This window comes from Leopardus geoffroyi, chromosome C1 (genome assembly GCF_018350155.1).
Source record: "Leopardus geoffroyi isolate Oge1 chromosome C1, O.geoffroyi_Oge1_pat1.0, whole genome shotgun sequence".
Lineage (NCBI taxonomy): Eukaryota > Metazoa > Chordata > Mammalia > Carnivora > Felidae > Leopardus > Leopardus geoffroyi.
This window is the reverse complement of record NC_059328.1, coordinates 41,436,364-41,944,417: the sequence shown is the minus strand read 5'-3', so window position 1 is coordinate 41,944,417 and position 508,054 is coordinate 41,436,364. Positions and strand designations below refer to the sequence as shown.

At 38.7% G+C, this 508,054-nt stretch overlaps 7 protein-coding genes, 3 long non-coding RNA genes and 1 pseudogene across 31 annotated transcripts; 7 read left to right on the top strand and 4 right to left on the bottom strand.

Moving 5' to 3' along the window:
- Positions 1–28,845: 28,845 nt before the first annotated feature.
- On the bottom strand, positions 28,846–54,454 carry BTF3L4 (basic transcription factor 3 like 4). 5 transcript variants are annotated; one of them, XM_045477375.1, is made up of 6 exons: positions 54,450–54,454; positions 47,222–47,288; positions 43,683–43,796; positions 30,901–31,102; positions 30,007–30,066; positions 28,846–29,304 (listed from the first exon to the last, which is right to left on the bottom strand). In XM_045477375.1, exons 2-6 carry the CDS (start codon positions 47,273–47,275, stop codon positions 29,258–29,260), a joined length of 477 nt encoding a protein of 158 aa, XP_045333331.1. In that variant the 5' UTR covers positions 47,276–47,288; positions 54,450–54,454; the 3' UTR covers positions 28,846–29,257. The 5 variants fall into 5 exon arrangements, with proteins under 5 accessions (XP_045333331.1, XP_045333330.1, XP_045333328.1 ...); XM_045477374.1 differs by lacking the exon at positions 54,450–54,454 and adding an exon at positions 51,675–51,781; XM_045477372.1 differs by lacking the exon at positions 54,450–54,454 and adding an exon at positions 50,608–50,715.
- Positions 31,546–33,506, bottom strand: LOC123597889. Its single transcript, XR_006712302.1, has 2 exons — positions 32,107–33,506; positions 31,546–31,859 (listed from the first exon to the last, which is right to left on the bottom strand). It is a non-coding gene; the product is annotated as an uncharacterized LOC123597889 (long non-coding RNA).
- Positions 51,839–79,118, top strand: TXNDC12 (thioredoxin domain containing 12). Its single transcript, XM_045477371.1, has 7 exons — positions 51,839–52,069; positions 66,220–66,280; positions 73,396–73,448; positions 74,496–74,569; positions 75,447–75,516; positions 76,237–76,320; positions 78,262–79,118. Exons 1-7 carry the CDS (start codon positions 51,973–51,975, stop codon positions 78,339–78,341), a joined length of 519 nt encoding a protein of 172 aa, XP_045333327.1. The 5' UTR covers positions 51,839–51,972; the 3' UTR covers positions 78,342–79,118.
- On the top strand, positions 68,435–70,513 carry KTI12 (KTI12 chromatin associated homolog). The gene has a single exon (XM_045477370.1). The coding sequence runs from the start codon at positions 69,091–69,093 to the stop codon at positions 70,153–70,155; it is 1,065 nt and encodes a 354-aa protein (XP_045333326.1). The 5' UTR covers positions 68,435–69,090; the 3' UTR covers positions 70,156–70,513.
- A 21,974-nt stretch (positions 79,119–101,092) lies between the features above and the next one.
- On the top strand, positions 101,093–169,657 carry RAB3B (RAB3B, member RAS oncogene family). 3 transcript variants are annotated; one of them, XM_045477368.1, is made up of 6 exons: positions 101,093–101,331; positions 110,669–110,896; positions 147,292–147,410; positions 150,306–150,430; positions 163,390–163,577; positions 168,522–169,657. In XM_045477368.1, exons 2-5 carry the CDS (start codon positions 110,669–110,671, stop codon positions 163,575–163,577), a joined length of 660 nt encoding a protein of 219 aa, XP_045333324.1. In that variant the 5' UTR covers positions 101,093–101,331; the 3' UTR covers positions 168,522–169,657. The 3 variants fall into 3 exon arrangements, with proteins under 3 accessions (XP_045333324.1, XP_045333322.1, XP_045333323.1); XM_045477366.1 differs by lacking the exon at positions 168,522–169,657 and having other exon boundaries at positions 101,096–101,331; positions 163,390–166,947; XM_045477367.1 differs by lacking the exons at positions 101,093–101,331; positions 168,522–169,657 and adding an exon at positions 110,281–110,522 and having other exon boundaries at positions 163,390–166,947.
- Positions 169,658–202,891: 33,234 nt separating this feature from the next.
- Positions 202,892–204,294, bottom strand: LOC123597883. Its single transcript, XR_006712300.1, has 2 exons — positions 203,603–204,294; positions 202,892–203,054 (listed from the first exon to the last, which is right to left on the bottom strand). It is a non-coding gene; the product is annotated as an uncharacterized LOC123597883 (long non-coding RNA).
- Positions 204,295–204,401: 107 nt separating this feature from the next.
- NRDC (nardilysin convertase) lies at positions 204,402–306,573 on the top strand. 3 transcript variants are annotated; one of them, XM_045477347.1, is made up of 33 exons: positions 204,444–204,963; positions 245,615–245,924; positions 248,757–248,887; positions 249,786–249,855; positions 250,011–250,092; positions 251,382–251,535; positions 264,955–265,028; positions 269,947–270,042; positions 271,516–271,638; positions 273,427–273,484; positions 275,394–275,467; positions 276,792–276,861; positions 279,508–279,585; positions 280,896–281,016; positions 281,093–281,151; positions 281,442–281,496; positions 286,296–286,400; positions 288,438–288,561; positions 289,111–289,197; positions 290,900–291,019; positions 292,294–292,345; positions 293,508–293,658; positions 296,185–296,312; positions 298,162–298,324; positions 300,151–300,182; positions 300,436–300,574; positions 303,019–303,066; positions 303,359–303,411; positions 303,842–303,925; positions 304,493–304,583; positions 304,869–304,985; positions 306,107–306,196; positions 306,354–306,573. In XM_045477347.1, the coding sequence occupies exons 1-33, from the start codon at positions 204,620–204,622 to the stop codon at positions 306,549–306,551; spliced, it is 3,681 nt and encodes a 1,226-aa protein (XP_045333303.1). In that variant the 5' UTR covers positions 204,444–204,619; the 3' UTR covers positions 306,552–306,573. The 3 variants fall into 3 exon arrangements, 2 of the variants coding, with proteins under 2 accessions (XP_045333304.1, XP_045333303.1); XM_045477348.1 differs by lacking the exons at positions 248,757–248,887; positions 249,786–249,855 and having other exon boundaries at positions 204,402–204,963; XR_006712299.1 differs by lacking the exons at positions 303,359–303,411; positions 304,869–304,985; positions 306,107–306,196; positions 306,354–306,573.
- LOC123597882 (S-adenosylmethionine decarboxylase proenzyme 1-like) lies at positions 233,899–235,439 on the top strand. Its single transcript, XM_045477365.1, has one exon. The coding sequence runs from the start codon at positions 234,693–234,695 to the stop codon at positions 235,425–235,427; it is 735 nt and encodes a 244-aa protein (XP_045333321.1). The 5' UTR covers positions 233,899–234,692; the 3' UTR covers positions 235,428–235,439.
- Positions 306,574–307,259: 686 nt separating the features above from the next.
- On the bottom strand, positions 307,260–502,273 carry OSBPL9 (oxysterol binding protein like 9). Of its 14 annotated transcripts, XM_045477349.1 has the most exons (25): positions 502,137–502,273; positions 459,992–460,042; positions 425,455–425,533; positions 388,138–388,214; positions 362,577–362,645; positions 357,047–357,142; positions 356,016–356,063; positions 354,937–354,966; positions 353,589–353,639; positions 343,267–343,305; positions 338,820–338,910; positions 334,513–334,617; positions 328,585–328,744; positions 322,632–322,744; positions 322,391–322,509; positions 317,715–317,800; positions 316,319–316,490; positions 315,005–315,089; positions 314,195–314,305; positions 313,858–313,921; positions 313,596–313,736; positions 311,074–311,152; positions 310,060–310,151; positions 308,218–308,353; positions 307,260–307,965 (listed from the first exon to the last, which is right to left on the bottom strand). In XM_045477349.1, the coding sequence occupies exons 1-25, from the start codon at positions 502,245–502,247 to the stop codon at positions 307,891–307,893; spliced, it is 2,280 nt and encodes a 759-aa protein (XP_045333305.1). In that variant the 5' UTR covers positions 502,248–502,273; the 3' UTR covers positions 307,260–307,890. The 14 variants fall into 14 exon arrangements, with proteins under 14 accessions (XP_045333305.1, XP_045333309.1, XP_045333306.1 ...); XM_045477353.1 differs by lacking the exon at positions 334,513–334,617; XM_045477350.1 differs by lacking the exon at positions 343,267–343,305.
- On the top strand, positions 336,687–338,439 carry LOC123597881 (annotated as a pseudogene).
- LOC123597884 lies at positions 454,447–467,084 on the top strand. The gene is made up of 3 exons (XR_006712301.1): positions 454,447–454,459; positions 454,517–454,519; positions 466,713–467,084. It is a non-coding gene; the product is annotated as an uncharacterized LOC123597884 (long non-coding RNA).
- Positions 502,274–508,054: the final 5,781 nt, after the last annotated feature.

The window sequence follows — 508,054 nt, the reverse complement described above, 5'->3', positions numbered from 1 at the left end:
ACCTTAAACACTATCTCTAAAGCTCTAGAAAAGAATTAACAGCTTCTTTATACCCATCCCTATTCTTTCCAATGTACACATATTCTCTGATAATCAAAAAACCAAGTAAACAATATTTGGGGGCACAGAGTAGATCAGCCCATGTAGTCAGCATTTATTACAACCGGATGATTCATAGGTGTATTTTATTTGGACATGCTGTACCCAAAATGTGTATATGAGGAAATAACTGAATATGTGTGTACATTCTTGTATGAATATGAATTCACCTGAATTCTATAAACACTGAGCTCCAACTATGATCCAGACACTATAAGAATACACAGTTGAAACAAAAATGTTTTTCCTCATTTTTAAAGTATGTATATGTATGTGTGTCTGTGTTTGGGCTGTAGAATGGAAGAATTGGATTCATAAAATTGAAGACTCAGTGATGGGCTGGGGCCAGCTTGTATTGGGCCATGAGAGCCAGTTATTAAATTTTAAGAAACTTTGTGAGCCAATTGTTAAACACAGCAATTTTTAAAAAGCTAAATTATATAAAAGTATAATTAAATATATTAAAAACAGTTAAATACAAGCAGCCCTTGCTTTGCACAGTTCTGAAACATGCAAATTTAGTTACCACAGATTAGTGTAATAACAGCCCCCAACAACACAATTCAAGTTTCATTTTTTTAAGATTTTATTTTTAAGTAATCTCTACACCCAACCTGGGGCTCAAATTCACACCTGCAAGATCAAGAGTTGCATGCCCACTCTTCATGTATCATATTAACTGTAAGTAATGGCATAAAGTACAAATTTTGCTGCTGTCTCTTCAATCCATGAATGTCACGTTCAGTGACCAGTCACATCACTGCATCACTGCTTGCTTCTTTCTTTTTCTTTCTTTCTTTCTTTCTTTCTTTCTTTCTTTCTTTCTTTCTTTCTTTCTTTCTTTTTCTTTCTTTCTTTTTTTTTTTTTTTTCTTGTAACCTCTGCACCCAACATGGGTGTTCTCTCTTCTCTTAAAAGTATGCTTTTGGGAAAGCATCTTCTATCAGTTACTTTCATTTTGGCATGAATTAAAAAGAAGTAAATCCTAATAAGGCAAGGGTGCTAAATTCTTTTTTTTTTTTTTAATTTTTTTTAATGTTTATTTTTGAGAGGGAGAGACAGAATGCGAGCAGGGTAGAGGCAGAGAGAGAGGGAGACAGAATCTGAAGCAAGCTCCAGGCTCTGAGCTATCAGCATAGAGCCTGATGTGGGGCTTCAACTCCCAAACGGTGAGATCATGACCTGAGCCAAAGCTGGGCGTCTGGGGCGCCTGGGTGGCGCAGTCGGTTAAGCGTCCGACTTCAGCCAGGTCACGATCTCGCGGTCCGTGAGTTCGAGCCCCGCGTCAGGCTCTGGGCTGATGGCTCAGAGCCTGGAGCCTGTTTCCGATTCTGTGTCTCCCTCTCTCTCTGCCCCTCCCCTGTTCATGCTCTGTCTCTCTCTGTCCCAAAAATAAATAAACGTCGAAAAAAAATTAAAAAAAAAAAAAAAAAAAAGCTGGACGTCTAACTGACTGAGCTGCCCAGGTGCTCCAATTCTTTTTTTTTTTTTAATGTTTATTTATTTATTATTTTTGAGAGAGACTGAGAGAGCGGGGAGGGGCAGAGAGAGAGGGAAACAGATAATCCCAAGCAGGCTCTGCAATATCAGCACAGAGCCAGACTCGTGGCTGGAACCCAGGAACCGAGAGGTCATGACCTGAGCCAAAAACCAGAGTTGGATGCTTAACTGACTGAGCCAGGTGCCCCAAGGGTGCTAAATTTTGCCTCTCACTGCTGTGTGACCCTTGGGCAAATCACTGCTCCTCTCTAAGCCTGTTTCTTTATCTGTACAATGAGAATACTGGACTTCATTTCTGGTCCTGCTGGTTCTGATCTTGTTAGTTCTTATAACTCTAGGTCCCTGGGACAGCATAAGTTCCCCAGAGCTCTTGGCTACCTGGTGAGGTGAGACTTATCAGGTAGAATGCCATCCACTGCTGGCCCTTATTGCTTCCCATCCCTGTCATTGCTCCCCTAGAGTCTCAGCTGATGACTGGAAGCTCCCAGGATTCAGATTTATTTTCTTCTCTGCATTCAAGGAAGGAGCCCCAACCCCCCACCCTTGGTCCTCACACTCATACTCTGAGTATAATTCCAGGGAGGCATCTTCCCGCCTTAAAATATCTCCTCTGCCCACTGGGAGGAAATGAGTTGTGGATGAAAGAGGAAGGGCATCGGAGTGAATAAACTTGGGTTTGAATCTTGGCCCTGCCATTTTACCAGCTCTGTGACCTTGGGCAGTTTATTCCTCTGTCCTCAGATCTCCATACCCTGCATGCTGTGAAGATAAGAGATAACATCTGTAAAATTCCTGTAGAAGAAAAGCATATAACTTCCTTTTCACTTAAGGGGGAAAAATCACATTAAAAATAGAATATTAAGCCTGGGTGGCTCAGTCGGTTGAACATCAACTCTTGATTTCAGCTCAGGTCATGATCCCAGGGTTGTAAGATAGAGCCCCGCATCAGGTTCCACCCTGAGCATGGAACTTGCTTAGGATTCTCTCTCCTCTCTCTCTCCTCTCTCTCTCTCTCTCTCCCCCCAACCCCCTCTCTCTGCCCCTCTTCCCTGCTTCCATGCTCTCTCTCTCTTAAATAAAATTAAAAATATGTATATTAATATAACTGTCCTTCTGTTTTCTTCCTATGAGTTTTTTTTAAATTAGGTAATGCCATCTAACAATTTGTTTTCTAAAAACAAAATGCAGTGCAGTTTTTCCTCCTTCCACATGCCTAATACATAATTAGTGCTCAATACCTTTTTATTATCATGAGAAATCCAACTGTTGATTGTAAGTCTAGTGAATCTACTCAGAAGGTTCTGAATCCTGTCTAAAATAGAAATCTGATTTGGGGTGCTCGGTTGGCTCAGTTGGTTAAGCATCTAACTCTTGGTTTTGGCTCAGGTCATGATCTCATAGTTCATGGGATTGAGCCCTGCCTCAGGCTCCACGCTGACCATGCAGAGTTTGCTTGGTCTCTCCCTCTCTCTGCCTCTTCCCCTGCTCACACTCTCTGTCTCTCAAAATAAATAAATAAACATTAAAAAAAAAATTAGGGGAGCCTGGGTGGCTCAGTCAGTTGAGTGTCTGACTCCAACTCTGGTCATGATCTCATGGTTTGTGAGTTCAAGCCCTGCATCAGTTTCTGCACTCTCAGCACAGAGCCTACTTTGGATCCTCTGTCTCCCTCTCTCCCTGCCCTTCCCTCACAGTCTCTCTCTCTTTCTCTCTCTCTCTCTCTCAAAAATGGATAAATATTTTTAAAATAAAATAAATTAAAATAACATAAAATAGAAATCTGATTCAAAACTCTCTCCTGCTGAAAAATCTTCTGTGGCTCCCCATAAACCTATATGGTATAAAGCCCAAACTCTATACTGTCGTTTAGAGCTCTTAACACTCTGGTCCCAACCTGCTTTCCTACTTTTACAATCTGGAGTCTCTGATATAGATTTAAAAAAAAAAAAAGCATAATATTTGGCATCTTCTGTTAGCCACTTAACCTTTTCCTCCTCTGTAGTACTGGGATAGTACGTTCTACCTATTAGATTAAATAATAGGGGGTACCTGGGTGGCTCAGTCAGTTAAGCGTCTGACTCATGGCTCAGGTCATGATCTCATGGTTTGTGGGTTCAAGGCCCATGTCAAGCTCTGTGCTGGCAGCTCAGAGCCTGGAGCCTGCCTTGGATTCTGTGTGTCCCTCTCTCTCTCTGCCCCTTCCCTGCTTGTGCTCTCCCTCTCTCTCAAAAAATAAATAAGCATTAAAAAAAATAATAGTAGCTTATGTTAGCTACTAATTATTGCAGTTTTTAAGTGCTGGCTAATGTATAAGAATTTGACCAATGTATTTAATCTTGACAAGAATCCAATGAAGTGGGCATTTTTATTTTCAGAAGAAAAAACTGAAACTTAGGTTAAATAATTACTAAATGGCTCAGTTATCAAATATAACACAGCCTTAAACCGGGATCTAGCTGGTATCACAGTCCATGGTGTCAACCATTGTACTATAAAGCATGCGTTGAGGGAATACGTTTAAAAGGACTTTGTACACAAGGAGGCTGTGAATATTGACTATTAATCATTGTTATCACTTCCTTCTTCCTTGGACCTAATGCTCTGATTATACAGAGAAATTTACCATTCTCAAAGACATTTTAAATATTTATTTATTAAGGTTTATTTACTTAAGTAATCTCTACACCCAAGGTGGAGCTTGAACCCATGACCCTGAGATCAACAGTCACATGCTATTCTGACTGAGCCAGCCAGGAGCCCCTCCCAAAGCACATTTACAGTTCTGTGCCTTCGTTCATATTGTTTTCTTTGCGTGGAGTGCTCTTATTCCCCTCTCAAAATTCTACTGCTTTCACGAGACCCAGGTAGGAAATCACCTGGGTCTCGTGAAAAATCACCATTTTAAAATTAAAAAAAATTTTTTTTTTTAATGTTATGTTTTTGAGAGAAGAGCCCAAGTTGGGGAGGGGCAGAGAGAGAGGAGACAAAGAATCTGAAGCAAGCTTCAGGCTCTGAGCTGTCAGCACAGACCCCAATGCAGGGCTCCAACTCACAGACTGTGAGATCATGACCTGAGCCGAAGTCAGACACTAAACCAACTGAGCCACCCAGGTGCCCCAGATCACCTACTCTGTGAAGTCTTCCCTAACACACTGGCATATCCCTCATTCCCTCAACTCTGGTCATTAAGACTTCTCCATCTTTGTCTCCTTGGTCCTTTCCACTTGGTAAATGTTCAATAGGTAATTGTTGAACCCATTAATCTCAAATAATTTATTATAAATTCAGTGAAACCAATCAAGGGAGTTTTCTTGTTTTTTGTGGCTGTGTTTTAATTTTATTTTTTTAATTTACATCCAAATTAGTTAGCATATAGTAAAACAAAGATTTCAGGAGTAGATTCCTTAATGCCCCTTACCCATTTAGCCCATCCCCCCTCCCACAACCCCTCCAGTAACCCTCTGTTCTCCATATTTAAGAGTCTCTAATGTTTTGTCCCCCTCCCTGTTTTTATATTATTTTTGCTTCCCTTCCCTTATGTTCATCTGTTCTGTGTCTTAATGTCCTCATATGAGTGAGGTCATATGATATTTGTCTTTCTCTGACTGATTGATTTTGCTTAGCATAATACCCTCTAGTTCCATCCACGTAGTTGCAAATGGCAAGATTTCGTTCTTTTTGATTGCCGGCTAATACTCCATTGTATATATATATACCACATCTTCTTATCCATTCATCCATCGATGGACATCTGGGCTCTTTCCATACTTTTCTATTGTTGATAGTGCTGCTGTAAACATTGGGGTGCATGTGCCCCTTTGAAACAGCATACCTGTATCCCTTGGATAAATACCTAGTAGTGCAATTGCTGGGTCGTAGGGTAGTTCTATTTTTAATTTTTTGAGGAACCTCCATACTGTTTTCCAGAGTGGCTGCACCAGCCTGCATTCCCACCAGCAATGCAAAAGAGATCCTCTTTCTCCGCATCCTCACCAACATCTGTTATTGCCTGAGTTGTTAATGTTAGCCATTCTGACAGGTGTGAGGTGGTATCTCATTGTGGTTTTGATTTGTATTTCCCTGATGATGAATGATGTTGAGCATTTTTTCATGTGTCAGTTGGCCATCTGGATATTTTCTTTGGAGAAGTGTCTGTTCATGTCTTTTGCCCATTTCTTCACTAGATTATTTGTTTTTTGGGTGTTGAGTTTGATAAGTTCTTTATAGATTTTGGATACTAACCTTTTCTGATATGTCATTTGCAAATATCTTCTCCCATTCTGTCAGTTGCCTTTTAGTTTTGCTGATTGTTTCCTTTGCTGTGCAGAAGCTTTTTATCTTGATGAGGTCCCAATAGTTCATTTTTGCTTTTGTTTCCCTTGCCTCTGGAGACATGTTGAGTAAGAAGTTGCTGCAGCCAAGATCAAAGAGGTTTTTGCCTGCTTTCTCCTCGAGGACTTAGATGGCTTCCTTACATTTAGGTCTTTCATCCACTTTGAGTTTCTTTTTGTGTATGGTGTAAGAAAGTGGTCCAGGTTCATTCTTCTGCATGTCGCTGTCCAGTTTCCCAGCACCACTTGCTGAAGAGACTGCCTTTATTCCATTGGATATTCTTTCCTGCTTTGTCAAAGATTAGTTGGCCATATGTTTGTGGGTCCATATTCTAGGTTCTCTATTCTGTTCCATTGATCTGAGTGTCTGTTTTTATGCCAAGGGGAGTTTTCTTTCTAATGGATCTTCAAGTGTGTCAGAGAAAGTCTAACGTGATTGTTGGACATTGCTTAGGAGAAAAATAGCAATGTAATTCAAGCCATGTCCAACACGTGGCACAGCAGTCTTGGTCAAAGCAGCTAGGGAGTGCTCTTTAGAAAAGAGTGAGGGAGAGAGGCAATAACAATAACCAACACTGCATAATTGCATAATGTTCACAAAGCTCTTTTATATAAATTATCTACATAAATATTTATCCCCATTTAACAAATGGTAATGGAAACGAGACAACTTTTCCAAACCCCATAATCTTTTTGGATCGTAATATAGATTCTCCAGGTAAGGTGATTGATTACAAGGGTCCTCCAGAGGCCCTGTGATTTTCTTTCCAAATTACTGCTCTCATTTCTTGAAAATATAGGAAATGTCACTTTAGGAGCTTCAACTCTCTGGCTGAGGCTTTAAATTGTAAATATTTAAATGGAGGAGAAGGAAGAATGTATGAAATACTTTAATTCATTTTTACTTTAGTGTAAAAAGTTTCAAATATATTCTTGAGAGCCACTTACTTGACTGAAGTGGATTGGATGGATGCATTGGGAGTGCATAAGGGAACTGGGTACCTGAGGAAGAGCCTCAAACATGAGACAGTAGGTGGGGGAAAGGAAGGAAAACTATGGGAAGTTTCATTAACTTAACAATTTTGTCGTGGGCTAACTTTGTTCCCTATTACTGTAGCCATTGTTAGAGGATTCCATTCATCAAGGAGTTTGTTATCTCAGGAATATGAGAGCATGATTCAGACAGTGTACAATCAAATAGTAATGCCTAGGAAATTCTCAAGAAACCTTTCTCAGCATCCACTAGATAGAAGCTAGAAAATGGAGACTCAAATCTAAGGTTAAAAGAATGAAATCTGGAATAAAATAGTAAAGTCTGCCATTCCAAGTTTGGCACCTGTAATTTAATGTTAGAATATCAGACTTTGATAGAACTTGGAGGTCAAAAATAAAATGTAAAAGTAACAGATTAGAACTTGGTATTCTAAATATAGATCTTGGGTTGCCATTACTGAAATTCCTAAAGTAGAATTTCTGGTTGGAGTTTAGGAATCTAATTATAGGATTCTAGTTCAAAGAGTAGATCCTATACTTTCAGTAGTAGAATTTTGAATTCCAAGTAGCAGCTGAGTTCTAGTGGTAGAATGCTCAGGTTCACAAAATAGAATGTGAAGTTTTTGTAGTAGATTTTATAATTTGGTATCCAAATCTCAGGCTCTGAATTTTGAGCCTGAAGTTCTAATAGTAGAATGTCAGGTTATGAGAGTAAAATCTAGAGGTTCAACAACAGAATTTCAGTTTCAGAGAAAGAACCTAGAATTTCTGATCTAGAACCTGGAGTTCCAATATTAGAACATGGAATTATATAATTAGAATCTTTGATTTTGAGGTTAGAACTTTAAGTTCCAATAATATAGTGCTGAAGGTTGAAGGCTTAGCCTGAAATACAAGTATAAAATATGAGATTCAGATAGCACAACTTGAGTTTCAGTAGAGAATCTTGAGGTGCCATAATGGTGCAATATTAAATTATGAAATTTTGAAATTGGAATCTAGTTTATTAGATTACTGTTATAATCAGCCTTCAATAGTGATGATGCTAGTAGCTAACTATGTGCTTACTATGTGCCAAACATTGTTCTAAGTGCTTTGCATGTATTATTATTATTACATTTAATGCTCACAAAAATTCTATTATTATTCTTGTTTTACAAATAAGAAACTGAAGCACAGAGATTAAGTAACTTTCCAAGGTCACACACCTGGGAAGCACAGAGATAGTATCTGACCATAAGCTGTGTACCTCTACAGCTCATGCTTCCAACCACATGATAAGTATCTCTAGATACTAGAGTCTAGAACTTTGAATTCCATTAGGAAAACTTGAGGTTTAATAAATAGCACCTAGAGTTACCCTAATAGAAACTATAGTTCCGGGTGCCTGGGTAGCTCAGTCGGTTGAGTGTCTAACTTCAGCTAAGATCATGATTTCACAGTTCATGGGTTCGAGCCCCACATCGGGCTTACTGCTGTCAGCATGGAGCCTGCTTCAGACCCTCTGTCCCCCTTTCTCTCTGCCCCTCCCCAGCTCATGAGCACTCTTGCTCTCAAAAATAAACATTGAAAGAAAGCAAGAAAGCAAGAAAGAAAGCAAGAAAGCAAGCAAGCAAGCAAGAAACTATAGTCCCAGTAGCAGCATCTTGAATAATCTTTATGTCCAATGATAGAATGAGAGGCTTACACAATAGAATCTGGGGTTTCAAAAAAAATTATTCATTTCTGAAGTTAGAGTTCCAGATGAAGAATCTTGATTTAATCTCAATATGAGATTCCAAAATTCTGCTTCAACTCTGAATTGTCACATCTAATCCCAATAGTGGATTTTGTGTTTCTGAGACTAAAGTGTAAGTTACTAAAGTAGAATTTTAGTTTCTGAGAATGAAACCTTGAGTTTTAATAGTAGAAAATTTAGGGGAGACAAAACCAAGGCATTTTAATAATAGAATCTAGAATTATTAGATTCTTGAGTTCCAAGATCAAAAACTGGGATTCCAATAATGAGATCTTAAATTGTAATAGCAGAATGTAATATCCAATATTAAGATCTTGAGTTCAAAGAGTACAACATTTTGTTCCAAAAGTGAGATATGTGATTCCAAAAATAGAACCTGGAGTTCCAATGTTAGAATCTTTTTTTTTTTTTAAGTAGGCTCCACTGACAGCATGGAGCCCAACATGGGGCTTGAACTCACAACCCTGAGATCAAGATCCTGAGATGAGGACCTGAGCTGAGATGAGGAGTCAGATGCTTAACTGACTGAGCTACCCAATTGCCCCCCAATGTGAGAATCTTGAGCCTTGACAATAGAATCTGGGGTTGTTAGAATATTAGAATCTGGAATTTAAGAAATAGAATCTCAAGTTGCCAAAATAGAAGCTATAATTCTAAAAGCAGCATCTTGGGTTCTAATAGCAGAATTTGTTTGTCCAATGGGAGAATGTGGGACTCAAAGAATGCAACCTGGAATTCCAAACATAAATTATTAGGTTCCTAGAGTAGAATCTGTAGCCCAACAGTAGAATGATGGGAGAATATGGATTCCCAATAGTAGAATCTGATATTCTCAGAGTAGACCTGGATGTCCAATATTAGAATCTGGGGTTGATAGAATAGAACCTGGGAATTCCAGTAGAACAATCTAGAGACACTAAATAATTCTGTGACTGAAAGTAGAACTTGGAGTTATATTGGTGGGATCTTGATGTAGTTAGTTTTCATCTCTGTTTTCAACCCTTATCCTATATTAATAGTGAATTTATTGTGCCTCAGCAACAATTCCTGTTCAATGAGGGAGGACTCTTTTTTATTTAAGATTTTATTTTTAAGTAATCTCTACACCCAACATGGGACTGGAATCCACCACCCTAAAATCAAGAGTCAGATGCTCTACTGACTGAGCAAGCCAGGCACCCCTCAGTGAGGGAGGACTCTTAATCAGAGAATAGGATTTCAACTGCTAATCTCAGAAGTCTATAGAATTGAATGTAACGTCCAGTGTTACTAAAGGCTATTTGGCTCTAGATGAAAGAAGTATTCCAATCAATAAGCCATGTGATTACTCCTATGTTATGTGCTCTGATGCATTCCAAAGAGAAGACCCTGTCCTAAGACGGTAGCTATGAATAAGACAGTACAGGCAATATAGGGCAGAATGCAATCCAGTGCTAACATGTATGGGCTGGCATTATTCAAACAAAGAGAAAGAGATCAATATAGGCTGCAACAGTCAGGGAAACTCCAAGAAGAGGCATTTCAAAGATAGGTAGAGTTTAAATAGGCAAAGAATAAGAGTATTTCAGGTGGGAAAATACTCAAAGAAAACACAGAAGTATGATCTAACATGGTTTGGACTAGCAATTTTTCAGCAAAGAAATATTTATGGCATGGCTACTACTCACAGGCACAATGTAGGCCTTAGAAATATAAAAAGAAATCACAAGTAGTTTCTGCCCCTGAGGAAATCATGTGGAAAAACAAATAAAATGACTTTGGCATTAGACATACCTCGGTTTGAAAAGCAGTCTCCTTAAATTACTAATTATGCGACTAAGCTAGTCCCTTTTTATCTTTGAGCTAGTCTCTTCCTTTACATAAAGAGGATAATGATGCCTTCCTTAAAGGATTGTTGTTGGGATTGTGTTCTTTTTTCACCACACCCTCACCAACACTTGTTGCTTCTTGTATTTTTTATTTTAGGCTCGTTGTATTATTATTATTTGCTGAACCATTTACAAATTAGTTGCAGACATCGCAAACCTTTACTCATAAATACTTCAGCATTTATCTCCTAAGAAAAAGGGCATTTTCAAATAGAGTAAAACCTTGGATTGTGAGTAACTTGTTCTGCACGTGTTCCACAAGATGAGCAAACACTTCTAATAAATGTTAACTTGATAAATGAGCGAAGTCTTGTAATACGAGTAGTTTGTGACACCAAATGTCACATGATCACAACTGAGCCAATTGTTCTTGAAATTCGCTTTGATACACAAGTGCTTTGGATTACAAGCGTGTTTCTGGAATGAATTATTCTTGCAAACCAAGGTTTTACTGTATATATTAACACAGTGTTCAATTTCAGGAAATTTAATATTCATTCCATATTTTTGTCTAACATATAATCCCTATGTAATTTTCACTCATTGTCCCACTGATGTCCCTAAGGTCAAAAAACAATTCTCCACAAATACTTTTACATTTCTGCATGGTTAGGGCTTTCTGAGAAAAAAAAAAAAAAATTCTAGTTTGAATAGCAATCCTGAAGAGAAAGATTTCTGGAGTGACAAAAAGTCTTACCTTCCTCCCTCCCCAGCCACTTGTTTACATTCCAAAAAGGTGAATTGGAGATCTTTCCTACCTTTTCCCACGTAGGCTTTGTTTACATTCCAGAGCCAGGATCTCTCTGTCCATCTTTGGAAGGAAGGATGGGCAGCTGTGAAGGCCATGCTAGATAAGCTCTGAGACCAATAATTTTAGACTTACTTTTATGTAGTCTGTACATGTAGGTGACACCAGGCCCTTTTTCTGTCACCCCATGGGAAAACAGGGCATAGGAGACTGGGACTAAGATTGCTGTATCAGTAAAAGCAGTTTATCTCTGATCCAGATCTGGAGGTTTCATGTGTGTAAGTGTGTTTGTGCAACTGGGGTAGCATCTCAGACCCTTTATAATTTAGGACTTAACACTTGATAACTTTTTTCCTCCCTAAATCCAGGATCTTATTGGGGAATCCCATGTTGCATTTACTTTGTCAAGTCTCTTTAGTGTCTTTTTTTTTTTTTTTTTAATTTTTTTTTTCAACGTTTATTTATTTTTGGGGCAGAGAGAGAGCATGAACGGGGGAGGGGCAGAGAGAGAGGGAGACACAGAATTGGAAACAGGCTCCAGGCTCTGAGCCATCGCCCAGAGCCCGACGCGGGGCTCGAACTCACGGACCGCGAGATCGTGACCTGGCTGAAGTCGGACGCTTAACCGACTGCGCCACCCAGGCGCCCCTCTTTAGTGTCTTTTAATATTCACCCTTTAACCTTTCTTTGTCATTCATTACACCAACACTTGTGAAGAGTTTAGACCATTCTTTCGATAGTTGTCTTCCTTTTTACACATAAAAAAGTATATATATTCTTCTGTACCTTGCTTAATCACTTAACAATTGCTCTATCAGTGTATTGAAATATTTCCTTCTTTTTTTTTATGACTGCACAATATTTCATTGGTTGGGTATCCTGTTTCCCTAGTATGTAGCATATACAGTAGGTATTCAGTGAGTGTTTGTTGAGGAAGTGGGTGGTTCCAAAAAAAAGAAAAGAAAAAAAAAAAGGAGGACGAAAGAAGTAGATGTGGAAAACTGAGCAGAAGAGCAACATATGGCCTGGACAGAGAATAACTGGGGGTCAGACAGACTTGGGATATGAATCCAGTTTTCCTGGCATTAGGCAATTTGGCACAGTAGTTAAGCAAATGAGCTCTGAAACCAGAGCACCTAGGTTTGTCTCCCCACTTACTTAGCTGTATTCCCTTGAGAAGGTTACTAAATCAATTGTTCTCCAGTTTCCTCATCTGTTAAGTGGAGATAAGAGCACCTATTTCATACAGTTGTTGTGAGGACTCAAGAAATATTAGCTATACTTTATACATGGAGCTCAATGAATGTTAGCTGTACCTTATAATTACTATATTATTAATAATACTTTGTAATTACTCTATAATTTTTCCAAACTCCAGTCTCTTCGTATGTAAAAGAGGGCTAGTAATACCCATTCAACAGGAAAGCTGTTGAGGACTAGGTGATGCAATGCCTGTAAGGCACCTAGCATAGTGGTGAGCACAGAGAAGCAATCATTAAATGCTGTCATTCAAGGCTGGGGGGCGGGGGGCAGAGGAGAAACATGATTACTGGGATGATTATCAGTACAGCTAATTCCCTGAGGATTGTACTATTTATCTTATTCTTTTTTTAATATTTATTTATTTTTGAGAGAGAGAGAGAGCATGAGCATGTGCGCAAGCTGGGGAAGAGCAGAGAGAAGGGGGACGGAGGATCTGAAGCAGACTTTGCACTGACAGGAGGAAGCCCGATGTGGGGCTTGAACTCGCGAAGGGTGAGATCATGACCTAAGCCAAAGTCGTACACTCAACCGACTCAACAACCCAGGTGCCCCTTGTTTACTTTATTCTTAACTCAAGCCCGAACACAAACCTCTTGGCTTTGGAGTTCCACAAACCTATTTGTGTTTAAATTCCAGTTAGGACACCTGCAAGCTGTGTGATCTTGGACAGTTTGTACCGAGTTTATTGAAAATACACTTGGACAAGTTAATCAAACTTTCTGATCCGTATTTTCCTCACTGATAAAACAGGTAACAATAGTACCTATCTCAAAGTTGTTGGAATTAAATAGAATGATGAGTGTAAATCTATCTGATCTCACCTTAGATGCTGATTAAAACAAAAAAAGTAAAGCAGACCCCTGCCTATGTATGTATGCATTGCAAAATATTTTTCTGATTACCTCCCCGTCGAGGCCACAGGAATGTGACTTGCAAGCCTCCAACTCAGTGCCACTTCCAATTTTGCTTCTAAAACAGGACTTTTAAAGTGCCTAGAGATCTGTATATGTAAAACTGAAAGCAAAAATAAGTCAAGATTAAATTCTTCTAATTCACTGAACGAGATCATCAGTGATATAAAAAGTAAATCTGAATTCATAAATTTGAGGTCATGATTGGATAATGTTCTGGGGGATAGGACACAATCAAAGCTGTGGAAAACTTCTTATCTTTAGGTTTTAGTTCTATTTTATTAGGCTCAGGCAATAAGGTTAAGGAAATAACTCTCAGGAGCAACTGCCAAATGAAAGTTTCATTGTTCTCTTTTATTACCACCACCCCAAAACATCCCTCAGGCCTCCAAGGGAAGGAAGAAAAGTCAGATAAAAGGCAAAATAATACAAGTGGCAAGGTAAGAAACCTCTTGTACCCTTCATGAATGTCACCTCTGAGTAGCCCCTGGTGCAGGCAACCAGTGCCTGTGGTGGGTAGCAAGTTTCATTGAGGAAGCCATGTGTCCTAGTTGCTGTCCCATTTTTTCCAGGAGATGGGGGTGGGCAATATCCTTATAAGGTCTAATTAGATAATATGAGCATTGGCAAGTTTATCAATGACCTAGATTCTGGCTCCCTGGATTCAGTCATAGTCAAAATAACCTGACCTTGGTGGTCAGTCATTCCACAAAGAATACATAAGATATGAATGTTCTTGGGACTCCTGGGTGATTCAGTCAATTAAGTGTCTGACTTTTGATTCCAGCTCAGGTCATGATCTCATGGTTTGTGAGTTTGAGTCCTGCATCAGGCTCTGCGCTGACAGTACAGAGCCTGCTTGGGATTCTCTCTCTCTCTCTCTCTCTCTCTCTCTCTCTCCCTCCCTCTCTCTCAGCCCCTCCCCTGCTTGCACTCTCTGTGTCCTTGTCTTATTTAAATAAATGAACTTTTAAAAAAAAGATATGAATGTTCTTATATTCATTTTGTGAGGGAAAATGTCACACTTTCACATTTTTTATTAGCTGCAGAAAGTAACTTTGATTTATTACTTGGTATATATTTGGTATATATTTTGCTAACATTAGGAAGACATATATTAAAATCCAACATATGATATTCAGTCATAATAGAAACCTGACAGTAAAATAGAAGTCTGACATCTAAGGACCAACTTGTTCCTTGTGTCTCACAGTGACGTAGTTCCTTTGTATGTTATTGAATGAATGAAGTAGCAAAAACCAGATTTGAATTTATGTCTAACTCCCAAACCCACTTTCATTTTATTTGGGCATGATGTACTTATAAGCAGTCCTTTCTAAATCCCATGAAAATTATCCTGTGAGAAGAATAAATGCTAATGAGTAAAATAGCTAGCTGTCATTTTTGTAGTAGCCCACCAGTGGCAGTGTGCTTAGAATTACAGAATCACACAGAATTCCAGGGGGTAGAAAAGACCATTAACGTTATCAAATCTAGGGATTTTCAAATATGTTCAGGTAATAGAGCTCCTAGAAGTCACAGTGCTCTTTGCAAAACATCACAGATTACTGAGAGCTAATATCATTACATAAACAAGAAATGATTTCACTAGCAGACACAGCATGGTGTAACAGGAAGGACCAGCCTTTGAAGTCTCACAGATTTGACTTTTCCATTCACTAGCTTGTGACTTTGAGTAAGTTAATTACTCGAGTTAGTTAACCTTTTTGTACCACTGATGCCTCATGTGAAAAATGAGGAAAGTAAATCCCTGTTTCAGGGTTGTTAAGGATTACTTTTAGCACATTTAACTGTTTACACACTGACAAATGGTAGCTATAGGTCCATAATTTTGTATCCAAAGTACTCCAAGCCAGATTTACTTCAGAATTAGGATTTTTTTTGGATTTAGAAAATGTAATATAGGAAATGGGTCATATAAGTAAGATCCAGTTGAGTCTAAGGCAGTACTCTATAATCTAACACATCTATGTTTCTGCAGTTTGTACCAAGTTTATTGAAAATACACTTTTTTCAAACCATCTTGCATTTAGTTTGGGAATTTGGACTTGTGGATAAGGAATTGTAAACATTATTTGAAGATAATATGACTGCTATATATAGGTAGATCTCCAAAGTTTAAGAAAATATGTATTTTTTTTTGATGAAAGATATATTGGTGCCACATTCAAATCCTTTTTCCCAGTTGATGCATCCAATCTCCAGTAACTACCAGAGTTGGTTGATAACAACTCAGTTTTTTCCCTTCTTGGAAACTTGTCCTCATCCAAACAAGAGCCATCTCTCCCAGGGGCAAAGAAAGTGGGGAGAATTGTCAATGGCTGTCTGACATAGTCCCATGTCTGAAGATAGTAATTTTAGAGTATAATTCTTGTTTCAGAGTTTCCCTGTGGAATTAGATTGAAGCTGGTCTTCAAATCTACACTGTTCTGGGGTGCCTGGGTGGCTCAGTCAGTTAAATGTCCAACTCTTGGTATTGGCTCAGGTCATTCATGAGTTCAAGCCCCTTATCAGGCTCCACTCTGGAAGTGTGGAGCCCGCTCAGGATTCTCTCTCTTTCTGCTGCCCCCCCAAAATAGATAAATAAACCTAAAAAAAATCTACACCGTTCCTTAGTTTTTCTCCCCTCTCTACTACTGCTTATCTCTCTCCTCTTTTCCTAAAAGCAAATCCCTCCATAAATCACTTGAACTAGAATCCCTATCTCAGGCTCTGCTTCTAGGGAACCTAAGACATTTGTTGCCAAGAGTGCTCCTCAAAAGCGGATACTAAATGATGGAATTCTGGAGTTGGATCATACAGACTGTGGTAGATGGAGCATGAAATTCTCTGGCATACTGTAGATGCAATTGCAGTCTTTCGCCTGTAGTGAACTGGGGTGGGACACAGGTAGAAGGAAGGGGATGCTCAGTGTAACAGGTACAATGTCTCAGGCATTTGAAAGATATTTGGGAAATAACAACTATAAGGATTGTGGAAGTGGGTGACTATTGCTAAGAGCCATTGGTTAACTGATGAAAGAAAATGACAGGCTCAGATCTGTTAATCAACAATTCAAAGCAAAGGACCTCACTGTTAGCATTTAAGGAAACCCTCATCTGGGGCGCCTGGGTGGCTCAGTCGGTTGAGCGTCTGACTTCAGCTCAGGTCACGATCTCACGGTTCGTGAGTTCGAGCCCTGCGTCAGGCTCTGGGCTGATGGCTCAGAGCCTGGAGCCTGCTTCCGATTCTGTGTCTCCCTCTCTCTCTGCCCCTCCCCCATTCATGCTCTGTCTCTCTCTGTCTCAAAAATAAATAAACATTAAAAAAAATTAAAAAAAAAAATAAAGAAAGAAACCCTCATCTTTTGCAGCCAATGGTCAGAGACAGTTAATTATAAAGCAGAATAGTGAGAATTGGAGAATTGTTTTATTATATATATTTTAATTATTTAATATACAGTAAAATATTGGTTTCAGAAGAATTCAGTGATTCATCACTTACATACAATATCCATTGCTCATCACAACAAATGCCCTTCTTAATACATATCACCCATATAGCCCATCTCCCACCCACATGCCTCCATCAACCCTCAGTTTGTTGCCTATTGTTTAAAGTCTATTGTAGTTTGTTTCCCTTTCTCCTCTTTTTTTCCCCATCTTCCTATATGTTCATCTGTTTTATTTCTTAAATTCCACATATGAATGAAATCATATATTTGTCTTTCTTTGGTTGACTTATTTTGCTTAGCATAATACATTCTAGCTCCATCCATTTCATTACAAATGGCAAGATTTCATTTTTTTGATGGCTGAGTAATATTCCGTTGTATATGTATACCACATCTTCTTTATCCATTCATTGGTCGATGGAAATTTGGGCTCTCTCCATAGTTTGGTTATTGTTTATAATGTTGTTATAAACATCAGGGTACATGTACCCCTTCAAATCTGTATTTTTGTATCCTTTGGGTAAATACATAATAATTTAATTGCTGGATCATAGGGTAGTTCTATTTTTAGTTTTTTGAGGAACCTCCATACTGTTCTTCAGAGTGGTTGCACCAGTTTGCACTCCCACCAGTAGTGCAAGAGGTTTCCCCTTTCTCTGCATCCTCACCAACACCTCTTGTCTCTTGTGTTGTTAATTTTAGCCATTCTGACAGGTATGAGGTGGTATCTCATCATGGTTTTGATTTGTATTTCCCTGATGATGAGTGATGTTAAGTATCTTTTCATGTGTCTGTTAGCCATCTGGATGTCTCCTTTGGAAGAGTGTCTATTCATGTCTTCTGCTCATTTCTTAACTGGGTTATTTGTTTTTTGGGTGTCAAGTTTATAAATTCATTATAGATTTTGGATACTAATCCTTTTTCAGATATGTCATTTGCCAATATCTTCTTCCGTAGGCTGCCTTGTAGTTTTGTTGATTATTTCCTTTGCTGTGCAGAAGCTTTTTATCTTGATGAAGTCCCAATAGATAGATAAAGACCCCCCCCCCAAAAATGAAAATTACAGGCCAATATCTCTGATGAAACTGGCTGCAAAAATTCTCAACAATATGCTAGAAAATTGCATTCAACAATACATTAAAATAATTATTCACTATGACCAAGTGGGATTTATTCCTGGCCTGCAGGGCTGGTTCAATATTTGCAAATCAAGCAATGTGATACATCACGTTAATAAAAGAAAGGATGAGAACCGTATCCTGCCAATAGATGCAGAAAAAGCATTTGACAAAATATAGCATCCATTTTTGACAAAACCCCTCAACAAAGCAGGAAGAGATGGAACATACCTCAATATCATAAAGGCCATATATGAAAGACCCACAGCTAATATCATCTTCAGTGGTGAAAAACTGAGAACCTTTCCCCTACGGTCAGGAACAAGACAAGGATGCCTACTCTCACTATTATTATTTAATATAATACTGGAAGTCTTAGCATCAGCAATCACACAACAAAAAGAAATAAAGGGCATACAAATCACCAAGGAAGTAGTCAAACTTCCACCATTTGCAGATGATATGATACTCTATTTAGAAAACCTGAAAGACTCCACCAAAAAATTACTAGAACTGATACATGAATTCAGCAAAGTCGCAGGATGTAAAATCAATGCACAGAAATTGGTTGCATTTCTACACACAAATGAAGAGGCAGCAGAAAAATAAATCAAGGAATCAATCCCATTTACAATTGCACCAAAAACAAGATACCTAGGAATAAACCTAACTAAAGAAGTAAAAGATCTGTAATTTGAAAACTATAGAAGACTTATGAAAGCTATTGAAGAAGACACAAAGAAATGAAAAAACATTCCATGGTCATGGATTGGAAAAATAAAAATAGTTAAAATGTCTGTACTAGCCAAAGCAATCTATACACTTAATGCAATCCCTATCAAAATACCACCAGCATTCTTAGCAGAGCTAAATCAAACAGCCCTAAAATTTGTATGGAGCCACAAAAGACCCTGAAGAGCCAAAGCGATCCTGAAAAAGAAAAACAAAACTGAAGGCATCACGATTCCAGATTTCAGGCTATATTACAAAGCTGTAGGGATCAAGACATTATGGTACTGCCACAAAAACAGACACATAGATCAGTGAAACAGAATAGAACACCAGAAATTGACCCACAACTATATGGTCAACTCATGTTCAACAAAGCAGGAAAGAATATCCAGTGGAAAAAAGATAGTCTTTTCAATAAAAGGTGTTGGGAAAACTGGATGATGACACACAGAAGAACGAAACTGGACCACTTTCATATACGATACACAAAAATAAATTCAAAATGGATGAAAGACCTAAATGTGAGATAGGAAATCATCAAACTCCTGGAGGAGAACACCCGCAGCAACCTCTTTGACCTTGGCCAGGGCAACTTCTCAATAGACATGTCACAGAAGGCAAGAGAAACAAAAGCAAACATGAGAATTGGAGAATTTTAGAAAAGACTGAATTTTCAGTATAGGAGAGTCTCCTCATAAAACTTGGGTCCTGATAGGGAAAAAGTAGAACCCCGAGATCTGAGGCAAAGATATCTAAGTAAATGTCCTTGAGAAATTTGAATCCCAAGATTCCTCTGAATCCTCTAGTAACCGAACTAACATGAGTTTGCTTCTTGGTGAATCACGGATAGAAACTACACCAGGTGAGTTGTTGCATGAATGAAACTATTTGCAGCAAATAAGGAGATCACGGGGAATAACTTCCAAAGCCAGGACTCCCTGAGCAAGGGTGAATGGGCTTCTTTCATTTAGGATTAGGATGAATATTTAAATAGGGAAGTCTTGTCATATATGTAGAGGCAGGCATAAGGTCATGCATGCTCCTTAAGGAAACATGCCTGTACATACAGTATATGTTATGTAAATGAAGCTTGTGCTCCTCCTTGGGTGGAGATTTTAGTATTATAATGAGGTAAAAATAATTGTCGGTCATTCCAGAGGTCACTCCGTGGCTTATCTGCGCAGGCGCAAGTTGGGGAGTTAGCTCAAACTGGTCCAGGTGATCTGGGCCACCACAGCTCTTCCTCTGAGTAGTTGTTACTGCCTGTGGGATGGTTTCAGTTTCCATCATGAGATGTTATGCCTGTAGGGTCTTTTGTCTGACTTAAGAGATGAGCCAGAAAGAAAAGCTTAAGGGAAAATGTGGAAAAAATGTCAGTGGGTACAAGCAGGTGAGCAGTAAACATCAGGTCTTGGGGTCTAGCTGGTGACACTCTGGGCCTATATAAGTGACTGTCTCTCAGGAAGGAAGATAAAGACTCATCCCTCCGCACTTTGTAGGTACCTTATAAAACAATGCAAGTCCTCTTGAGGATATGCCCTGATTTCTCCTCCTGGTCACGGATCCATAACTAGGATCAAATAGCCCAATGAGGCAAGATTATATCCCAGAGTAGCTATAGGACCTGACTTCCATATAATGGCAAGTAGTAGGGGAGTATAACTAAGAGTTTGATAAATGGGTGTAGGATTTAAGGCTGGATAAGGGAGAGTCATCAGTATCAGGGCACTGTGCTATGACACAGGATTTAATACTCTGCAAGGACCCCAAGGGATGGTTCTACACTACTGGGATGGTTCTTTGAAGCTTGAAAAAAATGATAACCCATATCCACATTAAATCAAACAGACATGCCAGAACTGCCAGGAAAAACTGTGGCTAAAGGAATCAAAAGGTTCAAAGAGGTAGGCTTGCTATAATGGATCTATTATCTAAGACTGAAAAATCCACCAGTTGATTGTGCTTTTTTGGAAGGGCCTGGAAGATAATCCATTTATTGAAGCACCAAGGAATGCACTAGGTAAGGAAAGCACTAGCATCATTGAGAATCTTGTAGCAACTGTTGTCTCTATGTCAGGACTGATGGTAGGAAGTGGGCTCCTAGTAGCAGTGGGGATAGGACTTCAGACTAGAGGCCAGATGACAGAACTTAACCCTCAGAAGGGTGGACTTAATGTCAGAATGGTAGCCAGGAAGGTCTGGCTGACAGATTTTGGAGATAGCTCAAAGAACATGTTGTTCTCAGAGCCAGTATAGATTGACTGCCTATTATATATAACTAAAAGAGATCAAGAATGGATAAGTAGACAAAAAAGACAATTAATATATTATTCTACTTATATGAGGCATCTAAAGTAGTCAGATTCATAGAAACAGAAAATAGAATAGTGGTTGTCAGAGGCTGGGGAAGGGGTAGATGGGGAGTTACTTAATAGGTATAGAGTTTTAGTTTTGCAAGATGAAAAAGTTCTGGAGATCTCTTGCACAACAATGTGAATATACTTAACACTACTGAACTGTACACTTTTTAATTTTTTTTTTTTGCGTTTTATTTATTTTTGAGACAGAGAGAGACAGAGCATGAACGGGGGAGGGGCAGAAAGAGAGGGAGACACAGAATCGGAAGCAGGCTCCAGGCTCTGAGCCATCAGCCCAGAGCCCAATGCGGGGCTCGAACTCACGGACCGCGAGATCATGACCTGAGCTGAAGTCGGACGCTTAACCGACTGAGCCACCCAGGCGCCCCTGAACTGTACACTTAAACATGGTTAAAATAGTAAATTTTATGTTGTGTTTTTTCACCATAATTTTTTTAATTATTAAAAAAATGGATGAGGAGGAAAAGGCTGAAAATCTTTGCCTATTGTCAGACTCAGAAGCTACCAACTGAAGGAGACCAGGTTCCCATCACGAAGCACCCTGCAAAATCACAGCAAGTAAATATGGTAGTGATTCCTGGAGTCCTTCCCCAAAGGGAACTATGGCCATTTGTATATTATTTATATTTATATAATAATATTAAATATATATTAATATATAATATAAAATTAATATTAAATATATACTTACATATTTATGTTATATACTATAACTCTAGTATTCTAGTTATCTGAATAAAAATACCCAGATCTTTTTAGGGTTGATGAATACAGGATCCAAATTAACACTGATACCCGGGGACCTAAAACATTAACATCGTTCTTTTATTGAAATAGGAGCATAAGTGAATCAGTTAATAAATGGAGTCTTTGGCCAGGTTCTACTAGATACAGACCTACCCAGTTATTTCCCCTGTTCCTGAATGTATAATTGAATGGACATACATAGAAATGAAAGAACTCTCACATTAGTTTCTGATCTGTAGAATATGAGCTACTAAGTAGTTGTAAGAAAGGCCAACCGGAAGCCCCTGAAACTGCTCCTTGACAATGGCCAACATAAATAAAAAAACTTGTCACATTTTAGGGGACTGGCAGAGTTTAGTGCCTCCCTCAAAACTTTAAAGAATGCAAGAATGATGGTCACTGTCATATTCACAATTTTTAAAAATTTTTTAAAATGTATTTTTGAGAGAGAGAGAGAGTAAGGAAAGGGGCAGAGAGAGAGGGAGACACAGAATCCGAAGCAAGCTCCAGGATATGGGCCGTTGGCAGAGCCCGACATGGGGCTTGAACCCACGTACCGTGAGATCATGACCTGAGCTGAAGTCAGACGCCTAATTGACTGAGCCACCCAGGCACCCCTGTCATATTCACATTTAATTCACCAGTCTGTCCTCTGCAAAAATTGATGGACCATGGCAGGTAACAAGAAGACTAACACAAATTTGATCAAGAAGTGGCTCCAACTACACCTGCTATGCTAGATGTGATAGCTTTCTAGAAGAGTTTAACAGGTACATGGTGTGCAGCCACTGATCTGGCAAAGGTATTCTTTTCCACACCCATCTGAAAAGATGATCACATAGGATGGGCAACAGTATACATTCATGGTCTTGACCCACTGTCATGTTAATTCACATGCTGTCTGTCCATAAGATAGTCTAAAGGGACCTGAACTTTTTGCAAAACATCATATTGGCCCAGTATGCCAATACTGTCATGTTAATCAGACATAATAAGAAGTAAGTGTCAATTGGTCTGGATGTCTTAGTAAGTAAGGCACATGTACTCCAGAACGTGAGGCAGAAACTACACAAAAGATTAGAGGCTTACCACATCAGTAAAGTTTTTAGGGGTTCAATGATCTGAAATTTTCCAGGACATTCCCTCCAAAGAAAAGAACAAGCCATTGCACAAAGTACCTCTTACCACCAAGAAGAAAACACGTTTGGTAGACCTATTTGGGTTTTGGAGGCAGCATATTCTGCTCTTGGAAAATACTGCTATGACCCATTTATAAGTGGATACAAGTTGGTACCTTTGACTGGGGCCCAGAGCAAGAATGGGCTCTGAAAGGTCAAGGCTGAGGCATAAGCAAATGCTATATAACTCAATAAATCCCATGATACTTGAGCTATCTGGGGTAGACAACAACACGGTATGAAACCTCTGGCTACCTACCAGTCAATTCAAATATTTGGTCATCCATGGATTTCTAAATTAAATTGATTCAAGTTTACCTCATACGTGCTTACTATATTCCAGGCCCTGTCCTGGACACAAAAGACACAAAGATGTAATAAAACCCATCCCCTGTTCCCAAGTAACTCAGAGTCTATTTTACTCTTACTATTGTATGCTGTTTGATTCATCCATTCTTCTATCCTTTCTGGCATTTGCTAAGTAAGATTCAGGTAGTAACAAAGAGGGGTCAGATGGGGAAAAACTTGAGAACAATTCTATTAATTAAAAATATACTACACATTAGGCCAAGACCACCATGATTTGATTTGAACAATCCATATTAGTCATGATTTATTTTTAAGTTTATTTGAGAGGGAGATAGAGAGTGAGCATGAGAAGGGGATGGTCAAAGAGACAGAGAGACAGAGAAAGAGAGAATCCTAAGCAGGCTCAGCACTGTCAGTGTGGAGCCCAATGCAAGGCTCAAATCCACAAACTGTGAGATCATGACCTGAGTGGAAACCAAGAGTTGGATAGTTAACCGACTGAGCCACCCAGGCATCCCAGTCATGCTTTAACAATAAAATCTCATTTACTGAGTCCATACTATATGCACACACTTCATATACATTTATTTTCCCCAATAATTCTGCAAGGTATTATCATCTCTCACTCTCCACATGGAAAAATGGAGGATTATTAGGCAATTAAGTAAAACATCCAAGTCACATAGAGTCGTGGAGCTCAGATTTGAATATATGACTACTGCTAGCACCTCAAACCCTCTTTACCATTACACCTTACTACCTTTGTGCTACTTCCAGCAGTCCACAGTGGTCTAAAAATATCTTAATCTGTTCCAACTCTTTCATTTAACTTATCTGCCGCCCTCCAGTGACCAGAGAGCTCTTCAAAGCACTCCTTTTCGTCTGTGATCAGGAGATTCTTATAGAGGAAATGCAAATGTCTTCTCTCTAGGATCATTTAGTTAAAGGGAACACTCACTCAAGCTAGCTTAAACAAATAGTAATGGTGGCAGAGGGAGGTATTTTAACAACAAAGGAATGGAAGCTGAAACAGAGCAGACCTGAGCTGAAACCAAGAGTCAGATGCTTACCCACTGAGTCACCCAAGCACACCTGATTTGGCAAAGTTTTGTAGTTTTCAGGGTAGCAGTCTTTTGCCTCCTTGGTGAAGTTTGTTTCTAAGTATATTATTCTTTTTGATGCTATTGTAAGTGGAGTTGTTTTCTTAATTTCCTTTTTGGCTTGTTCATTGTTAGTATATAAAAAAACAACTGATTTTTGTATGTTGGTCTTGTACCCTGTAACTTTGCCAGATTTATTAGTTCTAACTATTTTTGTAGACTTTTTTTTTTTTTTTAAAGAACAAAAAAATCTCACTGGCAAATAAGCAACCCAGGGAAAGAAAAAGGATAACTAGGCTTTATGAGGACAGGAATGTTGAAGCTATTTTCTGAGGTTGGTCTCTCTCTAGGGTTATATAACCTATCAAGTCCACTTCATTCTTGCCAGCTTCCCCAGCTTACACATGGCCCACTATTTGTGCTCTAGTCCCATGTTGGGAGTAGTTTACTTAAAAAATAAATTAAAATATGGGGTGCCTGGGTGACTCAGTTGGTTGAACGTCCGACTTCAGCTCAGGTCGTGATCTCATGGTTCATGGGTCTGAGCCCCACGTTGGGCTCTGTGCTGACAGCTCAGAGCCTGGGAGCCTGCTTCAGATTCTGTCCCCTCTCTCTCTGCCCCTCCCCTGCTGGTGCACTGTATCTCTCTCTCTCTCTCAAAAATAAACAGTACAAAAAATTTTGTAAAAAATAAAATAAGAGTAAGACTGGAATATCTGTCCCACTGGACTGTTAAATAACTCTGTATTCAATACATATTAGTTATTATGAGTAGACCACATGTTGGGCACTATGCTAGATATTGGGGATAAAAGATGTATGACACCCCATCTGCCATCAGGGTGTTCATGATCTAGAAGGGGAAAATATAATTTACAAATAAAAAGGGGAACATTTATTTACAAATAAAATAATATTACAGTAAAAATGTGTGTAAAGGAATGGAAGCTTGAAACAGAATGGCATGTTGGAGATAAATGTAAGGATGGGACATGCTCAGATATGAGATTTAGGTAGTTTGTGAACTGAAGGGAGTGACTCCATAGGGAGGCTATGATAATTCAGGCAAACTCATATGTGACAGAGCAAAAAAGGTTGAACTGGGAGGGTAGCAGTGTAGAATAGAGCCTTGCTGTGCCTAGAAACATGAGCTCCTTTCTCCCATGGCTTGAGACACGACACACTCAAATCATCATGACACACCTTAACCATTTAGGGGGTTCTAAGGAACCCTGTTCAGCCATTTTTCAGGCATCACTTTATAGAGGAGAAAACAGGCTCAGAAATCAAGGCCATTATTGCACTATTACAGGGGCACTATTCACATTGTATTCTATGAAAATGGCCCTCCCTGGAAGACAAACATGAATGATGGCCCCTGAAGTTGTGCATTGTAGCAGCCATGTTGTAAAGGTTACAGCACAGTAGGTAATGGAACTGATCTCCAACTAAAAACCTGTGCATTTCGTGTTATGTTATACTATACTATACTATACTATACTATACTATACTATACTAGGTCTTACTATTTATGGGTATATTGCATAGTTAGGTTAAACACTGAATTACAACAAAGAAACAAATCAAAACACCCCAATATGGGTCTTCATAGGAACCTGGTAAGCATATTAAAATTAGTTTAATGGAATCCCACAAATACTAGTTACTTGACAACAAATCAAAGTGCTTGTTGTATTTTTTTAAGTTTATTTATTTTGAGAGAGAGAGAGAGAGAGAGCGAGAGCACAAGCAGGGGAGGGGCAGAGACAGAGGGAGGGTCCCAAGCAGGCTCCGCACTGCCAGTGCAGAGCCCATCATAGAGCTGGGCTCAAACCCACGAACTACGAGATCATGACCTGAGCGAAAAACAAGAGTCAGACATTTGGCCAACTGAGCCACCCAGGCACTCCTTGCTTGATGTAGTCTTAAACCATTACTTAATAGGAAAAATAGGATAAAACAAGTATGGGTCCCAACAATTTACTTTGGGCTTCCCAAGACAGATAAATGAGTAGCTTTACATGATTGGAAAGGACTAATCACAAAAATTAAGACCATGAATGAATTTCTACAGACGTTTAACTATCCCAAAATTTTAAGGTGAATTTCCCCAGAAAATACTTCTATAGTTATCGCGGCAATAAATACATGATCTTAGTAAAAAGTATACATTTAGTTATGCTTCATATATTAAAAACTATAGAACTAGTATTTATGCCAAGAACACTACTTACAAAAGTTTCATCCATACTCTTACCTATGCCTACTCACTCTAAAGGCAGGAACAATTTCTTTGGATTGAGTCAGGATCTCAATATGCTTTGTCCAGGAAAGGGGAAGTTTTGAAAATATAAAGCAAAAAAGAATATTGGCTCTTTGCACCCAAGAGAGGCCAGCCATTCAGAGTTGTTGTCAATAGGATAAAAGGAAATACTGACTGGAGCTCCTCTGGGTGAGTAGTTAAAATGTGATCAAAAGGAAAAAGCAGTGTGTGTGTGTGTGTGTGTACATACATATGTATGTACCATTGTATGTACAGTACCACTGTACCACAGCACAAAAAATGGCCAATACCATTTCATATGTGTATATATATATATATATATATATATATATATATATATAGTTTTATGGATCTTGATAAAAACAGACATTTCTGAAAACATAAAACCACTTCCTTGAGAATTTTCAGAAATGAGATTCACCAAACTGCAGGAGCAGAAAAACCGTTAAGATTTAGAAACATCTCACTTTCCTGATGATGAATTTCAGAGTAGTTAGGTCACCTGCCCAAGGTCACACAGTTAATGGCACAGTCTGGACTAGGACCCAAGTTTCCTGACTTCCAGACGAGAGCTCTGTTTTTAAAAATTTGCTATACTATCTCTTATATGTCCTTAACCACTTGGAAGTATCCATAACCCTCTCTGCCCTACAATGTACCCCTTAGGGACAGTCAGAAGAACAGAATTCTGGACTATGTAGAATATTTAGAGCTACTGATGTAACAATGGATGAAACGTTGTCAAATAATGACTAGGCTAAAATTCATCTGGGGGTGGGGAGTAGAGAGGAAATACAAAAGAAGGAAATTCTGTAGACAATAATAAGAGAAGCACAAGAGGAAATATTATCCTCTTTTGTTATTTTATTACTGTTACTTTATTTTGTAGTTAAGTCCATATATTATATAAAACAGAACAGGAAAAATGAACAAATTTATAAAATAAATTGAAGTGTCTGGATGAAAAAAATACAAGAGCTTTGCCTTCTTGTCTATAGATCTCTTGATATGTTGTTGGTCTTGCACTTTAGATATCAAATAAAGATATCTAGCTTGAAACAAAAGCTGATATGCTACAAGGTTAAGCCACAGTTAGTTTGCTGGTAGGCCAGGAAATGACAGGTTTTCTAAATCTTATCCTTAAATATTGGCTATAACAAATGCTGATATGGCAAAATGCAAGCTTTTATCATCAGACAGCAAGAGGGAATCTTGAATTAATGAATGCAACTTACCTCCAAGTCTTCTGAAAGGAGGTGAAAAAATAAATACTGTATTTTACCAGTGTCCCCCCAAAAGCATTACTCTAAGCATGCAGGAGGATGCTGTGAGCAGCTACAACAGTAAGATCCAATCCAGAGGTAGGTTCAAGACCAATAGTAGGAGAGTGGTTGAAGAAATCCTCCTGGGGCCAGTACCATTTCATAGAATGACATTTTGTGCTGGGGAATGAGTCTATGGCCTATCTTGTTCTGACTCAAAAGAACATTCCTCATTTTAACCTTGCTGGAAACAGGTATTTTTGCACCTGCTATTAAGAACAGCTAGTATACAGGATAAGGCTGGCATAAAATTATTTAGCAAGCACATGCTAGCTATTCCAGTTTGAAATCTACCAAACTATAAAATTAATGGGGAAATAAAAAGTTGAAGATGGAGTTGTTGTTCCTCAAGATGGGGGGAAAATGTCTTACAAAAAGAGGGGATTAGGCACTCACTTAACTCTATATGGAGAACATCCTTCTCAGGCTAGGTAGAAGATGAGGAAGAGCATTACCAAAGGCTGACCAGGCCACTGGGAGACCAAAGGGAGAGGGAAAAAGGCATTTAGGAAGAAAGCTAGAAGAAAATCTTCTGGGTCTGACTAGGTAAGTGAATCTAAGGCAACCACACCAAAGATATGCTATCCACTATGCCAACATGGAGCTGGTGGCAAAATATCTCAAGACATTTTAAACCCAGAGAAATGTATGAAAAATATGTTAACCAAGCAAATTAACCAAACTTCCAAGGGTAAAATCTCCTCAGATCTGAAATCCAAGATACTCACTTTTCATTAATTCTCTGCATTATTAGAAAAAAATAAAAAGTAACAAATGTAAAGATTTGTTTTATTTCTACTGGGGGAAGAAGGAGGATAAATAGAACTGTTTTCCAATTTGCTCTCCACTGTATACACACATACCCACACACATACATACACATACACACACCAAAAATACTCCAACAAAAAACAAAACAAAAAACTGAGAATCAAACACCAAAACACCCTCAAACTGCACCAATACTTCGTATTTTGACCAAAAGAATAGATCCTGGGAGGAAGTGCAAAATGCAAAATCAAATGACCGAAAAATGCTGAACAAACAGCATTATTAATATACAAAATATTTATATTACTGAACTAGTAACAGTTGATGTTCTCCATGTCTGTAAAACTTTGGAACCACATAGCTGATTTGTTAAATCTAGTCCATGCCAGCTTCCAAACACCAGAAAAAATTTTTTAGTTAGCTTCATTCTTCGATGCCTCATCAAAATTTTCTACGAGATCTGGAAAAAAATAAAAAAGGAAATGAGTAAAAGAAACAAGAAAAAAAAAAAAGTGGTAAATTAAATTCCTAACTTCTAACCCTAATAAAAACAAAATTGTTGCTACTAGAATTAGCCTGAAAACATATAGGACAAGAGGCAGAAATGAACTGGTGGCATTTCACTTATTAATAATGCTTCCTTTATCTGCTTTTTTTTTTCTATCTCAAGCAGGCTCCACGCTGAGTGTGGAGTCTAACACGGGGCTCGATCCCACGACCCTGGGATCATGACCTGAGCTGGTATTAAGAGTTGTATGCTCAACCGACTGAGCCACCCAGGCGCCCCTCATTTATCTGTTTTTAAAACAGTAATCCTAACGAAATGTAAGTCTTTTTTTAGTCTATGCAAACTACTAAGGTGAACAGCATTTTTATATGCCAATCATAATTCCCACAGAAATGTTAACAATAACTAAGCAAATTTATAATCACAGTGATTCTAATTTAATAAACACAGGTAGCAGAGCTTTGTGTTACAATTTCTGATTCTAAGTTCTAAACGGGAGGGCTTTTTTTCTTTTTCATTAGATGTATCCATACTGTCGTGAATCAGTTTAAATTTATGAGCTTACCATCAACAAAAACTGAAACTCATTATACAATGAATTAAATGTGATAAACAGGCTGCTAAAAATCTTAAAGCTAAAGAAATGTCACTTACCTGGAACATCATCATCCTCCTCATCAATGTCTTCTGGTTTTGGTGCTTTGCTATCCAACACTATGAAAAGTTTATTTTAAAATTAGTCCTGAAGAATAAAGGCCTTCATAGAACACTTGTAATATTTATTCCTTCTGTCTAAATCTTATATAGTTGTTTGGAAAAAGCTAAAGATTGTCTGATCTAATACCATATTTTTTACTTAATAGTAAAATCAATAAAACTTTAACTTCATTAGGCATATACTAAATATAGCTGGCAATTTCAATGGGTAGTGAAGGTAAAATTTATATGAAAAATGAAGTAATTCAGGATGAGTTGGAATAAAAACACATTACAGTTAATTTATTCTTTAAATTCCATATGCTCCAAGTCAAAAGTCGATATTCAAGACCTTTTCCATCTCTTTCGGTGTAAGAAAGTATCTAGTTACTGAAATAACAGGCTCTTTGATTTTTAGGGGTGAGAAGACACATTTGAAACCAGGACTATCTTGGAAATTCAGAACTTATGGTTGCTGCACCTATAGTACAATCAATAATATTAAACAAAAATATAGTTCTGTAATAACAGTATCTTCTTGTCATTAGTCAGAAGTGAATAGTAAATATTGTCCATAAAATGTGGTCTGCAGATCCTGGCACCTTCCTTTTAGGTAATTACCTCTCATATCTGTATTACTACCGAAATGTATCTGAATATTCAGTATGCTACACTGCATAATTATTAAAGAAATAAACTCAAAAAATTATGAAGCATATAAGCAAAGCAACATTTTTAAAAGTAAAATTTACATGCAAGCAAATCCTCCCAGTATAAAATGGAACACCTTTTAAATCCTTAGGTTCTTTAAACAGAGGTGGAGAAGGAAAGACACTAAACTGAAATACCTACCTTGCCGAGGGAACTGTTCAGCTAACTTCCTAAGACTTGTTAAGCTGTCAGCACCAAGCTGACTTAATATTCCAGGAAGCATTTCTGTGATTGGTTTGGCTTCTGCATGACCAGTAATTGCAAAGGTGTTAGCAGAAAGGGAAGCTTGGACTTTGGGATTGTTGAAATGGATAACTGTCCCATCATCTTTAATCATGTTCACCTGTATGATCACAGAAGCAAAATGTACATCACATATTTGGTACAACTAAAACAGTATCTGTTTAAATAACGATTTAGCCAATTACATTTTTTTTTTTTTTTTTTTTTAACAATCCCAAGGTAGTAAGCAGTAGATATGGGTGGAAAAAGACCCTAATGACAAAGTAAAATGGTGTAGGTGGCACAGATTACATTTTATTATAGAATCTAGATTTTAAATTCAAAGACTTCTACTATGAAATAGAAGTTTATGACCATATTTTAAAAATAATGGAAGCTATCAGCCGAGAACTACCTTGTTAATGAAATTACCCAGTATCTTAATCAATTTACACTATCAAACTAAATTGGTACAGATACCATTTGGTGGGGTAGCATCTTACTTAGGCAACAGGTTGTAAAGGGGTAATGGCGTATGGTAAAAATAACCACGGAAGATCCATAAAGAGCATCAGAAATTTAATCAGGTGTTTCACTCCTTTGAACACTTAATAAATTTACAAAAATTTCAACTTGTTCTCACCATGTCATTCTGTGAAAAGGATTTTGTCAGTTCCTCTAACTCCTAAATGTAGCTTCTCAACAACCTTTAATAACCCTTGTAAGTGTCAAAGAAGCTCTCCAAACTTGCCTGGCCACCTGAACATGCTTTATCAATTACCAGGAAATCTTTAAAACCATCCTCACATTCTTTTGGTAGCTTTCACCAACATGAATCAACTGTTTCAGATTTGATTTTATCCATTGCCTGGGACTTGCTGAAAAGGAAGGTTAAACATGTGCTATTTAAAATACTATTTTTCTCTCTCACTCATGTACTTTCTTATTTGTGTTTTAGTGGTGTTAAATTTGTATAAGTTAAAAGTGTAAATAATGTGATTCCACTATGTAGTTGATTCCACTTGGATAAGTTACCTTGGTGGTAACATGCTTATTATATAAAAAGGCTAGGAGAGTTAACTCTTGGCTAATTTAGAAGCATTTCATGATCCATCCAAAAACTACCCTTGTCACAATCAAGCAGAGATGCTGTGTATTCTCCATGGTCAGTGGAAGTGGGCTTTTCTTCCTCAAAGGTGATCATCACCACTGATAGCATCAGAAAGGAAGGGGAACAAAGGGGCTTCTAAATTTCAGGAAAGACCTGGAACACAGAGAAAATAAAGGCATATCCCCTGGAAAATTATAACTAAGCTCCACAAATAATTTCCCAAATTTTCTCTGACAAAAATTACTATTTGAATTCTTTATCTTTCCCAGTATCGGTATTGTACTTAAGGTTCCATTATGCATATTACACACAGTAAGCATTCAATCCAACTGTTCTGAACAAATACCATTATGAGTTAAAAATAATTTATACTGACTTTAGAAAAAGATAAAATTATATAGTTCTGAAGGTATAAGTTTAGGTAGAAAAGTTTTTAATGTTAAAGTGGCTGAAAATTTGGAAGAGGAACGGCTTGAGAAGGAGGTGGCATAGTGGATATGAAATGGGATGTTGTTCTGTATCTATCCTAGAATCACATAATTCTAGTTGGGAAATGAATAAAGATATGGTAGGACTCCATTTTCCAAATCAAGACCAAATCACATAATTTTAATAAAGGATTTCTACAATATTTCCAGGACTGAAAAGTCTGAAATATTAGCATTTGAGATATTTTTTATTTACAGATGTTAAAGTCATAAGAGATTTTGAAATCAATATTGTTCCAAAAGTCATGCCATATATTTGTTGAACTTAAGAGGTTTTCTAGTTCAAATCTCGTGAGAGAAATAAATACTAAAGGCAAGAGCTCTTGGCTAAGCAAATATTCAAGGATAAATAGTTACATGCAAACCTAGAACTTGAACCTGGGTTCCCAACTTTGTTTAGTTTCCTTCCTACGATGTCATTCTTTTATTTTATTTTTTTAATTTTTTAAAGTTTTCACTTTATTTTAATTCAAGTTAACATACAGTGTTATATTAGTTTCAGGTGTACAACATAGTGATTTAACATTTACATACATCACCTGGTGTCCATCATAGCAAGTGCCCTCCTTAATCCCCATCAACTATTTAACCCATTCCCCCATGCACCTCTCTAGTAACTATCAGTTTGCTCTCTATAGTTAAAAGTCTGTTTCTTGGTTGGCCTCTCTCCCTCTGCATGTGTCATTCTCATTCTTAAAATTGTTTATTTGCCTTTAAGAATTCAATTCTTTGGCCCCATGAAAGCTTGCCAGCAATTATTTATCTCAGAATATAGGCTAAGTGGAGAATGTAAAAGAAAACTGACACAGATATATGGATAATATATATCTTGCTAGCTACAAAACAAGAAGCTAACACAGGGCCAAAAAAAAAAAATCATGATTTTTCTTCTGTTCAAGCTTCTTTATCAAAGGCTAAATATTAAGTCATATCTTAGTGGGGTGCCTGGGTGGCGCAGTCGGTTGGGCGTTCGACTTCAGCCAGGTCACGATCTCGCGGTCCGTGGGTTCGAGCCCCGCGTCGGGCTCTGGGCTGATGGCTCAGAGCCTGGAGCCTGTTTCCGATTCTGTGTCTCCCTCTCTCTCTGTCCCTCCCCCGTTCATGCTCTGTCTCTCTCTGTCCCAAAAATAAATAAACGTTGAAAAAAAAATTAAAAAAAAAAAAGTCATATCTTAGTAGTTTAAAATATGCTGAGTTTAGTGTGAAAAGCAGGATGAATTCCATCTCAGACTGTAAAACAGAAATAAATTTATAAATGGTTGTTTTAAATGGGGTTGCACAAAAGATGTAGCTTCATGAAGAGAAAGGTCCAGAAAGGGGTGAAGAATTTAGTTAATTTAATTTTTTTAATGTTTTCATTTATTTTTGAGACAGAGAGAGACAGAGCATGAACAGAGGAGGGGTAGAGAGAGAGGGAGACACAGAATCTGAAGCAGGCTCCAGGCTCTGAGCTGTCAGCAAAGAGCCTGATGCGGGGCTCAAACTCACAGACTGTGAGATCATGACCTGAGCTGAAGTCGGATGCTTAACCGACTGAGCCACCCAGGCGCCCCAAGTTTAGTTAATTTTAGAATAGAAAATGAAGTACTTTAAGTTAAAGAAGGCCAAAATATTTTATTTCTATCTACCATTCCTTCCTCTCTACTGAGCAAATAACATGATTATATAAGGCTTCTAGACTCAAGCTATTAGAAACTATCAAAGGATGAATTGTTGGGTTGAGCAAGATCAGACACTTCCCCTACCCTTTTAGAAGCAAAAGAAGGGATTAAGGACCTTGTTAAATTCACAATACAAATTGTACACATTTCATAAGGAGACTTCACCTTTTCCAGTTACCACTGCTTAGTCAGAATAAGTCATACATAGTCTATATACAGTATAAAAATAAGGAGCAGACAAGGAAACAAAGACTATTAAATTAGCTACTGTGCCAGCACTCAGGTCCCTTTTCAATCAAACAACCCCTTATGTCAAAATGTTTTTTCCACTTTAACAGGTAGTTTAAGGTAAAGGATGCTACTTGAGCTATGGAGGAAGTAGAATTTTCTTTTTTTTGTTTATTTATTTTTGAGAGAGAGAGAGCATACGAGCGAGCAGGGGAGGTGTACGCGGGGGGGGGGGGGGGGCGGATGGGGAGTGGGACAGAGGATCTGAAGCAGGCTCCGTGCTGACAGCAGAGAGCCCAACGCAGGGCTGGAACTCACAGTGAGATTACAACTGGAGCCAGAGCTGAAGTCAAACGCTTAACTGACTGAGCCACCCAGGCACCAGGTGGTGCTTGGACAGTACTGATGTGTCTTGTAGTTATTAAAAAATGGTCTCTCGGGGCGCCTGGGTGGCGCAGTCGGTTAAGCGTCCGACTTCAGCCAGGTCACGATCTTGCGATCCGTGAGTTCGAGCCCCGCGTCGGGCTCTGGGCTGATGGCTCAGAGCCTGGAGCCTGTTTCCGATTCTGTGTCTCCCTCTCTCTCTGTCCCTCCCCCGTTCATGCTCTGTCTCTCTCTGTCCCAAAAATAAATAAACGTTGAAAAAAAATTTTTTTTAAATAAAATAAAAAATGGTCTCTCACGCCTAGTACATTTACATATGCTGTTTTTACTGTTTAGAACCTTTTTATGCTTCTCCACCTTGCAAATTCTCATTTATCCAAGACTTGAGTCAGATGCTTCTTTGTGAAAATTTAAGGTTGTTTATGCACTTTCTGTACTTCATGGGTATTGCAATTATATGGAATTGTCTTGTAGGATAATTGTGTTTGCAAGTCTTTGACCTTACTAGAAGGTAAACATCTTGCCATCAGAGACCATGCCTTACTAGACATTGTATGCCCCTAAGTGTCCAATACATAATAGTCACTCACATTTGCCAAATGAATGGACACCTCCAATACAATTTCAAATCTTGGATACTGTCAGAATTAAACTCCCCAAATGCTAGATGAGGGGTCATCTCAAGTTTTAGAAATAACTCCAGTAGTGGTCTTGATGAAAATGCCCAGAACCCGCTGAGCTGCATCTTTGGCTGGACTTTTCCTATTGTTCTGACTTTTCAGAATCAGCCTGAATGCCTGACAGAATTCAGGGGAATTTTAAGTAATTCCTAGCAACTGCTGGGTGGCCCCATTATGCTGCTATCAAAATCTTAACAACCCCTACCTTTGCTCACCTCTGAGTAGGGCACATATATTAATCACAGCAACCCTTCTAGCTGGTAAATTTGATGCTTGCTTTATTCCTACACAGCAGCAAATTGTTATGGCTCTAGGAGGCTCACAAAGTTATACTTGACTCTACATCTCTTGCTGACAATTGCCCTCACAGTTCAGAAAGGAAGCTTAAATTCTTCCTTTTTTTTTTTTTTTTTTTGTATCCAAGTCCCCACTAGGTCAGGTAGTTGCACTTCTGAGAATTGACAATTGTCTTAAAAATCAAGTTTTTCTGCTACTCCTTCCTGTATGTAGTAGCATTTATGTATTTATTTTTAAGATTTTAATTTCAAGTCATTGCCACATACAACATGGGGCTCAAACTCAGAACCCAGAGATCAAGAGTCGCATGCTTTACTGACTGAGCCAGCCAGCTGCCCCTGTAGTAGCATTTAAATGTTTATCAGGTAATTCACCTTTTATTGCCTTCCTCCTATATCTTAATAAGGTGAAATAGTAAACATTTTAAGAAGAGGACACACAAGTGTGGGGTTTTGTGAGGCTAAGGGATATACGAGTTTGAAGATTATGGGCTTGGGGCGCACTCTCATAAATCAGTATCTTTCACATTCAATGCTTCTAAGCTCAGCACCTGCTTATTTCTAAAGCGTAATATGAAGCATAACCTACTATTGTTGATATGAGCTAAAGCTAACAGCTGTCATTAAAATGTATGATAAGCTAGAATCATTTTCTCTTATGTTCTGGTGGCAAGAGTCTGATGAGATGTGATTCTCCACAGCTATGCTATAGAGTAAGATGGCATAGCCTTTTTGAAAAGCAATTTGGCAACATGGATGAAGAATTCTAAAATGTTCATGCTTGTTCAGCCAGTAACTACATTTCCAAGAATCTCTCTGAAGGAAATCAGAGATGAAGATACATATTATGTATATTGAAGTCCAACATATGGTTCTCTTATTATGAAAGCATTTAATGTACTATAAATTAAGAAATACTAAATTGTGGTATATCCATTTACTGAATATATGTAGACATCTACAGTGATGATTAAGAAGAGTTTTTTAATGATACGAAACAATTTTTATGATATAATGCTACTTGGGAAAAAAAAGATTCCAAATTGTGCTTCCAGCTGTAGTCTCAAATATGTTAAAAATATATGCATATAAAGATGGGAAAGAAATGTAAAACTAATAGTAGTCCCTTCTGGGTGGTGGGATTATGATTGAATGTTAACATTCTTCATATTTTCTATATACCTGTAATTTTCTACAATGATACTATATTTTCATATTGGAGGGGGCAAGCTATTTCAAAATCAGAAAATGTTCACCAACAGATGAATGGATATATGTGGTATTATCCAAACAATGGAATATTATTTGGCTATAAAAGGAGTGAAGTTCTGATACATGCTAAAATGTGGATGAACCTTGAAAACATTATGCTAAGTGACGTAAGCCAGATACGAAAGGACAAATATTGTATTACATGAAATAACTACAAGAGGCAAATCCACAGAGACAAAAAGTAGGTTAGAGGTTATCAGGGGCTGGGGAAGAGGGGATGGAAAGTTACTGCTTAATGAGTACACAGTTTCTGTTTGGGATGATGAATAAATTCTGGAAATTGATGGTAGTTGAGTAACAGTGTGACTGTAATTAGTGCCACTGAATTGTACTTAAAAATGGTTAAAGTGGCAAATTTTATGTTATATTTTACCATAATAAAAAAAGTAGTAAAAAACAAAACACAAACCCAAAAAGCAGGATCTTAAAAGATAAAGTAAGGCTGCTATGGAGTAAGGTGAATGGGACATGGTGCTTCTCTTTACTCTCTGGTACTCAGAGCTGTCCACCAATTGGTATCTGAGGCTCTAGTTGGAGGGAGAAGAAATTGTAGTGAAGAGTCACCAATAACTTTAGGTCTTCCTTTGGTATAAGTGGTTCAGGAAAAGTAAGACTCAGGAAGAAGAAAATATAAACAGTAACACTTATGTGTACAATTACAAAATCTACATTTCTTAGCCTTATGCGTTCTCCTGAGCTCCAGTTTCCTATGACTACCTTTAAAAAAAAATTTTTTTTAAGTAATCTCTATGCCCAATGTGGGGCTTGAAGTCACGACCCTGAGATCAAGCGTCACATGCTCCACCAACTGAGCCAGCCAGGTACCCCAATGGCTAACTTCTTGAGAACAATTCCATCTCAAATGATCAGTATCCCTTAAACTTAATAGACCCCAAACAAATTCATCATGGGAGCCAGCATGCTACAGACTATAAAATGATAAATAAACACAATCCCTGCTGTTAAGACTCTTATAATCTTGGGGGGGGGGGGGATGACACTAATTGGTGGTTAATAAGTAACCATTATATCCCACAATATGAGGTTGTCATAATAAATGTATTATAGCAGAGCAATTTAAGGTAAGGGCAGTGGAAGTATAGAGAAAAGGGTTGATTAATTATGCCTGGAAAGATAGGAAAAGTTTCATAGAGGCAGAATTATATCCTAGGTACAAGAGAAGATGTCCTCTGAACATAAAACTCTACAAAGCAACTAGGCCATCTGAATCTGAAATTCAGATTTTTGGTGATGTTTCTTACCAAATAAATCTGATAAAATTAATCATTTCCGAGAAATGCAACAGATCCCACTGTTTGATAGATTTAGGTTATCAGATGAAGACAGGTCACTATATTCAACCAGAATACCAAATAAGAAGCACATCCAAATACCTTCAAATGTCATAGAATATTAACCATTTTTAGAAATTTAGTTCTGGGTTATAAATCTTTTGGAGTCTGCCTAGGAATTCCCTCCAAAAACCTGGTTATTTACTTGGTTTTTTTTTTTTTTTTAATTTTTTTTTTCAACATTTATTTATTTTTGGGACAGAGAGAGACAGAGCACGAACGGGGGAGGGGCAGAGAGAGAGGGAGACACAGAACCGGAAACAGGCTCCAGGCTCTGAGCCATCAGCCCAGAGCCTGACGCGGGGCTCGAACTCACGGACCGCGAGATCGTGACCTGGCTGAAGTCGGACGCTTAACCGACTGCGCCACCCAGGCGCCCCTTTACTTGGTTTTTGTATGAGACAGTCTCTGACACTCCCCTGCCCCTTACTTTTTGACAGCTGTGTATTTCTCTTTGGTAACATGTAAAAGATCTATAGATGACTAATTTATTACACCAAATCAATAAACTAGTGAATACATAAAAGACAAGAGACTCATAATCCAAACAGTCCTTCAGTTTTTAAAGTTTCTAAAGACATAAATTAAGCTTTGAGGGGGGGAAAAGTCGCCAATACCAACAGCTTAGAAAGTAAGATTAAAACTTTACTTGGCAGAAATACATTCCATGAGTTTTTGGAACCCACGGTCAATCTTCCTCTTCCCCACCCAATAAACTGAGTACTTTCTACTTGTTTGATGTTTTGAATGTCTAAGTACAGAAAACATAGTAATATTATTTTTGTTCTACAACAATGGCAGTGGTGTCTTATCTTTTTGAAAGTTTTTATCTGCTTTTCTTAAACTGCCAAAAAACAAAAAGACAGCATATTCCTCACAATTCAGCACTTTTTTTTTTTTAATGTTTATTTTGAGAGAGAGAGAGAGAGAGGAAGAGGGAGAGAGAGAATCCCAAACAGGCTCTGTGCTCTCATCACAGACTCTGACATGGGGCTCATTCTCATGACCACGAAATCAGGACCTGAGCCAAAATCCAGATCAGATACTTAACAGACTGAGCCACCCAGGTGCCCCTCTGCATTGTTTTTATTTTAATAGTAAACTCTATAGTTTACTGTTTATGAGTTCAAGCCCTGCATTTTTTCTCTGCGCTGACAGTGCAGAGGCTGCTCAGGATTCTCTCTCTGCCTGCCCTCATCCCCTCTGTCTCTCTTTTTCTCTCAAAATACATAAACTTCTTAAAAAATAATAATAAAGTAAAATCTACACCCAAAGTGGAGCTCGAGTCACGCGCTCTACTGACTAAGCCACCCAGGCACCCCGGAGTTCAGCACTTTGAAACAAGTTTCAAACATTGTTTCAAACTAAAGAAACTAAAGATAACAAAATTGTAATCAGTAATGTGTTTCTTCTATTCTAAGATATATTTTTTCACATCCTTGTGTTTCTGAAAACTTCTGTACATGTTTTCATGTTTACATTGAATGCAGTAGTTTCTTTTCTCTCTCTGAAGAGCTGTTTTTAAACCCAGTGTGTGTCATCATTTTGTTTAAAAATTTTTCTTGAAAAAAAAAACTCTACTTTAAATATAGTAACAAAAAACATAATGTTTGAGGCAAACCATGTTATATATAGTATACTAGATATTCCTACACAAAATCTGCAAAGTGTTATATAAAGTACGAATATCTTAGTTCTCAAAAAATCAATTTTAGAAAGAGGGAGAAGTACGAAAAAAGTAAAACTCCTTCCCATCTTAGGTTCAAATACTCAGAAATTTTATACCTGTTACCTTGCATTGTTAATTATTTTTATACATATTTTCTCTGTATAATTAGTCTGTGAGGGCTGGAATACATCACTCACACACACACACACACACACACACACACACACACACACACACAGGGTAGGGGTGCAATGAAAGTAGTAATGCTTATTATGTAGCATCAATTTTCTGTGAAATGTTTTGGAGCTATGACTCCTCAAAAGTTTAGAATTGCATAAGTAGTACCAACAAAAAGGAATTCACACTACAGTTTAATAAATGCTATAATGAAAGTATATTATATAAAATAAAAGTATATTATGTAAAATAAAAGTATGTTACGAAGGCACATAGGAAAGGCATCTAACCCTTCTTTACACAAGTGTATATGGGTGCTAACAAGAAGGTTTCTGGAAGAAATAATGTCTGCATTAAGACCTGAAAAAAAGAGAAACAGCAATGTCCTTGGAAATACTGTTGGGGATTTATCTGTTATGGTGTAACTAATGAATTCTCCATGGTAGGTGCTCAATATTACAGGGCATAAGGTGGGAAGGGGGTGGGTGTTGATGGACAGGGAGATAGGAGGAGAGGAAAAGGCCAAGAGTGGATATAAGAAAGTACAACTAAAAAGACCAAAAGCAGGATAAATTGATGAACAGAATGAACTCTGGTTTTAACACACTTTAGTTCAAATCTGGAATCCAATACTTACTAGCTATGTGATCTTGGACAGGTACCTAATTATGTCTCAGCTTTCTCATCTGTAGCCAACAACAACTGATTCAAAGAGATATTGTGAAGCTGAAATGGGATAATTTGTATTTGTCTAGTTAACCAATTAGTTTCCCTACTAGATCATAGTAAGCTCCACTACTGCCTAGCAAGTCCTTGGCAAAATGTTTGGCACACAGTAGATGTTCACTAAGTGTTGACTATCATTAAATATTTTATTAAGAAAATTTCAACTGCAGTAATACCATCAACTCAGCACAGCATTGTAACAAGTTTAGCTGTATACTGAAAAAATCAAAAACTGTTAGTTGACTGATTTCCTTATTTTATTATAAAACATTTATAAAATTAATGCTATCCAACCATGAAAAGTTTTATTAATTATAAGAACCATAAAGTGTCCCAAATCTGAACAAAAACAAACATTTAGAAAAACATGCCCTTGAGGGTGCCTGGGTGGCTCAGTCAGTTAAGCATCTGACTCTAGATTTCAGCTCAGGTCACGATCTCATGGTTTGTGGGATGCAGCCCTGCATCAGGCTCTGGACAGTATGGAGACTGCTTGGGATTCACTCTCTCCCTCTCTCTCTGCCCCTCCCCTGCTCAGACTCTCTCTCTCAAAATAAATAAACTTAAAAAAATAAAAATAAAAAAAAAGAAAAACATGCCCTTGAAGATATTACATAGTTAAATCTATACATCATGGTGGTATAAATGGAATCTTTTCCTCTCTAAAGAGTTATTTTCAACCAAGGGTGACTTTGTCCCCCAGGGAATATGACAAAGTCTGAAGATATTTTTGGTTGTCATAATTGGGGGGAGGGCTTGGGGGGGAGGGCTTACTGGTATCTAATGGGTATAGGCCAGGGATGCTGCTAAACATCCTCCAATGCACAGGACAGTTCCCTCAATAAAGAATTGTCTGATTTAAAATATCAGTAGTGCTGAAGTGGTGGGGTGGGGTGGGTGGTAGTTGGAGAGTAGAAATGTAGGCGAAGATGGAAGACTGCCAAAACACTTACAAATTCAAGTTGTTTAGGTTTAGCATTATTAGAGTTATTGTCTATTATTGCAGCTTATTGTGTATTTTTTTTTTAGAAAAAAAGACAGCAAGCTGGGGAGAGGGGCAGAAGGAGAGAGAATCTTTTTTTTTTTTTCATTAAAAAAAATTTTTTTTATACATTTATTTATTTTTGAGAGAGAGAGAGAGAGAGAGAGACAAAGCATGAGTGGGGGAGGGGCAGAGAGAGAGGGAGACACAGAATCCAAAGCAGGCTCCAGGCTCCAAGCTGTCAGCACAGAGCCCAACATGGGGCTCGAACCCACAAACCATGAGATCATGACCTGAGCTAAAATTGGATGCTCCACCAACTGAGCCACCCAGGTGCCCCTAGGAGAGAATCTTAAGCAGATTCCATGCTCAGTGCGGAGCCTGACGTGGACCTTGATCTCACAACTGTAAGATCATGACCTGAGCCAAAATCAAGAGTTGGACGCTTAACCAACTGAGCCACCCAGGCACCCCACAAATTGTTCTTTTTTACCAAGCTTTAGATTTTTTAAGAGAGGCTGAGATTTTTTTTTTTCTCTCATATATACCCCAGATAAAGAGAATGATCTCTCTGAAAATTATTTTAGGTCAATAAAGATATATAAAAGTTTTCAATAACTCAGAAGGAAAAATGCATATAAAATGCTTAATTTCAAGACTTGCAAATGAAGTTCTTATCTTTATCAGAGTAAGAATGCACAGGCACATCAAGCTAAAAGGAAAAAAAGATACATGTGGCTTACATTTTCTACTACTTCAGTATACTAATTTTGAAAGTACAATGCAGAATTAAATAGTGTAGTAATATTTATTCATACATGCATATTAGAAGGAAAATGTGGCCATTTCACTGCCTTTTCTTTGGTACTCTGCTATTTCTTAGTGATCCTTGACTCCACATTATTTCTGATCTGTTTTACAACACGTGTGCATTAACAATCTGTTAAAAATTGTGGGGTGGTATCATACAAAGTAATGATATCATTAAGTATAATTTAAACATTCAACGTAATTTATGGCAGCGAAAATTTAAACATTGATTACTATGGGAAATGAATCATCAGGCAGAAGTGACTCTAGATGGTAACAGATCACAAATAGTTGATGTTATCATCATTTTTCTTGAGTATCTTTTGAAATAACATTAGTCTTTGGTTTCATATTTGAGAAAAGCAGTATCACCAACATATAATAAAATGATTTAAAAAATGTAGCCAATAATTTCTGGAAAGGGTCTAATAAGAAATCCAATCCATGAAAGGCTATTACTAGAGCTTCTTGGCTGAGGTAATTAAAGAGATATTGTTGAGTAGAAAGGTGCTCTTATGGGAAAAAAGTCCACCTTATTTGAAGAAATCTTGGAGTTTCTTTATTTCTATATTATTAGAAAAAAATGTTACTTTGCATGAAAATTTCAAGAGCAGTTCCATAATTTTGTCATATGTGCAAATTCTGAGTCCAAAAAGTATGATGAATTCCTTAACCGTCCACTAAAATTATTTTTTTTACAATCAGCCATTTTTATACAATCGGCAAATTCAACAGCTAGTTCTTCAAAGCTACCTGAGTGACAACATCAGATTCTTCTAAGCTGATATTTTACATTCAAAAAGTGTGGATATTTGTGAATGTGCCATATGTCCACACAATTTAACAATTTACAAAATGACCGTACCTCTTCAATACCAGCTATATTATTCACAGCCAGTTTTTTTAGAGAACTCTGAAGTTTTTTGTCATCAGCTGTAGCTGTTCTATGTACCACCTTCTTCTTTCTGCGAGCTGTACCCTGAAAAATAACCAAACAGAAGTGTTAAGATGCTTGCATCTGGTAACCGCAGTCACATGACTTCCCATTCTAATTAAAATCCATGTAAGAAATTGCTGACTTAATAGTAACAACTAAGAAGACTTTTCAGAATTGTGACTGTCAACCTAACCCAGATTTCTGAGGGTCAGTTCTAGCCAGTTCTTATTCTCTAAATATCCATTTATCATTTCAACGTTTCAAAAGTTTTCTCATAAAAATAATTTATAACGTCAAGGTAATTTAGTGTTTTATAACAACTTCCAAACATTACAAGGAATGTTTTTTTACAGTACCTACCACCCCCTGACAATAAAATTAAGTCTAAAGATATTCTGAAATTTTGAAGATTCTGACATAATTAAGCATCAAATTTCTACTATATGACTGTTGTAGATTCCTAGAATCTAGGGATGAAAAAGACAAAGTTCTTACTTCAAGGAGCATACATGAGAGGGAAAAGTCAATAAATACATAAACAAATCAGATCCTTTCAAATGGGATAAGGGTAGTAAGGGGAAAAAAAAACAGTGATAAGAATATTTATTGGGTGAGGGCAAAGCACTATTTTATTAGAATGTTCAGTGAAGAGGTGACATTATGAGCTGAGACCCATGGGAAGATAGGGTAAGAGTGATTCAAGCAGAATGAAACAAGAGTGAACCTATTGTTTCTACAGAGAGAAAGCAGGTCAGTTATGGCTAGAGCAGAGTGAACAAAGGAGGAGGAGGAAAATGCAATCAGAAAGACAGGCAAGGGCCAAATCATGTAGCCTAGAATGCCATGGGCAGCAGGTGGATTTTATTCCGATTGCAATAGGAAGGTTTTAAGCATGGGAATGATTTGATCTCATTTATGATTTTTATTATGATTTTTACAGATGACTGAAGTTGCTGTAGAAAATGGACTACAATGAGATCAATCAGGAAGCTACTGTAGCAGTCTTGACGAGAGATGAGGGTTCTGGCGGTGGAGATGGTGAGATCTTAGACTGTCAGAAGAACCAACATACTAATAGACTGGATGTGGGATATGAGGAAAAAAGGAATCTAGAATGATGCTTAGAAATTTGGCCTGAGCAAATAGGTTGAAAATTACACTATTCACAAAGACAGAAAGAGCTCATTTCTAAATGGATACTTCGTAACTCTTAATATAGATTTCCATTGAAAAGTTATTTAAAATAATGGATTAAATTCCTGGGCCAATTTACAAAAATGTAACCTACAGCAAAAATAAAACATTACCAAAAGAAGCCTATGTCTTGAGGGCTAAATCTTTCTGACACCTGGCAGGAGTAAGGGGAAAGGAAGAGAGATTTCATTCTCTGGGTAGTTCCCGCAGTACTCAGGGAACCAGCCTTATACAGTAGGCAGGGGCTACCGTCTCAGCAATGCTGATGGGAGTGAAAGAGAGCTCTGTGAGTAGCAGCAGAGGATGTGACAAAATCCAGTTGCTGGAGGATGGACTAGGAGGACTATTTTCATAGATCCTCATTTATTTGTGAAACATTCCTGACTCAGGGAAAGCTCAATCACTTGCTCAAATGAAATGATCCTTAGTACCTCAAATTCAATATGTCTAAAAGCTTACCAGTCCACCAAACTATTCCTCCTAGATTTGTAGCTGGTAGTACCACCATATATTTAGTCTTTAAAACCAGAAATCTGGGGGTCATCCCTCCTCTGTATTCTGAGTCATGTCAATTCCAACTCCTAAATTTGTGTTCCATATACTACAGCAGCAGCCTTTCAATCGTTCTCCTCTATGCCAGACTTCTATTTCATTTCCATTTTCCATGTTGCTAGCATCTACCTTTCTAAAATCACTATTCTTCTTAAAATCCTTCAATAGTTGCCCCTTGCCTATAGGATAAAATCCTAACCTCCTTAATATGGCATATAAGACTACAATATAACCTTGACTTACCTGGTTGTTTAGTTTCCTACCATTCTTTATCCATTGGATAGTCTAAACTCTAACTGTACCAAACTAAAACAAGCCATTCCATTAAGCACTATGTTATCTCAGCATCTTAGGTGCCTTAGCATGTATGAGAATAACAATCCCCTCGTCACCTCACACCCTCACCCTCACCAGTCTACCTAGTGATAAATTCTTGTTTGTTTTCCAAATCTCGGCTCAGTGATGACTTCCTTGTCCCTCCTAGGCAAAAGCACCTTGTACTTCATTTTAACATTTACTACCCAGTTATGAGCACGTGAGCTCGTGAGTTATGAGTTGTGAGCACGTCTCTCTTCCAAGCTTAGTTATGTCAAGAGAAGAAAACCCTGACTAGGTTATCTACTATGTGCCAAGCACATAGTAGGTGCTCAGTAAACTAGCTAAATGAATGAATGTGTGAACCATCTCGTTTAAAATGCGTAACAGTGATGTGCTGCATCAAGCTCTTCCAGGTATATTCTATGGTTGCTGAATATCCTTAGTTTTTTCATTTGTACATTGCATTAGACTTGATGCTACCATGTGACTACTTTAGTTACATGAGTATGTTAATATGACTCCAGAGTCCTATACCTGTGTCACTGTGTTAGAAGGAGAAAGTACTAGTCACTTCTTTCCTTCCCCTTTTATCTCCATTCTTAGGAGTTGTGGTAATCATCAAAGTAAATGACAGGTAGAGTTGCTACATAGTGTCCTACCTACCACCTTCCAGGTCTGAGCTAAGTACTATCTCTTTTCCTTTTACAAATATTGTACTAGGCAGAGATAAGGGTAGAGTATTCTCCTTAAGCCTGGGGCAAGAGCTGAAGGGAATCAAAGATTCTCAGAACAAGCTTTTCTTTGGGCTTCAAAATACATGGAATAAGAATGTTCATGCTTATATTGACCAACAAAGAACAGACAGGAATTTGGGAGGAAAACCCAGCAATGAAAAAAGTATAATCAGTCTGAGCATCTCCAGTTAAACCACTTATAAGCCTAACTGTACAAATAGGTGTATCCAGTCAAGATAAGGTAACCTCAACATCTGGGATGCCCTGTAAATGAGTCTAACATAATAACAACTATCATTTATTAAGTATCTATTCTGTGCCAGATAGGTGTTTTGTAAGTATTACTCTAATCTTTAGATGTATCTTATGCAGGATTTTTTCTATTTTGCACATGCGAAAATGGAAGCTTAACAAGGTTGGGTAACTTGTTCATGTCACATAACTACCAGATGTTAAGAGGATTCAAACAAAGGTGGCTATTAACATTGCACCACCAGAGAGAGAAGTCTTCTAGTTACCTATATTAAATCTAGACAAGTTTTTTCAAATTGGAATGTGGTTTGATCTTGATTATTGAAAAGATTTTAGATTTTCAATGACCACAAATCCAAAATAATACTACTTTCTGATAATACATTTTCCTATCAATTTTTCTTATGCCACACTCACCTTGCCCCCTATCCGGACCTGAGCCTGAAGTTTGGCTAACTTTTCTTGATTCATGCTGTTGGTAAATCTAGGGGGGAAAAATACATTTGTTAAAATCACTGTTTTACCAAAATAAAATAACTGTTTATGCAACAGTACCTTCTGGTTCACTAGGCTTGCAATAGGCATTACCACTGTGACCATATTAATACTATCTATATAGTCTTAATAAATATTAATAACTTGTTCTCGCTTCATAAACCAGATATTAAGAGAATGAAAATTAAATAAAACCACCAGGGAGTCAAATACACAAACATTAAATAGAATAGGATTCAAAGTTACCTATTTGAGGATCCCTCCTTAAATGCATAATTCAGTTCTTGGGCATTCAGTAAAACCTAACCAATTAGAAAATCTCTATAGACAAGCCAGTTTTTCCCCCAAAGGTTTTTACAACAGAGAGCAGTTACCAAATGTTACCAGCACAACCTTTAAGTAGATTTTTTTCTCTCAAATAATAAATGAGCCATAAATAACCTTGTGCCCATAAATAGAAAACAAAAAAACAAAAAAACAAAAAAAAAAAGAAGAAGAAGAAGAAGAAGAAGAAGAAGAAGAAGAAGAAGAAGAAGAAAAAGCAGGACAAAGAAGAAATTCAACAATAGGCTCTCTAGCTGTCAAGATATGAGGGAGTCACATCTTCTATTCAAGGTCAGATGGTATGTTAATAACAGGAAAAGAGAGCCAGATTTTCAGACATTCAGCACTTCAGCAGCCCTTTCCACAGAGTTCATTCAATACCTTGCACTGATATAGTATGTCAGACTTGTCAAGATATTCTTGCACACTGGGTAAAATTCCTCACTGCACAATTTGACAAAAACATCTCTGCTACATTAATACTAAATTTTTGTGAGTGCTTAGTGGGGAGGAGAGTCTTAGAAATAGCCTTTTTAAGGCCAATTTTGATTTTGAAAACTCTTAAGAAAATTATAAAGCCATAAAACCTAATCTGGTCAGTGATATTCCTGACTAGAGAAAAAAAGTTAAGTTTATAATGGGTTGTAACATTCCACACTATATAAACAAATAAAAGCCAAGGTTAAAAGTCTTGTTTTACTTGTTCTGTGGAACAACAGATCATTACCAAGATGTGAGAGAGGGAATAAAGGCTGTTCTCAAAACTTTTTTGGCCAATTCTCTAACCTCTTTATAATTATCATTCACATGAAAAAGATAATGTCTTCATTTGAGAGATGAAAGAGAATAAAGATTATAGAAGTACTAATTGTTCTGTTTTCTGACACTACTGGAGCACTAACCTGTGTGTGTGTGTGTGTGTGTGTGTGTGTGTGTGTGTGTGTGTGTATATATATATATATATTTATGCTTCAAGGCCAAATAAAGTCCAGTTCCCAAATAACATTCAGAATTTATAGTTCCTCAATCTTTACTCAGCACTGTATCACAATGCTCAAGCAGCTAACAACACGCTTTTACAGGAGGAGTACAAAGCCAGAAGGCTTAGGTGTAGGTCAATCTCAACTCTGCCAGACTTAATTAAATTTGCTGATGCAAATCCCAATGTCTATACTCAATATCCATAGAAGAGGACCAATATTCACTTTTCTCAAAGGAATGTGGCCATGAAAGTATAGTGAACTTAGTATAGAGCCTAAGGAATTTTTTTTACAAAAAAGGGACGAAGTGAAAATATTAGAACTAGATACAATGTAAACCTTAGGGGCTCTTCTGCATTTTGAAGTAACAATCCCCAAGAGAAGAGATGGAAAACAAGAGAATGAAGTCAAGATAAAGAGTCTTGACTTGTTTGAAACAAAAGCAAAAACAAAATTAACTCTTTATATCAATGTGTTGATGAAAGAACAGATTTCCATTCCAGGTAATCAGTGTAACAGAAAACTTGTTCCCCAGAATTATCTCAGAGAAAAAGCATTTTAGGGAGGTTCTCAAGGGGGAAGGGGAGAAAGAAAGATGGTCCTTTGTCTATTAGCAGGTTGGGGTATGTGGAATTGAAGGAGAAAAGAGGACTGGACTCAGTCTATGAGAGATGAGGTGTCAAGCTCAGAATCTGGACTAGACCTCAAAGATCACCTGGCTTAAATCCCTATTCTTCGACCAACCTTTACTTCATTGTACCCATTATTCCTGTCTTGTATGTGAGGCCATCTCAAATACCTGCAAGCAGCAGCAGGGTATTAAAAAATTATGAACAAATAAAACAGTTCACCTCCCTCCTAATTTAACAGATTTGGAAATGAAGGTCCAGAAGGGACAAGTCACTTCCTAGACCCAAAAGGAAGAACTTCCTAAGAACATAAATTACTGCGTTCTTCCTTGGGGATCCTAGGATCGGTTAGCCCTTTACTCAAGGACTCAAGAAAAGTGTAAATAATGAGGTTCTGATCAATATTTATTGAGTGCCTAAGTTCCAAGCATTATGCTAGGCACTTTCTTTTTGTTTACACAGATAAAGTAATTTCAATCCTTTGTCCTGACTTTTTATTATGTGGGGTTCCTCTAACAGAGGCACAAGTTTTGTAATCAAAAGGATCAAGGTTCTACCCCTTAAGACTTCAGAAAGGTATTTTACTTTCTGAACTTGTGTTCCTTCTGTATTAGAAAAGGTTTAACACTACACAATTCATAGGGCTGTTTTAAAGGTTAAAGGTTAAGTTAACAAGCACGGGGTATGGCTCACAGTATATATTCAAAAACTGGTAACTATTGTTACCACTCCCGAGGAAACATCTATGATATAAGTGAAAGAACGTGGGAACGGAAGTTGAAACCGCCATTCACTAGCTGTGTAACAGGGTGCCCGTCGGTCAATCATCTGTTTCCTGACAGCCTACTATGCATCAGGCAGTTTGATGGGGCTATCGAGATGGACAAGGCAATGTCTCAGAGAGGGAATCAGAATTGTAAATACTGCCATTGCGAGGTGAACAGAGCTGCAACGGAATTCAGTCCCAAGCGCTTGGGGGCCGGGGGCTGCTAACCTCAGTTTCCCTATCTGTAGAGTGGGACGATCAAACGAGATGACAACAGATAGGCTGTTGTCACAGCACTGTTGTTGTCAATAGAGTAACAGGAGAGAGGCGGGGGTAACCCGCCTCCTGGGACTGGATCTGGGAGGCAACACCGCGGGTCCCCGCTCGCCCCCTTAGGGGGCGATGGTGCTGGGGACCTTCCCTCAGGTGCCGACCCCCAGCTGCGCCGCCGGTAACCGACAAGCCAAACCAGCCGCCTCCGCCCCCACTCGGCCCGCCACGGCGGAAGTGGCAGCCCGAATGGTTGGCGGGTGTCGGGAAAAGAGGGCGGGGGGAGACCGTGCGCAGCGGCCTATGGCCGTGGAGTGGCGGGACCGCCGGGGGTCTCACCTGAAGCAGGGAGGGTCCTCCAACAACAGCACGCGGCAAGAGCAAGATGGCTGCCTCAGTCGAGACAGAGAAAGACGACGGCAGCAGCGGCGGCGGGAGCGGGGCCCACGTGACACAACCGGCTCCGCCTCTCTTTCTCTCTCACCAGAGCAGCCTATCGTGGAGAGCGCATATACGAACTACAAAACCCAGCCTGCTCTGCGCCTACCAATAGAAATGCGGCAGGTGCAGGTAGCCGCACTGCATTCTGGAGCCTGCAGTCTCCCGAGGATTCCATTGTGCCTACAATTTTGTAAGGATACTAATAAAAAAGAGGTGTGTATTTTTGTTTGAGGATGTATTTTTGTCTGATGTCTTTCACTACTCATTAAGTACGCACTGGCGGAGTCAACTAGTGCGGACTCACTAGTGTATTGACTCAACTGGCTTCTACTGGGAGGAGAGACGGGAAATTTTACCGTTTGTTATGTAAATCAGAGAGGAAAACTTGAGGAGAAATACTCAACCCACAAAGTTTAAAAACAATTCAAGTAGATTTAACCAGAAGAAGTTTTACGCTTTAAATGTCTGCAGTGACTTTTGTCCTCGTTCCCTGAAGATCTGGGTTAGTTTTGCAATAAGGGATTCGAAATTTGGTTTTCTGGGAGCTTGCATCGGTTGGTTGCATCATCCCAGAGTGGACGAATTGCGGCTGTAAGGAAAAATAAGGTCCAGCGCTGCTTCTCCAGCAGGAAGGGGCATTCTTGCAAGGCACGAGACAATACACTGCAGAACAGGTTTGCCAGGTCCCCTCGTGACCAGAGCAGGAACCTAAGAATGAAATCGCGTAGTCTAGGTTTTTGGGGTTTTGTTTTGTTTTGGTTTGGTTTGTTTTTTTTTGCGGAGGAGGAAAGGGGAGGCCAATGGGCAACGCGCCCACTGTAGGGAGCAGCTGACTTCACCGATCAATAATTCGCGTTGTGAATATTAAGTGCAGCCGTTCTTGGGGGGAGGGGCTAGCTTGCAGGCTGAGGCAACCAGCAACGGTTCTCTTGAGCCCTCTCCCCACCCCCACTATCTCGGTCCACCTTCTCCTTCTCAGTCTTCGGACTGAATATCCAGAATCGAGGGGAAGCAGGTCGCGCAGGAGAGCAATTCCCGCACCCTTCTACGTGATCTGCACCTTTAAACTTACTCCATCTCAAACCAGACCCCGGAGGCACCACCCACATCCGTCTAACATCACTTCCTTCACGGTTAGGAAAAAAAAAATCTGGGAACGCGAGGGGTTGGGCTGAGCCGCACTTGGGGAACGGCACGGACCTTCTGCTAGGACTCTGGTCCTCCTCCGTCTGCTCAGCCCGGTGGCTCCGCGCACCTACCACCATGGAGCTTCGGTCTCATCTCGGGGCCACTTGTTTGCTGAGCTTCAGTTTCCTGCTTCTCATCACCTCTTCTGATGGACATATTGGGCTTGGAAAGGGTCAGACTGCCTTCTTATATTAATCTTTACTCATGCTGGGCCCCAGCCCAGTATAATCCTCTTCTTATGCTAACACGATCCCCCTCCCGTTCTGTCTCTTAGGCCACGCCAGGTTTCTTTTTATCCTCTCTAACCGCTCCTGGATTTTGAGGATTTCTAGGGGATGAGGAGTAGCGGGGTCTGGGAAATGGTGAGATGAGGAAGTTGTGCTTGAGGCCTCCCTAAATTCTTGGGTTGGAGGTAAGGAACGACCCTAAAGCAGGTTTAAGAGCCAGCATAGGTGCCTAGCACTTGGTAGGTCCTCAGGAACAATCATTTTTCCTTTTGGGAGAAATATGGTCTTTGGAGACCTGCACATGCAGAGACCCTTTCCCTGGCTCTGAAGATCCCCCTACTCACCTTCTCCCTGAAGAGTTAGGTTACTGCTTCTTCCGGACCTTGGGGAGAACAGCACCTGCATCCCAGGACTAGTATATAAGGAAAGGCCAGGTGAAGGATAGAAGGTCTGGTGTTAGAGGGTCACCAACAGTTGTCCTTGGTGTGCTTCAGTCAATGTGTCTGAAGAAACTGATTTTTTTTGAGGAGTTGAGGGGACAGTGGTTATGAATGGGAGATCGGTGTGACCTCCACCCCCACCCCATCCCCTTACCTACATCTCCTTTGGAATTCAGGGTTTATGCTTTTTCTAAGTAGAAGAGTGGTAGCATGGATTCTCCTCTCCTTTTTTTGTACCAACCTTACTGGATGGAGTGATTCTGATGCAGTCCTGATGTTTTAAACTTGCTTTATCCTTCCAATTTGCATATTTATTGGCAGGTGATGAGGTTGGGTGATCACTCCTTCAGTAAATAATTAATTTTTGATCACCTACCATATTCCAGGCACTGTACTAGGCACTGGGGATCTTGGAATAGACAGGACAGATAAGGGTCCTGCTCACAGAGTTCACATTCAAGTCAGAGATACAGAGAGTAGACACGTGAACAAGAACAAATGTATGAAGCAAGAGAATTTCAGCTAGGGATAAGTATTGTGAAGAAAATGAAATCATGATGGAGTAGAAAGAATGGCTGGGGAGGGTGAGGGAGCTGGCATTACTTGAGCTAGAAAGGTCAAAGAAGACTTCTGTGAGAAGGTGATATGTGGATTTCCATCTCAGTGATGAAACTGCATGGTGAATTCTACTGGGCCAGAATATTTTCAGTACTGACAATCTCATTTTGAAACAGATTACTGTATATTTAGCACAAAAATGTAAGTACCAAGGGAGACAGAGTACGGTGTTATGAGTGTGGGTGTAGATCTGAGTTTTAATTTATTCTGCTATTGGCCAGCTGAGAGGCTTAGGGCAAGTTGCTTCACCTTTCAAAGCTCAGTTCCTCATCTACAAAATGGGCATAATAATAACTACCTTGGACACTCAACAAATAATTTACTCTGTTCCAGTTACTGTTAGGTGTAGGCAATACCTTAGAGTCATGTGTTCATTATCTTTACTCCTTGTTAGATATTAAGCCATATATTTATTAATGGTTGTTCCAGTTGCCATTGCTGCATAATAAACCACCCCAAAATTTAATAGTGTAAGGAACTCATTTTATTATGCTCATAATTCTGTGAGTCAGGATTTCAAACAAGGCACCGTGGGGAAGGTGTCTCCCTTGGTTCCATGTCTGGTTACTTTTCCATGTGGTCTTTCTTCATGGGCCAGGTGTGGGGTTCCTCAGTATGACAGCCAGACTCTTAAGAGGGTCCATCCTAAGAGACCAAGGTGGAAATGCATTGCATTTTTATCATCTAGCCTTATAAGTCACATAGTATCACTTCCATTGTAGTCTGTAAGGGTGTGTTCAAGGGGAAGGACCTCCATGGAAAGAATGTTGAGGACACTTTGTAAGAAAAGCATGTGGAATGAGATATTGCTACAAGTATAGTCTGCCCCAGTAAGCCAGGACCATTTCTGTCTCATTCATGCTCAGGAATATCTGTTGAAAGAAGAAATGAATGGTGTATCTGATCATTGAGATCCCGGTCTTTTTTCTGAGGACTGTCAAAGCAAGTAAGCAAGCAATTGCATAAGCTGTGATATGTATGGTGAACAAGGAAAATACCAGTAACTGTAGCAGTATGTAAGAAGGCAACTTGAGGCAGGGGGACTGTGCTCTGAGGATTAAAAAAAAAAAAGGCATGTAATATTGTGTTATAAACTTAGAAAGGATTTAGTTAATATTTATTATTATGCCCTCCCAAGGAAGAATATTTAATTGTTCCTGAAAGGAATTAATAATGTTTCAAATTTTTGTTTTTTGTATCTCTTGGGTATGGATTCTTGGGAAATAAATTATAGCCTACCTACCCTACCTCCCCCAAAATGTGCTACCTGAAGCAGTATTTCCTGAAAATTTTGATGAGTATGATTTCTTCCCAAATGTTTTCAGAGCTCTGGCTCTTTCCAGAAGATGGCCTGTTGGTTTGCAGAGAGAAAAGACTGAACGACCCTACTATTTTCATTAAAAATAGGAAATACAGAAGTGTGAGCACTGGATAGGAATCAGGAGACCTGGTGTTTTTGTTTTGTTTTGTTGTTTTAAAATTTTTTTTTAATGTTTATTTTTGAGAGAGAGAAAGAGAGACAACATGAGTGGCAGAGGGGCAGAGAGAGAGGGAGACAGAATCTGAAGCAGGCTCCAGGCTCCGAGTTGTCAGCACAGAGCCCCACACGGGGCTTGAACTCACAAACCCCGAGTCATGACCTGAAGTCAGACGCTTAACCGACTGAGCCACCCAGGTGCCCCAGGAAACCTGGGTTTTAATGCTGGTCAGACCATGTAGCTCTGGTCTTACCAGGGCACTATTAATTGAATGAGAGTGTTGAACTAGAAATGATTCCTAAGAGTCATTTCAGCTCTAACAGTATGGTATTGGAGTGGTATTAACAAATATAGTTGACTCTTGAGCAGCACAGGGGTTAGGGATGCTGACCCCTGCACATCCCACAGTCAAAAAATCAGCATATAACTTTTTTGACGCCTCCAAAACTTTACTGATGATCAGTAGCCTTACCAATAACATAAATATTTGATTAACACATATTATTATGTTCTATATATTATATACTGTTTTTATATAATAAAGTAAGCTAGAGAAAAGAAATGTTAAGAAAATCACAAGGAAGAGAAATATATTTATAGTACTGTACTGTAAAAAAATCCATGTATCAGTAGATGCATGCAGTTCAAATCCATGTTTTTCAGGGGTCAACTATAATTTTGTTGTTCTCTGTGTCCTAAAAATTTGGGATATATCATCTATGGGGAGAATTGTAATGACTAACATTTTCTGTACATTTACTATATTCCAGGCACTGTTCTGTGCATTTTTCATGTATTAACTAGTTTAATACTCACAATAACCCTCTGAGATGGATAATATTTTTTCTTATCATCCTCATTTCACAGATGAAGAATCTAAAATGGGGCAAGGGAGTCACACAGCTGGTATATGGACTCTCTGGTTTAGAAATCCTAGAGCCCGTCCTCGTAACCAGTATACTATTCCTGTCTCTGAGTGCAGAAACTCCTTTGAAGACTTCACAGGAGAAATAAGAAAGTTGTCAATGGGGGTGGTTCAGATGCTGTCACTGCCTGAAACAGAGATAGATGACTTTGTTAAGTCTCTGGAATAAAAATTCGGCACTGACACATGAAGTGTCAGTGTCCTACGCACATTCACAAGAATCCTATGGGATAGATATTTTTCTTAGCCATATTTTGCATTTGTGAAAATGCCAAGAGGGTGGAAGTGGGATTCCAGTCCAGTTCTGCTCTACTGTAGTTGGACTTTGCTTAGCTACTGTGTTATTCTATCTCTCAGGTACAGTGTTGCTTGTTTTAGAGGCTTGGCTGCCAGCTCTGACACTTGACCTTTTGTTTCAACAGCAGGAGTGGGTAGATAATACTTTCCTGATGTCTTTCACATACATTCATGAAAACAGTTTCAGGATGAAGGGGTTGGAATTCTGCTGTAAATGCTGTGTTTAGAAATGGTCCTCCCCACCCCCACTTTAAAAATTAATGTTTTAGGGAAAGGGCTACTGATGTGGGAGCCTTCAGCTCACTTTGCAGATAGCGGCATAAATTAGGTGGCTGTGAATGTGACATTTCAGGAAATTGGACTGTTTTCAAATGTTCCACGTTGGCATGGGTGTATAAGTGTGGGTGGGTGTCAGGAGAGTAGGTGATTTTAATAACAAAGTTAACACTGTACCCTTTCAAGTTATATTTGAAGTGAAACAAAAGGACCTGGTTTTCCAGATCTGAAGTCAGTGTTTTCATTCTCCTTTGGTGAGACTGTATTCTTTCATTCATTTGTTCATTTAATCTTTGCTGGAAAGGCAGTATAGTGTGTGGTTAAAATACAGACTCTAGAAGTTGGCCACCTAAGTTCTAATCCCAGTTCTGTCATTTACTGGCAGTGCAACCTTGGGCAAGGTGTTTGACTTCAGCTTCCATATCTGTAAAATGGGGATAATTAGAGTTTCTACCTTGTAAGTTTATTGTGAAGATAAGTTAATATGTATAAAAGTATAGAAAACAAGACCTGACATACAATGAATGCCATGTGAGTATTAGTCATTATTAATATTGTTGTTATCATTGTATTATTGTGATCATCACAAAGTAAGCATTCAGAAAATGATGGTGGTGATTATGACTCTTATGAAAAATTCCAGTGTACTTTTTATTTTTATTTTTTAACAATTTTATTTTACTTTTTTTTTTTTAATTTTTTTTTTTAACGTTTATTTATTTTTGAGACAGAGAGAGACAGAGCATGAACGGGGGAGGGTCAGAGAGAGGGAGACACAGGCTCCAGGCTCTGAGCTGTCAGCACAGAGCCCGACGCAGGGCTCGAACTCACGGACCGCGAGATCATGACCTGAGCCGAAGTCGGCCGCTTAACTGAGCCACCCAGGCGCCCCAACAATTTTATTTTTAAGTCCTCTCTATACCCAACTTGGGGCTTGAACTTAGAACCCACAATTAAGAGGTGCATGCTCTACCAGCTGAGCCAGCCAGGTGCCCCTCCAATGTACTTTTTTTTTTTAAGTGTATTTATTTTTGAGAGAGGGAGAATGTGCGTGTGCGAGCAGGAGAGGGGCAGAGAGAGAGGGGGACAGAGGATCCGAAGCAGGCTCCGCACTGAGAGCAGAGAGCCTGATGTGGGGCTTGAACCCCCAAGCCGCGAGACCATAACCTGAGCCAAAGTTGGATGCTTAACCAACTGAGCCACCCACGAGGCCCTCCAATGTACTTTTTAATACAAATTTCCAAAGCAATTTTGTACATGTAGTGAATTGTTTCAAATAATACCTCTAGACTGACTCTTAGGGATGATGCAGTAAGGCAGGTTGGCACATGTTGGGATACTGGAAAAGCATGTTAATTAGGAATCAGGAGACCTAAATTCTGGTTGTGATTTTGTGGTTTTGGGTAGCCTCTTCCTTTTTCTAGGCCTTCCTAGTATTAAAGGATTGGACTAATCTCTTAAGTTTGTGCTGTCCCAATACAGTGGTACTAGTCATATGTCACCCTTAAATTTAAACTAATCAAAATAAAAAATTCATCTTTTCAGTTGCATTAGCCACATTTCAGGTATTCAGTAGCCACTTGTGGCTAGTGGCTACCATATTAAATAGTGCAGATCTAGAACATTTCCATCATTGCAGGAAGTTCTATTGAATGGTGCTGCCACAGGGTCTCTATTCTTAGCCAGAACCTCCTATGACCTTTAGCTGTGTCAGCTAGCTTCTTAGTAGCCCCAGTTTACGGAGAAATTGAATTTTACCTGATATTAATCTAGCTTCTTTGACTTTCTTTTGGGTGACATTTGCCCGACACATACTTTTCAATCAACTTACTTTAGACTTTTTCAAGTCTGTCTGTTTTAGGTGCTCTTTTAAATGTTATAGAGGTAGGTTTTTTTTTTTTTTTTTTTTAAGTGAAATCTGACAATTTCTATTTTTTAACTTTAACTGGCAAGTGTAGTCCACTTATATTTATGGTGATTATTGCCAGAGCTGGTCTTATTTCTGTCATCTGGTTTGCATTGCTACTGTTTTTTCTTCTTGTTTACTTTAGGGATTTAGTATTTTCTTATTCTCATTTTGTTTTGTCTCCTTTATTAATGTAGAAGTTGACAGTCTAGTTCTTTTCTTTTGGTGATTACTTTTGAAATTTTATTCACATACGTACGAAATCTAATATTAATATCTTAACCGTCCAATGGAAAGGGGTCTTAGAACATTTCAACTTCAGTCACCTCCTCTTTACTTATAAGCAGTTGTTCGGTGTTTTTTTTGTTTGTTTGTTTGTTTGTTTTGTTTTTTTTAACTCTACCAATTGAGCACTAACATTCTTTGTACAGATAATATTTAGATTTATCCACATGTTTCCCAGTTTATTTGTTCACTATTCCTTGTATCTAGGCTTTCTTCTGGAATCATTTTCTTCCTGAAATGTGACCTTCACTTATTCTTTTAGTTTCTCTGGTTCTTCCCTCCTAGGGGACTATTTTAATTTCCCTTTGTCTCTTCAAATCTCCAATACTTTCTCCACAGTCTTTGCTGTCAGCTGGTGACCATGTTTCCTCTTTAACAGAAGATAGAAGCAATTGGAAGAGGCCTTTCAAAAATTGTTACCACTATATCTACCCACCTTCTAGCACCAGTGTCCATATATTCTTCCTCCCCTGCCTACTGGATAAACTATCTGTGCTCCTAGCAAAAGCTGATCCCTCTATTGGAGTACTAACTCCTTTCTCCTTTCACCTCCTCTAGATATTTTTGACTCCTCTTTCTTGTCCTGTATCAGCAATTGTCCTCCCTTTATTACATCATTTCTATCAGCTTTCAACATCTCTATACTTTCCTCCATATTGAATAAAAACCCTTCCTCAACTCACTGCTCCCCCTAACAATTACCCCCCATATGGGAAAATTCTGTGCAAGAGTTGTAGGTACTCCTCTGATTCTTCCCCTGGGCTATCTTGATCTTGCTCTAATCATGCTTTCATCCCACTCGCCTAATTGAAACTGATCTTATCAAGGTCAGCATTGCTCTCCAGTTGCTAAATGCTGAGGTCATTTCTGATTTAACAGGAACATTGGAGTCAGTTGATCATCCTTCCTTCTTGAAACATCTTGGAAACACTTGGATTCCAGGACTCCATGCACTGCTAGTTTTCTGCCAGTCTCACTTGGCAGTTCCTTCTCTTGTCCTTGTCTTGTTCTTCTTTATCTCCCCTCACCTAGGAGTCCTCCAGGGCTCTTAGACTCCCTCTCCATCTATACTCACTCCCTTGGTGATCTTATTCAGTCTCATGACTTTAATAACATCCACATTCTGATACCTGTCCCTTGAATTTCAGCCTTAGACATTTAGTTGCTTATTCAGCATCTATACTTAGATGTCTAGTAAGCATCTCAAAGTGAACATACCCAAATCAAATCTCTTAATGTTTCTTTCCAAAACTCACTCTAATTGCTCCCTTCCCCAGTTCTGTTAATGGCAACTCCATTTTTCCAGTTGCCCAAGCCAAAAACCTTAAGAGTTGTCCTCAACTTCTCTCACCCCATATGCATAGCAAAATCCTTTTGACTTTGCCTTCAAAATATATCCAGAATCCGGTAGTATCTTATACCCTCTATCATCTCTGCTAGTCCAAACCATCATCATTGTTTGCCTGGATTATTGCAATAGCCACTTTACTAGTCTCATTTGCTTTTCCTTTTTCCCCCTATATTAGTTTACTAGGGCTGCAGTAACAAAGTACCACAAACTGAGTGGCTTAAACAACAGAAATTTATTGTCTCACAGTTCTGGAGGCTGGAAGTTTGAAATCGGCAGGATTGGTTCCTTCTGAACAGTGAGGGATGGATCTGTAGATGGCTATGCTCTTCCTGTATGCATATCTGTGTCCACATTTCCCTTTTTAGATAGAGACCAGTCACATTGGGTTAGGGCCCACCTCGCCGACCTCATTTTAACTTGATTACCTTTGTAAAGACCCTATTTCCAAATAAGGTCACAAGTCTGGGGGTTAGGACTCCAACATATCTTTTTTTAAGGGATACAGTTCAACTCATAACACCCCCTATAGTTTGTTTTCAGCATAGAAGCCAAAGCAATCCTGTGAAAACATAAACCACATTGTGTTACTACTCTGATCAAAACCCAAGAGCCTAGTAAAAGCTAGAGTCTTTACAGTGGCCTAACAGGCCCTGCATTGTTTGTTCCCTCCTCTTTGTTCCCTCTTTGTTCTTACCTCCCTCTAGTTTTAGGGACACCACTGTGTAGTGATTAAAAGCAGGGAGTCTGGACCTTGATTGCCTAGGTTCAGATCCCAGCTCTGATACTCATTAGTGATATAAACTTGGGAGTTATTTAGACTTTGTGCCTCAGTTTTCCCATCTGTAAAATGGGATTAATAAGAGTACCTACCTCTAGGGTTATTATGAGGATCAATATTCATAAAGTACTTAGAACAGTTCCTTGCATATTATATTAATAGCGGGTACTTGTAGCAATTCTCCAGTCCCAGACACTGTTCAGAGTTCTTTAACGTATTCATTTTTTCAATCCTCACAGCAACCCTAACAGGTAAGTACTGTTGTAATCCTTGGTTATCCACAGGTGAAGAAACTGAGGGTAAGAAACTTGCCCTAAGTCACACAGCTAGTAAGCTGCAACTAGGATTCCAACCTAGGGAGTCTAGGTCCAGAGTTCATTCTCTTAACCACTATGTAATACTACATAGTAAATATTTATTCATTGAAATAATAATGAGTTGTGAATACGTGATGGTGGAAAAGTTTCTTAGTTTTTCAGAAGATGTCTGTCTTGCCCTCGTTCTTGAAAGATAGTTTTGCTAGGCATGTAATTCTAAATTTAGGGATATTTCCTTTTCAGTATTTTGAAGATGGTATTCTGCTTTCTTCTGATTTCTAGTTTGCTCCTGTCAGTCTAATTATTGATATTTTGTAGGAAATATGTCATTTGTCTCTGAAATGCTTTAAAGATCTTAATATTTTTGCTGCTCTGCAGTTTCACTATGGTGTAAGTGTATGTATTTTGATTTTGTAATTTGTCTCAGTTGCTATAGATTGTGCTTTGTGTACCTGCAAATTCATGTTTTCTCTAAGTTCTTGAAAATTCTCAGCCATTCTTTCTTTCTTTTTCTTTTTGAAAGATGCAAATGTATTTTAAGTAGTAATACATTCACATGGCTTGATATTTCAAAAGGTATTTTTTCCTCCCATTTTTGTTCCCCAGTCACCCAGTGCCCTATCCCAGTGATATTGTCTTTTCAAATATATCCTTTTCTCTCATCTTTTCATTCTGAAACTCCAATTCTTTTTATACTAGCTCTATTAATCTTCTCAATATTTCTTGGCCTCTTCTTCACATTTTCTATCCCCTTATCTCTCTATGCTGCATTCTGGATAACTTCTGATTTATCTCTCCACTGGTCTCTAATTTGCTGTTTTAACCTATTCATTGAATTTTTTTATTTTTTAATTAAAAAACATTTAACATTTATTAAAAAATACAAAGTTTACTGGGGCGCCTAGGTGGCGCAGTCGGTTAGGCGTCCGACTTCAGCCAGGTCACGATCTCGCGGTCCGTGAGTTCGAGCCCCGCGTCGGGCTCTGGGCTGATGGCTCAGAGCCTGGAGCCTGTTTCCGATTCTGTGTCTCCCTCTCTCTCTGCCCCTCCCCCGTTCATGCTCTGTCTCTCTCTGTCCCAAAAATGAATAAAAGTTGAAAAAAAAAAAAATACAAAGTTTACTTACTTATTTTTTTAGTAATCTGTACATCCAACATGGGGCTCAAACTCACAATCCTGAGATCAAGAGTCACTCACTCTTCTGCCTGAGCCAGCCAGGTACCCCTTCAAAATATCTCCAAGCTCTGAGTTGTCAGCACAGAGCCTGACACGGGGCTTGAACTCACAAATCACGAGATCATGACCTGAGCCAAAGTCAGATGCTTGACCAACTGAGCCACCCAGGTGCCCCTCATTGTATTTTTTTTAATTAATAGAACTTATTTTTTTGAGCAGTGTAAGGTCTGTAGAAAACTTGAGTGGAAAATAGAGTTCCATGTCAGCTGTCACCCCTCCACTTTCCCCCTCCCCGGGTTTTCCCTATCATTAACATCTTGCATTGATGTTGTTCATTTGTTACAATTGATGAGCCAGTATTGATACATTGACTAAAGTCCATGGTTTACATTTGTGCTATATAGTCTCTGGGTTTTGACAAGTGTATAATGACATATATGTTAATTTGCTAGAGGTGCCATAACAAATTCTACAGACTTGTAGAAATAAATTAATAATTAATTAATAAATTAACAAAAATTTATTTTCTTACAAATCTGGAAGCTAGAAGTTCAACATCAAGTGGTTGGCAGGATTGGTTTCTTCTTATAGATGGCTGTCTTTCTGTGTCTTCACATGGTCTTTCTTTTTTTTATATGTGTCTGTCCTAATCTCTTTTTAGAAGGACACCAGTTATAATGGATTAGGACCTATACTAGTGACCTCATTTTAATTTAATTAACCTCTTTAAAGACTCTGTCCAAATACAGTCCTATTCTCAGGTTTTGTGGTTTAGGACTTCAACATACCAATTTGGTGGGGTAGACACAATTTAACTCATAACAACATATATCTGCCATTACAGAATCGTACAGAATAGTTTCACTGCTATAAAAATTCTATGTTCCACCTACTTATCCCTCCATCCCCCGTGAACCCCTGGCAACCACTGATCTTTTTATAATCTCCATAGTTTTGCCTCTTCCAGAATGTTATGTAGTTGGAATCATATATTATGTAGCATTTTCAGATTGGCGTCATTCACTTAGCAATATGCATTTAAGGTTCCTCCATGTCGTTTTGTGGCTCACTAGCTCATTTCTTTTTATCACTGAATATCCATTGATATTATATTTCAACCATTATTTTTTTTAAGTAGGCTCTATGCCCAAGGTAGGGCTTGAACTCACAACCCCGACACCAAGGATCAAATGTTCTACCAACTGAGCCACCCAGCTGCCCCTATATATTTAATTTCTAGAAGTCCAGGTGCCTTTATAGATTTGCCTATTTATTTCATGTGTTGCATGCATTTTTGTGATCCCATGTATTACTTCTTTATGTGTTTTTAATTTAAAAAAATGTTTATTTTGAGAGAGAAAGAGTGAGCGAGTGGGGGAGGAGCAGAGAGAGAGGGAAAGAGAGAATCCCAAGCAGGCTCTGCACTGACAGTGCACAAACCATGAGGTCATGACCTGAGCCAAAATCAACTCGGGCGTTTAACCAACTGAGCCACCCAGGCACCCTCCATGTGTTGTTTCTTTAAATGTTCACACGTAGTTATCTTTGTGTCCTATGGCTGATAATTCTAATATCTGAAGTCCGTAGGGGGTCTAAATCTATTTGTTGCCTCTGCTGATTCCTACCTGTGGTGGCCTGTTTTCTTATGTGTTTGGGGGAATCTATGATTGTGAACTGTTCATCTTTGGCTATTCTGGAGGCCTAACGTGGGGAGTACTTTCCTCTAGAAAGGTTTGAAATTTGACTTATCTGGAAAACTAGGGGTATTATCATTTCAGTCTTTTTTTTAATTGTTTAAATATGGAATCTCAGATTTATCTCCATTTTGCTCTATTGTAATAGACATTTGCTTTCAGGTCAGCTTTCCCTTTTATTTGTTGCTCACTATCTGGTTTTAGCTTACTTTAGCCCAGTGAGTACATTTTGAAAGTCTGTTTTATCTGGGATTTTATTATTTTGTAGGTGGATACCGCCCCAAACTGTCTACTTGGGCAGTCCCGCCAAGGCAGGATTAAGTTGCCTGAGTTTAGGTATTGACAGGTAGAATGATGGTGATTAGTCACATTAGGCACCTTCCATTTCTCCCAGTTTCACTCTCACTTAATCATTAACTCTTCAGGATTAGACTTTTGGGCCCTAGGCAAGTGACATATTTCTCTTGGCTAGCAACCCACACTGTTGGAAATGAAAAATGATGATGATTAGTTGGGATACTGCCTCTGTGCACTAATCTAGATGAACTGTTTATTTCCCTGTGGTAACACTGATGGAAATTTGAATTTCTTCTGGGAAAGGAAGGTCTGCAAGATAGTATCATAACTGAAAAGTCATAGAATTGAAGTTTAAATCCCAGCTTGGCCATTTACCAGCTATGTGACCTGGTACAGGTTATGTAACTTCTCAGAGCCTTAGAAGTCTCAAATGAAAAGCATAACAAAAGCTGCTATTTACTGATCATTTATAAATGCTAAGCAGTGTGCTAAGGTACTATATATTCTTATTTCTTATGTAATATCCAGTAGCAATCTTATGAGATACAGCTATTATTTTACCTATTTTACTGATGAGAAAACAGAAGTTTAGGGAAATATAGAGAGGGTTATTGTTAAGGCCAAATTAAAAAAAAAAATTTTATGTATTTATTTTTGAGGTAGAAACAGAGCATGATTGGGGGAGGGGCAGAGAGAGAGGAAGACACAGAATCTGAAGCAGGCTCCAGGCTCTGAGCTGTCAGCACAGAGCCCAATGTAGGGCTCGGACCCACAAACTGAGATCATGACCTGAGGCAAAGTCGGATGCTTAACCCACGGAGCCACCCAGGCACCCCAAGGCCAAATTTAGATGAGATAACGTGTAGTTAACATGAGCACATATAAAGGGGCCAATGAATGACAGTATTACTGTGATCACTCAACATTTTTCAGGTAATAAAACTAAGTCATTTACATGATATGGCCTAAATAAGATTCATTTACTCAAAAAATATTTTATGGAGCACTTACTATGGCCATGTATAATGCTCAATGCTGGAGAAACAGGAGGGAATAAGACAGATATGATCTCAGCCCTAAGGTAGTTCCCTTTAGTGTGAGGGAGACAGGCACATAAACATTTATAGTTCAGCCTGGGAAATGCTGTGATGGAGCAAGAATAGGCTGCTTTGGGAGTCAGGGAAGATTTATCAGATGTAATGATGCCCTCTGGGTTTGTATTTGAAGAATAAATTGGAAGTGAGGATGGAAGGAAAGGCAGAGGAGGCAGTAATTATGACGGCTGGAGGGGAGACAGTACATGCCGAGTTTAAGGAAATGAAAATAGTTTTGTGTAGAGGATTTTAGAAAAAGTGTGGAAAATGAGCCTGGGGAGATGGGCAGGTGCCATATTTTGAAAGGCTTTGTAAGCCCTGCTACCAGAGTTTGACCTTTCTTTTTAGGTAATTGGAGAGCCTCTGAAAGGTTTTGACATAACAGAGGTATGATTTTGGTGGAAGTTAGGGGAATAATAAGAGTAGCTTTGGATACATTATCTCATTTAATCTTTACACCAACACTTGGAGGTAGGTATTATTATCTTGATTTTAAAGATGAATAAATTGGGACTTGGAGAGTTCACTACATTTACAAAATTCACACATTTAATAGGAAGTGGAGTTACATATCCTTGTATTTTTTTTAACGTTTGTTTATTTTTGAGAGAGAGAGAGAGAGAGAGAGCGCATGAGTAGGGGAGGGGCAGAGAGAGAGGGAGATACAGAATCCAAAGGAGGCTCCAGCACAGAGCCCGAGGCAGGACTCGAACCCACAAACCATGAGATCATGACCTGAGCCACCCAGGCATCCCATACCCTTGTATTTCTGACCCTAAATCTATGTTCCTGTATTGTCTCCAGCTAGTAATGATTTGTTATGACCTATTTTGTGTTTACTCTGTGGAAAGTTCTCATTCATGCTTATAGTGTTATTTGCATACTCAATGTTAAAGAATTTCACAACCATTATTTGCTGTTCTTAAAAATTATGAATTAGGTCATGTTTTCTCTGTTTTATATATATGAAAGTAAACTGAGGCTTGAGGTATGGGACCATTCATGGTCCCATACACCTAGAAAGTGGTAGAGCTGAGACTTGAACACCATGTTCTTGACAGAGGAAAACTTTTTTATGGCTACCTTGTGAACATGCCACATTTCTTTTTTTGGGTCTTTGCCTTTATTCACGGGTGAATGTTTATAAGGCTCTTTCCTTCCAGGTTTTGGAGATCACATTCATTGGAGGACACTAGAAGATGGGAAGAAGGAAGCAGCTGCAAGGTACAAGATATGGTTTTAGGTTTTCTATGGTGGAAGGGGCGCCTGGCTGGCTCATCAGATAGAGCATGCAACTCTTGATCTTGGTGTCACAAGTACAATCCCACATTGGACCTAGAGATTGCTGTAAAAATAAAATACATTCAGCAGGTTATTTATGGTGGTAAAACACTTTCCAGCCATCAGCTTAACATTAATTTCAGGTGAAGGATTATGCCAAAACAGAGCCAAAACTGGGGAGTTGCCTGATGATAACAACAACAACAATACTAGTCGAGGTGCCTGGGTGGCATAGTTGGTTGAGCATCGGACTCTTGGTTTCACCTCAGGTCATGATCTCACAGTTCCTGGGATTAAGCCCCACATCAGGCTCTGTGCTGACATTGCGGAGCCCGCTTGGGATTTCTCCCTCTCTCTTTCTGCCCCTCCCCTGCTCGCTCGCTCTCTCTCTCTCTCTCTCTCTCAAAAAATAACCAAATATATATAAAAAAAAGCACTACTAGTTAACATTTAATAAGTGCTTAGTATGCACCAGACACTGAATTATGTGAATTAACTCATTTAATTCTCACAAGAATTCTTTTGAGGTGGCTAATGCTGTTACCTTCATTTTAGAGATGAGAAAACTAAGGCACAGAGCAGTTAAGTAACTTCCTCAAGATCACATAGCTAGTAAGCGGTGGAGCCAAGATTCAGACCCAGGCACTATGGCATTAGAGCCTGCACTCCACCAGTAAACCACACTGCCTTACAGTCTCAAGTTGAATAGTCTCGAGTTTCAGTTAGGTTTAGTCTATGCACTGATGCAAATAACTGATGCAAAGGAGAAGAAAAGGCAGAGCAGGGGAGGGAAGGCTAAACACTGATCTAAGTGCTTTACATACATTAATTTATTTAATCTTCATAACCTAATAAGAACTGTTGTTATTGTATGGGAGAGGAATTGAGACACAGAATGATTAAATAATTTGTCAATTGATTACACAGCTAGTAAGCGATAAAGCCAATACTTGAATGTTCTCTATTGTACTGTACTGGAGAGATACAAAGACCCAAAATATGTGCATCTACTTTATTAAAAAAATGTTTTAATGTTTATTTTGAGAGAGAGAGAGAAAGAGCAAGCATGAGCAGGGGAGGGTTGGAGAGAAAGGGAGAGAGAGAATACCAAGCAGGTTCCGCGCTGTCAGTGCAAAGCCTGACATGGGGCTCAAACTCATGAACTGTGAGATAATGATCTGAGCCGAAATTAAGAGTTGGACACTTAACCAACTGAGCCACCCAGGCACCCCTGTGCATCTACTTTATACACACACATACTTGCACAGAAACTCTCATGCTTCTGCACCTACAAAATTATAATTGACCCTAAACAATGCTGGGATGGGGGCTTAGGGATGCTGACCACCTGCTTAGTCAAAATCTGCATATAACTTTTGACTCCCCAAAAACTTAACTACTAATAATCTACTGTTGACTGGAAGCCTCACTGATAACATAAATAGTCCATTAACATATTTTGTATGTTATATGTATTGCATATTGTATTCTTACAACAAAGTAAGCTAGAGAAAAGAAAATATTAAGAAAGTTATAAGGAAGAGAAAATACATTTATAGTACTGTACTGTAAAAAATCTGCATTATAAGTGTACCTGTGCAATCCAAACCCCTGTTTTTCAAGGGTCAACTGTATAGTGCTTGCTTTTGCTAGAACAGACCCTACAGCTTAATGACTTTGAGTCTTACACATTCTGTAGAATAGGGTTGCTAGATTTAGCAAATAAAAATAAGGATGCCCAGTTCAATTTGAATTTCGGGTAAATTGTAAGTAATTTTAAATATGGCCCATTCAATATTTGAGACATATTAAAAACATGTTGCTTATCTGAAATTCAAATTGAACTAGGCATCCTGTATATTATCAAGCAACCTTACCCAGGAGAAAAATTTATGTTAGTTTCTTAAGTTCTTTTTTTCTTTTTTTAATTTTTTAATGTTTATTTATTGTTGACAGAGAGAGAGAGAGAGAGAGAGAGAGAAACAGAACGTGAGCAGGGGAGAGGCAGAGACAGGGAGAATCCGAAGCAGGCTCCAGGCTCTGACGTGTCAGCACAGAGCCCCACCCTGGGCTGGAACTCAGACTGGGAGATGGTGAGCTGAGCTGAAGTCCCCAGCTTTACAGACTGAGCCACCCAGGCGCCCCAGTTTTTCAAGTTCTAAATCAAATGACTGTTCCTAGATAAAGTCTTAAGTGACTTTGGGGGGTATGTTGTTTTTTCTCTTTTATACTTTTATATCCCAACAACGTATTCTATCCATGTAAGGTGCTTTATTTTTCCCATTCAGACTTCTATGGGGAAACTGTTTTATGTTCATCAGAATTCCCAATCATGAAGAAGTTGAATGATTGAAATGGTTATTGAGTAAACAGTTACTGAGAATCACTGGGTGTAAGGAAAGAAGGGGAACTAGCATTTGTGAATGGTCTTTGTATGATAAATATGGTGCTGACTGCTTTGCAATGTTTAATGCTCATTAGGGCCCTATTATAAACGGTTGGGCAGTCTTTGGCAGATCACTTTCTCTTGAGGCTTATTTGACATAAATAACTGATGTCATTCTTATTTCCATCTTTTTTCTGAGAGCAGATCCTGGGTTTAGTTGGGGTAGATATCATGTTTCCACAGCAACAATAAGTCCTTTAAGAGTAGAGAGGGACAGGAAGTGCACTTTGCCCTTCCGGTTTGCGCCGGAGAGTTCAGCAACCCGGAAGTGACGCTACCCGGTTGCACATGGCCGCGTCCCGTAAGGATGCCGCTCGTAGTGTTTTGCGGGCTGCCATACAGCGGCAAGAGCCGGCGGGCGGAGGAGCTCCGTGGGGCGTTAGCGGCCGATGGTCGCGCGGTGTACGTAGTGGATGACGCGTTGGTGCTGGGTACGGAGGACGCGACGGTGTATGGCGATTCGGCCCGTGAGAAGGCGTTGCGCGGGGCCTTGCGAGCCGCAGTGGAGCGGCGCCTCAGTCGCCACGATGTAGTCATCCTCGACTCGCTTAACTACATCAAGGGCTTCCGCTACGAGCTCTACTGCCTGGCGCGGGCGGCGCGCACTCCGCTCTGTCTGGTATATTGCGTACGGCCGGGCGGTCTGAGCGGGGGACCTCGGGTGGCTGATGCGGTGGACCACCGAGGCCTGAACCTCAGTGTGAGTTGGAGGCCGCGCACTGAGGAAAGAGGGAGACCTCTGGCGGTGGGCACTCCTGTCCTCAGGGAACCACAAGCAGTGGACTCTGTAGCAAGCGGGAGAACCCAAGCAGTTGTACCTAAGGAACTGGAGCCGGAGGAAACCGGGGTGCCAGATCTTCCAGCTCCTGTGACTTCAGAATTTGATACATGTGAAAAGCGTATGGTCAGTACCTTTTACTCTCCTGAACTTATGGAGGCCCTAACGCTGCGCTTTGAGGCTCCCGACTCTCGGAACCGCTGGGACCGACCCCTGTTCACCTTGGTGGGCTTAGAGGAGCCATTACCCCTGGCAGAGATACGGGCTGCCTTGTTTGAGAACCAGGCTCCCCCACCCCATCAGTCTACACAGTCCCAGCCCCTTGCCTCCGGCAGCTTTCTGCACCAGTTGGATCAGGTCACCAGCCAGGTGTTGGCAGGACTGATGGAAGCTCAGAAGCGCGCGGTCCCTGGAGACTTGCTTAAGCTTCCTGGCACCACGGAGCACCTGCAGTTTACCCGGCCTTTGACCATGGCAGAACTGAGTCGCCTCCGTCGCCAGTTTATTTCCTACACCAAAATGCATCCCAACAATGAGAACCTGCCTCAGCTGGCCAACATGTTTCTGCAGTATCTGAGCCAGAGCCTGCACTAAACAGAGGAGGTGTGGGGGGAAAGCCCTGGCTCCTTGTCTAACCTCCACTGCTCTCTGTGTTTCTTGATAAAGTAATCTGAAGGTCTACAGAGCATGTTGATGTGTCGTACTACAGCTGTTGTGACTGATTTTACTCACGTTTTCCTCTGAGTGCCTCTGTTGTGACAGGCCTTGAGCTACAGCATAAATTGAGACTAGAGAAAATGGAGAACTGGCTTGGAGGATCTTGGCAATTTTCTCCAGGACAGAGCTCAGGTGGACAGGATTTGTTTAGATTGGGTTCTACCTGTGGTGTCACACACCCAGGATTTCCCCCATCTGAATTGTAGGAGAGCAGACTGGATGGATGAATTTTTTTTTAAACAATTGTGAGTGGAAACTGAAGATGAGACAGTTCTGCATCTGCACTGGCCTTTCTTTCATACCAGTTTTTAAAGTACTGTGTCTACTTTTTGCTAGTCTGTCCTGGGGCCAGGGGTCACTGATAAATCCACTGGTTTCTGTCCTTGGGAAGCTTTGGTTCTAGTGGAAGCAAAAGACATAACTATTAGAGTTTACGTCTAATAAAATCTTTTAGAAGAAAGTCTGTTGGAATCTCTTTTGCTTCGTGTAACTTAATGTTCTTCATGTAATTTACTTAATGTAACATTTAGAGACACATGTATCACTGTTATGCCTTTGACCAAAATAGTACTTTGACAGTGCTTGATGAGAGACTGGATATTTGGTCTAACCTAGAGTGATGATGACAACTTGCATAAGTGTTGTGCTTCATTCTTTATTTCAAGGCAAATATCACTTTAAGCTTTTTCATTCTTTCACTGATTTTATTAAATAAAAATCAGCACTTGTGATTTTCAAAGATGAATTAGATACTGTCTTTGCTCTTGAGAAATTAATAGTTTGGTGAGAAATACAAGTAAACATGATTATGGTGTAAAAATGTCGGTGTTTACAGGATAATGACAGAATGGTTTGGGGCCCCAGAAGAGGAAAGGACTAATTAGCTGTTGAGAGAAGGTAGTTTTGGGAAGGCTTGTAGAGGGGTTAATATTTGAGCTGTTACTGTAGAACATGTGTCAGCAAAGCATCAAATAGTAAATGTTTTAGCCTTGTGGGCCATAGGGTCTCTGTTGTAGCTTATTAGCTGTAGCACATTTTAGCACAAAAGCAACCATATACAATAAGTATACAACTGAATATGAGTACGTATGTGTGTGTGTTTGTGTTTATTTAAGTGATTTCTACACCCAAGCGGGGCTCCAACTCATGACCCTGAGACCATGAGTTGCATACTATTACAGCTGAGCCAGCCAGGCACCTCAGTATAAGTGTGCTTGAATAAAACTACACCAAAATGTGTATTGTATTTAATTTTCACATATCACAAGGGGGACTATTTTTAGATTTGTTTTCAACCATTTAAAAATGAAAAAAAAAAAATAGTTTGTATCTTACAGCTCTACAGAAGCAGGCAGTGGCCTGGATCAGGTCTGCAGAGATTTGCTGATCTCTGCTCTAGAAGGATAAATAAGAGTTTACTAGAGAGGGAGGAGGGAGCAAGGCATTCCAAACTGCTCTGTAAGTGCATGGAGCTATCGAAAGGTTGGGCTACCTTGGTGGTGGGTTTCTTGCTCATTAGGCAGTCTGGACCACCTTTTGTTATATTTGATATAGTGGATGTATTATAGTTACATATGCTATATTAGATGATATATATTAGAATTCCTGTGTGAAAGGAAGGTTTGGACTAGGCAAGTTCTAACGCCTTTTCCAACCTCTGTTCTCAGATTCAAAGTTAGTTATTGGTTGTGGATTGTGATTCTAAATTGAAGTAGACAGTAATGGTCAGAAAGAACATTGGTTTTAGAGTCAGACTTAATGAATTAGGTCATAAATGACAGAACCTAGATTTTATGTGGCCAAATATTTAATCTCTTGGGAGTCTCAGTTTTCTTGTTTCTATTATGAGAACGTTAGTAGTATATACATTAGGATTGTTGTGAGGATTTAAATGAGATAATGCCTGTAAAGCACATAGCACAATGTATAATAAATGGGTAGCATATGTTGGTTATTATTATTATTATTATTATTATGGTTACTTAGATCCCACTTCTCACATAAGTTTTTCCTGCTTATTCGGTTTTTACGACTACTAGAGGTACAAATCCACCCCGGATTTGTAGTAGGCCTCTAATGTACTGAATAATTCATTTGACAATTAATTATGTGTATTTAGAATAGTGTCTAGTACATAGTAAATGCTATGCATTTATCAATATATTCAATAATATCAATAATATTCTATGTGCCACATGTAAGGCATGTAGGGAGAGCTGAGTTCTTTGCTTTAGGGAACTCCCGAGTCTATTGCAGGGAGATGGGTAAGTAATAGAGTAAATATAGTAAATGCAATGATTGTATTATGTAGTGTGGTGTTACAGGGGTTGTATGATTCAGAAAGCCATGGCTGCTTACACAGGACTTTCCTACAAGTTGGCATTTAAGCCTTGAGAGCTTAAGGACTTCATTTGGCCAAGACTGGTTCAGGTGGATGATGTTGCTCATCATTTTAAAAAAGAAAAAGTTTTTTCCTCCCTGATTATAAAGATTACATTTAATTGTAGAAAAAATGGAAAATACGGAAAAATTATAGTAAAATCCACAATCCCATTATCTAGGGATAACTGTTATGTTTTGGTATATTTCATTTCATTTTAGGGTCTTTCCTCTGTACATAGTTGTACAATTAAATCCAAACTGTAGATGATAATTTTATATTCTAGTTTTTTGTTTTTTTGTTTTTTTTAAAATAAGCTCTTCACCCAACGCGTTTAAATTCATGATCCTGAGATCAGGAGTCACATGATCTACTGACTGAGCCAGCCAGGCGCCCCATTCTGTTTAATTTGATGTACCAATGAAAAATTTTAACATTTTCAATGATTATATAACCATAACATTTAGAAATACTGTAATTTGATGTTTCTTCTACAGTCTTTTCTCCCTAGCTTTAAAGCCCAAATTTGCAGAATTTATAGGAATGTCAGAACTTACCAATAATTTTGTTATAATCTATTATTGAATATTTATGTTGCCTAAAAATTTTCTTAATCCAAATCGTACTACCTGAACGTCTTTATACATTAATCTTTGTCTTTATATATGGTCATTTTATTAGGATAGACTTAAAGAAGTGGAATTACTAGATTATAATTCCTTTGTTTTCTTTTCAAGTGGCTTGCCCCTAATGGTGATCATCCATAAGTCCTGGTGTGGAGCTTGCAAAGGTAAGTACAAATAATCAAACCTCAAATGTGTTCTTAAATATTAACATTTAATTAAAAAAATTAGCACAGGGGTACCTGGGTGGCTCAGTCAGTTAAGTGTCTGACTTCAGCTCAGGTCATGATTTCACGGTTCATGAGTTTGAGCCCCACATCAGGCTCTGTACTGACAGCTCAGATCTGGAGCCTGCTTCGGATTCTCTGTCTCTGCCCCTCCCTTGCTCATGCTGTCTGTCTGTCTCTCTCTGTCAGAAATAAACATTTTAAAAAAATAAATAAAAAACATTGGCACAGACTTTTCCCAGCAGTACTGATTGCTCTAAGGAATACCAAAGAAATATATATGACATAGATTACCTGCCCTCAAGAAGTTTGCAGTTACCTTTGCAAGGGGTTGGAGAGTAAAGCAATTGAGATATGGTTAGGGAGAGTATAGGATTAGTGCTATAGTAGTTGTATAGACAGTAAATACAGGAAGCTGAAGTGTACAGAAACATGAGAAGTGCTTAGGGAAGTCTTTCTGGAGGAGGTGGGAATGAAATTTAGAACCCAATGTTATTTGTGGCACCTATTCTTTCTACTTTGCCATCTTGCCACTTCCCGGTCAGGTTTTTCCTTTTGTTTGGTATGCTACACTCAGCAGAATCCTAGTTGGAAAAGGAGTAGAAAATTAGTGCGAATAGTGTAATATATATATATATGTATATATAACATACACACGGTAATGTTAACTGTGTTTTCTGTTATTTCAATAGAAGTTACTGACATGTGGCTATAAAAAGTAAATAGAAATAATTTTTTCATTTATATGCCATTATCTATATTTTATAAATGAAGTAAAAGTTTCAGAGAAATAAAGTCATTCACTCCAGGTGACCTACCTGTGTGAGTAAGTAGCAGAAACACAGCCAGAATTCAGGTGTCCTGATTTCTGGTTCTTAGGAGTTTAAAACAAAAAAGAGTTCAGTTATTTGAATCAACTCTGCAAATTAGGGTTTGGATATGAAAATGATGTTTTCTTATATTTCAAACTCTTTTTTTCCCTCCTAGCTTTAAAGCCCAAATTTGCAGAATCTACAGAAATTTCAGAACTTTCCCATAATTTCGTAATGGTGAATCTTGAGGTAAGACTTTGGGGGTTTCTCCTTTCTGCTATGATTTTAAGTCTTTGCTGTTTTAGAATTAATGTCATTAATGGTGTAAAATCATATTTAGCAGAGCAGGCATCCTGTATGCATGTGTTTTCCTCTTCACTTCTAATAGTAAAGCTTGTGTCAGGTGTAAAAGGCCATCCAGCCTCCACTTGTGGGAGGAAGGGGAGGAGAGGTTAGCTAAGAAGACCACATTGTAAGGTCCTTCAGTCTTAGTCTATAATTATGACATGTCTTACATCTTTGTATTGCTGAACTAAAGGTATAGTAACACATGCAGGACACAGATCTCTGCAAAATGTGATTCAGTTGAGCACCTTGTCTGTGCTGGGCTTGTATGTACAACGTTCCAGTTTCTTCATTAGGTATCCTTTATGCCCTCATTGAAATTATATATGGGGAATTGAATATGGTAGGACAGGTGAAACAAAATATGTCAGATGGCAGTAAATGCTACGGCTTAAAATGAGGGATGGAGGGGATACTTCGCAATTTTAAATAGATAGAAAAGAAGGTGACATTTGGGCAAAGATTTGAAACAAAAGGAGTGAGCCTTGTGGATAATGGAGAAAGCATGTCCTGGCAGAGGGTAAGAGTAAGTACAAAGGCCTGAGTGAGGTGCATGCCTGGCTTAATGCCTTGACAACAAGGAGGTTAGCATGGTTGAAAAAGACTGAACAAGGGGTAGAAGGACATAAAGTTAGAGAAGTGCCCAGGTGGCAGATTATGTAGGGCCTCTTAGGCCAATGCAAGGACTTGGGGTTTTACCCTCAGTGAAAGGGGAAGCCACTGAAAGGTTTTGAAGAAAGAAAGGACATGCATGATCTGACTTAAGATTTATACTTAATAGGATGAAGAAGAGCCCAAGGATGAAGATTTCAGCCCTGATGGGGGTTATATTCCACGAATCCTTTTTCTGGGTAAGGTGAAAGACCTTAATCTGGGGATCTGTGATGTGGAAGGAGAGGTAAAGGAGTCAAGGCACTTACTCCATCTAGTGAAATTGTAGTAGGATGGCTAAAAACAAAAACAAACAAAAACCAGTTTCAAGAGAGTAGGGGAGTTCTAAATGCTAGAACTTCAAATTGGAAGGAAAATTTTTTTTTTTAACTAACTGTTTTTGTGAGCAATGACAGAGTACTGAGCATCCATTCATTCATTCAGGTATCAGCCACATGTCAAGCCCTGTGCTAGGCACTACAGGGACAGAGAGAAGCCATAGTTCCTACCCTTGACTTCATAGTGCAACTGAGGCAGTGGAATACTATAACTTAACAAATGTCTTTCCACAAACAACTTATAAAAGATACTAAATTTAATGACCATCTAATCTTTGCTCAGCATTCTGCTGGATTCTGTGGGGGAGACAATAGAAATGCAGAATCCCCCCATCATCAAGCAGAAAAGAAACATGCCAGGAAAAGAGAACAGCATATGCCAAGGCATGGGGGACTTGACTTCAGGGAGCTGCAAGGAATTCATTGTGATTACAACATAAAACACAAGGGGTAGAGTGGTGAGATAATGGGCTGCAAAGATGGGCAAGTATTGTTTCCTAGAAGGCCTAATATACTATATAGCATTTGAAACACCTCTCCGTTATAATTACTGCAATCCTTGTGGCATTATGTCTATAATAGATCCCAGTGGCAAGGTGCATCCTGAAATCATCAATGAGAATGGAAACCCCAGCTACAAGTATTTCTACGTCAGTGCTGAACAAGGTATGTTATGTTGAGAGAGAGGAGGAGAATTGCTGCTAAATTTAACTAGCTCTATGGTAGGAGACTCGATTCAGCATGTTAGCTCAGCGTCTCCTGCATGACCAGCTTTTGGCTAGGATCTGTATAGAATATAGGAGAAAGATGAGACTGAGCCCTATCCCTGGCTGCTTAAATCTAGTTTGGAGCTAACTGAACCACAGGAAATAAGAATTGAGGCTTACAGAGATAGTCATTTGCCTGTGGTCTCACAATTAAGTCACAGCCAGGATTTCAGTCCAGAACTTAAGTTTTTTCCCACGGCACTAATGCCACTCTTCTGTAAGAATTCAGAGGAGGGGGAATGCTGTTAGCCGATCAAGTCTAAGAGGTTTCATAGATCGTAATCTCTAATTGGACCTAGAAAGATAAGAATTTGTCTCTATGGACAGATATGAGGACATTTCAAGCTATGAAAGCAAGGGGTGGGAGGTGTAGCCCAGCATGGAGTACGTAAGGCTTGCTGGAGGACACAGTGAATGGATTGAATCTTGAAGAGTGAGACCTAGCCAGCAGAAGAATGCAAAAAGCATGTTCCAGGCAAAGAGAACAGCATCAGCACAAACAGGTGAAGGAAGGTTGAAATCATGTCAGTCATGCCTTCTTGTTCTCTAATCCTTGAGCACAATCATTCTAGAGGCAGAGATGGAATTCATGCTACGTACTGCCCCTGTTTTCCTTCCAAAGTTCCCCTGTGTCATCTATAAGAGGGGGTTGTTTGCTAAGTTGCCATGTGTTCAGCATTGCCATGCTGTTGCTGTTGTTGTTGATCACTTTGTTTTGAGCCCTTGGAACTCTTATTTCTTAGAATAGGGAGAGGAACAAGATCTGGAGAAGTTATCTCCTTCCCATGGGTAAGGAGAATGTCATCTTCCTTACCCAAATGCAGATCACTAAAAGCTGGAAATTTCCCTTATGGGAAGGGCAGCTAGATTTTAGGTCCTTAATTCTTGAACCTTGAGATTCACATTCCCTTTAGAATTTCATCGAACTTACCATTGCCATCTCCACACTGCCATCATCTTTTAACACATTAGTCCAAATGTGGACAGAAAACCTTTGCCAGAATCCCCCATGGCTCAGCTGACATGAAACTGGAACATTCAAACTTGGCTTTACTAAAGGCTTAGGGAAAGCAAAAGGGATGTAACCAACTATTCTTCCTGGCTCTTATGAGGTTACAGGCTTGCTTTCTGAGATTTACAGACTCTGGCTCAATCTAGCCCCTGGCCTGTCACTGTATTAGAGAGCCTGTACCAAAACACCTGCTCTCCTTGAAGTTAAATCTACAAGAGAGATGTCCTGAGATAAACACGAAGTTTCATGTCTCATCTATGTAGGGCCCTCCTTCCAGTCTACTCTTTCTTTGAGAACCTGCCTTCTTCTATGTATAGGTGATACTAGAAATGACTACCTACTTCATTGAAGACCACTCCCCCTTCTAGCACATGCACACACATGCCTGTAACTTCCACAGCACATGAAATAAATGCAGCATTCATCAAAATGATGTGATGGGGATGGTAGGAAGGTGTTTTCTACTCCTTTAATGTCAAGTGAACATCTGTAGTCTATGACAGGGATTCAGTCCTAATCCTGGATGGTAAGCCATAGTAACTAGTAATATTTTTGTAGTATTTCATAAATTATAAAGCTCTTATTATTTATTTAATTTTTATAATAATCCTGTGTGAAGTAAGTAGTGTTAGCTCATTTTATAGATAAGCTATAAACAGATTCAAAGAGGTAAATGACTTTCCAGGCCTAAAATCCAGAACTAGATCTCGAGTCCAGATCCTGTGCTCCTGTCATATTTCTCCTATAACAAAAATCTGTGTTAGTTGTCAAATGTCGGATATTAAAAACCTACTTCATACTCCCCCCACCCCCACCTTTATTTCACAGTTGTTCAGGGGATGAAGGAAGCTCAGGAAAGGCTGACTGGTGATGCCTTCAGAGAGAAACATCTTGAAGATGAGTTGTAAGATGAATATATCCCTTCTTTCATCAAAGTTAGTGTTCTGGAAGGAAAGCAACAGGGGAGGGAACATTGAGAAATCACTCAGAACAATTAAACCAACCAGGAAACCTTGCTCCTGCCTACATGGGAAGGAGCGCTGTCACTGTGGAAGACTTCTGCTAACAGAAACTGGTCTCCGTGCTTTGGATCCAGCAGAGTGTGGCAGACTTCCTTTTCCCGCACCCTCTTAGATGTCTGTTTGTCATTGAATGTAAAGGATGACACTTTTGACACAAAACTTGAGCCATTTGGAGGTTTATTCCTCACACTTCAGTATTTGAATCTTTTTCCATTTCCTCCAGCTTTATTCACCTTGGCGGTGAAAGGAGACAAGTAGCATCTTTTCTACAATAGTAAAACTTCAGAAATAGTTTATCATTTAAAACAACAAACCTAAATGTAAATCAGTAATTTTACCCCACCAAGGAGACCAGCCTGTTTCTTCTCATTTTTTCCTGGGAATAATCTTGGGCTTCTTCCTGAATCCCCGAAACTTCCATCCTCTTCTACTGCTTGGGCTTCCCTGTTTGCACGCATGTGTGTGCAAGAATGGCTGTGTGCTTGGACTCAGCCCCAGCTGGAAGCATGCTTTTCCCTGTTACTGTTATAGAAACAGAAACCTTCAAGCCCTCTGTGGAGCCATTTTTGTCAAGTCGTCAACTGTATTTTTGTACTGAGGTTAACAAAAAAATTAAAAGACATTAATTGTTCCATTAAACTTTAATAAAACTTTGAAAGGAAATGTGTTGTGATGGCCTTTTTGTTACTAGAGAATGGAGGGAGGGATGGAGATCACTTCAGGAAGAAAACTAGGCTTGAGGGCCTAATCTAGGACTCTTCCCACTCCTGCTTCTCCCACATTCACATGGGCATCAGAACTCACGTCTTCTGCTAGTTAAATAGCTGGATTCCCTCTCTCCTCACTGTCACTGTTTTCAGGTAGAGCAGGCTTTTTCTACTTCGTAGATGATTTATTGTGACAGGCTCTTAACTTGCCTACTTACCTCCAGTATTCTCTTCTCCTACAGTCCATCCTCCTTGCTTTCCCCAGTGATCTTTCCAAAATGCAAATGTGACAGTGTCACTCCCCTGCTTAAAGCCTTTCTTGCCACCTCAAGAAAATAGTATTAACATAAGGAAATATTTGGGCCTCAGTATGTGCCAGGCACTCTTCTAAGTGCTGTGTGTGTATGTTATCCCAGTTCATGTGTTTATAGTAACAGCCCTATGAGAAAGGTATAGGGGCACCTGGGTGGGTCAGTTGTTTGAGTGTCCAACTCTTGGTTTCAGCTCACATCATGACCTCAACGGTTCATGGGTTCAAGCCCCGCATCAGTGTAGAGCCTACTTGGGATTCTCTCTCTTTATGCCCCTCCCCTGCTTGCTTACTTTCTCAAAATAAACTTTTAAAAAAGAAAAGATATATAACAATCCCCATTTTACAGAAGAATTTGAAATATGCAATGAAACCAAGGCACAGAAGAAAGAATCTTTACCATCGCCTTTAAGAAGCTGCCTGCTCTGTCAACCACATTTGTTCCCATTCATGTCTTTGCATTTTGTGTTGTGGTGACACCAAATTGCTTCAAATTCCCCCCACAATATGCTTTTTTATGCTTTTGTGTCTTTGCTTGGCTTGCTTCCACTGCCATCTCTTCCTGAGAGTCTTTCCTGACCCTACTCATGAGAATAATGTGTCCCCGTATCCCCCCGCAAACACATCTGTCCCGGCACCACACTACATTATATTAGAATTCTCTATCTGTGGCTGTCACCAGGTGGTCATGCTTCTCCAGGGCAGAGATCCTAGGCCTGTAGCCAGGTCTTCAAACAATGTAGTTTCAAGTGAATTGTCAACGTCTTATGGTAGGTTCTTTTTATCCGTTCTCTTTATAGTTCTATAGTACAGGCATTGTTAGCCTCATTCATGGAATAGGAAACTATGGGGAGGGAAATGGCTTGCCCACAGTTTGTAGAGTTAAGTAAATACTGGATTCTCACTACACGTATCTTATTCCAAACTCCTGCTTTTTCACACCACACATTGCATTACCTCCCTTATGTTCTAAGGTATGACTCAGAACAGGAGTATTTAATCTGGGTTACATAAAGACTTTACAAGAGAGACATGGACACAGAAACTTCAGTGAATTGATATCCAGATCTTCATTTTCTTAAAAGTCATTTCCCAGGAGTCCCCAAAAAATTAAACATAGAATTGCTATATAATGCAATTCCACTTCTGGCTATATACTCAAAAGAATTGAAAGAAGGGACTTCAATAGATAATTTGCACACCCATGTTCATAGCATTTTTCACAATAGCCAAAAGATGGAAGCAATTCAAGGGTCCATCGATGGATGAATGGATAAACAAAATGTGATGTATGCATATAGTGGAATGTCATTCAGTCTTAAGGAAGGACGGATGCATGCCACAACATCAATGAACCATGAAGACATTATGCTAAGTAAAACAAGCCAATCACAAAAGGATAAATATTGTATGATTACACTCATGTGAGATACCAGTCAAATTCATAGTCAAGGCAGAATGTGGTTCACAGCGGGGAGGGGGAATGGGGAGCTAGCATTTACAGAATTGCAGTTGAGAAAGATGATAAAGTTTTGGAGATGGATGTTGGTGATGGCTGCACAACACTGTTAATGCACTTAATGTCACAGAACTGTACACTTAGAAGTTAAGTGGTAACTTTTATGTATATATTTTATCACAATTAAAAAAAAAAGATTTACCAGGAAATATCATTCCCACCTCCCTTTTCACTATTCACCTTTCCCCATTACAGAAAAAAAGCACACCTCTCACCTTGAATATTAATGTGGTGCATTGCTCTGGTATGTAAAACCTCGGGGGTGCTAAACAAAGGAGAACTGAAATAAGACTAATAAGTTTCCATGATTAAAGGCCTTTTGTCCTGTCAGTTCTGTCTTAAGCATAGTTCTGTTGGGAGCAAAACTTGACATTAGAAATGGACAGTTTGTACCATTTGGAAGTGTTTTGAATTCAGACAAGTTTTACAGTGAAGTGTTGAAAATTTGCTTCTTCCAATCCCCAGTTATTATTAAAGAAGGGATCTCTCCCGAGGGAGAATTCTAAGGGAGCATAGAAGGAAGTTTGAAGTCATCCAGATGACAAATTCAGGACAAGTCTTCACCTCTTAGAATGCAGAATTAATCTTAGGCATGCCTGGGTGGCTCAGTCAGTTAAATGTCCGACTCTTCATCTCAGCTCAGGTCTTTGTTTTGTTTTGTTTTTGTTTTTAATTTTTTTTAACATTTATTTTTTTTTGAGACAGAGAAAGAGCATGAACAAGGAAGGGTCAGAGAAAGAGGGAGACACGGAATCTGAAACAGGCTCCAGGCTCTGAGCTGTCAGCACAGAGCCCGACGCAGGGCTTGAACCCACGGACCACGAGATCATGACCTGAGCCGAAGTCGGACGCTTAGCCGACTGAGCCACCCAGGCGCCCCTCAGCTCAGGTCTTGATCTCAGGGTTGTGAGTTCAAACCCCGTTAGAAAAAAAGAAAAAAAGAATTCGAATTAATCTTAGAAGTTGGACCTAGGATAGTTGTCATAGAGATTCATGTTAACACATTTACTTGAATTGGAACATGGAGTTACAATGTTGCCTCTGGGCAAAGACTTAAATGGATACTTCAAAAAGAAGATAAATGAACGGCCAATAAGCATATGAAAATGTGCGATATTATTAGGTATCAGAGACACGCAAATTAGAACTCAGAGATACCATTTCCTACCTGCTGGAATTGCTAAAATTAAAAGGGCTGATGATATCAAATGTTGAAGAGGCTATGGAGCAACTCTTATATATTGCTGGTGGGAATGTAAAGTGGTAAAACCACTCTGGTAAACAGTCTGGGAATGTTTGTAAAGTTAAAAATGCACTTACTTTGTAACCCAGCAATTCCAAGATTATGACTATGTAGATTATATGAAACAGGTCTGCAAACAAAAAACTTGTACAAGAATGTTCATAACAACTTCATTCATAATATCCCAAACCTGGAAACAACCGAAATGTCTATCAACAAATAAATGGATACATTGTGGTATATTCATACAGAGGGGTACTTCTCAGAATAAAGAACAAACTACTGATGCATGAAACAATATGGATGAATCTTAAAAACATGTTGTGTGGGGGGGTGCCTGGGTGGCTCAGTCAGTTAAATGTCCAGCTCTTGGTTTGGGCTCAGCTCATGATCTCATGGTGAGTTTGAGCCCCACATCGGGCTCTGTGGTCAGCACAGAGCCCGGTGAGGATTCTCTCTCTCTCTCCCTCTCTCTTTGCCCCTCACCCACGCGTGTGTGTACGCTCTCTCTCTCTTTCAAAATAAATAAAAATAAAAAAACCCAAAAAAGAGTACATTTATATGAAGTTTTGGAACAGGCAAAACTTACCTATAGTCTAAGAAATCAAATAGCGGTTACCTGCAGTTGGGAGTGGCAGGGAGGGAATTAACTTGCAATGGCACAGGAGGGAACTTTATGTGGTGATGGAAGTATTGACTGTGATGGTTACATAGGTTTATGCATTTGTCAAAACTCGTACTGTAAACGTACATTTTTGTCTGTAATTTATATGCCAATACATTTTATTTTAAAATACCTATTCCAACTCTCCAAACTGAAGTTTCTGAAAGAGGTCTGATGTGGCTGATTGATTTAACAGTAAAGGCCGATGTGGCCAGTTAGGTAACATAAGATTTTTCCCATAAATTGAGTGAAAGCCGAGTGTTTGATTAAAACATACTTAAATTACATGAGAAGATACATTTTATGAAAGTGTATTGTGTTTTTTTTTAAGTTTTTATTTATAGTCCAGTTAGTTAACACAGTGTCATATTAGTTTCAGGTGTACAATATAGTGATTCAACTATTCCATATAACACCCAGTGCTCATCACAGCAAGTGCATTCCTTAATCCCCATCACCTATTTTACGTTCCTTCAAAGTATATTGTATTGGCAAAGATTTTCTTAGCCCTTTGTGAGGAATTGGGTTATACAGTATATCTCAAAGGCAAGTGAAAAGGTCTGAGATTTGGTTAATGAGTATTTGATAAGTCTTTGTGGTATATGTCTTAGAAATTGAGAAAGTGAATGATTAATGAATGGGCAACAAATTCTTTCACTAAGTAGATATTTTCTACTTCTTTGCTTACAATGTGATTTAAAGATGACCTAATTGAATTATCAACTCATCTATCATTTGAAATTTTTGATGTTACACCAGTGTGATTTTGGAGTATATAACTTGGTTGAGAGTTGAAAGAATTTAATGCCATGGCAATAACAAAACTCCTTCCATTCCCATGTATTTATTTATATGAACATTTCTCAGCAATTATATCTCTAAAAATAATAACTAAATAATAAAAGTTGTGTGAAACTTTTAATGTTTTTGTAGAGCATTGTTGTAACAAGCTTGCATAAAGGGTTATGTGACTTTCTAGGAGAATATTACTTAATTTAATTCACCATTTACTATTAATCAGGGTACAGACATTTTACAACTCTATGAATTATCTGTTAACTTAAAAAAAACTAATAAGATGAAAATGATTTCTTTTCCAGGGAGAAAATAACCTTAAAAGTGTTGGCTGTATTACCTTTTGGTCATTAACCAGTTTTATATCTGATTTAGCAATCTTATCTCAGGATTCCTTTTTGTTACTGATGATATGTATATACATTTCTTGTATCCTCTTTTGAATTAGTTTTGTCATCTTGCTGGTCCTCATTAATCAGTTAAAATTTTGGCATGTGCTCAGAAATTTAGAATTAAGTTTTTAACATTCTAAGAATTACTTTTGATATAAAAAAAATAGAGTTAATGCTGAGTCCTGCTAGCCATAACTAACATTCTTCCCACAGATACATGAATGACATTTTTAAAAAGTTGTGTCACTAAGAGATGCACTTTCAGTAAAGTTTTGCTTTTATATTTAATAATTATCAGCATTTGTAATGTTTGTTGTTCTGATTGACATATTCATGATTCTTATAGTGATAACTGAATCTGGAAGAAAAAATTTAACTCCTATGTTTTAGTTTAGGTTCCCCTAAAAGCAGGGCCTGAGATAAAGCTTTCTGTACAGCTCATATATTTTAGGAAGAGATTCTAGGGAACAAGAGTGGGGAACTGGGGAGAGTGAAGCATAGGAGGGATAGTCAAAATAGGGTCTACTATTGAGCTGGTTATCCTTGTCAGTCAAGGATTGCCTCAGAAGAGTTAATTTCTTGAGAGATCATACACGAAAAAGTGACAGAGAACCTTGAGGCAGACAGCAAGAGATAAGGGAATGCAGTTATAGAGAGTTGTCCTCAGCTTCTTATCGTAGCTGGTCACCAGAGTGACAGCTGAAGGGGAAAAAAAGGTCAAAAGATTGTAAAATAAGGTATGAAAGCTATCTAACATAGCTTCTTACAATCAAAGGAAATTTTAGCATTTTAATACCAATTAAGTACATATTTTTACTATAGAGAAGTATGGCATGATGATCAATAAAAGACTTTAAAGCATATAAAAGTATAACATTAGGTTAGAATTTTCTAAGTAGAATGAGAGAAATACAAATTTAAGGGGAAACCATGATACAAAATTTCCAACTGTTAAGAAGAGCTTGTGCATGGGTATAAAATTTCTATGGTACTTAGATTCTAGTGGATACATTCTAGAAAATGACATGAGTTTTATTTTATTTATTGATTTGTCAGAGGGTACAAGTGAATGAGGGGCAGAGAGAGAATCCAGGAGGGGCAGAGAGACAGAGAGAGGGAGAAGGGGGGCTCACCCAAAGTGGGACTTGTTTTTACTGGAAGCAGGGCTCCTGTTCACCCAAAGCAGGGCTGAAGCTCACCAGATGTGGGACTTGAATTCACGAACTATGAGATCATAACCTGATCCGAAATCAGATGCTTAACTGACTGAGCCACCCAGGCACCCCTAAGTTTTATTTTTAAATTTTAATATTTACAGTATGCCAGAAATTATGTCCTTAGCAGTTATTTAAATAATGAAACTTGTAAATATCAGGCTAAAGCTGTCATCTTTTTTTTTTTTTATTTTTTTTTTCTTCAATGTTTATTTATTTTTGGGACAGAGAGAGACAGAGCATGAACGGGGGAGGGGCAGAGAGAGAGGGAGACACAGAATTGGAAACAGGCTCCAGGCTCTGAGCCATCAGCCCAGAGCCCGACGCGGGGCTCGAACTCACGGACCGCGAGATCGTGACCTGGCTGAAGTCGGACGCTTAACCGACTGCGCCACCCAGGCGCCCCCAAGGTGTCATCTTAAAAGTACATAGTTTTCCAAAATTCTTTCAAGGATTATTCAACCTAAATTTCTTTCAAGACTACTGATTTCAAACATTCCTCATCTGATAATGCAAATATTTATATAGCACTATATGCCAGGAACTGTTCTAAACCTTCAGTTACATTTGCTCATTTGATCCTAAAAACAACCTGATGGATTTGATTCTATTATCATCATTATCATCTGTTTTATAGACATGAAAACTGAGGCACACAGTGAGAAAGTAACTTACCCAACCTAGTAGGTATTAGAGCTGGGATTTGAATGTGGGCAGTTTGGCTGGTGAATCCATGCTTTTAACTGCTATCCTATCTGATACAGTTTCTAGTCAACCAACTCAGGGAATGCATCAGTGCCTTGTGCTGTGTAGCTGATCTAAATTTTCAAGATAATAAATACAGTTACAAAAAAAAAAAAAAAGAGGGAACAATTGTACCTTCCAATAATTATTTCTCAAGCCTCCCTTCTCATGAAAACAGAGAAATATTTTATGTAGTCGGATCCAAGGTTTTTTAGGTATTTGAAGTTTTAACTCTGTCAGCTTTTAAAATTTTTATTTTCTTCTCCCTTGCGTGTGGCATCTAAATCTCAGAGAATTACGCAGTGTCACGACATCAGATAGACATTGCCCAAGCTGCCATCTTCCGAGATGTAAGGCATCCTGCCTGGTCCTGGCACTCCTATGAAAGCATCTGCTGAGATGTCTATTTTCCTATCAGCCTCCAGTGGTCAGTCCACTCACTCTGTTCCTTTATCCTGTCAGCAAGACCCCTCTGGCTCCATCAGCTCCTCAGCACCATTTCTACTCCCTTCTGTGGGCAGGACAATTTGGTTGCCCTCCTGGGCCACTCAGAGCCATGAGGAGCAGTACAGCATCAGGGCTACTGTTCACAGTTACACTGTTTCTCCAAGTCTGACACTGTTGAGTCACCTGGCACTGTTGAGTGTCCACTAGGCCAGCAGCAGTAGCAACCAACACTGAAGCTCTAGTCAGCCACTGAATCAAAATCCATTAGATTAAACCGGTTTCTTCCTATCATGGATCAAGTAGTGATTTGACTTTATTGGAAGAGAATCTTAATCTGGATTTCTCACCCACCAAGCTTCTGCTGTCACATCGCCCTCTGTGGATTTACAGACTGCTTTATACATCATCATGCTACCTCGCTTAATATTGCCTTTGAGCAGTGAACTCACTTTACAGTGATGTTTGCCTGTGAGACCTGAATTGGGAATTGTAGGGGAAAGAGTTGGTAGAGTATGAGGTCACCATTTTGCTGGCATGATCTTGCAAGTGTGACATGGCTCTTGAGCTAACAGTTCTGGCAGCAGCTTCCTCATCCCAGGTTGTAACTATGTCAGTGTATTCCAAGAGGACAATGGCTTCCTTACTTCCAGATTGTGGCCAAGTTTGTATGATCCTGGAACCAGAACCTGGAGGGTAGTAAATTTCTGATGTGAAACTTTCTTTCCTTTTTCAGGACAGTCTGTGATGTTCTGGGAGTCATTCCTTGAGGCCCAGCCCCGTATCTTTTCCTCTAACCCTCAAACTGATTTTTTTAGTACCTAATTCTCTGTATTAAATGCTTTTCTGGGGTGCCTGGGTGGCTCAGTTGGTTGAATGTCTGACTCTTGATTTCGGCTGAGGTCATGGTCCCAGGATCATGGGATTGATCCCCATGTTAGGCTCCATGCTGAGTGTGGAGCCTGGTTAAGATTCTTTTTCGGGGCGCCTGGGTGGCTCAGTCGGTTAAGCGTCGGACTTCAGCTCAGGTCACGATCTCGCGGTCCGCGTGTCCGCGTGTTCGAGCCCCGCGTCGGGCTCTGGGCTGATGGCTCAGAGCCAGGAGCCTGCTTCCGATTCTGTGTCTCCCTCTCTCTCTGCCCCTCCCCCGTTCATGCTGTGTCTCTCTCTGTATCAAAAATAAATAAACGTTAAAAAAAAATTTTTTTTTAAGTTTCTCTCTTTCTCTCTCTCTGCCTCTCCCCTCTCGTGATCTCTCTCTCTCTCTCTCTCAAATTAAAAAAAAATTAAATCATTAAAAAAATGCTTTTCTGATTATAATAGTTAGAATGACTCCTATTAACCACAAAAGAACCTTGATGGTTATAGTGGTGAACTTTCTAATTCAGATATCCTATGTACAGACATAACTCCCAGGTCATTACTTAGAGGTTCTAGATTTGTAACTGGATGTAGTGAACGAAGAGACTTTGGGTTGCACCATCTTTAGTGAGTGAGTAATTGCAACTTTGAGTTGCACTATGTTAACTGGGATTTTTCTGAAGCATAAATATGGGGGAAGGGAGGAAGGTTATAGTTCATGGAGGGCAAATAAATTAGTGAATTATATGGACATTTAAAAATTCTTTTTACCCGTTGCATTAAAATCTCATTCTTAGATTTAAGAAATCTTTCACCTTATAAATTTGGAAGGGAGGCAAAACCCCTTTCCATTTTAGAAGTTGGAAGTGCCAGATAATTGCTTTCCTGGCCTCCTCTGCAGCTAGACTACAGGCGCATGGCCTAAGCTCAGCCAATCAGATACACCTGCAACTTTCTGCAGCAGAAATGTGACAGTTCTTGGGGGAAGGGTGGTTGTAGTGCCCATGGTGGTGTGCAGTGTTGGAAGCTAGTAGTGTTGGCCGTACAAGCTTAGTGCTTAGTGGCGACAGCGGTAGCGTCTTTCCCAGCATGTCTGCAACATGTACCCCCAAACCTGGTTCTCCAGCCTCCCTGGGTATTTCATGGTCTATTCAATATTATATAATAAATTATTTTCTTCCATATATAAGCCAGAGTAAGTTTCTGTGGTTAGCCACTAACTGTGATTGATATAATTATCAATACCATCGTTTAAAAGGTTACAGCAGCTCCATCCACACTGTTGCAAATGACAAGATTTCATTCTTTTTGATCACTGACCATTGTATATATATACTACATCTTCTTTATCCATTCATCAGTGGGTGGGTATTTGGGCTCTTTCAGGGTTGCTGGAGGGGAGTTGGGTGGGGTGATGGGCTAAATGGGTGATGGGCATTAAGGAGGGCACTTGTTGGGATGAGCACTGAGTATTATATGTAAGTGATGAATCACTAAATTCTACTCCTGAAACCATTACTACACTATATGTTAACTAACTTGGATTTGAATTTAAATAAATAAATAAGAAAAAAAACCAATTGGGAACAGCTTAAATATCTACTGAGAATTAGTTAAGTAAAAGATATGCAACAATCTAAAAAAAAAAAAGGTTATAGCAGCATCTTCAAAAGTCTATTTCATGGAACACTAGTTTCTCAGAAAAAGAGTCCACGGCTCAGTAAGTTTGGATAGCAATGTATCTCTTAGAATGATTCATAATTCAAAGGAATACTTTAGAAATTCTGAGAGGTCTCACAAGAAAGATTTTTACTTGTTACCAGACTGACTGTGAATTTGACTTATGGTAGGAGGGGGTATACTGAGAAAACTACAGTGAAACATGGTGGGAGCCAGGGAATTAAGTCAACTTTGAATTCCACATTGTTTTTGGACTTTGAGATATGTGAGGTAACATTCCCTTATATTTAATACCGTTGAAGCTCAGCTTCCCATTACTTGCCATGAAAAACTATGTAAAACATCATCTAACATCTTAATCTCTCATTTATTTGACTTTATCATCACCAATGACCTCCACTCTATCTCAGCCATTCACTCCAATGGTCTCATCTTGTTATCACTCAAAACTGTTCTACTTTTAAAATCTTAAATTCAGAAATTCTTTTGACCACAACCACCTATTTGTCCTTTCTTCCTAACTGATCAACATCTTTTATTACACTTTGACCTTATCTAAATCTTCTGCTGAAACTTGCTCAACTTTCCACTGGTAAATTTATAGACCTTCCCTAAATCTGTCCCATCTTCTTCCCTCTTGTTCAGTGGAAGAGATGACTCCTACTTATCAGAGGCTAATCCTTCCACTGAGCTCTGGAGCCATCCCCTCTTTGTCCTCATATTTTTTTTCTTCCATCATAAATGTTTCTTTTTCCCTCTTTTATATCATTTGTCTATCTTCATTGGATCATTCCTATACACATTTAAACAAGCACTGTTTTTCTCATTTAAAAACAGACCATCTAGGGGAACCTAGCTGGCTCAGTCGGTAGAGCATGTGGCTCTTGATCTCGGAGTCATGAGTTCGACCCCCACATTGAGGGTAGAGATTACATAAAAAATAATAACAAAATCTTAAAAAAATAAAAAGTGAAAAAGAAAAGAAAAACAAACCATCTGTAGACTTTTTGTGTCTCTTCAACCTGACCCAATGCAGTCAACCTTTCTTCACCTCTTATTCTCTCTTCAACCTTCTACCTGCTCCACTCTGGCCTATCCCTTTACAACTCTATGGGAGAAGATATTGAGAAGTGAGTCAGGGGAGTTTGGCTGATCAAATTATTTTTGAAAGTTCTCTTTCTAATTCAGACTTGCATGGATAATGCTTGATACGACCTCCCATGCATTTGTGATGTTATGTGCCAATAAATGCCCCAATATGTTGCTGGCCAAACTACTGTATTTTTATATGTTGCTTTACAACTTCCAAAAGATCACAACTACTGAAAAAATAGGAAATGGATCCCAATGGGCCTAACAGTGAACTTTCCTACAAAGTTCCTTATTAAAGCAAATAGCACAACCCTCCACTGTTTTACATGTCAGAAAACTGACACCATCCTTCACATCTTCTCCCTTACTCCTTAATCATCAATTACTGTTCATTCTTTCTCCTAAATATTTTAAAAATTGATTTGCTCCTTGTTATGGACTGAATTATGTCCCCCCTCCATTAATATGTTGAAGTTCTAACTCCCAGTACCTCAGAATGTGACTATATTTGGAGATAAGGGCTTTAAAGAGGTTATTAAATTAAAATGATGTCATATTGAGTAGGCCCCAATCCAATTTGACTGATGTACTCATAGAAAGAGATTAAGGCATAGACACACAAAGAGAAGACCATGTGAAGATTCAGGGAGAAGATGGCTATCTATAAGTTAAAAAGAGAGACCTTAAGAAACCAACCCCGATCTCAGACCTATAGCCTCCAGGACTGTGAGGAAATTAATTTCTGTAACTTAAGTCACCCAGTCTGTGGTACCTGGTTATGGCAGGCCAAGTCGACTAATACATTTTCTTCATCTCTATCCCCATCACCACAAACATTTGCTGCCTAGATTTTTGCAGTGTAAGATCCATCAGGGAAGGGCTTTATCTATCTCATTTGCTGCTATATCCTCAAAGCCTAGGACAGAATCTGGCAAATAATAGGCATTTGATAAATATTAATGAAACAGCTAAATAATCGAATAGCTGTTTAGATGGTGTCCTTGCAACCATCCTTGCCCCTCTCTTCAACTGTTCTCCACAGAGACTATTCTCTTTATATAAAAATTCTGGTTATATCATTCCCCTGCTTGAAACTCTTTATTGTCTCTCTTCCATTATTCTCAGGATAAAGTCCAAAATCAATAATACTGTTTAAGTGGATGGCATAATTTGGCCCACAAGTCTCCATCTTTGATGCATATTATTCTCTCATTCTATCATGAGTATTCCAGCCATTCTTCAAAGTTCCTCATGGCCTTTACACATGATATTCCCTCACTGGAGTAATCTTCTCCAGATTTTTGCCTACTTCATTCTCCAAAAATCCCACCTAAATATTACTTTGTGAAACCTTTTCTGATCATGACACCCATATCCCCCACTTCTTTTCCTTCAAAACAATTATCACAATGTTAATTAATTATTGATGTGATTATTTGTTTAATGTATGATTTCCTCATTAGAATGCAAGCTCTGGGAGAATAGACTATATCTGTTTTGCTCATTATTGTATTTCTAGTGCTCAGACTGCAACCATACCTCTGTACCATAAATGAATAGTTGTTGAATAAAAGCATGGCCAGTGTTAATTTCTTAGGACTGAATGTTCTACTTTAGCTCTCATGTAACAACAGCAAGCCTAAGGTCCAGAAGTAGTACAAAGGAAGGTGATTAAGTTATCTCCAAGTAAGAAGGATAGGATGGATTGCAGGATGAGTAAGGAGTTTTCTAGATAAAGGAGGGGTATTGAGAAAGACACTCAAGGTAGAAAAGGCCTGTGAAAAGTTACTTTAAAGAAGTTTCTGGAAGCTATAAGTCATTCTGTGTGTCCAGAGAGCAAGGGCAAAAAGCATTAGTGATGGGAGATAAAGATAAGAGTAAAGAATCTGATCAAGTATGCTAAATAGGTTGAATTTTATTTTATAGTGCAATAAACATCACTGATTTTTACAGTTCTTTCCTTTGTTTAGGTCTGCTTTGTCTTTTATCCATGGACACTTGGGAAAGTCATTTAATCTTGATGAGCTTCAATTTCCCTTCCTGTTGAATGGCTGGTGAGAGACGTGAGATAAGGCATGGACGGTACTTCAGAGGTTCCAGGAATATGGTAGATGCTTATCAAATGTGAGTTCCCTTTTGGGGTGCCTGGCTGGCTCAGTCAGTAGAGCATGTGACTCTTGATCTCCAGGTCATGAGTTTGAGCCCAAGTTGGGTGGAGAGATTACTTTTTAAAAAGTTAGCTCCAGAGCATCTGGTTGGCTCAGTCAGTTAAGCATCAGACTTCAGCTGAGGTCATGATCTCGTGGTTTGTGGGTCTGAGCCCCATGTGGGGCTCTGTGCTGACAGCATGGGGCCTGGAGCCAGCTTTGAGTTCTGTATCTCTGTCTCTTTATGCCCCTCCCCCACTCATATTCTGGCTCTCTCTGTCTCTCAAAAATAAACATTAAATTTTTTTTTTTTTTTAATGTCGCTTCCCTTTCTTTCATTCCTATGATTTCAGCACCATGGCTTTTGGTCAGTCCTGAGAGAATGCAGTTCCCATTTAGAGCACAAGAGGGAGTATGAAACCAAACCTTTCCAGAGGGTCACAGGGCTGACTTAGCCTCACTTAGCCAACCTTCTGAGAAAGACAAAATAGATGTTTTTCCAAAACTAGAAAGGAAACCTGACTAAGTAGTAACTGCCTTTAGGTTCCTGGACATGTATATGAAGGGGGAAACTATTGGCAAGCATGATGGATTTAGTTATAAGAGCCATCAGATCCCTTAAAACAGCTGATATTTTTAAACATCCTATTACACACCACCTATTTTACATATATTATCACTTTTAATTTAGCTCTCACTCCCTTTTTATAGATGAGCAACCTGTGTGATCAAGAGAAAATTAATCACATAACTACAAATGGTGAAAGTTGGATTTGAACCTAGACCTTATGTGCTTTTGATTATTCCACACTGGTTTACCTTAGAAAGTCTTGGGGTTTATTTTAATTCAATTTCCTTATTTAACAGAAATGGTCTAGAAGGAGAACTGGTCAGTGGTGAGTAGTAATGGAGGAGACCAAGGGGGACTTTGTGTCCACAGTGGGCTTGTGGACACAAAGACCCTGACCACAGACCATTGCTGTGCCCATGTTGCTGCTGTATAAACATGCTGCAAGATGGGAAGTTTTGATTTGGTTATTTAGCCGTGGTCTCACCCTAGGAGAATTGCCTGTCTTGTCTGTCTCTTAATTTCCTCATCTCTAAAATAAGCTGGTCTCCAACTGGTCTCAACTCAGATGTCACTTCCTCAGAGAGGCTTTCCCTATTTAATCATTCTAAAATAATCCCCTCCCCTAGTTACTTTTTATTCCATTGTCTTGTTGGAATATTTCCTTAAAAGTGCTCATCACTAACTGAAATTATCTTATACATTTTGCTTACTTATTTGTTAGTCTCCCCTCCTAGGATTCATAACCTCCCAGTGAGTAGGGTTCTGTTTGTTTAGTTCACTGTTTGTGTACCCTGTGCCTAGAATACTGCTAAGTGATCAATAACCTATGTGGAATCAATGAATGAATGACATAATGATAAAGACCTGGGGCCAGAGGGTGAAAGCTATAAGCAGGCATATTTCAACAAAGAAGAGGACTTCCTAACAATAAGAGTTGTTCAAAGACAAAGTCTGCTCTGGAGGAGGTAGCCTTTTCATTCTGAGCGTGCCAAGGCTTAGGGGAGGCTTCCATGTTGGGTTGGAGGAAAGGGCTGATTTGAGGTTCCTTTGGCTTCTCAGTAAAATCTTAATTAGATTTTGAACTAAAACCCTGATAATAATATGTGGTCTAGTCATTGTTGGTGTTTAATTGTGAACTGGGTAGGGGCGCCTGGGTGGCTCAGTCGGTTGAGTGTCTGGCTTCAGCTCAGGTCATGATTTCACAGTTTGTGAGTTTGAGCCCTGTGTTGGGCTCTGTGCTGACAGCTCAGAGCCTGGAGCCTGTTTCGGATTCTGTGTCTCCCTCTCTCTCTGCTCCTCCCCGCTCATGCTCTTTCTCTCTCTCAAAAATAAATAAATAAATAGACATTAAAATTTTTTTTTTTTTAAATTGTAAACTGGGTATTTTCTCTTAATAACTAGGGGAAGATTAGCCCAGAGGATAGGGGAGTCAGAGACAAGGGAATTGTCAATACTAGCTCCTTCTTCTGGGCTCTGTGGCAAAGGCCTAAGGCACTGGTGGGCTTGCTTAAATTTGAATAAAATAAATGAAAACAATTATGAGTAACCATTTCCAGCTCAGTTGCTGTTTTTACCACTGGTCTTATGCTCCCTTCTTCCGGAACTCACTTCCCCCTTGGCTGTCTTTTCTGTTCCCTTTCTCATAGGGAATGCATCACCCATGTCAGAAAGTTCTCCTAGTTGCCTCAATATTCTTTCTCCCCATCTAATCCGGTTACCAGCTCTTATATTTTCATCCCTTTAATGTTCAACTGCACCTCCCAGATCAGGTCTCATAATCTCTTTTGAAGTCACTGCACCAGTCTTCTCTTTGGTCTCCCTGTCCTTTGTCTCTTGTAGCCTCCAATCTGTCTCCCATTGTGCAGGCTGAGATCTTTACAAAGCGTGAGTTTGGCTAAGTCTTCCCTCTGGATGAAGCCCTGTAACAGCTCCGCATTGCCCTGATCAATGAGTCCGTCATCCTTAGCACGCCTCTCCCCTCCTCCCAGGCCTGGCCAGCCTCCAGCTCTGACTTACCTCCCACCTCACTCATCACCTCTACTGTGCCTGTCATGTCTGTGCTTCCAGCAACTCACAACCCCTGCAGTTCCCCCAAAGACTTCACACATCATTCCAACCTTTGGGCCTTTGCTCATGATGCCCCATCTTCCTGGGTTGCTTCTCTATGGGTTTAACTCCTATTTATCCTTGGGGTGCCTGGGTGGCTCAGTCAGTTGGGCGTCCAACTTCAGGTCAGGTCATGATCTCACAGTTCATGAGTTTGAGCCCCTCATTGGGCTCTGTGCTGACAGTATGGAGTCTGCTTGGGATTCTCTCTCTCTCCCTCTCTCTCTCTGCCTCTCCCCCACTTGCACTCTCTCTCTCAAAATAAATAAATAAACTAAAAAACAAACAAACAAACAAAACAAACTCCTACTTATCCTTGAAGGCTCAGCTTAAGTCTCAACTTTGCATTCCAGCATGGGGCCTAACCTAACTCTCAGGCACCTCCCTGCTGACACATCCCACAGTGAGAATACAGTCCTGTCTTGTCAGATTCATTATTGTGGCTGATTTTAGTCCTGGCTTTCCCTACTCTCAGTAGCTAAGAAACCATGGCCTAGTTATTTCTTCTTCACATCCAAGATGGTATGAATTAGTCTCTACCTTATAGGTTTATTGTGAAAGTTCAATGAGATGGTGGGTGGGAGAAACCCTTTGTAAATATTTATATGACTGTTTTTCAGCAAATATCCCCTGACTCCTTCTAAGAATGATCCAGGAGGCACCTTGTTGAGTACTAGTGTGGCCTTTGCCCTATGGAACTCAGACTAGCTGGATCTTATAGCTTGCTGTGCTGCACCGGACACTGAGCCTCTTTGGGGTCAGGGACTGCTTGTTATTCACCCCTCTATATAATAGGTACATAGGAGATATTTGCTGTGTGAGTGAGTGAATGAATAAATGAATGGATGGCATTCCATGTAGAAGACCCTGACACAAATTCATGGAGGTGTTATGGATCAGGTCACATTCAGGGAACAGTAGGTAGTTTAATGTTGGTACTTAGGATGTGATGGGGGAATTTTTAGGAATGAGCCTAGAGAATAAGTGAGGCTAGACCACAGAGGGCCATATGTGCATATTAACAGATGGACTTTGGAGGAGGGCAATGTGGTGGGGGATTTTAAACTGGGTTTAGGGAGAGCCCTCTGCTGCAGCATGGAGCTCAGATTACAGGGGAAGATTGGGAGCTATGGTGGCAATAGGACAGTGAAGAGGCTATGGCACTGGAATGGAGAGGAAGGAGTGGAATGGAGAGTTCTCAGGAACTCAGGAATGGATCAGCTTCTGTGAAGGATTGGAAGAGTGGGTGAAGGAAGAGGGAGGAGTGGTGGGTGGTACCTGTGTTCTGACTATTCACAATTGAATGTTTCCCTGTGTGTCTCAGATTCCACTCCTGCTGACAGTGGTGTGCCCTGATGATGGGGGCAGTGTCCTCAATGTACATGTTACCGAATTTCACTTATAAACTTATACTAGTGGGGAGAATGCCCATGCACATTCATTTACTTTACAGTTGAAGAAACTGGAGCACAGAGAGAGAAGGAATGATTAGTGCATGAAGTGGCATTTGAGATACTCATTATCTAATTCTGTTCCCACTCCTGCAGTAGATTGGTTAATGGCAATAGATTCTTCCCTTCCCTGTATCGATGCCCCCTTTGCAATGTGACTTCGCTATTCTTTCCCATCAGAAGTTGATTTCTCCATTCCTTGAAATCTGGGCTGTTCTTGTGACTTGATTCGACCAATAGCATAAAGTACACGTGATGCTATGCAATTTCTGAGGCTAGCCCTTAAGAGATTGTATCTTCTGCATTTATCCTCTTGGCATACTGCCTGGAGACCACCAGGTAAGCTGATCTAGCCTACTGGTGGATTAGAAAGTGGAGAAGAACCATGGCGCTCAGCTCTCAGCCAGAACCAATTGCCAGACCTATTAGTGAGGCCATCTTACACCTCCTAGTCCAGCTGAACTTCCAGCTGAATGCTGCTCAGAGTGATCTCAAACAAAACCAGCAGACTAATCTATTCAGCCATCCACTGAACTGGGAGAAAGAACACAGTATTGCTGTTTAAGCCATGAATTTTTGGGAGTGCTTTGTTATGCAGTAATAGGTAACTAAATCAGCTTCTGGGCTCCAGTTGTCAATAAATAGCTTCCTTGTCTACCTGGTTGGTTATGCCAGTTCCCTTTGCCTCATATCACACATTTAATCCTTCCTAAATACATATCAAATCTCTCTACTCTTCATTTTCCCCACTGTTAGGACATGAGTTCTAGCCCTCTTCATCTTTCACCTGGATTATCAGAGCAATCTCTAATTATATTCCCTGTTTAGTGAATGCTGTCGCCCTGCTCCCTACCCTTCCCATTCAGTCTGTCATACCCACCACAATCAGAACATTCTTTATTTTTTTTTTAATGTTTAATTATTTATTTTGAGAGAGAGAGAGAGAGAGAGAGAGAAGGCTCTGTGCTGTCAGCACTGAGCCAGATGCAGGGCTCGAACTCATGGCCCTGAGATCATGACCTGAGAGGAAATCAAGAGTTGGATGCTCAAACAACTGAGCCACACAGGTGCCCCAGACCATTCTTTATTATATGTATATGTAGCCAGGTTACTCCATTGCTTAAATCCTTATGCTTGCAAGGTAAATTCTCAAATCTTTGCCCTGATTTATGAGGACTTAAGATCACCTGGCCCCTGCCTCTTCCCAGTCCTGTCTTCCACCACTCCTCTCATTGAACCCAATGTTTCTAAAGCTGCTTTACAGATTCTGGTGACCTTCCGACACCTGCTTAAGCTCCCTCATTGCATGAGGAAGCTCATGACCCGTCGAGGAGGTCAGATGAAAACACTTACTTAACCTGTCAACACATCTAGGTTGGTCATAAGGGACTGGCACTGGGGTGTGAATTTGAACCTTGTAAAGATTTGAACATTCCAAATGATATACACACTTATGATATTACCTTTTCTAAGTGACTAATTCCCATTCAACAGAAAACATCAATTTTATATTTCATGTAAAAAATAGGAGCTGGAAAAGGATGATTACTCTGGAAGTTAGAAAAGATTTAAGGAGATTGTATTTGTAGGACTCTAAACCACGGTGGTGACCATTGACCAGCCACAATTCTGGGGGGTCTAATAGAAGGGTCTTAGACTTGGAATCAGACAGACTTGTATCTGGTTCTGCCATTTACCAGACATGTACCATTGGCAAGTCACTGGAACTTTCTGAATTCTGTTTCCTCATTTATAAAAAGGAGATGACAATCCGTACATTGCATGATTGTATTGAGAACTAAATGAGATAAAAGATGTGAATGGGCCCATCACATGTTAAGGTCTTAATGATCATAGTTATTAATCAATCTAATCAAAGACAAAAAGTAGACTTTTGGGATAGAATAGATCTTTCTTCCTGTTCTTATTTGGGCATTTGGATCTGGAAGTGAAGGCAGTTCAATATAATTTGAACTGGTGGTAACCTGCTAGTTAATAATAGTGAGGTAGCTATTGGGGGGCATAATTGATACAGTCCAAATGCCAGAAGTGGCCTCTCTGCCCCCTTAAGATCTAACTGCAATGGACTCGAACCTCAATTTTCGCATTTTATAATCCTTATATGTTCTAAGTCTTCCTGGAAATTTTTGTAAATTCTACGAGGACTGTGTTCTTATAGTCTCTGCCTCTAGTCTCCTTTTTCAACTCAGGAAAACAAAGCCCATTGCACAATTTCCCTGCTTACTCATCCTCAGTATGCCCCTGTCTCAGAAAGCATTCCTGAGTTCCAAAGTCTCGAGAGTCACAGAAAGCAGTTACATCCTATGTATGACAAACAACATATCACATTTTATACATTCTAGAACTTAAACACTCTGTCCATCTGCTATGGGAGGGTTTTTTCTCAGCTTTTACCCATGTAGCACCTACCCTTACACTGATTTTCGTACTCATCTTTTTCCTTTCCCCCTTCAAGTTCTCTTTATTGCCTCTCCCTTCCATTTTGCCAAGTGAATTCTAAATTCTCCTCCCTTTCCTACCCAGAGCAATTTAGTATTACCCGTTCTCCTCCTACACTTACATACCCACACTCCTCAAGGCCCTAAGTAGACAAAAGATCTTTGTACATTAGGGTCAATCCTTCTTGGGAGGCAATTGTGGCTAAAAATAGCATTTTTTTTTTCTGGTATAATAACCACAGTGTTTCCTCTTTATTGAGTGCTTACTATGTGCCTGGCGATCTATCAAGTGCTTTCCAGTAGCAATCTCATTTTCTTATTTAGTCTTCACAATGACCCTAAGAGGTACCTCTCATTATTGCGATTAATACAAACGAGGATGAGGTGTGTGTATCAGAAAAATTATGTAATTTGCATAATATCACATAGCAAGCAAGTGGTGGAACAAGGATTGAAAACCAGATCTAGCTGGCCCCACGCCTGTGCTCCTTCCACTTTACTACATGGCCTTCCAGGGGAAGCAGAAAGAGAAAGTAATCAGAAGACCTGAGGCTTCATAAACACAACACCATCTGTTCTCATGTTGTTTCACAACTTTAAAAGAATGTGTTTATATGTTAACTCATTTTTCCTGTGAAGAATGAATAGTAATTATTATGATACCTACTTTGAAGTGAGTAAACTAGGGCCTTATGGGAGACAGGAAATGAGGGAGCAGGTAGTATAGGATATTGGATTTTGAGATCACAGAAGCACTAGTTCCAGGTTAGTAAGTAGTTCAGGGTGTGCCACGGGAGCCAGTGGCAAAAGTGATGTGAGAAGTAGACCAAGGACTGAAGGATCAAGAAATCATATGGCTACTGAAGTCAGGAAGGCAGGACAGGGGTTAATAGGGATAACCACAAATCGGCAGTTGGGATTTTCAGTGCATAAGGAGCAACTAAGGGGGTCAGTGATATTTGCAATGATGAAGAGTAGAAGGTGGTATGGTTGAAGAGCAAAGGAGAAGGAATTTTTGTACAAGGGTAAATGTGGCAATGCTGACTTTTAGCTTTTGGTGTGTGGGGAGTGGGAAAGTGAGAAGTCTTCCTGCAGAGGACTACAAGAAGAGTCCTGGAAGAAGGTCAAGTTTCAACAAAGGCAAAGAAGAAAACTCACTGAAGAAGCAGAGGATGTAGGAGAGTTTATTGAGAAAGGAACAGGGTTCTAGAGGGCACAGTGGAAAGGTCTGCCAGGGAAGTGGGCAGGGAGAAGGTGAGTGAAAGGGAGGAAGATGGAGAAATTCAGAAATGTATAATGATGAGTCAGAGAGAAGTTAGACAACCAGAGGCTATCAATTGGGTGGTTTCCCATGTTGGGGAGACAAATTATAGATAGGGTCGTAATGGAACTTGAGGGAAAATGGTTTTGGTATCTGATTCAGACCTATAAGATTTGGGTTGGAGGAAGAATGTGGAAAAGGACAATGATTCTAAACCAAAGCTGGCAGCTGACTCCTATGACCTTGGGAAGAGTTAAAGTGAAGTGCAGGTCAGGATGGGAGGTCAAATTGCCTCCTATACCTGCCTCCTCTGACAGAATTGGGGCTTCCTAATGACTAGGAAATAACATTTTCTCTAATGGGGAGCCATTGAAACTTTGTTTTGTTTTAACTAGGTTGATGGTAACACGGTGACATGTAGAACAATCACTCATGGTGCTGGTATAGAGGATAAATTGGAGTGGAGGCAGGGGCATCTATTAGGAGGCTGTTACATTAGCCTAGGCAAGAAGTGATGAGCCTGGACCAGGGTGAGTGCAGTGGTGATGGAGAGGAAGGGCAGGGATAGGGTATGTTAAGTAGGTTTTATTACCAGACTGATGGGATGTGGGGTGTGAAGGAGTGCATAGGGAAGAGGACAGTGCCCAGGTTTCTGACTTAGTTTCCTCCTGTAGTCAGCGGTCCAGGTTCTGCTTCTCTCCCTGGGCTTTCGTGAGGATGAAGCAGTATGACAGGAGAGTTCTTTGGAAATGGCAAAGATGGGTACCAATCATCATCTATATTATTATCAAAGCTCTCAACCACCATAGCAGTAAGTTCAGTCTATGGAACGAGACGTGACAGTTAAGATAAATCACTGTAGTCACTCAGATACCCGCGAACTCGTGGGAAGAAGCCTGGGGGCCCAAGATACCACTAATTTCCTGCACCTGCAGGCTGCGGGGGCCCGGGGAGGAGCGAACACGGACTACGCCCCTGGGCGGGGCGTGGGTGGGGCCTGGACGCTGCCGTAGCGGAGCAGAGCTGTAGCTACAGCCTCAGCCCTAAGTAGCTGCGGTGGGCGCCAGACCCGCCCCGCACCTCCCCGCGTCGCACCGCACCGCACCGCGCCTCCCTGCTCTGGGAACCCGGCTGCACATTCCGCCGCGTGCAGCTAGATCTCCAGTCCCATTGCACTGCCAGGAGCGAGCCGCTCGTCCCACACCCGAAGTCCCAGGTAAGGGGCGCGGCCCGGGCGCCCCGCCCGGGGAGGATGTGGGACCAACCCGGGCTAGGGGCGCTGGCGACACCGGGCGGGCGCTAACGAGTGCAGGGCAGCAGAGGGGACACCGAGGAGAAGGGGCTGGGGGAGGCCGCTGAGGAGGGGGCGCCACGGCCGGGAGGGAGGCGCGTAGCTTCGGGAGCCGCGCTGACGGTGGGGGGGGGGGTGGGGGGGGAGTCTACCAGACCGTGAGGGCAGGGAGGGGAGCTCCGAGGGCAGGGGGCGGCAGGCGGTGGGAAAGGACCAGCGGCCACTGGAGCGCAGTAGGGGCTCTCTGGGGGGAAACGTGGAGCGTTGGGGGAGGGGAGATGTAAGGAGGGACTGAGGGGCAGTGCGGGAAGAGGGTGCCAGGCAGCCGAGGAGCATGAAGCGGGAGCTGAAGCGAGGGCATTGAGGACAGCTAGGGCAAGGGGGTGGCTGGAGGTGGAGAGCTAAGGGCAGGGGACGGGATCCGCAGGGGTCGCTGTGAGCTGGAGAGGAGTGAGGGGATGAAGGGAAGGGGCGCTGGGCAAAGGGGGGGGGGGTGCTGGTCGGGGAGAGGGGAAGAGCACGAGGGGATGTGAGTGGAGAGCTGGGAGCGAAAAGGATGCGGAGCCAGAGGCCAGCCTTGTGCGGCCACGGGGCATAACCGTGAGTGGGGACTGGGGGGTGGGGCTCGGAGGCGGGAATCCTGGAAGAATGGGAAGGTGGGAGGCAAGGCTGGATCTACCCGGACTGCAGAAGAAGGGTGCGGAGAGCTGGTGGAGGGAGAGGGCAGTGGCCTTGGATATGGGCAGTGGGCGCCTGAGTTCTGGCTAGGGGTGGCAGGTGGAGAGGCACTGGAATAGAGCAGGGGTCTGGCGGCTGGGAGTGGAGGAACTGTTTGAGAGCCTTGGGAAGGTTAGGGCAGTGCTGGGTGTGCTGGGTCAGGCTGGAGAGGAAGCCAGGTGTGGGTTGTGGTGTGAGGGTGAAACGATGATGTGGCCTGTAGTGGAGTCCACAGGCACCCAGGTGCTAGCTGTGTCTCAGCTACTCAAGAAGGCTGAGGAGGGGGCGCAGTCAGTGAACTTTGTTACACCGACATTTGGGATCACAGACAAGAAGATAATTTTGGAAAGAAAAATTCATCCACTGGCTCCCTCTGTTCCAGAGTCCAAATGTGGGAGGGGACTTTAGGGATGGCAGGATGGCAGCCTCTGGAAGCTAATGCAAGTGTGGAGGGGGGTGGGAGAAAGACAGGGCCTCCATCCCAACTTTCTGGAATCCAGATAGAAAGGGGTGGGGGAGGGTAAAAGGAGTGTGTGTGTACAGGTGGATGACCACGTGTTCTGTGCCTATAAAGGGAGAAAAATCATGGAATGCCATGAAAAGCCCTGGCTATGGTAGTGGGGGAAGTCCTGGCCCTGTGTTTGCCAGAGGAGACATTTTGCTAAAAGACAATGGGTAAGGGAAGTCTTTCTGGTAATGAAGAATTTAGCTAGCAGTGGAGAACAATGTGTTTCTGTCAGAGGAAACACTGTGGGAAAAGCCCAAACTCTAACATGATCTCCAGTCCACTAAATGAATCTCCAGTTTCTTAAGGAACATGTTGTGAAGAGAGATACCAGTAACCTATAGAGGATGTTTTGAAGGATTTCCCTCCCTAAACTCAGAACTCCTTATGGTTCCTCTCCCTCCCTCCAGAGTACAGTACAGGTGTGGTACACAGTAGGTGTTCAGTGAATATTGATTCAGTGAACAATTGACCTGTGCTGGTGCTCGTGCCTCAATTCACTTACCACTACCACCCCCCACCCCAGGCAAGAATTGTGAGAAGCGAATATAACGTGGGTGAAAAGAGCTTCATAAGCTATAAAGCACTGTACAAAAGAGAGAGGCCACTAATATTATGCAGGTGTGCCTATATTCTGTGCAAGATAGATTGCATTGAAAGCACTGGCATTTAGTAGGTGCTCAGTACATGGTAGCTATTATGATACTGTTTTTGTGGCTCTGAGAGACCCGGAGAAACAGTGAATAGGTGGCCTAGGCTGGGCTGGTGGTGCTGCATTGGGGAATGGTCTAAAGAAAGGTTGAATTAGAAAAGTTAGTAGAGTTTGGCTTTAGGGAGGAGGCTGGATATAATAGGATGAAGTCCACATTTGCCCAACTCCCTTTCTATTCTCACTAAATGTTCCCAGTGAGAAGATGGAGTCACATTTATTGAGCACCAGCTATGTGTCACATATTACCTAGATGCTTTACCAACATTGACTCTAATTTTCCCAATGATGCTTGTTTTACAAATGAGGAAACTGTGTCCTAGTTATGTAAGATTTCTTGCCAGGGTCTCAGAGCTAATAAATGACAGACCTGGAAACAGAATCTAGTTTGTTTAGTTTGGAACCCCAAGCTATTTCCAGTACCTAAGATGACTTGGTAGAACAAAATATGAAGCAGACAAAAAAAAATTTTTTTAAGGGGTTTATAAAGCACTCTCCCATATAGTAGTTTTAATTCTTATAACAATTTGCCAGGAAGTCTTTTATTAACTCATTTTATAGGTGAGAAAATTGATCTGCCTAAGGTTTTACAAGTGCTGAGAGAGCCAGAGTTCAACCCAGGTGTCTCGGACACAATCTTGTTCTCTTTCCACCAAAAGAGAAGTTCATCCGATCACTTGTTCATTACATGTAATGAATTGATCTCTTGCTGGATTTTAGGGCTTTCTCCTCCTCTCTCCCCTCTTTCCTAGCTGAAGTTGGCTTCTTCCGTGGGTGCTTATTTTTGCTGCCTATCAGACTGAAAGCCTTGTTTTTCATACCAATCCTTGCAGGGGCCATTTCCTTCTTTCCCCCAGCTTGGGACTAGAAATGCCTTCCCAGATGGTCCCTGGACCTTCATCTTTTTTTTTTTTTTTTTTTTAATTTTTTTTCAACGTTTATTTTTTTTGGGACAGAGAGAGGCAGAGCATGAACGGGGGAGGGGCAGAGAGAGAGGGAGACACAGAATCGGAAACAGGCTCCAGGCTCTGAGCCATCAGCCCAGAGCCCGACGCGGGGCTCGAACTCACGGACCGCGAGATCGTGACCTGGCTGAAGTCGGATGCTTAACCGACTGCGCCACCCAGGCGCCCCTGGACCTTCATCTTTATTGCTTGTCATGGAGACAGTGAGCTACCCAGCTCTATCATTTATGTGACTGTCACAAAAGACAGGAAGATCTGATTGATGCTTATCTCACAAATGCGTTCTGCACTCGCTGCTGTGCAGTCAGTGACCTGTCTGCTCATATCTGCCTCAGGCGGTTGCCTGCTGGGATGCTTTTTGCCTCCCTTCCAACTGTCTAAGGAGCCCCTGCCACCTTCCTGAAAAGATCTCCTTGGGGGCTTCCATCTGAATGTGCCTTGCAACTGAACCTCTCTGCCCTCTGCCTCTCCCTATTCTCACACCACCTACTGGGAATGCTGTGCTGTGTGCACATAAACAGGTGTTGATAGTACAGTATGGCAAGCGCCAGGAAAGAGCTGCAGGGCGCTGGAGATGCTTCTTTACTCACGCTAAATTTACTGAAGTTTTTAATTTCCCTAAGCCTCATCTAATCTGGGAGTCATTAAATAACAGAAGGTTTAGTCATGATACTCCAACTGACTTGCTGTGTGACCTTGGACAAATCACTTCTCTTTATAGAGCCTCATTTTATTTTTATTATTTTTAGTTTTTATTCTTTTTACCTGTGCAATGAAGGGAAGTGGATCATATCAGGAATTGAAACTAGTTTTTAGTCTTGTCTCACTCCTTGTGGCAGGCATAGCTCATAAAGGCAGGCACTTTTCCCGCTGATTCTCCAGGAGGCCCCATGTGTTTTTCTCAACACAGTGTATGATGCACATTTATATGCATTCTCTTATTTAAAATTCACAGCAGCTTTCTGAGGTAGGTAATATTTTCATATCATAGATGAGGATAATGAGGCTCAGAGTTTAAGTGACTTGCCCAAGTTCATACATTGAGTTATGGGAAAGTTGGGACCAGGAGTCAGGGTTTTTGTTATGGTAAAGCTGCCACACCCAAATCTCTTCTTATTCCAAAAATCTAAGTGTGTAAACAGCTGCCTCAGAAAAAACGAAGACCAATAATATGACTTTTACATTAATAGTCTGGCACATGGCAAATGCTCAGTAAATGTTTATCGAAAGGAGCAACATAGGGTGCCTGGGTGGCTCAGTCAGTTAAGCATTTGACTTTGGCTCAGGTTCTGATCTCATGGTTGGTGAGTTCAAGCCCCATATTGGGCTCTATGCTGATGGCTCAGAGCCTGGAGCCTGCTTCAGAATCTGTGTCTTCCTCTCTCTCTGCCCCTCCCCCTTTCGTGCTCTGTCTCTCTCTCTCTCAAAAGTAAACATTAAATAATAATAATAATAATAATAATAATAATAATAGGGGCGCCTGGGTGGCTCAGTTGGTTAACCATCCGACTTCGGCTCAGGTCATGATCTCACGGTCCCGGTCCGTGAGTTCGAGCCCCGCATCGGGCTCTGTGCTGACCGCTCAGAGCCTGGAGCCTGTTTCAGATTCTGTGTCTCCCTCTCTCTCTGCCCCTCCCCGTTCATGCTCTGTCTCTCTCTGTCTCCAAAATAAATAAACGTTAAAAAAAAAAAGAAAAACAATGTATATTTAAAATAATAATAATAATAATAATAATAATAATAATAATAATAAAGGGGTAGCATACCCTAAAGATTTGCTTTAGGTCCAGTGTTGCCAGGCTGTAAGGATAGATAAAACTCAGATGAATCCAGAAGAAGAAGCAGACAGCTAATTGTAAAACAAACTCCAATAATGTAGCCCAGATTAGGGAGAGGGCAGTTGAACAAGATCTGACTATGGAAGTGAATTAAAGGGGCCAGTGAAATAATGTGTATTGAGTACCTCTCATAGGCCAAGAAACTATGCTAGATTAATTACATATGGCAACTGCTCATTCTATATGTACCACAACTCTGTGAAGAGAGTATTTTCTCTATTGTAAAGTAAAAATGCTGTGGCTTAGAGAGGCAGTACGACTCACCCAAAAATTCAGCTGAACAATAAATAGAGCAGGGATTTTGAACTCCCTATAATAATGCACAGTACTAGGTCTAGTCTTAACTGTTAATTGTAACGCCTGGGCAAATCCTCAATTTCTGGTTCTCAGTTTCTTTCTTGATTAAATAGGAATTATAATCTCTCTTCTTCCAATTTTATCTCCCATGTTTAGAGAATAAAATAAGGTAGAGGACTTGCAATTGAGGTAAGGATCAAATCTGTGTTTCAGTAAAGTTACTCTTTGACCAGCAGTCCCATTTTTAGGGATCTTTCTTAAGGAAGTAATAGAAAACTGAATTCATATTTATGTAAATACATGACCACTTTGATTTAATTTATAATAAAGAATAGAAAAGTAAAGGTACAATATTAAAGAATTGGTCATATGACACATCCATAAGATGGAATACAATGTAGTCAATTGAAATGATATTTCTGAAAAGTTTTAAAGGTCTCAATTGTAAATAAACTACTGTGGCTGTTAGTTTTTGAAAAAAAAATGAAAAAATAGAAGTCTCAGAAAAAATATTTATGATATAATGTTAAGTGAAATATACATAGAAGTTACAAACAAGGATATATGGTATGCTGTCATTTATATATAGATAAAAAGTATAAATATATTTCTATGTTTATATATACAAAAACTATCTCTGAAGGGTGCATAAATTGGTAACATGTTTGCCTTTGAGGAGAGGACCAGAGACTGGAAGTCGGAGTGGAAAGCACTATAAACCTTTACATATTATTTATTTTTTAAGTAAAAATTAAAATAATGCCAACTACAGATGGTGATAAGATAATGCTTGCAAATAGTAAAAGTTTGAATTATTTTCAACATATGTATTACCATTTATTTATTTGTTTGTTTGTTTATTAAAGGAGATAGAAGTTTATTGAATACACTGCAAGCGAGAGGTAGGCAGGACAGCAAAGGAGAGGCTGTCTGCCTGTATTACCTTTAAAATCAACAAATAATAAGATATAATTTAAAAACAGATGGTACTTTGTTGCATAAGAAAGTAACAGAGGAAAAAAAGGCAAGGGCACCTGGGTGGCTTAGTCAGTTGAGTGTCTGACTTTTAATTTTGGCTCAAATAATGATCCCTGGGTCGTGGGATCTAGCCCACAGAGGATCTAGGCCTTTGTGCTGAACGTGGAGCCTGCTTAAGATTCCCTCTCTTTCTCTCTCTCTCTCCCTCCCTCTCTCCCTCCCTCTTCCCCTCTCCCATACTCATGTGCACTCTCTCTCTCTCTAAAAAAGAAAGAAAGAAAAGAATAAAGAAAATAAGGGAGAGAATACACTTAACTGTTAATGATGGCTGTTTCTGAGTAGATGGGGTATCTTACAATGTAAAACTTTCTGTTTTACACTCTTGTGTTCTTTTCTTTTTTCTTTTTCTTTATATATTTATTTATTTTGAGAGAGTGCAAGCATGAGCTGGGAAGGAGCAGAGAGAGAGGAAGAGAGGGAGAATCCCAAGCAGGCTCTGTGCTGCAAGTGCAGAGCCTGACTTGGGGCTCGAACTTACAAATCATGAGATCATGACCTGAGCCGAATGAAATCAAGAGTCAGACGCTTAACTGAACCGCTCAGGCACCCCTCTTGTGTTCTTTTCTAATTTTTTATAGTGAGTTTATACTTTCAAAGCAAAAATTCTGTCTTGTAAACAAACAGTAATGACTGGCAGCAGAGTGGAGGATGGTGTGAGGTTGTTGTGGTTGCTTCCCTTGTTTTAGGTAGGAAAAAAAGCATAATTCCTTTGAATTGCCAATTCTGGAAACAGGCTCTCCATCTGGTACCATGAAAAGCTGAAAAGTTAGGGCTATGAGACAGTTTAAGCAAGCAATGGCATCCTCCCCTCTAATCTCACTTTCTTCTTCCGTGTAAATGCTCCAGGTGTCCTGGGCACGTTCCACACCCACTAGTGAGTGTTGTTCTGGGGCAGATTGATTATGGGAGTGGGGCCAAGGGTCTCAGATAAGGGCTTGAGAGCTGGGAGAAAAGAGAAAGGAAGAACAGAGGCCACCAGAGGCTAGTGGTGGCATATTTAAGAAAGTATTATTAAAGGGCTGCTATTAGGGGCACCTGGGTGGCTCAGTCGGTTAGGCATCCAATTTCGGCTCAGGTCATGAATTCGTGAATTCGAGCCCCACACCTGGCTCTGTGCTGACAGCTTGGAGCCTGGAGCCTGCTTCGGATTCTGTCTGTCTGTCTGTCTGTCTGTCTGTCTGTCTCTCTGTCTCTCTGTCTCTCTGCCTCTACCCTGCCCGCATTCTGTCTCTGTCTGGCAAAAATAAATAAAGATTAAAAAAAATTTTAAAGGACTGCTAATAATCCCATATATTTCTTTGACCTTTCTTCAAGAGAGCTTTAAACCTTCTACGTTTGTCAGTTCCTTGTCCTTACAGCTCACCTGAGAGGCCCATAGACTTAAACCCACCAGCCAAACTGTCTTTCTTTTCCTTTGAAGAACAAAAACAGGAATTCCCAAAGAGAGTGACACCCTGGACATTATCTCATGTTAGGGCTGTGTTCCCACCCTCCTTTGACCACTTATACAGCCTGCCCAAGAACCCAGTGCTGAGCATAAGGGGTGACTGCAGGTAGAGAAGTAGGGTACTTACTTATTCCAATAAGACTATGGGACCAAGTGCTGGATTATGGGGTTCAGATCCAAAGTGTTCTAGGAAAAGAGAGGATGGTGGCAGGTGTGAGGGAGCTGGGGTCTCAGGGAAGGCCTGGCACATAAATAAATACTTGCTGATGAGTATATGGATGAGTGAGCAAATGAACAAATAAAATAAACAAAGGAACTGGGCTTTAAAGGATTTGGAATAATAACTTATGTTCACAGCTGTGAGGGCTTTATCAGTTTATTAAGGTCTTCCTTAGTGTTATCTCATTTGGGTCCTATAACAGCCCTGTAGGAAAATCAGGGCAGAAATTGTCCTCTCCATTTTCCAGATGATGAGATTGAGTCCCAGAGTGATGAGTGACTTTTATTAATCCAGCACACATTTACTGAGTGCTGATTATGTATGAGTACTTATGGTAGAAGCTAGAGATGCAGAAATGAAGTACATTAAGTCCAAGATGCTTGGTCTAAAGGAGGAGCTAGAATAGTAAACAGTTTCTAAATGACACCAGTGCTGTTAGTGTGGTCTGGGGGCATAGAAGCAGGAGTGCGTGCCTTTATCATGCACAACGGAAGGTGAGATTTCATTTGGATCTATAAGGATGAATAGGAGTTTATTAAGAGTCTTGTAAACAGAAAGAATACATGTCTAAAGGGATAAAGCAAGAAATAACATGGCTTAGAGTAAAGCGTATAATTTGGTATAAAAGTGGCACTGGTTGGTAGAGAGAAAGCCTAGAAGAAGATCAAGTTTATTTTTTGGTAAGTTGGTTCTTTGGGCTTGATTTTTAGAGTTGTGGGGAGCCATGAAAGTTTAAAAAAAATTTTTTTTAATGTTTATTTATTTTTGAGAGAGAGGGAGAGACAGAGCGTGAGCAGGGGAGGGGCAGAGAGAGAGGGAGACACAGAATCCGAAGCAGGCTCCAGGCTCTGAGCTGTCAGCACAGAACCTGACACGGGACTCCAACTCACGAACTGTGAGATTATGACCTGAGCCGAAGTCGGATGCTCAGCTGACTGAGCCACCCAGGCGCCCCTTTGAAAGTTTTTGAAACAGGGGAATGATAGCCCCATGCTGGGCCTTTCCTGGAATATTCATATGTTTACTGTTTTGACTTTTTCTTTTCAAAACTCAGCTCAGGAGCTGCCTCCTACAAGAGACTCTTCCTGACCACCATGCCTCTAGGTTGGGTTAGATGTTAGATGTTTCTTGTGGGCTTCCTGGGCCAAGCCTTCCCTCTGTCCTATCACTTATCTACTGCCTTGTTACCCTGTGTTTACATGCTTTTCTACTCTAATCTGTGGCCACTCAGAGGTTATAGCACCATGTCTGATTCATATTTGTATTCCCCATACCCAGCACAAGGCTTGACCCAGAGCAACGTGCTCAGTAAATATTTGCTGAAAGAATGAATGGGAGGAACCGGGTTCCACCCCAGTCCTGAGACAACATTTGGAGCAGGTGTAGTACTGGGGTGATTCTATGGTGTGTGTGTTTCTTCAGTGATGCTTGGGTGGAGAGAGTGTATGTGAATGGTGGAGTAACCATTAAAGATTGGTGACACTGGAGGTGTGTTCCTCCTGAGTGACCACAGGTCTTTCCTATAGATGGCTTCTGTGACTGATGGTAAAGCCGGAGTCAAAGATGCTTCTGACCAGAATTTTGACTACATGTTCAAACTGCTCATCATTGGCAACAGCAGTGTTGGCAAAACCTCCTTCCTCTTCCGCTATGCCGATGACACCTTTACCCCAGCCTTTGTCAGCACTGTGGGCATCGACTTCAAGGTGAAGACAGTCTACCGCCATGAGAAGCGAGTGAAGCTGCAGATCTGGGTGAGTCCTGAGCATCTTGCGCAGGATTGTCTTGGGGGGTGATTGGTCTGCTAGTACAAGAGCTGGGAGGCAGGCCAGTCTGGAACTTCTGGGTCTTATGGCATCAAGCACCAGTGCTGTTGAAGGCCTGGCCCCTGGACTGCCCCTTGCTGCTTTGATAGAAGCTTGCTCGCTTCTGGGGCCTCAGTTGCTTCTGCTGCTTAACTTTCTAAGAGGCTTTATCCTGCCTATACAAATGAGTGACCAAGAATTTGGGCTTTGGGGTTAGAAATTTGGATTCAACTTCCAGTTCTGCCACTTATTAGTTATGGAATCTTGACTAAATATTTATCTTCTCTAGGCCACCCTTTCCTCTTTGGGGGTGTAGCATCGACATCATAGGGCTGTTGGTGCTTAGCATACTTCGTGGAATGCAGTAAATGCACTGTAAATGTTAGCTCCTGTGTCCATAATCTGTTACTGTGTAATAAATCACTTCAAAACTTGATGGCTTAAAATAACAGTAATTAATTATTACACAGTTTCTGTGGATGAAACATTTGGGGGTGGCTTGGTTTCTGTCTTGTTGCCTCTTATGAGGTTGCAGTCAGATATTGGCTTGGGTTGTCATCTGAAGGCTTGAATGGGGCTAGAGGATCCCATTCCAAAGTGGCTTACTCATGTATCAGGTATTGGCTATTAGCAGGAGGCCTTAGTTCTTTCCCATGTGATTCTCTCCATGGAGTTGTGTAAGTGCCTTCATGGCATGGCATCTGGCTTCCCCCAGGGGGAAAGATCCAAGAAAGCAGAGAGGAAGTGACAATGTCTTTCATTACTTAGCCTTAGAGTATCTTTTGGTCACTGATTCAGTGTAGGAGGAAATTACATAAGGGTATGAATCCTGGGAGGTGAGGATCATTGGGGACCATCTTAGAAACCACCACAGCTACTATTATTGGTATTTACCAGTGGTACTAATAAAATATATACATCTTTGAGATGATATAGCAAAATGTAGATCATATGCCTTTCAATAATGAATTATTGCCAGGATTAGATATTTTGAAAATTAGTGATTTTTAGTATTCAAAGCATGTGTTGTTTATGATCTCTCCATTCAACTTGATACATTGTGCACGTATCTTATTGGCTATATACAGTACTTTTCTTTTTATAAATTATCTCCATATGTTATTATCTTCTGATTAACCCCAAGGGACAGATATTATTTTAATTCACTCCTATTTTACAGAAGAAAAAAAGTCAGACTCAGTAATTAACTTGCCTTAAGTCAACCACACAGTTGCAAAGTGGGATTCCAATTGAGGCCTTCTGATTCCAAGTTTTGTGCTCTTTTCTCTACACTGTGCATGTTAGGTCTTATAGAGCCCTTACTTCCATTTATGATGATGTTAAGTATTAATTTATATAGAGATAAAAGTTTATTTTGTTCATTTAGTCTTTATTAAAATCACTGAGGAATTGTGAGTTATTAGAAATATGAGAAGCTAAAAAGACCACTCAGTTCATTGGTTCTAGAAGTGTGGTCTTCAGGTCATCAGCATCAGCATTACCTGGGAATTTATTAGAAATGCAAATTCTCAGGCCCCTCCTCAGACCTACTTAAATGAGAAACTTTGAGCTATGGCCTAACAATGTGTATTAATTATAACAAGCCTTCCAGGTGGTGTTGAGGCAGGCTAAAATTGAAGAACCACTTTGGTTTAACTACCATTTGGTTTAACTGTCTTATGGTGAGAATCAATAAGCATTTATTAAGTACCTATTATGTGCCAACTGCTTCCACTTGTGTAATCTGACATCCTCTTGGCAGCCAATGCACAGAGAAGTGAAAGCACAGGATATTGGGGGGTGGTGAGCAATACAGGGGAACTGGAACAAGGCTGTGAAGAGCAGGGAGGGGTGCTAGGAGGGAAATTTGCTGGAGAGGCTGTTAGGCAGTGGCTTGGGGGTAAGGGAGACCTTGCACAGCAAACAGAAGTTTCTTATCATGGGCCAGAGTTTACATACCTGACGATTCTTTAGAGACCTGAAGAAACTATTAGGAGTTTTTTGTTTTTTTTTTTTAATCTATAAACATAAGATAAAGGTTTACTCATATTTCCTATATGGATTGACACAGATGTCTTCATTTGATCTCCACATCACGTGGTCACATATCCTACACTCAAAAAATCTTCAGGTAGGAGAAGACAGTCTGCCCTTCTAAGGGATTTGGCAGTGGTGGCTCCCTCAGTCCTTCATTTATGTTCAGTACATTGTGAACTTTTGCAGTTTCTCTGTCCCTGGTTAAGTGGATTTATTGATTATACTACCTAATTTTAACTAAATAAACCCTCACAATGGATATGTGGCTTTAAAAGAGTCCTGCGAAGAAACCTCTGCCTGAAGACTATACTAATTATAGTGAGCCCAAGTGAGCATGGAAAATGGCTGAACTGATGTTTCTCAGACTCCCAGCATAAGTTCATTGTCAGCCATGTTTTGAGGTAAAATCAATGATGATCTAATTAGATCTGACATAGTCAATCACATTGCTTTTGCTAAAAAAAAAAAATTAGCAAAGAGATTTTGTGCGTGTGTGCATATGTGCCTTTCTATAGCAGAGAAAAAGTTTTCTGTACTGTTCATAAATACATTAAAATGTAAAGATTTAAATATTTGTCATTTTTATGAGTTTTAACATCTTTTGTGTACAGATATAGATCTATATGTATGTGTAATCTAAATAAATATACAAATATTGTGGGTATGTGCTCACATTGTTCACATGGCCTTACTTAAAGGGTATAAATTTGGAGACCATTACCAGACCATGGGAAGCCATAGAAGGGTTTTAATAAGGTCAGATCTGCATTCTAGAAAAATCCCTTCTTTCAGTTTGGAGAAAGGATGGAAATAAGGCAAAGAAACCAGTGGTTCAGGTAAGTTATAAGGGCCTGAATTAAGTGTATTAGTCTGCTTGGGCTACCGTAACAAAATACCACAGACTGGACGGCTTAAACAATAGAAATTTATTTTCTTCTAGTTCTAGAGGCTGGAAGTTCAAGATCAAGGTGCTAGCAAGGTTGACGTTTGACAAGAACTCTTCCCTTGTGTTGCAGATAGCTGCCTTCTAGCTGCGTGCCCACATGGCCTTTCCTTGGTGCTTATATATGGAGAGTGAGGGAGCTCTCTGGTGTCTCTTCTTATAAGGACACTAATCCTATCAAATCAGCCACCCCGCCCCCTGCTTATGGTCTCAATTAACCTTAATCACTAACTTAGAATCCTCATCTCCAAATATAGCCACACTGGGGGGTTAGGACTCCAACCTATGAATTTTAGGAGAATGCAGACATTTGGAACATAATATCATGACAGCGACAAAGTGACCAAAGGGATGGAAATGAGGAGAGAGATTTAGGACTAGAATTTACAGAATTCGATGATCAATTAATTGTTTAGGAAGAAGGAGGAACACATATCTGCTTATATATATCTACTTACATATATTTACTTCTGTAAACAAAAGTTCTGTGATTTTTTTTTAATTATGTGAGCTTTGGTAAGTCACTCTATTTCTATGAATAGATAATATCCTCAACTGTAAAAGGCTCACAGGTTTGTTGACGGGGGGTGCTACATGCGATAACATAGTATTGTGCCTAGCACGTATTAGGAACACAATAAATGTTAGGTTCCTTTTTCTCTCCTGATCTAAATGCAAAGTGTGACTGGGTTCCTTGCCAGATTTTCCACCCATGGTTCCAGGAGTGCTGGAACAGCACTAGCACTGTCTGAAATGTTCAGTTAAATTTCTCTGGTCAATTTGATCTCTCAGGGGATTTCAGAAAGCCATTGTCAGGGTGGAAGGTGGAGAGGGAGGAAGAGGAGGTTATGAGCATTGCTGAGCAGGACCATTCGCAAAAAGAATTTCTATCATCTCTGGAGGATGTTGGATGATGAAGGTATTGGTAGTGCTTTGTTCCCTGGGGTCCCTGAATACATAGGTCCCTAAGAGCCCGCTCTGTTTCATGAGAGGTTAATTATTGTGGATCAGAGATGAGAATCGTACTGGGGAGATGGGAGTAGGGGAGAAGTCTCATTAATAGAGAGTGAGAGCATGCACAGATGTGAAGGGAGGGATATTAGGTAACTCCACAGCAACAGACCTGACTAGAGGCCATTTACTGCTTGGTGCTGGTTGCCAAGCAACCACTGGAGGCCTGTGGGAAGAGATGAGCAGGAGAGGGCCTTCCACTACTTCCATTTTGAGCCCCTTGCAGGGACTGTTGGGTCTGGCGCTGGTCAAGGGAAGAATCTGGGTGTGTGTGGGAGGACTCAGCTGACCTAGGACTCTGGAGTCCTGGGTTCCAGTCCTGGCTCTGCCCTCAGTCATGTGAGCTGGAGTGACCCTTCTCCTCCATGGGCCTTCCCTAAGTATCAAAAGGAGAAAATAATCCTTGTTCTTCATGCCTCATGAGTTGTTGTGAAGGTCAAGTGAGGAAATGCAAAGGAGAGCCTAAAGAGAACTATGAAGCTTTGAGGAGATCAGAGGATTATGGATATTGTCCGCTATGTGAATTCTTCTTGTATATGCTTTCAATCATTCTTTGTATCTTTCCCACCTGCCCTCTGACCCAGGGAAGTATTGATCTCCTTAAAAGAATTGGTGTTTAAGTCAGAGGTGTGAAGTTACTTGTGTAGAGCCAAACTGTAAACTTCATTCTTTAATTCATTCAGTAGATATTTACCTGGTGCTCACTCTATGCCAGGCATTATACTAGCTATGGGGAAACACCCTTCCTACTTACATGGAGTTTACCCTCTAGGAGGGGAGATAAATACTAAGTACATGAATAAAAAATGCATAATTTTATCTGTGGTAAGGACCCTGAAGGAAAAGAATAGACTTGTTTCAAACCCAGGCACTGGGACTCCGAACTCTGGAATCGCTGAACTGTGACTTTAATCTCATCCCTGGGCTTGCAGCTGGACTTCAGGGTCAAATTCTATTCACAATTTAAATTTCTTTAATGTTTTATTTTTATTTTTGAGAGAGACAGACTGCGAGTGGCATGGGGGGTGGGTGGGAGCAGAGAGAGAGGGAGACACAGAATCTGAAGCAGGCTCTGAGCTATGAGTACAGAGCCCAACATGGGGCCTGAACTCACGAACTGTGAGATCATGGGCCCGAGCCAAAGGTGGATGCCTAACTGACTGAGCCACCCAGGCGCCCCTCTATTCACAATTTAAAAGGCTAGCTTAGTTGATGACCTTCACCATACCAGTTCACTTCAGAACTGTCTCTGTTAGGGGACATGGTGGCAGGGGTCTCCATTGTGGAAAGATAGTATCTCCTGCTTACATCCACCAGTGAGGCTTTGAGTGACCTGAATGTCCAGAAAGGTTTAAAGATAGGAGTACCTCACGTGTTTGGGATTACTTGTATAAAGATTGGGGAATATACTGGCTGGCCTGTCCAACATTCTTCTGTTGGCTGTTTTAAGAACTCTGTCTTGTGAAGGATTTATAGGCCACTATCCTTACTCCTGGGCCTCTTGTGGTATCACTGTTTCCTATCATCTTTCTTTCTCCGCAACTCATTCCTCTGAAGCCCTCAGTTACTAAGGCCCTTGTGTGTACTTCCATTATTCTATTTCTTTGTTGTGGTAGCAGTGAAGTGTATAAAGCACCAACATATTGCCTGGCATGGGGGAAACACTCAACAAACAGTAGTATTTATTAAGGTTCCCAGGTGATCCAGAAATGATATTCATTTTCCTCCCCATTTAAGTTTGGAACCAAGTGAGAGATAGATGCAGGAGTCAGAGAGATGGGGAGTAATGTGACAGCCTTACTACTGATAAAAGCTAGGATGAAGCACATGGCCCAAGTCCTCAGGGAAGTGGAGCTTGCTAATACCTCACTCTGGAGTCGGATAGATGTAGAAACCCAATCACAGGCCAACATGGGGAGCTAGGTGCAATCTGCTCATGCAGTGTACACCCAAGGTCAAAGTCCATGTGGCCCAGACTTACTAATGCTTCAGACCTAAAGCATCCCACTCAGGACGATAGTAGATGCCTCTATATCCATGTTCAGTCTTTCTCATGGAGGAAAGGAGGGTGCCTCCTCCAACAGCTCTTTTTGTATTAAAGAGATAGATGGAAGTAAGCATTCACTCCAAAAGGAGGTTGAGTACAATAATGAAAGCCAGGAAAAATAGGAGGAGTCTTAACAGATTTCCTGGGAATCCTGAATTTCACAGTTACACGATTCACTTCCTATGTAACCAGGAGCTGAAAAAGTAAGACCAGGTGAGACAGGGCTGTTGGGAGTCAGCTAGGTTTACTCACTAGCCAACTGCCTTATTCCCACACAGCCACCTCAATGAAATTTAGGTTACCACATGATTTTAGAATCACTTGTAAATATTAAAAGTAGTGAATATTAAATCTGGGAATGCAAAAAACTTATATCTTGGAACCAGTAAGATAACAGGTTACCACATGATTTTGGAGTCACTTGTAAATATTAAAAGTAGTGAATATTAAATCTAGGAATGCAAAAAACTTATATCTTGGAACCAGTAAGATAACAATAAATGGAATGGGGTTTAGGAATATGGAGAAATATAATTATACCAGAAGCCTAGACTAAGAAGGATTGTGGATCTTATGTAGTCTTTAAAAAAATTTTTTTTTCAATCTTTAGTTATTTTTGAGAGACAGAGACAGAGTGTGAGCAGGTAAGGAACAGAGAGAGAAGGAGACACAGAATCCGAAGCAGGCTCCAGGCTCTGAGCTGTCAGCACAGAGCCTGATGCGGGGCTCCAACTCATGAACTGTGAGATCACGACCTGATCTGAAGTCGGACACTTAACCGACTGAGCCACCCAGGTGCCCCTTAAGTAGTTTTTTTTTTTTATTTAAAAAAAATTTTTTTTAACGTTTATTTATTTTTGAGAGAGAGAGAGAGCATGAATGGGGGAGGGTCAGAGAGAGGGAGACACAGAATCTGAAACAGGCTCCAGGCTCTGAGCTGTCAGCACAGAGCCCGACGTGGGGCTCGAACTCACGGACCGTGAGATCATGACCTGAGCTGAAGTCCCCCGCTTAACCGACTGAGTCACCCAGGCGCCCCAAGTAGTTTTTTAACAAATATTTACTGTGGCTTACACTGGTGATAGAGAAATTAATATGAAGAGACACAACCTGTGCTCTCCAGAAACTAGTGCAATTGGATTTACCTGTGAGCTCCAAAAGTGAAATGAGTAGCATAGTTCTCTTGTTCTGGTTAAGGGAAACAAACTAGGACATCAGGAGAGATTGACTTTTTCTAAGAATTTAAGAATATATAATAATGGATTATATGAGATTGGGCAGCAATTACCATAAATTACCATAAATCTAGTGGTTTAAAACAACACAATTTATTATCTTATAGTTCTAGAGGTCAGAAGTTCAAAATTGGTGTCACTGGGTTAAAAATTGAAGTGTTGAAGGTGCCTGGGTGGCTCAGTTGGTTGAGTGACTCTTGATTTCCACTCAGGTCATGATCTTATGGTTCATGAGTTTGAGCCTTGCATTGGGCTCTGTGCTGACAATGTGGAGGCTGCTTGGATTCTCTCTCTTTCCCTCTCTCTCTCTGCCTCTCCTTGCCTCTCTCTCTCTCAAAATAAGTAAGTAAACTTAAAAAAAATTGAAGTGTTTGCAGGTGGGCATTCCTTCTGGCAGCTCTAGCGGAGAATCCATTAATTTGCAGTTTTCAGCTTCTGGAGGCCACTTGCGTTCCTTTGCTTGGGGTCCCTTCCTCCATTTTCAAAGCCAGCAATGCAATATCTTTCAATCTCTCTCTCTCTCTCTCTCTGACCTTCCTGTTTTTCTCTTATAAGGACTCTTTCATGATCTTGGGCTTACATGAATAATCAGGATAATCTCCCACCTCAAAACCTTAATTTAATCCCATTTATGAAGCCCTTTTTGCCATGCCAGGTAACATATTCACACGTTCTTGGAATTAAGATGTGAGTATCTTTTGGGATGCTATTGTTCTGACTACCACAGCATCTATTAATAACATGGAAAAGATCTATTATACACCTGAAGCTAATATTATACTGTAAATTAACTGGAATTTAAACAAAAACTAAACAAACAAACCCCCAAACCTAACCCCCCCCACACCAAAAACAAACAAACAAACAAACAAATAAAAGTGATAGAGGCAAAAACAAAACAAAACAACCCACGGAAAAGATCTAATATAAATGCTCCCTATCCTTCGAGACTCTAACTTAAGTTCTCTCTCCTCTGATGTTAGTCCCCGCTGCTAGCTGCCTGAAACAGGCACTGTTTATGTCTTAGGCTTACACTGCCCACTGAGAATGCCTGTCACATTGTTAGGTCCCAATAAGCCTGTGAGCTCAGAGCTTATCACATCTTAGTCTCTCATTTTAGACATGAGGCTAAGGTCCAGAGAGATACAGACTTTACTAAGGGGCTGCAGCAAGGTTTCCTAACACATTTCAGTGCTCTTCCTACACTTCAGGAAGGTGAAGTCTGTCCACCTGAGCATAGAGAGACTGACGGGCAGCATAGAAGAGGCTGGAGGCTGAACAGGAACACTAGGGCTCTGACAGGGCCCTGTTGCTCCAGGAATCTGGAGACAGTTCTGAGTACAACATCTCATGCTTAGCTCTTATGATAATCAGAATTGATTTTTATAGGCAGCAAGTTTCCTGGTGTGGCTGCAGAGATATGTTGACACTCACCTCCCAAAGCCTGTAGGAACCAGCTGCTAGAGAGGTTTAATCTGATTTTTTAAATCACAACAAAGACTATGGGAAGTCAAACCAGAATTGCAGGCCTCATCTGCCTTTGTAACTTGTAAATAAATTAACCAGAAGTCCTGACTGGCTATTCCAGGGGTCTGTGTTCTTTAAGGCTACCGCCCCTTTACCTCTACCCAAACTGGTGTGGGTGGAAAGGAAATACCTACAAGCCATTTGCATACTCATTCATTCAATAAACCTGTACCTATTACGTGCCAGGCACTGTCATAAGAGGGCAAATACACAGCTATGATACAATATGAATGATATAATAAAGGAGTGAAGAAAGTGCCAGGAAAGGGAAAGGAGCTGCTACCTCTGCATGGGGAAGTTATTTTAGGCTTCACGAAGAGGGGACACTTGAGCTGGGTCTTAGCAAATGAGTCAGAGTTTTTCAGGTTAATGCTGGGGAAGATCTTTTCAAGCAAAAGGAAAGACATTTATTTGCAAAAGCATGATCACTTTTAGGGACCTGTTATATGCCTGGCTGTGGTAGGTGAAACAAGATCCCTACCTCTAAGGGGCACTCAGTGCAGTAAGACGGATATAACACGCATACAAATTATCAATGATGCTGTAGACATGAATGATGCCTTGAGAGGTACAGAAAGTTTTAAGGGAGTTCAGAGAGGGAGTGCTCCCTCTCAGCTTGACAGCATCAGGGAAGGGTTCATTGAGGAGGTGGCCTTATTGTAATGAAAGTCGGGTCTAGCAGATAATAACATCCTCAGAGGCAGAGCTATCTGTCTCATTCTTCTAGGTCTGTGGTCCAGGCTGACCTCGGTTTTTGACTCAGAGGCAATGTTCTGACATTCCCTGAAACGATTTGCATGTTCAGGAAGCAGTGCAGCATGTCCTTAGGAGCAGAGACTTTAGAGTGAGCCAGGTCCATGCTCCAAACCCATTTCTGCGATTGTTACCTTGTTCATGTCCCCTTTCCTCCTTGTGTTTCTCTTTCTTCTTTTTGAAATAAGGATAATTTTAGTAACAACTACATAGTGTTGTTGAGAGAATGAAATAAGATAATGCTTAGCATGTAGTAAGTGATCATTAATTGGTAGTTTTTGTTATTATTAATTCTGGTACTCTCAGGGATTGATTTGTGGCACCAAAGTCTGGATGTTATCTGAGCTGGACTCTGCATCTTTTAGGATTTGATGAACATCCATCTGAATTCTTTCTCTGAGTCCTGAGCTGAGTCTGCAGTGGTTGGTGGCTGATCTCTTTGACAGAGCTGTGCCTGATGGCACATGCAGTTTAGCTGGGGGGATAGAACAATTTAGAAAGCCATAAAAAACTAAAATATGTGGTACTGAATAAATCTAATGGAAGTTTAAAGGAAAGAGTTCAGTAAGAGTGGGTAAGAAAGACTTCTGGGAGGGAAGCAGCAAGGGGACCACTATAGGATGGGAAAAGAAGGAAGGTTGTGATGGAGACATCCCAAGCAAGGGGATTGACATTAGAGGAGGGCATGATTTGTAGTGTACTTTGTACAGTGTTTTTCCAGTGAGGTGACTGGACTTCTCCCATATGTAAGTCACAGCTCCTGCCTCTGCCTCAATTGCCATGTGGTGTAGCCATTCCCTCCTTACAATATTTACATTGTACACACCAAGCATAGTTCTAGGTGCTACAGATACAGCAGTAAAAGTAACAGACAGAATCCCCTATCCCACATTTCCCTAGATTTAAGGGGGAAGACTGGCAGTAAACAAGCAAAATATACAGTATATGCTATGATGATGTGTTCTGGGGAAAAATATGGCAGGAAAAGGGATATAGGAAGTGGAGTGTTATTTTTAAACATTTTTAAAATATTTATTTATTTATTTTTGAGAGAGAGAGACAGAGTGTGAGCAGAGGAGGGGCAGAGAGAGAGGGAGACACAGAATCCAAAGCAGGCTCCAGGCTCTGAGCTGTCAGCACAGAGCCTGATGTGAGGCTTGAATTCATGAACCACGAGATCATGACCTGAACCAAAGTCAGACGCTTAACTGACTGAGCCACCCAGGTGCCCTTGAAGTGGAGTGTTATTTATTTGTTTGTTTATTTATATGTTTAAAAATGTTTAATATAATTTATTGTCAAGTTAGCTAACATATATTGTATAGAGTGTGTACTTGGTTTTGGGGGTAGATTCCTGTGATTCATTGTTTACATATAACACCCAGTGGTCATCCCAGCAAGTGCCCCCCTCAATGCCCATCACCTATTTTCCCCTCCCACCCCACCCCTGTATCAACCCTCGGTTTGTTCTCTGTATTTAAGAGTCTCTTATGGGTTTGCCTCCCTTTCTGTTTGAAACTATTTTTTCCCCTTCCCTTCCCCCGTGGTCTTCTGTCAAGTGCCTCAAGTTCCATATGTGAGTGAAAACATATGATAACCTGTCTTTCTCTGACTGACTTATTTCACTTAGCAGAATACCTTCCAGTTCCATCCACATTGTTGCAAATGGCAGGATTTCATTCTTTCTCATTGCCAAGTTGTAGTCCATTGTATATATAAACCATATCTTCTTTATCCAATCATCAGTTGATGGACATTTGGGCTCTTTTCATGATTTAGCTATTGTTGAAAGTGCTGCTATAAACATTGGGATACAAGTGCCCCTATGAATCAGCACTCCTGTATCCTTCGGTTAAATTCCAAGTAGTGCTATTGCTGGGTCCTAGGGTAGTTCTATTTTTAATTTTTTTGAGGAAACTCCACACTGGGAAGTGCAGTGTTATTTAAAATTTCTCAAAATAAATAAACATTCAAAAAAGTGAAAAAAAATTTTATTTGAATATAACTTATCCTCAATGTTATATTAATTTCTGGTGTGCAACATAGTGATTCAACTTCTCCATGCATTATGCTGTGCTCACCACAAGGGTAGCTATTGTCTGTGTAATATCACTGACCATATTCCCTATGCTGTGTTCTTTATTCTCATAACTTATTTATTTCATAACTGGACTTTGGAGGGTTTTTTTAAATTAATTAATTTATTCTTGAGATAGAGGGTGGGGCAGAGAGGGAATGTGGGCCAAGGAGGGGCGGAAAGAGAGGGAAAGAGAGAATCCCAAGCAGGCTCCACACTGTGAGTGCAGTGCCCCATGGGGGGCTCAGACTCATGAACTGTGAGATCATGACCTAAGCCAAAATCAAGAGCCAGGGAGTTGGATCACCTGGGTGACTCAGTCGTTGAGCATCCAACTTTGGCTCAGGTCATGATCTCACAGTTTGTGAGTTGGAGCCCCACATAGGGCTTCCTGCTATTGGCACAGAGTCTGCTTCAGATCCTCTGTCTCCCTCTCTCGTTCCCTTCCCCTGCTTGTGCTCTCTGTCTCAAAAATAAATAAAACATAAAAAAAAAAAAGTCAGACGCTTAACCGATTGAGTACCCAGGTGCCTCTGGACTTTGCGGTTTTTAAAAACAGCTTTATTGATGTATAATTGGTACACAAAACAACCTGTACATATTTAATGTATGCCATTTGATTAATTTGGACATATGCAAACATATGTGAAACCATCACCATAATCAAGATGATAGACATATTTATCACATCTAAAAGTTTTCTTGTGTCCTCTTCCCCAACTCTTTTTTTTTTTTTTTTTTGGTGAGATTTACCCTTTTAATAAAATTTTAAGTGCATAATATAGTGTTGTTAATTATAGGCACTATGCTGTACAACAGATCTCTAGAACTTATTCATCTTATATCACTGAAACTTTATACCAATTACATAGTTCCCCATTTTTCCCTCCCCACTGGAAACCACTGTTCTATTCTCTGCTTCTATGAATTTTACTACTTTAGATATGTCATATAAATAGAATCATGCAGTATTTATCTTTCTGTGATTGGCCTATTTCACTTAGCATAATGTCCTCCAAGTTCATCCATGTTATTGCAAATGGCAAAATTTCCTTTTTTCAAAGGCTGAATAATATTCCATCATATGTGTATACCACATTTTCTTTATCCATTCATCTATCAATAGATAGTTGGGTTGTTTCCATATCTTGTTACTGTGAATACTGCTGCAGTGAACATGGGTTTACAGATATCCCTGAGATTCTGATTTCAGTTCTTTTGGGTACATACCCAGAAGTAGGATTGCTGGATTATATGGCAGTTCTATCAGAGAACTTGAAAAGACATTTCTCCAAAGAAGACCTACAAATGGGCCAACAGATATATGAAAAACGCTCAGCATTACTAATCATCAAGGAAATGCAAATCAAGACCATTAGATATTACCTCACATGTTAGGATGGCTATTTAAAAACAAAACAAAACACAAGTGTTGGCAAGGATGTGGGGAAATCAGAACCGTTGTTTCACTTGTTCACTGTTCTAACCTTGTGTACTGTTGGTGAGAATGTAGGTGCAGCCACTATGGACCATATGAAGATTCCTTAAGAAATTAAGAAAAGGTAGGGGCGCCTGGGTGGCTCAGTAGGTTGAGCGTCCGACTTTGGCTCAGGTCATGGTCTCACGGTTTGTGAGTTTGAGCCCCGCATCGGGCTTTGTGCTGACAGCTCGCAGCCTGGAGCCTGCTTTGGATTCTGTGTCTCCCTCTCTCTCTGCCCCTCCTCCGCTCACTCTGTCTCTCAAAAATAAATAAATGTTAAAAAAAAATTAAGAAAAGGCTTTTGGTTTTGCTCAGAATGAGATGGGAGGGTTTTGAGCAGAGGAATTACATGATCTGGCTAACATTCTTAAAATCAACTTTATTTTTGGATAATTTTAGATTTATAGAAAATTTGCAATGAGAGTACAGAGAGTTCTCATATATCCTTCACCCAGTTTCCCTAATATTAACATCTTACATTACCATGGTGCATTTGTCAAAACTAAGAAATTAAAATTAGTACAATATTATTAACCAAACTATAGACTTTATCTGGATTTCACTAGTTTTCAAATAATGTCTTTTTACTGTTCCAGGATCCAGTTCATGTTATATTTAATAACATATTTTAAAAATTGAGGTATAATTCATATCTCATAAAATTCACCTTTTTAAAGTATACAGTTCAATGATTTTTACTATTCCTAAAATTGTGCAACCATCACTACTAACTCCAGAATATTTTAGTGGCTTACATTTCAATATTTAATATGATTGCTCTGAGGAAGGATTATGCCTACATCAAGAATAAATTATAAAGAGACAAAGGGCAGAAGCAGGGAAGATCAGTTAGGATGTGTAATAATCCAGGCCAGGAATAATGCGTCTGGAAGTTGAGTGGTAGTAAAAGTGGTCAGATTCTGGGTATATGTTGAAAATATTGCTGACAGGATTTGCTAATGAATTGGTAGTGGGGACAGAAGGAAGACGAGGAGTCAGGGACAATGTCGAGGGTTTGGGCTGAGTGACCAGATGGTTGAAGATGCGTCCAATGGAGAAGGGAAGACTGCAGGGAGAGCAGGATTTGGGGGAGATAATTGGGGCTGAGTTCTGGTTATGTTGAGTTTGAAAAGCCTTTTGGAAAACTGAAGGGAGATACAGAATAGGCTGTTGGAGGGGTGCCTGGGTGGCTCAGTCGGCTGAGTGTCTGACTCTTGGTTTAGGCTCAGGTCATGATCTCACAGTTCCTGTGATCAAGCCCCGTGTTGGGCTCTGTGCTCACAGCATGGAGCTTGCTTGGGATTCTCTCTTTCCCTTTCTCTCTCTGCCCAAGTCCTGCTCAAATGCACTCTCTCTCAAAATAAATAAATAAACATTAAAAAAAAAAAAAAAAGGTAAAAGGACTCAAATGTGTGGTACCTGAAGGTGAAGGGAAAAGTGAGTCAGAAAAGGTTTTTGTTTTTTGTTTTTTAAGATGGTAGAAGTACCAGTATGTTCGTGTGCTGGTGGAACAATCCAATAGCAGTCAACCAACCAAACTACCAACAAAGAAACAAAAACACAAACCTGGTGCTGTAGGAGAGAGAGGACAATTACTGGGATAATATCCTTGAATTGATAAGAGAAGGTGGCATCACAAGCAGGGGGTAAGCCCTTGCTAGGAGCACAGACTGTGCATCCACATCAACAGGAGAGAGAACAAAGAGGCTGGGCACAGGTGTGGCCAGGGGCTACATGTGCTGGTGGGGGTTCTCCTGGATACAATTTTGGGATGAAGTAGAAAGCAAGGTCATTGGTGGAGAGTGAGGATGGGGAGCAGGCAGTGTGGAGATTCAAGGAGAATGTCATCTAGGAAGAGTGAATAGACTAGGGAAATGTAATTTGATTGCTCATTAGCATTAAGGCTCTACTTGAAATTAGTGATCATAAATTTAAATTCATGAATTCATGAATTTGAAGCAAGGTTGTATATTTCTCTGCAACCATGATTTGCTCTGTGGATACAGTCATAGGGTAGGCAGAGAGTTGGCTTTAATGAAAGTATTGTTTTGCTGAGTATGGACAAAGCAATAGAAGGCCAGGGGAGTCAGGGTTTTGTACAGAGAAGCCATTGTATAATGACCATAGGATTCAAGCTGGGCAGAGAGGGAAGTGATGACATAAGGCGGTAGAGGACAGTGAAAAGATCACAGGGGGTTGATGAGCATTGAGAAGGAATGAGCTAGAAAGATCATAGAGATCAGAAAGTGGGAGACTGGAAATTACTATTGGCAATGACAAGGTGCAGGGTATGATGACGAGGGTGAATGGCTGAGCTGGATTAGAAATGAACATTACTAGAAGAAAGCTCAAGGAAATGAGAGTCCAAGATATTGGAAGTCTCATCTCTGTGGATATTGAAATCACCAAGAATTATGGAGAGAGTAACAATGAACCAGGAGTTGTTGATTGGTCAGTAGACAAATAAGTGGGTGGCACAGTCTCATGATGCTCGAGATTCAAAGCTGAAGGTGTTTTGATTTGACTTTTGAAGGAGGGAAAGAATGATCTGGAAGTAGGGGTGAAAAGCAGCACTATCTATCCCACCTCCTGGCCCAGAGATTCAAAGGTGGTAAGAGGGAAAGGGACTATCAATTTGGAGGTGTTAGGAGAAGGTGTGGCCTCAGGGAAAGCTGGTTTCAGTCACAGCAAGGGGGTGAAGAAAACATTCAGAGAAGAGGCTGAGGAAAAAGAGATTTCTCTGATGACTCTGTGTTTCAGAAGGCCCAGTGAAAGGTGTCAGTAGGGAGGGGACCGGAGAGGGTTGGAAAAGATAATGTGCAGAGCTGTATGAGATTCAGAGTCCAGAGATCAAGAATGGCTTGAGAGGCTTGGGATGCTTGCCATGACTGACATGAATAGAGGAATAAAAGGTGCAACATAAATTAAAATGCAGACAGATGGCACCAAGACAGGCGGTGGTTGTAGGGGAAGAGGAATAGGGCCTTGCTTCCTCTTGGTCCCTGCTTTTAGAAGTCAAGAGGCTGGTGGAGATGCCATTCTTACTTGGACTGCCTTCCTCTCGATTTCACACATCAGTGATTATTGTGGCAATAAACACCAACTACCATTTATGTAAAATATCCTCACCTGCATCATGGGGCTAATAATACCTCTCACAGGACTAGCATAAGCTGCCAGTGGCACTGGCTGATGGCCATCTGTGCTCAGTGCTAAAAAAAAATTTTTTTTAAGTAATCTCTTCCCCCAATGTGGGGCTTGAACTCATGACCCTGAGATCAAGGGTCACAGGCTTCACCGACTGAGCCAACCAGGAGCCCCTATACTCAGTGCTTTTATCAACCCATTTCGTCCTCACAAAACCCTATGAGCTAGGTGCTGTTATCGTCCCTATTTTACAGATAAGTAAACCGAGGTCCGGAGAAGTTAGGTAGCTTAAGTTCATACAAATAGCATGTAACAGAGTCCAGATTTGAACTGAGTTCTGTCTTTAAAACCCCCCTATGTCCTGTGCCGTTACTCTTCTTGTTATATCTTCACATGGATAAGGGCTTGGGTGCTTAGAAATCACTCAATAGATGGTAAAGATGTTGCTAAGAGTTGTAATTTATTGGGAAGCAGCTATATATTGTGCAAATGATTACATGCATTTTTCAAAAAGTGATTGCAACTATGCTGCACAGAACAAATGAGAAAACTAACACTCAAAAGTTAAGGAACTTAATCTTACTAAGATTGGTAAGTGACAGAGCAGAGATTCAAAATTAAGGCCATCTGCTGTGGAGCCTGTATTCTTTTCACAGCCAACTCCCCTCCCACTCTTCCCACTGCCCTGTGATACCCCAGGGACCTCACAGGTGTCAATGTCATGGCTGAAACTTTGGAACCTCCAAGCAAACACCCAGAAAGGGATGGGTCATGTGTTGTAAACTATTTCCTCTTAGCTTTCCTTCCCCTCCCTCTCTCCACCCCACTACAACTTCCCAGGTGATTCTAATGGACATCCAAAGTTGTACAACACTGATAGATAGGTATATAGTAGTTCCTGCTGCACATTCTGGCAGATTCAAAGGAAGGATGGGGGACTGGGTTAGTTCAGCTAAGGAAGAAGTAGAATGAAAACACAGCACCAGCAATGTGTTAAGTAATGATGTCTCTGAACCTGTTTCATCAGCTGTAAAATAGGAATAATATTAATAGCTACTTCTCTGTAGTGCAGTAAAGATTAAATGAGACAATATAAGGAAAGGACCCAACATGGTGCCTATGACATATTATGTGCTCAAATAAACTTGCCCAATGCCACACAGTGATTGGTAGAGCCAGGATAAATTCATGAGTGTTCTCTTGTGCCATACTATTGTACTGATCTTGGTTACTACCATTTCAAAGATTGGGGGTGCCTGGGTGGCTCAGTTGGTTAAGTGTCCGACTCTTAATTTTGGCTCAGGTCTTGATCTTACAGTTCATGGGATCCAGTCCTGTGCTGTCAGCCCAGAGCCTGCTTGGGTTTCTCTCTCTCCCTTTCTCTCTGCCCCTCTTCCTGCTCATGCTCATGGGTGTACATGCTCTCTCTCTCTCTCTCTCTCTCTCTCTCTCTCTCTCTCTCTCTCAAAATGAATAAATCAACTTTAGAAAAAAAAAACAAAGATTATGAGCTGTGGGGTTTACAGGGTAGAGTCTATCAGCAGAGAAATTAGATATGAGTCACGGACGCTTTACCCCCATTTTCAGTGGGGGATAGAGAGAGCAGCAGTGCTCTGCTCTCAAAGATGCCCAGTTGCCTTCAAAGCCTTCAAAGATTCTCCTAGCTTGCTTAAGTACTGCCAGATGTGTTGCAAAGGGCAGGGGAAGGAGTAGGGGAGGCCATTCAACTGAGAATTTTATAATTCCTTCCTTCTACAAACTTCTTCTTCCCCCACACTGTTGCCCAACACCATTGCCCCACACCTTGGGTTGCCAGGTGGCAGCTGGAAATTCTTATCCTCTCTGTACTCCTGTGCTTCTCACCTTCTTCTGTGAAGTCTGTCAACTCTGTGCTAATGACGCAGAGGCTCTGAGCTCAGGCCCCGGGTGGAGGTGGAGGAGACACGAAAAGGATGGGAGGTCAAGTCCAAGGGAATATCTATACTCCCTCTCTTTTTGAGCCTCCACCTCAAAACTGAGGGTCCTCCTTTATTCCTCTCAGCTTTTGTCCTAGTCATCCAGTTGTTCATGAGAACTATCAATTCTATCTCCCAAATTTCCCTCCTTGGTTCTGTGCTATAAACATTTATCTAGGGTTAACTGTGTGCCTCCCTTCTGCCCCTTTCTTACCTTAGGTTCCTCTTATTTCCCCCCTTAGACTGTAGCAGCAGACTGAAGGAATCTCCCTGCCCCCAGTCTTGCTCCCTCCTTATGTTCTCTGGTCACTGTCCCTCCACTGCATAAAACCCAGAAAGGGCTGTCCACTGATACCCAATAAATTCCTTTGCCTGGCATTCCAGGCCCTTTCTTGCCTTCCCAGCTCCACCCTCAGTCACTCAGCCCTCAGGCACACTCTACCTGCGTGTTCTCCAAACCCCAAATCCAAACAAGGATGCACTTACAAAAAAACCAAAAACCAACCAAACAAACAAACAAACAAACAAACCCCACCAAAGAACAAAACTCACTTTATTTTTTAGAATAGTTTTGGATTTATGGAAAAATTATAAAGATAACACAGAGTTCTTATTTATCCCACACCCAATTTCCCCTATTATTACCATCTTACATTAATTAATATGGTACATTTGTTCTAATCAACCAATATTGATACCTTGTTATTAACCTAAGTGCATAATTTATTCAGACTTCCTTAGTTTTTACTTATTATCCCTTTCCTGTTCCAGGATCCCATCCAGGATACCATACTGCATTTAGTTGTCATGTCTGCTTAGGTTGCTCATGGCTGTGAGAGTTAGGATGCACTTTTTTTGTGTCTTGCTTTCCCTTTCTGTAGGGAGTACTTTCCCCCACACCCATCCCCCATTTTCCACCAGCAAACTTCTATTTGACTTTAAAGGCTCAGTGCAAATAAAGGCTTCTCTGGAAACCTTTCCTGACCCACCTCACCCCTAGCCTAAGTTAAGGGCCCTTCCTTTACTTCCTACACTTACCAGCTGTACTGCAAGTGTTTCAGACTTGTCTGTCTTCCTCCCAGACTGCAAGTTCCCTGAGGGCAGGGTCAGGTCTGATTCATGTCTACAGTTCCATTGCCCAGCAGGGCCTGGCAAAGAGTAAGCATTCAATAGAGTTTGGCAAAATGGAAGTCAGTGTTCAGGCTGTGGCTTTATACTTCCTAAAGTCAAGGCTAGCCATTCCTCCTGCACCCAGCACGTCTGACACTCCTTTGGCCTAGATTAAGTTTTGCCTCCCCTAGGAACCTCCTCTGGTCAATTCTGCCCCTCGGTGGTTGGGAGGTCTGAGGCTTCTCTTGGGTTAGCCTCTCTGTAGAATGGACAACCACTTTCTCATGTGCTTTTCTTCTCAGAACCATGTGGGCACCATTCCTGTTAGATCATCAGGTACATCAATGATCTCATTTAATCCTGAGAGGGGGTCTTGTCATCCTCACTGTACACATGAGGACACTGAGGACCAAAGAGGTGAAGTGTTTGTACTTTACCGGAGGTCACACCGCTGGTAAATGGGTTAAGTGAGACTTGAACCCAGGCTTTTGTGACTCACCTTCAAACCTGGGCTTTTCTCACTGGCCCACAGTGTTTCTGCATATAAAAAATGAGACCTAACCCCCAAGCAACAATTTAGTGCTGTCTCAGAGCATCCCGGGACATCCCAGCCTCCTCTGCAGGAACTGTTTTAAATAGGGGTCCAGACTGAACCCTTTAGTTTCCTCAGGAAGGACTGGGGAGGAGAAGATGAGGGAGTGGTTTCTTGGGTGGCTCAGTTGGTTAGTGTCCAACTTTGGCTCAGGTCATGATCTTGCAGTTCGTGAATTTGAGCCCCAAATTGGGCTCTTTGCTGTCAGCACAGAGCCGCTTTGGATTCTCTGTCCCCCTCTCTCTCTCTGCCCCTTGCCCGCTGATTTCTCTGTCTCTCTCTCTCAAAATAGATAAATAAACTTTGGAAAACAAAAGAGAAAGATGAGAGAATTAAGAGAGAAGAGAAAGAGTGAATACAGGAAATCAGAGGTGATGTTAAGGTTGGACATTGTGTCCAAGCTCCTATGAGGAGTCATTTTGTGAGGAGAGAAAATGTTCTCTCAGGATACTGTCCTCCCCGACTGCTGTGTTGCTGTGTCAACCGATTGAGCCCAAAGGCCAGCCTGGAAATTTACCACCAGTGGAGGCATAATTACCCTTTTAGTTTCCTTCCAGCGGAAGTTTGTTCAGGTAGTTACCAGCCCTGTTTTCTTGGGCTTCTCCCTCTTAGCACTTTCCCACACCTCCAGCTCTCCGGGAATCTGAGGTCTTCCCTGGATGTGGCACTAGGGGAGGAACAGCAGATAATTGAGGGCATGTAAATTGAATGAACCTGACTAATGTTTATACAAAGCTTTACAGCTGCCCAAGCACTGTCACAACAGTTATTTTATCTTTCCAGCAATTCAAAGAAAAGGATATTATTTTCAACTCCATTTTGCAGCTAACAAATCAACTCAGAAAGTCAGATAACTAGTCTGAGGTTACATGCCAGGAAGTGGCAGAACTGGAATTTGAACTCAGATGTGTTCCATCCCCAAATCCATGCTCTTACTGCTGTTCCTTGCAGTACCCATTCATTCAGTGCTCACAGTGTTTGGTTCAATGATAAATTAAGTGCTGAAGGTACACTAAAATTAGGGGGGATTTTGAGAATGAGGATTTTAATAGGCTTCTTGGAGGAGGTGATCCCACCCTGAGATGGGAACAGAATTGAATACCAATGTATAATATTTACAAAAATATATTTTTGTCTTGTTTCCACAGGGATTTAAAATGGTAGAGAAAGATTAGACAGAATGAATCATTTTTTTCTTTTTTCCAGTTTGGTTCTGACTCTAGCCTGATTTTTTTCCCTCAGGTTTGCTGCTCCAAATTACCTCCTAGCAGTTTAGTCAATCCCAAAAAGTAAAAACCAGACCAAACAAAACTAAAAGAGTTTATGGTCTTGTGGATAAGACAACTTGGCAATTCATACAGTATTTCCCTAGAGAGAGGGTAGAATAGGGGTTAGGAAGGCTAACCCTGGGGTCAGACTGCCTGGTTCAGACCATTATCAGCTATGTGACCTTAGGCAAGCATTTAACCTCTGAGTCTGAGTTACCTCATCTGTTGAAGTGGTATGACAACGGGACCTCTCCCAGAAAGCTGTAATAATGAATTAGCACAGTCCTTGGCAAACGGCAGCCAGTCATTACTTCTATCTGTGGGTTTTGGGGGGAGATTTGAACAGAATTCTGAATGGTAAGTAGGGACTGGTTTACCAGGGCAGGTCAGGCTGTTCTAGGCAGAGGGAACAACATGGAAGAAAACACAGAGACTTTGAGGAGAACAATATTTGGGACCTGGAGAGTAGCTCAGAATGGTTAGAATCTGAGGAGAAAGAATGGGAGGGGTGGCATGAGCTTAAGGCAGTAAAACTATTAGGTTAGAAAACAAGGGATAAGTTTAGCATCCTAGCATCCTGGAAAGAAGTATGGCACAGGGCTTAAACTACCTTCAACATTTACTAATTTGGGCTAGTTAACCTCTCTGTACCTTGGTTTCTTTGCCCTACCCACTCAGAGCTGGTTGTGAGGATTGTGAAGTAATGCATGAAAAATACTTGTCACAGTGCCTGATACTTAGTAAATACTAAATTTATTATTATTATTATTAGTAGTAGTAGTAGTAGTAGTAGTAGTAGTAGTATTTATCCTGACTCCTTAGAACCAGAAGGGGCCCTAAAAATTATCTAGTCTAATGTCCCTTTTTTTTTTTTTTTTTAATGTTTATTTTAGTTTTGAGAGAGAGAGACAGAGCATGAGTGGGGGGTGGGGGGATGGGGAGAGAGAGAGGGAGACACAGAATCTGAAGCAGGCTCCAGGGTCTGAGCTGTCAGCACAGAGCCCAACGCAGGGCTCGAATCCATGAACTGCGAGATCATAACCTGAGCTGAGGTTGGACGCTTAACTGACTGAGACACCCAGGTGCCCCTAATGTCCCTGTTTTAAAGGTGGAAAACCAAGGCCCAAAGTGGGGTGTATTTATAATCCTACAAAGCAAGTTAGTGGTAGAATTAAATCATACCCAGGCCTCCTGACTCCCAGCCTGCACCGTGTGGCTCCCTTACTATTGTCAGGCCACCTCTGACAGGTTCTCCCTCCCTCTACAGATGATTGTCTCCCCTCCTTTGTAAATAAATTTCAAGGCATTTATTTTGTGCTTATCCTATTTTTAGAACACTCTGGCACCTGTATGCAAATGATCCTCAGGGGACTTTGTCTGCTATGGTGACTTGGGCCAACTCCCCAAAGAAAGCAGCTATGAAACCAAAGGGAAAGCACAGCCCAGGGTGGGGTGGAGATCCTGCACTATCTTTCTAGTGAAGTCTTAGAAGTCCTGGAGAGTTCATTCATTTTTTTTTAAGTTTATTTATTTTGAGAGAGAAAGAGAGAGAGTGAGGGTGAGCGGACGAGGGGCAGAGAGAAAGAGAGGGAGAGAGAGAGAATCCCAAGCAGGCTCCGGCTGTCAGCGAGGAGCCCGGCTTAGGGCTCGAACTCATGAACTGTGAGATCATGACCTAAGCCGAAATCAACAGTCCGACACTTAACTGACTCAGCCACCCAGGCACCCCCTGAAGAGTTCATTCTAATCTCTTACCTGCCATCTGTATTTTAATTCTTTTTGTCTCTGTTTGGAAATGAGTTCATAAGGAGGTCTTTGGCCAGGTACCAAGCTGAGTTTTTGGGATTCAGATGTCATGTCAGAAGGTAATGTGAAACCCAGGCCTGTGGACATTCATATCAGCTATTTAGCTGTGATGCTGGCTCACGTTCTGGAGAAATGATTCTTACTTTCAGGAAAATAGAAGGGGGATTGGAGGGAAAAAGATAATTTTATCAGACAACCCAATGGTTCTGCCTTGCAGAGCTGAAGAGAATTGGGACTAATGAGATGATAAGAAAGACACGGAAACAAGGCCTCAAGCACGTCTCCCATAAAGGGCAATTTCCCTGGCCCTTGGCATAAGCAGCAGTGTCCCCATCCTCACCATTTAGCACACACTTCCTGAATGTCTTCCAGGTGACAGGCCCAATGTTGGGCGCCACAAACCCCTCAGTGGCTTTTCTTTGCAGGACAGTGTCCAAGCACCTGGCCTGGCCTCAATGATCTAGGTAGCTCCAGCCTCACTTCCTACTTCTACCCTCACCTAGTAGTTTAACTATTCTGTTTCAGAGAATCTAAAATGCTATCAATTGTAAATTATATTCTTATTTCAGAGATGTTAAAATGTGAAAAAGTGAACATCTTAGAGTCCTTCTGAGTATCTTATACTTCAGTGAAAATGGAACCGCTCATACTCTCCCCAGACGCCATGGTGTTTCAGGCTTCACTTTTTTTTTTTTTTTAACTGTTTATTACAGGAAATTTCAAACAGGCAGTCAAATGGGGAGACTACATATTACATGCATTCCATAATCCATCTACAACAATTATCAACTTATGGTTTATCCTCCATGTTTTCTCCATATTTTGTTTTCCCTGGGCTATATTAAGAGCAACTGCCACTACCTACTATGGACTTAATTTTTCTTAATTATAGAAGTAATATATGCCCATTTAAAAAAATACTTTAAGATTACATTCAGGCATAAAGAAAAAAAACCATATTGTTGTTGTGGTTCGTTTCTTTCCAGTTTCTTTTCTATGAGTTTTTATCGTAATTGCAGTCACACTGTATATTCAATTTTATATCCTGCTTTTTAAAAATGTAACATAGGGGCGCCTGGGTGGTGCCCCTACTTTGGGGCCCCTACTTCAGTTGGGCGTCCGACTTCGGCTCAGGTCATGATCTCGCAGTCCGTGAGTTCGAGCCCTGCATTGGGCTCTGGGCTGACAGCTCAGAGCCTGGAGCCTATTTTGGATTCTGTGTCTCCCTCTCTCTCTGACCCTCCCCTGCTCATGCTGTGTCTCTCTCTGTCTCAAAAATAAATAAAACGTTAAAAAAATTGTTTAATGTAACATTATAGCATAAATATGGCTAAAATTATTAGCAAGTCTTTACAAATATGATTTTAATGACTTCATTGTACATCATAGGGAGGATGCACCAGATCCATTCATTAATTCATGTAGTCAACAATATTTGTTGCACTTACATGTGTTGGGCACTATAAATAAGGTAAAAGAATGAGGCACAATCTCTGGTTTCTCAAAGTTAAGTTGTTCTCTATGGTTTAAATATTTAATTATTTTTCAGTTTGGGGCTGTTATGAATCATGTTATAGTGATTAGTGATCATCCTTGTGCGTAAAACTTTTCCTAGGTTTTAGATTATTTCCTTTAAATGGATTTTCAATAGTGAAATTCCTAATTCATGTTATCTTTGCCAGCATGGAATATGATGTTAGCTTAATTTTAGCTAATTCAATAGGTTAAAAATGGTACCTCATCATTTCAAATTACATTCCTCTGATTACATATGGAACAGTCATCTATATATTTATTAATCATTTGTTTTCTGCAAATTGTCTGTTTGACAAGGTTCCTATTTTTATCACTGTCAATTTCTCAGTACAAGGTCTGATTCTCATTTCCTTTTACTTGCTGTGACCTGGGAATGTATTAGGTATAATCTTGTTCCAAGCTTCTCTTTTTTCTCCTAGCCCTCTCCTACCTCACTTCTTCCCCCACCACTTGCTATCCTGAAGGGGAGTTGGGTGAGTCACCTAAAGGATACAGGAAGTAAAAAATTAAGTAAATTCCTCAGAGAGACTTCTGAGAATGCTCTGAATGGTGCTGATGTCAATTTGGAGGCAAAAAGGGTGAAGAGGAAATGGGTTGCCAACTCTGATGCTAAATTTGTCTATGCCAAAGCACTGAGGTTTTATGGATGATGGTTCATTCAGTAGGTATCTTTAAAATACTGGCTACATGCTCAGATCTGTGCTGGGTGCTGATAAGGGCTTACTAGCTAGAGAAGACACAAATGAAATAGATCATAATTTTTTTTTCTAAGGTTTATTTTGAGAGAGAGTGAGAGAGAGCACGGTGCATGTGCACGTGTGCTTGAACGGGAGAGGGGCAGAGAGAGAGAGAGAGGAAGAGAGAGTACCCCATGCTGCCAGCACAGAACCTGACTTGGGGCTTGATCCCATGAACCATGAGACCATGACCAGAGCCAAAACCAAGAGTTGGAAGCCCAACAACTGAGCCACCCAGGCATCCCAGAAATAGGTTGTAATTAATAGTCAACTACGTATATTTTAAAGGCATCGAGACTAAGTGGAAAGGTTCAGCAGATAATTAGTAATTTCCATCTAAAACTTAGAAGTGAGGGGTTGAGGGGAGGATAAAGAGCCAGTGTAGAAGACAGAGCAGGAGCAGGGGGAAAATAAAGGGAACACATTGATGAAGCAAGGTGATGCTGAGGAAAGGTGGGGTTTCAAGAAGAGGAATGTATGTTTGGGGGATGCCATCTTTGTTATTTAGGGCAAAAGAGAGACCACATTATCTGCCCTTCTCTTATTCATTCATTTCTTTGTTCAGTTAGTATTTTTGAATACTTGCCAGTTGCCAGGTACTGCTTTAGACATTGCAGAAGGTATAGAAATGAAAGACATAGCCCCTAAACCATAGTCTAAATGAGGAGATGCAGATGGGAGTGGAAACAAATCCCTGATATAGGTGCTGTGAGTCATTCATTCAAAAAATATTTATTGGGGCACCTGGGTGGCTCAGTCGGTTGAGGATCTGACTCTTGGTTTTGGTTCAGGTCATGATCCTAGGGTTGTGGGATCCAGACCTGCATCAGGCTCTGCACTGAGCATGGAACCTACTTAAGATTCTCTCTCTTTCTCTCTCTCTCCCTCTGCCCCTGTCCCCTGCTTGTGTACTCTCTCTCTTTCTAAAATAAAATAAAATTAATATTTATTGAACACACAAGACATGCCAGATACATTGAGGAGCAATGAAAGGAAGTCCTATAACCTTTGGTTTATCTGCTTGAAGTAAAATGTGGAAATCATGGAAGTCAATAGTTATATCCTTGAGAGGTTTTGAGTTTTGAGTGTTTGACAAGGGTTTTGTGTAAGAGACCAATGCCAAAAATAAGAATCCAGGGCATTCATTTCTCTGGGCCTTGGCTTCCCATCTGCAAAATGAGGGAGTTGACCCTATATGTATCTACCATAGGATTAGTCACATATGAGGTAGCTTCCCCACTAGACTGAGAATTCCCAGAGCAAGGATTACATGGGTCTTTGTCACTGGCACAGTGAAATATTTGTGGTAAATCAGTAAATATTTGTGGAATTGATTATTCTTGTGAGGGCCTTCTAGCTCTAATATTCTGTGCTCTGCTGCTGCTAAAATAAAGTCCCAAGTACGTTCTGTGGAAGCCCAGAAGGAATGATGACAAATTTTGATGCTAGATCCCAAAGAACTTTCCAGAATAGGCGCCTGCTGACCTGGACCTCAAAGTTAGTTAGGATTACAGTGAACAGGGAAGTGCTTTATAATCCCTAGTCCTGGATTCTAGTGACCTCTTTCCTGCCTTGTGCCCTCAAGGATCTATCAGTTACTACCTATATGCCCTTAGGCTTTAATTTTCTCACCTGTAAACCAGTAGTGACAATAATACATGGTATGCTGAAGAGAACATCATGTGGAGTCTGAATAGTTGGATTTGAGTCTTTGACTAGCCAAAAAGTAAGCAGCCATATGACCTTGGGAAAGTCACTTTACCTCTCTAGGTCTCAATTTCTCTACCTGCAAAATAAAGGAGTCAGACTAGATGAGCTAAGATTGATTTCTTCTGGCTCTAAACAGTCTGCATCCAGGGTCATTGTTAGGATCCAATAAGGTGATGCAACAAAATGTTTATAAACTCTAGGTGGTCCATAGTGTGGTCTGTATTGCTAAGGACAGATGGGTGTAACACCAAGCCAGCTCCAAGGGATCACTTTCTCCATTCCTCAGTCCTCGGCTTCTCCCAGACTCCAATGAACCTCTCTGAAAAGCTTCTCTACCTCTGGTTTCCTCCCACTCCCATGGTACACAATGCCTTGGCTTTCTGCTGCTGCAAATACAAAGGGCTTGGAGCTTGACAGGTGTGGGTCAGAGGGTGAGGTGTAGGGAGAGCCAGCCCAGAAGCTCTCCTTACTGCCTTCCTGGTGCTCATTATTTCTATCTCCCAACATGGCCCAGAGGGAGTGAATTGAATAGGCGGGAGGGAGGAGTCTGGCCCGGAGGAGAAAGTATGCAACAGGGCAGTATCCAGGGATGGAGGCCCCAGAAACAACCTCTTATCAGTTGTGTGACCTTCCAGGATGTGTCACTGCTTTGTGCCTCCTGCTTTATAACATGGAAAGGGACCAGTAAGAGGAGGTGGTTTGTATGATCTCACAGACCCTTTTATAACCAAAGGGGTTATAAATGAGGTTTGAAATGAGTTTTCCCTACCAACCACATGGTCAGCTCTTGAGTTTCATTCAGCATTCTTATTAGTGCCTACTATGTCCCAAGTGCTATAGTCAAGGGCCTGGAATTTAGCTAAATATAGGATTGGGTCTCAAGATGCTCATAATCTGAAAGAGGAGACAGACAAATAAACCAGTACTATAATAAATGTGATGTGTCCAGTGACATAATGCCAAACCATGAAAGGGCAGAAAGGGAAGTTACTTTGTCAGGGGAGGGAAGGCCAGGAAAAGCTTCAGAGAGGATGTGACCTTTGAATGAGTTTACAAATTATAAAAGAGAAGGGGATTCCAGGCAAACATCTGCATATCAACAAAAGGCCACAAGTAGTTAGGCAAAACTGGAACTCACGGGTTCAGTGGAGGTATGAGAAGGAAAGAACTGGAAGGGAAGCTTGAGCTAGATCCTGAACACTCTGTATGTTCTACTGAGAAATTTGGACCCTATGGTGGGGGCTATGGGAGGCCAGAGAGGGGATTTAGACCAAGAGGGAAATGATGAGATTTAGATTTTAGAAAGACCCATCTGACATTGTAGTATGCTCTATTGAAAATGTTGCAGACACCCAATAAATTCATCTTTCAACAAGTATTTATTGGAAATCTCCCCCACCTTATGTGCTAGTGCTGTGCCAGTCACGGAGACACAATAGTAAGCAAAACCAGACATCCTGTTCTTGTGGCACTTGCAGTTTGGCAAGGGAGACTGACTTTAATCAAATAACTGCACAACTAAATACAAAATTACAGTGAGGATGAGTGCTACAAAGGAGAAGTACATGGTGCCGGGACAGCATGTAATTGGAGTATTTGACTTTACCGGGATGGTCAGGGCAGCTTCTCTGCTGAGTTGAGCTAAGCTCCAAAGGAAGAGTGTTGCCTCAAGGAAAGGCACTAGGAAGGCTTTCAGACTCCCATCTGACACATGTTTACCTTCCAAAGCAAACTTCAAGCAAGTATTGCGTTGTACTCATCCTTTGATCTTCGGGACCTAGCAGACACTAACCATAGAATCAGCGAAGATTTGAAAGAAAAGGAAGGTAAAAGAGGAAAACCTATTAGGCACCTTAGATATTTGAAGATAGCAGTGCTATTTCCTAGAGTACTAAACATCTTCCATCCTGTAGTTGCTCCCCCTGTAAAACAGTTTCAAGTTCCTGTCACTGTTCTGGTTATTCTGCTAATTGTGAAGGTCCCTGTGACAGGGGACTTAAAACAGAGACATAGCCTTGTGCCAGGAGCCATGGTCTCTTGGAGCCAAAAGACTTGGTATTCTTTAAGCCCCTTTCCATCATTCACTGTCTTTCACCTCTGCAAGCATCAGTTGCCTCTGTTGTGGAATGGGGATTTGGTTCTTCTCTCATAGGATTTCTTTGGGAATTAACTGAGATAATAAACTTTATAACCTCTAAGAGCTAAACAAACATAGGATTTAAATTTTTGGAGGGCTGCCACGTGAGTGAAAAATTAGATTTATTCTTTGTGTCTCCAGAGAACAGAATTAAATCAATGGATAGAAATTACCACATGCAGATTTCAGCTCAAGAGAAGGAAGAAATGTTCTAATAATCAGAACTGTCCATCAATGGAATGGCTGCCTTTTAAGGTAGTGGGTGTCCAACATTAGAAACACTCAGTACAAGTATGCCGTGGAATGAATTCCTAGTTTGAGTGAGAGGGTAAGTTGAATAATATTTAAGGTTTACTTTTAACTTTATAATTCAACAATCTGGTAGTCAAGACAAGTGGAGGAACTGGGAAGGGGCATATGTGGCAGAGAGCAGCATGAACAGAAATATGGAGCAGAAATGAGTGTGGCATGTGTGGGCGACCATGAGGAAACTCCAGAAAGAAATGAAGAGTCTGTGTGGTTTGATGATTGAGTGGAAGATAAAGAAGATAACTAATATTGGTTGAGCACATGTGTGCCAGACACACGTGATTCCATTTAAACTCTCTGGGTAATTTCCAGCCTTACCCTCTGGTGGAGGGGAGATTGTTCACCCCAGGAAACCTTAGAGGACCCCCTCTCCGGGAGGGGGGTGGGTGCTGCAGAGTGGATTGGTCCTGTCCTAGGGGGAAGAAGGGGATCAAGAATACATAGTCTGGTTGGGCTATAGGTTGTGTTGAAAATGCACAGGCTGTGGTCAAAAGACAGAATTTGAATCCTGACTCTGTCTCCTTATAGTTTGTGACTCTAGCAATTTACTTAACTTCTGTGATCCTCAGTGGATTTATGTATAAAATGGAGACTCAAATTTGTCCTGCTTTAGGCTGCTGTAACAATTAAGATAAATGATGTAGAATAAAGAGCATCCTGGGAAAAGCACAGGCTTTGGAATCAGACCTAGGTTTGAATCTCAGTCTGGCATGAACTGGTTGCAAGATCTTAGGCAAATTATTTAACTTTTTCTCATCTGTAAATAGAGATAACAGTATTTCAAGGTTATTTGGTAATTAAATGAAATAGGTAAAGTGCTTAGCATGGTGCCTGGCCTGTAATAATTCTCAACTAACAGTCTTATTTTGTTACTGTAAATAATAAGTGAGATCCCATATATAAAACATTTATCAAAATGCCTGGCACAGAGTAGGTGTTCAGTTGATGTTAGCTTCTCTGCCCCTTACCTATGTGTCTGTCTGCCACATGGGGCTGCTGGAGGCCAGGGCGGCGGCTTGCTCACCCTGGTGTCCACTCTCTGGAATAATGCTCTGTCCATATAAAGAGCTCAATGAATGCCTGCTTCATAGAAGTGAATTGATTGCTCTTGATGACATGGTCTCCTTCCTCAAGTAGCCAGTGAGTCATGCCTCTTTCTCCTCCTTCCTGTCTCCTCTTTGGTTCTATTTCTGACTCTCATCAGTGGGAGGGGAATCAATGTTTGTTGAAGTGATTTTTAAAAATAAAAGAGAGAGGGAGAGAGAGGGAGGTTCAGGAACAGTTCTCTGGGCTACTTTCCATTGAGCACAGGATGGTGAGAGCTGGATTGTTGTTTCCAACCTTGCTTCTTTTCAAGGGAAATGACAATAACAATAATATCAACAGTAATAGCAGGAACTACTATGGACTTTATTGCATACCTACTATGTGCCTGGCACTCTGCCAGGCTCTCCAAATACGTTATCTATAATCTTCACACAACCACTTTAAGGTTGGTATTATCACTTTACAAATGAGAAAACTTAAGCTTAGAAGGGTTAAGTAATAATGAAAATGATATGTACTCCCATATTTGAGTACCTATTATGAGCTAGACATTTTAAAAAATCTTATTTAATTGCAAACAGCCTACAAAGTAGGGATTATTATTTCTATTCCAGATGTGAGGAAGCTGAATCTCAAAGAGATAAAAAAACAAAACAGAACAAAACAAACAAACAAACAAACAAAAACAAACAAAAAACCCCCAAGCTTTCCAAAACCACACAATGGCAGAGCTGGTGATGAATGGTGAACTGGTGATGAATGGCAGAGCTGGGAGTCAGACCAAAGCCTGCTCAACTTTTACACTCATCCATTCCCTTTCTATCAGGCCATTTGCTACTCTTCGAGGGAAGCATCATATTGAGACTCTGACTGGAAGCAGCCCTCAGCAGGTTTGAATGAGTGGGAAATGACGCATAGCATGAAACTCATCTACTCCAGCTGGGCAGACTCTGGGAAGCTGGCCCTGTTCCTGGGGCTAACTCTGAAAGTGCAAAAATAGTAACTGAGGCTTTTATGGCTCTTACTATGTACTAGGAACTTTTCTAAGCATTTTAGGTATAATAACTTTCTTAATGTTCACAATAACTTTGTGAAGTAGATATTGTTGTTATTCCCACTTTAAAGATGAAGAGACTAAGGCTCAAAAAGGCAAATTGCCCAAGAAGGAGATTACACAAGAGCATAAATACCAGGAGATAGTGATCATTAGGAGGCATTTAAAAGGCTGCCTACCATAGTCACATAGTAAGTGCTAGAACAGGGATTCACACCCAGGAGTCTAACCCCAGAGACCACCCTCAATTTCAAGACTGTGTAGCCTTTTTGTTTGGCAAGTGATGATTGAACCTCCACTGTGTGCACAGCCCTGTGCTAGGCACTAGGAGAACAGAGATGAAACTGGTTCCATGTCCAAGCTCATTTAGTATTCCATACTAGGATTTATTTTGTTTTATTTTATTTTATTTTATTTTATTTTATTTTATTTTATGTAACCTCTACACCCAATATGGGCTCAAATTCATGATCCCGAGATCAAGAGTTGCATGTTCTACCAACCGAACCAGCCAGGCACTCCCCATACCAAGATTTCTAATTAATTGGGCATCAATTGGATGACAGGACCCCCCCTGTCAAAGAGCTGGGGCACAGGGCCAGACTCCAGTCAGAGATGGAGGCCTCAAAACTCTCACAGGGAAATGATACAACACAGGCAGAGTGAGAAGAGTTGAGACCAGCTGCTTAGAAATCCTGCCTGGGCCTTTAAATCTCTAGTCTGGATGGGTGGCTTAATTCTAAACCTCACAGGACAAGATTTGGGGCCTGGCCTGCAGATGGGTGGGAGGAGTCTCATTTGTGGTGTGGGAGCTCAGGAAGCAAAGGCAAGGGGTGTGGGGTGGATTAAATACTGTTGAAGTGTTTCATAGGTCCAAAAAACTTCTGCATAGATAGTGCAAATTGATGATTTCTCTCAGTAGTGCCTAAAATTCCCAGTGTTATGTGTTCACTCACTCATCCATCTCTTCATTCATTTATATATTAATTCATTCATCCACTCACTCATTTATGAACTGGAGAACTTTTAGAAAGAACTCTTACCAGAGCTCATAGGAAGAAATATTGTATGTGGTCAGAAGGGATACTCTGATAAGCTGCTTGAGGTGAAGAGTAAGACACCCAAAGATCATGCTCAATAAACAGGAGTTGGAGATTTATATGCTCCCCAAGGAGTGTGGGTGTAGTAAGTACAGATTTTTTTGCTTAGTAAAGTTGTGCAAGTCTAGACCAGAGCTGAATTGCTGAGGACATGGAGAAAATGAGGTAACAGATAACTGTTGTCTTTGATTTCTCATCACTTCACCTCCAATTCATCACCATGCCCTACATAACTCATCTCTTAAATACCTCTTGAATCTGTTTGACTTCATTCTCATTGCTACCACTCTAGTTTAAATCCTTATTGGGACTTACTTGAACCACTGCAAAGATGTTCTAACTAGCCTTCCTGCTTTCCATCTCTTCTTCCAGTCCATTCCCCACATCACAGCCAGAGTGATCTTTCTAAATAAAGTTCAGATCTAATTATGTTAATCCCCTGCCTCAAAATCTTTTATTTTAAAAGATAAAGTCCAAGGGCACCTGAGTGGCTCAGTTGGTTAAGCATCTGCCTTCGGCTCAGGTCATGATCTCATGGTTCATGAGTTTGAGCCCCAAGTCTGGCTCTCTGCTGTCAGCGCGGAGCCCACTTCAGATCCTCTGTCTCCCTTTCTCCCTGTCTCTTCCCTGTGCTCTCCCTCTCTTGTCTCTAAAAAATAAATAAATAAACTTAAAAAAAAAAAAGATAAAGTCCAAACCCCATAGCACAACATTTAAAGCTCTTTCTAGCTTCAGCACTTATCCATTACCCATTTCCCATTTCTTACCATTCCTTAAGTTCTTTTGGAGTACTCAATGGCAAAAACTCTTCTTCTGCCAAAATACTTTTCCCTCACTTCACTGCTTGGAAAATTCTTCCTTAGAAAAGTCCCTGATGGGGTGCCTGGGTGGCTCAGTTGGTTAGGTGTCCAACTCTTGATTTCAGCTCAGGTAATGATCCCATGGTTGTGGGATCGAGCCTGGCATTGGGCTCTGTGCTGAGCATGGAGCTGGCTTAGGATTTTCTCTGTCTCTCTCTTTCTCTCTTTCTCTTTCCTTCTGTCACTCTCCCCTGCTTGCTCACTCAGTTGCTCTCTCTCTCTCTTCCTCAAATAAAAAGAAAGTCCCTGTTATCCTCCTACTATTGTCAAATAAGCACATCTTCAGGCCAATGCTTCTGGACTTGGTACAGATTCCATTAGTGGGAGTTACGCTGTCTACCACGTTTATGATTCTCCTCGTGGGCATATTATAAGATTGCGTTTTTTTGGATGTGGGTGTGTGACTTGCTTTGGCTAGTGAAGTGGGAGAAGTAGAAGTTTTAAGAGCCAAAATATGACTCACACACTTTTCCCCCCTCTGGTAGCTGCCCTGTCAGCTACGGAAGACAAAAAGCAGAGCACCCAGCCAACTGTTAATAGATATGTAGCAATAGTGAAAAATAAAACCTCCTTTAAGCTGCTGAAATTTGGGGATTGCTTTGCTACTAAATAACTCAGTATATCCTAACTGATACACTATCTCTGCTTTGACAACTTCTGTAATTACCCCAAACCACCATGTTTCTACCTTACCTGACTTGTGTGACACATTTTCTTTTTTTTTTTTTTTAAGTTTATTTATTTTGAGAGAGAAAGAGAAAGAGAGAGAGCATGTGTACACAAGGTGGGAAGGGCAGGGAGAGAGGGAGAGGGAGAATCCCAAGCAGGCTCTGCACTGCCAGTGCAAGCCTGACGCATTTTCTTTATACTGCTTATCTGGAACTAATGACATATTGCCACATACTGCTAGTTATCAGTCTAATGCTCCCCATTAGCATTAGCTACCTCTGCACTTTTACTGAGACTTCCTCAAGTTAGGGATAGTGCCTTGTCCATTTTTATATCACACAAAGTATGGTCCACGGCTAAGGTATAAATTGTAATGAGTGTAGGAGTCAGACTTATTGTTTTTTAATGTTTATTTGTTTTTGAGAGAGCGCAAGCGGGGAAGGGGCAGAGAGAGTAGGGAACAGAGGATCCAAAGGGGGCTCTGCGCTGACAGCAGTAAGCCTGATGTGGGGCTCAAACTCACAAACCGCGATATCATGACTTGAAATGAAGTTGGACGCTCAACCAACTGAGCGGGAGCTCATCCAACCCAGGTACCCCTCAGATAGATTTATTTTGAGTTCTAATTCTGATACTTAGTGGCAATCTTCTTAAGCCTCAGTTTCCTTATCTGGAATAAAATAGAGTAATCATATATATATCCTACAGAGTTTTTCTGAAGTGTGTGGATAACAGGTGCAGCATATACACAAATAATGGCATACTGGAATTATTGTCCCCTTATTTTATTATCATTATAGATTGTGTTCAGTAAATACTTGTGGATAAATCCTTCATTGATTGGAGTTTAGTGGTATGTGCGTTGGACTTGGAATCAGAAGTCCTGGATTTAAGGCATAGCTTTTGTCTCCAGCTTTGTGACCTTAGGAAAGTCACTTACCCTGCCTGCATTTTTGCATTCTCAACTATAAAATGTAAATGCTAGTGAATAGACATTTCTCCAAAGAAGACATCCAGATGGCTAACAGACACATGAAAAAATGCTCAACATCTCTCATCATCAGGGAAATACAAATCAAAACCACAACGAGATACCACGTCACACCAGTCAGAATGGGTAACATTAACAACTCAGGCAACAACAGATGTTGACAAGGATGTGGAGAAAGAGGATCTCTTTTGCACTGCTAATGGGAATGCAAACTGGTGAATCCACTCTAGAAAACAGTATGGAGATTCCCCAAAATATTAAAACTAGAACTACTCTATTACCGAGCAATTGCACTAGTAGGTATTTATCCAAGGGATACAGGAGTGCTGTTTCAAAGGTGCACACGCACCCCAATGTTTATAGCAGCACTATCGACAATAGCCAAAATATGTAAAGAGCCCAAATGTCCATCGATGGATGAATGGATAAAGAAGATGTGGTGTATATATATACAATGGAGTATTACTCAACAATCAAAAAAAAAAAAATGAAATCTTGCCATTTGCAACAACATGGATGGAACTAGAGTATATTATGCTGTGCAAAATTAGAGAAAGACAAATATATGACTTCACTCATTTGTGGAATTTAAGATACAAAATAGATTAACGTAATGGAACGAAAGCAAAAATAATGTAAAAACAGAGAGGGAGATAAACCATAAGAGACTCTTAAATATAGAGAACAAACTGAGGGTTGCTGGAGGGGTATAGGGTAGGGAGATGGGCTAAATGGACAAGGGACATTAAGGAGGACACTTGGGATGAGCACTTGTTGGGATGGGTGATATATGTAAGTGATGAATCACTAAATTCTATTCCTGAAATCATTATTACACTATATGTTAATTGAGTTAGATTTAAATTTTTTTAAAAATGTCACGTGCTTTACTGACTGAGCCAGCCGGGCACCCCTCTTTCTTTTTTTAAAGTAAACTCTGCCCTCAATGTGGGGCTCAAGCTTGTGACCCCAAGGTCAAGAGTTGCCTACTCTACTGACTGAGCCAGCCAGGAGCCCCTCAATTATTTTCTTATTAATTTTTATGAGGTTTTAAAAAACATTTTATTCTACTTACCAAGTGCAATACAAGACACATAATAGGTACTCCTTAAATATACTTTGGGCTATTTCTTAATTGTTCCTGAGGACTTTTTAGGAAAAAAAGCAGACTTTCTAGGATGCTAACTCTTTTCTCTTCCTACCCAGGACACAGCTGGGCAAGAGCGGTACCGGACCATCACCACAGCCTATTACCGTGGGGCCATGGGCTTCATTCTGATGTATGACATCACCAACGAGGAGTCCTTTAATGCTGTCCAAGATTGGTATGAGATTCATTCATTCACCTCATTCATTCATTCATTCACCTCAGTTATTCATTATTCATCAAACTCTTTAGGAAAACCTAATGTGTGCTAGGTCTTGTGCTGTATGCTAGGGAAATCTACGTGAATCAGACATGGCTCCTGTCCTCAAGGAACTCACAGATGAGAGGAGAGGAAGATAAGTAAGCAAGCAGTGAGAATATCATGTACATGTACAGTGATAAAGAGAGGTACTGTTGGGAATCCAACAGAGGGCTGTGACCCAGCTTGGGGAATCAAGGAAGGGATCATGGAGTTGCTGACACAGATGCTACATTTTGTAAGATGAAAAGGAGTGAGCCAGGGGGTGAATAGATAAGAATATTCCAGGAAAAGTATACAGATGTACGAAGATGAGAAGGTAAGTGAGGGGTATAAAAAGAGCAGAGGTCATGAAGAATTTTGTGTGTTGGAATAAGGAATTTGGAGTTTATTCCCTAGATGACGACATTTGAACAGGGAACCAGCAGGTTCAGATTAATGTTTTGAAAAGATCATCCTGGTCATAGTAGTGAATGAATCCACATATGACATCCCCATAAAGTTTATCCCCAGGCTAGGGGTCAAGAGCACATCTAGTCCAAGTTTGTAAAGATTCAACATACAATGGAAATCAGCACAGCTTCACAGGTACAACCTCTGAATGACTTACACAGCTTTCTTCCTAGAGTATAATTCACAGGGAGAAGGGAGCACAAGGGGAAGGACAAGTAAGAGGGAGGGCCCAGGACACTGTGCCCCTAATCAGTAGAAAGGATTGGGATGGGAGAAGATGGAACACCTGTGCCATGGTCTTCTTCAGAATCAGAGATGCTGAGAAGGCCAGCAATTCAGCAGCGGTGCTGGCCAATGCCAAGGTTATCTCTGCTGCCCTTTGCCCAACAGCTATCCTTCGATGACTTCCCTTCTGTGAAGGAACAGTTGCCGTGATTGTGTGAAGTACTATTGGTGCCTTGTAGTCTCGAGTTGTGAGTGACTTTGCAGGCTCTCCAAGGTGCCATTCACGTGTCTGTCATTCATGGTGGTCTAGGTTCTCCTTCTCAGCCTATTGGTTATCCTCCCCTTCCTCCTTTTTCTCTCTTCCCTTTTAACAAGACCCCTCCATCTTCCTTTTCTCTTTACTAGTCTTTTTTCCTCTTTCCTTTTCTCTTCCTTTTCTCCTTTCTTATTCCCTCTTTTCCCTTCAGTCACGATTTGTCTCAGCTCCTCCTCTTTCTCTCCCTCTCCATCTTCCCCCCTACCTCCTACCATGGAATTATTAGCTCTTTCTTTCAGTGTCTCTACACTGCTAATTCCCTGTTGGCCTTGACCTCCTTCCCTTTTGCCATCAGTCCCTGTTCATTCTGTCTCAGGAACACAGTGACTTTAACACCTGGTGACGATTCCTCCAAGAATAACCTGAATTGCTAATCTGGGAGCTGAGAGTGGATGGGGGTGAGAAGAGGGACAAAAATGACAGAACGAATAGTATGGGGAGACATTAAGAGTTGGCTCCAGGGACCTGCCTTGAGGCTAAAGATTAAGTGTCTATTTCTCCTAAGCCCTGGCCTTTAGGTTTTGCCTCTGAGAAACTTGGTCCTAGCCTAGCCCCTCCAGTGCCCAGCACAGAGCCTCATTCTTTGTCAGCCCATGACCAACGTGGCTGAGTGAATTCCTTACCTTAAGGGAATGGCTTCTCATCCTCAAAGAGAAGATTGGTGGTGGGATCAGCTTTAGGAGCAGGGTTGGTAATAGGTCCAGAAACAGTTAGGGTTCAGTTAGTTTGAGTGTCAGTGTCAGGATAGGGTTGCATTTAAGATCTGCTTCAGGATTAACCATTTGCTGGCTTATTCTTTCACCAGAAATTTGCTGACATCTCTTCTACTTTGTGCTCCGTGCTGGGGACTGGCACCCCAAAGACCAATGAGATTATCCTTGCCCTCAAGGAAAGACTGATAAGTTTAGCTAAATATAACAGGTGCCATGGTAAAGGTTTAAGTGACCAAAATGAGATTCCATTTTTGTCTGAAGGGATGGTTAGAGACAGAGTTAGGCCCATCCCCACAAGGAGATGTCCACAATATAAGGGCCCTATTTTATTCCTTATGTTAAAATTTTGTTTCTCATTATGTAAGTAGTATATACTCACTTTTGAAAAATTGAGAAGTACATAAAGTATTTTTGAAAAGTTTCATAATCATCTTTTGTGAGGGACACTACTGCTGATGTTTTGGTTTCTACAAATATTCATCATCTGAGGCTTCAGTGAATGTTTGCAAGTCACAGAGGAAGAAGGAGAGGCTAGCTGGGCCTGAGAAAGCCTGAGACGACTTCCCCCAAGGAATTGTGGGACCATCCTTGGGTCTTGGGGGATGAGTTAGTGTGGGGAAGGGACTCCCAGTATAGACAAAGGCACAAGCTATGGAAGAGCATTTGGGGATGGGTGGGAAGGGAGAGGAAGTGTGATAAAGCTGGAGAGACAGGATGTGAATGTTCTTGAACACCTGAGGGATATAGACTTCGTCACATAGCTACTCGTTTTGCGGGCAGGGTTGGGGGGGTGGGAGCATAGAAGAGTCCTTTCAGGAAAGGATCAGCTAGATGTTTTAGAAAGAACTCTCTGCCCAGTGAAGAGAGGGATGGGCAGATGTATTAGAGGAATGCTACTAAGAGGTGGGTGAGGTTTGCAACCAGGGCTTAGGGGTCAGCACCTGTGACAACCAGCAGGGGCAGGTATCTGTCTGTCCTCAACTGAGTTAATTGACATAACTTGGGTGTAGCCTGCCTCCTGGAAGGGAAACCACGTCTTAGAGTTTTGCAGGGTCTGCCACCAGAGCAGGATGTCATTAACACAGTCTTCTCTTGGTCTCTCTTTAGGGCTACTCAGATCAAGACCTACTCCTGGGACAATGCGCAGGTTATCCTGGTGGGGAACAAATGTGACATGGAGGAAGAGAGGGTTGTTCCCACTGAGAAGGGCCGGCTCCTTGCAGAGCAGCTTGGTATGTGTACAACGTGTGTGTGTGTGTGTGTGTGTGTGTGCACATGCATGTTTACAGTTAAGTGTGACATTAAAGGTATGTTGTGATTGTGAATTATGTACATGTGTGCTCTATGTATATTGTTTATATTTGTGTGATGTACGTGTAAGCTTTGTGCTAATGAATTTTAGGTAATTTATTATTTATGATAATGTGTATATTTTGTTACATTGAATTAATAAGTAAAATTTAAATTTATGAACTATTTTTTTTCACCAGTGCCTTCCACAAAGGCTTTGAGGTATCTTATAAAAATCATCATAATAGGGGCACCTGAGTGGCTCAGTTGGTTAGGCATCCAACTTCGGCTCAGGTCAGGATCTTGCATCTGTGAGTTCGAGCCCCACATGGAGCTCTGTGCTGACAGCTCAGAGCCTGGAGCCTGCCTTGGAGTCTATGCCTCCCTCTTTCTCTGCCCCTTCTCCACTCGTGCTCTCTTGCTCTCCCAGAAATAAATAAGCATTAAAAAAATTTTTTTAATTATCATAATACATCAAAAAAGTTAGAAAATCAAAGTAAAGGGAAAACAAGGGTAAGAGGAAAATAAGAGGAAGCCAGGGGTGAGATAAGTATGTATGTTTTAGGTTCCCAGGCATGTGTAAGAGTTGGGTCAAAATATTGGCTTTTAGCTTCCTACCAGCCATGCAAAGAGAGAAACATAATCAATTACATGGTCTCAAGATGGTCCTTAAAATAAAAACAACCCCTCCAAAATAAAATAAAAACAAACCCATTATTCTCTTCACTGGCCACGATAGAGCAGACTCTATATGCTGGATGTGACAATGTCCTTAATAGCAAACATCCTTATAGCAACCACAAAACTGTGTCTTAGTATTTCTCTCAATGTAAACTGATGCTTCTTCACCAAAACACAATTCACAACAACAGTAAATGTTTGAAGGGATGAAATAATGTGATTTAGGTATGCAGCTCAGTCTGACTTTTTACAAGATTAAAGCACTCTTATCTCTGTGTTCCACTGAGACCCAGGTACCTCAGGTGCGTCTCAATGGCCCCACAGCAGAACTCCTACCTATACTTGCTTAAAGGAGCAGCTGCTTTTCTTTTCTTTTCTTTTCTTTTCTTTTCTTTTTTTTTTTTAATGTTTATTTATTTTTGAGGCAATGCAAGAGACAGAGTGCAGGCAGCAGAGGGGCAGACAGAAGGGGACACAGAATCTGAAACAGGCTCCAGGCTCTGAGCCGTCAGCACAGAGCCTGATGCGGGGCTCAAACTCATGAACCATGAGATAATGACCTGAGCTGAAGTCAGACGCTTAACTGACTGAGCCACTCAGGCGCCCCCCTTTCCTTTCAGTATTGGGGTTCAATGTAGGATCACCTCAGAAAAAACTTCATCTAGAAGAAAGGATATATTTCTTAACTTTTAGCCAGCCTCCCTAAATATGTCTCACAACCTAGGTATTGTAAGTATTGAGGAGTAGGAAGTTTAAAGTTATTCTCCCTTATGGTCTCTAGAGTATAGGTATTTGGGCTTGTAGGTGGGAAAATTGTGTAATATATAAATGTGAGTTGTGTGTGGTATATATTTGTATTATGTATATTATGAGTACATGTGTGGGAGTGTCTTATATGTCTTTCTTCCCTCCTCTGTTCCCCAGGGTGGCCTGGAATAGAAAGTAGCAAACTGTAGGTGTTTAATAAATAGGGAGGTTGAGTTATCTTGGATTTTGCTGTTCTTACCCCATTACAGAAGTTCACAGGGTCCAGAAAGGGTCTACCCGTCCCCCTGGTTCACAGAACAGTAAGCATGTGGCTAAGCATACGTTTGGGTGACCCTTGCTATCACTTTATGCCTTCAACCTGCTGTCCCCAGGGAGACTCCCAGCACTTTCCCTGGACTAACCATCTGTTCGGAATGCTCTCTTCTACTCCACACCCCCTACCCTCATCCAGCCAGTAAACCTAAACTCACTTTTCAAAGCAGCTCAAGCTTCACATCTTCTATAAAGCCCTTCCTGGCCCCCAGAGCTCTTTTCCTCTTGCCTCTACCCAATGTACCTCAGACACACAGCAGTCACAGTCCCTATCGCACTTGGGTGCACTTGTTTACTTGTCCATCTCCCTAAAGTTCTGTGAGGACAGGAAATGAGTCTAGTTTATTTTTGTGCCCACAGTGCCTACTATATGGCCTGGCTCTGAGTAAACACTGCAGAAATATGTTTTGATTAAATTTTATTATGTTAAGTATTTGGCTACTTCATTTTACTTCAATCCAATTAAGATTTTCTGAGCGCCTACATTATGCCAGGTACTGTGCTGTGAAATAAGATACACATTCCCCGGTCTGAAGGATAGAAAGAGTGATACCCCAAGTGATCAGTGTTGTGATAGAGGAATGTGCTGGGGGTTGTGGGGGTACAGAGGAGGTTACCTAACTCAGCGGGGATCAGAGAACATGATGCCCAAGCTGAGTCTTGAAGACAAGTAGGAGCAGCCAAGTGAGGAGGAGAAGCCAGGACATTTCAGGGGAGTAACACTGGCAAAGGCAAAGAACAGCACTGTGTGTTCAGGGTACTATAAATTGTTGACTGTGTGAGTCTAGCATTTCCCAAAGAGACTTATGCCATTGGAAGTGTGCAAGATGATTTTATGTATATACTTTGATATGTATTTGAAAAAAATATAGAGGTGCCTGGGTGGCTTGGTTGGTTAAGCATCTGACTCTTGATCTCAGCTCAGGTCTTAATCTCAGGGTCATGAGTTCAAGTCCCACGTTGGGCTCCATGCTGGGCATGAAGCCTATTTAATGAAAAGAAAAGAAAAGAAAAGAAAAGAAAAGAAAAGAAAAGAAAAGAAAAGAAAGAAAAGAAAAGAAAAGAAAAGAAAAGAAAGAAAAGAAAAGAAAGGGGGAAAATATCAGTACGTCAAGACCTTAGACCAAGTTTTAAAACATGAGGTAGTTTTGTATTTGGAAAAAAAATAACCAGCATGCCAAGCCCTTAGGACTAAGATTTTTAAAAAGCGAGTTGGTTAAATATTTATTAGGTGTTTACCATGTGCCAGGCACTATTCTAAGTGTTTTAAAGTATTACTCACTTAATTTAATCCCCCTAGAACTCTCTGACATATGTGCTTCTCTTATCTCTAAGTTGTGTTAGGTGTTTTTTTGTTTTGTTTTGTTTTGTTTTTGTTTTTTTAAACAGAGGAGAAAACTAAGGCACAGAGAAATTGAGTAACTTGCTTAAGGTCACACAGCTAGTAACAGGTTGAGTCAGAATTTGAACCCTAGCAGTGGTCTGGCTCCATACCCTGTGCTCCTAACTACTTAACCTCACTATATATGGTACCAGTATTATCACTAAATATGGTAATAATAGGTGATATATATATTGATCTAGGTGTTATATGAAATGCTGTATAGTAATTCATCTAATTCTCACTATAACCCTTCAAAGTAGGTACTATAGGGTATGTCCAATACTCTGAAAAATGAAGTTCAGAGGGGTTAAATAATTTGCTCAAGTTAAGAGATAGTGGGGTTAGTTTAGATCTATCAAATTTATATAGGGACATAGATGGAAGTAAGATTAATTCTTAGTGTAGGGTGTAGGAAGGCATTTAAAGAGAGTCTTAATGAATTAGTCCTATTTGGGCAGTAAAGTTAAACCATTTCTGTCCTGTACAATTTCCCGAGTTTTCCTCCATTACTTACCAGTATTTGCATATTGGACATCTATTTCTCTTGCTAGACCTTGAGAGCAACCAGGTTATGTCTAATTTGGGTCATTATCCTAAGGATCCAACATAGGGTAGATATTCATTCATTCATTCATACATTTATTCACTTATTCGTTGAGCACTTAACTCTGAGCTAGGTTCTATTTTAGCATTTGGCATATAATAGTGAACAAAACAGCTATGATCCTTACTGTCATGGAACTAATGGGAAGGGGACAATAAATAATTATACAAATAAATATATAATTTAAAATGTTGTAAATAGACAAATTGAATGGTATGTGAATTATATCTCAATACAGCTGTTAAAAATTGTGATATGTTCTACATGAGTTAGGACTCTTGTTATGGAAAGTGACAAAATCCCAAATCAAACTAGCTTTCATTAAAAAAAATAGCTTATTAGCTCATGTAGCTGCACAGTTCACTAGACCCAGGATTCAACTGCCCTTTCCATTTCTCAATTTTGTTTATCCCTTCAGCCTCCCTCCTTCTCCAGGCAAACTCTGCATGGGGAGTAAGATGGGTGATGGAAGCTCCAGATTCATATTTTCTCAAGTCCTGAAAAAAAAAAAGGCCTTCTCTTCTCTCTCCCTTCAATCTTAGGGAAGACTATGATTGGCCACCTGTGAGTCACGTGCCTGTTCCAATGGCTGGGGGAGGCGGGTATTATGACCTATAGTGCCACCACAACTGTTTAAAAATAGGGTTCCCTAAAAGAAGGAATGGTGGGCAGATAAATGTAACATAAGTTACAAGTGCTATGAAGAGAGTGAAACAGAGAAACTTAATTTTAGACTGGAGAGTCAAGATCTTCCGAGAAAGTAACACTGAAGCTGAGAACTAAAAGATGAGAAAAAGTTAGGCAAAGAGTGGGTGTGAGTGAGTGTGTGGTGGGGGCGGGGGCAGGGCACGGAGGCAGAGGACCATATTCCAGATCAAGAATAGTCCTACTGTGGGGTAAAGCTTGAAGCACTCAGGATATTGAAAGAAGGCCATACCGCAGGGACTGAACAATCAAGGGGGGAGTAGTGTGAGGTGAGAGTGGAGAGGTAGGCAAGGGCCAAGTCATGAAGGATCCTGTGGATCATGTTAAGAATTTTGCAAGGATATGGGGCGCCTGGGTGGCGCAGTCGGTTAAGCGTCCGACTTCAGCCAGGTCACGATCTCACGGTCCGTGAGTTCGAGCCCCGCGTCGGGCTCTGGGCTGATGGCTCAGAGCCTGGAGCCTGTTTCCGATTCTGTGTCTCCCTCTCTCTGCCCCTCCCCCGTTCATGCTCTGTCTCTCTCTGTCCTAAAAAAATAAATAAACGTTGAAAAAAAAAATTTAAAAAAAAAAAGAATTTTGCAAGGATGTGATCAGATTTGGGAACAGTGAGGGTGGATGCTCAGCCTTCCTCATTCCCACTTCAGTCCTATCTCTGCTATGCCAGCAATTGAGTTTCAGTGGTCTGTTTGCCACCATAGTAGTGCCAGTCGCTGCTCGATGGGATTCCTCTTCAGGACTCCCTTTCCCTTAGCTTTTCTTAGCTCACTAGGCCAATCTAGTGATATGGCCAGCTGCTAGCTTTTATTAAAGCTGTGAGTAGCAGCAGACTATCAGTATCCTCGAAGTTCCTGGGACATAGGTGAGACTGTGGCAAGTGGATCTTTGGGAGTATGGAGCAGTTTCAGGGACTCCTATTGTGAGAAGCATGGCATTTTGGGGCCTCTTCCCTCCTGTGCACCTCAGAAAGGGACATCTTGTCCCTTCTCTGGATCTGAATGCAAATGGACCTGGCCAGAGCCCAGAGAGGATAGTAAAAGAGAAAAACGCACTTCTGCTTACAAGGGAGGGAGAGACTCATTTACGATGCGGTCTTAGAACACACACATACACTCACTCCAGCAAAGTTTAGTGTGAAAAGCACCAGAGTAGGAGTTGGAGTCTGAGGGTTTTATCCTGTTTCTGCCACTAATTTGCTATATGATCTTGAGCATCTTGTCTCCTGTCTCTGGGTCTCAGTTTACCCATCTGAAAAATAGGAGATTTGAGTTAGTTGAATGGGAAGGTCCATTTGGCTCTATCCCTTCTCTTTGATTCCATGATTTCAGTTCACACAATACCTACTTATCACTCAGACCTCACAGACCTTTGTACATTGCCTTGCTTATTTTAGGTGCCTGTTAAATGGGCTTGTTTATTTGTTTGTTGTTTGAATTGGGATGAACAGTTGAAACCTGCACCACAGAGCCTCGTTGCAGAGAAAGACCTGACATTGATAGTAACTAACTTTGATGCAGTGACTTACAGTTTACAAGGTGCTTTCGCAACAACTTTCTGTGACCCTCATCCTCACTCCTAGCCTGGAAGATGTCATTATCATCAGCTCCATGATACTGATGAAGAAGCTGAATCCAAACTTGTGTTTTCTTGCACACAATGAGCTGTGCCACTCACTTCTGTCTCTTTATTTTTTCATTTAAAGATTCTGTAACTTTTCTAAGCCACGCAGGTATCAGGTGGTAGGCCCAGTACTCAAACTCAGGCTTTGGACTAAAAATCCTAATGTTCCCATTATATCATCATCCAGTGGTATTTTCCCAAAAGCTTGCCACTGTTTCTCTTCAAATTTCTACCCTTAGTCACAGTGTTAGTGAGATTTCTTTAGATTCTGTTGTGGTAACACATAACTCGAGTCAGGAGCTTAGATAATAAAGGTTTATTTCTCACATATGCTAGCTGCAAGTCAGCTGTGAATCTGTTCCATGTGTTTTCCTACTTTGGGGTCTAATCTGGGATGGCTAAACCACACAAAGGCTCTTAAATCTTCTGTTGGGACTTGGAATGCCCACATCTGTTGGCCAAAGCAAGTTACATGATCAAATTTGATGTCAATGAAACAGAAAGATATAATCCTCCCACAAGGAGGTTCTGCAAAGCACTTGCCAATGGGTGGATATGCCAAATCCTGTACAGAGAGGGCAGTGAATAATCTGCCACAGTTGTCTAACACATGATGGACCCTGGGGACACAGAAGTGAACACCTGCCTTCACCCTGCCTTCAAGATGCCAGTTGACTAGGGAAACAAAATAGTAGAGAGGTAATTTCAACATCCTTTGGGTAGATGGCTGTGTCAGTCTTTAGCCTGTTTGATATCATTCTTCACTCTTCTGCTGTCTCTCCTGCAAACACCCTGTCCCCTACCCCCATCCCAGGGAGTTGACATTTGCAGGCTGTTTCCCAGGTTCCTGTGACAGTGGCTTTTGGATGCATTTAGCCAAGGAGAGGCATAGGCAGGTGATTAGAGATGGGGAAAAGGGAAACCTGTATATTCCCTCTCCCCACCTTGGATGACTTCTCAAGTAGAGGCTACTCCTCTTCTTTGGCTCCTGCTTTCCTGGCTCTAGCTTCCTTTGGCCTTAGTAGTAGGTTTGTTTTATTTGTTGGTGCTAATGTCTGGTTTCCTCACTATTCTTATTGGCCTCTTTGTTCTTCTGTCTCTTATATAACCAATTTCCTCTAGTTTAAATGTTAAGAATAGTTCCCATTTTGTTGTTGGAATCTGATGGAAACAATTGTGTAAGGTACTATGGGAGAACAGGGGAGAGGTACATTGTATGTTCTAAGGGGTGGAGGCGGGGTGAGAAGAGAAAGGTAATTCCACAGTTGAATAATGAAAGTAACTAGGAGTAGGAGCTAGAGAGTAATAGCATGAGTAATGGCACCAAATGAGAAAGTGTTCATATCTCTGGAGCAGTGTGTGTGCCAGGAAGATGGAGCCAGGGAAGTAGAGGCCAAGCCACGAAAAATCTCGGATGTTAAGCCAATGAGTCTGGGTATTGCATTAATTAGGCCTTTTTCAGTCCCAGTTACACAAATCCAAGTCAAAATAGGACAGAAGCATAGCTGAGCAAAATGAAAGAGAAGGTCGCTGTAAATGAGATGATTGAGAAATTAAGGGTGTTAGATGAATTGGCCACATGAAACCCAAAGTTCCTGAGAATGAGAACAACCCTGGGCATAAAGGAACACAGTGAGTCACTTGCCAAATTATCAATGACCAGCAGGTCATGAATTGAAGATTGATACATGACAGAGATGGGAGGTATCAGAGGGAGGTAGAGAAGGGATTTGAACATAAAAGTGGAGAAGTGTTCTAGGGCAGTGTCAGGATGAGGAGAGGTAAGTTCAGTTGGTTATGAATTTTTGAATAGGATTCTGAGGTCGAACTCAGAAGCAGGCAGTGTGGACAAACTGTAGAGTCTGGGTCTATGACAGCTACCTTTGGGCAGGATAGGTAAACATGATCCTGGGGGGATGTGGATTATCTCAGATTCAGCTAAGAATTGGGCCCTATTAAAGATAGAAGAAATATTGTTGTGAAGCCAATTAGAGGGAGGAAAGGACTGAGGGCTAGTCTGATTAATTGGTTGTCATCTTTCTGACCTCACTAGGTTCTCAGCTCCTGAGAATCCTTACTAATGAATCTGAGGGAAAGGTTACCATCTGGGCCTGCTAATGAAGAGCCTTCCAGAAGCCTGACAGTAATTGGATGGATGTGAATTTGGAGTGGTCCTGCTAGGGAAAGAGACCCATGAGCTGGCTAAGGCCATGAGCTGGTTACTCAAATCAGAGTTCCCACACCTTGGGTACCTTTAAGATGACAGTGACGTCTCTTTGGCATGACACATGAGCCCTCCATGAGTCTCCATGAGACTTACTGTCTCATCTGTCATCACTTTGAGCTTTCTGCTCTAATGATAACAAACTACTATGCTCACTCTGACATATACCAATGCTGTTTTTGCCCCATTAGCTGTGCTCATGCTGCTTCCCCTGCCTGGTGTAGTACACACAAATGTGCTCACACATACATTCACAATCACCTGTCTTTATCTAGTTGATATTTGTGTAGGAATCAGCTTCTCCAAGAAGCCTTCCCTGGCCCCCCAGGACAGTTAGGTGCCTCCTCTTGTGTCCTGCTAATCCCCTTGCTTCCCACCATTCCAGCATTTATCATGGTAATACTGTCAGTGTGTCTGTCTCTCACACTAGACTAGGAGCTCCTCAAGGGTAAGAACTACTGATTCACCCAAGTGTCATCATGCATGTTGAGCTGACTTTTATGACCCCTACTGTCCACATCCTCTCAAGCACACTCTCCATGCTTCCCCCCTCCTTCAGTCATCTCTTCATCAACCAGCACTCACCAAACACCTATACCTTTGGCTATTTCTGGGGCTCAGATGAATGGCATAGTCCCTGCTCAGGGACCTTCTTGTCAAATGGACTTCTACCATGCAGGGTAACATGTGCTATAGCTGTATAAGAGGCTGTATCTAAGCTGAGCCTGAAAGAATGAAAAGTTAGTTAGGTGAAGAGTTTTGCTCAGTTGTAGCCTCAAAGATTCCTCTTTCCACTAACTTCTGGAAGCCTCCTCCTGCTCTCTTCCCATGCCATTCTCTCTCTCCACTGCATTCCTGCACATCCTCTGGTTTGCTCTACTTGGGTTAGAAATGTTATATAGTGTTCAGTCACTATTCCAACTGAGAGCAAGACAAAGGGGCATAAGGGATAGAGCCCTAGCTTATACTGCATCCCCAAGTCTAGGTTTTCCTGTCTGTAACTTACAAGTAATAACCCCTGCCTTGCCCCCCACCCCGCTCACAAGGTTGTTTTAAAATTATTTTGGGGGCACCTGGGTGGCTCAGTCAGTTGAGCATCTGACCCTTGATTTTGGCTCAGGTCATGATCTCAGGGTTCGTGAGATGGAGCCCTGTGTTGGGCTCTGTGCTGACAGTGTGGAGCCTGCTTGGGATTCATATTCTCTCTCTCTCTCTCTCTCTCTCTCTCTCTCTCTCTCTCTCTCTCAAATAATAAAACTTAAAAAAATAAAATTGTATTTGTGAACTGTTATAGACTATGCATACATAAGGGCTCTGATTAGTGTATCTTTTCCACAATTAGATTTGGTCTCCTTTTGTCCCTGGCTCTCAACATGAGACCTGGCACAAAGTCACTGTTCAGTAAAGACTGGTTTATTGATTGACCCTGAATGACTAGGAGAAAGAAGATTTCCCTAAAGGCCCTGGGTGCAAGGAAGCTGGGACTAAAGTGAACTAGGAATATAAGGAAAAGGGAATTAACATGTATTCCATATGCCAATCATTTCACATACTTATGTGCATTTAATTCTTATTACCTCACTATGAGGTAGGTAATATTCACCCCATTCTACAGATAAAGAAATAGAGGCTGAGAGAGGTTGGGCAACTTGCCCAAGGTCATACAGCCAGTAGCTGACAGGGACTATAATCAAATCTGGGTTATATGACTCCTGGGCCTCTTCCCACTGCCTACGTGTACAACATGACATGTCCTCCCCTCAGTGCCAATTCCTCAGAAATGATTTGTGCCCTGGCCTTGAACTGGGTCCTCATCTTCATCCAAACTAATAGTTAAAGCCTATTTACTTCTTTACCTGTTTGCCCCTTTCCTAGGCAAGCAATATACTCCCTCCTCTTCTCCAAAAACTTGTGATAAGCCAGTCAAAGGCCAGAGAGTCAATTTTTATGATACTCATTAAGGAAAAGCTACATGCTGGAAGGTCTCTGAAGCTGACTGGGTTTCTGTAGCCTGAAGATAATGAGCCAGCAGCCAACTCCTTCTTTATCACAAGTCGATGGTTAGCACGCACTCCTGCTGCTTGCCTTTCTCAGGTTGGGGAAAGGGCCACTGAGAGACTGTCAACCAAAGGAGGCCTGGAAGAAGCTGGGAGTGCCTTCAAGCTGAGATGGTGGAGGAAGAGGAGGCTTGTTTGTACCTGGGGGCTTCAGTCCTTCAGTCCACAGTGGGATAATAGGGAGTAGGAAGTGGGGAGAAAAGAGAGACCCTCCTTTGTGGGAAAAGACAATAAAAGAAGGAGAACAGGATGAAGAGGAGGTGAGAGGAGCAGATGAAAGTAGAAGGAAAGAAACTGTTATTCTAACAAGCAACTTCGTACACCAGTTTATCTCTCCTCTCACTTAATTCTCCCAGCTATTCTCAGCAGGAACACACTGTAGCTATTCCTATTTGACAACTGAGGAGTCTGAGACTCAGAGAGGCTAAGTGATTCACAGAGATAAAGTGACTTGCCCAGATTCAGACAGGGTAATAGTCAGATAAAGACAAAAGCCAAAGAGACTTGTAGAGAAGAGAAAGGTATAGTCAAGAAGGAAGGAAGGGAGGAAGGGAGGGAGGGAGGAAGGGAGGGAAGAAGGGAGGAAGGGAGAAAGGGAGGAAGGGAGGGAAGGGAGAAAGGAGAAAGGAGAAAGAAAAGGAAAAGGAAAGAAAAGAGAGAAGGAAGTAAGGAGGGGTACCTGGGTGACTCACTCTGTTGAACATCTGGCTCTTGATTTTGGTTCAGGTCATGATCTCACAGTTTGTGGGTTCAAGCCCTGCATTGGGCTCTGCGCTTACAGTGCAGAGCCTGCTTGGGATTCTTTTTCTCCCTCTCTCTCTTGGCCCCTCCTCTGCTTGCACACACACTCTCTCTGTCAAAATAAATAAATAAACATTTTTTTAAAAAGAAGGAAGGAAGGAAGAAAAGAAATAAAGATGGAAAGAAGAGAAAGAGAAGAAGTAGGAGACAGGACTGTGTATGAACGTTGGAGCTAGCCAAACCCAGATTTAAACCCAATTTCCACTAATATAGTCCCGTGACCTTGTGTGAGTTATGCAATCTCTTGAAGCCTTCATTTTTTTTTTTTTTCAACGTTTATTTATTTTTGGGACAGAGAGAGACAGAGCATGAACGGGGGAGGGGCAGAGAGAGAGGGAGACACAGAATCGGAAACAGGCTCCAGGCTCCGAGCCATCAGCCCAGAGCCCGACGCGGGGCTCCAACTCATGGACCGCGAGATCGTGACCTGGCTGAAGTCGGACGCTTAACCGACTGCACCACCCAGGCGCCCCTTCATTTTCTCATTTATAAATTAAAGATGATTATATTTACCCACAGTAAGATAATAGTTCCAAAGCTCCTGGCATCGTATCTGACATATAGTGGGTGCTCAATAAATATAAAGAATCCAAAGGACAAAGTGTGAGGAACATAAGGGAAAAGAAGGAGAGACATGAAAACAAGGGAAGAGAGAAGTTTTGAGAAGAAATAAAGATGGACCTGAAAGGAAAGGAAAGAGGAAGTTCCTTGGACAAATAGGAGGGAGGAGACTGGGTCAGGGACCTATAGAGAAGGAGGCTTTTACTTCTAAGAACTGCCACCAACCTGGTCAGAATTCCTCAGCTGGGAAGTAGCCACTTTGTCTGAATCAGGAGGGACTTTCTTGTGTCTCTTGGGACAATCAAGTTCTGTTCCTTGTCACAGAAAGTGTCACTAAAGATCTCAAGGTACCAAACAGACAAGAATATTTTATGCTTCAAGTGCAGCCTTTCATGTGCCTTCTGTTGGGTTTGTGTGGGAGGCAGAGCTATAGAGAAAGTCCAGGGGAATTCAGGGAGGAGGAACCTCATGGAGTAGAGATAAGCCAGTGGGTCTGGGGCGGAAAGGGCAAATGAAGCTTTATTTGGTGTGGATCTTGGGGTGCCTTCCAGATCCCAGAGGCTGTGAGGTGACTGAAAGGCAAGGGAAAGAGGAGGAAAAGCCCTAGTGAAAAAGGTCAAAGCTTGGGCTTCTTTAACTGGTGCCTCTATTTATCTTGGGCAGGTCAGCTTATTTCTCTAAGCCACAGTGTCTGCACTAGTGAAATGGAGGGGTCTGCCCAAATACTCCTCCTCCCAGAGGTGACATGAGGATCAGACAAAATAACGGGTTGAACACTGTGAAGTGCTGTGTACACATATTGAAGTATTCACTCTTTCAGAAAACACCTAGTGACCCCCACTCTGTGTCAGGCACAGGGCTATATACTTTACATGCATTATCTTGTTTAATGAGTTAGGTAAAATTAACACAATTTATAAACCAGGGACTTGATTTATAAAGAGAATACGTGACTTGCTGGGGATAATACAGCTGACCAGTGGTAGAACCAGGATCTGACTGACTGTAAAACCCGTGCAGGTAATGCCCCTGCCTTGTACCATTTCTTTAAAGCAGAATCCCCTGCCATGGAATTAGGCCTCCTCACTTCATTCCTTAGCACCAGCTGTATTAATTCGGAGTGTTCTGGCCAGGGGGCATACAAAGGAAGGGAAAAATCCTTACTATTTTCTGTCTTCTCTTCTTAGGGTTTGACTTCTTTGAAGCCAGCGCCAAGGAGAACATCAGTGTGAGGCAGGCCTTCGAGCGCCTGGTAGATGCCATTTGTGACAAGATGTCTGATTCGCTGGACACAGACCCCTCTGTGTTGGGCACCTCCAAGAACACCCGTCTCTCAGACACCCCACCGCTGCTGCAGCAGAACTGCTCATGTTAGGCAAGGCCCACCCTCCCGATTTCCCCTTCTTGTGACCCCACACCCACTCTGCTTCCCGCATTACACTCTGTCCACCCCCAGCCCCAAGCAAGCTGAGTTGCTGCTGTTCTTTGCCTGCAGTGGAGGTGGAAGCATGCCCCTCGAATTCTCTGCAGATGGCCTTCCTTGCAGACACCCAGCCCCAAACCAACAACCAGGTCATGGCATGGGTTAAGGTTCACTTTACAAAAGAAGACTCAATCTTACAAAGGGTATTCACTTCAGGGACGTGGAGAGCGAGTCTCTTTTCTGCCTTTAAAATAAGATTTCCTCCTTTGACCAAAATTTGACACATGCACACTTTTCAGGCCTGGCCAACTGGGTAAGTGAGGCAACCTACACAGCTAATCCTATTAAAGAAAACCTCCTCATACACAACATGCTTGTTTCATATCAGACTCCCTGTGGGGCTTCCTCTCAAAGCCCTATGCCTATTACCATGGATGCCCACAGGGCCTGGGCAGTTGCTGTGGTGACAGGCCAGAGCTAATCTCCAGAGAGCTCAGACTCTCTAATGATGCTGAAGAAGCAAAGGCTAAGCCAGAAATACATTTAAAAGAAAAGATTATTCCCTGCAAAATGTCAAAGGTTCCTGCTATATTAAAGAGTAGACGAGTGAGCTCGAGAAAGAGAAAGAGAAAGAAAAGAGAATCACAGGCAAGATAAAGGAACAGGTCATGACTTTCTGATTTTGCTGCTTTCCAGGTGGTTCTTAACTGTGGGAACTCCATGAAATTGGTCTTTGTTTTTTAGACTCCCAGAATTTGAAATATTTAGAGTTACCTGGTCTGACTAGTCAATTCCAGTCTTCACATCTCTGATAAGTGGCTGTCAGACCTCACAACCAAATCTCTTTCTTCTAAAGCATACCTTCTAGGCAGGGATGGGAGCTCGTTGTCCATACCATCTTTGGGCAACTCTCATAATTGAAAGTTTTCCTTGCTTTAGGCTGAAATCTGTGCCCTGGCAATTCTTCTTCCTCTTTTTACCCCATTTGTACCAGCTCTGCTGTCAGAGACCTCACAGTCTCTGCCCCTTGACACCCTCAGATAATTTGAGAACAGAAATCATGACCTCTGCCTTTTCTCCAAGTCAGATAGTTCTTCACGGTGTCTTCCCTCCAAACTGCCCTTTCCTCCAACCCATCTTTCAATCACTGCTGAGTAGTACAACTGGGAAATGTAATTTAAGGCAGAATAAATCTAGGGGGCATGACCCTGAAAAAATTGGGAAAACTGAACACAGAAGTCCCAATCCCAAACTCACCCTCCTGGGAGTGAAATCTTAGTTTCCACTGAAGAGAGGATGTGAAACCATTCCTAGGGAAAGCTGCTTAATTAAAGCTGCTTAATTAGTCACATAATGAGTAAAAGGAAAAACCAAAACCAAAATCAAAACCACATGAAAACCTTTGACACCAGAAACAAATGGAGTGGATTCTAGCTTGTTTAGACATGGCACATGTTTGGTTTTTAGCTGAAATAATGACATGGAACTAGCACTGATTCTTGAAAAATATTTCCTCCCAGCCCTAGCCCGAATCCCCACTTCCCCCTTCACTAACATGCCACCTCAGAAGTTGGTGGGGGAAGGGGGAGAGTCTCTTCCAAGTTTTTTGTCCATTCCAAATGCAGTTCGTTATCCTAGGAAAGTACATTAACTAGCATAGGTCCAATGACTGCATAAGAGGACCCCCCAGAGTCCTCCCCGTGGAGATGTTGCTTTCTTTGATGTGATGCAGAGGATAGAGCTTTTGGACCTGGACTTGGAATCAGGAGACCTGGACTCTGCCCTTAAATCAAGTGTGACTCTGGACCAATCACTCCATTTCTGAGTCTTGATTTCCCACCTATAAAATGTGGAGGTTATTTGGGTAACCTTTAAGGTCTCTTCTAGCACTAATAATTCTGTGACTCTTTTTTTCACTTTTATCATTTCAGTTGATCTGCAAAATGAACCTGAGAGATGAGGATTATCACCCCAATGTCATTGTAGCTAACACTGAGGTCATGCTTACTCTGTACTAAACATTGTTCCAAGCACTGTACATATATTAACTTATCTTCTCAATATCTTTGTGAGGGATGCACTATAATCAACCTCATTTAAAGATGAGGTTAAGTAAGATACAAAAAGGTTCTTTAGCTTGTCTAAGGTCACATAACGAGTAAATAGTAGAGCTGGGGTTCAAATCCAGGCAGTAGGTTCTAAGGTCTGTGCTCTTTATCACATTCTATATGATATTTTTTATAGATAAACTATGACCCAAAAAGGTTAAGACACTTGACCAAGATGATACAGCTAGCAAGTATTAGAGCCCTGTTAGGATTCAATCCCAAGGCCATCAGATTCAGAGTCCACTGGAGAAAAGACTTATGTCTCTAATCTGTTAACAAATTACTCAACTATTAAGACTAATCCAAGATGATGGATATCTAATGCTTCTGGAAAGGAGTCAGTCTCTGAGGCAATCAGGTCCCAAGGGCCTGAGCGAAAATTGTCCAGTGTTTTTCAGGACCAAGTCCCTGTATCTGTCTCTGTCAGGAAATTCTTACCTACCTCTCAAGCAATGCTTTAAGCAGCCTCCAGCAATGGGGCATTTTGCAGGAGTGACTTGATTAACTTCTTCAACCATGGACAAATGTGATCCCTTTACAGGCAGTGATTCTTGATGTGCTTTTTATACTGCTAAGTCAATACAGGTCAGGGATAATCACTATTTTTCTGGGCAGTAACACCCATGTACCCTAGTACTAGGATTTCAGACTGAGCTCCTTGTGACCTTTGGATATTTTAGTACATATATCCAACAATCTTTTCTCTCATACTGGATATCCAGGCAAATAGTGAAATTTCTACTTAAAAATTGTTAAATTCTTTAAAACTCAGGAGCTAGTTTAAGAGAGCAATCATCTTCACAACAGATAGAATCAAGAGTTAAATGTGATAATGGCAAACCTACTGTGCAACAGACCAACAGAGCTGCTTGCTAGATGGCAGTCCCCCAGACCTGCTCTGTGACCTCATTTCTGCCACATGGAAGCCAGGAGCTTCCAGCCGATTACAGTGCAATGTTTATCAATCACAGTAATAGTGCAATTAGCCACCAAGGTTCAAGCTGCATAATATGTGTTAGTGGCAACTTGTCCCGGTGTTCATCTTGCTTAACAATCCAAATAAAGGAAGACTAAACAAACAAACAAACAAACAAACAAAAACCTCTTGACCTCAAAAGAGGCAAAAGTAGGCCAAATGTGCAATACAGTATTGTAGCTATTTACAGAATCTGTTTTAAATGCATGTGTATCTGTAAATACAAAGTGATTCGTGACTTATTATTGTCTCCTCAGTCTGTAGCATTAATTAACTTCTGGGAGCAGCAATGGGGTAGACTGTACTAAATGGCCACAGACTCAAATATTAGATCTGGAAGGAGTTTAGAGAAAAGCTTGTCCAGGCTTCCCATTTTACAAAGAGGAAGGTTGCAGTCCTGGGAAAAGGAAATTTCCTAAGGTCACTCTGAGAGTGTATTAGTGATAGAGTCAGGACTAGATCTTGGGTTATCTCTAGGTAGAAATTTATCTATTCTGTATCTACTGTGAGTCTGGCACTGTTAAACACTAGATAAATATATATGAAAACAAATTATGCCTGCCTACAAGGTACCTATAGTCTAATGGATGTGCTGTTTCTAAAATATTATCCCAATTTGGCAGTCAAGGAAACATAGCCTTGGGAAAGTTAACATATTTAAGTCACTTGGTAGTATCATTTGAATTCACCTCTGTCTGACTCATTTTCATTCAATTTTTCTCTTCAAGTTGTGTCTCAAGAGTAGTAGTAGTGACCGACTCCAATGTCCCAATTGAGATTGTTTAATTATCTCTGAGAATCCTTTGCTCTCACAATTACTTTGTGAGTGCAGCCTTGTAATGTCCACAGAATGATATGAATATCCTCCAGACCTGACTTTCCCATTCACATCACCTGCCACTCCAAAGCTCTTTGCTTGGGTGTCAAGTTTTCTAGAGTGTCTTGAGGAATGTTTGTCTGACTTTGTTTGCCAATAGTTTGGGGTAAGAAGGAATTAGAGTAATCGGTGTCCTGGAATCTCACTGATTTCAGATTCTGCATCTCTACTACCCCTGATTACCTGCCACAGTTGGAGGATCAGCCTATGCCTGGGAGTGCATGCAAGAGACTGGCCCATGAGACGTGAATATTGTTAAGTGATGTTTTTGAAGGCCTGGATCCCCAAAACTCAAATTTACTCATTCATATTTACTCATTCAATAAATTAGTGTCTAGTATGTGCCAGAATATAATCAATGGCAAATTAAACACAATCCTTGCCTTCATGAAGCTTATAGTCTAGTAGCTTGTGGTTTAGTCTAGACATTGTAAAATACCCAGATATAATTACAAAGTGCTCTGAAGGAAAGATACATCATTCTATGAGAACACAACTGGAAAACTTGAATCATATTTGTGGAGCTGTTTCAGGAATCCTAGGAAGACTCCACTGACCCCCAAACACCTCCATTACCCACTGGCCATTGCTTTACATTCCTCAAGCTTTCATCTTTCAGTTCAAACCTTTGATGATTGATCAAACACAAATCCTCCAAAAGAGTAATGGTGAGAGAAAGAATATCTGTACTTGCAAAATATCTTTAGATGCCTGGTTCAGAGCTAATTATTGTCTTCTGAGGGACATAACAAACCACTACAAAACTTAGTGACTTGAAACAACAAACATTAATTATTTCTCATGATTCCATGGGTTGGCTGGGTGTTTCTCCCTGCTGAGGTTGGATGGCCTAGAATGAATTCATTCACATGCCTGGGGTCCCAGCTGACATGACTAGGGTGGTTGATGTCTCTGCATGTGTTTTCATCTTCCAGAAGGCTGCCCAGGCTTGTTCACATGGTGGCAGAAGTTTTTCCAGCAGCATGAGAGGGCAAGCTCCAATGCAGAAGTACTTTTCAAGCCTCTGTATCATGTTCGCTAATGTCCCACTAATACAAGTCACGTATAAGGTGTGGAGAAAGAGATGCCATCTCTTGATAGGAAGAGCTGCAAAATACTTTGGCTATTTTTTCAACCCACCAAAGAAAGCAACACTAAGTCTTATGAAACCAAGTCTGGTAAATTTCCCTAGGTCTTAAAACCTGCTATCCCCAAAGAGAAATGTCAAAATGGTTTACAGCAGGGCAATCTCACCATTTGTTTGGTTGTCCGAAGGGTCTACTCTGGAGGAATGACAACACATCTGCATGGGGTTTTGAAGCATATTTCACCATTCATTTTATTACTTCTTAGCTGCTCCCTGGAGGATGAATCTGGCTTCTCATTCTATGGGATTAATGGTAATAATGGTTGTGATTCCCATCTGAGATTCCTGGCTGGAAGCCCAGCAGAAGGATTCATTACATGCATAAAGGATTATTCGAAGAACAGTTGAGGGGCACCTGGCTGGCTCAGTTAGTAGAGCATGCAACTCTTGATCTCGGGGTTGTAAGTTCAAGCCCCATACTGGGTGTAGAGATTACGTAAAAACAAAATCTTAAAAAGAAATAGTAGTTGAGTCCCCTGCTGTAGCTGTACTATCTTCCTTGAAGCCCTCATCTAGTTCTGCAGCTTTAGATGCCAAGTATTTGGTAATGACATGTGTACATAAGTGCCCAGTAGACATCTCCATAGCTCAAACTTAACATGTCCACACTGGAACTCTTAATTCTGCCCCAAATTTGTTTCAACCCCACTCTTCACAGAAACCTTGGTATTCTTAATTCCTTATTTTTCTTTTTCTTACTGTCCACAGCCAGCAACAAGTCCTATGATTTTATCTCTAAAATATATCTCAAGTCTGCCTACTTTTCTCCAATTCCATTACCATGATGTTGGTCCATGCCATTTCTCCCCTAGATAGCTACCACAAAGCTTCTAACCAGTTTACCTAGTCCACACATGCTCCTCTACAGTCCATCCTCCACACAACACAAATATTTAAAAAATGTAAATAAATGAACAGCTCAAAGCATGGGGGTTTATTTTAATACCACACATAAAAAGAATCCAGAAACTTCAATTATTATTAATAATTATTTTAATTTTTTAAATATTTATTTTTGAGAGAGAGAGAGAGTGTGTGTGTGTGAGTGGGGGAGGGTCAGAAAGAGAGGAAGATACAGAATCCAAAGCAGGTTCCAGGCTCTGAGCTGTCAGCACAGAGCCTGACGTGGGGCTTGAACCCACGAACCATGAGATCATGACCTGGCCCAAAGTCAGACGCTTAATCAACTGAGCCACCCAGGTGCCCCATTAATAATTATTTTATCAATTCTCTTTCTAGTTCTGAATCTGCCCTAACTTACTGTAGGATCCCTGGTAAATCATTTCTTGTAATAGCCAGCTATCACTTCTCCCCAGTATTTCTTCTGGAAAAGCAATCTCTTCTTTTGTAGTAATACTGCTCCTTCATCCAAACCAGGTGATTCTAGTAAAGACTGTCAGTAAAGGGGGCATGTGATCAAGCAAGGCCAAGCAGAATTCTTCCCTAGGATTTAAAAAGAAATAATTGGAGCTATTTTATTCCAAACATTCCAATATTTTTTTCTGACAAATATTATGAAGATATTTGCTCTAAAACTATAATGACCGATCCTTAACCCATGTGTAGAATGCTGGTCTGTGGCAGGAGAAAATGAGGCCATCATGCAGACAGAACCATAGGCATGAGATGAGAAAGTGTGTCCTGGGGCCTTCCCAGCTGTGCTTCTGGCTTCTTGAGGTTTGGCAGGTCACATCTTCCTTTGATTCTATTAGACAATTCAGTATGTGTTTCTAATAAAGCCCCCATTTAGTTTTGCTCATTGGAGTTAGGTTCTTAACACTTAACAACCAAAAATACATTGTCCTCTCTTTGGTTCTCAGTTTTCTCCTTTATGCATACTTCCAGCTCCAAGTGCAATAATTCTAATTTTTAAACACTGAGTCTTTCAGAAAAATCGCACTTCTGTGGGCTTTCTGATGAAGACTTTGTATAATCTCAAACTAAAACCTACTTTCTGCCCCATTTTCTCTTCATGTATCTGAATGTAAGAGGAAGAGGGATTTCTCATGGTGAGAAGTAGTTCTCCACAAACACTGATGACAGCACAAAGTTTCCTATGGTTAGGTCACTGTCCACGCAGAGTCTGGCTTCCCAGGGGCAGAAGCTAGACAAAACAGTGAATGCTGCTGCTGCTCTTTCTCCACATCTGTTCCTATGTCTGCCAACTCAGTGACACCTACCATCTTGACAGAATACCATTGACTGGACTGAGTTGTGTGATATGTTTTGTCTGCTTCCTTCTATCATTTTGAAGTGGCCAAATAGCAAATATCCAAATAGGAACTCTCTGGGAGACTTGAGTAAGAGTTTCTTTTGCTTGGTACAAAATCATGCCATAGAAATACTAATGTCTGGCAAAGTAAATGTCAGCAAGTCCCTGAGGGGTGTGATTAGGATTCCCAGCTCCCTTCAGATTCTGATGCATCTCTTCCTGGTTTTTGCCAATGGACCGGGATAAAGCCAGTAGGCTGCGCAACCTTGATTAAGTCACTCTCTATTTCCAGGCTTCATGAGTTTGGATCAGATGATTTCTGTAGGCCCTCTTGGCGCTCTAATGCTCTGTGATTTTAGGCACATTTTTCTGTCAGAACTGCAAGTGGCAAACAGGATTTTGGTGGGAATCCTTTCATTATGAAAGCCTTCTTTCTTCTTGGGTACAATGAAAACAGCCAAGGCTGTGTGACCACCGCTCCACCCCCTGCCCCCCCCCCCCCCCGCCATCACTCAGCTAGGCTTGTGGCTTTGGCTTCTGAAGCTTCAAGAAAGCATCTTAGCAATTAAATACATCCGGATGGTCCATGCCTACCTGTCCGAGGCTAGGGGTTCCTAAAGTCTAACAAGAGGAAGAGGAACAACAAGAATCTCTGATGAAATTTGTTGAGAATGGAGTGCAGACATATGTGTTTGAGAAGTGACACCAGGCAGCCATATTTAAGAGCCAGAAATGCATTCCACTTCAAGGGGGAATTAATTTATCAAGCACCAAATCTGTGCTAGGCTGAGCTGAGTAAGATCTTTCTGAGGACAATTTCTGTCATACAGCAGGAAGCCTGTAAACTAAAGGGCTAAGAGATCTGCATCTATCTTCCAGTCCCTCCAAATGTCAAGTTCCAGAATGAGGACTGAGAAAGTAGCATGGTGAAGTGGTTAGGAGCTCAAGATTTGTACTCCAACAGGTCTGGGTTCAGTCCTTGGATCTTCAACACTAAATAGTTTGTGACTTTAAGAAAATTACTCTTGGAGCCTCAATTACTTCATATGTAAATGGAAGAATATCTACTGCAAGACGTTGTTGAGAGGATTAAATGTAAGAATGAGTGTAAAGCCCTTACTGCAGTGCCTGACACTCATAGTAGGTGCTGAGCATGTAGTGTTGACTGCTGTACTACACAAGGTCAATCCAATCAGGCAGTGTTTTCTGGAGCCTTTGTCAAAAGATGTCCCACCGAGGATTACCTGGCTGGCTCAGTCAGTAAAGCATGTGACTCTTGATTTTGGGGTCATGAGTTTGAGCTCCACGTTGGGGATAGAGTTTACTTAAAGACAAAAAATAAAAAGTCCCCCAGCACTCAGAAAACCAGGATTCTGAAAGACCTGGATTTGAGCACGGCAACATACTAGCTGTGTAACCTTGGACAAACATATTTTCATCTATAAAATGAGATTAATAATCTTGCCTATTTTACAAAATAGTTGTGAGAGTCAAAAGTGCATTTTAGAAACTGTGAAATGATGTGGACATATAAGACAGAGCCACTCACTGCAAGGGGGTGGGAGTAAGCAGCATTCATCCCAGAATGAAACTGAGCCTACCCCTTCCAGAGCCATTTCCAAGGTCCCTTCCACCTCTACCAACTTCCCCCTTTTCCCCCACATTTTGGTCCCAGGAAACTAACCTCACACAGAAATATCAGGGTCAACATGCCTTACACCTAGAGGTTTAGTTGGCCACAGAGAAACTTCCAGATGCTAACATCAGTAAAAGAGAATCAGCCAGTGCATGCTGAGATTAGATGAACAGAGCAGTGACCTGTGGATGGGGTTGGGGCCCAGGAGGGGCAGACAGTAGAGTCCATTTTACTATGATTAGTATATTATAACAGAAATCATCGATTGTGTGTTCAGCACTTTACAGTTCTCAAAGCACTTTCTCGTTGAAGCTTCAATGGTCTTTGACACACCATGTGGTGTGGGTTTTATTATTCCCGGTACTCAGATAAGGAAAACTGAGGCCTGCATCAGTGAAACAACCTGCTCAAGACTACATAAAGAAGGCAGCAAATGGCTTAGGAGTTGGTCTCAGAACAAGGTAGAGTCTGCCCCAAGGAGTAGGCAGTCCTGATCCTGAATCCTGCCTATTTTCATCAATGTATGTACAACTGGCTTCCTCTCTGCTTGTGGGAGAGAAGGAAGGAGAGGACACACCACCCTTAATACAATGAAAGTTTAGAGCAGAGGCATTCCTCATATCGTGGGGCGAGACACTGATGGTCTTGGCAGTCACACAGAGAAATGTCATCTTACTTAATTTGCACACCAGCTTCAACTCCCCCAGTTGCTCTTTCTAATTTATTCAACCAGGGACTGGGCTGGTCTCATGCCAGCCTAGGAGATGTGCCATAATAGGCTGAGCAGAATTCCTCAGGAGGAGCAATTAGCAAAAATTTGAGTTCTCCTTCTATAGGACTGAGCAGAAAAAGGAATAATAACTCATAACTCTCCCTGTAAGATTCTAGCTAAGCAGATGCTTTCATGTTTTTTTATTCTTCCTATGTTCTGTATACTGACATCTATTCTCAGTGGTATATGAAATATATGAAATGTTAGGCGGTATTGTGAGTTTGTACAAATGTGAAGACACACACACACACACACACACATATGTATACACAGTAACAAAAAGGAAGATCCCATTTGCAAATATCTGTGCTGCCTCCCTGTTCTGTATTGATATGTTTTATTGATACAAACTGGCTTATCTTAATATATCTCCTATCCTTATTGTAATGGCAGTGGTGGTATGTACATTAAAGCTCATCTGAATTATACATCATTTATGGAGTGACTCTTCCCTGGGTTTGTGCTAAGAACTTCGGGGGTAGACTTCTAAGATCTTAGAATGGAACTGGGAAAACAGGTCCAACACCAATGCAATGAAAGCCACAAGTTAGTGGTTCTTGATGGACTCAGGATAGGGGGAAATCAGGATGGGCTATAACTGTCGGGGAAGGTTTCAAGGTGGAAGGACTGGCACTGCAAGAGGTCAAGGACAGCCAATCAGCTTGTACTTCTGGAGACCCTGTGAGTCCTGGCTCTATACTGGCTGATGTAGAGGAGGCAGAGAGTCACAAGGAGCAGTGTGCACCCCAACAAAGGTTTAGGGTATACTGCTGGACAGCATGTGGAAGCAAAGCTACTGAGCTGGAGAGAAAGTGGTGAGCCCACAAGAAAATGAAACAAACTGCAGACCGAATTGACGGCTTCTGAAAGCAGCAGAACCCACTCCCTACCTGCCAACCCCCCAAAGCTAGTCTAACAAGACAGCAAATTCAGTCCAGTTCTTCACCCATTCACACTACAGTGTGGTAGGGGAACCCTTTCCCTTTCTTCAGCCTGGTTAGCTCCTACTCATCTGTCAGGACTCAGACATGGACACGCTGGTGGGCCAGAGAGGATGCAGAGCTGTGGAAATGCAGAGCAGGGGTGACAGAAGTGTCAGATGCTGCATTCAGTCAAGATTCTTTGGTTATAAGTGACATATCCGAATTTTAAATAATCACAAGGGAAAAAAAGAGGTCATGGTGGGAGGGGAATTTGTTAGCTCATGTTGCTGTAAAGTCCAGTGGTATATTTAGCTTCAGGCCCATCTGGAACTGGGTGATTAAATTATTTTATCAGGATTCTCTGGGTTGGCTTCATTCTCAGTCAGCTCCAGGCTTACCCTACCAATATAGCCATCCAGACAGAGAGTCTTTGCTTTAATAGTTTTGGCAAAAGTCCTGGGATCAATTATGCCAGGAAGAGAGATGTTCTGATTGGCTAAGCCTAGATCTTGTCCAACTCCATCTGTGGAGTTGGAGACAGGAGTCAGTACTACTCAAACAAGATGAACTGAAAGTGGGAAAGGAATGGTTGCTCCAAAAGAAAATTAAGGTGCTTTTTCTAGAAGAGAAAAGAAGGGAGGCAAACATACCAGCTATTCACAGGAGATACAGAATCAGATCACTGCACAAAAGACATCAAAAAAGACTGGACAGAGGAGAACAAAAAATGGGTTCTACCCCCAGGATATGGGAATGGAAGGAATAAAGTGGGCAGGGATGGGGGTGCAGACTTGAGGCAGCCAGCTGAGTGCAGAGCAGTCAGAGTCAATATATATGACTCAATAGGGTCCTCCTTGCCACGGAGGACAGCAAGGACTAAATGAGGATTTTGCAGGCAGCCACCAGAAGCTTAGGAGAGAAGCACAACACAGATTCTGCCTCAAAGCCTTCAGATGAAACCAATGCTCCCAACACCTTGATTTTGGACTTCCAGCTTCCAGAGCTATAAAAGAGAATACATTTCTACTGTTTTAAGCCCCCCAGCTTGTGGTACTTTGTTACAGCATCCTTGGGAAACTAATACAGGTGCTATGTGAGCTAGCAGCAACCCTGAGAGAAAGGTTTTCCTTCACCCCTGTTCTGGTAGAAGACATGGACAACTCAGGTACTTAAGGGATCCCAGCAGAAATATATGGGCCTCCTCATGGGTATTACTACATAAGAGTATCCTGGAAGTGTCTGTTACCTTCACTTGCACACAGAGAATAAATTATTTTCAAATGGCAGTAATTCATAGAGAGAGTGAGGCCTGACAATAAAATGAGAGGCCATCTATCCCTGGTTTGAGAAGAGGATGGGGGCACACTTTAGATCTGAGCCTCTGCATATGCTGCTGTCTTTACTCCTGGCTCCCAAGCTGAGTTAGGTACCTCCTCTAGGAAACCACACCCCCCTTTGTTTTCCTTTGCCATAAATCTACTGTAACTTCCCAGTTACTTGTGGGAGTTGATTGTCACATGTTTCTGTGAAATAAGCATATTTTTCTGTGAAATAAACCAGGCAAGCAGTAGGCAAATGTGCATAAGGGGTCTGGAGACATACTTACACAAAGGAAATGAGACTCCAATAGTTTCATTAACAAGATTCAGAGTTCTTGAAATGTGAAATGTGAGGTAAACCAGGGTGGTTTGAACACAGGCCAGTGACAGGGAAGGGCAATGAATCCCTGGGATGTCATTGCTCAGAGAAGTATACCCCAACTCTATCATACCCCTTCTTCTTGTTATATTTTCTTCATTGCATTAATCATGATGAAATTATTTTATTTGTTTAATGAAAGTTTCATGATAGCAGGGATCTTGCCTGTTGTGTTCACTGTTGTAGCCTCAGAGCCTTTGGCAAGTTACTTTACTTCTATTTTACTTAAAACCTCTGTTATAAACCTCTAATTTGTAAAATGTACCAACCTCATAGGGTTATTGTGAGGATTAAAGGCATTAATATGAGAGCTTACTTTGGAACCTGGCACATAGGTGATAGCCAATACTAGCTAGCACTTATATTGTGCTTACTCTATTCTAAGCCCTTTCCATATACATCAAGTTAATCTTCACAACTTTATTAGTTTCTTTTTTAAGATTTTATTTTATTTTTTTAATTAAAAAAATTTTAATTAAGTTTATTTTGAGAGAGACAGCATGAGTGGGGGAGGGGCAGAGAGAGGGAGAGAGAATCTCAAGCAGGCTACATCCTGCCAGTGCAGAGCCAGATGTGGGGCTTGAACTCTCGAAACCAGGAGATCATGACCTGAGCCAAAACCAAGAGTTGGACTCTTAACCCACTGAGCCACCCAGGCGCGCCAAGATTTTATATTTAAGTAATCTCTACACCCAACGTGGGGCTTGAACTTAACAACCCCGAGGTGAAGAGTCTCATGCTCCACCAACAGAGCCAGCCAGGTAAACCTGTCCCTAGATACGTTTCATTAATATCCTTATAAAGTAGATACTATTATCATCCCCATTTTATAGATGAGTAGATAGAGAAGATATTTAATTTTCCTAAAGCCACACCATTAGTAATGCAGAGCAGGGATTGAAACCCCAGAGTCCTTGCTCTTAACCACAATACTATGTTGTCTCCTAATATAAATCCTTTTTGAATGAAAAAAAATCACCAAGATAATGGAAAGAGATAGAGCCACTGGTCTCACTCAAAAATCAAGACAGTATTGAAAGAGAATAGTAGTTTAGGGTCTGTGAGGCAGTGATACTGAAATTTGTGTCTAATTTGTCCTCCTGTGGGCAGGCTTGTGCCAGGGAAATGGCTACAAGGGTCTATTTATAAAGTAGTAAGGAGCAAGGTAATTCTTGACTGACTGTAACACTGGGATAGGGGGTTGTCTTCCTTTACATCCTGAAGAGCTTCTGAAGCCTGGTCAGGAATTCATACTAGTGGCAAGCACAGGTGGAGATGCTGGAGACCCAGCTCCCATCACATCACATGGGATAAACCCAAAGCAACACCTTCCAGTGATGACAGAAGCAGAGGAAAGGATTTCTCTCAACTGCTTATGTTTCAGACACCTCTGGCTTTGGCAGTTTCATCTGTGCTTTATGGAACACTACTGGGGCATTCGTTAAGAAATAAACTTGTTCTGGTGCTCAGCCAGTTTCTCTTTGTCGCCACTAAAGAGTGAGCTCCTGGAGGTCAAGGAAGAGGGTTTTATTTCTCTCTCAATCCCCTGATTCCCACAGGTGCCAGTGCGTTAAGGGTATCCAATGGCCATTTGCTAAATGAAGGGAATTGGATGCTCATTCTGAACAGATGGGATGATTCCTGGACAAGGCAGTTGCTGATATCTTAGATTTTTAGCTGAAGGGTGGGTGGTGGTGGTGGTATTTTGGAAGGGTGTTGAGAGCATGGAGAAATCACAGCCAAGCTAGTTCTGGAGGGGGCAGACAAAGGAAATGTTTGTTCAGGTGGTCACAAGTTTAAAGCCCTTCATGGCCAAAGGTCTTATTTAAATCCTTTCCTAATATTTCTATGGTCTGCTTAAGTTAGAGAACCCTGTCCCCCTGTTTTTCTTTGAGGATAAGTGGGCTGTAATATCCAGAGTCCACTATCAGGCACCTATGGGGAGCTGTGTTTCCAAGGTTCCAGCTTTTGCAAGAACTGCCTGGATCACAATTTTGCCTATTGAAAGGGAAGCCTCTATGCTTTCCTTAATGATGTCTTCTTGTCTGTCAGGGTGGATATAGAGGATGCCTGTGAATTAACTGATAATTGTCTAAATTAAATACTTGGATTATCTATGCATGACTCAATTAACTGACTTTAAAAGAACAGCTCTAAAAATATGAGTAGCTATTTTTCAACATCTATCTATATAAAACATTATATATATATATATATATATATACATATATTCACATAAGCAGATTTCTTTACATATATTGAAAATATGGTTCTAGAAATACTTCTGCTCCATAAACTTGCTCATCCTGGCAGATTAGATCTGCATAAATATTCCTTAGCTACTAGGATCAGGCTCACCCCTCTGTATCTTCCTTCATTTGCTCCCCTTTGCAAAGGGCACATTTCAGGTAACCAGAGTCTTCATGTTGCCTTAGATCCTGTTCTGTCTTACTCCAACATTAAAGTGACCACACTCTCAGATCCTGATAGATACTAATAAACTATTCTCCTGTTGAGATAATCTGAAAAATCTTGGCTTAATATATAATTTCTCCAGAGGAGCTAATACCAAGTAAGACTTCAGGAGCTGAAGTTCCTAAGAATATACAGACTCTCAGGCACTGTGTCAGTCTAGCAGAATATATAGAGAATCCAGGAAAAAAACTAATACATATATTGAAGTAAAAATGTTATCACAGAAAGCATTTACAGCCAGTTGGAAAGAAATGGACTATTCAATAATTGGTTATCTGTATGGAAAAAATTAAATCAGACGCCTGTCTTAAACCATACACAAGTATCAGTTCCAGACTTATCTATGGGGGTACCTAGGTTGGCTCATCTGGTTAAGTGTCCAACTCTTGATTTTGCCTCAGGGAGCCCCACTTGGGCTTTGGACTAGGCCTGGCCTGCTTTCGATTCTCTCTCTCTCTCTCTGTTCCTCTCTCTCTCTCTCTCTCTCTCAAAAAAAAAAAAAAAAAAGACTTAACTCTGAAAGACTTAAAACTTATAGTATAATGTAAAACGATGGACCTTTTAGAAGAGAGAATAGGCAGTATTTTTATGACCTCAGGGTAGAGAAGGATTTTTTTTTTTTTTTTAATTTTTTTTTTCAACGTTTATTTATTTTTGGGACAGAGAGAGAGCATGAACAGGGGAGGGGCAGAGAGAGAGGGAGACACAGAATCGGAAACAGGCTCCAGGCTCTGAGCCATCAGCCCAGAGCCTGACGCGGGGCTCGAACTCCCGGACCGCGAGATCGTGACCTGGCTGAAGTCGGACGCTTAACCGACTGCGCCACCCAGGCGCCCCGAGGAGGATTTCTTAAAGGGGAACCAAAGATTTTACATGAAGGGAAAAAAGTATAAATTCAATTATGTTAAAATTAACTTCTGTGCACTGAAAAATACAATATGAAAAAACAAAGTGAAAAAACAAGGCACTAATGGAGAGATGATATTTATAACACATACAACTGACAAATGAGCAAAAGAAAAAATAATCATATATATGGCATGTAAGCATGTAAAAAGATGTTCGTTTGTTAGAAACAAGGAAATGTAAATTAGAACCACGATAAGATACTATTTCCCACCTATCAGACTGATAAAAATTAGCAAGTCTGGTAGTAATAGTATTGGTGAGATGGTCGAGTGACAGGAACCTTCATTAAATGCTAGTTGGAGTGTCAATTACTGTGACTTTGGAAAATAGTTTGGTATTATCAAAGTTTAACTTGTACACATCCTATTACCCAGAAATTCCATATACATATACATCTTCTTGCATTTGCACACCAAGAGATACACATAGGAATATCCACAGCCACATTGTTTGTGAAAACAAAAAGCTGGAAACAATCCAAATGCCCATCATCTGTAGAATGGATAAATATATTGTAGTAGATTTATACAATGGAATACCACACAGAACTGAATATGAATGAACTACATCTACACATGTGAACTCTCTAATGTATAAACAGAAAGGGCAAGTCACAGAAGAATACATACTGTATGACTCCATTTATGTAAACTTAAAAAGGCAAAACAAGCAACATACTTAGGGTATCTTCAGTTTGCCCCTCCAGATTCACTCTCCACACTTCTATTTCCAGGAGGCTAAGTTGCACAGACTGGATCAAAGGGCTCTTTGACTCCTGCCTTATGGTTAGGTTTGGCTGATGGTAGGCACCAGCAAAGGATTGGAGAACTGGAGGAGAGTGACGCTGGGTATTTATTCTCTGGTACTCTCACTGTGGGTTGTGTGAGCTGGTTGGATTCTCTCCTCTCAAGGTCGCAACTCCTATCAAGTGACCCTTTTCACACAGCCCACCATTTTTTACTTTTGGTAGCTACTCTCTCCTCTCCCCCTTCAATCCTGTGGTGGTAAAGAGCACTGTTACTAGCTTCCAGATAGTATCCTATAGTATTCCTACAATATCCTATATTCTTACAATATCCTGTCTCCTTATATCCTAATTTGAGTGTGTCATATGTTTTCTGCCAGGACCCTGACTGATACAATCATGTTTAGGGATGTACAGATGGTGTGAAAAAACTTATAAAGAAAAGCAAAGAAATTATTAACACAAAATTCAGGATAGTAATTACTCTGTGTGTGTTGCAGAAGAGAAACATGATATAAAAAGCCAGATGAGGAACTCATTATGTACTGGTAGTATTCTATTTCTTAAATTTGGTGGTTTGTAGATGTGTATTTGTTTTATGATTATTCTTTAATATGATCCCATATGTTATAGATAACTTTTGTATGTATGATATATCTTATAACAAAAATAAAATATAATAAACTCTCACTAGGATGAAAGATTGGGAGGGCATTTTTGCCTTGTTTCTTTGCTAGAATGGTATTGAGACATTAAGTACTAAATAAATATGTGTTAAATACTGGCCCAATGGATATCTAACTTTGGCCCAGGATACCCCCATCCATGATAGAGTCAAGAAATCTTCACTCACACTTTTTTTTTTTTTAACTCTAAATCCCAGGACACCTGGGTGGCTTAGTCAGTTAAGCAACCAACTCTTGGTTTTGGCTCATGTCATGATCTCATTGTTCGTGAGTTCAAGCCCTGCATCTGTCTCTACGCTGACACCACAGGGCCTGCTTGCGATTCTCTTCTCCCTTTCTCAAAATAAATAAATAAACTTTAAAAAAAAAACCTCTAAATCCCATTGCACAAGCCAGAGAGAGCTTCATTTATTCTGCCTTCCTTGCTACAAGCACCACAGATGCTGTTTCCTTTTCTCTCTTCTTGGTGGTTACCACCGCACACTCTGTGTTTGGAATATTCTGTCACCCCTCCACCTCATCCTTTTCTCAATCCGACTACAGAATTAGATACACTCTCTCTTCATCTTTCTTCTTTTTCAGACTGCAAGATCAAAGAGGGTTTTTTTTTGTTTTGTTTTTTACACCTTTTTGGTAAAGGATTTTATTACCAACGATTTTAGGGAAACACAAAAAGAATAAAAAACAAGAAGTATTTACAAAGGTCTTGGTTGCCAGTGCAGTTTGACTTCCTTATAGAAAATCAGGTTCGATTTTAGCCCTTCTCTTTTTTTTTTTTTTTTTTTCAACGTTTATTTATTTTGGGGACAGAGAGAGACAGAGCATGAACGGGGGAGGGGCAGAGAGAGAGGGAGACACAGAATCGGAAACAGGCTCCAGGCTCTGAGCCATCAGCCCAGAGCCTGACGCGGGGCTCGAACTCACGGACCGCGAGATCGTGACCTGGCTGAAGTCTGACGCTTAACCGACTGCGCCACCCAGGCGCCCCCTAGCCCTTCTCTTTTAACTATTCTTCCTTTGGGTTTGGTCTTTACCACTTCTTACTCTGGGTTGGTCATTAAAGGAACAAACTTGACAGACCTCCATGGAGGGTCATTCCCCATTCTGGGAAAAATTCATTTGAAACAGACCCATACTCCCTTCTCCAAGGTTATTGAATATCTGTCTAGATCCTAATGGTGGTAGTGGGACAGTTAAGAACAGGCTGATCAGGGTAAGAAAAACAAAACTAAAATAAGTATTTTCTTTTCCTTTTCTTTCTTTTTTTTTTTTTTAAGATTTTATTTTTAAGTAATTTCTATACTCAGTGTGGCTCAAACTCACAACCCTGAGATCAAGAGTTGCATGCTCCCTAGACTGAGCCAGCCAGTTTCCCCAAAACCATAAATACGTATTTTCCAAATTGTTTCCCACAACATACTGGTCTTGTAAGACTGCTATCTGCCCCCTCCCTCCTCAAAAAAAGAAGGTGTTTCTATGGTCAGGCAAGTTTGGAAATGCTACATACTATTTCGTCCTCTTGGAGAATCAGAATATGTTAGCAAATTAAAGATCCTGAGAATCAGCTTTAATTTGTTCAACCTTATGTTTCTCAAGTTTATTTGACTATTGAATAATCTCTTTTCTAGACCTCCATTAATACTCTGCTGAAGTTCTACTGAACACACTTTGGGGAAATTCTGCTCTCATTAGAAAGTAGAATAATGTCTGGGACGCCTGGGTGGCTCAGTCGGGTAAGTGTCCAACTTCGGCTCAAGTCATGACCTCGCGGTCCCTGAGTTCAAGCCCCTTATTGGGCTCTGTGCTGACAGCTCAGAGCCTGGAGCCTGCTTCAGATTCTGTGTCTCCTTCTCTCTCTGCCCCTCCCCCACTGGCACTCTGTCTTTGATTCTCTCTCAAAAGTAAATAAATATTTTAAAAATTTTAAGAAGTAGAATAAAGTACTTTAGTCTGCTAGGGCTGTTATAACAAACTAGAACAAACTGGGTGGCTTAAACAGAAATTTATCTTCTTATTTTCTACAGGCTATAAGTCCAAGATCAAATGTTAGCATGTTTAGTTTTCCCTGAGGCCTCTCTCTGTGGCTTTCAGATGGCCAGTTTCTCATCATGTCCTCACGTGGCCTTTTCTCTGTTACATATATCCCTTGGAGTCCGTCTTTCTGCATTAGGATATCAGTCATATTGGATTAGGGCCCCACCCTTATGACCTCATTTAACTTTAACTTCCTCCTGAAAGGCCCTATCTCTAAATACAGTCACACTGGGAGTTAGGGCTTTAACATATGAATTTTGGATGGACACAATTTAGTACATAATAGGGCCATACCTTTATACTTTCTCTTTCATCTCATATTTAAACAATTGATCACATAAGTAAATCATAGTCCCCAGGCCTTAGTGTTTATCCAGTGGGGCAACAAAATCAAGAACTTGGATCAGCAGGCCATGATTTCATTATAAACATTTTGAGTACCTACTGGGTACAAAATATTCTGCTAGGTACTGCAGGGGATTTCAAAGATGTTGGTGATAAAGTCCAGGTCTGACTTTCAGGACCTAGGGTAGTCCCCTTTGTCTACCACCATACTTTTCTTATTCTTTAACAGAAATTCTGAGTTTAAAAAAACTTAGATTATTATATTAGTTTTTAGTGTAAGTATCACATAGGCTCCTTAGTTTCATGGAGACCAGATGCTGACAACATCGTGCAGCTTTGGAATCAGTTATGAGTTTTGTGACCTCAACCCTCTTGGTTCACTAATATAAGATGAATACCCTTCTGGAAAATAAACTTGGAAAGACCTTATTTTTCACAGAAATCATTCCATTTAATCTTAAAGCAGTGCTTGAAGGAAGCACAGGTGGACAGGCAAGGAATAAAGGAGAAAGAGGTACAAGTAAGATACCCAAGGAGAACTGCTGAGGAGGTGCATGTGATGGGGCTAGGAGCAGGAGTAGTTTGAGCCAAATCTTGGTGAGCAGGAAAATTTGAATAGAAAAGGCTGAAAAGAAATCATTTCAGACTGAAGAACTAGCAGAAGTAAGGGGATGGAAATTAGCATGATGCTGGGGGCAGTAATCATTGAGGAAATGTCTGGCAGGAGCAGACAATGTTATACATTGGCTGTATAGCAGATCATGAGAGACTGAAATTTAGAGCTAATTGTGGATCAATTCTGCAGAAGCAAGAAAAGTTCAGTCCCCGGTCGAGGACGTGGTAGCAATATCAAGCCAATTTCAGTTATCAAGTTGATCTGTCCAGGACCTAGGGCAGCGTTCCTCAAAATGTGGGCCTAGGAATCTGCATTTCTGACATTTAAACTATCTCCCTAGTTATTTCTTAAGTCCTCTAAAGTTTGAGACTTACTCATTTACTTAGCGTTGAGGAGGCTTTACTCAGAGTAATGCCCTGTATACTGTATACTAGGCTTCACATACTGACTTTAAAAAAAAAAAAAAAAAAAAAGATGGTGGCTCTAAGCTATCTCCCTACCCTCAGCACTTGGCACTATGTGGATAACATTTGTTAACCCCTTACTATGAGCCAGCCAGCATTATCTCATGTAGCTCTCACAATTCTTTTATGCCCATGAGATAAGTTCTATTATCCTCCATTACACATGAGGAAATTGAGGCTCGTTGAGGATATGTAACTTGCTCAGTATCTCACAGCATTAGAGCCTTGATTTGAATCAGCTAATCTGACTCCACCACCTCTGCTGTGCTAGGCTGCCAGTTTACTGTAATTGCTTGATGTTAGTTCATTTATTTAATAGATATTTACTAAGCACCCAGTGTGTCAATAAATAAGAAAAGTAATAAAGTAGCAGAGTAATTTTCTCATCTTCATTATAGCAGGAAAGTCAAATTGAGATAAAAGTCAGGAAATAATTTCCTGGGAGTATTGAGTTATTTATTCATCCAATAAGTATTACTGAGCACTTACTATAGGCTACAAATTATGGTAGTAATTAAAGCTAAGGATATGAATCAGGGTTCTACAACTCTGTTCCTGACTAATGGAGCCTCATATGGGAGAAAGACATATGAACCACTAAACCTAACAGCAGACACATGCCATAAAGATGCCATAGATAACCAAAGTACTGTGGATAACCAAAGGAAAGAAAGGTCCAACCGTGTTGTTGCAAATAGCAGGAATTCTTTCTTTTTTATGGTTGAATAATGTTCCACTGTGTGTCTGTGTGTATGTATACCACATTTTCTTTATTTATTCATCCATCAGTGGACACTTAGATCGTTTCCACATCTTGGCTATTGTAAATAATGCTGCAGTGAATGTAAGGGTGCAGATATCTTTTCAAGTTAGTGTTGTCATTTCCATCAGATTAATATCCAGAAGTGGAGTTGCTGAATCATTTCTATGTGTAATTTTTTGAGGACCCTCCATACTGTTTTCCATAGCGGCTACACCAATTTACATTCTCACCAACAGTGCATAAGGATTCCCACATTCTCACCAACACTTCTCATTTCTTGTTTGCTTGTTTGTTTTGGATACTAGCCATTCTAACAGGTGTGAGGTGATATCTCATTGTAGTTTTGATTTGCATTTCCTGGATGATTAGTGATTTGGGCATCTTTCCACATAACTGTTGGCTATATATATGTCTTCTTCAGAAAAATGTCTATTCAGGTCCCCTACCCATTTTTAAATTGAATTATTTATTTGATGCTATTAAGTTATATGAGTTCTTGATATATTTTGGATATTAACCCATTATCAGATATATGATTTGCAAATATTTTCTCTCATTGCATAGGTTGCCTTTTCATTTTGTTGATGATTTCGTTTGCTGTGCAAAAGCCTTTTAGTTTCTTGTAGTCCCACTTGTTTATTTTTGCTTTTGCTGCCTTTGCTTTTGGTGTCAAATCCAAAAAATTATTGCCGACACCAATATCAAGGAGCTTACCCCCTATATTTTCTTCTAGGAGTTTTATAGTTTCAGGTCTTACATTCAAGTCTTTAATTCATTTTCAATTGTTTTTTGTGGATGGTGTAAGATAGGGTCCAGTTTCATTCTTTTGCATATGGCTGTCTGGCTGTCTAGTTTTCCCAACACCACTTATTGAAGAGATTATTAAAAAAAATAATAAAAAATAAAAAATAAAAAACTAAAAAAAATAATAAAAAAATAAAAAATAAAAAACTAAAAAAAAAAAGAGATTATCCTTTCCCCATTGTATATTCTTGGCTCTTTTATAAATTAATTGACCATATATATGTGAGTTTATTTCTGAACTCTTTATTCTGTTCCATTGATCTATGTGTCTTTTTTATTTTTATTTTTTAATTTAAGTAGGCTTCATGCCAAGCACAGAGCCAAATGTAGGTCCAAGCTCACCACCCTGAGATCATGATCTGAGTTGAGATCAAGAGTCAGACGCTTAACCAACTGAGCCACCCTGGTGCCCCTTTATGTATCTTTTTTTTTTAATGTCAATATCATACTGTTTTAATTGCTATCTCTGTGTAATATAGTTTGAAATCAGAAACTGTTATGTTATCAGGTTTGTTCTTCTTTCTCAAGATTACTTTGACTATTTAGGGTCTCCTGTGGTGCCATCCAAATTTTAGGATTATTTGTTCTATTTTTGTGAAAAATGCCATAGGCATTTTGATAAGAAACCCCCTGAATTTGTAAATTGCTTTGGGTCATAGGAACATTTTAATAATATTAATTCTTCTAATCCATGAGCACAAAATATCTTTCCATTTATTTGTGTCTTCTTCCTTTTTTTTTTTTTTTTATCAACTTGTGATGATTTTCAGTGTTTTAGGTCTTTCACTATCTCAGTTAAATTTATTTTTAGGTATCTTATTCTTTTTGATGTGATTATAAATGGGATTGTTTTCTTGATTTCTCTTTCTGATAGCTCATTATTAGTGTTTAGAAGTGCAACTCATTTTTGTGTATTGATTTTGGGTCCTGTAGCTTTAATTTGTCTCACAGTTTTTTGATGGAGTCTCTCTTTCTCTCATTTTCTGTCTCTCTGCAAATGAAGACATCTGCAAATAGAGACAGTTTTACTTCTTCCTTTTTGATTTGGATGCCTTTTGTTTCTCTGCAAATGAAGACATCTACAAATAAAGATAGTTTTACTTCTATCTTTTTGCTTTGGATGCCTTTTCTTTCTTTTTCTTGTCTAAGTGTTCTGGCTAGGACTTCCAATACTTTGTTTAATTCTTAGAGCCCCACTCCATGGAATAGGTATTATTGGTATTATAGGTATTAAGAAACTAATACCCAGAAAGATAAAGTGACTCACTCAAGATCACCAGGTAATAAACTCCAAATTATAAATAAAGGTCAATTTCATTCTTAAACCAATGCATTTATATTGCCTCCTGATCCCAATTCATCTTCCAAATTATGCTGAGATTAGCAATAATATCTCCTAAACCTTTTGATTTCTCTCCATTCTACTGCTATTGCTTCAACTTACAATCAACTCTTACCTCATCAAAGGAGTATAGTGGTTAATAACACAGACTTTGGAAACAGACTGTGTGTATCTAAATTCTGGTTTAGCTCCTTACTAGCTCTGGGACTTTGGGAAATTATTTAATTTCTCTATACCTCAAATACATATTTGTAAAGGAGAGATTCCTCATAGAGTTGCTGTGAGCATTAAATAAGCTAATGTATGCAGACTGTTTAGTAGGAGAATGTCTGGAACATAATTAATGTTAGCTATCATTATTACTGCTTGTTTCTTTCTATATCAGTTAGAGTCCTGGCAGAAAACATATGGCACACTCAAACTAGATAATTTGTAGTGTGTTTAATTAAGGAACTATTTACAAAATATGTGCAGGGTTTAGGGAAACCAACATGGGATATAAAGCTCCCCCTGGTGCTAGCAATGGTGGGAATCATTACTAGCCAAAGGCATAAAAAAATAAAGGAGAAAGTGATTACCAGAATCTGAAGAAGACAGTTGAATGGAGGGTTCTGTCTCATAAGAGCTACATAACCTTTGGTGGACGGAAGTATCCTCACAAAGCTACTCTGTCAGGGAGGAAGCTGGGGCATAAATACTCAGACCTTTCTTTCCTCCTGATCTCTGATCTCCTACTATTTCCCAATGCTAGACCCAACCAGAAGCCAGTGGGCAAGGGAGCCTGTTGGGAGCCCATACAGGTCAAAATTCTGTGACACAAAGCAAGTGGAGCATGCTGGAAAGATTATCTGGAGAGACAAACAAAATATTCAACACACCTTCCATATAGTCTTGCCTTCCTTTAGTCTCTATCTTTGCAGCTAGAATGATCTTTCTTTCTTTCTTTCTTTCTTTCTTGCTTGCTTTCTTTCTTCTTTCTTTCTTTCTTTCTTTCTTGCTTTCTTTCTTCTTTCTTTCTTTCTTAAATACTGCCTTAGTATGGCTGTAGGAATATTCTTATTATTTTGGTAGGTGTCTCTGTCTTTTGTGTGTGTGTGTGTGTGTGTGTGTGTGTTCATTTATCTAGTTTTGAGAGACAGAGAGAGAGAGAGAGAGAGCGCACAAGCATGCATGAGAGGGGACAGGCAGAGAGATGGGGAGAGAATCCCAAGCAGGTTCTGCACTGTCAGTGAAAAGCCCAGTGTAGGGCTCAATCTCACCAACCATAAGATCATGACCTGAGCAGAAATCAACAATCAGACCCACTTAACTCACTGAGCCACCCAGACACCCCATCACAATGATCTTTCTGAAGCATGAATCTGATCTTTTCTTGTCCCACCTTGATACCCTTTGGTGACTGCATTGTCCTCAGATAAACTCCATACTGAACATAAAACACAGGGCCTAATGATTTGTCTCCAGCTTACCCCTCCAGTTTTAACTATTGCCATTCCCCTTCCAATCTTTACTGTTAAGCCATATGTAATTACTTTCAAACCTACAAGAACATTGCTTTTTCTTTTTTAACCTTTGCATGTCTTGGAACTCAGATCTTTCCTCTTTCCTTCTCCTTTGCTTGGCTAACACTTATTCATCCTTTGATTATACATATAAATGAAGGGATTTCTTTTATCCAATTAGATTTTGGGGGGAATCTAAGCTCTGTTTTTGCAGTAATACTTTCTTAAGTCCTAAAAGTAGTAGCCCTTTGAAGTTGGTATTTGGTAGTACCTTCATCTTTTGAGTGGACTTTATGATTTTACTGAGATTCTAATCCTAACTATATATATAATATAATATATAATTTTTTGAGACTATAATTATAATAGGTACATAGCCTGTAACCTTATGCCCGAAGGTAATGAGAGTTGAGTTTTTAATGAACTTATCAAAATATACCTACAAAGTGATCCTCTGAGAACACCTGAAGCCAAATCTACATCCTGAGAATCCTGGGATGCTAAGATAGACTTCTAGGAGTCTTATTTTCATGAGGACCCAGTAGGCTTCTTGGGAGGAAGGGTAAATATGCCCTTTAGACCAAAGAGTGTAGACAAAAACTTCCTTTTGCCTCTGGAGTGAGGAAGAAGAAAATAAGTGTAAAGATTTTCTCTCATAACTGTACAGTTATCTCTTCTGGACCAGATACCACATTTTCTCCAGGTGAAATTAAATTTTGCGTTATTATTTTTTTTAATGTCTTATTTTTGAGAGAGAGACAGTGTGCAAGTAGGGGAGGGGGCAGAGAAAGAGGCAGACACAGAATCCAGGCTCTGAGCTGTCAGCACAGAGCCCAATGTGGGGCTCAAACCCACCAACAGTGAGATCATGACCCCAGTCAAAGGTGGACGCCCAACTGAGTCACCAAGGAGCTCCTAAATTCACATTATTAAAGAATGTCTATCAAAAGCCCCATTGCCTATCTAACTCTCTCTGAAAAACAAAAAACAAACAAAAAACAAAGGCTCCCATAATGGAGGAATTTGTGTGGTGGCTTAAAAGCAGTTAGACCCAGAAGGAAAGGCTACTCTTTTTACCCCCTAAGTTCGAAATTCCTGATAAACAAGACATACATTCCTGTGTTTCTACCTCCACCTTGTGGTTGATAAAGAAATCACCCATTCCAGAATCAATTCGTGAATTTGGTAAAGAAGGTATCAGGATCTGTATACTTGTCAACAGTTCTTAAGCACATACTTTGGGCCAGGCTCTGTCATAAGTGCTCTTCAAGAATTATGGCATTTACTTAGGGGCGCCAGGGTGGCTCAGTCGGTTAAGCGTCCGACTTCAGCTCAGGTCACGATCTCGCGGTCCGTGAGTTCGAGCCCCGCGTCGGGCTCTGGGCTGATGGCTCAGAGTCTGGAGCCTGCTTCCGATTCTGTCTCCCTCTCTCTCTGCTCCTCCCCTGTTCATGCTCTGTCTCTCTGTCTCAAAAATAAATAAACGTTAAAAAAAAAGAATTATGGCATTTACTTAGTCAGAGAAAGACAAAAATCATATGACTTCACTCATATGAGGACTTTAAGAGACAAAATAGATGAACATAAGGGAAGGGAAACAAAAATAATATAAAAACAGGGAGGGGGACAAAACAGAAGAAACTCATAAATATGGAGGACAAACTGAGGGTTACAGGAGGGATTGTGAGAGGGGGGATGGGATAAATGGGTAAGGGGCACTAAGGAATCCACTCCTGAAATCATTGTTGCACAATAGGCTAACTAATTTGGATGTAAATTTTAAAAAATAAAAAATTTAAAATAAATAAATAAATGGGGCGCCTGGGTGGCGCAGTCGGTTAAGCGTCCGACTTCAGCCAGGTCACGATCTCGCGGTCCGTGAGTTCGAGCCCCGCGTCAGGCTCTGGGCTGATGGCTCAGAGCCTGGAGCCTGTTTCCGATTCTGTGTCTCCCTCTCTCTCTGCCCCTCCCCCGTTCATGCTCTGTCTCTCTCTGTCCCCAAAAAATAAATTAACGTTGAAAAAAAATTAAAAAAATAATAATAAATAAATAAAATAAATAAATAAAAATTAAAAGAAAAAAAAAGAATTATGGCATTTAATTCTCACAGCAACTCTATGAATATTTTTTAAATCAGAAAACCAAGATAAAGATAATTTACCAGAGTTCAGGATTTGTCCACGATCATACAAGTGTCAGAGTCAGGAGTTGATCCAGTCTCTTCTAAGCTTTCCTTTCTTTCACAACTGTCTACTTATACACTAATGCGTACATCTATCACACATATTTTTCTTTCCCTTTACAACATATGTGAACAAGATAGTCTTATTTAATCTGCTACTGGAGGGATTTGTATTTATCTTCCACAAGAATTTACATTTGCAAGGCAGTTCAGAAAAAGTGGGTGATCCATAGGAACAGATTGATTTTTAAGTCACAGGCATTAAATTAGAGCATTAGGCCCTGGGAGGAGCTATTCTTGGTGATGAAATGATATAATGGAAAAGCTCTGATCTTTGCAAAGGACTGGTTTGAATTCCTACTCTGCCACTTACTAGCTGTGTATCCTTGGCCAAGTTACTTAATGCCACTGGCCTCAATTCCCTTATTTATTAAATTAAGAAGCAGTGAACTCAAAGAATATTAATTTTGTAAATCAAACTCCAACTCATTTTTCATAAAAACTAATTTCTGTAAATTAATAATGTATTAGTAAACAAAGTATCCTGTTAGAATCTGATGATTGATTTCAGTAGATGGAAGAAATGCTCACATCATGAGTTAAGATGCTAAAGTGCTCAGGGAATTTTAGGGAAGTGAAACTTTGAAGAATATACACATGACAAGCAGAATAGTGGCCCCCAAGATGTCCATGTTTTAATCTCTGGAATCTGTGAATACATTGGGATACATAGCAGAGGAATTAAGGTTACTGAAGGTATTAAGGTTGTTAATCAACTGACCCTAAAATAGGGTGATTATCTTGGAGTATCTGGGTAGATCCAACTTAATCACAAGGGTTTTTATAAGTGGAAGAGAGAGGAGAAGATGTAATTATAAGCAAGAGCAAAAAGAGATGCACCATTGCTTGCTTTGAAGATGGAGAAAGGGTGACATGAGCCAAAGAACATGACCAGAAGTTGGAGGGGCAAGGAAATGGATTCTCTTCTAGTGTCTTTAGAAGGAATAAAACCCTGCTGACTCCGTAATTTTAGCCTAGTGAGACCTTGGTTAGACTTCTATCTTACAGAATTGTAAGCTAATGTATTTGTATTGTGTAAGCCACTAAATTTATGATAACTTGTTACAGCGGCAATTGAAAATTAATACAATACCTATGACCATCAGCGTGTCCAGAATTGTTACCTGTTTCTTATGGTAAAAGCTCTAGACTTGGAATCTGAAGACCAAGGTTGGCATCCCATTTCTGCTATTAAATGACTTTGTGACTTCCAGGAAATCAGTTTTTGTCTGAGCATGTTTATCACGTGGCAGCACCTACCTCACAGAGTTACGCAGAAAAAATGAGATAATGGATGTGTAGGTGCTGCATAAAATGTAAAGTATTCTATACATGTGAGGAATTACTATTTACAGTACCTGATACATAGTGAGGATGCAAGAAATATTCACTAAATGAGATCAATTATCCTTTGACAGTCCTTGGAATGTGGAAATGTGATTTTAAAACATATGCTAGGTACCATAACTATAGACTTGCGAAATCACTATGCTGTCCACCTGATATTAATGTGATGTTGTGTGTCAACTGTACTTCAATAAAAAACAAAACAACAACAAACATATGCTATGTACCCTGGGAAGAAACAGAGATCATATATGGTGTCTGCTCCTAAGTTGATTACAACTTAGAATTATGAAGATGACATATTCAAGAAAAGGCTTAAACAAGAACTCAAAAATTATGTATGATAATAGTACAAGAGAAGTAATAAAGTCATATATGATTAAGTGCCAAGGAAGTAATGCAACAAATAAGTATCCGGAGATCTGGTATCGAACGGATGATGAGTGTAGTCTGGAAGAGTTAAAGAAGGCTTCCAGGAGGAGGTAGGTTTCTATCAGGATCTTGAAGGATGTGGTTCGGTGGAGGACAATTGCCATTATTAAGCCCACAAAACAACTTTTTCTATCCACCATTCCAGGAATCACGTTTTCCATTTAAGACATTGGCATTGACATTTTACATTTAAGACATAGGGTATTCTTTCGGACTCCCTTACTAATATTTTTTCTATTTTAAAATATTTCGCACTTACAGGAAGGTTATAAGAACAGTACAAAAATATTTTTTAAATTTCTAAGCCCTTGAGAATAAGTTGCCCATATGATTCTTCATCATCCATAAATTATCAAAATCAGGCAATATAATATTGATGCATTACTGTCGTCTAATCCACAGACTCCACTCAAGTTTAGCCAGTTGCCCCAATAATAGCCTTTTGGTAATGCATTTAATTATCACACCTCATTAGTCTTTAATCAAAATAGTTCCATAGTTTTTCTTTGATTTTCATGCTTGCTACTTTAAAAGACTATACGTGAGGTTTTTTTTTTTAATTTTTAAAAATATTTTTATTTATTTTTGAAGGAGAGAGAGAGAGACAGACAGAGACAGACAGAGACAGAGTAGGGGAAGAGGAGAGAGAGAGGGAGACACAGAATTCAAAGCAGGATCCTTGCTCTGAGCTGTCAGCACAGACCCCAAAGCAGGGCTCAAACTCACAAACTGTGAGATCATGACCTGAGTCAAAGTCTGACGCTTGACTGACTGAGCCACCCAGGTGCCCCTATAGGTGAGTTATTTTATAGAATGTTTCTCAGTTTGGGTTAGGTTAATGTTTCCTCTTGATTAGATTCAGGTTACACGTTTTTAGCAAGAATAGCACAGAGTGATGATTTTTTTTTCCTTATTGCATACCATCAGGTAGTAACAATTTCAATTTTCCTATTACTGATGCTAACTGTTCACAGATTAAGTGATATTTGCCAGATTTTTTTCATAGTAAAATTGTCCTTTTCTTCTTCTTAATAAGTATTTTGTAGGGAGGTACTTTGAGGCTACATAAATATCCCATACCTCATCAAATTTTCACCAAGTGGCTTAGCATACATAAATGTTTCTTGCTTTAATTAATTATTACTAGTATGGTTGCCAGATGATAATTTTTTAATTCCATCATCCCTTTTCATTCACTGTTGGCTTTCCATTTTAACAACAACTTTCTTCTATGCCTTTTGGTTTATTCGTATCAGTTTAGATGCATGGATTCCTATTTTATACAATAATCTGTTGCTATTGTTATTTATTTTGATTCTCACATTGTCCCATTCTGGTCCTGTCGGAGCCCCTTCAAGCTGTTCTCTGTGTCCTTTTGGCATGTTCTCATCATTCTTTGAATATTTCCTTACTTTCCAGCATATGAGATGTTGCAGGTTCATCTTGCACCTTCCCTACCCTGGCCTTGGAATCAGCTATTTCTCCAAGAAGCCCCAGTTCCTTTTAGTGGAGAACAGCATTTAGAAATCAAGATGGAGATATTAGGTATGCTTATTGCTGTTGGGATGTCACTGCTCCCAGTCAATGAACATGGCTTGAAAATATACGTTATGTATATATATATCCTCACATATGCATCTACGCACAGCTATATTTACTTCCATATCTAACTATTGAAAATCTTGAGTTCACATTGTTACCTATAATTCCAGTCCAACACCACAGAGTTTACTCTAATTTCTGCTTTTCCATATTTGTAACTCCCTTCTCCCATCTCTCTTCAGTGAGGAAACAAACTCTCATTATCTTTAATATATTTATTTATTTGATCAATCACCTCTGTATGTAACCAATCTCCATTGTGCCACTGCTGCCATCACCCCTCACCCTCCTTCCTCTGCTTGGACTCTGACATCCTGCACCATCAGCCCACATATTCACCCTTCTCACATTGCTCATGTTCCAATACTTCTCATCAAACTACTCTTCCACACCCTGGGTGTAGGGCCTGCTTTGTTTAACCCCACCTAAGCAAATGACTTTTAGATATAATCGTTCAGAAAGGAAGGAAGGAAGGCTGATGGAAAGCCAGATACTTTCTTTTTTTTTTTTTTTTTAATTTTTTTTTTCAACGTTTATTTATTTTTGGGACAGAGAGAGACAGAGTATGAACGGGGGAGGGGCAGAGAGAGAGGGAGACACAGAATCGGAAACAGGCTCCAGGCTCTGAGCCATCAGCCCAGAGTCTGACGCGGGGCTCGAACTCAGGGACCGCAAGATCGTGACCTGGCTGAAGTCGGATGCTTAACCGACTGCGCCACCCAGGCGCCCCCAGATACTTTCTTAATGATAGTTATGAACTGTCCTTTCAGGATATTTAAGTTACAACATTTGTTATTTTGCATATTACATTTGAAAACTGAACTGGGGGTTGACCAGGGAATATCAGGGGATATCAATAATCAAATTAATGAATTAGAAGTCTGTTTATTCTAGGTATTTGACAGGCAGCATGTAAGGGACAAATAAATAAAATCTTTGGGACTTTGGTAATACTACTTTCCTGTTGTGTGATTTTGTGCAGGTTATTTAAACTCTCGGGGCGCCTGGGTGGCTCAGTCGGTTGAGCGTCCGACTTCGCTCAGGTCACGATCTCACGGTCCGTGAGTTCAAGCCCCGCATCGGGCTCTGTGCTGACAGCTCAGAGCCTGGAGCCTGCTTCAGACTCTGTGTCTCTCTCTCTCTGGCCCTCCCCCCGTTCATGCTCTGTCTCTCTCTGTCTCAAAAATAAATAAATGCTAAAAAAATTTTTAAAAACAAACAAACAAACAAAAAACTCTCGAATCTCAGTTTCTTGATCTGTGAACTGGTGAATAGCAGACTTAGGTTGTTGTGAGGACTGAATGAATTAATGTAAATAAAATGCTTTGCCCAAAGTATTGTTACTCAGGAAATGAACACTACCAACAGGGCTTGGCTTCAAGATGTGTAAAATTTAGGGACGTCTGGGTGATTCAGTCCGTTAAGCATCTGACTCTTGATTTCAGCCCAGGTCATGATCTCATGGTTGTGGAACCCAGCCCCACAGTGGGCTCCATGCTCTGCTTGGGATTCTCTCTCTCCCTCTTTCTCTGCTCTAACACCATTCACTTGCACACACATGTACACTCTCTCTCTCAAAATAAACTTTTTAAAAAAGATGTGTGAAATTTAAACAAAAAAAGCAAATATCTTACATACTGATTCCCATGGAAGCAGGACCCATCACTATCTATCCCCTCATTTCCAGCAATGACTTTAAATGACATTTCAAAAAGAAAGTGGGGGGATTTATTTATTTAGAAAGTGATGGCTTTTAATTTTCTACCCCTTCTTTCCTCCTAACAACATTTAAAATCTTTGCTGCTTCTGTACCTATCTGTGACTCTCCCTCTGTGACCAATGAAAAAGGTGTTCCTTTCTAATTTAAGGCTAATCCTTCTCTTCTGCCTCCCTAGGGACCTTGTAACTTCAATGGTCCCCTCTTTTTCCTGTATCATGTATTCATTAGTTCAACAAATATTTATTGAATACCCACTATGTGCCTGACACTATTTTTGATGCTGGGGATATGGTACAGAACAAGACAAAGTAATAACTCTCCAATGGACCTTATAAAATAGAATTTATAGGCAAATAACATGATTTCAGATAATGAGGACTATTTTAGGTAGAATGGTGAGAGAAGGCCTCTTTTAAGAGGTCACATTTGAGCTGACATATGACTGGCAAAAAGGAGCCAATGATACAAAATCTAAAGGAAGAACAGTCCAGGCATGGAGCAGATGTAATGGCCCTAAGGCAAGAACTACTCTAGTGTGTTGAAAGAAATTAAGAAAACCAGTGTGAATGGAGCAAAGGGCAGAATAGTAGATGAGATTGTAAACATAGAGGAAGGATAGGAATCATAAGTAGGCCTTATAGGCTATGGCAAGCAGCTAGACTTTATTCAAAGTGCAAAGAGAAGCTACTGGTAGGTTTTATAAAGGGAAATAATATGATCTGATTTCTGATTTATACATTTTAAATATCATTTTGTGCCTTCACATTCCCCCTTCCAGGCAGTCTCAAAATCTCTATCTTTAGATCAGAGATGAGAGTACTTAGCTGGATTTGTGATAGAATAACCTTTCATTTGACATAAAGGCTTTTTTTTTAGAGTTTGAATTCCAAATTCTTCCTAGAACTGTGTTAATAGTATAGGAAAACATTGTTTTTAAAGATTTTATTATTTTTTAAGTAATCTCTACACCCAATGTGGGGCTTAAACTTACAACCCTGAGATCGAGAATCACATGCTGTACTGACTGAGCCTGGCAGGTGCCCCCCAAAAATGATTTTTATGGTCACATAAATTCCTTCCTATATTGTACATACATTTGGTCTCCTAAGAGAAGACTATATAAGAACAAGCCTACTTCTTGACCTAGATACAAAGCTGCCAAATATGGAGAACAATCAGTGGGCAGTACCCTTAATACCTAGAGCTCCAAAGGTGTAATTGCTTAGAGTGTGGGCCCAGGACAAAATTTTAAAGTAAATAATATTTCTCTTGTTACCTACCTCCTCTTCCTGTGCCTTTCTCCCCACCCTAAGCAAACTCTTCACCCACCCCAGGTTCATGGTGATCTCAAATTTCCCAGTGTTTCAAAAACAGGGAAATAAGACAGATCCATATGCAAAATGGTGGTAGTTTTTCATTCCTTTCGAGGTTATTATTGGCATTTAAAAGGAGTTCTAAAGAGAATAATGAGTCGCTAATGGGGGAATTTTAGACATAAGGCAAAATAGATATTTTTGGGCTTGAGACTTTAATGGACTACCAGCAACACTACCAATCTATTCAACCTAGAATTAATATTTCATATTTCTGATCTATCATGACTCTCAAATATAAATACAGGAATGGGGTTAATAAAATTATTTACCTTTGAATTTTTAGGAGTAGGGCTCAGATTTATCCCTTAGGGATGTAGACAGCCATTGCATTGACTAAAATAACTTTGAGAGGCAAGCACCAAATATACAAATGAGATGCTTTTAATTTTCATGATTTCTGACCTCTCATCAGAAAAATAGGGAGAGAAGGGTCATCAAACCTAATGGGAGGGAAATCCTTGAGGTAAAAACGGGAAGAAGTATAGGCTGGCTGAAGACAGAAGAAAACATCTAAATACTCTGAGAAGGCCTGTGTAAATGAGGCTAAAAATTATGATCTGCACACTTCAACTTTCTTTTTCTTCCTTTCTCCTTTCCTTTCTTCCTTGTTTCCTTCCTTCCTTCCTTTTTGAAAAACTGTTTATTTATTTATTTTGACAGAGAGAGAGAGAGAATCCATGCACATGCGAGCAGGACAGGGGCAGAGAAGGACAGGGGCACAGTCAGCACAGAGCCTGACCCAGGTTTGATCTCATAAACTGCGAGATCATGATCTGAGCCAAAATCAAGAGTCAGACGCTTAACCGACTGATCCACCCAGGCATCCCTCTTTCCTTTTTTCTTTTTAAATATTTTATTTTTAAGTAATCTCTATACCCAACATGGGGCTTGAACCCACAGCCCTGAGATAAAGAGTTGGCATGCCTCACTGACTGAGCAATTTGGGTGCCCCTGTGCACTTCACCTTTCTTTCTTTCTTTCTTTTTTTGTACAGGAAAAATAATGTAATTATTTTTACTCATATTCTTTAATAAATCTTCAACTTCCTTGAGGATCTCAAGCTTTTAAAAAACATTTCTAATGTCTCAATTTCCTATAAAATGATAATAGCTTAACTTACCAGTTTTGTCTAAGGAATATTTTACAATAATTATGAATATTCAAATCTTCAATTCAAACGAAGAATGGCAAATTTCTAAACTACAGTTGACCCTCATACAACATGGTTTGAATTATATGGGTTCACTTATGCAGAGTTTTTGGATAACTACAGTATACTGTAAATAGATTTTCTATACTGTAAATGTATTTTCTCTGATTTTCTTAACAACTTTTTTCTTGGGCTTACTTTATTGTAAGAATATAATTTGTAATACATGTATTATACAAAATATGTGTTAATTGACTGTTTTTGTTATTGGCAAGCCTCCTGGTCAGTAAGAGTAGGCCATCAGTAGTTAAGTTTTGGGGGGGTCAAAAGTTATATACAAATGTTTGATTGTACAGGGAGGGAGGGTTTGGTGTCCCTAACCTCTGCGTGTTCAAGGGTTAGCTGTATTTTATTATTATTACTATTTTTAAGTTTATTTATTTTGAGAGAGAAAGAAAGAGAGAGTAGGAGAGGGGCAGAGAGAGAGGGTGAGAGAATCCCAAGCAGGCTTAGTGCTGTCAGTACAGAGCCCCACACAGGGCTCGATCTCGCAAACTATGAGCTTATGACCTGAGCCAAAACCAAGAGTCTGATGCTTAACAGCTTAACCGACAGAGCCACCCACGTGCCCCAGGTTAGCTGTATTTTAAATGGGAAAACCAATCTTCTGGTTTGGAGGTCCTGGCTGTGTCATAGGTTGCTTATGAATTTTACCTCTCTGGGTAGGTATTTCTCTTTATATCTGAAGAGGCCAGATTAAAGTATTTCTGTGATACTCTACTAGTTCTCATCTTTTATACATCTAATCTGACACTTTGCAATTTGCTGTAGGGTCAGAATGGTATTGAGCCAAGCATCAAAGAGGTATTTTTCCGGAAATATTACATTCTTCTGGTCTTCCTTCTTACCAGGTAGTTCCTTCTGTCACTTTTGGGAATTCTTCATCTGCTAAAAGCTCCTCAAAGCTTGGTTCTTTGGCCCTTTTCTCTTTTCATTTTGCAATCTCAGTGTGGGTGATCTCATTCAATAGAATTTGGTTACCACCTATATAAGCTGATAAACTTCAAATTGGCACTCCAGTGAAAGCCTCTTTTCTGAGCTCTAGACCTAATCTTTCTTACTTTTGCATGACACACAAATGACTCAAACATAATATATCCAAAACTGAGCTTATGCTTTTCACCTTCAAAACCTGTTCCTCTTTCAGAATTTGTTCACTGAGGTATGGCACTATTACCTACCTTGGGCTCTCTAAACAATAGAAACAGAAAGGAGGCCACAGGGAGTTTTAGGCAAGGCTTTACTCTGGCTTATGCTTGGACAGAAGGGAGACAGCACAAAGGAAAGAATCCTCACTCAGGTTGACTCCATGAGGAGAGGTCAGGGAGAGTTATTTTAAAGAGACTTAGATGGGAAAAAGGTGATGTCTAAGCGTGTAGACACTAGGATTTATTAGCACCTGTACATTTAAAGGTCATGGTTCTTCATGTGTCCCATGTCTAATTGATGTGTTAAATCTCCATCACCAGCACAATTTTTAGTATTATACTGAGAGAAAACATCGGTGAAAGTTCAGCACTGGAGTCCATCTTGGCACAGACTGGTTTGGTCCGGTCTTCATCAGTCTCTGTAGTAAGCATCCTCTTTTTGTAAGCATACTCCCTCTGCTTTCCTGCAAGATATGCTACTCAAGAGACATAGAGTTTTAGCTCCCCCCACCCCCCTGCCTGCCTTATGGAGGAAGCCAAAGAACACTAGATTTTGCAGTCAAGATAGAGGGGACCCAAGTCCAGTCCCTGGTCTATTTCATACTCATCCAGAAAGTAAGACACCAGGGAGTTATACTTGACACTTCTTCCACATAAAGAAGTTCCCAAACCAGTCAATTCCACCTCCTAAGTATATGACATATATGTATACATCTCTCCATCTCCACCATCACTCCTCAAATCCAAATTATCATTTTCTAGTGCCTATATTATTTTAATACCCTCCTAAGTGATTCCTCTCTTCTTACTTTTAGTCTTGTCCTCACCTCCACAATCCAAACTATTTTTCACACATCAACCAGAGTGATCTACCTGGAAAACACTTGTGATCTTGTCTTCCTGTTTCATTTGTTCAACCATTATTTAGTGGGTATTTATACATACATATTTAAGTAATCTCTACATCCAATGTGGGGCTCAGACTCATGAACTCAAGATCAAGAGTCATATACTCTACCAAATGAGCCAGCCAGGTGCCCCTAGTGAGTATCTTTAATGTGGCAGACATTATTCTAGAAGCTAGGAATCCAGTGATACACAAAATAGATAATGCAGGGGCACCTGGGTGGCTCAGTCGGTCGGGCATTCGACTTCGGCTCAGGTCATGATCTCGCGGTCCGTGAGTTCGAGCCCCGCGTCGGGCTCTGTGCTGATGGCTCAGAGCCTGGAGTCTGTTTCAGATTCTGTGTCTCCCTCTCTCTCTGACCCTCCCCCGTTCATGCTCTCTCTCTGTCTCAAAAATAAAATAAAAATGTTAAAAAAAATAGATAATGCAATTATTTCTTTTTATTCTTATAAAGGTTCTGTATTATTTTGGCCACTGACTCACTTCCCCTTTGCTCTTTGATTATGACACATTAGTCATATTGACTTGCTTTTTCAGAGCTTTTAAACAAGTCTATTCCTATAAATTTCTACAATAATTCCTATACATTTTTTCAAATTTAAGTTTAAATGTCTATTGTTTAGAGAAACTCTCTATTCTAGGTCTCTCTGTATTTTTCCTTTTAGAGCTATTCACAATGATAAATTAAAAATTTGTGTGCTTATTTATTAGGTACTTACCCAAAGGATGCAAAAATACAGATTTAATGGGGTACATGCACCCCAACGTTTATAGCAGCATTATCAACAATAGCCAAGCGATGGCGAGAGCCCAAATGCCCATTGACTGAGGAATGGATGAAAAAGTTGTGGTTTATATATACAATGGAATATTACTCAGCTATCAAAAAAAAAAAAAAAAAAGAAATCTTGCCATTTGCAATGACGTGGATGGAGCTAGAATGTATTATGCTAAGGGAAATAAGTCAATCAGAGAAAGACAAATATCTTATGATTTTACTCATATGTGGAATTTAAGAAACGAAACGAAACAGTTGAACATATGGGAAGACGGTGGGGGTGGAGGGAATAGAAGAAAAGGAAACAAACCACAAGAGGTTCTTAATGATAAGAATAAATTGAGGATTGGTGGAGGGAGGTGAGTGGGAGATGGGCTAGCTGGATGATGGGTATTAAGAAGGATACTTGTGGGGCGCCTGGGTGGCGCAGTCGGTTGGGCGTCCGACTTCAGCCAGGTCACGATCTCGCGGTCCGTGAGTTCGAGCCCCGCGACGGGCTCTGGGCTGATGGCTCAGAGCCTGGAGCCTGTTTCCGATTCTGTGTCTCCCTCTCTCTCTCTGCCCCTCCCCCGTTCATGCTCTGTCTCTCTCTGTCCCCCCAAAAATAAATAAACGTTGAAAAAAAAAAAAAAAGAAGGATACTTGTGATGAGCGCTGGGTATTGTAAGTGATGAATCACTGAATCTACTTCTGAAACCAATATTGCACTGTATATTAACTGACTAGAATATAAATTAAAAAAAAAAAGAAAAAATTTGTGTGCCTGTTTAATGTCTCTCCCACTAGTTCTCTTGTAATTCCCAGTATCTTTATTCTCAGTACCTGGCACATATTAGGAGCTCAGTTTGTTGGTTGAATGTATAAATGTATGCCTTGATATTTATTTATATAAATAAACACACACCATATCTCTTACCATATCTCTACAGTCGGGTCAACTATAAGATTTAGAGGGCTCTTTCTAAAGGGAAAAAACTAACGGGTCACACTTTATTACTATTTTTTAAGATTTTATTTATTATTTAAAAAAAATTTTTTTTTTCAACGTTTATTTATTTTTGGGACAGAGAGAGACAGAGCATGAACGGGGGAGGGGCAGAGAGAGAGGGAGACACAGAATCGGAAACAGGCTCCAGGCTCTGAGCCATCAGCCCAGAGCCCGACACGGGGCTCGAACTCACGGACCACGAGATCATGACCTGGCTGAAGTCGGACGCTTAACCGACTGCGCCACCCAGGCGCCCCAAGATTTTATTTTTTAATCTTTACACCCAACATGGGACTTGAACTCACACCCCCAAGATCAATGCTCCACTGACTGAACCAGCTGGGCACTCCCAGGTCACACTTTAGATATGGCCTCTCTTTGTTCCCAGCTATAAAATTCTAATTACTGGCTGAATCTGAAGATTCCTTATTTATGATGTTATTGCTTTGGTAAGTAAAAACAAACAAAACACCTTCAAAATAGACATGTCACTTCAGGTATTTATTCAACAACAAACATTACTGACTGCTTCACAATGTACTGACTGGGAAGCTAAGCTGGGGGCTGGATATACAAGAAAAACCATTTCCTTGAAGGAGGGAAGTCCAGAGGAGTTCTTAGCTTAAAAACTGATAGATGATCATCCTGAAAAGATGTATGAAAATAAACTGGAATATTTGAACAATATTTTTTCAATTTTATCTCATCTGCTGCCCTAGTTCAGGTTTTCATCATCTCCTGCCTGAATCATTGCACTTACCCTTCCCAACTCCTTATTCGCCTACCCTGCATTACTTGTTGTCAGAGCACTCATTGTTTTAAAAATATTATCACTGATTTTATTCTCTGTCCCCCCACCCCCCATTATCATTATCATAAGCATGCAAACCGCAGGGGCATCTGGCTGCCTTACTTGGGAGAGTATGCCACTCCTGATTTCAGAGTATTGAGTTGGAGCCCCACCTTACAGATAGAGTTTACTTAAAAAAAAAAAAAAAAAAAAAAAAGCAAGCCTGATAAAGACAAGGATTTTTGTTTGTTCCTGATTGCATTCCCTGTGTCTGGAACTCAGGCGGCCTAGAAACACTTAAATACCTTTAACAGCCATTAAATGAATCCCTCCCTCTGCTTGGTCTTTCTCCATTCATTTATACATATTCATTCCCTTTACGTGTGAGGATCCTTTGACTCACGGTGTCAGTATATTGTACTTCATTAACATGGCAGTTGCTTTTCATTTTCCAAGTATGTCTGTTTCAGTTACAGTTTAGATCATGGCCCACCAAAGACCATTACAAGCAGAAAAAACTTTGGAAAAGGTACTTCAGGGTAGTAGCCAGGGAAGCTGTGGCTACTTAATTAAAGTTAGCTGAACATAATGCTGTGGACTCTAGGCTGTGGGGTAGCTAATGTTTTCGCATGGAAGAATGAGCACACTGGTCTTTAAAGCACTTTCTTAGGCTCTGAGGGCAAACAGCACCAAGGTTTGCCTGGCGATAAGGTGAAAAACCTTAACGGCTATCTGGCATTCAGCTTAGTTTAGCTCTCTCGCAGCTCCCATCCGGCGGCGAAAAATACTTCCGGCGTTCCGCTTTTTATATGCTGAGTCACAGCCTATGGCTACGCGCCGGCTGTGAAGGGCAGAATACACAAAATATAATCGGCGAAAAAAAAAACTTGGGAATTCATTTTCTCCGCTCGCTTTTCGGTTTTCTCATTAGGGGAATATTTTTCTCAAGGCCGCGGAACATTACTCAGCCTCTCCCTCAAACCTACACCCTGGAAACGTCATAAACGCGGCGCAAGCACTTTCTTCCCGTCGTCCTCCACGCCACTCTCTCCGCCTCTACTTCCTCGCCCCGCCCACCCTAGGCTTCTAGGTGCTCTAAAAATGCGGCCCGGTCGCTTTGGTTCTTTTTATTCCCTGTTTCCATTGGTTGTTTGCATGCGCGTGACCTCTCTTCTTGCCTACTGATTGGCTAGAATCAGTAACGTCCTCGGCGACCGCGAGGGCGGGGGCTTGAGGGAAGTTGGTGTGAGGCAGACCGGATTGGGGGAGGGGTTCAGGCCTGTCCTCCCCAGCGGCTGCGGCAGCACCAGCGCCGGCCGCCGCCGCCTCTGGAACGCGGAGGAGGAGGAGCGGCTGGAGGAGTAGGAGGAGGAGGTGGGCCCAGGCGAGCGGGATGCCCATCGCTCTAGCTTGGTGGTGAATGCTGAGGAGAGTCACGGTTGCTGCAGTCTGTGCCACCGGGAGGAAGTTGTGGTTTGAGGCCGGGCGGGAGTCCGCGGCGCTGTGGAGAATTCGAGCGCGGGGTCGGTGCGAAGACTCGGCTGCTGCCAGACCCTTTCCTACTCTGACCATGCCTGGAAGGAACAAGGCGAAGTCTACCTGCAGCTGTCCTGACCTGCAGTCCAACGGACAGGATTTGGGAGAGAGCGGCCGTGTTGCCCGTCTAGGAGCTGATGAATCTGAGGAAGAGGGACGAAGGGGGTCTGTTAGTAATGCCGGAGACCCTGAGATCGTCAAGTCTCCCAGCGACCCCAAGCAGTACCGGTGAGGGAGGAGGCTTGGACCCGGGAGGAGAGCCGGGTGGGGGCTTCTCTGTTTCTGTCTCCCGAAAGAGCAACAGGGGCACATTTCCCATCACAGGTGCTTCCTTGGGTGGAGGGCAATTAGGGGCTTCCATGTGGTGTCAGCCGGACAAGTGGGAAATCTTGAGTTTCACGAGGAATCAGGATGTCAGAATGGGAAGGGCTCTTGGAGTAATTTTGACATTCGCTAAGAATGGTGGGTTCTCTGAGGAAGGCATGCTGGATGGTGAGGGAGTCTTGGTATTAGGTTATGAGGAAAGGTTGAAGGAGTTGGGAATTTTAATTTTGGAAAAGATATTTAAGGGGCATATTATCACTGGCCACAAATAAGTAGGTGCCCTTGGTTGAAAGGGTAAAACTAATGGGTGGAAGTTATTAGAGGGTAGTGTGGCTTCAGTAAAAAAACTTGGGCGTCATAGTTGGCCTACGATGAAGTGGCTTGTTTCTATGGGTTCTTCATTACTAGAATGTTTGGGTGACCTCTTCCAAAGTGTATGAGAGAGGACGTAGGTCTGAGTTGTGTGAGTCATAGAAGTCTTCTGAGGTTTCTTTTAATTCTGAAATTGTCTGCTTTTTGTTTTATGCCGGAATCCTCTAAACATGTACCTGAATATTTCTTTCAGAGGTAGCTTATTTCATAGAATGTTGTGACTATGATGTATTTTAAAGAGAGATCATATTGTCCAACAACTTCATTTTCCAGGTTGAGGAAATTGAGATCCAGAGAGTTGGCTTCTTACTTAGAATTACACTGTTAACTACAACTGATATAAAAACCCTGTCCATTTGACACCAAATCCAGTGCACCATTTACTGATTTTTATAGAGTTCTTGCTCCTATTGAGTTGAAAGGTGAAGGATTTTAGGTCCCAATTTGTTAGAAACCTCTACAGTGTTAGAACAGGAAAGAACCTTGGAGGTAATCTTTTCCACTCCCCATCAGTCCCATTGAACGGATGACTGAAACAGGTGATTTAGCTTCTAGTTTAAGACTGGCCGAATTTCTCCTTTAGCTTCAAGTCTAGAGATTAACAGTACACAATTCTTTGTACTATTTTTTCCAGGCTGCAGGGTCAAGAGATCTTTATGGATGGGCTAAATCTTTTTCTCATCAAAGATGTGTTTGCATTAGTAATATGTGAATGAGCAAATTGAAACCTTGATTAAAGGTGCTTAGTTTTCTAGATTAAATGTTCAGTAATAGTTTCAGTTTTTTTAGCCTACGTAAAATTACATATTAACAGCTAATGTTTAAAGAATATACACCATGTGTCAAATACTGTTCTAACTGCTTTAGATGTGTTATTTCATTTAATGACCTATTTTGGCAAATTTATTTGACAAATACTAAAGTCTTGTGTGCCACGCACTGCGCTATCTTAAATCTTTTCTAAAGCTTGATTGGATGTAACTTAATTTTATTCTCAGTGCTGGGCATACAAAAAATGAGTAAGACAGCCTTTGTGTTCAGGGAGCTTCCAATGTAGAAGAGGGACACACACGTGTTAAAAAAAAAAAAAAAAGTTAGGGGCACCTGGGTGGCTCAGTTGGTTAAGCGGCCGATTTTGGCTTAGGTCATGATTTCATGGTCCATGAGTTCGAGCCCCGCATCGGGCTCTGTGCTGACAGCTCAGAGCCTGGAGCCTGCTTCAGATTTTGTGTACTCCCCTCTCTCTGCCCCTCCCCCACTTGTGCTCTGTCTTGCCCTGTCTCTCAAAAATAAATAAATGTTAAAAAAAAAAAAAAGTTAAAATTAGGGTGCTAAAAATTTATAGAAGCCATAATGGAAGTATATGTTATATATATTAAGGAATAATATAAGGAGTTGTAAACTGCATTTAGGGAGAAAATTAGGAAAGATTTAAAAGAAGAGGTAATACTTAAGAAGAATTCTTTGAATATATTGTATTTCTATTTCGATGTGGTCCTTTGTCAAATCATTTTTCTTCTTACTGTCTTGTTTTTCTTATTTTAAAGTGAATGGGGGTTGATTAGTACAGGTATTTTCCAGTGACTTTCTCCTTTCAAAAGAGCAAGTCCGCTTTTATCTCTAATATACTGAAAGTTTCAATTAGACTTCTAAAGAAAAGATTTTGTTACTTAAAAAAAAAGGTGGAAAACCTCAGTGCTAGATGATCTTTAAAGACTTATCCAACCTAAAGTGAAATTCTGTGAATTTTTGTAGCCAGAAACAGACATGAAGCATCTGCAGCCCAGAGAGCTGAATTATCCTTCTAGGACCCTCTCAGATGTCTTCTCTGTGAAGTTTTTATATGTAGAACCAATCCCTCCTTTAACTGTATTTCAGTAGGATTTTGTACATCGTCTGTTACAGTACATATCCGTCTTATTATATGTCTTTGGAATGTGTGAATAAGCACCAGAGGCAGACCTGATTAAAGGATTATTAGGGTGAAATAATGCCTAGAAAGATTTGCTTACCAACCTGCACTTATTAAGTAATAGCCTGTGGAATTTTACTTATGTATATGTGTAATTTGTATTTAGCTTTTGTGAAATGTTAAACATACCTACAGGACATCTATTCTGTTTTTTTTTTGTTTTTTTTTTTTAGGGATCTGTATAAGTGTTTAGTAAATGTTGATTTCTTATTTGGAAGAATTAAGGGACTTCAAATTGGGAACTACTGTTTTTTTTTAATGTTAATTTATTTTTGAGAGAGAGAGAGAGAGTGCTAGCAGGGGAGGAGCTGACAGAGGGAGACACAGAATCAGAAGCGGGCTCCAGGCTTTGAACTGTCAGCACAGAGCCCTACTGGGGCTTGAACTAAAATGTTTCCTTTGGAAATAAGATTTAGCATTAAAAAAATTCTCTAGTCCATTAAAAAGAATTCTAATTCTTCTAGACTTTTGGTAGAGTTAGGGAGCAGATACTGAAGCACAAATGCATTAAAATGTAAGAGGTGTTAGCATGTGTAAAGTATGGCATTTTTAGTCCTTTGTGTATCTAGTCTTCTGTCACTAGTTATGTGACCTTGGGCATATTAATCTAAGGCAGAGGACCTTTAAGGACACAGAAGAAAACCAACCCATAAACCACTGAAATTGAAAAGGAACAGTTAGGAAGGAGAAAAACTAGATGATAGTGGGTTTTTTTTTTTTAATGAAGAGCAGTGGAAAATGCTTTATGCAAAGAATGATCATTGTTAGATTATTCTGAGAAGTCAGGTACTATAAGAACTGAGAAAAACCTTTTTTTTTTTTTGAAGTTTATTTTGAGAGAGAAAGCATGAGTGGGGAAGGGGCAGAGAGTGAGAATCCCAAGCAGGCTCTGCACTAACAGTCTGGTGGTTCGAACCCATGAACCAAATTGTGAGATCATGACCTGAGCTGAAGTCGGACACTAAATCGACTTGAGTCACCCAGGTGCCCCAGGAACTGAGAACAATCTTGTGGAGACCCAAGAAATTGTTTGTTCCTGGTGACAGCTGTTTTAAAGGAATGATAGGGAGGCAGAAGCTAGACTTCATTGAGTCACAAGGTGAGAAATTTTAGATAATGAGATAGACATTTTTAAAGAAGTTTGGTTTTAAAGGGGAGGGGATGAGAGAAAATTTTAGGATAAAGTATTATATGGGGTGAAGGGAGAATTTTTTTCAAGGTGGAAGAGACTTGAGAATGTTTATTGCCTGAGGGAAAAAAAGAATCAGAGGGGGAGAGGTTGAAGATACAGGAGATAATAGAGGGAACAAAATCCTTACATAGTAGTGAGGAGACAGGGATCAAGAATATTCATGAAGCGATTGGTTTAGAGAAGAGGAACACAAAATCTCTTCACTGAAAATGGAGGAAGGTTGGGGCGCCTGGGTGGCTCAGTCGGTTGGGCGGCCGACTTCGGCTCAGGTCACGATCTCGCGGTCCGTGAGTTCGAGCCCCGCGTCGGGCTCTGGGCTGATGGCTCGGAGCCTGGAGCCTGCTTCAGATTCTGTGTCTCCCTCTCTCTCTGCCCCTCCCCCGTTCATGCTGTGTCTCTCTCTGTCTCAAAAATGAATAAAACGTTAAAAAAAAAAATTAAAAAAAAAAAAAGAAAATGGAGGAATGTGTAATGAGTATGGATGCAGGCAGTTAGGTGCTGAAAGCATTGTTGCTTTATAGACTTTTTTGTTCTGTAAAGTAAGCGTTGAGGTTTACTTAAGTGATTCTTTAAGAGTTGTAGTGGGAAACAGGAATCCTTTAGTGGTGAAGGTTGAAATAGCTAATGAGAATGGGTGAGGTGTATTTGGGAAATACTAAGAGAAGTTGTGGGTTCTTGAGCATGAAAATGACGTAAGTAAACCAGTGTTTTAAGATGAATTTGAAGATCAGATCCATAGGATGTGGCAAGACTGGTTTAGGAGGTAATTATAATTGTGTATTGAATGGTGTTTGAATGGTGTGCACTGATATAAGATACTAGTCTTTCTTTAATTGATGTATTCTATTTTTTACTTTTTTTTCCTCTCTCGTTAACTCAGTTTAGCTAGGCTAAAACCAGTGAGTATGGAGACTATGTCTTGTTCACTTAGTGTCCAGCACATAGTAGGTTCTCAAATAATATTTGTAGAATGTACAAATGCATGAGTGCTCATATGCTAGGTGTTTTCATGGAACTCATGGGGATATTCTGCCAGAAATTTTTTAGATTAAATTTGTATCCTGGCCATGGGTGCCTGGGTGGCTCAGTCAGTTAAGCCTCCGACCCTTGGTTTCTCCTCAGATCATGTTCTCACAGTTTGTGGGTTAAAGTCCTGTGCTGACATCTCAGAGCCTGGAGGCTGCTTTCGATTCTGTGTCTCCTTCCCTCTCTGTCTGCCCCTCTCCTGCTCACGTGCGTGCTCAGTTGTTCTCTCTCTCTCTCTTTCTAAAGGTAAATAAACTTAAAAAAATTTTTTTTGTATCCTGGCCAATTTAAAAACATAATTAGTTGGTTTTCAGGGAAAATAGTATGAATGGGTAGGTTACAGAAGACAAAATGTAAATTATACAAGTAGTAATAATATATGTGATATTGTGTATTTAATTCGTGTAGAAGCTTGTGGTGCTTGGCACATAGCACACAGATGTTAGCTATAATGTTCCCAATTACTTTATTATTTTTTAATTTTTTAAAGTTTATTTATTTTGAGAGAGAGAGAGAGCGAGCACAAGCAGGGGAGGGAGCTCTGAGCAGAGCCTGATGCGGTGCTTGGAGATCACAACCTGAGTCGAAATCAAGAATTGGTCACTTGACTGAGCCATCCAGGCACCCCAATATGTTCCCAATTAAATGATGTTTGCAGCATTGTTTGTAATAGCAAAAATTGGCGACAACTTTAATGCCCATTAGTGACTAAAGATTAAGTTTTTTATACAATGAAAATCATATATAGCAATAAAAAAAAGAAATGGAAAGATGTCCTGATATATTGTTGAATGAAAAAAGCTAGTTGCAGACCAAAGTAGGTTGTATAATTCTTTTTTTTTTTTTAATGTTTGTTTATTTTTGAGACAGAGGGAGACAGAGCATGAGTGGGGGAGGGGCAGAGAGAGAGCGTGACACAGAATCTGAAACAGGCTCCAGGCTCTGAGCTGTCAGCAGAGAGCCTGACGGGGGCTCGAACCCACAGACTGAGATCATGACCTGAGCCGAAGTCAGATGCTTTACCGACTGAGCCACCCAGGCGCCCCTATAATTCTGTTTTTAAAAGGAAAAAATAACGCCTCTCATTATATGTTTACCTAAAATATGGTTCTTTATGTTTAGATTTATATAGAAATGATTAGGAATGATATTCAGTAAGCTTATTTCTCTAGGGAAAGAAAGAAGGAATTTGATTTGGATTATTTACTTTTTAATAATGAAAGAAGATCAGTAAATAAAAGTATTAGGTATTCATTGTAGGAAATTTAAATAACAAAAAATTTAAAAATTCTTATAATCATTCCATCCAGCACTAACCACTTGTAACTGCATTTTTATAGTCTTTATTCCTTTGTGCTATGCATTTGTAATTTGTATGTATATTTTTAATTGACATTTAGTTGACATGTAAGTTTCAGGTGTATAACATAGTGAGTTGACAATTCTATGTATTGTGATATGCTCACCATAGTAAGTATAGTTACTGTCACCACACAAAGTTATTATGATATTATTGACAGTATTCACTATGCTGTACTTTTATTCCCCGTGACTTATTTATTTTATAACTGGAAGTTTGTACCTTTTAATCCCCTTCACCTATTTTACCTATCCCTCCACCACCTCCCCTCTGGTGATCACTAGTAGTTCTCTCCGAGTCTGTTTTCCTTTGTTGTTTGTTTTGATTGTCAGATTCCATATATAAGTGAAATCATATGGTATTTAAATGTGTTTGTCTGTCTGATTTATTTCACCTGTAGGTCCATCCATCTTTTCATGAATGGCAAGATTTCATTCTTTCTCACGACTAATATTCCATCATGTATGTATACCACATCTTTATCCATTCATCTGTCAGTGGACACTTAGGTTGTTTCCATATCTTGGCTATTGTAAATAATGTTGCAGTAAATACAGGGTGCGTATATCTTTTTGAATTAGTGTTTTCATTTTTCTTGGGTAAATACCCAGAAGTGGAATTATTGGATCCTGTGATACTTGTATTTTTGGTTTTTTGAGGAACTGCTATACTGTTTTCCATAGTGGTTGCACCAGTTTACAGTCTCACTAGTAATGCACAATGGTTCCCTTTTCTCCACATGCTTGCCTTGTTACTCCTTTAGCTATGCTGACTGGTGTGAGGTCATTTCTCATTGTGGTTTTGTGATTAGTAATGTTGAGCATCTTTTTATGTTTCTGTTGGCCATCTGTATGTTTTCTTTGGAAATATGTCTATTCAAGTCTTCTGCCCATTTAAAAAAAAAAAATTCTTATTTATTTTGAGAGAGAGGGAGAGAGTGTGAGGGAGTGCACATGTGTGTGAGCATAGGAGGGGCAGAGAGAGAGAGAGGGAGAGAGAAAATCCCAAGCAGGCTTTGTGCTGTCAGTGCAGAACCTACATGGGGTTTGATCTCATGAACTGGGAGATCATGACCTAAGCTGAAATCAAGAGTCAGTCGCTTAACCGACTGAAGTCCCAAGGTGCCCATTTTTTGCCCATTTTAAGTCAGATTATTTGTTTTTTTTGTGTTGAGTCATAGGAGTTCTTCATATATTTTGTATATTAACCCCTTATTGCATATGTTATTTGCAGTTCTTCCAGTGAGGAGGTTGCCTTTTCATTTTGTTGATGGTTTCATTCTCTGTGCAAAAGCTTTTTAGTTTGATATGGTCCCAGTTTATTTTTGCTTTTGTTTTCCCTTATCTGGGCAAACATATCCAGAAAAATATTGCTAAGGTTGATGTCTAAGCGATTACTACCTATGTTTTCTTTTAGGAGTTTTATGGTTTCAGGACTTAAATTTAGGTTTTTTAATCCATTTTGAGTTTACTTTTGTGTATGGTGTAAGAAGGTGGTTCGGGCCCATTCATTTTCATGTAGCTGTCCAGTTTTCCTACCACCATTTATTGAAGAGAATTTCTTTTCCTCATTGTATATTTTTGCCTTCTTTGTCATAGATTGATCATGTAATCATGTATTGGTTTATTTCTGGGCTCTCAATTCTTTTACATTGGTCTATGTGTGTATGTTGTGCCAGTACTGTACTGTTTTGCTATACATTTAAAAAAAATGGTAGGGGCACCTGGGTGGCTCAGTCGGTTGAGTGAGCGACTTCGGCTCAGGTCATGATCTCACAGCTCGTGAGTTCGAGCCCCGCATCAGGCTCTGGGCTGACAGCTCAGAGCCTGGACCCTGCTTCAAATTCTGTACCTCCCTCTCTCTCTGCCCCAACCCACTCACATTTTGTCTCTGTCTCTCTCATTTAAAAAATTTTTTTAAAAATGGTATATAATAATGTCGTGAACATTTTCTTACTGTTTTTCGGTATACATACTTTGTCTACCAACGAAGTCGGTCCATTGTGTAGATATACCATATTTAATCATTACCATTTTATGAGATATTGTCAAATTTTCTTTACCTAAGAAGCCTCTTTATTCCCTACAGAGTCCTTTGGGAATGAACCCAGTCCTAATGAGTTTGGTAGATATGTAGGGTAACCTCTGGTGATCTTGTCTGTTTCAAAGATGATCTGTAATTGGGAGAGCTGGCAGACAAGACGATTGGTTTATTCTGGGACTTCCACTCTGACATAGGTCTCATAGTCATATTGTTTCCCAGAATGAAGTCAGTCCAACTCACAGGAAACTGAGTATAGTCTATTTCTAGCATTTTGGGGGAGAGGGGCATCGGAAGGCTCAATTATATGGTTGGACCAGAATTTAACTGTTTTCGCGAGGGTTGGAAGTAGATTGTAACTTGAAAAGTTATTTCATATATATATCACTACCATCAACAGTAATCTTCCTTCTAATAATAATAGCTGGTATTTGTTAAGTGGCTACTATATACTAGGTCCTATTCTAAGGAGTTTACGTAGATTATCTCACTTAAATTTTTTTTTTTAGCGTTTTTTTATTTTTGAGACAGAGACCGAACATGAATGGGGGAGGGTCAGAGAAAGAGGGAGACACAGAATCTGAAACAGGCTCCATGCTCTGAGCTGTCAGCACAGAGCCCGATGCGGGGCTCGAACTCACGGATGGCAAGATCATGACCTGAGCTGAAGTCGGACACTTAACCGATTGGGCCACCCAGGTGCCCTGATCTCACTTAATTTTTACGGTAATCCTATTAGGTAATGCTTTTATTACATGATAGCCTAAAATGCTGTTCTGTGAAAACACATTCTGAACAGGTATTGAGCACTGATTAGTGTAAATGGATTGTGTTCTCATTTGGTTCCATCTAAGCATATTTCTTACCATGGGAGATAAGCTCCAAGCCCGTCCATTTTGGTTTCTTTCTAGTTTCATCTTCTGTTGTGCTGTTTTGTACTCTTTCTTGGCACATGCTATACTCTTAGGTCGTATTTGTCTTGTGAGTTGAAGTATTGCCTCCTTTGTGAATCTTATGTATGTGTGTAATCTCTGCACCCACTGTGGGGCTCAAACTCATGACCCCAAGATCAAGAATCGCATGTTTGACTGACTGAGCCAGCCAGGCGCCCCTTGTGAATCCTTTCTCACTCTTTTAGGTCAGTCTTCCCCTCCCACATGTGAGTTATTTACACTCCTGTGTGCCCCTGTAGCAATTTTTTTCAAGCTGCTTTAAATTTTTTAAGTTAAATTTATCTTTACCCCTTATTCTGAAATTTTTGTAGGGAGGGACTTTGTCTCTTTGAGTCTTTGCATGCCTTTTCTTATGTTACTAATGAGTCACATGTCTGTACCTCTTAAGACCCATCTCTTCATTTGTGCACTAGCCCCATCTGCTCTTTGTTGATGCTGTCCATCAATTCCAGCAGTCGTTCCCCTTCCATTCTGCATTACCAGTTTCTCTCTTTTACTGGATCATTTCCACGAGTATACAAATATGTTGTAATCATTCCTGTCTTCAGAGGAAAAACTTTTTTTTTTCCACATCCTCTGTGAGCTATACCTTCCATCTACTCAAGTTTCTTGGTTTTCTTTGTAGCAAAGCTTGTTAAAACAATTGTCTACACTTGAAATTTGCAGTTCACCTATTCTCATTATTTCTTTTTTTTGAGATAATGTCCATTTTAATTTATATATTTTTTCATTTAATGTGTGATTTATAGCTTTCATTGCCATTAATATGTTCCATACTATCATTTAAAAAATTGAAAAATATTTTTAATGTTTATTATTTTTGAGAGAGAGAGAGAAAGCACGCGCGCATATGGGGAAGGAGCAGAGAAAGCGGGGGTGAGGGGGTGGGAGGGGTGGGGTAGGGGGTTGGACACAGAATCCGAAGCAGGCTCTAGGCTCTGAGCTGTCAGCACAGAGCCCCATGTGGCGCTCAAACTCATGAACCGTGAGATCATGACCTGAGCCGAAGTTGGATGCTTAACCGACTGAGCCACCCAGGCACCCCCCAAAATTAATTAATTAATTAATTAATTATTTATTTTAATGTTTATTTTTGAGAGAGAAGGAGACAGAGCATGAGCAGGGGAGGAGCAGAGAGAGAGAGGGAGACACCGAGTCAGAAGCAGGCTCCAGGCTCTGAGCTCTCGGCACAGAGCCCGACACGGGGCCCAAACTCACGAACTGCAAAATCATGACCTGAGCTAAGTTGGATGCTCAACCAACTGAGCCATCCAGGCGCCCCTATTTAAAAATTTTTTTGAAATGTTTTTATTTATTTTTGAGAGAGACAGAGTGGGAATGGGGGAGGGGCAGAGAGAGTGAGGGAGACACAGAATCTGAAGTAGGCTCCAGGCTCTGAGCCGTCAGCACAGAGCCTGACGCAGGGTTGGAACTCACAAACTGCTAGATCATGACCTGAGCCTAAGTCGAACACTTAACCGACTGAGCTACCCACGTACTCCCCCCCCCCCCCAATTTTTTTTTTTAATTGAGGTATAGTTGACACTCCCATAATTTCTTGAACTCAAGAGTGGTCTTTTGCACTATTGCTATATCAAAACAGCTGTTTTCAAGATCACCAATATCCTTTACAGTTGAGCCGTTCTCAAGTTCTTATCTTTCTTGGCCTTTCAGTATCATATGACATGGTTAATCATTCTTTCCTTCTTGAAATGCTTTTTTCAGATGGCTCCCAGGTCAGTCAGCACTGTTCTAGTTCTCTTTCTGCCTCACTTGAAGGTTCCTTCTTATCTCCTTGACCTCTAAATTTTGGAGTGCCGAGGGCTCAGTTCTCAGACCTCTTCTTTTCCCTGGCTACCTTTGCTCCCTGCGTTATCTCATCCAATTTCATTGGCTTTAAATAGAACCCTGTATAAAATAACAATTTTACTCAGGTTCCCAATCCCTGTACCCTTTCTCATGGTTATGTTTCTTCATAGCACTTATTGCCACTTGATATACTATATATTCACTGGTTTGTGAGAGCAAGGAGTCTGTTTTGTTCACTGCTGAATCCCCAGTGCCTACAGTAGTACCTGTCTCAGCCTTGCTTCCATCTCTGACTCTTTCATCCTTTTCTCCTCTGCTCTGATTGTTATATAAAGGTAAGTTTTTCAGTCTTTTTTTTTTTTTTTTTAATTTTTTTTTTTTTTCAACGTTTATTTATTTTTGGGACAGAGAGAGACAGAGCATGAACGGGGGAGGGGCAGAGAGAAAGGGAGACACAGAATCGGAAACAGGCTCCAGGCTCTGAGCCATCAGCCCAGAGCCCGACGCGGGGCTCGAACTCACGGACCGCGAGATCGTGACCTGGCTGAAGTCGGACACTCAACCGACTGCGCCACCCAGGCGCCCCATCAGTCTTTTTTTTATCATTTTATTTCTTGCTTTTGTTTCAGATAAAAAATTAAAAAAAAAAAATAAAACCATACTGCAGTGCCTGGGTGGCTCAGTCGGTTAAGTGTCCGACTTTAGGTCAGTCATGATCTCAGTTTGTGAGTTCTAGCCCCGCGTTGGGCTCTGTGCTGACAGCTTAGAGCCTGGAGCCTACTTCAGATTCTGTGTCTCCCTCTCTCTCTGCTCCTACCCCGCTCATGCTGTCTCTCTCAAAAATAAACATTAAAAAAAAAAATTTAAAATAAAAGAAATAAAACCATACCAATACGGTTGAAGCTCTTTATAACTGCTTCTCTCATTTCATTCCCTACCCTCTTTTCCCAGTATTAACCATTATCTGAATTTTATAAAATTCATTCCTATATATATTGTTATACTTTTTATCAAATGTACATTTATCTGTAAAGAGTATATATTCTTGTTTTTGCATGTTTTAAGACATACAAATAGAAATTGTCATATTAGATGTCTCAGAACCTGCCTTTTTTTTTCCTTTGGTTTAGCATTGCTTTTGAGATTTATCAGTGCTAATAAAGTGTAATACTCTAGTTATTAATGGTAAATGCTCTTTAGTAATATCTTGTATGAATATATCATAATTTGTCTGTTTTCCTATTGGTCATTTAGATTATTCCCAGGTTTCTGTTATTTTTTTTATGATTATGCCACAATTTATCTTTTCTCTGATTGTTGGACATTTAATTTGTTTCTAGTGTTCAGTGAACATTTTTTCTTTTTCTCTTTTGAGAGAGGGCACAAATGAGCAAGGACAGAGAGAGAGAGAGAGAGAGTCTTGTGAGGGGGAGAGAGAGAGAGAGAGAGAGAGAGAGAGAGAGAGAATCCCATGAGAGAAAGAAAAGCAGCATTCACCCGAAGCAGGGCTTGAGCTCACTGGATGTGGAATTCAAACTCTCCTACCGGGAGATAATGACCTGAGCCAAAGTCAGATGGCTTAACTGACTAATGGCTAAGCCCCCTAGGTTTCAGTGAGCATTTTTATACATGACTCCTTGGGCACACATTTGAGAGTATATATACCTATAAGGGAAAAAGTTTTTGTTTTTGTTTTTTTTTTTTTTAATTTTTGAGAGGGAAAGTGAGTCTGGGAGGGGCGGTGGCAGCGGGGTGGGGGGGGGCACAGATAATCTGAAGTGGTCTCCACACTGACAGCAGCGAGCCAGATATAGGGCTCCAATCCATGAATCGGGAGATCATGGCCTGAGCTGAAGTTGGAAGCTCGACCAAGTGAGCCACCCAGGTGCTCCTCTCTCTCTTTTTTTTTTTTTCCCCTGAAACAACTTGTTTTTTACTAGATGTTTCCAAAATACTCTTCTAACTGGTTGTTTACATTTATGCCAATAGAGCATTAGTGTTCCTGCTTTTATAGAGTTTCCTACCAACTCTTGATATTGTTAGATTTAAAAATTATTGAGGGGCTCCTGGGTGGGTCAGTCAATTAAGTGTCTTCAGCTCAGGTCACGATCTCCTGCACATGAGCCCTGTGTCAGCGTGGAGCCTGCTTGGGATTATCCTTCTCCCTCTGCCTCTCTCTCTTTTTCTCAGAAATAATAAGAAATCAGACTTTAAAAAAATTACTGAGAATTGATCTGTAGGACGTATTTTCTCTTTCAAAAAGTCCTTTTGTTTGCATTTTACCTTATTACTAATAAGATCAGGCATTATTTCATGTTTCCTGGCCATTTGGATTTCTCCTTTTATGAACTGCCCATTTTGTTGGAGGGGAGTGTTCTTTCTCTTCTTCTTTAAAATTGATAATTTACATATTTTGAATCCTTTGTTATATGAGTTGCAAATATATTCTCTAAGTCTGTATAGCTTATCTTTATCCTTTGTTTATAAAGTCTGAAAAGTTAGTCATAGTACTTTATATTTATGGTTTGTGTTTTTTTCATCTTATTTTCTTCTAGAAGTTTTACAGTTTTGCTTTTTATAGGATATGGATCTAATTTTATCACTTTTTAAAAAATAGGGACAACCAGTTGTCCAATACATCTTTTGAAGTCTATATCCCAGAAGTCACCAAATGTTTTCTTTAAAGGGTAAATAGTAAACGTTTTAGGCTTTGCCAGTTAAGAGGCAAAATTAAAGATATTAGGTGGGTACTTTTATAACAAGGAAGAAAGCATTTCTGCAATTTTTAAAAATTTCTGCAAATTTTAAAGTTTTTTTTTTTTTAATATTTATTTTTGAGTGAGAGAGAGAGAGAGAGAGCGCAAGCAGTGGAGGGGCAGAGAGAGAGGAAGACACAAAATCGGAGCTGAACTCCATTCTCTGAGCTGTCAGCACAGAGCCTGATGTGGGGTTTAAACCCACGAACCATGAGATCATGACCTGAGCCAAAGTCGGATACTTAACTGACTGAGCCACCAGGTGCTTCCAAAATTTCTGCAAGTTAAAAAAAAAAATTTTTAATGTTTATTTTTGAGAGAGAGACAGAGTGCATGTGGGGGAGGGGCAGAGAGTGAGGGAGATCCAGAATTCAAAGCAGGCTCCAGGCTCCAGGCTGTCAGCACAGAGCCTGATGTAGGGCTAGAACTCACAAACAGTGAGACCATGACCTGAGCTGAAGTCCAACATTTAACCAACTAAGCCACCAAGGTGCCTTTGCAAATTTTAAATAAAATTTGTATTAAGTTCAAAATATAGTAATAGTACTTGTTTGATAATACAGATTTACTAGTGAGAAGAGTGGAATTCTTTGTTTTCTTTCTTCCTTTTTTTCTTTTATTTTTGAGAGATAACTTATGCTTCGGGGTGGTTGGGGGTGGGGGTGAGAGGGAGAAGGAGAGAGAGAATCTTAAGCAGACTCTACACTCAGCACCAGTCCATTGTGGGGCTTGATCTCACAACCATGAGATCATGACCTGAGCCCAAATCAAGAGTCAGGTATTTAACTGGGCCACCCAGGTGCCCACAGTGAAATTCTTTTTATTGGGGTAACATTTGTTTTTTGGGGGGTTCACAGTTAGTGTTTCTTGTAATCAAAGTTGATTGTGAATATGCATCTGTTAATACTGATTTGTAATGAGATTTTACAGATTTCGTCTTTGAAAATGTGTTTTCATCCTGATAGTTACTACTAAATACTGATATCAGTCCCTGAGTATATGCTTTTTTTTTTAAAAAAATTTTTTTTTTCAACGTTTATTTATTTTTGGGACAGAGAGAGACAGAGCATGAACGGGGGAGGGGCAGAGAGAGAGGGAGACACAGAATCGGAAACAGGCTCCAGGCTCTGAGCCATCAGCCCAGAGCCCGACGCGGGGCTCGAACTCACGGACTGCGAGATCGTGACCTGGCTGAAGTCGGATGCTTAACCGACTGCGCCACCCAGGCGCCCCCCTGAGTATATGCTTTTAATTTAGCATATTCATTGCTTGGAAAGCATTTATAGAATTCTGTTAGATTCTTGTGATATTTTTGCCCCTTAGCATGTTATTACATAGTAGATTAATCATTTCTGATTGAAAATTAGGTGGAACCTCCTTAATTAGATGGAGTCTTTGCACAGTTAAAAGGACTTACAAATATGGAAATTTCCCTTATGCTTGCACCAAAATCTGAAAAACTTGCTGGAACTAGAGTTTGCTTGGAAAACATAACTGCTGCAAATTTGTGTGGTAATGGAGCTATGGCTTCTTGTTTTAACTTTTGACAGCATGGGAAGTGTATAAAGCAGTTTGCCATTATTGTGATTCAGATAACTTTCGTTGTTGTTGAAATGACTTTACCATAAGATGTTTTGCATAAGTGCTATTTTGTAATTTTGGGTTGAATTCATTCAGAAACATTATGGAGCCTTCAGCAAAAGCTAATTTCCAAAGCCATTTGGTGTTTGACAATAGTGGTGGAAGGCGGTTTTTTTGCAGAAAAATTTGTCTTAGCCTTGAGCTCAAAAATTGCAATAAAATGTTCCCATTGCTGAGCCATCAAACTGCTCTACAATAAGGGTAATTCAAGATATTCTGCCTCTATTTCTAACAAAAATTCACAGAACTGATGATTGTGAAGTGTACAAGAATAAGTGACACTACTGTCTCACTAATACATGATAGATTCAAATATTTTCTGTAGAGTACTGCTGATAAGATCGTGAATAATCATAGACTTTGAAACACCTCACAAAAGGTAAATTTGTCCAACTAAATATTTTTTTCTGCTCCATACCTATTTTACCAACATTAGTGGGACTATATATTAGATCCCACTTCCAGTTGTAGTACATTCATGTTTTCTCAACCCCTTTGAAAATATTCTTATCTGTAGTTCTTGCAGAATATTCATGGAGGCTAATTGCTCAGTCACTTCAGACTTGGCACTGACTCTTCAAGTAAACAGCTGAGTTGTTGGTAACATCTCTAGGCACATCAAAAGTCAAAATCTTGAAATCATTTGCCTTGTTTTTAATTGCTTATCAGTTACTAAGGTCCTCAAATCTTTGAGCAGTAGTTCTCATCAACAGGCTAATAGTTTAATTAATAATTAATTTTTTAAGTTTTTTCAGCTGTTACAAAATACAGTCTAACTCGTCATTGGTAAATAGTTTTCCTTGCTTAACTAACAAATGGAGCTACTCAGAAACTTATTTTGGTTGTAGTCTCATTTTCATCTTTAGTTTTTGTGAAGAAATTCTACTGTAATGAGGTATTTCATTTTAAATTTTCTGATTTTTCTGAGTGTTGCTCTTCTGTGAGTTGTGAATACTGTGATGAGTGCTAAGTATTGGTAATAACATTTTATTCTTTTAGCATAGCCATAATATTACATAATAAACACAGCATTTTGCTATTATTTGGTAACAAAATCCACACTAAAAGTGTGACATTTGAATTTCACTTTTCCCTTTCCTTATTTGGACATGATGAATATGTATTGCCACTTTAAAAAAAGTTGCACTGGGGCACGTACCTGTGTGGCTCAGTTGGGCATCCAAGCTCAGGTCATGATCTCACTGTTGGTGGGTTCAAGTCCTGTGCTAATAGCTCAGAGCCTGGATTCTCTCTCTCTTTCTCTGCCACTCTCCTACTCGCACTCTGTCTTTCAAAAATAAAACATTTTCAAAAATATTTTTTAAAAAGTTGCACTTACAGTGATATATGTGGCACTTGAAATCAGCTGGTGATAAAGTGCATTGCTGCAATTTTTACAGTGTGGAGCCTGCAGTGCACAACAGTGAAAATGCCACAAAGGTCTTTGGAAGGAGAAAGCAGCAATAGATGATATGTAAATGAATGAGTGTGGCTGTGTGCCAGTAAAACTTTATGGAGACTGAAATTTGAATTTCAGAGAATTTAATGTATCATGAAATATTTTTTTCATTGGATTTTTTCCTACTGCTTCAAAAAAAGTAAAAAAAGTTATTTTAAAGGCTGTAACCATAGTTTCTTAATTCCTGGTATGTCTTTTTTTCCTGTAATGCTAACTATCATATGTTAGGTTTTCATAAATGCATGGATATTTTTTCAGGGATCTTTACTACGTTCCCTTTTGTTGATTTCTTATTTCATTATATTATGGCCTAAAAGTTCATATTTTTTACTTGCAGGGAGGGTTTTTCAAAAAATCTTCATGTTATGTAGACAAAAACAATGATTTCTTACTGTTTTTTTTACTTGACACAAATCTTAATCTAGTTGATTATGTTGCTAAAATAAATAATTTTTTATTTTTCATTAGCCAGGTCTTTTCTGGTAATGAAATTTATATCTAACTCTCCCCTCTTCCCTTTCTCTATTGTAAAATACATCCCAGTTTTTTTGATAAACAGTATTCAGTATTTGCAGTATCCAAATATTGTTTGTACTGGGACATGTAGTCTAATTATATTTTCTTTCTTGAACAACTGTTTTCTCTTTAATTGCCTTATTTTTAAAAATTTTTTATTAAAAATTTTTTTAATGTTTATTTTTGGAGGAGGGAGAGCGAGCATGAGTCAGAGAGGGACAGAGAGAGAGGGAGACACAGAATCTGAAGCAGGCTCCAGGCTCTGAACTGTCAGCACAGAGCCTGATGTGGGGCTGGAACCCGCAAACTGAGATCATGACCTGAGCCGAAGTTGGCTACTTAACCGACTGAGCCACCCAGGTGCTCCTAATTGCCTTACTTCTAAGAACAGCTTTGAGATCTAAGTCACACATCACACAATACACTTTATTTAAAGTGTACAACCTAATAGCTCTTAGTGTATTTGCAGTTGTGCGTCCATAACCACAATGTTTTTATTACCTCAAAAAGGAATCCTTCACTCCTCACCTGTCAGTCTCCCCAGTCCCCCATCTCCATAGCCCTAGGCAAACACTCATCTGTCTTCTGCTCTCTAGATTTGCTTATTCTGGACATTTCATGTAAATGGAATCATAAATTTTTCATCCTTTGTGACTGGCTACTTTAATTTAGTGTATTGTTTTTAAGGTTCATCTGTGTTGTACCATGTGTTAGAACTTCATTTATTTCTGAGTAATATTCCATTGTATGAATATGCCGCATTTTATTTATTTCAACAGTTGGTGGACACTGTTTGGTTATTATGAGTAATGCTGCCGTGAACATATATGTACAAGCTTTTGTGTGAACTTATGTTTTTATTTATTTTGGGTATATAATAAAGAGGGGCATAATTGCTGGATCAGATGGAAACTTGTTATCCATTTGAGGATTTTTTTCAGACTATTTTTCAAAGTGGCTGTACCATTTTACAATTTTCTCTAGCAGTGTAAAAGAATTCCAATTTCTCTGCGTCTTCACCAATACTTGTTACGATCTTTTTTTTTTTTTTTTTTAAGTTTCAGGTTTTTATTTAAATTCCAGTTATTTAACATACAGTACAATATTAGTTTCAGGTGTAGAATTTAGTGATTCATCACTTACATAACAACACCCATTGCTTATCACAACAGTACCCAGTGCTTATCACAACAAGTGCCCATTTTAATACCCATCACACATTTAACCCATCCCCCTGCCCACCTCCCTTCCAGCAACCTTCAGTTTGTTCTCTGTAGTTGAGTCTTTTTTATGGTTTGCCTCTCTCTTGTCCACCCCTCCCTCCCATGTTCTTCTGTTTTGTTTCTTAAATTCTCATTTGTTTCATAATACTTAATATGAGTAAAATCATATGGTGTTTGTCTTTCTCTGACTTATTTCATTTAGCATAATACTCTCCATCTCCATCCATGTCATTGCACATGACAAGATTTCATTCTTTTTTATGGTTGAGTAATGTTCATATATATATATCTTTATCCATTCATTAGTCAGTGGGCATTGGGCTCTTTCCATAATCTGGCTATTGTAGATAATGCTTTAAACATCAGGATGCATGTATCCCTTCAAACCAGTATTTTTAGATCTTTTGGGTAAATACCTAGTAGTGCAGTTGCTGGATCATAAAATTGCTATTTTTACCTTTTTGTGGAAACTTCATACTGTTTTCCAAGTGGCTGCACTAGTTTGCATTCCCACCAACAGGGTAGGAGGGTTCCCCTTTTTCCTCATCCTCACCCTCATCTCTTGTTTCCTGTGTCGTTAATTTTAGTCATTTTGACAGGTGTGAGGTGATAGCTCATTGTAGTTTTGATTATAGCCCTCCTGGTAGGTGTAAAGTGGTATCTCATTATGATTTGCATTTCTCTGATGGCTGATGTTGAACATCTTTTCATGTGGTTTTTGGTCGTCTGGTTGTCTTATACCATGTATATCTTATTCGGAGAATGTCTATTCAGATCCTTTGCTCATCTTTATTTTTTGTTTTAATTGAGTAGTAATAGTTGTGTTTTAGATATGGATCTCATTAGATAAATGATTTGCAAAGTTTTTCTTTTGGTAGTATTCTTTGAAGCACAAAAGTTTTCAATTTTGATGATGTCTAGTTTATTTTTTTTCTCTTGCCGTGTGTACTTTTGGTGTTATATCTAAGATGCCTTATTATTTTTGTTTAGTGCGCTTTGTTATCTAACATGAATTCTTCCCTACTACTCTGCCAGAGCTTTAAAACTTCTCCAGCTTTGGTCAAACATATCAGGTAACAATCAATGCATTTGTTTTGTTGTACCTTTATTCCTCAGTCAGTCTAGAATGTATGTTCTTCAGTTCCAGGAAGTTTTTCTTTTCTTTTTTATGTTTATTTAATTTGAGAGAGAGCGAGAGAGAGCACGCACACACACATACATGCGCACATGAGCAGGAGAGGGGCAGTGAGAGAGAGAGAGAGAGAGATTGGGAGAGAATCCTGAGCAGGTTCCACACTCAGTGTGGAGCTCGATCTCACCACTGCTCGATCATAACCTGAGCTGATGCCAAGAGTCAGAAGCTTCACTGACTGAGCCACTCAGGAACTCCAGCCAGGAAATTTTCTCAAAAAATTTTTTTTCTAGTTCTTCTCCTCTGTTTTCTTTTGAAACTATTATATACTACTATAACACTGGTTAAGTGTGGAGGGACTTTGCTATGGGAAAATGCAAGAGCCAAGATGGGCTGGGGACACAGGTGAGGGGTTTGCAGCCAAGGATTCTGCAGTGGAGCCTTTCTTCCCCTCCCTCAAGGCACAAAAAAACTCGTAGCTTCTTTCTTTACCTCTTCTCTTCACTGGAGGAGTTATTTATCTGATTAATGAGTGCAGTAGAATTACCTGGGGCATGTGCCAATTTAACCTGTTCATCTCTCACTTCTTTCCAGCCTGTAGCCAGCAAGTACTTTGGCATATTCTTTCCTAGTATAGTAAACTGAGTGCAGGACAAGTTCTGCTTTGGGGGGAAATAGTTCTATTTTGGTTGATAACTTTAATTCATAGTGTTTGCAAGCCATTTCTGAACCACTCTTAAGCCATGTTCTTCATCCTACCTTTTTATCAAAGATAAAGCTGATACTTTCCTTTCTATTTACCTATTCCGGTAACTTTCTCTTGTTTGATTATGAAATCAGGTGGGGAAGAGTTGTGCTTTTTTTTTTTTTTTTTTTTTTTTCAATGTTTATTTATTTTTGGGACAGAGAGAGACAGAGCATGAACGGGGGAGTGGCAGAGAGAGAGGGAGACACAGAATCGGAAACAGGCTCCAGGCTCTGAGCCATCAGCCCAGAGCCTGACGCGGGGCTCGAACTCCCGGACCGTGAGATCGTGACCTGGCTGAAGTCGGACGCTTAACCGACTGCACCACCCAGGCGCCCCAAGAGTTGTGCTTTTTAAAAATGTGGTAAATTATACATAACAAAATTTACCATTTTAACCATTTTTAAGTGTATGGTTCAGTAGCATTAAGTATGTTTATATTGTACAGCCATCACCACCATCCATCTCCATATCTTTTCATCTTGTCACGCTGAAACTCTGAACTCATTAAACAATAACTCTCCATTTCCGCCCCCCTCCCAAGCCCTGGCAACTACTGTTCTACTTTCTTGCAGTGAATTTGGCTTCTGTAGGTATGTCGTATAAGTGAAATTACACAATATTTGTCCTTTTCTATCTGGCTTATATCACTTAGTGTATCTTCAGAATTCATCCATCTGTGTAGCATGTGTCAGAATTTCTTTCCTGTTTTGTATTATTATTATTTTTTTAACGTTCATTTTTGAGAGACAGAGAATGTGAGTGGGGGAGGGGCAGAGAAAAAGGGAGACACCGAATCTGAAGCAGGTTCTAGGCTCTGAGCTGTCAGCACAGAGTCCAGCACGGGGCTTGAACCCACAAACCATGAGATCATAACCTGAGCTGAAGTGGAACGTTTAACCAACTGAGCCACCGAAGTGCTCCAGAATTTCTTTCCTTTTTAAAGCTGAAAAATACTCTGTTGTGTGTATATACCACATTTTGTTTATCCATTCATCCAATGATAGACATTGGGTTGTTTGCACCTTTTAGCTGTTGTGAATAATGCTGCTATGAACATTGATTTACAAATCCTGTTTGAGTCCCTGCTTTATATCCAGAAGTGGTGTTGCTCAACCATTTGAGTTCTCCCAGTATACTGGTATTGTTGTGTAACAGTCTACCTCACAATTTAAGTGGCTCAAAGCAACAATGATTTATTATTTCTTAAAATTCTGTGGGATAGCTGGGCACTCTTTTGTGCCTAGGGTCACACTTGTGTGCTGCATTCATTCGGTGGGTTGACTGGAGCTAGAGTATCTAAGGTGACTTCAGTCACATGTTTGGGACCTTGGTGAGGACAGTGAGAAAGTGGGCCTTCTGTCTGCACAAAATCTCTGCTTATTCAGTCTGGCTTGTATTACTTTACATGGCAACTGATTCCCAAGAGAGTAAAGGCAGAAGCTGCAAGACATCTTGAGGCCTAGGCTCCAGGACTTACACATCAATTTCATCACAATATATAGGACAAAATTTACAAAACTAGCCTAGATTTAAGGGGTTGGGAGAAATAGCCTCTGACCCTTGTGGGAAGATTAGCTATGTCAGTAATTGGGGCCATTATTAAAATAATCAGTCACACCTAATAACCTAATACCTGTTCCATAACTGAGGAACCTTGAGAAATGGGGAAGGACTGCCATTTGGGGAGCAAAATGTACCTCTGGTGGGTCCTAAATACAGTGGCTTGGTATTATGTTTTAACGAGTAAAGAGGCATGTGAGTTTTTTGAGCGTGGTTATTTGCAAGAACTATGTTGTACCATGCAGGTCTTCTCCCTGCGCCCCCCACCCCCCATAGCTTTTTAAAAAAACAGTTGTATATTTAGCTTTAAACTAATGCTGCTTGGATAAGAACACTTTAGTTGATTCAGGCTGGTCATGTCAGTTTTAGTATATGGGCTGTTTTGACTCAAGAGTTGCAGCTGGCCTAGAATTATAGGCAAGGGTAAACAGGGATTTGATTTTTTAAAGCTTTTTTAATGCTTTTATTGATTTCTTGAACCAGGCCTGCAGTTTTAAACTGCAAAGATGTCTAAAATTCCAAATGTGCTGTAATTAATGATAAAGGCTCTAGCCTTAAATTGTTAATTCTAGGTCTAAACAGTGCTAAATCTCTTTAGGTTAAAAGTGGATATTGTGGGGCGCCTGGTGGCTCAATTTGTTAAGTCTCTAACTCTTGGTTTCAGGCAGGTCATGGTCTCACGGTTCATGAGTTTTAGCCTGCAGTGCAGAGCCTGCTTGAGATTCTTTCTCTCCCTTTCTCTCTCTGCCTCTCCCCCTTTCGTTCTCTTTGTCTCTCAAAATAAATAAACTTAAAAAAATTAAAAAAAAGAGGGTATTTGGGAGGGCTTACTTTGTAACTATGTAACTTGTCCCCACTCTCCCTACCCTCACCATGTGGTCTCAAGTATTTTTGGGTTTAAATATGTGAGCTCGTAACTGGTAATTTTAGTGACTGAAAGTGGGCTTCTTAACAAAAGGTTAGCTTGTTAATGGAACAAATAAAAGTGAGTGGGTGGATACTTTATGATGGAGAGAATAATACCATCTACTTCAGTCTTCACTATCAGTACAGGAGCAATGGGAGAATGAAACCAAATAAAGGAAGACAAATTGAATAAGTTGGAGGAAGAGAAGTTTTCTTAGAGATAGGTGACATCTTATATACATACAAATATTTGAGACTAAATCGTTTGGGGGGAAGTAATGACAAGTTTATGTAATTACACTGTTAGCCCTCCAAGTATTCTTTTTGACTAAAATGATTTAGCACTATCTAGGCCTAAAAATAGCAATTTAGGCTGGAACTTGCCTCACTATTTTCTCTCTATATGAGAAAATGAGGTCTTGAAGGCTAAGTAGTATGCTATGTTATGGCTGTAGAATAATTTATTTGCACATTCATCTATCTGTGGGCATTTGGGTAATTTCTAGTTTTTCTCTATCAAATGTTGCTTTAGTGAACACTGTTGACATATCTTTATGGTGTATATGAATATTTCCATAAGATACCTAGAAATGAAATTATGAGGTTAAAAGTATGCAGAGTTTACATTTTAATGGGTATAGCCGTATTTCCCTATACAAACACTATACCAATTGAGATTTATAAACAGTGTTGCACACTAGAAGTCTGAAGTTCTCTCTTGTCCATCAAGAGAGCGGACGCAGAATTGAATATGAGAGAGGCTAATGTTTGGGAGGAGACAAGAGTGGTGAACAGGGGTTTCATCTCTGTATTTTTTGAGCTCACAAGATTATTACTCATGTGGTGAACATGAAGAAAACAAGATTTACACATGTAAATGTGGAGAAAACAATCAGACAGTAATCATTAACTTGTATATGTAAGAAGCAAAGGGTCTGGGGGCAAGTGGAGTTTGTGATCAAAGTATAATAGTATATTGGTGTCAGATGGAAAGTAATTTCACTTGTGATCCCATTACAATATTTTGCTACCTAACCTTGGGCACTTTTTTCTAACCCATTTATGTAAGCAGAACCATTATGTAAGCAGAACCCCCAAACTAGGTGAGAATATTCTCTCCCTTGTCATTACTGCTATTAGATAGCAGTAATTTTTATTTTTTTAGCTAGTTTGCTAGATGAAAAATATATTATTGTTTTAATTTGGTTATCTTTGATTTCTGGTGAGTTTCATCATCATTTCATTTATTGGATGTCTTGTGGTTCTTCTTGAAATGTTTTTATATCTTTGTAAAACTTGTTTTTCTTGGGGCACCTGGGTGGCTCAGTCGGTTAAGCATCCAACTCTTGATTTCAGCTCAGATCATGATCTCGCGGTTCGTGAGTTTGAGCCCTGCATCGGGCTCCATGCTAACAGCACAGAGCCTGCTTGGGATTCTCTCTCTTCCTTTCTCTGCCCCTCCCCTGCTCATGCTTGATCTGTAAATAAATAAATAAGTAAATAAATAAATAAATAGTAAAACCTGTTTTCCTTAGTTTTGTTTCTTTGCTCATTGATGTGAAGGAACTTTTATATATCGTTGATATTTTCTCTCAGCACAGGCATACCTCATTTTACTGTGCTTTGCTTTATTGCACCTTACAGATACTGCATTCCCCCTCCCGCCCCCCCCCCCCCCCCATAAATTGAAGGTGTGTGGCAACCCTTTGTCAATGAAGTCTATCAGCACCATTTTCTAGCAGCATTTGCTAACTTTGTGTCTCTGTGCCCCATTTCGGTAATTTTCATCATCATTATTATTATTTTTATTATTTTATTATTACTACATTATGGTGATCTGTGATCAGTTATCTTTGATATTACTATTGTAATTGTTTTGGGATGCCACAAAGTGTGGCCATATAAGATGGCAAGCTTAGTCAATAAATGTTGTGTGTGTTCTGACTGGTCCACTGACTCGTCATTCACCTGCCTCTCTCTTCCTTGGGCTTCCCTGTTCCCTGAGATGTAACAATATTGACATTAGGCCAGTTCATAACTCTACAGTTAAGTGTACAAGTGAAAGGAAGAGACTTGTGTCTCTTACTTTATTTAAGTCAAATGCTAGAAGTGATTAAGCTTAGTGAGGAAGTCATGTCAAAAATTGAGACTGTGGGGTGCCTGGGTGGCTCAGTTAAGTGGCTGACTTTGGCCCAGGTCATGATCTTACGGTCCAGGAGTTTGAGCCCCGTGTTGGGCTCTGTGCTGACAGTTCAGAGCCTGGAGCCTGCTTCAGATTCTGTGTCTCCCTTTCTCTCTGCCCTTCCCTTGCTCCCTGTCTCTCTCTCTCTCTCTTTCAAAAATAAATAAACAAAAAAAATTTAAAAACTGAGATAGACTGAATGCCAGATCTCTTGAGCCAGTTAGCCAAATTGTGAATGCAATCAAAAATACTACTTCAGTGAATACAGTAATGGTAAGAATGACAAGAAAGCAGAACAACCTGATAAGGGAGAAAGTTTGAATGGTTTGGATAGATTATTTCCTTAAATCAAAGCCTAATCCAAAACAAGGCCTTGATTCTCTTCAATTTTATAAAGGTCGAGAGAGGTGAGGAAGCTGCAAAAGAAAATTTTGAAGCTAGCAGAGGTTAATTTATGAAGTTTAAAGAAAGAAGCTGTTTCCATAAAAGTGCAGGGTGAAGCAGCAAGATATAGAAGCTGCAGCAAGTTATCCAGAAGATCTGACTAAAATAATGAAGGTGGCTACACTAAATAGATTTTCAGTGTAGCTGAAGATGATGCCATCTAGGACTTTAATAGCTAGAGAGGAGTAGTCAGTGCCTGGCTTCAAAGCGTCAAAGGACAGGCTGACTCTCATGTTAGGAGCTAATGCAGCTGGTGGTTCTAAATTGAAGCCAGTTCTCAGTTACCATTCTGAAAATCCTAGGGCCTTTAAGAATTATGCTTAATCTACTCTGCCTGTGTTCTATAAATGGAACAACAAAGCCTGGATGATAGCACATCTGTTTACAACATGGCTTACTGAATATTTAAGCTTACTGTTGAGACCTGCTCAGAGGGAAAAAAAAAAAAAAGATTCCTTTAAAAAAAAAATATTTCTGCTCATTTTATTATTATTTTTAAAAAATATTACTGGGGTGCCTGGGTGGCTCAGTTGAGTGAGTGTACGACTTTGGCCCAGGTCATGAAACTCCCAGTTCATGAGTTAGAGTTCCCTGTTGGGCTTTGCACTGACATCGCGGAGCCTGCTTGGGATTCTCTGTCTCTCTCTGTCTCTGGCCCTCCCCTGCTTGTGTGTACTTGCATTCTCTCTTTCTCAAAAATAAATAAACATTAAAAAAATAAAAATATTACTGCTCATTGACAATGCACTTGTCACCAAGAGCTATGATGGAGATGTACAATGAGATGAATGTTGTTTTCATGCATGATAACACAACATCCATTCTGCAGTTCATGGATCAAGTAGTAATTTTGGCTTCTCTTATTATTTATTTATTTATTTTTTTTTTTAAATTTTTTTTTTTCAACGTTTATTTATTTTTGGGACAGAGAGAGACAGAGCATGAACCGGGGAGGGGCAGAGAGAGAGGGAGACACAGAATCGGAAACAGGCTCCAGGCTCCGAGCCATCAGCCCAGAGCCTGATGCGGGGCTCGAACTCACTGACCGTGACCTGGCTGAAGTCGGACGCTTAACCGACTGCGCCACCCAGGCGCCCCGGCTTCTCTTATTATTTAACAAATACATGTTGTAAGGCTATACCTGCCATAGATATTGATTCCTCTCTTGGATCCGGGCAAAAAGTAAATCGAAAACCTGCTGGAAAGGATTCATGATCTAGATGCCGTTGAGAACATTTGTGATTCATGGGAAGAGGTCAGAATACCTGCAAGTACATGAATAGGAGTTTGGAAGAAGCTGATTCCAACCCTCATGGATGACTTTGAGAGGTTCAAGACTTCCATGGAGGAACTAATGAGAGAATTAGAAGTGGAGGCTGAAGTGTGACTGAATTGCTGCAACCTCATGATAAAACTTGAATGGATGAGGAGTTGCTTCTTATGGGTGAACAAAGACAGTGATTTCTTGAGATGGAATCTACTCCTGGTAAAGATGCTATGAAGATTGTTGAAAGGACAACAAAGTATTTAGATTACTATATAAACTTGTTGATAAAGCAGCAGTTGAGTTTGAGAAGATTAATTTAAAGAAGTTCTGGGGTAGGGGCTCCTGGGTGATTCAGTCAGTTAAGCATCCATCCTTTGTGAAAGGAAGAGTCAGTTGATGCAGTCAACTTTATTGTCTTATTTTAAGAACTTGCCACAGCCAACCTGTGCTTTAACAGCCACCACCACGATCAGTTAGCAGCCATGAACATCGAAGCAAGACCTTCCACCAGCAAAAAGATTACGACTCACTGAAAGCTTGGGTGATGATGATTTTTTAGCCCTAAAAGTCTTTTTAAATTAAAGTATGTATATATTTTTAGACAATGCTATTGCACACTTAATAGATGACAGCATAGTGTAAACATAACTTACATGCACAGGGAAACATAATTTACTTGACTCACTTTACTGTGATATTTGCTTTATTATGGCATCTGGAACTGAACCTGTAATATCTCTGAGGTATGCCTGTATGCAGTTTGCTCTTTGTTTTGTTTATGATGCTTTGTTTTAAAAAAGTTTTAAATTAGGGGCACCTGGGTGCCTCAGTGGGTTGAGTGTCTGACTTTGGCTCAGATCATGATCTCAGGGTGTGAGATTGAGCCCTGTGTCGGGCTCTGCGCTGACAGTGCGGAGCCTGCTTGGGATTCTCTGTCTCCCTCTCCCTGTACCTCTCCCTCTCTCTCTGCCTCTCTCTTTCTCTCTCTCTGTCTCTCTCTTTCTCAAAATGAATAAATAAACATTAAAACAATACTTGTAGAGGTGCCTGGGTGGCTCAGTCGGTTTAGCATCTGACTTTGGCTGAGGTTATGATCTCATGATTTGTGATTTTGAGCCTTGCATCTGGCTTTCTGCTGACAGAGCAGAGCCTGCTTTGGATTCACTGTCTCCCTCTCTCTCTCTGCTCCTCCCACACGTGCATGTGTGCTCTCAAATATAAACATTAAAAAAAAATACTTTTAGAACATTTTTTCCTTTTAGTTCTATAATCTCTCTGAAATTTATATGTGTTGAATGTAAGGAAGTAGATACTGCCTGTTGTTTCAGCATCATTTATGAATCATAATAAATGGTGTTGGCAGCAGTATTATAAAGACTGCTGTTTCTAGAATATCGTTTCATTGATCTGTAAGTGTTCCTGTACCAGTATACTGTTTGATTTCAATTCATTTAAAAGCTTATATTTTTATAATTGGTAAGGCTCTTCCCTCTCATTGTTTTCCCTTTTCAAAATGTTCTTGCCTTTTTTGTGACTCTTGTCCTCATGAATTTTAGAATCAGTGTGTATGTTATGTTGCACAAAAAATCTTCTTGAGATTTTTTCTTATTGGAATTGCCTTGAATTTACAGATTTCATGTGGGAAGGAATTTATATCTTTACAATATCAGGTGTTTTCATTCACCAGCATGGTATGATTAGTCACGTCTTTTATTTTCTTCTGCAGTTTTCTACTTTTCTGCAGGTTGATTGTGTTGAGTAGTAGTGAAAAGAATGAGTTCTAGTGCCATGCTATTTGGGTTCAGTGTGTGCTAAGCTTGGGCAAATAAAAACCCCTTTTTATACTTTAGTTTTCTCATCCGTAAAATGGGAAGAATAATAACTCATTAGGGTTATTGTGAGGATTAAATGGTTAAGACCTGTAAGTTAACACAATATGTTAGCTATTAAGTGTATATTTAGGTATTTATAGTTTCTGTTGTTTTTGTGAATGGGGTCTTATATTTAAATCTCATTTTAATTGGTTTTGTTTGATATATAGGAAAGTTCATGATTTTTTGTTCATGGTTCTTGATTTGAATACTTTGTGGAACTCTGTTTCATACTAATATTTTTGTTTTTCTTCTGTTTTTTCTTTTCTTTTCTTTTAAGAGAGGGAGAGAGAGAGGCAGAGGGAGAGGGAGAGAGAAAATCTTAAGCAGGCTCCATGCCCACAGTGGAGCCCGATGCAGGGGTCAGTCTCAGGACCGTGGGATCATGACCTGAGATGAATCAATAGTTGGATGCTTAAGCAACTGAGCCACCAGCTCCCTGTTTTGTTTTTCTAAATTCTTGCATTCTCTAGGTAATCATATATTTTGCAATGAATTCTTTTAGCTTTCAGTATTTTTGCCTCATAGTTCCTATTTATTTATTTATATCATGGATCTTTTTCATTGACTAGAACTTCCAATACAATGTTGAATAGAAATGATGAGCTTCCACAGTATGGCTGACGACATAGCTAGTGCTCACTCTACTCTCTTTAACGGGGAAACAGCGGACTACAGGAGACTGAACTGTATCTGCCTCTATTTCCAACAGGCTCACGTTCGTTCAACTTTCACTCATGAAAAAAAAAGCCAGGAAAATTTTATTAATCCTTTTTTTAAAAAAAATTTAATATAAAATTATAGCAAAAAAAAAAAAAAAGGAAACTGAACTTTAGTAGCACAACTGGAACAATCTGCAGCGACGGCAGCAGCGGTGGGAGAAGAGATTTAATTTAGTTGATTTTCTGTGGTTGTTGGTTGTTTGCTAGTCTCACGGTGATAGAAGCTGCACAGTTTTTCGAAGGGACTGAGAAGCTGCTGGAGGTTTGGTTCTCCAGGCAGCAACCTGACTTAAACCAAATATCTGGGGATCTTCGCACTATCCCACGATCCGAGTGGGACATACTTTTTGAAGGATGTGCAATGTTCAATCATAAGTGTGACAACTGACAAGCAGGACGCTTATGTACTCAGTGAGAGTAGGACATTTGTCTCTAAGAGACGTTTCATTTTGAAGACCTGTGGTACCACCCTCTTGCTGAAAATGTTGGTTCCTCTGTTGAAACTTGCTAGGGATTACAATGGATTTGACTCAATTCAAAGCTTTTATTCTCGTAAGAATTTCACAAAGTCTTCTCATCAAGGGTACCCACACTGGAATTTCCAGGAAGAAATAGAATTTCTTAATGCAGTTTTCCCAAATGGAGCAGCATATTGTATGGGACGTGTGAATTCTGACTGTTGGTACTTGTATACTTTGGATTTTCCAGAGACTCAGGTAGTCAGTCAGCCAGATCAGACCCTGGAAATTCTGATGACTGAGCTTGACCCAGCAGTTATGGACCAGTTCTACATGAAAGATGGTATTACTGCAAAGGATGTCACTTGTGAGAGTGGAATTTGTGACTTGATACCAGGTTCTGTCATTGATGCCACACTGTTCAATCCTTGTGGGTATTCGATGAACGGAATGAAATCAGATAGAACTTATTGGACTATTCACATCACTCCAGAATCAGAATTTTCTTATGTTAGCTTTGAAACAAACTTAAGTCAGACCTCCTATGATGACCTGGTCAGGAAAGTTGTGGAAGTTTTCAAGCCAGGAAAATTTGTGACCACCCTGTTTGTAAATCAGAGTTCTAAATGTTGCACAGTGCTTTCTTCACCCCAGAAGATTGAAGGTTTTAAATGTTTTGCTTGCCAGAGCATTATGTTCAATGATTACAATTTTGTTTTTACCAGTTTTGCTAAGAAGCCTCAACAACAGCAGAGTTGATAAGAACAAATGCAAAAAGAGAACACACATAGAAGGAGGTGGTGGCTGCTTTTTAGATATTGATACCGGGAGCCATGCTTTCCATAACCACCACTTTGTAGCTGCAGAAAGCCCTAGATGTAATGATAATGTAATCATTTTGAATTATATGCATTATTATATGAAGGAGTTAGATATCTTGCATGAATGCTCTCTTCTGTCTTTAGGTATCCTATGCCACTCTTGCTGTGAAATTGAAGTGCATGTAGAAAAAACTTTTTACTATATGAAACTTTACAACACTTGTGAAAACAATTCAATTTGGCTTACACACAAGGTAATATTTCTCCATGTATCATCCAAAATTCCCCACAGACAAGGGTTTTTGTCCTCATTAGGTGTTGGCCTCAGCCTAATCATCTGGGACTGTTCTATTAAATTGCTGCCAGGATTTTACATCCATTTACCTCCACTTTCCAGAACATATTCTCTACTAATATTACTGAAACCAATTTCTACTTCATACAGTTGTTTTTTGCAACAGCGTTTAAAATTTATCTTCCATGAGCCGAGTCCTCTTTAAGAAATGATTGCAGTTATCCATTTTGTGTATTACTGTTTTAACATTATTGCTTCTTGTACCTGTACTTTTTTAAAAATTGATTTCATTCCTTGCCATGGTGTCTTGCCTCCTGACCCCCTCTCAATAAAGCAATACACTGTTAAAAAAAAAAAGTGTTGATAAAGAGCATTTTTTCCCCATGGCTCTTTAAATGGACTTGGTGTTGATTTATGAAAGATAACCCTCTATAAATCTAAGGGCTTTGTGTGTGTATATGTGTGTTCTTAATTTGTTGAGTAGTGGGTTTTGGATTTTTACTAAAATTTTATTATATAAATAATAATTGAACATACTTTTATTACAAAAGATTGAAAAGTACAGAAGTGATAGACTATAGGCAAATTTTTAAAGCATGGAGATTCTTTGTATCCTCTACTTTTATTCCTCTCTGTACATATATATGTTACATTTGGTTTATACCTTTATATATATTTAATGTGTACAGGTGTACACATACTTTTCTTTTTAATGTTTATTTTGAGAGAGTAAGAGGAAAGGGGAGAGAGGGGGAGAGAGACCAAGTAGGCTGCACACTCAGTGCAGAGCCTGACATGGGGCTCGATCCCATGAATTGTGAGATCCTGGCATGAGCTGAAATCAAGAGTCTGAGGCTTAGCCAGCTGAGCCACCCAGGTGCCCCTATACACATATTTTTATTTGTTTCTATAAAAGTAGGTGTTAGATTTTATCTGATATTTTGTTTCATTTAGCAGATATTAAATACCTACCATGTATCAGGCATTAACCTTCTTCTGTTCATTCAACAAATCTTTAAATGGTTCCTAAGTGCCAAACAATGTCTCTTAAAACGTTTACTAAGTGCCAGACAATGTCTCTGGTGCTGGGGATATGGCTGTGAAGAAAAAGAAGAGCTCTGCTCTCAGAACTAACATTCTAAAGGTGTAGACAATAGAAAGAAGGGAAGGAAGGGAAGGAAGAAGGAAGGGAGGGAGAAAAGGTAAGAAGGAAGGAAGGAGAGAGCCAAATGTTGAGAAAAAAGTAAAAGGATAAAAGAGCATAGAGATTGGGGTGCTATTTTAGATAGTGTGGTCAGAGAAAGTTTCTGAAAAGGGGAAATTTCAGTAAAGACTTGAACTAGATGGAACAGTCATGCAAATACTGTACTTGGGATAGAGCTTTAGGACTGGGAGTAGCAAGCCCAAAGGCCCCAGTGTGAAGCCTGTTGGGAATGTTCTTGAAACAAGAGTCATTTGGTTAGAGCAAAGAGGATGAGGGAAGAGTGGAGGGAAAGCAGGTTGGAGAGGTAGTGGGTGGACAGATTATGTGGAGCTTTCTAGGCTCTGGTAAGATTTTGGATTTTATTCCAAGTATGACAGGAAGCCATTGATGATTTTTGAAAAGTGAAGTGCCTTGTATTAGTTGTTAGGATTGTTTTGACAAAATACCACAGACTGGGTACCTTAAACAACAGAAATTTACTTTCTTACAATTTTGGAGGCTAGAAGTCCCAAGATTTGAGTGTCAATAGGTTTCTTCTGAGGCTTCTATGACTTACAGGTGGCTGCCTTCTTGCTCTGTCCTCATGTGATCTTTTATCTGTGTAGATACATCTGGTGTCTTTGTGTCCAAATGTCTTTGTCTTATAAGTATACCAGTCAGATTGGATTAGGGTTCACCTCAATGGCCTCATTTTAACTTAGTCATATCTCTTTAAAGGTTCTATTTCTAAATATAGTCACAGTCTGAGGTACTAGAGGTTAGGACTTCAACATATGACTTTGGGAGAACATAATTTAGCCCATAACACACCTGATCTGCTTTTTCAGACTGCTGAGGATAGATTTTTAAGTTTATTTTGAGAGAGAGAAAGAGAGCATGCACGGCAGGGGGAGGGACAGAGAGGGGGTGAGGGTATCTCAAGCAAGCTCCATACTGTTAGTGTGGAGCCTGATGCGGTGCTCAATCTCACAAACTGTGAGATCATGACCTGAGCTGAAATCAAAGAGTCAGATGCTTAACCCACTGAGCCACCCAGGCTCCCTGTGATCTGTTTTGCAAGTGGAATGCTTAGGATTATTTTGAAAGTAGAATGCCTCCACCCACCCCCACCCTTTTCTTTTTCTGGTTTTGAAAATTTGAAGCTAGTAAAAAAAACACATTTTACAAAGGCTGTTTGGGGTGTTCCCCCCAACCCGATTTTTTTTTTTTTTACATGCCTTGATGTTTGCCTTTTGAAGATTCTGTGTCTTAAGATTTATCCTAGGATGCATTTCTTGACAGATTGTTCACATTCTTAGAAAATAGCTCTTTGATTTTAACATATCCTACTGCTGTTGAGTTGGTTATTTGGCACAGAGGAGCATGACCTGACTGGCCTATTATTAATGAAGTTCCTTTGATTGTTACTTAAGAAATTTATAAGACTAATATTTTATTTTTATTTATTTTTTTAACGTTTATTTATTTTTGAGACAGAGAGAGACAGAGCATGAATGGGGGAGGGTCAGAGAGAGGGAGACACAGAATCTGAAACAGGCTCCAGGCTCTGAGCTGTCAGCACAGAGCCTGACACCGGGCTCGAACTCACGGACAGCTAGATCACGACCTGAGCCGAAGTGGGATGTTTAACCGACTGAGCCACCCAGGAGCCCCAAGACTAATATTTTATATATACAAAAGAGAACACACAGCTATTATGGTGCATAATAAACCCCAAAATGGATAACCTATTACTCAAAACTATTTCATGGGGCGCCTGGGTGGCTCAGTCGGTTGAGCGTCGGACTTCCGCTCAGGTCATGATCTCGCGGTCCGTGAGTTCGAGCCCCATGTCAGGCTCTGTGCTGACAGCTCAGAGCCTGGAGCCTGCTTCACATTCTGTGTCTCCCTCTCTCTGCCCTTCCCCCGCTCATGCTCTGTCTCTCTCTCAGTCAAAAATAAATAAAACATTAAAAAAAACCCAAAAAACTTCAGAGGCACCTGAGTGGCTCAGCCTAAGTGTCTGACTTCAGCTCAGGTCATGATCTTGCAGTCTGTGAGTTCGAGCCCTGTGTCAGTCTCTGTGCTGATAGCTCAGAGCCTGGAACCTGCATCTGAGTCTGTGTCTCCCTCTCTCTCTGCCCCTCCCCAGTTCATGCTCTGTCTCTCAAAAATAAATAAAGATCAAAATAAATAAAGGTCAAAAATTTTTTTAAATAAAAAACAAAACTAGGATCTACTTTAGTGTTCTGCCACATGCCCCTTCCTCTACCCTCCCATGTTGTTTGCCCCCATAACTATTCTGAATTTTGTATTTATCATTCCTTTGTTTAAAAAGAAGTTTTATCACATGCATATGTATAGCCAAATATAGTCTTTACTTTTCCTTTTTTTTTTTTTCTGGTTTTATATAAATGATATTCATATGGTATATAATCCTTTGTGATATGCTTTTTATACTCATATTTTTAATTTAAAAATATTTTATTTATTTTTAAGAGAGAGAGCATGAACAGGGTGGGGCAGAGAGAGAGAGGGAGACACAGAATCTGAAGCAGACTCCATGCTCTGAGCTGTCAGCACAGAGCCCCATGTGGGGCTCGAACCCACCAACCATGAGATCATGATCTGAGCCAAAGTTGGACACTTAACTGACTAAGCCACCCAGGTGCCCCTATTTTTTTTTTTTTTTAAGTTTACTTATATATTTGGAGAGAGAGAGAGACAGAGCTTGGAGGGAGGGGTAAGAGAGAGGGAGAAAGAGAGAATTCCATGACCTGAGCCAAAACTAAGAGTTGGACACTTAACTGATTGAGCCACCCAGATGCCCCTACACTTATTATATTTTTAAGATTTACCACATATGTAGCTTTTTGTTGAATTATGTATTTTCCTGTATTTAAAATTTTTTTTTAAATCTTTATTTTTGAGAGAGAGAGAGAGAGAGAGTATGAGCAGGGGAGGGGCAGAGAGAGAGGGAGACACAGAATCCGCAGCAGGCTCCAGGCTCCGAGCTGATAGCACAGAGCCTGACGCAGGGCTCGAACCCACAAACCCTGAGATCATGACCTGAGCCGAAGTCGGGCGCTTAACTGACTGAGCCACGCAGGTGCCCCTGTATTTTTCTGTATTATAATATTATGTGAAAAAGAAATACATTCTTTGAACATACCACAGTTTCTCCATTCTGCTGTCACTAGACATTTGGGTTATTTCCATTTCAGTTAATAATTGAGCGTCTTGCCCTGAGTCTCTCCCTACTTTCATTTTTTGGTGTGGAGTTTAGGCTTCCTCCAGGGCTTCTTGGGAAGAAGTAATGTTTTATCACGTATATTTAGGTAGGCCTGCAGTTCTCCTTTCTATTTTCTCCATTAGTCTAATTAAATTTACTTATTGTTTTCTAATAATTTCTAAAAACTTCTGATCTGCTAACAGTGTCCTTCTCTATTTTCTGAGTCTGTCATGATTTTATTCTCAAAACCAAAATGAAATATAACTTTTTTGGTTATTTAAATGTGATTTTTGGTATGAAAGTAGGTGAATCTATATGTTCAGTCTTTCATCTTAAGTCATCTTTCTTTGCACATTATTCTTCCCAGTTTCTGCTAGACTGACTTTTTCTTTTTTTGTTGAATAAATATAGTATGTAACATTGTGTAAGTTTAAGGTGTATAGTATGTTACTTTGATAAATTTTTGTATTGTAATATTGCTGATACGGTGATGTTTGTCACCTTACGTAATTATAGTACAGTATTTTTGTCTATATTCATTATACTGTGTGTAAAATTGCTGTGGCTTATTTGCTACTCATTATAAGTTTGTTCTCTTAAACACTGTCACTCTTACTTCCCACCCCTAACCCCCATCCCCTTACAACCACCATTTTATTCTCTTTTTTACAGGTTTAACCTCTTTATTTTATTTATTTTTTTTTTTTAATTTTTTTTTTTTCCAACGTTTATTTATTTTTGGGACAGAGAGAGACAGAGCATGAACAGGGGAGGGGCAGAGAGAGAGGGAGACACAGAATCGGAAACAGGCTCCAGGCTCTGAGCCATCAGCCCAGAGCCTGACGCGGGGCTCGAACTCACGGACCGCGAGATCGTGACCTGGCTAAAGTCGGACGCTTAACCGACTGCGCCACCCAGGCGCCCCAGGTTTAACCTCTTTAGATACCACATATAAGTGATATATGTTTACCTCTGACTTATCTCATTTAGTATAATGTGCTCAAGTTCTGTCCATTTTGTCCTTTCACATGGCTGAATAATATTCCATTGTGTGTATATAACACATCTACTTTATTCATTCAATCATTGATGGACATTTGGGTTGTTTCCATATCTTGGCTGTTATGAATAGTGATGCAATAAACATGGCAGTGCATATATCTTGTTGAATTCCTCTTTTCATTTCCTTTGGGTATATGCCCAGAAGTGGAATTGCTGCACTTCATGGTAGATCTAATTTTAATATTTTGAGGAACCTCCGTATTGTTTTTCATAGTAGTTGCACCAATTTGTATACCTACCAATAATGTTAAGGGTTTTCTTTTCGCCACATTCTCTCTAGCACTTGTCTTTTGTTTTCTTAATGATAGCTATTCTGACAGGTGTGAGGTAATAGCTTATTGTGGTTTTTATTTGTACTTCACCGATAACTATGATGTTAAGCATCTTTTCATGTATTTGTTGGCCATTTTGATGTTCTCTTTGGAAAAGTATCTAGTTCTTCTGCCCTTTTTAAAATTGAATTGTTTTTGTTATTAAGTTGACTTTTGTTCTTTATATATTTTGGATATTAACACCTTATTCAGTATATGGTTTGTAAAAATTTTCTCCTGTAGGTTGTCTTTCATGTTGTTAGTTGTTTCTTGGTCTGTACAGAAGGTTTTGGGTTTGATATAGTCTCATTTGTTTTTTGCTTTTGTTGTTTGTGCATTTGGCATTGTATAGAAAAATCATTGCCAGGGACGTGCCTGGCTGGCTCAGTCAGTGGAGTGTGCAAATCTTGATCTTGGGGTCATGAGTTTGAGCCCCATGTTGTGTAGAGATTACTTGGATAAATAAATAGATGTAAAAAAAAAAAAAAAAAAAAAGAAAAGAAAAATCATTGCCAAGACCAATGGTGGTGAGCTTCTTTCCTACATTTTTTCTAGGAATTTTATGGTATCAGGTCTTATATTTAAGTCTTTGATCCATTTCAATTTCTGTGAGCGGTGTGAGGTAGGGTCCAGTTTCACTGCTCTGCATATGTTTCTCCAGTTTTTATAGTGTCATTTGCTGAAGAGACTGTCCTTTCCCCATTGGGTATTTTTGGTTCCTTTGTTGAGTATTGTTGACCATATATCCAGGGATTTAATTCTGGGCTCTCTATTCTGTTTTACTGGTTGATGTGTCTATTTCTGTGCCAGTATCATACTATTTTTATTACTATGGCTTTTGTAGTATAGTTTGAGATCCAGGAGTATGATACATCTGGCTTTGTTCTTTTTTCTCAGGATTGCTTTGTCTATTCAACGTCTTTTGTGGTTCCACACAAATTTTAGGATTGTTTCTTCTATTTCTGTGATGAATGAATGCCTTGGATATTTTGATGGGGATTGCATTGAGTATATAAATAGCTTTAGGTAGTATGGCCATTTTAACAATATTAATTCTTTTTTATTTTTTTTTTTTTTTTATTTTTTTTTTTTTTCAGCGTTTATTTATTTTTGGGACAGAGAGAGACAGAGCATGAACGGGGGAGGGGCAGAGAGAGAGGGAGACACAGAATCAGAAACAGGCTCCAGGCTCTGAGCCATCAGCCCAGAGCCCGACGCGGGGCTCGAACTCACGGACCGCGAGATCGTGACCTGGCTGAAGTCGGACGCTTAACCGACTGCGCCACCCAGGCGCCCCAACAATATTAATTCTTATCCATGATCATGGGATGGCTTTCCATTGGCATCTTTTTAAATTTCTTTCAGCAAAGCATTGTTTTCATTGTACAGATCTTTCACTTCCTTGCTTAAATTTATTAAGTATTTTATTGTTTTTGATGCTAATGTGAATGGGATTGTTTTCTTTATTTCATTTTCAGGTGCTTCGTCATTACTGTAAAGGAATGTAGTTAATTTCTGTATGTTGATTTGTAGCCTGCCAGTTTACTGGTAGTTTTTGGATTGTTTTTTTTCAGATTTTCTCTAAGATCATATGTTCAGTAAATAGTGGTGGTTTTTAATTATTATTTTATGATTTGGATGCCTTTTTTATCTTTGTCTTTCCTAATTGCTCTATCTAGGGCTTCAGTACTATATTGAATAGGAGTGGTGAGAGTGGACATCCTTGTTTCTGACCTTAGAGGAAATACTTTCAGTTTTTCACTGAGTATACAGGCATACCTCATTTTATTGCACTTCACAGATACTGCATTTTTTGCAAATACAGGGTTTGTGGCAAAGCTGTGTCAAGCAAATCTTTTGGCACCATTTTTCCAACAGCGTTTGCTCACTTCATGTTTCTGATAATTATCACAATGTTTCAAATGTTTTCATTGTTATAATTGTTATGGTGATCTGTGATCAGTGATTATGATTTGCCGAAAGCTCAGATGATGGTTAGCTTTTTTTTTTAGCAATAAAGTATTTTTAATTAAGGCATATACATTTTTTTCTAGACATAATGTTATTGCTTAATAGGCTACAGTATAATGTAAATATAACTTTTATATGCACTAGGAAACAAAAAAATTCATTTGACTCACTTTATTGTGATATGTACTTTATTGTGGTGGTTTGGGATTGATCTGTATTTCAGAGGTAAGCCTATAATGTTAGCTGTGAGTTTGTCACATGTGGCCTTTATTATTCTGAGATATGTTCCTTATATGCCCAGTACATTAAGGGTTTTCATCATGAGAGGATGTATTATGTAAATAATATACAATGCTTTTTTTGTGTGTATGGAAATGATCATGTGATTTTTGTTTTTCATTTTATTGATGTGATGTATTACATTTCTGATTTGCATGTATTGAACCTCCCTTGCATCCCAGGAGTAACTCCCACTTAGTCATGGTGTATAATCCTTTTAATGTATTCTTGAACTCAGTTTGCTAATATCTTGATGAGAATTTTTGTATCTGTATTCATTAGGCATATTGGCCTACAGGTTTCTTTATCAGAGTAATGGTAGGTTCATAGAACTGGTTTGGAAGTGTTCCCTCATCCTTGTTATGTTAGAAGAATTTGAGGAGGATTTGAGGTGTTAATTCTTCTTTAAATGTTTGGTAGAATTCTCCAGTGATTCTGTCAGGCCAGAGTTTTTTGTGTTGGGAGTTTTTTGATTACTGATTCAATCTCTTTGTTATTGGTCTGTTCAGATTGTGTATTTCTTCCTGATTCAGTCTTGATAGGTTGTGTTTCTGAAATGTATCCATTTATTCTAGGTTAGGTATTTTATTGACATTGCATATTTTTCTGCTGTGATCTTTATTTCCTTCCTTCTGCTAACTTTGGGCTTAATTTCTTATTTTCTAGTTTCTTGAGGTTCAAAATTAGGTTGAAATCCTTCTGATTGTTTAAAAAATTTTTTTTAATGTTATTTCTGAGAGAGGGGGAAATGAGCAGGGAGGGGGAGGGGCAGAGAGAGAGGGAGACAGAACTCAAAGCAGTTTCCAGGCTCTGAGCTGTCAGCACAGAGCCTGATGCAGGGATTGAACTCACGAACTGTGAGATCATGACCTGAGCCAAAGTCAGAAGCTTAGCTGACTGAGCCACCCAGGCGCCCCTCATTCTGAATTCTTAATACATGTATTTATTGCTCTAAACTGTCTTCACGGAAGAGTTTTTGCTGTGTTCCACAGTATTTGATATGTTGTATTTCCATTTTCATTTGTTTTGAGATAATTTTTTATTCCTCTCTTGATTTCTTCTTTGACTTAATTGTTTAGAAGTGTGTTGTTTAGTTTCCACAATTTTGTAGAACTTCTCACTTTCCTTTTGCTGTCAATGAGTAGTTTCATACCATTGTAGTTAGAGAAAATAGTTGGTATGATTTCAATCTTAAATTTGCTAAGATTTATCTTGTAGTCTATCATATGACCTGTCCTGGAGAATGTTCTATGTGCACTTGAGAAGAATGTGTATTGTGCTGCTGTTGGATAGAATGTTCTATATGTCTATTGAGTACATTTGTTTTTAAGTGTGGTTCAGTTTGAATGTTTCCTTGTTGATTTTCTTTCTGGATGATTTGCCTATTACTGATAGTGGGGTATTGAATTCCCCTATAATTATTGTATTGCTGTCTATTTTTCCCTTAAGATTTGTTATTATTTACTTAATATATTTTGTTGTTTGGGTGTTGGGAGCACGCATATTTACAATTGTTACATCTTTTGATGAACTGACACCTTTATCATTATATAATGACTTTCTTTGTTTTGAAGTCCATTTTGTCTGATAAAAGTATGGTGGGGCATCTGAGTGGCTCAGTAGGTTAAGTTGGCTTTGGCTCAGGTCATGATCTCATGGTTTGTGAGTTTGAGCCCCGTGTTTTTTTTTGTTTTGTTTTGTTTTTTAAATTCTGCTAAGATGATTACTTGTGTGACGTAATGAATAGCTGACTCAAAATGTTTGTGATTTTTTTTTTTCCTCTTTTTTTTAGGTACATCAAATTACGGAATGGCTTGCAGGCACTTTTGATTTCAGACCTAAGTAATATGGAAGGTAAAACAGGAGATGCAACAGATGATGAGGAAGACGATGGAGAGGAAGAAGAAGAAGACGATGATGACGACGATGATGATGAAGATTCTGGAGCTGAAATAGAAGATGATGATGAAGAGGGTTTTGATGATGAAGATGAGTTTGATGATGAGGATGAACATGATGATGAGGATCTTGATACTGAGGATAATGAATTAGAAGAATTAGAAGAGAGGGCAGAAGCTAGAAAGAAAACCACTGAAAAACAGGTGTGAATCTTGTCTATTATTATGTCTTTTTCTGATTTGGGAATTCTTTGGGATAAGTCCTAAATTCATGTTTTATTTCTTAATGTAAAAAAGGAAGTATATATTTATCTTTTGATCTTTAGTAAAGGTCTATTTATTCTGTATAAAAATAATATTTAAAAAACATTTTGCTCTGATTAGGAAAGTATAAAAGCTCATTATAGAAATGAATGGAGTATGGAGACCAATTTGAGAATAAATTTCATATATATATATAAAAGAAATGAATGGAAAATAAAGAAAAACTCAAAATGTAATGATCTCATAATCATAAGTCTCAGAGGTTTTCACTGGTAATATTTGAGGATCTGTGCAATTCTTAGCTTGGAATAGAGGGATAGGAGAGTATATTATCCTTGGAGGGACTGGAAAAAGAACAGGGTAGTGTAGAATTCTCACCTGGGCCTATGGTTCTAAGCATCCTCATGGATAATTTCCGCTTAGTAATTTCATGTATTTTTTCTCTTTTTATGGGGAGGCACCAAGTAAGTTGGAGGAATTGAAATAAAAATGGGCAGTTGAACTTTGACTCTTGAACAATGTGGGGTTTAGGGGTCCCCAACCTCCTGTGCAGTTGGAAATCCATGTATAACTTTTGATTCACCTAAAACTTAAGTACTAATAGCTTACTTTTCCCTGGAAGACTTACTGATAACACAAACAGTTGATTAACACATATTTTGTATATGTATTATGTATTGTATTCTTACAGTAAAGTGAGCTAGAGATAATGTTATGAGGAAAATCGTAAGAGAAAGTACATTTACAGTGTTGTATCTATTGAAAAATACAAGTTAAGTGGACCTGGGCAGTTCAAACCTATGTTGTTCATGGGTCAAGTATAATAACAATAAGTAAATATATCAATAGGGCTTGATAAGGAGAATTTTCCTCTCTAGATATCTTTTAAAGAATGCCTCCATTTTGCAGTAGGGAGTACCTATATTAGAGGATAATATTTTGGAGGCATTATAGTGGGATTGATCAGCAAATGTTTGTTAAAGCTAGTTTCTTGAATACTGATAATATATTCAACATGGTACAGTCAACATACAAATGAAGTAAGGTCCATATTATTAAGACTAAAATATAGATGTCAAATGTATTCTACCATAAGGTGGTCAGCCTTCAGAGATAAAAAGATGTGAGATATAGGTACTGTAAATATGTTATGAGTAAATCCTTTTGATAGTCACTCTTCCTGGAAAAATTACTTTCTTAAAGAAGAATGTACCAGTTTTTTCACTTTTTTGTTGAAAGGGGATTGAGTCATGTTTGTGAGAAGCTATTTGCCCCTTGCTATGTAGATTATGAGTAATGCCTGTTTTGGGGTAACATGTTAGGACAAGTGGTTTTAGTTGGAAAACTTTAGTTATAAAAACCAAAATACTGAAAGGAAAAAAATATATATACATATGCCACTTGATACTTTGTATTAAGGTCTTTATAAATAAATTGGGAACTAATACATTAATTTAAAATAGATCTCATAATTCCAAATAGAGCAATAATAGGAAGAAATTATATAAGTCACAAAGTGAAAAGAACACTGACAGTCAGGAAACCTGAGTTCTAATTCTGGCTCTGTCTCTATCTGGATGGTTTTACGCCTTTTCATTTTCTTATTTCTAAAACAACAGGATTAGATTATATAGGTAATTATTTTTTTAAGATTTTATTTTTTCTTTAAGTAATCTCTCCCCCAATGTGGGACATGAACTGAAAATCCTGAGTTCAAGAATCACATACTCTTACTGAGTGAGCCAGCCAGGTGTCCCTAGATTATATACATAGTTTTTAAGGCCTATTTTAGCTCTAAAACTGATTATGTTATAACTTAATAAGTGAATATTTCCTATCTAAAAGTTTCCTTCTATATCTGTTAGCAACTTTTCCATACTTTGGATTTCTTTATATCATCTGTCAACTGATAAGTAAAACTCTAGGGTTAAAGACTTGTTTTGACAGCCGATTTTATTGTCAAGACATAGTAAAATACTTTAGATTTATTATAGGGGTTGTAAGCCCCTTTGACTAATGAAGATGTGCATCCAGTATTTTGGTACCCCTTTTTATTTTGCTTAGGTGGATCAAACTCTAAATGTTTACCTTTTTTAGAACAGCAAGATCAGATTCTAGTGCTCATTTAAAAATGGTTTAGATACTGCCTTTCTTTTCTGAAAACTCAGTTGATATATTCCCTCATAGGATATTGATTGCTAATGTTCTAGATCATATTAGAAAGGAATGCAGGAATCTAATGTAGTTTGAAGATGAAATCAAATTGTTTATTCAGATGCAGTGGTTATACTAGTGAAAGAAAAGATCCTATGACTGATTGTAACATTGGAAATGATTTATATTCATGAATGAATAAGTGTATGCAAAAGGGAAATAGTCTATGTAAGAGATGGCTTAAAGAGCAGCTTAGGGTTTTTCAGTGATTTTATGGTTTAATTTTTATTTGAAAAATGTGGATCTTGTTTAAGGTAAATATGAAAGTTAATAAAATAAGTGGGAAGAAATAATTTTGAGGTTTTTGGAGAACATTTACCTAATTAAGAATTAACTACTTACCTAAGGCATCATTTTTAGCCCTCTCCATCTTCATCTTCCCAAAAGGAAGTTGTTCTTGATCTGAAAGGTTTGATAAACTAACAAGGTTGAAATTTAAGTATGATACATACAGAATTATGATTTGTTCAGGGTTTTCTTAAGTCAGTTCTCAAGTATGAATTTCTCAAGTATGAATTTCTTGGGTAGATAATTCTCAAGTATGAATTTCTTTTCTAGCAATCGCAGAGCCTGTTTTTGCTGTGGTCAAAGCTGACTGATAGACTGTGGTTTAAGTCATCTTATACAAAAATGTCTTCAACCCTGGTCGAAGCAAGAAATCTTTATGGGGTAGTTGGAGCTGAAAGCAGGTTAGGCACCTATTAAACATCCCAGAACAGGTTAGACTGTAGTTTGAAGAAGTGGATATTCCCCTATTTTTTAACTGAGTTTATGTGCCTACAACTTCAAAATGGGATTTACAGTGTAAAATGAGGCTGTTTGGTTCTTTTGTAAACATATTTTCCATTTATGACACATGGTCAGGCTTTATGCCAGGTACATGCTATTTTTTGAAAGCTCTCTTTTTAGAGGAGTAACCATTTATCAAAACAGTCTATATCACCAAATGTTAGCCTTTTAAAATTGACATTTCTAAAATGTGGGGAAAGCTAATAATTCAACTTCCTATCCTCAAGGATTCAAATTGACTATTTTCCTCTTCTGTTTTGTGTCTTTTAATTTACAATCACATAATGGTATACCCTAATCATTTTTAGTGCATAATTTGGTATACCTGTTGGCCATCCATTTTGTTAAAAACTCTGATTTGCCCAAGGTATTGGGAGAATACCTACCGATCAGATATATGTTCTGTGTATCGTCAATAAGAAAAGAACTAAAAAGCCTCTTTAAAGTTTAGTTCTGTAGTTTTTTTTAATAAAGACTTTCTTTTTTAACCATTTACTATCTTTATTAAATGTTTTCCTGACATGTTATTTTTTACCCTGTTTTAATAAAAACAAAATTTTCTGAGTAACATATTGAGAAGTCTCACCTCTGATAACTGAGTTACTGAACACATAGTCATTAATTGCTAAGATCTTTAGAAATAATCTACCTAGATAAATTATTTCTGCAGATTTCCAAAATCTATTAAGTCAGGAAACATACTTGGTTCGGAACTCTGAAATGCTGGCAGGAAATGATATTTGGGTGGGCTGGCTAGTCCCCTTTCCTTTTTTTTTCTGTTTCTGCTTTTTCCCTTAGGTCTGCACCTGTTCAGCATTTGGGAGGATGGCAAGAGGAGGAGCAGCAGGGTGAAACTGACACAGTTCTGGTGAGTTTCACTATGCTGCTCCTCCTGATTCTCAGGGAAAGAATTTTGTTACTTTCTGTTGGAAACATCCATCTCCAAGTGAATCCTTAATATGTGATGACAGTGTTATTCCTTTAGGATTGACTCACTATTTACATGTGTTCTACTTACTCCAGTCTGCAGCGGCTCTTTGTGTTGGAGTTGGGAGTTTTGCTGATCCAGAAGACCTGCCTGGGCTGGCACACTTTTTGGAACACAGTAAGATCTTTACAGAATATTATTCCTGAGTGTGTTTTTTCCTCCAAATGTGTACAAATTGATTTTAAAGATAAATAACTGGTTTTTAGAAATGTGATATGTTTAACAAGAGAAAAGACTAAGAAAAACATTTATTTATTTAAAAAAAGTTTTTTAGGGGCGCCTGGGTGGCGCAGTCGGTTAAGCGTCCGACTTCAGCCAGGTCACGATCTCGCGGTCCGTGAGTTCGAGCCCCGCGTCGGGCTCTGGGCTGATGGCTCAGAGCCTGGAGCCTGTTTCTGATTCTGTGTCTCCCTCTCTCTCTGCCCCTCCCCCGTTCATGCTCTGTCTCTCTCTGTCCCAAAAATAAATAAACGTTGAAAAAAAGTTTTTTAAACATTTATTTTTGAGAGACAGAGACAGAGTGTAAGTGGGGCAGGGGCAGAGAGAGAGAGAGAGAGGGAAACAGAATCCGAAGCAGACTCCAGGCTCAGGGCTGTCAGCACAGAGCCTGACACTGGGAAGAACTGTGAGATCATGACCTGAGCAGAAGTCGGACGCTTAACTGACTGAGCTGCTCCGGCGCCCCGAAGGAAAAACATTTATTAATATCATAGGGGAAGACTTAATTTTAATCTCCTTGACTGTATAACTTTGTGGATTAGAATGAAGCCCACCTATAAAACTATTTTAAAATGTAGATTTTATTATTGTTCTGGTATGGTAAGGCCAACAGATCAGGAGATAGTTGCCCATCTCTAAGAATCTTATAACCTTGGGAAGGACTGCCTCTTCCAGGGTTGGCAATGCCCCAAGCTGTCAAACATTGGGAATACAGAAAATAAAAAGGCATGATTAATATCAAAACAAAACAAAATCTTCAGTTTAATTATGAATATACCTAAATAAAACCTGTGTGGTTGCTGTACAGTTATAAATTTAAGTCTATATTTGTTTTCTTGAATTATTTATTTATATTCTGATTTTCTAAGCTATTTGAGGGTAAACATTCACCTTAGGACTTTCATAGTAACAATCTGCATATATGCTAATACTTACATTTTAACCTTTTTATAAATATTTTTAAAAAATAAAGTGCTTAGTTTTTTTAGTATAAAACTAATAGATGAGCATTATAGAAAATTACAAAAGCAGAAATATAATGAAGAAAGTATTATCCAGACATAAGCATTGTTAGTATGTTGGTATATTTCTTCTGTTTGTTTTGTTTTGCACATGAGAAATTTCATTGTTGATAATAACATTGTCTACATCTTTGTGTTCTTTGACTTTGTGTTCTTTCCACTTAGTGGTATTCATGGGTAGCTTGAAATATCCAGATGAAAATGGATTTGATGCCTTCTTGAAGAAACATGGGGGTAGTGATAATGCTTCAACTGATTGTGAACGTACAGTCTTTCAATTTGATGTCCAGAGAAAATACTTCAAGGAGGCCCTCGATAGGTAACTAACTCAAAATGTATTTTTATTTTAATTATCTAACGACATTTTACAAATGGAGACATTTTCTGTGGTATTTCTTTTCAAGCTGTACTCTAATTCTGTAGAATTGTCATACTTTATCTGGAGAAATGAGCAAACTATTAAATGCACCTTGGCTCTTGTTCTGTAATATACTTAGTCTTTGTGTTGAAGATTACACTGAAACCCTTAAACACCTTTGAGTTTTATAAATAATGTATACTCTATTGGCTCATTATTGCGATTATTTTTTCTAATTTAGTAGAAAATATGGAAAAACAGAAGCAAAAAAGGGGTAAGATTGTTCCTAATTTGATATCTAAGGATAACTATGGTTAATGGTTTGGTGTATGGTCGTCTATATTTTTAAATGTATTTGGGATTATTATTCATATCCTATTATATTTTTATTTTAATTTTTAAATTTTAATTTCAGTATAGTTAATACACAGTGTTAAATTCATTTCAGGTGTACAGTATAATGATTCAACAATTCTAACTATTACTAAGTGCTCATCAAGATAAGTGTATTCTTAATCCCCTTTACCTATTTGACCCATCCTCTTACACACCTCCCCTCGGTAGTTAGTTAAGCGTCTGATTTTTGAGTTGTCCCTTTTCTTCCCTTTGTTTGTTTGTTTTGGTTCTTAAATTCCACATATGAATGGGTCCTTTTTATATTTTAAACAAGACCTATCATTTTTATACATCATGATGTAATTTATAAAACCTAATTTTAAGGGATTGTGTGTTATTTTTATTGTATAAGGAATAACATAATCTGTTTAACAAGTTACATATGATTGGTTAGTTGAATTGTGTTCAGTTTAAAAAAAAAAATTTTTTTTTAACGTTTATTTCTGAGACAGAGACAGAGCGTGAGTGGGGGAGGGGCAGAAAGAGAGGGGGGAGGGACACAGAATCCGAAGCAGGCTCCAGGCTCTGAGCTGTCAGCACAGAGTCCAACGTGGGGCTCGAACTCACGGACCGTGAGATCATGACCTGAGCTGAAGCCAGACGCTCAACTGACTGAGCCCCCCTGGCACCCCTGTGTTCCGTTTTTAGTATTTGTAATGCTGTGATGAATATCTTAATCTCTGTGCACATCTTTAATTATTTTTTAATTAAGTTCTAGGAAGTAAAATTGCTGAGTATATTTGCATGTGTATTTTTTTTCATGCATGTGTATTTTTTTTGCATGTGCATTTTTAAGGATTTTTTCTTTTTTTGAATTTTTTTGAATACTTCTATTACTTATTTTTTAAAATTTACATCCAAGGTAGTTAGCATGTAGTGCAATAATGGTATCAGGAGTAGAATCCAGTGATTGATTTCCTACATCTAGCACCCAGTGCTCATCCCAACAAGTGTCCTTCTTAATGTCCCTTGCCCATTTAGCCCATCCCCTCTCCCACAACCCCTCCAGCAACCCTCAGTTTGTTCTCTATATTTAAGAGTCTATGTTTTGTCCCCTTCCCTGTTTTTATATTACTTTTGCTTCCCTTCCCTTATGTTCATCTGTTTTATATCTTAAATTCCACATGAGTGAAGTCATATGATATTTGTCCTCTCTAATTTCGCTTAGTATAATACCCTCTAGTTCTATCCATGTTGTTGCAAATAGCAAGATTTCAATTTTTTGATTGCCGAGTAATACACCATTGTATGTAAATATACCACATCTTCTTTATCCACTCATCAGTAAATGGACATTTGGGCTCTTTTCATACTTTGGCTATTGTCAATAGTGCTGCTATAAAACATTGGGGTGCATGTGCTCTCTTCTCTTTCATCCTTGATTTTATTTATTTGTGTCCTTTCCTTTTTCTTTTTGATCACATTGGCTAGGGATTTATCAATTTTGTTAATTCCTTCAAAGAACCAGCTCCTGGTTTCATTGATCTGTTCTGTTTTTTTGAGATCATTGATTTCTGCTCTTCTCTTTATTATTTCCCATCTTCTGCTTGTTTGGGGTTTTATTTGCTGTTCTTTTTCCAGCTCTTTAAGGTGTAAGGTTAGATTGTGTATTTGAGACCTTTCTTCATTCTTTAGGAAGGCCTGGATTGCTGTATCCCTCTTTTGACACAAAAGGGATCAAATCTGCATCCTGGAGGTTTGGGGCTATAGTGGTGTTATTTTCATTGACTTCCATGTACTTTTTAATTTCCTCTTTAACTTCTCGGTTAACCCATTCATTCTTTAGTAGGATGTCTTTGAATCTCCAAGTATTCGTGGTCTTTCCAAATTTTTTCTTGTGAGTGATTTCGAGTTTCATAGCATTGTGGTCTGAGAATATGCACGGAATGATCTGGATCTTTTTGTACTTGTTGAGGGCTGATTTGTATCCCAGTATGTGATCTATTCTGGAAAATATTCCATGTGCAAGGCTTTTTTTTTTTTTTTTTTAAAGCTTTTGATACTCACTGTAAAATTGTTTTCCAGAAAGTTTCTGTCCACGTGTTAGTAGAGTTTTGATGTCACAAGGTTGCAGACCAGAGTCTACACTAGAAAATTCTAGATAAATATAAGATTGAAATATAAAAAAAGAAATCTTGAATTTGATCAATATAATGTAAGCCCTCTGAGGGCAGGGATTTTTATCTATTTATTTGTTGATATCTCTCCGGCATCCGGAATTTGATAGATAATCTATACCAATATTTGTTGAGTGAATTAATACTGTTTCTTTATAGAAAAAATTACCATAAAATTAACCCATAAATGACCAGAAAATTCTCAAAACATGACAAAAATTCAGTTTTCTTAAAGAAATTGTCTTTTCCATTAAGAGATTTTGACCCATAAGTTGAAAGCATATGCCGTTCTTCTCAACGGAATAAATATTTATGTTCCTCTATCCCCAGTAAACAACTCTTTTGCTAAAACAGTGTTAAAATACCATTAAAATTGACAATATTACTTTGATAACATTTATAATAGGATACAACATTCTAGTTTTTCTTCCTTAATCTCTAATATGGCTGCCTGTGTTCAGTGAACTATTTAAAAACTAGCTGTTTTTAATTGTATACTTTAGAACATGCTCATAGCACACATATTTGATACTCAGTGTATTAGTTTCTGTAATTAAACATTTAATTTGAAAATAACCAAAAGATAGGGACAAAACTAATCAACTAAGGCAATGCAAATCATGTTCAAGATTATCTTTCCTGTGAACTTATAAAATCAAGAATACTCTGAGGATGACTGCATGTTTGCTCTTGTTTCAAAGTTCTTAGCTCCCAAGATTTCACAAAATCGAAACAGATATTTGTAAATGTGGAGAAATCTTGAGCGGTAGTCAAGTTGAATTCTCATGACTTTATATTTGGTTAAAAAAACAAACCAAAACCCAAAAAACAAAAACCAAAAAACCAAACCCCAAAACAAACAACAAATAACAATACCCCTAAACTGAAAATACCCACATTTGATTATATCTAAATATAAAGAAGGAAAAAGCCTATTTTGATGGAAAAAAGATTAGGTGAAGAGTATGTTGAATAAATTCTGACCACCTCAGAGTTAATGAAGCATGGTGTAAAGTCTAGTTAAAGAACTTATTTCATTTCTTCTTTGGAGACTGTATCCATTTTTGATTTGAGGACTGCTGTAGGAAATCAGAAGATATTTATACATTTGTTTCTACTTAGAAAAAAAAAGCTACCAAAAATAAAAAGAATGCTACTATATTAATAGAAAATAATTAGAATATCATCATGAATTTATGACATAAATGATAGTGGTAGAACATTAAGTATTGTATCCACTATAATTTATATAGTGTACTTCTACAATTACTAAGGAATAAAAAGTCTTTTGATCATTTGGAAAGGACTCCTATAGCATGTATTAAGTGCTAGGATTTTTTAATAGGTCAGTAAATCCAATTCCTTCACACAGGTCACATTGTTTATTAATATCTTGGATCGTATAAGTAAAAAGTTGAGGCAATGACTGAATTTTTACTCTGGTAAGTAAATGAGAATGGAAGCTGCTTTTGCCCTGATGGCATTTGCTAATTTCAATATATTTGGACTTGGCTACATCAGCGTTTCAGGGCAAGAGCAAGAAATATCAAAACCCTGAATACCCACAAAGTGGGGTATCTAACAGGAGATCTTCCTTATAGTAATCTGGGACTCAGGTTGAGGAAGTGGATCAGGCATCCAAAGAAATTACAGCCTATTCTCAAAATGCCTGAGTTTTCTGGTGAACTTCAAGTCTTCATTGTGAATTAAAGTGGCCCAGAACTGGTAGTGTTCTCAGATGCCTGAGAGAAGCAAACACAAGTTCTTCAAAAAGAAAATGCTTGCATTGATAGATAAATGGATGAAGAAAATGTGAAATATGTCTACATAGATATAGACAATGGAATATTATGCAGCCATAAGATGGAAGGAAATCTTGGGGTGCCTGGGTGACTCAGTTGGTTAAGCCTCTGACTCTTGATATTGGCTCAGGATGTGATCTCTCGGTAATGAGATTGAGCCCTCTATCAGGCCGCCCCTGCTTGGGATTCTCTCTCTCCCTCTCTTTCTGCCCTTCCCCTGCTTATGTTTGCTATCTCAAAAATAAATAAACATTAAAAAAAAAAGCGGGGGGGGAGAAATCTTGCCGTTTGCAACAACAGGGATGAACCTAGAGGACATTAAGTTAAGTGAAATAAGCCACACAGAAAAAGACAAAAACTGTATGATCTTAACATATGTGGCACCAAAAAGAAAAAATATAAAATAATAATAATAATAATAATAATAATAATAAAATAAATAAGAAGGAAAAGAAAATCCAAACTCTATAGAAACAGACTGGAATAGTGGTTACCAGAAGCTGGGAAGATGAGGACATGGTGGTCAAAGGGCACATGTCTTTAGTTATGAGATGAATAAGTTCTCAAGATAAAGTGTTCAGCATGGGGACCGTAGTTAATAATACTGTATTGTACACTTGAAGTTTGCTAAAAGAATAGATCTTCAACTTTCACACACATACAAAGAGGAAATTATGTAGGGTGATGTGTTAATTGTAATCACTTCAAAAGGATACGTAATCAAATCATCATATTGTGTGTTTTAAATATATATAGGGTTTTTTTTTGGTAAGTTGTACTTCAAATAAATGTGCAAAAGAGAAAAAAGAACAAGAAAATTCTTCATCCTAGGCTTTGCATTGCTCCTATAAATAGTTTTTCAAGTAAAATGATCAGCATTTAGTCAAACGTAAGCAGGCACACAAAACAAGACATGAGTTAAAACAGAAAACGAGGATTAAAAAAAAATGTTTATATATTTTGGATTGAGAGAAGGTGGAAGGGCAGAGAGAGAAAATAAAGATTTTTAATACATTAGAAATCTTAGGCATTGGAATGGTTAGACACAAATTATAAAAATGTTTGTACTTTCTGTTTTTAAAGAAAGAAGGCACAAGTTTGAATATAGTTGCAAGGAATAGGAAACTGTAACATGGCCTATGAGATTTGGATAATAAAAATAAAAATAAAAATAAAAAGAATATCTTGAACTGAGATTGGATGATTGAAATTGAAAACCTAAAGTTCTGGTTTGGGCATCTGGGTGGCTCAGTCGGTTGAGTGTCTGACTTCTGCTCAGGTCATAATCTCGCGGTTTGTGAGTTTGAGCCCCACATTGGGCTCACTGTGTCAGCCTGTCAGCACACAGCCCACTTCAGATCCTCTGTCCCAATCTCTCTGCCCCTCCCCAACTTGTGCTCTCCCCAAAATAAGTAAATGTTTAAAAAAAAAAAAAAGGAAAACCTAATTCCCTGGTTTAAGAAAAGAGTAGATATGGTTGAAGACAGAATTAGTGAACCGAAAGGCTGAAAGGCCAAAAGATGTTCCAAATGCAACATAAAGAGGGGGGAATAAATACAGAGAAAAAGAAAAGAGGCATAAAGGATATAGCAGAAGTGTCAGTATATCTTGGAGTCTTAGAAGGTGGGAGAGAAAAATAGAGAAGACACAATATTTGAAAGGTTGATCATTGGAAACTTCCCAGAACATCAAATTAAAGGTTAAAGAAACCTAACAAATTCCAAAGGTGGACGTTAAAGGAAATCCAGAGGTGCCTGGATGGCTCAGCTGGTGGAGCATGCGACTCTTGATCTTGGGGTTGTGAGTTCGAGCCCCATATTGGGTGTAGAGGTTACTTAAAAATAAAATCTTTAAAAAAATTAAAGAAATCCATATGTAGAAAAACATAGTGATTTGAAGAAAACCAAATATAGGAAATGTTTGCCAGGTTAAAGGTCAAATTTCCTTCAAAGGTATATTAGATTGATAAATGACTATTCAGAGTAGTGAAAGGTTAAAGACAGTTGGATATCTGCAATAGCCTGAAAGAAAATAAATACCAACCACAAATTCTATACCAAACAAAAATATCTTTAAAAAAAATTTTTTTTTTAATGTTTCTTTATTTTTGAGAAAGAGAGAGACAGAGCACGAGCAGGGGAGGGGCAGAGAGAGAGAGACACACACACACACACAGAATCCGAAGCAGTTTCCAGGCTCTGAGCTGTTAGCACAGAATCTGATGCAGGGCTTGAACTCACAAACCATGAGATCATGACCTGAGCCGAAGTCGGATGCCCAACTGACTGAGCCACCCAGGTACCCCAAGCAAAAATATCTTTCAAGAATGATTGTAAAATAGACCTTCAGATACACAATTAAGTTTGCCACCAGCCAACTTACTGAAGGAAATTTCTGAAGATTTATTTCAGGCAGAAGGAAAATGAAGATCAGAGATGAAAAAAAGAACAATGAAAGTCATTTTATGTGAATAAATATAAATGAACATTGATTAAAACAGTAGTGAAAATTTAAAGGTACAAAATTAAAGCAACAATGGCATATCAGTCAGGAGTAACGGTAAATACAGTAAAAGGTATTTTGAGGGGTAAGGTATTGATTAACATTAGACATTGATAAGTTAAAAGTTAAAAGGATGCATGTAATATTTTCTAGGGTAACTTCTAAAAGAACAGGATTTGAGTGTAAAACTTCCAAACCAGCAAAGGGAAGACATTTGGAATAATTAAAAAAATTTTTTTAATTAAGTGACGTTAGGTGGCATCAATTCTTAATTTCAAAGGAACTCACAAAAAAAAGAGAAATCAAGGGAGGCTACATGAAGGAGGTGTGTTTTCTAGGACCTGAAGGATGAGTACAAACTGGTTTGGGCTGGAAGCAGCATAGGAGCCAAGACCCTCTACCCTCTTCTTTTTAAATGTGTATTTATTTTTGAGAGTGAGAGTGTGAGCAGGGGAGGGGTAGAGAGAGAGACAGGATCTGAAGCGGGCGTTGTGCTGAGAGCAGAAAGCCCAGTGTGGGGCTCGAACTCATGAACTGCTGATATCATGACCGTAGCCAAAGTCTGACGCTTAATTGATTGAGCCACCCAGGCACCCCAAGCCAAGTTCCCTTTTTTAATGACTGATAGAGTACTTGCTTTCCAGTGAAATCTCTTCTCAAGTGTTAAGAGTTGAAGTTGGAACATGGCTGCCCAACTTGAATGAAAAATTTCAGCCTCCCCTGCAACAACAAGGAGTGGCCTTGTGGAAAGTCTCACCATTGAAGTGTAAATGTAAGAGAGATAATGTCTGAACTTACACCTCAGCTGGAAAGTAAATGACTCTGAAAGTCACATGTTGAAAACAACAGTGCCATTATAAGCCTGAGTCCCTGAAAGTCTGAGTGGAGGAGAGCTACCTGCTTAATCTGGTTCAATCCAGCCTGGACTGTCAAAGTTGCAGGAAATAAACTTCTGTTTTGATTGAGTAATGACATTTTTGGCCCTTTTGTTATAGCAGTTAACATTATATGTTTGTGTGTGTGTGTGTGTGTGTGTGTGTGTGTGTGTGTGTGTGTATGTGTGTGTGTATTTCTTTTTACAAAAACAGAATTATGGGGCGCCTGGGTGGCGCAGTCGGTTAAGCGTCCGACTTCAGCCAGGTCACGATCTCGCGGTCCGTGAGTTCGAGCCCCGCGTCGGGCTCTGGGCTGATGGCTCAGAGCCTGGAGCCTGTTTCCGATTCTGTGTCTCCCTCTCTCTCTGCCCCTCCCCCGTTCATGCTCTGTCTCTCTCTGTCCCAAAAATAAATAAACGTTGAAAAAAAAAATTAAAAAAAAAAAACCAAAAAACAAAAAACAGAATTATACCATATGTACTATTTCACTTAAATGCATAGTATCAGTACATATCTTTCTATAATTTTTTGAACCTTTAAGTTGAAAGAATAGTACAAATGATACCCATTACATTTTCTTGTTCATTTGCTTTATCTCTCTATATATTCTTTTTCTGAACAATTTCAAAGTAACCAGGCTTCATGATACTTTACCCTTAAATACGTAAATGTGCATCTCCTATTGAAACAGACATTTTCCTACAATGCCATAATACCATATCCTAAGAAAATTTAATAGTCCCTTACATTATCTAATATGTAGAGTGTATTCAAATTGAATTGTCCTCCAATTATTTTTTAGCTGTTTTGATCTATGATCCAATCAAGGTACATGCATTGCATGCAGTATGTCTCTTTAGTCTGTAGTTCTCAGATTAGATAAATTCGTAGAGACCAAAAGTAGAATAGTGGTTGCCAGGGACTAGGAACATGGGGAAAGGGAATGACTGTTAACGGGTATAGGGTTTATTTAGTGGGCAATGAAATTTTCTGAAATTAGTGTTAATGTTTTCACAATCCTGTGAAAGTAGTAAATCTGTTCAGTTGTGCACTTTTTTATTTATTTTAGAGAGAGAGTGCGAGCAGGGAGGGGCAGAGAGAGAGAGAGGGAAACACAGAATCTGAAGCAGGTTCCAGGCTCTGAGCTGTCAGCACAGAGCTGACGTGGGGCTTGAACTCCTGAACCGTGAGGTCATGACCTGAGCTGAAGTCAGATGCTTAACCGACTGAGCCACTCAGGTGCCCCAGTTGTGCACTTTAAAAGGGGGAATTTTGCAGTATGTGAATTATTTCTCAGAGTTTCAAGAAAGTTAGATGTGGGTTCTTGAAAAAACTGATGAAATAGATAAGCCTTTCACGAGACTGGTCAAGGGGAAGAAAAAATAACTTGCAGATGTCAGGAATGAAAATGAATATGACTTACGATTTTTCAGATATTGAAAATATAATAAGATATTTTGAATACTTATGCCAGTAAGTGAAAAAAAAAAGTGTGTGTAATTCTTAGAAATATAATTTATAAAACCCACACAAGAGAAATTATAATTAAAAAGTTTGAATAATCTGGGGAGCCTGGGTGGCTCAGTAAGTTAAGTGTCCAACTTTGGCCCAGGTCATGATCTCACAGCTCGTGGGTTCAAACCCTGTGTTGGGCTCTGGGCTGACAGCTCAGAGCCTGGAGCCTGCTTTGGATTCTGTGTCTTCGTCTCTCTCTGCCCCTCCCCCACTTAAACTGTCTCTTTCTCTCAAAAATAAACATTAAAAAAAATTTTTTTTTAAGTTTGAATAATCTTATAACAAAGAAATGAATGTGTAATGAAAAATCTCAAAAATCAACTTTTAGGTTTAGAGGTCTACAAAAAATTGAAGGAATAAATAATTCCTCCCTCATTTATGAAGGTAGTATGACCTCTTGATATAAGAAAGTATAATATAAAAAGAACTGTAGACCATACTCACATACAAATAGCAATAAAGATACAGTAATACTGAGTTGGGTTGAAAATTATGAGGTAGGGTTAACATGAGAAAATCAATTAATGCAGTTCATCACATTGTCAGATTGAAGGGAAAAATGTATGTAGAAAATATGTGGTGAAATTCAGTATCTGGTCATCAAGATGTTCTTAGCTAACAGAGTGTAAGTCAACTTTCTCAAGATGATATTTGATATTTTAAACCAAGCCTTATATTTAATGGTAAAACCTGGAAAGCTTTCAAGTTGCGATCAGATATAAGAAGGAGATGCAGATTGTGATCACTTCTATTTAACATAATTTATTAGTGTGGCTTGATACATAAAATAAAAATGATAAAATTGATAATGTTTAATATATAAGTCAGTAGTATTTCTCCATAGCAGTGATAGTTAAAATACCTTTAAAGCTATAAAAAATAAACACTCAGAAATTATTCCAAAAATTAGGTGTAAAGACTCTTTTTGGGGAATATATTAAAACCTTATTGTGAGATTTTAAGGAAGAGCTAAGTAATTTGAGAAAAGTACTATTCACGGATTTGAAGCTTAATTTATTTTTAATGATACCTGTTTTCTTTAGTTAATGTATTGATTCAGCGATATTGCAACCAAGATCTCAGAAGATTTATGTAGTTTTAAATAAAAAAAACTAAGTCTAAAATTTATAAGGAAAGGCAGAGGGCTAATTATTTTTGCATAGGAAAAATAACAGGATAGCAGGACTTACTAGATACTAAGATTTGTTTTGTAATGATGACATTATGGTATTAGAAGGCTAAGCAAAGAGACCAATGGAACAGAGCAGAAATCCTAGAAATAGACCAACACATATGTAGACACTTGCTTTTTGATAGGGGCACTGTGTAGCAGTGATTAAAGAACTTTTTAAAGAAATGATTCCAAGATAATTGGGCTTCTATAAACTTGACTTCTTCTCAACATACACAAAAAGTCAATTCCAGGTGGATTATAGACCAAAAAGTAAAAAGTACAACTAAAAGTTTTAGAGATGAGTATAACTTTAGCCCCAGTAAGAATTATCAAACAAGATACAAAAAGCACAAAAAATAAGGAAAAATGAATACTACATTATGTTCATCAAAAGATACCATAAGGAGTGTGGGAAAAACAAGTATAAAGTAGAAGAATATATTTACAACACACATAACCAAGGACTTATATTTAAAATATAAGCCTTGGTGGCTCAGTGGGTTAAGCGTCTCTTTGATTTTGGCTCAAGTCATGATCTCATGGTTTGTGAGTTGAAGCGTCCCTCATGGAGCTCTGTGCTGACAGCACGGACCCTGCTTGGAATTCTCTCTCCCTCTCTCTCTGTCTCTGCCCCCACTCCCCGCCAAATAAATAATTCTTTAATTTTAAAAAAGTTAAACGTAACTGTCATTAATTTTTAATTATTAGATTATATGTATAATTGTATGTAACATAATTAAATATTATATAAAATGAATATATATTAGAATCAAGAAAAAATACAACAGGGTAGAAAAAAGCTTTAAGTATTTTACCAAAGAAAAAATTCAAATAATTAATAAATGTATGAAATGGTAATCAATCTCATTAGGAGTCAGGAAAATGTAAATTAAAGCCAGTTTGAGATTTAACTGTACTCTTGAAAGTTGTAGTAAATTTGAAAGTTTGATTATACCAGGGTGAGGTTTTGGAGGAATGGAGGAATTGGAACTGCTGATAAAAATATTGGTTTTAGCTAGTGATGTTGAACATATGCTTGCATATACTATTACCTAGGAGTTTTTTCCTAGATTTATACCTAGACAAACTTGTGCAAATGTGCATATTACACATTTGTAAGAATTTATGGTAGCATTGATTGTAATGGTCTAAACCTGTAATCAGCCCAAATGACCATTTGCAGTAGCTTGGATGAGTAACTTCATGCAGTGGAATATTCTACAGCAGTGAAAATAAATGAACCATAGCCACATGTACCATCGTGGATGACTATTAAAATAAATAGGTAAATAAGTCAGACATAAAAAATACATAAAATATATTTCCATTTATAGAAAATAAAAAATAAAACTGGATTGTTTAGAACATGCATTCTCAGCAGGGAGCATTCCCATTGGTGGCAAAAATTGGTTCTTTCTAGATGAAAAAATGTTCAATATTATAATAGTTTGTGGCCTTCCAAAGCTTAACCCTAGCTGGCAAAATCTTTACTTAGTATTTAATTTCTGTTTTTAATTTACTTGAGTATCACATGAGCACCATTTACAGTGATAAGAATTCATAGAAGATAATACAAAGCACATTCACTGTCAGTGCTACAAAACTGGTGCATAGATGATTGGAGAACTTTGAAATGATTGCTTGATCTTGGAGTCATCACTAGAGGTGATCTGCATTGCATGTGCCAGTTGGTTTCATTACCTGCTTTGTGGGTATTGATACTCTGTGTTTTTGTATATGACTTTGGAATTAAATAAAAATATTCTACTTTATTTAATTGAACAAGTTATTTAACCCGTTAGTTATGCCAAGTACTGAAAGGAAAATTTTGATTGTCTTAATATCTAGTAGCCAGTTAAGCTAGAAGTTTCTTTTTGGATCAAGCAAAAGTGAAAAGTTTACTAAAAATTGTAGGAAATTAATTTTTTCAATTGCTTTTATTTTGCTGGAAAAATAGATGTTAATTAAAATTTATTTGCATTGCTATTATTAATAAATGGATACACATGTAATTTGATGCATCACAATTTAAATTACATTAAAAAGCAAATACAATTATAAAGCAAAGTAAAATATTTGATAGCCTTTAAAATTTTAACTTTTAACTTAAAAAAGTTAATCATTTGTAACCCTGCATTGAATAAGAGTAGGCTTTATATACCTTATATGAAATCACAGATATACATACAGATAAACAGTGTATCTGTGATATTAAAAGTTCAAAGAGAGTGATTAGGAGAAAATCTGAAAAGGCTCCTTAGGGTTGATAATGGGAAAAAGAAAGGTCAAGAAACACTGGTCTAGAAGTACATATATGTACTTATATGTACAAACTATAAAGCAGAGAAGTGATTATCATAACATTTAGGATATAGGTGCCGGGTGCTTTTAGAGTTCTGACAGTGTTTCTTGGCCTGGGTCGGTTTCTTGACCTGGGTGGTAGCCGCTCAGACTTTTACCTTGTAGTTATGCATTATTTTGTTTTGTTTTGTTTTGTTTTTTTTTGAGAGAGAGAGGGTGCAATGGAGTGAGAGGGAGAGAGAGAGAATCCCATGAGGGGCAGAGAGGGAGAGAGAGTGGGGTGGGGCGGGGAAGCAGGGCTCATGCTCACCTGAAGCAGGACTCAAGCTCACCTGAGGCAGGGCTCAAAGTCCCCTGAAGCAGGGCTGGAACTCTTGATGGAACTCATGAACCATGAGATCATGATGTGAGCCAAAGTCCGATGCTTAACCGACTGAGCCACCCAGGTGCCCCTATGCATTAGTCTTTATGTCCATGTTTTATGAACTTTTCTGTATGGGTACTATAGATCATAATGAAAAAAAGGTAGTTTGTAGACTTTAAAATACAGAAATGCAGAATATTACTTAGATTTTACATATCATGATTATGAACTAAATTTCCAACTTAGTAAATTTCTTAAAAAAACAGATGAACAGATGAAAAGATTTTTATGAACAAAAACAAATGCTAGGGTTTTTTTGTGTTTTGTTTTTCAGATGGGCTCAGTTTTTCATCCATCCACTAATGATCAGAGATGCAATTGACCGTGAAGTTGAAGCTGTTGATAGTGGTAAGAGAAGCACTTTATATCTTACGACTATTTCTTGCATTGACTAGTTATTTAGCACATTTATCATTATTATCACTGGACCATTTTATCCTTTTATCATAAAGGGCAAAATTAAAATAAATGTGTCATATTCTTGAACCATTAAAATGTAATTCATTGTAGATTTGAAATAAAATAATGATAGATGATTGTTTTTCAGTCTAGTTTTTGAGCATTTTACCATAGTGACTAATCTTTTGCAGGACAGTAGCTTAATTCTTTTTTTTTTTTTTTTAAATATTTATTTATTTTTGAGAGAGAGAGAGAGAGAGCGTGACAAGGGGAGGGGCAGAGAGAGAGAGGGAGACACAGAATCTGAAGCAGGCTCCAGGCTTAGAGCAGTCAGCACAGAGCCCGATGCTGGGTTGAACCCACTTACAGCAAGATCATGACCTTGCAGAAGTCTTAAAGTTAATACCAGGTGTTAAAACTTTAAAAGTTAACATAACTCTTTCTGAATGAAGAGACATTTTCTCTGAAGCTTTAAGTAACATTCTGATACTTAAATAGCTTATACTGGGGGGTGCCTGGGTGGCTTAGTCTATTAAGCTTCTGACTCTTGATTTCAGCTCATGTCATGATCTCACGGTCGTGAGATTGAGCCCCATGTCGGGCTCTGCACTGGGTATGGAGTCTGCTTAAGAGTTTCTCTTCCCCTTTTCCTCTGCCCCTCCCCCCTTCAAAATAAACAAATAAATAAATGGTTTATCCTTTGTTAGGTCTATGGCTTGAATTTTGGTAGTTCTGAAAACAGTTGTGATATATTTATGAATAAAGAAACTAAATCCCTGAATAGGAAATGCATTTAATTTTGTTAAGAGTTTTTCTTGTCTTTAGGATTTAAAGAATGAAGACCATAAGGAAAAACTGTACTTATATAGGGTGAGGCTTCATTACAGAGCCATGCTATAAATACCGTTAATTACAGAGTACTGGTAAATAGCACCACCATAGAATGGCCCTGCTTACCTTATTTTAGCATTGAAAACAAATAATACTAGACTTGAGGGGACTTTCGGTTCATATAGGTTAGGCTTGGCTTGCCACAGCCCAAGAGGCAGATTTCTGTTCTTGTTTCTCTTCTTTGTCTTAATTCATTGTTGGGTTGTAATAATGACTTACTACATTCATTAAGAGGAGTAAACTGTAGATGGATAGAAAGAGCCGTCTGCCTGGACGTCAGCAGATTTTTGTTTTACTTATAGAAATTTAACTGACTGTGGCCCTCAACTTATTTGTAAAAGAGGGTGGGACGGAATTGTATTCCTCTTAGCTCTTGTAGCTCCTTACAATCAAGGATTTATTTTCTTCACTTTCGTTATTTGCCTACCACACTACCTCTTTTATCATAGCCCAGATAAGTATTTGTTGAGTGGTTGATAAACCAAAATAACCAAGGAAAACTCTGAAAGTCTTTCTTACTTTTGAAGAAAGCACCTTCTGTCTTAAGTACTTTGAAGTATTTTTCTTCATACAGTTTCTAGATTGGGTTGAAGTGTTGGTGTTTACACAATCTTTAATTTGGTTTTTATAAGTTTAAGTTAGAATATATTTTATTTTGAAATATGCAGAAATATATATATGGACATATACATGTGATATATGTACATACATACACATGTACTAAGTAGTTTTGGTTTAAAATGAACTTAAGGTAAAGGTTTTGTTTTTTTGTTTTTGTTTTGTTCATTTATTTGTTTTGATGATGGGAGACCTAGTTCAATTTGTGACCTGATACAGATAGCTAGATATATGTCATTAGTCACTTAACCTTCTAAGTGTGAAGGGTTTACTTGAGATCAGGGAGATGAGGTTGCTGTTAAGTTGTAACTGGTGTAATAACTTTAGTATTCATTAACGAGTTTTGAAAGCTCAATAATCTGGTGTTGTTTTCTTCTGTTCAGCTGTGATAGGCTTTCTTCTATCATTCTTAACTCATTTGCATGTTTTCAGTTGCCTGCTTGCTTGGATGGCCCATTCCATGTAAGAGGAGTTGAAGGGAGATTCAACTTTCCTGGCAGATTCCTCTTCTCATTTTACTTTTTTAAAAAAATTCCTCTCTACCTGCTTATAAAAAAGATTCTTTCCTGGGTTTTTAATTTATTATGTAGATCTAACTTCATTACTCTTATCACTGTGCCCTGCATTGGCAATCTGTTTTGGGCCTAATCTTTCAAAGGAGTGGTTATACACTTATATTTATAAGCATTTATTTACCCATTGCAGATAGCTGTGTTTTTAGTGTTTTACAGTTTTCTTGAATACATTTGGTAACAAACTCATGTCAATGTCTATAGGGTAGGTTTTAAAATGGGATTAGCTTATTCTTAAAAGAAGATTGTAGAGGAAAAAAAAATGTTCTTAATGATTAGCTTTTTATTTTAGTGATAGTTCATGCTCTCACATAAATATGTGTAATTTCCTACAGAATATGTCTTAGTGATTGAGACTGAGGATATGTCCAAAACCTTTTTAATCTAACCAAGTAGCAAAATGTGTTCTCTAAGTGTTCAGATATTTATACTCTATTTTTATCAGTTGTTGTGCATAGATAATTTTTTGTGGATATGTTTACATGTCTGTTAGCTTCCTTTTGCTACTGAAACAAATGACCAGAAACTTGGTGTCTCAAAATAACACAAATTTGTTTTCTTAAATGTTTGGAGGTAAGTCTAAATTATTTCATTAAGGCTGCATTCCTTTTGGAGGCCATAAGAGAGAAGCTGTTTCCTATCCTTTTCCACTTTCTAGTTACCATCTACATCCCTAGGTTATGGCTCCTTTCTCTATCTTAAGAGTCATCAGAGTAGAATCTTCTCTCCTCTCTGAACTCTGCTTCTGTCCATAGATCTTTTCTCTGACTTTGATCCTCTTGCCTTTCTCTTATAAGGATCTTTATGATTACATCGGGACCACCCAGATAATCCAGGATAACCTCTCCTTCTCAGGATCCTTAATTTAATTTATACCCACCAAGTTCCTTTTACCATGTAAGGTAACATACTCACAGATTTTAGAGACTAGGATGTGCACATCTTTGGGAACTATTATTCAATCTGCCACACTTAGGAATTGTTTTTCTCATGTTATAGCCATATCTTCATATTTTTTTTACAGTTTTTTTTATTATTTACTTGTTGAAGGTATATATATATATATATATTGCTGTCTCATTGTTGACTTAGACTTTATGATTTATAACTAAAGTATTTTGAATATGTTTACTTTTGTTTCTTCCTATCCCTACTGTCACCACTTTCTACTCTCTTCAGCAAATATTACAGTGATGGCCCCTAATCAGTTTTCTTGTCTCTACTTTTGCTTTCCTACCACCCATTCTCTACTTTCACAACCAGAATGAACTTATTGAAGTCCAAATCTGATAATGTCACTCCTTATTAAACATCTGCAATGCCTTGCCATTACTCCTATGATAAATGATAATAGCTGACAGTTTGAGCACTACTTATGTGCATTATTGTGATTGTTATCCCCATTGTCCTTATTTGACGTGTAATGAAACAGGCTTACAGAAGTAAGCCAATTTTTTTCAAAAACTGTGTCTGTTTTTCAGAGGTGCCATAACCTCCTTCTAAGTTTTTTCTCCTTAAAATGTTTTACACACTCCCATTTCTCCTTCCGTTCCTATTCCTAGAAGACCCTAGTTTGTCCCTCAATACTCAGCTTGAGTCATTCTGTGGAAAACCTTCCTGAGCCTCCCCCTTACCCAAAATAAATTCACACACAAATAAGACAAAATTAGGTTAAGTGACAGCCCTTATATATATTTAAATTACTCTATGCATTTTACCACTTACCCATAGCAAACTGTAATTTCTACTGACCCTAAGCTCTTATGATTATTAAACTACTCCACTGGCCTCTTTGCTGCCTTTGAATTCATTAAAATATTTCTTGTCTTAAAGCCTTTGAATTTATAATTTCGATACCTGGAAAACTTCCCCAAAACTTCTTATGACATCATTCTCACTTTATTTGGATTTTGCTCACTTGTCACCACCTTAGGCCTTTTATGGCCTGTTGTCACTTTCCATTCTCTTACACGGTTTTATTTTTCTTCTAGCACCTACCACTGACATTATGTCTAGAATCTGTTTGTTTTAGTTATTGTTTATCTCCTTTACTAGAATGTAAACTCTTGAGGGCAGGGACTGGGTCCATTTTTTTTTTTTTTTTTCTTCACATTTCTGCCTCTAGCAACTGGTTCAGTACTACCTGCCTCTTAGAAGATGTTCAGTGAGTAATTGTTGAAGGAATATATCTTGTCTTATTTCTTATCAAAAGTCTATGAACTAAGTACCAGTAACTCTATTTTATAGATGCAGAAATAGAATCAGGAAAGTTAGGTAACATCCTATCCTCAAGGTTGTACAGCGTAGTAAATGGCAGAATTGGATTCTAGACAAGATATTTCTGACTTCAAAGTGATTGTTCTGAACAATTAATATTTTATTAATGACATAGCTGGTTTTAGAGGAAATTTAAACAGTATGTGTGACAGAGTTCCCAGGTAATGAGAAATTTGCTTTAACATCTTATTAAAGCACTTTATCAGTAAATTCTTGGACATAGCATCCTAGAATTGAAACCTTCAGATCATTAACTATCTTGTTTCATTTGAAAATAAAGGAAAACCTCTAGGAAGGTGCATTGATTGCCTAAAGATACAGAATGTGTTAAATCATAGAGCCTGACCTGGGTCATTGAGTTCTCCACTTCAGTCTTATAACACACAATTCATAAAATTAATTTTTGTTACTTCGTTACTTTCAGTCCTGTGCAGTTCATTTCTTGAATTTCTAATAATAAAGCAAATACTGAATTTATTTTATTAAAAGTGCTTCTTTAAAACTGACAGAATATCAACTTGCAAGACCTTCTGATGCAAACAGAAAGGAAATGTTGTTTGGAAGCCTTGCTAGACCTGGACATCCTATGGGGAAATTTTTTTGGGGTAAGATGCTTTATACCTTCATCTTCTTTCTCTCCCCTCCCTCTCCTCCGTCTCTTCCCTCTCCTCTCCCTTCTTCTCCACCTCCTCCTCCTCCTCCTCTTCCTTCTTCTTTTGGCAGAAGTGTTATTTTTTTAATTTAAATTTTAATTAATATACAGTGCAATCTTGGTTTCAGGATTAGATTATTTTCTAATTGAGGAAGATTGAGAATATGCAAAGTTGATTAAGAATGGAAGACTGTGAAAGCAGAGTAGCTGGGCACCTTTTAGGATTGGTACACAGCTTCTCAAATAGAAAGTGGTTGAGCATGCATGTATTTGGTTTTCTGACATTAGGTATATCAAGAATAGCACTTAATGTTTTGTGAATGCTTTTTGATTGCCAGATACTCTGCTAACACTACATGAATTACCTCATTTGATCATTGTTAACATTGTTATGCACTGGGTCCCATTATCATATCCATTTAAAGATAAACAGGTTCAGGGAAGTTATTTAATTTGCTTAAATCACACGGTGTTGGGTGTGAGATTTGAACCTCTATTTTTATATGATTATAAAGTCTGTGCTCTACCCCAACCTGGTATTTCCCTTTATCAACAGAGATTCAGCAATGTGACCAAATTTTGTTTAAATGGTAAGCTGTTTAAATGGTATGTTTTTTATAATGGCTTTTTCTTAGTGTTAGAATTCAGTTATAGCCTTATATTAATGCTTTTGACCGTAAGGTAGAATCTGAGATGAATTGATCTAAATAGTACTTCATTCAAAGGCTGTTCTGCTTCCCTGTATATCTTGTACAGTTATGTGCAATTTATATGACAGCCTTGCTTTATGTGGTTTATTTATTTATTTATTTTTTTTTTAAAGATTTTTTTTTTTTTTTTTCAACATTTATTTATTTTTGGGACAGAGAGAGACAGAGCATGAACGGGGGAGGGGCAGAGAGAGAGGGAGACACAGAATCGGAAACAGGCTCCAGGCTCTGAGCCATCAGCCCAGGGCCCGACGCGGGGCTCGAACTCACGGACCGCGAGATCGTGACCTGGCTGAAGTCGGACGCTTAACCGACTGCGCCACCCAGGCGCCCCATATTTTTAAGGATTATGTAGAATATTATTAAAATAATTCAGAGATAAAACCTGAATTGGATGCTAGACTAATGATTAAGAGAAGAAGCTGAAGACAATTACTGTTGTTAAGGTATTGCCAATTGGAGATTAATTCCTTATGTGTTAAAATACACTTCAGAATTGTTTCTTTTGAATTTTTGTCCTATGTTGATATTATTGTTATGCATTGATTCTATATTCTTGAGTCACTTAGGTTCATTAGTTATGTATCAGTAGCAGAGCATGCATTTTTGGTATAGAGGCTTTTGACAAAGTAAACATATTTAAAATACTTTAATTTTAGTGTGGTTCAAAGTAAACTACTTATTTCTGTGATGTTTTTCATCTTTTTTTTTTACAGGAAATGCTGAGACACTGAAACATGAGCCAAAAAGGAATAATATTGATACACATGCTAGATTGAGAGAATTCTGGATGCGTTACTATTCTGCTCATTACATGACTTTAGTGGTTCAATCCAAAGGTAGTATATTGTCTTTTATGGCCCTTAGAATTATGCTGAAGTAGTGCTTTCTTAGGATTTGTTTGCCTTGATTAGTGTTGCAGGGTATTATTAATTATTTTAGTGCTTGACCTTAATATGACCTAAAGGAAGTCAGGATTTGGAAAAGTCACATAGCAAGTGGCACAGCTTAGCAATCACAAAATCATCTGATTCTCAGGCAAATGTTTTTTTCTTTATAGACATAGGTCTTATCTCTAGGCTGGTCTATGAGCTTACTGATGTTCTAATAGGCCATGAATTGGTCTTTTAGGTCACATTTACTTGCTGCCTCTGTAAACTGTGACAGAGCAAGGTGTCTGTCTTTTCATCTTTACGTAGGGTCCAGTAAAATGGCATGATTAATTGAAATCCATCATGGTGATAATAGCAAAATGTAAAATACTGATCAGTACTTCTTTTCCTTCTTTTATCATTATCTTCAGCAATTTGTGTTAACTTTTTATCGTTAAAGAAATCATGGTAGCTTTCTTTTGTTTTCTTTACACTTCAGGAAGTTGCCAAACTTCTTTCTGACATATACTATAGTTTGCACATTTAATTTTGAAAAAGTAATCTTCTCACCCTATGACTCTCCTTTTCATGAGATTTTGTTCTTTCGTTGTCAAAATTGAAATTGAAGCTGACCTGGCACTTAAATATGAAACATTTTTACATTTAGGATCAAAATTAGTCCACTAAAAGTTGATTTGAATCTAAAGCTATGGCTATAGAATGGTAGATTCTTTTGTTCAGACTACAGATGTGTATCTAAATTCCTTTTACAACATTTGTTAAAATAGGCAGTTCCATATTCAGTATATAATTTACAGTTTTTAATTCCTATTTCCAAGTGCGTCACAAACACGCATTTTTCTTCAACTATGTATTGTTTCCTTTATTAATGCTTGTTGCAAATTTCTAAAATAAACCCTAGATATTTGATAAGAGAACCTTATACAATTTAAATTCAATTGTTTTTTAAGCTTTAGCATTTATCTATTTAAGAGTTGAATATCTATATATATAGTATAGAATAAATTCAGAACTTGAGTAGTCTAATTTGTATCTTGTGTTTTACATAATGGGGCATCTCTTGAAAATTAGTGAAACTTGTGTCTGGTGGAAGTACAAATACTATTCGGTAATAGTAAAGAGTCAGTGGGATAAAGGAAAAAGGTTTCTTTTTGTACCGAGATCTGCTTTTAAAAAGAATTTTGTATGAAATACAGGAATCAAAAGAAGATAGAAATCATATTATATGCAACCTAAGAGGAAGACTTACAGATTAAAACCTCAGCAAGTATAAATTAATGTAAAATAAATGGAATGTTGACAGTACTAATGAAATCCTGAGAAATAATGATCAATATAGTGTGGATTAATTGGGAGAAACCTTCCTAGAATAATTAAGTTTTAGAATAGAGTAGGAGGATGGAGATATTTTTACTCTTGGCTCTCCACAGTAGCCTAGTGATAAACAAAAATTTTCCTTTTTTTATAAAACAAAACAAAACAAATACTTGTGTACGTTTTCTAACTTTACCAGCTAGAAATACAGGAGTCTAATAAAATTATGTGTCTTAAGGTTTTCTTAACTATTGTTTTTGTTGTTGTTGCTACTTATTACTGGTTAAGGAGTGGCAAGTAATGCCCAAATTAAAGTATCCCTTTGTTTTATACCTAAAGATTTTATACCTAAATCTAATTGCATTTCTTCCTTCAATAACAACATTGTATTTCCCTGTCTCCTACCTGCCCTCCCCAAAGAAACACTGGATACTTTGGAAAAGTGGGTGACTGAAATCTTCTCTCAGATACCAAACAAGTAAGACATTAATTTTCATAAACCATATGCTTTAAAGAATTAAAGAGGCATCTTCTTGTATGAATCCTAGAGGTGGTCCCCCCACCCCTCCTGCCTGGGGAAGGGGTGTTATTTTTTAAACAGGTGATTAAGACCTAAAATGGTTTAGCAAGATCACATAGCTTTTTGATTGGGAAACCAAGATGAGAGCCCAAGTTTCCATAATGTCTGTAGTTCAAAATTTATAAGCTTGCAATCTTACAGTAAGTAATAATTCTGAAGAATTTATGGCTCTTTCTCCTTTTACAGTTATTCAGAGTTTTTCTGTTACTGTGTAGAGTGTTTGACACTGTGTTTTGAAAGCAAGTATTATATCGAGAAGCAGCCTATATATACACTTGTATATCCTGCCTCAGAACAAATTTTGTTCTGAAAGTTTTTTTTTTTTTTTTAGTATTTATTTATTTTTGAGATAGAGACAGAGCGTAAGCAGGGAAGGGACAGAGAGAGAGGGAGACACAGAATCCAAACAAAGCTCCAGATTCTAAGCTATCAATACAGAGCCTGACGTGGGGCTCGAACTCACCAGCCGTGAGATCGTGACCTGAGCCAAAGTCAGACACTTAACTGACTAAGCCACCCAGGCGCCCCTGAAAGTTTGATTTTTAAGTCTGTTGTTTGGAACTTGGATTGCTTTCCTCCATAAAATAAATAATCTTGTAGGTGATGATTGACTTTCCATACAAGCTAAAAAGTCTGTTTCATATATTTGAACCAAATTATCTTTTATTAGAAATTGTATATGGAGTTCTAGTTCAAATAACTACTACTTTTTATCTACCTCAAATTCTTCAAAATAATAGTTATTTAAAATACGTTTTATTGCTACATTTTTGTTACAAAGAATATAAAAAGTAAATTCTGAAGTACTTAAGTCCTTTTTTCTACTCCTAAGTAGTTTGCATTTTAATACAATAAATGAAAAGTTTTTTTCTTGCATCAGGTGAGTAAGCTAGATTTCTTCCAGTTCCTCATTCCAGGGCATAATTTAAGTTTATGAAAGAAAAATTCACTATGAAAATGTTAGAATATTGTAGTAACAGCTGAATGATTATTATTAACTTGGCTTTATGTAAATTTCCATTGATAATTAGCAGTACTTTTATGTATGGAAAAATAATGAAAGTCATGCCATAGTTGTAGGGTTGTTTTGTTTGGTTTTGGTTGTTTTGATAAGAAATGAGTATGAGCTATGGAAATGTTAAATGGCAGATTGAAATGTGTTTTACTGTGAAACTTTGCCAATAAAATCAGAGGTATATTGATTGGAGAGATTCATTAGGTCCTGTCAATCCCTGATAAGCACTTTTAGAAATTCTCTTAAATAATACTCACTAATAACTTTGGTTCTAAAAAATCTTCTAGGTATTTAATAATAATTCATATTGACCATGTTTTAGAAGAAATAGTTAATATCTTCAACCACATGAGAAGCCTCTAGAAGGAAAGGCCATGTCTTTTAAATACCACAATGCCTAATACAGTGCTTCATACCTAATAATTATTTCATATATATTTGTTGAATTAAAAAAATATCTCTAGTATTTTTTCTTTCTGAAGTAGCTTTATACAGGAGGAGAATTGAAGCTGAATGGGGCTGATAGAGGTAGTAAATATTGGGCAGGGAGGCCCCTTCAATTGTTTTCTGTCTCCCATGAGTTTTAAAGGCATTTGAATTACTAGGACTGAGGTTGACATGACAGTTCAGGATTTTGTGGCTTTGTTGCCATCTATTTGCTTATGCCTAGAATGCTTTTCAGCCAGGAGTATATAGAATAGATTATAAATACCTATCAGTTAGGCATCCCTAAAGATACTGCTTATAAAGGCTTTTGCCAATTAAATTTTAATGTATGTGTTTTATTTTCAGTGGGTTACCCAAACCAAACTTTGGCCATTTAACGGATCCATTTGACACACCAGCATTTAACAAACTTTATAGAGGTTCGTGAACCAAAGGTTTAAAACTGTTTGAAATAACTTCAGCGCATTCTCTAAAACATAATTGAGGCTGCCAATTTTCTTTGAAAATGATAACAGAAAGTATAGCTGGGTTGGAAAGGAAGTATAAGGACAGAGGAGATCCAATTAGTGACAGGCCAGTAACTGGCAGCAGATTGGTCTGCTACCCTGCTGCTACTTGAGTCTGTTTCATGCTTTGTCCCTGTTTTCTCCTTGTTCTTTTTATTCTTTGGTTTTTGTTTCTTTCCTATTTCATTTAATCTATGCTCTGCTCTTTATTACCTTTAAAAAGAGAAAAATACAGGATGGATAAGACTTTCAAATTATTTCCTTTTATCTTAATTATAAAAACAATTTTGTTAAATGAAGAAAAATAAAAGTAAAAATGAAGTGTAAAGAAATAGGGGGGAAAGTCACCCTTAAAGCTTACCACGTAGAGAAGTCATTTTCGCAAATTTCCTTTTGACAAAGTTTCTATAGGTATATTTTAACATACTCGAGATGATAAAATATGTACACTTCTATCTCTTGCTTTTTTTCATTTAATATGGGTAATAATTTCGCAATGAGCTCTGCTATAATTTACTTAAATTATTTGCCCATAGTGAATATTGCAGAAATATTTTTTTTTTTAATTTTTTTTTAATGTTTATTTTTGAGAGAGAGAGAGAGAGAGAGCATGAGCAGGGGAGGGGCAGAGAGAGAGGGAGACACAGAATCCGAAGCAGGCTCCAGGCTCCGAGCTGTCAGCACAGAGCCCGACGCGGGGCTCGAACCCACGGACCGTGATATCATGACCTGAGCCGAAGTCGGACGCTCAACCGACTGAGCCACCCAGGCGCCCCCAGAAATATTCTTAATTCAGCTTTTCTCTTTCTTTGATCTTTTTAACATGGCAGGTTTTTTTTCTTTTTTTCCTGATTGCTTAGGTATTTCCTCCACTTCCTCCTTCACCCCATTGGCTGTCTCTCTCCTCTTCCCTTTCTTTGATCAATGGCTTTTTGTCACACCTTTTATCTGCCTTCTGTTCCATTCTGTCTAAGCTGACTCTTCCCAGTGACAACTTATTTTCAGTTGTAGTTTTTTATCCATGTTTTCTCCACCTGTGAAACCAAATTGAAGAGAAATTTCTAAAAATTGCGCTATTCAAATTGGAAAATTGGCAACTTGAAATAATAATTGCATTGTATTTAACCTTCCCCTGTTTATTGGAGGATGAAATATATTGCAATAAAAAATCGTGTAGCATAATAAAAATTATGGAGAGACACTTATATCTGTTTTTCTGAAAAATATTTTTGTTTAGTTGTTCCAATCAGGAAAATTCATGCTCTGACCATCACATGGGCGCTTCCCCCTCAACAGCAACATTACAGGTAAGAGTTGAAGGGCAAATTTACTCTAATACATACTGAATGAGAGTCATATTTTTAAAGAATACTAAATGGTTTAAATTTGAGTGTTCTGTAATGTGATAAACTGGGACTTCACTACTCCTAGAGTTTTCAAACTGTGCTGTATATTTTAATGTCTTCTGGGATAAAAACTAGAGTTTTCTTACAGCTGGTTACCTCTTCTGAGTCTTTGAAATTAAGTATCTTTGTACGAGTGCTAACTTTTGTAATTAATTTCTTTAGTACTTTGAGTACAAAAATATATTAGCTTATGATTTATTTGTCAGGGGTGATCATTTAGTTTGATTTTTTTTAATGTTTTATTTTTGAGAGAGAGAGGGACAGAGTGAGGGAGACACAGAATCTGAAGCAGGTTCCAGATCAGATGCTTAAACGAGTGAGCCACCCAGGCGCCCCTCAATTTGATCTTGTTAAAAGTAAAGTTAAATAATTTTGAGCCTAGAATATGACTACAGCTGAAATCTTAAGGACCTACACATTTGAGGTGGTAATGAGTTAGGGAAGATTTATTCAGATTAGGAAAACATTTCAACTGAGCAGTATAGCTTGAGCTAAGATGTTTTTTGAAGATCAGTCAATGCCTACAAATACTTTTCTGATTAAAAACAAATGCTAATGAACTGATAAAAGTTTACCTTGTTTTTTTTAAACCATTACCAACAAAACCAAACCATAAGAATAAACACACAAGCAGAAGTAATGTTGCTTAAGTTCAGTAAAAAATTTTTTCACATGTGATAGAATATTCAAACATCCCATCAAGAATGATACCATTCTCACTTACAGTGAGAAAGTAGAGGACATGTGTATTGTCTACTTGCTTTTGGTGCAAGGATAATACAGGAAAAAGCAGTGTACATTGATTGTGTAGTTATGGTAGATTGTGCCCAAAAGTGTTAAAATTCTTATGTGCATATTATTTAATTTTGAGAGAGAGAGAAAGAGAACACGTGTGTGTGAGCAGGGGAGGGGCAGACAGGGAGGGAGACAATCCCAGGTAGGGGATTCTGACGTGAGATCTCTCAGGCTGTGAGAACTTGACTTGAGCCAAAATCAAGAGTTGGAGACTTAACCGGCTCAGCCACCTACACGCCCCTATTATATGCATATTTAAAAGTTTTTACTATAAAAATAATACTTATAAAATATTAAAATAGGACAAAAGAGTATTTAGTAAAAAGTAAAGCTGTGCTTCCCCATTTCTTTGTTTCCTAAAAGGCCCAACATTAATAGCTTCTTATATATCTTTCAGACATTAAAACTGAATATGAAACATACCTTTTTTTATGAAAATGAAATCATACTGTATGTACTATTCCTCCTTTTTTTGGGTAATGCTTAGTTTTCTAATTAACAAAGGCTTATTTATCCTCTTATTGATTACTAAGGTAGATTCATTGTAGAAATCCTGAAAATCACTGAAAAGTAGAAAAAAAAGTCATTCATGATTGTCTTTTCCAAAGAATGTTAAAGTTTCTATATGTTTACATCCAGTTATTATTTTTTATGGACTGTTTGTTTTAATGTGCTTTTCATCATGAATCTTTTCAAATCTCTACGTGAATTAGCCTTTTGAGGGACCCATTTTGTTTTTACAAAAAAGCAAATTTTATCCCTACAGAGTTACAAATACAAAACCATTAGATCAGATGCAGATACTGTGTAATCTACTGAGTTCATTCTTTAACTAATGTACTTCCCTTACATCAGTCTTAGGATAGGTGTAATTCAAATTCATATTTTAAACAATCTTATGTGGGGTTTGGGAATTGCTTAATGTAGTTGAGATCATTATATTATATCTTGGTTTTTAAGAGTTTACTGAATATAATTCTGTAAACTAATTTTAAAATTTAAGAATTCTTAGATTTTCTAACTTTATTTTTCTATATATTTTTGTTTTGGTGGGAATACATTTATGAAATTATAGCAGAAGTCAGTGGGAAAAGACAATTTAAATAATATATATACAACTACTCAGATTTTAAAGTATGTTGTTATATAATGTAGCATTTTTATACCTCTTGCACTTATATTACATTGTCATGAACACTCTATGAGTAAGTAGTTGGCCAAGTGAAGAGAAAAAGAAAAATACAATGAAGTTAAGTCTCTTGTTCAGGATCATGCATTTACTTAAAGGAAAAACTAAAACTAAATGCTAGATTATCTGACCCATAAAGCAACACATTTATTTTTACCACAGAGCCTGATGCAATACTGAAAGCTTTTCAGATACTGAGTGATTCATTATCTGTATTAGGTTCTAAAATGATAAGGAATGTATGTAGTTTCCATTTTGGGTGAAACAAAAATGAAAGATTTTACCATGAAAAGAAGTTTGAGTGTCCAAGAGAAAAAGCAGTAGTCTTAATTTTGGAACGATTATACTCATTCAGTGATTTCAAATAAAGAAGTTAAATTTTACCATGTTTTCTGTTTTTATCCTGCTATTGTCAAATTAATAATAATTTCATGTGTGGTGGAATTTATGTGATAATAAGCTTATAATCATATTCTTAAATGTCATAACCTTTGAAATAAGATTTCCTGGTGTTGCTTATACCTTAATTATTTTTGTTTCTGACCTTAATATTTTTTTTAAAGGGTGAAACCACTTCACTATATCTCTTGGCTGGTTGGACATGAAGGCAAAGGCAGCATTCTTTCTTACCTTAGAAAAAAGCAAGTATTTAATTAATAAGTATTTTTAGTATACCAATGTCTGAAAAATAATAGACAGTAAACATTCTATAACCCATTCTTTTGACTTTATTTGCCAGAAAGCCTAACATCAAATCTAATGCTTAATTATAGTCACTTAATACCTAGGTTATGTTAATAGTCCTATTATATTTATTTCCTTGGGAGCCATCTTTTAGCCCTTGTTGGAAGTAGTACACAAAATTTTAAAAAATCATAAAAAAATAGATTCCAGAGTTACATAGAAGGTTAGCTCTAATCAGGAATTTAGATTTGAATAGTAAAGAAGTCGGTTATTTAAATGCTATGGATCTCCAGACTGTCCTAATCCAAAAGGTGGACTTTAAAACTATATTGGGCAGAGAAAGCATAACAAATAGTGGGACTATAAACATTCTGTGCAGCTGTGTTAGCAGAATGTTTCCTAATACATTTAAGCATTTGCTTAAGTTGCCTAGCCAAATCACAGAAATCTAGCTTTAAATCAGGACCAATAATTAAAGTACGTCCTTGATTGATTTTTCTGTAGAGTAATTCAAGAATGGAAAGGAAGATGAGAATTATAAATAAGTACTTTAAAGTACTGATAGGACCAGAACATTCAAAGAAAGCTAAAAGGCCAGGGTTATTACAAAAGAATAATGATAATAGTTACATATATGACTTACATAATAAATGCAAAATGCTTTGAGATGTGCTCAATCTCTCTACATTACTGAACTTTTTTAGAATTTCACATTCTTCGTTCTGGCTTCCTCCTTTCTTACTTTAGGTTTTCAGGATTATTCTAGTCAGGAAAAGATACAGTTTCACTGCTTCTTTCTTAAACAACCTGTAGAGGTTAGCTGATAGTGTCAAAGGGCTCACTTGACATCCTAAGGAGAGATGTATCTGAAGTGTTTAAGCTGCTTCTGGGAGACGGGTTCGAGAGGGATGAGTGAAATGCCTCCCAGCAACTATAATTTTAATATTTTTGTACTGTTCTCTTCAACAATAATAACTATGTCTTCATAAACCTGTTTTACTATGTTGTAATATATATATTTGTTTCCATTAAACAAATAAATATGGCTGTTATTTCCTTCTGGTTATTCTTGCATGCAGTGCAATTGTTTGGGACGCCTTGTACTTTAGAAATTTGTACTTTTAAACTTACCTTTGGAAAGTACATTTGCCTCAAAGACTGAGCTTCCCAAATTTTATATAGAAAGCCTACCTATTTTGTTAATTTGAAGTATTTGTAGGCTATCAATCCCAAGATATTGATTGGATTCATTTTTTCCTAACAATAGGTGCTGGGCTCTTGCACTATTTGGTGGAAATGGTGAGACAGGATTTGAGCAAAATTCTACTTACTCAGTGTTCAGCATTTCTATTACATTGACTGATGAGGGTTATGAACATTTCTATGAGGTAAATAATTAAAATGGAATTAAAAAAATACAGATATTACTTTATGCAAAAGCATAATCAGATATTTTGTTTTCAGGTTGCTCATACTGTCTTCCAGTATTTGAAAATGCTGCAGAAGCTAGGCCCAGAAAAAAGGTAATATATAGATACTAGAATTAGGCTAGGAATCAATCCTAGTGTGTTTTAGCATTCAGACTGACAAATAGACATGCTTTAGTCCTACCAAGATAGTTTTTTAGGCATTTCCTGCCTAAGTTCCTTCACTGGCTCCATATCCTGCTTCTTCTACCTGTGAATATTACATGAGAACACGAAACGTTAAGGGTTTACGTTTATGTGGCCAGTCTGTTTTTTCTCTTTTCTTGCTGAGGATTCAAATGAGAAATGTAAATATATCTTCTACCCACAATTTTCTTCTTTCACAGAATTTTTGAAGAGATTCAGAAAATTGAGGATAATGAATTTCATTACCAAGAACAGGTACTGGAAGTTAAATTCTTTTTGAATGTTTTCTGTGATCAAGTTGAAACTCATGTGGACATTATTCCTCTTTTTGGAAGTGTCACTGGAGTTTTAATTCTGCCACTCTGTGTCATGTGAGTCCCAAGATGCCCTTGAGGTTATCTGAAAATTAACTTTTGTGTTTCTGAGTTATGTGTATTGTGTAACAGTGAGAGGTGGGCAGATTCACATAGATCATGTTGTGCAACAATCATTTTATATATGTATTCATCCATCTGTCTATCCTTTTGATAAACAGAGAGAGCTTGCTATGGTACTTGATATTTGGGAAATTCTAATATTATGAAGACATGAAGAAATTCTGTAGGATAATCTCTAGTAATTACCATATGTACTATTAGAAATGTCATGCTTTAGGATTTCAGGGCAAGGAGAGCATTTGCCTTGATTGGAATAGAATCAGGGAAGGCTCCATGGATGTGGTAAATTTGAATTCAGTTCAGCATTAAAAAATGGATAAAGTTTGGATTGTAAGCAACAAGGAAAACATTAAGTAAGGAACTCTGGAATATTGCGAAAAAGTAAATGATCCTGGGTATCTGTAGGATAGGGTATTTGAAAGGAAGGTATTATATAAGGCTGAAAGGTAAGGAGTTTAAAACAGGATTTCTCTAAAACCCTTTTGTGTATTGGATCCTTTTGGAAATCTGTTGAATCCTGTGTACCTCTCCTTAGAATAATATTTCATCCCTTCAAATTTTTAATCTCTCAGAAAAATTGTCATTGGTTACTGGTTTATCTCTCATCTAGGTTCACCAGTTGTGAATAGTTTTCTATATTTTCTTCTGTCTCTTTTCCTTATATATGTATGTGTGTATGTGTATCTTTTTTCCCAAAACATTTGAGATTTAATTACAGATACCATGGTACTTCACATCTAAGTTTTTTTTATTTTAGCATGTGTCTGCTACACAAATGTATTCTCTTGCATAACCTCACTAATATTGTCATAGTTGGGAAATCACATTGAAACAATATTGTTGAATATTATACAATTCATAAAATATTGTATTTAAGTGCATAAAATAAAATACAGCAGTTTACAAACGACTGTTGAAGTATAAAGTACTTAAAATGGTAAAAAAAAATAGTAATGTGTCTCTTTCTTAACATATTAAATAACAAGGTCTAGCAGTAGGTCTAACAATTATTTCAGTTTTAAGTAGCAGTGTGAGATATCTACAACTATATTGTGATTTTTTATTGGTTCGTCATAGATGCTGCTAATACAACTGTGACCTGTTGCCTATATTCATAATAGAATAAAAATGCTAATTTAGAGGTTAGTGAAGATAAATATGTAATTTCTTCCCAAATTTGTGCACATACATGCCCCTGAATTTGTCCACTGTTCTATCTTGTGGGAGATGTCTATGGACCCTAGATTAAAAGCCTCTGATTTAGAACTGCTTCACAGAGCATCTTGAAGCTGCCTTTTTGGATCATCACCAGAGACAATTCTCTGAATATTTACTATAAGTAAAGAAGATTTAGGTATATGTGACAAGGTCACAAAAACTGTAAGCGTCCCGTTGCTGTTGATTCCTGTGTAACCTGCTCTTTGCACTTGAATCATTGAAATCGAAATAGAAATCTTATTCTAAGGGCATCTGGGTGGCTCAGTTATTTAAGTGTCTGATTCTTGATTTTGGTTCAGGTCATGATCTCATGATCATGAGATTGAGGCCTGTGTCCCAGCGTGGAGCCTGCTTATGATTTTTTCTCTGCCCCTCCTCCACTTGTGCTTACACACGTGCGTGCATGCTCTCAAAAAAAAAAAAAAAAAAAAAACGAAACAAAACAACAACCACCACCACCAAGAACCAAAAAACCAAAAAGAAAATCTTATTCTATGAAATCAGAAAGGCTTCTATGACACATATATTGGCCATTAGAGTGTTCTATAAACACTCTTCCCTATAAGTGGACTGATATGCATAGAACTCTACAAGACCTGCCTCCTACCTTACCAGGATTGATTTTGTGCAGTGTCCTTATCAGCTGTGGTGGCAACATGTGGGTCAGATCTATGGCAGGGAAGGAGTGGGATCAAGAATTGTGGAATACAACCATATGTGATACCCACATTCCTTTTTTGAGGATCAGCTTTTTAGCATTGGTTGAGTGAGTGACACTTTTGTTCTGTCCCTCCAGTTTCTTCTTAGCAAAACATTTCGGATATCTTTTACTGAAATCTCCCCATTTTGTAGCTCATTTTTTTTTTTTTTTACCTTTAACAATATTCATGAATACTTGTCTTGATTTTAAAACATGTGCCCAAGACATCTTAATTTTAAACCTAATCAGTGAAAAGTGAGAACAAATCAGAAAGGTCTATATCTCTGTGTGAACTGCTAACTCAAGTTAATTATTTTAATTATTTTTAAGGCTTTTATAAATTTTTTTTAACAAAGTTGGAATGCCTCCTCTTTAGTCTTTCTGGTTTTCATCAATAAAGGCAAATAGGAATTCCCTTTCCAAACTATTCACATCAGTCTTATTTAATTAAGAAATCTAAAAAATTATTTTCCATGGGAACTTGAACTCAATATATCTTATAAATCAATAATTTGAATTAGAAAAAGCTGCTTAAGTTCTTTTCTGCAGGCAGAAAAACAGCAATAATGTAACAATAATGGAAGGCAGTAAGAAGTAGATAAAAAAATTAGAGGACAGACAATAACAAGTGTTGGAGAAGAAGTAGAGAAATTAGAACCCTCATATTGCTGGTAGGATTGTAAAATGGTGCAGCTGCTTTGGGAAACAGCTTGGCATTTCCTTAAAAAGTTACATAGAGTTACCATATAAGCTCTACCATCAGTTCTATTCCTAGGTATATACAAGAGAATAGAAAAACTGTCCACACAAATGCTTGTACACAAGTGTTTATAGTAGCAATATTCATTATAGGCCCAAAGTGGAAACACACAAATCCCCATCAACAAATGAATGGTTAAACAAAATGTAGAATATGCATACTGTGGAATGTTAGCTGTGAGAAGGAATGAGGTACTGATTCATGCTACAACATGGATGAACCTTGAAAACATGCTAAATGAAAGAAGCCAGTCACCGCAGGTTGCATATTAATATGATTCCATTTATATGAAGTTTCCAGAATAGGTAAATTCATAGAAATACAACACAGATTGATGGTTGCCAGTGGCTAGGGGGAGTGGGTAGCAGGGAGTGACTGCTTAGCGGTTATGGGAGTTTCATTTTGGGGTGATGAAAATATTCTCGAACTAAATAGTGGTGATGGTTGTACAGTTTTGTAAATATACTAAAAACCACTGAATTGTACGCTTTATTTTAAATTTTATTTCATTTTTAATTGTGCACTTTAGAAGTGTGAATTTTATGGTATGTGGATTAATATCTTTAAAAAATTAGAGGATAGCATTTAAGTGTTTTTCTTAATACCTGCTCCATTGCTTTGGTACTGGAGATCTGCTTTTAGCCAAGGTCCTTAGTGTTTTTTTTATTGGAAATATTTTGAATCATTCAATTTTGTTGGATACTGACCATTTACTTACTTTATAACTAAGTGGCTAGTGAGAATAACTTATTTTTAAAAAGTAGAAGAGAGTAGGAGGAATCGTTTTAAATAATAATAGCACCTTAGTGACTAGTCAACTTGATTCAGGAATGTTTCCTGAAGTGGGGCAAAAAACAAAAACAAAACCTAACAGTGTTTCCTTACTTTCTTCTTATTCTATTTTTATGTGATAATATAGTAGATAATATATACCTATGGTCTCTAGTTTGATGTATGCATGCATTAGTTCTTCTCCATAAATGCAGTAACCTTCACTTCTCCTGTGTCTTCCATTAGATGAGAGAACAACCCATTCTGTCTAGTAAAGGACTGGATAGTGTGGTATTTTAGAAAGCGTGTTTGCTGCTACATTAGGAGCCCTGAGTTCTAGTGTCTACTCTGCCTGATGCTTAATGTGTGACTTTGGGCAAGTCATCCAATCAGTCTGGGTGTATTTCCTTATAAAATGTGGGAATGGAACCACTTGGTGTCTGAAGGACTTGTCAGCTTTAAGATTCTGTGCCTCTGGGTGCTCAATAAGTACTTGAATTGATTGCTTTCCTCTGAAAAAGTATTTCCATTTCATAGGTTAGAGAACTTGTGGTCACTCTTTCATTTTTAAATTGAGGTAATATACTGATTAATATAATTTCTTATATCAAGACTTTAATGACACATTTTGATTTCTACGTTGATCTGATTCATGTTTACAGATAGTTTTCAAGTGATAGTGCTGTAGTGATACATGATGAAGACCCTGTCTTTATGGGCATCATCAGTCATATGGGGTACTTGACATATAAGTAAGCATTTACAATTCAGTGTTGTAATTATTCTCACAAAGAGGTCATGACATGATTAGAGCCTTGTGTGTTGTTGGGCTCAGGTTGGGGATTGGAGGGGTGTCAGGTTAAACTCCTTAAGATGGTAACTCAGGCTAAATTTTCTTAGAATTCAGAGCATCAAATTCTTTTTCTTTCTTTCTTTCTTTCTTTCTTTCTTTCTTTCTCTCTCTCTCTCTCCTCTCCCCCCCCCCCCCCCCCCCCCCCCCGCAATGGGGAGCTCAAGTGAGCATCAGATGCTTAAGCTAAAACTGTATCTGGTTATTTCTGTTCAGAAGCTCTTGGTTTCATTATTCATAAAAAGAGAAAAAGTATATTTTGTGGTAAATTAAGGATAATGGAAGTTTCTGGTGTGAAATAATTATATCTCTTTACAGACAGATCCAGTTGAGTATGTGGAAAATATGTGTGAAAACATGCAGCTGTACCCGCTACAGGACTTCCTCACTGGAGATCAGCTTCTTTTTGAATACAAGCCAGAAGTAAGGACGTTTCATTTCTGAGAGTTACTTTTAGACAGAGAGAAGGGGGAGAAGTGCAGACATGACTTAGGAACTGTGAGAATGTAGAAAACTTGGTTAAATATGTCAGATTTTTTGTTTGTTTAAATGGAAGAAATAACAGTATTTTTTTTTTTTTAGCAGTTTTTCATGATTGTTATATATGATTATGTTTTAATATGAGGAGAAAACCAAGTCCGTTTCTTAGGTACTATTATTCTCACTGTTTTTCAAGTATTGAAACATCTACTAAAACAATTAAAGTGATTCCTAAGAATTACATGCTTTGGTTATTAAGCTTACTTAGGGAGATGTTTTGCTCACCTTTTTGGTAACCTTACGTAGAGAGTTGTTTTTGCTTACCTTATCTAACTCAGTTAGATACTCTGGGCAATTAAATTTAACCATTTTGAAAATGTTTCTGAGAAATACAAGATTCCCTGGGGCGCTAGGTGGCTCAGTCAGTTAAGCAGCTGACTCTTGATTTTGGCTCAAGTCATGATCTCACAGTTTGTGAGATCAAGCCCCACGTCTGACTTCATACTGACAGCATGGAGCCTGCTTGGGATTCTCTCTCCCTCTTTCTCTGACCCTCTACCCCGCTTGCTCTCTCTCAAAATAAATAAACATTAAAAAAAAAAAGAAATAAAAGATTCCCTGAATTTGAAACATGTGACTTAGAGATAATTATTATATACAAATAAATAGTTGGTTTGGGTCTTTCCTCCTTTACTCGTTGGGGTGAAATCATTTTGCTCCATATGGGATAGCAGTTCTCAGTTGGCTGATTTTGCCCCCAGGGTATATTTGTCAATGTCTGGAGACATTTCAGTTGTCATAACTGTGGGATGCTCTTGGCATCTAGTGGGTTAGAGGCCAGAAATGGCAGCTAAACATCTTATAGTGCAAAAGACAGCACCCCACAATGAAGTATTATTTGGTCCAAGATGTTAATAATGCTGAGATTGAGAAATCTTGATTAGGGTATTCCAAAACTACTAATTTTAAAGATAACAGAAAGGTGGGGGACCTGGGTGGTTCAGTCAATTAAGTGTCTGACTTAAGCTCAGGTCATGATCTCATGGTTTGTGAGTTTGAGCTCCACATCAGGCTCTGTGCTGACAGTTCAGAGCCTGGAGCCTGCTTGGGATTGTGTGTTTCCCTCTCTCTTTGCCCCTCCCCTACTCATTCTCTCTCTCTCTCTCTCTCTCTCTCTCTCTCTTTCTCAAAAATAAACATACATTAAAAAAAAAAAAGATAATGGAAAGGTAAAGGAAGAGGCAATGATAATATTCTTGTTATCTCCTGGGAATATTGTGTCCAGGGGCCCAAGTAGTTTATTCTGAACCTCCATTTGTTGTGTTTCTCAAAGAAATGGTATTTAAATGCTAGTCAGGGTTTCAAACTTTACCCACAAAACCTTTTGTTTATTCCTGTCATAGCTGAAGGATTATTGAAGGAGGCCCTGCAATGGTATCATGTTACTGATTCTTGGGGATGAAGGTAGTATAATACCTAGGGGTTAAGAGCATAGTCTTTGGAATCATGTACGAACTTGTTTAGAACTCCACCTTTGCCACTTCTAGATGTGTTGCTCTGTGCAGATTATGTAATCTTTAACCTGAACAAATTACTTAATTTTTAATAGGAACCTGAGTATTATTTTTTATAAAATGGGTATGCCTTAGAGTTGTTTTTAGGATTAAATGAAATAATGTATATTAAACACTACCTGGTACATAGTAAAACTTAATAAATGAGAGCTGTTTCTACTGTTAGCACTATTATTACGTAGGATTTGAGATGGGCACTGTTTATAGCTTATCAAGAAACATTTGAAACAATAGACTAACAAAGTTTTATAAATTACGGTGTTCATGACGATAATTTCATGAGCATTAAGATGCTAGGATCTTGGGGATGCCTACCATAACGTGATTTTGCCTTTTTAACAGAGATGTATTAGGTTAAAGTTATTATTGTGTATGTGTGTGTGTCTCTCTACCTTCCCCTGATTAGGTCATTGCTGAAGCTCTTAATCAGCTACTGCCACAAAAAGCAAATCTTGTTCTACTGTCTGGTGCTAATGAGGGAAAATGTGACCTCAAGGAGAAATGGTTTGGGACTCAGTATAGTATGGAAGGTAAAATATTTTAATAATAGTCCCACATTTATCTAACTCAACTGAGAATTTTTATTCCTTAATATTTCATCTGATGGTTCCTATGGGAAAAAAGTATATCCTTTTTTTAGGAGTTGACTTTGAAATGAAAATTATACTGCTTAACAGAAAATTATTTTCTGCTGTGTTTTATAGCTATTTATTAACTAGTAAAAAAAAATCCTGTTTTCTGGATAGTTTGGGGAAGGGTTTTTTGATTGTGTTTTAGCAAAGTACTTCTGAAACTTCAGTGTACATATAGTATCACCTAGAAATCTTATTAAAATACAGATTCTTATTCGCTAGCTCTGGAGTGGTGCCTGAGATTCTGCATTTCTAACAAGCTCCCAGGTGATACCAATGCTGCTAAGACTACACTTTGAGTGGTAAATAGCTAGAATGCCTGGATATATTATAGTTTTCCTAAGAAAAGAGAATCGATTTGTGAAGGCTGGTTGTTTACTGGTTTGTCATTAAGAGAATTCTCAACATTGCTTGTTTATTGGATCAGTTTGTTTTTGATCTCCACAGATGTTGAAAACTCGTGGGCTGACCTATGGAAGTCTAATTTCGAATTAAATCCAGATCTTCATCTTCCAGCTGAAAACAAGTACATAGGTCAGTGAAATAGCAATAATTATACATAATTCATTTATGTAGTAATAAAACAAAACAAATAGCATCTATATAGTACATTTCCAAAGTATCATTTGAATTCATATTTCAGCTTCCCAGTGTAACACTCTGGGATAGGGATTACTGTTTTCTTACTTTTTTGAATGAGAAAACCTGAGGCTTAAAAAAGGAAAGTAACATGTCCCAGACTATTCAGTTGGTAAATGGAGGAAACAGGACTTAAATGTAGATCTTGGGACTCTGAAGCTTTTGCTTTTTTTTGTATGTCATAGCTGATCCTTCCCTATCATCTCTGTAGGAATTGCCGTGCTAGTGTTTTTCAAATTACAAGGTTTGTGAAATCAGTGTAATGGGTTGTGAGTTCTGTGTAATGAATTATGAAAGCATTAAAAAAATTAATTAGGATGGAAAATAGCAAAATGTTTAATTTCATAAAGAAAGTATTATTTCAAGAACTTTTATTCTGTGTAGGTATATATGTTTGCATCTGTGCCTGTGTACTAGCTTGCAGTGGGAAACATTCTAACTATGAGAAAGCTACCTAAGTCAAAGGTTACAGTTGTATATAACTAATTTATTCAGAATTTTCCCCAGCAATTCCACTCCTAGGAATATACCCAAAAGAATTGAAAATGGGTACTCAAACAAATACATGTACATGCATGTTCATAGCAGCATTATTCACAGTAGTCAAAAGTGGAAATAGCTCATATGTCCATCAGTGAATGAATGGATAAACAAATTGTGGTAAGTATATACAAAGGGGTAATAGTCATAAAAAGAAATGAGGTATATACATGCTACAATGTGGATGAACCTTAAAAACATGCTAAAGAAGCCAGACACAGGAGGTTATAGGTTGTATGATTCCATTTATGGATCCATTTATGATATATCCAGGATATATATATATATATCCATAGATGAAACAAACACAAATTGATGGTTGCCAGTGGCTGGGGGAAGTGGATAATAGGGAGTGACTGTAATGGGTTTAAAGATTTTCTTTTAGGGTGATGAAAATGTTTTGAAACTGGATAGAAGTGGTGGTTGCACAACATTGTGCATGTACTAAATACCCCTGAATTGTTCACTTTAAAATGCTTAATTTTGTTATGTGAGTCTAACCTCAATTAGGAGAAAAAGCCTTTTAAAAAAGTCTCACATATTTTAGACCATTCATTTCCACATCTTGAACTTTAAGTATCTAAACAACCCAATTCTTCTTAATAAATATAACCAGTAGTTTTTTCTGTTCTATAGTTTTCTCTTAAGTAGCTATTTCTCACCTACATATTGATGAAAGAATTTCGGTTTTCATTAACTGAGAGGACAAGTTTGACTTTCACTTTTTTGTTACCTTTCAGAAGTCTGTAAGATTGGTAAAAGACATTCAAGAATGGATTCATTTATAAATTGGTTTATACAACCATCCTGACTAAAGGTCCCTCTTACGGTTAACATTGTCTTTGAGAAAGGGAATGAAGCAGAATGCAGAGAGATCAGAATTGACCTTTAGGAAATTACAAATCTTCAGAGTTCATATTGTTTTACTAATTTATTGTTCTCTAGCATCTTAATTTGGCTTATTTTTGCCACAAAAGTTACCTAGACTTCAGAACTGAAAATTGTTGGGAATCTTGCTGAAGTACCTGAATTAATGATTACTCTTTTCTGTTGTTAGCCACGGACTTCATGTTGAAGGCTTTTGATTGCCCTGAGACAGAATACCCTGTTAAAATTGTGAATACTCTACAAGGTTGCCTGTGGTATAAGAAAGACAACAAATTCAAAATTCCCAAAGGTAAAATGTTTCCCTCTCTAATTGGAATGAAATAAGTATATCAACTCTTTCTCTACTTGGTAGCAACCTTACTTCCCTCTATCACCCTTTCTCCTTTCTCTTCATTTGAAGATGTTTTTTAGGCTTATCTATCAGATTCATACTGTGCTCCAGTGCTGTCACAGAAACCCTTGTATACCTTACAGATTCTAGGAAATAAGTAAAGATTCAAGGCTAAAATGAAATTGTTTTCAAATATTTTTTCTTCTGGTTAAATGAAAGCAGAGCCAGGTGTTTGGCCATCTTAGGGAATGGTGGTATGTTTTAAACTTTATTTTTAAAAAGAGGATAAAAGTATGCTGAAGGAAATTATTCTGAGACACAATAGATAGCCTTTTCCAACATTACAAATGTGAAATATTCTCCCTCTCTCTCCCTCTATCATTTTGCTTTTCATCATAAAGGAATCATGGTATACAGAAATAGACTCCAAAGTTCTAGTCTTTAATGTGTTAACCCAAACTGTTGCATTTTTATTTTCTGTTCTTGTGAATAGCATAGGAACTTACGGAAGCAACTCAGAATCAAAAAGGCTGAGGGCTCTTCATTGCTATTTAACCCATATTCCTAACCTCAAGACAACTGTAACGTAGCTCTGAGGGATTTTTTAGATTACTGGGAGGGTGTTTTTTGAATAGCTTATTAGTGTTTCTTTAGAAAGTCTCTGCTATAGCTCTCTGTGAACATTGGGATTGTTCCGTTGTTTTTGACATGTATACCTCTGTAAACATTTCCTCTGACCAAAGCTATTAATAAAGATGACTATTCCTAGGCTTCTTTGTGTATCTTTCTATATACTTGTGCTTCCCATAGACTGAAGTATGCCTTCTGAACACCGTTTAGACTGGTAAATATTACTTTTTAAAGACACTTCAGGATAAAAATGTAATGTGGATTTAAGGGCTAGTAGCTTATTTCAGAATTTTTAGAGGTACTTGGGTGGCTCAGTCGGTTAAGCGTCCAACTGTTGACTTTGGCTCAGGTCATGATTTCATGATTTGTAAGTTGGAGCCCTACATCACGTGCTGACAGTGCAGAGCCTGCCTGGGATTCTGTCTCTCCCTCTCTCTCTCTGCCCCTTCCCCTTGGCTCTTTATCTCTCTCAAAATAAATAAAAATAAACTTAAAAAAAAAAAAAGAATTTTTAGAAAATATGTTAGGGTCAAATAGCAGATGTATAAAATATTTGAGGCCTCTGGCCTGTAATTTCTTACCTTTTTTTTTTTTTCTTTTAGCATATATACGTTTCCATCTGATTTCACCTTTGATACAGAAGTCTGCAGCAAAGTAAGCAATTGTCCTCTTTTCTGGAAAATATATTTCTTATGGAAAAACTATTTGGTTTGTTTTGTTCTGAATCATTCTGTTATTTTCTCTATGAGTACTGAGTTATGCTGCTGATTTGTGTATTTTTTCTGTACCCAAAACAAATTATTTGTATTGATACTGAGCATTAAAATGGAATTGTGGCAGTTCCATCTCCACCCATTTATAAAACATGCTGATGGTATAGGCTAATCATAGGATTACTGGACTGAGAAAGTTCCTTAAAGATGCGTTTGGATTAGCTCCTAGTTTGTAATGAGAATGAATGGATCTGTTTGATCCTATATTTAGAAACTGGCAAGGAATCTGATTATACTTTGGTCTTAGCAAATAATTTATATATTTATACAGATACCTGCACTGTGGGAGGTCAGAGCCTAAAATGTCCCTGAAACATAGGAGGTGCTCAGGAAATGTTACTGTACTTCTTCCTTTCCTTTGCTACTTAAACTGTAAAATCTGGGGAGTCTGGGTGGCTCAGTTGGTTAAGCATTGACTTTAGCTCAGGTCATGATCTCACAGTTCATGAATTCGAGCCCCATGTCAGGCTCTGTGCTGACAGCTCAGAGCCTGGAGCTTGCTTCAGATTCTGTGTCTCCCTCTCTCTCTCTGCCCTTCCCCTGCTCATGCTCTGTCTCTCAGCAATAAATAAATGTTAAAAAAAATATTAATAATAAAAATAAATAAACTGTAAAATCTAACCTTAAAATGATAAGCAGCACTAACATTTATTAATACCACATAAAAAATGTATTAATCTCCCCCTTCACTCAGATTTTTAATTTGTCAGTCAGAAAACCTAGGCTGCGGGGATGGCCAGAGCCTTTGGGCCAATTGCCTTGTATGCCTTTTACACTTACCCCGTTTTTCAGTATAAATATTAACATTTTGTATGTGTATATAACATGAAAAAGATTGGGAAGCACTGCTAAAGGTAGGGGTCTGTAACATCCCTGTAAAATTGAATCCTAGGTAAACTCTAACTCAGTACACAGTTTTACATTCTGGAGTAGTGGAATTAACATCTTTCTAAAAGTGAAGTTTCCTGTTGTTAAATCAAAGTACATTTATTTGTGTTTATTTCTTGCCAATTAATAGTGCTATTTGTATTTTATATTCTCAGTGTGGTTCTCTTTGATATCTTTGTCAATATCCTTACCCATAACCTTGCGGAACCAGCTTATGAAGCAGATGTGGCACAGCTAGAGTATAAGTTGGTAGCTGGAGAACATGGTTTAATTATTCGAGTGAAAGGATTCAACCACAAACTACCTGTAAGTACACATGTTCTGTTTTCCTCATAGAGAGCTTGAAATTTTATGTTTGTTGCCCCTAAAGCACAAAGTATAGAGGTTTATGCATGCGTTGCTATACATAGAACAAAATGTGGATTCTTGGCTGGTGACAGCTATTCTAACTTGGGCCACACATGAGAGCAATATACATTCATTAATTATTAGCAATGCATGCAGTACAGTCAATGCCTCAGGCTTGATTTCCCTTCCCTTTGCTGTCAGTTCCTCTGCAGCCAACACTGGCATTTTGGACTGGTGTGAGCTTAATTTCATGCTCAGACAGTAATAACAAATTTAAAGCACATGGCACATTACCTGACAGAGTAGAACTCAAATATTTGTATCTTTCCTTCTTCCTCTTTCACTCCATCCCTTTGTTTCAAGTATGTGTCTTATTTCTCTTCTAAGTTTTTGAGCCTTTTAGAAACAGGGTCTATATATCTTGTGGTTAATTTATCTTTTGGTAAGGAATATGTTTCAGTGTTATTTGTCAAAACTTCTTAAGCAGAAGAAGAAATAATATGGGATGCTAGCTAAGAGGAATATGCCATTAAATACCAGCTAAAATAATATGTGTCCATCAACAAATTTTATATCTTGATTTCTTGTGTAGGACATATATTAAGATTTGCGGAACCAGGTTCATACAAGAAAAATTGTGGAGGAAAAGACCTGGCAGAAGTTAGACCTGTGCTAAGAGGCCTCTCTGTCATAGCCAAACCCAAGAGCAGACTATAGTTCTCTTCTTTGTACCCTTGTCCCTGTTACTGTCCCAGAGAACAAAGATTGGTCTTAGGAGGAGACACTGTGGAATATTTAACCTTTATCAACCTTCAAAGGTTTAAGTGTAATGTAGCTTAGAGCCAAACAGATTAAAGCCTAATAACATTGGTTGTCATTTAAGAGGTATGTTTTGAAATCACCTGGGGAGCTTTTAAAAAATATAAGCCATATTCTGTGCTGACAGTGTGGAGCCTGCTTGGGATTCTGTCTCTCTGCTCCTCTGCTGAGCGCACACATATGTGTGTGCTTTCTCTCTAAGTAAATAAATGTAAAAAAATATATATGTAAGGTATAGACAAGTATTTGAGGCTCTTAATTTTATGAAGCTTACCTAGCCTTAATATTAAAACCTGGTATAGAATCTATCAATCTCTCTCTCTCTCTCTCTCTCTCTCAGACACTAGTTTCACCTATATAATATAGACTCAGACATTTAAAAAATAAAATTAAATAAAAAATGTAACAAAAAGAATAATTCATGTGATCAAATGGGAAGAATGCAAAGGATTGGTTCAGTATTAAGTTGATGAACACAAATCGTCATAACAGGTCAATTGAGAAACATTATATGATAAGTGCTAAAAAATCATCTGATAAATGTAAGTAGGCATTCTTAATAAGTAGGAATAGAGGGAAATTAAATACAGTAAAAACCTTTAGGGGTGCCCGGGTGGCTCAGTCACTTAAGCGTCTCAGTTCCGCTCGGGTCACGATCTCATGGTTTGTGGATTTGAGCCCCATGTCAGGCCCTGTGCTGACAGCTCAGTCTGGAGCCTGCTTCAGATTCTGTGTCTCCTTCTCTCCCTGCTCCTTTCCTACTCATACTCTGTCTCTCTCAAAAATAAAACATTAAAGAGAAATTTAAAACCTTCATTAAGAACAGTAACAGCAAATGTTACAGTAACTGATGAAATGCTGAACACTAAAATCAGGAACAAGCCAAGGAAACACATGATCATCTCTATTATTCTGGCTACTACATTAAAATGGAAAAAAAAAATCCAGTTGGAAAAGAAAAAGTATTCCCCTTTGCAGATGATATGATTGTATTCTTAGAAAACCTAAGAGTCTACTGAAGTTTAAAAAATAACATGATGTGGCTGGTCATGAGATCGGTATATCAAAATCAATAGCTCTTTTTCCTATAGTAGCAATAACCACATAGAAATGGATGGAAAAAGTACTCCGTTATATGATATTGAGAAAAACGGAATACCTAGAAATAAGGAAGAAAAGTACAGAATCTCTCTAAAGGAAACCAGAAATCTTACAGAATCATATAAATAAAAGACTTTAAATAAGAGAGAGAGACTCATTATGTTTCTGGATAGAATAGCTTTGATAGAAAGTTGTCATTACTTCCAAAATTAATATATATATGTAATGCCCTCTCAGTTAAAGTCAAATTAGGGGCAATGGAGATGCTGAATAAAAAGTGATTTAAGTTTATTTGGATGAAAAAAAAAATGTTTAAGAATACCCATGAAAACTATTTAAAAAAAAAAAAGAAGTAATCATTGCTCCAAATTTCACAGTTATTGAGGATTTTAGCTCCTAAAGATCCTTGAGTCACGTACTTCTCTTATGTCCTCTACAAATGCCTATTACCATGCTGGGCCCCTGGTAAAAAACAATGGAAAAACCTTCCCCCCTCATCCCTGCCCCAAAACGTAGTGAATTTCATGCTTCTCTACTTAAAGTGCTTTTTTCTTTTCTTTTTAGCTACTATTTCAGCTCATTATTGACTACTTAGCGGAATTCAGTTCCACACCAGCTGTTTTTACAATGATAACTGAGCAGTTGAAGAAGACCTACTTTAACATCCTCATCAAGCCTGAGACTCTGGCCAAGTGGGTATACATAGAATCAGCTTATATATGTGTGTGTGTGTGTGTGTATATATATATATATATATATACACACACACATACATATATATATATTGTATAATATATAATTTAATGTTTATTTGTTTTTGAGAGTGACATAGCGCAAGCAGGGGAGGGGCAGGAAGAGATGGAGACAGAATCTGAAGCAGGCTCCAGGTTCTGAGCTGTCAGCACAGAGCCCAATGCAGGGCTCGAACTCAATAAGCTGTGAGATCATGACCTGAGCTGAAGTCAGACGCTTAACCTACTAAGCCACCCAAGTGCCCCAGAATCAGCTTATATTTTGAAGGCCTGAGAGTATTTGCCTTCCTGAGGGGTTAGGTGTGGGGGATGAGCCTATAGTTTCAGTGCTATTTTTCAGACATACTAGAATTGGCTATGGTTTAGGAAATCGTCCATTGGATTATAGGATTTCTGAACCCAGCTTAAGTAGCTATTTGTGAGTAGGACTAAAATAAACCTACTATACTTATTTATAGGCTAAAGGCAAGCAACCTGGGTGCTTTTTCCAAAGTTTGTAAGTAAAAGGTGGTGAATGCTGGCTTTGTTATAACTCAAACTTGTTTTACTGATGATTGTAGTATGTAGGGTATTATGATGAGGTAGCTGAGTTAAATTGCTTAATCCATAGTTTATCTGGCAACCGCAACTACCCAGAATTCAGCCAAGTTTCCAAAGGATAGCAAAAAGCTTCTGACAGTCTGTAGAATAATGCTTAAACCTCCTGCTCATAACACCCTGAGCCTTTCATTAGAGCCTGTTCTTTTGTCTAGGGCTAATGGTAGCCCAGAGGTACCTCTGTGTGAATCAGAAGAAGTGCCCCTTTGGGGTGGCCTCTATCAGCAGGTGGAGTCTTTGTGGAGGGGAAAAAGAAGTCCCCTCTGAGTAGATACCACCCTTTGTGCACATGGCTTGACCTCCTTGCTGGACATCTATAAATGGTGAACAAACAGCACAACGTTATATAGAGGCCCTACTTTTGACATAGTCATAAGGAGCCCATAAATGAACAAAATTCAAAAGCAGGGCAGGGAGCAGTTGAGAAATCTGTAATAACTTATAATCTCATCACAAAAAGTTATAAAAACTAATAACCAAGTATAAGTTGGAAAGGAGAGTTGCCTAGAGCTATCAATATGAAAAATAGCCCTATGTATCCAATAACTATTGAATGCTACTTTATTAAAATGTGGTAAACTAATAATCATATCTATTTACTGAAGATTTGTTACTTGTTAAATCTAAAAACGTTAGATGTATATATTTATTTCTCTCCAAAACCCTATAATGGTAGCCATTATTATTCCCTTGTTTTACAAATGAAGAAATTGAGTCACAGATGTGAAGTAACTTGACAAGTTCAGATAGCTTAGTGTGAGGAGAGGGGAGTTGGGTGGTGAGGAGTAGGAGTTAGTCTGATTCTGGCCCAGAGCCACTATTTATACTGTATAGTTACTGTAGTAATAGAGACCCATAATGGTGGCCTTTAGTAATTAATAAAATGTTAGTGAGACTTGAAGTAAAAATAGTAATAATTTTAAAGTGGTGTGTGAGACTCATGTGTTAACTTAATGTGAAGTATTTTATTTTGCAACTGAGATACTTGAGCTGTACCAGTGAGTAAATCTATGCATAATTTTGTATATGTAATTTTATAAATACTTTTTGGTGATTATGACATTGTTTCTCCCATCTTAAGTTATGATAGAAATTGTGTCTCTTTAGAAACACATCATCTGTAGAATCTTTTTTTACCTTAAGATTCATTTCAAAATGATAAAACTTTGTCTTTTTTCTGCCCTCTATATAGAGATGTACGGCTTTTAATCCTGGAATATGCCCGTTGGTCTATGATTGACAAGTACCGGGCTTTGATGGATGGCCTTTCCCTTGAGTCTCTGCTGAGCTTTGTCAAGGAGTTCAAATCCCAGCTGTTTGTTGAAGGCTTGGTACAAGGAAATGTCACAAGCACAGTGAGTGTGAGGTGCTCTGTTGCTGTTGGCTAGGTCTGAATGCTGTTGTGGGCTCTGGAATTACATTAGTTCTCCGAAAAGGGAAGCTCTGTAGTAGTTTTCCCAGGTCAGAGTTGCCCTAGCACAGCCATTCTGATGCTGGGCAAGACTTCCTTAATGAAGAAGACTGCTGATAATGGACAAGGCTTTGAGTGAAATGATTCAGTAAATACAAGATGTTGGTTACTTGTTGAAGAGTGTGTGTGGAAACACCAGTTTAATTTAGAGATTAAAGTGGGAGATCTGGGGTGTGGTGAGGGATGTGTACACAAACAGACACACAGGCAGAACTTGTATATCAAGCTTGTGTGTCAAGTTAAGGAGCTTGGGTTTTATCCTGTAGTAAATAGAAAATCACTGAAGCATTTAAATGGGGATTTGTTGTTAAGAAAGATGCAGAGAGACCAGTTATGAGGCTGTTATAAGAATTGACATGAAGTATAATTCCAGAATATATGAAATATCCATAGTAGTCAAAGTCGTAGAAACAGAAAGTAGAATGGTGGTTACCAAGGGTTGGGAAGATGGAAAAAAGGGGGAAGTTGTTTTATGGGTATAGAGTTTCAGTTTTGCAAGGTGAGAAAGTTCTGGAGTTCCATTTTGCAACAATGTAAATATATTCAATACTGTAGAACTGTTTACTTAAAAAATGGTTAAGATGGTAAACTTTATGTTATGTGCTTTTACCATTACACACACACAAGTTGAAGTGAAAAATGATAAAGCCCAAAGTTACACAAATAAATGAAAAAGAAATAGTGAGATAGAAGATGACCAAAACTCAGTGACTGGTTGGATGTTGGGGTGAGGGAGAAGAGAGAAGTCTAAGATGATGCCCGGATTTCTTGCTTTAGAAACAGTGGGTTGGTGGAGGAGTAGGAAAAATAGTAGGTTTGGGGGCATATGAGGAGTTTGTTCTGATATATATTGAGTGGGATAGGTCTGTGAACCTTGTAATTACCTGAGGCCTCTTCCAGCCAAGAATGCTTGTTTGGGACTCTCCCTAAATTTTTTGCCTGTTGACCATCTTCCTTCATGGCTTTCTAGTTTCTCAGGACTGTTCCTTCAATGGAATATGTAACTGGCCACTCTTGAGACTGCTGTCTCTTCTGTACTTCCTCTGTCTTTATTCCCCCAACCCCCAAACCAGCCTTAGTTTCTTTTCCTTTCCTCAGAAAGAAGTTTAAAAGCTTTAACCCACATAGAGAAGAGCAGGATAGCTGCCTGCTTTTCTGAACACAGTGGGAGTACCGGGCTGGGGTCCTTTTGGTCTAAACAACTCAGTACCATGAATTGCCCCAGATAGAAACCACTGTAAAGATGAGCTCACCCCTTCAGTTATCCCCCATTTTATAGGTTAGAAAACAGAAGTCTTGGGAGAGGATACATTCACTTAGTGTTAAGTGTTATTCTTTTGCTCATTCTATGCCAGGTTCTGTATTTATAGACCTAGGTTTCTAAAACATAGTCACAGGTATCCTAGAGGACACAGCTTAGTGGGTTTAACTGAACAGTTAAGTTTGATCGTGTTACAGTGTACAGGTTAACAGAATGCCAAAGGGAAAAAAGAGAGGGAGCTGTTCAGTTGAGAGCCACTTAATATTCAACAAACATAATATTAAATCAGTGAATGATGAGCCCAATTGATGAATTTTGCAGATTATATCTGCTTTCCTTATGCTATCCAGGGCTTCTTAAGCAATTAGAATGTTGATAGTAGTTGGTTCAGGGTGAAATTAATGTTGTAAGTGCCCAATACAGTTATTTTTTTCTCTTTTGGTTCCTAGGAATCAGTGGATTTCCTGAAATATGTTGTTGAGTAAGTATTGGTATGAGTTTTCTCTGTAGGAGTTCTATATTCCTACCAGCAGGAGGGCCTTGAACCACAGCTCAGTTATTAGTAAATCCACAGGGGATGATACTACTCCTTGTAGTAGGTTTTCTTGAGGCTGGTTATGTAAACAAAGCAATTCAGAAGGGACTGTGGATGGCCTCACCTCTTCATAGTAGTTTTTGGGAGGGGGTAAGAGGATAAAGGCACTGTTCAGTGATCCACACTCATTGTTTTGCAGTAAGCTGAACTTCATGCCTCTGGAGCAGGAGATGCCTGTGCAGTTCCAGGTGGTAGAGCTGCCTAGTGGTCACCACCTGTGCAAAGTGAGAGCTCTGAACAAGGGTGATGCCAACTCTGAAGTCACTGTGTACTATCAGGTCAGCTGGCCCCGTTACACACAGCCATCCTCATGGCTAAGAGCCTGATGGAAAGTCCAGAGTACCTTGGAGTAGTGACCCTATGACTTTCGAGGCCCTTTATTTTGCATTTAGTTTTTTCCTTGCAGTCATTTGTCTTCTTGAAGCAATTACATTAAAAAAAATTTTTAATGTTTATTTTTGGGAGAGAGACAGACAGAGTTGAGCGGGGAAGGGGCAGAGAGAGGGAGACACGGAATCTGAAGCAGGCTGCAGGCTGTGAGCTGTCGGCACAGAGCCTGATGCAGGGCTCGAACTCATGACCTGTGAGATCACGACCTGAGCTGAAGTTGGACGCTTAACAGACTGAGCCACCCAGGTGCCCCATTGAAGCAATTGCATTTAAAAATTGCTCCTATCAGTGAAATGGATTCTTTTTCAATCATAATGCTTCATTGAATCCTTCAACCACTGGGCCAGAGGGACAGAGACTGAAGAGTAGTTGGGAGTTCCTACATGTTCCCCTGACAGAACCAACCCCAGGCAGCAGGAGGACATTTGTTAAAAGGACAGTTTTGAGGGGCGCCTGGGTGGCGCAGTCGGTTAAGCGTCCGACTTCAGCCAGGTCACGATCTTGCGGTCCGTGAGTTCGAGCCCCGTGTCAGGCTCTGGGCTGATGGCTCAAAGCCTGGAGCCTGCTTCCGATTCTGTGTCTCCCTCTCTCTCTGCCCCTCCCCCGTTCATGCTCTGTCTCTCTCTGTCCCAAAAATAAATAAATGTTGAAAAAAAAAAAAAAAAGACAGTTTTGAAAGAGACAAAAGTAAACATAGCCAAGTAATCAGTATATATAGCAAAAAGAATGACTACCAGAATTCCAATTAAAATTTTCAAAGCATTTAGATAAAGGATTTATCTCTTGTTTTATGGATGATGAATCTGAGGTCCAGAGTCCCTTACTTGCCTGAGGTCATACTAAGTGGGGCTTGAATTTATTCCTTACACCCCCAGATCCTTTGTTCTTTCCTCATCATTCTGGGAAGGTGCGATTGGGCTTAAAATAAGGTAGAGCTTCGCAATAATCTCATTTGGTTCGTAGCTTGTGGTTAGCCCACTTACTTCTAGGACTATGGGGGACCTGTGCTTGTCTAGACTGATGTCAGACTTCCTACACTCTGGGGCTTCTACTGGTAGCTGCTGCTCTAGTTCCTTGAAGTCCTGCATGAGGAAGTCCCTTCTGTGTCAGGCCCTGTGAAGAGCCCTCTGGTCGGGGCTTTGGGCAGGGCCACATGGCCTTAGTGTCTGTCACTTTGTCCTTTTATTGTGTTTCTGGCCTGGACCTAAGTCTTTCCATTGAGATCCAGTTTATCTGTAGAGCCCATCTCTTTCTGACTATAGCTGCCTCGTTTGTTTGCTTTCATGTAGCTTCTCAGCTTATTTGAAGCTGAAATGACTACCAGGCCCCAAAGTTCATAAATAATACGGCCTGGCCCTGCTTATTAGCCTTGTCCACATTTCCAGTACTTCTGCTGCTCAAAACCATAGTACTTCTGTTTTAGGCAGGATTTCATAGCATAAGACCATGTGTGATCATGTCTGTCCAAGTGTTTATCAATCACCTGTTAGCACTAGCTTCCAAAACAAACTGCTTTCTTTAGGGCACCACTTCCCTCCCGCCAGACAACATTTTAAACTGGAAATTGATACAAGGTTTCAACTAGTTTTGCTACAGTCCTCTTAGAGGCAAACAGGAAATCTCTTTGCCTGACTAAACAGGACTTGCAGGGCACACAGGCTTTAGCCTCTTCCTCTGGTGAAGTGGGAAGGAATAGCAATGAGTCCGTGTCAGAGGAGCCTGACTATATAATGTACTAGCAACATCCTTGGATTTTGGCCTCCTGCCCTTTCATTCTAATTGCATTATTTTGCTACTCTTCAGGATTGCCAGCATGTGGTCTCCAAGTATGGTATCAGCCTCTTAGGTATTTCTCTTAGCAACTAGTTTGGGTCCCTGTATGTGGCCTTAAAAACTTCTATTCATGTCCTTCCTATTGAAGGAATAGCTCCAGATACTGTTCATTGATCCCATTTTCTGCTTTTCTCCTTAGGACCCTGAACTGCATGTACTTGACTTTAGGTTATATCCTTTGGGTCCTTTGGGCAGGAACTGGCAGGTTGGGTGGGGATTATTGGACTTCCCTTCATGTGTGCCAGCAGTCCTGTGCATGGGCCAAGAATTCAAATGATCAAGCATGATTTCTGTCCTCACAGGCCTGCAGTCTAGTGGAAAGGCAGATGTATAAACAAAATTGTTGCAAGTATGGCAACAGAGGGTGTGATCAACTCTTTGGGGGGAAGAGAAGAATGGGATGGATACCTGAATAAATGGTTGCCAAGAATAACTGGATTCTTAAAAAGCCCTATAAGCCATTGGATTTTCAGTTGGTCTGACCAACTTCTCCTTTCAGTCAGGTACCAGGAGTCTGAAAGAATACACTCTTATGGAGCTGCTTGTGGTAAGTTGTAATAAAGGAGAGTTGAGGTGTTCAGGAGCCCTTGACCCACTACGAGGACTGGCCTTTATGCCTGGGAGCTAGGGACTTGGGAGAGGTCAGAGGCCTGTTTGGTAGGTGAGATGGTTATGTTTAGTATTCTCATCCGGTATGAGAATGGACAGGGGGCCTGGGCGATTTAGGAAGATGACAGTAAAGAAGGATGGACTTGGGGTATGTGGAACACTTGGGGGTTAGAAATGGAGGTTTCTCTGCTGGGAGGAGTTGGGCTGATGGGTAGTATGTTGAATTACAGATGCACATGGAAGAGCCTTGTTTTGACTTCCTTCGAACCAAGCAGACCCTTGGGTAAGTCTGCTGGCAAGAGCACTGAGCTCAAATAAAGGTCTGGGGCTTACTTTGCAGGCTGAGGTTTATCAGATATCCTGACTGAGCAGCCTCAGAGCTCGCTGGTCCTTCCATGCCTTAGCATCATCATCATACCTACTGGTCAAGACAACCTCTAGAATTTGCATCTTGTACTGTCTGTGATCAGGTTTTCAGTTCAGTCAAGTTTCAGAGATTAGCAAGGATAAAAGCTAGCCTGTAGTCCTCAGTTCAGGAGAGGGGGTGGACACCCTAACCTGAGAATGAAATAGATGCATATGTTTGTGGATTCTCTTTCAGGACCTCCAGGTCCAGTAAAGATGTGCAGAAATCCTTCCTACTTACCTCTAGTTTCTGAGGGCAGGGCCCAGGTGACTACCTGCGTTCATAGAACTTTTCATTCTGGTTGTAGGTACCATGTCTACCCTACCTGTAGGAACACATCTGGGATTCTAGGATTTTCTGTCACTGTGGGGACTCAGGCAACTAAATACAAGTGAGTAGATGGGCCCAGCTATTATTATTCTTGGCCTGGAGAGTGGGGGCTATAGGTGCTTCCTTAAACCTCAGGCAACTCTGACCAAAATAGGGTTTGCTTCACTTAGTCACAAGGGGGTGGGGATGGAGGGTGATTCAGAGATGCCTGCCTGATCCAGGACAGATCAGTGGTTCCGGTGATCCTATAAGGCTTAACTCAAGTCCTGTGGTCACTGTGCACGGCTTGCCAATGTTTCCTCTCTTTAGGCAGGTCTGAGGACAAAAGCAAAGAATGCCTGGCCTAGCATTCATACTAGAACCAGAGTTACAAACAAGCCTTGTTTCTCAGCTTTGGAGTGGTCAAGCATGGGTTGTCACTGTTTCAGTATTGAGGATATCAGGAAGTTGGGCTGGAGGTAGGGGTTGGGTTCTCTCCTGTATCTCCCTCAGTGTAGGGGAGTACTGAGGCCTGGGAGGAAAATACTTCAGTCTCTTTCCTAGAAATATGCCTTAGCCCTTTTCTTCCTCTGCATTCTGCTTGAGACCAGGTTTCTGATGACTCGTAATTGAAGATGTTTTGTTTCAGTTCTGAAGTTGTTGATAAGAAGATAGAGGAGTTTCTTTCAAACTTTGAGGAGAAGATCGAGAACCTCACTGAGGATGCATTCCACACCCAGGTAACTGTGCTGACCTGCTCTTTTGTTCCTTGGCCCACACAAGCCCATAAGACAGCTTGATACCAGTCTTGCCAGTGCTACCTGCTGGCCAGATTTTGAGTTTTGTAGCCCCCACCTTAACATGGTCATAATGTCTTCGTAGCTTTATCCTTCCCCATTGTGCTGCAGGTCCCAAATAAAGGGACCATAGCAGGTCTGTCACTAACCAGATTGAACAGGGCCAAGTGTGTTCTGGGGCATCTGGTGTGATACTATACCTGAGGGTCTCCTTTTTTGGTGGAACAGGTCACAGCTCTGATCAAGCTGAAGGAGTGTGAAGATACCCACCTTGGGGAGGAGGTGGACAGGAACTGGAACGAAGTGGTGACACAGCAGTATCTCTTTGACCGCCTTGCCCATGAGGTAGTAGTAACACAGTTTTGAGTGACAGAGCTCTGATAGGGACTCGTGATTTTATAGGAGTCCCAATCCCAAGCAAATCAATATTGTGTGGAAGAGAAACCTGGGGTGTTCCTCTAGGTTTGGTTTTTTACTAAATCAAATCCTGTTTCCAGACTGGCCTGTCTAGCACCTAAGTGAGCAGATCTATTTTTGTATTTATATTGTTTTTGTAAAATACTTTTATATTTTGTATTTATATTGAGGTTCACTGCAGGATTGTGGGGGGAAAAAGGGGTTTTCTATTTAAAGAAAATTGAGAACATCTGGTCGTTACGGAATTCCTCTCCAGATTCTGGCTGTGGTCTTTTTGACAGCTTCTAGCCCCAAGTAGTAAAACGCACAAAAGCTCTGGAACTTGCAGTCTAGCGCTGAGAATATAACTGTATAAGGTGAATTAGCAAAGGACACAGAGGCAAGAAAGTTATTTAATAAGAGATTTCAGCCCAGCTCATACGGTGCTCCAGTTTTCCTATTAGAAGACAAAATTCTCAGGGCACCTGGGTGGCTCAGTCGGTTGAGTGACCGACTTCAGCTCAGGTCATGATCTCGCAGTCTGTGGGTTCAGGCCCCGCGTCGGGGCTCTGTGCTGACAGCTCCAAGCCTGGAGCCTGCTTTGGATTCTGTGTCTGTCTGCACCTCCCCTGCTTGCACTTTGTGACTCTCTCAAAAATAAAATTCTCTTTACCTGCTTCAGTTGTTACTATATTTTCTCAAGCAAGCTAGAATATACAGTTACCATGTACCTGAGAGGTGACACGGAGGCAGTAGTGGGTTTTGGCTCTGTGTGTAGTACTCAGCTATAATTACAGCATCTGCTACCCTCTCTTGCTTATTTACCAGGGTTAATTATTGCTGTGAAACAGATGAAGGTGTGTCTCAGAGGCTTGTTTTCACCCTTCTCTGGAAGGTTGAAGGCAAGCTGATACCTGGAAGAATAAAATGATGTGCTCAGGTGCTAAGCAGGACCAAAGAGATCCACCTCGGGTGTGTTAGTTTAATAACAGTCTTTCCAGAAAATGCATTGCTAGTCTTTTTTATAGCTTGCTTTGCTTTTTTTTCCTATCTTCCCTTTCCCCTGTAAGATTGAAGCACTGAAGTCATTCTCAAAGTCAGACCTAGTCAACTGGTTCAAGGCTCATAGAGGACCAGGAAGTAAAATGCTCAGCGTTCATGTGAGTATGGCTAACTAAAGCTGTAGCTCTATCCTTTTCAGAGCTGTCATTTAAACCAGTTACCATTCACTGAGTTGGGGTTGGTATCAAAGATTCTAACAGGGCTTTGCCCAAATCTGGTCAGCCTTTCTCACCTCAAGTTTTTGGCTTCTTTTAGGTTGTTGGATTTGGGAAGTATGAGCTGGAAGAAGATGGTTCCCCTTCTGGTGAAGATTCAAACTCTTCTTGTGAAGTGATGCAGCTAACCTACCTGCCAACCTCTCCTTTGCTGGTAGAGTCTACCATCCCCATTACTGACATCAGGGCTTTCACATCAACACTTGACCTTCTCCCCTACCATAAAATAGTCAAATAAACTGCAGTCCCGTTGGCCTGAAGCATTGTGTTATTTAAAAATGTGTTTGTATTTTATGAAGTTAGTTATACTGCTAGTAGTGCCATTGAAATTTTGCACTGCCATCATAGAATTTGACTTATTCTCCTCCTACCCACCACATTATGACTAACAAACCAAGGGTTACTATAGCAGGTGGCAGAGAGAAAGTAGCAGGGTGCATCAAGTGTGACCAAAATGCTTGCAGGAGCAATATGAGAAGCCCTGGCATGTCCTGGTTCTCTCAGATGGAGGATCTAGGTCTGTAAGAGAACCTTGAGAGGCCCTATGTAACCAATGTCTTAGTGCCTAAATGCTAGGTGCTAATACCTGTGGTTTTTTTTTTTTTAAATGTATTTTTAAATAAAGATAGTTCTGTAATGCCCTTCAGAATGAGCCATTTTGCTGCTGTAGCATTCTTTTGTTTCAGTGTGGGGTGGGGGTGATCTAATTATTCTTCCCAAACCCTCTAAAACAATAAAATATTTTTGTATAAAATGTTGGGAGCCCTATGTGTGCTGTATGAGAGTTCAAGGAAGACTCTGGAGGATAGCATGGTGGGGGCTAAACAAGGTATAAAGGAGGGGTGGAAAAAAAAGAATACATCCTCTATTATTTCTGGAGAGTCCTTATGTAAATTAACTCTTAGATCCCAGGCTGCCAAACAATAAAAGAAACACATTAAAAAAAAACTGGAAAAATTACTTTATGAAGCCTTAAGAAGCACTGAGTATAATTAAATATAGTCCCGCATTAGATACAATTTAATAGTCCAATTCCAAAACAAAAGTTGTTATAGGTGAGGCCATGAAATTTCCTAACACTTGATTTTAATACATTGCACTAATTTTCTAAAACAACTCAGGAATATTTACAGTAGTTGGAGCATTTATGAAAATTCTGGCATCAGGTATATATTTATATATGTGTGTATGTAATTATATATATATATATCCATCCCAGAATTATATGAACTAGGAAACAAATGTAGATCTTAACAGCCATACTGGTATGCAAGATTTAAGACTGGGATTTATAAATGCTTTTTTCAAAGCATGGGGTTTGGGGAAAAAAGCAGACATCTTGTTTTCAAAGCCTGAAGTTTTTCTCAGGACTGAAGTCAAAACTGTAACTGCCACAGAAAAGGAAAAAACGGGAAGCTTTTCTTGCTTTAATTGTTCATCTGCATCAGAAAGTCCAGTATCCCTGAGATAGGAACCACTGCAATAAGAAGGGAGTGAATAGGTTCTCCCAAAGGAAGATTGTTGCTTAATTATGCCTATTGCCCTGGTCATCAGGTGTAAACATTGCATTTCCCAACCTAATGCTTTGCAGCACCAAGACGTTTCAGTAATGGTTCATCGTAAACCCAACATTCTCCATCTTCATGAAATAGCTGTAAAAGAAATGGGGGAAAATTCAGTTACTCACTTGCTCTGTACTTCTAGAATTATACTTATTATTATATTTTCTTCCATTACACTAAAATGAGTTTCAGGCAGGGACCAAGGCTCATTTTGTTTATCACCATGCTTATTTAAAAGTGGTATTTCACTTCAGCATTCGTTGAAATGAATGAGTTATATACCTCAGGATACAGAGGGAATAGGAGCTGGGACCTTGGGGCAGGCAACCCAAACAAGCTTACCCTTGTCTCCCACTGAATTTCCTTCTCTTTCCTTTCCCGGGCTTCTGCTCTTTGTCTTTCTTCAAGTCTATGCTTGGCTTCAGTTGCTGCATCAATGTCTCTGATTTTTAAGTTGAAAGTGACATCCTTCCAAAGGCTAAAGAAAAGAAGTCAAGGTGCTAAGTACTTGATGGACAAAGGAGTTAGCAAACTTGAGAATGAAAGTCTAGAGCCTCACTAAATACAGCATAATGAAAGTATAAGTCAAATAACTTTGAGTATAGTTCACAGACAATCTCCTTAAAATGGCAAAGAACAGAGAAATGGGCTTGGAAGATTGCACTGTTAGTGTCAAAGGAAGAAAATAAAGGATGGGCAGAAAGTTGGATATGGTAGAGACAACAGGAGAAAAGAACAGAACTGAAACCTGGGATTTTACTTCTGGCTTGACCTGTAGTTGCTATGCAACTTTAGGGGGTATGTTTACCTCTCCATGGGGCTTGAGTTTCCTGTATTATAAACCAAAAGGGTTATTAGATCAGGGGAGAGAAGTTCCATTTCAGAAAAACTCCCCTGAACAATGAAATCTTGGAGAAACTGTGTGAATAGAGTAAGAGTCAAGATGTGAAACAGAGGCTTATCAGGGTAAGAGATGTGGCTTCTTCTCAGAGCCTGGAAGATGACAACTAGGTAAGACTAGTGTCAGTGTACACATGAAGATGCCTAGGAACCAGAAAAGTGGCCATGACTAAGATATAGATTTCCACTTACTAATATGACCAGGCCGTCCAGCCAAGCAGACTGTTAAGTCAGAGACCATAGTTGGGTGTTGTAAGATCCTCTTCCTTCACTTAAGAAATACCCTAATATGCTAAACAAAGAACTTTAGTGCATGATTCCTTAAACCACTGAAAGATCTGGATTTTACTATGCAGATGGAAAAGGAAAAAATTAGGTTTGAAACCACTGGAATATTGAGTATCAACTAGATATCTGATGATATTAAGGAACCTTTTTTTAAAAAATTTTTTTAGAAAGAGTGTGAGCGGGGGAGAGGGGCAGAAGGAGAGAGAGAGGATCTTAAGCAGGCTCCATGCTGAGCATGGAGACCAATGTGGGCTTGATTCCACAGCCCTTGGATCATGACCTGACCTGAACCACCCAGGTGCCCCAGGAATTTTTTTAAAGCATGATCATGATATTGTGGCTAGTGGTTTTTAGGTCACTTTATTTTATTTTGAGAGAGTGAGCATGAGCAGGGAAGGAAAAGAGAAAAAGAGACAATCCCAAACAGGCTCTATGCTGTCAGTGCAGAGCCTGATACGGGGCTTGAACTTCCCAACCATGAGATCACAAACTGAGCTGAAACCAAGAGCTGGACACTTAACCAACTGAGCCACCCAGGCACCCCTTTAAAGTCACTTTAGAGATACATACTGAAATACTTAGAGATGAACTTTAAGAAAAAAAAAAAATTTTTTTTTTTTGCAACAAAAAACCTGAGGGTGTTGTACACACCTTGACTGGAAACCTCACTGCCTTCTCGTATAAACCACAAGGTGGTAAGCCAACGACACAGTGAATACTTACTATATCCTTACATCATTTATATACTACATGATTATCTCATTTAGTCCTCACATCAACTCTGAGGTAGTTCCCATTTCAGGAAAGAAGGCAAAGAGATGCTAGCTTACCGTCATGGTTACACAGCTACTAAGTGGTGGAGCTCCATATGAACCCAGGTATTCAAAATTAGTCTGTGCTGTTACACTGTGCTACTGTGTCTCTAAAACCCAGCCCTGCCTATGCCTAGCCATTAGCAGGGGCACTGCCACAACAACTCTAGCAAAGTTCTCTTACCAGCGGGATTCATACTCATTCTGATCTTCTAACTTCCTCACTTTCTTCTTAATTATAGGCAACTTCTTGGTATCTATAAAAACTGCATTTTCCTAAAAAACAAGAGGTAGGTAGATACTTTATTGTTCAAACTGTTCTAGGAGGAAAAGTCAACTCTTCCCAGAAGTCCTGAACAGATTTAACAATCAAATCCCACATTGGAAGACAACGTATAAACAGTTTCATATGCTACTATCAGCATAAAATAACATTAGTGTATCTAAAGTCTTGGTAGAAGCTCAACAGAGGTTTTCAATGTGGCTATGTGCTACATGCTCAGTATTAAATCTCTTAGGAAAGCTTGACCCATAAACAATGACTTCTAATGTTAAATGCTGAAGTATTAAATCTCTTAGGAAAGCTTGACCCATAAACAATGACTTCTAATGTTAAATGCTGAAGTGCTTTTTACATTTTTACATTTCAAATTCTCCCAAAATCCAGTTCATTGGCTCCTCCTGTTAATCCCATTCCACCTTCCTCCCTATTTTAATTAGGTACTATTTGCAAGTTCCTTTAGGTCAAGGACAGTCTTAATCATTTCTGCATTCCTGGTGCTAGGTAGTAAATACATTTCTTGTAAAAGAGTCAAGCTGTGTATACAAACAGACGAGTTAGTTTAGCACTTAATTTTATAAATATACCACATATTCTAATGATATAGCTAAACCCATTTACTGGGTTTGGCATACAGTATGCCAAGCATTTTTTTCACATATATTTTGAGTATTTTGAGTATGTGTATATATATATACACACACACACACATATATATATGTGTGTATATATATATTTGAGTATTTTGAAAGGAGAGGAGAAAATAAAAATCACTGTACTGCTGGGGAAAAAGTAGGGGAAGGAAAAGGATTTCCCTGAAGAGTTGGCATCAGAGCTGGCCTCAGTGTTTAAATTTCCAGATGAAGGAAGGCTATAATTCAACGTAGCCTAAAACAAGTATAAAATACAGGTTCTTACCCCTGTTGCATATTTTGCATACATTACACCATTCCATTCCCCTTCAACTGAGCAAAAAGATTTCTTGTCATTTGGAGAACTAAATAGAAAAGGAAACATTTCTGTTAGTCTTAATTTAAAAATTACCAAAGAATCTGGTTGGTGTGGCCTTCTACACAGAGCAGAACATAGAAGAGCAACTGTGAAATAAGTCTCTGGCGAAAGCAGCTTAGTAAAATTGGATTTCCCTGAGCCAACTATAAGAATGAGGGCCCTAAACAAGATGCTAATGAACTGAAGATCCTATGAACACTGGGCATGAGATGAGCAAGAGAGCCTTGTCCTGGAGGTACAGGGGCCACAGCAGATGATGGACAGTCCCTGTCCTCAAGCTGTTCACAGCCTAGTTGTGGAGACCTCACCGTCGAGATTCTGGATGGTAAGTGCTATGGTGAGTTTATGTGAGCACTGGAGATCAAAGGCAAAAGTTGGAATGAAGGTCAGGGAAGGTCTCACTTAAGGATGTAACACTGGAGACCAGGCTTTTCATCCTTAGGAAGGATCCTGAAGTCCAAAGGTCAAATGGTTTGACCTTTTTTCTTGAGGAAAACCCCAACAGGTCTCTACTTGGACATGACAATAGTATGTATGGCAGGTATGAAATTTGGGAAGTTAAGCATCACAGCAAAGGACAGGTTAGAAAGGGTAAGGTATGAACATAGGAGGAGCTATAAAAGAGGTCAGAAAGAAAAAAATACACAGGGTAGAAGGATGCAAACTGCCATCACAGGACTGAAACAAGCTTCCACTATGATTTAGGGGCTTTGGGTGAAGAGGGACAAAGGGGAAAAGAAATGGACGAATCCCTTGTTTAGAAGCTCATTGTGCAGTCTTCTCAAAGTGTGTTGGGGACTCTTGGGGGTTCCCAAGACCCTCTTAGGTCAAAACTATTTTTGTAATATTAAGACATTACTTGCCTTTTTCACTCTAATTTTCCCATAAGGGTACAGTGTTTCCCAGAGACATGATATGTAGCAAGAGACTGATAACAAGTAGTTAGGAGAACCCAGCTGTTTTCTATTGTATCAGAGATTTACAAAATTCAAAAAATGTATAATGTCACTCTTCACAAATTTTTTAAAGAAAAGTTTTGAAAAAGTTTTTTCATAAAAATACTATTGTCATTTGTAAATGTATTTACAAGTATTTTTAAGTCTTAATTTATTTTTTTAAAAAGTATTTAAGGAAGAAAACGCACGCTCGAGCAGGGGAAGGGCAGAGAGGGAGAGAGAGAATCCCAAGCAGGCTTCACACTATCAGTGCCGAGCCCAATGCAGAGTTTGATCCCACGAACCAAACCATGAGATCGTGACCTGAGCCGAAATCAAGAGTCCGACACTTGACCAACTGAGCCACCCATGCACCCCCTTTAATTTCTAATGTGAGAGATATCAGTGGATATAATAGACATAGACAAAGCTCTTCGGGGCTTTTAATCATTTTTAAGTGTAAAAGCAGTCCAGAGACCAAAAACTTTGAGAGCCACCCAGCTGGTACAACCATTCATCATCTTGTGCTCAAATCCCTAATTTAGAGTCTACCAAGTACTCTTCTCAGCTCCCAACTTTGAGGGAAGTTTTCTATATACGGCTATGACTGGCAGAAGATTTTGCTGAGCCAGCATTTCCTGTTGGTGCTGGTTACCTCCAAAGGACACTGAGAAGCATCCATGCCTTTGTTCTGGACATCCAATTTCCACCACCTGCCTATTTTGGAGGCACAGATGCATTACAGTGGTGACTTATGCTACTCTCTGAGCTCTGCCCATATTCTCTGACTGCAGTAATTTTTTGGATTTTACACTGATCCTTAGCAAACTTCATCTTATATTTGTGGTGCTTCCTGCTCCAGATTTGGGTGAGTGGGTGGGGGGGTGCTGATTTTGTCATCCCAATCATATATCTCCCTGGAAAACTGGTTAACCAGTCATGTATCTTCCGTCTGCAACACTGTTCCCAATAAGGCCTTTCAGGGAAGACAAAGTCCTGCAGATGTTCCTTTTCCAGGCAGGCTCTGTCTGTTACCCAGACAGCACAGTTGTCTTCATCTGACCCTAGATGGAAGCAAGCCAAGATGTGATGTTTTCCCCCAGCAAAGGCACAGAAGAAAGGACTGTGAGCTCTTGGAGACAATGCAGCAGGAATCACAGAGTCTACTGTACAGACTAGCCCATCATCCAATCTGGCAGTAATGAGTCAGAAATCTACGATTTGCATTAACTAGGCAATTTAAGAAGACTCCCCTCAGGTTTCTGGGAAGGAAATCCCACCAATGAATGACCTCTGAGTGTTCTGAAATCCAGACTTTAGGTCTTCTTCTGATAATAGGATTTTAGGAAGGGACATGACATACAAGATGTGAAACAAGTTTACAAAGACAGAACCAGTCAAACCGTCAATTCCTAGTAAGTTATAGTTCAAGACAAAAAGAAAAGTATTTCAGCGAAGCACAAGAGCACTGAAGCAGGAAAACAAAATACCTACAAAATCTCAGCAGTAATTCTGTGCTTCTTGCCCCCATAGAAAGGCTTAGTGTGGAAGACGATATTTGCACTATAGCCAGTTTTGGAACAATTGATATTGCATTCTCCACCTAGTTCCACCCAGGGCACTGTGAGGATAGACCTGCAAAACCAAAAGTGCACGTAAGGCTGACAGTTTAGAGGAAAAAAAGGAGGAGTGTAGCTTAAGGAACAGCAGGGTCTGCTGCCAGCTGGTCAGAGGAAATGGGCATAGCTCTACTTGCCTTCCATAACCATTTGGGAATGTGAGAATGTAATGTTCGTCATAATCTAGACATGAGACACAGCCTGTGGAGAGAAGGGATAGAATCTCTGATGAGTAGTGTCAACTGGCCATAAAGATTTTGTTGTCTGGTTGATAGATACTCCAGAATACTCCATTCAATTTAGGGAAAATCAATCTCCCACCCCTGCTCTCATCCCCAATACGCATATTTATATGCAAATGATGAGATCCAGTCTGGCTTTCTGGTGCCATTTCCCCTCACTAGACAAGGGTCCAGCACATATTTGAATAAAATTCTATTAACAGTGCAGTCCACCCTAAGCCCACAGACTTACCCTGCCCTATGTTGTGCACCCCAATCGACATCCCAAGGAATTTTGATTTGGTCCAGATATGAGCATTGAATTGTATCTTCTTGTTAAAACACTCAGCATAAAAAGCTGAAACTGAATAGAAATTATTTGCAATTAGTGCACTACATAGCTATAGTCACCTCTCCAACACAACTTGGAGAAAGAACAAGCTCCACTGGGAAAATCCTTGTATCCCTCAAAGAACAGCCTCAAATGAGGCCAGAAGGTATCTAACTGCCTTTTCTACCCTGTTTCTCCCAATGCAAGCACCATTCAGGGCCATATAAGAAGGAACTTTCCTGAATGATGACGCTGTAGCAATCCTGGAAGCTTAAAACTCTTCTGGTCAGTAAGCATGTCCTCGCCACAGCCCCAACCTGGGACCATCCAGTATTTCCAGTGTTAACACTGTGTTGAACAATTAAGACATTAAGGATGTGCATTCTTTCCACTATGTCAGGAATATACTGCGCAGAAACTACATCTCATTTTATAAACTGTCAAAATTGCTGAAGTCTCTATAACATAGCTTGTTATATGTAAGAGGACCAAGTTAGTTTCCTAAATCCCTGCTTTCTATACACAGTTTATCAGTGAATAGAATCTTTGGCATTTATACAAGGAATAGACAGATAGGAGAAACTAATCCTCCTTACAAAGATACAGGCAGCCATAAAACTGGTATCTCAGCTGAGTGAGGTAAAGCTGAGTGACCTCAGCTATGAAGCTTCTCATGACCCTTTAGACAGAACAGTTCGACAGTGGATGGTACAGAAAAGCCCTGTAACTTACTGGGTGGATGATGGGAAACCTGCTCAGCCACGAATGTCACACAGTTTTTGGAAACCCAGGGAACTGGTCCTTCTGAAACTAGCTCCTGTAAGCAAATACAACATTTTCTTTTGATGTGGAAACAAATGACACTGTGGACAGTCTAACAATTGGAGTCTCTGCCTCCCAAGGTGGTTAAGTGTTCTCTCCTCCACACACCCCAAGCACCTTATACACACTTTTATTATGGCACTTAACTTCACTACTGGAATTACGGCTTTGTGTCAGTCTGCCTTGACTAGGTCTCCCTGAGACATCCTTGAAGGCAAGCATCATGTGCCTAACTCAGGGGCAGCATAGAACAGACAGCGGTCACTTATCAATGTCTGCCAAATGAGTAAGAACAGACAAATTACAATGCCTGCCTTCGGTAAGGACTACATGTAACAAATCACATGGAAAGGGAAAAATACGGAGATTTATGTTTACTCAGGCTATTATGTATCAGGCACTGTGGGCTAGGGCCTTTTTACATTTGCTTGAGTATTCCTTGTTGGTCATCTTCCTCAAACCAACCTCTAGATGTTGGGACCCTGGGGACTCAGGTCTGGGTTACTTACTCTTCTCTATGCTGTCTTCCTAGATCATTTGACCTCATTCCAGCGCTTTAAATGTCATCTAAATATACTAAAATCTCTAAAAGACCCATTTTTCCCCTTAGACTCTTCCTTAGACTCCAGATTCTTAAAATTCTAACTCCCTGATAATTCCACATACATGTGTAACTCATACTTTTTATTTCAAATTCGGGTTCTTGATTCTTCCTCCCCAAATATAATTTTTTTCCTTTTTTGTAAATGGCATCAACCAACTGCTGAAGCCCACATGCAGGGTTCATCTCTGTCCCCTTTCTTTTACTTCTCCAGTCCACCTATCAGTATTACCTCCACAATACAGCTTAAATCAACTGTGTCTCTCCTGGAATAATGCCAAAAATTCCTCGGTGGTCTCTTTCCTTCTATTTTTGCCCCTTTCCAATTTATTTTTAACAAAATCATTACAGCAATCTTTTCAAAATAAAAATACAATCCTGATAAGCCATAAGATTACCATTATGGCCCACAAGGCCTTCCATGACCTGATCTGTGAATCTCATTTCCTGCCACTTCTTCCCTGCTCACTGTATCTAGAGTATGTTGCCCCAACAGCACTGTTCCGTGAGTGCTGAGCATCTTCTGATTTCTGCCTTCACCATTGTTATCTGCCCCCAAATAAAATGAAATCTTGAATCAGTCTGCAACTTAAGATTATTAAAAATGTCAGTGTAGAACTCACTGCGTTCTCTTCAGTATCATTTGGTAATGTCCAGTGACACTGAAAGATTTCGCCCAAAATGGGGTTGTATGGCTTTTTGGCAACCGATCCTTTCCTTCCTGCATGAAAGGCTGAGAGGTACCATTTCACAACCTGAACCATTCGATCTCTGGCATCCTTCTGGTCACTAATGCTGCAAGGGAGAAAGACAAAATGTAATGTCCTACTTTCTAGTAACAGAAAAGCTGATGCAGCACTCCTCAGCATGGCCCACCCTAAGCTAGGCTGAGAGGACCCAAGACAAAGAGTTACTTCTAAGTTTCTTTTTAAAACTGAGGTATAATATACATGATTAGACACACTAGTCTTAAGTGTTTGGTTTGATGAATTTGATAAATGGATATAGCTGACCTTTGAATGACATGGGTTTAAACTGTTTGGGTCTCCTTACACGTGGATTTTTTTCAATAAATACAGTAAAGTACTGTAAATGTGTTTTCCCTTATGACTTTAACAATGTTTTCTTTGCTTTAGCTTTCTTTATTGTAAGAATACAATACATAATACATGTTATGTACAAAAACATGTGGTAATACTGTTTATGTTATCAGCAAGGCTTCTGGTCAGCAGCAGGCTATTAGTTAAGTTTTGGGGGGAGTCAAAAGTACACACAGATTTTTGACTGTGTGGGGGATAAGCAACCCAAATCCCCATGTTATCCAAGGGCCAAGTGAATACCAATGTCAACCAGTGTGCCCAACCATCATGAAACCTCAAAGTGATTTATATCTGGCTTCAGTAAACCACAGTCCAAGGCCAAAGAATGTAGTCAGAGAAGATGGATTAGAACATCCTGCCATAAAGAAAAATTTCCTGCTACCACTGAAAAACAATGTGAACTCATCTCCTTGTAAATCAATGCCAACTTTAGAATACTTTCCCCTTTGTACATATATCTAATATTGCAATATTTAAAAAATGAGTCGGTCTGTAATCTGGACACTAGAAAGTAAGCTCCTCAAGGGCAGACATTGTGACTTTTTCTTTCTCCAGCTCATAACAAAGTCCTGGCAAATAAGAGGTGCTTTAGAATGGTTTGCTGAACTCAATTAACTGAATTTCGTCAGGATATAGTATAAACAGTGATTACCAATCCCTGGATCAAATAAGCTCATAGCCTTGGCTCTATAAACACTGGCTCTCAAGATTTTTTAGCATCTAACTTGGTTGCCTAACAACATCACCACCATATAACCTAAGCAAACAGACAGGTATCTAATAAAACAAAGTATTTAATGGCTTTCCCCAGAAATGTCTGAAAGGTAAAAAGGATAAAAGGAATCCACCTATCCTGTACAAACACAAAGCTACCAAGTAACATCTTAAAAATTGGAAACTACAGTGTTCAGGCAAATACCTCACAAACAGGTCCGGATGTGCAAAAAAGTCTGCATACATTTCTAACAGAGATCTTCTTTCAAGAATGAATGTTGGAAGAACTACCTGAAAAACATACACATTTGACCCTTGAGGATCAAATTCCACTACAGATAAACAGACTACTGTATTGATTAAAAAAATTTAACCCAAAACCAAAAAAATCTCATTCCAATCATGGTAATACCCACCACGTACTGCCCAGCATGCTTCTGATACCTACTTTCCAAACTATTCTGATTCAGAAATGCTCATTAACCTGCCCGGCAGATGGGAAATGACGAACAGATTTTCAATGTTCAGACGTCACTTCCTCTGTGCAACCTCCCTATTGCTCCCAAATCAGTATAACGATGACAAACTCTCAGCACCAACTCTCTGATGCTTTCTACCTGCTGGGGCACTACATATACTTTATGTTATTAAATTGTACAACAATCCTGTTATGAAAAAACTAATACCCCTATTTTACAGTCAAGAAAAATGAAACTCAAAGAGAGTAAGAAATTTTCACATTGCTCCGTACTGCTGTGGAATTCAAAACTGAGTCTGACATTGAGGGCTCTATGCACTTTCTAATAATGCTGCTTCTCTGTTATTGTTAGTTGTATTAGGTAATGGATATACTTACAAACCTGTCTCCTCAAATAAATGATCTCCTAGAATGCAAGGACCACACTTACTTACACTTGCATTCATGGCTACTATTACACAGTAAGAAATGAGCATTAAAGGAATAAACAAAGAAGAGAATAAGGATGGGAATCAATGAACTCTTTCTACCAGGGACTGAGCCCATGAAGAAATGCTGAGGGGCTGGGAATATGGCAGAGGAGAAAGTAAATAGGAAACTGGAATATGGGAAGAAGGAATGAGGAATATTAGGAACAACCAATTAAAAAGAGAAGAATTTAATTAGGGAATGGAAGAACAGTTTTTGAAATGTCTATCAAATTACAGTATTCATTATAGAGCACCACAGTAAGCAAAAATTCCCTTAAATTTAGTAATTACTGCATGTGAACTACATTCAAGGTTCTGTGTTAAAATCCTGTAGAAAAGGCAAAGGTAAGTTTGAGAGAATAATATCATACAAGAGATGTTCAAAGTGTCCTGGAAGTTTAGGAGAAGGAAAGATCGTGTTCTGTTAGGCAACCAGAATGAGGGCAGAGCTGGGAAATGACTCACTGACGTAGCACTACAGAAAAGCCTTAGAAAAGAATAAGACTGTAATAGAGGAGAAAACAGAAAAACAAGACATGGTCATGGGTGGGGGTGGGGGGGGGGGAAGGGGGAAGACATGGAGACAGGAAATAGTGTGTGACAGGGATTGACCAGTGGACCAGTGTGGTTGGGTATATTAAGAATACGAGAATGACGGAACACAGTTTAGAAACAACACTATGGCTCTAACATTTAGAATCTTTGTTATCAGACTCCAGAGTTTACATTTTAAAGTTTGAGAGAGGGAGAGCAAATCCCAGGCAGGTACCTCACTGTCAGCACAAAACCTGATGAAGGGCTTGAACTCAGGAACTGTGAATCATGACCTGAGCTGAAGTTGGGACACTTAACTGACAAAGCCACCCAGATGCCCCAAGAGTTTACAGTTAAGTAAACATTCTCCTATGTATGTTTCTTTCCCATATATGCTCATAATCTAAAGATGGTTAGACTGGTAGGTAAGCTTATGTACTGACTTCGTACAACCAACTTCCTACCACTCTTGAAAAACAAATTACAAACTGCTAATTAAGAATGTTAAAGAACAAAACAGGGGTAAATACTTTTAATATATAAATAACTCTGACAAACCAACAAGAAAAAGATTACTACTGCTTGGAGAAAAATGGACAAAAGTACTGAACAGGTAATTCAAAAAGAAGAAATGGCCAAAACCCAATTTACATGTAATAAAAGAAAAAAAAAAAGATTTTTTTCTCCCTATTTAAATTTTCTTGATAACTCTCACTCAACAGCTCTTCTTCAATGTTTTTAGCAATATACTGATACATGCCATTATGTCAAGTCACTGGAACAGGGCTAGGTTGTCTTAGACAAGTACTTATTTTGCCACCCCTTAGGTATGAGGAGGCCCTGGAAAATTAACTCAACTTCCGTAAGTTTGTATAAAAGGAGGATAATTACATGCCCTGCTTCTACCTTAGAACTGTTTGGAAGATCAAGTGAGGTAAATGGGATGTGACTTTGTAGTATTTCTGAACACTACAAAGTACTTAGGAAAGAACTCTTTTTTAGAAAGTACCTGAAGTGAGAAGATACATTTAAAAATAGAATGAGAAAAATTTAAGTCATTACTGTAATATTTTGGAATGCATAAAGGCACCAAGATTTCAGAATCTGTTGGCAATCACAGCCATTTGTTTGTGCCAATAACTAAAATAACTCATTATTAACATACTTGGTAAAAAATTAACAATTATTATCACATCTTTGATAATATAACAAGCTTATAGTAACTATGGACCAAATGTAGATTAACTGGCAGAGGAAATTATGTGAGGCAAGTATTACAAACTTGATTGTGGCAGACACTTTTGGTTGCCTATGCACATCCCTGCTTCATCCTTAGTAAGAGAATTCTGATTCAGCTCAAGATTCATGAGACTCTAGATTCATGAAAGTCACAGGGTCCTCCCAGATCTCAAGGGGTGAATGTGGATTAATCTGTACCTATCATTTAACCTCCCTTGCTAGGTACTGGTTTAGGTGTGGGCACAAGCATCATTGTGGCCAATAAGATTCAGTTGGAAGTCTGAGGGGCCACTACAGAAGAATGCCCTTCCCTAATAACAATAACAAATCCAGGAAAAGCAATTATTTTTCTGGCTCTTGACATTATTTGCCTAAGGATGTGATGACTGGAAGTGGGACAGCCATTTTGCAATTACAAAGAGACAAGCCTGAGTGTGAAAGTCAACATGCTAAGGATGGAGGAACAGAAGGAACCTAGCTTCTTTCTCAGACACAACTGACTGAATTAATCCCAGAACTATGCTACTTCTAGCCTTCTCATTATATGAGATAATAAATCTCATATTGTTCAAGATATCTTCTGGTTAGTCATCCATTACTGAAGACCAAGACAGACCAAGGTGGAAAATACAGAAAAGAAATATTTAGATGTCAACATCTAAAATTACACTATAACTTGCAAATTTGAAGTGACAATTCTGTCCCAGCAATTATACAATCTAATGATCACCAAAAAAGTTCTGGGACAAACTTCTGCAAATATTCTCCTACCTGAAAATATTCTCATACCTGGCAAATATGCTGATTTCCACAAATTAATGCTATCCTTGTGTTTCTGTTCTCATTTAGATTTAAGGTAAAAGGTTTTATTATGGACACTTACTTGGAAAGTATTAAGGATTAGTTTTTTCCTCAATAACCCTCTAAATCCAAAACCAAAATGAAGCTGACTGCTGATGAAGACTATATATAGCCCTGGAGCTGATTTATTCTTAACAAAAGTGAGAGTCCTAAATTTTATTAACTTTCTAAAGCCAGGTAAAATAATAATCTAACCAATATGAAAACTACTAGAGCTCAAGTCTTTAGGACAAAAGGCAGTAGTAGAAAGACTGCAGATTTTGAAGTCACAGACCAGATTAGAATCTTAGTTCTGCCACTTAATAGGACTCAGCCAAACTACTCAGCCTCTGTGGGTTTTAGTTTCCTCATCTATAAAATGTTAACAGTAACACCTTTGCAGAGCTGTGATGAGAATGAAGTGCAAGAATAAGGTTTCCAGGGGCACCTGGGTGCCTCAGTTGGTTAAGTGTCCGATTCTTGGTTTTGGCTCAGGTCATGATCTCACGGTTAGTGAGTTTGAGCTCCACGTTGGGCTCCACGCTGGCAGTGCAGAGCCTCTTTGGGATTCTGTCCCTCCCTCTCTCTCTGCCCATCCCCTACTCATGCGCTCTCTCCCTCAAAATAAACAAACATTTTAAAAAAATGTTTAAAAAAAAAAAAAAAGAATATGGCTTCCAGCACAGTGGCAGGGATATACAAAAGGCACCCACATGCTAGTCTCCTAAATCAACAGGGCATTTCTGTTTAGAGCACCAAGTTTAAATTCAAATTAAAATGCAGACCATAGTAAGTGTATGGTTCAATATGTCATACAATTTCCCATTTACTACCTGTTCCAATCCTTAACAACAACCCTGTGAAGTGGCCACTGTATGTTCATCTTGCATGAGAAATGTAAAGATCACAGAGGAGGGGACCTGTGCAAACACATGGTTTCGTAATAGCAGAGGCAGGATGTAAACAAGGGTCCTCTAACCCCAATTTCAGAACTCTGCTCATTTGATTCTGTGCACACCACACTACTTTAGGTTTTATCCAAATAACTCATCAAGCCCAACACTATTCCTTGTTTGCCCTCAGTAAAAACCAAATCTTAATTCATACAATTCACATATACTATCTCTATGAATTCTAGCTTTACATATTTTATCCATTTATAAAACTTCTCAGTTTACTCATCTATGTAGATATTAAACCACAAAAGTATAAACAGAAGTTATGTAATTATGCTACATTTGCAGGCACACTCACTGTACAATCACGAGAATCCACGCATACACATTAAGACTTCTAGCAAACGCCAAATTTGATTCTTACCTTAGTAAGATCCATTCCAAGCCTAACCTGTGACAAGAGATGCATGATAACGCTCTTGTGCTCTTCCACGGACCCTGCCTCCCCTTCATCATCTCTATCATCATGTGAATCAAAGAGGTCTAAAACAAAACAGATCTGCTTAGACCAGTGTTAAACTGGGCCAATCTGTGATGCTACCAGTGTTACAAATCTTTCTTTCAAACAGTTTTAAGAAAAAGTTAAATCCTCCAAGGCTACTTACCAGCATCACTTGTTCCATTGGACATGGAAGAATTAAGTGACTCTGTGGTATCAGGGCGCTTGAGACTATTTCCTGAGCTGCTGTGTGTCAAGACTGAGGCAGATCCAGAGGAACTAAAAAAAAAGTAATCACATCCATAAGCTTTTAAGAAAGCAATTTAGAATCATAGTAAGACATTAACCTATAAAGCTACCTAAAACCAATAGAGGCAGATAGATGACAGAAATAAGCTAGACTTACAGTTAGCTGGTCATACACACACACTTTCCAACTCTTTCTCTGTCACCCTCATGACTGTAAAGTGTGATGACTAGGTTTCTTATCTTGTACTTTTTGCATAGTGTGTGGTTAACCAAGCCATGCTGAAAAGTCATCAAAAATTAGTAAGATTTTTGCCTCTGCATCTAAGTTTAAAACTAGAGTTCATTTTCTTATTGTGTTACTTTGCATAAAGTTACCTATAATTCTCTGCAACAATTTTCAGAACCTCAAAACTTGCAAGTGTATTACTTAGTCTCAGAAAGATGCTTTGTCTATATTTTTGAGATCCTTTGATAAAAGCCCACGCTAGTACATAACACTCTTCCCAGTCCCTTAAAAACTGTATTTGAAATTAAAAAATAAAAAAGCGTATTATTTTTTACAAGTAAATTTATGGTAACTGGAATTATGAGCTGGTTAGCAGGGTCTAAGGAAAGCTTCCTCTATTATACTGTTATACCTGTGATTACAACTTACCCAGGATTAGTTGTATATTAATAAAATAATCAGGGCCTACAGTTTACTTATTAAATATAAAAAGAAAACCAAAATTTTTACACTGCAGATACTATTTATAAAATAGTACACACATAATCAGTCTTGTTACACATTTATGGGTGCAAAACATATTATATATTCTAATTTAAACATAGTTTGCCCTAATTACTTACCTTCAATTTTTTTTTAATTTAATAACAAGCTTTCTAGTTTTCAGAAGCAGTTCTTCACAGCAAAACTGAGCAGAAAGTACAGAATTCCCCATAAATATCTAATGTACCCCTTTGCCCACATATGCACAACCTCCTTCCCATACTACCAACATCCCACACCAGAGTGATACACTTGGAACAACTTATAAACCTACACTGGCACATCATTCTCTGACTCAAAATCCACTGTTTACATTAGGGTTCACTCCTGGTGATGTACTTTCTATGAATTTTGACAAATGGATGATGATAAGTATTCATCACTGTAGTGCTGTAGAGAATAGTTTCACTACCCTAAAAATCCTATGTACTCTGCCTATATTAGAACATTAGAATATTAGAACAATCTAATATTAGAGTATTAGAACAATGTATATTCTAATTTAGACATAGTTTGTCCTGGTTACTTACCTCCTTTTGATCTACTTTTCAAAAATCCTTAGGTAACTAAATATTGCTTCTTTGATAATTTAGTAGTATACATCACAAGGTACTGTAACTAATGTCTACCTCACCAGTTTTGAGAGCCAATGGAAAATATGAGTAAAAGACCTAGGTAAGAGAAATCAAATTATCATTAAATAAAGGAGCTCCATGAAAATTATCTTCAAAATGTTTTGTGGCTCTTTGATACATCATTAAAATAGAGTCAATCTTTTAAATCAATTGATCAAAAAAACCCCAAATTCTTTAAAACACGTACTTTATTTTAGGTGCAATTCCAAAGGTCAGATTTATGCTGGGGCTTTTCTTTCTTACTCAGGTTAGAAACCATGTCTGGGCCAAATGAAATGCTCAATAAAGCTCAAAATTTTTTAAATGGTATAAATTCTCATTTATCCATTTCATAATTTACTTCAAACAGGACAAAGAATTTAAAGAATACAGTTAAAAAATAACAGCAATATTGACAAAAATCATATGCATACAGGAAACGTTTATCTGCAACAGGCTAACTTGTATAAATATCTAATGATAATATCATAAACTAAAGCAAATAATGTAAAGTACTGAATTGCATTATAGTAACAGAATCCGAAGTCTTCCTGAGTACCTAGGCACCTGCCAAATGCTGTGTTTATCTCCGTAACAATCCTACAAAGTAGACAGGATTATTCTCATCATGCATGGATGCTCAGCCCAGAGGTTCAGTGACTGACCTGAGGTCACACAGCTGGTAAGCAGTGGAGCTGTTTCAAATGCACATCTGGCTCCTAGCACAAGTTCTTTCCAACATGCACTTTAATCTAGTTTATAACTGTGTACAACCATACTGCTCGATAACAGAGTTCACACAGTAACTATCATTACTACAGTTCTTCAGAAAGTGAACAGTGAGAAGACTTTAGCTTTTAAGTTCTCTTCCTTCAGTGAGAGACAGAAAAACTGTTTAGACCTGAGTTAGAAAACAAATAGTAGTAGCTGATGACCAGCAGGTGTCACACACTCAATGCCTACCAAGGTCAGGCAGAGAACATAAATACATGGACAGGGCTAGGTTACAAGGCAATATAAACCTGGGGCCAACACACTTAATTTGAAGGGATTTGAAGCCCCATTTAAAAAACAACACACCCCACCCCTCCAAAAAAAAAAAAAAAAAAAGTCAACAAACACTTTGCTGGCTAAATAAAACATCTGTAGGCCTACCAGTTTGGGAATCCACATTAGGGCATATAAGGAGAGCATAAAATTGAGGGAGAAAAGGAACCCAGTGGGCTAGCAGGACACAGAATTTAACTCTGGATCCTTTCAAATGGGAGGTTCATAAACTGTGTATTTGTCATGCAATGGGTACCAGGAGAGCACAGAAGCTTATAAGAAGAAGAAAAAACAAAAGCCTATGACCCTACAGGTGATTTTCTAAATATGCCCATTACAGGTACAACAGTTAAGTATTTTAAAATTTCCTACCTCATAAAAATTTCAGGAGAACCCCTTGAAACTGATAGCCAGAGACTATCAGTATTGTTAAAAGGAAGTTAACCACATACTACAAACTAACTGAATACAGTTATATGCTTCTAGAGGATAGAGTCGTCCATTTTTTTAAAAAAATTTTTTTTTTTTCAACGTTTATTTATTTTTGGGACAGAGAGAGACAGAGCATGAACGGGGGAGGGGCAGAGAGAGAGGGAGACACAGAATCGGAAACAGGCTCCAGGCTCCAAGCCATCAGCCCAGAGCCCGACGCGGGGCTCGAACTCACGGACCGCGAGATCGTGACCTGGCTGAAGTCGGACGCTTAACCGACTGCGCCACCCAGGCGCCCCTAGAGTCGTCCATTTTGATATTCAACTGTACTTTGTTTAAAGTAATACCAAATTTTTGATGTAAGATTGTCCTTAATTCTGTTTAAAGGAAACTTACTTAAAAACATCACAAATCAGTTTACTTTGGAATTTTCCTCCACTATCATAAAAAAACAATTTTAAAATTAAAGTGAAATCCCTACTGGCAAACTGCTTATAACGGTTTCTCAATAGTTTATTTCTCCACATACAACACTAAAAAAAGATACTAAACCAAGCCTTTCTGCTAACCTGGCCTTGAGCTGTGGGTTCAAACCTCTTTTCCTTTAGTCTCATGTCTTAACTGTATGTGTTTACTTATATCACAGAGATTTCACTTTTCCCACATTAAAAAGCTGAATCTGATCCACTGAGACATAAAACTTCCTGAACCAATAATCACTTTCCTTAAAAGTTTTGAGATTTTGAGCAGTTATGATGAAATTATATACGAATACTGTATTTTTCAGTTCATGTGTACACTTGAGAAAAGTAGAGTCCTGGGGTGCCTGGGTGGCTCAGCCGGTTAAGCGTCTGATTTTGGCTCAGGTTATGATCTCCCGGTTCATGAGTTCAAGCCCTGCCTTGGGTTCTGTGCTGAGAGCACAGAGCCTGGAGCCTGCTTCAGATTCTGTGCTCCCTGAGCCCTTCCCTGGCTCATGTTTTGTCTCTCACTCTCTCTCTCAAAAATAAGCATAAAAAAAAAAAAAAAAAAAGATTTCAATAAAACAAAATAAAAAAAAGAAAACTAGAGTCCTACACAGTATTTATTAAAAGGAAACAAAGTTTGAGGCTTAAGGACTGGCTGATGGTACTGGGCTTACAGATTCACATATAATTATTTCCAAATTTGTACTTTCTACAAAGCAAATGCCAAGCTCTAACAATAGTACCAAGTCCTGAAAAAGCAGAATCAGAAACAATACCCAACAACAACTAAGCCAACTATATCTACAATAAACATAAGTAACATTAAAGCAAATAAATATTAATTTTTTTCTATATATTTGAGTGCTTATTACACGCCAGATACTTTATTAAGCACTTGACTGACACTATTCTCATTTAAATGTTCACAATGACACCTTGAAGTTGAAACTATTATTAACCTCATTTTACAAATGAGGTAACTGAGGATTACACAGGTAAATAACTTGACCAAGACTACACACCTTAAAAGCAAAACAGATTTAGAACCTATTTCTTTCTGAGATTCCAGAATCCAAAGTCTTAACAATAGCAACCTATATGCTAATAGGGCATATTTTGCTTATCAGATAAATGACTTTACACCTAAAAAGCCTTGTCTGTGCAATGGAACATACCTAACTAGCTTTTTCAATAGTATAAAAAAGGACAAATATTTTCTAATGAGGGAAACTCTATCATTAATATCTATTAAAATCTGCCTGCTTAATGTCTCTGGAATACACGTTTCCCTCATTTCCATGCTAGTACCTTAGCTAAAGCTATCAACATTTCTCAACTTACTACCTGGTTTAGGCTGATCTTCCTACCTGTAATGCAGCCCCACTTCATTCAATTCTATAAACAATCTAGGCAAATCTATTTTTCTAAAATGCAGACCTGACCAGTAACGGCTATTTTTTGTGAGAAAATGTTCAAAATTTATAAAAGGCTAAAGGAGTCTTTTTTTTGCCTTTTATTTATTTATTTTTTTCTGAAAGAGTGCTCAAGTGGGGAAGAGGTGCAGAGGGGGAGGGAGAATCTTAAGCAGGCTCCACGCTAAGTGCAGATCCCGGTGTGGGCTCAACCCCACCACCGTGGGATCATGACCTGAGCCAAAAATCAAGAGTTGGATGCTCAACCATCAATCAATGGGGTCACCCAGACACCCAAGGCTAAAAGAGTCTTAAATGATCTGGCCCTTGTCAACCACTTCTGTATCCTTTTTTAAGACAACTTATGCTCCAGTCACACTCAACAATTTATAGCTTCCGCCAAGAAACTCAACTCCCCTCCCTTTGTGTAGCTATTGGCCTGCCTTAATAGGGTTCTACCTCCATGAAAATATTTCTATTTCCCCTTCATCACCACCACATCCCTTCTTCCTACTCACTCCCATTCTTACCTAGAATCACGCCCCCTGCCACCTCTGTGAATCCTTCCCTTACTTCTAAGGACTTCAAAAGGCTCCCATGGCCTTTGATTATTCTTACCATAGCACAGTATCCCACTGGAGATCTGTTTGATCTCCCAACAAAGTCTAAGTTCCCTGAAGGCAGGAACTAGGTCTTTTTTAACCTCTAGATCATTCCCTCCACTTGTATAGTGGCTGGCTTATAGGTATTTAATATCTCCACTCTAATACAAAACAAGTAACGGTAACCTCTTATTTGTATAATACTTGTTAGATTTCTCACTCTCCTTTAACTCTCTCCTAATGTTCTATAGAACATAGGTGCTATAGAAATAATGCCTAGAGTTTAATGAACACTGGCATATTACTTGAGCTGATGTTTTTTTTTTTTTCCATTTGAATTAAATCAAAAGTAAAATCAACATTCTCACAGAAATGGCTTTGCTCAATAACCAAAAATAAGCTTATAAGGGAGTATGTCAACACCAGTCTAATAACTTGTAAGGGAGTCCATCATTAACAGCAGTCTCAAAATTAAATTAATTTTTAAAATCAAAAGAGTCACTTAAACACATAGTTCATTTACTTACTCTATTAAGCGCTTTGGGGATGAGCCACTTTGATGAAATTCATCAGCATCATAGAATTCATCTTCGCTGCTAGAATAAGAGAACTCGGGGACAGTATTTGGAGACAAGTTGACATGGCTTGGAGAAGTCAAACTGCTACTAGGTGGTGAGTGCCCACTGCCTAGGAAATTAAAACATTTTAAATTGGGAGACAGTGCTGGTAACAGAGGGGGAAAAATTAGGGAGATGGAGCCAAAGCAGACTTTCCTAAAATCAAGAAAAAGTTAAGTTGGTAGAAGTCCCTACATTATTTTTAAAGAAAATCACTATTTAAATTAGACAAAGGCAAATCATATTATAGAAGGGGACACAGCCTTTTAAACGAAAAATTGCTATGTTCCTACTCCATAATTATTTATAATTAGGGAGCTCTTTTGATTGTAATCTCAGTGTGTGAGTTCTGGGGTCAGAAGTCCCACAAAAGATACAAGCCAGGGCTTCTACTTTATACTGCAGATTCAGGTATTTAAAAAGTGCAGCAGTGAGACAATGAGAACGCATAATGGAAAGAATATTAAAGACCACATGAATGTTAAAATGCAATCCAGAATATCATATTCACATCAGTCACTGTTTTGGCAGTCACATGAAAACACAGAAGTGCCGCACAAAGCCCCAGCACTCACCATCCAAACTCCTTACTTCTTTCCTACCTAAGTCAAAAATCAGGTGCCTGGGACTCGGGGGCAGAGAAAAACAGAGGTCTACTGTGAGAAGAATGTGGAAAAGGAAAGGACTCGGAGGAACATTTTTCTATTCCTAAACAGTCTAAGGAAATGGAAATTAACAGAGATCCACAGAAAGAAGACTACTACTATTTAATCTCTGTGATCACTGGATTGTCTAAGTAACAAAGTAAAACAATAAAAGTATCAAATAATGGAGGACTACTGAGATATTAATTTAACAAGTGTTTACAGAGCATCTAAAGGCTTTCAGGCAATGTATGCTAAACTGCTACAGATTAAAAAGCAAATTCATCTGCTACATTTAGTTGCCATGTTCACAAAGATATTTTTTTTTAATTTTTTTTAACGTTTATTTATTTTTGAGACAGAGAGAGACAGAGCATGAACGGGGGGGGGGGGGGGGGGGGGGGAAGGGTCAGAGAGAGAGGGAGACACAGAATCCGAAGCAGGCTCCAGGCTCTGAGCTGTTAGCACAGAGCAAGACGCGGGGCTCGAACTCACAGACCGCGAGATCATGACCTGAGCCGAAGTCGGACGCTTAACCGACTGAGCCACCTAGGCGCCCCAAGATATTTTTAAGAACATAACAAAGAGTTTGGAACCCCAAAAAGGTAATCTTATTGTAGATTCCAAAAATAGTTCATCTTAGCAAATAACTTTAAGTTCTTCCTCTCTGCCCCCTGCAATAGCAGCAGTAAGATGGGAAAGAGACTTTCTTTTACTAAAATAGGAAAAACAATCAACCCACCCAGGAATCAAAAATGAATAAGTAACATGCAAACACTCTAGATGATCACACAATTGAAAATGTGTCCAAAGAAGAGAATGAATTTGGGAAATGCAAACAAAAGAACGGAGTTTTCCTTATGAGAACAAACAATATTATTTCTTTTCTCAGTTGTTATTACCTTATTTCTTTTTTGTATTGGGGAAAGACTTAGGTGGAGAAGATGAAGAAATTAGGTTGAAAAATCAAACAGGATATAAGTCATATGTTAATTTAATTTCCAAAATTTCTTTAAATCTACCTACTCTAAAATGTTATATTTTAAAAATGTCATCTGAAACAATGTATCCTAAATTATTATTTATTAAGTAATTATGCTCAAGTGAATGTACATAGGAAGAGTGCTCACTTTTTTAAAGTTTGTAACGAATTTTACATATCTTCAAATAGACCTATTTTGGCTGTGTTTCAAAACTCTGACATAATCCTTTTTTTAGTAAAAGGCAAAAGATTTATATGATCTAAAGAGAAACCAGAGTATCCTTTCTTATAAAAACACAAGAAAACACAGGTACTGTTTTTAAAACGAACAAAAAAGGAAGATAAAAGTAATGAAATACAGAAAAAAGTTGGGCAAACATTTCAACCTCATTACTCAAACTGCTTATCAGCATTTTCCCAAGAGCTTCAAATAAGAGGAGTTAGTTTTGCTTTCTTTCTTTCAAAATTCAGGAGAGAGCTGCCCATGCTATTAAATATTAAAGAACAAAGTAATAGCATCAGCATCTTTACTAATTCAAATTTCAAAATGGACTAAAGTCACAAGGTAATTTTTCATTATTACCAAGGAAAAGTTCTGCCCAGGAAAGAAATCTGTGGAGCAACAAACAGGGGCTTATCTTCTACTTCCTCAAGTTATGATAGGGACAAAAGCACTTAGTTCTCCTTTGAGTTTGGTTCAACAAGCACCTCAATGTACAACTAATCAGTTTCAAAATAAGAACTAAATTTAATACTAACACTGACAGCAACTCTGTAAATTACAGAAAGAATAATGACCATAAGTCTAAATAAAGAGAATGCAAATTAAAATGAAGTACCCTTTTTTGCCTGTGAGATGACAAATATGTGAAAGAATGATAAATCTTCCTTAAAAAAAAATGTATGTACCAAAAGTGGCTGCACAAGGATATTCACTGAAGTACTACTGCTTATAGATAGGAAAATACTGGAAACAACCTAAATGTCCATCAGTGGAAAAACAATATGTGGTCAGGCAGCCATAAAAAGAACATTGTACATATTCAACTGTATGAACATGGAAGGCTTTTAAGTGTTCTCTGTTAAATGAAAAGAGAAAGTCACAGAAATGCATGATCTCAATTCAGGTTAAAACAAAAACAGCAATAAGAATATACAAAATATTTTCACAAAACTAGAGCAAATAATACTAAACTCTGTATGGAACCACAGAAGACCCTGAATAGCCAAAGCAAGTCCTGAGAAAGAAGAACAAAGTAGAGGTATTACAATACCAGATTTCAAAATGTACTACAAAGCTGCAGTAATCAAAGCAGTATGTTACTAGCACAAAATAGACAGACAGATGAGTGGAACAGAACAGAGATCCCAGAAATATGTCCATTATATGGTCAATTAATCCATGACAAAGACAAAGGAAGAGAGGCAAGAATATACAATGAGGAAAAGACAGTCTTTTCAATAAATGGTGCTGGGAAAACTGGACAGCTGCATGTAAAAGAATGAAACGGTACCATGTTCTAACACTGTACATAAAAACAGACTAAAAAATGGATTAAAAACCTAAATGTGAGACTTGAAATCATAAAAATCCTAGAAGAAAACACTGGCAAGTAATTTCTCTGATATTGGCTGTAGCACATTTTTCTAGATGTCTCCTGAGGCAAGGGAGACAAAAGCAAAAATAAACTATTGGGACTACATCAAAATAAAAAGTTGTTGTTGTTGTTGTTGTTGTTGTTTTTTAAGTAGGCTTCATGCCCAGCATGGAGTCCAATGTGGGGCTTGAACTCACAACCCTGAGAGATCAATATCTGAGCTGAGATCAAGAGTCTGACACTAAGCCACTCAGGCACCCCTAAAAATAGAGAGTTTTGCATAGCAAAGGAAACTTTTGACAAAACAAAAAGACAACCTGCTGAATGGGAGAAGATATTTGCAAATGACCTATCCGATAAGGGGTTAATATCCAAAATATATAAAGAACTTACACAACTCAACACCAAACCCCAAATAATCGGATTTAAAAAGGGGCAGAGGACATGAATAAACATTTTTCCAAAGAAGACATACAGATAGCCAACAGGCAAAAAAAACGCTCAACATCACAAATAACTGAAATGCAAATCAAAGGCCACAATAAGATATCACCGTATACCAGACAGAATGGCTAAAGTCAAAATAACAAGAAATAACAAGTGTTGAAAATGGTAACACTGGGGCGCCTGGGTGGCGCAGTCGGTTGAGCGTCCGACTTCAGCCAGGTCACGATCTCGCGGTCTGTGAGTTCGAGCCCCGCGTCAGGCTCTGGGCTGATGGCTCAGAGCCTGGAGCCTGTTTCCGATTCTGTGTCTCCCTCTCTCTCTGCCCCTCCCCCGTTCATGCTCTGTCTCTCTCTGTCCCAAAAATAAAAACGTTGAAAAAAAAAAATTTTTTTTTTTTTTAAAAAAAGAAAATGGAAGGGGCGCCTGGGTGGCGCAGTCGGTTAAGCGTCCGACTTCAGCCAGGTCACGATCTCGCGGTCCGTGAGTTCGAGCCCCGCGTCAGGCTCTGGGCTGATGGCTCAGAGCCTGGAGCCTGTTTCCGATTCTGTGTCTCCCTCTCTCTCTGCCCCTCCCCCGTTCATGCTCTGTCTCTCTCTGTCCCAAAAATAAATAAACGTTGGAAAAAAAAAAAAAAAAAGAAAAAAGAAAACGGTAACACTAATTCAAAAAGATACATGCACTCTCATGCCCACTGCAGCATTATTTTCAATAGCCAAGATATGAAAGCAACCTAAGTGTCCATTATTAGGTGAATAAAGAAAGAAAATGTGATACACACACACACACAGTAATATTACACAGACATAAAAGGGATGACACTGCCATTTGAGACAGCATGGATGAACCTAGAGGGTATTATGCTAAGTGAAACAAGTCTAACTAAGGAAGACAAATACCACATGACTCCATTCATAAGTGGCCACAATCTTAAAGAAAGAAACAAAGAAAGAAAGAACACAAATGAATAAACAAACAAAAAGCAGGATTAGACCTATAAATACAGAGAACAAACTGATGGTTGCCAGACAGGAAGGGAGTGGGTAAGCAAAATGGGTGGAGAGGGAAATACAGACTTCCAGTTATGGAATTAATAAGCCACAGGAATAAAAGGCACAGCATTAGAAATACGGTCAATGCTATTGTAATAGTGATATAACAGGACAGGTGGTAGCTACACTTGGGGAAACACAGCATGATGTTTAAGCCTGTCAAATCACTAAGTTGCACACCTGAAACTAACGTAACATTGTCAACTATACTCAAAAATTGTAAAACAATAGTTCAATTAAAAAATAAATAAATAAATAAATAAAGGCATATACAGGTATATGTGTACATATATGCATGCATTATGTGTAAATACACGCAAATGACAAAGGCAAGAATAAAGAGGACTTTTAGCTTTTGTTCTCTATATTTTTGTACTGATTTCTTTACAATAATAAAGTATACAAATCTGACTTGAGCAAATTTTTTAAAAAGCCAATTCAGACCTTCAGAATAAATCTTTAAAAAAAAAAAAAAGTTTATTTATCTTGAGAGAGACAGAGAGAGAGAGTGTGTGTGAGTAGGGGAAGGTCAGAGAGAAAGGGAGAGAGAATCCCAAGCAGGCACCACACTGTCAGCACAGAGCCCAATGCGGGGCTTGAACTCACTGTGAGATCATGACCTGAGTGGAAATCAAGAGTCAGAAGCTTAACCAACTGAGCCACCCAGGTGCTCGAAAATAAATCTTTTCTTAAGGTTAACAAACAAAATCCTGGAATATTTTATGTAAAATACAATTATTACTAAAGCTTCTAGCTCTATCACAAAGTTAACTACTTCATGTACAGAACTGTAATGGTAAAATTAGGATAGCTCCAATACAAATACACATTTCTTCATTCTCTTTCCCAACAGCAATCAAACACATCTTAAATGTTAATGGGGCTTTATGAGAATTAAAGAAATTATACAGGGGCACCTGGGTGGTTTAGTCAGTTGAGTCTCTGACTTCGGCTCAGGTCATGATCTTTTGGTTCGTAAGTTTGAGCCGCACATCGGGCTTACTGATGTCAGTGCAGAGCCTGTTTTGGATCATCTGTCCCCCTCTCTCTGACCCTCCCCCACTTGCACACTCCAAAAAATAAACATTAAAAAAAAAGAAAGTCACACAAATCTGTACCTGTACTATTTGGTGTTGGAGTCTGATGATGTCCCAAGGTAGCTAATACAGGTCCAACTGGTAGGGAAGATGGACGCTGCTCTGACTTACACAACTGAGCAGGTTCTAGAAGATTTAAACATATAAAATAAGTTAGAGAAAAAGCCAAATACAACTCTGTTAGCTGCAATTGTGTGCAATTCAAAATCATAAAGATCAGGAATTTATGAAACTGTCTTCTATTAAGTCAAATTCTATGCTACTCCTTCATGACCTTCAATCCCCTTTAAACTCAATGAGGATAGGCTACTCAGTACTAAGACATTAGGCAAGATATCAAGAGACTAGTCAAGGTAGGCCAATACCTCAGTAAAAATGCTCTGTAAAACTAGCAAATGGTTCTAATGATAAGGTCTTTCTAAGCATCAAACCACATAAAATCACTTAAAAATGGGGCACAGTACTTCCTCTTTAGCCCCACAAGATACTTAAACTCATTCTCTTAAGGAGTCAAATTCACAGGGGTGCCTGGGTGGCTCAGTTAAGCGTCTGGCTCTTGATTTTGGTTCAGGTCATGATCTCACAGTTTGTGAGTTCGAGCCCTGCATCAGGCTCTGTGCTAATAAGCATGGAGCCTGCTTGGGGTTCTCTCCCCTCTCCTCTTTCTGCCCCTCCTTGCTCACGCGTCCACTCTCTCTCAAAAAAAAAAAAAAAAAATAAACATTAAAAAAAATTCACAAAAGGATTTCACATACTTGGAAGTATTTTTAAAGGAATTTTTTTTTCATTATAATTTCTGACTTAACTGAATCATTGAAAACACAAAAGTGTTGGATGCCACAAAAGGTAAGAGGAGGAATTGTTATACATTGGGTGTTGCTCCTAAGCCTTTTTTTGCCAGTTCAAAAAAAAATTACTATTTTTTACTCTATACTTAAAAATTCATGTCTATATAATCAGTAGGCATCACAAATTTCACTCTTCCCTTCTATTACCATAGAATCCACCATGAAGAAGAAACCATTTGTATTCTTCATAGCTATAAAGAATACCCCCAAAATGCAAATTGGTGCAGCCGCTCTGGAAAGTAGTGTGGAGGTTCCTCAGAAAATTAAAAATAGACCTACCCTATGACCCAGCAATAGCACTGCTAGGAATTTATCCAAGGGATACAGGAGTACTGATGCATAGGGGCACTTGTACCCCAATGTTTATAGCAGCACTCTCAATAATAGCCAAATTATGGAAAGAGCCTAAATGTCCATCAACTGATGAATGGATAAAGAAATTGTGGTTTATATACACAATGGAATACTACGTGGCAATGAGAAAAAATGAAATATGGCCTTTTGTAGCAACGTGGATGGAACTGGAGAGTGTGATGCTAAGTGAAATAAGCCATCAGAGAAAGACAGATACCATATGGTTTCACTCTTATGTGGATCCTGAGAAACTTAACAGAAACCCATGGGGGAAGGGAAGGAAAAAAAAAAAGAGGTTAGAGTGGGAGAGAGCCAAAGCATAAGAGACTGTTAAAAACTGAGAACAAACTGAGGGTTGATGGGGGGTGGGAGGGGGGGAGGGTGGGTGATGGGTATTGAGGAGGGCACCTTTTGGGATGAGCACTGGGTGTTGTACGGAAACCAATTTGACAATAAATTTCATATATTAAAAAAAATAATAAAAATAAATAAATAAAAAATAAAAAATAAAAAGAATACCCCCAAATAGAAAGTTCCTGGATTACCTTCAAGTATATATCAAGGTATAGTAAGCTTTCTTTGGTAGCATGAATCCTGAGTCATAGGATTCTGTCCCACCAGCTAACCCAAGTCTTAGTAATCATGTTTTTCTTCTTTCTTTGAAAGCCCTTTCACTGTATTAAAAAAGCCCAATATTGGGGTGCCTGGGTGGCTCAGTCAGTTAAGTGTCCAACTCTGGGTCAGTCATGATCTCAGTTTGTGGGTTTGAGCCCTGTGTCGAGTTCTGGGCTGACAGTTCACAGCCTGAAGCCTGTTTCAGATTCTGCATCTCCTTCTCTCTCTCTGCCCTCCCCTGCCTGTGCCCTCCCTCTCTCTCAAAAATAAAATAAAAGAAACATTTTTAAAAGCCCAATACTGAGAAGACCTGGGTAGTGCCTCCAGGCCACACTGAGCCGGCTTTAGGCACTCTGCACGCTGGGTCTCCTCCTCTTCCTGTGGTGGTTAGCTATGGCGGCTGTGAAGACCCTGAACCCCAAGGCCGAGGTAGCCAGAGCCCAGGCGGTGCTGGCGGTCAACATCAGTGCGGCCCGGGGACTGCAGGATGTGCTGAGGACCAACTTGGGGCCTAAAGGCACCATGAAGATGCTTGTTTCTGGTGCTGAAGATATCAAGCTTACTAAAGATGGCAATGTGCTGCTTCATGAAATGCAAATTCAACACCCAACAGCCTCCTTAATAGCCAAAGTAGCAACAGCCCAGGATGACATAACTGGTGATGGTACCACTTCCAATGTCCTAATCATTGGAGAACTACTGAAACAGGCGGATCTCTACATTTCTGAAGGTCTTCATCCCAGAATAATAACAGAAGGATTGGAAGCTGCAAAGGAAAAGGCACTTCAGTTTTTGGAACAAGTCAAAGTAAGCAAAGAAATGGACAGAGAAACACTTATAGATGTGGCCAGAACATCTCTACGTACTAAAGTGCATGCTGAACTTGCTGATGTCTTAACAGAGGCTGTGATGGATTCCATTTTGGCCATTAAAAAACAAGATGAACCTATTGACCTCTTCATGGTTCAGATTATGGAGATAAAACATAAATCTGAAACTGATAGAAGCTTAATCAGAGGTCTTGTTTTAGACCATGGGGCGCGGCATCCTGATATGGAAAAAAAAAAAAAAAAAGAGTAGAAGATTCATACATCCTCACATGCAATGCGTCATCAGAATATGAAAAAACAGAAGTGAATTCAGGCTTTTTTTTTTTTTTTACAAGAGTGCAGAAGAGAGAGAGAAGCTTGTAAAAGCTGAAAGAAAATTCATTGAAGATAGAGTTAAAAAAATAATAGAACTGAAAAAGAAATTCTGTGGTGATTCAGATAAAGGATTCGTGGTTATTAATCAAAAGGGAATTGACCACTTTTCCTTAGATGCTCTTGCAAAAGAAGGCATAGTAGCTCTGCGGAGGGCTAAAAGGAGAAATATGGAAAGGCTGACTCTTGCTTGTGGTGGAGTAGCTCTAAATTCTTTTGATGACCTAAATCCTGATTGTTTGGGACATGCAGGACTTGTCTATGAAATACACATTGGGAGAAGAGAAATTCACCTTTATTGAGAAATGTTAACAACCCTTGCTCTGTCACATTATTGGTCAAAGGACCAAATAAGCACACACTCACTCAAATCAAACATGCAATAAGAGATGGCTTGAGGGCTGTTAAAAATGCTATTGATGATGGCTGTGTAGTTCCAGGTGCTGGTGCAGTGGAAGTGGCAATGGCAGAAGCCTTGATTAAATATAAGCCCAGTGTAAAGGGCAGGGCCCAGCTTGGAGTGCAAGCATTTGCTGATGTATTGCTCATTATTCCCAAGGTTCTTGCTCAGAATTCTGGTTTTGACCTTCAAGAAACACTAAAGTTCAAGCGGAACATTCAGAATCAGGTCAACTTGTAGGTGTGGACTTGAACACAGGTGAGCCAGTGGTAGCTGCTGAAGTAGGCATATGGGATAACTATTGTGTAAAGAAACAGCTTCTTCACTCCTGCACTGTGATTGCTACCAACATTCTCCTGGTTGATGAGATCATGCGAGCAGGAATGTCTTCTCTAAAAGGTTGAATTGAAGCTTCCCTTGTGTCATTTGTATCATGAAGACTACAGAGTGATCCTAAGAATGTAGCTATGGAATTTTCCTCCAAGCTTCAAATGATTTTCAAAAGCATTTTCCTTTCCCATACGAAAAAGAGAACACTGACACTCAAATTTTGAAGTTCTGAAATTATTATTACATTATTTATTTAAATTTCACTGCAGTGTACACCATTAAGCAGGCTGTTTTCACCCAATGAACAGGATGTTTTGCTTTAGCTTCCATGATCTAAAGGTACCATGTTAGACAAGTATGTTACCTACCTTGTTATTAAATGTTCCTTGAAAAGCAAAAAAAACAAAGCCCAATACCAAAATATATCTTTTTCTATTTCATTTTCTGTTATACCATTTCTTTGATTCCTTTTACTTATCAAAAAACCAAAAATGAGCCCTTCAAAATTACCATGACAGTCGTACAAATTAAGTTTTTTCTAATCAATGAATCTGTGAAATGTCTTTCTAAATATCATACCTGGAGGTAAGACAGTCTGAGTAGGCATTGTGTTGATCACAGGTTCCAAGGGACTAGGTTGATATATTGCATCCACAGGATTAATAGTACTCTGAGATAAAGAAACACAGTACAGTTATTTTTAATTAAATGCTTTCCCAGTGCTGACCCTCCCAAATGTATGAAATGCCCACATTTCTGACAGCAAAGTCCTGAGGGTAGCTATATAGATACGCTGATCAAAATGCAAGGAAGAAATGAAACACTTTTACAATACAGAAGAATTTCCTAAAAAAACAAAAATGTAGTAAGGAAGGAAAATGACAGTCTCTGTCATATAGATAGGTAAAGCTAAAATGGAAAAACTTGCATAGAGTTGTAAAAAGGTGTGGGAAAATTTCAGGAAGCTACAGCAATAACTTCTCAATTCACTTCAGTGCTTCTCACTTAATTCTCAGTTCACCACAAATACTGCTTCTCTATCAAAGATAGAGAAACTCTCTCTTGCTTTGGTATTAATAAACACTAAACTGTATTAATAAACACTATATAAATAAAAACTATAACTATGTATAATTATATATATAAATATATATAACTATGTAACTATATAACTATATAGTTATATACATATAAATATATATAACTATATACATAACTATATATAGAACTATATATATATAGTTATATATATACACACACACACACACATATATATATATAAACTACGACTTGCAAATTTATTTGTACCACTAGGATTTTATCTTTCCATCTCATACTATTGCCACCTTCTAATACTGTGTACACGCAGTATAAGCATCTAATTTTACAGTCATTAAAAGCAAAGAGATGTAGGGGCGCCTGGGTGGCGCAGTCGGTTAAGCGTCCGACTTCAGCCAGGTCACGATCTCGCGGTCCGGGAGTTCGAGCCCCGCGTCAGGCTCTGGGCTGATGGCTCAGAGCCTGGAGCCTGTTTCCGATTCTGTGTCTCCCTCTCTCTCTGCCCCTCCCCCGTTCATGCTCTGTCTCTCTCTGTCCCAAAAATAAATAAATGTTGAAAAAAAAAATTTAAAAAAAAAAAAGCAAAGAGATGTATATTCTAATTGGGGGATGCAGGGAAGAAGCCTTCCTTTTTGAAGATTAGAAGAAAAAAAATAAACGTAGTTATAATTTTAGAGGGAAAAAAAAGTCTAGGTGTTTCTAATTTCAAGCCAAGAAATTATTCTGCCAGCAGGATGGTATTTTAAAAACCAGACTCCATAGTTTACTGATGCTTTTTTATTTGGAGGAGGTGGGTGGTATTAAAATAAGGTCTTTGTCAGAGTTAAATCTGATCTCTCATTTAGAAAGCACATCAGACAAAACCCAAGAAATAAAATTTTCAGTTCTTTAGCTTTCCTCGATCCAGAAAACTAAATTTTAAATGTATATTAGGGCTTATAACAGAAAATATCAAAATAGAAGAGAAATACTTTACTGATGAATGAGCTCCAATAGTATTCATAAAAATTTAGAAGCCCCTAGCAATAACTGAGATAATGGGACAGTTTTTATTGCATTCTCATTTAATGTCTAAGTTCAAAAAATTTTTTTCTTAAACTACCTCTCTGCATAAATTTTAAAAGCACTAAGTCAGATCTCTTAAATCAACTGATTTGAACATAAGAATTCTGAAGCTTGTCACTACAATAGCTTACCTAACATAAATATTCTAACGGAAAAATAAAGGACACTTAGAGAAGAGACCCTGAAAACAGTCATTAATAATAAAACCCCACTAAAATGAAGTACAGAAGGTTTTGAAGCACTGGGAAAAGCAGAGAAACAGACTAAGAATTTTAATTCTTTAGAATCTTTCCTCTACCAAGAATTTGGCAAGTCTCTTATCTGCTGTGGTCCACACCTTTCCAGTCTGTAAAATGAAGAAATGGCTGGATTTTACGTTCTATAGGGGCTTTCTGCTTATTACTTTGTGATTCTATTTTCAGATACTGGACCAGGACATAATAACAAGTGTCTCAACAAGTCCTGGAGCTGTTCTTAGAATAAATTCCATTTTTACCCAGTGGTTTTCTCCAAAGAACTCCAAGTGGTTTAAAGTCAAAATCTTGCCATTAATACTGTGATCCATGGGAAGCAGAATATGTCACCTCCTTATTATCCTCATCTTTTATATAAGAAAAATTACTGAAGCAACTAAGAAATAACTTTGGGAAAAAGGACCAGCAGAATTCTATCTTTTGAATGTAATCTGTTTTCCAGGTGAAATGTTCTAAAGATTAGGCTAGTCAACCAAAGAAGATACTTTTAGACTTTTTTTGCATGGATATTAAAGGTACCACATATCTTTTGTTGCTTGTTGTTATAGAAAATTATAGAAACTCTAATTCTATAGAAATTATAGAAATTCTGGGGCGCCTGGGTGGCGCAGTCGGTTAAGCGTCCGACTTCAGCCAGGTCACGATCTCACGGTCCGTGAGTTCGAGCCCCGCGCCGGGCTCTGGGCTGATGGCTCAGAGCCTGGAGCCTGTTTCCGATTCTGTGTCTCCCTCTCTCTCTGCCCCTCCCCCGTTCATGCTCTGTCTCTCTCTGTCCCAAAAATAAATAAACGTTGAAAAAAAAAAAAAAAAAAGAAATTATAGAAATTTTAAAGCAGAGCTTTAGAAGTGCAAACAAACAATAATCCTCAGCTCTAATCTGTTATAACATTTATAGAATTCATGCAATGTTATAGATTATATATAAATGTATATATGTATAGTGAACATTTATTGATTCTGTGCTCATTCAGTACCTTACAACAATGTTCTGAGGTAGATCTAGCCACTTTTCTTTATATATGAGAAAACTAAGGTTCAAAGGTTGAGTAACATGCCTACTAAGGTCAAGTTAGTGAGTAGGAAGGCCAGGTTCTAGCTGTATGGGTCCAAGATCTAAACTATGAACATTTCCTTTATCTTTTTTTTTTTTTTCTTCTTTCTTTCAACGTTTTTTTTTATTTATTTTTGGGACAGAGAGAGACAGAGCATGAACGGGGGAGGGGCAGAGAGAGAGGGAGACACAGAATCGGAAACAGGCTCCAGGCTCTGAGCCTTCAGCCCAGAGCCCGACGCGGGGCTCGAACTCACGGACCGCGAGATCGTGACCTGGCTGAAGTCGGACGCTCAACCGACTGCGCCACCCAGGTGCCCCTCCTTTATCTTTTAAAAATAAAAACTCTTAGGGAAAAATGTTATAGTCCTTGATCAAATGATTCAGATATGTTTGTTTTCTACAGGTTTAGATTTTCTTTAAGTATAAATTTTCTAGATGTTTTCAATTGTAAATGACCAAACATTTTGGGTATGCTTTATAAAACTCAGCCAACTTTTTTTTAACATAATAAAAAAATAACTAATAATAACAACATAAATAGTCATTTTCTATGAGGCTTACAATCTTAAGTGATATCTCAGGAAGAGATACTACATTACATTGTATTTATATGACATATTCGTATTAAATCACCATGCCTCGAACTCTGAACTCACACTGTGAAGAGAGATAAAAATTCCAATGCCTTTAATTCATATTTTAAAAATGCTTCTCTTATCTCTGCCTTAAGAAACATGCAAACAACAGATTTTTAAACTTTTTTCATTTTAAAACAAATATAAAGTTAACACGCTTATCCTTTCAAGTATAATCATGAGATGGTTTTGAAGATTTTGAAGAGTTTCCAGATCTCTCAGACAAGCTGGCATTTGTAAAGTCTCAAAACAAAAAAAAAGAGGCTGCCTTCTGCTTTAGAAGCACAGTCTAAATAGAAGTCACTCATTTATCATAAAAATAGGGTGGCTCCAACTATAAATCTTCAAACTCGAACTTTTATTTCCAGATGGGAAATACCAACAATAAAATTTTCTTTTCTTTTTAAAGTAGAAGTTGAATCTAAGCGAAGAGTAAAAAGCCAAGGGGGAGGAAAGAATAAGAAAATGGCTACAAGTGAAAGAATTCATGGTGCAATTTGTTCTAATAAAGATGCAATATATACTGCAATAGCAAAATCTAAAAATAAAATGGAAACCAATAAACATATTGAAATAGATTAAGATATGTTTCAATATTGTATCCTTCCCCTTCTGCTTTCATTGGAGAAAAAAGTTTGATAGTAGCATTGTGAGTTATGCCTTAGTCATAAAAGCTGCATTTTCACACCATGATTAACCCTTCATGTTAACACATGCAAAGTGATTCGATCTGAATCAATACTTAGAAAAATTTTAACATTTCCCCTCCAAATGATTGCTGAAAGATGGCCAACTTTAGAAGCTTAAAGAAAATTGCAAGAGTCAACAACAAAAAGCAGTGAGTAGGTAAAAGAGGAATGTGTGTTGAAAAATGAGTAGAAGTTCAGGCTTCTCCTGACATGACTGGTTATAATGCTCTGCAGAAGTAAAGGGAAACAAAAAGATTAGATTAAACTTACTATAATTCCATCTGCGTGCTTCTCCGCATTACACTGGTCCTTAAGGAGAAATGTTAAAAATATTAACTTCATTCTTTTAAGTAACTCCTTCTGTACTTTCTTCCCTATTAAGAAAGCTTATTTTACTATAGGTAAGTAACAATGTTAGACTATCTCTTGGCTTCTACTAAAATTGTAATTCTATTTGTACACTGCTAACCAAACACAATTCTATCACTAGCTATAAAACAAACACCACCAACAATTATTTTTTCTCTACAGGTATTTAATTAAGTTCATTATAGAAATAACTTATGGAACTGTGTACTCATATTGGTACCAACTATTAAAAGCAGATACACTAATTTAGGATGGAAGACCCTGAATATTTCTGGGTTTAATTTTATAGTATGTTATGATAACTACCCACAACCCTTAAACTCTCACTGCAATTTAAAGAGATGACAATCATATACCCTTAAAAACTTGGGACAAACACAATTTCCTATATCTGGCTGTGGGCCCAGAATTACACTTTTCTAAATAGATGGTCTGATTTTTGTTTCAGTAAATATAATCACTGTATCCATGGAATCACATAGGAGCGAATGCCTGGCAAATATTTCCCGTTTATTATTTCACTTATTCCACCAACAACTCTATAAGGTAGGTGCTATTATTATTCCCATTGGACATATGAGAAAATTGAGACAGAAGGTGGGCAGCCAGGATTCCACAGTCCAGTTTCGGAACTCATGTTCTTAATTAACTAATACGCTATTTTGCCTTGCTTCTCCAAGCACATACTTTAGGAAGGTGGTGGAAAGTTACCAACACATATTCATTTCTGTAATTATAATCCACCTATTTGCATTATATAGATAATATGTTTAATTTTAAATAAAACTGTTTAATGTTTCAACTCCATAGTATGAGGATATTTAAGTTTGAATAGAAACCAGTATCTGGTCTTGGTTTTAAACGTAATGTCCACGTTCTATCTCACGTACCTATAACTTTTTCTTTACTGAGTTTACTCAGAAATCTTCATATTGAAGTGTCAACCAAGAGCACTTTGAAGATTTGGGAATAAGTTAACACTAACATAGCAGGCCTGTCTGCCTGCAAAGCTGGCCTCTGACCATTCTATCTGATAAGGGTGGCTCACTGTACCTAAACTGTATAAGCAAACAATTTGTATGTGCTGACAACCTGTTTTCCTTCTCTAAGTCTGGAATCTTGATAAGTGCTATGTAGAAAGTGCTTACTTGACAAAGCTCCAAGGTGTTGAGTCTTTAATGAGCTTCCCTGGTAGACATTTTACACATGTTGTCACAATTTGTTACTGGAGGAATTAAGCACATTCTATGCAAGTCTACTGGGAGAAGACAGACAGAAGCTTGTGCCCGGTTTTCTCTGGATTTTGCCCCATGTGCCTTTTCCCTTTGCTGATTTTGCTTTGGATCCTTTGCTCTAATAAACTGTACCTATGAATATCCATCATGTCCTGTGAGTCCTCCAAGCAAATCATCAAACCTAGAGGTGCTTGTGAGAACTTCTAGCACAGTGTGTATCTTTCACATATCCTTGAGAATATCTGGCATTTTGTTATCTATGTAATTCATATTGGGGTTTTCCCCATTTGAAAAATTAACTATATATTTAGAATATCCAAAGTTTCAGTAATTCTTAATGAAGATAGTTGAAAATAAATTATTGGGAATTCTAGAGAAAGAAATTAGAAAGTTTCTTGCTCAGATGACATTTTGATTTAATTATGGCTTTCCCCTATTAATTTCTAAATATTGGTTTTTCCACAGGATTTCTTAGAAAGGAATATTATACACATGTGATAGATTAAATTTTCCAGAAATGGCCCCAACAAGAGGTAGTGTTCACGTCCCTTACACTAAAACCTAGGTGGGCCTTTGTGACAGTCTCTACCAGTAATTACAGCAGAAATGACTGTATGTGATTTCTAACGTTAGTTCATAGATATGTCACAAACTTTCTTTCTCCTTGTTTTCTAGGAGAAAACAACCAACCCAACCAACCACCATACTGTGAGAAAACCCAAGCAGCTGTAAAGAGGACTCTATGGAGAAGAATCTAGGCCCCCAGCCCAACTTTGCAGTGTGTGAGTGAGCCATCTTAAAAGTAGATCCTCTAGCCGCCCCCAAATTATCACAGGTGACACTGCATGAAATATGAACAAGTCATGAGGTCTACCCAAACTGCAAATTTGTGAGCAAAATTTAAATCACTACTGCTATTTTAAGACACTCCAGTTTAGACTGCTCTGTTATGCAGTGATTGATTACTGAAATACTATGTTATATATACACACGTATGTTATCTAAAAAAACCACTTTTAATTCTGGTGTAATTTAAAATAAATTTCAATATCTGACAAACTCCCCCCCGCCCATTAATAATGAATGATACCTACAGGGAATTTTAATTTTTTTTAAAGGGTGTATTTTTTTTTTTTTAACGTTTATTTATTTTTGGGACAGAGAGAGACAGAGCATGAACAGGGGAGGGGCAGAGAGAGAGGGAGACACAGAATCTGAAACAGGCTCCAAGCTCTGAGCTGTCAGCACAGAGCCCGACGCGGGGCTCGAACTCACAGACCGTGAGATCATGACCTGAGCCAAAGTCAGATGCTTAACCGACCAAGCCACCCAGGCGCCCCAAAGAGTGTATTTTTAAGAAAGAGAGGCGGGGGAGTGGGTGGGAGGGAGGGGCAGAGAGAGAGGGAGACACAGAATCTGAAGCAGGCTCCAGGCTCTGAGCTGTCAGCACAGAGCCGGATGCGGGACTTAAACACACAAACCATGAGATCATGACCTGAGCCGAAGTCAGACGCTTAACCAACTAACTGAGCCAGCCACCAGGCACCTCATCTACAGGGTATTTTAAATCAGGGTTTATTATTCTTGTTATTGTTGTGGTTTGTCTTTTAAGGCAGAGTCAAAGCTAGATGAACCCATAGACTATTAAATGCTTTCCTATTAATCCATTCTCATCATGTACTTTAGGAATTTTGTTCTACTACTTAAAATTAAAGCTATATTGATCCCCCTTCCCCATTTTTCTTTTTAAAAACGATTCTGTTTTTAAGTATACCACAAATGGCTTTTAATTAGGATCAGTTAAAGCTAAACTTCAAGTATTACTGAACTGGAGATTTAATTGAATTCAATATGAACTATGCTAATGAAACAAAGAAAGGGTCTAATGCTACTTCCCACTTAAATTATACCATACGTTTATCTGGTTCTAAGTCCCTCATTCCTTAATGCAAAGGCTATTCTCTTCTCTGAACATACCAGCATGACTGAGATCTGGAAATATGATAATGAACAAAAACATCAGCACAACATAACCTGGATTTCTGATTTCTGACAACTGTAGACTCCAGTATTTTTAAAACCATACCTACCAATAAAATACATGAAATATATCCCCATCTCTCTAATAAGGCAGTATAGTCTAGTAAAAGCTCTCATAATTATGGACCAATACACTTATTATGTGAAACAAAAAATAAACATCTTTTGATGACAGAAAATTTCTAATTCAAGTTTGATGAGATTCAACAAATGAGGCTGGGACAACTGGATATCCACATGCAGAAAAATGAATTTAGACCCCTACCTCACCACAAAGATGAACTCAAAGTGGATCACAAAACTATAAAACTCTAAGAACAAAACACAGGAATAAACCTTTGTGATCTAGGATTAGGCAATGACTTTCTCAGGTAAGCCACCAAAGGCACAACCAATAGAAGAGAGATAAATTGGACTTCATCAAAAATAAAAATATGCATGCTTCTCAGGATGCTATCAAGAAAGAGAAAAGACAACCCACAAACTTGAAGAAAAATTTGCAAATCATAGATAAGGATTTGTATTTAGAACATATAAATCACTCCCAAACTCAATGAGATTTTAAACAAAACAACTAAAAAATGGGCAAAGAATTTGAATAGACATTTTCCCAAAGATCTATGAAATGGCTAACAAGCACATGAAAAGATCATGAACATCACTATTTCTTAGGGAAATGCAAATGAAAACCCTGAGATGCCACTAAGAATGGCTAGACAATCACAGGAGTGATCTCATCATATTCAGAGGTTCCATGAATCCATTATTATTTTTTAAAGTATAGTTGACACACAATGTTACATTAGTTTCAGGTGTACAACACAGTAATTCTATGTAATTCTATGATTCTGTATGTTACGCTATGCTTATCATAAGTGCAGCTACCATTTGTCAACATACTATTACAGTATCATTGAGTATATTCCCTGTGCTGTACCTTTTATCCCTATAACTTACTCATTCCATAACTGAAAGCCTGTACCTCCCACTCTTCTTCACTCATTCTGCACCACCCCCACACCTCCTTCTCTGGCAACCACCAGCTGTTCTCTGCGTTTATGGGTCTGTTTCTGTTTGTTCATTTGTTTTGTTTTTTCAGATTCCATATTTAAATGAAATCATACGGTATTTACATTTACAGTTAACCATAAGACAGAAGCATTACGCAGGTGGGCCTGATCTGATCTCATGAGCCATTAAAACCAGAGAGCTTTCCCTGGCTGGTTGCAGAAGAGAGATAAGGTCAGAAATGTGAACCATGAGAGGATATGATATGCCACTGCTGGCTCTGAAGACAGAGGAAGACTGTGCAAGGATGAGACAGAGGCCTTTAGTTGCTGACAATGAGTTCTAGCCAACAACTAGCAAGGAAATGGGGACCTCAGTCCTACAACAAGGACCTGAATAAGCCTAGAAGTGGATTCTTTCCCAGACCGTCTAAATAGTTCAACCTGTCCAGACCTTGATTTGGGCCTTAAGCATACAGTCCAGCCCAGTCACCTTAGAGTCATCTACAGAACTGTGAGCTAATAAATGACTGCTGTTTTAAGCCACTTTAAAAAAAAAAAAAAAAAAAAAAAAGGACAATCACAAATATTGGTTGAGGATGTGGAGAAAATGGAATTCTAACATACTGATTGTGAGTGGGACTGTAAAATGGTGTAGCTGCTTTGAAAAGTAGTTCAGCAGTTTCTAAAAAAGTTATTACCATATAACCCTACTAATGCCACTTCTAGGTATACAGTTAAAATAAATGAAACATATCCACACAAAATGTAGACATTTACTGCATTATTCACAGTAGCCAAAAAAAAGGGAAACAACCCAAATATTAATTGCTGAATAGACAAAATGTGGTATATCTATTCAATGGAATGTTATTCAGAAATGAAAAGGAATTAAGTCCTGATATATGTGACAATATGAGCCTTGAAAACATTATGCTAAATAAGCCAGTCACAAAAGACCACATACTGTATAATCCTAATTATATGAAATGTCCAGAATAGACAAATCTAGAAACAGTAGATTAGTGGTTTCCAGGGATTGGAGGAGGAACAGGGGCGAGGGTAGCAAAGAAAAGAGGAACAGGGAGGGGGTGACTGCTTAATAGATACAGTTTCTTTTTGGAGTGATAAAAACGTACTATAATTTGAATATGGCGATGACTGCACAAGTTTGTAAATATACCAAAAACCAATGAAGTGTACACTTTAAAAAATTTTTTTAATGTTTATTCATTTTCTGAGAAAGAGACAAAGTGTGAGTGGGAGAGGGGCAGAGACAGAGGAAGAACAGAATCTGAAGCTCCAGGCTCCATGCTGTCAGCACAGAGCCCTACGTGGAGCTCAAACCTGTGAACTGTGAGATCATGACCCGGGCCGAAGTCAGACGCTTAACCAACTGAGCCACCCAGGTGCCCCTGAAGTGTATACTTTAAATGAGTAAACTTTATGGTATATAAATTAGTATCAATAAATCTGTTTTTAAAAAGTCTGATGAGAAATTAACAAATACTTATGAAAAACAAAAAGTCTATGAAGAAAAATATTCTGGGGAGAGAACTGGAGATCCCAAGACAACTTAAATATACAATCTACTTTGAAAGGATAATCTAGACCTGTACTGTCCAGTTTGGGAACTACTAGTCACACGAGGCTACTGGACACTTGGAATGTGGCTAATTCAAAGTGTAATATACACCCAAGATATTGAAGACTTAGCACCAAAAAAAAAGACAGAATATGAAGTATGTTGAAATGATAGTATTTAGGATATACTGGGTTAAATAAAATACGTTATTAAAATTAATTTCACTTGCTTATATGAATTATGGCATATGGTCTTATCACCTAATCTTGATAAGGAATTGGTCAAGTCCTCCAATGTAGAGGCCTCCCAGGTTATTTCTGCTTTACTCCACCTTCCCTGCCCCCCCTCCCGGCCACTTCCTCTGCAATTTCCCATGAGTGAAACACCAGCTGCCTCTATCTATGGTACAAAGGAAGAATGAAGTTTTCTGAACACTGCCCACCTGAAAATCCCACTAACCCAAGTGGTACCCAAATTTTGCTGCATATTAGAACTACCTGGGAGTTTAAAATCCCAAAAGCCCAGGTAACACCCCACAGCAGCTACAACACAATGTCTGGAAATGGGAGCCAGACACGAGAACTGTTAAAGATTCTCGAGTGATTCCAACAGGTAGCAATGTTTGGGAGTCAATACATTAATCATTTAGGGAGGAGGAAAACTTGTGGGAGAATTAAAATGAAAGAATCAGGGACGCCTGGGTGGCGCAGTCGGTTAAGCATCCGACTTCAGCCAGGTCACGATCTCGCGGTCCGTGAGTTCGAGCCCCGCGTCAGGCTCTGGGCTGATGGCTCAGAGCCTGGAGCCTGTTTCCGATTCTGTGTCTCCCTCTCTCTCTGCCCCTCCCCCGTTCATGCTCTGTCTCTCTCTGTCCCAAAAATAAATAAACGTTGAAAAAAAAAAATTTAAAATGAAAGAATCAAAACTGGAAGGAGTTTAAAATCCTACCTACAGCATTCTGCCTCTAACAAGCTAATACTAAATAAATTCCAAACAACAAAGGCATCAAATTAGCTATCCTCTTATATCCCTTTGGGGTCTCAGGTGGCACTCTCTAAAAGTAGCTGATTTCAAGATTTTATTAACCCACCAATGAAGAACAGTCCTCCAAAGTGACTGTAGCAATTCATATTCCCATCACTATTAGACAGAAGTCCTTCCAGCACAACAGAGAGGTGGCTAAAAAAAAAAAAAAAAAAAAAAAAAAAAAAATCATAGAGTGGATACACTAAACTATGCAACCATAAAAAATTATGTATTAGATGGGACGCCTGGGTGGCTCAGTCGGTTGGGCGTCTGACTTCAGCTCAGGTCATGATCTCACAGTCCATGAGTTGGAGCCCCCCAGCAGGCTCTGTGCTGACAGCTCAGAGCCTGGAGCCTGCTTCAGATTCTGTGTTTCCCCTCCCTCTGCCCCTCCCCTGCTCATGCTGTCTCAAAAACATTAAAAAAAATTTTTTTTAATTATGTATTAGAAACATTAATTCAAAATTCACAATTATTGGGCCCCTATTATGTGGCAGGCAACTGTTCTGGGCACTGAGTATACAGTGGTGTTTTGCAGTGAATATTTGTGTGCCCTGCCTTCTACCATATTCAGATGAAGCCCTAACCTCCAGTATGACTATTTGGAGATGGGGGCATTTGTTGAAGTAAATTATAGTTAAATAAGGTCCTAAAAGTGGGGTCTGGACCTAATTGAGTGTTTTTATTAGACACCAGAGAGCTCTCCTCACCATCTCTCTCCCTATATCCCTCTGTCCTTTCAACCTTCTCCTTCCCTCCCTCCCTCCTTTTTCTCTTTCTACTCCTTGTGCACACCATCAAGGAAAGACCACGTGAGGACATAGTGAGAAGGTGGTGGTCTACAAGCTAAAGAGTCATTACCAGAAACCAAATTGGCAGGAACCCTGATCTTGAACTTCTGTAGCCTCCAAAACTGTGAGAAAATAAATTCGTTGTTTAAGCCACCCAGTCTGTGATGGTTTGTTATGGCAGCTCAAGTAGACTAATACAAGGGTAAATAAGACAAAGTCCTTAAGGAGAGTACAGTCAGGTGTAAACAGACAGCAAACAATATATCAAGTGAATTTGGCTAGTGATGCAAGGCCATGAAGAAAAAGACCACCAATGGGAAGTTAGACATTATTTAGGTAGAGTGGTCAGGAAGGTCTCTTCAAAGAGATTTCATGTGGGCAGAAATCTGAATAAAGCAAGAGAGTGAGTCCTGGAAATATGGAGGAAGTGCCTTCCAGGCAGAGGGGAAAGTAAATACACATCCCTGAAGCAGAAAGCATCTGGCCTGAGAAAAAGAAAACAAGCCAATGTTGTTGGAATAACGTGATCAAGTGAGGGCAGATGAGGTGAGAGAGTAGTGACAGTTCAACTGATATAAGTTATTATAAGCAGTTTAGATTCCAAGGGAGATGCAAAACCATTTAGGGGGATTTAAGGAGGCAAGTGAAATGATCTGATTTACATTTAGATTTAAAGATACTCAGAATTCATATAGAATACATATGTAATTTAAGGGATGTTTTTGTACACTGAAAGCCTTTAATGAAGGCTTTTTCCTTATGGAAAAAACTATAAAAGCCAAACTCCATTTACTTAATCTACGTTACCCCTTCTGAAGGACCTTGAAATATAAGTCTATCAAGCTGGGCTAAAAAAAAAAAAAAAAAAAAAAACAGAGAGGTAGCAAGTACAGACTAAACAGTAGAAACTTCCAGTAGAAACTGAGCACCCGGCTGCCTCAGTCAGTGGCGAGTGCTGCTCTTGATCTTGGGTGAGTGCGAGTCCCACATTTGTAGAGACTACTTAAAAAATGAAAAATCTTTAAAAAAAATAGTAGAAACTTCCAAAAAGGAGTGTTAGTAATTTGAATTGTAACTCATTCCAAAGACAGAACACCGAAAATGTTCTTGATGGGAAGCTAAAAGGTGAGCTACTCAAAGAAGCTAGGCAGTCTTGTTTTACATCTATCTAAAAGTTTTGAATGACTTGTAGAGATTATCCAAACTGGCCTAAACACTATCAGCTCTTCTATTTCCTCAATCTTCTAGAGAAGGCAGTATGAATCTCTAAAACACCTACCTATTCACACTGAGCATGGTGTAGTTCACTGCTTATCTATATATTGTAGAGGCTTTTGGGTAACAGTAGGTGCCCACCTACCCATGTAATTTTACAGTCAAGAAAAACAGAAACCTTACCACCTCTTTTATACCCCAACACTATCCTCCCTTTATAATATATTCTCATCCACAAAAGCAGATGAAAAATTTAGACATATACACAAGAAATCAGGCATACTGATAAAAAAAAAAAAAAAAAAAATACACCAAAAACCTAGAAAGTGAACACAAGCCCTTAAATTCAGACACTTTAATACTGGATCTAGCCTCAGAAGAAAATGATATTGACCTCCTTTAACTTATATGGTGAATATCCTTACTATCTAAGCACAAATGGATTGTCCTATACAATTGTGTTATTAACAATACTATGTAAAAAGTGACCATTACTGGGCAAACAAATATATGCAACTGAGTAAGTAAAACAGGCCAGTAATTAAAAACTCATGCAAACATCATTTCCCAACTTGGCTGCTGAATTGCCTGCCCACCCTCTTCTAGCCACTGGCTAGAAATACAGAGGTACAGTCAGATAGAAACAATCAGGGGACATTTTTTAAAATTCTTATTTTCAAACCCTAAAATGCCTATTTCTCAAAATACCAGGCAATCAAATCTACATTTAAGTTGAATACACCAAAATTTTTCAGAAAAGCAGGCACAACGCCATGAAATTTTTACCTCACCACAATAATTCAAAATACATTTTATTGCATGAATAAGGAACAGCAATTAAAGTAGTGGTTCACTGATGTAGTTTAGTACTAGAAAAAAAAAACCAACTAAAAATATATATATTATATACATATAATACACACACACACATATATCTTTTATACTCTTCATTATGGATGAGAGAAAGAACTCTTGCTAAAATTTAATTCCTTTTTTCCTAAGAAAAACTTTTCTGTGAAAAGTTCTGCAAAGTATGCCCTTGTTCCAAAGCAGTATAATGGGTAAAGTGGAAGAAAGGAGTGAGTCATTCAAATGTGCTCCCCTCCTTCCCAGTCATCATATCAGAAATTACCTTATCAAAACCAGGCACATGCTGCTAAGGTAACACCCAAATACACAGTTGTTCAATAGTACTAGGAACCCCACAATTTACTGCAGAAAGGTAATATATTTCAGAACCAGGTCACCGGACTATTAAAGAGAAATGCTATTACAATTTTTAAATCTCATTAAATTAAAGGAATCAAAAGTAAAATTTACTTACTTTAGCAATCTGCAGCAACACAATGCAGTGTTTAATTGATTCTACCATGCTCTGTAAAAACAGGACACTGATTTTAGGATCTTGCACCAAATAAAACGGTCTTTTGATACAACTTTAGGTATAAAAATCAGTTCAAATGTACAAGATTTAAGTCTATACTATACAAGAAATACCCTCTTTGGATATCTGGTGGGTTCTACTCTATTGACAGTGTCAGATGAAGTTATCATTAGCAATTCTATAAATCATTAAAGAATGCCAAAAAGGGGCATCTGAGTGGCTCAGTCATTAAGTGTCCAACCTTGGCTCAGGTCATGATCTTGCGGTTCACAAGTTCAAGTCCTGTGTCACGCTCTCTGTTGACAGCTCAGAGCCTGGAGCCTGCTTCAGACTTTGTGTCTCCCTCTCTCTCTGCCCATCTCCCACTTATGCTCGTGCGTGCTCTCTCTCTCTCTCTCTCAAAAATAAACATTAAAAAATTTAAAAAGAATGCTAAAAATTGTTAATTTATACTGATAACATTCTAAACGGATTTTCAACACTTCAAACAGAAAGAAACAGGGGGCTGATTAACTTCCAAATTCTTAGATCAATGGCAGGTAACCCTAATGTAAATTCCTAAAATATCTATTGAAGACTTTTATGGAATTATGGAGAGTAAAGGATTCTAACCCTAATACTGGTGAACCTAGAATACTACTACTTTGTTTTCAAAAAGGCTTTTATCAAAATGTAGATCTTATGAGTAGCCTATTACATAATGTCAGAAGGCCAGTACATCAGAAAGCTTGAATCATAATATATTTTAATTATGAGAATATACGTTGTGCATGGATGACACCTTTTATCCAAGAATCTCAGACAGACAAGACCAGAAACAAATAAAATGGCACATGAAGTCCATTTCAATTAGAGGGATTATTTAGTCTTTTTAACTCCTTTAGAAAATAAAATTCTTTTTTTTTTAATGTTTATTTATTTTGAGAGAGAGCAAGCAGGAAGGGAGGGAGGGAGGGAGGGAGGAAGGGAGAGAGAGAGAGAGAGACAGAGAGAGACAGAGAGAGAGAATGAATATGAATCCAAAGCAGGTTCCACACTGTCAGCACGGAGCCCGATGTGGGGCTTCAGCTCATGAACCATGAGATCATGACCTGAGCTGAAATCAAGAGTCAGACACCTAACCAAGTCACCCAGGCTCCCTGAAAATAATAAAATTCTTAAACAGCCTTGTAAAAAATTCATAAAAATTAAAATCTCAATTGTTCTTAATAGTGGCAGCTTAAAATAGAAACAGCATTTTAAAGTACTTTCTAATGCAAAGCCAGAGTTTATCAAACACATAACTTACATTTGTTGTTTCTTTGAGAGTTTCAATTTTCTGTGAAAAATGAGATGTTTTAAACAGAAATAATCAGAAGCACAAAGAGATATCATTATTTTCTACTCATCATTTAAAGAATTTTACTAAAATGTACTCATAACTCTGAGTACAAACAAGTTGGAAAGGGAGTACTTTGGGTTATACTTTTTAAAACTTATTATCAAACATTAAATAAAACATTCAGATATTTTACGGATTATGGATTACAGGATTAAAAAGAAAATGATTACATCTGCAAATAAAATTCATGTGATTCAATTCAACATTTGTAAGAATACAAAACATTTTTATTCGTTTTATTAAAAAACGTCTCTTTTCTATAGACTGATTCACTATATGATTTTAAAACACGTGTTTCAGAACTACCTTAAACTTTGCCAAGCTGTTTACAAATGACATGGGACTAAATTCCAAAACTAAGAATGGAAAGGGAGCTAAACATGAGTTACAGATACTATTATCAAGTGTAAAAGAGCCAAATGCAAAGCTACAGTCAAAAGAAACACACACAAAAATAAACGATACTGCATTAGGAAATCTAATCAAGGAAGAAACAATGTTAACTGGAAGAAAGCAATATTCAAAATACAAAGTAATTGTCAGAAATTCACAGAGGGCAGTAGGGGAAATATAATTAAAGCAACACTTGTTTTGTTTCCTCAACTGTGGCTTCTTGTTTATTCTGCAAATTCTTGCCAGTTTACTATATGAAGTGACCACAAATCAATTTAATAAAATAAACTTTCTACCTTCAACATTTAAAAACCTCTAAACAAAGAACTTACTCCTAGGAAGGTGGTACTTAACAAAATGGGCATCATATTAAAAATTGTGTACATTACCCTTTCATTTAATTATGAAACCATAACAGAAATTCCCTAGAACCCCCTGCCCCCTCTGCCCCGCCCTGGTCTGTACAGCAGTACTACCATAAACAGTAAACAGTACTATTATAGTAGCCAAAACACTGAGGTCCTTCTGTTATTTCTCTAAAAGGCTCTTGGTTTTAAAATGGTTTAAGGCAAAATAATGATTATAGAACTTACCTTTCTCTGTTCATCATCTTTGCAGTTTTGAAGTTTGTCATCAAAAAGCTACAGGATTAAAAAGAAAACGATTATAGTATCAAGCCATTTTACTATATTGTATACATGTACTAAACATAAAACAGCAAACCTTAGTTCTTGAACACTTTTCTTACAGGGATGATCTACATGTATTTTTAAGGTAACGTACATTTTTCCAAAGGACTGTATCAAATCCAATTCTACTGAATTATTTTAAACGGTCAAGTTCAATTACTCTGGTAGAATTACAAGCAAAAGAAAACATTCTGAACTTAAAATATCAACTGAAACCTAAGCTTTTTCTGCTCTGTGATCCAAGTTTATTAACACTTCTTTTTCTTCCCAGGACTTTTGCTTTTAATTAATTTTAACGTTTATTTATTATTGAGAGACAGAAAGAGACTGAACATGAGCATGGAAGGGGCAGAGAGAGGGGGAGATACAGAATCTGAAGCAGGTTCCAGGCTCTGAGCTGTCAGCACAGAGACCGACACAGGGCTTGAACTCACAAACCACGAGATCATGACCTGAGCTGAAGTTGGACATTTTACCAACTGAACCACCCAGAAGCCCCTGCTTGTAATTAATTTTAAAGTAGGAATTGAAAAAGACAATTTCAGTAATAATAAATGAAGTAGAGAAATCATCTCTCTCAACCCCCAACCCCCAAAATGGAAAAACCAAGGCCTTTGAAATTGAACGACTTTAAAATTTACCAGTTTCAAAGAACTTTAAAACAGAATATGAATCTAATCTTATCATGCTTTCTTCTAATTATGTCTAGATATTTATTTTTTAATGGCCAAAAAACTGCATTATACAATTTATCAATATAAATCAGAGATAAAGATCTATGAATAAGTCACCCAGATCTTTTAATAAGTCAGCTTTAAAAACTGCTGAGGAACCATCTAGGGGTTCAAATTAACATCAAATAACTTTACATTCAGAATGAAGCTCAGTAACATTTACTACTTTATACCAATCCAGTATATAAACTAATGCCATACCTTTAATTGTTCTATCAAGATTTGTAGGTAAGCATCGGCCTCTGTAAGTTTCTTATCAAAGTCTTGGACACTAGGAACAAATCCTGAATCCAAACCCTAGAGAAAAAGAACATTTGTAATAAATCTAACCCATGCAATGTTTAATAGTACAGAAGATAGATACTTCATCCTTCATACATGACATTTCAATTTTTGAAGTAAAAATAGTACTTTTACATAAATAATAGGCATATTTAAACTATCTAAATTCTCCAAGAATAGTGGTACATCAATCTCCCTCATGAACTTCTAGCCCTGTTCCCTTATCAAACATGTGCTGCTGCTTAAATTAGGATTCACCCTGTTCTTCAGAATCATTTTCTTCTCTCCCAAAATGGCTCCCAGTGATATCCAGAGCAACAGTAATTTAGATAAATAACCTCGATCACCACACCTTGATTACCTCCTACTTTACCCCCACTTTGATTCCTCCAGTCCCTTATCTTAACTTCATATTCTATTTAGTTCTCTCATTCCCTAACCCACCCCATTAGCACTGATGCATTCTCCTCCTTCCTTATTAAAAAAGAAAAATGAACCTCAAAATTCTCACCTCTTCTAAGAATAGGGCCCTCTCTAAGTGAAAATGACAATACTTCTGTCTTAATCAAGTTCCCTACTCACTTTCACCCTTGGCATGAACACTACACTCTGGACACGGTGTAAATGTTTATTTATTTAAAGGGCCCACTCATTTCTCAGTTTAAGGGTCCAGCATTTGCATGTCCCACTTTTTGTACACTAAAAATTTTAAACTTCAAGAGCATGGGATTCCTATGTTTTAACTTTACTCAAAAGTAATCATCTCTGACTGAAAAACACATCAATCCTAGGTGTAAAGACAAAAAGTGGGGTGCCTGGCTGGCTCAGTCAGTGGAGCGTGCAACTCTCGATCTCTGGGTTTTGAGTTTGAGCCCCATGTTGGATACAGAGATTACTTAAAAATAAAATCTTTAATAAAAGACAAAGTTGGAGACTGAACAAGACTACCAGCCTGCCATACTTGCATGCCCAAATGTCATGCAGTTAAAAAGGGTCACAAAGCACTAATGTCACAATCCCAACCCAACCACAGAATTCAGCACTGAATGGGTAAAATATACCAGTTAAACATACCATACTTGATTTTCACTTACTGGCCAAAACATGCTGATCATTTTCACATTCCCAACTTAGTAAATTGAGGCCAGGGTTCATTGTGTATTATACCAACACCTCATCTCTGCACAATACTTTATTATTACTAAAGCACTTTTACAACCATTATCTCAAACACCAGACTGAGACTGTATAGTATGGAAAACAACAATGGGTTGGCAAGCCTGGTTTCTAATTGCAGCTCAGCCACTAACAGGTCTCTCTAAGCTGTTTTCTTAACTGCCAAATATAGGCATCCTCCTCATACTATTATTGATACCACAGCTAGTACTTAAGACAATTACTAATACAATCAATTACTACTATTAGCATTTATTGTTGCTCTTGCTTCAAATTCTGAATCAGAACAGTAAAAAAAACGAAAACAAAAACTTAAGTCATATTAGACCATGGGAAAATCAACTTAGCCTGTAACCCATTTTCTTTTTCAAATTCAAAGGCAATACAACTGCCTGTTTTTTTTAAATATATACATGTAAAGAAACTGCTTGAATGAGTATTAAAATATCCCTTCCCAATGAAATGTCATGCATAACAACAAAATTTAAGAAAAATCATAATAAACATTGTGTATAATAAAACTGTGGTTTAAACATTTTCATTTTAAAAGATAATCCAAAAAACTTCCTATTAAAAACATTTACTATATAGAGCATGATAATAAAAAAGGTGGAAAAGGAAGGATGGATCCATTACATTTCAGAGATACTACAGTACTGCATTATGAAAGAAGGAAGTAATTTCTTTGTATGTTAATGTACCACAGAAAAATTAGAACTGCTTGGCTTAGTTTTTGTTTCACACAGCAATAGAACATAACCGCCATTAATGTAACTATAAGATCCAGTTAAAAATCAGTAAAATACATTATGCTTGCTAAATATTGGAAAGGTTAATGGCGTAGTCATAAATAAAAGGTAAAGCATCTAAATAATTAGAAAACGTAACTTTTAAGAATTTTCCCTCTTTTGAATCCAAAATGTAATTATTATTTTGAACAAATCTGATTAAAAATCCTCCCGTAAAAAGAAATAAACTGGATTTAAATTACTGAGATCTAAAACCCACCTAAATTAATTCTTAAAAAACAATCCTTTGATGTTGCTATAATCACAGAACCTCAACCTGGCTCTCTTCTTAGACCTGCCTCTAGATAGTCCTCCACAACATTCCTTTAACCTCAGAATAAACTCCACACGTCATAACATCCAAGTCAAAGATCTACTCACCAATCTATTTTTATGTAATGTATAATAGGAGGTTTATAACAAGAGTTATTAGCGTAAAAGCCCAGCACTAGCCTAAACTTCCTTGCACAGTAATCCATACATCTCTAATGTACTTAAACAGAAAATGTATAGTTGCCCAATCTGCAATCAATAAAACAACATGCACACATTTATCAACATGGAAAACTGATAGTAATTAAACTGCTTCCTCACACTAGAAGAAAATACCAAGTTGTTACTATTTATTGTGACTTACAGTAAGTACACAGAAACAAAGCCATCTCTAAAACCTCCCACCTGAAGTTACTTTTACAATGTCTTTGAAAGTCTTCTAGGGGCGCCTGGGTGGCTCAGTCGGTTGAGCGTCCGACTTCGGCTCAGGTCATGATCTCACAGTTCGTGGGTTTGAGCCCTGCATCAGGCTCTGTGCTGACTGCTTGCTCAGAGCCTGGAGCCTGCTTCAGATTCTGTGTCTCCCACTCTCTCTGCCCCTCCCCCATTCACACTTTGTCTCACTCTGTTGCTCAAAAATAAATGTAAATAAATAAATAAATAAATAAATAAATAAATAAATAAAGTCTTCTAGTCTTTAAATATCTCAACAGACAAGGAACTCGTTACCTACTAACATATACTATTTCATAAAAATTCCCTTTAAGTCATAACTATTCCTCTTTCTATTCAACATTTACAATAAGACCCTACACTTATTCCTTTTTAATGGAATTTTGTTTTAAAACAAATTATCAGAATATATAGCCCTTTACACCATGTTGAGAATGGTCTTTCTTCAAAAGAACTAAGAACAAACAGAGCAGATCCTTTAAGACAGCGTGTGACTTCATATTTCTTACAGGGGCATCTTATAGTAACTCTTGAGAACAAGCTGGCTGGGTCAAGCAGATGTACCACTCATTCAATACTATACCCTCAGGGATAGTTCAGCCTTGAATAAATGTGTGTGGCACTGACTGCAGCATCTGGCAGCTACTGATGCCTTGACAAGGGTCTACTCCACTCCCTCTCCTCCCTAAGATTCCTCTTGCCTTTCTGTTGTCTTCATCCTCCCCTTTGTCTACCCCCTCACTCCCTTCTTCAGGTCTTTCTTTTCTTCCCTTTTGTCCTTTAGCAGTGACCAAAGTGGTTTTGTTGCACTTTTGGCAGTCAGGACCAAAGAGGTTGCTGCTCCCTAATTTAATATATTGATGAGCCATAGTTCTCATTTGATGACTTCTGTGTGAATTCATTTAAAGTTTCAATTTTTTTTTTAACATTTATTCATTTTTGAGAGATGGAGAGAGACAAAACGTTAGTGGGGGAGGGGCAGAGAAAGAGGGAAACCGAATCTGAAACAGGCTGCAGGCTCTAAGCTGTCAGCACAGAGCTCGATGCAAGGTTCGAACTCAGGAACTGTGAGGTCATGACTGAGCCGAAGTCAGACAGCCAACCGACTGAGCCACCCAGGTGAACCTAAAGTTTAAATTAAACACAACTATTACAGAGAAGTAAAGGGAAATGATCTGTGATGTAAAAGAAATTAAATTGGAACAAAAGAAACGAAACCTGTAAGTTACATACATCCATAAAATTAGAAATCAACGTAAAAGGGGAAAAAAAAGCCCCTTTATGTGGCAAATATACTAAAAACAAAAGTCTCTAGTTTTCAAGAATACTTTGCTAATAGGGGCATCTGGGTGGCTCAGTTGGTTAAGTGCCCAACTCTTCGTTTTGGCACAGGGCATGATCTCACAGTTTGGGGTTTCGAGCACTGCATCAGGCTCTGCGCTGGCAGTGTGGAGTCTGGTTGGGATTCTTTCTCTCTCCCTCTCTGCCCTTTCCCTATTCTCTTTCTCAAAATGAATGAATAAACATTTTAAAAACAAAAATCACAACAACAAAAAAGAATCCTTTGCTAATAAAGGAAGCTATAAAATCAAGACTTTATAGCTGTATAAAGAAGAGTAACACATGATTCGACACCAGCCAAGATCTATATATTCAGTTTAAAATATATAAAGAAAGAGACACTTAGCCCAATTTCAAAAATAATATCTAGACTGCCAGAAGAACATCAGACTGCCTCAGAGCTGTATGTAAGTACTTCCTACTATCTTCTTAATACTTATATTGAATAGCATCACTTCTCTTCTCAGAAAGCACTTCAAAGCTAACAAATGTCAGCAAAATTAAATGAATTCCTATTAATGACTTCAGTTGGGGCCATTAAACACTATTTATACACACACATAACCAAATGCTTCACCTCCATTAAAAAAAAAAGTATTGCAAGGACGTCCTTAAAACTGAAGTACATATGAACGGTAACTGCTTTGTAGAGGTACTCTTTTAGTAAAATAGTACAGGAGGCAATTTTTGAGGCAGGCAGTTAACAGCTTTTAAAGTAATTCCTGGTGACAGAGGAAGAGTAATGAACAGTGGAGGTAAAGGTGGTAAAAGGTGGTTAAAGGTCTTGTTGAGGTCAGAATCAGGAAATAAGAAAGTCATGAGTAATCTGAGGAACAGAGGAGATTAACACAGAACAGGAAGGGCTATGGCTGAATAAATAACACTGTGAAATTAACAAATGAGTAATTATTTTCATATCAAATCTTATTTTACAGCAAAAACATAAAGGACTAAGTACTCTATACTCTGCTTTCTCTTATGTAGGAATAGTATATAATAAAAATATGTTGCAAAAAGAGAAAAGGAAAATATATTAGAGAAATCAGACCATGTAAATCTCACAGAAAACTTCAGAATAACAAGAAAACAGAATAAGTTATCAACAGTAGAACTGTAAAGGGGAGTAGCAGCTTAAAAATTTAACAAAGGAAAAACACCAAAGAAAACAAGCCTAATGAAAAAAAAAAAAAAAAAAAACACAACATGAATCCAGACAAAAGTAGATGATTTTTTAAAAATTAGCAAAATACACACCCGATAATTAAAATAATGAAAACTTTGCAGAAATGTCGTTTTGATAAAATATGAGTATTTGGAAAGTTTAAGTTCACAATTAGCAATTTGAGATGACATGCATCACAGATAGGCTTTCATCCAATGAAAGAAGTATAGAGCATACTTACAATTCAATCACTTACAATTATTTTTGAAAATTCAAGAACTGGAGAGATACCAGAAGACTGGAAAAAAGCAAGTGTGGTACTGATCTTCCATAAAAGTAAGGAAAAGAGAGAATAGAAAGTTACTTTACCATGCTGTGAGTCTGACATCAATAATTAAGTAAAGGAATAATAAGAGAAAAACCTGTAACTGAATATTCAGAGGAAAAGTAGGTACGTGAGCAGCAAGTGGCAAATTTAAAAAAAAAAAAAAGAAGAATATTTTATGCCAAACTTAATGGCTTTTCTGTTCCTTAGAAATTTATTAGCAAATTAAGTTTTTTGAGAAATGACACCATTTTGTCTCCTTATCAAATGACTTAAAAGTTGGCTTAATGATGAAAATAGTATACTAAAGAAACCAGAAATATTAATCAGATTATGATTTTATGTCAAGTATACTACTCTGTGATTTTCTTGGATTGCTGAAAACCTGAAAACATTTATAATCCCTATTGTCTCTGTGGTTTATTCACCTCACCTAAAGGAATTTCTGAGGGAAGAATTTCTATTTTTAATCCTAAAGACTACTCCACTATCAATTCATTTGGAGTGAAGATTATCAATTCAAAACTGTCAACAAAACTGAGCCTATTACTAAATACTTTCCTCCATTGTAACTTCACGCTATTTTCCATTTAAGTCAATGTTCTGATAACCTAAGGCTCCAGAGCAAGTTCTCTTTTATCAACATGGTAGCTATAGTTAACTTACCAGCACTGCTAGGTACCCCAAGAATATCCTATAAGGTTTTTTTCTGTAGTTCTAACACCATGGATTCACCATGGATGTACTATATTAAAATCTTTTCACAGTATTAGGTCCTCTGGTAGATACTTTATAAGTTTTCTCATTTGATTATCACAAGACAGTAAGGTAGACAGACATTAACCCTATTTTTATAAGCATTTACCCAAGTCATGAGGCAGGAGTTTTCTTTAATTGGGATTTCAACCCAGTCCTTTGACTTTAACCCGTTAAACTTTTCTCTTAAATCACAATAATGTCTGAAAAGAATTCATGGCATAAGAGCACTAAAATGTAATAGAAAAACTGCCTGAAGGAGCTTGAGGTAGCTAAAATGGGCACAAGCTTTAAGGTCAGACTGATCTAGTTTTAAATCCTGAACCTGCAACTTCCTAACCAATTACCTGTATGATCTGGCCAAGCTACTTTCCCCACTGCCATTTTCTCATCTAGAGATGGGCATAATAACAAACCATTCAAAGTTGTTGGATAAATGAAATGAAAGAATATCTGTAAAGTAACACAGCAGTAAGTTTTCTACTTCCTCTTCATAATCTGGAATCATAAATAACCAGGATTCATTATCTCCAGGGCCTAACTAGTGCCTAACATAAAGAGGGCACTCAATGGATATTTGATAAAAACAAAACTGATTAATAACCAGATAATACCATAAAACATATGCAATTTTAATAGAGACCCATAATCAAAAAAGGATATAAGCCTAAGTGAAATTGTATTTAATGTTCCTTTATAAAAGGAAAACAGTAAGTTGATAAATTCTGAAGATAATAGTAATAAAGATATGAGCAATACACAAAACAAGTCATAAAATACAGTTATAGAAAATAGATCAGAAAAAAAATTCCATATGAGATTTTCAGGAAAGTATTGGGTATTAAGCCTGAATCATAAAAGGTAAATTGTACTGAATTATTATTGTGGTCACAAAGAGTCAAACAACATAGAGAAAGCCTTTTTCACCATAAAATAAGCTGATTTTTGAAAGTACATCAGCTCTTTAAAAAAGGAATCACTTTTAAGTTTAAAAAAATGGCTTATGCATAGTATTAAGTTTCTGTTTAAAAAATATATATACCACAAAGCAAACGTGAATTGCTCATACAGTTGGGAAAGAGAACTCCTTTGTCAAACAGGAATTATGTACAGACATCGGTGTCAAAATTCATGAACTTGAATCATAACTCTTAGCACAACTGCTTATTCTTCATGATCTCTTCATCTAATGCTGACCCTATATGTAACCTAAGAACTTACAGAAGGAAACACTAATATTGACTGCATAAAATGACTTGGTTACAACTGCACAAAAGAGGTTTGGGATTTGTACCATTTTCCTCTGTTTTTAAATCATTGATAGCTTGTTTTTCCAAGAGTTCTCTCAATTTATTCAATAAAGTCATATAAAAAGTCCTGTCAAAACTAAATACAACAAATAAAAACCTGAAGTTTATGAATAGGATGACCACATATCCTAGTTCGTCTGGGGTAATCAATGTTTATGCCTGTTGTCTCAGAAAAAAATTACTAGCAGCCTCCTTCAATCTCAAAAGTGTTCCAGTCTGGACAATAAATTGTATGGGCTCCTTTTCTATAAAGAATGTAGCTAGCATCCTGGAAAGTGTGTGAGATTGCCTCTGAGTTGTCAGAATGCAGCAAATTACTTAAAACATTGTTTTAAATGAAAAACGAGGTTAAAGGCTCTCAATGTAGAAAGCCAATTACAGAAGTAAGGCTTTAACATAACTCAAGATAATTAATATTAACTGGGTGCTTACCTTATGCTAGCTAAATGGAGACGTAAATAATATAAAAGCTACATTTTTTAAAAGTTATCTTATTTATACACATATTCCCCTCTGAAATAAAATGCAAGTAACAAAACACATGAAATACATCATGTATTATTACTGGGGATGGGGATTAAGGAAAGGGGGTATTTGAGACAGGGACTGGTATAGTTTTTAGTTTATACATTCACTTGTCTCTGATTTTTAAAAATAAGTATATATTTATTTTAATTCAAAAACATGTAAAAATATTTGGAAACTGCAGGTTTATAAATATTTTTCAAAAGTTTTATTACTGTTTTAGCTTGCAAAATTATTCTCTTACAATTATCTATAAATGCGTAAAATGTCTTGAGAGTAAATTTGACAATACAGCTGCTCAGGTACACCTTTCCAAGCAAAATGTAGCATAACAGATTTATAACATCATTTACAGATCAAAAGCACAAACTAGCAAAAAAAAAAAAGGGGGGGGGGCACTAAAAAATTAGCAATCAACAACACTATGTTGAAATAAATGCCAAGAAGAAAAATAGCCAGTGAAACAAAGCAGAATACCTATTTTTTTCTATATCCTTCCTGCCAATAACATAGTAACTCAACATTCAAGAAAGCAAACTCATGAAAGACAAAAACACCCACTACATCACTCCCTCTAACAAAGCCCTGTTTGACCATGTGATGGTGGCAATCAGCCAAAGCTTTTCTTTTCACACACTAGCTGTCAGGCTATTGGCCATCTCTTTCTTACAAGTCACAGGTTAACGCATTCCAAGATTTATATAAGCTCTGAGTGACTAACTAGTATGGGATGGAAAAAATACATTCTTCCTTTCCCCAACCTCAGACTACTACCTAGCATGCGGTTTAACAGCATTCTGGAAAGCAAAAAAGTCTCACTATTGTTAAGGGCCCACAGAAATGAAAGTTTTAGGTAAATACTGGATATTTGCTCTAAGCATAACTAACAGAAACTCATATTCAAACACATGAATCCTTCACCTGGGTATTTTAGTAGGTCAATTTTTGAAATAACTGCAGAATTCTCACAGCATAATAGTTGCTGAAATTTTGATTATGAAATGTTTTCAAAAACAAAACTTGATATATTCCTCTAACAAACCCGGATCTCTCTGTATGGCAAAACATAACACACTGAAAATGAAACAATATCTAACAGGAGCTAAATGATGAACTAGTCAGACCAACAGACAAGTACTAAAAGGCTTAAATCTCACATAAACCAACCAAACAAAAATAGAAGAACAACACTGAAAAAGAATAAATACTGTAATTGGTTTGGCATATATCCCTTAAAAATCATATATGCCAAAGCAGTTTTTGTATATCTCATTTTAGCTGCCAGTGAACATTAAACAGAACAGGTTCAGTTTTTGCTAAAGCTGTTAAAAGTGTCATAGAAAATTACCCTAATTTAGTTTAATTGTGGTCACAAATCTATCAAGATGGTCTAAAACATAACTAGAACATATCAGGACAGGACTCAGTGTTGTTCTCAACTGTATCCAAGGCCAGTGCTTGGTTTGTAGAGGTGCTCAATAAAATTTTTGCAAATGAAGGAATTCTGAAATGTCCCTACCTGTTAGCATTTAAACATAAAAAGTAATCAAAGAAATTATAAATCAGTGTATCATGAAAAAAGCATAAATAACTTGTTTACTCTAAAGGATTTATTATTTTACAAGAATGGAAGCTGGTTTTTTATGGCTAGGTAAAACTTCTTAAATAAAAAAAAGAAGTAACAGATAAGACACTGTATTATACAGGCAGTACAAAAAACAAGACCAGGCAGGGGCACCTGGGTGGCTCAGCTGACTGAGCGTCCAATTCTTGGTGTCGGCTCAGGTCATGATCTCATGGTTTGGTCCGTGTGATCAAACCCCGTGTCGGGCTCTCCAATGGCAGTGCAGAGCTGCTTGGGATTCTCTACCTCTCTCTCTGCCCCACCCCAATTCATGAACCCACATGCTCTCTCAAAATAAGTAAACTAAAAACAAAAACAAACAAACAAAAAACAAGACCAGGCAATGACAACTGACTTACCCCTCTAAAACCTCATTCTTCTCATGCCAAATCTTCTCACGAGCAGTTTTACACATGCAGGTATCCCCTGATCTTTCAAAAGTCCACCTTACCACTTTGCTTTCACAAAAGACCTTCATCAGTACTTATTTTCACTAACCAAAAGATATCTGAAGAGGGTATCTGCTTTTATTAAAAAAGGCACAAAGCAAAAACAGCATTCAACATTTGTTTTGCAGCAAGCTGTTAGAGGCAGCAAATACCACAATCAAGAATGGCACCACCAAGCTCCTTCTCTGGGAACTACACTCAGCATCTCAGCCATTATGCTGCCACAGCTTGAACTGTATCTGTGAGCATTTGTGCTTTATCTAAATTTCTTGAGCATCCATTAGCAAGACGACCTAAAGTGTCAGAAAAGTCTGAGAGGTTATTTTTAGGGTCTAAGATCCTTCAGAAATCTTTCCACTTAAATTTATGGTAATTGCTTCTTCACTTTACACCATTTTGACTTAGGAAAGATTTCATAAGAACACTCTAATTTCAAAAAGCTGAGGAAACTTATACCGTTCTCGGGTTGGAATTCAGTGTTACAATAATGATTTATTCATTGGGTATCTTTTTTGACTTTGGCACTGTGCTAGATGCCAAGATGAATCAGATGTAGACCGTGCCCTAAGAGTTTCAAATCTGTAAGAGAAGATAAACATCTGTCTACAAATAATTGATTCAAACGTGGTAAAATAAGTGTTATGACAAAAGTGCTAAGAGATCAGAGGGGAAAGTTGAGAGGATAAGAAAGGTTTCACAGAGGTAGCACTGTGAAGTACAAGATTTGGACTGACATGTGAGGGGGAAAGTATTATAGCAGTGGCCAGAGGCAGGAAACATCATAATGAAATGGAGTATTTGAACTTCTCTTCAATGATGGGGCTATAGAAATGAGAGCAGGGTTAAGTAAACTAACAAGGGATGCTGGACCCAGGAATGAGGAACAGCAGGAAGCCTTCACCACCTCAAGCCTAAAGGAACAAGGAAGGAAACATTACCTAGGACGAACTGGAGGAGGAGCTAATCAAAGGACACTCTAACATAGTGCATAGCCACTGCCAGAAATGCATCAAAACAGAGTAGCAAGAGGAATAAAGACCGCAAGAGCTCTCTCTTTTCCTCCTTCCATCATCTGTCACTACCTCCCATTCCCACTGGCTAACCCCAACCAGAATCCAAAGGAAAAAGAGCCTCAGGTGACACAGGCTGTAAAGGTCAGCCTTCCTGAGCAAAGAGCAGAGAAGGGCAAAGAATCAATCTGCAGGAAAATGGAAAATAACCAGAAAAGGCATCCTTAGACTCAGGGGCTAATATAAGCATAGAGAGGCTATAAAGAGAAGGAGGCCAAATGAGGGACAATATGCTCTGGAAGGAGAACATGTTTTTCAGATTCAGATGCTGAATCTGAAAAGAAATCAAAATTAGTGGCTTAACTGGAAAAATTACTAGGGTTTGGGGAGGTAGGAGAGCAAAGGATGGAGAACAGCAGCAGGTTAGCACTCTGGTTCTCTCTATAGTCAAAAGAGCAAGAATCATAGGACTCTAGGCCTAGTTAATCTAGTCTCTGTGACCTTGGGCTAGTCCTTTGGCTTCTCTGAAACTGTTTTTTCCACTATAAAAATAGGTAGAGGTTGTGTTAAAACATTAAGATCCCTTCCAACTCTAGGAGCCTGTAAAGCCAGTATCTCCAGGTAAATAAGCACGTTCATCAAGTGAGTAAATAACCTTTCTGCTGGGGCGCCTGGGTGGCGCAGTCGGTTAAGCGGCCGACTTCAGCCAGGTCACGATCTCGTGGTCCGTGAGTTCGAGCCCCGCGTCGGGCTCTGGGCTGATGCCTCAGAGCCTGGAGCCTGTTTCCGATTCTGTGTCTCCCTCTCTCTCTGCCCCTCCCCCGTTCATGCTCTGTCTCTCTCTGTCCCAAAAATAAATAAACGTTGAAAAAAAAAATTAAAAAAAAAAAAATAACCTTTCTGCACTGGAAAAACCTGGAGTCCACTTATTTACTTTTATAAAAAATTAATTTCGTTTAAATAAAGACAATAAGAACTTGTAGGTTCCAACTGCAGCCAAGTCCTGCACAATACAACAAAGAATGTTAAAATACAAGCAGACTATCATTTAGTATAACCTTGAAACTGAGTGAGAAAGACCAATGTAACCAGATTTTAAAACATGCTTTGGAATGCAGAGAATGCAAAGAAACAATGGAGTAAGCAGAATAACTTGACGAAAGTGGCACATTTTGGAAAAAACAAAATGAGGTGATAAAGTATAGCGAAGAAGCAAAGTTCTTAAAGGTGTCTTCAGAAAAAAATGAACTCCAATGTAAAGTCTTTGTCTCTCTCTCTCTCTCTCTCTCACACACACCTGGGAACAATTTCTTCACGACACAGATATTCAATGAATATGCTATGTGCCAGGTACTATCATGGTCTCCAAAGGACATCTTTAAGGACAATACAGAAAACAGCAAATATAATCAATCATTACCTAATCTTCTGGAATGAGCTCAAATTTCACCCCTTCCAAGCAACATACTCTGACCTCCTACGATACTAACTACCATAGAACTAATTAGTGCTGGTACTGTAATCAGTATTCTTCAAAATACATCAGAGATCATACAGACTGGGGGGCAGAGGGAGTTTGCCTAGGAATCTGCTCACCATTTATAACACTGTTTCTAAATATTCTCTCCATCCTGTCTCTCAGAAGTGGCAGCAACTAGGGAGCTTGGTGACTTAGGAAATATTTCTACCTCACAGGGGATAAAGCTAAGTTTGAGTTTGCACACTTAGGACATCGTTAAGTCATATATTTTGACCATTTAACAGGCATTCATTGAGCACCTACTATGTGCCAAGCACTGGACTACAGACAAAGGCCCTGGGGATACAAAGATGAGTAAAGACCTTTGACCTCTGGAGGTCAGGGTGTAATGCAAGAATCAGACATGTGAACAAAAAATCTACAATACAATCCAATGAAGGCTCAAATACAGAGATATTAACAAAGTGCTATAGTGGCACACAGACAAAGGACAAGAGTAACTCTAACTGGCTCTGTCTGAAGGAAGACCTCAGAGAAAAAGTAAGATGTGAGCTGTAAGTGAAAGGAAGAACTGGAGGTTTATCACTTGCTAGAATTCTAAGCAATTATAATTCTAAGCAAGAGGGAAAGGCTGTTTAAGGACAAAGAGCTGAGAGGCTAAGTCATGTTCTAAATAATTAACAGTTCACAGGGCTGGAGTGGATAACTTGGGTAGAGCACCTGCAGCTAGCTAAGTTGAGACGAAAGAGAGATAAATTAGGACCAGGCTGTGAAGGGCCTTAGACTTGACAGACAGCTGACTTTGGCAAAATGGATTCAAAACAGATTTTTAAGCACTGATGACTGAGTCTGATCTGATTAGGGATAAATAATGTGAGGAGAGGGAAGACTAGTTAGAAGGTTTTGCAAAAGTCTAGGTAAGAGATGATGAAAGCCTAAATTAAAGCATTATCATGTGGGAAAACAAAGACAAATCCAAGAGATATTACTAACGCGAATTTAACAGGATCTGGTGACTGGACATGGATAAGGGAGATGGAAAACAGCTTTAAATGACTAATTATCTATGTATGGTGGAACTTCAATTAATTAAAATATTTAGGGAGAGGGCAGGGCGCCTCAGTGCCTCAGTCAGTTAAGCATCTGGTTAAGCTCAGGTCATGATCTCACCGTTAATGAGTTGGAGCCCCACATCATGCTCTCTGCTATCAGCACAGAGCTGATCCTCTTCGGATCCTCTGTCACACTCCCCACACCATCACCCCCACACCCTCTGTGCTCTTTCAAAATAAATAAACTTTAAGATATAAATAAATAACATATTTAGGGAGACTTACTTGGCTTAATTACATATTCACGCTAAGAACTATTCTTTCGAACATAACCTTTGTTTGAATCTTTATTGAAAAACCTTGCTAAATATAATAGACTAACTACATTAAAACTGTCTTTTTCTATAGAATCCACATAAACATCAGTTATCATTCCATACTACAAAGTCTAGGCACTGATAGAACTCAACATATCACAGGGGTATACCCTAGAATTTGCTTTCAGAATAAAAGCCTGGTATTATCTTCCTCAAGCAACAGACTGCACACCATGCAATAGCCTGATTTTCCAATCAGCAGAATATGGCTGGATCATGATGCTCCTTCCTGGTTGAATCAAACTTAAACTCCCTGATATGATCTTCATATCATCTGGGGATGGCTGAGTGATTAGATTATTACTGAATACAATCTTTTTGCATTAAAAAAAAATCCACCTAGAACTTTAGAAATATCAAAATGGATGTGACCAAGAGCCTTTGCAGCTTAGTAGTTATTGAGAGGCACTTCAAGCATAATGCCATCTCTGTCAAAACCAAACTCAGGACACTTGGAAACAGATCTGGCTTGTCTGCGATATTCCTTATTTCTCATTTAAGCTCTCAGACTAAAAGTCCGAGTTTTGGTGGTTTATATTTTCCCTGAGTTAGGGAAGGTAATATATTATTTTATTTGTCTCTTGCTAAGCTGCACAAAAAATGAAAGCTAAAAAATTTTTTTTAAGAAGATGAAAGATGTTGATCCTAATTCTTAAAGGGTTTTATCACTTAATTCAACACAGGCAATGTTTTGAGAAATGATTCACAAACAGTGTTTGAAATTTTCCAATTTAAATATCACTACAAAAGCTCTTAAAACTGCAACTACATGCCTAAACTTCTCCACTGAAAAGTAGGAGAAATAATTACTTGATTGGTTTTTAATTTCCTGAACACAGCTAAAAGTAAACAACTTAACGGACAAGCAAAACCAAATGTTACTTCAAATTAGCAAAAAGTTTTCTGGCTCAATACAGCTCTTTCATAACAAAAATACTTGTGAAGTACGGTATGAATGCTGAAAAAATTCCATGATTCAAACATGCTTTTTACCCTATTCATCATATTCAACTTTGCATTACTGAGTTGTGCTAAGAACCTAAACCTTTACCTCCAGTTTTTCTGAGAACCCCATATTACTCCAAAGTTTTTAATTTTTTGTACAAGCTACCAAATAAGAATAAAAACACTCCCCCCCCCCCCACTCACAAATAATAGCACCTATAATTATTACACACAAAAAATACTAGGCCAGGCTAAAAGAACAACAGGGCCAAAAATAAAATGTTTGGCTTGCAACTGGAGATTCTATTAATGGGCAACTGGTCAAAATTAAGCTTTCACACTACGAGAAAGCTTAACTTTTGTGTTTATATCTTGAGAGAGCTCTCGAAAAGGAAAGTGAGTTCCACAGAAATGAGAAAAAGGGGAAGAGATACCCTCCAGTCTGGTTTGGTGGCGAATGACCTCTCTGTGGAACAAGAGGCCCCTAGCCTCACCCTCCAACCCATCTCAGCCGAAGAAGTGAGGAGAGCTCCCCGAGAAGAGAGGGCCTCGGTGGCCACGTCGTCCTACTCACCCCAGAGGGCAGCGGAAAGGAGGCGGGGAGAGAGCGACATTCACGCCCACGGCCCGGCCAGGCAGCAGGGACCCCGGGGACTCAGGGGTGGGGGCCGGCCCCTTTCCCAGACCCTCTGGGTCTACTCACTCCGCAAGTGGCCAGCAAGAAAGCCATTCGCCAAGGCCCCCGCCCTCTGTGCCTCCAGAGGAGGGAACTAGGTGCCGCTTCCAAGCACCCCTTTTCTCTCCCCCAGTCCGTATCCCCCAGAATGCAGTGAAGTCTCTCCACTCAGGTTCCGCCAGTCCCCCGGGACACCCCTTTAACCGCCCCCCATTCTTGCCCCGCCCCCCGCCCGGGCCTAAGGGCCGCACCGATTGGCTGGCCCTGGCGGCTCCTGGCAAAGAAACCCCTGGCGATTGGCCATAGGTCACCTGCTGTAAAAGAGGTGAGCGGCTGATGATTGGCCGTTAGGCCAATTTTGGGTGGAGAGGCGAGAGGGAGACGTCTACTCACGGGAGGAACGGGCAGCTGCGGTGGGCACCAGAGAGCCTGCCCCCCTGCCTTCCTGCCCAGACCCAACCCCTGCTGCTTCCTCACGGAGCCCGGGGCCCCCCTCGGGGGCTGTGAGCTGGGAACCCAAGCCTGCTGCAGGACCTATGTTTCGAGACGTGCAGCTGCTGCCAGCTGAGCCCACGCACTCCTTAGGAAAGGGAGGTCACTGCTCAAGGGAGCTGGGCTTGGCTTGAAAACTTCAGCCCCAGGAATTCCCATAACGTGGCGACTGGAGAAGAATTTACCGACGAAAAACTGCTCCACCTACACCCACCGACTTCTAGTTTACTATCTAAAAATCTGGCAGCTGTGGAACCAAGTTTCATCCCGCTGCTTTTGCTTACTTCCGCAAAGTTGTTTGTGTCGCGTGCGGGGGGGTTGGGGGGAAGGAGTTGAGGGGAGGAAAAGATACTTCATCAGTAAACAAAAGCGTGGGTGCCTGTTTTATTAATACAGGAAACATCGTAGGCCTGCTTTATACCACAGCTCCATAAGGAATGTAGGTGGTTTGTGAAGATGCTTCAAGAAACTAAATGGCATAACTTCACATTAGATCAAAAGTTCGAATTTAGAGGACTTTAACAGATAATTATCCAAAATGCAGGAAATCACAGGCATAAATGATTAACTTACTGCTCCGGAGGACAATCTCCTTTTCTTTCCCTTACTATTTTTCTTTCTGGTTATTTGTATATCTGCAACTACTAAATTCCTAAGCACCTTAATTTTTCTAGCTCTGTTGCTATCCCCTACAACTAGCATAGTGTGCCCTGCACAGAAGTCTCAATAAATGCTTGCTGCACTCAATGTTAAAGATACGTACAGTTTAATGTAAATTTTTTTTCCCCAAAATGCCCAATACCAAACACAATCTCTTTTTCCCAAACCCATGCTTCAAAACCCTGGTCTTCCAGTACTCCCTCTATGTCAGTAAACGATAACCACTACCATCCACTCTAATATGCAAACCATAAACTGGACAGTCCATGTTGCCTCTCTCATTCCACCTTCAATCCATCAAGTTCCATCATTTTTACCTCCCCAATACATTCTCAATTATGCCCACCTCTCTCCATTACCACCACTCGGTTATAGGTCTGGGCCTTTTGCAATAAACTTCCTGAATCTACCCTAGCTCCTCCAATTCAGTCTTAACACTATAGCCACAGTAGTTGGTTTTCAAAGCCAATTTAATTACCCTCTCCTCACCCCCTACCACAACCAATTAAAGAACTTCAACTGCTTTCCAATGTGCTTAGGATACAATTCAGTCTTTAACAATGGCTTACAAAGTTTACTTACACCCTTAGTCCATTTTACACCTTCCACTCCTTCATTTTTTGCATTTCACATAATGACCTTTTTCAAGTTTCTTCAATTTGCCATGGACTTTCCAAGCTCATAGCCTTGGAGCCGGCTGTTACTTCTTTTACACTTATCCACTTGACACAAATCTTCAATTTACTGCTATTCATCATCTTATCCTCCCCACCTATGTGAATTCCTATTGTGTTCTCATGGCCCCTATAACTCTCCTTTACAAAACTTATCACAGCTATAATTTTACATGTATTTGAGTTACTCTTTTTAATTACATAAAATACTCTTTTTAATTTCATAAAATACTCTTTAATTACATAAAATGAGATAATTTACATAAAATAAAACACATCTATTTTAGACGTACAGTTCAACATATTTTGATAAATGTATACATACATGTAATCACCACAATTAAGACACAATATTTCTATCACCCCAGGATTTCCCTTAAGCCCCTCAAGCAGTCAATTCCACCAACCACTGCTCTATTTGCATTATTCTTTCATTAATGTTCATGTTCACCACTAGACTGTAAGCTTAATTAGGCAAGGATCTATCTGATTTGGTTCAACATTATATCCTCAATATTCAGCCATATGCCTGGCACATATTAAATGCTTAATAATGGATTTTCTATGTTAATAGATTATGAAAATAAACATCAATTATATGATAAATATCAAACCATAAGCAGTGATGTAGAAAAATACATGAATTTTGCCAGATGGACAAGGTCAATGTCTAGCAACTTTCACTAACACCCTTTAACATTTTCCTTTAATATCTGCCTTTCTAGCAGTTTTGTGCTTGAGCAGCCCAAAGTATGTAATTCAATATTGGCTGATCCAACAGTTCTCCAGGGGAAAAAAGCCTCCATCTCTAATTCTATGTACTGTACTGTTTAACCCCATAAGAGACATAATACTTATTTATATCTTTCTTGCTTACCAGGTCCATCATGTGCTTATGTCTTATCTCCCCAACTAGACAGAAAGACCCATGGTGTCATCAGTGACTTCATATTTAACAGTGTCTATCAAAGTGTCACACTTTTTTAAAAAGTGTTCTCCAAATCTACCACCACCACCACCACCATCATCATCATCATCATCATCATCACTGGTCAGTCATTTCAAAATATAATGCACTATCATTTTTGACAATATAGGGTAAATAGTAAAGTTCTAGTAAGATTTTAGTGGACCTGATTATCATTAGTTTTTTTTTTAATTAATAAGCTGAAGTATTAAGATTAGGGGTAATGGCAATAGAATATATGAGTTATGATGGTCTCTTAAGACAATTGAGTTTTCTTCTACTGTGTGTGTGTGTGTGTGTGTATGTGTGTGTGTGTGTGTGTGTGTGTGTGTATAAAACTCTACATTCTAGTTACACATGTAAAGAGGCCACAGCTACAATCCAAAGTCTACCCGTTCATCTAGTTTCATGCTAGAGATAACTATTTGTTACATATAGTTCTCATTTTCCTAATCCTAGCATAAAGTTAATGTGCATGAAAGATGTACTATTTAAGATGAAAAATAATTACGTGATACAGGGCAACTTGACCCATTTTATCTCAAGAAACTAGAGGACTCATAAGCAAATTTGGCAACTCAAATTGTTTTTTAAAACATCTACAAATTGGGGCACCTGGGTGGCTCAGTCAGTTAAGCATCCAACTTCAGCTCAGGTCATGATCTCACGGTTCGTTGGTTTGAGCCCCGCGCCGGGCTCTGTGCTGACAGCTCAGAGCCTGGACCCTGCTTTGGATTCTGTGTCTCCCTCTCTCTCTGCTCCTCCCCCACTCACGCTCTGTCTCTCTCTCTCTCAAAAATAAACATTAAAAAAAAGTTTTAAAAAATCTACAAATTATTTCAGAAGAAAGTTAAGGGACCAATGCCTTAAACCCATATATAGCAATGGATTTCCAATGTATGCATAAAAAAAAGTCTTCAATACTTATCTTTGAACTACATAACTAAGGCTATTATGTGATTAAATTAGTACTTCTGTTTTTGTTCAAGATAAAGAAGAATACAATAGGATGAATAAGGAGTACAAAAAACAACCTGAGAAAAATAAAAACACAAAGATTCAGGGTGAGGGGTCTTTCAAATGGCAAGAGGTCAAGCAAAAAATAGGCCAATTTTACCTGCAGCTATTAAGATGAAAAGAAAATTTTAACCATACAGAATTCATCCACTACTTTCAAAAATATTCTGCTAGAGGGCTCAATTATGTTTATGTATATATTACATTTATATTCATAGTATATGAATATATACCTATGAATTTGCTTTGCAACTCAGGCCAAATGACTGGAACAGGTAACATTAAGAGACAACTCTTGGAAGAAGGACATGCAGCTCCACTATTTAACCAGTATCCAAAAGTCTCAAATTTCCACATAGAAACTTTGGTCATATGGAATCAAAACACCACTTGCCATATGGTAGAAGCAGTCTGTACTATCTCGTGACCACGGTGACTATGTTCCAAAAGTTTATTTTATTTGCAATTCTCAGTGCATTATCAAACAGAATAATTATTTGGTTCAAGGTTAGGAATAAACAGCCTTTATAAACCACACAATGGCTATGATAGTGTACTGCCTTGTTCACCAATATATCTTTAGTATCTTCTTAACACAGGGACTGACATATATTAGGTACTTAATAAATATCTGTTAAATGAATGAAATGCCAGGTATCATACTATGAAAACAGCAGTATAAACAACTAAAAAGCCTGAAAATGGCTAGTAAAGCAAGCAGAACAGAGAAAGCAGAGACAGAAGGCTGTTGTTTTACTGTATGAGCCCTTTAGTACTATTTAATTTTAAAAGCTTATATTAGGTACTAGTGCCCCAATTTTTACACATAAAATTCTGCAACTTGTAGATTTCATTAAAAACACATGAGTTGCTGGGGTGCCTGGGTGGCTCAGTCGGTTGAGCGTCCAACTTTGGCTCAGGTCATGATCTCATGGTATGTGAGTTTGAGCCCCACGTCAGGCTCTGTGCTGACAGCGGGGAGCCTGGAGCCTGCTTCATTCGGACTCTGTGTCTCCCTCTCTTTCTGCCCCTCCCCAACTCATGCTCACTCACACTCTCTCTCTCTCAAAAAAAAAAAAAAAAAAAAAAAAAAAAATTAAAAAAAAAGACACATGAGTTGCCAAATTTGGTTAGAAGTACAAAGCTCCTTGCTACAAAATGGATGAGATGGCTTTGTATTATGTAATTACTCTTCATTTTAAATGCTCCTGCTTTTATGTCCTCCAACTTTATGTAAAATTAGGAAGTTAACAAACTGTGTGTTTATCTCTAAAGAAAGGGTGTGGGAAACACTACTACTTTTATTTTATATACTTGTACATATTTAAAAAAATTTTTAGAAGCATGACTTACTTATGTCATTATTTTATTTTAATTTCAATTAAAATTGAAATTCTCATTTTTTAAAAAATTTTTTTTTCAACGTTTTTATTTATTTTTGGGACAGAGAGAGACAGAGCATGAACGGGGGAGGGGCAGAGAGAGAGGGAGACACAGAATCGGAAACAGGCTCCAGGCTCTGAGCCATCAGCCCAGAGCCTGACGCGGGGCTCGAACTCACGGACTGCGAGATCGTGACCTGGCTGAAGTCAGACGCTTAACCGACTGCGCCACCCAGGCGCCCCCGAAATTCTCATTTTTAATGAGAAATTCAATCCTCATTATTTTTATTTTCTACTTTATATTGGACTGAACTCTGTAAAGTCAAAGACAACACGGCACTTATTCACGATTATATCCTCTATAACTAGTACAGTGCATGGAATACATTAACTGTGTGGTATTTACCAAATGCATAACTTTTTTGTATTCTCCATATGTTCTGAAGTGAACATGCACTATTTTTTTTTTAATTTTTAAATCTTACTTTTATACAGAGAAGGCAGGAAAATATATAATAAATTCGAAAAGATTTCCATAAAAACACAGTTATGATAAATTTCTGGCAGTTAAAGGAATGACCTTCAGCAGCTATAAGACTGAATCATCTGTTCTTTTAATTTAAAAAAATTTTTTGAGAGAAAGCGCACACAAACACTAGTGCACGCAGGGGAGGCACAGAAGGAAAGGGAGGGAGAGAATCCCAAGCAGGCTCCACGCTGGGATTCAGGGCTCAATCTCACCACTGTGAGATCATGACCTGAGCTGAAATCAAGAGTCAATGCTTAACCGACTGAGCTACCCAGGCACCCCTGGACCATCTGTTTTTGTTTCCTAAGAGTTTAAGATAGATGGGCCATTGCTTGGACAAAAGAACTGAAGAAAATTATGAATCCTAGAATCCTAAATGCCAATTTGGGAGCCAGAGATTATCTACCCTCAGTAATTGCAATGACTATGGAAACAGCCCTTAGGGAAATTTTTCTTTGTTATAGGAAACCCAAGTAACTGGCTTTCTCCATACCACTTCACCTATGGAAAAGGTGGATACATATATATTGCAATCATTTTCTTTGGGAAACAAAGAGTTTCAAGGGAGAAAAACAAAACACATCTATTTTTCTCCATGATACAAAAATAAAATCTAAGGTAACAGGAGAAACACTACAATGCTGGTAAACAGATACTTATATACTGAGAAATTGAAACATATGTTCAAAAAAACTAATCTTCAGTGAAGTAGCTTAACACCTAAGAATAGTACTCAAAAGATTTCTATCAGTTGTAGCTACCCAGTAAGACACATGAGACATTACAGAAAAGAGGGTAGAATTAAGGTATCCTAATACTAAAGATTAGTTTCTCAGCTACTATCCCAAATTATACCTTAAATACAAAATTTGGCAGGTATGTAATTGACCGAAGTATCTAATTTTGAAAAAAGCCTTCATAATGGCTCTATAATGGTTCTGTTATTTTCCAGCTTCAATAATGATTTGCAATCTGAATTCTATCACATTTTCCTTATGTATAATTAGGTTTTACCCACAGATTCAATGGCATTTCTGGTGAGGTTTCTACTAGCCCTCTCTATTCCCCTCAGCCCTATTCTTACACAAGGTATCATGTCCTTTCTAGGGGCTTGAGATCAAAGCCAATGGATAATGAATGAACAGTAAAGGGCAAAAATTATAAAATTACAAGACAGTAGTAATGAAATTCCAATTTGATAACCACCTAAGATACAGTCTACAATGGCCTACATAAACCTATATAGACAAGGACAATTATAGCCCAATTTCTCGGACCAAACAACAATCACAGAAGCCATTTAGTATGAAAAAATTTTAAATATCAACTAATTTATAGCATAAATGTAAAAAAATATAAAGGTCTATACTACTCAATTAAACATCTACATGAAGGTTTTTAAACTGGAATCTAAAAAAGTATCTACCACAATCTTCTATGTTTTCATTTTTTCTATAACCTATATAGCCACAAACTGAATCATCTCAGTAACAACCTTAAATCCAAGTGGTACCAACTTATTTCATTGTTCATTTTGTTTATCATCAACTTGGCACCAAGTACTACTACTTGTCACAGAAGAGCCTTGACTATGAAAATGACATATTTTGTGAAGTGAAGGTCAAATAACCTCATAGGATGTGATGTACAAATGAAGGTTTCCCAGTAGTCAGAACAGAGAAAAGTGGCAAGATGACAGTTATCACAATCCATAGCAGTGTATACATGTCAAACTTAAAAAGATTCTATACCCTAACAGTCAGTACCATTTTCACATTGTAAGTAGTGACCCATTTTTACAAGGCAGTATCATTCATCACATTAAATAAATGTTAATTTAGATTTTATTGCTTTGTATTTTGTTTGTATTTAACTTGCAATTTTCTTTTGGATGTATAAAATTTTAAATATAAGAAGTTTATGCCTAGCTTAATTTTTGCCCACATTAAGTAACATGATATATATAATACTTGAAACACTGGAATTTTGGGCTTGCAAGAGTTTTATTTTGTTTTTTTTTTCTAAAATAGGTCCTAGTTTACTGAAGATTATAAACCTTTTTTACATCTGTATGATATCCAGACAAGCTGCTATAATTCACAAAACTTTGCACAGTATAGGTAACACTGCTAAACCTACAGGATGTAGCATCCTATCTTCTTCCAGTGATCAATTCCTTGCTTGGCAATCTCTTGCATTTTGTCTGTACTAAAGCTTACTAGGGCAAATAAACTAAAAGTTTCCCTCCATTAATCAGTTTCAGCAAATATCCACTGAAGGATTCTTACAGGCTAAGAAGAGGGGAATAAGAAGCTCAACAGCCCCTATGGCCCCTCTTCAAGGAGTATCCTAATTTAGTTGGCTGTAAATACATGCAAAGATAACACAAGCTAACATACAAATTTAGAATGACTAATGGAAATTAAACTACTATAGGAGTTGCAAGGAGAGAAGATTTTAATTGTCTTCTCACATCCTCAGACTATCCTAATTGCAATTTTAAGATACCCACAGAGGAGGGGCACCTGGGTGGTTCAGTCAGTTAAATGGCTGACTCTTGCTTTCAACTCAGGTCATGACCTCACCGTTCCCGAGTTTGAGCCCCGCAGCAGGCTCCGCACTGAGAGTATGGAGGCTGCTTAGGATTCTCTCTCCCTCCCTCCCTCTCTCTCTTTCTCTCTCTGCCCCTCCCCTGCTCATGCGTGCTCTCTCTCAAGATAAGTAAATAAACTTAAAAAAAAAAAAAAAAGATACCCACAGAGAAGCAGGGAAAACAGGAAAAGAGGAAAGATAGAAGGAAAGGGAAAAGTTACAAGAGATGCTGGACGAATTTACAGTTAATCAGAATAAAAGGAAGAATGGAACTAATATTTATGAATACCTTCTACATACAAAGTAGAATATATTAGAGATATTATAAATCTGAACACGACTTTATTGAGGCTTTATACTTACCTTTAAAGATCAGCTCAGACTTAAAAGAAATTAAGTACTTACTAACCCACATTATACAGCTAGTAAGAGGGCAGAGCCAGGACCCAAGTCTTGATAAGCCTAACTTTACAGATTTTCTACTATAATATACTGCTTCTTAAACCATATTCAAGTTAGACAGTGCCTAGTGGGCTAGGCACATAGGTGCTATGATAAAAATACTATCAAAAAGATAGGTTTGCTCTCACCTCATGAAACTTATAATCTCAAATGGGAGATAAATTAAACAATAATGTATTATTAAAAGAGATAATGCATGTAAAGCCCACATAGTTCCTGGCACATAAGAAATGCTCAAATATTAGTTGCTACTGTTATTACTACATACCAGAATGTTATATGGACCACAAAGGAGGGGAAATTACAGCAGAGGTTAAAGAGGTAAGAGAGTACTTTTTTTCCTCCATGTTTGGATATTTATTCAGCAACTAAATCAGCAGGTGGTTTCATGGAATAGATGTAAAATAAGGAGAAAAAGAAATTAATGTGTATTCTTTAGAATATGGGGACATGCATAACTGCTGAATTAGGTATTTTCTTCCTATCTAATAAATTTGGGTGCCAGAAGTATGGTTAGAGCTATCCTAAGTCAGGGCAATGGAAAGGGGCCTTAGCAGGAGTGGCTGTTACAACTAGAGTTTGTTGTGTTAAAGATGCATGAGCTTCCCAGGGATCAGGTTAGTAAGGTAGAAGGATAATGGAATCCTCCTTAAGATGGCTACTTTCTACCACAATGAGACTCAGAATTAAGAATTAAAAGAATGTTAAATGTTCTGCCAAAAATAGAAACTGGGGTGTGAAGGGAGCAAGTGGTTAGTCGGAGAGCAAATAACAAAATGCCTGTGTCAATGAACTGTGTAGCATGGGATATCCCAATGGGAGGATGTCCAAAGAATTCCCTGATGAACTCCAATTTATTTATTTTTTATTTTTTTAATATATGAAATTTATTGTCAAATTGGTTTCCATACAACACTCAGTGCTCATCCCAAAAGATGCCCTCTTCAATACCCATCACCTACCCTACCCTCCCTCCCACCCCCCATCAACCCTCAGTTTGTTTTCAGTTTTTAAGAGTCTCTTATTCTTTGGCTCTCTCCCACTCCCAATTTAAAAAATCTAATATTTAGGCACCTGGCACACATACGTCACCAGTCATACAAGACTTGGGCTATTTTTTTTCCTGTACTCCCTTTTCATATCCTTGCCCTAACTCAGAAGGAATACCTATGAAGAAGACATGAGACAAGTGAAAAAAAATGAATCCTTTCCATTGTCCCAATAATACAAGTTCCTCAGTCCTCAGTTGGAGTTATCAGGCAAACTATGAGTTGAATAAGAAATTAAAGTTTTGATACAGGGCTGAATTAGAATTTCTTAACCTAAAACAGTTTTAAAATCCAAAATAAGACTTATTCTTATAACTCTGACCAGAAAGCTATGAATATGCTCAAGCTCAAGCAGTCAGACATGGGGAGGGAATATATGGCAGAGCAATTTTTTTTTTTTTTTATTACTGGTTTCAGGAGTAGAATTCAGTGGTTCATCAGTTACATATAAAAGCCAGTGCTCATCACAAGTGCACTCCTTAATGCCCACCTCCCCTCCAGCAACCCTGAGTTTGTTCCCTATAGTTAAGTCTCTTATGGTTTGCCTCCCTCTGTTTTTATCTTATTTTATTTTTCCTTCCCTTCCCATATGTTCATCTGTTTCTTTTATTAAATTCCACATGAGTGAAATCATATGGTGCTTATCTTTCTCTGATTTATTTTGCTTAGCATAATACACTCTAGTTCCATCCACATTGTTGCAAATGGCAAGATTTCATTCTTTTTGATGCCTGAATAATATTCCATTGTATATACATATATATATATACACACACATATACATACATATATATACATGTATATACATATATACACATATGTATACATATATACATATGCGTATATGTATATATGTATACATATGATACATATGTATATGCATGTATACATATGTATATATACATATGTATACATGTATATACATGTATATGCATATATATACAATATACACATACACACATACATGTGTGTGTGTGTGTGTGTGTGTGTGTGTGTGTGTGTTTGTCCATTCATTAGCTAATGGACATTTGGGCTCTTTCCATAATTTGGCTACTGTTTACAGTGCTGCTATAAACACTGGGGTGCATTTGCCCCTTCAAATCAGTATTTTTGTATCCTTTAGATATATACCTAGTAGTGTAATCATTGGGTCATAGGGTAGTTCTATTTTTAGCTTTTTGAGGAAACTCCATACCGTTTTCCAGAGTGGCTACATGAGACTACTTTTTATTACAGTGATAAGAAAGAGATGAAATGAAGAGGTAATATGTGCATTGGGTCTTGAATGACTGGAATTAATCTTTCAGAGGCAAATTTGAGGACTAAGGATGGTGAGGACTTAGAGTAGCATGAGTAGAAGCATGGAACCAGAGAAGATTTCTATGCGGAGCATCAGATACATGTAGGATCAGCAAGTGGAAAGGTAGGTTGGGGTCAAATTAAAAAGAGACAGAAATCCCCTAATAAAGTTTTACTTCATCCTACAGGCAAATGTAAATAATTAAAGGTTTTTCACAGTTATCGATACCTTAAGGTCTTTTATTAAAGGTGCTCTTTTATAAGATGAAGAGAATAAATTCAGGAATATTACAAGGGTACCAGAAATAGAGTTAGCAAGATGCAACTTACATGGTAGTCAAAGTGAGAAGAGGAGTATGAGCGATTCTATTAAAAAGAAAAGACACTGGGGTGCCTGGCTGGCTCAGTTGGTAGAGCATCCAACTCTTGATCCCAAGGTCATGAGTTCAAACCCTACACTGGGCATGGAGCCTACTTTAAAAAAAAAAAAGGACAAGACCACACACACACACACACACACACACACACAGTTTGGCAGGTGGGAAGTTATCACCTAAGAGGACTCTCAACTCTGAAACTTCAATGGCTCAGAAAGTAACACTGTCATTAACAGAAACAGAAAAATGGGATAAAGAGATGGGTTTGAGGAAGAAGGAGATGACAAGCTCAGATTTAGCCATGTTGAGGTTGAGTTCCAGGGGGACATCTAACTGGCAAAATCCAAAAGGAAAGAGTGTAGGACTAAAACCAAATATGAAAAGATATATATAAAAACGGGTGGGTGAGAGGTAAGGGGAAGTCACCTACATAAAAGTTTTAGATGAATCCATGAAAATGGTGAGGGCTACTGGAGGCAGAGGGAGTAAGGTCATAGTCTCAAAGGAAACATCATACATTCAAGAGGATGGATGTAGTATTAACTCTGAGAAAGTAAGCATATTTTTCTTTGAAATATGCAAAGCAGAGAAAGAAAGTATAGGTGAAATCACTAAGAACTATTGCAGTGAGACCTTTTTCTATAAAGAAGGGAGCAGGCTGTGTTAGATACTGCACACTTTAAAGATTTCACTGTGGGGATTTAATTGAAAATCAAGGAGTCAATAAGAAGACTGTTAAATAGAAATCCAATTACAGTTAGACAAAATTTAAATACAGCCATCTCAATTTTGTGACCCCTAATAGTACTAGAGGCTGACAAACCAAACAATGGGGGCCTTGGGGAATGGAAACCAGAATGGTATACGGCACAAAACATCAAGTGACAAAAAATTCTAAGGGTGATAGCAAAATCAGTGCTCGAGAAGCAGGCATAAGGTCTACATGGGAGGATGACGTAAGCAAAATTAGACAGGTATTAAATGGCCAGAAAAAACGAAGTAGAGCTCAGACCAAAATAAGAAAAGTTCAGAAGAAGTAAAGTGATAGAGGGTAAAGGTAAGAAAACTGTGGTCAAAGAGAAAACACTTTTAAATTCAATATTATGGAGGTAGTGCAGCCCTCAGTAACAACAAGGCCAAATCAGTATCACTTAATGGCTAGAGATGAAATTCAATGGAAAAAGAAGACATGTAAAGCCTTCTCCTGTGACCATTTGCAAGAGAGTTCCATGAGTGCCTACTCCATAGTGCCTAATAGTACACTATACATCTCAAAGTACTCGATAAACAGCAATGGAAAAGCAACCTATACATCATCTGTTTCTTTGTTAATTCTTTCAATTATTTTTCATCCAACTAACAGTTATTAAGCACTCTTTAGAATGTCAGTCAGGTACTGGGAGTAAAAATGGTGAGAGTAGTTGCTGTGTTAGTAATAGCAGCTAACATTTATCAAGTTCTCACTATAGCTAGGAATGATTACAACAAATTTGCATTTAACTAATTTAATCATCAAAATAACTCTATAAAGGTAGGTACTTTTATTGTTTTCATTTTATAGATGAGGACAGTGGAACTCAGACTAAGTTCAATGTAAAGAGTTAAACCTAAGTGGTGGCACTGGGATACAGACCAAGACATTCTGGCTCCAGAGTCAAGTTCTTCACCACACTTCACTATCTCTGGGAGGAAAATCTTTACTTTTTTGCCAATCAAATTAACATTTACTTAAATATTTCTAAATGTCCTATCTTATTCATACATAAACTTTATTTAAAAATATATATTCTCTTGTATTACATGTATTTTAAAATATCAAAGCTATCAGAGTCTAAGACTTTAAAATTTTTCTTTTCTTCTTGTTACTTCTTCTGAGTGAAAACTCAGAAATTCCAAAAATGGATCAAACTAGGTACCCGACCTTCAGGAGTCTGCATCCTAATTGGGGAAGCTGGAGTAACACATACTTTAAAAGATAAACCAAAAATATATATATATATATATATATATATCATGAGGACTTAGTGAATTGTGCGACAAGTATGGCATTCGAAGGAAAGAGATCATTTTGAGTTTGGGGGATGGGTAGGAAGGGGTCAGTCAGGGGAGGCTCCACAGAAGAGATCAGTTCTGAACTGGGCTTTAAAGAAAAGCCATGGTATATAAAAGCAGAGTGGAGGCAGATGGCATTTCAGAGAGGAGAGAAAACATAATGTGCAAGAATGTGGAGACCAGAAATGAAAAGATGTGTTCAGAGGAAATTAAGTAAACAGCAGCAGCACTCTAGTAAAAAGTTGACATAGAGGTATAATGGTAGAAATGTCTAGAAAGGCAAGTTGAGAACAGATCACAGAGGGACTTGAATTGAATGTCAGTCTCACCAACTACGGAGGGAATCTCATCTGCCGCATTCAGGTTAATAGGATTCTTAAAACACTTGTCTTCCTACTGAATCACAAATTTCCTAAAATGATGTCACAGTCATTTATAAAACTGCCTAAAAGCAAGCCTTCAGAAATTATGAAATTGCTTTTAAAAAGCATAGCTCAAAGAATAACTTACAGATCTCCTAGTTCAACTCCATATTCATTCTTATAATCTCTTAATAGCCACATCCTTGAATAATGTTTTTTAAGCCTCTATTTGAACAGTTTCAGGTGATGGGGAGTTTCCACCTTGTAGGACCTGCAATGCCCTATATACCACTTTGTATAATCAAGCCAGTTCCTGGTACAGGACAAAAATCAGTAGAGAAAAAGAGTTACTAAATATCAGTTTTCTACAACTCAACCCTATAAATCAAAATAATTAAAACAAAATCCTCCAATGCCATAATATAAGCTCCTTCATTTAAGAATGAACTTGGAAAACTATCTGCAGTATGGTGGAGTAAACATTTGTTGTTTTTGTCATCTATCATCTTTTTTCCCTACTATGACTTTGCTTGGTGGGCACCATCTTCTACCCTATAAGCAATATGTTTCTGGTGAAGCAGGTAACAGCCCAGCTCCAGGAGTGAAAGATGTGACTGTGAAATTGTGATTGGTCAGGATTAAGAAAATGACTGGAGATAAGGTGATCAGCACTAATCCTATTGGTCTTACTATGGTCCAGAAAGAACAATAACCTTCTGTGGAATTGGGAGTTCTTACAATATTTTCCTGATAGTATGTTGTACATCTCAACAATGGGAGGCTGAAATTGCTACAACAAAAAGAACTTATCTAAAAATAAAGGCACTCCAGAAGAAATGAGGCCTAGAAATAGAAATGGTGGATTTGGGTCCTCATGACATTAAGTGCCTACTTCAAACCACATTTCAGCCAGATTTACATTTTTCTTAAACCCAATTTGTCTTTTTTTTCCTTTTACTTTCACCCCAAAGAGTACTACTTAACACATATGGTAACTGCCAAATCCAGTAACAAGAAAAGAAGGTCAACTCATCAGTACTTATGTATTATTATACATTACTGCATAATTTAGTTGTATCAATAACCAATCATAGATACTAAATTTAAAAATGATCTGGTACATATTAACACAGAATTTCACATTGAATATGGCCTTGAACTGTCTTATTTCTAAATAAAAATCAGTATTTTACCCCATAGAAAGCAGAAGAAAAGGAATATACCTTTACTAATATCACACTATAAAGGCAAGAATAAGCAACTCAGAAATAAGAAATTTTCATTATATCATATCACATCACAGTTATTTTAAAAAAACAGAAAGTAAACAAACAAAAACTAACGAACTATCCAGAAACTATTAAAGACTCTTACTTGAAGCTGAAGAGTATGTCTAAGAATTGTTTCTTCTAAGGCATGGATCCACTTCTCTCGCTCATCAGCATCGCGAGCTGAAATAAAATATTGTAAAAATTAAACCGCTAATTTCTACAAGATAGTTTCATGTTTTAAAGTAAAAATTTTAAACCTCAATACTAATAGGAGAGGTTTTAGTTGTGCCATTTTCTTAATAGGTTCATCTTCCTATCCTTTCTAAACATGCAATCCACTTGCAGCAATTTATAACAAAGGGAGTAATTATGGTCAGTAATAGCAAGCTACACTTCACTGAGAACAACTAGAAAAGCTGGAAAAATTACTAAAAAAATAATTGACTGGAGACAATAGAAAATAACAAGGTAATAAAGAAATAACAGGCCAAAGTCTAAAAGACAAACATCTAGAAGATAAGCCTTATATTGAAGGCCACTTTTCTCCTTATAAATTCCACCAAAGGAGTAGTAGACTGAGCAACGTACTTAAAAGCTTTGTCAGTATGTTTGGGCAGGAGCTGTATGGGAACTCTATGTATTTTCTGCTTAATTTTTCTATGAACCAAGAACCGCTTTAAAAAATAGCCTATAAAAAAAAAAAAAGCCTTGTCAAGGCAAAAGTCGGAAACCAAGGCCCACCACCAGTGGGGTCTCTAGTAAATAAGTCATGCTTCAATTAGGGTGTCATGGGGCTACACTTAATAGAGGGATTAAGAATAAAACAATTAAATTAACTGCTCAGTTCTGAATGACAAAGAAAAATCTTCATGCCCAAAATGGATTAAAACAACCCCATGTTATTAGTGACTCTAGGTACCTGGTTAACAAAAGCAAACAAAATCTTTTCTGTAGGAAGATAACATCATTTCAACTGCTGAATCATCTCTATAAATAATTTTTTGATACAATGTCTAGCACATAAGTACAGATAGCCAAGTATACAAGGAGACAAAACTATACATTAATGAAAATCAAAAGACAATACAGGGGCATATAGGTGGCTCCGAAGGTTAAACATCCAGCTCTTGATTTCGGCTCAGGTCATGATCTCACAGTCTGTGAGCTCGAGCCCCACATCAGGCTCTGCACTGATGGTGCAGAGCCTGCTTGGGATTCTGTCTCTCTCCCCCACTCACGCTCTCTCTCTTTCAAAATAAACAAATAAACTTAAAAAAACATAATCAGCAAAATTTAAAACTCAGTGGATGAGTTTAAGAATAAATCAACTAATGAGACAATTAGAGAAATGGAAGAGAGATCAGAAGAAACTTATCAGTATAAAAGACAGTAAGTCAAACAGATAGAAAATATTTTCAAAAGGGTAAGCAGGGCGCCTGGGTGACTCAGTCGGTTAAGCTTCTGACTTCGGCTCAGGTCATGTTCTCACTGTTTGTGAGTTTGAGCCCTGCATCAGGCTGTATGCTGACAGCTCAGAGCCTGGATCCTGCTTTGGATTCTCTGTCTCCCTCTCTCTCTTCCCCTCCCCCACCCATGCTCTCTTTCTGTCTCTCAAAAATAAATAAATGTTAAAAAAAATTTTTTTAAAAGCCAAGCAAGCAATTGAGCTAAACTCTCAAACAATGCTAGCCAAAAGACAACAGAGTACTATATTTAATGGATAAAAAAAAAATAGCTTCCAACCTAGAATTTGGTGAACATCCTTCAGGAACTAAGATGAAATAAAGTCATTTTCAGACCAAAAAAACTAAAAATTTGTCACCAGCAGACACTCATTAAAGAAAATTTGAGGGGCACTTGGGTGGCTCGGTCAGTTGAGCATCCGACTCTTGATTTAAGCTCAGGTCATCATCTCACAGTTTGTGAGATCAAGCCCCATGCCAAGGTCTGCCCTGACAATGTGGAGCCTGATTGGAATTCTCTCTTCCCCCCTCTCTCTCTCTGCCCCTTCCTCTCCCTCCCTCTCTCTCTCTCTAAATAAACTTAAAAAAAAAGAAAAAGAAAATTTGGAAAGGTATTCTCCATGCCTACATGGATAATGTCTGATGGAAGGTGGTAGAAGCAGGAAAGAATGGAGTCACAAAAATGGTAAGTATATTAAACCATAAGAAACCTAGGAATAAACCTAACCAAAGAGGTGAAAGACTGGTACTCTGAAAACTATAAAACACTGATGAAAGAAATGAAAAAGGACACAAAGAAGTGGAAAGACATTCCATGCTCATGGATTAGAAGAACAAATATTGTTAAAATATTTACACTACCCAAAGCAATCTACACATTTAATGCAATCCCTCTCAAAATACCATAAGCATTTTTCACAGAGCTAGAACAAACAATCCTAAAATTTGTATGGAACCATAAAAGACTCTGAATAGTCAAAGCAACCTTGAAAAAACAAAGCAAAGCTGGAGGTATCACAATTCTGGACTTCAAGTTATATTACAAAGCTGTAGTGATCAAACAGTATAGTATGGTACTGGCATAAAAACAGAAACATAGATCAGTGGAACAGAATAGAAAAGTCAGAAATGAACCCACAACTATATGGTCAATTAATCTTTAACAAAGCAGGAAAGCATATCCAATAGGGAAAAGACAGTCTCTTCAACATACGGTGTTGGGAAAACTGGACAGCAACATGCAAAAGAATGAAACTGTACCACTGTTTTACACCATACACAAAAATAAATTCAAAATGGATTAAAGACCTAAATGTAAGACATGAAACCATTAAACTCCTAGAGAAGAACACAAGCAGTAATCTTTTTGACATCAGCCACAGCAACTTCTGACTAGATACGTCTCCTGAGGCAAGGGAAACAAAAGCAAAAATAACTATTGGTACTTCAGCAAAATAAAAAACCTCTGCACAGTGAAACAATCAACAAAACTAAAAGGCAACCTATGGAATGGGAGAAGATATTTGCAAATGACATATCTGATAAAGGGTTAGTATCCAAAACTATAAAGAACTCAACAAACTCAACACCTAAAAAACAAATAATCCAATTAAAAAGTGAGTGGAAGACATGAATAGACAATTTTCCAAAGAAGACATCCAGATGGCTAACAGACACATGGAAAGATGTTCAACATCACTCATAATCAAGAATACAAGTCAAAACCACAATGAGATAGCACCTGACACCCGTCAGATGACTAAAATCAGTAATACAAGAAACAACAGGTGTTGACAAGGATGTGGAGAAAGGGGAACCTTATTATACTATTGGTGAGAATGCAAACTAGTCCAGCCACTCTAGAAAACAGTATGGAGGTTCCTCAAAAAAGTTAAAAACACAATTACCCTATGATGCAGCAATTGCACTATTAGGTATTTACTCATTCAAAGGGATACATGTACTCCAATGTTTACAGCAGTATTATCTCCAACAGCCAAACTATGAAAATAGCCCAAGTGTCCATCAACTAATGAATGGATAAAGAAAATGTGGAATAGATACACAACGGAATATCATTCAGCCATAAAAATGAAATCTTGCCAGAATGATGTGGATGGAGCGACAGTATATTATTATGCTAAGAGAAAAGAGAAAGGCAAATGCCATATGATTTCACTCATATGTGGAACTTAAGAAAAAAACACATGAGCATAGAGAAAAAGAGGGAGAGAGGGAGACAAATCAAGAAACAGACGTAACTATAGAAAACAAACTTATGGTTACCAGAGGGGAGGAGGGTTGTGGAATGGTTTAAATAGGTGATGGGGATTAAAGAGGGCACTTGTGATGAGCACTGGCTGTTGTATAGAAGTGTTGAACCACTAAATTGTACACCTGAAACCAGTATTACACTGTATGTTAACTAACTGGAATTTAAATAAAAACCTAAAAAAAAAAAGAAAGAAAAAAAAAACAGTTAAAAAATGGTAAGTACATTGGGGCGCCTGGGTGGCTCAGTCGGTTAAGCGGCCGACTTCGCTCAGGTCATGATCTCGCGGTCCGTGAGTTCAAGCCCCGCGTCAGGCTCTGTGCTGACAGCTCAGAGCCTGGAGCCTATTTCAGATTCTGTGACTCCCTCTTTCTGACCCTTCCCCGTTCGTGCTCTGTCTCTTTCTGTTTCAAAAATAAACGTTAAAAAAAATTAAAAAAAATAATAAAAATTAAAAAAATGGTAAGTACATGGGCAAAACTAAATGCATATTGACTACATAAAATAATAATACCTTGTGAAGTTAAATATATATAAAATTAAATACAAACAACTGCAAATAAAGTAGGAAAGAGAAAATGGAGTTAAAGAATTCTAAAGTTCTGCATTGTTTGGAAAGAAGATAAAATTACCAATTAACATTACATTTTGATAACTGAAACATTTATGTTGTAATTTTTAGAGTAATCACTATAAGGTTAAGTGTTTAACTTCCCACATAATAAATAAAAAAATCAGTAATGAAAAATAATCCAAAAATTAACAAGAAAGAAAAAAAAGAAAATACAAGACAAAAAGAAAACATATGGTAAAATGGTAAATTTCTAACCCTAGAACACCAATAATTAAATTAAGTATAAATGAAGTATGTAAATGTTCCAATTAGAAAAAGAAGAATTTTTAAATTTTTTTTTCTTTTTTTCAATGTTTATTTATTTTTTTTGGGACAGAGAGAGACAGAGCATGAACGGGGGAGGGGCAGAGAGAGAGGGAGACACAGAATCGGAAACAGGCTCCAGGCTCTGAGCCATCAGCCCAGAGCCTGACGTGGGGCTCGAACTCACGGACCGCGAGATCGTGACCTGGCTGAAGTCGGACGCTTAACCGACTGCACCACCCAGGCGCCCAGAAGAATTTTTAAACAAGATTTTATGACACAAGAGATACTCATTAAATATAAGGATACAGAAATATTAAAAATAGGAGTATAAAAAAAGATAGACCATAGAAACACTAACTCTAAAAAAGTTGATATTATTCAAATCACACAAAATAGACTTTACCAGAAGATCAAGAGGCTCACTTTGCAAATGCAACAGAATTTTATCATCAAGAAGATACAATAAATATAAATTTATATGTAGCTAATAATATGTATTCAAAAATATATGTATATGGCAAAAACATATAGAATATAAGGAAAAATAGACAAAACACCACCATCATAGTGGCAGATTTTAATACAACTCATTCATCTCCCAATTAGATGAAGCAGACAAAAAATCAGTAAGCATCTAGAAAATATGAATAATCCCTGATGAATAAACTTGATCCAATGGACATACACAGAGCACTACACACAACAAATGTGAAATAGACATTCTTTTCAAGCACACACAGAATATTTCTAAAAACTGACCATACAGCAGCTCTTCCAACAATAGCCAGATTATGGAAAGAGCCTAAATGCCCATCAACTGATGAATGGATAAAGAAGATACGGTTTATATATACAATGGAATACCACTTGGCAATGAGAAAGAATGAAATCCTGCCATTTGCAACAACGTGTATGGAACTGGAGGGTATTATGCTAAGTGAAGTAAGCCAGAGAAAGACAGATACCATATGTTCTCATGTGGAGCTTGAAAAACTTAATAGAAGACCATGGGGCAGGGGAGGGGAGGGGAGGGGAGGGGAGGGGAGGGAAAGGGAAGGGAAAAAATAGTTTCAAACAGAGAGGGAGGCAAACCATAAGAGACTCTTAAATACAGAGAACAAACTGAGGGTTGATTGGGGGGGGGACAGGTGAGGGGGTAAGTGGGTGATGGGCATTGAGGAGGGCACTTGTTGGGATGAGGACTGGATGTCGTATGTAAGCAATGACTCACAGGAATCTATCCCCAAAACCAAGACAAGAAAAGAATAAGGAACTGCCATAACTAAATGTAATGCAGGATCTTGGATTGAATCCTGGAAGAGAAAAGGAACATTAGAAGGAAAAATCAAATGAGCTCTGTGGTTTAATTAAAAGCATTGTACCAAATGAATGGAAGATTCAGCTCAGGACATTAGAGCCTGAGCAAGATGAGGGCACACGGTAGTAACCCCTTATCAACAAGGGATACATTCCAAGACACCCAGTGGATGCCTGAAATCATGGACAGTAATGAACCCTATGTATACAGTGTTTTTTCCTATACATACTTATGATAAAGTTTATTTATAAATTAGTAAGAGACCACTAATTAGTAAGAGATTAACAACAGTAACTAATAATAAATAGAACAATTATAACAATATACTGTAATAAAAGTTATGTGAATGTGGCCTGTTTCTCACATACATGAATGCTCTTAAAATATATATACATATATATATATATATATTTAATATTGTTTATTTATTTTTGAGAGAGAGAGACACACACACACAGAGCGTGAGTTGGGGGAGAGGCAGAGGGAGGCAGAGAGAGAGGGAGACACAGAATCTGAAGCAGGCTCCAGGCTCTGAGCTGTCAGCACAGGGCCTGATGCGAAGCTCAAACTCACAGACTGAGAGATCGTGACCTGAGCCGAAGTCAGATGGTCTACTGACTGAGCCACCCAGGCGCCCCTTATAATATCTTAATGTACTGTACTCACCCTTCTTCTTGTGATGATGTGAGATGATAAAATGTCTATGTGATGAGATAAAGTGAAGTAAATTAATACAGGCACTATGAAGTAGCATTAGGCCATTACTGACGTGGCAATATGTTAGAAGGATCATCTGCTTCCAGAACACAGTTAACTGTGAGTAATTAAATCCGCAGAAAGCAAAACTGCGCATGAAGGGGCACTACTGTACATCATACCAATGGACAATGTGGCATGAGGCATCAAAGCCCAAAACAGGATGAAGAGGGAATCTACACAGTGGAAGAGTCCAGCATGAAGAGTCAGAAGACAAGAAAGGTGAAGAGGGAGTCCACATTGCAGGGGACAGAGTCAAGTGGGCACAAGGTCTCCAAGGCTGGGTGGAGTAAGGATGATATTCACACAAAGTAGGTAATGATAGGAACTACATACAGGAGGATTGGCCAAGTAAGTAAACACAAGGATAAAGGATTTCTCACTGTTGGAAAATAGCGTTACAAATAATGTAAGCGAGAAAACCAGAATGATTTCTGGGGTGTGAGACTGGAAATGGAGGTATCAGTATGAACTCATGGTTTTGGATATATAAATAAATACATATGGAAATATGCACATGGATGCACGCGCATGTATATAACATTTACATGTTTCTTAGCTATGAGAGAGCCTGGGTCCCATGACACCTAACAGCGCCAAATACACCTAAAACCAGGTATTGATTTCTGAAAGCCATTCTCCTTTCAAAGGTACCAGGGCTTCTTGGAAAAATGGCTGATTATAGAACTAGGAAGGAAGGGAGAAAATAAGCCTAGAATCCTTTTTTCTTTCTTTTTTTTTTTTTTTTTTTTTTTTGTGTGTGTGTGTGTGTGTGTGCCAGAAAGTAAGTAAGGAAATGCTTTTTTGTGCCAGAAAGTAAGGAAATACTCAAAGAATTATAGGGACATGTCAAAAAGAATACAGAAGTCAGCTTAAAGGGAATTCTAGTGGCCAAACTGAGGGCAATTTAAGCATCAAAATAAATAATGATAGTAAAGAATTATAGTCTGTTGAGTAAAACAAGATACTATGTTACTACTGATATATAAATATATATATATACATATATATGTATATGTACATGTATGTATATACACACACACACTGAAAGTTTGATGAGGAATGGGATATTGGCATAGCTTCAAAATACTTCCCCACAAAATATTAACTAAGTTGGGAAAAAGATTAAATTTAACAACAAAAGCCTGGCAATACCACCTTAATGAGATGATTAAAGTAAATGTCATCAGTAATGGGATATATTGAAACCCTGTGACAAGAACACAGAATCATGTCTGTGATCTTTGAGTCAAAGACAGGTAATCTGAATCAAATTATAAAGAAACATCAGAAAAAAACAAACTGGGGGACATTCTACAAAATAATTAGCCTATAACCTTTAAAAGTGTCAAGGTCAGGGGCGTCTGGCTGGCTCAATCATTGGAGCATGGATCTCTTGGGGTTGTGGGTTCAAGCCCCACAATGGGTATAGAGATTACTTAAAAATAAAATCTTTAAAGAAAAAGTGTCAAGATCATAAAAGTCAAGGAAAGGAAAGACTGTGGAACCATTCCAGACTGAAGGAGACTAAAAAGACATGATAACTAAATGTAAAATGTGATGCTGAACCAGATCCTCTTGCTATATAGGACTTTATTGGGACAACTGGAAAAGTTTGAACAGAGTCTAAGGATTAGAAAGTATTAAGGCATCAATGTTAATTTCTTGATTTTAATGGTTGTATAGTATGTATAGAGGAAAACTTCCTTATTTGCAGGAAATATTTTAAAAAGCAGGGGTGATGGGACATTCAATTAGCAATTTTCAGTTTGGGAGGAGGATTGTACTGTACTTGCAACTTTTCTGTAAGCATAAGATTGAATCATACTTTAAAAATCATATTTAAAATTATGATAAATCAAAGAAGACATAAATAAATGGAAATATTTCTTCAGGGACTGTAAAATTCAATACTGCAACCTATTCAAATTAATCTATAGATTAAATGCAAAGCAAATTAAAATTCCAAAAGGCATTTTTAAACTTTGTCAAGTTGATTCTAAAATACAAAATGGTACAAAAGATAAAGAATAGCAAAGGCTTCCTGGAAAAGAGAGAGAAGGTTTACTGTATCAAATATAGAGTAATAAAGAAAATGTGGTATTAGAGCAAGGCTATATAAACACACCAAGGAAACAGAACAGAGCCCAGAAACAGGCCCACTCATATATATAAACACTTGATTTGTGACAAATGTGGCACCTAAGAGCAGTTAGGAACAATCTTTCAATATATAATTGTAGGACAATATGGGGAAAAAAAAGAAACCTGACCATACCTTTACTACACACAAAAATTAATTCCAGGCGATTGCTTTATTCTTAACTGTGAAAGAACAACAAAGCTTCCAGAAGATAGAACAGGAGAATATCATCATAATTTGGGGATAGAAAAAAAGCTTCTTAAACAGGATACAGAACTAATTACAAAGAAAATGACTGATAAATTTAACTACATCAAAGTTAAGAATTTTGGTTCATCAAAAGACATCATTTAGAGAATGTCATAATAAGCTACTGTGACATACAGAGTTAAAGAACATGGACTCTAGGTTCAAACCTGAGCTTTGCTAGTTATTAACCAAATAATTTGCAACAAATTATAAGCCTCAGTATTCTCATTTGTAAAATGACAGTAATAGTATCTACCACAAAGGGTTATTTCGGAGATTAAATGAGTTAATACAAATACAACACTTGGACAGGTAAATGACATAAAGTGCTCAATAAGCATTAAATTATTACTATCAAACTGTTGAGCATTAATTATGATCTGGCCCTGATTTCAAGGAGTTCAAAATCTAGTAAAGAAAGATTTGTATTTAACTATATGAATTCATGGCTTATGCCCACCACCCGCCCTGCCCCCACACACAAAGGAAGTGAATAAAAAAATCAGGGAAGAGCTCCTTGAGGAGTTACACCCTAAAGAATAAGAATTAGTTTGTTAAGTAGAGAGGGTAAGTACATCTTGAAAGAGAAAAGAACAATAATAAAGACACTGAGACATGAAAAAGGTATATTTGGGAAACTGGTTTAAATATGTCTAGAACACTGGATTGATTTGGGGAGGAGGAAATGGCAAAAGATTAGGATCCCAGCCCAAGGAGTACAAATGGACTTTATCCTTAAGACAATGGAAAGCCCTTAAAAAGTTCAAGCATGAGAATGACATGGTCTAATCTGCATATTAGGAACATCAGTCTGGCAGTGTTGTAGAGAATGAAAAATGGGGCAAAAATTGAGGGGGTCACACCAGTTAGGAAGTGGTTGTACCAGTAAGGCCAGAATTGAGAAATGGTTAGGGCATGACAAGGGGTGTTATTCTCACTGCCATCAGGCCACCAAATGGTAATCATCTTTAAATCTGCCACCTCCTCACAAATGATATCAGATACCAGGTTCATCAGATTCTTCCTTGAGATAGTCCCTCTTTCTATCCTGTCTTTCAATTCCTAGTGACTACATGCTGGTTCAAGCAGTCATACAGTCTTATGTCTGTAAACAAAATATCATCACAAATGTAGTACATGTGTATAATCTGCAACCTCCAACACAGCCTGCACACCTCAGATTGAGCTTATATTGAAGTGCTATTTAGGAGTGCCTGGGTGGCTCAGTCAGTTGAGCATCCTACTTTGGCTCAGGTCATGAGCTCATGGCTCATAAGTCAGAGCCCAGTGTCAGGCTCTGTGCTGACAGCTCAGAGCCTGGAGCCTGCTTCAGATTCTGTGTTTCCATCTCTCTCTGCCCCTCTCCACTCACGCTCTCCCTCTCTCTCAAAAATAAACATTAAAATTTTTTTTAAAAAAAGAAATGCTAGGGGCGCCTGGGTGGCTCAGTCGGTTAAGCATCCGACTTCGGCTCAGGTCACGATCTCGCGGTATTTAAATACAGAGACTCTGTATTTAAGAGTCTCTGTTTGTAACTATTTTTCCCTCTTCCTTTCCCCCATGGTCTTCTGTTAAGTTTCTCAAGATGCACATATGAGTGAAAACATATGATATTTGTCTCTCTTTGACTTATTTCACTCAGTATAATACCTTCCAGTTCCATCCACATTGCCGCACATGGCAGGATTTCATTCTTTCTCATTGCCAAGTAGTATTCCATTGTATATATAAAACACATATCTTCTTCATCCATTCATCAGTTGATGGGCATTTAAGGCTCTTTCCATAATTTGGCTATTGTTGGAAGTGCTGCTATAAACATTGGGGTACATGTGCTCCTATAAATCAGCACTCGTGTATCCTTTGGATAAATTCCTAGTAGTGCTATTGCTGGGTCGTAGGGTAGTTCTTTTTTGAGGAACCTCCACACTGTTTTCCAGAGTGGCCGGACCAGTTTGCAGTCCCACCAACAGTGCAAGAGGGTTCCCGTTTCTCTGCAGCCTCGCCAGCATCTGTTGTTTTCTGAGCTGTTAATTTTAGCCACTCTGACCAGTGTGAGGTGGTATCTCAGTGTGGTTTTGATTTGTATTTCCCTGATGATGAGTGACATTGAGCATTTTTTCATGTGTCTGTGGCCAAATGATTTTTGACAAGTGTGCCAACACTATACAGTGGGGAAAAGTCAGTCTTTTCAACAAATGGTGCTGGGATGATTGCATATCCACATTCAAAAGAATGAATTTGGACTCTTATGCCATATGCAAAAAATAACAAAATAGACTAAATGTAAGAGCTAAAACTATTAAACTAGAAGAAAACAGAAAGAGAAAGCTTCCAAACACTGGATTTGGCAAGGATTTCTTGGATATGACACCAAAGGCCCAGGCAACAAAATGAAAAATTAGACAAATAGAACTACAACAAACTTAAAAATTTCTGTGAAAAGGAAATAATTAAAAGAAAATAAAAGCAATATACAAAATGGGAGAAAATAATTGCAAATTATATATCTGATAAGAGGTTAATACCCAGAATATATAAGAACTTCTATAACTCAAAAACATAAAAACAGCTTAATTTAAAAAATGGCCCAGGGACTTGAATAGATATTTCTCCAAAGAAGACATACAAGTACTAGCCAATCAGCACATGAAAGGGTACTCAACATCACGAATCATTAGGGAAATTCAGGTCAACACCACAATGAGATATCACCTATCAGGATGGCCACTATCAAAAGAACAAAAAATAGTTTTGATAAGGATGCAGAGGAGTTGGAATCCTTATGCCTTGTTGGTGGGGATATAAAATGGCACAGCCATTATGGAAAACAGTATAAAGTTTCCTCAGAAAATTAAAAATAGAATCATCATATGACCCAGCAATCCCACTTCTGAGTATTTATCCAAAAGAACTCAAAGTAGAATCTCAAAGAGATATTTGCACGACTAGAGCATAACATTATTCACAGCAGCCAAGAGGTGGATGCAACCCACTTGTCATTGACAGATGACTAGATAAAGAAAATGTAGAATATACATGCAACGGAATATTATGCAGCTTTTAAAAAGAAGGAAGTCCTATCACAAGCTACTACATGGATGAATCTTGAGGACATTATGCTAACCAAATTAAGCCAGTCACAAAGGGACAAATACTGCATGATTCTATTCACATGAAATATCTGAAGTAGTCAAAATAATAGAAACAAAGTAAAAATGTGGTTACCAAGGGCTAGAGAGAAGGGGCAGAGGGGGATTAGTATTTAGCAGGTACAGAGTCTCAGTGTCACAAAATGAAAAAGTTAGATTTGTTGCACAAAAATGTGAATATATTTAACATTACTAAACTATACATTTAAAATGATTAAGATGGGGGCGCCTGGGTGGCTTGGTCGGTTGGGCGTCTGACTTTGGCTCAGGTCATGATCTCACGGTCCGTGAGTTCGAGCCCCGCATTGGGCTCTGTGCTGACAGCTCAGAGCCTGGAGCCTGTTTCAGATTCTATGTCTCCCTCTCTCTCTGACCCTCCCCCGTTCATGCTCTGTCTCTGTCTCAAAAATAAATAAACGTTAAAAAAAATTAAAAAAAAAATGATTAAGATGGTAAATTTAATATTATGTGCTTTTTTATGATAATTAGAAATAAAATTGGAAGCTGGGACTAAATCATCCTTTCTAGCTGAAAATTCAATACTCTATTATTCTGACTAACGTAGCTCATCTTCTCCCATTCTCCCATGAGTCAATAAACAAACCTCTACTCTGCTAGATCTAACAGGAAAAATTTCTCTGTGTATATGAAGCACCAATAAAATGTCTGGTTATTATTCAACCATAATATATTACCTGTTCATATGAAAACAAAAACATAATAATGATATACACAATTGACAAATCACCTGCAGAGGCAGCTCTCTAAAAGTGAAATTAAAGCTACACTAATTCTGAGTGAATCCCTGCTAAAAGGGCTCTAAATTTAATAAATTAGTTAAAACAATTTATAAACAGTGTATTATTTTCCCCAAATTTGTAAAGATAGATCAACTCTTCCTCGTTTTAAAGTTTATTCATTTTTTAGTAATCTCTACACCCAACATGGGGCTTGAACCCGTGACCTGCATATCAAGAGCTGCATGCTCCTCTTACTAAGCCAGCCAAGTGCCCCAACTCTTCCTCTTTTCATAATATTATTTATACACTCAATTTATACCTAAAATTTCTTCTCTAGAGTCTATGTCTCCTCTTCATTACATTTTTCAAACTCTTTCCATTCTCTAAGCCAGTAGGTTACAAATTTTGTTTGGCTGTGACCCACAGTAAGAAATACATTTTATAACACGACCAGTTCACAAACACACATACACATAAAATTGGAACATTAGTTTCACAAAACAATGTCTGCTCTTACTACATTCCATACACATTGATATTTCCTCTGTGTTGTATTTTACTTTTTAAAAAATGCTGATCTTGGTCCATTAAATAGGATTCACAATCCACTAATGGAGTACTATCCATAGTTTGGAAAACACCACCCTAAGTCACCCAATGTCCACAAAGCTATTGCTTTCTGGTGTCTCTTGGGCAGTGTAGTGTAAAAGCTAAGAAGGTGGAGGCACCTGGGTAGCTCAGTCGGTTGAGCATCCAACTTCGGCTCAGGTTCGTGAGTTCGAGCCATTCATTGGCCTTGCTGCTGTCAGCACAGAATCTGCTTCAGATTCTTGTCCTCTTCTCTCTCTGCCCCGCCCCTACTTGTGCACTCTCACTCTCTCTCTCTCAAAACTAACCATTTAAAAAAAAAAAAAAAGCTAAGAAGGTTGGCTCTGATACCTATTTTTGTCCTTATTCAGCTAGATCTTGAGCAAGTTACTTAAACTCCCTAAGGTTTACTTTTCTTATATATAATCTAAGGATGATAATATTACCTATGGGGATGATAAGTGTAGCTAGACCTTATAAGGCTGTTGTGATGTTTAAATAAGATAATTAGGGGCACCTGGGTGGCTCAGTCAGTTAAGCATCTGACTCTTGAATTTATCTCAGGTTGTGAGATAGAGCCCACATCTGGCTTTTGGCTGACACCACAGAGATTGCTTGGGATTCTCTCTCTCCCTCTCTCTCTCTCTCTGCCCCTCCCTCGTGCAAACATGCTCTCTCTCTCAAAATAAATAAATAAATAAACTTAAAAATTAAAAAAAAGATAATTAATTTGTATACTTACCATAGTGCCTGACATATACTAAAATATCAATATACTATTTTCACAAATAGCCTCATAAGAAAACAATTCTATTAATAATCTAATAAATGATTAACCAGAGTAAATACATCAGGAAGGGATTACTGGTAACTCCTCTAATTCCCAATAATGCCTGGCTTATACAGAAACAATATAAGGTACATAGAAGGAAAAACAATATTCATTAAGTAAAATACTTACATTTTCAGGATTCTATAATCTTATCTCTTTTATTACATATTCACATTTCCTACATTATACATATTTGAAGCGGATTTTAAGACAAGTTTTCAAAATTCCTGTATTTTGCCATTCCTGATGCACTACTTAGGAATCTGTCCTCCTATAGACACATTTTTTTCTCCATTAAGACATATGACAATTATGAATACGTTACTGCCTGTTTGCAAAAGGAAGTGGTTATTTGCCTGTTTTGTAATTGTAGTAAAAAGAAGAATTAGCCTCTAAAATCAGGAAGGTCTCGTTTTCTCTGAAAGTTCTTTTGAAATAAAAACATTACATAAAAAACATGTTTACAAGATTAAGTGCTGAGATACCACTCAAATGCGGTATCCAATATGTATCAGGTACTGTGTTGGAGGTATAAGCAAGGAGAAGACAATCCATGATCTTAAGTAATTTATTCTCCTGGAAAGTACAATCACTTGGTTGGGTAGACATTGTTGAGTGAGGAGTTATCCTTACCCATTCTGATAACTCCTAATATCTGCTTACTAGAATCCTATTCATTCTTCCAGGCTACACTGAAATGTCACCTTCTCTATGTATATTGCTCATGATAGGAGGACCTACTCTCTCCTTCCTGAAATGTATTAAAATATTTCCAATATTCAGGTAGTATATAAATACATGCCATTTTCAGCCATTGTCTCAGGCATTAGGGGCACAACTTCAAATAATAGTTTATAACTACAGCCCAGCAATAATCAGGGTCCAAATCTACTATTTCCCTACTAACTTCCTGATATACTCCTCCAGGAACGACTATATTTCAGTTACATAGTACTTAATGCTCACATAAGTTATAACTCCTGGATTTTCCTCAAGTTGTTTCCCCCTCAGCTGAAATGCCTGAGTCTTGTCTCTGTATAAATAATAAAAGCTATCTCTATTGAGCTTATTGATACTTAATTTGTATCAGCATAGTCTGATGCATATCTAACTACAGTATTAACTAATTAAATCCTCACAACTACATGTGATAGTGATAATTATTATTATTATCCTTATTTTCCAGAATACAGAAACAGAGTTTAGTATTTTGCAATGACATAGTACACAGAAAACAACAAATACAAATGAAATCTCTAGGCCTCATGCGACCCTACCTCTGTTATACAAGCCTCATCCCAAGCCCTTCTTGCTAGATAAAATCCTTAAGAGATAACAATATAAACCTTTCCAGGGCACCTGGTTGACTCAGTTAGCTAAGCGGCCAACTTCAGCTTGGGTCGTGATCTCACAGTCTTTGGGTTTGAGCCCCACCATCAGGCTGTGTACTGCGGTTCAGAGCCTGGAGCCTGCTTGGGATTCTGTGTCTCCTTCTCTCCCTGCCTCTCCCCTACTCATGCTTTTTCTTCCTCTCTCTCTCTCTCTCTTAAAATAATAAGTAAACACTAAAACTTGGGTTGTATCCATGAATTTCAAAAGGGGTTAATATCACCAATACCTCAAAGACTTAATGTGAAAACAAGATAAAATAAGGTATATAACACTACTAGGGGTCCAGTGAGGTTAAGGTGTTTTTAAGGTAAAACCAATTTCATGATGATACTAGGAGGCTATCTGCATTTTTCACTGTGTTGACTTTTGCACTAATGGTGCAAGAGCAATGGTGATAAAACTGCTGGCACCTTAGCATAAATGGTAGCACCAAACTGAATTGGTAGTCGTATTTTTTACCACCATGCACTTGTAAGAAAACAATTCCTGTTTCACTTAAGAATGCCCTTGAAGGGGTGCCTGGATGGCTCAATTGGTTAAGCATCTGACTGGCTCAGGTCATGATTTCGTGGTTCATGGGTTCGAGCCCTGAGTTGGGCTCTGTGTTGAGCTCTGAGTTGGAGCCTGGAGCCTACTTTGGATTGTGTCTCCCTCTCTCTCTGCCCTTCCCCCACTCATACTCTGTTTCTCTCCCTCTCTCAAAAATAAACATAAAAAAAAGAATGCCCTTGAAGAAGCAAGTAAACATTATTAAATCTCAACCATATAAAGCATAAAATATATGCTTTATAATAGTCTACGTAACAAACAGGAACTAGGCGTAAGCACATCTGCTTACCAAAGTACAATGATTATCTCAAGGAAAAGTACTTGTGTAACTGAGTTATGAACTAAGTGGCACTTTTCTCATGGAACAGCATTTTTACTTAAAAGAACTGACAAGCTGTAGTATTCAAACTGGGGTATTTGGCAGACGTTTCCCTGACAATGATGGAAATGAGCCTGTCATTTCTGAGAAAACTTGCAGTTTATGTTGTCAATTATAAAATCCATACTTTCAAGCAAATATTAGAATTTTAGGAAACCTGTATTTGCCAGCCACCATGATAGTGACAGATTCTCAATACTTAAAGCCTTTTCTGAAGAGTTTAGGGCAATATCAACAAATGTGATTATGTCACTTAATGGTATGTGTCAATAATTGTAAGATCCATATATGACAAATGCATGATGTTACAAAATCATACCTAGGGTAGAAAGATCCATCCAAAGTGCTAGACAAACCAATGGATTTTAACGTAATAGAGTATTTTCATATGTAAATTTCATTGTTATGGGTTCAGATTCCACATGGCAACTAACCTTTAAGAAACTACCACTTGTCAAGTTTTGATGAAGTATCATTCACAATTATCTAAAAAGGCTATTAAAATATTCCTCTCTTTTCCAACTATGTATCTGTATGAGACACTATTTTCTTCATATACTTCAACCAAGACATGTCACAAGATTGAATGTAGAAACAGGTATGAGAATCCAGCTGTCTTTTAAACCAGACATTACAAAGATTTACAAAAATGTAAAACAATGTCATTCTTCTCACTATTTCTCTTTTGTTTGGGAAACCGGTTATTTTCTCATAAAATGTTATTAGTAAAATGGGTTATTGATATTTTAAGTGAACACATAAATAATTTTTTAAAGCCCTCAGTTTTAATTTCTAACCTGGTAAATATCTATACCTATATATCTATATCTATATCTATATCTATATCTATATCTATATCTATATCTATATCTATATCACCTACATAAACAAAAGCTCTTTGGTGAACTCAATAAATTTGTAAAGTGGTCTTGAGACCAAAAAGTATGAGAACCACTGGTGTATAATATATAAACATCCTATTAATTACATATTGATTGCTTCCTCCACTAAAATGTAAGCTTCTAGAAAGCAAAGGTTTGTCTTACTAGTTGTATTTCTACCACCTACCAAAGTGCCTTGCACATTTTATAGATACTCATTATGTATTTGTGCATGGGTACAGAATGAATGACTGGACTGATGCTGAATGAAAACAATCCACTTAGATAATCAGGTGGTTCCAAGTGCCACTGACTGTAATTTGTAACAAGTTTGGACAGGCTGGGTAGTCAGAGGGTCTCTTTTTAAAAGAAAATAGGAAAGAGGTGTGTAGAGAGAAAAACCAATTCACGTTAACTCTAAATCTAAAATAACCCAAGCCAATGTTTTGATATTCAGGTTTAAGAGCCATAGTTTAAATAAACTGCTTACCATAATAAGAGCAATGGTGAGATCCAATTAAGGAAAAGTCTATGTATGTTTCTATCAAAGCATCTATAACAGTATAATGCTTTTTTGTTTACATTTTTTCCACTTAAAATGTTTTTTAACATTTTTATTTATTTCTGAGAGGCAGGGAGAAGACAGAGTGTGAGTGGGGGAGGGGCAGAGAGAGAGAGGGAGACAAAGAATCCAAAGCAGGCTCCAGCCTCTGAGCTGTCAGCACAGAGCCCAACGCAGGGCTCAAACCCACGAACCACGAGATCATGCCCTGAGCAAGAGTTGGACGCTCAACTGAGCCACCCAGGCACCCCGATTTTTTCCTCTTCTTGCTCAACTGTGTATACACTGAAGTTTGGGATGGAGTCAGATGCATATTTTCTTAATTCTCAAAGCATAACATGTTCTTGGCAACTAATAAATATTTATAGGACAAGTGATAATTTGTCATCTTCTCAAATGATACATTTTCAATGAGGTCTCCTCACTAGTATATACCAAAGCATGGCTCCCCAAACCAGCATGGCCAATTCCCTGTATGCTGCTTTATCTTTTCTCCATTGTATTTACTCTTTCTAACATGCATGCATGTGTGTGTGTGTGTTTATTTACAGTCCATCTCCTGCCATAGGAATGTAAGCTCCACAAAAGCAAGGATCTTTGTTTTATTTATGGATGTAACCCAAACCCTGAGAATCATCCCAGGCAAACAAGTGTTCAATAAATATTTGCTGAATGAGGAGTAATGATCCATTGATTTCATTGTTAATTTCATGGTTTTTATATATGAAATCTAAAAATAGGTTGGATTTCCTTAAATCATTATTTCTGTTCAGTATCCTTTAAAGCTGCCACAATTGACTCCCTCAAAGATCTAGGAATAGTTTTAGCTGAAGTCTCCAGACTGATGAATAAAACATAAGCAAATATTTACAAAAGGGTTTCTCTCATCCCTACAAATTCTGCTTTGACTATCTGAAGCAATACTATGCTTCTCCTGGACACAGTCAGCATTGTATTGGGCAACTGGATATCTTTGATTCAGTCAAAACAGACAATGAAAATCAAATGTAGATTAATGGTTTTTTTTCAAATCATTCTACAATTACAGGCTTCTAAGTCAACTTATCCCTGGTAAATGAAAATCCTCACCAAATTTATATGTAAATATATCCTAATAATTTTAGCTCCAGCAGATGTTTCCTAACCACTTTCACTCCAGGTTTTAGTAAAGGGGTATTCCTTTATCTTAAATTTGAGAAAAATTCGGATTTGAGGGGCACCTGGGTGGCTCAGTCAGTTGAGTGTCTGACTCTTGATTTCAGCTCAGGGCATGATCCCAGAGTCATGGGATCAAGCCACACGTTGGGCTCTGCATTGAGCATAGAGCCCGCTTGGGCTTTTTTTTTTCTCTTTCTCTCTTTCCCCCTCTGCCCCTCTCCTCCGCTCATACTCTCTTCCTCTAAAATAAAAAATAATAAAGAAAAATTAGGATTTGAGTTTTCAATCTTAAAGATTTATAATACTGGGCAGGGGGTGGGGGGAATGTTAAGAATAGGATGGCTTGGGGCGCCTGGGTGGCGCAGTCGGTTAAGCGTCCGACTTCAGCCAGGTCACGATCTCGCGGTCCGTGAGTTCGAGCCCCGCGTCAGGCTCTGGGCTGATGGCTCAGAGCCTGGAGCCTGTTTCCAATTCTGTGTCTCCCTCTCTCTCTGCCCCTCCCCCGTTCATGCTCTGTCTCTCTCTGTCCCAAAAAAAATAAATAAACGTTGAAAAAAAAAATTAAAAAAAGAATAGGATGGCTTTAGGGTGCCCAGGTGGCTCAGTCAGTTGAGTGTCCATCTTCAATTTGGATCAAGATATTGTAGTTCATGAGATCAAGCCCGTATTAGGCTCTGTGCTGACAGTGCAGAGCCTGGAGCCTACTTCGGATTTTGTGTCTCCCCCCTCTCTCTGTGACTCCCCTGATAATGTTCTGTCTGTATGTCTCTGTCTCTCTCTCTCAAAAATAAACATTAAAAAAAAATAAGGGGCATCTGGGTGGCTTAGTTGGTTAAGCGTCCAACTTTGGCTCAGGTCATGACAGCTCAGAGCCTGGAGCCTGCTTCAGATTCTGTGTTTCCCTCTCTCTCAGCTCCTCCCCTCCTCACACTCTGTCTCTCTCTCTCTCTCTCTCAAAAATAAACATTAAAATTAAAAATTTTCTGTGGATAAAATGTTGTCAAACATTGCATGCTACAGAGAAATCCTTTGTGAAAGGAAGAGTCAGTTGATGCAGAGTTGATTGATTTATGTTACTTTAAATAAAATGCTTCAAGAGTTTTTTGAAAATAGATGTTATTCCTGCAAACTGTGGGTAGTGAAGCCCTTTAAGACTTAAAAAATATGCAAATATATCCTTAGGGTATAAAGTACAATAGAGGCATCTGCAGTATAATCTTACAATATTCCTAGTGAACAACTTTTCTAAAAGCTTCACTCTTTGCGCCCCCCACCCCCACCCTGGTAGCTCTCCAAGGAATTTTGCTCAGGCAGAGAGATACCAATAAGCTACTTCCCTCTTTCTCTATATTTAGCTATAAGCTATTAATACACTATCTTCACCATTCTTTAGGAAAACATATATTTCCAGACCAAGACTGCAGTATAAACTAAGACATTCCATAAGCTTTAACTTTATCTTGTAAAATACAATCTAGATATAGTAAAATGTTATTGATTCAGCCCTCCCCATAATTTAGGACTTGTAACAATTTATACCAAGTCATTATGCTTAAAACAATTCACTAAGTACAAAGTGTAAATAACATTAAAACAAATTCTTAATGATGATCTAACATGCTAAAAAAACATCAGACAACAATGTTAGCTTAGTTCTGGTGTCTGTACATAAAACTAGAAAAAGGCATTTTTTTCCAGATAGCCTATACTTCAGATTTGCTTCTCCCTGTCCACCATTATCCATCCTGTCCACATTACTAAAACTCAGCTATACATTGTATTTATGGAATTACCTTGATTTACCTCATTTACCTAAAAATGCACATTCCTAAAAGAAAAGGACTCCATTTGATTCATATTCAAAAGTTCTGCAAGATGGCTACAAACCTGTACAGAGAAAACATCGTCAAGAATCAATGCATATACTTCAAATAGTTATATTCTACTCATGGTCTTTCCATTAACAAATCAGGACATACCCTGTGCAAGTAAAAGTCAAACATTGCTCCCACATATCTGAGTACTTCTTTTCAAGCTGAAGTCACTGGTCTTGTGACTCTTTTTAAATGAAGATTGTTTTCTCAGAAATCTGAAGCTCCAAAGCTTCCTTCAGTGGGATAACTTCACATATTTTTCCTTAACAACTGCACTTAACCCTGATATATTCCAAAATTACACTTTCATCCAATAAAATAAAAGTCAGGGCATACATGTCCATAGCAGTAGGCACTGGTGACAGAGCAGTGAAAAAGACACACCTCAAAGGATGGTGCCACCATCCTCCCATTACTCTGTCAGAAAGCTGGGGGTAATTCTGAACTTCTTTTTCCTTACCCTCTAACATGCAGTTAGTCACCAAATTCTGTCATACATCTTCTGCGTTTATCCCCTCTGGGGATATTTCACAAAGGCCTTTATTCAAGCCCTCATCACCTTTCACCAAAGCATCTGCAGTAAGCTCCAAACTGGGCACCCTGACTCCAATCTCACTTCTCCCCAGAGCATCCTGCAAACGGCTCCCAGTGTTTTTTCAAAGCCATACATGTGATAATGACATTTCCCTGGTTAAAATATCAATGCCTCTCACTAATTTATAGAGACAATATTTTGATTTATCGTTCCGATACATGACACCTCTTTTTTTTTAAGTAATCTCTAGCCCCAACATGGGGCTAGAACTCACAACCCTGAGATCAAGAGTCACATGCTCCACTGACTGAGCCAGCCAGGTGCCCCCATGAGACCTTTGATGATCTATTTTAATTCCAGACTGAACTCATATCTCCTTCCCCTCAATTGCCATCTATTCTAAAACATGCTACACTCCTTACATTTCTCAAACAAGTTATCCTTTTTTATACTTCCAAGCTTTTGTACATATTTTCCCTGGACCTGGAATGCGTTTCTCCTTTCTCTGAAGTTTGGTAAAAGTTCTTTTTTTTTTTTCTTTTTGGCTTCTAAGCTCTGCCTATCCCATCTTTTCATCCTTCAAAATCTGCATCAAAATAGTCTCTTCTGTGATGCTTCGCTGACTCCACTAGTTCTCTTTTCTACCATTCCATATGCTCTATCACATTTACATTATACTATAATTATTGTTCTAAACTGTGTACCCTGGATAAATGATTTAGCATTCTATGCCTCAGTTTCCTCATAGTGGTCTCTCGGCATTAAAAAGGTTAAATGCGAAAATGCATGTAAACCTTTGGTACAGAACCTGTACCCAGCTGCTATCCTCATCATTGCCTTTCTAATAAATATTCCCAGTAGTCATTCTGGCTTCTCAATTTAATAACTGAGAGCTCCCTGAATTAGCAAGGAATGAGCGCTGCATCCTGGTATTATGCTCAGTGTGTGGCATTTTCAAGAACCTAATTTGGGTTACCTCTAGCCCAAACCCTAGGCTACAAAAAAGAGAAAAGAGAATCCCAGAAACAGCAGTATGACCATCAGCAAAATGAGGCAAAATAGAAAATAACAATAGCAACAGCCACTAATTTTTGAGCCCTGCTATTTGCCAGACATCATGTTGAGTATTTATATGCATTTTCTCTAATCTCACAACAATTCTGAAGGTTTATATTGCCCTCCTCATTTTGCTGGTGACCTCCTGCTCCACATTAGGCTTCTTAAGTAGCAGGACTTCCTCTGCAAAGGAGAAATAAACATGAGAACAAGTGGGATGCTCCCTCAGTTGACTATTAAAAGAACTCTGCACTCAGAACAAGAATAAAATTAAATATTTGACTCTCTACCCTTTAAATCCTTAAAGGGAATATTCCTGGCCCTTTCTCTGGCCAGTTTTCCAGGCCTCCCACACACCTGGAAACAGATTACTCACCTCATGCTTCATGCCATGACTCACACCACTGTCTTCTGACCAGTGTCCCTGTTCCCTTGCACTTGCTGGGCCCCTGCCCAGTGACAATGATACACTAAGTACAGGAGAAACTCTGACAATCAAACCACCTAATAGTATGAAAACACTAACTACTATCAGAGTTAGGAAGTATGCTGTATTGAGGAAGAGAAAACAGCAGTGAAGCTAGAGCTGCAAAGAGGCTACGGCATGGTGAAAAGAGAAGTCAATGTGGCTAAGAGTAACAGAGAGGAAAGGCATGAACAAGCAGCACTACGTAATGAAAATAGCATGTATTTGAATCCAGACTCGGCCACTTCTTATACATGTTACCTTGGATAAAAAGTCCTTCCAAGTCTGTTTCCGTATATATAAAATGATAATAAAAATATCATAAGCATGTACATAGGAGGATTACAGTGCCTAGCACATTATCTGCGACCTCAGATGAAGTGTTTGTTTCCTCTCCACTTCCTTCTTTTATTCATCTGAGGGTCACTTCTAAAATATAATCACCTTGGGGTGCCTGGGTGACTCCATCGGTTAAGCGTCTGATCTCATGGTTTCTGAGTTTGAGCCCCGCATTAGGTTCTGTGCTCACAGCTCAGAGCCTGGAGCCGCTTTGGATTCTGTCTGTCTCTGTCTGTCTGTCTCTCTCTCTCTCTCTGCCCTTCCCCCACTTGTGCTCTGTCTCTGTCTCTCAAAAATAAATAAATAAATGTAAAAAAAAAAATTAAAATATAATCACCTTAACCAGAAAAGGTATCCAATCATCCTCCCCAATATTTAAAAAAAACACAAAAAAACTCATTGATATCTGTTCACCACTTGACTTAAATCACCCACATGCAAGGGCTCAGCTCAATTCTCTCTCATATGATACTCTGATTCCTTCTATTAGTCACCCAAAACAGATGTCCTCATTAAAGCTGGCAACCCAGCAAAAATGCAGCTTCTTTACAGTTTTCTGAATTCTAATGATTTTTTCTGGGATATTAGTCAAACTCTTTTAGGTATCTCAATTTTAATATTAAGAAACTCTTAATATCCAAATTTAATATTAAGAAAATGCAATGATGAACTACAACTTCAATTTATATGCTGGACCGTTATGCATGGAGTACATTGATTAAAACATCATAATCATGAGAATGAATGTTCATAAACTGCATGTGGAGTTAATTAAGGAGGTTGAAAAGACAAAGATGACCTTGGCAGAATGAGCATTTTCTTAGAATTCATCAGCTAGTTAGTTATCTAAAAGTAAAACAAGTGCAGTCCAGGCATTACCAGAATACAGAGCTTAACTGAGGGATATTTAACCTGGAATCAGAGAACTATATGAAACTGCAACCAGAAAACCTCCTCTATAATGATTTTCAAAATGTGAGATCCTTGAGGATAAGCACTTTGCTTTGCTCACTACTTTATACTCAGAAACTAGCCTAGTGCCTAGCATACAATAAGCACTCAAATATTTGTTGACCATAAAAATGAACGAATACATGAATAGAGGAAAGAAATAAATTTAAATACTGGTATTTTCTCAAAAAAGTGCCCAGGAGCTGCCTGCGGCAGAGCTCTAAGCCTTCCATCCCTCTTGTTTCAACCAGAGCAGCTCTACTTTTTTCTATCTCCCATTTAGGCTTTTAAACAAGATTGCATTTGTAAAATGCTTTCATTAAAAGTTTGAAAACCATGGAAAATCTATCATTATCACTCCCTTCCTTGAACTATTAACTTACAAGTACATAAAAATTAATGTGTAATTGTCCCTCAAATTACTGTTGAGTTCCCCAAATTTCTTGAGGTATGACATTACATTTTATATAAGCAGTATTTGCTTATTCAAGTTTCATATAATCTACACTTTCTTGTAGACCAACTCTTCAGAGGAAAATCTGAATTTTCTTATATCAAGCAACAAATGGACATTTTGTGCCACTACTATGTGCAAAGTCTGCCATGCAACAATTTAATTCTTGCAGCATCACCCTCTCCACTTGAAGAGCAATGCTCATGCAACCACGTTAATATATTTGGCATTCTAGTCTACCCTTCTTTTAATTAGAGGAAAAATAGAAAAATTAAGTGTCAATAGGAATGATAATAAAATTTTATAAACATAATATAATTGAGTAATCATTGGGCATGCTGAAAACAGTAGATTTTTATCATCAGTGGAACACTTCTTAGACTTTGGCAATAAGACTTTGGTCTACTGCCTATATGGCTATTTTTGAAGAAAAGGAAATAAAATGTACGAATACATCTTATGAATAAATACTATGTCTAAGAGGCAAGGTGTCATTACGGACTCTGTAGTAAGTGGTAGGAATATATCCCCCTTCTACCCTGCAAATCTTTGTGCAACTCACATGGTTTACTTTCATGCAGATTTTCAAGTACACATTATGTACTAAAGTAAGGAAATGATTTCCTTTACATGTCTTTATATACTCTTCACACTAACACCTTACCAAGTCATGTTCCAAACTGGGTAAAAAAGATGACAATGTCTATTAGCAATTTCTCAGACAGTAGGGTTAATGAATGAACCTGTTTTCTATTCTCTTTCAAAAAAGAATATGAGAGGGGCGCCTGGGTGGCGCAGTCGGTTGGGCGTCCGACTTCGGCCAGGTCACGATCTCGCGGTCCGTGAGTTCGAGCCCCGCGTCAGGCTCTGGGCTGATGGCTCAGAGCCTGGAGCCTGTTTCCGATTCTGTGTCTCCCTCTCTCTCTGCCCCTCCCCCGTTCATGCTCTGTCTCTCTCTGTCCCAAAAATAGATGGACGTTGAAAAAAAAAAAAAAAATTTAAAAAAAAAAAAAAAAAAGAATATGAGAAAAAGATGAGCACACCACCAACAACAAAATGGACAAAGGAATTAATGAGTTACCAAAAAAGAAATAAACACATTAAAAAACACTTTTGAGAAGGGCCACTGGGTTGATATTCTTTTAAAATGGTATTACCAAGGGGGCACCTGGGTGGCTCAGTCGGTTGGGTGTCTGACTTGGGCTCAGGTCATGATCTCGAAGTTTGTGGGTTCAAGCTCCACATCGGGCTGTGCTGACAGCTCAGAGCCTGGAGACTGCTTCAAATTCTGTGTCTCCTCCTGTTTCTGCCCCTCCCATGCTCATGCTCTCTCTGTGTCTCACAATAATAAATAAACATTTAAAATTTTTTTTTAAATAAAAATTTTTAAAAATGATAATACCAAGGGCGCCTGGGTGGCACAGTCAGTTGAGCGTCTGACTTCAGCTCAGGTCATGATTTCACAGTTTGTCAGTTCGAGGACCGCATCAGGCTCTGTGCTGAATGCATGGAGGCTGCTTGATATTCTGTCTCCCTCGTTCTCTGCCCCTCCCCCGCTTGCTCTCTACCTCTCTTTCAAAATAAATAAAAATAAACTTTAAAAAAAATTATCAAAACAAAGAATTATGTTGATTTCCTACCTTTACACAAAGCCTTTAAATTGTTATTTATTTGGTTTCAAGGAGAGGTTATCATGTACATATCAAAAATATATAACTACAAAGGGAAATTTTTTAAAAAGTCATTAATGAACACAAGATAATGGAATCTGTTTACTAATAATAAGAAGGCTGAGATAATTTTTTTTTGAGAGAGAAAGAGAGCACACACATGATTCAATCTCACAACAGTGAGAGATCATGATCTGAGCTGAAGTCAAGAGTGGACACTTAACCAACTGAGTCACCCAGGCACCCTTCAGATGATTATTTTCTTTAATGTTTATTTATTTTTGAGAGTGAGAGCACAGGTGAGCAGGGGAGAGGCAAAGACAGAGGGGAGACAGAGGATCCCAAGTGACACACTCTCCCCACTGCCAACCCCCACCCCACTGCCCTTTCGCTGATGACAGCAGAGAGCCCCATGCAGGGCTCGAACTCCAGAACTGTGAGATCATGACCTGAGCTGAAGTCAGACGCCTAACCAACTGAGCCACCCAGGCGTCCCAAGATGATTATTTTTAAGCAGAAGGCACTTAAGCCTGCAACCAAGGTTACTCTGATGATGTACTGTCTGTTCTTCTAAATGATTAATGATGAGGATGTATCATGCTGCATTGACTAATGTTAATGCAGTAGGGGCAATGATGCCCTAATACACTTGATCAATATAGCTTTCCTGAATTAAACACTTTCTTTCACCACTGGGCTGATTTGTAGTAATTCTGCAAGCTCTAATGGACTGAGTTGAAAAGGTCAGCTATCAGCCCAAGCACAGATGACTTCCACTAAGATACAATTCCTGAAGATTCTTCTAATTTAGACATTTTTTATGTCTAAAAAATGTATTTGGTCTTATGCAACTTGCATTGCTTTAAAAATACATCCAAATAAATTTGCAAACCAATTTCATACTTGAAATAATTTTGGAGAACATACTGTCTAAATGAGGTCTTCAGTAAAGTCTTTGAAAGTAAAGGATTTTATGAAGACCTAATCACATCTTTAAAAAATTTAGATTTTTCACACACCAGGTTTGCTTAAGGCAAAACAAACACCCCTAGTATGTAGGTTAGGACACAGTAAGAGACAATCTAAGAACAAAGCCAAGTCACTTGACTCTTTGTGTCTCGTTTCACTCATATATAAATTGGAGATATTCCATCTAATGTGTAGGGCTGTTAGGAGAGTAAACTGGAATAACATGTAAAACCACAGAATCCAGACCAATGGCTCTCAAACTTCAGGGTGCATCAGAATCACTACACAGGGCCCATTCCCAGAGTTTCTGATTCAGCAAGTCTGGGGTCAGGCCAGAGATTATGTTTCTTACATGTTCCCAGGTGATGCTAATCTTGCTGGTCTGGTAGCACACTTCAAGAACTAGAGAGACCTTATCTAGAGAGACCTGAGCGCTAATCTACCAATCCTGGACTCTTAGCTTCTCTAAAACTCAGCTTCTCTAACTCTAAAACTATGTTTGTTGTTGTGGAGTTTAGGAACTATGGAAGTAATGTACAGTGCCTGTTGAACACTGTGCCTGGTTCATGATAATAATATCCTAGATATTTAGTACTAGTAATAGTGGTACTTGTTACCACCATCACTACTATACTATTTATACTAAGTAATGGAACATATAGAACATTAACATCACAAAAATTTTTAATTGCATTAAACTGCACTGTAAATTAAAAGTTCCTTATATTTTACATTAATTCCTTTCCTGATAAAATTATAAAAATTAATTATAAACTAGTTACAAATCTCTACAATAACTTTTTTGTAGCAGTTAAGAGAACAGATCTAGAGCACAACTGTTTGTGTTCAAATAACAGTTCTGCCTTACAAAACCTATGTGTCTGTGGCCCTCAGTTTCTTTATCTGTAAAATAAAAACAGTATTAGTACCTAAGATCATGAGAACTGAGTTAAAGGAAGTAAACTCTGAACAGTGTTGGCATAAAATAAACATCCAATAAATGTAGCTATCATTATTATTATCCCAAAACGCTAACAGTAACATTGTAAATCATTATATATATGTATATGCATATATATATATGTCATTATATATCATTATATTATATACCATTATATATATGCACATATATATACATATGTATATATATATACATATACATATTAAAGCATTAAATAATGGGAATGCAAGCTGGTGCAGCCACTCTGGAAAATAGTATGGAGGTTCCTCAAAAAGCTCAAAATAGAACTGCCCTATGACCCAGCAATTGCACTACTAAGCATTTATCCATGGGATACAGGTGTGCTGTTTCAGAGGGACACATGCACCCCAATGTTTATAGCAGCATTATTAACAATAGCCAAAGTATGGAAAGAGCCCAAATGTCCCTCAATGGATGAATGGATAAAGAATATGTGGTATAGGGGCGCCTGGGTGGCGCAGTCGGTTAAGCGTCCGACTTCAGCCAGGTCACGATCTCGCGGTCCGTGAGTTCGAGCCCCGCGTCAGGCTCTGGGCTGATGGCTCAGAGCCTGGAGCCTGTTTCAGATTCTGTGTCTCCCTCTCTCTCTGCCCCTCCCCCCGTTCATGCTCTGTCTCTCTCTGTCCCAAAAATAAATAAACGTTGAAAAAAAAATTAAAAAAAAAAAAAAGAATATGTGGTATATATATACTATGGAGTATTATTCGGCAATCAGAAAGAATGAAATCTTGCCATTTGCAACTATGTGGATGGAACTGGAGGGTATTATGTTAAGTAAAATTAGAGAAAGACAAAAATCATATGACTTCACTCATATGAGGATTTTAAGAGACAGAACAGATGAACATAGGGAAGGGAAACAAAAATAATATAAAAACAGGGAGGGGGACAAAACAGAAGAGACTCATAAATATGGAGAATAAACAGAGGGTTACTGGAGGGGGTGTGGGAGGGGGGATGGGCTAAATGGGTAAGAGGCACTAGGATTCAACTCCTGAAATCATTGTTGCACTATACGCTAACTAATTTGGATGTAAATTTAAAAAAAATAAAAATAAAAATAAACCTCAACATAAAGAAAAAAAAACCCTCACCTAAGATGGAATATATAATCTGAATATTCCAATAACTATTAAAAGAATTGAATTCATAGTTTATCTAAAAAAAAAGCATTAAATAGACTCAATGTTATTTGAAGGTAAAATTTAAATAACTGGGTATTTTTCTAATTATTAGTGTGAACTACAGACTATCTAGTCTTCTATTATTAGGTTGAGTCATATGAACTGCTGACATGCAACTAATAAATACAGTACTGGCATAGGTTCAGAGTAATTGCTTTCATCCCAATCTCTCTGATCATTCTTTTGGGCCTATTGATGGTTCCACTCTAGTGTGCTCCAAGGTTTGGTCCTCAGCTCTCTCCTTTTTTAAGTTTATTTTTATTTATTAAGAGAGAGATAGAGAGCAAGCAGCGGAGGAGCAGAAATAAAGAGACAGAATCCCAAGCAGGCTCTGTGTTGTCAGGGCAGAGTCTGATGCAGTGCTTAAACTCACGAACCGTGAGCTCATGACCTGAGCTGAAGTCAAGAGTTGGATGCTTAACCAACTGAGCCACCCAGGTGCCCCCTCAGCTTTCTTCTCCTTCAGATCTCCCAGAAGGTTCCTAATGACTATTCTATGGTTTTAATCAGAGACTGAAAATACAGAGAGGTTTTATCTAGCCACAGATGCATTTCATTGGCCTACATAGTTTGTTGTTATTGTTTAATTTGGAGATCTAACACACACATACGCAAACTCCTACCCACACACACAAAAAAATTGGATTCTGGCTTCTCTTGAAAAACTGGACAATCTGGCAACACTGGACAAGCATTAGCAGAAGCCTACAACTGTCTGGAATAGCAACTAACTTCCAACAGGGCATGAGTTTTCCAAATTGCTAAAGTCTTCAGTTAGCTTTACTCTTCACTCATTTATTTACCTGCCTAGCTCTTAGGCATTCAATTTTTCAACTGCTAATTCTACTTACTAGCAATGTGCTGATAAGTACCAATCTCTATCTTCAGCCCAGACTCAGATCCAGTTGCCATCCCCATCTATACCTATGTGTCCCACAGACATAAGTCCCTTACCATCTCTGTTCCCCTAGTTTCTCTACCTCAGATATTGACAAATCCAAACAGTATGCCAAGCCAAGAATGTCACCTTTACTACAATCATTTTCTCACTTCCCATTTCCCAGCAGTCACCAGTTTCTACAGATGCACCTCCTAAAAATCTCAAATCTATTTCCTCTTCTCCTTCCCCATTACTACCGCTTTCCCATTCAGGCCCTTATTAACAATCACAGCTACTCATCTAAAGCCCATGTCTCACTCTGTCTCTTCTCTGCTTAAAACTCTGCTTCACTTGGGGCGCCTGGGTGGCGCAGTCGGTTAAGCGTCCGACTTCAGCCAGGTCACGATCTCGCACTCCGTGAGTTCGAGCCCCACGTCGGGCTCTGGGCTGATCGCTCAGAGCCTGGAGCCTGTTTCCGATTCTGTGTCTCCCTCTCTCTCTGCCCCTCCCCTGTTCATGCTCTGTCTCTCTCTGTCCCAAAAATAAATAAACGTTGAAAAAAAAAAACAAAACTCTGCTTCACTGGTTCTTCACTGATCTCAGGATAAAATATAACCTCTTTATTTTAGATGTAAGCTTCTGCCTATATCTACAGCCTCATCTTCCCATTGTTCTAACAGTACCAACCTTCATAGTTCTCTGAACACAGTGGCAGCATATTTCCATACCTCTGCACATGCTACAACATCCCTCAGCCTAACAAACTTGTCCAATCTTCAGAACTGCCACGGAGAGAAGGTAAGGAGGAAGCGGAGGGAAGCAGCGTCTGGTTACAGGAACCTTTTAATTTTTACATTAAATACTTTATTACAAAAATAATTACTTGGTAACAAAAAACCCTGCTCTTCTGTGAAACACTGAGTGACTGCCTTTTTTGTCTCTTCATTATTTTAGTGTCTTATACATATTTCTACCTCTACAGCGTATTTCACATTACATTACAATTACTTCTTTACAAACGCCTTGACATCATGGCCCAAGTCTTATTTACCAGTATATTCTCAATTCTGAAAACAGGGAGTTACACATACTATATACACAATTAATATTTGAATTCAACAGCCAGTCTATACCAAAACTACTTTCCATCCACTGTCTATGAGAGAATCTATATGCAAACAAGTTTGGCTGACTGATAGGAAAGGGTATCATTTTTTGCCCTTGTTCAAAAGAAAAAAGAGCCACCTTGTAAAGATAAATTGGCAACTATTTTTAATCTCTGACAAAGGACAGAATGAAGTTGTAGTTTTTAAACCTTTTTAAAGCTCTAACATGCTAGAACTGTAATTTCAATGATTACCTAAAGAAAAAAAAAAACCAGAGTATTTCTTTTTCAAATCCAAAGTTAATTTAAATTGACTTTCTTTTGATAATTTTATGGCATCTCTTAAAAATTGGAGACTTTCTGAAATAATAAGTTACCAGAACTGGGAATCATTGTAATAACAAGTAATCTATTGTTTTGGGGTAAAAAAAAATTTTTTGGTACAAATCCTCTTTATTATAAATAAATGATGTTTCAGGATATAGGATGTGGAGGGCAGCTAGAGATTTAAACCATAGTGAAAATGAAGGTGATAGGTAAAAACCTACCTATGTATATTTCCATACTCTTGACTATCTTTCTTGTTATTATGGACGAACTATCTGTGCTCTTAGAGGAAGGCAATGCCTCAGCTCTGTATTAGATCCCATCCTCTCTTGTGTTCTCAATAACACTCATCCAGCAACTCTCCCCTTTCTCTCTTGCATCAATTTTTCCCCTTTTACTGAATCACTGCTAACAGCATAAAAACATGCTATTATTTCTCTTATCAAAAAAATTTTTTATTCTCATCGTCCTCTCCAGCTACTGCTGTAGTTCAGTAATTTCAGCAGAACTTGAAAGCACTGTCTATACTTCCATCTTACAATTGTTCTTCTCAAGGTTATCAGTGAATTCCTAATTGTTAGAAGTCCTCTGATCACTTCATATCCCTCAACTTACTTGATCTATCAGGAGCATCTGACACAGTTGCTGATGCCTCTGCTCTCCTCTTTTAGAACACTGTCTCTTGGCTTCCAGGGTACTACATTCACCTGGTTTTCCTCCTTCTTTTTCATTGCTTCTTTTTAATCTCTTTTGCTAGTTCTACCTAAGCTCTGTGCCCTATAAGTAAAGGTTGGAGTGTTCGAAGGCTCATTACTTGGACCTCTCTTTTCTCTCTACACTTACTCCTAAGTTCTTGTGGCTCTAAATACCATCTATATGCCAATGACTTCCAAATTTACTTCTTCAGCATGAACTCCTCTCTCGAACTCCACACTTCAAGTGCCTACTTGACATCTCCATCTGGATGTCTGATAGGCATCTAGAACTTGTTTATAAACATGTCCAAGGCTAATAAGCTCCTGATGCCCACATCCTCTCTCTAAACTAGTTCCTCTCACAATCTTCCTCACCCCAGTTAATGGCATCTCCATTCTTGTGGCAAGTCAAAAAATCTTGGTGTCAACCTAGACTCCCTTATCTCACGTGCTGTAGTTTAACCTTTAAAATATAGTTATCATATGACAATTACTTAACAATATAAAAGGAACAAACTACCAGTACATGGAACAACATGGATGAATATTTAAAACATTATGTGGGGCGCCTGGGTGGCTAAGTCAGTTAAGCATCTGACTCTGGATTTCGGCTCAGGTCATGATCTCATGGTTCGTGAGTTTGAGCCCTACATTGAGCTCCCTGCTGCCAGTGTGGAACCTGCCTGGGATCCTCTCTCCCTCTGTCTGTGCCCCTGCCCCTGTTTATATATTAAACATAAACATATTTATTTTTTTTTCAACGTTTATTTATTTTTGGGACAGAGAGAGACAGAGCATGAACGGGGGAGGGGCAGAGAGAGAGGGAGACACAGAATCGGAAACAGGCTCCAGGCTCTGAGCCATCAGCCCAGAGCCTGACGCGGGGCTCGAACTCACGGACCGCGAGATCGTGACCTGGCTGAAGTCGGACGCTTAACCGACTGCGCCACCCAGGCGCCCCAAACATAAACATATTTATATAAATTTATAAATAAAATAAAACTTAAAAAACAAAAACAAAAACATTGTGCTGAGCTAAAATAAAACCAGACAAAAGAGAGGACATAATGTATGATTCCATTTGTGTGAAACTCTCCAAAAGAAAAATCTATAATGATAGAAAGTAGATCAGTGGTTGCCTGGGGCCAGTGGCTGAAAGTGGAGACTGAAAGAAAAAAGGAAATCTTTTGGATGACAAAAATGTTCAATATCTTGATTGTGGAAGCAGTTATGAGTAATAAATTTGTCAATACTCACTGAACTTCATAATGTGTATATTTTATCATATATTAATTATACCTCTATAAAGATTAAACATACATACATAATTCAACTATTTCTCACTGCCTCCCTACCCCCTGAGTTACCATGTGAGAGCTATATCAACTCTCTGGATGACAATAGCCTAACTAGTTTCCCTGCTTCTGTCCTTGCCTCCTGCATTTTATTCTCAACACAGTGGCCACATTGATACTGTTAAAAATTACATCATGTGACTCTTCTCAAAACCCTCTAACGGCTTCTCAGTAAAATTCAGCATCCTTACTCTGACATATGAGGCCTCACATGACCAGCTTCTCTGTTACCTCATAGATCTCATTTCCCACTACCCTCCCCCATGATTACTTGCACTCCAATCAGAGGTGGCCTCCCTGCTGCTCCTGAAATATAGCAGGCACACTCTTTTGCACTTCTTATTCCCTCTACCTAGGCATGATGTACTCCCTATTGCCAACCCCAATAAGGCCTTAAAGCTTGTTTCCTCACTTCCTTCAGGTCTTTCACCAAAGGGCACCATCTCAATGAGTCTTTCCCTGGCCACTCTCAAATTTCAGCACCTCTGTCCCCACATACACAACCTCACTTGTATTTCATTTTCTCCTTTCCTGCTTTATTTTTTTCTCCCCAGGCCTTAGCACTGTTTTATTTATTTGTATTTTACTAATATATATGTTACTTATATCTTATTGGCTTTCTCCTCTACCAGAATGGATGACCCAAGAGATAAGGAATTTTATCTGTTTTGTTCACTACTGTAACCCCAGATCTTAAAATGGATGTTGAATAAATGAATGTATCTCAACAAATTCTAGCTTTCCCTTTAATAGCTGATAGTAGGGGCGCCTGGGTGGCTCAGTCGGTTAAGCGTCCGACTTCGGCTCAGGTCACGATCTCGCGGTCCACGAGTTCGAGCCCCGCGTCGGGCTCTGGGCTGATGGCTCAGAGCCTGGAGCCTGCTTCCGATTCTGTGTCTCCCTCTCTCTCTGCCCCTCCCCCATTCATGCTGTGTCTCTCTCTGTCTCAAAAATAAATAAAAAAAAAATGTTAAAAAAAAATTTAATTGCTGATAGTAAGTAAAATTTACTTTATAGATGCATCAACTGATACTTTATTTGCTTTAAAAAATTCTGGTAAATTAAATAAAAACTTCAACACACTTAAACATATACAAATATATATCAGCCAAACTTGTTTTCAATTCTAATCAAGAATACAGAATCTATCAGGGGCGCCTAGGTGGCTTAGTCAGTTAAGCATCCAACTTCTGCTTAGGTCATGATCTCATGGCCCATGAGTCCAAGCCCTGCATCAGGCTGTGTGCTGACAGCTCAGAGCCTGCTTCAGATTCTGTGTCTCCCTCTCCCTCTGCCCTTCCCCATCTCACACTCTGTCTCTCTCTCTCTCTCTCAAAAATAAACATTAAAAAAAAATTTAAAAAAAGAATACAGAATCTATCAGACATTAAGAACTTTTTATCAAATTTTCAGAGAATTTCTTCTGAGTAAGGATCTATGTGAAATAACTCTCATTACTGCCAAGAATATATAGAATATAGAGTCCTGCTGAGTTCTTTACAAAAGCCAGATAATCTCATGTTGCCTGAAGCTTCCATTACTATTACAGTAGAGAAAACTAATCAGTTTGACAGTCCCAGAGCTAAGAATTAATTTTAAAGATACATATAACTCTTACTTACACTTGTCATTTATATCAATAAAAGAATTAAAGGAATTGCTTATTTTATAAGCAAACCACAGAAATATGGGACTATCAAACATAAGTAATTTAAAAGTTAGAAGGTACAGGTACCCTTACTCTAGAGGTCTGAGTCTCCTCTCCTTTAAATAAGCAAACAATACAGCTTCTGGAAGTCCAAAGGAGGTGTCTCCTTAATAACTGCAGAGGGGAAAATTCTATACTGCAGCCTTCACCTGCATCCAGCAGCTATTACTGGAAACACATTAAAGTATTCATATTCACTCAAGTGAAGAGTTTCAGTGTGGGGGTGTTATCTACTTTAGTTTATGAGCAGCATTATATATTCAACCTAAAAATAAAGGCCCCGAGCTTTCATAATAAGATTTAAAATGTTTTGTAAAGTTAAATGCAGTGGAAAATTTCAGAAAGGATTATTAGTTAAGCAGCTCTGAATAAAGAGTATGACCAAACACAGTAAATATTTTAAGGATGTTTTTTCCTGAAAGCATTAGGTATATCACTATTGAGTTATATTGGTTTGTCTTCATCGTATATAAGCTGCATCTTTCATTTCTATGTGTCAATTTCTTAAACAAGACAATGAAGTAAAATAACTTCACCTATACTATCCTAGCATGGAAGGACAATAGCTGTCTCAACATCTCGTATAATATATCCGGTCACTGACTTCATAACCCAAAACATTTTTAAGCTATCAATTTATTTAATATATTTATTTACACTGGTACACCTAGCATCTATCATAGTGCATTGTCACTTGTAGTTCAGAGAAACTGCTAACGTATCCAAACCTTCTCATTTCTAAGTTCCATGGACTGCTTTAACATAAAATAGAGGTTACTCTGGATAGGCAAAATGACAAAACCATTAGTAACAAAGCTAATAGACATTCCTAATAGATGAGAGGTACATTATACATGAAAGGTACATCATTAAAATTGACTTTTATTTGCTGGTTTAGTTTTCAAAGCAAGATGAAATGAGAATGATCATACAGTACCTTACCCTTTCTACCGGTGAACCATAGCATGCAATGCCGAAACATAGCAGTGGCAGATGGCATTGGTGTTATTAACTATAAAAAGGATAATAGCAGAGAAATGACGGCTGGCAGACAACACACAGAAATGCAGATGTAATGAATGCAAACTTGCAGTTCTTGAAGCAAAGCAAAACCTTTAAGCCAAAGGTTGCCACTAGCTTCAATTTAATTTACATTTTGAGTTTTACCCAGACAAACACTGCAACCTTCACAATCAGTCTTTAGACTCTTCATGCAGAAGCAGAACCATACTCCTCGATAAAGAAGATCAGCAACCTTCTGTAAACACAAGCCAGCAGCAGCAGCAGCCCATTACTTTCTCCCTTCACTGATTTTTATCCTTTAAATTTTTAATCTCCAATTGCAGCCAGATCCACAGTCGTTTCAAACAGATCTGTATCCACTGCAGATACAAATCCCTGCCTAACCTGCAGTACCACTTCATCCAGAACGTTCCTGTGCACTCATTCATGCAGATCAGTTGCAAAACCATTCAAGTCATCCAGCAAACAACCCAAAAGAGAAGGAAAGAAGCAGTTGGGACTGTGAAGAGAAAGAATCTCTTCTTTCAGCTCACCCTGGAAATGGAAGGTTTTCTGATCAACAGTTATTGTGAAGGTGCTGTCGTCCTCATCGTCTATACCAATCACAGCTCCCTGTGAAACAAAGAGCAAAATCCCAATAAGGCAAACAATGACATCAGCAATATTCACTACTGCTACAGCCCTGGAATGCTTAATGCACCGAGGACACTGGCAGTAAGCTAGACACAGAAAAGGGGAATCTGAGACCGTATTTTTGCTTAGGGAGGAAGAACTAAAGGAGAGGGGATGGCAGGGCACTGTAGTACTCTGCATGGCTACCTTCTATCCTTGCATAAGGGGCATGGTTGTGGTGAGGGGGAGGGGACAAACATAGAAGCTGAGTCTAGAATCTGTGTTTCAGAGTCAGCCACTGAGGCTTTCTGAGCTTTGGACTACTCTCTAAAATTGGGGGGTCAGAAACCTCCACCTCACCCAGTTGTTGTGAGGCCAAAGAATGCAGGTCCTCTTCAGCAGGCTGCTTTGTGTTACACTTCTTAGTGCAGAAATGTCAGGTAACACTTGCTTCAAAACACTACCCCAATCAATTCTTCCCAGTGTGCCCCCATTTATACATGGCTGTGCAACTGCACTTTCCACTTTCTGCTATAATTTTCTGTTCATATGTCTGCCTCCTCCCACTGAAGTGCCATGAGATCTTGGTTTGTCTACATTATTTATTTTGGTACATGACCCTTAAGTACACATCCAAGCTATGTTTTCTAATAAAAGCATGAACAACTCTCCAAAGACAGGGGAGGAAGGGAATGCATTTGTAAGTTGTTTGTACCAAGAAAGTGGATAGGCTGGGTTTTAAACTTTTTTTGTGTTCAACCTCAAGTAGCTCATGAAGACAACAGGAATTAAGAGACAGGAAGCTACTCAAAACAGGGAGTGTAATATTATAATCAGTGTCCTTAAGAAGTGTTAAAGTATTCTAGAGAGAGAAGCTAGAGAACCTGAGTTGGCAAAATGCCCCAGGATGGTTACAAAAGTAACAGTGTGCCACAGACAAAACCAGGACCTTGAAAATGGGGGATGAAAAGAATCAGGGGGCCAAAATACCTAATCCCATGAAAAAAGGCTACTCCTATTACAAGAGGATTAGGGAATAGAGCCAAACATTTATTAAATCTCTTCTCAGAGGCCATCTGGATAAACCCAAACTATACGCAACCCCACTGACCTGAATTATCTTATTCTTCAGTTTTGGATTGGGTTAGGATTGTTACCCCATTTTCAGATAAGGAAAGTATCTCCTGAGAGTATAATGACTTACCCAAGATCACACAAAGAATGAATGTCAGAACCAGAACCACTGACAGGATACCTACTTATTCCATGACAGCAAATATAGACACATTTCAGTGGGTAAGCAAGTGTGGGAGTGGATCTTTCTGGTTAACTGAGTTAGATGTATCAAATATTTGCTAAGTCACAATTAAATACAAGGGGCGCCTGGGTGGCGCAGTCGGTTAAGCGTCCGACTTCAGCCAGGTCACGATCTCGCGGTCCGTGAGTTCGAGCCCCGCGTCAGGCTCTGGGCTGATGGCTCAGAGCCTGGAGCCTGTTTCCGATTCTGTGTCTCCCTCTCTCTCTGCCCCTCCCCCGTTCATGCTCTGTCTCTCTCTGTACCAAAAATAAATAAACGTTGAAAAAAAAATTAAAAAAAAAAAATACAAAAATATGTGCTAGATACAGCTCTGTAATATGTAACAACAGTCCCTGCCTTCAAGGCACATATACTTCAGAGGAGGAGATAAAACATGCAAAGAGGTGAGTATAAAACAAGGCAAAAAATGATCTCTACATCGATGAACTTTGAAAACATCATGCTAAGAGAAAGAAGCTAGTCATAAAGGACCATAAGGTATAATTCCATTTATATGAAATGTCCAAAACAGGCAAATTCATAGAGACAAACAGTACATTAAAGTTTGCCTAGGGTTGTGGGGAAGCGAAGAAGTGGGGTAAAATAGGGAGTGACTGCTAACAGGTATGGATTTCTTTTTTTTTTTTTTTTTTTTTTGTAATGTTTTATTTATTTTGAGAGAGAGCATGAGCAAGGGAGAGACAGGCAGAGGGGAGCAGAAGATCTGAAGTGGGCTCTGCACTGACAGCACAGAGTCCGATGCAGGGCTTAAACTCACAAACTGTGAGATCATGACCTGAGCTGATGTCAGACACTCAACCAACTGAGCCACCCTGGTGGCCCGCAGATAGGGGTTTCTTTATGAAAACATTCTAAAATTGATTGTAGGAATGGTTGCTTGACTCTGTGAATATACTAAAAACAATGAATTGTATACTTTAAATGGGTGAATTGCACTGTATGTGAAATATATCTCAACAAAGCTGTTATAAATCACCCCAATCCCAAATGTCTGTTCTTTCTTTTGGATCCCTTAATGTAAGTTTACCATTTACCTGGTCAACTCAGATGGAAACCTCTAGGTTCTACACATGTCCTCCTTCATTCCATCCCCATAAGTTGTGCTCATTCCACCCTTGAACCATAATCTCAAATATGTCAATTCTTCTCCATCTATGAATTGCCAACACCCGAATTCAGGCTCTCATAACTACATGCTTGATAAGGCAATCTGTCTCCCTTCAGTCTGGCTACCTTTTTAGTCCAGTCTTTTGCTATTGCTAGAGTAATATTTCTAAACTACAGAGTCTCACAAGAGAAAAAGATGTTTAAAACCTTCCTTGGGTCTCTGAACTAAGAGATAAAGTCAACATTTCTTCATAATGCCAATCAAGACTGTTCAAAATCTAACTAACTTAGGAAACTAACCTTTCCACTGTTATCAACTAGACCCTTCCTCCTTACCACACACAAAGGCCCTGTACATACAGCCCCAACATTTCTTCCACGCACTGGGGGGAAAAAAACTAAACACACCAATTAATTTCACTTTTTTATGTCCTTTCTTATGCTCAATTACCAACCATTTATGAAAAAAAGCAAAACCCCACATCTCCCCCTAGCTACAACCTCCTTTTTCACAAAGGAGTTTTTTTTTTTTTTCTTTTTAATGTTTACTTAACTTAGAAAGAGAGAGACAAAGTGCAAGAGGGGAAGGGGCAGAGAAAGGGAGACACAGAATCCAAAGTAGGCTCCAGGCTCTGAGCTGTCAGCACAGAGCCCAATGCAGGGCTTGAACTCACAAACCTCGAGATCATGACCTGAGCCGAAGTTGGACGCTTAACTACTCACCCAACCAGATACCCCAAGAATCAAACATTTTTTTAAAAAAACTTTTTAATGTTTATTTATTTTTGAGAGAGAAAGAGGGACACAGTGTGAGTGGGGGAAGAGCAGAGAGAGAGAAAGACACAGAATCTGAAGCAGGCTCCAGGCTCTGAGCTATCACCACAGAGCCTCAGGCAGGGCTCGAACTCACAAACTGTGAGATCATGATCTGAGCGGAAGTCAGATGCTTAACCAACTGAGCCACCGAGGCGCGCCCCCCCACCCCAAGAATTAATTTTTTTTAATGTTCGTTGTTTATTTTTGAGACAGAGAGACAAAGCATGAGCAGGTGAGGGGCAGAGAGAGAGGAAGACACAGAATCTGAAGCAGACTCCAGGCTCTGAGCTATCAGCACAGAGCCTGATGTAGGGCTTGAACTCACAAGCCGTGAGATCATAACCTGAACAGAAGTTGAATGCTTAACCGACTGAGTCACCCAGGCACCCCTCACAAAGGAGCTTTTTAAAAATTGTCAGTCTTAACCTTTCATCCACTCCTGCAATCTAGCTTCTTTCCCACCACTGCACCAAACTACAGTCGCACAGTTCTCCAATGACTGCTTTAGTACTCTCTAGTTATGTCATACACCACCAGTCTAAAGCACTGTTGCTGCTGCTCACCGCTTCCTTCTTGAAACTCTCCTTCAATGGCCCTTAATTACCTAAGCTGTGCTTCAGAAATATTTCTACTTAAGTACCTTTGACAACCTATACAGGAGAAAGTAGTCTTTTGTCGCCCATTATAATTTATCTCTCCTGTGTCCAAATGCTTCTGTGAAGACTCTGGAAGATAGCTAACAATCTCCCAGTCCAGTTGGGTCTTGCCATTATCCTGAACATTCTTCAACATACAGATGTACAATTCATTTGACAATCTGGCCTCCCAGTTTCCTGATTTGTTCAACTCAAATAAACTTCACTGCCATTCTCCTTCAGTCACTCATTCCCAATGGCAATACACCTGCACTACCCAATATAACAGCCATTAGTCACACATGGGTAGTTAAATTTTAATTAAAATTTAAAGTAAGTTACTCAGTCACATTTCAAGTGCTCAATAGCTACTACATGCGGTTAGTGGCTATGAAACTAAGTGCAGATACAGAATATTTTAATAATTGCAAGAAGTCTACTGGACAGTGAGTGTTGCCCTAGATCTTGTCATCATAGAGACCTAAATCATAATAAATAGTTAATACTGCCTGTTACTGAATATTTTCAATGACCCAGGCACTATAAGCATTTTATATATTCTTTATCATTTGAAAACAACAACTTCATATTGAAAGGTGACATATACATAAATCATAACCCTACAAGCTTAGTGAAAAGAAGTTTCCTTTGTAACCTTTCTTAATCATTAGCCCCACTCTCCATTCCAAAGGTAAATACTATCTTTCTTTCCAACATTACAAATTATTTTTGTCTGTCTTTGAACTTTATACAAATGGACTTCTGCAATATACTTTCTTTTGTGTCTGGCTTCTTTCATTTAACATAATGCTTGTGAAATGCATCACAGCTATTGTATATAGCAGTAGTTTGTTCACTTTTATTGTTATATATAGTATTCCTTTGTATGGATTTTCCACAATTTATTTACAGTCCCATTGTAGATGGATATTTATGTTGTCTCCTGTTTTTGATTCATAGGATCATGCTGCTAAGGCATTCTTATGTATCTCTCTCATTATACATATGCTTATATTTTTATTAGGTACATATCTAGGAGTAAATTTGCTAGGTCATAGGATATCTACATGCCAATTTTATTTTTTTTTTATTTTTTAATTGTTATTTATTTGTAGTTTGAGAGAGGGAGGGAGGGGGGACAGAAAGAGAGAATGGGGGAGAGAAGGAGAGAAAGAGAGAAAAATCCCAAGTGGCTCCACGCTCAGCATAGAGCCTGATGTGAGGCTCAATACCACAACCTTGGGACCATTACCTGAGCCAAAATCAAGAGTCAGATGCCCAACCAACTGAGCCACCCAGGCACCCCTATTTATTTTTTTAAATAGGCTCTATGTCCAATATGGGGCTTAAACTCATGACCCTGAGATCAAGAGTCACGTGCTCTACCAACTGAGCCAGCCAGGCACCCTTGCACATGCCAGTTGTAAAAGATACTGTCAAATAATTCTCAAAAGTGGCTGTGCCAATTATACTCCAACCAATGGCATACAAAAGTTTCAACTGCTCCACATCTTCACTAACATTGTTGTACTTTAGTCATTCTGGCAGGTGAGTAGTGCTATCTTATAGTGGGTTTAATATACATTTCATTTCCCTGATAACTCATGAGGTTAAGTATCTTTTCATGTTTCTTGGCTATTTCAATATCCTCTTGTGAAATAGTGACAAGACTGGACGATTATTTTATAATTATCTGTAGAAGCTTTTTACATATCTTGGATATGAACCCTTCTCTAGTTATGAATTAGGCAAGTATCTTCTCCCATCCTGTTGCCAGTCTTTGTATTCTCATAAAGATGTCCATGAAGAATTCTTAATTTTAGTGTAGTACAATGTATTAATTTCATACTTTATGATTGGGCTTTCTGTGTTTTAAGAAGTCTTTCCCAATCTCAAGGCCATGAAAATATTCTCTCCAACGTTATCTTTTAGAAGTCTTTACATATGGATATCAGGCAAAGTAAATCCTCCACCTTTTTTCTCTTGGCCTTTATAAGTTATAAATCAACATCAGCACCACAGTCAATGCCCAGGTCCCCCTAGGCCACCAGGTGAGAACAAGTCACCATTTCTACTGGGGGTCTGTTGGTTGACTGAGATGGCAGGAATCAGAAGTGGGTGTTCTTGGTCCTTTATAAATCTGAATAAGCAGAACAAGTTACACAAAAACTTGCTAGGATTCTGATGGAATGAACTGGGACTGCCAAATATTTAAGTCTCTTTACATTTCAATGTTTATAGTTTTCTGAGTAGAGGTCTTGTCCACCTTTCATTAATGTTTATTAAGTAATTAATGTTTTTGATGCTATAGTAAGTATTCTTTATTTTTAAAAATTCATTTTCTAATTACTAGTTGTTAGTATATTAAAATACAGTTTATTTTGTACAATGACCTTGTATCCAGTAATCTTACTAAATTCATCTATCAATTCTAATAGTAAATCTGTAAATTCTCTTGAATTTTCTGTTAAGTTGCTACAAATAATAACAAGTTTTATTTGTTCTACTCCAATGCTTATACCTTATATTATTTTTCGTGCTTTATCTATTGACTAAGAATGCCACTGCATGTGTGGTTAAAGACTGCCACTAGAAGAGCAGATGACGGTGAATCTAAGTGATGACAGAGGGCATCCTTGCCCTTGGTCTCTCTCCCATTGTCCTCTGTAGCTATTTAAAACCTTCTCTATTTTCCTTGAACTCCCAACAACAACATAAGCAGTCATCAGGTAGAAACTCTAGACCTGCTATGCCCTCTCACCCAAACATTCACCTGCATCTATACCCACTCTTGCTTCCTTTCCACTTGTTATAATGGAAAAAGGGCTCCAACCCCATCACTGTTCCTTAGATCTCTTACTCTACCAAATTTTCAACTTCTTTGACTACTGGCTCTTTCCCAACAGCATTTTCACATGTTGAAATTCTTTACCCTATTTAACAACAACAATCATTCATTCAATTGTACATCCTCATCTAGCAACTGGCCCACACCTCTCATTCCCTTCCAGTCAACATTATTATTTAGATTTGTCCAAGCCTCCTAAATTGTTTTAGCCTCCCATTCCTTGTGGGATATATAACCACATCAATGGCTCTTCTTCACCTTCAAGTAAGGTGACCATATGACTTGGTTTGCCTGGACAGTTCCAGATTATTTCTGTTGTCCTGGCATAATAATGAATAGAGTATCCTGGTCTTTTATTCTTGAGTGTCTGGTTTAAGGGATATGGTCACGCTGGCATAGCCTAGCCTACAATGTCCTCAGTGATTTGCTCCATGCCTACCTCTCATCTCTTATCAAATTCTACAGTTGGACAGTTTGAGGTTTACCAGTTGTCCCAGGCTCTCTTCCACCAAACATTCATCCTCTCACTTTATCTGAGTGTATGCTACTTATTTTTTACATTTGGTAAAGCAAAACTCTGTTTGCTAACCCACATATTGAATAATATTCTACCTTAAACAAGTTCTTTACAATGCAAACCCACCAAAATACCAAAGTTTTTATTTCAGCCTGCTTTTATGACCCACTGTACCAACATAATAAACACATATATTTTTCACTTCTCAGGATTTCTATTCTGAATATATGAGATGCTCCACCTTGCAGGTTATCAGTACTTTGTGTTCACCAAGATACCTGCTGCTTCAGGGTCACACTATCCAAGTTCCAGATAGAAAGTAACTAGAGCTGGAGTCTAGTGCAACCAGATGAAATTTCCTGACTTTCTCTCTTCTTTCTTCTACACACACAAACATACCCTAGACATGAGTCATAGTTCTGGTACCAAAGACAGAAAGTTTTGCTCTCATGGCTTAGAAGGAAAACAAAACAAAACAGAACACCACAAAACAGAATTCTGGCTATTTTGGGCCAATCTCCCTTTGCAAGAAAAGAAAATTGAATTGGTAAACTGGATCTAAGATAGTAAGAAAGAAATGATGACTCCTCTGGGACACAGACTGCTCACACAGCTCCTAAAAGAAATGTACACAATGTTATGAATACACAGCACAGCCACTCCCACAGTAACTCTACAACCACATCCTTTCTCTCCCTGCTGAAATATTAGAAACCTATCTTACATTCATATAACACATTTAAATATGAACTTGGAGATTCAGACAGAACAGGTATTACGCTTCTTTAGAAATTAGAAAACAGGCTCAGAGAGGTTAAAAAAAAAAAAAATTGCCCAAGGTCCTACAACTAAAAGGCAGGAGAATTCAGGTTTTGGAATTCCTGATCCAAAGCCCTTTCTTAACAGGGCATTGTTATAATAAGCAACATTCACTAATTACTTCAATAGATTTATTAAATACCTATTCTGGGCCAGGAACATTAATAGCCAAGGAATATAAATAGGAGTAAAATATATATCTGCCCTTGAAGAGTACATCATCTAGAGGGGAAAGAGAGGAGTCAACAATACAGAAGGAAATAGGAAAGCCTGAGGTCTGGCCTGCTTACCCAAATGCTGTTGCATGGAGGACCTATTTTAACATCATTCATTGATTTAACGTATATTTATTAAATTTTCTAGACATTACTATAGCTAATAGGAATAGATCAGTGAACAATCTGCTTTGCTGTTTTCACTAAATATTGTTTTGAGGTTTCTTAGTGCTGTGTGTGTGTGTGTGTGTGTGTGTGTGCGCGTATACACACACAAACTTTTCATGCTGAGAATATATGTGCACACATACACGCACACACACACAATCTATTTTGAGAATACATATGTACGTTTTACCTGCTATATAGTATTTCCACTATATAAGTATTCCACAATGTGTCAGTTTCCTAACATTTAGGTTATTTTTCATTTTTCCTGTTCCAATAATCCAGCAATAACCATTACTGTATATGTCTCCTGGTAACATTTCTATAAGAAAGTAAGAATATGCTCTAAAATGGAATGAGTTCCAATTTTATGTAGAGTTGGGCACACCTTCAACTTTATTAAATACTACAAAATGTCTCCATAAGTGTTGTATTGATTTATATCCCAACCAGTACTATATGAAAGTTCTTACATCCCCAATCATTAGCCAACACTAGGTATAATCAGACTTTATAAATCCTTGACAATGTGATAAAAATACTATCTTCCTGGAGTTTTAATTTGCATTTTCTGATATCACTGAGAAATAAGAACCTAGTCGCATTTATTGCCATTCTTATTTCCTCTTATATGAATTGAGTGTACATATCCTTTGTGCATTTTCTTTTAGGCATTCTTTTATCTTTTTTACTGATTGGCATGTGCTCTTTGGGATTTCTTTTTGTCTTTTTTATTATTAATCTGTAGGATTTTAAAAATATACCCTGGATATTAATCTTTTGTCAGTTATATGCATTGTAAATATCTTCACTCCTGTCCACGCATTATCTTTCTCTCCAATTGTGGTGTCTTTTGGTTGTTGGTGGTGGTCAAAAGTTTTAAAATTTGAAGGTTATCAAATCTACCAATCTCTTCTATCATGGTTTGTGCTTTAAAACATCCTATTCTGTCTTGACATCATAAAGACATTCTTCTATATATTCTTACAAGTATGAATTTTCATTTTATACCTTTAATACTTCTGGAATTTATTGTGTATAGCATAAGGTAGGAAGTAAATTTTATTTTTTTCCATATGGGCAGTCACTTGATCCAGCTTTCTTTACTGAGTGACAGTATCTGGTTTGAAATGTTGTCATATTCTGAACTGTCATAGTTGTGTGGTTCTATTTGAGTTTTCTCTTCTTTGCCACTGATCAATTTCTTTCCCCTTATATCAACACCATATCATTTGAATTACCAGTTTCATAAAAAGTCTTAGGAATGGCAAGTCCCCCAACTCCTTATTCTTCAAATTTTTCTTGCCCCTTTACCATTTTAAATGACTTTTAGAATCACCTTGGCAAGTCATTTAATAAGCCTAATTATGGTTTTGACTGAATCACATGTATTTACAGATTAATTTAAGGGATATAAGCATATACATGATATTGAGTTTAACAAGTAGGAATAGTATAGATTTTTTTAATGGTCAGATCTTCCTTTAGTCTTTCAGTGATGTGTTACAGTTTTCCTCCACCAAAGGAATGCACAGATCTTGTAAAATATATCCCTAATAATTTCTGGCTATTATATTTTTAATAACGTTTTTCTAATTGTTTATGGGTTGTATAAGGAACACTATATGTTTTCTGCATATTGATTTGATATCCAAAAACTTCGCTGAAGGTTAGTCTTTCAAATAGTTTTTCTGTAGATTCTTGTGAATTTTTTTTATGTAGACAATCATTATCATCTGCAAATACCAGTAATGTTTATTCTTCTCTTCCAATCCTTTTTCTTTGAATTCTTATTTCTTATTCTTGTGTTACACATTTGCCAGGACCTATAGTACGGTTACAGAGACATCATCAGCAAATCCTAATTCTCATTCCTCCTTCCAGGCCTTATATTTTCCATATCTTTTGTCTTATAGCATTTACTAGGACCTCCAGAGCACAATATTTAAAGGAGTAGCAAAAGCAGCCACTTATGTTTGCTACTGACTTTAAAGAGAATGCTTCTACTATTTCACTATTAAATACACTGTAGTATTGCAGTAAATACCCCTTATCAGGTTGAGATTATTCTATTTCTAGCTTGCTTAATCTTGAAGGCATGTTTCATTTTAGTCACTGCTTCTTTTGCATTTATTCAAATGATCATGTAGTTCTTCCTCTTTTGATCTATTAATAGGATAAATAACTAATTAATTTTCAAATTAGCATCATAGTATGACTAGAATAAACTTCATTTGGTCGTAATACTTTTTGTTTACACATCACTGTGTATGGTTTGCTGTATTTTGTTTAGGACTTTGACATCTATATTAATAAAGGACACAGGCCTAAAAATTTCCTTTGTTATTTTTTTATTACTTTATTATTACCTTTTTCTTTTTCTGATTTTTAGAGTTAATGCTTAGTTCATTAATTTTCAATCACTGTTTTATATTAAAATTATAAATCACAGACTGCCTTAGATGCAGCTTTAACATGTGATCCTTTCATTATTATTCAGGTTTAAATATTTCATAATTTCCATTATGATTTCTACATTCACCAATGAATTATTTAGAAGTATGTTTGTAAGGCAGTGAGTGGTTACTGTTTTGTTAAAGGATTTCTTAATTTATTCCACTTTTGTCAAGGAATGTTATCTATGTGAATTGTGTTTTTGTTATTCTTTTTCCATAATAATTTAAATTTCTTTTTCTTAAAGTATAGTAGGTCTCATATTAATACTGTTTCTAAGCTTTCTTTTGGCTAACATTTCCTGGCTAACATTTCATCACTTTCTTATTATTTTTTTTTTTTAATTTTTTTTTCAACGTTTATTTATTTTTGGGACAGAGAGAGACAGAGCATGAACGGGGGGGGGGGGGGGGGGTGCCAGAGAGAGAGGGAGACACAGAATCGGAAACAGGCTCCAGGCTCTGAGCCATCAGCCCAGAGCCTGACGCGGGGCTCGAACTCCCGGACCGCGAGATCGTGACCTGGCTGAAGTCGGACGCTTTAACCGACTGCGCCACCCAGGCGCCCCTCTTATTTTTTTTTTTAAGTTTGTTTATTTATTTTTGAGAGGGAGAGAGAGAATCCCAAACAGGCTTTGCTCAGCATGGAGCCTGATTCAGGCTCCATCCCACAGCAGCAAGATCATGACCTGAGCCAAAATCAAGAGTCAGACACTTAACTGACTGAGCCACCCAGGTGCCTCCATCATTTTCCTATTTTTAATTTAATGTGTAATTATGAAACATTGCAAACATTCAGAAAATATAGCAAAATGGTATGTATGTGTCAATGAAAAGATTAAACAGAAATTTACATCTTCCCCAAGGGACGTTATTTTCAGTGTCAAATTCAGGAAGAAATGATATTTGCAAAAAAGCTAATGAATTAACAAAAAAGGCAGAAATTAATAGAGTCATTTTTTCATAATGAAATGACAAAACAACAGACAAAAGTTCTTACAGGATGCAGCTCTAAGGGGACAAAACTGAACACATTCTTAAGCTTATACATAAAACTAAAAATACCTTATTGCATCCATTCTAGGATGGCAATAATTGTAAGACGAATCCCAATGCCCGAGATGTTAACATTTGAAAAAATAATGTAGAATCAATGAAATAAGGCACTAGCAGAAAAAGTCAGTGCTAAAACTATGTTTTTTCTGTTTCACCACATTTTATTTTCTGTTGTAGTTAAGCTCATTTTGGAAGGCTATTTCTTTCTTTTTTTTTTTTTTCCTTAAATTTAGTTAACATACAGTTCAATATTGGTTTCAGGAGTAGAATTCAGTGATTCATCACTTACATACAACACCCAGTGCTCATCACAAGTACCCTCCTGAATACCCATCACCCATCTAGCCCATCTCCCTCCATCAACCCTCAGTTTGTTCTCTATCACTAAGAGTCTATTGGGGCAGCTGGGTGGCTTCAGTCAGTTAAGCATCTGACTTCAGCTGAGGTCACGATCTCACGATTTGTGGGTTCGAGCCCTCCATCAGGCTCTGTGCTGACAGCTCAGAGTCTGGAGCCTGCTTCAAATTCTGTATCTCCCTCTCTCTCTGTCCCTCCCTGGCTCAGTCTGTCTGTCTGTCTGTCTGTGTCTCTCTCTCTCTCTCTCAAAAACAAATAAACATTAAAATTAAAAAAAAAAAAAGACTCTTGTGGTCTGTTTCCCTCTCTCTTTTCCCCCCTTCCCATATGTTCATCAATTTTGTTTCTTAGATTCCACATACGAGTGAAATCATATGGTATTTGTCTTTCTCTGATTGACTTATTTCACTTAGCATAATACATTCTAGCTCCATCCATGTTGTTGCAAATGGCAAGATTTCATTCTTTTTGATGACTGAGTAATATTCATGTGTATGTGTGTGTGTGTATAAAACTTCTTCTTTATTCATCAGTCAATGGACATTTGGGCTCTCTCCATAGTTTGGCTATTGTTAATAATGCTGCTATACACATTGGGGTGCATGTACCCCAGGCTAAGACTGGTAATAATCCATCACAATACACTGCTGACCTCTCTTGTGATGAACTAAAAGAAAAGAGAACAGATGACATATCCCTCAGGAAATCAGTCAACTCTGATGACCAGCACAACTGGTAAATGGAGTATTCAGTTTCACTGGACTGGGTAAAAACTGTTACTTGAAGATACGTATGGATTAACAGTTTTCAAAAACTCACAATACATTAAGTATAAAAACTTTCTTGAGTATAATTACTTTAATGATTCCTAAGACCCTGTAGAATTCTTCAGAATCTGAGATTCATTTTATCAATAATTATTAATTACAACAGTAACTATCATTCATTAACAACCTAAGTCCCAAACACTGTATTAGAATACTTTTTAATATATCAATTAATTTGATATTCATAATTCTATGAGTAAATAACATGATGCCCATTCCAGAAAATAGGACTCAGCGCGGAATACATGAGTTGCCTAAAGACACGAGCTAGTAAGAGGCAGAATCTGGATTTGAATTCCATTTTATGCATGGCTTGTTTTTATCTATATCTCACACTACCTTTTTAGTATTATTACTTCTCCCTTTTGCAGATTTTTCCTGGAAATGGCAGTAGTTTGCTTTTGGCTAGTATGTGTGTGGGACAGATGGAATCAGACCCTAGGTCTCAACCAACATTTTACTTTTCCGTCAAGGCAAGGGCACCATCTAGTGGCATATACTTTGCCACCAATGTAGTCAAAGACAATAAATAGATGGGAAGGAAATGGTTTTTCACAGTTCTGCTTTCCTCCACTGGTTTGACACTACCTTGTCACAAGTTGGAGTGTGTCTGCATTAACTCTTGTAAGTCAAAAAGAACAGGAGTCTGGTAACACTAAAGATTAAACAGAGTTTAGTAATGAGACAGACTCAAGTTCAATCCTAGATTCACCATTTACTTTGTGACCTTGGTAAGTTGCTAAAAGTAGCCTGAGTCTGTCTCCTTATCTGTAAAATGAAATATCATTTACCTGACAAGATTATTATGGGATTACATGTGAAAATCATCCAGCACATACTACCTGCTAGGAGAGCTTCCTCAATAACTACTTGTTCTTTTCCCTATTCTCCTTTTATGTAGGTTAAAACCACCTGTGTGTTCTGCTTTGTTTTTGTTTTTAATTTTAAGTAGGCTCCACACCCAATGTGGGGCCTGACCTCAAGACCCTGACATCAAGAGTCACATGGTCTACCAAATAAGTCAGCAGGCACCCCCTGCTTTGTTTTTTTTAGAAATCATACCATACCACTGGCTCATACTGTGTTGAAGATAACTTCCATAGTTCTTTTGCAAGCAAACTATAGTAAAGGCAAATTCCACAACATTTATTCATTATTTTTCTAAATCTACAAAATCAACACTAAGCATTTTTTGAGTATCTACTTACTACATAAGCAGACACTGTGACAGTGGATGGGAACTCACTATTGAGTAGGGAAAACAGATAAAATAACATGTAATACTATGTAATAAGTACTTTCATGGATACAAGTGGCAAATGTAAAGATACAGGAGGACCAAGTCTGTTTAGACGGATGTGGATCAGAAGTGCTATACAGAAGAAGGAACATTTGAAAAGTCTTTAAAAGATGAGCTTACCAGACAAGGGCACAGAATTTCTGTCATAAGAAAAAAATATATCAGTATATCAGAAACAATGATGAATAAAGAAACACAGTGAGGAAATACAAGTACAGTGTGGTTGGAACACAGTCTGGGATGGATGGAGAGGCAGGGAGAGATCTATGGCCCAAGACAATCAATGATAGCTCATTAAGCTCACTTGGAATCTAGATGTTAAATGCACTGTCTATTGCCACCATTATCATCATCGTCATCCATAGCAGTTATCGTGTATTAGATGTGTAATATGTGCTCAACCCTGTCCATATATAATTGCTAAGCCTTATAACAACCCTGTAAATTATAGTTTATCTTCACAGAGGTTAAGAAATGTGCCCAATGGCACAGAGTCAGTAAGGGGTGGAGCTGAGTGAGATTTAACCCCAGGTCTCTGACTCTACTACACCAGTTGCCCCAAACTTGGCTACACAATAAAATCACCTGGAGAATCTATTTTAAAAAATAGGTTCTAGGGGCACTTGGGTGGGTCAGTCAGTTAAGCATTCGACTCTTGGGTTTCAGCTCAGGTCATGACCTCATGATTTGTGAGTTCAAGCCCCGTGTCAGGCTCCATGCTAGAAGTGCAGAGCCTGCTTGGGATTCTTTCTCTCACTCTCTGTCTACCCCTCCAACTCTTGTTCTCTTTCTCTCTCTCTCTCTCTTAAAATAAATAAATTTAAAAAAATTAAAAACATGTTCTAGACCCTATTCTAAAACAGTTTGTCTAGAGAGTAGGAGGAGGGAACATTATTGTAAACAAAGTCTCCAAATGATTCTGAAATAGGAAGCCAAATGGCAGTCCAGCACTTTGAAAATACCACAAAGACTCTTAACCCCCCCCACCCCACACACACACACACAATGAATTCACAGCTTCCATCTATGTGCCAGGTGCTTAATTGTCACAAAATTCTGCAAGGGTATTATAATCCCCACTTTAAAGAGAAAACTCAAACTCAGGAAGCTTACAGACAGCTTCCCTCTTCCAGTCAACATGTAAAAGGCAAAAATAAGATTCAAACACAGGTATATCTGTTCTTCTCTGTCATGCTCTGTAGTAAGCTACATTCTAAAAAAAGAAAAAAGAAAGATCCTAAATGACCCTTGCCCCTATACAATCTCCCTTTCATAGGTGGGTGAAACCTATGAATGTGATGACCTATCTATGCAGTTATTATATTACAGAATGAGTTATCATTGGAGTGATTATGGCAAAAGGGAGATTATCTGGTGGTGTAACCTAATCATACGAGGCCTTTTAAAAGCGGTGTTTTGGGGCGCCTGGGTGGCGCAGTCGGTTAAGCGTCCGACTTCAGCCAGGTCACGATCTCACGGTCCGTGAGTTCGAGCCCCGCGTCAGGCTCTGGGCTGATGGCTCAGAGCCTGGAGCCTGTTTCCGATTCTGTGTCTCCCTCTCTCTCTGCCCCTCCCCCGTTCATGCTCTGTCTCTCTCTGTCCCAAAAATAAATAAAGGTTGGAAAAAAAAAAATTAAAAAAAAAAAATAAATAAATAAATAAAAGCGGTGTTTTTTGCAGCTAGTAGCAAAATGCGGAGTAAGAGAGATACAAAGCACTAGAAGGATTCAAGGTATCTGCCCTGCCACCTTGAAGATGGAAGGGGACACATGACAAATAGTATGTGCAGCTTTTAGAAGTTGAGAGAAGAACCCAGATGACAGCTAGCAAGAAAAAAAGAACCTCAGTCCTAGAGTCACAAGGAACTGAATTTTGTCAATAACCTGAATGACCTGGACCCTTAGATTCTTCCTCAGGGCCTCCAGATAAGAGCTCAGCCCAGTGAGCGGAAGGACTGGGATTTCCCTTTCCTTCAAACACAGCCATTTTAAGGTCAGATCACCTGGAAAACCCAGGAAATCAATCTGCAAAGTGGCAGAAGGATATCCACAGGTGGAGGGAGACAGCATGGCAGAATCAAGGTGCGTGTATGTGAATGGCACAGGCATGGAGAGGAGAGAACCCCTTCTGTGGAGAGATAAAAGGGAGAGAAAGAGAGGCTATGGAATTGCGGTACTGAGTTGAAACAAAAGGAAAACCTCTCCAGACCACACACTGGGGAACAAGAAATACAGAGAGTGCCAGCTTCTACTCTGCAAGCAGCCTTAGCTGCTGAATATCAGGCTCAATTAAGCCTGAACCGTGTGCACATGCCTGGCAGGGGAAAAGCGACCTCAGGGGCGTACTGAGAGAGGTCTCCGAACTCAAGTACTGTGGGAAGAGGGTTTATTGCCTCCCCAAGGACAAAAGATTCTGCAGGCTCCAGCCAAAGGACTTTTATCTGCAGAGCTGAGTGACGCTACCCCAGAAGAGGGTCCTCCCAGAGGGTCCACCCTGGAAGAGGTGCAGGGTCCTTTAAGACATCAGGTTTTGAATCCCAGCCTCCCAGCCAAGTGCCTAGGAGGGAGGTGGGGGGGGGGGGGAGAACTGTGGTGCAGGGCAAGCCAATTGCTACGCTGTGAGGGCTGCCTGAACAGCATGTTTTGAGACACCTGGTCTGGTAAGGAGAGGTTGAGGTGTCGCCATTTTTCTCCCCAACACCAACACAGTAGGACTTCAGAGAGCAGCACAGTGGCCCCCACAGGAGGGGACCTGCTTACACCAAACCCCACCCCTCCGTGCCTGGTAACCTCTTATTTACAGAGACTGATCTACTGAGGAAACTGATGGCCTCTCCTCCAGACCAGCACAGCCACTGGTCCCAGGCACCAACGGACAACTGTTTTGTGTTTTTGTCGGTTAGTGTGTTTGTCTGTTTGCTCTTCTCTTTTTCTTTCTACCTTCTTGTTTTTTTTCTTTTGGAATCAGGTTAATCGTTTCTGATTTGTTTTTGGTCAATTCATTATATATATATATATAAATATATATATATATATATATAAATATATATATATATATATAAATATATATATATATATATGGTTTTTTTCCGTTTTGTTTAATTAGGCATTTGTATTACATTCTTTTTATGCCTTTTCTGTATCTCCTTTATTTTCCTTTCTCTCTCTCTGGATTAAACCTTATAGGGTTTTCTGTGTTTGTTTTTGTTTTTTATTCTCTGCTTGGTCTTTTTCACCCCTTTCATTTTTGTCTTGTGGGGGGGGGGGCGGTACGGGGGTGGGGGGAGCCTGATTCCATACAAAGGGATACCTTTTCCATACCTTTCCTTTTTTCAAGCGTTGCTTCAACAAACAAATCAAAGCACACCTGGCAGAAGGTCCAAACACTCCACCACAAGCAAGAAGGAGCTTTGCAGAGGACTGACCGGCAGGATAGAGCAGCCCAAATGCAACAACAGAGTGCACACAACACACTCCAAAAACACTTCCTGAAGCACTAGGCCCTGGAAAGCGTATGACCCCTTTTTAATACAGTAGTACTCACAGGTACAGGACACATAACCAACTATTAAAACATGTAAAATACAAAAACCTAGCCAAAATGATGAAACAAGAATTGTCCTCAAAAGAAAATCCAGGAAAAAATGACAGCCAGAGAATTGCTCAAAACAGATATAAACAACATATCTAAACAAGAATTTAGAGTAACAGTCATAAGACTAATAGCGTGCTTGAAAAAAGCATAGGAATGTGGCCTACTAGAGATTCAATTTAGACCTGATGACACCTGCAGATTGAAATTGAGGGGATGGGGGTGCCTGGGTGGCTTAGTCGGTTGAGCACCGACTTCAGCTTAGGTCATGATCTCATGGTTTGTGACTTCAAGCCCCACATCAGGCTCTGTGCTGCCAACTCAGAACCTGGAGCCTGCTTCGGATTCTGTGTCTCCCTCTCTCTGTCCCTCCCTCGTTTGTGCTCTCTGTCTCTCTCAAAAATAAAATTAAAAAAAAAATTTTTTTTAATTAAAAAAGAAACTGAGGGGATGGAGAGCCATCTATCATGCTACTGGATGTCAAAAGAAAGCTGGAATAGCCATACTTATATCAGACAAACAAGATTTTTTTTTTTTAACTTACATCCAAGTTAGTTAGCATATAGTGCAACAATGATTTCAGGGGTAGATTCCTTAATGCCCCTTACCCATTTAGCCCATCCCCCCTCCCACAACCCCTCCAGTAACCCTCTGTTTGTTCTCCATATTTAAGAGTCTCTTATGTTTTGTCCCCCTCCCTGTTTTTATATTATTTTTGCTTCCCTTTCCTTGTGTTCATCTGTTCTGTGTGTTAAAGTCCTCTTATGAGTGAAGTCATATGATATTTCAGACAAACTAGGTTTTAAAACAAAGACTTCTATGGGCACCTAGGTGGCTCAGTTGGTTAAGTGTCCAACTCTGGGTTTTAACTCAGGTCATGATCTTGCAGTTCATGGGTTCAAGCCCTGTGTTGGGCTTTGCACTGGCAGTGTGGAGCCTGCTTGGAATTCTCTCTTTCCCTCTCTTTGCCTCTCCCCTGCTCACTCTCTCTTTCTCTCTCAAAATAAATAAATTTAAAAAAATAAAAAATAAATAAAAATATAGACTGTAACAAGAGAGGAAGAAAGGCATTATATCATAATTAAGAGGTTTATCCATCAAGAAGAGCTAATCATCGGGGCGCCTGGGTGGCGCAGTCGGTTAAGCATCCGACTTCAGCCAGGTCACGATCTCGCAGTCCGTGAGTTCGAGCTCCGCGTCAGGCTCTGGGCTGATGGCTCAGAGCCTGGAGCCTGTTTCTGATTCTGTGTCTCCCTCTCTCTCTGCCCCTCCCCCGTTCATGCTCTGTCTCTCTCTGTCCCAAAAATAAATAAACGTTGAAAAAAAAATTAAAAAAAAAAAAGAGCTAATCATTGTAAATGTTTATACCCCCAACATGAAAGCCAAATATATAAATCAATTAATCACAAACATAAACAAATGTACAGATTATAATACCATGATTGTATGGGACTTTAATACTCCACTTACAACAATGAACAGATCATCTAGGCAGCCTAAGCAGAAAAACAATGGCTCTGAATGACACATTTGATCAGATGGACTTAACAGATATATTGCAAATTTTACATCCTAAAGCAGAAGAATACACATTCTTCTCAAGTGCACACGGAACATTCTACAAAACAGATCACATACTGCATCACAAAACAGCCCTCAATAAATATAAAATGACTGAAGTCATAGCATGCATATTTCCAGATCACAACACTATGAAACTTGAAATAAACCACAAGAAAAAATCTAGAAAGCCCCCAAATACACGGAGTTTAAAGAACATTGTACTAAAGAATGAATGGGTCAACCAGGAAATTAAACAAGAAATTTAAAAACATACAAGCAAATGAAAACGAAAACATGACAGTCCAAACCCTTTGGGATGCAGCAAAGGCAGTCCTAAGAGAAAAACACATTGCAATTCAGGCCTATCTCAAGAAGCAAGAAAGGTCCCAAATACACAACCTAACCTTATACCTAAAGGAGCTAGAAAGCCAACAGCAAAGAAAGCCCAGGCTAGCAGAAGAGAAATAATAAAGATGAGAGCAGAAATAAACAACATAGAATTCAAAAAAAAAACAAAAAACAAAAAACAAAAAAACCCAAACAGTAGAACAGATCAATGAATTTAGGAGCTGGTGTTTTGAAAGAATAAATAAAATTGATAAACCCCTAGCCAGACTTCTCAAAAAGAAAAGAGAGAGAACTCAAACAGATAAAATCACAAATGAAAGAGGAGAGATGACAACCAAAATCACAGAAATATAATTATTAGTACTATGAAAAATTATATGCCAACAAACTGGACAATCTGGAAGAAATGGACAAATTCCTAGACATTCACACACTACCAAAACTCAAACTGGAAGAAATAGAAAAGTTTGAACAGACCCATAACCAGCAAAGAAATTAAATAGGTTATCAAAAATTTCCCAAAAAATAAGAGTCTTGGGCCAGATAGCTTCCCAGGGAATTGTACCAGACATTTAAAGAAGAGTTAATACCTATTCTTCTCAAACTGTTCCAAAAAATAGAAACTGAAGGAAAGCCTCCAGACTCATTCTATGAAGCCAGCATTACCTTGATTCCTAAACCAGACAAAGACCCCACTAAAAAAGAGAATTACAGGCCAATATCCTTGATGAACATGGATGCAAAAATTTTCAACAGGATACTAGCAAATCGAAATCAACAGTATATTAAAAGTATTATTCACCATGATTAAGTGGGATTCATTCCGGGTTGCAGGGCTAGTTCAATATTCGCAAACCAATCAACATGATACATCACATTAACAGAAGAAAGGATAAGAACCATATGATACTGTCACAATAGATGCAGAAAAAGCATGTGACAAAATACAGCATCCTTTCTTAATAAAAACCCTCAAGAAAGCTGGGATAGAAGGAACACACCTTAACATCATAAAAGCCATATATGAAAGGCCCACAGCTAACATCATCCTCAATGGGGAAAAAATGAGAACTTTCCCCCTGAGATCAGGAACATGACAGGGATGTCTACCCTCACCACCGTTGTTTAACATAGTATTGGAAGTCAATCAGCAATGAGACAACAAAATGAAATAAAAGGCATTCAAATTGGCAAAGAAGTTGTCAAAGTTTCACTCTTTGCAGATGACATGATACTCTACATACTCAAAACCCAAAAAAACAACTCAGTGAAGAAATGGATAGAGGACATGAACAGACACTTTTCCAAAGAACACATCCAGATGGCAAATAGACACATGAAAAGATACTTAAAATTACTCATCATCAGGGAAATACAAATCAAAACCACAATGAGATACCACCTCACATTGGTCAGAGTAGCTAAAATTAACAGCTCAGGAAACAATAGATGTTGGCAAGGATGTGGAGAAAGGGGAACCCTCGTACAATGTTTGTGGGAATGCAAAATGGTGCAGCCACTCTGGAAAACAGTGTGGAGGTTCCTCAAAATATTAAAAATAGAATTACCCTCTGACCCAGAAATTGCACTACTAGGAATTTATCCAAAGGATCCAAAGGATTCAAAGAGGCACATGCACCCCAATGTTTATAGCAGTGCTATCAACAATAGCCAAATTATGGGAAGAGCCCAAATGTCCATTAACTGATGAATGGATTAAGAGGATGTGGTGTGTGTGTGTGTACACACACACACATACATACATACAATGGAATACTACTCGGCAATGAAAAAGAATGAAATCTTGCCATTTGCAACAACATGGATAGAACTGGAGGGTATTAAGCTAAGCAAACTAAGTCAATCAGAGAAAGACAGATATCACATGATTTCACTTATGGAATTTGAGAAACAGGGGAAGGGTAGGAAAAATAAGATAAATGCAGAGAGGTAGGTAAACCATAAGAGATTCTTTTTTTTTTTTTAATTTTTTTCAATATATGAAGTTTATTGTCAAATTGGTTTCCATACAACACCCAGTGCTCATCCCACAAGGTGCCCTCCTCAACACCCATCACCCACCCTCCCCTCCCTCCCACCCCCCATCAACCCTCTGTTCTCAGTTTTGTTTTGTTTTTTAATTTTTTTTTCAACGTTTATTTATTTTTGGGACAGAGAGAGACAGAGCATGAATGGGGGAGGGGCAGAGAGAGAGGGAGACACAGAATCGGAAACAGGCTCCAGGCTCTGAGCCATCAGCCCAGAGCCCGACGCGGGGCTCGAACTCACGGACCATGAGATCGTGACCTGGCTGAAGTCGGACGCCCAACCGACTGCGCCACCCAGGCGCCCCTGTTCTCAGTTTTTAAGAGTCTCTTATGCTTTGGCTTTCTTCCACTCTAACCTCCTTTTTTTTTTCCCCTTCCGCCCCCACCCCCCCCCCACCATCGGTTTCTGTTAAGTTTCTCAGGATCCACATAAGAGTGAAAACATATGGTATCTGTCTTTCTCTGTATGGCTTATTTCACTTAGCATCACACTCTCCAGTTCCATCCATGTTGCTACAAAGGGCCATATTTCATTCTTTCTCATTGCCACATAGTACTCCATTGTGTATATAAACCACAATTTCTTTATCCATTCATCAGTTGATGGACATTTAGGCTCTTTCCATAATTTGGCTATTGTTGAGAGTGCTGCTATAAACATTGGGGTACAAGTGCCCCTATGCATCAGTACTCTTGTGTGCCTTGGGTAAATTCCTGGCAGTGCTATTGCAGGGTCATAGGGTAGGTCTATTTTTAATTTTTTGAGGAACCTCCACACTGTTTTCCAGAGTAGCTGCACCAATTTGCATTCCCACCAACAGTGCAAGAGGGTTCCTGTTTGTAAGAGATTCTTAAATACAGAGAACAAACTGAGGGTTGATGGGGGTGGAGCGTGGGGGGGTGGAGAAAATAGGTGATGGGCATTGAAGAGGACACTTGTTGGGATGAGCACTGGGTGTTATATATAAGTGATGAATCACTGGATTCTACTCCTGAAGCCAAGACTGCATTGTATGTTAACTAACTTGAGAGTAAAATTAAAGAAAGGAAGGAAGGAAGGAATGAAGGAAGGAAGGAAGGAATCAATCAATCCAGCCTAGTCAATACCTTGATTTCAGCCTTGTGAGACCTTAAGCAGAGAATGCTTCTGAAGTGTCTCATTTACAGAACTGAGATAATAAAGAGGCAATGGTGTGGGGTTTTTTTTTTTTCCTTTTCAGGTAGATGTTTTTTAATTGTGCTGAAACACACATAAAATTTACCATTCAAACATTTTTAAGTGTTTAATTTAGTGGCATTAAGTATATTCACACTGTTGTGTGATCATCAATATCCATCTCCAGAACTTTTTCATTTTCCCAATCTATAGCCATGTACCCATTAAACACTAACTTCCCAATTTCCCTTCCCCTCAACCCCTGGAAACTACCACTTCCCATGAATTTGACTACTCTAGTTACCTCAACTAAGTAGAATCATACAGTATTATCCTTTTGTGAGTGGCTTATTTCACTTAGTATAATGTCCTCAAGGTTCATCCATGTTGTAGCATGTGTCAGAATTTCCTTCCTTTTTAAGACTAAATAATATTCTATTACACACACACACACACACACACACACACACCACACTTTGTATATCCATTCATCTACTGAATGAATACCGGGTTGCTTCTGCTTCTAGGCTACTGTGAGTAATGCTGCTATGAATATGGGTGTACAAATATCTGTTTGAGTCTGCTATCAATTTATGTGTGTGTGCATGTGAGTGTGTGTGTATGTATACACACACAGAGTGTAAGCAGGGAAAGGGCAGAGAAAGAGGGAAACACAGAATATGAAGCAGGCTCTAGGCTCCAAGCTGTCAGCACAGAGCCCGAGGCGGGGCTGGAACTCACAAACCATGAGATCATGACCTGAGCTGAAGCTGGACACTTAACCAACTGAGTCACACAAGCACCCCTAAATCAGTATTATTTTAAGTCAATTCACTATCTTGAAAACTGGGTGAGTAAAAGGAAATAATCAAGCACTTATCCGATTTATTTGATCTGTAGCACTGGGTAAGCAAATACATGAAGAGAACTATCTCCTTGTAAAATTATTTCTAATAAAAATTAAAACAAAATGATGAAATATCACAATTTTGCAATCCCAAAATGAGTTAATGAATCTATGTACTAAGCATCAGTAGCTGTTAATATCAATCATGAGCAAAAACCAGACATTACATATCTCTTGATAAAAGAACATACCACCCCCTATAGTGTTACCAAAAGGATCAAACCTGAGTCTGATCTAGTCTGTGCATCCGCTTGCTAATTTGCAGGAAAAACAGAGGGCAAGAGGAGTATGCAGAATTACAGCTGTGTGCAATCAGTAAAATCCACACTATGGAAATCTATAGGTCAAAGGATCTGGATTCTTCAATAGGTAAATTACAAATAAAAGTTATCAAGTTAAAAAGAAGGCAAGACCAAAGTATAGAATTTAGGAATGTAAATCCAAGAAGTGATTGCTATAATAAAATAGTGGTTACTTTAAGAGACAGGGAGGGGCCTGTAATTTAAATAGGGCACATAAAGAGGCTTCCAGCATACCTGCCAAAATTCTATTTCTTACGATGGGTAGTCACAAGGGTTAGTAATTAAGCTAGATTTAAAAGAAAAAAAAATAGTCCATTAAATGTAACAATGGGACATTAGTCCAAATTCAGATTGAATTCAACTGAAGAGCTGTCTCAAAACAGCTCTGCCAAAGTCTACTTAGCTATCTCAAGCCAAGAAAGCAGTTAATACCAGACTGAGCAGTGACTAAGGTCAATAACAGTGCTTAGAAAAACAATAAAACCAAGGCAACAAAAGAGAAACCAGTGGAAAGAAAAAAACAGTAAACAGTATAATAAGTTGAATTTTAAAAAACCTTAATGCTATCACATATACACCATCAGCTCAGAACAAGCCTGTCTATCTCATTTCCATCCTGCAAATTCACCATACTTATTTGTATCTCTGCACAAGATTTTCCCATTAGATTTTGTTTTTGGATTCTGATACAAGATGGCAACATAGGAAGATCCTGGTTTATCTTACCATAAACCATACTCCAGGTACTGCATCCCATTACCAGGAGAGAACTCAAAACCTGGAGTTTCTCCTTGAGGAGCAAAGGGTTCAAACCTCACATCAGGCATCCCAACTTTTAAGACATACACTCGAGAGACAAAACATCTTTGAAAATCAACTGGACTTGCATCTGGAGACCCACACGACTCCAGCAAGCTGGGAAACTGCTCCTAAAAGGCTCAAGTGCTCTGATTCACCCACCCCAAGGCCCAGCTCACAGACAGCTGATCACACCCAGACTTAAAGTGAAGGAAGCTCACCTGCTAATATTAAAGCATCAGCCTAACAGGCAGGCATCTAATTTAATACACACATCTAAAAGCCTCTTGGAATATTATCCACGGATAGAAACTGGTGGATACTATTTTCACACTCTCCTTTTGCTATGCTGGAGAGTATCTCTTGGAAGGGAGCTTTTACATATGCCTAGTGCCCGATTGTGGCAGGCTACTGCGTAGGAGATGCCTCTTGATCTGGAGGCCAGGGGAGCTTGCACTCCTGGTCCCATAGGACTGTAATAATCAGTGTCATCCAGAAAGAAGAGTATACTCGTCTGCTGCTTTGATTTTTGCAATTTCTACCAGGGGACCCCTCTATATCACCTTACTTTGGTAACCAGTGGGGTTTACATTTGTGGGTCCCACAGTCTGTAACCAACAGAGAAAAAATTCTTAAATGGTTACCACCCCAAGTACAAGAGGCAACAGACCCAAGAGCTCAATCTTTCTGTGAAGGAAACTAGCTAAACATCAGGACTACAGCCTGAGGGGCTTTTAATTAAACATGCATCCTGGGACGAACTGTAATCCTTTCCCGAGACCTTGGAAGGTGGCTGCTACCTTCACATTCATCTTCTGCCACACACCAGAGCACCAGTGTCTCCTGGACGGAAGCTTTACACATGTCTGGTACCCTGGTTTTTACGCCTGAAGCCCAGCCAGATTTTCTGGCTACTGCCCAAGGAATGTCCTTTAATTACCTGGCTCTAGTGGCCAGGGTGGGTTGCATTGCTGGGTCCCACAAGATTGTGGTAAGAGAAGAGATGGGTCTTGGCAGGCTACAACTACACAAACAGCAGATTAGGGCACACTCCCCAATCTTTCTGTGAAAGGGACCCCTTTGCTCATCCAGTAGCTTTGGTTTGAGAGGCAGGCTTCACATGTGGCACATATTTAGTGACCTATGGAGCTGTTCTCAGGAAACATAGGCTGTGGACACCATCTTGGCCCTCTTCCTCTGCCTTGCTCTAGTTCGCTGGTATCACCCCAAAAAAAAAAGAGCTCATACATGCATCTGCAGCCCCAATTTCTGTGTGACTGACATCCAGGGGATGCCTCCAGATGGCCTGGCTCTGATGGCCAGTAGGGCTTACATTTACAGTCCCAAAGGACTGTATATAATTGCATACTTTTGAGGGGGGGTTATTAATTTTTTTAATGTTTATTTATTTTTGAGAGATAGACAAAGCATGAGTCAGGGAGGGGCAGACAGAGAGGGAGACACAGAATCCGAAGCAGGCTCCAGGCTCCAAGCTGTCAGCACAGAGCCCAACATGGGGCTTGAACTCACAAACCGTGAGATCGTGACCTGAGCCAAAGTCAAGCGCTTAACGAACTGAGCCACCCAGGCATCCCTATAATTCCATACATTTAAAAGCTCAGACCTCAGGGTCTGGCTTCCAGTCAGTTTGAATATAGGTGCTGAGATCCTCCCCTTTGGGACACTGACAAGTCTTGGCACATCCTAAACTACTGGGAGCTATTACAAATATAACAAGCTGCTTGGACAAGCATTAAGGTTTGAAAGACAACCAAGAGCTAAGGAAGGGTTGAATGACAAGTTTCACCTCCTACATGAGGCTACTCCTTCAAGACTGGGAGAGGTGGGTGAGAGTCAAGCAAAATGAAAAAACAGAGTATGTTCCAAATGAAAGACCAAGATAAAACCTCAGAAAAAAAACCTTGAAACAGAGACAAGTAATTTACCTAAGAGTTCAACTTAATAGTCATAAGGATGTGGGGAACCTGGGAGGCTCAGTCGGTTAAGCACCTGACTTGAGACCAGGTCATGTTCTCACAGCTCGTGAGTTTGAGCCCCACATCAGGCTCTGTGCTGACAGCTCAGAGCCTGGAGCCTACTTCAGATTCTGTGTCTCCCTCTCTCTGCCCCTCTCCTGCTCACACCGTTTCTCTCTCTCTCTCTCTCAAAAGTAAACACTAAAAAAAAAATAGTCATAAGGATGCTCACCAAACTGGAGAGAAGAATGGATAAACATAGGGGGAACTGGGGCGCCTGGGTGGCGCAGTCGGTTAAGCGTCCAACTTCAGCCAGGTCACGATCTCGCGGTCCATGAGTTCGAGCCCCGCATCAGGCTCTGGGCTGATGGCTCAGAGCCTGGAGCCTGTTTCCGATTCTGTGTCTCCCTCTCTCTCTGCCCCTCCCCCGTTCATGCTCTGTCTCTCTCTGTCCCAAAAATAAATAAACGTTGAAAAAAAAAATTAAAAAAAAAAAAAAAAAAAAAAAAAACATAGGGGGAACTGAGAGAAATAGAAAATATGAAAAAGTACAAAATAGAAGTCACAGAACTGAATACACTAATTGAACTGAAAAATACTTGAGGTGTGTTTCAGTGGCCCAGTCGGTTAAGTGTCCAACTCTTGATCTCAGCTCAGGTCTTGATCTCAGGGTCATGAGTTCAAGCCCCACATTGTACTCCATACTAGACATACAGCCTACTTAAAAAAAAAAACAACAACAACACTCAAGGGGTTCAACAGCAGATTAGATGAAGCAGAAGAAAACATCAGTCAACTTGAAGACAAAGCAGTGGAACTCACCCAAGCAGAACAGCAAAAGGATGGAAAAAAAAGGGAAGACAGTTTAAGGGACATATGAGACATCAAATAAACTAACATTTGCATCACAGGGCTCCCAGAAGCGTGAGAGAAAGGGGCAAGAGTCTTATTTGAAGAAATAGTGGTTAAAAATTTCCCTAACCTGGGGAAAGAAACAGACATACAGGTCCAGGAAGTACAGTTACCAATAAGATGAACCCAAAGATATCCATATCAAGACACACTATAACTAAAATGTCAGGGCACCTCGGTGGTTCAGTTGGCTAAGTGTCCAACTCTTGGTTTCAGCTCGGGTCATGATCTCACAGTGTGTGGGTTCAAGCGCTGCATCAGACTTCACGCTGCTGAGGTGGAGCCTGCTTGGGATTCTCTCTTCCTCTCTGCCCCTCCCCTGCTTACACGCATGTTCTCTCAGAATAAATAAACTTTTATTTATTTTTAAAAAACTTTTTTGATATTTATTTATTTTTGAAGGAGAGAGAGATAGAGTGTGAGTGGGGGAGGGGCAGAGAGAGAGGAAGACACAGAATCCAAAGCAAGCTCCAGGATCTGAGCTGTCAGCACAGAGCCTGACGCAGGGCTCAAACTTACAAGCCGCGAGATCATGGCCTAGGCCAAAGTTGGACGCTCAACCGACTGAGCCACCCAGGCACCCCAGAATAAATAAACTTTTAAAAATAAATTAATAAAATATCAGAAGTTACAGAGAGAATCTTTTTTTTTTATTTTTTTTTTAATGTTTATTTATTTTTGAGAGAGACAGACAGAGTGCAAGCAGGGGGAGGGCAGAGAGAGAGGGAAACACAGAATCTGAGGCAGACTCCAGGCTCTTGAGCTGTCAGCACAGAGCCCAATGTGGGGCTCCAACTCACAAACCACGAGATCATGACATGACCCAAAGTCAGACACAACCAACTGAGCCACCCAGGCACGCCAAAGAGAGACTCTTAAAAAAAGACTTGTGATATACAAGAGAATTCATGTAAGAGTTTTTAGCAAAAACTTCATAGGTCAGAAGGGAGTGAATGTTATATTCAAAGTGCTGAAAGAAAAAACTTCCAATCAAGAATACTGTACTCAGCCAAGTTATCATTCAAAAGTTCAGGAGAAAGAGAATTTTCCAGGCAAGTACATGATAAAGGAGTTCGTCACCATTAAACTGGCCTTTTACAATGAGAAAGAATGAAATACGGCCTTTTGTAGCAATGTGGATGGAACTGGAGAGTGTTATGCTAAGTGAAATAAGTCATACAGAGAAAGACCGATACCATTTTCACTCTTATGTGGAGCCTGAGAAACTTAACAGAAGACCATGGGGGAGGGGAAGGGGAAAAAAAAGAAAGAGAGGGAGGGAGCCAAACCATAAGAGACTCTTAAAAACTGAGAATAAACTGAGGGTTGATGGGGGGTGGGAGGGAGGGGAAAGTGGCTGATGACCATTGAGGAGGGCACCTGTTGGGATGAGCACTGGATGTTATATAGAAACCAATTTGACAATAAATTTCATATTTAAATAAATAAACAAATAAATAAATAAACAAACTGGCCTTTTAATTAATGTTAAAGTGACATCTTTAAGCTGAAAAGAAAAGGCACCATCTAATAACAAGAAAACATATGGAAGTAAAAAACTCACTAGTAAGGCTAATATATAGTAAAGGTGAGAGATTAACCATTTATAAAGCTAGTATAAAGGTTAAAAGACAAAAATAGTAAAACCAACTATAACTGCAATAATTAGTTAAGGGATACACAAAATAAAACGATGTAAAGTATGACATCGAAAACATAAAACATGGTGGAAGGGTAACAAAAATGTAGAGTTTTTATAAGTTGTTATTGACTTAAAATATGCTGTTATATATAAAGGCTGTTATTTGTGAACCCCATGGCCAACTGCAAAGCAAAAACCTATAATGAAAAAGTAATCTAAACATAATACTAAAGAAAGACATGAAACCACAAGGGTAGAGAGCAACAGAAAAGAACAGAGAGGAACTACAAAAACAACCAGAAAACAAATAACAAAATGGCTATAAATACATACTTATCAATGATTACTTTAAATGTAAATGAACTAAATTCCCAGTCAAAAGACAAAGAGTGGCAGAATGGGCTAAAAAACACACACACACAAAAACAACAACTAGACTCCTTTATATGTCACCTGAAAGAGACTCACTTCAGATCAAAGGACACATGCAGACTGAAACTGAAGGGACAGAAAAAGATATTCTGTACAAATGAAAATCAAAAGAAAACTTGTTTAGCTATCCTTATATCAGACAAAATAGACTTTAAAACAAAGACTGTAATAAAAGACACAGAAAGGTATTACATAATGATAAATGGGTCAATCCAAAATAGGATATAACACTTGTAAATATTTATGCACCCAACATAGGAGAACCAAAATATATAAAACAAATATTAACAAACCTAAAGGAAGAAATTGATAACAATACAATAATAGTAGGGGACTTCAATATATTTTCATTAATGGATAGATCAACCAGACAGAAAATCAATACAGAAACACTGGCCTTAAAAGACACATTTGGCCAAATGGACTTAATAGATAAATAACAGAACATTCGATTCAAAAGCAGCAAAATACACATTCTCCTTAAGTGCACGTGCAACATTCTCCAGGATAGATCCCATTAGGCCACAAAACAAGTCTCAATACATTTAAGAAGACTGACATCATATAAAGCATCATCTCTGAACACAATCATATGAAACTAGAAATCAACTTGCAACATTGTGATTTATGAGAAATATATTTTGGTCTTCTGTATAACCAAATACATATTTCTCATAAATCACAATGTTGCAAGTGATTTATAAGAAATTTATAAGAAATATGTATTTGGTTATTCAGAAGACCAAAATATATTTCTCATATATATTTATCTTCTTCTATAGTTTCTGACTTACAGCTCCCAAAACCTTTGGATTTTCCTAGGTATTGAGAGTGTGCAGTGTCTTTTGTTAACAAGGCAAATTTTAGAACCCACATAAGGATGCGGGCTTGTTGGGCGGAGGACCAATCATGTGATTAAACAGTTGGAACTTGTAGTTGACCGCACCTCCAACCATGGAGAGGAGAGAGGTTGGAGGCTGAATCAGCCAATGGCCAAAGACTTAGTCAATCATGACTATGCACTGAAGCTTTCATAAAAACCCAAAAGGACTGGGTTCAGAGAGCTTCCAGGTTAGTGAACACATGGAGATGGGAGGCAGTGGCATGCCTGAAGAGGGAGTGGAAGCCCCATACCCTTTATCCTTATCTTGTCTTATATCTCTTTATCTGGCTGCTGATTCATATCCTTTAGTAAACTGGTAAACATGTTTCCCTGAGTTCTGAGTTGCTCTAGAAAATTAATCTTAAATTAATTAAGGAGGAGGCTGTTGGAACCTCCAATCTGTAGCTGGTCCGTCAAAACACAGGTAATAGCCTGGGGCTTGCAATTAGTATTTGAAGTAAAGGGTGGAGGGCGGGCTTGCAGAACTGAACCCTTAACCTGTGAGCATTTTTCAGACACATCGATCAATGGAACAGAATAGAGAGCCCAGAAATAAACCCACACATCTATGGTCAGTTAATTTATGACAAAGGAGCCAAGAACATACAATGAGAAAAAAAAAGTCTCTTTAATAAATGGTGCTGGGAAAACTGGACAATGAAACGCAGAAGAATGAAAGTGGACCATTTTCTTACACTGCACACAAAAATTAACTCAAATTGATTAAAGACTTGAACATAAGACCTGAAACCATAAAACTTGAGGAAAACATAAGTGGTAAGCTCCTTGACATTGTTCTGACTCCAAAAGCAAAGGCAACAAGAGCAAAAATAAACAAGTGGGATGACATCAAACTAAAATTCTGCCTTGCAAAGGAAATCATCAACAAAATGAGAATGCAACTTATTAAACGGGAAAAAATATTTGCAAGTCACCTACCAATAAGAGGTTAAAATCCACAATGTATAAAGAACTCATACACTCAATAGCAAAAAAAACCCAAACAACCCAATTTAAAAATGGGCAGAGGATGTGCCCATTTAGACACATTATTCCAAAGAAGACATAAGGTGGCCAACAGGCACATGAGAAGATGTTCAACATCACTGATTATCAGGGAAATACAAATAAAAAACATGACATAGCACCTCATACCTATTAAAACGACTTATCAAAAAGACAAGAAATAACAAGTGTTAGAGAGAACATGGAGAAAAGGAAACCTTGTACACTGTTAGTGGGGATGTAAATTGGTACAGCCACTGTGGAAACAGTACAGTGGTTCCTCAAAAAATTAAATAGAACTATCATATATATGATCCAGCTATTCAACTTCTGGGTATTTATTCAAAGAAAGCAAATGAACAAACAAAACAAAACTCATGGCTACAGAGAACAGGTCATCAGAGGGGAAGAGGGTGGGAAGGTACAAAATGGGTGAAGGAAGTCAACTGCATGGTGATAGATGGTAACAAGATTACTGTAATCATTTTGTAGTGTATACAAATATCAAATTATTATATTGTATACCTGAAAGTAATATAATGCTATAAACCAATTTTACCTCAATAAGAAAGAAAATGAAGGGAAATTTCATAATTGTTTTTATGAAGCAACTAAAAAAAAAGGGACAAGAAATAATAAGTGTTGGTGAAGATGTGGAGAAAACATAACTCTCATGTAATGTTGGTAGAAATGTAAATTGGTACAGCCACTACAGAAAAAAAGTATGAGGTTCCTCCAAAATTAATGAGAACTACCATATGACCCAGCAATTATACTTCTATGTATTTATCTGAAGACCATGAAAACACTAATTTAAAAAGATATATGCACCCCATGTTCACAGCAGCATTATATATAACAGCAAAGATATGAAAATTACTTAAGTATCCACTGGTGGATGAATAGATAAAGAAATTGTGTTATATATATTTCTTTATATATCTGTATGTGTATACACACACACACACACACACACACACACTGGAGCATTATTCAACCATAAAAATGAATGAAATCCAGTCATTTGCAACATGAAGTGACCATGAGGCTGTTATGACACGTGAAACAAGTCAGACAAAGAAAAACAAATACTGTCTGATCTCTCTTACATGTAGAATCCTAAAACAACAACAACAACAACAAACCACACACCAAGTTCACAGATACAACGAACAAACTGGTAGTTGCCAGAGCTGGGGGTGGAGTAGGAGAAAAGTTCACCGTTTTTGTTTTTCTTTAGTTTCAATAAATTGAAGGGAAGAAAAAGAATTTTATTCTTTAGTTATTTCCCATTTCTGCCAATTAGCTACTGCTAATAAAGACAACAATATGTTTACCAAATATATTCACATCTTCAAAAGTAAACATGCAGAAAAAAGATGGCAGAGAGAAAGCAACAGGAGTCTGAGGAAGAAAAGACTACTAGAAGCTGATTTACCCAGTTATGATAAAGGTAGGCTCATCTTTGGATGTAATGGAGTACTAGAAATTATATCCCCAACCAAGTACTCTTTCTTGCCTTTAGCAATTTGGATAATGATGGAAACTCCAGTAAGGTAGCCACTAGCCATATGGGGTTACTGGGCACCAGATATGCAGCTAGTCTGAACTGAGATATGCCATATGTGTAAAGGACACACTAGATTTTGAAGACTTAATATGAAAAAAAAATGTAAAAATCTCATTAATAATTTTTATTGATTACATGTTGAAATAATAACATTCTGGATATACTGGCCCAAACAAAATATATTATTAAAATTAACTTCACCTATTTGTTTTTCCTTTTTATTTTTTTAAATTTTTTTTAACGTTTATTTATTTTTGAGACAGAGAGAGACAGAGCATGAATGGGGGAGGGTCAGAGAGAGGGAGACACAGAATCCGAAACAGGCTCCAGGCTCTGAGCTGTCAGCACAGAGCCCGACGCGGGGCTCGAACTCACGGACTGCGAGATCATGACCTGAGCCGAAGTCAGCCGCTTAACCGACTGAGCCACCCAGGTGCCCCTGTTTTTCCTTTTTAGATGCGGCTACAACAAAATTTTAAGTTATATATATGGCTCACATTATATTTCTACTGGATGTCACTTCTACTTAGACCCTTATTAAATAGTGTTGATAGGAAAAAAAAAAAAAAAGCAACTATAAGTAGGGATTTTCAGAGTTATTTCTACTCTTTGCTCTACTACCAAAACTACAATTCATTTAATTTCTTGTCTCTGACTATAAAAATAGAGGTTAAAGAAAAAAAAATCAGTTGCTGCATTAGTCATGAATACAACATTAAATCAATGACCAAAAAACTGAGTTCTACTCCTGGTTCTGGCACTCATTTTTTTCTCTCTGAGCTTTAGTTGCCTGTCCCAACAATTCGTGAGAAAACTAAATTTAACTTCCATGATCCATCAAATTTTTTTTTCATCAAAACTGGTTTCCATAAAATGAAAAAATACTCACTCTGAGTCTCACACATCCTCTGCGAGAGCCTCTCATCATTTTGTCCTTGGACTAAAAGAAAAACAAAAACATCCAATGAATAAAAGATTAATAGACTGTTTATAGAATCCTCTGGGGATAAAGAGAAAAAAATTACAGTAGTAATATCCCTCCCTTCTCCCTATCCCCCTGCAACCCCCAAAATCATTAAGGATAGGAATTAGTTTCAAATGAGTATGTTTTAAAGTGGTAGTGAGGATGCTGGCGCACCATTGGTAGAAATGTAAACTGGTGCACCCACTATAGAAAACAGTATTGGAGGTTCCTCAAAAAACTAAAAATACAAATACCATACGATCCAGTAATCCCACTTCTGGGTATTTATCCAAAGAAAACAAAAACACTGATTTGAAAGATACATGCACCCCTATGTTTACGGTATTATGTACAACTCCCAAGAAATTGAAGCAGCCTAAGTATATATCAATAGGTGGATAGGTAAAGAAGATATAGTGTGTGTGTGTGTGTGTGTGTGTGCGTGCACACACATGCACACACACACGCACACACACGCACACACAATGGCATATTACTCAGTCATAACAAAGAATGAAATCTTGCCATTTGTGACAACATGGGTTGGCCTATAGGGTATTATGCTAAGTGAAATAAGTCAGACAGAGAAAGATAAATACCATACAACTTCATCTATACGTAAAATATAAAAAAACACAAACAGAAACAGACTCATAAATACAGAGAACTAGTGGTTGCCACAGGGGAAGAGGTAGGGGGATGGGCAAAATAGGTGAAAAGGATTAAGAGGTATAAACTTCCAGTTATAAAGTAAATCATGGGGATGAAAAGCACAGCATAGAGAACATAGTCAGTAATGTCATAATAACTTTGTATGGTGACAGATGGTAACTATACTTGTGGTAAGCAGTGAGTAATGTATATAAATGTTGAATCACTATGTTGTACACCTGAAACTAATATAATATTGAATGCCAACTATAAAAAAATAAAATGAAAACCTTTTATAGTCTATACAAATAAACCTAACCATAGAACTTTATGTGTGCCTTTAATGTAGCATATATTACACTATAATTTTCATTCCTCCTCATGCCCCTTGACTCTCACTCAGTGTTTCTTATATTTTATGAGTTTGAAAAACACCTAGAAGGCTAAGAATCACCCAAAGGTTTAAGATTCACTCCCAGATGATAACTCAGGCAGATAGAGGACCACATTTTGAGAAACATTGCTTTATCTCTTTTCAATTCCCCAAATGATTCACATTTGGGCATATCTCAGATGTGCCTCTGAGATATCTCATCCAGTGTTCCTCAGTTTGGAATATACTTGACCCTGATTTTCTGCCTTTCTGTCACTCATCAAGCACTTTTCCTTACCTCTGATTTGGATTCCTATCCTGGTTCTCAGAGTCTCCCGTATATTCCCCTGTCATCGCATGCACCCTGTGCTATAATGGCTAGTTTACTTGTCTAAGTCACCCACAAGACTGCATATTCCTTAGACAGTAGGAATTGTATCTGATTTATGCTCCAGAACAGTGTCTGGCACACATTAGATGCTCAAAAAATATTTACTAATGAAATACTGCTTACCTTTTAAGTCTCCCTTACTAGACTGAGCTGAGCAAAGGCTATATTCTGCATAATAAGCCTTGTGTTGATATTCAGTAAATATTCCTAAAATTAAATTTAGTCATGCGCAATAAAGTGAAACCTCAAATAATCAAAGTTTTAAGAAGATTTAACACCTCCACAACTGAAATTTTTCTGTACTCCCCTATGCGAGAGAGAAGTAAAACAAGACAATATCATAAAATTATGTTTTAAAGAAAACTGTTCCACTTTAAGCCACAGATGCCCCACATCCAATGTACTGAGCCACAGGCAAACTTCCAGCTATAAGATGACTATACAGGATTTAACATACAACATGGTTACTATAGTTAACAATACTATAGTGCATACTTAAAAGTTACTAATAAAGCAGATCTTAAAAGTCCTCACCTCCCCACACACACAAAGGTTAACTATGTGAGGTGATAGATTACGTTAACTAACCTTACTGTAGTTATCATTTTGCAATATATACATATATCAAATCATCACACTGTACACCTTAAACTTATACAATATTATAATCAATTATACCTCAATAAAGCTGGAAAAAATAAATATTTCTTGGGGATATCTGCATGTCTGTACATAAAGATCTGCTTTATCCCTTTCATTGCCTACAGTACTTTCTATGAACATAGCCTATTTTTTCATTGATTCTAAACTTATGAATGTAACAATATCACAATGATAAATCAAAGTTGACTCTCTTCAAAAAAAAAAAAGTACTGAGCCATAGGAATTCACATTCAAAAATGATTATTAAAGTATAGAAGACAGTCTTCTTTTATTCTACTTAAAATACAAGAAAGACTCATATATTTTATTAAAAAAATTCAATACCAGGCACAGGTGTAAGAGTTCTTTGCTAATAATACAGTTAGCAAAAACACAGTTAACAAAAACATTCCCTAAACAAAAACCTTTACCATACCCTAGACTTATTTTCAAAAGTGCCAAGACAAACACAAAAATAATAATTAGGTTTGAAAATACTCAGTGAGAAATAGAATACAACTCAAGGTAAGAACCAACACATTCATCCTCAATTACTCTCCCACTTTAAAAAATACAATTATAGTAAACAGGAAAAGAGTAAGACAGGCCCCAATGATGGTATCACTGTTAGGGTTATGAATTAGTAAACACTGAAAGAAATAAGTGAAAATAATTAAAACAAATGTAACTAGAAACAATCAGACAAATTCAGAATGTGAAACATCCTACAAAATAATTGGCCTAGACTCTTTAAAAATGTCCAAAAAAGGTGAACCTGGGTGTCTCAGCTGGTTAAGCGTCTAACTTTGGCTGAGGTCATGATCTCACGGTTTGTGGGTTTGAGCCCCACATCAGGATCTCTGTTGTCAGCACAGAGCCTGCTTCGGATCCTCTGTCCCCTCTCTCTCTGCCCCTCCTTCCTTCCCTCCCTCCTTTCCTCTCTCAAAAATAAACATTAAAAATAAATAAAAACTTAAAATGTCCAAAAAAAAAAAAAAAAAGACTAGCATGTAAATAATTGCAATACAGGGGCGCCTGGGTGGCGCAGTCGGTTAAGCGTCCGACTTCAGCCAGGTCACGATCTCGCGGTCCGTGAGTTCGAGCCCCGCGTCGGGCTCTGGGCGGATGGCTCAGAGCCTGGAGCCTGTTTCCGATTCTGTGTCTCCCTCTCTCTCTGCCCCTCCCCCGTTCATGCTCTGTCTCTCTCTGTCCCAAAAATAAATAAACGTTGAAAAAAAAAAATTAAAAAAAAAAAAATAATAATTGCAATACAATAAAAAATAAATTACATGAATACAAGGCACAAAGTGATGTGAGCTACAGAAGGCTCCCTGCCATGAAAAAAGATTAGGGAAGGCAATACTGAAGGTTTCAGGTTTCAATCTGGGACTTAAAAAAAAAAAAGATTCTAATAAAAAGAGAGGAGAGTTAGGAAGAAAAGGGCATTCCAATCCAAGGAAACAACACCAGCAAAGGCACAGTTACAGAAAACTCTACACACAAACTATTCATAAGAGAGTAGACTTACAGACCCAAGCACAGAGTGCAGAGGAACGGGGAAAAAGACAAGACTGAAAAAGAGATATTCCCCAATATCCATCCATTCTCCTCTTCTTCCCTTCAGTAATAAAACCTTCCACCCCAAGTTTTAACTGAACACATGGCTTTTCTGTTGGATATTACACTTCCAGCCTCCCTTTCAGGTAGATACAGGCTATTTATCTATATAATGTCCAGTGGGCTATGAATGGAAGCAATGTCTGTAACACATAATGCCTTTATTTTTACGTGTGAGAGAAAAAGCAAGCATGAGTGGGTTAGGGGCAGAAGGAGAGAGAATACCAAGTAAGCTCCATGGCCAGTGCAGAGCCCCATGGGAAGCTCGATCTTAGGACAGTGACCTGAGGTGAAGTAAGAGTCAGATGCTTAGGGGCGCCTGGGTGGCTCAGTCGGTTAAGCGTCCGACTTTGGCTCAGGTCATGATCTCATGGCTCATGAGCTCGAGCCCCATGTCGGGCTCTGTGCTGACAGCTCAGAGCCCGGAGCCCAGAGCTCGGAGCCTGCTTCTGCTCCTGTCTCCCTCTTTCTCTGCCTCTCCTCCACTCAACACTCTGTCTCTCTCTCAAAAATAAATAAACATTAAAAAAAAAAAAAAAAAAAAGAAAGAAAGAGTCAGACGCTTAACCAATTGAGCCAGCCAGGCGCCCCTACATTGTGCTTTTAAAAGAAAACTGCTTACAGGGCTCCTGGCTGGCTCAGTCAGAATAGCATGTGACTCTTGATCTTGGGGTCATGAGTTTGAGCTCATGTTGGGTGTAGAGGTTACTAAAAAAATAAATAAATAAACTTTAAAAAAAAAAAAAAGAAAGAAATGCTTAAAAACCCATTTTTCTCAAGCGCACACGGAACATTCTCCAGGACAGACCACATGGTAGGCCATAAAACAAGCCTCAATAAATTTAAAAGGATGGAAACAATACAAAGCATGTTCTTTGATCATGATGTGTTAAAAGCAGAGCTCAATAACATTGGGAAATTCACAACTATGTGGAAATTAAATGATACTCTTCTAAATAATGAATGGGTCAAAGAAAAAAATCAGAAGGGAAATTAGAAAATATTTGCGATGTGAAAATGAAAACAACATACCAATACTTATAGGAGATAGTGAAAGCAGTTCTTAGTGAGAAATTTATAACTGTAAAAGTCTACATTAAAAAAGAAAGATCTGAAATCAAGAACCTAACTTTTTACCTTAAGTAATAACACAAAGTAGAGCAAATAAATCTAAAGCAAGCAGAAGAAAGGAAATAATAAAGGTCACAGCAGAAATAAATGAAATTAGAAAATAGGAAAACCACAGAGAAAAATCAATGAAACCAAACACTGGTTCCTTGAAAAGATCAACAAAATGGGACAATTTAGCTTTACTAACCAAGAAAAAAAAGAGGATTAACATTACTAAAATCAGGAATAAAAGAGGAGACATTACTAACAACCTTACAGAAACAAAAAGGAGTCTGACTAAAGAAGACAAAAAAATGTGAATAGACCTATATAACAAGAGATTGAACTAGTAATCAAAACACTTATCACAAAGAAAAGCCTTGGCCCCAGGTGGCTTCACTGAAAAATTCTATCAAATGTTTAAGGAACTAACAACCTTTCATACCCTTCCAAAATTTCAGAATGAACACTTTCCAACTTTTTCTATGAGTCTAGTGTTATTCTGATACCAAAACCAGACAAAGCTGTCACAAAAAAAGACCAACACCTACTGTGAATAAAGATGCAAAAATCCTTAGCCAAAATACTAGCAAACGAATCCCAGCAACATGCAAAAAGGATTATACAGCAAAACTATTATGGTCTAAATTTGTGTCTCCACCCCTCAAATTCATATGTTGAAATCCTAACCCTCATGATGATGGTATCAGGAAGTAGAACCTTTGGAATAGCCCTCATGAATGGGATTAGTGCCCTTATTTAAAAAAAAAAAAAAAAAAAAGCCTAGAAGAGCTCCCTTGCCCTTCCACAACGTGAGGTTACAGTGAAAAACAATGGTCATCTAAGAAGCAGGTCCTCATCAGACACTGAATCTACCACTGCCTTGATCTTGGACTTCCCAGCCTCCAGAACTGTGAGAAAAAATTTCTGTTGTTTATAATCTAACCAGTCCATGGTATTTTTGTTGTAGCAACCCAAACATACTAAGACAGTGACCAAGTGGGATTCATTCCAGGAATGCAAGGTTGGGTCAACGTATAAAAATCATAATATGCTGTATTAATAAAATAAAGAACAAAAGTCACATGATCATCTCAAAAACAGGAAAAGCACTTGCCAAAATCCAACATTCTTTCATGATAAAACCACTCAACACTCTAGGAATGGAAAGTTACTTCTTCAACCTAATAAAGGGCATCTATGAAAACCCATAGCTAATGTAATAATTACCAGTAATGGACTAAAAGCTTTACACCTAAGAACAGGAACAAGACAAGGATGTCCTCTCTCATCACTTCTATTCAACACTGTACTGCAGGTTCTAGCTGGGAAAATTAGATAAGAAAAAGAAATAAAAGACATCCAGATTGGTAAGGAAGAAATAAAACTATTGGAAGGTGACAGAACCTATATACAGGAAATCCTAAGAAATCCACCAAAAAACTATTGGAGATAATAAATGAGTTCAGCAAATTTTCAGACCACAAGACCAATATATAAAAACCAATTGTGTTTCTATACTCTTGGAACAAAATATCTAAAAATGAAAAACAAACAAACAAACAATTCCATGTGTGCCTGGGTGGCTCAGTAGGTTAAGCATCTGACTTCAGCTCAGTTCATGATCTCACAGTTTGTGAGTTTGAGTCCCTGCATCAGGCTTTTCACTGACAGAGCAGAGCCTGCCTTGGATCCTCTGTCTCCCTCTCTCTCTCTGCCCCTCTTCCACTCATATGCTCTCTCTCTGTCTCTCTCTCAAAAAAATAAACATTTTAAAAATCCATTTATAATATCAAAAAGAATTAAAATACTTAGTAACAAATTTAATTTTTAGAAATACAAGGCTTACAAACTACAGAAAGAAACTACAAAGTATTGTTGAAAGAAATTAAAGACCTAAATAAATGGAAAGACATCTCATGTTCACGGAATGGAAGACTTAAAATTGTTACAATGGCAATACTCTCCAGATTGACAGATTTCACATAATCCCTTATCAAAATCCCAGCTGTCTTTTTTGCAGAAATTAATAAACTGATCCCAGAATGGTCAAAACAATCTTCAACAGAACAACAACAAAGTTGGAGAACTCATACTTCTCAATCTCAGAACAATAAAAAACTAGAGTAACAAAGACAGTAATTAGAACAATGAAATAGAATTGAAAGTGTAGAAATAAACTCACACAGCTATGGTCAACTGATTTTTGACAAGGATGCCAAGATCATCTAATGGGGGAAAGAATAATTTTTCTAAGAATACTGAGACAAATGGATATACCCCTATGCAAAAGAATAAAGATGGACCCCCTACCCTATACCATATAAAACCATTATACTTATTAATAATAAGCTAAAACTATGAAACTTTTAGAAGAAAACATAGGTATAATTCTTTGTGACCTTGGATTACACAATGGTTTCTTAGTTATGACACCAAAGACTCAAGCAACAAAAGAAAAACAAATTGAACATCAAACTTAAAAAAAAACCACTTATGCGGGGTGCCTGGGTGGCTCAGTCGGTTAAGCATCTGACTTTGGCTCAGGTCATGATCTCACAGTTTGTGAGTTCGAGCCCCGCCTTGGGCTCTGTGCTGACAGCTCAAAGCCTGAAGCCTGCTTCGGATTCTGTGTCTCCCTCTCTCTCTCTGCCCCTCCTCTGCTCACATTCTGTCTCTCTCTCTCTCTCAAAAATAAACATTAAACAAAAATTAAAAATAAAAACACTCATGCTTTTCAAAGGACACTATCAAGAAAGTGAGGGGCGCCTGGGTGGCGCAGTGGGTTAAGCGTCCGACTTCAGCCAGGTCATGATCTCGCGGTCCATGAGTTCGAGCCCCGCGTCAGGCTCTGGGCTGATGGCTCAGAGCCTGGAGCCTGTTTCCGATTCTGTGTCTCCCTCTCTCTCTGCCCCTCCCCCGTTCATGCTCTGTCTCTCTCTGTCCCAAAAATAAATAAACGTTGAAAAAAAAAATAATAATAAAAAAAAATAAAAAAATAAAAAAAAAAGAAAGTGAAAAAACAAACCACAAAGTGGAAGAAAATATTTACAAATCATACATCTGGTAAGGAACTAGTATCTAGAATATATAAAAAACTTAAAATTCAACAATAAAGATAACCCAACTTAAAAATGAGTAAAGGGGGCGGCACCTGGGTGGCTCAGTTGGTAAAGCATCCAACTTCAGCTCAGGTTGTGATCTTGCAGTTTGTGAGTTGGAGCCCTGTGAGGGGCTCTGTACTGACAGCTCAGAGCCTGGAATCTGCTTCAGATTCTATATCTCCTCCTCTCTCTGTCCCTCCCATGCTCATGCTCTCTCAATAATAAATAAACGTTAAAAAAAAAGTTTTTTTTTTTAAATGAGTAAAGGATTTGGATACTTCTCCTAAGAAAACCAAATTAACAAAATAATCTCAGCTGGTGATAAGCTAAAAAAATAAGGCAGGGTAATAATCAGAAAGCTGTTGTGGGAAAGTGGGGTTCTACTTTAACGCAGATTGTTTGGGAAGACTGTTAGAAGGTTCATATCTACACTGAGATTTGAATGAGAAAAGCCATTCAAGTGAAGAATCTGGGGGGAAAGTTTCAGGCAGAAGGAAGAGCAGGAAAGGATTCATTAGTAGGCTTGCTCTCCCATTCTCAGCAAGGGCTATTTCAAATTGTCTCCATTCTCCCACCACACACTCTCCCTTAGCACATTTCCACTTGGCTTTCTCACAGGCATTTCAAACCCAACATGTCTGAAACCAACTCACGATTTTCTTTCTCAAATCCTATCTTTCATCCATCCAAAGTCCACCGCCCTACTTCTGTCTCCTAAAAATCTCTCAAATGCTTCTGTTTAATATCATCTCCACTGTAACCACCCTAATTGAGACCTCCATAATCCATCCCCTATGCTGTATCACCTTCTAACTCCTCTCTCTTTATCTACTCTTCCTCTGCTCTAATCTTTCTCCATACAGTAGCCAGAGGAATCTTTTCAAAATATAAATCTGAGCAGGTCACTACCTTGATTAAAACCAAAATAAACAAGAGGCACCTGGGTGGCTCAGTCGGTTAAGCCTCTGACTCTTGATTTGGGGTCAGGTCATGATCTCATAGTTCCTGGGCTCAAGCCCCACATTGGGCTCCATGCTGACAGTGTGGAGTCTACTTGGGATTCTCTCTCACCTTCTTTCTCTGGCCCTCCCCAACTCACTGTGCTCGCTCTCTCTCTCTCTCTCTCTCTCTCTCTCTCTCTCAAGATAAATAATAAATAAACTTTAAAAAATAAACAAAATAAGTAAGAAAAAAATATTTCAAGGCTCTACACTGCTCTTAAGATGAAATCCAAATTTCGTAACTTATCCTCCTACAGAGACTGTTTGCCCTGGCCCCAGCCTACCTCTAAAGTCTCCATCATCCCTGCACCCCAGCCACACTGACCTTTCATTACCTGAACCAGCCAAGTGCCTTCCTGCCTTAGGACTTTTATATAGATTGTTCCCATTGCCTGAAGTGCTTTCACTGATCTAGTTTCACTTCATTAACTGGATAATTCCTATTCATCCCTCAGTTCCCTAAGAAGGCAACCTTTACCTGAAGCCCTAGACTAGATTACATAATATTCTCACATAATATTCTTATTTTCCTTCATAGTACTGTGGAGAAAAAATTTCCCTGGATTTCTCAGTGTCGTTGTAAAAAGCCCAAGAGTTCGCCAACATTTCTACCTGCCTTATGAATTAGATTTGTTGTTTTCCCCATCTGAAAGAATAAAACTTCTTCTATTTCCCATAGACAGTTAAAAGGTCAAAGCCTGGAGTAGGTCCCTAGGCTAAGCCCCCACGGCACCAGGAAGAGGGTACCAAGTATCTCCCTAGATATTTACATGAAAGAAAGAAAGAAAGAAAGAAAGAAAGAAAGAAAGAAAGAAAGAAAGAAAAGAAAATGAAGCCTCAGAACTGAAAAAGGTCTCTAGTCTGTAAAAACAGAGACCCACAAGGCTATCTGGCTCCAGAAAAGATTTTACTTGTATATCAAGTTAGATATGCAAGTAAAGGGCTGAAGTTAGGATTTAGGCTTCTTACCTTTCAAAGGCAATCTTTTCAGGAGGGCAGAGGGACAGTTGCCTCTTTACCCTTCAAAAGTAGAGAAAACTCATTTTTCCTCATCTCTCACATACATCTACTTGGCTATATGTGTAGGACAATTGATGTGGCTCTTATGACACTGCCCTAGGGGTAAGGGCTTGGACTAGGGCAGAAGGAAGCCAATACTCTTATGCTTATGAAATCTGTCTCTCACCCAGAATACCTCATGTGTGTGCAATCAGGATAAAATTAATAAAAAGGAATATTAAAAATATACCAAATATGTAAATAATAATTAACTGAAATTACTTATTTGAAGTTCATCATCCCTGTTAGCCTATAAATTCTAAGAGAATAATCTAATAATACAGTAAAGATTCAAAAACATTTGTTGAATGATAGGAAGGCTGTACATACATGCAGACAGCCATTTTAAGTTTCAATAAATAAAGCCTGTAACCATATATATTATGTCTTAACAGCAAGTAATCTGAAGCTTCTATTATTATTTTGGTTACATTGTTGAGCAAACTAAAATAAAGCTGTTAAATTAGCTGCCGTAGTACAAATTAAATTTCACAGCTTTTAGTCTGTTACTAAGTCTGTTAAGCCTGTCTCAAAGGAAAAGAACCTCTGTCCTTTATGCTACCATCCTCATATCTGCTTGACACTTAGATATTTATCTTGGCATTGACTGCTGCTCCCAGGAAGTCAAGGAACAGAGCCTAACCCCCACCTGTTTTGATAACAAAACAGTCAGGGATATATAATCAGCACATTCATAATAAACCCCTGCTAAGAGGAAATTTAGGCTGTGGTTAAGCAACCAAAAGAAGCTAACTGCAGAATAAAGGACCTTGTAGAGAAAATTACTAAATTAACAAAACCAGAAACAGTTCTCCTTTTCTCACAGAAGTAAGTTTCTTAAAGGGTCACATAGGTGTATCAGAAAGAATTTACACTGCCAAAATTAAATGCACAAACTATTTCAGAATATAACTTGTTTAGGTAGGCTCACTTAATGAGAGGGACACCTGTATCCACAGAGACACTTATCATCTCTTTCACTCCAAACCCAGTAACAACCACCACTACTCACCCCCCACACACTCTCCCAATGACCACTTTAGGGAAAATGACAAAAGCCCAGCAGACTAATGAAAAATACATATTATGTTATCTTCCTTCTAGTTAAATACAAATGGACTTCACTTTACATATAAATCACACTATGTGATTATAATTTCAGCAGTTCATCAGGAAGTTATCAATGAAGACTCCATTAACTGTTAAATAGAAAATAATGTAATTTCAACCTCAAGTTGCTTTTTTTTTTTTTTTTTTTGAGAGAGAGGGCACAAGTGAGCGAGGGCACAGGGGTGGGGGTGGGGAGTGAGAGAGAGAAGCAGGGCTAACCCAAAGCAGGGCTCGTGCTCACCAGAGTGAGCTCACCCGAAGCATGGCTCAAGCTCACCCACCATGGAACTCAAACTCCCAAACCATGAAATCGTGACCAGAGCTGAAGTCAAATGCTTAGCAACTGAACCACCCAGGCACCCTCACGTTGCTTTAAAATGCTTTGTGGACAGGTCAATAATCACTAAGGGATGCTACTAAATTTTATTTTTAAATAAACCTTCTGATCTATCAGCCTGCAGGGGGAAAGGAAAGTTTTTCTTTCATCTGAGAATTACAGAATCTTGCAAAAATTGTTATAAAACATGGGATCTGAAATTGGTTGTGAAATGAGTATTAGGAAACAAACAAAAAGTCCCAAAATCAGAGTGGTGTGACAATAATGACCTGCATTCTCAATTCTTAACTTACAGAGTTGTCTGTCTGTTCTGTCCATTTCTTAAATCCTTAGGAAAAGGTTATTCTGAGGACACTGAGAATTATGAGCTGAATGTCAAGTCTTAAATCAGCTTAATGTACAATTGCTTCTCAAAAAGAGGTTAACACAATCTAGCAGAGCCTCTTAATTGTTACACACGAGACATATTTTATTACTTTATCTGAACTTCAGTGTACCACATAAAAAACATCTTCTGAAAGGATGGCTACATACATTTCAAAGTAATTTAAATTAAGAACAGCTCAAAATAGTCTCCAGTTAGGCTTCTAAGGTTATAGACACATGAAATCATTATTAAAATGTAAAAAATTCAGGGGTGCCTGGGTGGCTCAATTGGTTAAGCGTCAGCTTGGTTCATTATCTCCTGGCTCATGAGTTCGAGCCCCACATCGGGCTCTGTGCTAACAGCTCAGAGCCTGGAACCTGCTTCAGATTCTGTGTCTCCCTCTCTCCCTGCCCCTCCCCCACTCACACTCTGCCTCTCACTCCTTCAAAATAAATAAACATTTTTAAAAAATTAAAAAATAGGGGCGCCTGGGTGGCGCAGTCGGTTAAGCGTCCGACTTCAGCCAGGTCACGATCTCGCGGTCCGTGAGTTCGAGCCCCGCGTCAGGCTCTGGGCTGATGGCTCAGAGCCTGGAGCCTGTTTCTGATTCTGTGTCTCCCTCTCTCTCTGCCCCTCCCCCGTTCATGCTCTGTCTCTCTCTGTCCCAAAAAAAATAAACGTTGAAAAAAAAAAAATTAAAAAAAAAAAAATTAAAAAATAAAGAATAAAACATATAAAATTTGTGGCACCTGAGTGGCTCAGTTGGTTGAACACCCAACTTAGGCTCAGGTCATGATCTTGCAGTTCATGAGTTCAAGCCCAGAGTAAGGCTCTGTGCTGACAGCTTGGAGCCTGGAGCCTGCTTCAGATTCTGTGTCTCCTTCTCTCTCTGGCCCTCCCCCCCCCCCCCCGCCACAATCTCAAAAAAACATTAAAAAATTTTTTTTAATAATAAAATGTACAAAATTATTTGAATCTCTCAATCATATATGTGCTTTTTAAAAAAGAAAAGGAAGTACTATTTCTAGGAAAAAATTACATTAAGTAAGCATACCCAGAGATATATAATTTACATTATCCTATAAACAGTACAGTTTAATGATATACCATGGGCTGTAGAGTAAAAGACATAAGATTTTGAATTTCTACCCTGCCAACTTGATAGAAGTGTGACTTTGGCTAAGCGGCAAGTTCCCTAAGCTATTACTTTCATAGGATCATTACAAGTACTGAGTTAAAACAAATCACTTAGCATAACATCTGGCACAAGATTCATGACCCTTCCTTGCTTCTACCTTAAATATTGCAGGAGATGCACAATCATTTCCTCTGCGCCTAAGCTAACCCTGTGCCCTTTAGACCATACTTTCAGGCATGTCTCCTAGCATCAGTTCAGTCCCCTCTATACACACTACACACCACACACACACACACACACACACACACACACACACACACACACACCTGCTTTAGTAATAATACATAGCCCCTACAAAAATAAGCAACTAAACAAAGCATAATGTTTTCCTCCTTCATGCTCACACATTTCCTTTGTGGATTCTTTCCCAATCCAGCTTCTATACTCAGGTACAATTTATTATATTCTATTCAATTTATGGCTATTGCTATTTCACTAGTTATTATAATTGTTTGTTACATCTCATTTTCTTGCCAAACAGTGGGTTTGATTATCATTGTATTACTATTATTCCCACCCTATCTTACAGAACTTAATCGATGCCTAGAACCTAGAAGGTATGAGATAAATGTCTGCTAAGTGAATAGCCCCAGCTTCCTCTCCCTGGCATGCCACTCATTCAACAAACATAATTCACTCAAAATAGGCCCATTCATTCCCAATTTAGTATTCAACAATTCTGAGTAAAACAGGTGAAACTTTTTCCCCATTTCTAATGCCTTTACATCTCTTTTAAAAAATTTTTTTAATGTTTATTTTTTGAGACAGAGAGAGACAGAGACAGAGCACAAGCAAGGGAGGGGCAGAGAGACAGGGAGACAGAGAATCTGGAGAAGGCTCCAGGCTCCAAGCTCTCAGCACAGAGCCTGACACAGGGCTCAAACCCACGAACCGTGAGATCATGATCTGGGCAGAAGTCAGATGCTTAACCCATTAAACCACCCAGGCGCCCCCTTTACATCTCTTTTAAACAAATTTTTTACAATTATACTTAAAAATACTACCATAAAACAACTAAAGAGCAATACAAATTTCTAATGTTAGGTAAGCACTAAATCAAAGTACCAAAGTAACCACTTACTTATATCTTCATTATAACTAGTTAACTGTACCTCCAACAGGACTATAAAGATTAGTTCAGCATATTCCAGCATACACTAACTCAAAAGTATCTTAAGTTTATGAATTAACTAACTCACAAAATCTAATTTGTTGTTGGTACATAGTGCCACCAATGAAAACTTGTTTAATTGGAAATATAACTATGGATTTACTCTGCTTCACAAAGCAACTGAGCCTGGAAAAGTTTTACACGAACACATTCAAAATTCAGAGGGGGTTGGGGCACCTGGGTGGCTCAGTCAGTTGAGCGTCCAACTTTGGCTCAGGTCACGATCTCACAGTTCGTGGATTCGAGCCATGCATTGGGCTCTGTGCTGATAGCTCAGAGCCTGCAGCCTGCTTTGGATTCTGTGTCTCCCTCTCTCTCTGCCCCTCCCTTGCTCACTCTCTGTCTCTCAAAAATAAATAAATGTTAAAAAAAAAAATTCACAGGGGGTTTACCATTTAAACTAATTCTACAATCCTTTTATAAAGCAAAAAATGCCTCCCCAAACTTGTTATATAAAGACAGTTAAATTCTGGGGTGCCTGGGTAGCTCAGTCAGTTAAGTGTTTGACTTCAGCTCAGGTCATGATCTTGCAGTTCATGAGCTCAAGCCTAAGCTAACCCTGTGCACATCAGGCCATCTGTTCTGATGATGCAGAACCTGCTTGGGATTCTCTCTCTCCTCTCTCTCCTCTCTCTCTGTGGCTCCCCTGCTTGTGCTTTCTCTCTCTCTCTCTTTTTCTCTCTCTCTGATAAATAAACTTAAAAAAAATTAAAGACACTTAAATTCTTATTTGAATGTTAATTTTACTTTGCTCGAAATAAATCTGTATTAAAAAGATCAAGTAACACAACTATATGGTCAACTAATCTTTGACAAAACATGAAAGAATATCTAATGGAAAAAAAAAAGTCCCTTCCACAAATGGTTAGGAAAACTGGACAGCAACATGCAGAAGAATGAAACTGGACCACTTTTTATACCATATGCAAAAACAAATTAAAAATGGATTAAAGACCTAAATGTGAGCCAGGAAATGATCGAAATCCTAGAGGAGAACACAAGCAACAACCACTCTGACCTCGGCTGGAGCAGTTTCACATTAGACACGTTACTGAAGGCAAGGGAAACAAAAGGAAAAATGAACTATGGGACTTCATCAAGATAAAAAGATTCTACATAGAGAAGGAAACAATCAACAAAACTGAGAGGCAACCAACGGAATGGGAAAAGAAATTTGCAAACAACATATCTGATAAAGGGTTAGTATCCAAAATCTATAAAGAACTTAACAAACTCAACACCCAAAAGACAAATAATCCAGTGAAGAAAAGGACAGAAGACATGAAAAGACATCTTTCCAAAGAAGACATCCAGATAGCTAACAGACATATGAAAAGATGTTCAACATCACTCATCATTACGGAAATACAAATGAAAACCACAATGAGATATCACCTCACACCTGTCAGAATGGTTAAAATTAACAGCACAAGTAACAACAGGTGTTGGTGAGGATGCCAAGAAAGGGGAACCCTCCTGCACTGCTGATGGGAATGAAAACTGGTGCAGCCACTCTGGAGAACAGTATGGCAGTTCCTCAAAAAGGGAAAAACAGAACTACCCTGTGACCTAGCAATTGCTCTGCTATTTACCCAAAGGATACAAAAATACAGATTCAAAGGGGTGCATGCACCCTGATGTTTAAAGCAGCATTGTCAACAACAGCCAAACTGTGGAAAGAGCCCAAATGTCCACTGACTGATGAATAAAGAAGATGTGGTATATATACAATGGAATATTACTCAGCCATCAAAAAGAGTGAAATCTTGCCATTTGCAATAATGTGGATGGAGCTAAAGTGTATTATGCTAAAAGAAATAAGTCAATCAGAGAAAAACAAATACCATATGATTTCACTGAAATGTAGAATTTAAGAAACAAAACAGATAAACATATGGGAAGGGGGGAAGAAGAGAGAGGGAAACAAACCAACAAGAGACTCTTAAATAGAACAAACTGAGGGTTGATGGAGGGAGGTGGATAGGTGATGTTAGATGAGTGATGAGTATTAAGGAGGGCACTTGTTATAACGAGCACTGGGTACTATATGTAAATGAAGAATCACTGAATTCTACTCCTGAAACCAATATTGCACTGTATGTTAACTAGAATTTAAATTAAAAAACGTAAGACATCCAGATGGCCAAATGACACATGAAAAAATGCTCAACATCACTCATCATCAGGGAAATACAAATTAAAACCACAATGAGGTACCACCTCAAACCAGTCAGAATGGCTAACATTAACAACTCAGGCAACAACAGATGTTGGCAAGGATGCGGTGAAAGAGGATCTCTTTTGCACTGCTGGTGGGAATGCAAACTAGTGCAGCCACTCTGGAAAGTGGTATGAGGTTCCTCAAAAAAATTAAAAATAGAACTACCCAATGACCCAGCAATTGCACTACTAGGTATTTATCCAAGGGATACAGGTGTGCCGTTTCAAAGGGGCACATGCACCCCAATGTTTACAGCAGTGTTATCAACAATAGCCAAAGTATGGAAAGAGCCCAGATGTCCATCTACAGATGAATGGATAAAGAAGATGTGATATATATATATATATATATATATATATATATATATATATATATACACACAATGGAGTATTACCCAGCAATCAAAAAGAATGAAATCTTGCCATTTGCAACTACGTGGATGGAACTAGAGGGTATTATGCCTAGCAAAATTAGTCAGAGAAAGACAAATATCATATGACTTCATTCATTCATTCATACAAGGAATTTAAGATACAAAACAGATGAACATAAGGGAAGCAAAATTAGTATAAAAACAGGGACAGGGACAAAACCTAAGAGACTCTTAAATATAGAGAACAAACAGAGGGTTGTTGGAGGGGTTGTGGGAAAGGAATGGGCTAAATGGGCAAGGGGTATTAAGGAATCTACTCCTGAAATCATTGTTGCATTATATGCTAACTTGGATGTAAATTTAAAAATTAATTAATTAATTAAATTAAAATTAAAAAAATAAAAACACAAACTCAAAAAAATAAATAAATTTGAAAAGTAAAATGAAAATAAAAAGATCAAGTAAGAGTCTCATCTAACATGCTCCGATGCTCTCATCTAAAAGTAAGGTCTCCTGGGGCGCCTGGGTGACTCCGTCAGTTAAGCATCCAATGTCAGCTCAGGTCATGATTTCATGGTTTGTGAGCTTGAGCCCTGCATCGGGCTCTCTGCTGTCAGCCCAGAGCCTACTTTAGATCCTCTGTGTTGCTCTCTGCCCCTCCCCCAATGGTTCTCTCCCTCAAAAGTAAGCAAATAAACTTAAAAAAAAAATTGGCATCCCATACAGCTTGCTTTCAGAGAGTATATGCACTAACACACTAACCAGAAAGCCTAAGAATACAGTCTCCTTAACAGTTATATTTCTTGTTATGAATAAATTGGACTACTAGTTTATATAACAGTAAACACAATGTATAGTTAGCGAATATATGTCAAACACTGTCATAAACTTTAGCTTTTTGTTAACATTTACTGAGCACTTCTATGCCAGACACTATGCTAGTGCTTTAAGCACAATTTTATTTAATTCTCACATCAGTCTTATAAATTCTTTTTATTATATCCATTTTATAATTGAGGAAGCAAACGTTCAGAAAAGTAACTTCCCATGGACTCATAAACAGCACATGGGAGATACAGGATTCATATCCAAGTTTAACTCCAAAGGCCATGAATTTCTACCAGTTACTATAAATCTGGTTAAGTCCTCCTTCAAAGATTTTCTGAAGGCTGACTGTCAAATCAGCAATCCTGAATTCAGTAGTATAAATGTCACCCTATAAAGCCTCACAGCAGTACCTCAGTAGGTGTACCCCTGCCTTCTGAACTACCTCTGGCCTATAAACCTAGGTCACTAGATAACAAATTCAGGTCCACATCCCTTATCTGAGAACTCTGTTCATAACATGTTTTGAAATTCACTATTTTAGAAAAATAATACAGTATCCATATAGTACATACACTGTGTCATACCTGAACTGGGATCTAGGGTATCAAGCATTTAATTAATTTCACAATCAGGCATATTAATATTTCTGTAGTACAACATATATTTACACTAACTATGATAAAGACCATAAATAGCCACACAGTTCAAGACAGGCTTTACTTCCAAATGAGAATGTAATAAATTTAGGGAAAAAACTTTTGGAATTCAAAGATTAAGAAATTTCAAGGGCACCTGGGCAGCTCAGTCACTGGGGCATCTTGACTCTTGATTTCAGCCTGGTCATGATCTCACCGCCATGAAACTGAGCATCATGTCAGGCTCCATGCTGAGTGTGAAGCCTGCTTGAGATTCTCTCCATCCCATTCCCTCTCACTCTGCCCCTCCCCCACTCATGGTCTCAGTCTCTCTCTCTCAAAAAATTTTTAATAAATAAATAAATATGAAATTTCAAAATTACACTAAAGGATTGTGGGCTTGTATTTTGATCTAATGACCTACTACATTGTGAAGTCCCAGGTCTTTCACTATTTCTTAAAAAAGATCATTTTATCTTCAAGTCAGAATTTTAAGCCAACAGATCAGTGAAAAGAATGACTTTCACAAGGTTTAATTAAGCACAGCTATGATGACTTGCAGTTGTCACATTCTTTCTAAATACTGAATAGTAGCCTAAATTCTGCAAATTAAATTATGTTAATATATGTAGACCTCAAGGTAAATTTTCTATTTTTGCTTTGTTTCTCAAATACTGCCCAAAATACTAAATAATAATTGTTATTTCACAAAAAAATGATTGAAGAAATGATGGAGACATGCATGTTAAACTCCAGGTGGTTTGTGTTGTATATTAGTACAGTACTTCTCTGTGCAGTGATAATCCATTATTATCATTCAACTTCACTTCTGTAACAAAACTTTTCTAGGAATGTTTTTCCTCATTTGGCAAAGACTAAGTCAGGGCCCAAGATAATAAGGTCATGAAAAGACAAGCAGTAAGAAGAACATTACAAAAATTTGAAGATAGGAGAATTTGTACAACATACAAAATAATTAGCATCAACAAGAGTCAGAACCACAGAATTTTGTAGTCTTTGTCCTAATTCTAAGACTCATCCTCAGGCCCCAATTTAGAATGGAGCTATACTCCAAAAGCTCCTGTTCAAATGGAGACTGGAACTAAGAACAAATATTTGTAAAGAAACTGGTAAAAATAGGTCCCAAGAATTCCAGAGGTATGGCTAAGGGCTTAAGAAATTTTCAAGGACTTTGGGGCACCTCGGTGACTCAGTGGGTTAAGACTCTTCATTTCAGCTCAGGTCATGATTTCACAGTTCATGGGTCTAGCCCCACACTGGGGTCTGTGCTGACAGCATGGAGCCTGCTTGGAATTCTCTCTCTCCCTCTCTCTCTCTGCCCCTCCCCACTTCACAAAATAAATATTTTAATGCTTAAAAAAAAAAAAAAAGAAAGAAATTTTCAAGTGTTTTTTCCTCCCTAAGGAAAAAAAAAAACAAAAAACCTCAAGGCCACCTGGCTATATGCATAGGTGAAAACATCCCTCATGACCTTCTAAAATGAGACCACTTAGACTGAATGTTTGTGTGTTACCATATATGGGAGACAAAGAAGTAAAAAATATATAAAAAACTAAGCCACATGGTGTTTGGGGCTCAGTTCTTCAGGTATGAACCCAAGTGAGTGGTGCTGGCAGGAATACAGTTTCTTCCTGGAAAGAAAAGCCTCAGTGTCATGTCTCTCTGTGCAAGAATCTTGCTACACAAGGACTTGACAAGTTAATGATCTACAATAAACATATTTTACTTTCATAATCAGGGGGAAAAACTTTTTAGAAAAGCAATGTAAAAGCCCTCATTCTTCGTCAGGTCTAATTTTACTTCAAAATTGGGTTTCTTAAAAAGGAAAAAAAAAAACAAAAGGAAGAAGGCAGAAGAGTGAACATGCAAGCACAAAATGGTGGGTTTGTCACGCAGGATGTCACCTATCAGAAATTTACACTTAACTCCTCTTTAATTGTAGGTGACTACAATTTCAAAGTGGAATTATCTTTAAGAATTTGCCACTACCTTTCTATTCTCATGTCTTGTGAATATAAAATATTCATCACTCAACAAATTCTAAAACTTAGTATCTGCTCCCTACTCACTTCTCCTCATCTAGAAGGCTTTTAGTGAACTGTAATAGGAAGGACAATCTTTGCTTATCCTTGGCATTTCAACAGGAATGATCTAAATCCCTATCTTACATCTTAGATGTAAAAAGATTCAGTACTTTTTAATGATTAATCAATGTAGTTAGCATTTTAGAATGATCTTTGCAGAAAGTTTACTTCGTTGTGATAATGATATAAATTATTTATTACCTGTCAGCAGACTAGTGATAACTTGGGTTTATCATCATTTTTAAGTATCACTGCAAAGGCAATTCAATATCCTCTGAAAGAAAGAACATTCTATGTGGAGTGAGAAAACTTTATCACACACATAAATTGTGTGATTTCGTAAGTCTCAATTTCTTCATATTAACTACTTCACACATTCCCTAAATATTTACTGGATACTCACTAAATGCCAGCTACTGCTCTAGATGTTAGATATAAAATACTGAAGATAAGTTTCTCATGGAGTTTACATTCCAGAGGAGAGAAAAAGACAACAAACAAGGAAAAATAATCTCCGCAGCTAACAATAAATGCCATGAAAAAATAAACCAAGATCATTGTGATGGTAGCTGGGAGTGAGGTCTACTTTAGGTGGGCTGTTATGGAAAGGCTTCTCTGAGCAGTGACACTGAATTAAGACCTGTATAACAAGAAGGAATCCACCATGCCACAGATCTGGAGTGATAACAGACTGAGAAGCCAGAAAACCTATGCAAAGGTGCTGAGGCAGGCACAAGTTTGAGGTGCTCTAGGAAAAGAAAAAAATAGCTGGAGTGGCTAGAGAGTGGTGAGCAAAGGGAGTAATGTAGAAAAAGAAATGGAAGCTGATAACCAAGCACATATAAGTCATAATAAAGAGTTTGGATTTTTTCCTAAAGTTACTAGAGAATTTTAAGCAGGGAAGTAACATGATCTTTTGTTTTTCTTTTTTTTTTTTTTTAAGCACTTGGACTGCTGATAGAAATGGATTTTAGAAAGTAAAAATGGAAACAAAGAGAATAGTTATGAGGTTTTTGCAACAGATCAAGTGAGACATAATGATGATGGTTTATATGCTAACATGGTAGCAAGAAAAAAATGAGAGATGCTGTGAGGCCTAATGAGGTGATATACTTGACCATATTAGAAAATACTTAGAACAAGATTAGGCTTGTGACAGATTGTATTTTCCAATAATAGCCAATAATATTTCTCATCCCACAAGCTCTTCTAAAGTGCCACTTCCTCGGGTGCCTGGGTGGTTCAGTCGGTTAAGTGACCAACTTTGGCTCCAGTTATGATCTCATGGTTCTTGGGTTCGAGCCCCGCATCAGGCTCTGTGCTGAACACTTGCTCAGAGCCTGGAGCCTGCTGCAGATTCTGTGTCTCCTCCCTCTGCCCCTCCCCCGCTTGTGCTCTGTCTCACTCTCTCAAAAATAAATAAATGTAAAAAAAAAATTTTTTTAATAAATAAAATGGCACTTCCTCATTAAGAAGTAGAGTCTTACTTGTTGGTGGGTCTTCATAAACTGCCTTAACTAAGTAAGCTGATTATTACCCAACTGAGCAAAACCATGGGAGATAATGCAGATTATTATACCTTCCCTTCAGCATCAAACAGCATAGGACTCTTAATCTCCCAAAGTCAGATAAATGACATCTCATTATCTAAGTAAGTAAAAATGAAGGAAAAATTACATCCTTTGTTCATTTTGCTACTTGAAGAAATGCAATACTAAACTATATACAAAAATTTTACTAAAATGTAAGTTGTAGAATATCATGTATAAAATGATCTAATTATGTAAAATATACATACATGTATATTTAAGCATGAACTGTTTTTAGGAAAAGTTACTCTTCAAAACACAGAGGAATTTCAGATGAAATTTTCTTCCTTCTATTGTATATACTTTTCCATACTGTTTCAATTTTTTTTTAAATTAAAGTGTCATCTGTTATTTTTAGAATAATAAAACTGTTGTTTTAAAGCTTTAAAAAAAAGAGGAATTAAGGGCACCTGCGTGGCTCAGTCGGTTAAGAGTCCGACTTCAGCTCAGGTCATGATCTCACAGTTCAGGAGTTTGAGCCCCACATCCGGCTCTGTGCTGAAAGCTCTGAGCCTGGAGCCTGTTTCAGATTCTGTGTCTCCCTCTCTCTCTCTCTCTGCCCCTCCGCTTTCTCTCTCTGCCCCTCCGTGGCTCGCACTATCTCTCTCTTGAAAAAAGAGAAAGAAAGAAAGAAATTATGTTGCCAAACTCTGCAGAGACAGTGCTATTAAAATTAAGTGTGAAGGGAGAAGTAGGCAGAATCCATACTTCCCATGTCTCTCAGAGAAGTGTAGAAGCCAAAGGACTTTGAACACCAGAGCCTGGGAGGAAAAGAGACTGAATCTACTAGGAAGAAAATGGGAAAGCTGGAAAAAAAGATAGGTGGGTAACTGTGAACTGAGGGAGATTAAAACCAAAAAAAGGCTGCGTGGGCACAGAGGGAGCCCCCCCCCCCCCCCCCCCTGCAGAGAGACAAAGGGAAGAGAAAGAGCGGTTAGGGAAATGCAGGAAAGTGCAGGACCATATCTAGACAGGAGAAAGACCTCAGACTGAGACTGAGAGGGATCCAATCTCTAACTGTGGGGCTTTCTTCGGACTGGGGCTGGCTCCCTGTTTGCGCATCTGGGGAGGAGGGGAGCCAGCCCTGGGTGTGGTGGTAGGTCAGAGGCTCAGTCCACAGTTGGAGAAAGTGGTTCCCTCCCTGGAGGGCTGAGCAATAGTACAGAACCTGCCTGCATCTGCCACCCCCCGGGGCGCAGTGGCTGGGCAGAGGGCACAGTCTGCAGGAGAAAAAGGCAGCCGTCTCTCTGGAGTGCTGTGGGAGAAGACAAAGCCTGCCTGCGTCCACCATCCCTGGGGTTCGGGCCGGGGAGGACGGCGGCTTTCAGGCTGAAGTAGGAGAAGGCTGTCCTCCCTGAAGTGCGGAGGCACAGACAAAGCCAGCCGGGACCACATATCGGGCAGCACAGAGAGGCGCTTCCCCAGTGCTGGAGTGCACAGAGTGGGACTTTGAATCCTAGCCAAGCACAGGGTCAGGGGAGTTGGAGCAAGAAGGACCACCCTGTCTGCACCCACGGCACAGTGAGGACGACTCAGACTGAGTCTACCGGTACGGCTCTCCATGGAGAAGAGACTGGGGGATCACCATTTCCCCACCACCACCAAGGTGGGGCCTCAGGGATCACTCCAGGGGCCCATAGCGGAGGTGGGTCCAGATAAAGCCAAACCAGGCCCCTTTGCACTGGGTAACTGCATATCCACCCGAGCAGCACAGACCCTGCAGACATCTACTACCGACAAGTGATACAGCATTGCCTGGATTAACTCTAGGTCAATTCTGGATATTTAGATATACTCTGTCCCTCCCCCAATTTCTCCCCCTTATCTCTTCCCTCTCCTAGGCTGGTTACTCTGGTTATTGGTCTATCTAAACAAACATATTTAATCCATTGTCTTGATAAATGTTCTACACCTCCTTCTTTACACTCCTTTCTCTCTCTCTGAAATAATCAAGCCATACAGTTTCTCAGTCTGGGTAACTTTATCTTCGTTTAGTTTTCCCAGCCTCCTTCTTTATTTTCCTTTCTCTCTCTCTGGATTGAGCCATTTAGTCTCTGCCTAATCAATGTTTATTTTTTCTCCCACCCTCCCCCATCGTCATTTCTCTCTTTGTATGTGCTCTTCCATCAGCATCGCCTCCAGCCTCTTCTTTACTTGTAGTCTGTGTTTTTGGGTTTTTGTTTTTAGTCTTTAGGTTTTTGTTTATTTGTCTGTTTGTGTTATTGGCTTCTATGTTTGTATGTTTTTGTCTCCTGTTTGTCTATTTGTTTTCCTTTACAGGGCTACTCCAAGGAACAAATCAAAGCACATCTGGTGGAGAGTCCGAAATATTACTATGAGTAGGGTAATAAAATAACCAAAGTCACAACAACAGAGACCAAGTAACAACCCCGAAAAAACACCTCCTGAAGGGCCAGGCTCTGGACAATGTATGACCCTCCTTTAATATAGCAATGCTCACAGGTGCAGAGCACACAACAAGCTTTTAAAACAGATAAGGGACAGAAAACTAGCCAAAATGGTGAACCGGAAGAATTCTCCTCAAAAGGTATTCCAGGAAGTAGCAACAGCTAACAAATGGATCAAAACCGATTTAAGCAATATAACAACACAAGAATTTAGAATAATAGTCATAAAATTAATCGCTGGTCTTGAAAAAAGCATAGAGGACAGCAGAGAATCTATTGCTACAGAGATCAAGGGACTAAAAACTAGTCATGATGAATTAAAAAATGCTATAAATGAGATGCAAAATAAAACGGAGGCAGCTACACCACGGATTGAAGAGGCAGAGGAAAGAATAGGTGAATAAGAGGATAAAGTTATGGAAAAAGAGGAAGCTGAGAGAAAGAGATAAAAAAATCCAGGAGTACAAGGGGAGAATTAGAGAACTAAGTGATGCAATCAAACGGAACAATATCTGTATCATAGGAATTCCAGAAGAAGAAGAGAGAGAGAAAGGGGCTGAAGCTGTACTTGAACAAATCATAGCTGAGAACTTCCCTGATCTGGGGAAGGAAACAGGCATTGAAATCCAAGAAGCACAGAGAACTCCCTTCAGACGTAACTTGAATCAATCTTCGACACGTCATATCATAGTGAAACTGGCAAAATACAAGGATAAAGAGAGAATTCTGAAAGCAGCTAGGGATAAATGAGCCTTAATATAAAAAGGTAGACACATAAGGGTAGCAGCAGACCTATCTACTGAAACTTGGCAGACCAGAAAGGAATGGCAGGAAATCTTCAATGTGATGAACAAAAAAAAAAAAAAATATGCAGCCAAGAATCCTTTACCCAGCAAGTCTGTCATTCAGAATAGAAGGTGAGATAAAGGTTTTCCCAAACAAACAAAAACTGAAGGAATTCATCACCCCTAAACCAGCCCTACAAGAGATCCTAAGGGGGACTCTGAGTGAAATTTTGCAAGGACCACAAAGTACCAGAGACACCACTACAAGCATGAAACCTACAGATATCACAATGACTCTAAACACATATCTTTCCATAATAGCACTGAATGTAAATGGACTAAATGCTCAACCGAAAGACAAGGGTATCAGAATGGATAAAAAAACAAGACCCATCTATTTAGTGTCTACAAGAGACTCATTTTAGACCTGAGGAGGACACCTTCAGATTGATAGTGAAGTATCTACCATGCTACTGGAAGTCAAAAGAAAGCTGGAGTAGCCATACTTATATCAGACAAACTAGACTTTACATTAAAGGCTGTAACATGAGATGAAGAAGGGCATTATATAATAATTATAGGGTCTATCCATCAGGAAGAGCTAACAATTATAAATGTCTATGCACTGAATCCGGAAGCTCCCAAATATATAAAACAATTGATCACAAACGTAAGCAACCTTATTGATAAGAATGTGGTAATTGCAGAAGACTTTAAAACTCCACTTAAAGCAATGGATAGAACATTTAGACAGAGAATAAACAAAGAAACAAGGGCCCTGAATGATATATTGGATCAGATGGACTTGACAGATATATTTAGAACTTTGCATCCCAAAGCAACAGAATATACTTTCTTCTCAAGTGCACATGGAACATTCTCCAAGATAGATCACATATTGGGCCACAAAACAGCCCCTAATAAGTATAAAAGAACTGAGATCATACCATGCACACTTTCAGACCACAACACTATGAAACTTGAAATCAACCACAGGAAAAAATCCGGAAAACCTCCAAAAGCATGGAGGTTAAAGAACACTCTACTAAAGAATGAATGGGTCAACCAGGCAATTAGAGAAGAAATTAAAAAATATATGGAGACAAATGCAAATGAAAATACAATAATCCAAACACTTTGGGATGCAGCGAAGGCAGTCCCGAGAGGAAAATACATTGTAATCCAGGCCTGTCTCAAGAAACAAGAAAAATCCCAAATACAAAATGTAACAGCACACCTAAAGGAAATAGAAGCAGAACAGCAAAGACACCCCAAACCCAGCAGAAGAGAAATAATAAACATCAGAGCAGAAATAAATAATATAGAAGAATCTAAAAAAACAGTAGAGCAGGTTTCATTGGAAACCAAGAGTTCGTTTTTTGAAAAAATAAACAAAATGATAAACCTCTAGCCAGCCTTCTCAAAAAGAAAAGGGAGATGATCCAAATAGATAAAATCACAAATGAAAATGGAATTATTACAACCAATCCCTCAGAAATACAAGCAATTATCAGGGAATACTATGAAAAATTAAATGCCAACACACTGGACAACCTGGAAGAAATGGACAATTCCTAAGCACCCACACACTTCCAAAACTCAAACAGGAAGAAATAGAAAACTTGAACAGACCCATAACCAGCAAAGAAATTGAATCAATTATCAAAAATCTCCCAACAAATAAGAGTTCAGGACCAGATGGCTTCCCTGGGGAATTCTACCAGACATTTAAAGCAGAGATAATACCTATCCTTCTCAAGCTGTTCCAAAAAATAGAAAGGGAAGGAAAATTTCCAGACTCATTCTATGAAGCCAGAATTACTTTGATTCCTAAACCAGACAGAGACCCAGCAAAAAAAAAAAAAAAAAGAGAGAAATACAAGTCAATATCCCTGATGAATATGGATGCAAAAATTCTCAACAAGATACTAGCAAATCGAATTCAACAGCATATAAAAAGAATTATTCACCATGATCAAGTGGAACTCATTCTGGGGCTTCAGGGCTGGTTCAACATTCACAAATCAATGTGATACATCACATTAATAAAAGAAAAGGTAAGAACCATATGATCCTGTCAATTGATGCAGAAAAAGCATCTGACAATATTCAGCATCCTTTCTTAATAAAAACCCTCGAGAAAGTCGGGATAGGAGGAACATACTTAAACATCATAAAAGCCATTTATGAAAAGCCCACAGCTAATATCATCCTCAATGGGGAAAAACTGAGAGCTTTCCCCCTGAGATCAGGAACATGACAGGGATGTCCACTCTCACCGCTGTTGTTTAACATAGTGTTGGAAGTTCTAGCATCAGCAATCAGACAACCAAAGGAAATCAAAGACATCAAAATTGGCAAAGACGAAGCCAAGCTTTCACTTTTTGCAGATGACATGATACTATACATGGAAAACCCGACAGACTCCACCAAAAGTCTGCTAGAACTGATACATGAATTCAGCAAAGTCACAGGATACAAAATTAATGTACAGAAATCAGTTGCATTCTTATACGCTAATAATGAAGCAACAGAAAGACAAATAAACTGATCCCATTCGCAATTGCACCAAGAATCATAAAATACCTAGGAATAAACCTAACCAAAGATGTAAAAGATCTGTATGCTGAAAACTATAGAAAGCTTATGAAAGGAACTGACAAAGATACAAAGAAATGGAAAAACATTCTGTGCTTGTGGACTGGAAGAATACTGTTAAGATGTCAGTACTACTCAAAGCTATCTACACATTCAATGCAATCCCAATCAAAATTGCACCAGCATTCTTCTCGAAGCTAGAACAAGCAATCCTGAAATTTGTATAGAACCACAAAAGACCCTGAATAGCTAAAGTAATATTGAAGAAGAAAACCAAAGCAGGAGGCATCACAATCCCAGACTTTAGCCTCTACTACAAAGCTGTAATCATCAAGACAGCATGGTATTGGCACAAAAACAGACACATAGACCAATGGAATAGAATAGAGACCCCAGAATTGGACCCACAAAAGTATGGCCAACTCATCTTTGACAAAGCAGGAAAGACTATCCAATGGGAAAAAGACAGTCTCTTTAACAAATGGTGTTGGGAGAACTGGACAGCAACATGCAGAAGAATGAAACTAGACCATTTTCCTACACCATTCACAAAGATAAACTCAAAATGGAAGAAGGACCTGCAGGTGAGACAGGACACCATCAAAACTCTAGAGGAGAAAGCAGGAAAAGACCTCTCTGACCTCAGCCACAACAATTTCTTACTTGACACATCCCCAAAGGCAAGGAAATTAAAAGCAAAAATGAACTATTGGGACCTCATCAAATTAAAAAGCTTCTGCACTGCAAAGGAAACAATCAACAGAAGTAAAAGGCAACCGATGGAATGGGAAAAGATATTTGCAAATGACATACTGGAGAAAGGGCTAGTATCCAAAATCTATAAAGAACTCACCAGACTCCACACCCAAAAAACAAATAATCCAGTGAAGAAATGGGCAGAAGACATGAATAGACACTTCTCTAAAGAAGACATCTAGATGGCCAACAGGTACATGAAAACATGCTCAACGTCACTCCTCATCAGGGAAATACAAATCACAACCACACTGAGATACTACCTCACTCCAGTCAGAGTGGCTAAAATGAATAAATCAGGAGACTACAGATGCTGGAGAGGATGTGGAGAAACGGGAACCCTCTTGCACTGTTGGTGGGAATGCAAATTGGTGTAGCTGCTCTGGAAAACAGTGTGGAGGTTCCTCAAAAAATTAAAAATAGACCTACCCTATGACCCAGCAATAGCACTGCTAAGAATTTACCCAAGGGATACAGGAGTACCGATGCATAGGGGCACTTGTACCTCAATGTTTATAGCAGCACTCTCAACAATAGCCAAATAATGGAAAGAGCCTAAATGTTCATCAACTGATGAATGGATAAAGAAATTGTGCTTTATATACACAATGGAATACTACTTGGCAATGAAAAAGAGTGAAACCTGGCCATTTGTAGTAATGTGGATGAACTGGAGAGTGTTATGCTAAGTGAAATAAGCTAGGCAGAGAAAGACAGATACCATATGTTTTCATTCATATGTGGATCCTAAGAAACTCAACAGAAGACCAGGGGGAGGAAGGGGGGGGGGGAAGTTACAGAGAGGGAAGGAGGTAAAAAACCATAAGAGACTTTTAAATACTGAGAACAAACTGAAGGTTGATGGGGGTGGGAGGGAGGGGAAAGTGGGTGATGGGCACTGAAGAGGGCACCTGTTGGGATGAGCACTGGGTGTTGTGTGGAAACGAATTTGACAATAAATTTTATATAAAAAATGTCAATATTATCATATAATAAAATCATGTGATTTATAATTTTTCATTTGTTAATGAATTATATTAAAAATTTCTTGACGATTAAAAAAAAATTAAGTGTGAAGAAGTACCCATTGGGTTTAGCAACAAAGCTATCACTGGAGACCTTTGCTAGGATTTTCGGTAAAATCTGGAGGTAAAGACTGCTGCAGAGTAAATATAAGATGGATAAAGAGATACAACATAGAAACTTTCCACAGGTGTGAGAGGTTAAGATGTATTTCCAGGGAGACACAGCATTAGAAGAGACATTTTTCTACTTGAGAGAAATATGACGTCAATTTGTTAATAAAAAAGTTAGTAGGTCCTAAAGTTCAGATGGAAATTTCAAGAACCCAAAACAGACAAAACAATCTTAAAAAAAAAAAAAAAAGCTGAAAGTCATACTTCCCAATCTGAAAACTTATTACAAAGCTATAAATAACAATTGAGAGTCACCTGGGTGGTTCAGTTAACTAAGTATCCAACTATCGATTTCAACTCAGATCATGATCTCACAGTCTGTGGGTTCAAGCCCTGAGTCGGTCTCCGTGCTGACAGTGTGGAGCCTACTTGGGATTCTCTCTCTCTTCCTCTCTCTCTGTCCCTCCTCCGTTCATGCGTGCATACCCTCTCTCTCAAAAAAAATAAGTAAACTTTTTAAAAATTAAAAAAAACCCAAAGCTATAATAATTGAAACAGTGTGACACTGATATAAGGACAGACATAAAGATAAATGGAGTAGAACTGTGAGTTCAGAAATAAAACTGCATGCTTATGGTCAATTGATTTTCAACACGGTGACAAGAAAAAAAAAGTCTTTTCAATAATTGGTGTTATTATAACTGGATATCCATACACAAAAGAATAAAAAAATTAAAAAGAATATAAAATCTAAGAAAAAGAATATGACCCTTAGCTGACACCATATACAAATACTAATTCAAAATGAATCAAAGACCTAAACATAAGAGCTTAAACTATAAAACTCTTAGAAGAACACAGGTATAAACCTTTGTGACCTTAGATTAAGCAACGGGTTTGTTTTTTTTTGGGTTTTTTTTAGGTAGGCTCTGCACCCAACGTGGGGCTTGAACTCAACCCTGAGATTGAGAGTTGTGCTCTACCAACGGAGCAAGCCAGGCACCTCTAAGCAATGGTTTCTTGTCACCAAAAGCACAAGCAACAAAAGTTAAAGTTAAATTAGACATAATCAAATTTAAAAATTTTGTGCTTCAGAGAATGCCATCAAGAAAAAAAAAAAGAGAAAATATTTGTAAATCATGTATGTAATAAGGGACTTGTATCTAGAATACATAAAAAAAAAAAGTCTTACAACTTAATAAAAAAGACAAGTAACACAATCTAAAAATTAGCAAAGGATCTGAATAGATATTCCTCTAGAAAAGATATACAAATGGTCAATAAGCATATGAAAAGATGTTCAACATCAACAGCCATCAGAGAAACACAAATGAAAACCTTAATAATATACTACTTTACACCCACTTAGGATGGCTATAACCAAAATGACAGATAATGACAATATTGGCAAGGATATAGAGAAATTGGAACCCTTATACCTCTGGTGGGAATGTAAAATGGTGTCGCTGCTTTAAAAAACAGACTGGCAATTCTTCATAAGGTTAAACACAGAGTCATCATATGGCCTAGCAATTCCACTCTTATATATCTAAGAGAAATGAAAACATATGTCCACATCAAAACTTATGTATACAAATGTTCATAGTAGCATTAATCACAGTGGCCAAAAAAAGTGGAAACAACTCAAATATTAACTGATGAATGGATAAATACAATTGTGTAATACTCATACAACAGACTATTCAGCAGTAAAAAGTACTGATATGTGCTATAATATAGATGAATCTTGAAAACTAAATGAAAGAAGCCATGTTAGAATTATTTAAGGAATAGTTTTATAATAGGATTCTAGTAAAGGAAATGTACAAAATAGGCAAATCTATAGAGACCAAAAGTAGATTAGTGGTTGCCTATGCTGGGGTGAAATACTGGTACGAATATAATGGAAACAGTGTTTATTTGGGGAGTGATGAAAATTTTCTAAAATTGACTGTGGAAATGGTTACACAATTCTATGAATATATTAAAAACCATTTACCTGTATCCTTCAAATAGATGGTATGTGAGTTACTACCCCAGTAAAACTGTTACACACACACACACACACACACACACACCACACCACACACAGAACAAAAAGCAGCAGGCAACCCAAAGATTTATTCAAAATTTCCACATGAAATTGTTACAACACAGATTTTTTTATGTTTTTAACATTTATTTATTTTTGAGAGAGAGAGAGCACATGCGAGAGAATGCATGGGGGAGGGACAGAGAAAGAGGGAGACACAGAATCTGAAGCAGGATCCAGGCTCTGAGCTGTCAGCACAGAGCCAGATACAGACAGGGCTTGAACTCGCACCTTGAGATCATGACCTGAGCCGAAGTCGAATGCTTAACCCACTGAGCCACCCAGGCGCCCGAACAACAAAGATGTTTAATTGTCGTATTGCAAAATAAATATTCTTAAAAATAAACCACAAAAGCAGCCCTGGGTGGCTTCAGTGGCTTACGTGTCTGACTCTTGATTTTGGCTCAGGTCATGCATAATCTCATGATTCATGAGATTGAGGCCACTCAATCTCAATACACAAGCACTGTATTGACAGCACAGAGACTGCTTGGGATTCATTCTCTTTCTCTCTCTCTCTCTCTCTCTCTCTCTCTCTCTCCCCCTCTCCCTTTGCTAGTACTCACTCTCTCTCAAATAAATAAATAAACTGGAGCACCTGGGTAGCTCAATCAGTTAAGCACCCGACTTTGGCTCAGGTCATGATCTCCCTGTTGGTGGGTTTGGGCCCTACATTGGGCTCTGAGCTGTCAGCACAGAGCCTGGAGCCTGCTTTGGATTCAGTGTCTCCCTCTCTATCTGCCCCTCCCCACTCTCACTCTCTCAAAAAATGAATAAACACTAAAAAAAAAATGTAAATTAAAAAATAAATAAATAAACTTAGAAAAAGAAAAAAGAGAAATCACAAAAGTCCATACATAAAAAGGAAGTTGAAGTTACATGAGAGAAAGGGAGTAGAGAAAAAGCAGATGAAGGAGAAAATCTACAGACTGAGGTCCTATGAAAATTTGTGAGCAGATTGAAATCAGAACACCCAAGGATTACCTCTTCCACTCAGATGGGGACAGATGCAGGCAAGGGTTGGCAGGAAAGCAGGTATAGTAACAAGGTAGTTACATGGGTACACGATGTTGAAAGTATTCCCACTAAATGTATTCCATTGTCTCGGAAGCATGGGACCTTCTCTGAATAATGGAGGAAAGAGAAGGGTTGAGAGAATGTAGAGACATCTGCCAGAGTGACAAAGCAAATATTCACCCAATATTTTATCCACCCGCCTGTGCTATAGCAGTAATGCTAAAATAAAATGCAAGAAATGAAATGAGTAGACAATCTTAGCATGAAGGCTTAATGTGAACAAAACTCCAGGAAACAAAATCAACTTTCATAATAATCTTAACATTGTCATGTGAATGGGAAATTAAAAAAATTATGAATACCTCAAAACACTTCCCTTGAATATAATTCCATTTGTATGATTCCATGTACCTTGTAAACTTAACCTTTGCAAAAATAAATAAATAAATAAAATAAAAAAGTAATTTCCCTTTTTTTAAGGAACTAGTCTATGAAGAGAATCCTTCATGATAAAGTGAGAAGGAAAATAAATAAGTGGACTGGCCATTTGTTTGCCTTTCTCTATAAGCAAGAAAAGGAATTAAATTATTAATCTAAATCACTTGTGTACTGTTCTACCTTTGATTGGAATTATGTAATTATTTGAAAATCTACCCTATCACAATTGCCACATACAGGAGTGGCATGTTTGAGAACTCTATTTTCTGTCCTTCCACAAATTATTACCATCAACAAAACTGCTTACAACAGAAGCAAGAGCTGACTGCTTGTCTGATGGAACAAACTAAGCACAAGATCCACACATTTCTACAGGCTCTAGATAATTAAACAAAAGCCACTGTTGTTGATACAAGGCTTTACATAAAGCATGAAAACGTACATATTTGCTATTAGTACAATCTGCAAAATTTACAAGGCTGTGTAAAAAACAATTCCAAAACAGCCTTCTGAATCTCATCTCTAAGCCGAGTTTTAAGGGCCCTGGACATTACATTCACTACAACAACAATGTGCCACAGTGTAAGGCTTGAAGATTACAATGCTCGGTACTGCCATTGAAGAGTTTACAAACTTGTACAGATAAAGAATGTACTCTAGATATGACTAGCTAATGATAACAAATGTGAAATGATTAAATCCCCAAAGAATTAAATGAGCAAGTTTCAAGGGTATTAAAACAGGGAAAAAAATCAAGGCTGAGTAGAGTATTCAAGAAAGCAAAAGATATAAAATTTCCATATACTTCTTCACACTGATACCACTTACCATTTTATGAGCTTTCTTTGTTTTCTTTTCAGGACATTTAGATTAAATACAATTTTTGTTCTGTTCCTTTTATTTATTTTACTATTGTTTTAAGTTTATCTCTTTTGAGAGAGAGAGAGCCAGCAGGATAGGGGCAGAGGGAGAATCCCAAGCAGGTTCTGTACTGTCAGTACAGACTTTGACATGGGGCTAGAACCCATGAACCGTGAGATCATGACCCGAGCTGAAACCAAGAGTCAGACATTTAACCACTGAGCCACCCAGGCGCCCCTTGTTCCTTTTACAATTCAAAAGCTACTTTATTAGTTTTGGATTTCTAATACATACCATTTAAGCTTAATAAAAACTGTCAAGAACAGTTTATTTAGAAAAGTATAAATTCACTTTTGTTTGAGGGGAGTGGTGCTGGTATCTTCCTAGGAGAATGTGACACTACCTCTTCTACATCTTTGCAGGAAAAACACATATTCTTAAGCTTTTCAAAATTTTGATCATCCTCCAAAACAATGCTAAGGACTGCTGAATAACACTTGAATGTGTTTCAACTACCAGTGGTTCTGAAATGCAAAATCATTATGAGTCTCTTCCAGGCAGCAAGTAATAGCAAAGAACACATGATTTTTCTAATGATTCTTTTTGCAAATAATACCTTGGGTGGCTCTGGTAACTTACTAATTCATTGTTTCTAACTTTCTCTCCAAAATGTTATAAAAACAATGCAAATCAAGAAAGAAAGTTAAACATTTTGGGGTAATGAAGTAACAAATTATATTTTATAATCCCAACTAGTTTCTCAAACAATCTGATTAACCTTTAATGTGTCTCTAGCTATTCCTTTTTCCAGGTCCCAAGGCCACTGATCTAAAGCTTTACTATACTCCTTAAGTCCTCACTGTACCCTCATTTTTAATATGGACCTTGATTCCTGTCTCCACAACATTTAAGCCAACCCCTATCGTAGAAGCCCTCCCCCTCAATTCCATATTCCTCTCTGCCTCTTTCAAAATGAAGTATCTTGAGTAACGTGCACTCACTTTTTCTATTTCTTATACCTTATTTACTCTTTAAACCACTCCAATCGGCCTTCCTTCCACAACTACCACCCCACAGAAACTGCTCTCACTAAGGGCATCTGTATGTCCAAATTGATCAATTCAATGGATATTTTTAGACTTCACCTATTCAATCCTCTCAACCACATTTAAGCCAACTCACGATTCCCACTTTGACTGCCAGTGTTCTGATTTTTCTTGTATCTCTAGCTGTCCCTTGTCACTTTCCTATTACAGTTTTTTTTTTTTTTTCCTCTGCCAATCCCTTGAATGTGATTGTGACTTAAAAATCTGTCCACAGGGGCACGTGGGTGGTTCAGTCGGGTAAGCAGCCGACTTTGGCTCAGGTCATGATCTCACGGTTTATGGGTTCAAGCTCTGCGTCAGGCTCTGTGCTGACAGCTCAGAGCTTGGAGCCTGCTTCAGATTCTGTGTCTCCCTCTCTCTCTGCCCCCACCCCCCACTTGCATTCTGTCTCTCTCTCTCTCAAAAATAAACATTAAAAAATAATTTTTTTTAAATCTGGCCACAAATTCTTTGACACTCGTTTCAAAAGGTAGAGCCTAATTGCCCTCCCCATGCCTGTAACTCCCATCCCATGAGTGTGAGCTAAACTGTAGGATTCATTTCTAATGAATAAAATAAGGCAGAATTCTCAGACTAAGACATCAAAGGCACTGCAGTTCCTTGTTGCTTTTACTTTGATCATTCCCTCTGAGTGAAACCATAAAGCCTGTCATGATGACACTAGTCTAGTCTGGAGAGGCTAACTGGTGATGAACTGAGGCCACCTTCTAACAGCCAGTAAGGACTGAGGCCTTCTGCCAACTGATGTGAGAGTGAGTCATCCTGGAAGCAGATCCTCCAGCTCCCATCAAGCCATTCACAGGACTACAATCCCAGCCAATGTCTTGACTGCAACTTCTTGAGACCCTGAGCCAGAGCCACACAGCTAAGTCACTCCCAAAGTACTGGGCCACAGAAACTATGATAATATTTGTTAGTTTAAATTGCTAAGTTTTGGGGTAATTTGTTACAAAGCAATAGAGAACTAATCCAATGGTGTCTCTCAGCATCCTATTTAATTATTCTCACTCACTCTCTCAATTCTCCATGTATAAAGCTAATATAGATCTGTAACCCAGATTTTTTCCTAAATTTCATACTATTGGACATCTTTACGTCAATTTCAACATGCCCTAAAGCAATCTTTCCCCGAACCTGTTTGTCTTCCCTATCATCATTCATCCATGTGAAACCAAAAACTTGGATTTCATCAGACAACTCCTGCAATTTTGTTCACATCCAATCACTAAGTCCTGTCAATATGACCCAATTATTTCTCTGTAATGACAGTATTCTTTAAAAAATACAAATTTCACCTATACCTACTGATCAATTTTGTTTATTTATATTTGAGAGAGAAAGAGAAAGAGACAGAGCACGAGCTGGGGAGGGGCAGAGAGATGGAGACAGAATCTGAAGCAGGCTCCAAGCTGTGAGCTGTCAGCACAGAGTCCAACGCAGGGCTCCAACTCATGAGCAGTGAGATCATGACCTGGGCAGAAGTCAGATGCTTAACCGACTGGGCCACCCAGGCACCCCCCTACTGACCAATTTTAAAATCATAAAGACAATCAGACATCATGTGCCACTTGATATAATATGTTCCACCTATGAAGAATTCTCACCCAAAAGAAAAAAAAATGGATCTGATTAAGCTTCTAGCTCTAATTATCAGTTTATACAGTTCCTGTATTACAGGAAATACAGACAACAAAGGAACATGTTTAAATATACCACAGATCACTGCCAGTGAAATCCAGAATGTAGAAAACTCTACAGAATAAATGATCTGGTTTCTTCAACAAATAAGTGGCAAAGAAAAAAAAGAGGGAAGGAGGACCTATAAACTAAAAGAGAGATGCAATTTTATGTGTAGATCTTATTCAGAATCCTGACTCAAACCTATTGGTGAGGGAGAGATGCTTGAGACAACCAAGGAAATTGAACATGACTGGATATCTGATATTAGTAAATTATTATTTTGGCTTTTTTTTTTAATTTCTTTTTAATGTTTATTTATTTTTGAGACAGAGAGAGACACAGCATGAGCAGGGAAGGGGCAGAGAGAGAGGGAGACACGGAATGTGAAGCAGGCTCCAGGCTCTGAGCTGTCAGCACAGAGCCCGACGCGGGGCTCGAACTCACCAACTGTGAGATCGTGACCTGAGCCGAAGTTGGACGCTTAACCGACTGAGCCACCCAGGCGCCCCTATTTTGGCTTTTTTAATGTTTATTTATTTTGAAAGAGAATGGTAGAGGGGCAGAGAGAGAGGGAGAAAGAGAGAATCCCAAGCAGGCTCCACACTTGTCAGTGCAGAGCCCAACTCAGGGCTCAAACTCACAAACCGTGAGATCATGACCTGAGATGAAAGAAAGGCTTAACCAACTGAGCCACCCAGGCACATGTTAGTATTATTCAGTTTTAATAACGCTATTGTGATAACATTTTTTTTAAAGAGAGAGACCTTAACTTTTAGTAGTACATCTACAATATTCACAAATGAAATGACATACAGTCTATCTGGGATCTACTTTAAAATAATCCAATGGGGGGTGGGGGCGCCTGGGGTGGCTCAGTTGGTTGCACGGTTGATTCTTCATTTCAGCTCAGATTATGATCCCAGGGTTGTGGGAGCATGAAGTCTGCTTAAGATTCTCTCTCTCCCTCTGCCCCTCTCCCCCACTTGTAGGCTCTCTCTCTCTCTAAAATATTAAATAAAAATAAAATAAAATAATCCAATGGGGAAGAAAGGGTGGTGGAAATATTAACAAAACTAAATTGGCCATATGTTGATAACTGTACATGCTGGATGACAGGAATCCATTTTACTATCATCTTTTATGTATTTTTTTAAATTTTTTTAACATTTATTTTTGAGAGACAGAGAGAGACAGAGCACAAGAGGGTGAGGTGCAGAGAGAGAAGGAGACACAGAATCTGAAGCAGGCTCCAGGCTCTGAGCTGTCAGTGCAGAGCACAACGTGGGGCTCAAATCCATGAACCGTGAGATCATGACCTGAACTGAAGCCAGATGCTTAACCGACTGAGCCACCCAGGTGCCCCTATAATAAAAGTTTTTCTGTAATTAAAAAGTGCTCACAACACTTAAATGACTTTCCACTGCCCTGGGGGTAAAGTTCAAAATCCTTAGCATGGTTTACCATGAAGGCTAAGTAAGCATTTCATTATCTAGCCCCTGCCTCCCTCTCCAGCTCATGTCACTGCTGTCCATCTCACAGACCAAACTCTAGAACTCTCAAACTCCTTACTCTTGTCTGCTCCAAAAACAGTTATTCCATCTCAAGCAGTTCTCTCTCTCTGCTCACATGGCTAACCTCTACTCATTCAGGTCACAGCAAACCTTTTCTAACCCTTCAAGACTGAGTCAAGCAACCTACCTACATAGTCCCCAAACATCCTATGTCCCCTATCATAGCTCTTACTTGCTGTAACCCCCAGTAGATTCTAGGTATCAGGAAACCATGGATTATTTCCATTTTATTTACCATTTTAACGCCTCTGCATAGCATACTGCCTGGCACACAGTAGGTTCTCAATAAACATATGATAAATTCACAAAAGACATGACTTTCACTTTCTAACCTTCCAACTCCTCACTTATCTATAACTCCCTCAATTTTTCTTCCTTTCTCAGCTTCTTTTGTGATCATGATTCACATAAATTGTTGGCTGTTCACAGTGTTCCCAAATTTATACCTTAGCCCTTTCTGGGTATCTCATCCAAAAAAAATACATAATAATAATTTATACATCTCCAGGCCTGATCTATGGCTCCAAATGCCTTCTGCACTCAATCTCCTGTTATCTCCCTTACACATCTTTACACTAGAGCTGCTCAGAAATTCTCAGTGTCTTCTTAATGCACCTTTATGTTCTCAAATTTCCCATTTTGTGCATATTTCCCCTTGCCTGAAATGCCCTTCTTCTTTTCTTCCTTTATCCTGTAAATCTCAGCTCAAATGTCTCCCTCACCTTTTCTAGGCAATGTTCCCACAGCACTCTATTCTTATTTCCATTGTAGAATTTATCATATTGTTTTGAAATTTATCATATTTTTTTGAAATTATGTTTAGGTGTCTGCTGCTGGATTGTAAGTTTCTAGGTAGAAGGACTCTCTCACCTTCTGTATCTCCATCATATACAATACAATACAATCCCTATTAATTGCTTACTGAATGAACTACATTATATTGTTTCTAATAATTAAGACACTGAACTAGAGCTGAAAGGACTGCCTAAATCTACTTTCCTAAAAGAGATAATCAGTTTCTCTGTTCCTGTATTGGACAGAGCAACACTATATGAAGTTCTTCTTCAAAAACAGAAAATTCACAGATTATGAAAATAAAAGAAAGGTAAAGTAAAAAGACCATTCATTCCCAGAGAACAATAGGTCTAGGTCTAGACCCAGGCCCAGAGAAAAAGATTCAGACTGAGGTGAAGTTTAGGTAAATCTATTCAGTCCATGGCAATCCCAGTGACTCTAACCCAACACTGAGATTATCCCAATAATCAATTTTCAGTACAGGACAACTCTAAACCAATGCCAATCTACTTTAGTTCAGGGTTTTCATGGCCACCTTGGAACAGATCTCCAACCATAGAGCCAGACCAGAGCCTAAATGATTCTGGAAACAAGGAACAGAGTGACTTGCTATTTATCACTCTGCTTAAAAGACTATGTAACTAATTCAGATACTCTTCCTGGAAGATGCAGCTCCAAGTTATCAGCCACATACACTAAACTGTACCTTCCAATCCTCCCAAATCCTAATGTACAAAAACAATGTCCAAGTGTATAGAAGTCATTGACAACATTCAACGTGTTTCCTACTTAGTCTTTAAGTGATTACCTATCCTCTTCCCATCTTTGCTGGACCTCCTCTAATTTGGGATTAGGTATCATTTTATTTTCACAAGATCATTTTACTTTATACTTCTCTGCTGTTTCTCTACAAGCAAATGTTTTAACACCAAAGAACTAGAAAGGGGGCGGGGGGAGAAGCCTTCTAAAATATCTATTAGTAAGAAATATGATACCTCCTTCAGCTGGCAATGATGATGTTTTATAGAATGTGGTCTCAGAAGGGAGAAATTAAGTGGCAGGCAGGGGAGTATATGGAAAAAAAGAAAAGTGTGTTTAGCCAGTAAGGCAAGGATCTATCAAGGTATTCAAAAACTAAAAGGGCAGGGAGGCAGTAAAGGATACATTAAAGGAAGAAAAACAGGAAGAAGGAAGGTTCTGTCTAGGCTAAGAGTTCCTAAGAACCCTAGCTAGGGCTCCAGTACAGCCCTAGAATTTAGACCAATACAATAGGATTTGTAGAGTTAACTTAATTCCATAGTGCCACTTATTGAAATTACCTTGAATAGGCTAGAAAGGTCCATGGGATTTTCTGATTATCACATCTACTGAAACCCAACATTACTTTACATGCATCTAAGCCATGGGATTTCATTATCCCAGAATTTTCAGTATATAATGTTCAGTTGCCTCACTTTCATGGCTACCTAAAGATAATCTTGAATGATGGGTTTAAATCTCATTCAGGTTTGGTCTTTTTCTCCCTTTAAAAAAGTATATAGAGCAAGGAAGTTGATAGTTAAAGGATGCTGAAAGTTATATTTTTTTTTACTTCTGCAGACTTGCCTTTAGTAACTTACAGCTTGCACTTTTCTCCTCCCTGAGGTGAAAGTGAAGTGCAGTGAAAATAGTCAGAAAGCCAAGAAATTTGTAATCCTGATTACACCACTTACTGCAAGCTTTGTGATCTTGAGCAAATAACTTAAAAGCCTGGAGCCTCAGATTCCAGATCTGTAAAATACCTACCTTGCATAGTTACTGTGAGTAAAATGAATTAAGGGAATCACTAAACTAGAATATAAGCTCGAGAGGAAAAAAAATGGTGAATATCCACGTGTGTGCACACACACCTAGTCCAAAGCAGTAATAATTAATATATAGTGGGAGTTCAATAAATATTTTTAAATGAAAAATAAATACTAATGTCCCCACTTCTCACATTAACCCTTCCTCTATAATGATATTTTTTCTTTTATTATTTGCTGAAGATTTCAAAGGATTCTATTTTGTCCTTTTAAGTGGTTTCCTCCCTTTCATTGGCTATTATTAACTATACCCCATTCAAAGACAGTAACTTTGGAAGTAATTTCTCTAATACCACCCACCTTCCGTTTCTAATGCTGTAGGTGTAGAAGGGATAGACAGATTCGTGGCAATTCGTGCACTTGCCCATGGGCACTGATCCGCGTTTAACGACAGTGAAGCCCTGAACTCAGCCCTCCCCAGAGTACAACTTTCAGGACACACCGCACTAGCCATTCTCTTCGTTAACAAGAGGCTCCTGTGTTGGAAGTCCTTGGCTTCAAAAGTTAAGGTGTCGGTTAGGCTCGCCTCCCACAGAATAGAAGAGTGCATCCCATGAAAGAAACACTCAATTTGGGCAGACAGGAGGGATTTCGGCTTCGGGTTGCGGGAGAGCCAGTTACCTTAGGACCTGGCTAAGCTTGTCTGACCGCTGCTCCGAGAAGGCAGAGCTCTTTAATCCCTGGAAGGAAGCTAAGGGGCGCGGCCGTCTAAAGGCCCTGGAGGGGCCAATGTCAAGTTCATGACAATGTGGGGAGAACCTCGTGGACTGCGCGACCTGACACTTTAAATCATGGCTATGATTACCCTCACTCACCTATATCTGCGCTGGATCCCACCACAGATTAATACCAGACCCTAAAAAAGGAACGCGGCTCGCCCCTAACCCATAAATCAGACAGCCACTGTCAGCTTATTGGCTGCGCCAGCATCTTCTTCGCCCTCATTGGCTATCCTGGACATAAAACCTTCCCCCACGAGGGAACCCTCTCGTACGGCGGCACCCCCAGTTTAGCAACCTTTACCCGGCTACCAAAAAGCCCGTCCCCCCTCAGAGATAGCGACCGCCGAGGCACTCGGAGCTTTGCCCCCCGAGGTCTCACCGTGTAATAGGAGAGCAGCCCTGCATTGTAGTCCAGCACAAACCAACGGTACTGCCAGCCCTTCATCACGTTAGTCCATTTACTCAGCGGCCCTTCCATGATGGACGCCATCTTGGGAGCCGCCAATGACAACAAACGGCCTGACGTCACTCGCCTATAAGGAATTCACCATGCGGGGGCGGGGCCGCCGCGGGAAGGGGAGGGACCAGGCGGGGCCGGGGCGGGGCCAGCTGGTGCTTCTCGTCGTAAACTGCCCACCCACACCCCCAGCTATCAACTTCAAACAAGCTTTTTTGGGGCGCCTATTGTGTGCAGGACTCGGTGCCAGGGATGTGAGAAGTATAAGCCTGAATACCGCTAAGACTGTTTGTTAACATAAATAATTTTATTACCCATTATATCTTACACGTCCCAAGGATTTCACATCTGATATTCATTTATACATTAATTTCACAAATCCATTCATTTAAGAAATATTTGCTGTTTTGTGCTAGATACTCTTTTAGGCTTTGAGGATTCAACAGAGACTTCATGAGGCGTAGAGGTGAACAGGCAATAAAATAAATAGTAAATTATGTAGTATATTAAACACTGGTAAGTGCTATAGAGAAAAATTAAGCAAGGAAAGAGGCAGAGAGTTAGGAGATGCAATTTTAAATTCTCAAATAGAGAAGGCTTGAATGAGAAGGTAACTTTTGAGCAAAGACCTAAAGAATGTGAAGGAGGAAGAGGGGAAGAGGGGAAGAAGGCTGGGGGAAGAGCCTTCCAAGGGAAGGAATAACAAGTGCAAACACCACTAGCCTGGCGTGTTGAAGGAACAGCAAGTTCACTGTGAGTGGAACAGTGAGCTAAGAAGAAAGTAGTAGGAGACAAGGTCAGAAAAGTAAGCGTAGATCACTTAGAGCCTATAAAGACAATGAAGATATTGTCCTGCTATATTAGGCACTGTTCGGGGTCCTGGGAATGCAACAGTGAAGGAGCCAAACAAGTTCCTTGCTTTCTAAAAGCTTAAAATCAGTGATGAAAAGCAAATAGTAACTTAACAAGTAAACAAGAAAAATATCTGATGCTGATTTAGGGAAAAAAAAAAAAAAAAGACATCTTGCAGAGAATTTAAATTGACGTAGCAAGAATCCAGTGGGTGGCTCCTTTATATTTGGGGTAGGGGATCCAGACATGCCATTTAAATTGAGTTGTGAAGGTTAAGAGCCAGCCATGAAAATATGAGAGAAAGAACTAAAAAGGGAGCTGAGAAGTGGGGCATTAGCTAGAATTAGTTATGAGGTCAAGGGAGAGGTTTTCTTTGTCTTTTATTTTTTTCATTTTTCTGAACTTACAAAGTATCTTTATTCAGGTACTGTGTTTATGAATCCCTTCTCTTTGCTGATAACACAAACTCTAGGAAAAAGAATATCACTGAGGGAGCAAAACAGAGAACCTATTTGCTAGCTAAACAAAATTGGGTGCAAATCTAGACTAAATTAATCATGCTTAATCTCTTTGTTATCTTTTTTCCCATTTTATTGAGATGTAACTGATATAACATTGTGTAAGCTTAAGGTGTACAACATAATTATTTACATATATATACATGATTATATACATAACTATATATATATATATATCTTGAAATGATTACTATACTATGTTTAGTTAATATCTGTCACTTCACCACACAATTTTTTTCTTGTGATGCAAACTTTTAAGATCTATTCTCTTAGTAACTTTCAAATAACTATAGTCACCATGCTGTACATTACATCCACAGAACTTATTTATCCTATAACTGGAAGTTTTAACATTTGATTGCCTTTTAATTTGACATAGTCTCACTTGTTTGTTTTTGCTTTTGTTGCTTATGCTGTAGGTATCATATACAAAAATCATTACCAAGACCAATGTCAAGAAATTTTCTTCTAGGAGTTTTATGGTTTCAGGTCTTACAATTAAGTCTTTAATTAATTTTGGGTTCATTTTTGTGAGGGGTCTAATTTCATTATTTTGCATGTGAATATCCAATTTTCCCAATGCCATTTATTGAAGAGACTATCTTTTCTCCAGTGAGTATTCTAGGCTCCTCTGTCAAATATTAGTTGACTGTACAACATGGGTGGACCTAAAGGGTATAATTCTTAGTGAAATAAGTCAGTTAGGGAAACACAAATACCATATGATTTCACTCATATGTGGAATCTAAGAAACAAAACAAAGAAAAAAAGAGATGACAACAACAACAACAAACTGGTGGTAGCTAGAGGGGAGATGGGTGGAAGGACAGGTGAAATAGATAAAGGGAATTAAGAATACACTTATTTTGATAAGCACTGAGAAATGTATAGAACTGTTGAATCATTATATTGTATATCTGAAACTAATATAACACTCTGTTAATTATGCTCAATAAAAAATAAAATAAAGGGGCAACTCCAATGGGCATTCTCCAGATTAAAAAATGCATGTGTGTTAGTTGACTATATATGTACATGCACTGGGTTATTTCTGAGCTTTCAATTCTGTTTCTTTGGTCTATATATCTGTTTTTATGCCAGTATCATAATGTTTTGATTACTATAGCTTTGTAATATAGTTTGAAACTAGGAAATGTGACATCTCCAGCTTTGTTCTTCTTTCTCAAGATTGCTTTGGCTATTCAGGGTCTTTTGTAGTTCCAAACAAATTTTAAGATTTTTTCTATCTGTAGAAAATGCCATTGGAATCTTGACAGGGGTTGCATTGAGTCCACAGTTTATTTTGGATAGTATGAACATTTTAACAACATTAATTCTTCCAATCCATGAACACAGGACATCTTTCCATTTATTTGTGTATTCTTCAATTTCTTACATTAATGTCTTATAGTTTTCAGTGTATGATCTTTCACCTCCTTGGTTAGATTTATTCTTAAGTATTTTATTGCTTTTGGTGCTATTGTAAGTGGGATTGTCTTCTTTATTTCCTTTTCAAATAATTCAGTGTTAGCATGTAGAAACGGTACTGATTTTTGTATATTGATTTTGTATCCTGCAACTCCACTGAATTCATGGATTAGATCTCAGATTTTTTAGTGAAATCTTTAGAATTTTCTATATGTAAAATCATGTGATCTGCAAACAGAAACAATTTGACTTCTTCCTTTCTAATCTGGATACATTTTATTTCTTTTTCTTACCTGGTTGCTCTGTCTAAATAAGGTGAATAGGAGTGGTAAGAATGGGTACTCTTGTTTTGTTCCTGATCTTAGAGTGAAAGCTTTCAACCTTTCCCCAATGAAATATGGATTTGTTATATATGGCCTTTATTCTGTTGAGGTACACTCCTTCTATATCCAATTTGTTGAGGGTTTCTATCTTGAATGAATGTTGAACTTTGTCAGATGCTTTTTCTGTACCTATTGAGATGACCATATAATTTTTATCTTTCACTCTATTAATGTGATGGGTCACATTTTTTGATTTGTATATGTTGAACCATCTTTGCATCCCAGACGTGAATCTCACTTGATTGTGGCGTATGGTTCTTTTAATGTGCTGTTGAATTTGATTTGCTAGCATTTTGTTGAAAATTCTTACAACTATATTAATGAGGAATATTGGCCTGTAGTTTTCTTGCAACATCCTTGTCTGTATCAGGACAATGCTGGCCTCATAAAATTAGTTTGGAAGGTGCCTTCTTCTTCAATTTTTTGGAAGAGTTTCAGAAGATTGGAATCAATTCTTCCTAGAATGTTAGGTGAAATTCACCAGTGAAACCAGGAGCAGGGATACTTCATCAATAATCATGAGAGAGAACAGAGACTATGAATTCAAATACCATGGTTTGATAGTTTGATGGTAGAGAGATGAATGAGTTTTTATCTGCTTTTAGTTAAGAAAAGGCTCAAAGCTTAGTGGTTAAGAATGTAGACTCTGGTGCCACAGTACCTGAATTTGAGTCCTCAGACCCATCACCTAGTAGCCATATGGCCTTAGGCAAGTTTTCTAACTTCTCTGTGCTTCAGTTTCTCCATCTTTAATATATGAAAAATAATAGTAGGTTGTTTGGGGGATTAAATGAGCTCATAAATGGAAAGAGCTTAAAACAATACCTGGTAAAGGGGCACCTGGGTGGCTCAGTTGGTTAAGCATCCGACTTTGGCTCAGGTCATGATCTCACAGTCCATGGGTTCGAGCCCCGCGTCAGGCTCTCTGCTGACAGCTCAGAGCCTGGACCTGCTTCAGATTCTGTGTCTTCCTCTCTCTTTGCCCCTCCCCTGCTCATGCTCTCTCTGTCTGTCTGTCTCTCTCTCTCTCTCTCTCTCTCTCTCAAAAATAAATAAACTTAAAAAAAAGAAATATTTATTTAAAAAAAATACCTGGTAGATACTAAGCACTCAATGAATACTACTTCTTAGAATTTTTTCCAAAGAAACATGGCACAAAAGTGGAGGGGAAAGTTTGAAAGAGTCATTTTAGAGAATGAGAAAACAATAAAAGTGGAATAGGATTGCTTGGGCAGTATTGCATGCCCATTTAGGGTTCATGGTCACAAATTTAAAATGAAACCAGTCAACAGACCAGATACTGGCTTTTCTTCGGCAATATCAGGATGTTCAGGAGTAAGCTCAGAGTGTATAGAGAGCTAGATTAACCAAGCAAGCTGGATAAAGGGAGAGAAGGACAATTAAGTTCACAATGATACCCAAAGGTGTGATTATAATTTTGGACTATGAAACCGAGTTTGGGTAAGAAAGGAAGTAAGAACAAGAGGGGAAAGAATAATGGCTTGCGAATCTTATTAAGGTGAAGGAAGAGCTGGAGTGGGAGTAGATGACCTTGAAGGGTAAGAAGTGGTCATGAAAACTTCAGATGGACACCTGAAGTCAAGATTTTGGAAGGAAAACAGTTACTGATGAGGGCAAAGACTGAGGTATGAAGACAGGCATGGACAATTAAGGTCAGGGAGAGGAGCACGTTGTGGATGTGGAAGTCCAGGAATGGAGAAGCAAAAGAGTTGTAAAGTGTTGTCCAAGGATATATTGAGGTCATCCAGAATAATGACAGGACAGGTGTAAAAGAAGAAAGCTAGGAGCTAAAATCACCACCGAATTGGGGCTAATGCCCAGGGGGTAGGTAGATGACAACAAGAAAGCAGAAAAGCAGGTGGTAAAGTGGAATGGAAAGGACTTAAAGAAGCTAAGGTTTATGAAGGAGAAGGGGTAGTTCCCCCCCCCCCTTTGGTTTAGAGGCAGCAAAGAGGAGCATTTAGTCTTTAAAACACCCTATGGGATAGGTAGTAATACCCCTTCAGATGATGAGAAAATTGAATTTTCAATTTTCAACTTCCAAATTTTCAATTTGGGCAGATATGACCAAGTTCACAGAGTTACTAAATAACAGTGCTATCATTCAGCACAGAATTATTAAGACCTTTCTATGTGCCAGGCTTTTGGGCTAGTCACTGATATTATTCAGGAAAGTGAGTTCCCTCCCCTAAATATGAGAAAGTCTGATGCAAAAGAACAATATATAAACAGACAGTGACAGGACAGTATGATAAGTACTTTAGACTTCTTCCCCCCCCCCCTTTTAATTTTTATTTTAAAGAAAGAGAGAGCATGAGTTGGGGAGAGGGGCAGAGGGAGAGAGAAAGAGAATCTGAAGCATGCTCCACACTTAGCATGGAACCCGACAGGGGGCTCGATCCTATAGCTGCAGGATCATGACCTCAGCTGAAATCTAGAGTTGGACGCTCAACCTAGTGAGCCACCCAGGCACCCCTATGCTTCTCCCCCTAATCCAATGTTCTCTCTACTGAATTCACTCTCAAGACTCCTGGACAAATAAACAATTATATATCATGGAAAATGCTGGGAGAGATACATGTTTATTGTTTTCTCTCCCACTTGTAATGTAATCTCCATGACAATAGAGATTTTATCT

What these genes read in the sequence shown, in the direction of transcription:
- BTF3L4 (XM_045477375.1), bottom strand. Translation starts at nt 47,275, where the DNA reads ATGAATCAAGAAAAGTTAGCCAAACTTCAGGCTCAGGTCCGGATAGGG. An exon ending in AGGTCCGGATAGGGGGCAAG is followed by an intron (nt 43,797 to 47,221) that starts GTGAGTGTGGCA and finishes GTTATTTTTCAG; the next exon opens with GGTACAGCTCGCAGAAAGAA. An exon ending in ATATAGCTGGTATTGAAGAG is followed by an intron (nt 31,103 to 43,682) that starts GTACGGTCATTT and finishes GTGATCATACAG; the next exon opens with GTGAACATGATTAAAGATGA.
- TXNDC12 (XM_045477371.1), top strand. Translation starts at nt 51,973, where the DNA reads ATGGAGCTTCGGTCTCATCTCGGGGCCACTTGTTTGCTGAGCTTCAGT. An exon ending in AAGAAGGAAGCAGCTGCAAG is followed by an intron (nt 66,281 to 73,395) that starts GTACAAGATATG and finishes TTTCTTTTCAAG; the next exon opens with TGGCTTGCCCCTAATGGTGA. An exon ending in CTGGTGTGGAGCTTGCAAAG is followed by an intron (nt 73,449 to 74,495) that starts GTAAGTACAAAT and finishes TTTCCCTCCTAG; the next exon opens with CTTTAAAGCCCAAATTTGCA.
- KTI12 (XM_045477370.1), top strand. Translation starts at nt 69,091, where the DNA reads ATGCCGCTCGTAGTGTTTTGCGGGCTGCCATACAGCGGCAAGAGCCGG.
- RAB3B (XM_045477368.1), top strand. Translation starts at nt 110,669, where the DNA reads ATGGCTTCTGTGACTGATGGTAAAGCCGGAGTCAAAGATGCTTCTGAC. An exon ending in GAGTGAAGCTGCAGATCTGG is followed by an intron (nt 110,897 to 147,291) that starts GTGAGTCCTGAG and finishes CTTCCTACCCAG; the next exon opens with GACACAGCTGGGCAAGAGCG. An exon ending in TTTAATGCTGTCCAAGATTG is followed by an intron (nt 147,411 to 150,305) that starts GTATGAGATTCA and finishes GTCTCTCTTTAG; the next exon opens with GGCTACTCAGATCAAGACCT.
- NRDC (XM_045477347.1), top strand. Translation starts at nt 204,620, where the DNA reads ATGCTGAGGAGAGTCACGGTTGCTGCAGTCTGTGCCACCGGGAGGAAG. An exon ending in TATGGGGAAATTTTTTTGGG is followed by an intron (nt 270,043 to 271,515) that starts GTAAGATGCTTT and finishes TTTTTTTTACAG; the next exon opens with GAAATGCTGAGACACTGAAA. An exon ending in ACTCAGGCAACTAAATACAA is followed by an intron (nt 303,926 to 304,492) that starts GTGAGTAGATGG and finishes GTTTTGTTTCAG; the next exon opens with TTCTGAAGTTGTTGATAAGA.
- LOC123597882 (XM_045477365.1), top strand. Translation starts at nt 234,693, where the DNA reads ATGTTGGTTCCTCTGTTGAAACTTGCTAGGGATTACAATGGATTTGAC.
- OSBPL9 (XM_045477349.1), bottom strand. Translation starts at nt 502,247, where the DNA reads ATGGCGTCCATCATGGAAGGGCCGCTGAGTAAATGGACTAACGTGATG. An exon ending in CATCCGGACCTGTTTGTGAG is followed by an intron (nt 316,491 to 317,714) that starts GTATTTGCCTGA and finishes TCTCCCTTGCAG; the next exon opens with CATTAGTGACCAGAAGGATG. An exon ending in AGAATTACTGCTGAGATTTT is followed by an intron (nt 311,153 to 313,595) that starts GTAGGTATTTTG and finishes TTTTCTATTTAG; the next exon opens with TTCTCCAAATGACAAGAAAT.